The sequence below is a fragment of the Leopardus geoffroyi genome, chromosome A2 (assembly GCF_018350155.1).
Source record: "Leopardus geoffroyi isolate Oge1 chromosome A2, O.geoffroyi_Oge1_pat1.0, whole genome shotgun sequence".
Taxonomy (NCBI): Eukaryota; Metazoa; Chordata; class Mammalia; order Carnivora; family Felidae; genus Leopardus; species Leopardus geoffroyi.
Genome location: NC_059331.1, coordinates 57,570,934 through 58,068,554, shown reverse-complemented (window position 1 = coordinate 58,068,554; position 497,621 = coordinate 57,570,934). Strand labels below are relative to the sequence as shown.

Here is a 497,621-nt window from a genome sequence, read left to right as displayed (position 1 = left end):
CTCTGCACCACGCCCCCCTCCACCCCCGGTCCTGCTTTCTCACTCTCAAAAAAAATACATATATTTTAAAAAATAAAAAATAAAAAGACTATATACATCACATGCACGTTCTGTACTGCCATTCACTATTTTGTGAGAATATATTTGCTGAACATTGGAAAAGAGAATTAAAGGCAACTCTAACATTTTTTTTTTTTTTTAATGTTCATCACAGCTGATTCATAGTAGCTGAAATGTAAGATTGGGCCAAACAGCCAACGGCAGGTAGATGGACGAGGAAACAGTAGTACACTCATACAGTGGCATCTCCAGGAATCAAAAGAACAGTGATAGCACAGCCTGCACGAATCGCAGAAGCGTGGATCTGTTTGAAGCGGACTCAAACGAGTCACAAGAGAGTGCATCCACGCTTTTAAGTACTACCCCATTTTTAAGTCCGAGAGCAGGCAGAGCTGATCTATGGTGAGAAAAACCAGAACAGCGTTGTTTTTCTCTAGCGTGTTGGAGTCGGTCTGGCCTCAGCCTCAATTGCAGGGAGCCTGCTTGGAGGCTCAGGGTCCGCTCTCATCTCCGACCCTAAGACCAGGTTTGGCCACGCCCCGCGGGCGGGGCGCTGGGAGCAGGGCGGGCACACGGGAGGCAGGCGCTGTGCGCTTCTGACCGCGCGGGGGCGCTGTGGCTTCGCAGTCACGGGCTTCGCGCCGCCGTGGGGAGGCGGTCAAGACCCCCGGGAAGCGACAAGGGAGAGGGACTGGCACTGTCCTCGCAGCCGCTCGCCTCTGGGACACCGCCGCCCACCGGATAGGCCGCAGCCGGGCCCCTCGCCCTTCCCCTCGCCTCGCCCGCGCTGTGCTCAGCCACCCGGGCTTCCCGCCTACTACCCGCCTCTCCCCCATCCCGGCCTGGGGCCGCTGGCCTCCCCTGCGCTCCCGTCGCTTCCTCTGGGAAGCCCTCCAGACGCCTGCCTGAGCACCTGACTTACGGCTCCTTTCTGTCAGTTTGTCAATGGGTGGGTAGGCTGGCGTCTGTCTCCGAGGCTGACCGTCCCAGGCAGCCTGGCTCTTTCCCCAGCAGAGGCCTGGGGACGGGTCACCTCGGTGGGCATCTGTGGATTTTGGCGCTGGCGGTCCGCAGGCTCTTCTCAGTCACCTGGTGTGGCACGGGCGGGGCAGACGGGGTGAACCCAGGACGCCGAGCTGAAGGCGGGTGTCGTGCAGGGGAGCGCGGTGATGCGTGCCCTACAGACGCAGGGCTGGCGAGAGGGCAGGGGCCAGGGAGCTGGCGGGACACCACCCGCGAGCCTTGTGATCTGTCCCCTGGGCCGTGGGGACCTATGAAAGGGTTTTGAGTAGGGGACTGACTGGTTCAGGTCTGGAGTTTCCAAAGATGGCTGGGACAGTGGGGACAGGCCTGCAAAGGCCCAGGAGGCTGGTGGCCCTGGTGGCAGAGGCCTGGAGGAGTCTGGGAGCAGAGGTCACATTAGCTGTCCCCCCTACTCTCGGCCCTCCCCGCGCTGTCAGACCCGCACTCCGCCACCCCCTCGGTGACCCCTGTGCCCCAGTGTGAGAGGGCGGTGTGCTGTGCGCGAGACCCGCCGCAGGTGGCACGGCGGGCTTGGCGGGCCCCTGGGGGCACCCCCGCCGCCGGCGCGTCCCTCCGCTGCGGGGTCCGCGCGCCCGCGCCCTGGCGCCCTCCCCGCCGCTGCCCGCGTCCCCATTAATCACGCGGCGCTGACGGCGCCGATCTGCGCGCGGGCGGCGTGACGGGGACGGTGACGGCGGGTGACGGAGCGGGCAATCGGCGGGCGCCCATCGGCCCATCTTATCGCGCCGGCCCAGCCGCCGCCCGCCGCGCGCCGCCCATTGATCGCGCCGGGCCGGGGCCGGGGGTCAGCGCGGGCCGGGCCGGCCTGACAGCCGCATCCATCGCCGCCCAGACGCGCGCTGATGGCGGCACGGGCGGCGCGGCCCGGCCATTAATCACCGCGCCTGCCGCCGAGTGACGGGGAGGGGCGACAGGGCCAGCCGGGCCGACTGCCAGCCCCCGCGGCCGGCCCACCCCTTCCCCACCACCCGGCCCTGCTGCGCGCTTCTCCCCGCACCCTGGGCTGCCCGGTGACCCTGCCCCGGCCTCCGGCTGGTCCCTAGGGGGCTGCTGGCCGGGGATAAATGGGAGGGGGGAGGGGTGTGGAGTGGGGAGCGCCGAGCAGGTGCGCCCAGGTGGACCCTGCTCTGCTTCTGGGCTACGCGGCCTCCCAGAGACCAAAAGGGAGGGCTGACCTGTCCTGACAGCCGCCGGTGCTTGGCTGGAATCAGGAGGCAGCCATTTCTGCCCTCTGGCTGCTCCAGCCCTGTCTGGGCCTCTGGGGGTGCAGGGCCCAGGGGCCCAGTGAGGGGCAGCACAGGCTTCGGGAAGTTGTGAACACTGAGGAAAAAGCTCCTGCCTTTGCAGGTTTCCAGAGCCCTGAGCAGGGCTTGTCCTTCTGGGCCTAACAGAAGAGTCCAGCCACCTGGGATTTCTAGGCCTTGCCAAGGGCCTGCTCCTCCGATAGGGAAGGGCAGAGCCTAGCCAGCTTCTGCCTCCTGTTGGGCAAAACCGTGACCTTCTCTTCTCCCAGGAGATAGGGAGGGATCCGGCGCTCCTTCTGAATTTTACTTACCTGGAGCGCCCGATGCAGCCACACATCACTTCACCGTGTCCCCACATCCATCGATGGGACACGGCTGCCCCCATCTCATAGATGCGGAAGCCAAAGCTCAAGGACCAGAGGGACCACCCTCATCGGGACCGAGGGCCTAACCCAATCAAAAACACATCCCTGTGCATCATGCCCCCAGACCCAGATGCTCCGGACTCCCACCTGTCGCCTGACTGGGATCCCTCAAGAGCTGCTCGGGCCGGACCAGCTGCCCAGCCCAGGGCAGGCTCTGGGGGCCCCCGAGGACTGCTGGGTGACCAACGTCTGCTGCTTTCCTGGCAGAAGCCTGCTGACGCTGGGCTCAGACATGGGGGCCACCAGGGAGTCCACCCCCCACCGCTGTGCAGCTCTGTTTTGCTTCTTGTTTGCTAACCAAGAAGTCACTTTCTGGTGTGACACCATCTATCTGTTCAGTCCTTAAAAAACATGATATCCTACGAACCAATGTAGGAAGCGCACCCTAAGAGGTGTGTGTGGCCGGGGCAAAGGCATGTGGGCTGAGAAAATGGAGGGGGACAAGGGGACTTCCCAGACAAGGGACGCTCTGTCTTTCAGGAGCCCTTCCAGCTCTCACATGCATCTCTGCATCTCAAGGGCCATTAGCTCTCATCGGGGAGCTGGGATTTACATGCCAACAACTTCCCCTCAGCCACCCAATCAACTTGGGCAAGCCGGGAGGCCCCCAGGAGAGCCTGGGCCCAGGGCTCTGAATACCAGCTGACCAGCCCCCCACCCTGCCTCACTTTAATATTACAACAATTTTTCACACCGGAGCTGAAATAGTGCAAAAAATGGGGCTGCTGTAATTGTTGTTAGATTGTGTGTCAGCCTGATAAGATGTAACAAATATTTTCCTCCCCACCAGGGTCTGTTTCCCTCTTGGTAATGGATGGAGAAACTTCTCATAGTCGGCGAGGGATCGGTCGTAAAAACTTCGCCTGGAAGATTAATGTAACAATCAGGGGCCTTGCTGGAAAAAAATAGGAGGAAAATTAAAATAACCCAACCTTCGTACCTATCCAGAACCATCTCCCTTACTGGAGCACAGATGAGGGAGGTGGGCCAGCTCCCTGGGTGGCTCCAAGGCCAAGATACCTGAGGAGCAGAAAGGCTGTGACACCACCCCCCTCGCCCCCTCCCCCCCCCCAGCCCCCCACTCCTCTGCGCTCTGGCCATCCGGGATTCCCTGAGCAGTGGGGAGGGAGCTGTCCTAACCTGGGCCTGAGAGGTTTGCCAGCACTGCCGCTCCTTAAACACTGGAAAAGGTTTGGGGGCCAGGGGAGGAGGTCCGGCAGGGGCAGAGCCTGCTCTCGACCTCTGGGACATCTGAGGCAAGTCACTGTCCTCACACCGGACCCTGCTTGCCTCACCTGCCTGGTACAGAGGTCAGATCTTGGAGGCCTCCCCAACAACTCCACACGGAGCAAGGTGGTTAGCCCACAGGGGTTAGGAGCACGCACTCAGGCCAGTCTGACCGCAAATCCCGGTTCCACCTCTTCCTGGATGGGCTACAGTAAGGACGTGGATGGAAATGGAAAACAGTTACACGGGCTCCAGTACTAAATAGCTCTTGCCACACCTTAGGTGTCATTTTTTTTTCTAACGTGCCTTGAGTTGGGAGGCCAGAGACACAGGCACAAGGTCAGAGGATATAGGCCACAGGGACAAGGCGCAGCGCTCAGCCCCGACTTCGAGAAGCGTCTCGCCGCCTCCTGCCAGAGCTCTTGTCCTCACCCGCCCTCCCCCCCCACCCCCGAGCCGCAAGGTGGCACCTCCCTCTGGGGCCAGGCCCACTCTGGCAACAGGGACCAGCTGAGGTCTTCTCGGGGCCTGAGTGTGGCCAGGGGACCCTCCCCACACAAGACCTCAGCCCTCCTGCTCTCAGTGTCCCGGACATTTTCAGGTGGAGATCACTCGCGGGACAACAGTTGTGCCTGCCCCAAAAGGCCCTCATGGCTAAGTGGGATTAAAGCCCTGATTGGATCAACATCCCCATCGTGGTTGGTCCTCTCTCTGGCGTGTATGAGCATGGAGACATGGGGCACCTGGGTGGCTCAGTCGGTTAAGTGTCGACTTTGGCTCAGGTCACGATCTCGTCGTGGTCTGTGAGTTGGAGCCCCGCACCGGGCCCTGCACTGACAGCTCCGAGCCTGGAGCCTGCTTCAGATTCTGCGTCTCCCTCTCTCTCTGCCCCTCCCCCACTTGCGCTCTCTGTCTCTCAAAAATAAATAAACGTTTAAAAAATAAAAAAAGGAGCACGCAGACCCCGCCCGTGTCGGGAACCACTTCGGTGGCTAAGCTGGCAGACGAGGACCAGGCTGGGCAGGCAGAGTGTTGTGCTCATCCTACCAGGCGAGAACATTCCACCGAGGTATCTACTAGGGCTGCCATTTCCCCTTCCTCTCAAGGGGCGAAAGCCCCACTCGGTGCACTAACGTGTCAAAGGGACACAGGAGCCCACCGAAAGAGCTCTCAACGGTCGAAGCCGGACCAGTGTAACAGAATAAGTAACGTGGTATTGGATTATAACCCCAAGTATAGATAAATATCCCTCCTCGATCCACACCGATATACAGGATTGAGTAAACACGCAAGTGGGAGAGAATGGGGGAGAACAGGTATCTCCCATGCAGAATTCCAGATCATCTCTGTAGATCCCCAGCCCTCGAGGAGGTGGAGCAGCCCCCCTCCCCCCCACTTCTAGGTGGGCTGCACTTAGTGACTCCTTCCGAAGAGGACGATATAGAAGAGGGATGAGACAAAGGTGACAAACATGACCGGAGCCAGGTGACTGCCGGGAACGGCCCTGCACCTCCGTGGTCTTCCACAGAGTGATGGTGAGAAAACCTCAGACAAACGCGGAGGGCTGATCGACACAACACCTGAGCAGCACCCCTCAACCTGTCACCGTCGGCAAAATCAGAGAACGGGTAAGAAACCGTCACAGCCAACAGGGGCTGAAGGAGGTGGGCCGGCTAAATGTAGTGTGGTGTCCTGGGTGGGATCCTGGGACAGACAAGGCCATTCCTTAACCCAGGAAATTTGAGCAGGGCAGGACAATGCGAGCCAATACTGGCTCATCAGATGTGACAAAGGAACCACACCAGCACTGTGGAACGTTAACAATGAGGGAAGCGGTGTGAGGCACACAGGAACCCCCTGCACTGTCTTCACAACATTCTGGAAATCTAAAACTGTTCTAAAATACAAAGTTTATTTTTAAAAAATTCAGAGAGAGACACGGCATCAAAATAACCTACAAGGGTTTATTAGAAAACATTCCAGGTGAAGCAGGGTTCCTTCAAAGCAACCACAGAAGTTATGATAATTTACAAAGAAACACTTTCCACGCTGAACTGATGTCGTTCCCGACCGCGGCTGAGTGGGGACAGAGCCCAAGTGCAGGGCGGCCTCCCGCCGGACCCGAGGCCAGGCTCGCCCGGAGTGTCTCGCAGCCAACTCGGCTGTCTCACTTCATGTACTTATCCTGCTGGTCAGCCAGGATTTTGGCCGAGGACTTGGCATCATAGAAGAGCTCACTGATCTCCTCCACGTGCTCTTTCTCGATACTGTCCTTCCCATTGATCTTGGCCAGCAAGTTGGCCGGGGTCAGGAGCTGCACCGAGTACCTAGAGTGACAGGGGCCGGGGCAGGAGTGAGACGGGACTACATCAGAGGAGGGCCACAAGCCACAAGCCACATCCCAGCCCCCAAATCTGTCACAGTCTGAAAGTTCTCGGACAGGCTGTAACTGCGCTGCTACTCGAAAGAGAGCACAGGGGCGCTTGGCTGGCTCAGTCGGTGGTGCGAGACTCTTGATCTTGGGGTTGTGAGTTCGAGCCCCGCACTGGGTATAGAAATTCCTTAAAACTAAAATCTTTGAGAAAAACAAAAGGGACCACAAACTGTGGTGGACACAGGTGCAGGCGAGGAATGCTAAGGCCCAGACTGGACACTGGACATGGCAGATGGCAGGCAAATGAGCACACAGTCAACCAAAAGCACGTTCCCCAAGCAAAGGCACAAAAATCTCGGAGTTTTTAAGTACCGCTCCACCCAAAGAAAACATCTTGCAATTCTGCTTCAACCTCCGAGCAAGGAACAGACTCAAAGGGAAACAGGGACTTGCTGGGGGCTGTGAGGTCGTGATTTCTCAAGCAGTCGGGACACCAAGAGGGACATCGTCCACAGGCAGGTGGCTCTGGGCCACTGGCAAACAGTCAGGAGAGCAATCTGTGTCCATGCTCGTCCTTCCCCCTCCCCTGCACCCACCACCCCCTGCCCACCACAGCCTGGAGAACAGAGCCAGGGGGAGGGGCCAAGCGGGGCCTGGCCAGTGAGCCCTCTGCCTCGGACCCTGGTCTCCGGACTGTCCATCTCCTCCACTAAGGGAGCTGGCAAGCTCTCCACACAGGGGAGCATCCACTGTAGGACAAAGGGACCTAACCTGTCACTCTAGCTTTATGGGCGCCGTCACTTAAATGTTCCGCGTTCTAAATCGCAGTGCCCAGGACGAGACCCATCACAGCAGTGAGAGCAGACGTGGTCCTGTGCCCTTGTGAGGGACCCATCAGTATGTCTCAGAATGGGCCCTACGGAGGCTCCACAGGGCAGATTGGTGGGGAGTAGCTCCGGGCAGACGTGCTCACCTCAGAGTTGTCTTGGTGCCAATCTCCCCCAGGTGGTTCAGCGCCTCCTCACTGATGTTGATCCCTTCTGTCTGGGCTCGGATTTTAATAATCTTTTGGAGGAGAAAGACCATGATCAATAGTGACTGACCTCAAGTGTCCCCTTTATCAAGTGCTTTAAAAACAATCTTGTCCAGCGTGTCTTGCCTGGCACCAACCGTGCCGAAGAGGCCCAAATCTGGGCTGGAAGGGCAGAGAGCTGGCCTCCACCCTGGGCTGCTGGCCCTGCACACCTCCGGGGTGCAGTGTTCACGGTGACCAGATGGCGGCTGGTACCCTTGGAGGTGTGGGCCGGGTAGCTCGGCTCCTACCTCCCCACCCTCCTCGCGGCAGTCCCCAAACCTAGAGAACGTGGGCCCCTCCGACACCTGCCCAGGCTCCCTCAAGGGCTCTAACCTTCCTCCCCAGCGTGGGTACCACCACCTATAAGCACTCAGGCAAGAGGAGACATTTTTTATTTGTTTGATAAATACGATGGTTAAATAAATCAAAAAAGTTACTTTTAAAGATTTACCAGCCCTCATAACATCACTGGGAGATATCTAATCTATCACAGAGAGGCTGACGCTTGTTGCGGTTGGAAGATCCTGGCGAAGTTGGAGGGGAGGCAGGCTGGCGGCGCGGCCGCTGGAGCACAAGTGGCCCCGGCATCCTGCAGGCGCACCGGCGCTGAGTGATAAGGGGCAGCTGGGATAATGATGTTGTGTGTTGGGGAGCTGAGATAACTCGAGGACTTCGAGCTTCATATAATACAGGAATTTTTCACTTTGGCAGCTTCGTAAACAAGATATCAAGAAGCCCTTGTTTAAATTAAAGCCATAAAAACACCCGAGGTAGAGGCATAGGAAATGGGAAAGACTGAGCCCCCGGCTCAAGCCCTGCATGGGGAAGAGAGGGACCCAGGGTTTAGGAGCCGGGCTCTTCAGACTGGCCTCATAGCTCCCAGGCAGAGACCCGCAGAGGCAGGCAGCTCAGTGTCGGGGACCCCGGGGAGGGCACCCAGCACATCGGCTGCCGTGAACGGGATGAGTCCTGCTCGGTAGGACAGCCAGGCCCCGCACAACTGGACCAGGGCAAGAGCCAAGGTGGACGAGACCGTGTGAGCCAGGGCCGGTGGCCTGTCTGTTGCACGCCACCAGTGCCACCGGGGCAGAGGGCAGGGAAGTTTCATTTTGTCAGGAGAGACTCAGAACTTCGACTTCTGTGTGAAATGTTCTGATGTCTAAATGTTGGCAACCTGTTCGAATAATTCACAAACATGGCCCCGGCCGTGTAGAATTCTTCTGTTCAGCCAGTGAGCAGGCTGCCAGTGTGACCTCTGTCAAAAGACTCTTAGCTTGTGCAGGAGGAGCTCCACCGTCTACCATCTAGGGTGTGAAGCTAAAGGCACCGGGCAGAGGGAAGTTACCGGATAGGCAGAAGGGTGGTGGGCAAAGGAGCAGGGAGAGAGATCCTGCTCCTGGCTCCGACCGCAGGACGCCCCTCCAACCACAACAGCCAGAGCCAGACAGATTTGTGCAAGAGGGCTTCTCACTGACAGCTGGGGATTAAGGAAACCTCCAGGTCCTGCCAAGAAAAATGTCCCCTGGGGGCCTTCGGAAACTCTAGGGAGATGCAAATGTTGAATCCTGGAGCCCGCTCAAGGTGAGAGCTTCAGACCAGAGCATCCGGCTGTCAGCAAGCCCCACGGCATTGGACGTCGGGCCTCGGGAATGTCAGGGACGCTCTGCTCTCACTCTCTCTCGAGAGCAGGTCAGAGCAATCCCAAGCGCTCCTGTTGCAGACTGCTCGGAAACGGACAGTTCATAAATTAGATCTTTAATCATTTAATAACCTGCAGGGATAGTTTATGAGGGTGTCGGCACTGATGGCAGGGTACACAAGTTACATTTACTTTGTTTTTTTAAAAACCCACCCCAGGCTCCCGTAAAAATGCTGAGGTTATCCCTTGAACCCACAAGAACAAAGCAGTGTGCATCCCGGCAGTTAGTCTGACCTCTGCTCACCCGAGAGAGAGAGCCTGAGAAGAGGCTCTCCTGGCTGAGCCAAGAGGGAACCAGCCCTCTGGAGGAGCCAGAGGCACGGGGCGGAACGTTCCTGGAGAGCCCAGACCACGTGCTCCATAGTGAGCTGGCTCCGCGCGAGGTCCTACCTCTGCAGCTCATCTCTGTGACCCGGGGATGCTCGCTGCTCCCGAGCCCCGAAGCCTGCTTACTGAGAGCTGTTGTGAGGACCCTAGCAGGTGACTGTGAAGTCCCCGCAAGCTGTTAACAGCCATGATAGTAACCGCAGTGGAGCGGGGCGGCCGGCCCCGTCCCTTCCCTCAGTCAGCCTCGCTGTCTCACTCAGTCCTCACGACAACCTTGAAAAGAGACAGCAGACCTTGTGCCAACTGCTCTAGTCACTCAGCCAGGAAGCACCGCCAGCGTGTGGGCTGCCTCCCTGGCATGATGACGCGGTGCCCCCGTCCCCAGGGTAAGGATGGGGGCGCGACCGGCTTCTCCTTTGCTTTTGCCTCTGCTTCTGTTCAGTGAACGCCTTGGCTTCAACCCGGCACTCGTCCAAGGGCCGGAGACCATGATCTGATGACAAGGCCCCCGGCCACGGACACCGTCCCCTACACAGCGTGCCCGCCGCTGCTCTGCACCCCTGTCAGTGCTGGTCACAAGGAGGTCTCTGGCTCCCGAGTCTCCACGGCACTCACGGGCGCCGTCCACCACAAACACCAGCAGGGCCGGGCCCCTCGGGCCACGGCAAGCGGAGTGCTGCCAGGGAACGCCAGGAGAGGCCGTCAGAGCTCCAAAGGGAAAGGCCCTGCCGACAAACTGCCACAGGGAAGCCACCCCCAACCGGGACCTTTCTAGCACGTGGGAGCTGGTGGCACAGTGATGAAGACCAGGGGCTTCCGGACCAGGCAGCCTGGACTCCAGTCTGTCAGTTCTGTCACCCACTGGCCACTGACAAGCTCTATGAGCTTGGGTGGCTTAGTCAGCCTCGGTCTCTGGGTCCTCACCTTTAAGAATGACAGTGTAATAACTCTCCCACCTCACAGGTACCGGGGATCAAACGGAAGTGTGTTGGCTAAGTGCGTCCATGGGCTCAGCATGACATCTAACAAAGGGGGCCTGCGCTCTGTGAGAGGAGAGGGTCCAGGCAGGGCCTGTGGAGACACGCACTGGTGCAGCCCAGGTCCACACGGACCCACAGTGAGGGACCTACGCCGGCAGTGGGACCATCTGGGGCAAGGGCGGGCAGAGCAGGGCAAGAGCACAGCTGCGCTGCCCCGGCGGGCTACCAACCTAGGCCACAGGCCGCCACTGAGCATGTGGCCTGGGCTCTGCAGGGTACTGGCTGGCTCTGCATGTTGGACTTGTCACCCAGGGACTGAGCCATCCACAGGAAGCGAGGGTGACCAATGACTACCTGGAAGTACGCACAAGGGGACTAGAAATTCTAAGTGTAAAGTGCCTGGGCACGTGGCGCCCCAGGTCCAGTTCAAGCACGAGGCAGTCCCTGTGCAGAGAGCCGGGGCAGTGCCCTTTGGGGTAAGGCCCAATCTCAGACACCCGTGTCATTTTCCACCCCCAGGTGTAACGCAAATTCGGCTCACGTGGAATATCAAGCATACACTCTGTGTTAGGTACACTTCCTGCAGCCTCTTATAGGCTGCTTTTAGGACCTCCACTCCCAGGGGCCCCTTGAAGCTGTGTGACCCTGCTTCACCAGCTCTCTAGGCCTCCGCAGCAGCCTCAGGCACAGCCTCCGAAGCCCCCAGGACGGCTACCACTAGTCACACTGGTGGCAGCAGATACGCTCTCACCCCCCTCCAGCTTCTGTGCCCTGCTGGAGCCAGCCTGCGTGGGTCCTGGTGGGACAGAGCTCTTGGCTTCGCCTACTCAACAGAAGAAGCCTTGGAGGGGGCGTGGCCTAGATAGCAAGAGGCTACCACAAAATCATATTTTATTGCCTTTCCTAGAGCTGGTGGCTTCCCTAAAGGCTGTCATCAAGTTGATTTTTTCACTATCCCTTTCCTAAAGTTTATCAGAAGGGATATGATAGAAGAGACAACAGCCAAGACCCACAGGCAGCTAGGGCTTGGGAACACCTCAAGCAATGTCTCATTAGCCCCCCGATCTTTCAGACGTGAGGACTGAAGCTCTGGAGTACTGTGACTTGCCCAAGGCCAGGAGCTAAGTGCCAGGACGGTGGTGGGAGCCAGGTGTGCTCCGTGAATACCTTTCTACACAGCATCAGGGATGCTGGGGCAAATGAGGGGAGAAGACTGTGGAGAGGGGGAAGGGGGCTCACCTGTTTCATTTCCTGTGGGGTGTACAGCATGGTCCGGATGATCATCACGCGGTCCAGAAGGTCAAGGGGGATGCCGTGAGGAGAGGTGATGTCCTCAGTACCCCTGCAAGGACCAGAATGATCACATCACCTGGGCCTCTCTGAGACCAGAAACTAGACACCGGAAACATGGCTGAGGTGCTCACAATGAAAGAGCAGCCAATTCACATCCTGGGCCGAGCCGCGACCACAGAATAAATTAACTAACATTCAGGTGGTGTCAAAAACAACTTCGTTATTTTAGCAACTATCAATATCATAGGATATTTGGGGAAGAGAAGAAAAAGACACCTAAAATCCTATTAAAAATATTCATATAGATATTTACCAAATTTTCATATACATGCCTTTATAAATTACACTAAGTATGCAGATTTTTGTTTTGGTTTTGCCCACACTGCTTCTGTCTTAATAACCTATCAAGTATTTTACTTAACCCAACCTGTTGGGGATTTAGCTGGTTTCCAAGTATTGCTATTAATAATGATGTCTGATAAATAATTTTATGCATACAGTCATGAACATTTCCTCAGCCACTCTCAGAGTGCCTGACACGACCCTGAATATCTGTCTGAAGGAATGAATGTCCTAATTTACACAGCTACATGAGTGATCCGATCTCACTGCACTGCAGCCAGCACAGGGTAGTCTAATTCTTAAATATTTTGCTGCTTTCATGGTTTAGAAAAAGGAAGAGTGACACCTTGTTTGAACTTACAGTTCCTGGATTACTAGCAAATCACTTGAACGTCTTCCCTTAGGTGCATTAATTATTTTCTTTCCTTTTGGAACTGTCTAATTGTGTCCTTGGTGCCTACTTTTCTCTCGAGTCCTTAAACAAGTCGTGGGAGGAGCAGCCCAGGAGGGGAGTCCTGCCGACCCACAAGGCCCCAAGACTCCAGGTGCCCAATAGGCCGTGTGCCCGGCAGACCTGGTCGCAAATGAGGTTGGCCTCAGCCATAGGGTCCGGAAGCCCGATGTGCCACGGGCTCCCACCGCAGCCACTGGTGTCAGAGCGGCCGTAGGTCTACATCGGCGCTGTTCCTGCGTCCCTAAACCTGCGCCAGGCTGCAGAGTCCATGGTCATAACTCATCAACAGAACAAAGAACAAGGAAGGTCATCTGGATTTAGCTGTTAACATCAGAGTATTCAGTTTCAAACATAAGTGAACATTCAAGAAATACAACTTTAGTGAAGAAAGCTTTGTGTTGAAATTCTATCAGGTCATCAGTCGAAGTATAAATGTATATTTATCATTGCAAGAATAAAATGTTCTGATGCACACTACAACAGGATGCTAAGTGAAAGAAGCTAGTCACAAGAGGGCAGATACCGCAGGATCTCACTGGTAGGAAATACCTAGAAAAGGAAAATTCATAGACACAGAGTAGAGTAGAAGTTACCAAGGGCTCGGGGAAGGGGATGATGGGACTCACTGGTTAATGGGTACAGAGTTTCTGTCTGGAGAGATGGGAAAGTTTTCAACATGGGTGGTGGGATGGTTGTACGACTCTGTGAATGCAATTAGTGCCACTGAACTGTATACTCAAAAGTAACTAAAATTGCAAATTCCATTATATACATTTTCTCAAATACAAACAATTCAAAGAAAGAATAAAATGCTATCCTTAAGGAATAATTGTTAAATCTAATATGAAAAAACAATTAAGACCTTTCAAAATAAATAGGGAAGTCAACTAACAGCAAATATAAATATTAAGGTAACTTTAGAGAAAACAAATCTTTTCCACCAAAAAAAGATATCCAAAGTAACAAGGAAGAATTATAAAGAGTAAATTCTATCATGATTCAAATCTCAGTATTTGGTATGCTTGCAATCTTCACATGCAAAATTAAAACTACAATTAATTTTGAAGTATCTGATTCTGTTTAGGCCGCAAGTTCAGTTTTTTTAAGTCTTACTTTGGATTTCTCTTGGGAATTCTCGGGAACTCTTTAAAAGATCTCAACTTTGCCACGTTAAGATATCCCAAATTCTGTAACACTTGTGGTAAATAACTTTCCATTCAGATATAATAACAAACATAGAAAGTATAAAGAAGAAATGGTTAGAGGAAAAGATGAAGTACTCCCTAATTAAACTTCAAAAGAACAGTATTTGTAACAGTGCACTAAGAATTTCTCGTGGAGGGGGTGCCTGGGCAGCTCAAGTACGTTAAGCATCTGACTCTTGATTTCGGCTCAGGTCATGATCTCAGTTTGTGGGATCCAGCCTCGCATTAGGCTCTGCACTGCCAGCATGGAGCCTGCTTGGGATTCTCTCTCTGTGCCCCACCCCCACCTCACTCGCCTCTCTCTCTAAATAAATAAACTTAAAAAAAAAAAAAGAATTCTCATAGGGACTTGACCCACGGCAGACAAGTGGACCAGCAGCAAACCCCCAGCACCTCAGAAGAGCCCCTGGGTCTCCGCAGGCTCAGCCTGGACACGTGACCTTACACAAAGATGACAAATGACAGAGAGCTTTGAGGCAGATTATATGCTTATGTTCAACATTTAAATATGGTATCAGGAGATGTGGGAGAGACGGCGACTACTACAGAAACTGATGAGGACACATGCAAAGAGACATAAATCGGCGAAACGGAATATTCCGATGCTCTTTGTTCGGGAAGATGGTGTTGTAGTAGTTGCCCAACCACTGAGAGTTGGCTGAAACAAAGAACTGACCGCGGGACATAGGAGAGTCTGTAGGAGTGCCTCCTTAACTACAGAAGACACTCAAAAGAGAAAACTGCGTAAATTTTGGTATGAAGAAAGAACCAAGGATTCCTCCACTCCTGAAAGGAGTCGATTTGCAGAGAACCCACAAATTCTCAAGCTAAAGGGCATTTTTATTTTTCTCCAACCCTTCCAATAAATGTGCTCACCAAAACATAGAACTCTTTTCAGTTGATCTGCACCTTTCTTTTGTTTTTTTTTTCAAATTATTTCTGATTTTTAAAAATTTAATTTGATTTTGTTTTTTATGCAAAAAAAAAAAAGGAAAAAAAATTCTTATAGTTTTGAGTCCACAAAACTAAAAATTTAAACAAAAAAGTCTGTTTAAAGACTGCTAAGCATTTTTAGGAATTAAAGCCAAAACATTTGTCCAAGCTATGAATCTTAGGTACAAAGTTTCTTTTAGAAAACTTATTAGTGAAAAATGGTTTCTGGAATTCTGTTCTGCAAAAAGAGTCCATCACACTAAGTGGGCCAGGAATGGAAGCCTCTACTTACCAGCTCCTGCCCAGGTGGTGAGCCCAGAAGGAGCTCTCCGTGCAGAGCAATCACCGTTTGACAAGGCTGCCATAATTGCACTATTAGATTATGAAATTGCTAATAATAAACTGTAATAACTACATTTGGCTAAAACTGCAGATTTATTCTTGTACCCAGAGGCTCATTTCTGGCTTTGGCCCCAGCCCAATATTGATTTCACCATTAGGCCATTTGACAACTGTTCAAATGGTGTTAATGCTGTGCCTCTTCCAGGCACACGGTTTTGGGCTGTGACACCAGACGCCTAATTCTCCTTCAAATCCAATATGGTGTATCTGCAAGAACAAGGTAACTGCACTTCTATTTATCCTATAGCTACACCTACAAGTGTAAATGGTTGACTCATTTGTGAATGCTTCCCTCTTACTACAACTCAGAACTCCTCCACTGTGACGCTTTTGACATTTCGGATCAAATCAGTTTTTTGTAGGGGACTATCCCGTGCATTGCAGGATCTTCAGTGGCATCCCTGTCCTCTACCTACTAGATGCCAGTAGCACCATGAGTTGTGACAAGTAAAAATGTCCCCGGCTGAGAACCACTGCCTGACTGCTCCTTTATATAACCCTGTAACTGCGGGGACACAGATAACACAAAGCTTTTCTGATGACAGGAAATGCAGTGAAGGACACCTCTCTGGTAATGTGAAGGGTAATCCCCATAAGCACACTGAACCCTGGCTCAGTGGACACAGAAACAGTGCTACGAAGAAAACCATTTGAGTTTTTGAAGAGGCTGCCAAGACAATTCAATGAAAAAAGAAGTCTTTTCAATAAATGGTCCTGGGACAAATGGACATCCACATGCAAATGACTGAAGCTGGACAGGCCTCCTCCTTGACCAAACACAAAATTCACTACAAATGATCATAAACCTAAACCTAAGAGCTAAAACTATAGAATGCTTAGAAGAGATCACAGATGTAAATGTTTGTGACCTTAAATTAGGCAATGGTTTCTCACAGATGAGACTAAAAACACAAGCAATGAAAAAAAAAAAGCAGAAAAACTGAATTGCATCAAAACATAAAAACACCATCAAGAAACTGAAAAAAAAAAAAAAAAAAAAAAAAAAAAAAAACCAACCCACAGGATGGGAGGAAATATTTGCAAATCATACATCTGGTAAGGGTCTAGTGTGCAGAACACATAAATCTTACAACTCACTAATAAAAAGACAAGTAACCCGGATAAGATAAGCGGCAAAGGACAGTAATAGACAGTTCTCCCAAGAAGAGGTACAAATGGCCAATAAGCACATGAAAAGATGCTTAACATCAGTAGCCACCAGGGAAAAGCAAATCAAAACCACAGTAAGCCACCACTTCATACTTGGAAAGCTATAAAATAAAAGACAGACAGTAACAAGTGTTGTCAAAGATGTGGAGAAACTGGAACCCTCAGACACTGCTGTGTAGTGGTGAATGGTGTAGCCACTGTGGAAACAGTCTGGCAGTTCCGTGAAAGGTTAAAAAGAGTTCCCATCTGGGGGCGCCTGGGTGGCTCAATTGGTTAAGTGTCTGACTCTTTGATTTCGGCTCTGGTCACGATCTCACGGTTCTGGAGTTCAAACCCTGTGTCAGGCTCCATGCTGACAGTGCAGGGTCTGCTTGGGATTCTCTCTCTCCCTGTCTCTCTGCCCCTCTCCTGCTCTCTCTCTCTCTCTTCCTCTCAAAAATAAATAAACTTAAAAAAAAATAAAAAGAGTTCCCATCTGACCCAATAATTCCACTCATAGGTAGGTACCCAAGAGAATAAAAACCTAAGTCTGCATAAAAAGTTGTACACAAGTGTTCATGGCAGCATTATTCATAATAGCCATGAGTAAAAACAACCCAACAACCAACCCAATGTCCATCAACTAATGAATGGGTGAATGTGCTATTAAATATTCCACAGTATGGAATACAATTCAGCCTTAAAGACCAAAAAACACTGACACATGTTACAACATGGATGAACCCTGTAAACATTATGCCCAGTCAAAGAAACCAGGCACAAAAGAAAACAGATTGTATGGTGAAGTTTATATGAAATGTCTAGAGAAGGCAAATGCAGAGGCAGAAAGTAGATGAATGGCTGCCAGGGACTGTGGGGAAGAGTGATGAGGGAAACTAAGTTGGGGGATGAGGCATGGCAGGTAACTGCTGATTGGCATAGGACTGCTTGCTGTGGTGATGAAAATACTCTAAGACAGATAGTGGTGATGGTTATACAACTTTGTGAATATACTAAAAACCCCTGAATTGTACATTTTAGATAGGTGAATTATGTTGTGTGTGAATTCTATCTCCATAAAGCTGTTTTCTTAAAAAATTGCCATTTTAGGACACCTGGGTGGCTCAGTCGGTTGAGCGACCGACTTCGGCTCAGGTCATGATCTCACGGTTTGTGAGTTTGAGCCCCACGTCGGGCTCTGTGCGAAAAGCTCAGAGCCTGCAGCCTGCTTCTGATTCTGTGTCTCCCTCTCTCTCTGCCCCTCCCCACTCATGCTCTGTCTCTTTCTGTCTCAGAAATAAATAAACATTTTTAAAAAATTGCCATTTTCTGCCACAGGAATACACAGAATGGAGACGACGCTGTTTCCTAAGTCTTGCTCTTTGGTGCAACAAAGTGGAGAGAAACTCCTCTGAAGACTTCTTAGCCCCAGGGGGCTCTTCCCCACAAGAAAAGAAGACCTCCCAAGTTTTGGGAGCTGGGATGAAGGTCAGGCTCTCCTTTAATGGCTGAGGGTCCTGGCACAGAGGGGACTTCTTAGGGAAGCAAGGGAGGGTGGAGCTAAGGCACAGCAGTACAAGTGCACCTCCTTGGGGACCCAGGGGTGTCATCTCTTCCCAGGAGGAGCCTAAGGCCTCAAGGAAGAAACTTAGTGCCAGATGCTGCTGTAGGAATGGTTCCCCCTCCCCTGTGCACAGGGAGCCATGACCTAGAGGACGAGGGGGCCACTCATTGGCGGTGGTCAAGCCTCGTTGCACCAGCTCAACCTACCACCGCCCCCCCCCCCCACCACACACACACACTGACCAGAAGCAACACAGGAGAACAGGGGTGGCAGGAGCTCTGGAGCCAGCTGACCCTCAGGCCTGTGGCCCACTCATGTCACCTCCCTCCCGTGTGCACCTGGAAATAACATCACCTGCTCACAGGATTGTCAGATGCCCAAGACTACATGGGATGACCCATGTCAAGTACTTTAGACAGTTTCTGGCACAGAGGAAGCCCTCAGTTACTGGGCGCTTCCTCCTCTTCCCTTTTCTTTCGAGCTCTGGAGGTCATAGAGGGTCTCAAGGGCAAGGAGGCTCAACAGCACCCCTCTAGGAAAAAGTCTGCTGGGAAGCGAGTCAGATGTTGCCAACACTGTGCCAATGTTCCAGAAATTTCATCATTTCACATCTACACTCAGTCAACACTGGATTCAAATCCCAGCCTTCCTTCTGTGCTGTATGACCTTAGCCAAGTCCCCCATCCTGGTGGAGCCTCAGTGTCCTCATCTGAACGGTGAGAACCAGTCCCTTCCTCAGTAAGTTGAGGTGTGAACTTCTGTGCTTGGTGCACAGAAGGACTCCTCGATACACGTTAGCTATTATTTTTATTGTTGCTAATTTGACACTATTATTATCAACACCACGATAACAAAATTCCTACTAGGGCTTAGCACCACAACCCGCTTTGAGAGCATACACCCCAACTCTGGTGGCCCCAGCAGAGAGCTTCACACCCCAAGCATCTTCTTCCCAGGTGGGTGACTGCGGTCTGGCGGCAGCAGGCAGCCACAACCTCTAGCAGCCCTTGATGAAATCAGTCTGGAGGGGCTGAGGCCAAGTATCCCAGGTTTCAGGCGGACCAGAGCTCCGTGCCCATTGGGCATGTTCTGAGATCAGAGCTGCCTCACCGTGCGCTCTTTTTCTGAACGGGTTGGGTCTGAGAGAAGGTAGTCTGAGTCCTAAGGGATTCTGCTCCTGTCAGAAGCTGCCAGGCTGCTCAGCCGTAAGGGAGAGGAGCCTGTTAGCAGTCCCCAGCAGGGGGAGCCATCACTCCAGGCTGAGCCTTTCACCAACTTTCAGACCGAAGCCAGGCCTCCCCAAAGCATGCAAAGTCCGGCAAACCTACAGGGTCTGTGCAGCAGGGATGCCAGGCTCACCGGGCACCAGGCCACATCCCCATTTCCAGAAGCTGCCCAGGTAGCCAGCTCCTCTCACCAATGGCTGGCCCAGCCCTGGAACAAGCTGCCTTCTTCCCAAGGATGCAGAAAACACCTGTGATGATAATCTTGTCAAGACAGCATTACAGGGATTTAAAGAGGGACTACAGGCTGCTGCCACATGAACTTGAATCACACTCACAAATCCTAATTCGGAGCCAGAGTGATCACCTGAGAGGGGAGCTGCCCCACAGCCAGCCGCACAGCTTCTGAACAATCTCAATGGAGACAAAGCTTCTCCGTCAAGAGTGAGCTAAACGCCTGGATCTGACCCGCCATCACTCAGAGGCAAGTCTAGGTGAATCAGCAATTTGGGTTCCTCACTTGGTTTGGCTCCAGCTCTGTGCTGAGACAGTCATGGGCCTGAGGGTCTCTTTCGTACCAGCCCTGCTGCCAGGAGCTGGCAGCCTCCAGGGCTCTGTTCACCCACACGACTTCGCTGCAGGCTTCAAAAGGGCTCCTTGCCACCCCGCTCCACGCCCCAGCACTGCTGGGACCAGGCCCCAACATTCAAACAAAAGAGCAAGAAAACGACCAAGTCCAGGGCCCTTGAGAGCTAGGAAGACAGTGTGTTGTTCTCAGGGGCTCAGAAGCTTCCAGAGTAATCAGGAGAAAAAGAACCTCAAGAAAGTCCCTGGTCCCAGCCCTGGCAGGGTGGAGCACCATGTGGGCATGTGCCTTCCGGGCCTGAACATCTACCCCCTTCCCAAAAGCAGGCCAAAGGGGTTGGGAGTGGGTGCAGGCGCCAGTGTGGCTCCAAGAAGATCTGGGATAGAGAGAAAATACTGGTTTCATTATCAGAAAGATCTGGGTCCTCGGCCTATCTTTATGACCAGGGGCAAGTTATTCTGCCATTCTGTTTCTTTATCTAAAAGATGAAGCCAAAAATACTTACTGCCTACAGCTAGTATGAGGATAGAAGTCAACATATGTAAGACCACTGGAGGCCAGCCTGTCTGACTTGACCTCTGCCCACTCCAACTGAAGGACCAAATCACACCACACCGTAGCCCCAGAGACCATGTGGGAGGCCCTCATATTCAGCAACAGGGTGACTATTGCCTTTGATGGCCATGATGGTATGAGGCTGATGCATGAACTACCTGTGAAGGCAGAGGCCACTTTGACAGGTTTCTCTCGAAATGAATGTGACCTCCTTCATTTCCATCCCCACTCATGATGTTACGGGTTTAAAGTGATCCCAGAGGAAAACACGAACCCAGACGGAGGGTGAAAAAGTCTCATGGCTGGCAGGTAGCCACCCTACCTGATGACACAGTTGCCTCGGTTGGATGCAAAGATGACGATGGGGGCAATAGAAGATTCCAGGGCCCGGTGCAGGTAGGTGAAGCACTCGATGTCCAGCATGTGGACTTCATCAACAAAGAGCACACCTGGAACCAGCTCAGCGATGCCCTGATCGATGTACTTATTCACCACCTTGTTAATCTCCCCTCGAAGTTTGTCTAGGAGAGAGCAGGAGTAGACAGGCAAGGTCAGGTGGTGGGAGTGGTCACCTTTTCTCCTCATCCCCCCCCCAAATTTGACCCAAACCCAAGTGTGGAGCCCAGTTTTACTGCTGGCTGTGTGACCTTTGTCAGGTTACATCCCCGCTTCAGTGCCATCATCTGAAAATAGGGATAATCACCACGTAGAAGTCACAGAACTGGCAGCTTCCCCTGCCAACATGTCCTGTTAAGTCTGTAAATGGCTTTGAGTTTTGCAGGTCTTCACAAGGGCACACACCTCCCCCCAGTCGCACTTCTCACCTTTTGCCTTATTGCTCACATCCACCCACCTAGTGCCCTGCCACATCCCAGAGTTGGGGAGCCCTGCGTGAAGTGAGTTTTCATATGCAAATTTTTCCATTCTGCACTCGGGAAATGACCCTTTCTTTTGGCCCTGTAGACAAAGCTTAGGTTAATTAACTTTCAATCAAGTGCCTAGGCGAAGGAACAGGGTGCGTGAACAGGCCTCTCACAAGCCTCTCTGGCAGGAAATCTGGGAGAATTGCAGGCTCTGAGGAAAGGTCCCACTTCAGAGATCTAGAGGGGCAGGGCTCTCAGCGTCAAAGAGGACCGTCTAAGGTCACGGTTCTCATTCTCCTGCCCAGCCCCTGCACTAGCATCAGGAGGGAGCAGCTCACAAACACAGAAAAGGAAGATCGGATGCCACATCTGCCACCAGAGCCTTGAGGCAGGGCTGGTCAGAAGAGGAGGCATGGTGAAAATGATTACAGCACAGACACTGGTCTTGGCAACTCTAATAGAAAGGTGTCAGATCATTCCATGGGCTAACGTGAAACAGAAAACCTTTCAGGGTGACAGAGCCATAGGTGGTAATTAGAAAAAAGAGGGATGTACCAGGTGAGAAGGAGAGGCAGGGTCCTCACCAGGGTGAGAAGAGACGACACCCAAGGTCCACAAGGGAGCAGCGACATCCCTGCCAAACTCTGGGAAGGGCCCAGGAGGCTGAGCGGGGCAGGCTGGGAGCTGTGGGGTGGCTGCAGGGAACTAAGGCGGCGGGGCTTGCCGTGCTCAGGGTGCTCCGGCAGGAGCTGTCCTGCACGGCTGGCCCGATACAACCCACATTTCTGGGACCTCAAAGGGACAGGAGATTGTGACAGCCCCCATCTCACAGACGAGTGCAAGGATACTAAGTGCATCCAGGAGGCCGTGCTAGCACTTGGGGCCAGACAGCACACAGTGTGCTTTATTTACAACTGTCTAAAGCAGCCACGAGCTGGTCAGGCTCTGAATGAAGAGGAAGAAAGAACCTGTCCCAAGGCATTTCCTCAGGTCCGGGGATTCACTTGAAAAGCCTCTCACGCTATGCCAGAATCCAGGGCCCTACAGCTCAGCATCTTGCTCACAGGCCTTACTATTTCTCTTACCTGTGATTTCGGTCTTCTTTGGCTTCATTAACTGGCCCATCATAGACAGGATGTCTTGTCCGCCCTGCAAAACAGAAGATTTACACAGTCAGTCCCGCTCTCTAAGGCACCTGCAAAAGTCTCATCGTCACCACCTCCATCACACCAGTTACCACTGTCAACTGGACACAGGGTCCTGAGGCGTGGAGAAGCCAGACCGCTTCCCCCACCCCTCCCCCACAACGGAAAGCGTGAGGAGCGTCCACAGGGATTTTTAAGAGGCTCCCCTCGGCCTGCAAGAAGGAGCAAAACCCTTCGTGGGAAGTACCAGCTCTGTGGGGCCCGGCCTAGTCTCCCTCTCCAGCCATTTCCTTTCCAATCAGCACTCCCTGATTAGCCACACAGGACTGTACCCTCCTCTGAACACCCACGTTCTTTCCGTGCTTTGGCATACTCTAGTCCACCTGCCAGGAAGCACCATCTCTTTTCTGGGAAGCGCCAGTTACCCGTAAAGTTCAGGTCAAAGGCCCCTGCCCTCTGCCGATGCTCTGGTTCCCTTGGGGACACAGGGATTGTGGAAGGAAGCGTTAGGACATACTTATCTACGTTCCTGTGTCTCCTTACTAGACTCGAGTACACAGTCACATTAACGTAGTCCTGGTCTGGAGCTGCTCACCACCTGCCCACTGCTGACCGTCCCCCCAGCCCCTCCCAGTGCCATCAGCAAGAGGTGCTGTTTTGTCACCTGCACGGGATTAAGAGATCCCATTGTTGCCACGCCCTGTGACACAGAGGTGCTCGCTAAATGTTCAGCTGTAAAATGTAGCAAATGTTTCCTGAGAACCTACAACACTTGATCCTGCAGGACAAGAACTATAATGCCTTCTTCACAGAGGAGGGAACTCAAAACCAGATAGCCCTAAATCACGGAAAACCCGGGGACACAGAGTGACTAACTGGCTGAGCTCATTAGTGTCGGAGTGATACAATCCCTGACTCCCAACTCTTGGCCAAACACTCTAACTAAGGCAAACACTCCCAGGAGGCTGGTTTGGGGGCAGCCATTCTAACACTGAGGGACCTGGAGGTCTGAGACAATTCTTCACCAATCTCTTGGCCAAGGCTCCAAGGGGCAAACACCAAGGGTCAAATTTCAAGTTAGAAAGTCTATTCCCTGCTGGTGAGGAGGTAGACTCTCTTAAGATCAAGAGGAAATTGAACTGAAAGACCAGCAGCAGGGAAGGGGTGGGGTTTTTAAATCACACATTTCCCAGAGATGTCATAAAGTCATACTATATTTCCCCCATGTTTATCAGTCAAGGCGTAAGTATCCATCTTGTCGGCATGAGGAGCAGACATAATTCCTGCTCAAAGCGGAAACACTGAAGATTCTGCTAAGCAGGGGGGGAAGACACAGCTTTGTCGGGCTTTCTGAAATCCTGCAAAGGTCTCAAAGAACACTCCTGCCCTCCACCGTTAACACCCAGAGAATCCCAGGCATGAGCGTGAGCCCGATGCTGGAGAGAAGCCACAGAAGAAGCTGGCTAGCTCAGGGCCAGAGGCTTGGCTGGGATAAGAAACAATACACACGAAATCATCTGTGACTAGAGCATTTGAATTGGAACAAAGGAGTCGCTCGTAGCTCATGTCGATGTTAATTGCTGAACATTACAGATAGAAAAGGACCGTCTGCCCTAAGAAACGGGCAGCAAGAGTCTGACAATTCATTCCCAGGGCTTCCCAGGGCTTCCGTGCACACACAAAAGGGCTCGTGTGCCAGGTCACGCCGGCATCGAGGCAGCACCTGGGGCCGTGCATTGGCCACATCCAAGTCATGCAAGGTCACATCCTGGATGATTTCTTTCTTCTTGTGCACATCCCCCTTTGGCAAGGGGACATACTCTTCAGCTTCAAGGTCGAATTCTGTGGCGTAGGTATCACACCTGCCCTGCCTCTGCAAAAAGAGAGAAACCCGAGTGCCTAGTGAGTTTTCACTGCCAAGTCCCCAAATGGCACAGTGCTAAGTGAGATAAAAGTCTCAGTTCCCAACCGCAGGCCTGACAGCCTACTTGACAAACTCCAAATATGCCCCACTCCCCTGCTGCCAAGAGAAGGAAGCTATCTGCTCATCACTGGGCTCCAAAAACCCAGTTGAAAAACACCTGATACTTTCTCCAAGAATCTTTCCCCCCTCTCTTTCTTTTAACTGTATGCAATTCCTGATAAAGGGCAAATCCAGTAGATTAACTGGAGACGGAGGGAGCTGTTCAGACTCTTTTGTAGGTGGGTGATTTATCGTATGATATGAAGTATTATGCTCATCCATTAAACAGTGAGGAACACTGTACAGGACACTGAAAATCAGATATAAAAAGAATGCCAACTAATGCAGCATCCCCTTCCACATGCATATATCTTGGGAAGAAAATACCAAAGAGATAAAAGGAAGATTAAATACGCTGCACATTTCAATTTGAAAATGACTACAGTTGTTTTGCTTTCTCACCCTGTACTCCCCCTCTACGCAGGTTTTAGTATTTTTCGAACAGACTGTCTGTTTTAATCATGAGAAGGTTAAAGCAGGAAGATAAAGGGAAAGCAAACTTTATTAAACCTAAAGGGGCAACTGCTGACCTTCCATCAGCATCGTGCCAGATGCCAGCCCCCTCCCGCACCCCGCACCCCCTGAAGAAAACAACCAACCCCCTTGTAACCCAGGCCTCCTCGCGCAAACCAGTCATAGCATCACCTTCACAGCCCCACTGTTGGCTTCGATGTAGATCACATCTCCAGCTTCTACTCGCTCTTTCTGCAAACTTTCAAAAATGCTGGGATCCAGCTTTAAAAAAAGAAAAAACCCAAAAACATGGGGCTCAGAGAACTGTAATACAATATTTATTTCCAACTCACCGTAAGGTACCTTTCCACAAGAGACTTGTAGCTACCTCATGACTATATGGAGAAAGTATATTTGTGCGCGCGTGTGTGCGCGTGTGTGTGTTGAGTGGATATAGGAGAACACTGGCTTTGGGGATGCGTGTCCTACAGACAGCAGGAGAGTGAGGGCACCCAAGGAGAGCACAAGAGGAGATCTAGAATTCTCCTTCCTTTTACTCCTGAGGTCACAAAATGGCAAATATGGCTCTGACTGCTTTTAGGTGAGGTCTACGCTGTCCAGGGGACCACAGGCCCTAATGCCCCCTTTTGGGGTTGCTCTCCCTGCTTCAATTCTTCTCCTCCTCACCTCAGGTGGGGGTGGAACTTCCTGCAAGTGAAGCACCTGCTGGAACCTGCTTGCTCTTTACGGCTGGCACTTTGTGGTCGTGATTTTAGACAAGGCTCTCTGAGCCTCAGTTTCCTCATCTACACAGCAGCACCCAGGTGTAAATATCCAAAGGGAAACACAAACCAGGATCTTTCCCAGGCCTTTTAATTCAAATCCATGTCTGTTCTCGGACCTGCCTGCTTAAATCTCCAGAAAAGGAGAGGAGCGTATTTTGCAGACTGCTGCTTTTCTCCGGATCATCTAGATTCAGGATACCTTTGATGTTAATATTCTAGGACAGCATCTTTTGTCAGCAGTCAGGATTTAAACATGAGTTTCTTGGGGCACCTGGTTGGTGAAACGTCTGTCTGACTTGATTTCGCCCCAGGTCATGATCCCAGAGTTGTGGGATTGAGCCCCATGTCGTGCTGAGCATGGAGCCTGCTCGGGATTCTCTCTCTCCCTCTCTGCGTGCCCCTCCCTGCTCATGTGTGCTCTCTCTCTCTCTCTCTCACAAAATAAATAAACTAAAAAAAAATAGGAAGTTTCTCTCTGTTAAACTTCAAGGACACCTGTTTCTCAGTTAAACTTTATATTTCATAATGCGAAAAAAACTTTGTCTCAAAATTAAAGAGTAAAAATCTAGGACTCCGTGAAAGAACCCAGACACAAAAGAACACATGCTTGTATGACTCCATTTACATGAAATGTTCAGAAAGGACAAATACACAGAAACAGAAAATGGATTAGTGGTTGCCAGGAGGTGTGGGTGGGAATGGGCACTATTGTCAATGGGCGTGAGGTTTCTTTTGGGGTGCTGAAAATGTTCTAAAATTGGACAGTGGTGATGGTTGTACCACTGTAAGTAGATTAAAATTCCTAGAGTTGTACACTTAAAATGGGTGAATTTTATTTAAAATTAAATCTCAATAAAGCTGTTAGAGACAGTAACCACAGGAACAACCTCGGGGCTTTGTGTCACTGGCGTGGTGAGGCCTGGTAACCTCCTAGAGCACAAAGAGCAGAGCTTATGACACAGGTCTGGCATGAGGCAGGTACGTGATAACGATGGCAAATATGGTATTCTCCTTCACAAATCAATACCTATACCAACTATTTCTCTTTTTTATTCTTAATTTTTTAAATCTTTATTTATTTTTGAGAGAGACAGAGCATGAGCAGGAGAGGGACAGAGCAAGAGGGAGACACAGAATCCAAAGCAGGCTCCAGGCTCTGAGCTGTGAGCATAGAATCTGATGCGGGGCTTGAACTCACGAACTGCAAGATCATCAAGATCATGACCTGAGCTGAAGTCAGATGCTTAACCAACTGCACCTCCCAGGCGCCCCCCTACACCAACTATTTGAGCTCTGTTTGTCCAAGTATTTTGTACATATGCTCAAAGGAGCTAGAAGTACTCATCTGGGAAGAAGAAAAAATTATTTTCTTTCTCGTGTTATTTTTTTTCTTTTTTTTTTTAAGCTTTATTTGTTTATTTGGAGAGAGACAGAGACAGCATGAGTGGCGGAGGGGCAGGGAGAGAGGGAAATAGAGACTCTCAAGCAGGATCCCTGCTGTCAGCGCAGAGCCCGACGTGGGACTCAAACTCACAAACTGTGAGATCATGACCTGAGCTGAAACAAAAGAGTTGGATGCTTAACTGACTGAGCCACCCAAGTGCCCCGCTTCTGTTATTTTCTTGAAGAAACTGTGCAAAGTGGCCTGATGGAGGGCAGGAATGTAAACAGCAGGCCTGACTTCAGCTATCCTACAATGGGGAGGGGTCCTTTTTTTTTTTTTTTTTTTGCCTTAAGCACTTTAATATCAGTTAATTTCCCAAATGAATTGACTGAAGATGTAATTACTGGAAAGGCGGCAGATCCTACTAAGAAATCTAATTAATACAGAATGGGAGAGATGAGGGGGAGGTTTAAAAGAGATATTTGCAGAGGCAAGCTCCTGAGATGGAAACCCTGTTAGAAAAAAGAAAAATGACCCTCTGAAGAAGTGACATTTTTATGATCTCCATAAAGCAGTGACCAAGAAACCACCTTACAGGATCAAAGAACCATAAAATTGCAGAAGAGAGCGAAGATGGAGACATTATATGGTCAACCTACCACAGTTCACAGATGGGCACCCAGAGGCCCAGAGAGTTCAACTGACTCCTGAAGGTCACACAGCAAGTTGGAGGGACAGCATAACAGTTGGGATGCAGAGTCTGCTCTCCCTGTTAACAGGCTGTAGGACCCTAGGACACCTGCTTATTAACCTCTTTATGCAGGCTCAGTTCCCTTATCTGTAACATGAGGGAAACTATACACGTGGCACATACACATGTAGAAAGCTATAAATAACAACAAATGAAGTATTTGTTAAAGCACTTTGCCCGGGCCTGCCACATCCAGTAAGTAAGAGCTATAATGCTTTTATAACTATTATAATACTGTTTATTATAAATAGCAATAAGACAATACCTACAATCCCAATCGTCCCATTTCTCTAACTGAAGGCTCTCACAGTAACGTCAACAGCTACCACTTCCTAGGTAACTGGGGCTACACCCAAAGCTACAACTTTTATATCCTTCTAAGAACTCCATGAGATAGGCAACCATTATCCCCATTTAACAGACCAAGAAACTACTGCTCAGAGATTAAGTAACTTGCCAAAAGCCACACCGCTGTCAGCAGCAGAGGCTGGTCTCTCTTTCAGACTTTGTCTGCCTCCAAACCACACTCTTCCCCCAGGTGCCCCTGCCACCCGCATCCTCAAGGTTGACAGACAAGTGTCTGAGGAGCGTAATCGAGGGCCCACGCTGCCACCACTATGGTTTCTCCACAAAGCTGTAGCCTGAGCAGAACCAACTGCTAAAGCTACTATAGGTTTCGGGGCCCTGACTCCTAAAAGGAATTGGCAGTCAGGATTCTGTGTTTGGCCCCTTGAGATGTCCATTCGTCATCCTACACGACTCTTACCAGATTAGTCACCGCTGCTTCTTTCTGGAAGCATGGGCACTGATATCTGAAAAATTAATCCACAGGTTCAGAGACAGGCCTGTGACCTTTGACACATGGTCACAATACAGGATACACAATGGCAGGCACGCAGCTCATGTCTTAATGCACAGTTTCACAGGAGTGAATGAGAAAAGCAAGAGCTATCTTTATTGAGTCTCCCTGTGTACTTGCCCTATTCTAGGTACTGCTCTGTACACGAAACATCCTCAAACGGCCCTGTGACATATCATCACCCACAGCGCACAGAGCAAAATGGGACATTGAGCGGTTACGCCACTTGCCCAAGGCCATGCAGTGCGGAGAGATTCTGAGGCAAGAGAAAACAGAGGACAAACACATACTCACTTTCAGCTGTTTGGTTCCTTTGGCCGTTTTTAGTCCTATGATCACATGGCTAATGGTCTTCCCGTATCCCCCCATGGGGTTCTCTGTCTCACACGGAGTCAGCTCTGTGACTTCGCCTTCATAAACTTCTTTGGTCTCCTTTATCCGCAGCCCTGGAAGAGACGGCAGGTGAGCTCCAGTAAGAAGCAGAACTCTCTCTCACAGATTCGTATTCCCTCTCTCTCTTACGTAAGTCCTTAATAGCCTTTTTAGCCACAAACCTTCCATGTCATAACGACTGACAAGTCAGCCTTACTAATAATGTACATCCAAGGGTAGAAAAGTACTGGATAGGAAAATACTGTAACTGTAAACTGGAGGAGCTAGTCAGAACGCAGACAATTTTATTTCAACTTTTCAAAGGGATTTTCTCGGTTCAAATCTAGAATTAATTAGACAAGCTACAATTCTCAAAATTGTATCCGCCATCTGTTCCACCTCAAGGGGGTGAAATTGAGCTTTAGCCTCTAATCCAATCTCTGAACCCCAACCATTCTACTCCACTAGAGCAGCAACTACATATACCCTTGTTTCTTGTGTTTTTGATTCTTGAAAAATAATTTCAGAACCAATGGAATAACTCCTTACATCCCTTGTGTCACCAACAGACCTGAGCTAGGTATGCTATGTTAATTAGAGGTCCGTGCCAACAGCAAGTGATATGTGACCTGCCAAATGTTCTGGGCCTCTGATTGACCCTTGGTGCACACCCCAAGAAGAAATACCCAGTTGTCATTCAGCTTTTGCAGTGGGTTGTTCTAGAAGTTTTCCAAGGCCACAACCCCAAAACAACCCCCCCTCACCCTATAATAAAGCATTCACAGTTTTCAGATTAGAATATTATAAGTGAAGGCAAATGTCTCTCCTTGTTCGAAACATCAACCACATAAGCTAGTCAATAAATGTTGTTGGCAAACAAAGAATTGTTACCAAATTAATTTTTACAACATGGTCTCAGTGCCTTTTTATATAATGTTTTTGCTGCCTAAAGTACTCTTCCCTCCTTTCTGGTTTTGCCAACTCCCCAGCTGAAATACTTACTCCTTCTAGAAAGCTTGCCTGACACACCCTTCTTCTCTACCCTCCAATGACTCCCATGGCAACCTGTGCCTCCCACCCAGCACTCACACATGGGATTGCGGGGACTCTGGAGACCTGACTCCCCCTCTGCTAGACAGTCAATAGCCACACACAAAAATGGATGGATGCAGGAAGATACTCAAGGGGAAAGGGAGTGCCATCAGGCAGACCATCCAATACCTAAGAAATCTGTCTACAGATACTTCTGCATATTCTCCGTAATGCCCAAGATCTCTAAGGAAGTTGCCATGTGATGCAATAGCCCAGGTCCACCATGACACCCCAACCCTGAAACCCAGGCCTCATCTGGATCAAAGGTTTTTTGCCTCCAAAGTCAACACAGGCATGCCCCTGCAGGGAAGAGTGACTGGAGGGGGCACAAGGAGCTTTTGGAGTTCTAGTACTGGTCTTTTGATCTGGGTGTAGGGTACATGAGTATGCTGACTTTATGAAAACTCACTGAGCTGTATACCTATGATTATGTTTTCTTCCTGTGTGTATGTATGTATCCACATATGTATGTGGATACATACATACACACACACATATATATAATGCTTTAATAACACATTAAAATAACAACAAGAAAATTGGGTTTTTCTTTTCTTTTAAACATTTTTTTAAGTTTGGGGCACCTGGGTGGCTCAGTCGGTTGAGCATCTGACCTCGGCTCAGGTCATGATCTCACATTTCCTGGGTTCGAGCCCTGTGTCGGGCTCTGTGCTGACAGCTGAGAGCCTGGAGCCTATTTCAGATTCTGTGTCTCCCTCTCTGTGCCCATTCCCTGCTCATGCTCTGTGTCTCTCTGTCTCTCAAAAATGAATAAACGTTAAAAAATTTTTTAAATTTTTTTAAGTTTATTTATCTTGAGAGAGAGAGAGAGAGAGAGAGAATCCCAAGCAGGCTTTGCATGGTCAGCACTAAGCCCTACGTGGGGCTCGAACCCACAAACCGTGAGATCATGACCTGAGCCGAAATCAAGAGTAAAACACTTAACCGACTGAGCCACCCAGGCGCCCCATGAGTTTTTCTAACAAAGCAATGATAATTACTAACAACTGAAGATTTTCTTCGTTTTTTTTTTTAACTCTGCTAGGATTTTTGTATGTATGTATGTATGTATGTATGTATTTATAAGTAAGCTATTTATAAGTAAGCTCCACACCCAGCATGGTGCCCAACACAGGGGCTTGAACTCACCATCCTGAGATCAAGAGTGGGACATTTAACCAACTGAGCCACCCAAACACCCTGCAAATAAAGGTTTTCTTAAGACAGGAAAACAAACGCATACCACTGAACACAGTTGCTCTGAAAGCACACACACACACGCACACACACGTGCATGCACAAAATCTCCCAAATTCCTAAAGTCTGAGTCTAGAGATACAAATGGCTTTCTTTGAAACCATGCCCACCACAGGTAAGTTAACAGCTAATGCATCTGTTTTCCAAGAATTCTACATCAACAAGAAAATAATTTTAAGTCACTGTACATGTCATCGGTTCAAAGACAAGGAGGAAAACATCCTTGGGTCATACTAGTTGAAGATGGGTACAGAAGGAGTCCCTACATTTAGGAAAGCCGCGGGCCACACCAGTAGGAACATACTATTTATAGGTTTACCTCTGGCTGTGGCAGCCTCTTAGCCCACAGAAGCAGCCCTCCTGCCAGTCTGTGGAGGGCTTGCATGTCACTGCCTCATTTGATCCTGCACTGGTATCGTGAGGACAAGAGGAGGTGCCACCACATCCCAACCTAGCCCCGTGAAACAGCCAGAGTGAGGACTCTTTAGGTCATTTTACAGAGGGGAAGTCAGCTCCGGGAACTGGAGCAAAGGGTCCTTTCCTCCCTCGTGGTAGACCTGGGACAAGCGTGCAAGTCTTCTGGTTCTAAGACCAGCTTCTTCCCACCACACCACACTACACCACAGGGCCCCAGCTCACTGACTGCCTTTCCCACAACACTTGCTCTGTCCTTCCGCTTCCAGGTAACATGTGCCCACAGACCTCAGCATCCTTTCTGCCAGCCCTTGGGTGTGAGCCCAGTCTCCAGCAAATTCATGTACAAGGAAAGAACACAAATGTAAGGGAAACCCATAGGTTAAAAAGATAGAAGACACATATCAACTAATCTATCATGCAGATAGATTGTGTCCTGATTCAAACAATAATTAAAAAAATCTTCAAAAAAGAAAAAGCACACTGTGACACAAGACAACTGGAAATTTGAATACTAACTAGATATTTGATGATACTAAGGAATATATTGTTTATTCTAGGCAGGACAGTGGTACAATGGGGTTTCCTTTAAGTCCTTATTTTTCAGAGACACATACTGAAATATTTATGGATGAAAAAGCAGGTCTGCAATTAACTTCAAAAGAATCTGGGAGGGGAATAATGAGGGCTACAGATCAATCAAGATTAACTATGAGCTGAAGCCTGGTGATGAGACCATGTGGGAAGGTCAGCATTTGACCACTTTTTGTACATTTGAAAATTTCCAAACTAAAAAGAAAAAAAACCAATGAAATACTATTCGACAACCTCAAGAATCGTTACAATTAAAAGGATGACAATTCCAAGAGTTGGTGAGGACGCAGAACAGCAGGAAGGTTTGCACTGCGAATGGGAGTATAAATTGACACAAATGCTTTAGAACTGACGTCTCCTAAAGTTGAACACATGAATATCCTGTATCCCTGTAATTCAGCTCCTAGGTATATACCCACTAGGTATGGGCGCGCGTGTGCACCAAGGGACATGGCCAGTAACGGTCATAGCAGCATTGTCCATGACTATCAAACACTGGGAAAACTCCAATATCCGTCAAATGTGGAAGAGATGCCTAAATGTGGCTTATTCACACAATAGAATATCACGGAGCATTGAAAAAGAATTATTCTAAATACAACAATACTGATGAATCTCACAAACATAACTTTGTGGAAAAGAAGCCAAACACGGAAGAATACATACTGCATGACTGTGTATATGAGGTTCAAAAACAGGCATAACTACAACCATAATGTTAGAATCAAGACAGTTGTTAATGTGGGGGGGGCGGGGAGGAAGGAAGAATGGAGACTGGGGGCAGACATGAAGGGCACTCTGGGGTATTGGCAATACTCTCTTTCTTGACTGGATGCTGGCAGCATGGGTTTTCCGTGTACGACAATTCACAGAGCCATACGCTTAATGCTCCCGTGCACTTTACTGTATGTGCACACAAAAGTACCACGTCATTTTAAAAAGAAATATTTAAGTAAGTAAAACTGGTAAGACCTGGCAAAGGAGGAACACTGCTGGCTTAAGTTTTGGGAACACTGCTCTAAACCTCAGCTGGAGTCTACATCATGGCTCTCACCCTTTAGAATCACGAGAGGTTTCTACTATTTTTCCTGCCCTGGCTGTACTCAGACCATCTGCCTGAATCTCAGGGGTTGGGACTGCTCCCCGGATGATGCCAATGTACAGTCACAGCTGAGAACCACTCATGTAAAAAGGAATGAAGAACTCTGTTCTGCTCACAATGTAGAGACACGAACCACTTCTGATGACAGGTAGCCCAGATATGGTTTGGGTGTCCTCACCATCAAGCCACCTCTGTTCTGATATGCAAATAGCCCAGCGGCACAAAGAAACACCGTCAATGGGGTCAGACACTCTCCATCACTTCGAATTTTTAAATGTGGTCATTATCTTATCTTTGGAGCGGTTGCCTTCTTTCTCCAGAAACCCAACCAGGACAAAGACTCTCTCAGATACTGAAGTTAAGGAAAAGTTCTACTCTACCTTCAGTCAATCTGATAGCCTACAAATGGAAGTTCTGGAACAACCCCAAAAGAGATGTTGTGTTACATTTTGCCTTACCAAACTCTCAATTCCTGAACATCAAGACAAAAATTTTCCAAACTACATGAATGTATCAGAAGCCTGTGACATACTTGGAAAATTCTGTACTTTTAAAATGAACTTGGATTTTTTTTTCAATCAACAATTTTATATCCCACAGAGATAAATTCCTTCCAGTGGAATGCTTCCCTCTATTTCCTGTTAATGACCATGACATGAAATTCCTTGAGTGGGGAAGAAAGGCATTCCCGTCTCTCACTAGTGCCCGTATTTGTTTAGAAGTCGCTCTGTGCTGACAAGCAGGCAGGGGATGTGGGTGACGGACAATGAAAGCGGCTGTTAGCCAGGGAAGGGGCCGAGCTGGCGTTATCTCTGGCACCGGCAACACAAATGACACAGGTTTCATCTGCTGGCTCAGGTTTCTAAATCCCTGACAGGGACCTTCATCACGTCAAGGAAACAGCACAGACTCCTTGCTTTTTATTTCTGGTCAGCTTACCGCTTCCTCCCCACCCCTCTGCCAACTTCACAGAAATTCAAAGGCAGAGGAAGATGGGCAGGGTTCCTTTTTGAAGACAGTCAATGGCCTACCTTTTTATTCTGTGGCAGGATCAAGAAATTCTCTTTACCTCACTGCCATCAAAAGAACTACGCTGCCCCTCCCCTCAAAAATGGCAAAGTGCAAAATAGATACCTAGGAAATTTATCTCTATTTTTTCAAACTGCAGAGCATTAAAGTTACCTTCATGCAACCTAAACGCACGCACGTGTGCGAAAGTGAGTTTTGTCAGATTTTATCAAGGGCAGAAAAATATTTCTTTTTAATAATTAACAATACATATTGAAAGTGCTCAGGGATTTGGGTCAGTTGTAGTGTCTTAATTAGTGAGTTAAATACGATCTTTGCCACATGTTCATTAAGTTTTTAGAAGGCACTCAGAGAAAGATTTTATAAACCCTGGGTCCTGTGACCCATTTCCACCCTTATTCCAGATACGATGCAAAAGTCCAAAGACGGCCAAACATGTAATGACACCCGCTGAACCTCACAAACATCAATGCTGCTAAAGGAACAACACCTAAACCAGGTTCCATTTAGAAGACGTTTAAAGGGCAAAATACAGGGCACCTGGATGGCTCAGTCAGTTAAGCGACCGGCTCTGGGTTTCAGCTCAGGGCATAATCTCATGGTTTGTGACTTCGAGCCCCACGTCAGGCTCCGTGCTGACAGTATGAATAAGCCACATTTAAGCATCTCTTCCACATTTGATGGATATTGGAGTTTTCCCAGCGTTTAACAGTCATGGACAATGCTGGTATAGGATTCTGCACCTCCCCCTGCTCAATCTCAATCTCTCTCTCTCAATATAAACAAATAAACTTTAAAAAAGAAAGAAAGAAAAGAAAAGGGCAAAATTCAGCCACACTGCTGTACAGGCTCTGACGAGCACAGAGGCCATGGCCACACAACCCTCGCACTCTGTGGGTTGGCGTGGGAGAGGGGAGGGGCTGTGGCCAGCCAGGGCCAGAATGACAGCTGCGGTGCTGGCCCTGTTCCGTTCCCTGAGCTGAGCGGTGACGGCATAAGCGTTGACCTCATAAGAAATTGTTAAACTACAGGCATGCTTTACATACTTTTCTCTAAATATGTTATATTTCAGTTTATAACAGCCACCAAAAAAATTCAATGTTTCACAGTAAAAAAGATTTCCAGTAAGAAATACTTTACAGTTAAAAAAAAAAAAAAAAGTCCATACCTACACAACACAAAGCCTACAGACACAGCTCACAGGGTCTCTGGCTTAGAACAAGAGTCTCACCGTCCAGCGATCGCAGGGACCTGGTGCGGGCGAGCGTCTGGTGGGCGACATGAAGAAGCAGGGCCGGTGTCCCAGGGACGGCGGCAGGCTGGAGGGCGAGCCCCGCTCTGGAAAGGGGCCCTGCTCAGCCCCACCCGACTGCTGCTGTGTGGGAAGGAAAGCTTCTCTCCGGAAGCCAGAAAGAAGGATTTCATAGGACATTTCCCAATTTCTAAACACTGGCAACCAATGCAACATTTATTTTAAAAACCCTGTGCAGACCAAGCGGAGTATGTCTATCACCAGACACAGACTGAGGGCTATCTTTCTTCGGCTAAAGGCTTCTGTTTTCTACCTGCTTTAAAAGCCCAGTCCCTTCTCTCATTCAGAAAAACTTCACTGAGCCCCACTATGTGCCAGGAACTGGGGCCACAGGAGATACTCTGTCCATAGCAGACGTTCAATCAACACCCAGTCTGCTCCTCTCCAGACTTTCCTATCTCCCAAAATGGCCACCTCTCTTTCTTTACAGCCCCACATCTAATCCTCTGGGCAATGCTGTCAGCCCCACCATCCAACTAGATCCAGAATCTGACCATTTCTTATCACCTCTGCCACCACCACCAGGTCCAAGCCACCGCCATCACCTGCTCAGGCTCCTCACAGTCTCCCCACTGTCCCCTCACTCTTCTCACTGTCCACTCTCCATGCCCCAGCCAGAGGGATCCTTGGACAACCAAAACCACTCTCTAATTGCTTCTCTTTTCACTCAGTGACAGATGCAAAGCCCTAATTGTGCTTAAGACCCTACATGATTTCACCCCTGACCTAGACTTTAGCATTCTTAAGGCAAGGATTCTGGGTTAGACAAATCCACTCTTGCTTAAACTTTCGTCATTTCCTCCAAGCTTTCCAGTAAATTTCCTTCTGAAGAATGCTCACCTTGTTTTGACAACCAAAGGGCCTGGAAAACTGTACAGGCGCTATGACAAGGGTTCATAACCCATGACTCAGCAACTGTATCCTAGAGATAGGCTCCCACATGTGCAGACACACATTAAACAGTTTTTAGTATCTTAAAAGGAATAAACTATTTCTAGATGTGAGGGACACTGGGATTTTCCCAGAGCGAGGGCAACAAAAATGGGGCAGGGAGACAGGCCCAGACCTCCTAGTGGAGAAGACGTAACTATTTGGGAGAGGCCATTTTCTTCTCATTGCAGGTCTTCAGAGCACAGGCACTAGAATCCGAGAGCTATAGGTTCAGACTACAGTGCTGCTACTCACTAGCTGGGTCACTGTAGGCAAGTCGTGTAACGTCCTGAGACTCTGTGTCATCATATGCAAAATGAAGACAGAGAATTCCTCTTGGGGGAACAAAAAGCTATAATCAATGTTGAGGGGGGCCCTGCCATGTAACAAGCACCAAACCCTGTAAGCTCAAACCTCTGCCCGTCCCCCCATGGTTTCCTCATTCTCTGACAGGCCACGATTCTTCTGGCTCAACATCCAGGACCGGGGACATTCTAGCATCGCGACACACAAAGCTTATGGCATAAGTCCAAACCTTCTCACTGGACAGTCACCTCTAAAAGCATAATAAGGCTGCCGGGAAAATCTGACTTGTTTTTTAAAAAATCATTTTATGGCCACATCTACTTTGTCATATGAAAAACCCCAGTCCCGTAGCCAGGGTCTACATTTTCTGACTGCTAAAACACTTCAACTAGAAAAGTTGGGTTTTTGGTGAAGATAACACTAATGGTGCCAAAAGAAAAATGGTAGCACGACAAATACAAGCTGTAAAGGCGTTTGCACAACGAAGCAGCTTCAGCGAACTGGGCAAATGAGAACAACTCTTGCCACAGACGTGATACTCACCAATGGCCCTGCGGAAGTTCTCCATCAGCACCTCCGTCTTCTTGATCTCCGTGGAGTAAACTTCACTCCCCACCATTGGGCAGAAGGGGACCTTACTGCCCAGCTCCTGAGCAATAGCCAGAGCCAGAGCTGTCTACAGAGAACAATGGGAATGCACTTGTTTTACATTCTTGAAAATATGATAATTCAGAAACATATCCTATCAAAAAATTATGAATCAGGAATAACCGAAAATCTAGTCCTTTCAGTTTCAACATCATTTGGCATGTTTCACACAATAAATGCTGAATGACTTTTGTGGACAGTCGATTTATAACCTAAATGGCACCTTTAATCATTCCTGTAATTACCACAGTTATCACTCACTGACACCAGTGAGGCCCGACTCTAAGTGCATCACGTGACCCTCCCACTTGCCTATGAGCTACACACTGAACTTTCCCCACTTTACAAATAGGGAAACTGAGACACAGGAGAGGTAAAATAACATGTCCTGGGAATCATAATCTAGAAAATGGCAGAGTGGGAACTTGAACTCTGGCAGTAGTAGGGTTCCAAAGATCGTTGTTGCCATCGTAATTAGTAGACTTCCCAAACTGTCCCCTCGATATCAAAACAGGGCTCGGAACACCGCTCCAGTCTCTGAGATACTACTCTCTGTTTTTACAGGCATGGGAGGACACCAACCTGGAGAGCATCAGAAAACACTAACCAAAGAATGAATTACGTGACGTTCGCTTTGGATTGAGTGGCCCACACACAGTGAAGAAGGATGTGGGAGCTAGATTCTCAAGCTATGAGCTGGTCCCAAGTTACACTTGAACATGCCCTAGTAAACTACAAATTGATTTTGTAGATAACTACAAAAGATAACTATAGCTGACAGATGCTAAACACAAGCAGACCAAATAGATGTATCGTCAAATATCAAGTATGAAAAGCCGATGCTTTAAAGCTGGTACAGGACAGGGAGATGCCATAGCATTTTAATGCTGTTTTCATTTTTCCTCAACTTTGAAACAAGAGCCTAAGTAAGGTCAGTTCCCAAGGGGTCAGGGCTAAGCAAGAAAACAAGCTTGCCCAGAACAACAAAGTGCACCCTGAGACAGTATTTTAAAACTGGCCCAGCAGAGGTTCCTCTCAGATTTTCTTTTCAATGCCATTTTGGTGATAGTTTTAAGATGGTAGCATCTGCTAGAGAAGCAGCATGTGATGTAACACAAAAAGCACTGGTGGAAAGGGCAAAAACTGGGTGGTAGTGCTGGTTCGGCAACTAATTCTTACCGTGACTAATTCTTACCGTGACCCTGGGCGCATGGCAAACCTCTGCTGCCCTATTTCCCCACCTGCCAAATCAAGGTCCTGGATTAAATCACAAGTTGTAAACTCATTGCCCACAGCCCAGTTCTGTTTTGCCCTGCTGAGTGTCATGTGTGTTTTTAAACTCAATCTGTTGCCCATTTTTTAATGTTGGGAAATTTCATATAAAAATCGAGGTATCTGACCTAGGAATAAATCTAACCAAAGATGTAAAAGATCTATATGCTGAAAACTATAGAAAGCTTATGAAGGAAATTGAAGAAGATATAAAGAAACGGAAAAACACTCCGTGCTCATGGGTTGGAAGAATAAATATTGTTAAAATGTCAATATTACCCAAAGCTATCTACACATTCAGTGCAATCCCAATCAAAATTGCACCAGCATTCTTCTCGAAGCTAGAACAAGCAATCCTAAAATTCATATGGAACCACAAAAGGCCCCGAATAGCCAAAGTAATTTTAAAGAAGAAGACCAAAGCAGGAGGCATCACAATCCCGGACTTTAGCCTCTACTACAAAGCTGTAATCATCAAGACAGCATGGTGTTGGCACAAAAACAGACACATAGACCAATGAAATAGAATAGAAACCCCAGAACTAGACCCACAAACGTATGGCCAACTCATCTTTGACAAAGCAGGAAAGAACATCCAATGGAAAAAAGACAGTCTCTTTAACAAATTGTGCTGGGAGAACTGGACAGCAACATGCAGAAGAATGAAACTAGACCACTTTCTTACACCATTCACAAAAATAAACTCAAAATGGATAAAGGAACTGAATGTGAGACAGGAAACCATCAAAACCCTAGAGGAGAAAGCAGGAAAAGACCTCTCTGACCTCAGCCACAGCAATTTCTTACTTGATACATCCCCAAAGGCAAGGGAATTAAAAGCAAAAATGAACTATTGGGACCTCATGAAGATAAAAAGCTTCTGCGCAGCAAAGGAAACAACCAACAAAACTAAAAGGCAGCCAACGGAATGGGAAAAGATATTTGCAAATGACATATCGGACAAAGGGCTAGTATCCAAAATCTATAAAGAGCTCACCAAACTCCACACCCGAAAAACAAATAATCCAGTGAAGAAATGGGCAGAAAACATGAATAGACACTTCTCTAAAGAAGACATCCGGATGGCCAACAGGCACATGAAAAGATGCTCAACGTCGCTCCTCATCAGGGAAATACAAATCAAAACCACACTCAGATATCACCTCACGCCAGCCAGAGTGGCCAAAATGAACAAATCAGGAGACTATAGATGCTGGAGAGGATGTGGAGAAACAGGAACCCTCTTGCACTGGTGGTGGGAATGCAAACTGGTACAGCCGCTCTGGAAAACAGTGTGGAGGTTCCTCAAAAAATTAAAAATAGACCTACCCTATGACCCAGCAGTAGCACTGCTAGGAATTTACCCAAGGGATACAGGAGTACTGATGCATAGGGGCACTTGTACCCCAATGTTTATGGCAGCACTCTCAACAATAGCCAAAATGTGGAAAGAGCCTAAATGTCCATGAACTGATGAATGGATAAAGAAATTGTGGTTTATATACACAATGGAATACTACGTGGCAATGAGAAAGAATGAAATATGGCCCTTTGTAGCAACGTGGACGGAACTGGAGAGTGTGATGCTAAGTGAAATAAGCCATACAGAGAAAGACAGATACCATATGTTTTCACTCCTATGTGGATCCTGAGAAACTTAACAGAAACCCATGGGGGAGGGGAAGAAAAAAAAAAGAGGTTAGAGTGGGAGAGAGCCAAAGCGTAAGAGACTCTTAAAAACTGAGAACAAACTGAGGGTTGATGAGGGGTGGGAGGGAGGGGAGGGTGGGTGATGGGTATTGAGGAGGGCATCTTTTGGGATGAGCACTGGGTGTTATATGGAAACCAGTTTGACAATAAATTTCATATATTAAAAAAATCGAGGTATCTGGCTTCTTTTGAGGACCCAGAAAGTCTGGCCACAATGGGCCCTCATTACTGCGTGGCAGCACCTGGTGTAGACCTCAGGAACAGCTGCCACCTTCAGTGAGGGTGTGCCGCTCTGGCCACCACAGCCACCCTGCCCCTTCGTGCTGGTGCCCAGGCACCTCCCTCATCCTCACAGCCTATCTGAGTGGGCATCTGAGTTTATGACCTTGAGACTGATGCCCCTAAAACTGTTATTCTCTGATACCCTAAAGCGAAGGAATAATCTCTGGAGCACGACAGGGTACAGTGTGAGGAGCAGACTCCAGCACCACGTCCACCTGCTATCCAAACCTGCCACCTTCTCAGTCACTCCTCTTTCTCACCCAGGTATCTCCACGGGCCCTGACTCCACACCCTCAGTTGTGAACATCAAAGACAGTGACTGTATCTGATTTGGTGACATCTCCCCACCTCCAGCTAATACAGACGAGATGATCAGTATCCTTCCACTAAAATATGATAAATATTTGGTTATGAAATGCTTCCGGCGTGTCTAGTTTCTTCCTTGTAAAGGTTCCCAGAAGGCGGGTATACAATATAGCTATTATACCCACACCTGGTATATAGTACTAGGTCACTTGCATGAGGTCTCAGTGGATCCTCCCAACTAGCCTATGAACTTGATGATCTAGTGTTTGATGTCTGATATCGTGTTGGATAGATTTACAAACTGAAACACACACGTTACTAACTCACCCAACATCAGTTAGCACGCAGCAAAGCCAAGATGCAAACCCCAACCTCTAAGACATTATTTCTTTGTGACTACCCCTCATGCAAGTGGCAAGTGGCACACAAAAAAGAGGTTATTGCCAAAAGAAGACTGAAGAAGTCTGCTTCATTTCCCATCTCATCAGAACACCACCTTTCTCTAAAACCTAAACACAAAGCCCTGCTACGAACAGTGTGACATCCTCAAGAGAACAGGTCGTCCATACGAACCACTTATTTGTTTCTCTAAAATAAGCACCACCGTATTCCTGCCTCCACTTAGTTAAGCTGCCTAAACCGTGGGGCCCATCAACGCCCTGGAAAGCAGGAGAGTTACCACATGCCTTCATGTAAAGGGACTGAACAAACCAGCAGTGGTGAGAACTTTCCGTATTTCCTGGAGGAAAATGGTACAGTACTACAAAAGGAATGAACGGTTTACGCTGCCAGGAATATGGCACACTAGAGAGGGTCATGGAAAATCCTTCCTGTTACAAACAGTCAGAAATAAAGAAATAATAAAAAATCCAGAGTAGTAAACTACCATCGCCTTGAAAGTTTGGAGGGTTCTGGGGCGCCTGGGTAGCTCAGTCAGTTAAGTGTCCGACTTCAGCTCAGGTCATGATCTCGCGGTCCGTGGGTTCAAGCCCCGCATCAGGCTCTGTGCTGACAGCTCAGAGCCTCGAGCCTGCTTCGGATTCTGTGTCTACCTCTCTCTGCTCCTTCCCTGCTCGCACTCTGTCTCTCTCTCTTTCTCTCTCAAAAATAAACAAACATTAAAAAAAAAAAGTTTGGAGGGTTTTGACAGCAGAAACCTCAGCAAGGTACTACAGTGGTAAGAGAGAAACCCCCGAATAAAAAGGAGGCTTGAAGGGCCATGCATGAGTAGAAAAGGTGAGCCAAAAAAAGCCCAAAAACAAACAAACAAACAAACAAAAAACCCCTGACATACAAGGTATAAACTTGTAGGTCCTGCCTGTGGCTCTGGGTGAGGAGAAAAGTCTCCACAGCATGCTCTCACACGACTCCAGGATCAGTCTTTACGCTGATGACCAGAAAACCCAAGCCACAAAATTCACAGCAAGTGCCCTGGATAGTGCAGCAGGGTCCCTCAGAAGCACTCTCAGGAGAAGCCTCGCAGATTTGACCAGCCAAACATAAGTTCACAGGCAGACCAAGAATATAGAAAAAAGAAACTGATTCATGAACAAGAAATAAAAGGCTATCAAAAACAGCCAGAATTTTTAAAAATCCAGATTAAAAAAAAATAGAACTTATAAGAGGGGGATGCTCCTTATTTACAAAGAACAAAACCAAAAGCAAGCTAATACATGTAGAATGACAGATTTAGAAAATCACTGTTTTGCAACTACCAGTGTGGTAACTGATACAGCAATAACCATCAGAGGGAGTACTACACCCTTAGGGTGAAAGGGTATTTGCAACATCTCCATAGGTCACTTCACTTCCAATTACTAATTAATTATAAAGGGAACCAGGACCTTCCCGTTGAATGTGGCCTCATCCCCCCTTTCCTGTCAGCCTCCTGCTGTGACACAACGGGACACGACATCACCTGGGCAGTGTTTTTCCAAGTGTTTAACTTCTCCTACTGACAAAACAATAAGATGATCTCTGTAGGACAGCTGTAGAACCTTTTTACAAAACAAGTGTCCAGGACTCTTCCAAAAGGTCAATGTCAAAAAAGAAAACAAAACCAAAAAAGGCTGGGGAGGGTAACTGATTAGATAAAAAGAGACTAAAGAGGGGTGTCTGTTGGCTCAGGTTGTGATCTCATGGTACGTGAGTTCGAGCCCCACATGAGTCTCTGCACTGACAGTGCGGAGCCTGCTTGGGATTCTCTCTTTCTCTCTCTCTCTCCCTCTTTATCTTGTGTACACACGCTCTCCCTCTCTCTCAAAATAAATGAATAAACTTAAAAAAAAAGAGAGACATAACAATGTGTGCAGTGTATGATCTTTGATTGTATTCTGAATTTACAAATATAAAATATGAAAAAGCCCCCAAAAAGACCAACTGGGAAAAATTTTAATTTAGACTAGATATTAGCTAATATCGTTAGCAACATTAAGTTTCTTGGGTGGATGATAGTATCTTGGTAACAGGAGAATGTCCTTGCACTGACTTTCAAATGGTTCAGAAATACAGAAAATACAAATGTCACCAAATATTTACAATTAGTTATTTACGTGCAGGGTAGAGAGGGGATCATCAAACCATTCTTCCAACTCTTTTGTAGGTTTCAAATTTTTCAAAACGAGAAAGAGAAAAATATTCAGTGGGTTGGATTAAACAGCAGCTTAGTCATAACCCACAAAACAATTAGACTGGAACAGAGGCCTAAAGAAATTACCCACAGTGCAGCAAAGCCCAAGAGATGGAAAACATGAAAGTGAGGTTGCAAGAGAAAGAAGACAAAATGAGAAACTCTGGCGCAGGGTTTCCCAGCCTTGGCACTACTGACATTTTGTGCTGGGTGTTTCCTTCTTGTAAGGACCGTCCTGAGCACTGTCTAGCAGCACCTGTGCGCTCCACCCACAAGATACCCGCTCAACCAAACTGTGACAGCCAGGAATGTCTCTGGACATCACCAATGTCCCTTGGGGGGTGAAACTGCCCCAAGTTGAGAACCGCTGCATTCAAATATCTGACTGGAGGGGCGCCTGGGTGGCTCGGTCGGTTGGGCGGCCGACAACAGCTCAGGTCATGAACTCGCTGTCTGTGAGTTCAAGCCCCGCGTCAGGCTCTATCCTGAAAGCTCAGAGCCTGGAGCCTGCTTCCGGTTCTGTGTCTCCCTCTCTCTCTGTCCCTTCCCTGCTTGCTCTCAGTCTCTCTCTCTCTCAAAAATAATAAAAGAATAAAAAATTTAAAAACAAACAAATATCTGACTGGAGTTCCAAAAGAAGAGCACAAATAGGGAAATGCAATATCCGAAGAGATAATATCATAGTCAAGAGGTATCAAGAGATAACGTATCATAGTGAAACACCAAAACCAAAAACATCAGAAAGAAAAGACAAAACCCTCAAAGTGAGACTTCTCAAAAGCAAAGAGAGAAGCCAACAGGTAGCAAATATCAAGAGAAATAGTACCAACGGAAAATAGCTATCAACAGACTTATATATCCAACACAACCGTCTTTGAAAACAAGGGCAACATGATAAATACAAGCCCGACTTGGCCACCAACAAACGTCTAGAAGCAACATCTAAATGATGTACTTTTCTTCTTTAGAAAGAAGAAAAATGGAGGGAGAGGGAAGGTTTAAGATAGAAAAAGGAAAGTAAGCAAATACATGGTAAATACAGTGGACAACCTGATGTCATCTGCAGAGAGATAATTAAAGCTCATATTTATATGGCACTTTAAAGGTTAAGATAGACTTTTTCACAAATACAGCACTTCTTCTATTTTAAGACACCGACATATGTAAAGACACCACCAATTCAATTACATGATTTCAAAATGATAATTACAGTCATTATCTTACAACTGACCGGTTGGAATAACTGTCTGAAATGAGGCATGTGCTACTTCAGAAAAGGTGGAGAAACCTGCCTTGGGTCCCATGGCAAGTCAACACCAGAGCTGCAATTTAAAGCTTATTTCCTTACAAACACAACCCCAAGCTCCTACGCTCCTGTACCAAGTGGCCCTTTGGAGGAACGTGCATGACTCAGATTGGGAACACAGATACGTCTCAAGTATCTGGCCAGTGCTCTCACAAATCTCAACAAGCCGTACTGCCTCCTCTGCCTGGAAGGCCCTCTTCTTCCCTGTGAAGCCAAACACTCTCAAACACTGCAGGCCAAATGTCCAGCAGAGTTTTACCAGCTTTTACCGGTCCTCAGTCCCACTTCCAGCTCAAACTCCAACTGCATTTAAGATCAGTCAGTACCTTGCAGCTGAATGTTCAACTGAAGCATTTTGTACTGTCATGGTTTCCTCTCTCTCCCCCAGAGAAAAGCCCCTTAAAGATAAAAATCGTATCTCTGATTCCGTTCTTCTTTCCTTTTCCCCCATCTCTCACACAGCCAGAATAGCACTAGGCAAAGTTAGCATTCGGAAAAATGGTCGCTGCCTGATTTTCTTTCCCCTTCAAGTAAGATGTCATCCCCAAGATTTAATGAAGCCCTAGGCCAAAAGAAATGTATTTCCAAGGCAAAGGAGACTGGAAAGAGATAAAGGACAAATTCTAGACACAATGAGACCCCTCTGAGGACTTCATCCTCTCTTCTCTGGAGGTCAGCCAGGATAATTTGAATTTTAGAGGAGCATGGATTTTAGATACTCAATTGTATTACTGCACATTAGTTTTTCAAACATACATATAACCAATTTAGCTAAACAAAGACTAGTTAAGACACGAATTCAATTTGGCTTAAACATTAAGATCATTCTCTTGGGTAGATTTAGAAAATGAGAGAAAATGAGTACCTTGCCAGTTCCAGGAGGTCCTGCCAACAAGACAGCTCTTCCAGCCATTTTCTTGCTTTTGATTAATTCTACTATCACACCACATGCCTAGACACCACAATGGAAAGAAATAATAAATCAGTATTAAAACGTTTCACGTGGGGAAAAATTCCGGTTTCTGGTTCAAACAATTCACATACTCATTCAGCCAACGATGAGTGCCACTACACCACAGGCAGCGTTCTAGGTGCTGGAAGCAGTGGAGGGCGACAGAAAAGAAAGCCTTGTGGTCATGGAGCTCGCCTGTGGTCTAGCGGAAGGGACATACACAAAAACACTGTATGAGATCGCTAACGTAAAGAAAAAAGGGTAATGATCTGGGGAGGCCTCTCTGATGACATTTTATTTGACATGTAAAGCTCCAGGCAAAGGGGAATCAGTGTTGCAGACCAAGGAAACCCCAAATTCAAAATGCAGGAATGAGCTGGATATATCCAAGGGACAGAAAGGCCGCAGTGACCAAAGCATAGCTAACAGGAGAATGGGAAGATCAGGTCGAAGAGGCAGGCAGGGGCCAGGACTCAGAAAAGAATTTTAGTAAAGTTTAAGTTCATCTACATAGACTATTCATCCCAAGATGATTATTTCTTTTTTAAAAGACCTTGACGGCTGCTGTGTGGAGAATGGATGGTAGGGTACAAATGGGAGCAGTGATTTTTAGCCTGGGACCAGGGATAGACTTCAGAGGCCCAACACCTCCTGAATTTCGGAATTAAATTGAAAACAAAATTGTGTGTATATGTTCCCATATGCATTTTTCCAGGGAAGAGAGTCACAGCTTTCATCAGATTCCCAAATTAACTCATTAAGGGTTAAAAATCAAGGCACACACTACTAGTTGGCCATCGGTTAACTCCCAGAATGCTGCAAATGCTGCACGTGAGGTGAACACTAGGGCGCCTTAAGATGTGAATGTCTTTCAAATCCTCAAGAGTAAATTGCTTGATGATTTCGTAATACATCTCTGAATTCTAACTTCATTCTAACTCTCTGAATACTATTAAATCATTTATAGCCATATGTACACATACATATAGATATATAAATGTGTGTATATATAAATTCCATAAATGGGCTACTGATTTTTATATGTTTTAGGATATTAACTATAAAGAAGGCTGAGAGTCACACTTACTGAACACTTACATCCCAGGACTATCAGGTTTCTTACACTGATTTAACAACCTAACATAAAACTGTTAAGGGTGCATCTCCTTGCCTTAGGGCAGGCTACCACTACTTCCCGTGGACTGTGGAGAAGTACCTTGGTCCCACACTTAGACAGCCACTATAAAAATGTGGGTTCAATGGTGCCTGGGTGGCTCAATCGGTTAAGTGTCCAACTCTTGATTTCGGCTCAGGTCATGATCTTACAGTTCACGAGACAGAGTTGGGCTCTGCTGTATCAGCACAGAACCTCCTTGGGATTCTCTCTCTGCTCCTCCCCCATGCTCACTCATACACACTCTCAATCAATCGATCAATCAATCAATAAATAAATAGGGGCGCCTGGGTGCTCAGTCGGTTAAGCGTCCGACTTTGGCTCAGGTCATGATCTCACAGTTTGTGAGTTTGAGTCCAGCATCAGGCTCTGTGCTGACAGCCTCCAGGCCTGCTTTGGATTCTGTGTCTCCCTCTCTGTCTGCCCCTCCCCTGCTCACACTCTGTCTCTTAAAAATAAATAAACATTAAACTTTTTTGTTAAATAAATAGGTGGATTCAAAGTGTGCATGTGGATGGGCTATATTCCATTTTTGGCTCAGTTGGAAAAGCAGTGCCCTGAACAGAGCCCAGAAGGTATTCTTCAGATATACTGCATTTCTAAGAAAATAGAGCCACCCACTATGGTCTTCCTTAATAATGGAAGCTCATAATCCTCTGTACTCTTTGGAAAGAAACTTTCCAAACTGTCGATGTGTACTCTTACTGACACACTACTAGCTCTTCCATTTCTCTCCCTCGGTTTAAGCTCCAAATTCTCACCAGTGACATGTATTTAGTGAATTCTAAAATTCTAAAAAAGAACTAGAAGGGCCTTTAAAAGATTGCCTCATCTAACACTCAGATGAGTGGATGTTAAGCACCAGGGAGACTGCTGATATGACCACAGTCATGCAAGAACCTGGAAGCTGCATCGGGATGCCTATTAATTCAATAAATAAATAAATAAATACTGCGCCCCGTTAATGAGTAAATATAATCATATTTAACCATCTCTATTCTCAGGAAGCTCATATTCATAAGGAAGCATAAAGCATCAGAATTATGAGCATGAATTCTGGAGTCAAACAGACTTGGGTTTAAATCTTGTCTCTACCACTACCCACTGAGTGACCTTGGACCTACCTACCTAACTTCTGTGAATCCAAGTTCCTAATCTGAAAACATAGTTCATGACTGGCACACAGGCTAAAGGGTTTAGGGGTAAAGTGTACTACAGTCTGCAACTTACTTTGAAATGCAACAGTGGATTGGTGGATGGATCAATGAACAGATACAGGATAAACCAAACGAGTACAACGTTCATTGCACAATTGGGCACGCAGGTGCCTATACAAGTCTTTTAACTTTTTTGTATGTCCGAAAAGTGGCATAGTAAAGTAGGGGACAGACAGTTATTAGGGTGGAGGTGAAACAAGACACTGGAGATAAGAGCTGCCTGGCGCAGAGCAAGCATTCAACCAGTGTTAGTTAGCTGTTTTCAGTAAAACGTCTTCAGTAAGCAGAGAGGGGCTGGATAAAGAAGCTTCAAAGTCACCCTGACCTTGTCAATATTTCCTTTTAGAAAGACGATGCTCAAAAGAGAAGCCAGGGGCTTTTCTTTGGCCCTTTCTTTTAGCACAATCAGCCTAGGAGGCAATAGCTTTAACCTCACATTAAGTACAGGTTTCTATAGCTGCTAAGCTATGAAAGGCCTTGGCATGGATCTGATCTTAGAGCACAGCGGGCAGAAAAGGGGCTGTAATATCACAGAAAGAGCACTGCTTTGAGAGTCAGAAAGACATGGGGGTACAAATCCCAGCACTACCATTGCTAAACAGTGGCAAGTGGGTAAGTGAAGTGACCTCTTCCACCCTCAATTTATTCATCTGCAAAAAATATAATACGACGAGCGTGAATAGTTTCGCGATTATAATGTAGGTGAAATGACTTGGCATCACTGCCACTTAAAAACAAAAAGTGGATTTGACTGGAATGGTCAGAAAGGATGCTCCTCTCCCTAACTCCCACCTTCCTCCTTCAGCTGCCAAGGCCTTGGAACGAAAGTGAGTTTTCTAAGGTTGATCACTTCTCTACTTTAAAGCCCCCATAGACTCCCACTTCTGTTCACAAAAATCCAAATTCCATACCAGGTCCGACAAAGTCCTGCAGGACCTGACCTCCACCAAAACGTAATGATTATTTTATTTACTGGTTAAACGTTTATCGTCTCTCACTACACCAAAATGTAAGCTCCAGAAGAGCAGGGACCTTAACTATCTTCTTCCCCGCTTATCCCTGCGTCATGGCACAGTGGACGGGGCTCAATCGACACTTGTCAATGAGGTGAAGCAGTCAACCGTCCCCGTGGGGGCGGCACCTGTTCTCCTGGATGGCCCCTCTCCCGCTCCCAGGGTGCACCTCCCTCGCCGACCCTCGTAGCCCATTCTCACTGCCCTACGGAAACTTCGGCGGGGCATCCAAGCGCGCACCCCGCCCTCAGCCCCCACTTCAGCAGCCTCTCAACTCCCAGGCCGACCCGCCACACCTCTCGTGCGTTCTCCTGGCCCACGAGCCCCGAGGCCGCCTGCTTGGCCAGACCGCTCTCGTCCAGCCCCAGCCCCTTCACGTGGCTGTGGGAGGCGATGCGCTGCGTCTTCGTGGTGCTCTTCACCTCCTCAATCTTCATCTTGCAGACGCCGGGAGCCACAGCCTGCGTGGAAAACCGGGAGCAAGTACCACACGCCCAGCACCTGGGTTACCATGCGGCTGTTACTAGGGCGGTTTGTCAAGGCCCGCCTCACTCGGCGTCCCATTGGCGAGGGCGGGAACGCCTCCGCTCCCCCATTGGCTCGTAGCCGCGCCCATCGCGACTGCCGGCAGGGTTCCGCCCACCCACTTCCGGCTGTGCCGCGCGCTTGGCTTCCCCCGCAGCCAGCGCTTCCTGCCCTGACCCTAGGATGAAAATGCAAGGGGACCTCCTCAGGAGTTTGGCCTTGGAGTGGGGCGCTGCACCGAAGTGAGGTCCTGGAGTCTGGCTCTTAATTGTGCCACTATGTATTATCTTATTTGAAAGTCATACCCTTCTGCGGAGCTCGAGTTATTACCTCCGATTTGGAGATGGGGAAAAGGAGGGACTTATCTAGAGCTTAGGACGCCTTGCATTAGGGTTGAGGCAGACCTGAAGTTAAATGCTACTGTAGTAGTTTCTGACTCTCGCATCTTATACTTCAACATTATTTTTGAATCTAGGTTTCTGTTTGCAAGATTATTAGGTCAATGTTTGTCTCTCACTAAACTGCAGGCATTATGAGCGTGTAGACCATGTTTGTGTTCATTTTAACTCAATTGCTTAGCACATAGCCTGGCTCACAATGGAGTCTTCTTATGCATCCAAATAAGGTTCTAAACCACCACATACACGCTTGAAATCCTGTAGTTTTGCTGCATGTATTTTATTTTTTATTTATAATTAAAAATTTTTGTTTTTCAAGAGAGACAGCCCAAGAAGAGGAGAGGGACAGAGAGACAGAGAGAGAGAATCTTAAGCAGCCTGCATGCTCAGCACAGAGCCCAACACAGGGATCAATGCCATGACCCTGAGATCATGACCTGAATCTAAATCAAGAGTTGGATGCTCAACCAACTGAGCCACCCAGGTGCCCCTTACTATTATTATTATTATTTTGCATGTATTTTAAACAGTAGGTTTTATGGGACTTAGTAATGGTTTCTGTCAGTGAATGGAAGCTTTTGGCAAATCCTTGGAAGGCTTGAGTTTGTTACAGGTGGCCTATGATTCATCAACCCTATGACACTGAGAAGGTTGCTTAGCACCTCATAGACTTCTTCCTGGTCATTACCCATAGGTGAGGAGCAATTCCTTTCACCCTATAAAGAGGAAAACTTTCCCCCAACTAGTAGTCGAAGTGAGGCACTCTGTGAGACTTACTTTTTTGTGTATTGTTCAGTTAAGAGAGAAGACCTTTCCTACATTTAGTATTTTAAGCCCCAAACTTTAGCACGAAGAGAAGGATTTCCTTCCAGCTGATATGAGTGGCGAGGGTTGGGGAATAAGGATTTGGGAGCTCAGGGGAACTCAGTAGGATCACTTGACCCAATGGTTTTCAAACCACATTCCCTGGGGTTGTAGAATTCTTTTTGTGGCCAATAGGTGTGTGGAAAGGGAAAGCTGAGAGGCAGGATGCCAGTCCAATGCCCCCACCTCCCCTTCTACCAGAGCTGTTCCATCACAGATCGGGCCTAGCCATATCCTCATTTCACAGATGAGGAAACTGAGGCCCTAGGAGGGGTCAGAGTTTGTCCAAGATCACAAATTGAGAAGTGCCTGGCAAAGCCTAGACCCACATCTGGTGTAGAAAAAAGCTGGGTCTGGTTGCAGAACCAGACGGTTTCTTTCATTTCAACAGAAGACTATGCAGCAGGCCATTGTCCAAGATACACAGGTGAGTAAAGGGGAGGTGAAGCCCACAATAGTGGACATATGTTGCTTACCCAGCGTCCTCCTGCTTCTTCTGGCTACCATGAGTCTAATTTTCTTTCGAGAGCCACCCTTCTTTGACTTTGAGTCCAAGTTGTTTGGATGGGTTGACCCAACCACAGCTTTGTTTCAGGAATGGATATGGGACCCTGGCCTGGCCTATCAAAGTATCCCTTCTCCCCCCCACAAAAATGATGATTGGTTCAGCAATGTGAGCAGACAGTCCAGTGACACTGAATCCCAGTCGCTTTACTGGAAATACCAAGAAAGAGACTTGAGTCATGGTGTTCCAGGTCATCTTTGCCACTTCATGGGAAAACTGCCTAAGAATAAAGCGAACACAAAGGAGAAGAAAGCTGGCCAGACATTCCCGATGAAATCTTTTACATTCCCAGGTACAGCTCTGCCCTACTTGCAGTGTAAATGGCACTGACATTGGGGCTTAAAAAGTTTGAGTTCGGGGCGCCTGGGTGGCTCAGTCGGTTAAGCGTCCGACTTCGGCTCAGGTTACGATCTCGCACTCCGTGAGTTTGAGCCCCGCGTCGGGCTCTGGGCTGATGGCTCAGAGCCTGGAGCCTGCTTCCGATTCTGTGTCTCCCTCTCTCTCTGCCCCTCCCCCGTTCATGCTCTGTCTCTCTCTGTCTCAAAAATAAATAAACGTTAAAAAAAAAAAAAAAGTTTGAGTTAGGTCTTCATCCATGGGTACTGATGAAAGTCCTTATCAGTGTGATGACATATATACAAGTAACTATGTGGACTGCTACATTCCCGAATTGTGCTGGATGAGACTCTCAGACCTGCCAGCTCTCTCATTTTACTTCTGTGACCCTTGTTCTTTCATCTCCAGTTCCTCATCTCCTCTTTTCTCCAGTCCAAGTTTGATGATCTCAGCTAACTGTTTCTCAACCCCTTCTGCTTCTTCTTTGCTTTGACTTCTTTCACACCTGACCTTTGAACCACAAGCCCAGATCAAACCTACCTCTGCCCTCACCACTGCCTCAGGAAGGCATAATAAAGAGTAATAAGCCCTCATATATATGGTCAAGGGTGCCGAGACCATTCAATGGGACAGTTGGAAAGGACAATCTGTTCGATGAATTGTGCTGGGAAAACTGGATATTCATATGCAAAAGAAAGAAGTTGGCCCCTTATACAATATACAAAAATTAACGCAAAGTGGATCCAAAACCTGTGTTGAGGACCTATAAAACTCTTAAGAGAAAACATAGGGGTAAATCTTCATAATCTTGAATTTGGCGATGGTTTCTTAAATATGGTACCATATTTAAGCAACTAAAGAAAAAAACAGATAAGTTGAACTCAATCAAAATTTAAAACTTTTGTGCATCAAAAGACTCTATCTCTCAACAGAATGAAATAATAATGCACAAAATGGGAGAAAATATTTACAAATCATGTATCTGATGAGGATTTGATGTCTAGCAAATTCTAAGAGCTCTTACAGCTCAACACACAAAAAAATAAACAACCCATTAAAAAATGAGCAAAGGACTTGATAGACATTTCTCCAAAGAAGATGTACAAATGGCCAACTAGCACATGAAGTGATACTCAACATCATTCGTCATCAGGGAAATATAAATCAAAACTGCACTGAGATACTATTTCACACCCAGTAGGGTAGACTTAAGGAAGAATAAGGAGAAAGAGAGAAGAAGAAGAAGGAGAAGAAGGGAGGAGGGAGAGGAAGGAGAGGAAGAAGGAGGAGAGGAAGGAAGGAAGGAAGAAAGGGGGAATGAAGAAGGAAGGATGGAAGGAAAGGGAAAAGAAGGAAGGAAGGAAGGGAAGAAGGAAGGAAGGGGAAGGGAAGGGAAGGGAAGGGAAGGGAAAGAAAAACCCAAAATAACAAGTATTGGCCAAGATGTGGAGATATTGGAACCATCGTGCATTGCTGATGAGAGCGTATAATAGTGCAGCTTCTGTGGAAAACAGTTTCTCCTCAGAAAGTTAAACAGATTTTCCATGTGACCCAGCAATCCCACTCTGAGGTATATACTCCAAAGAACTGGAAACAGGGACTTAGGAGCTAGCTACACACCAGTTTTCATAGCAGCATTATCCACAGGAGCTGTGATACTGTGTTTTATAATAAGAAATACATATTTGGTCTGTTAAAAAAGAAACAAGAGACCTAAAATGGAGTCACTTGTGCTAAGACCCATGGCAGCAAACAAGACTTAATTCCTAACCTGACTATAGTTTCAACACCTTCCGGAAATATGACTTTAACCAGTCCATCTGGAATTATCTGGTCAGCACTAGTGAGGTAATCTGCCTAATAGACCCCTGCCTTCCTGCAGAGGAAGGAGACCTGGCCTCAAACAATCCACTCTTTGCTAGAAACTTCCTTTTTCTCCCCCCCCCTCTTCTTCCTATAAAAGCCTTCCATTTTGTACAGTTCCCCAGAGCTCCCTTCTATCTGCTAAGATGGGATGCTTCTCAATTCATGAATCATTAAATGAAGCCAATTAGATCGTCAAATGAATTTTGTTTTTTAACAGGTCTTTGTGCTACTTCTGGCATCGAGCTCCTAAAGCCCTTGGTATTTCCTAAGTGATGGGAGCTGGAGGTCTATGACGTTAATAAGGTGGCTTTTGGACGGCACCAAGTGGCTACCAAGAGAACCAGCCAAGTGATTAAAGGGTTGGAACTTTCAGTCCCATTCCCCTGGTCTCCAGGGAGATGAGAGGGGCTGGAGGTTAGATCAGTTGCCAATGACCAGTGATTAAACAATCGTGCCCATGTAATGAAGCCTCCAAAAAAACCCAAAAGGATTCAGAGAACTTGATGAACACGTGAAGATTTGGGGAGTATGATGTGCTTAGGCTTCAGGCTCTTTCCCCATACCTTGACCTATGTATCTCTTCATCTGGCAGTTGATCCATATCTTTTGATATCCTTTGCAAGCTTAAAAAACAAAATTCAACAGAGTAAATTTGAAAGATGTTATTGGCTATATTCAACAATTCACGAATCAGGCAGCATCCAATGAGCAGAAAGGATCTCCAAGGAGCCACACAAAATGAAAGGGGGAAGAAATAAGAAAGTCCCACTAGACAAAATAAGTAGGTTGGTTATTACAAGGTTCCTTTCCTTTAGGGGATGCAGGGTCTATCAGGCAGATTATCTAGTGCTGATCAGACGATTCCTGATAAGGTTTAAGATTCCATTTCTTGGAGAACCAACACTAATTAAGTCTTGGTTTGGTGACGCGGGGCTTAGCATAAGTGAGTCCATTTTGAGCTTAGTTTCTTGTTTTTAACAATTCCCCCCTTTTGATCAGATTCTCAGCCAAACTGAAGGATGTGATCAAAATGCAAGGCATCAGCGCTTCTCCCAGCGGTTGCTCTAGAATCCTCTGTTTTTTCTTAAATTTTGTGGTATTCACAGGTCACAAAGTGAGGTTTGCATTCTTGAAGTTAATCGTTCTCTTCGTTCCTTTTCTGACAGTCTAGTCTTAGGGAGATCATTTGCATGGTGATCAATGGCTGGGAATGTGCATTTAAAGCTTTTGAGAGAATATGTCACACCAAGGAGCCTACTATGCTTATTATAAGCAGAATAATTCCCAACATGTGGAGTGCACTCAGAGCCATGGTCCCAAGATCCCAGCCAATCAGCAGTAAGTCAAAGAAATACCGTGTTGAGGGAATCTGTTTTTAAAACTAATTGGCTTATTCAGTGATCTTGGGTTTCCACATCCTCACCTACATTTGGAATTACACGCCTCTCTGATTATTGCCAACCTAATTGGCATGCTTGTTTTTTCTGCCCTAGGCTGATTTCTGAGGACAGAGCAGACAAAGAGAATTTTTCTGGCAACTTAGAGGTGGTACAAAGACATAAAACTAAATAATATTGATTTTTATAGTAAGAACATGAATGCCCTTCAAATTCTCTCTCAATAAGTCTTAGGGGGGCAGAGTGTAACTTTAACCCCTTTCTCTCCCTAAAGACTCTGAAACTAAGGTTTGTGTGGTTCCTGTGTACTTGTTGCAAGTGACGGTTTTTCTACATACAGGAAAATACTTTTATTTAAGTCAAAAGGTGGGTTAATTTAAAGAAACATATTAAGTGGTAGGTGGTACCTGGATAGGACATAAATTATGAAGATGGTGGGGCGCCTGGGTGGCGCAGTCGGTTAAGCGTCCGACTTCAGCCAGGTCACGATCTCACGGTCCGTGAGTTCGAGCCCCGCGTCAGGCTCTGGGCTGATGGCTCAGAGCCTGGAGCCTGTTTCCGATTCTGTGTCTCCCTCTCTCTCTGCCCCTCCCCCGTTCATGCTCTGTCTCTCTCTGTCCCAAAAATAAATAAACGTTGAAAAAAAAAATTAAAAAAAAAACTATGAAGATGGTGCACATCATTGGGGTCAAAGGAACCTAACATAAAACAAGGATCAGCTGGCAGGGAACAGAAGGATCCTGCGTGGATGATCTGGATTCAAATCCCGACGTTTTCCGAGCAAGTTATCTCTCTAGGTCTACTTCCCCGTGCTGTAAAACAGCAGTAACAACATGCATGTATGAGATTACTAAGAAAATTAAATGAGATCTTTTACAAGGGGCTCTAGCATTGGGAAGGGCACAGAAAGTGGTATCAGATCCTTGGAATGTAGAGGCATGGCTTTCCGCCCCACCCTTGAATATTTGCCTTCTCTGTGTGTATCCTGGCCTTAGTGAATAATTTTGTCATGCTTTTTCAGCTGAAACAGTACCCCAGGGCACTCACAGGAACTGCTGTGGAGAGTAGAGGCGGAAGTCAGGCTGGGGACAGGGGTCAGGTTAGCAAGAGCTAGTCCTCTGTCTCCTATTGTAACCCCCTCTTCTGGGGACCAGTGTTTCCATTTCAGCAGGGCACATCCTACTGCAATGGGGAAACCTGGCGGTGGTGGCATCTGCTGAGTCCCAATGTTAGCCTAGGAAAGCAGCTGGGGCCTGCAGCTCCTGAGCACCTGTGCTGGGGTCACACGGCAGTGGGGGCAGAGGTCAGGGTGGCCTGGATGAAAGCAGCAGATCTGAGCAGAAGACACACACTGAGGCTATTTACCATGTAAGTCTTAGTGATCCTCGGGTCTAAGATGTGGAGCGAGCCCATTAAAGGCCCCCTACACCTCTAATCAGGTGGGAGGGAATTAGGAGATATTCATTTATGCAACAAATATGAAAATAGACTCAGTACTCCAATTAAATGCTTGCATTCATTTCCTATTGCTGTGGTAACAAATTGCCACAAACTTAGTGGCTTCAGCCAACACACATTTATTCTCTTACGGTTCTGGAGACCAATGTCCAAAATGGGTCTTAATGGGCTAAAATCCAGGTGTTGGCAAGGCTTCATTCCCTTCTGGAGGATCTAGGGGAGAATCCACTGCCTGCCTTTTCCAGCTTCATTCCTGGCTTCATGTCTGTCTTCTGTCTTCAAAGACAGTAATGGCCAGTGGGGCCTTTCTCATGACACCATCTCTCTGAATCTGACCCCCCTGCTTTCCTCTGATAAGGACTCTTGTGATTTCATCAGGCCCGCAGGATAATACAGGATAACCTCCCCTTTTCAAGATCCTTAACTGAATCACACCTGCAAAGTCCTCTTTACCATGTAGGATAACATACTCACAGGTTCTCACAGGATACATACTTACAGGATAACATACTCACATACTCAAAGGACATGGACATCTTTGGAGGCCCATTATTCTGCCATGGCCAGGCTCCCCTCATGGGATCCCATCATAGCCCAGACCGATTTCTATAGGTTTTAGTCCAGTGTCAGAGAGCACACTTTTGTATTGCTTGCCCTGGAAACAATTCCAGGGTTTTCTCCAGTTGTGCTAACTGGGTCACATGCTCACTACCCAACCAATTGCTGTGGCTGGTGGACTGGACCTGAGTCTCAGTCTCACTCTGGAACTAAGTGGAGTCAGTCCCCAGAGTGACCTGGAGGAGAGAAGGTGTGATGCCTCCAAGGAAAATCATGGAGGCTTTCAGGAAAAGAGGGAGTGGATGCTGGCCAATATAGACTATAATGATCTTGTAAAACATTATGATGTCCATACGTAGGCAGAAGAAAGGGTGAGTCGCACAGCCAGCATGAGGTAGGGCTATGATTGAAATTGAAACTGGTGTGGGACCAGTTCTTGCCAGGACACTCTCTTCCTCACCCTGTGTCTAATGTGGCATTAGAAGATCTGTTTAGTGCTGGCAATGTCATGTAGCACACAGCTGGTGGCCTGAGTGACAGTCTCATTGGAGGTTAATATAGGACATTTTGAGGAAGGTACATGGTTAACACAATCACTGGCAAGGTAGATACCCTCAGAGAAAAGGGAAATTTCCATTTCACTCCTAAAAGAATCTTTAGAAGCCAAAACCTAAATCAAAGAGCAAAGTATAATAACTTCCTCTGGGCAAATTTATAATTAATCCTGGATTAATTGGCCTTAATGAAGTTGAATTAATTACTAGCTGCTTGTAAAGAACTTTGAACTACCTTAGTACAAAATGGCATTAAAGAAACAGAAAGGAACCAGCATCGCATTAACATTAAGAACAAATCCCAAATAATCGCAATTCTGCAGGCCGTTTCCTGTCAATCATTTCCCAGGGACCATGCTCAGCCTGTGAAACTGTGGGGGACCCCGGAATCTGCCGCAGAGAAGGATGTATTTGTGGACTGGAAGTTTGGGGGTGAGTCCAAGAAACAGGAACATTTGCCTGTGTCAGGCCCTGGGCAATCAAAGATGTATAAGGGATCCTCAGCCTACTAGGATGCTGGTGTGGGAGTGTAGGGGGGACGGGGGGAGGAAGGTTGGCTTCAGAGCACCAGCCTGGCTTAAAGCAAACTCAACTCAGTGGAATTGATGTCAGGGCAGAGACAAAATTGACAACAGAGAGGCATGATGTGATTTGTATTTTGTTGGTGATAGCACCCCAGTTCCCATAGGGAGTTTGCCCCACTTTCCTCCTGGTGCTTGGAGTGAGCTCGTGACTTACACCTGGCTAGGCAGAGCATTTAATTACTCTGCTTGGTTCAAGGACACACAACTTTATCAGGGACAATGAGACCTGATGTGGGGAGTTGGAGTTGCTGAGGCTGTAAGGATAGAGGTGCTGGCAGCTGTCTTGTCACCATGAGGAGAGAACGTGCCTGGAAATGGAAGAAACCCAAAGGAGGGAAGAACAAGGCTGGTGGCTCTGTGCCATCGTCTGAGCCCCTGGGTGAAGCCGACATGAAAATGGGCTCTTCCTCTAGACTTTTTAGTTAGGTTTATTTATTTAACTCAACAAACATAATATAGCACTTATTATATACCAGGCATTGTTCTAGGTGCTACACAAATACCACTTCATATAATCCTTGCAACTCTGTGAGTTAGGAACTATGATGTCCTCCTACTTCACAAATGAGGGAACTGAGGCACAAAGAGATTTTGTAACTTGCCTGAGACTATGCAGCTTTCAAACAGCGGAGGTGGGATTCAAGCATGAGCACACAGCTGCTAGGGCCTGTACTTTTAACTATACCACGGGCCAGTGAATTTCCTTTTTGTTCTGTTTTGTTTCAGTCAGTTTCATGGAGGGTTTTTGTCATTTACTTCCTCAAACTGTGACTAGTGCGGAACATAATAAGGAGGAAGCTTCCTGAAGTTGTGGCAGGCCAAAGGCATAGCTGTTGGGTGAGTGTGGGGCAAGGTGGATTGGCACTGTCCATTCGCAGGATTGCACAGGTTCTTGGGGGCCAGAGAGGAGTGTGGCGGGTATGGGGCGGGGTGACAAGTCCGTCTACAGGCAACAGTGAGAAGCATTTATAACTCTCCAACTAAGGACTAAAAATTAAAGGATCTTAGTCCCACTGGTGTCTTTAGGACATTATTTTACTTTTAATTTATTTTTAAGAGAGAGAGAGAGGAAGCAGGTGCAAGGGAGGGAGGGGAAAGGGAGAGGGAGGGAGAGAGTCTTAAATAGGCTCCACTCTTAGCTTGGAGCCCGACACAGGGCTCGATATCACGCCTATGAGATCATGATCTGAGCCGAAACCAAGAGTCGGATGCTTAACCGACTGAGCCACCCAGGCGCCCTGACATTATTTTACATTAAAAAAAAAATTTACTTGTTTATTGAATAGGTAATACTCTTGCATAATTTAAAAGTCAAAACTGCCAATGCACCTCCAGTAAAATGTCTTCCTGTCTTTTAGTGGATGAACGGGTAAGCAAATGGTGGTCCGTCCACTCAGTGGAATACTACACAACCACAAGAAGGCAATCACGATGTGGTGACATGTGGCCACGTGGACGAATCTCAAATGCACTATACTAGGGGTGCAGGAACAAGGTGCAGGAACAAGGAAGTTACACCAGGCATTGGCTGGTTTAAGATTCCATTTCTCGGAGAGCCAAATTTGTAACTAAGTTAATGCTCAGTTTGGTGACACAGGGCTTCGCATAAGTGACTCCATTTTGGGCCGGTTGTCGTGTTTTTAACAGGGTTGAGGTTCAGGGCAGGCTGTCCCCAAATATGTCACTTTGGCATATGGATTATTCGGAATTAAAGTACTTAGGACACAGTGCAATAAAACCATGCTGGCCCTCTTTTGTCTCCCTGAAAGCAGGAAATAAATTTCCCACACGAAGGGTACCCGGGTAGAAGACATCCTTATCGCCAGAGATGGGGAATTCAGGGCCCAGAAGGCTGTATAAATAAACCTCGTTTACTTCTTCACTAATTTGCTATGCTAAGCCCAAGCTTCTTTTTCTTGTCGATTCTTCACAAATGTATTATTTCTTTATCTAAAACATAAAAAAAGCTGTCTGCTCTAGTCACTTCTTTGAGTCTCATATTTTTTTGAGTTCTCATATGTACAAAACCAAATTTGCCTGGCTAACTTGTGAATCTGTCTTATATCAATTTAATTATTAGGTTAGCCACAGAATCTAGGAGGGAAGAAGGGTAAAGTTTTCTCTTACAATTCAACTCAGTTCTGACACTATGTGCCTGAAGCTAGCATCAGCTTCCGTATGTTAAGGGCTCAGTCCTATGAGACTGCACCCAACCTGTTCAGCAGCCAACTGCAAGTTTAGTTTGTCACCACACTTCTGAGGACCGGCTCTAAATCAGAAGTTCCAATGACCCCTTCCTCAAATTTGATTAATTTGCTACAGCAGCTCACAGAATTCAGAGAAACAACTTACTACTGGGTTACAAGTTCATTACAAAAGGATTGGGGTTCCTGGGTGGCTCAGTTGGTTAAGTGTCCAACTTCGGCTCAGGTCATGATCTCACAGTTTGTGGGTTCGAGCCCCGCGTCAGGCTGTGTGCTGACAGCTCGGAGCCTGGGGCCTGCTTCAGATTCCTTGTCTCCCTCTCTCTCTGCCCCTCCCCTGCTTACGCTCTCTCTCTATCAAAAATAAAAATAAACACATAAAAAAATTTAACTCAGAAACTGCCAGAAAGAAGAGATACATAGGTCAAAATATGTGGGAAGGGGCATGGGGATTCCATGCTTTATCTGAGCTCACCAGAAGTGAACCTGGAAGTTCTCTGAACTCCGCCCTTTTGGAATTTTAGGGAGGCATCATTACACAAGCATGATTGACTAAATCATTGGCCACTGGCGATTGATTCCATTTCCAGCTCCTCTTTTTTCCCCTCCCCAGGGGTCAGGTGAAAAGTCCCAACTCTAATCACTTGGTTGGCTCCCCTGGCAGCCAGCCCCCATCGTTAGGTGCTTTCCAAAAGTCACCTCAGTAACATAACAAAAGACACCTCATTCTCATCACAGGAAGTTCCAAGGGTTTTTGGAGCTCTGTGCCAGGTGCAGGAGGGAGACCCGATAAATAGTTCTTTTTTTTTTTTTTTTAATGTTTATTTATTTTTGAGAGAGAGAGAGAGAGAGAGAGAGCAGGGGAGGGGCAGAGGGAGAGGGAGACAGAGGATCCGAAGTGGACTCTGTGCTGATGGCATAGAGCCCAACGCAGGGCTTGAACCCACGACCCCTGAGATCACGACCTGAACTAAAGTCAGATGCTCAACTGACTGAGCCACCCAGGCACCCTATGAAATAAATACTTCTTTTTCTTATTAAGTTTATGTATTTATTTTGAGAGAGACAAGAGATAGCACCAGTGGGGGAGGGGCAGAGAGCAAGGGATACCAAGAATCCCAAACAGGTTCCCAGCTGCCAGCGCAGAGCCCAACGTGGGGCTGAACCCATGAATCTGTGAAATCATGACCTGAGCCAAAACCAAGAGTTAGACACTTAACCGACTGAGTCACCCATGCGTCCCTAAAATATTTCTTATTAGAAATCACAGTATCACAGCCTATAATTGACTCTCCAGAGCTTTTGCCTGTGACATTTTAGAAGGCCACATGTTCGGAGGCACCTGGGTGACTCAGTCAGTTAAGCGTCTGAATTCGGCTCAGGTCATGATCTCGCAGTTCGTGGGTTCGAGCCCCGCGTTGAGCTCTGTGCTGACAGCTCAGAACCTGGAGCCTGCTTCGGATTCTGTGTCTCCCTCTCTTTCTCTGCCCTTCCCCCGCTCATGCTCTGTCTCTCTGTCTCTCAAAAATAAACATTAAAAAAAATTAGAAGGCCATTTGTTCAAACTAAAACTATACTGGGAAAGACATATTCAGAGTAAGATTACCATGCGGCTTCTTTCCTGTCTGGGTATTTTGTGTGCAAGCACCTAGCAGTACCTTTTCCATCAGTGAGTGCCATGTGCCCGACCAAAGTGTCTTATCTGGCCCTTCTCTAAACCCCTGCCCTCCGTCTTCATCCTATGTTGTGCATGTGTTTTCTCAAGTGGCAGTTGCTTGGTGTTAGCTATCCTAACACATGCCCTCCTCTTCCCTGTGCAGCAGGATGGACTGACCAACCGTGTCTGTTTGCCTCGGGGACCCTGTTGCTGCTAATGCAGGGCCTGGACCACAGGAGGCATCAGGGAGCAGTTACTGCCAAGTGTGAATATATCAGAGCACGGCCTAGCTCATTACAGATGACAAACTGGCGGTCAGGCAGAATGGAGTAGATTCTGTGCTTGGCTAGCTACCATAGTGTTTCAATTAAAAGCTAAATTAGTTGTTGACATGTAAAAAGTCAGATTTCATATAGAAATGCTCCCTTCTCTTGAAAAATGGGAAGATGGGCGATGCTGGGCTAGCATTCCTGCCTGGTACCAATTGTCTGGAGGTGAGCAGTGGCTTCCTCTATGCGGCACATGCTGTTCCTGTCTCCAGTCTCCACACTTGCTGGCATTTTAAGTCCAAGAGTTTTAGTCTTGCTAATCTCTCTCCTTGAGTCAGGTGCCTAGCCAGTGAAGACACCTGCTTGTGAACCCTGGTTGGTGACCGTGGTTGACAACCTTTTTAGTGGTTCCAGACACTTCAAGCATCTCTTGAGAGTTATGTACTCCCCAGTACAAGCACATGCACATAACATTTTACGTACAATTTGGAGCTCTACAGCCTGTCCTGAGGCCAGGCTATAGACTTCCAGGGTCAGAAGATGACAGCCCTTCATCTTCTGAGTCTTTCCCAGATTCTCCCAGGGCTGGCTCCTTCTCAACATTCCAGCCTCAGCTCAGTCAGCAACTGGAGAGAGGTCTTCCCTGACCGTTTATTGTAAATTAGCTGTCCTCCCTTCCCCTGGTGCTCTAGTTCTTTTAATCTCTGCTTTTATTTTCCCTGGAAGGCTTCTCACTTTCTGAAAGGGTCTGGTTCCAGTCTCACCTATTTAGTGTCTGACTCCCACCCCCGCCCAAATACAGTGTAACGTGGAGAGAGCGCCGTATCCCAGTACCGTGAATAAGCAGTGCCTGGTACCCAGGGGGCAATTGACAAGGGCTTGTTAAAATGAATGAATGGATGGATGGACGGATCCACCCAATCTTGGACTCCTCGAGGCTTCGGGGGGCAGGAGCCAGGTGAGAGTACAGCCTCACGGTCGGCGACCCCGGTCAAGTTCGACCCCGGGGCTCTCTCCTCCAGTGCCAGGCAGCGCCCGCGGGCGCCGAGAGGGCGGAAGCTTCGGGGCCGGAACGGGCGTGCCCGGCGCGAGGGTTGCGGGGGGGCGGCTTAACCGGCCGGACCGCAGCGGCGGCCGCGGGAGGGGCGGGCCGGGCGGGCGGCGGCGGCGGCGGCGGCATGGCAGGGCGGCGGGTGAACGTGAACGTGGGCGTGCTGGGCCACATCGACAGCGGCAAGACGGCGCTGGCGCGGGCGCTGAGCACCACGGCCTCCACCGCCGCCTTCGACAAGCAGCCGCAGAGCCGCGAGCGCGGCATCACGCTCGACTTGGGCTTCTCGTGCTTCTCGGTGCCTCTGCCCGCGCGCCTGCGGGCGGCGCTGCTCGCGCCCCCGGCGGCGCCCGGAGCCGAGCCCGAGCCCGGCGAGCCGCAGCTTCAGGTCACACTGGTCGACTGCCCCGGGCACGCCTCCCTCATCCGGACCATCATTGGCGGTGAGCGCGGGCCGGGGCGGGAGCCGGGCTCGGGGACGCTGGGCGGAGCGGCCGGGCCCCGTGGTCCGAGCTCGCCCGAGCCGCTGCCGGGGAAGGGAGGTGGCCTCACCTCACGGCCGGGGCCACCCAGGTCGCGAGAGGCGGACGGGACGCGCCCGAGGCTCCGCAGCAAGGCAGCGGAGGCTCTGGGACTCGAACTCGTGGCCTGGCTGACTTGGAAGCTCTAACCACCCACAACGACCGCGCAGGAAGGTGCCTTCCTTAAAGTTTTTGGTTTTGTTTTTTTGGTTTATTAATTTTTTTTAGAAGATAAGTTTGTAATACACGAACTAGTAAGAAAACACAAAGACTGCAAAAAGGGTATATGTCAAAAGTGTCAAAAAAAGAAGTCTCCACTCTTCAGTTCTTTGGTCTCCTGGTTCCCATTTCCAGAGTCAGCCGCTGTTCCCCGTTCCTTGTATCATTTCAGAAAAACCACGTAAGGACAAGCATACCCGTGTGTATGTAAACCCCCTTTCTCTTCCTTTTCTTCACAAAATGGTAACACCATATACACTATTTTACTCAACGCGAAGAGTTCCATGTCAGTACACACAAAGCTACATAATTTTTAAAGGTCATATAAAATTCCTTTGTGCGCTTGTACCAACGTTTTCTTAACTCTTAAAGATGGACGTTTATTTCGTTTCCAGTTTTTGCTAATGATGCTTCAGTGAATTTTCTAGAACAAGTCTGGTGGGGGTGCTAACATATCTGTAGAATTAGCTCCTGAAACTGAACTGGTTTGGGGCAAAGGGCAGAGTGCATTTTCAGTCATAATGGGTACTGCCGAAATGCCCTTAGAAGATGTACCATTTAATTAATTTTTAATTATACAGATAATACATAAATACATTCTGCTTGTGAAATACACCATTACAAATTAGGCAAAAGTCCCCTTATGACCTCTCCTATTTCTCCAGAGGAAGCTGCTATCATACCTTTGTGGATTATTTTTCTGGACACATTTTGCCACAGTTAAATCTATGGACAGGGCTTTAAAACTTGTTCTGTTTTTCAGATGAAAATGAAGAATTCGTATAAGCACATGGCACACAAGGGTGTATAGCTAAAAGAAGTCTTTTTCTTCACTGCTGACCCGAGTACTTGGTTACCTTGTTTTCCATTGCCTTCTGTTTCCTTCCAATGATATGATATTCTCTACACCTACAAGCACATATGGAAATATACATTAGGAAGATAGTTTCATTGGCTTGGTGGCAGATGGCTTCATTGGTCGCTGGGCCTATGGGGTCCCAGCTGCAGTGATGAGTGTGTTAAGTACTTTCATCTCTGTTCCCTACCAGTTGTTCCATTCTGTAGGCAGTCTGAGGTCATTACTCCATTTTACAGTAGAGGAAATGAAGGCTCAGAGAAGGGACCTGCCCAAGGTCACTCTGTCTAAAGTCTTCAATTCACGTCTCAGTCATCAGATGACTACCCTTTTCTCTTCCCCCCTCCTTATAACTGAATTCTGTTTGGTCAGTCATGTCCAAGCACATTTTAAGACATGTACTCTGAGCCAGTCTAGGTTGGAGATGGAAGAGACAGGTTAAAATAAAACAAGAAGGCACTTTTTTTTTTTTTTTTTAGTGACTAGTGTAGGTGAATAGCGAAGGACATACTTTTGGAGTCAGAGCCAGGCTTGCGGTCTGGCTTTCTCCTTTACTGTGTGACCACGGAACCTAATTTTGGAGGTTCTACACACTAGCACATGCAGTTCTTTATTTTGGCTTTGCTTTTCTCCTGTGTTTGCCACTTCCCGGGCGAACCCTGCAAGGAGTGTGGCAGTTTCCATTTAATAGCTGAAGAAATTGGGACTGTGGGAAGGCTGCTGGTAAATAGCACAGCCCAGGTCCTCCTGATCCCAAAGCCGGAGCTCTTTCACCTGCTTCCCCATGTCACTTCACACTTCCCCTGCCCCCTTCTAATGTATGCATTTATGAAGAGCCTCTTTGTAGGACAAAATGTTTCATGCACCAGCCTTATCCCATATAACCAAATGATAACCCCCAAGGATTTGGCAGGTCCTTAGTCTGGTCTACAGTTAGCAGGTCTCCTACAGTTGTAAAACTGTAGAAGAAAAGAAGAGGGATTTTTTTCTCTTCTTGTACCTACATTGTGGCTCTTCTTACTTCCTGAGTGAGAAGACTTTCCTTATCTTCTTATAGGCGTTAAAATGTGACCTGAACGCAGTGGAATGGTGAGACCGAGGCTGCCACTATCCTTCCTTCAATAGAGCAGATTCCCACCCTTTTCGGAGAAATGAGGAAAAATGAGGGGAAGGACACGCACATTTGAGTACCTGCTCTGGCCCATGCTTGTTGCTAAGAACTTGCATGTGTGCAACAACCCTAAGGGGTGCCTGTTTTTCAGATAAAGAAACCGAGGCTTGGGAAGTAAAGTGCCCTGGGCTGGTGTTTACCTGACTCTGCTGCTGCTAACCTGGATCTGGTTAATACCATTGCTTATCATCCTAACTCATAAATCCACAGCCATCTCTGCCTTCATGAGGCGGCTCCAGCGGCTGAGACCCTGCTTCTGACAGCTGGACTCCTACAATGCTGGGCCTGCACTTCTCACCTGTTTGCCCTCCATTTCCACACCGTAGGCAGTGAACTCCGTCTTCAGAGGCTCATCAGATCATGTCAACCCTCAGCTCCAACACTTCCCAGTGGCTTCTCTTTGTGCTTCGAGTAAAACCCAGCCTCTTTGTGGGCCACAGAACCCACGGTCGGGCCTCTGTCTTCCTCTGAGCATCGTCCCTTGCCCCCCACCTTTAGTCTCACCGACCTCATTTCTACTTATTGAATGGGCCAGTCTTTGTACCTGCTGTTCCCTCTGTTTGGTACATCTAGCTTCTCATTTATATCTTAGCTCGAGTGTCCCCTCAGAGAGGGCTCCTCTGACTGACCTAGCTAGGGTATCCTCCGCTCTCTCCCCCATGTACTTTCTCATGTCCCTGTTTTATTTCCTTACAGCCCTTTTTACCATCTGGTATTTCTTATGTGTTTACTTGTTGATTGTCTGTGTCCTCCATGAGAATAGAATAGGAATCATGTCTGTCTTCTTCCCCAACATATTCTTAGCGTTTGGGCCAGAGCCTGGTGTGTGATAGGCAACTCGGTTAGTTTGAATGGATGAAGCTGTGTACCAGTTCCTGGGCGGGATGGTAACAGTGAGCAAAGAACTTTCTTCATGGGTTAGTGGACAGAAGGCAATCAGCATGGAGCCTGGCCTGTAGTAGGTACACTATCCATGTTGATTCTTTTCCCTCCCTCTGGGAGCTAACAGCACAGCTGGGGAGGGGGCATTGTCAAATGTGCAGAGTGACCTGTCAGAGCTTTTGGCACACAAGCCAAAAGCACTTTGCTGTGGGTGGGGTATAGGATGTGATAGGGAACGAAGAGCCTTCCTAGTGGAGGAAATGCCTGGTCAAGGATCTGTGACTTAAACCCGCCTTTTTGTCTGTTTAGAGTCCGAGATAACTGCTACCGTTTAGTTGTGTCTGGAAACCAGCATGGCGTGTAGGGAGACATGTCGAAGATAAAGGTAGAAGGGTTAGTGGGCCAGATCCTATAGAGTGGTAAGTATTGGGCTTAGATTAGGCCCTTAGTGTAGATTTCTCCTAAGGTTCTTGGAAGGCTTTTAAAGCAGGGTTGTGACAGGATCGGGCCTGAGCTTTGGAACTATGCAACATTGCCGGGCAAGAACTCCTACTGGCAGCAGGGACTGCACCTAAACCTGGGATTGCTGGAAGATTGGGCTCCTGTTGGAGTTCCCGGCTTGCTGTGAATGATTTAGACTCTTTGCTGAATACATTATCCCCAGTAGGAGGAAATTAGAATGATTGTCTGAGTTCCACGATGATATCTCTGAAGTTTAATATATCTTATATTAAAGCCTGTTCTCTTTAATTCCATTGCTCCCTCCCCCTCAAAGTGCTTTCACTACCCAAAAGAAACCTTTCTTAACTTAGAGAAAATTGGGCTTTATCTCCTTGATCCATGTGGCCATAGATAAAACTCCTGTGGTACTGGGGAGGTTAATAGTGACAGTAATACTCCGCATTTATTTAGTGCTGCCCTTATGCTATGGGTTTTTTTTTTTTTTTTCCTTTTAACACTCAAAGCAGTCTTGTGAGGTAAGAGGTGATATTCCCATTTTACAGACGAAAAATCAGGCTCAGAGAAGTCAGGAAGCATAGTTCATAAGTGTCAGAGCTGGGTTTGAACTCATGTGGGTCTGACCACACAGCTCCTACTCTGGCATTCTCAATGGGAATGAAAAAGTGTATCCATCCACTGCAGCCCCCTGCAGTAGTGTCTCAGGGCAGTATTTTTCTCTAATCCATTTTAGGGTATAAATCTTTCAGGGTTAGAACTTCAAAAAGATTCAGTAATGTATGTTTTAAAGACTTGGGTGGGGGGTGAGGGACTTGGACCCATCCTCAATCTAACTCTGGCAGGAAAGAGGAGAGCTGAAAAATGCTGGTATCTTGGCTTGGCAATTTATAGTCCTCTGGTGGCTGCTAGGATTAACAGTGTATTGTCTCCTGGTCTTTTGTTCCAGTTGTTAATGAACAGCAGCTCTTCTGCCACGACTTGTCGCCCTGATCCCTCGCCTCCTCTGCCCACTGTTTAAGCGCTGCTTCCTGCAGGGCTTGGACCCTCTCTGGGCCCTGCCTGGCTGGAGCCGATGAGAGCTGCCAAAGCCTTGTAAGTCTGACTTGGTTACTCTCTTTGGAGGGAAAGCAGTCAGCAGCCCTGGGGCTCTTTGTCTCCGCAGCCTGGGAGAAAACATTCTTTGTGAAACTTACTGCTACTTTGCCTTCTTTCTCTGTTTTTCCAACTCCGTGCCTCTTGGTGCTGATGTGGAGAGAGTGCTTGTCCCTCTGGCTTGTTTTATTGAGGAATGTGTCCTGCAGTCTTTCTGCAGTCTGTCTGAGATGCTCTCTTTGGACCCGTGAACCAAGGTGTGTGAATGAATGTGTGTTTTCGACCAGATTTTTTACCTTACCATTTGGGCATCTGCCCAGAAAGCAGTGTGCTGGCTCTATAAGCGGAGACAGCAAAGGGGCCTGGCTGCACAAGGAATTTGGGCATTATACTAATGTAAAACCAGCCAACCAAACAAAAACCCCAGTTTTGGTTTTCTCTGCCTCTCGTCTTATGATTTGGTGTAGAAATACGTTATGTTGTATTATGGTATTCATATAGATGTGTCCTGAAATATTGAGACCTATTTAAAGGAGTCGATATAAATGGAAATGCTTCTTTAATCTTAACTCCTTTGGCTCCTAGAATCCGCCAGGCCTTAGTTCCCTTACCTTCGTGGTCACTCAGGGATGGCTGCGTTTTATTTTCTCTTCTTTGTTAAAAGGTGTACACCATAACGGCAGATTCCCCTCTCCGGTGTCCATTCTGGGATGCCCTCTACCATCGAGTGAAACTGAGGCCAGTACTGGTGTCTCTTGTGCTCATGTGCCTAAAACCTCGTTCTGTCCAGCAGGAAGTCATCTGCCCTCAGTGCCAAGTGTGCCTATATTCAAATACAAGTTGCTCTGTTTTGCCTGCTACCTTATCACTCTCTGACCCCTCCTGATCTCCTTCCAAGTTGGAGTGCCTTTAGCTGTCTCTAGGAGACTCTCAAGTTGAGCTTTGTTTGCCACACTTTCTCTTAGTGCTGGACAGCGGGTGACTTTGCTTTGGTTTGGGTGACAGTGTGGGAGTAACACAACATCAGAGACACAGCCTTGAGTTTAAATTAATGCAGAATATTTGAGCAGGAACCAACAGGAAAGAAAAATGGAAGCAGGTAGTCATATTTCATTCTGTTGGGGTACATTTTTCTTCTCATGGGGCTTGCCCTTGAGAACAAAACATATCAAATGTTAAATCAAAGAATATTTTTGTAGTCATGCTAGGAATAGAAAATAATGCAAAGACTTTGCCTTCTGGAGGCAAATATTTTGCTGGAAGGTTATAATCAAAGTCAGAAGGAAATCGTAGCCACAGCTTTTGGTAAAGCTGTAATCATTTAAAATTAATTGCTTTTAAACTTTTTGCTTAGCATCTCCTTTGTTTCCTATCTTCTTTGTCTCCTGGGTTTTTCTTCAAAATCACTTCATCCAGGTTGGAATAAGATTTGGGCAGGCGTCCCGGGAAACAACCCGTAAATGAAGCCCTGAGACATATTCCCTGCTCGGTCATTCTTTTGTTGGCTGGATCCTCGAACAAGCTGGGGATGGGGCACCCTTGTCATGGAGCTCGAGTCTGTCCCCTTTGAGACTGTGCCCAAGGTGACAGGGTCTGGAGCTCTGGGTAATCCGGAGGCCTGTGTCCTGGTAAGATGGAGCCTGGCATTCCTGAGATGGCCTCAGGGTGGGGCAAGGAACAGGAATGAGCCCTTCTAGGGTCTGGCTCAGATGGCACCTCGTGTGTCTCCTGCTCTGCTGTGATGGCTGGCTTCCCTCTATCATTCCCATGCGTCTGAAGGCCTCGCGGGGTCAGAGACAGCGTCTGAATTGTCTCTGTAGCTCCGGGGCCAGTTCAGGGCCTAGCACATAGTAGATACTCAGTAATGTTTGTAAACATTTTTATCGAGCTACATATCTCATATACTGTAAAATGTGTCATTTCACATGTATACTTTGGTGGTCTTCAGTATATTCACACAGAGTCGTGAACAGACGTTGCCACAATTGAAGTTGAGAATATTTTCATCACTACAGAAAGAAACCCATGCTCATTACCAGTCACTCTCCATTTTCCCCTCCCCTAGGCCTAGGCAGCCATTGATCTGTCTGCCTAATGTACACAGATTTACCTTTTCTGGACATTTCATAAAAGTGGAATCCTCTAATACGTGGCCTTTTGTATCTGGTTTCTTTTGCTCAGTGTGATGCTTTCAAGGCTCATCCATGTTGTAGCGTGAAGTATATACACTTCGTTCCTTTTTTAAAGAATATTTTCTTAGTTTATTTTTAATTGTGGTAAAGTCAACATTACATAAAATTTACCATCTAACCATTTTTAAGTTTATAGTTCAATGGCATCTGTCTCTAGAACTCTCCATCTTAAAAAAACTGAAAGTCTATACGGGTTAAACAGTAACTCCCCAGCTGCTTCCGCAGCTGTACTTCGTTGCTTGTTATGGCTGAATAGTATTCCACTGTATGGATAGACTGCTTTTTAATCCATTCATCAGCTGAAGGACGTTTGGGTCGTTGCCATTTTTTGGCAATTATGGATAATCCTGCTGTGAACATTTGTGTACGAGTCTTTGTGTGGACGTGCGTGTTTATCCCCTTAGGTGTATGTCTGCCAATGGAACTGCTGGGTCAGAGAGTAACTATTTCTACTTATTGAGGAACTGGCAGACAGTCTTCCACGGCAGCCAAGTCACTTCACATTCCCACCAGCCGCGTTCAAGGGTCCAGTGTCTGTACATCCTTACCAATACTCGTTATTGTCGGTGTTTTGGATTGTAGCCATCTTGGTGGGTGTGAAGTGGTAGCTCGTCGTGGCTTTCGTTTGTATTTCCCTGATGGCTAGTGATCTTGGGAGAATTGTCTGATGCCTTGCCCATCTTTTAATTGGGTTATTTGGTTTTTATTATTGAGTTGTAAGGTTTCTTCGTGTACTCTGGATACCAGATACACGATGGACGGACGGACGGACGGATGGATGGATGATTGGCAGATATTTTCTTCCATTCTGTGGGTTATCTCAATCAGTTGAGTGTTTGACTCTTGATTTCTGCTGAGGTCATGATCCCAGGGTTGTGGGATCAAGCCCTCTGTTGGGCTCCATGCTGAGTGTGGAGCCTGATTGAAATTGTCTGTCTCCCCCTTTCCCTTACTCATGCTCTCTCTCTCTCAAATTAAAAAACAAAAACAAAAACAAAAACGTTTGAGTTAAGTAAATAATTGAGTTGAATTGAATTAAGTAAATGAATATATGTTGAGAGGATTAAACGTACCCAACACATTATCTGGGCTAAGGTAAGTGTCTAGTAAGTGCCATTTGCTTGTGTATGGAAGGCCTGTTGGGGTCCCTGTGGACCTGTTCCTGGATCTGCCCATTTCTGTCCTTAGTGCCTGGCCAGAGATGGTCATCCTGTCTGTTCATCCCGTGGTAGGGTCTCCTCTCATGTTAGGGTCTTGTCTGGGATCTGGCCTGCAGATGTGTTTTGGTGGCCCATCTAATATTTAAAATTTAAAAAAAAAAATCAGGTGACCTCATTTATTATTTTTTTATTTTATTTTTTTCAACGTTTATTTATTTTTGGGACAGAGAGACAGAGCATGAACGGGGGAGGGGCAGAGAGAGAGGGAGACACAGAATCGGAAACAGGCTCCAGGCTCTGAGCCATCAGCCCAGAGCCTGACGCGGGGCTCGAACTCACGGACCGCGAGATCGTGACCTGGCTGAAGTCGGGCGCTTAACCGACTGTGCCACCCAGGCGCCCCTAGGTGACCTCATTTAATGACCCAGATTCCTGGCTTCTTTGGAAACACAAGAAGATTTCCACGCTCTAGCGTGGTGGCACAGTCCTGGAACCGAGTAGAAGGGGCATGTGCTCTTCAGATTGCTTGGGCCCCATAGACATTTGGGCTTGTAGCCCCCATTTTGAGGAGTTGTCAACCCATGTGGTGGGAGACAATCAGATGGAACTGTTATTTGGTGTTTTCACCCATTTATTCAGAGACTCTACAGGCATCTGTTGTACACTCTGTCGGATGTGAGGGCAGATACAGATGTGCCTGTCTTCAAGGAACTCACAGTCCAGAGGGCCAGGGAAGAGCAGGAAGCGCCAACAGCCAGTTGAGACAAGATGCAGGGTCAGAAGGGCTTTATAAAAGAGGAGCTTAAGGTGTGAGTGCCTCTGCTTGGGACAGGCTGGAAGGGCATCCCCCAGGAGGGGACCCCGGGGCTGGACCTGGAAGGCTGACCTGGAGGTTTCCAGGCAGAGAAAAAGAAAGGGCAGAGCAGACCCAGGGAACAGCCTGATCAGTCAGAGGTGTGAGAGCAAACTTGGCCGAAGAAGAGGGCAGTCAGTCAGCAGGAGAAGTGGGAGGAGGTAAGGCGGGGCATGAGGGTCATGGGCAAGTTAGGAGGAGGGGCTGTCTTGTCAGAGCTTTGAAGGATGGCTGAGATTTTCCCAGTGGGGAAGATGGGAGGCTTTCCTGCTCGAGGACTTGGAGTGGACAGACACACAGGGGAGAAGGGAGGGCTGGAGTGTAGAGCTCACAGGGAAGAGGCAGAATGAGAGGCTGAGCTGCAGAGACCCTTGGGCTCCAGAACTCAGGAGCTTGGAGAGTCTGTTGTTGGAGGCAGGTGGGTGGGTTTTAAGCCGAGAGATCCTGCTGGCTTTTAAAGAGTCTGAGAAGAGGGCCTGTGGCAAGTGGTCTGGGCTTCCAGATCTGGCAGGGAGAGGGAGAGCGACCATAGGCAGGATGGACACCATCAGGGGGAAAGTTGTGGCTCTGGCGTTGCCGACGGGGGAGTGCAGAGCAGAGCTGAGGAAGGTCTGCCTCTCAGAAGGAAAGATAGGGAATGGACATTTTTGGGAACATCTATTGTTTCCTGGCCACTGTTCTAGACCCTTGATTTTCTCTCTCCACCCTGCCAGCCAGAGGTGAGCCTTTCCCCTCTATATTGTACAGCCCATAAAAACGAGACTTCAGAGACCAGTCTCTGGCTCGGCGGGGGTCGAACCCAGTCTGATTTCAGAGACCCCGGTTTGCTTGTGCTGCTCTCAGGCCTTTGCCCACGCCTACTTTGGTAGGAACTGTGGCTCCTGAGGAGCAGTTTATATACAAGTCAATTTGTCAAAAACAGAGATTTCAGCTTCCATTCTCCCCCAGATTATTTGAGTTTTGTTTTTTGTTAATTGGGTCTTTTATTTTCTTGTGCTGTGTGATTAGGCTCCTGCTGCTTTGAAGTGGCCTTCGTTGGGTGGGGAGAGAGTGGGGAGGACTTCGTTAATGTGGTGATCCTCTCTTGGCAGGAGAAGAAACAAGTTTTGCTGTTGAGAGAGAAGTTGACTTTCCCTCTTTCCATATCTCTTATGTTGTGATGATGCCTCTCTTGTCTTGGGGCCTTCAGGAAGACTAAAATAATTTCCTTTGTCTCTAACCTACTTCCTGAGGATATTTATTTGGTGGCGTACACAGGTGCTACCTAAAGATAAACCTGACTTTTTTTCTTGTAAAATTAGTGCTTGGAATTGCTAGCATTGACCTGCTTGGCCTCAGGAACCCGCCCTGTCTGGCCTTATGGCTTCATTCTTTATCATAGATTTATTTGGGCTGCTTAAAGCTCAGGGAGGGTCAGTGGCACGTCCTTGGTCATCTGACACCGGGACTAGAGCTCTGTCTTCCCCATTACATTGCGGCGTGGCACTTTAAAAAATTAGCTCTGCTTGTGGTCATTTCTGGGTGGCTTTCAGGGCCGCGTGCCATAAGCACCAAAGGCCCTCGCATGCGCTTGCAGACTCGGTGTTCACTGTTCTCTGAAACGATGATCCAGGGCACGTTCAGAGAGAGTCCTCAGAACTTCTGCTCTAGAGAAAAAAAGACCACATAAGACTTCCATCTCTTGAGCATTTGCACAGATGGAAGGACTGAGAAGGGAAGCTGGTGTTTGCCAGCACAGACATTGTTCCCAGCAGCATTCAGCGTGGCCAAGAGAGGGCTGACAGACACTTTGACTGCGAGTGACAGTTTTTCAGAAAAGTCTGCAGGGCCTTGATCGGCACTTTCCTACAGATGGGATGTGATGATGGGAATGTTCTCTGGTGGCACCGTTCAGTATGGTAGCTGTGAGCCATGTGTGGCTAATGAGTACTTGCTCTGTGGCTAGTGCAGCTAAGGAACCGGAATTTTCATTTTACTTAATTTTAATTACATTTCAATATGAAGGTCTGGACCTGTGTCTCCAGCCGCTTATTGGGCTAGTTTCCTCGGCAGTGAACATCACAGGCCCTCAGACTCCACATCTTTAAGACCACCCTCTCTGCTTCCTCACCTTCCCAGGGAATGATACCTCCATTCTCCTGTGGCGTGACCTTTGAAATGATCCTCAGTATGTCCTCTTTCATATAAATCGGTGACCAGGTCTTGTCCCTCCTGCGTGTCCTTCAGGCTTCCCCGTCACCACAGCTGCTCCCTTAAGACAGGCCTCCGTTAGTCCCCGACTGGATGAGGACAACGTTCCTTCCTGGTCTCTCTGCTTCCAGCACCCCCTCTTGAAATTGTCCTCCCCTCTGTAGCCAAGAACTCTTTCTAAATTGCTAATAGAGTTATCTTACCTCCCTGTTTTGAAAGTCTTGAGTTGCTCTCCATTGGCGTAAAGGCCAAACTCCTCAGCATGGCTGACATCAGTCCTTCCGGACGGCTGTGTGTCTCTCTGTCTCTCTCAGGATCCAGGATTAACGAACTACTTGCAGGTCTCTGGACGGACACCACGCTCTCTCGATGCTGCGTCATCTGGCTGCGTTCACTTTTCTGGGAAGCCTCACTGTTGGCTTTCCCCACCTAAATTAGGTGACCCTCATTTGAGGGCCTGTGACATCCTATCTACCCCAGGATCTCATTTTCTCCCCCATCTGTTGTCGTTTTCTATATACTGAGTTATGTTTCCCACTGGACTTGATCCCTTTGAGGGCAGGAGCCTGTTATCATTCAGCTCTGTCTCCAGGGGCCCAGGACAGGGCCTGGCCCTGAGTAAATGTTTGGTGCCTGCAGACATGAGTGAATGAACGAATGGATGGATGGATGGATGGAGGGGTCATTTCCCACTGCCTGTGGCAATTACCTACCCTCCTGTGGCGCTTGAAACCAATGGCCACACAGAGTTCATATTGAGGAAGCCTGCCTTGAGGTTAGACAAGTTCATCTTTCAGTGGAAGTTCAGTCCTCATATTTCATTTTCAGGCCACTTTGCGTAGCAAAGTAGTTTAACTCAGAGCAGATTTCTGCCGTGCTGATGGTTAATTTCATGGCCCACAGAGGGTCAGCACACTAATGCCGGGAACACGGCGACCTCAGTGCTGCTCACCGCACACGGTGAGGGCCCGGCAGCCCTGTTGTTTTAGAGAAGCGGTTTTCAAACATCCTTCAACGGGCTGATTTTGAGTTAACAGGGGTGACCTTTTCAAGATCATTTTTAAAAGCTATAACATAGATCCCTCCCAGACCGTATATTTTCCTTTCTCCACGCAGTTCAAAGGGGCTGAGTTGTCTCATAGGTTTTTGCCAGCAGTCTTCAGCTTGACCCTGGTTGTTTAAATCTGCCGGAGGAAATTTGAACAAACTTGTACTTTGGTAATTCTTCTGCCTCTGTGAACCTTTAACCTTAAGGTTTCTTTCAGAGCCAGGGGCTGCATTGTCACCGGTCGCCCCTGCTGGGGCTTTCAAAGGGCATTGTCTAGTGCGTCTGTTTTCACTTTGCTACTGGAGTTCTTTTGAGGAAGGGTATTAATTCAGACCTGATTCTGAGACAGGACGAGGACTTTTAAACTTGCCCCAGAGCTTGGGGATGGGGAAATGAGCATAATGCAAGCCTGTGGCCGGTGCCAGTGATTGTTCTGCAAGTAGGCTTCGAAGGTGAAGGGAGAGGAGGCCCCCCAGAGGTAGATCGGGCGTGTTAGCTGTCCAGCAGATGACCCTGGCTTTACCCAGGTCTGGTTGACAACATGACAGAAAGAGGTTCCTGTCTGTGCTGGTCAAGCTTTGGGCCCGGAGTTCCTCCTGAATGTAAACTCCCTGGAGCACGAGGTTCTTATGAACTTGGGAAGACAGTTGTGAACTTGGGGCTCACATACCATTACAAACTGCTTGCATGATATGAAACTTGCCGGGGAAAAAGAAGGGGGCTCCCTGAGGCAAGAGGGTAGGGAATTGGTACTCCTCCTGCCGTCCTGTCCCCACCCCTGCCCTGAGACTCTGTGTCACCCCCATCAGCTAGCCAGTTTCACCGTTGAGTTCTTGTGTTCTCTTGAAGGAAAGTCCAAAGGACACCTGAAAATGTGTGGCCTCACAGTCCTAGGCCCCTGTGGGCTTCAGGGGCTGGTACCTTGGGTGTTGCAGCATCGGAGACCTGACTTTTCCAGTCCCTGTCCAGGCAGCTCTTGTTTGTTCTGTCACCTACTCTTTGCAACAGGTTGGGGGCTGTCCTAGCACCTGGCTTGGTTCCTCAGCTTTCTTTCATTCCTTTTCCCAGGATTCTAGTGTCCTAGGGGACTGTACTTCTTAAGATCAGACATTGTAGAAGGAAAGGTGTGTCATGACATCAGTTAATTCATTCAGCAAATTCAGAGTAATGTACAATTAGGAAGTGGGTTTCCATTGGTGAGCAAGGCAGAAGTGGCTGTGGTTTCGGGGAGCTCGCCACCTGGTAGTGGGAGGCAGACGTTATGGAAGTACACAGAAATGCGCAGAACTGGAAATTGTGATAGTGCTGTGAAGGACGCTAGAGGATGCCCAGAGACGCACGAGTGGACATGGGGAATCTCCTTTATTTGGAGGCTAGGGAAGGCCTTTCTGAGGAAAAGGTTGAGCTAAAATTGGAAGGTTGAGCATGAGTCCCGGCTGCTGGAGTGCTGGGAGGGAGTAGCACATGGGAGGGTTTTGAGACAGGAGAAAGATAGGGGCTGTGGTGCAAGAGAGAGGGTCACTCTAGCTGACTGTGTCAGAGCTGTTTTCCACAAAAGGGACCTGGTGTGGGGTGTCCTACTGGATATGTATACTTGAGGTGCACGTCAGTCTTGGTTTGGCTGGAAGATAAAGCATCCGTATGTCTTATCATTCTGATAGGAGGACAGAGAGCAGGGGGGAGGGACACTGCCAGCCTTCTGGAGGTGAATGGTCTCAGGGTGGCCATCCTGCATCCTGTTGGCCTTTACCCACCCTTAGTCCTGTCTGTTTCTGGTACTGTACCCCTTATTTTCTTCCCATGATAGAGGGAGGGGCTGAAGTGGAAACAGGAGTTGGCTGGTAATCCTGGTATAAAGTGAACTAGACAGTTTTCACCATTCTGTGCTCGTGTTTGGCCATTTAACATTGACTGATTGTGATTTACAAGTCAGGTGAAGTTTAAGGATACATTCCGAAAGCACTAAAACCAAGCACTGGATATCAAGAGATGGTAAGTGAAGTAGCTGAGGTCGCTGGCACCCAGCCCACCTTCTGGGTCCTGGCCACAGCCCCTGAAACACACTCCCCTAAATATTTTCTCCATCCCCTTTCCTTCTGGGGTGCCCATTGGGTGGAAGGTACTGCACTGGGGGCAAACTTTGCCTTCCTTTTCTCCCCTGAAAGTGAGTTCAGCAGGAGATCTGGCCTATCCTGGATTGTGCCCGGAAGGGTAGAGTCGTGGCTACAACATTTCAATGGTTTATGGTTCAGAACTGGAGCTGGAGACCCACTTAGAACCCAGGACCTTACCCTGGGGCTCCTGCCAAGCAGGCCTAGCCTGCCCTCGGACTTGAGTGGGTATTTTTCTGCCTTTGATTTTTGTCAAGTTCTTTAATAAGAGAACAGTAGTTTATGTTCTTTAAAGCTGTCTTGAGATGCCAATTTGGTCTTCTGGGGACAGCCATGGCCTCAGGCTGGGGGAATGTTTGCAGGTAATTATAACAGGTTGGGGTTTTTCAGAAAGGAGAAGCGGACCATGTCACTGAACTTTGGGGGATTCCTTTGAGAAAGAGCAACCTGGGTTTCCCATGCCCCCCTGTTTTCCCCCTCTAGAATCAAATGGAATTTCTTTGCCTGACAAATATTTCCCAGATAAAAAAGAAGTACTGTATACTTGTTACTGTAGAGTCATTAGCCGTTTCTAAGTTTTTAAGGTACATAATGAGAAAACTTGTCATGGTAACCAGTGAAGTTTCTTTTCGAGGAATGAATATTTTCTAGTTATTTTTGGTTTGATTTCTTCAGCTGAATCTTCCTCTCTTCCTCTTATCTCGAAATCTGTCTCAGAAGGCAATCTGGGGACATTTTAGCAAGCGCCCTGGTAACAGATGTGTGTCATCCCTTTCCTGACACGTCTCCAGGCCCCAAAGAGGCAGTGGTACAATTGCAAGCCGTCCCCGGGGCGGTGGGTAGAACCCATCTCCATGCCGACTTCGGGACTGTTCGGTGCACAAGAGGGCAGTGTTTGCTTATGGTCCCGGATGGAGATGATCAGTGTGTAGGTTAACAGGTCAGCATAGTTAGAATGACCTCGGACTTTTTCAAGACAAAATAAACTGTGAGCCACAGCCATGATGGCTTCCCATATATGCCTTTAAGCGCCTGACCCTTCCAGAAAATAGCTGCTTGCTATCTTTTCTTTCCCTAAAAAGAAAAATATTGTTTCTTTCAACGTTTATTTTTTATTTTTTTTTAATCAAACGAAAGTACGGTTTGCAGCCTCGTACCTACGACGGCAGAGGTTAAAAAGTGTTGCGAAGGCAAAACAAATGCTTTCTCATTAAAAACCATATGGAAAGATTTTTGTCTGAAGCAAGAGGTCAAATGTATATTCTCCCCCTTTCACATCAGTGTAAAGATTATCTGACTTAACTTTTAAAACATTCGAAGATGTGGGCTCCAGTTATCAACCTTTCTCTGCAAGTTCATGGTATTAACCAGAGCGAGGAATTTCCAGGAGAGAAAACAAGGTGATCTCTCTGCCTCCCGGGGGCACAATCTACTATCTGAAATAGGCCATGTCTGCTTTTGTATAAGGACTGGCCTGTTTTCAACTCTCGCGTGCTCTTCTGTGGAGGCTTTCAGGCCAGAGAGATCCACAGAAGTGTGCAGTCCCCTGTCCCACGAGTTAGCAGCCTGTGCCAGAATTGGGTCCTCGCACCTATTTTGTCCCCGCCGCCCCCCAACCTGGAACTGCGGGTACCGGGTACCTCCAGCAGGTTAACACTCAACGGGGCTTGATGCACAGCAACAGCGGCAGCCAGGGCCAGCGCCCCAAGGAAATGCCTGAAGTGACGGAGGGCGGGATGGTGAGGTGGAAGGAGCCACGTGTTCCAGTGGCAGTGCCCCTTCACCTCTCTGAGCCTGTTTGCACACCTGGCATGCAGGTGATTATCTTGCGCGGCGTGGTTGTATCAAAGAAAATGTCTGCAAAACTTGTGGCACGTAGTAGGGAGCGGTTACTGTGATGTTGATCCCTGCGACCCTGACCGATTATAAGCCCGTGGGCATTGGGGGTGGTTGTTGGACACGAGGCTAGAAACACAGGCATGGATGGTTATTCTTTTATTTGATTCACTGAGCGTGTCTGTTGCTCGGCCCCTCTGAGCATTTGCAACAAGACAAAATGAAATCTAGGTGGGGGGGGGTGCCATGCTACCGCCCCAATCCCCTGATAGCCATCGAGAAAGGCTGGGTTCCCAGGCTTAGCCCTATATGAAATCAGATGTCTTCTTCTAATCTTTTCTAATCGCAACATAAATCTTCCAAAGTGAGTGTGTCCATAAGATAGATGCCGCATACACTGTGGAATATATTAGTGTGTATGACATCCTCACAGTCTTTAATTGATCAGTAGCATTTAGTACAGAATTTGAATCTGACAGTGCCGAGTGAGGAGAACCACGGGTGGCCTTCTCGTTTGCTTCCCTGTGAAGCTCCTGTCCTGGCTTTTATTAGAAGGGTCTGGGTAGGAAAGGAAGGTTTTTGAGCTGCAGGCTTTCAAAAGAGGCTCACGCCATGTTTTTCCAGGAACATAATTTCTGAAAAATGCCGGAGCCCTCAATTTCCAAAGCAACCTAGTTTGTAAGGGGAATGAAAAGTTGTTTCTGCGTGTGGATTCTGGGTTGTTTTCCATCTTCGCTCCCTAAGGCAGGGTTGGCAAGCGGGGAATAGGACAGATGTTCCTTGGTAGTAATTTCCAGTCAGATTCTTGAATGCCTTGTATACTCTGGGTCACCGTCAGCTCATAATGGAGCAAAATTGAGTGAGAATTCCTGCAATGAAAGACGTGAACGGCACACCGGCGAGATATGATGGTAGAGATAGAGTGCATTCTGTAAGAAAATATTTCCAGTGCTATCTGTAAAATTCAGATTGAATAACCATTCTGAAGTGCTCCCTTTTAAAAGAGTTTCCTTCCACAAGCATTGCAGGCTGAGTAAATACCAATAATTTTTATTTCCCTTCTCCTTATCATTCCCCCTACTGAAATGTTCCTGCACAGCCTATCTGGTCTTTTCAAGTGAGCATCAAATGATTAGTGTCAGCTTCCAATTTGAATTATGATCCGCATTTCAAAACACAAACCGCGTCGCGTTTGCATTTGGAGGTAATTATCAATATTTACCAATACCGTGGAAGAGTTGGAAATAGAGGAAGTGCTGCTGAAAAGGGTGTCCCCAGATGAAGATAGCGCCAGGGGTCATTTGTGCCCACATGTGGATGATGGCAGAGGGGCCCAGGGGCCCCAGCCTGGCACTGTCTGGCTGCCTCCAGCCTCGCCGGCCGTCTCTCAGATGGATGGGGGACTGCGTGGACTCATTTGCCCAGCGGTCTTTTGGGGATGGGAACTCCAAAGAGGCTGGGAAAGCTCTTGCCCATAGGAAATGCTTGCCCCAGCCTCTACTCTCAGAGGCCAGCCCCTCTCTGTTTCCTCGGGGTCTGCCCACGTGTCTGGTGGGAGTGCTCTTTGGTAAGAAGGGCCGGAGAAACCGAGGGCTGCTCTAAGACCTTTGTGGCCTGAGCCATCCCCTCCCTGCTACTCCCCTCCCCAGAAAGCAGCCGGACAGAAATAAAATGTGCTGACATCCCACAGAAAATACAGTTTATACGTGCTTCTGTCGGCGTTGAATCCTAAGTGTACTGGTGGCATCCTCTTCTATCTTAACAGACATTTAATTCAACTTTGAGTAATTCCAGTTTTTGCCGTTTTCTCTTTGTATTTTGGAGCCAGTAAACATTTTGAAGTTTGCAAACACTGGAAACTTCGATACTTTGCTTGTCATGCCTAATTAATAGCTGCCTTTGGGAAATCCAGAGGAGGCTTCAGACTTTGCCTCCTAGAACTTCCCAGAGTTTAGAGGCTGCAGTGCCGTAGACCTGCGCACCAGAGTCAGAAAGACAAGATTTAAACTGAAATTTTGGCTGTTCCACTAGCTTGGTGCGTGAATGTGGACACTGTGCTTTTCTGAACCCGTTTCTTTGCCCATATGAAAAAGGACTGATGCCTGCCTCTGGGGTTTGCAGTTAGGCTTAGCAGTGGGGACTGTGATGCATTCGGCCTCCTTCTGGGTGCATGGTAAAGGCGCAGTGAGTGGAAGCCGCGTCCAGGGCCACTGTGGCCTGCAGGCTCGCGCTGCAAGGTTTGGCCCGGGAATGCCTCCACTTCTGAGGTCGCTGGGGAGAGTCAAACGCCCTCTTCCCTCAGCACTGCAGACAGCAGGAAAGAGCGCTGGAATTATGCAAGAGCTATGTTTCAAAGAAGGAAATGAAATTCTTGAATTTTTTAAGGCAAAGAAGAGGAGGGAAAAAATAGATTCATTGTTTTACTTGGCTATTGAACAGGATGCAGGACAAAGCTGGCCTCTCTCCTGTCTAATGTCATCATCGGCATTCTTTCTTTTTCTTTCTTTTTCTTCTTCCCCTCCTTCCTCCTTCTCCCCCATTCCCCCTCCTCCCTTCTCCCTCTTCCCCCTCCCCCTCCTCCTCCTCTCTTCTCCCTCTTCCCCCTCCGCCTCCTCCTCCCCCCTTCTGCCCCTTTCCCCTCCCTTCTCCTCCTCCCCCTCCCCCTTCTCCTTCTCCTCCCCCCTCCTCCTCCCCCTCTCTCTTCTCCCCTCTCTGTTCCCCTCCTCCCCCTCCTTTCCCTACTTGTACTGCAACAAAACCCCCCTTTTCTTCAAGTCGTTCTGAGGTTCTGAGCCTGGGATTAAATCTCATGCTGTGGAGATGCTCTAATGCCAGAAATTATTTCCTCTTCTGTGGTCTTTGGTCTCAAATTCTTCAATGTTTCCTGTTGCTTTCAAAGGAAGGTGCCAGGTGCCAGCCCCATGGCTAGTTTTGGGGTTTGTGAGGAGTGCTGTAAAGAGGAGCAAACAGGAGCTCTCACGGTCCCACTGTTATGCAGCCAGGGCCGTAGGTGATGGGGTGACATGATGAGCAAGGTTTAAAGGAAGATGGGCACGGACCTCCGGGTGAAGCTGGCCTGGTGTCAGGCCAGGTAGAGGCTGGCAGATGCTGGGGGAAGTTCTTTGGGAGGGCTGATAAAATTCAACAGCTGCTTACCATTTCATGAGTACCAGTAACGTGGGCTCTGCCCGCCCGACACCGTGCGGGCTTTGGAAAGCTCAAGAAGACATGTTTGCTGCTTTGGGGGAACTTAGTGCCAGGAGTTGCTGGCTGGCTTCTCTTCACAACTTGGGAGAACACAGGTTCAGTGGGGGGTCCCAGTGAGGCACACGGGTACTCCTCTGGCGTCCATGATGTGCTCACCCTAAGGGGCCTAGATTTGCACTGTGGTCCTCTTTCCCTTAACAGAGGCTTTTGACACTTGTAGCTATGCTTATTTATAAGGAGTCATGGAAAGAGCTAGATTCAGCATGCGGGCCTAGGTTTAAGCCCCAGCTCTGAGGTTAGATTGTGATGATGCATTGCTCTGAATCTCAGTTTTGTCATCTTCAAAATGGGGAGAATCACCTTGCAGGTTTTTTGTGAGAATCCGGTGAGATCATCTATGTATAGTGCTTACCTTCATGCCTGTAACCTATAAAATACTCAACAAATGGTGTTAGCGATGGTGATCATAACCAAATATGATTTGATCTTTTCATCTTTAAAAATAAAACATTGTCAGAAGTCTCACGTCAGAATTCTCACTTATTTTTGCTTGGGAAGGCAGGCTAGGTGGGTGGCGTCTGATACTGTAGATAGTATATGATTTTTGCCTTGTTTTTAACTTGGCGATAATGTAGTTGGGGAGAAACTAAATTAACAAACTTGAAGTAATCAGAGTATCAGTACTTACTTACATTGATGTGTCTATTAACATTGTGAGTGCAGTTGGGGCTAAGAGGAGGAAGTCCCTCCAAGGGGAAAGACGGGACAGAAACCAGAAGAGAAACGTGAATGGTTTGTTAGAAAGCAGCGTGTTTTGTCTACCAGGAGAGACCAGTCTGCAGGAAGCCTTGGCTTGTTTTGTGTTCGGAAGCGGATAGGTGCCAATCACTGCTGAATACAGATGTGCCCCAAAATATGTGATTTAGCTTTGCTTGAGGCAATTTATGTGTCAGTACTGAAGGAAAAAAAAACCCACAAAGCAGCACAAAACAGCATGAATGCAAACATGATACAATTTTTAAAGCTTGAGGTTTAGAGAAACTAAATATTTGAATGCCGGCTTCAGCATTTGTTAGCTGTATCATCTTGGGCAGATTGCTTCACTTCTCTGGGCCTTGACTTCCTGGTCTGCAGAGGAGGAAAGAACCATTTTAAGGATTAGGAGAAATATATCTGGTACCCGATAAGCTTTTAATAAACATGGTTATTGTTATCACCGTTACTTTTCCTACTGATAATAAAGGCTCCTGGTCTCTTGTGACTCTACGTTGCCAACTATAAATGTGGGCTTCCCTGAAATGCTGTAGTTTTTTCTGTAGTATAAATGAACATGTTAGAGCATTGATTCAGTGTTGTGGAGAGGTTTATACGTGAATATGTGTAAGTTTTGGAAGGCTCTTTTTTGTTAACTCTACTTTAAAACCAGGACGAAGGAAAAAACACCCCTTAATAGCTTAGTATTTTTAGGACCTGAGCTAGACCTTTGTGTAAGCCTGGGGACAAACTGAGAAAACTTTAGTTTTTCTAAAGACTTGTTGGGGTGCTCTCCTTTCAATTGAGGAAGGCATTTTTCCTTCCGAATTTACTGTTTATCTTTTGGGCATGCACATTTCCAAATACATCAATATAAATGACACTTTTTTTTTTTTTTTTAGTTTTTAAACTAACATAAAACATCAAATAGACCTCTGCAGGGAATTTAAAAAGGTCTTGCTGACTTTCAGTTTCCCCCAGATTTGCAGGACTCTGAAATTTCTGGAAGTTTCCCATCTGTAGCTAAGCCAGCAAACACTCCGTTTGGGGTGGTAAGGAACTCCCTATCAAGCCACATCTTACTCCATCAAACTTTAAAGAACCTCCCAATTTCTTTCATTTTGGGTTTTTCTGTAGCACAGATTGCTTAAACTCAGTGGGAAATTGGCTGTGAATTTTTAACAGTATGGACACACTCGTGTTTGTCAAATTTGTCTTAGAGGAGCAGGCTCCAGTTTGTCTTTATAAATAGGAAAATTGACTTGCAAAGAGGTGAATGAAGAGTAGCAGACAGGAGATGACCTGTGGCACATTTAGACTTTGGAGAAATCACAGCCGTAAAAAACGGGTAGATGTTCTTTGTGTAAATGGATAGGCCATCTGGTTCTCAAAAACATGCTTATTGACACAAACACACTGGACTTCAAGGGGAATTTCAGACTATTGGATTAGCTTATCTGCGCATTGGTACATGTGTAGAACTCATGGGAAAACGGTGTACCATAATAAAATGTATGCACAACAAATAAAACGGAGTTCAGAGGCACAAGTTAGTTATACAGTAAAAATGCATCATGTTCAATGAAGGTTTTATTATTTTGGAACTAGCTCTTTTCGGTTGTCTTAAAGGAATGTCTCTTTTGGGCAGATTTGAAATATGAAAACCGTCTTATTTTCCTGTAAGTGAAACATTTAAATACCATATTTTCCCACAAAATTTTTCAGCACGTAAAGCGAAAATGGAAGTAATTTTGATAGGTAACTTGTATTTTGGGGGCCGAGGAGAAGCACTAGAAAAGTCAGCTCCTGAAGATGAGTTCTTTGTAAGAAGGCAGTAGCATCCAGACAAATTCTCACGTGAATGTTTGCAAAGCCATAAGCAGATTTTGCTGCTATTGTAGGCAGACTCAAATTTAGTTCAAAAGTGAAATTTCTAAATGAAACTTTTGAACATAACTCCAAGGACATAAACTACAAGGACAAAATGGCACTTTGTTTTTTCCTGTTAAACTCCTGTACTTGTTGACATTGCAAAATTCATAGTGAATCTTTACAATGGGACATTTGTGACTCTAGGACCTCAGAATCCTAAATGAATTCAGATGGACTTACTATTTTTTCCTGTGACGTCTCAAAACCGTTCTGCTTTGCCGCAACCAAAAACTGCCTTCACTGTTCGTACTACCTTACTCAGTTAAATCTCTAAATCCCTGTTGTTATTATTGTAATTATTATTTTATTGTAATAATTATCGTTACTATTTTTGAACAAGCTTTGGATGTTTGGTTTGAAAAGAGTCCACTGAGCATTTTGATTATGGTGATTAGTGTGTGTGTGTGTGTGTGTGTGTGTGTGTGTAGCTGAGTATGAAGCGATGCAAGGATTTTATATATATTTCTAGGGCTTTTTCACCATGATACCAGGGAGTAAGATTTTTGTTTTTACAAGCCAGGAGGGTTACTGTGAATTGTAATATTTGGGAATCACAGTTTTAATTACAGCTTGTTCTAGTGAAATAAAAATAAGCCCTTGATACTGTTTTAATCTCTTGAATGAATGAGACCTATTTCGGATTCCAAGTTCACTGAAGCAGTCTCTTCGTTTCCCCAAGTGCCACTTCCCAAGGTGGACAAAACATGTTCTGTGCGGGAGAAACGTGAGATGCTGGCTGCATGGGGGAGGAAGGGGGAGAGGAAGCTGTTTGCAAAACTACTTAAAATAAATTTGAGGGGTCAAACATGGAACACAGTTGCAAAAGAGAAAGGAAAAAAATGCCTTAGGTCAGTTCAGCTAAAATAGCGTAGGCATTCACATTGGCGGGAGGGTTGTGTATTTCTCGCTAATCAGATCCAATCGGTACAGATAATATTTGAGTATCTGAGGCTAGATCTCATAGCCTCTATATCAGGAAAATTAACCTACAGGGGCATGTTTTAAAGGGTTGATTTGGGGGAACAGACACCACTTGGAAGAGATGCAAGCTGTGTTTACCTTGTTGTCCGAAGAGCGTTCAGATGTGAGTCTTGCTCCCTGACTTGGAGCTTGTCTGTCAGAGACGCAACCCTGCCTTGGGCCGACGTAGACGGGCTTGCGTTAGCACTTCATTTAAAAGCGATCGGTACTTTTAAATTAAACATGCAAAGTTATCTTGGTGAGACATTGAATGGGAGGTTGCTGGATTATTGAATTTGGCCCACAGTTTAGCCAGTTCAGCAGGGATTTGGGGGTCTGAAGCAATTAATATGCAAGTACGTTTGAGTCAGCAAGGTAGGAGATTACTGTCTTATCAGGGTAAGAAAAATTTCTCTTCCGAAGATCCATACTTTTTAGGAAGTAGATAAAACCCATTGTTTGAGGTTCACGTTTGAGAGTGACCACCTCACATTGCCAGATTTTAACCACTAAAACACACAAGAGGGAATAATTGCATTATGTTTAGCATAGAGGAGACTCCAGTCTCCTTTCCCATGTTCTCATGTTCTTCTTCTTCTTCTTTTTTTTGCTCATATAGCTTGAAAGAGAACTTAATTTTCTTTGTTGAAAAAGATCATTCATTTAACTGTTCAAATCACATGAAATTGTTTTGTCTTGTCGGATTAAACACTTAAAAAAGACAAAACCAAAAAGGATTTCAATACGTGGCGAAACCCTTCTGTCCTATTAATCCAGACTTGCTCCATCCAAATTGCTGTGTGCTTTCCTGACCATAAGGGCCTGAACTGGGGTAACAGCTATTTCTGTGATAAACCCCTTCTCCTTCTACAGAGCCAGTACCCTTACACCTGTTCTTTCCCACCCGGCAGGCAGCATTCAGGTATGACATTGATTTTCATTGTGTGACACTCAGCTTTGCACAGAGTGCCTGTGCAATCTTGGGGTGCAGTGGAGTGCTTAATACTACTTCCTTGTCTTTAAGATGGGGAAAGTAAGACCTTAAAGGGTTGTGAGGACGGCTCCATGTGAGGAGTTGACGCAGTGAGTGACAAACCCACAGTGCCAGCTCTGGGATGTTTCTTCTCCCACTAAACTTAGTGGGAGACACCAAGCCCTGCATGAAGGGGACATGGCAGGCTTGTGTTAGAAGTAAGAGCACTGGTCTAGAAGCTGGCAGGCACTGGGAGCTATGGGTAACTGAGGCTTAGAAACTGCTGCTTTATTGGGGCGCCTGAGTGGCTCAGTAGTCGGTTGAGCATCTGACTTCAGCTCAGGCCATGATCTCACAGTCTGTGAGTTCGAGCCCCGCGTCGGCCTCTGTGCTGACAGCTCAGAGTCTGGAGCCTGCTTCGGATTCTGTGTCTCCCTCTCTCTCTGCCCCTACCCCACTCATGCTCTGTCTCTCTCTGTCTCAGAAATAAACATTAAAAAAAAAAATTAAGAAATTGCTGCTTTATTCCAGAAGACAGGGAAAAGTTTAGCCGTCGAAAAGCACTTGTGACTTAAAAATGAAAAATGAAAAAAGAGTGGCTTATGGAGTGGTAAAGTCCTTTATTTCCATGTTTTCTGTGGAAACCCTTTCCTTCTGAAAGCTCTGATTCCACTATCTGCCTTATTTCAGGAATTTGGGGCCCTCAGCCATTTGAGGGTAGGTCCTTCATTCCTCGGTAGCAACTGTCCTTTTGCCAGGACCTGAGCTTCCCTTCAGAGCATGTAACCTTGGCTGCCTGAGGGGCACTTCAGGACATGGCCCTGGAACACATGGCCGACTGACCACGTCCTTTGGGCAGGTGACATGGGAACCCAGCCTGGGCGTGAGTGGGTATGTGGCCTGGCTCCCTGGTAAAGGGCCTTCAGGGTTTCCTATGGGGCCCTGCCATTTCCATCCGATGTAGCTGCCTTTCTATTTCAGATAAAGGATAAAATACTTTGGAGAATAACTTTCATTGTTTCCATTCCCAAATCCTTTTCTGTGTGTGGAGAGCATTCTGAGTTTGTCTGTTTGTTTACTGTCCTCCCATCAAGACCCATAGCCTGTGCCGACATTCTTCTGAGCAGATCACATGCGCTTGGCAAACGGGTGGGCCCTCTGAGCACTTTTTTGTGTTTTCAGCCATGGTCCTTAGTTCTCAAGGGATACGGCCAGACTCCATCCTGATTCCAGATTTAGAAGAAAAAAAAAAAAGACACAAAACAAAACAAAAAAGAACCCTTGATATAAAATGGAAGTGGAACTTGGCAGCGGCTAGTGGAGATTGTGATAAGGAGTTTTGAAGTGTCTCTCCTTTGAACAGTCTTTCTTGCTGGAGAAGTAAGACCCTTGTAGATGCCCCAGCTGGGGTGATGGGGTGGGCTCGTCATCACTCCGAGACTGGGTGTCTTTAATTTCAGAAATGTCCTGAGGAATAAGAAATGAAAGAGGAATGCTGCAGGGTTAATATTGTTAGGCCCTTTGTTTGTTTTTCTTTTTAATTTTTTTAATGTTTTTATTTATTTTTGAGAGAGAGACAGAGGGTGTGGGAGAGGGAAACAGCGAGTGGGAGAGAATCGGAAGCAGGCTCCAGGCTCTGAGCTGTCAGCACATAGCCTGACGTGGGGCTTGAACTCACAAACCATGAGATCATGACCTGAGCTGAAGTCGGGCGCTCAACCAACTGAGCTGCCCAGGTGCCCCTGTTTGTTTTTCTTAATGGGAGTAAGTGCCCAGATTAAGTTTATGGATGGCAGCTAAGGGTAATAAAGCTCTGTGCTTGAGTACCTGTTATTCTGCATTATCTCATTTAATCCCAACAAGAAGGATGGTTTGTTTGCTTTTTGAATAAATGAAGACAAGGAGACTCAGAGAGGTCAAGTAACTACCCAAAGCTATATAATAGAAAAGTGACTGATCCAGGATTTTTTTTTCAAAGCTTATTTATTTATTTTGGGGGACAGAGAGAGAGCGCGAGTGAGCACACACACAAGTGGGGGAAGGGCAGAGAGCGAGAGGGAGAGAGAATTTGAAGCAGGCTCCGCACTGTCAGTGCAGAGCCCCATGCAGGGCTCCAACACACAAATCAGGAGACCACGGCCTGAGCCGAAGTTGGCCGCTTAACCGACTGAGCCACCCAGACGTCCCTGATCCAGGATTTCTTAAAAAAGTATTTATCATGTTTTTGATTAGGTAATACATACACGTGAAAGAAAATTCAAACAGTACTGAAAGACATACAGTGAAGAATATCTCTTTCTCCTGTCTCTGTGCCCAGTCTTTCATTCTCCTCCTGCACAACATATCCATTTCCATTTATGAATATATTCCAGAGATGGGTTTATATAGGCGTATAATAGCTTTATTCTTTTTGATGGCAGCATACTTCTTCACTCCCTTGGCATGAACCTGTGCTATTTCAAGCAATACTGAATGGACTTGGCTATCTCATCTTTTGCATTTGTGTGCACAGACCATGGGATGGATTCCCAGACAAGGAGCCCTGCCTGGAACCTGGGTTTCCTCACTCCCGGGCCTGTGCAGACGCCGTTGACCACTGTCTTCTCGGTCGGGTTCAGCGTTGCTGTCCTTGCCCAGAGAGGTGAGAGGGCTCCCGCCAGCCCTGCTGCCAGCCTCTGCTGTGGCGGCAGCTTCTGCTTCGGCTCTCGGCCTGCCTCCAGCCAGCCACTGAGAGGACGGTGGTCGTGAGGACGTGCCATTGCCAGAGCGAAGGAGCAGCAAGAGAACGTGCTTTTTATTCACTGTCTGTTTTGTGCTCTGTGATCTTGTCCTTCTTTGAAATCTCACTGGCCCAGGCTTGAATTCTAGTTCTATTTTATTAGCTGAGTGGTCTTGGGCAACTTCTTTAACCTTTCGGGTTTATAGGAAGTGACATTGGTGCTCCTGATACCTGCCTGAGAGTCACTGTGAGAAAATAAATACTTCTGCTAGTAGGTGGTAGTTAACATTATTGAGCTTTGACCGTGTCAGGCCCGGTTGTAAATCCTTTAACCCGTGTCATCTCATCTAATTCTGATAAGCCCCCAGTGAGTTAGACACAGTTCCAATCCTTCTCCTCTAAGTGACTGAAAGTAGGTCCCTTGCCGAGAACCATTCATGTAACAGTGGCGAGGAGACATTTGATGCCCAGTTGTTGCCCCAGAGCCTGTGATCCTGACCACGAGGCTCTGCGGGCCACCCATAAATGTGGCCGGAGTTGATCGTTCAGATGGTTGTTCTCTGTTGATTGCATTCCGCTTCTAGCAAAGCTTAAGCTCTTTTTCTTCCATTTTCATGCCAGAGATGATCATTTGTTCGCAACAGTTTTGGAGTTTTGCTTCTTACCATGCTTATTAGGAATGTGACCCGGAACAAGATACGTCCTCTCTCTGCACTTGAGTTTCCGTGTCTGTAACATGGAGACAGCAGTACCTTCTCTTCTCATGGCGTCGTGAGGACTCACGCACGTGCAGCACCCCAAACAGCGTCTGGCACGTAGTAGGTCCTCGGTTAACAACGTGTTGGTTCCTTTTTTTTCTTCATTTGGCTGATTCAAAGACTACCGGAAGAAAGGTGAGGTTTCCTCAAATGTTTGTGGAATGACCTGCCGTCAGGTTGCTTTCTGTCTGTTGTCCCTGTGGGAAGTGATTGGAGGATTCCCTTCAGGAGTGGGGGTGCCGTTGGGATTCTGAGGTTTAAGGGCGCCCGACTGTGAAGACATGCCTTCCGCGGTGCCTGAGAGGTTGCCATGGACCGCCAGCGGGAGCGGCTGTGCAGAGCACCGGGCCTGTTTCTGTGGCTTAGCACTCTTTTATTGTTCCCTGGGGAGACGTAAGGCTGAGCGGAGAGACAGCACAGCAAGAAAAAGGTGTATTTGACCGACCTGGCCTTCGGAACACCCTCGAGTCCCCCCAACAACTGCTTTAATGTTTCCTTGTATTGTCTCTCAAGCCTTTTTTAAAATGGTAATAAAATATATATAACATAAATTTACTTTCTAAACCATCTTTAAGTTCATTGGCATTAAGCACGCTTACCACGTTGTGCAGCCATCGCTACCGTCCGTCTCCAGACTCCAGAACTCTTTCCTCTTCCCAGACCGAAACTCTGTCCCTGCTAAGTACTAACCGCTCATTCCCCCCCCCACCCCCCCCCCACCCCCGCTGGCAACCACCACCCTATGAATTTGACTGGCTTATTTCACTAACCACAGTGTCCTCCTCGAGGTTCATCCACGTTGTAGCCTGTGTCAGAACTGTATTCCTTTTTAAGGCTGAATATCATTCCACTGTATGAGTATTCTTCTAAGTTTTTAAAAAAATTTTTTGATGTTTATTTTTTTATTTTTATTTTATTTATTATTTTTTTTAGATTTTTTTTTTTTTAATCTTTATTTTTGAGAGAGAGACAGAGTGTGAGCAGGGGAGGAGCAGAGAGGGAGGGAGATACAGAATCCAAAGCAGGCTCCAGGCCCCAAGCTGTCAGCACAGGGCCCGACGCAGGGCTCAAACTCACGAACCGAACCGTGAGATCATGACCTGAGCCGAAGTCAGATGCTCAACCGACTGAGTCACCTGGGCGCCCCTTTGATGTTTATTTTCGAGAGAGAGATGAAGAGCGAGCAGGGGAGGGACAGAGAGAAAGAGAGGGGAGGCACAGAATCTGAAGCAGGCTCCAGGCTCTGAGCTGTCAGCACAGAGCCTGATGCGGGGCTCGAACTCACAAACCATGAGATCATGACCTGAGCCAAAGTTGGACGCTTAACCGACTGAGCCATCCAGGAGCCCCTCTTCTAAGTTTTTTTTTTTAAGTTTATTTATTTATTTTGAGAGAGAGAGAGAGAGAGAGCACAAGAGGGGGAGGGCCAGAGAGAGAGAGAGGGAGGGAGAGAGAGAATCCCAAGCAGTTACCATACTGACAGTGCCAAGCCTGACGTGGGGCTCGAACTCACAAACTGTGAGATCATGACCTGAGCTGAAACCAAGAGTTGGGGTGCTTAACCGACTGAGCCACCGAAGTGCCCCATATTCTTCCAAGTTTTTAAAGCATAGGTTAAATACATAAACATACATCTATACTTACCAGTATGTTTGTTTATAAATGTCTCCGTTGTTTTGTGTTTTGCTTTGACTTACATTTTAATTTCTTTCTTTTTTTTTAATGTTTATTTATTTTTGACAGAGAGAGAGAGAGAGAGAGAGAGAGAGAGAGAGAGAGCGCATGAGCAGGGGAGGGGCAGAGAGAGGGGGAGACACAGAATCCGAAGCAGGCTCCAGGCTCCAAGCTGTCAGCACAGAGCCCGACGCGGGGCTCGAACTCAACAGACCGTGAGATCATGACCTGAGCCAAAGTCGGATGCTCAACTGACTGAGCCACCCAGGCGCCCCTTACATTTTAATTTCTATGTCATTACTTCATCTTTGTGAACGTTATTGTTAGTGATGACATCTGTTTTGATTCTCTTTAAAATGAAGCGCATCTGCTGCTTTTCCTTATCGCTTATAGAATTAGTTGTGTTAAACTCTGCATATTTCTAAAATTAACAAAATTTCTCAGGGAGACAGAGAAGTTTGTGGTCTGCTCGGTCTTATTTTCCTTTTGAGATTCCTGGTTGTGTTGTAAACTCTTTGGCATCACTTAGCAGCTGTGGCTGTATTTTGTGCCTCACCTAGCCCTGGTGAGAAATACAGATCTACCTATACTGTATTTGTAACTCCAAAACTCTAAACGTTGAAAGTATTTTGGGGAGGAGTTTGGGTGAATGCCTGATCTGAACTGAGGCTATTTATAGCTTTAATTTTTCCCACTGAGTGTGAATAGTTAAATGTCTAATTATAGAGAATGTCCCCATACCTGTTAGGGTATATTACATAATTATGGTTTATTCCTGTATGCTCTGAATTACCTTTTTTAGAGGTAATACATTTTAACTTATTCATAATTCCATAATTTATTTTGTATGTAAGCTTTTAGTTAATCATATAACATGGACACTTTTCTACACATTAATGTGTAGAACATTCTTTTGTATGGTAACCATATCATTTTTTTAAAAAAAAATTTTTTTTTTCAACGTTTATTTATTTTTGGGACAGAGAGAGACAGAGCATGAACGGGGGAGGGGCAGAGAGAGAGGGAGACACAGAACCGGAAACAGGCTCCAGGCTCCGAGCCATCAGCCCAGAGCCTGATGCGGGGCTCGAACTCACAGACAGCGAGATCGTGACCTGGCTGAAGTCGGACGCTTAACCGACTGCGCCACCCAGGCGCCCCACCATATCATATTTTTAAAAAACTGTTTTCATAATAGCTATATTGAGATATGATTCACCTATTATGCAATTTAGCCATTTAAAATGTAAATTCAATGGCTTTTAGTATTCACAGAGTTGAGTAACCACAGCACAATCCATTTTAGAGCATTTTCATCACCCTCAAAAGAAACACCATACCTCTAAGCAGTCACTCCCTATTTCTTGCCTCTCCCTGCCCTAGGCAACCACTAATCTACTTTTCTGTGTCTCTAGGTATACCTGTTCTGGACATTTTGTATAAGTGGAGTCATATCAGTGTATGGTCTTTTATATCTGACTCCTTTCGCTTACAACGTGAATAAGGTCTACCCATGTTGTAGCATGAATCTATACTTCATTTCTTTTTATGGCCAAATAATATTCCATTGTGTGGACAGACCACATTTTGTTCATTCATCCATTGATGGATATTTGGCTTCACGTTTTGGCCATTACGAGTAATGCTGCTATGCACATTCATGCACAAGTCTTTGTATGGGCATAACCCTTGGGTGTATACATATCTAGGAGTAGAATTTCTGGGTCATAGGGTAACTGTGTTTACTTTTTGAGGAGATGCAGACTATTTCCCACCAGCCTGCACCACTTGGCGTTCCCACCAGCAATGCATGAAGGCTCTGATTTCTCCACTTCCGCATTGACACTTGTTCTTGTCTGTCTTGGGTGTGCAATGGTAGCTCACTGTGGCTTTGATGTGCGTTTCCCTGATGGCTAGTGATGTTGACCACCCTTTCATTTGGCCATTAATATATCTTGTTTGCAGAAATGTCTATTCAGCTCTTTGCTCATTTTTAAATTGGGTAATTTGGGTTTTTTTTTAAGTGTTGAGTTGTAAGTGTTTTTAATATTTTCTAGATCATCAGATATACTATTTGTAAATATTTTCTCCTGTGGGTTTTCTTTCCACCTTCTTCTTTGTTGTCTTTGAAGCACGAAAGTTTTCAATTTTGATGAAGTCCAATTTATTTTTTCTTTTGTTGTTTGTGCAAAGGAACTACTGCTTAATTGAAGGTTACACAGATGTATGGTTATATTTTAAGAGTTGTATAGTTTTAGCTCTTACATGTAAGTCTTTGCTCTATTTTGGGTTAATTTTTGTATGTGGCATGGGGTAAGGGTCCAGATTCATTGTTTTGCATGTGGATGTCCAGTTGTCCCAGTAACATTTGTTGCAAACACTGTTCTTTGCCCCCAGAGAATTGTGTTGGTGCTGTAAATGTGAGACTCTCAGTTCTGTTTCTTTTTTTTTTTTTTTTAATTTTTTTTTTTTAACGTTTATTTATTTTGGGGACAGAGAGAGACAGAGCATGAACGGGGGAGGGGCAGAGAGAGAGGGAGACACAGAATCAGAAACAGGCTCCAGGCTCCGAGCCATCAGCCCAGAGCCTGATGCGGGGCTCGAACTCACGGACCGCGAGATCGTGACCTGGCTGAAGTCGGACGCTTAACCGACTGTGCCACCCAGGCGCCCCTCTCAGTTCTGTTTCATTGATCTGTACGTCTCTCCTTATTCCAAACTACTTTTTAAAAAGTTCTGAATTGTGAAACACATTTGTCCCCAGAATCTTAGGGACTAGATAATAATAGATTGCTATTGCTTCATAGGGAGGGCCCTGTTTTTTCCAGGTTCTCAGATGTCACCATATTTACCTTTGCTGCTTTCTTACTGTGTGATCTCCATGGCACACCAGAGGAAAGCCTGGGAGCAGAGCTGAGGCTCATCGTAGATTTTCTGATATCCACACCATCACTGTTTCGGCATGATAATGCCATTACTTTTAGAATCCCAACCTTGAATGTGGGTATAAGATGTTGTAGGCAGCAGCTAGAAAGTAGAAGCCCTCAACAAGTCCCCTATCTTTGAACACCGCACAGTACAGGTGCAGGTGCCCAGGGACCATATTTGAGCTTGGTGACCCCGACCAACCCCAGCCCCATCCATATTTAATTGGTCCAGGGATACATACCTGTGCCAAGCTGGACTAAAAAGACATTCTCCCCTTGGAATTTGAAACACAGGAGGAAGGGGTACAGAAACTAGGAGTCCTGGAAATGGGCATTTGGTGGAATAGTGTGCTAGATCAGAGAAAGGCTGCTGAGGTCCCTAGAGCCTCTCTGTGAGGTACCCAGGATCCTTCTCATAGAAACTCCTTTTTGCTTAGAATTAGTTTGTTTCTGTTACAAACTTTGTTTCTGTGACAAACTCTTCTGCAGTGAAGAGTGGATACCACTTTTTCCCCACAAATATGTATTTAGCTCCTGTTGAGAGCAGGGCATTCTGAATGCTTAATCACTGAGGATGCCCTGGCAGATAAAGGATGGCCCTTTAGGACTCACATTGAGTTGGAGGATAGGGGATAGATTTGTAAAGCAAATGTGCTGAGTGTCAGATAGATGTGCCATAATCAAGGACCAAGAAAAGTGCTGTAGGGGTTCAGAGGTGGGAGAGTCAGGGAAGGCTTTCCAGAGGAGGTGACTGTGTGGGGTCCTGACGGATGAGCTGGAGTCTGCCTGGTGGCAAGTGAGAGACTGTGAGTTCCAGGAGCAGGGACCTATCCATGTAGGGGCTCGGGAGCAGGAAGGATAAGTTGGGTTGGGTGTGATTGGGTCACAGGTGTAGCAGCCAGTGGTGAGCTGCTGAAGCAGGTTGGAAGCAGATTATTAAGGTTCTTGTGTCTTGGGCCAAGACATCCAGACTTAGTTCTGGAGGCATCAGGACATGTTGTGGGTTTTAAGCAGGGAAGTGAAGATCTGTGGTTGATGGAACTCACCCTGGTGCAGGTGGGGTGGAAGGGAGAGAGGCCAGGAGATCATTTTGGAGGTGGGGCCATGGATCGGGGTGGTGGGGCAGCAATGGAAGGGAAGGGAGGAGGAAACCCAGGCTAGTAGTGGACTGGTCAAGGGTCAGTGCAGTTTGAAGAAGGGGAGGGGAAGAGGAAGGGTGCTTAGACAGAATGGGTGTGAGGTGGGAGGGGTGAGAGCTCTGGTGCAGGGAGATGAGGCCTGGCTGGCAGGCCGGGCTGGGGGCGCAGGCCACGACAGCCTCGGGCCTCGCTTTTGTGGGGTAGATGAAAGGGGCTCCATTCGACTTTGTTTTATGCCTATCAGGTGCAGCTTTGGGATTCCTGGCTAGCTGCCATGTGGCCCCCAGGCTACAGTTTGGCGGCCTTGGTATTGTTGACCCTTTGTACTGGATGGTGAAAGTATCTGCCTTGCAGACCAGGCCCTGGAATCAGGTATTTGGAATGCATAGCTAATGCGTTCCACTCCGGACCTTTGGTATTATTATTCCACAGTATCACATCTAATTGACTATTTCCAAGCGTCCTTGTACATTTTGACTGTACAAGCAAGGAAGGTTGCCAGCAGCCCCTCTTTGCTCATGCTGCCTCATCTGCAAAGTTTGCTGGGACCACCCCCCTTCACAGGCTCTTGCTTCCTCCAAGCCCTGTCCGTGTCTCAGCCTCTCCCACCTGTTGTCCTTCTGGCCCTCTTCTCCTTGGGGTTTGCCTGTGAGGCTGTTGTGTGCGGAGGACTGCCCCAGCCCTGGGACTGCCCACGCTGTCTCCACGTGTGGGTCTGTGTGGAGCTGGATGGGTGGGTGGGGTGAGCCCACTGGGCACCGATGGGGCCCAGGCCTAGTGCCCAAAGCCTCGGCACGGGGGTGGTGATGAGCGGCACTCCCAAAGTTGGGGTACCCCCACCACAGTGGGGCCAGTGATGTAGTCAGGGGCCGCCCAGATCAGGTGATGCCGTATCACCTGGTGAGCGGGTCCTTCCCTTCCCGGCTCTCTCGCCGTCCCTCTGATGGTGATGTGGGGGAGAGAGGATCGTACCCCTCCCTGACCAGGAGTCAGCGGCTCGCAGGAGGTAAAAGCACAACGGCATCCTTTAATATACTTTTTTAATGGTTACCTTCTACTTTTGGCGGGTCATTTTTTCCCCCATTTATGGCAGCCGTAGAATAAGTTTCCTTTTTTGAGGGTATGTTTTTTACATTGTGGTAACGTATACATGACATAAAACTTACTATCTTAAGTGTGTAATTCAGCAGCACTAACTATATCCGCAGTGTTCTGCAGCCATCATCGCTAGCTCTTTCCAAAATTCTTCTGTCTCCTCCAAGTGAAACTCCATACTCATTAAGCGAGAACGCCTCATTCTCCCCTCCCCCAGCCCCTCGCAACCACCATTTTCCCTTCTGTCTCTAGAATTCGTCTCTGCTAGGTACTTCAGGTGAGGGGAATCACGCAGTAGTTGTCCCTTAGACAACCTTATGTAGCTTAGCATAAAGTTTTCAAGGTTCATCCATGTTGTAGCATGTGCCAGAATTGCCTTCCTTTCCAAGGCTGAATAATATTTCATTGTCTGCACAGACCAATTTTGTTGTTCCATAATCAGCTGATGGACACTGGGGTTGTTTCTACCTTTTGGAGGTGGTGGATCATGCTGCGATGAACATTGGCATGTAGGTATCTGGTGGAGTTCCTGCTTGCAGTTCCTTGGAGTATCTACCTGAGAGTGCAGTTGTTGGGTAAAATGATGACTTTTCCTTCAATGGAAAAAAATCAGCTACGGGATCTTATACAGCGGCACGGGAAGGGTGTCACCTGCCTCTGAAGGCTGCGGTGGGGTTACATGGGGTGGTCAGGTGCCCCATGTGTCAGGTGCCCAGCAAGGTGACCACACTCGGGAGGCCCCGCGGGTGAGTTCCTGTGTCTTCCTCTTCACCTCTTTGTATCTTCCTTCTGTGTCGCTGAAGTTCTCCAGTCAGATTTGGGGGAATCAGTGGATGCTGTAATCCCAGTGTCCGCTCCCCGCCACCCCGCAAGGTCCTGTTGCCCTGCCACATGGTCCTCTCCAGATAAGTGTCTGAAAGAGAAGTAGCAAAGGCCAGGGATTCAATACCTTTACTAGCAGGGCCCATCCGGCAGATTTGGTGGGGGATTTTGGGGGCTGTGACAGAGCTAACCGGCCAGTATTCAGGAGGGGTCTGCTCTGTCTGCCCTCTAGCATGGGCGTTGGCAAGGGGCCATTGTCCTGCATTTTTTCATTTCTTTAGTTATTTATTTTTCCTGCAGATGATCATTCATCTGACCATTTGGATAATAATAAGGAATTAAAGGTATTGTTTTAAAAGATGAATTAATTTCATTGCTTTGCCCCAGCCACCGCACCTATGTGCTTTATATACGTCACAGTATGTGACCCCCACCACAACACTCCTTATTACTCAGTCACAGCACAAGGAAGCCACTTGCCTAAGGTCACACACAAATTGGTAGGCCAGGAATAGCTTGTGTGACTCCGCCATTTCTCCGAAGGAAGAAGAGATTTGGTGTCAGCGGGTAGATTTTTCCCTCTGGGATGGGAGGGTGGAAGGGAAGACAGTGCATTTACCTAAGTGAGACTGAGCTGGGAATGCTGAACAGCTGGGTTCTGTGCATATGTAACCCTCTCTTGGAGGGGGTGGTTGGGGGACTCCAATTTCTTCAAGGGCTTGAGTGAGGACGAAGAAAATGCAACTCAAAACCTCTCATGAATCCGACTGCACTGATCCAGTATCCCTGATGCTGGACCTCAGGTTTCACATCCCCCTTTTCCCTGTCTTCCTTCTTGGGATGTGAAATCTTTCCAGTTCATAGAACACGCGGGGCACCTGCATCGTGTGTTTAATGGAAACTGTCAGGCTGGGGATCAGCCTGAGCCTCTCAGGGCATGCCGCTGCCTGCTTCAGCACCGATCCTGTCCTGTGGCGATCGTTGTTTCCCCAGGAGGACAGGGAAGGCCTCTGGAGGAAGCGTCTGTGGTTCAGATGACTTTGGGGCCACAGGGGCCCGCAGTGGCTGCATGGGAATGTGATGATTGTTTTAGCAACAGGTTATTAGAAAGCTCTGGCTTGGCCCAGCCTTTTTGGGGACTAATTGTGAAAAATCTATCTAGAGCCTTAAATAAATTCTACTTTGTGAGTTTATAATTCATCTTTTAGGAAGTAATCTGAAATTGGCCAGAGCTTTATGCTCAAAGATGTTCTTCACAGCATTACGTATGGTAGCAAAAAATTGGAAGGCACCCAAATACAGCAAATTAAGGTACTTTGTATAGCCCTTCCTTAAAACAACACTTACAAAGAAATTCTAAAAACATGAAAAATCACATTAAATGTAATACTAAGTGGAGAAACAGGAAAAATACTAGAAAGACAGAAATCAAATGTTAACAGTGGCTAACTTTCGGGGTTGGGAATGTGGGTCACTTTCAGTTTCCTTTTACAAAGAAGGTGTTTTTCCCAAGGTTTTATTCTTTCCCAACATTATTTTCCAAAATAATGTCATGGGCATTATTAGTTTAATAGTTTCCTCCTCACCCCAATTACATAAAAATCAAAACACAACGCTGGCTAGGAAGTTCTCACTCTTCGGTCAACCGGCTGCACAGCGGAGGCGCACGGATGTGGTCAGATGATGCTGCTTGCTCCACGGGCTCCTTCTCGGGGCGCCGGGGGCTGGTTCCCAGGAGCAGCATTATGATTAGTATTTCACGCAATCTTCATGTCTGTTGCCAGTTTGGGACACTTCCTTTTAATCCAACTTCATTTTAAAGTTTAGGGGCCCGGCTATTCTGCGAGTTTGGGAGTTGAGGAAACATGAAAGAAATCTGTCTTCTATTTGTTTAAATGTTAAAGCATTTAAAATACCTTTTTCCCTTCTTTCAGGTAACCAAAACACAGCTGACTCTCTTGCTGTGCAGTGCTGGAAGCTAGCTCCCGGTGAGGGTGGTTCACTTGATGGTAACGGACAGCGCAGATTTTAAAGAAATATTTAAATAGCTCTTGGGAAATTGTTATTCTTCTGTCTCATAAAAGAAAACCAAGCCTGTGTCTTGTTGCTGAGCCTAGCATTTGGTGACCAGCAGAAAAAAGAACATTCCAAAGTCAAACTTGGAACCTCTGTCATCTACAAGATCTGTTTTATTTGGTGGGGTGCACGGGGCCTCACAGACACAGGACGGCCCTGGCTGGGCGACCCTCTTCTGAGCCGCAGCCTTCTCGTTGTCAGGAAGGGCAGAGGAGTGCCTCCCCTCCATATAAGTCGTTGCTAGATGACTGTTTCCTTCCTTTGGGTTTTGGAGACGGCTGAACCTTCCCCGTGTCCCTGGAAGATAGATTGGGGTTAGGGCATGGGGGCCAGATGGTAAAGCCGAGGGGTCTGCCATTGAGACTTGCTGTGAAGTCTGAGGCTGCCATGTCTTGATTAGTGGTTAGCGAGCTCTTGGAGAAACTGGGAAAGCTCTGGCCCTTCTCCCCAGCAAAATGTACATGGCTGTTCAGGAGGCGTTTGGTTGCCAGACCTTCGAGGAGCAGCTGTGGCCTGGCTAGGCTTGGGTGGTGGGCCGACCCGTGTGGCCTCGTTGCCTTTCTGGGAGGGCTTGAAATGGGGGGGCCCCAACGTCCATGTGGATAGGTCTGTGCTGTAGCCAGGAGGAAGGCTGAGAAAGTTTGTGCCTCTTTGCTTATTGGTGTAGGAGTCCGTATCTAAAGTGAAAAATAAAAGGGAAACAACTCTGGATGTCTAGGTGGCTCAGTTGGTTGGGCATCTGACTCTTGGTTTCGGCTTAGGTCATGCTCTCACAGTTTGTGGATTCAAGCCCCGCATCAGTCTCTGCGCTGATGGTGTGGAACCTGCTTGGGATCTATTCTCTCTCTCTCTCTCTCTCTCTCTCTCTCTCTCTCTCTCCCTCTTTCTCTCTGCCCCTCTCTCTATTCTCTCTCTCTCAAATAAAAAATTAAAAAAAAAAGGGAAACAACTCATTTATAGTAATTGTCTTCTGACACACACGTATATAATCCCAAATCACTCGTAAAGACAAGGTTCTGAAAAAAATGAAAGTGTTGATTTATGTTTAACAGGATGATGGACATAAACACAAGATTTTCCTTAGCTCAGGTCTCAGCATGCATATTTTCTGATTCTACCACATATGTAGAATTTTTATGTAAAACAAAAGTGAGTTGGTGTGTATATGGGTGGGATGGGAGCTGTGATACAAGAACACAGTGGCCCTTTGTATAGTTTTTAAATATGGAGTCATTTTTTTTCTGATTCTAAAACTAATATGATCTATTTTAGAAAATTTGGATAATAGGCAAGACTGTAAGGACGAAAATGATCATCTGGTTTACCGGGTTGAAATTATGTACTGCATGTAATTTTTTTTCTGTTGTTTTAAAAAAATTTAGCATTATGTCCTAAGCATTTTCCCCACACCATTAAGCACTTTATGTAAACATCATTTTTTCATGCCTGCAGGATTTCCACTGTATAGAATATATGGGTTCTTCGAGCACGTGGGTATTGCTGCAAACTTCGGCTCCGGGAAAATCTGCCGTCAGAACCTGTGTCTGTCACTTCCTGGCCCTGGGTGACCTCTGGAGCCTAGGTTTCCTTATCTGTAAAATGGAGACAGAATGAATCCCATGTGGGGTTGCTGAGCGGACTGCGAATGAAATAAAGAACCTCACACAGTGTGTGCACAGCAGGGACTCAGCAAGCAGTAGCTGCCGTTAACTATTGGTGGTGGCTAGATGTTATGGCCCTTCTAGGAAGAGTTGAGTCCCTCACGGTGTGTTAAGAATAAGCAGCCCAGCTCTGGCCTCATTCTTTAAACAAATTCTTTTCTTCTGTAGCCGTGATTCCTTCTCTTGCATTTCCCCCCTTTGCGTCGTGTGTTTATGTAAGCTGCTTTACATCGTTTTTGCAGTAAGGCAGATATAAATAAATAAGCACTTAACCATTCCCTCTGGTGTTGGACATTTAGGTGGTTCCGATCTCTTGCCGTTGTAAGTAATGTTGCACAGAGTACCTTTGTGCATCAGGGTCTGTCCTGGGCTGGGTTACTTCCTGGGGCTAGAATCCTAGAAGTGAAATTACAAGGCTAAAGGGACATACGTGTGTTTACACCTCTGATCCGGATCGCCAGGTTGCTTCTGAGGAGGTTGTACCGCAGTCTCCACTCCCAAAGAGCCGCCGCGTGGGGCAAGACCCATGTCACTGACTCCTTGAAGTCCACGTGAGCAATATCTTTCTTTTTAAGCCCCTCCCCGCGGTGGCCCAGGATGGCAGCGACCTGATGCTCACCTGGCTGCTGTGCTCTATGTCATCATCAGTAAATGGAGCTCCAGCTTGAGGTCTATTCCAGCCTCCAACCCCCCTGCTTTTGGTAAATCTTATTTCTGATGGGAAGGCAGTCCTGTCGCCAGCCAGTCCTGCCTGCATAGGCTACCCCCTCTGCTAAACAATGAGCACATTCAGACCCAACTCGTGTTTTCAGTTATTAAAAAACGGAGCCGTCTGTCTCTGCCTGTGACTTTAATCTTTAAGCCTTTATTCCCTCTACCCCATCCCCCTTCCCCTAACCTTTTGTTTGTGTAGTTCCGAGCTCCGGGATATGTGGGTCCAAGAGTTTCTGAGTGTATTGTGCCTTGCCCTGGCAGCTACAGATGGTTGTAGCCCTGAGCGATGTTATTTCAGTGTAGGCAGGAGGGGGAGGACTGCGGACGAGAGGGAAGGAGAAAACGAGAGGCCGGTTCTCCTTGCCTCCAGCAGTCATTTGGACTTTGCAAAAACTGTTTATTTTTATATAGCTCTGGAGTGAGTGCCCCAACTTCATTCTTTCCCTGTTTTCAAGTTTGGTAGAGATCGGTTCTGTCTTGGAGTTGCTTAGTCTTACGAAACTTTATGTCTTCCTGTGGCCTCTTAGCATTTCCTCCTGGGAAACAGTTCTTACTGTTGAATTACGGTTGAATTATGTATATGTATATTTAAACAAAAGCAAAAATCCCAAGAAAGGATCTTCAGTAATAACCTAATAACGTCAAGTCCCCTAAAAACGTAACCAGAAAGTACAGAACACATAAAGGTCTTCAAGTTCAGAAAGGACACTCTTCTGGCAGCACTCGGGTCCATAGTGTCTTCTAGTACAGGGCCAGCAGGAAAGTTGGACGTGAAAACCAGTGGAAGGGCTGAGAACCCAGATGGTGGAGAGTGTTGGATGCTGTGTCTCTCATGGGAGAGCACTGGAGTCTAAAACCGCCTGGCGGAGAGGCTGTGCTGGGTGCACCCCTGCCTAAGGAAGGCTCTTTCTTGCAAATGCTGGGCTCATCATTCTCAGAGCGCCCTTGCACTCTCCTCCCCAGGGCCCCACCGAAGCCTGCGAGTGTGCTTAGAACCTGGGCGTGGAGGTTCAGGTCGGAAGGTAAGCTCAGAGGAAGGAGACATTTTTTTAAGTCTTTTTTTAGATTTTTTATTTTTGCATTTTCACATGGGAACACACTGTTTGTTTTTAAACTATTTTTCTGACTACAAAGTTTCAGTAACACTCTAGCATTTCATAAATGCTTTCAGAGAAAGTGAGAGCCTCCCCACCCCTTTATGATGTTAACAGATGGGTTGGTTCATATTCATCTGGCTTTTTTCATACACACCTGTATTTGCCCTCACATTAATGTGTTAGTATTGTCATTTTAAGCTTATTTTTAAATTTCACAGTGGGGCTGTTATACTACACCTGCCCTTTGGCACTTTGCTTTTCCACCACCTAGCAGTGTCTTGGAGATCTTTTCACATGCGTTCAGATAGTTCAGATTCACTCTGTTTGAGTGGCTACAGGATATTCCCTCGAGTGCATGTAGCGTTTAGCCAGTCTTCTAGTGGTGGCCACTTAGGGCATCTCTTATCTTTTGTTAAGTGAGCATACCTTTTTGTACCCTTGTGGGAATATTTCTGTGAGTGGCTGTCTCAGAAGTGGAAATTGAGGGGCGCCTGGGGGACTCAGTCAGTTAACCATCTGACTTGGGCTCAGGTCATGATCTCACAGTTTGTGGGTTAGAGTCCCACATTGGGCTCTGTGCTGACAGCTCAGAGCCTGGAGCCTGCTTGGGGAGCCTGTGTCTCCCTCTCTTTCTGCCCCTCCCCCACATGTGCTCTGTCTCTGTCTCTCAAAAATGAATAAATGTTAAAAAATTTTTTTTGAATTAAAAAAAAAAAGAAGTGCAGGGGCGCCCGGGTGGCTCAATCGGTTAAGCATCTGACTTCGGTTCAGGTCATGATGTCACCGTCCATGAGTTTGAGCCCTGTATCAGGTCTGTGCTGACAGCTTGGACCCTGGAGCCTGCTTCGGATTCTGTATCTCCCCCTCTCTCTGCCCCTTCCCCACTTGCGCTATGTCTCTCTCAAAAATAAAATAAAAATATTAAAAAATTAAAAAAAAAAAAGAAGTGGGAGTTGTGGGGGCAGTTACATTTTAACAAATACTGCCAACCCCGCCCCCAGGCCCCCAAAGGTCATACTCTTTATGTTTGTTTTATAAAAATAATATGTTAAGTGACTTACCTTCAGGGAAAATGAAGACTTTGTCTAAAATCTCAGGACTGCATTTATTTTACAACTTCCTGTGTGCCCTGACACACCATCATACGAACCTGGGTTTGCAAACTTGAATTTGAAAAGCCCAGTGTGTCAGGTTAGTCACCTTTCATGTATTCACCCTATATTTATTGTGTGCTTACTGTGTACCAGCTTCAATTCTGTGGCGATAAACGCGAGGAAAAAAAATTAGCATGGTCACTGGGCTTTTTAGGCTTGTGCAGTGGAACTTACCGAGGCTTACCAGGAGATTCTAATGTGTAGACAGGCTTGGGAACCACTGCTCTAAAAAGTTCTCCATGCCCCTTCCCCACTCACCCAGAGATAAGCACTGTTGTGATTTTTTGCCACTGCAGATTAGCTTTTCCTGTTCTAGGACTTCATGTAAGTGGAATCACACGGCATGTACTCTTGTGCGTGAAGTTTCTTTCCCTTAGCATGAGAGTCATCCATGTTGTCACATGTATCCATAGTTTGTTCCTTTGTGAAGCCAATCCATTTTATGAATATTCCACCATTTGCTTATCCATTCTCCTATTGATAGACACCTGGGTTGTTTCCAGTTTTGTGCTCTTAAGAATATGCTTATTTGTAGGGCACCTGGATGGCTCAGTCAGTTAGGCGTCTGACTTCGTCCCAGGTCATGATCCCGCGTTTTGTGGGTTTGAGCCCTGCATTGGGCTCTGTGCTGACCGCTCAGAGCCTGGAGCCTGTTTCAGATTCTGTGTCTCCCTCTCTCTCTGCCCCTCCCCTGCTTGCACTCTATCTCTCTGTCTCCCCAAAATAAATAAATATTAAAAAAAAAAAAAAAGAATATGGTTGTTCGTGTCATTTTGTAGACATGTGTTTTCATTTCTATTGGATAAATTCCTGGGAATGGAATTGCTGGATCAGACGGTGGGTATATTTTCCCCAAGTGGTTATACCACCTCACACCCTAGCAGTGTAGGAGAGTTCCCTACATCCTCGACAGTATTTTGTGTTCTGGTTTTTAGAATTTACAATTCTGGTGGTTATGTGGTGGTATCTCCTTGTGTTTTTAAGTTTTTATTTCCCTGATGATTAGTAACATTGAATACTTTTTAATGTGTTTATTGGCTTTGTGTATATCTTCTTTTATGAAGTATCTTCCAAATCTTTTGCTCCTTTTAAATTGGGTGCAACATTTTTAAAAAAGTTATTGGTTTATAGGAGTTCTCTATGTAACCTGTTTACCAGTCCTTTGTCAGATATATGTTTTGTAAATATTTTGTTACAATTTATGGCTTGCCTGTTTGTTTTCTTGATGTCTTTTGGTAAGCAGAAGTTTTACATTTTGATTCATTCTAATCATTTTTTTCCTTTTGGCTATCACTCTCTGTGTCTTGTTTAGGAAATCTCTGCCTCTTCCCATGAAGGCATTCTACTGTTTCTTTCTAAAAGCTTTATGACTTTAGCTCTTACATTGAGGTCTACCATCCACCTTGAAATAATTTTTGCATATGGTATGAGATGGGGGTCTACGTTGATGTTTTTTCCACCAAAGGACTCTCCAATTGTTCCAGTTCATCATTTGTTGAAAGTCTTTCCTTTTTTCATTGGATAGGTTTGTTGCTTTTCTTGAAAATCATATAACCATTTAAGTGTGGGTCTGTTTCTGGACTGTGTTGTATTTCTATGATCTGTTTGTCTATCCTTACATCAGTACCACGTTATTTTTATTAAGTGGCTTTAATAAAGTAAGGTTTGAAGTCTAGCAGTGAAAGTCCCGCAATTTTGTTCTTTTTAAAGGTTGCTTTGAGTGTTGTAGGTCCTTTGCATTTCTATATAAATATTAGAAGTAGGTTTTCAGTTTCTACACGAGCACACCCAGACATACATATACACACATCCTGGTATTATGATTAGAATTACATTGAATTTATAGCTCAGGCTGGGAAGAATTGATTTTTCTGCCCAATATTGAATTTTCTAGTCTATGAACTTGGCATATCTGTTCATTTATTTGAACTTGGCATATCTACTCATTTTTTTCAGGTCTTCTTTAAGCAATATTTGTTTTGTAGTTTTTAGTAGAGATCTTACACATATCGTTAAATTTATTCCTGAGTGTCTTACACTTTTTGATGCTATTGTAAACGATTTTCATTTGTTGGTAATATATTAGTATAAGTAGTTTATGTATATTGATCTTCTTTCTTGGAAGCTTGCACTACATGCTATTAGTCCTAGTGGTTGTTTTGTAGACTTTTTAGATTTTTGGCATGATCAACCATGTCATTTATGGATGAAGATAGTTTTACATCTTCCTTTATAATTTTTGTGTCTTTTAGTTTTTTTTCTTGCCTTATTGCACTGTCTAGAATATGCAGTAAAATGTTGAACGGAAGTGATGAGAGTGGACTTCCTTGCCTTGTTTGGATCATGGAGGGGAAAGCATTCTGTGTTTCTCATGAAGTATTATGGTAGCCATGGATTTTTCATAGACATCCTTTATTGTGTTGATGAAGTTCCTTTCTATTCCTAGTTTGCTGAACATTTTTATCATGTGTAGTTGTTGAATTTTGTCAAGTGTTCTTTCTGTATCTTTTGAAATGATCATAGTTTTTCTTCTTTATTCAGTTAATATGGTGAATTACACTGGTTTTTAAAATACTAAACATAAAAAGTTAAAAATTTCCCTCAAAGCATTGCTTTGTAACATGGTTTTAATGGGTTGATCTAGATTTTTATTTTCCAGGAGTGGATTATTTTGTCCATGGATTAGCCAGTAGATGGATTACAGACTGTAGCTGGTAAGAATGAATGGTTATGCCCAAAAGGTGGAAATCTGAGATAGAGAAACAGCAGGAATGGCAGGACCTTTGTTCCATCTCTTACATTCCAGTGGAATTTGTTGGGGAAGTATGATCTGATTTTATTTTTAGCCATTTAGTAATGTTTATATTATGGAGAAGGCCAAGTCATTCACATTTGTCTTTCGGTATGCCTTAACCCATGGTCTTGGATCATGATAGGCTATTTCCTTAATGTGATGTCATTGTTTCCATTTGGGCAGAGGAAGGTGACTATTGGAGGATAGTATAGGAGGGGGGGTGGACACAGGTGCCAGGACTAAGGGAAGTAAAGGTCAGCTAGCATTATCACCACCACTTCTTGTGTGCCCAGCGCTGACTAGGTGCCATGCACATATTATCTCATGAAATCCTCTCAACAGCTCGTGAGTCAGTTATAGCTGAGGAAACGTAGGCCCAAGAGATTCGATTATCTGTCAGAGGTGACATAGTGACAGAAACGGGTCTGGAGCCCAGGTCTGCTAGACTTCAAAGCTGTTGGATTTTTACCAGGTAACACCTACCTTTTCATATTGTGAAACATGAGAATATCTGAATTCTGGAATGAATCTTTAAGCTTTAAGGATAACGTCGTAACACAGTTCCCAGGATAATCTATTAGTTAGTTGATACCACCTGTCTTATTTTTTTAAATTTTTTTTTTTTCAACGTTTATTTATTTTTAGGACAGAGAGAGACAGAGCATGAACGGGGGAGGGGCAGAGAGAGAGGGAGACACAGAATCGGAAACAGGCTCCAGGCTCTGAGCCATCAGCCCAGAGCCCGACGCGGGGCTCGAACTCACGGACCGCGAGATCGTGACCTGACTGAAGTCGGACGCTTAACCGACTGCGCCACCCAGGCGCCCCTATACCACCTGTCTTATTAATAATAGAGCTGCTTAGCCTGTTGAATGCTAAGCTTGGTGCTCCATAAGATAGGAAGACCTAGTTTTTAGAATATGTCAGTAATCCCAGGAATTCTTAGCATGAAATGTGGTTGCCAAATGTAAATGAGACCCCAGAATTATTTGTTTGCAGGAATGTTACGTTAGAGATACAGTTCTTTAGAGCAGGCTGTGAAGCAGATCTGTGAGGTAATTCCTGTTTTCTCGATGAGTTCCATATTACGGAATCAGGTGGTATATTCTCAAGGAACAAATCCTTCATTGATTGTGGCTGACTTTGATGAAGAAAGAATGTGGAAGATTCCACAGTGTAGTGGGATAGGAGTGTTGGGAGGACAGGCTCCACCCTGCACCATACTGCCTGCGTCTGCACCCTTACTTGCTTGCCCTGTGATCTTGGCCTGGTGACTTAACAAGCCGGTACTTTAGTTTTCCCATCTGTAAAATGGGGAGAATAGTAGTATAACTACTTAGAATCATCATTGTGAGGATTAGTGAATTAGTATGTAAACTCGAAATAAATATTAGCTATTATTATTATTATGCATACTACTATTTGTATTAGCATAATTGTGATACGTATTTCTTAATCTTTGGCAGGATTTCCTTTGGCAGGATTTAGTTTGGTCAGCCCAATCAAGAATTGCTGTAAGCCAGGCATTCCCCTACTTCTTATGTGAGGCAGGGCAGCACTCTCTGAGAGTTGTTTCTGTGTCACGGGGCCTAACAGTGCCGTGCTCAAGTGGCTTCCCCGGAGTTGCTCTGGAGAATCAATATCTGTTGTTAAAGAATAAATTGCTCTTTGCCCCTCCTCCCCTGAGGGCATCTGCAGGCCGCGGAAGCAGGGTTGCACAGCCCGCCACCCTCTCAGCAGCAGGAGATGGGTGGCTGGCCTCACCCTGAGGTGCTCCTGCCCCCTAAGGGCATTTTAAGTATGCTGAGCAGTGTGTGTGTGTGTGTGTGTGTGTGTGTGTATGTGTGTGTGTGTGTGTGTGTGTGAGATTAAGACTCTCCCAAGCTCAGAGAGAAATCTACCCAGTAAGTTTTTGCCTGACCAGGTAACAGATCAAAACTTAACTATAAAAAGTAGATTTGTTGGGGCGCCTGGGTGGCTCAGTCGGTTAAGCGGCCGACTTCAGCTCAGGTCATGATTTCGTGGTCCGTGAGTTCGAGCCCCGCGTCGGGCTCTGTGCTGACAGCTCAGAGCCTGGAGCCTGTTTCAGATTCTGTGTCTCCCTCTCTCTGACCCTCCCCTGTTCATGCTCTGTCTCTCCCTGTCTCAAAAATAAATGTTAAAAAAAAAAAAATTAAAAGGTAGATTTGTCTAGATGATCATGAAAAGAAAGGAGCCTGTATTTGTCACATTTCCCCATTAGGTACTTTTGTCTGCTTTATGATGGCCTCTCCCTGGAAGAGTTTTTCAGTTTGAATTTATAGCTTGTCACACAGGTTGGATTCGTTGTTTGCGAATTCTGTGTGACTTGGTACAAAATAGGTACCCAAGAAGAGCTGGTCAAAGGAAAGAGGAATTTAAATGAATTAAAACGAGGGATGGGGCCCCTTCCTCTTTTCATTTATCTCTCTGTTTAGTCACTTACTGATATGTTCTGGTTTGTGTGCTCATCTATTCCCCAGAATTTCCTAGACCCCTCCCTCCTCTGGGCCGCACAGGGCACCCCTCCCCTCCAGGAGAGCTCAGAGACTCGGATGTAGGGGGCAAGACCCCAGCCCCAGGGGAACTCCAGTCCAGGGGAGACCTTCCAGTGCTGCTGAGCAGCCTGTCAGTGGAGGGAGGAGCTGAGGCTGGAGCCCTGCAGATCTGGTGTGATGGACGGGTGCACTCCAGCAGCACATTTAATGCCAGCATAGTGAGATCTGCCTAATAAAAGAGTCCCCAAACCCCAGCAGATGGTCTGCTGGTCTTGGGCAATATTTGTCTGTAAGAAGCTTCGCCCTGTAAACGTTTTATTAGACCATTAAGTTTCCTTTAGCCTCTCCCACATTTAGTAATGCGAAAGAAGGCTGAGCATACACTTCCATTTTTTTGAAATTCTTGCTTTTCCAGAGGCTTATTCTTTGACCTAATTTATTCTGCATCCTCATCCCCCAGATCTGGCTTAATTTGCTTGACTGGGATCACTGTCTGCAAGGGAGGGTTTTCCTGGAGCAGGGAGATGAGCTGGATAACTTCCGGAGGCCCTGGCCTGCTGAGGAATTCGGGGGTGCAATACAATTATATGCCTCTTAAAAGGATTCTTCTTGTTAAAAATTACTGACAGCACAGCATTTTGGGAGTGGAGTAGGGTGTCCCAAGTATCAACCCGTTTGGAACATGTCTTTGTCTCTGTCCTCCTTTTTCAAGTTAGCGTAATGACCCCGAGTACTTTAGAATGCAATGTCATGTTGATTTTCAGGATCCCTGCTAAAGATGTAGGGGGATAAGTGCAAAGCTTGAATCACTCTAGTAGTTAGCTTTGCATTTCGTGGTCCTTTAAGGAATATGGAACTGGATGAAGGAGTTGTGTGAAGCATTCTGGGACACCTTTCTGCGAGGGATCGCCTGCTGAGTTCAGGTCCATCATTCCTAGACGGAGTCTTCCTTTCTTTTTGGCTTCTTAGCAGTGTTTGCAAAGCCCCTGTTAGAATTCTCAGTCTCCAGGAGGAGGCAGGAGATGCTCATTGTCGTTGGCTTGCTTGGAGGCATTTGACCAGCCATTAACCTCGAAAAATTATCCTTGTTTTTATCAGGCACGTTTTGAATCCAAGCATTAGAGGAGGGGGTGATGGGAAGCACTGCGTCTCTGCTGTGGGAATTAACTTGGCTTAGAGCACACCAGCCACTTCTGTCCGCATGCGCACGGAACGCAATCTGTGTGGAAAACTGAGCCGCCCTGCCAAAAGACCTGATGCGGGTTTGACATATAAACAGTTGTGTAAAACGGGGTTGCTGTGGATAGGTTCTCTTAGTGAGGAGGAGGAAGCCTTTTGAGATGAGGGACAAGGGTAGATACAGTTGGCTGTGCAGCATGTGTTATTTCTGATGCTCACAATGACCTGCGAGATAGGTGGGATTGGCTGCATGACAAATGAGGAAACTGAGGCACAGAGAACACAGAACCAGGATTGGGATGCCACCTGACTTCCTGCTGCACTTCTCAGGGCCGGTCGGGAGACTGAATGGAATAAGATCTAGGGGAGGCTTTTCCTTGCCCACTCAGAAGCCCAACAGCGGGGAAAGCAGGGGGGCTGGTAGGAAAAGTGGTGGGCAGTCAGAAGCCTGCACTAAAGCCAGGCTCCACTCTGCACTCACACCCCCTGACGTCGGAAGGGGCCCCTCAACAGCTCCAGGTAAAGAAAATTGAGTCTTTGAGCATCGGAACCAGAAAAGAGTGTGTTTGTTGCTATAATTCAGGGCTTTTTGCTTAATTGTAAAACACCAAACGTGTTCCACTCGAGTAAGAGCCTTATAAGACCAGGTTTACAAATGTTGGGCCCTGCCTTCCTCCCTTGCTTTTCCTTCCTCTTCCCTCCCTTCCTTTCCATTTAGGAATCAATTATCACCCGACCTCAATGTCCCTTGAAAATGGGTGAGGGCATGGGGCACCTGGGTCACTCAGTCGGTTGAGTCGACTTCGGCTCAGGTCATGATCTCAAAGTTTGTGAGTTCGAGCCCCGCGTCGGGCTCTGTGTTGACAGCTCAGAGCCTGGAGCCCCCTTCAGATTCTATGCCTCCCCCTCTCTCTACCCCTCCCCTGCTCACGCTCTGTGTCTCTCTGTCTCTCAAAAATAAATGATTAAAAAAAGTTAAAGAAAAGAAAAGAAAATGGGTGAGGCTTGGGAAGGTTCTATGGAAGCAAGTCTCTGCAGTGTGTTGTCTTTGTCTTGTTACTCCCTCCCCCCGCAAGAGGTTTATTTTAACTGGCAACTGTGAAGAAGAGCAAATGTTAACATCAGATGAACTCAACTTTCCAGGGAGGCTGGGACTCGTGGCTTGCTAAGTGAAGGGGTCCAGGACTTTAGGATCTATGAAATCATTATCTCACGAATCCTTTCCAAAACCACCTACCCCCTCTCCTCCAGACACATCCTTTACACAAACGTACACACAGATTTCAGCAAAATAAGGATGAAGTGAATTGGGCCCTCTCACTCAACATGTCTCGTGGCATTTAGAGATAGAATGCAGGGTGCTAGCTGACAAAGCTTTTTTTTTCTTTGTTGCTAAGAATTCGCATTACCCAGCCAGAACTGATAGTGGATGGACAGTTCAGTAAAGTTCTAGAGGAGGAAGTCCCTGTTCATAATCATTAAACCTCTCCCCGAGTGTTTTTGGCAGGTGCTTCGCAGAGTTTCAATGTTCATCTGGCTGCTGAATGAACTTCTGGTTGGACTTCCAGGCTTACTATTTCTGGCACCCCAGACCTCAGTTGTGGCAAGGGTGCCAGGCTGGTGGCAGCATCAGATCCCCTGGGAAGTCTGCTTGCTTCCCTGTCTGTCTCAGCCCAAATTGGCACCACAGGGGAGATTCCAGGCAGTTGGGTTTTGGCTCAGTAGGAGGAAGTCATTTGCACGAGGCAGCCATGGAAACCTGGGGCTGGCTGCCTCACTCATTTCTCTGTCATTCAGGTGTGCCAGCAAAAACTCATCTCCACTTTGGAGTCTCCACCCCTGGATGGTTGGACAGGTAGCCTTTTTGCCCCATTAGCACCCCAAAAGTCTTGGGGATTTCACTCTAGTAGAAACCAAAGTTCCTTGGCCTTTGCAAGCCTTACTTTTTCCCTCTGTCCACCCCCCACTTCCTTTCCTTTCATCTGTCCATTCCTTCTCGTGAGTATCGGATGCGACTAAGTCAGGTGCAGAAAGGATGACCAAGATGTTGCCGCTTTCAAGGGGCTCACAGTCTAGAGGGAGAGAGACTTTCTGTGCAGCGAGTGCTGTGGGGAAGTCCCACCTTTAACCCAAAGTGTGTCGGGTCTAGTGTCTGTGCCCAAAACAGGGTGTTGTCTGAATTGCCCTTGAAAATCCCTCGGGCAGGGGCCATGTTGAAGGTGAGTGTCCTGTTCCTCAGGTTGGTGTGGGGCCAGGTTCACCCTGCATTGGAATGGATTCCTGTGGCTTTGGTGGAGCACAGACGAAGTAGTTGGCTACCATTTAGGGGCCATGCTGTATGATAAATGCCTACCTTTTATTTTATTTTATTTTATTTTATTTTGTTTTATTTTTTAAATTTTTTTTTAACGTTTATTTATTTTTGAGACAGAGAGAGACAGAGCATGAATGGGTGAGTGTCAGAGAGAGGGAGACACAGAATCCGAAACAGGCTCCAGGCTCTGAGCTGTCAGCCCAGAGCCCGACGCGGGGCTCGAACTCACAGACTGTGAGATCATGACCTGAGCCGAAGTCGGCCGCCCAACCGACTGAGCCACCGAGGCGCCCCTATTTTATTTTATTTTTAATGTTTATTTCTGAAGGAGAGAGAGACAGAGTGTGAGTGGGGGTGGGGGGAGGCAGAGAGACAGGGGGAGACACAGACTCTGAAGCAGGCTCCAGGCTCTGAGCTGTCCGTGCAGAGCCTGATGCGGGGCTCGAACCCACGAACCGCGAGATCATGACCTGAGCCGAAGCCGGTCACTTAACTGACTGAGCCACCCAGGTGCCCAGAAAAATGCCTACCTTTTAACCGTTAGAATCCCAGCTCACCTAGGAAGGTGGTCACTGTGGAAAGGCCTGCGACACTTGAGATGACTCAGGGACCACTTGGCACATCAGCTTACCGAGCGGGGAAGTGCACAGGTGCTGTGCAGTTCTCGGGCTCACTGAACTTCTCTCTCTCTCCCTCCCTTTGTTTCCTCAATGAATTCCTGTGAGTTAAATACAAATATGGTGTGATTTCACAGAGTTTACGTCACATGGATGAGAGGAACACCTGATCATGTGGGGGGATGTAGGGAAGCCTTCTCAAAGAAGTGACATTTGAGTAAGTTCTTGAGGAATGAGTCAGGAGTGGAATTTGAGTAGATGGGGAAAGGGAGCACATTCCGGGCCAGTGTTTTCCCAAAGCACACTTCCTGGCACATTTGTTCCACGGGATGATGATCTGTGTTATGGGAAAAGAAGAGGGCCAGCTTGGGAAGCACTGGCTGAACAAAGTTCAGTGACCTCTCTCCTCCCTCATAGGACTTCTCAGAGCCTTTAATCTGAAATATACTGTGTATTATTATGAATCTTAAAGAGCAGGGTGTGGTATTTAGTGTTTCTCAAACTTATCTTGAAGGATTGGTTTAGGCAGGGTGGATAGCACATGCAGAGTCACGTAGGTTTGAAAAACCATGGCTGACCCAGAAAATTGTGGGTTTGGGTATCTGAGTAGAGGACATGTGGGAGCGAAAGGCGATGAAGAGATTCAAGGGACTTGGAGAGAAAGGGCCAGCTTCCCAAAAACTGCTTCGCATGCTGGGTCTGTCTTCCTCGAAGTACAGTCCTTTTAGAACTGTCTTCGCGGTCTCTGTCTTGGTCTTGGTGCCACGTACATCATGATTTAATGTTTTTCTTTGAATCAATTCAGTTTTTGCATTTTAAATAATCATATGGAAGTTTTTTTACCACTAAGGCAACTGGATGCAGCATTCCTTCCCATGGGTAGAAAAAACACACACGTGGGGCGTATGTCACTGATCTTCGTCCTCCGGAAAGATGCTCATTGCTGCTGCCAGGGTTCAGAGGCTCGGGGCAGCCGGGCATCACCGACATTCTTTCCTGTCCATTTCTGTCGGCTCCTATGTGAACAGAAAGGAAAGGGCCCTGCCAGTCTGGTCACAGGCTCTACCAGCTGCCCAAGGGCTTAGACAGGTGTAGGGGGGAAGGGATGCTTTGCAGTCAGATGGCCCCTGTCCCTTCCTGGCTATGTGAGCCTAGGCAGTGGCACTGCCTTAAGCCTCTGTGTTTTCATTCAAAATAGGATCACTAATGCTTACTTTGCAGAGCGGTTGGGAGGTTTTGAGATAATATATGCGGAGAGGCAGTTTAGCCCCGTGTGCAGGTCGGTGGTGTATACTTAAAATACAGGGATTATCGTTCTCAGTTCTCTGTCACCGGTGAAGGTTCGTAGTGGACAACTTCTCAATGTGGAGGGATGTGGGGAGGCTGGTAGTAACATGAAAGAAAGCCTTGGTCCAGAGATGAAACTCTGTTGCTTGGTAATGCAACTTGTGAAAATCCAGACTGGCCAAAAAGAAAGTTGCATATACTGCTTCCCACTCAGAGAGTGTTGGTGTGGAATGGGACACCATCCACACCTGGTGGGACACCATCTCTGGTTTTCTTTTGAGGCTGTGGAAGGGTCAGGGAGTGGCCCCGACTTAGTCCGAACAGGGGCTGGCCCTTCATCACAAGGGTTCCTGCCATAGCCCTTCAGTTCTGGAGTCGTCTCCCTCTGTTGTTCCATCTGCTTCTCCGTGCGCCAGGCAGGGACTGGCTATCCTGCCTGCTGGGAGCGTTGGGATCCTTCAGGTCCTCTGCTCTCCGGGAGAGACCCCGGAGAGCTCTTGTTGCACTTAAAGCCCTGCTCTTCAGCTTCACCTCTTCCTGATAGTGAGTGTGTAGGGCAGTGATGTGAGGGCTGCCCTGGAGGAGGGTTTGACGCTGGGTGAGAATCACATCCCAAGAACAGTGGTTAAAAGCTGTGTCAGCAGGGGGAAGATTCTGGTTTAGAGACCTGGGAATTCTGCTCTGGCCTTCTGCTGTTTGATGTTTTCAGAAAGGCTTGTGAGAAGAGCAGAAGCATATCTGGAGGTGTAGTTTCTACTCCGTTGGAGACAGCGGAATCAAGAGTCAGGTCGTCTCTGTGGGCTTGGATGTTGAGCCAAGGCCAACATGGCGAATGGGACAGGAATGAGTGGAAGGAGCGTTGGGAGCTGTAGCTGACTGCCAGCTTCCCCGAGCAGGGCTGGCCTGGGGCTGCCACGTCAGTGAGCTCCCTGCAGGGCTGCTTTCCCGTGAGCGTGGTGGCCACGTGCTGGGGGGCAGCAGGCAGCCAGCACACAGCTGGAGCACTGGCTTCTGTCCTTGAGCTTCTGTTTCAGGAGGAACCTTGACAACCTTCACCGACCCCCCAGGAGAGGTTTGGCTATTACACCACACCTCCCGAATTACCCGGTGGATTGCCTTGAGGGAAGGCCTTGGCTGGGAAGGGCGACGGGGAGACCAAGGAGCAGGCGTCAGAGACCCCGGCTGTGACAGCTGTGTTCCTCATTGGCCATGTGGCTTGGGCACACCTCTTCATCTGCCTGTGGAGTTGGGGATGCCTTTGGTGATGGGTCTGGGAGTCTGTAGCCGGGACAGGAGGAAAGTGCTGGCATGTTGCGGCATGTAGGTGGTATAGTGGAGAATGCTTTTACAGTCTAGCTGCTTTGGAGGATTTGAGCCAGTGTCATAATCTCTGTAAGCCTCAGTTTTCTTATCTGTACAGCAGGAGTGTGGCACTTATCTCAGAGTAGACACCTGGCCCAGTGCCATCATCTGGGACTTGGCAGAAGTCCCTGACAGGGAGGTCTTGACTCCTCCTGAGGAAGGAGAAGCTCTGGAACCATTGGTGGAGCTGCCCCACACAGTGGCACAGGCCATTGGGCTGCTGAACCAGTGGAGGAGTCAGGCCGAGCCTGGGTGGGGACCGGGCTGGACTTAAGTGGCTTCTTATAGGTGACACACACTTAAACTCTGAGTACCATCAGACAGACACTTTTAGTCTTAAAAGTTACATCCTTATTTTAATGTGTATTAGGAAAAAGCTCAAACAACATAGTACATCAAACCTGGAATTTTTATGGAAGGTTTTGCTCTTCTTTAGCTTTATTTTTTCAGTGTAAAAAAGTGTGTCAATGTAAAGAAAAATATTAACTAAATAATAAACTAGGCAAGACTCTTCAAGAATGTCAAAATCATAAAAGCTCCCCCCCCAAAAAAAAAGCAGGTGACACTTCCAGATTAAAGGAAACTAAAGAGGCCAGATCTGGAAAAAATAATATTTGTGATAGGTACTGTGGGGATAATTGGGGTAAATTTGAATACTGGCAGTAGATTAGGTAATATTATGGCATCACTGTTAAATTTCTTGGGTAGGAGAATGTCCTAAGTCTCGGAAGATAGATGTTAAGGGTTTAAGTATCGTCATGTCTATAATCTACTATAAAATGGTTAGGGAAACATTTATATATGTTATAGAAATTATATGTTTAATTATGTCTTCTATATTATTACCTATTACATAATTATGTATATATTGTATGTATCATGTATACTTATGTCACATGTACATGCACATATGTACATAGAGAAAACACAAATGTAGCAAACCGTTAACCATTGGTGGCAACTAGATGAGGGGTATACTGTGCTCGTTATTCTGTTCTTTCCACTTTCCTATAGGTTTGAAGTTTTTCAGCAAAGTTAGGAAAGTAAACAACTAAAAGCAGCGATAAGCTTGTCCCCCGTGAAGAAACCCTCCCGTGGTTCGGCATCATGCTCTGACTCACACCAGGCCCCTCGTGGTGACAGGTGGCACCTAGATGGTTATCCTCTCCTTTGTCCTTCAGTTGCACAGGCCAGTTGTTTGAGTCTCAGGGCCTTTGCATTTTTGCTGTTTCCCTGGCTTGTACTACTTTGCCTCTGTTTTACCATTTTGATCTGAGCTCTAAGGTAACTCTCTGAGTGAGGGGTCCCCAAACTTGCTTTCTAATTTTCAAGTCACTGTCACAACATCAAACTTTAATTTCTTTTTAAAAAATATTTTTTAATGTTTATTTTTGAGAGAGAGAGAGAGAGACAGCCCAAGCAGGGGAAGGGCAGAGAGAGAGAGGGAGACACAGAATCTAAAGCAGGCTCCAGGCTCCGAGCTGTCAGCACAGAGCCCAACGTGGAGCATAACTCACGAACTGTGAGATCATGACCTGAGCCGAAGGTGGACAATTAACCTAGTGAGACATCCAGAACGGCCCCACACTTTAATTTCTTCACTGCATTTGTCCCCACATGAAATGACCTCTGTAATTAATTTTATGGTATCATTTATCTGTTCTCTCACTAGAGTGTAAGGTCCGTGAGCATAGAATCCTTGAAGAAGAAAATGAGACTAGGACGTATATGGTAGATAGAGCAGAATTTGCGATGGTGGCACAGGAGTGACTAATATTTGAGAACTACCCAATGCTGTGGGACTTTCCTTCAAGTCCTTTTGAAGTCCTTGCTGACTTTTCATTTCTGGAACATATCTTTAATATTATATTATGATTTGATAAGAAAAAATTTTGACCTAAGAAAAATCATTCAGTGACACATCACTAATATAATGTAAGTTGGTTAGAAAATACGATATGAGATAAAAAAATATCAGTTTTCTCAGTTACATAAAATGAGATGGCTAAATTAAAAATTTTGTCTCAATCAGTGAGGTGGAATTCATTCAGTAACTATTTGCAGTCACCAGTTAAGATACTTAATAGAAAATGACCTAGTACAGACCCAGAGGCCATCAATTGACACTAGAATATTAATGATGTAATGTAGGATTATAGAATTACCTGAGCTCTCCTTATTTCCAGGAGGGAAACGGAAAATTATCATGCTCCATGTCTCCTGAAAGCTATAATTAAGGGGCTCTTCACGAAGGTGGTGGGCTGCAGTTCCTGGCGGTGATCTCTGTAACTCTTAGTGTATAGTTATGGCGGAACACTTTTGCAATCTGGGGAGGGAGGGCAGCAAAAAATGCATAACAGAGGAAACCTTAGTTGAATGTGGTTGTGGGGCAGTTGAGGTGGCTGGTGAAGAACTGACTCAAAAGACGCAGTGTTTCATTACTGAGGTTGTAATAATGTTGGTGATAGTGTTTTTTAAAAAAAAAATTTTAATGTTTATTTTTTATTAGAGAGAGTGAGGAGGGGAGGGGTAGAGAGAGAGAGACAAACACAGAGAATCTGAAGCAGGCTCCAGGCTCCATGAGCTGTCTGCACAGAACCATCGTGGGGCTCGAGCTCACAAACTGCGAGATCATGACCTGAGTCGGTCAGACGCTTAACCAACTGAACCACCCAGGCACCCCTAACATTGGTGAATATTCTGTACCGACACGCAGCCCTTCACCACCTCGCCTTCCTGCCAGGTGAATAGAATCTGGGCCACACGTTTGGACTCTCAATTATATTATGGCTTTTTTTTTTTTTTAATTTTTTTTTTCAACGTTTTTTTATTTATTTTTGGGACAGAGAGAGACAGAGCATGAACGGGGGAGGGTCAGAGAGAGAGGGAGACACAGAATCGGAAACAGGCTCCAGGCTCTGAGCCATCAGCCCAGAGCCCGACGCGGGGCTCGAACTCACGGACCACGAGATCGCGACCTGGCTGAAGTCGGACGCTTAACCGACTGCGCCACCCAGGTGCCCCAAATGGCTTTTAATATCCCTAAGTGGTTCATGGACTTATGTCTAGTTTCAAGGCGATTGCAAGCCCTTGGATGTGATGGGATGCGGCACATGCTCCTCCTGTGTGTCTGCCTGCATTTACGGTGGGATTGTCCACACAGAGGCAGCAGGGCCTTCCCCAAGGGAAGAGACGTGGGTTTTGGAGTCAGAGGATTTGGGTCTGGATCCTGATTCTACTACCTAGTAGCTGCAGATGTTAGCTAATGCACTGGGCCTGGTCTGTGAAGTAAGGGTAGCTGTAGCGGGCGCTGTACCACGTTGATGGGTCAAGTGACATAACGTGTGTACATAGTTTGGTGGTATGGAAGATGCTATGATGGTGTTAAAATCACAATACTCAAGTTGAATTGGATTGTTAAAGCAGGGGCTAATACACCGCATTCATCCATATGGTCTTGGGCTGTGAAAGACAGAAATGTCACCCACACTACTGCTTAAAACCAGCAAGGTCAAAAAGGCCAGCTTTAAGCACCCATTTAAGGCCCTCAAATGATGTGGTCAGGACCCTGCCTCCATTTCCTGGGTTCACTTCTCTCATGTCAGCTTATTTCTCAGGCCCGTTGACTCCCATGAGATAGTGGAGTGCCCATGGTTCTCCCAAGTTGACTTTTGTCCTGCCAAGTCAGCTCCTCTGACAGAGAGAGATCTCTTTCCCGGAGTCCCAGCAGAAGACGCAGGAGAAACTGAGTGGCTGGACCTGGGTCCTGTGCCCACACCTGGAGCTGGGACTGAAGTTCCTACCACCTGAACACTAGGGACTGAGGCAGGGAAAGGGACGATCCCAAAGGAAGAGAGGCTCTGTGACCAGTCATTCAAAGGGGTGCTGGGTCTCCACTGCAATAGAAGATGTGCAACTCCGGCATGGACTTCTGCATCTCTTGTAGGACCTTTTCTCATGCATCACACAGCCTAACAGATCTACAAGTCCTCGTTACAAACCAGGCATCCTGCTATTTTTCTTGCTTTGGAAATTGTTGATAAAAACTGTCCTGTTTAGTTGAAACATTGCAAAAGTTATACAGGAAAAATAAACAAGTCTGAGACTCTGGCCAGTTGTGGAATGGAGGAACATCAAAGCTTGGCCCGTCACCAAGCTCAGCTCCACTGGAGTGGCTTCATGTCCACTAATAGGTCTGCAGACCTGGAGTTTTAGTTTGGGCTTGATTGGTTGCAGGAAGCAGAAACCAGCTCAGCATGGGTCTAGTAAAGGGAGTGGTTTGGGAGAAGCAGAGCTGTGCCTGGGCTGGGCCTGCTGAGCCAAAGTTGCAGCAGGTGGTTGTCCATACAAGGTAGTCACGGTGATGTGGCTTGGCCCTCTGCCTGCCCCAGCCAGGGGGCCTGCCCACCCATCTGCTCCTTCGCCCCTTGACTGGCCCACTCGGACCCACGCCTGGCTTCTGACAGCTGCCGGTACTTGGGATCTGCCTCATACCCTTCACCCTGTTGTCCGGCTCACTGGCCCCATCTCTCAGTGAATCACTCCCAGGGTCCTCGGAGAACCTTGTTGGCCTAGCTTGCAGGCCGCTGGCTGGTTTCTGGTGAGGCCACTCCTGGGGCTGAATATAGTCCCACCATTGTGACTGACTTAGACAGTGGGGACTACAGGTAGGTTGGAATCCTTTGGCAGGAGAGGCAGGCGGGGGCAGACTTTGCCCTACTGGCTTTGGCAGTGGTCCTGAAAACTGGTTCAGATGCCTGATATAACAGATGGAAACCTCTGGCTCCTGGGATGGATGCTTATCATATATGTAGTTCCAGCATTTTACTTTAATATTGTAGTAGGTAATAATTTCTATTATAAAGTATTTGTATGTATTGTGAAGTGAATTTTCTTATCCTGATTTTGGAAAATGGCACAGGAAGGAGAAAATAAAAATTACTCATAACCCCGCCTCCAGAGATGTTAATAATGATAGCAGCTAACACTTTTATGGCTTTTGCTTTGTGCTAGTCACCGTTGTGAGAGCTTTTAAAATATGTACTCGTTGAATTCTTACAGCAGAAATATGAGGTAGGAGGAGATACTATTATCCCCATCCCTAGTTCTGGAACAGAAGTCAGGTCTCTGGTGATGTGGGCATGTGACAAGGACACCTACGCTGCTGATGTAAAGCTCTGGTTTACATGTCACCCAAGGGTTGACCGAGTGTTAACCGGGTACTTGTGTGGATATTGTTCCCAATGGAATGTGGTTGGGGTAGAGGTGGTGCCCTGTCCCCGCCACCATAGGCCACCATGGCATAGCCCAGGACAGAGCCCTGCCTCCCTCACCCCTCAGCAGTATGTGCTTAAGGATTACTCAGTGAGACGGTTAGACATACTCCTTGGCCCTCCAGCCACCCAGGATCTGTGTGGACGTGTGTGAATTAAGTTTTCTGCCTAAGAGTCAGGGAGCAAGGGGCCAGCTCCCCTGACCCGCCTCCCATGTACGCAAGTGTGGGCTCAGCTGTAGCCTTCTTTCTTCTGGCCGTTGTTACGGTCCTGGAGGCGGGCCTCAGGGGAAGCCTCCGTGTTATAGGGAGAGGGGTGGTGTGAGTGATGAGGGTGAATCGAATGTTAATTGTCATTCCACTTATTGAGCACCTTCCATATTTCAGGCTTTATGCTTGGCACTAGGAAAGCATTACCACTTTTTTCCCAATGTCTCAGGTTTTACAGATGAGGAAACCGGGGTTCAGAGTCTGGAGGGGGGAGGCTTGCTCAAGGCCACACAGTAGGCCAGTGAGAGCTGGTGTTGGAATCCAGATCCCAGTAAGGGGGAAAGACCAAGAGTCAGGACCACAGCACAGATGTTTCTTTTAAGCCAAGTCTCCTTTTAAGGGTTTTTTGCCTTGGTTTTTGTTGTTGTTGTTGTTGTTGTTGTTGTTGTTGTTGTCTGTTTTTGCAAATAGCAGTGAACACAGAAAGATGCTCTCCCAGGGGTTGTACTTCGCGTGATTCAAGGAACTGAAATGCAAGAGGGGGAAATCGACCAAAAAAAAAAAAAAAAAGACCAACCACTGCAGGCGTCGCGTAGAGGCCTTTTTAGTCGTCTCTGGCCCCGACACAGACAGAGATTGTAAGAGCCGCTCCGGAGACAGCTGGTAACAGGACACCGTACTTTCAGCCTTTCTGTTTTCGTTGTTGCCAGAAACATAATCAGCTCTATATCTTAAGTGCTTGATAAAGTGGCCCAGACACCAGCTGTAACTTAAAACAATTTTTGTTTTAGTTGCTTTTAACAAACAGATGCGGCTGGCTTTCTGGGCCAAACTCAGTGTCCGTGTGCTAGAGTGGGCTCCTTGAGCTGCCCCACTGTCTTGATTTGTGTTTCAGCCTTTCTTTAGATGTGTTCATTCTGTGGTTGTTTTGGTACGTTTCCAGAGGCTTAGGTTTGGGCTTAAAGGAGTGATTCTGGACTGGATATTTGTTGGGGCAGCATTTACTGAATGCATCCTATGTGGCCAGCACCGTGCTGGTGCACTGGGTCGGTAGGATCAGGGCCCCGGCCCTTCCTGGCCTGAGAGCCAGAGGAGAAGCCAGCCAGCCAAGTGAGTAAGTAAGCACAGAGCACCTCTCTCCAGAGGCGACCATTTCAGCTCTTTCACCTGATTATTTTTGTACAATCTGTAAAACGTGTATATTGTGCTACTTTTTGTCTTCCTCGGTTTTAGATACTGTCTGTAGACGTCCTCCTGAGGAACACAAGAATTCTTCCCCTTTCCATCTACTCTTTTCAGTTGCAGACCCGTGTTCCTTTCTGTCTTCCAAAAGCTTAGGGAGCACTGTGCTCTGAGAATACTTTGCAGTTGAATAAAACCCACCGCTTGCTTCCAGGAAGCTCACAGCCCAGCAGGGAGGTGGGCCTGTGAACGGGCCATGAGAGAAGGTGGGTAAGGCCTGGTCCAAGGAGTAAACATTCTGTGTTAGATCCGAGGAAGGGGCGGGGGCTGAGATCCCTGGTCAGCTTTGTCATCCCAAGCGTCTTCCTGGTTCACCGCAGCCGTGTGCTTTGGAGCAGAGCACGCCAGCCTCCCCAGTGCTGCCAGCCCCTGCCACCACCCTCTCTCATGGCCAGCAGCAGCTTCCCCGTTGGCCTCCCTGTTCCTGCCCTTGCCTTTGACGGGGACCACAGTGAACTTTAAAAAGCATATTGCAACCCCAACTAAAAAACCTCCACTGGCCTTCTGTTACAAGTAAAATAAAATCCAAGCACCTACTTTAGCCTTAAGGATCCACGTGACTCAGCCCTTTCCCCTCTCACCCTCCCCTTTGCTCCCTGTGTCCAGCCACTCAGAGCTGTTCTCCCACCAGGGCCTTCTCATCCGATCTTTCCTCTGTCGAGAACACTCTCCCCGTTTATCTTCTAAGAGAACCTTCCTGACTATTCTTTTTAGAATATTGCCCCACTGCACCTACCACTCTATCTACCATAACACTGTTTTATTTACTGCATAACATTTATCTCTTTGTAGAAATGTCTGTGTCTCGCACTAGAATACGGACCCCATGAGGACAGGGACCTTGTTTGTTTTGTGAAACCGCTGCATCCCTTAGAGCAGTGCTTGGCCCATAGTAGACACTAAACAAAAATGTCCTGGTTAAATGGATCTTGAGAGAGTGCTCTTTCAGTGTGTCCCTGTGACCTAGCACCACCCTGCTGTCTGAGCTTATTAGGGAAAACATTGCCCTAGGTATACTTAGAGTTGTGTGCTGGGAGTACAGTGTTTCTGCTAAATAGCACTTTTGAGCAAGAAGAATGATTGACAGTAGTAATAAACGCAAAGCCTCACGTAACACTTGCTGTGTGCCAGGCACTGTTCTGTGTACTTTATTGTGGCAACTTGCTTTCCTCATTACTACCCTATGGGATAGGTGCTATTATCATCCCTATTTTGCAGATAAGGAAACCAAGGACTGGGAGCGTTACTTAACATAGTCACTAATTATAAGCCGTGGGACTAAGATTTGAAGCCAGACACTCTGGCTCCAGAGTCTGTGCTCTCATCCAAAGGTGCCTGAGTTCCTTTCAGCATTATCTTTGGAGTCGAATGAATTGGACACATTATGTCTCTAGAGGTAGAACTGGGAAGAGGGGTGATAACTCCCACTTACGGGGCACTCTGTTAGGGTGTTTTTGTGGCTGTTGCAGTGTGGCCAGTGCTGTCACTGGTGCAAAAGTGCCCGCAGACACAGAGGCCATAAACATTTCAGGTCAGATGATAGGAAGACCACTTGTAGGAAGCAGGAGACACCACAACCTGCTCTCAGACAGAGCTGTGACTGGCGAGGTTCTCCTAAGTTCCCAGGGACATACAGCTGTGGCCGCTACTAGCCACGTGGTCTGAGGATTCCTCCAGGGGTAAGACGCTCTGTTAGTCATTCCCATTGGTCCCCACTTCTAACTCACTGCTCTGGAGCTCCGACTTTGTGCCTGTCCGAAGTAGCTGGTATATAACCCCAGTCGATCAGTGGATGTGTACTATGAGACAGGGCTGAGCAAAGCTCAATTTCCCAGCAGCAGATTGGAGCAGCTGCGTTTCCTCTGCAGTGCTCTCTGCGTTATCGCCAGTTTTCACAATACCCCTGTGGGTGCGTTTTAGGACAGAAGAGCGACCCTAGATTACAAAGCTGACAGAGTCCGGGTTCGAATCCAGGTCTTTGTGGCTTTGAGACTCCAACACAATTCCAGTTATAGTTCTCTGTTCACCAGAATGACTTCCAGTTACTTCCAGTAAATTTAGGTTTTTTTTTTTCAGTTTATTTATTTATTTTGAGAGAGGGAGCAAGCAGGGGAGGGGCAGAGAGAGAAAGAGAGGGAGAGAGAATCCCAAGCAGGCTGTGTGCTGTCAGCGCAGACCCCAATGCAGAGTTTGAACTCATGAACTGTGAGATCATGACCTGAACGGAAGTTACGAGATGGACACTCAACCGACTGAGCCACCCAGGCGCCCCAATAAATTTAGTTTCTATCAGTGTTTTCGAGTGGTGAGAATGGCACAATGTCCGGTCTCCCTCACAGGGTGCCACACCTGACCTTCACAGTTCACCACATTCTTTCAGACTTTTGGTTAATGTGGTAGGCCATGTTGTCCCTGGAAGTCTTGTGTCCCAGATACATTGACAAGCTGGATGAAGTGAAGAAACTCAAAGAGAAGCAGACAGATGCAGCTAGGTTCGGAAGCTGGAAAGAAACATGGTTTGTTTTTTTTTTAATGTTTTTCTTTATTTTTGTTTTTTTTGTTTGTTTTTTTTTTTTTTTAAATTTTTTTTTTTTTTTTCAACATTTATTTATTTTTGGGACAGAGAGAGACAGAGCATGAACGGGGGAGGGGCAGAGAGAGAGGGAGACACAGAATCGGAAACAGGCTCCAGGCTCTGAGCCATCAGCCCAGAGCCCGACGCGGGGCTCGAACTCACGGACCGCGAGATCGTGACCTGGCTGAAGTCGGACGCTCAACCGACTGCGCCACCCAGGCGCCCCACTGTTTTTCTTTATTTTTGAGAGAGAGAGAGAGAGAGAGAGAGAGAGAGACAGAGACAGAGCATGAGCGGGGGAGGGGCAGAGAGAGAGGGAGACACAGAATCCGAAGCAGGTTCCAGGCTATACTGTCAGACAGAGCCCAACACGGGGCTCGAACCTGCGGGCCACGAGACCATGACCTGAGCCCAAGTCGGACGCTTAACCAGCTGAGCCACCCAGGTGCTCCTGGAAAGGAACATCTTTAAGGGCTGGACACAAAAAGAAAGTCACAGTCAAAACACTGAATAGGACTGGAAGCTGTTGGTTCACAGGGGTATCAAAATTGGAGATATGAAGAGTTCCCTCATAAATTAAGAATAGGAACTAGGAAAGTTCTCTAACAGGTCAGGATTAAATTGCTTACCTTGGAAGGTGAGCTCAGAAAGAGCTCCGGTCACCCAGGAGAGGACAGAAGTCTCAAGACTGCATGCGTTCAGATGCAGGGCTCATATTCACATCATGGTGCTTCTGGAAACCCTGAGCTAAGAAATTAACGTCAACACTTGTGAAGCCGTATGGCCCTGGCCACTGTAGCTCCTGAACCCATAGGGCACTTCAGTCACACACATGTGGCACCTCCCACAAAACACAGTCCTTGCTGGGGCTGAATTTACAGACAAATCACGAGGCACGTAAGGAGAATTACCACCATGGAAATGACATTCTATAGACACAAGTGTGAAAATTCACATTCTAGGAACTAGAAACCATAAAACAAATCTGAAAGGGGCTTTAAAATAAGAAATGTTTGAAATGTAAATGAAGGAATAGAATCCATAATGAGATTAGGACATTATGAAAAAAGAATAGGTGGGTTTGAAAAAGAGCCAAAAAGAAATTCTAAGTATTGAAAATGTAGTCATTGCCGTATACTTTCAGATTAATGAGCTTATTAACACTTTATGGCAGTTAGTAGTTTTTTGGCAGTTTATGGCAGTAGGTAGTTTTCTTCTTCATGTGTTATTTTTAAAAGCCTTTCTCTCCCTAAATATGTTAGTAATTTATGAATATTGAAAATCTGGAAAATAGAAGGGAATATAAAGAGGACATAAGAATGTAGTTTACTCAGGATAATTCCTGTTAATATTTTGACATATTCTTTTTTCTAGTAGGAACCCCACTGAATGTAGAATTTTAGACCCTGATTTAGAAAGTTTTTTGAACCATGAGTCTTATTCTATATCATTAAGTATTCTTTGGAAACATATTTAGTGGCTCTATTGTCTTGCTTTCCTATGCTTATCCACTGTTCTTGATGAATATATGCATTGTGTATAATATTTTGTAGTCTAATAACACTATAATCAGCATTTGTTGGCATTTCAGATTATTCTTTAGAACACATGAGAAATGAGATAGGTTCATGAATAGATAGGAACTTACAGTCTGCAGTGAGGGTAGGAGGGAATGGAAGACAGTTATATCTGAACATATTTTAGCTATCTTATTTTTTTTAATGTTTATGTATTTTGAGAGGGAGAGCGCGTGCAATCGGAGGAGGGACAGAGTGAGAGAGACACAGAATCCAAAGCAGGCTCCAGGCTCTGAGATGTCAGCACAAAGCCCAATGCTTGAACCCACGAACCTCAAGATCATGACCTGAGCCAAAGTTGGTCGCTTAACCGACTGAGCCATCCAGGTGCCCCTAGCTATCTCCGATACTTGTCCTGCATTCCTGAGATGGAACTTCTAAAACTGTTGGAATTTCCCCAGTGATAGGAGTGTCCTTGTTGTTCATGGTGGGCCCTTGGACCACACCTTCTCTAAAGAGAAGAATTAGGGGCACCTGGGTGGCTCAGTCGGTTAAGCATCCCACTTTGGCTCAGGTCATGATCTCACGGTCAGTGAGTTTGAGCCCCGCATCGGGCTCTGTGCTGATAGCTCAGAGCCTGAAGCCTGTTTCGGATTCTGTCTCCCTCTCTCTCTGCCCCTCCCCTACTCACACTCTGTTCTCTCTGTCTCTCAAAACTGAATAAATGTTAAAAATTAAAAAAAAAAAAAAGGGAGACAGAGAGAGAAGAATTAGGATGTGCTGGTAATGCCTGGAAGACCATCCATGTGATTAGAGTTTTGGGGCTTTGGGCCAGAGACACCAGTCTGACCTCTTGACCTCTGGGGAGAGGCGAAGGGCTGGAGATTGTGTTCATCTCATGGCCAATGCTTCAATCAGTCACAGCTCTGTTAATGAAACCCCAATAAAAACTCTGGGCACTGAGGTTCAGTGGAACTTCCTGGTTAGTGAACAGTCTGATGTGCCAGGAGGGTGATACGTCCCAATTCTGTGGGGAGAGATAACTTGCCCTATGTGTCTCTTCGTTTGGCTGGTTCTGATTTGCATAAAAATCCCTTCATAATAAAACTGTAATTGTAAGTGTAGTACTTCCTGAGTTCTGTGAGTTGTTCTTGTGAAGTATCTAACGTGAGGGGTGTTGTGAGGACCACTCGGATCCGTAGCCAGTGGATCTGAAATGCATGTGGTCTGGGAACCCCTGAACTGGTGGCTGGTGTCTAAAATGAGGGCAGTCTTGTTGGGGACCTTTCCTCAACTTGTGCAACTCACCATTTATGATATATATTACCAATTACTTGCCAAGGCTTATGTACAAAATTATACTTTGATTAGCTAAGAGAATGAAAGGTTGATTTCTGTGTCTCAATATTCCTATCTGTAAAATGGAAAATGTAATAACAACCTAGGCTTGTTGTATGATAATCTTTGTGCAGTGCTTAGACCAGTGCCTGGCCCATTGAAAGCAACATGAAATTCCTGTGCCTGTGCCTGTGTTCATTGTGAGAAAATCAGAAAATACACCTGGGTGGGGGGGAGAAGAAATCATTTCAAATGCTGCCACCCAACCAAAGACATCAAAAGAGGATTCTATTTTGTATTTTGAAAGCCCCATCCTTTTAATAGGTTACCATATCCCTTTTACATTTATTATTACATTTTTGGTCTTTTGTCACCATATTCTATTTTTTCAAAACATTTTCTATGCTTCCTTGCTGTATTCTTTATTTCTCCTGCTTTCTATGTGATTTTCTTTCTCTGATTTTTAAAATTTGCATAAGTCAACAGCTTATTTTTCTTTAGAGCTAGTATTGGTTTAACCAGTAGTGACTTCGTATCTCAATAAACATACTGAAGCCTGAATTTCTCAAGCTTCTGACTTCCAGAATGAAGCCCTGCTCTGAGTTGCCTTCCTGGTTTTGGTTGTTTGTTCCACGGTTTTTTCCTTAGTTTTAGTGAAATCATTTGTAGTATGTATCTCTTCTTTCAAGAATGGTAAGTGATGCAGGGTGCCCGGGCGGCTCAGTCTGTTAAGCGTCCGACTCTTGGTTTCAGCTCAGGTCATGATCTCACAGCTTTCTGGGTTTGAGCCCCACGCAGAGCCAGCTTGGGATTCTCTCTCTCTCCTCTCTCTCCACCCCTCCTCCACGCACACTGTCTCTGTCTCTCTCAAAAAAAAAAAAAAAAAAAGATGGAGCTGGTTGCCATGGTGAGGCAGTTCCAGCACCAGCCCTGGCCAGCGTAGTTTCTTCTTTGGTTTTGTGTCTACTCTTGAGGCCCTCCTCCTGGGGCAGGAACAGTGGCTGTCACAAGGCCCCCTAAAACGAGGACGCATGGCTACAGGGAGGAGCATGGCATGGCCTCTGGGGTCTTGGCTTTGCTGTTCATTCACTGTGTGTTTGGGCATGTTCATTGACCTCTCTGATCCAGCTTCTGCCTTTGGAAGATGGAATTACTGGGCTCACCTTGAAGGGTTGTTGTGAACTATGCTAATATAGGTAAAAGTGTCCCCAGCATGTGCCAGGCAGAGTGGTTGATGATAAATGTGAGCATAATCCCGTTTCTCTCTGCCAGACAGAGTCAGCACCAGCCATTGCCCTCCCCTGCCCCCCGTTGCTGAGCACCTCCTACAGCCCTTTTCTCTCTCCCTTGCTGTTGTACAAGGTGGTCTGGTGGCCAGGGGCCCAGTTTTTATGGGGCCCGGGAGAGAAGAACGGAAGGACGGTGCCGTGCATTTGCCCTGTGTGCTGTCACTCCACCTGGTGCGGTGTGAGGCCACTTCATGGACTGATTGCTGGGCTAGACGAGGAAGTACCTCATTTTCTTCTCAGACTGGTGTACGTCATTTCTGGTTTCATATCCAGAGACCCAGTTCTTTGATGCAAGAGGTGGGCAGAGGTTGTTCTGACTCTTAGGATATGCAGGGGGCAGAACCCTGCTCAGGGTTGGGGCTGGAGCGCAGGGGCCATGGAAATGCTCTTCACCATCGAGTGCGCTGAGGACACAAAGGAAATGTCTGTGGTCCTTTTGGAGTGACTGCAGTAAACATGTATTTCACCTAGAAGGGAACTGGGGCCCGGGAGCTTGACAAAGCTAGACGGCCCATGCGGCGAGCCACATAAAGGAGGACATCAGGACCAATTGGGCTAGAGAGGGCCTAATAAATTGTGTCCCTCACAAGGACCCGGCCTTGTCTGTTCCTTGGGTGGGCCACATGTGCTGCGCTCTGGAGAAGATTGGGAACAGCTGTTGCCGTTGAGTCATATCTGGTCCATGGGCCAGCGGTTGGCGCCTCTGGTCATCCCGTCCTTTTTCACAAAGCTTGAGGTGATTTGGCCCTCTCCCCAAAGATCCTGGGGGAACTGCGTGCTCAGCATCCTCTGTGAGACACTGGCAGCTGGGGCTTCCGTAGCGTCCTGCTGTGTCCTCTGCCCGGAACGGCCTCTCCCCTTGGCTTTCCGGGCTCCTCCCTCCCTCCAGTTGCTAAATTCCCCTTCTGTGCTTGCTTAGCAGAAACTCCTCGTCTTACTTGGATGTACTTCCCTCTGTTGTTATTCCGGGCTTGTGTGTGCCTCCCCTATCAGACTGTGAGCTCCTTGAGGGCAGGGACTGGGACCCAGTCCAGGGAACCGCATACAGGTGTGTGGAGTGGAATGGCAGTGAACTCTTATTTCACTAAAATAAACGGGCGGCTGGTTCGCAGGTCCTGTATAAGGCACCTTGGGACATCAGTAGTGGGGATGGACAGCACCACCGCCCCTCCCCACCCCCCGGTGTGGGCACTCTTGCCTGGGATGTTAGCCCGGCCTGGCCTCTGTGCCCCGTCCCTGCAGCCGCTCGCTCAGGGCTGTCACATGGTGGGCTCTGCAGTGAAATGTGTTCCTGCTGCTCCATCTGAAATGTGACCTGCCATGCCTTCTTCAGTCCCCTCTGTCTGCGTCCAGAAAAATGTCTAATTGTATCTTGAACTCATTTACATTGCTTGCTTCAATGGCCTCACTTGGCAGCTGAGGCCATATGCTAATTCCACCCTTTTCATGAAGGAATTCTGCTGATTTTACTTACTTTTTATGGTCGATTTCCCCCCTTCTTTTTTCCTCCTGTTTCCCCAGTAAACAGTTTCCTAAGTCCACTCTCTCAGGCTCATGACTCCTCAAACTCAGCGTTTCATTTGGTGGAGCTGCGGATGGGCCTTGCCCTTCCAGCACCTTCTGCCCGGGGTTAGTCCGGAATGCCTTGCCTTGGTTTCTGTGCTTCAGAGGAGGGGCTCTCTGGGGCCCCAGGACCCATTTCTACAAGGGCCCGTTTGTCTGTGGCCACAGCGACAACCATTGTTCCCCAGAACAACTGCCTTTGGCGGCAGTGGACGACTCGTTACCACTCTGAGCCTCAGTTTCTTCATTTGTAAAGTGGATGTGTGAGGACCTGTCCTCCCCCGCTTGGGGTTTGCTTGGGTCTTCTCCAAGTGAATGCAGCCCTTGGTGGCCCCTGGGACCCGGGCTGCCTGATCTTCATGGCATGCAGTCCCGGCCTTGGCACAGTTGCTTCCATCACTCAGCTTTTCTTCCTTCTCTTTCTGTTTCTGAGCAAAAGCACACATACTTTTTTGGAGTGCGCTAGAATGTCACTGCTGAAGAGTAGAGAAGAATCTATTAATTGCTAATAGAGGGGACATTGTAAGTAATTTAGAAGGCTCAGTCCTCTCTGGCCTCCCAGTTCTTTTTACTCTGTAAATATTTGTTGAGCACCTGCTGTGTGCTGCTGGGTATGAGGGATTCTGTGGGAAGAAGCCAGCCCGGTCCCTGTTCCGGTGGCTGAGCCTGTAGGGAAGCCAGTGAATTGCAGGACAGGGCTCTTCTGGGTGGTGTGGGCACCATGGAACCCCAGACAGGGCCACCTCGTCCAGACCCAAGAGAGTTGGGAAAATACCTGGGAGGTGGCGTCTGAGCTGAAATCGGAAAGCTGAAGTGCCAGGAGATGGGACGGGGTGAAAAGAGTGCTTCAGGCCCCTGTCTTCTTGCCAAGTTGCTGGGGTGGGCAAGAACACGGCCGCAGCAGGGAATGTGAGGAGGTGTAGGGAGTGCTGGATGGGGCTGGGAGGTATGCTGCTGGAGGTAGGGGCCCAACCCTTTGCCCTCCTCTCTGTTCCTCAGTGGGAGTACTGGTTTTCCCACTGCCTTCGCCATGCAGGGTAACACAGAGCCTTTAGAAACCAGGACTCAGGGCGGCTGGGTGGCTCAGTCGGTTAAGCATCCAACTTTGGCTCAGGTCATGATCTCACGGTCCGTGAGTTCGAGCCCCGCGTCGGGCTCTGTGCTGACAGCTCGGAGCCCGGAGCCTGTTTCGAATTCTGTGTCTCCCTCTCTCTGCCCCTCCCCCTTCATGCTCTGTCTCTCTCTGTCTCAAAAATAAATAAACATTAAAAAAAAATTTTTTTTTAAAGAAACCAGGACTCTGGGCTCAGAGTGCCTGTGTCTGCCACTTTGATTTAGGGCAAGTGATTTACACTCTGTGCCTTGATGTGTTCATCTGCAAAAAGGGGGTGTTGCTAAAAGCACCTACAATCCTAGGACTGAATTAAATGAGCTAATCAATCATACACAGCACTTACAAGAGTGCCTCACTCATAAGAAGCACCTCGTTAAGAGTTGGCTCTGAAGACAACGCTCAGTTTTTAAGGAAAGAGCTTATACCAGAGACTCAGGATAACTTCTGCCCTGCAGGAAATTCCAGCTGGTGTCTCTGAGGTTTTCCTGCTCCGTTCTTCCAGGAAAATCATTGCGTTAAGTTTTTCTCAGACTTTCTACTCATTGGGGGTATTTTGAGACTCAGTATGGGGTGCTTGAAACCATACAAAGAAACTCCACCAGAGAGAAAATAACAGGTCAGACGGTGTGAACTGCTTTGATGCTGAAGTGGGTGCTATTTCTGTTGTCCCCATGTTTATATGGTGTTGCTGTGTGTGAGGGTTGCAGTAGGCAAGGGTCTAGTCAGAATGTCGGGGTGTGGGGATGCCAGCACTGTCCCTTGTCCAGCCTGGAGGGGCTGAGGTCAGAGAGGAACCGTCCTTGCCCTGTGGCCCAGTGGGGGCCAGGTTCAAGCCGAGGTTTGACCCCAAGCCCGTTGTCTCTTGTCCCCTGCTCTGGTCCTCTAGGGCCTGGTGACACCAGAGGTCACACCGCCCTTTTCTTCCAGGATGAACCCTTCCTGGTGTCCACCTTCCCTACCCCCATCAAGGCCAAATGTGGGACACAGAGGCCATTGGCCTTGGGGCTGTCAAACCTCCCAGCTCAGCAGACTGATTCTGAGTGCTTTTCTGATTCAAAAAGGTAACAAAGAAGCTGGATGTTTATTTCTTCCAACTTTCCTTTCTGGAGAAAATGCACTCCATAGGTCTCATACTGGGGAGCTGTGGGCCAGTTTTGGCCCATGGCCATGTTTTGTTTGGGCCACACGGTTTAAACATTTTTTGAATTGGTTGTCAACATTTAAAAATTGGCAAATTTCATATAATAGTCCAGATTTTTGGCTTCTCTTGAAAAATCGGAAGATCGGGCAACTCCAGGCCCAACATTCCTGTCTGGCCACATGGGCTGGGGCTGAGGAGAAACTGTCCCTTCCAGCTGAGGCACAGGTGTTTCCGTCCCCTCTGGACTGACACCTTATCTTGCACCTAGCCCACGTCACTCACTTTCAGGTGCCCACCAAGCCTTGCGGGCTTTGACGTTTGGGGACACTGCTCCTCACGGTCTCCATTTCAGGTGGGCCTTTGTCCAGTGCTAGAATTTGTGAGAATGAGAACTCACACCCAAGAACACTGATCATTATCACTTCCGTAGTTAAGCACCTGCTATGTTCCGGGCCCTGAGTTATGAGGTTTGCATTCATGATCTGTGAGCCCCACGCTGCCCTGTGAATAATCCCCATGTTGCAGGTGGGAGAGACGGAGGCTCAGAGAGGTAAAGGCCTTGGGCGGGTCTCACTAGGCATGTAGGTGGGGGAGGCTGAAGTGGGATCCAACGTGTTCCCTGCAAAGCCTACGTGTGTCTCCCCCCTGCCCCCCCACGCCCTCCCCTGACATTTGGCGTTCTCACCTTGAGCTGCACCTTGAGACGTGTGTTTCTTCTCACAGCTCTCGTAGGAACAGGAGATGTGTGTGATGTAAGACCCAGGGACCGCCTGCTCTTGGGGATGGAAAGCCACTTGGTAAAGCTTCCTGCAGAGTTTCCCTTGGGGTCACAGGGGGCCGTCTTTAAGAGAAATCCTCTCGGGTGCCACTTCAGGAAGGAGGCCTGGTGGAACAGAAATGGGCCTCAGATCAGGCAGACCCAAGTTCGGCTCTGGCTCCACCATCACCCAGCTAGCCATAGGCTTGCACTATCTCTGCTCCTCCCTCCCCTTTTTAAAAAAATTAATTAAAAATTTTTTTCTTAAGGTTTATTCATTTTTTTTTTTAATTTTTTTTTTCAACGTTTATTTATTTTTGGGACAGAGAGAGACAGAGCATGAACGGGGGAGGGGCAGAGAGAGAGGGAGACACAGAATCAGAAACAGCATCCAGGCTCTGAGCCATCAGCCCAGAGCCCGACACGGGGCTCGAACTCACGGACCGCGAGATCGTGACCTGGCTGAAGTCGGACGCTTAACCGACTGTGCCACCCAGGCGCCCCAAGGTTTATTCATTTTTGAGAGACAGAGACAGAGTGTGAGTGGGGAAGGGGCAGAGGGAGAGGGAGACACAGAATCGGAAGCAGGCTCCAGGCTCCGAGCTGTCAGCACAGAGCCTGACGCGGGGCTCGAACTCACCAACCGTGAGATCATGACCTGAGCTGACGTCAGACGCTTAACTGACTGAGCCACCCGGGCGCCCCTAACTCCCTTCCTTTTTTGCCTCCGTCTCCTTCTCTTGTCTTCTCTCCCCTGCTCCTTGCCCTCCTCTCTCACACTTAGTGAGCTCTTAGTTTACTTTCTGAGCCACAGGTTTCTCATGTGTAGCTGGGCTGTTGCCTGGGTCTGTGGCCTGCAAAGTTTAGACCTTCGATGACTGGTAGGCTCTGTTAGGAACCGTGAGCCTCTGTTGCTCATTTTCACATTGGAAATCACATCGACAGGGCCCTAGGATTATAGACTTTTCGTGAAAATATTGACTTAAAAAGCATTTTCAGGGTGCCTGGGTGGCTTAGTCAGTTAAGTGGCTGACTGACTCTTGATTTCGGCTCAGGTCATGATCTCACGGTTCATGAGATCAAGGCCTGAGTCAGGGATACTCTCTCTTTTCCTTCTCTCTCTACTCCTCCCCCATTCACAGTCTCCCTCCCTCTCTCTCTCTTTCTCTCTCTCTCTCTCTCTCTCTCTCTTTCTCTCTCTCTCTCAATAAGTAAATAAACCTAAAAAAAAAAAAAAATAAGTAGCATTTTCCCCAGGGCACCTTGATCAAAGCATTGGGAAGACTTGGGATACACTGGGATACAGGTCCCCGTAATGCTGGGTCCTCCCGTTCCTGTGGATCAGGTGCCTTCTTTGTTCCAAGCACTGTGTGAGGTACATAGCTTCTTAAAAGATTAGCACTGGTTTTATCTCCATTTCACAGGTGAAGAAACAGGCCCAGAGAATTTAGGTGGGATGTGAAAGACATAGCAGCTGGTAAGGCAAGCAGAGATTCAGACTTAAATCTGAGTTGCCCCTCTGCAAAGCTTGTGCTCTTGAACTCTCCACTGCGGGACCTGACTGTAACTTCTGCCCCGGCACCTGAGCGGACCCAGAGTGTCGAGTGACCACTTAAGGAGGACTCAGGAACTCTTCATCCCTTGTAAAGTCCTGTTGTTCCTGGTCAATCACCAAATCTGAATATTTATTCTGTGCTGCTGTTGGGAGGTCCCTGGTTTGATTCTGAGATTCTGAGCCACCCTCCTGTGCCCACCCCTGGCTGAGAGACCTGAGAGAGACAGGATGACCCACGGGGCATGGTCTCTTTCTTGGGGAGGTTTGTGTTGGGCCTCCCAGACATCACTGACTGTGAAGTTGGCCTCGGCCGCCTTAGGACGGGTTTTCCTCATAATTTACATTCCCATGTCCACCTCTTACTGTCCAGAAGAAGCTCTTGCATCCATATTTGGTGATTTGTCTCTTTTTCCCTCCCCCCGCCCACCGACCCCAAGGTGTCTGCCAGAATCCTGTATAATTCGTATCATCTCCCAAGCTGTTATAGTATATGAGGGCAGAGGATAATTTCGTTATTTTTGAAAAAAGATTCTTAGCAAAAGTAAAAAAGGAGGGGGGAGTTTTCATACTCACCACATGAAATAGACAATATTTCCTGAAACAGGAGATACGAACCTCAAAGAATTTAAAATAAAACATTCATTTTATTATTTTTTTAAAGAAGGAAAACGAGGGGGGAAAAAAGTAGAATAGTCAGTCTTTTTATCCTAAGTACAGATGAAATTGATTAAACCTTAAAGACTGGCCTCCGCACACCCGGTTTATTAATTGAAGAATTTCCTCTTACCCAGAATGGGAAGTTCACATTAAAATCGAGCTTGCCCCTGAGTGGCAGTGACACTTGAGAACTGAACATTTTCCACAATCCTATTTTCTCTTCGGTGCTAGAGGAAATCCTAAAATGGTTAAAAGGCGGGGGGAGGGGGCTTATGGAGGAGGGGGAGCAGAAACCATACATTTTAAGGAAGCCTTCTTTCATTTCCTTGTAAAGCATGAAATCAAATTATAGCTCATGGCCCACAATTATTTTATTTCTACATTTCAAATTCCATTTTCTGCTCCTTTTCACTGCTCTAGAACAGGAGTTGTACTGTTGTGCAAAGTCAGCTAAAAAGATTACCCCAGATAGACTATGACACAGTAGCTTAAAGAAGCAAACAGGCAAAACTTTCTATTAAGTTGGGAGTCGTGGCCCCGCAGAACCCATGCGTCTGCCTCTATCAGGAAAGGAGGCAGAGAGGCTGGCACCCCCTTTGGCCCTTTGACCCGAGGGAGCGTGGACCCCTCTGCTCTGGCTGCGATGCCTGACCCTGCCTCTGCCCCTCTCATGAGGTGGGCAGTGCGAATGGTTTTTACCCCAGGGCCTCCTAAGGGTGGGCCACACGCCTGGTGGTGTGGTACAAGGCGGTGCCTGGCCCATGATTGACACTCCTGCTTGACAGGGTTGGAAGGTCGTGCCTTTTCCAGTTCTCATCCTGTCCCTCCCGCCTGTCGGACAGAGACTCACGTTAGTGCTAGGATGTCTTATACTGGCTCTTGCCGATCCTCTTTTCACGGAGAGCAGGCCTCGGGTTCAGGGCTTCCGCAGCCAGCATTATCTCGTTAGCATGTAATAACATCGCATCACATCGCTTTGTGTCTCATTTTATTCATCTTTATGGTTAACTTCTACTTATGGCAAGTTTAATGCATTTATTGTCGAGTCAAGTTCTTTTAAATATAAATGGATTTGAGTTCAAAAAAATAACAACTCACATTAAGTAAATAACAGCAGAAGTAGCATCCACAGGCATGGCAGAGATCAGAGGTGGTGCACGGATGGGGAGCCCTGGTGTAATTCATCCTCCCTCCCTGCAGCAGGACGCAACTGTTCCCAAGACCTCCAGCAAAGAGCCCTTTGATTGTATAAAGATGTCATGTACATCTTTACTAGCCCTGCCGCTCAGGAAGTTCTCTTATAGATCTACCTGAGTTCCTTCATGCTTCTGTTTAAGATCGCTTCCTTTGTCTTTTCCTCCAATGAGGAACATGTGGTCTCAACCTCTGAACTTGGCAGCTTCTGATTTCCTCTTCCCTCGACCTTGTTGTGGCCACATAGTGTTTGGTAGCACACTGCTCTGGGTTTGAATTCACACCTCCAGTTTGCTAGCTGTGTGACTGTGGGAGAGTCACTTTAGGTCTCTCCAAGCCTCAGTTTCTCCATTTATAAAGTGTGCATAATTAAATAAACTCCTCCTTCTTGGGCTGTAGTGAAGACCGATTGAAATAGTGTGCATGGTACATTCCTGGGCACTCACTGAATGTTCATTTTCTTTCCCTGTTTCCCAATTTCCTGATGCTTCAGTCATTGTTTTGTTTATCTTCTTCATTTTGAGATAATTTCCAACCTACAGAACGGTTGTAATAGTACAGAAAACTGCCATATACTCTCCACTCTTTAGTGATCCTCAGGACCATCTCCAAATGCCTTGTCTGATTTTGATGTACCCAGACATGGGGATCTCTCTCCAGCGCGCCTGACCATCACCGAGTGGGATGAGGACAGGTCTGTGGTTCTTACATCGGTCTTGCGGAAGGACAAAATGTCATTCACAGAACATCTCTATGACCTCTAAACAGACATGATGGGTTCTACCTCCTTCTCTCTTATGCCCCTGCCCCTGTCGTCGGATTGTCATAACTTGCAGGATCAAGTCCAGGCTCTTTACTAGGAGAGTTTCCAAGCTGGAGGGATGCATGCCAGGGATGGTGTCTGAGATGCTTTTATGTGTGTATAGGTACAGCACTAAGAAACATTAACCACTGCAAGAGAGTTCTGTTTTCGGGATTCTTTAAATCCTCTGATTCCATTAAGGAGAATATCTCTGGTGTCTGGAGTTTTAACACTTCTCTTAACATTGTGAGCTATGTACCTATGGCAGCAACTGTGTCTGGCTAGAATTTAATAGCAGTGTTTTCGTTTTTCTGTACTTTTTTTTGGTCCTTTTACTTATGGTAGGTAGTTTTTTTCTTTTAACTTAAAATTTTTAAAAACAAATTGATTTTGAACCAGTAATATATGCATGTTGTTTGAAATTTAATTTTTTTTAATGTTTATTTTTGAGAGAGAGAGAGAGGAAGCGAGCACGAACAGGAGAGGGACCGAGAGAGAGAGGGCGACACAGAACCTGAAGCAAGCTCCAGGCTCCCAGCTGTCAACACAAAGCCCCATGCAGGGCTCGAACCTACAAACCACGAGATCATGACCTGAGCTGAAGTCCAACACTTAACCGACCGAGCCACCCAGGAGCCCCTGTGGTTTGAAATTTAAAAGGTACAGGGGCGCCTGGGTGGCGCAGTCGGTTAAGCGTCCGACTTCAGCCAGGTCACGATCTCGCGGTCCGTGAGTTCGAGCCCCGCGTCGGGCTCTGGGCTGATGGCTCAGAGCCTGGAGCCTGTTTCCGATTCTGTGTCTCCCTCTCTCTCTGCCCCTCCCCCGTTCATGCTCTGTCTCTCTCTGTCCCAAAAATAAATAAACGTTGAAAAAAAAAAATTAAAAAAAAAAAAAAAAAAAGAAATTTAAAAGGTACAAATGCAGGGGCACCTGGATGGCGCAGCCGGTGTCCAACTCTTGATCTCAGCTCAGGTGTTGATCTCAAGGTTGTGAGTTCAAGCCCTGCGTTGGGCTCCTCACTGGGCGTGGAGCCTACTTAAAAAAAATGAAAAACAAAATTAAAAGGTACGAAAGCATAGACAGTAAGAAGTGGATCCCCCTTGCATCCGGGTCTCTGCTTACCTGGTTTACTTCCCCAGGGACAAATGACTGTGACCAGTTTCTTCTAAAAATTACAAGGACGGTGATTTCAGGCATATACGTTCTAATGCACAGCCTATAGAAATGGCAGGGTACTGTGCACGCTGCCTTGGTGAGACTCCCACTCAGGGCATAGCGCTGCTCTGTGCTTCTTAGTAGCTGTGTACTGTTTTGTTATGTGGATATACTGTGATGTACATAACTGCCTCCCTCCCGATGGGCAGCTAGGCTGGCCCCACGTTTGGGTTACTGCAGACACATTGCAACAGTGGCCTTGTATGTACCTCATTTGCATGTGGGATGTTGCCAGGTGCATCCACACTTTGGATGGCTGTTGCCAGAATGGCCTCAGAAGAGGTCTTGTCAGCACACGTCCCAGATGGACGGGACCGCCTGTCTCCCCACACTCTTAGCGGCAGGGTGTCGTCAGTGTTTTGAGGGATGACGTGACCCTGAAGCTGGCAGAGCTTGACTCTGGATTCTAGCCCTCACTTCCCAGTCGTGTGACCTAATCTCACCTCTCAATGGGGGTAGTGATGGAAGGTCGTCTGGAGGGCTCCAGGAGTCAGTCAGTAGTGCCTGGCAGGACAAGACCTTACTACTCATCTGGCCCTTTTATTGTGGTATGATTTTGTCAACCCACCAGGTGAAAGCTAGAATCTTGGGGTCATTTCAGTTTGCATTTTCTTGTTATTGGTGAGGTAGGACATCTTATTATATGTCTGAACTCTTTGTATTTCTTTTCTTTGCCCTGTTTCCTGACTTCCCTCCAGCCACCCATCTCTCTTCGCTGGTCCTTGGACACCCAGACACCTTGACACCCCACGGGGTCTTTGTACCAGCCCCTCTGTCTGCCTGGAATGCCCTTCCCCTGGTTAACTGCCAGCTCCTCTCCTCCAAGTCCTGGCTCAAATGTCTCCTTCTCAGGAAGGCCCACCCTGACAGCCTGAATTAAAATTGTAACCCGCCTGCCTCCTGTACATTCCTGAGCCTTTTTTCCTGCTCTCTTTTTCCCCAGGATACTTAACCATCTTCCCCCCTTCTGTGAAACTCACGTCTTAGATGTATTGTTTACTTTTAGCCTTATTTCACTGGACGGTGAGTCCCTCTTGAACGGGGTAGGGACCGTCATCTGTCCTCATCTCCAGGGTGCCAAGCACCAGCTTAGGGGGCTGGCAAGTAGGAAGCACTCCGTGAATGTGCTTAGTGTGAGCTATGTGTAGATACGGTTGCCGTTTTTGATTGGATTGTTGCTCTTTTTATTATCCACTTGAAGAAGCTTTTTAACTATTAAGGAGAGTAGTCCTTTGTGGGTAGCGTGTCCCTGGTCGTGTTGGCCTTTATCATATTTTTGTCCATGCAGGAATGTCTGATTTTTACGTTGCTGAATTTGTCAGTCTTTAATTTTTTTTCTTTTATGTGTTTCCGGGTTTTGTATCTTGCCTAAGTTGTTTTTTTGTTTGTTTGGTTTGGTTTGGTTTTTTGGTTTTTTTTTTTACTTTTAAGATTATAAAAAAAATTCTCTCACATATTTTCTTCCAGGACTTTTATGGTTTTATATCTTTATGCTGAAAGCTTTGGTCCTTTGGCATTTATTTTGGTGTGATGTATGAGGTTTTATCTAGACGGCCACCCGCTGTCCCTGTGTCCCAGGTGTGTGCTTTTCCCATCGACAGATGTGGACAGGGAGGCGACTCACCTAGGATCTGCGGCCGGTGCGTCCTATTCTGCACCACTGCCCTCTCTCAGCTCTGTGGGTGTTTGGCCGCGAGTCTCCAGCGTTTATTGTTTTTTGGCTTTTCCTCCGTTTGGCGGGGCTCCAGCGCCTCTATTTGTCTGCTATCTTGTCCGCAGCTGTTTATTTTTTTCCTGGGTCTCTTACACGGGCTCTCTTTGTTCTTTCCCCTGTTCCTCCACTGCTAACATGGCTCCCATTGTTCTCCTCCCGGGTTTCTTTAGGTGCTGATGAATGCCTCCTTTCGTTCCCTCCTGAAGGACCATGCCTCTGGTTTTGGACGTGTCCTAGAGGACGCTGGCAGTTTGCCTTTGCACACCTTGTGCGCTCTCCTTCCTCTTCCCATCCCCAGGGCCTTGCCCGCCTCCTCTTTGGGGTACCGTAGGGTTCCCTGGAGACTCGGCCATGCGGGACCCTGGCCAACAGGCAGCTGGCAATAGAAAAGGAAGACATGTTTAAGTCAGCCAGCCCTGAGTTCTAGCCCCGCCTCTGCTGGCTACTGTTGTGTGACCAGACCTCGGATTTCTCGTGATTCGAATGGGAGAGCCTCCTCCTCATGGGACGTGGTGAGGGTCAGAGCTAACACACGTCAAGCTGGAGTCATGAGCCCATTTGCCTGTTAGGAGCCAGGCTGATGGCATAAATGCCAGGTACGGGGCAGTAGGGAGTTGTGGAGACCAGGGTAAAATTGGGAAAGATAGCCGCTCTCCAGGGGGCAGCTGCTCCTCAGCCACGTTGGGCACAGGCCCAGTGTTGCCGTATCTGCTGATTCATAAGGATTTTATGTGACCTCTCGAACTGTAAGTGTTTCCCAGTGCATTCATATTCCCAGAAGCACCATGCAGGCTAAACAGTGTCCTTTCTAGAGCCTGGTGTATCTTTGTCGGTTTGAAATCAGGGATGCGAATGGTCCTCAGCCCGGGGACTGGCACTGATCCAGCCCCCAAGCCATGGTAGCAGTCACTTGGATTGTGGCTGCTCTGGTTGGCTTTCTTGTCAGTCAAGAATTACGCTGGTTCCGCTGGCTACTAGGTCAGCTCCACTCCTGCTTGCTACCTACAGTATTTGGAACACCCGAAGCTTGTTCTTCTAGTTCATTCGGTGAAGCATATCATTTTCCTAGAGAACAGGAGTGAGGGAGGCTGTGTGAATGGGCTGTGGAACCTTGACGACTTGTTGAAGATGTCCAGTCCTGCCCACTCAAGTTCTCTTGCTCAGGTGTCTCCCTGCTGGTCTGGTGGGATTTGGCGGGATGTTTGTGGGGGAGCCTACCTTTGCAGACTGGGTTAAAACAGTAAGGGCTTCCTGCCCCTTGGTGGATGCAGTGCTCCAGGCTGTGGTCTGGCACTCATCCCCTGTGAGGGGCCTTGTGGATACTGCTGGATCGCGGGAGGTATCGTTAGTATTTGTTCCATGCTGTTGTTGACACTGTCTCTTCTCTGCCTGGGAAGGGCATGGGGCCTTTGTGGACATGTGAGCCACAGGGAAGGAGATGGCCCCTTTTGAGCTTTTACTGTTCTGGGCTTCATGATACAAGTCCCAATACTGATAGTAGCTTGTGTTTCTTGAGCTCTTAGTATGGGCCACGTGCTGTGCTCGATGCCCTCCCTGCACCTTAAGGTGTTGCCTCTGACATCAGCAGGATATAGGGGAGGAATCCCAGGCTCCAAGAGGTCAAGAGGTGTACTCACATGCGTGCCTGAGGCTGCACAGCCGGCAGGGGTGAAGCTGTGCCTTGGCTTGGGGCCAGCCCCTCAGGCTCCCCGCCTCCCTGCCCTGCCGCTCTCCATAGCATGCCTTCCAGGGCACGTGAGGTGGCCTTCCATGCTCCTGCAGCTTTCTTCCCGCTAAAGGGCAGCACCCCCTCCAAGGCTTTCTTTTGCTCACATGCCCCACGTACAAGTATGCCATCCCTCTGGGCTCTGTCCTATGTCCGTATCTGAGATTTTCAACCAGGTCAGTCGAAATCACAGTGGGATGATCATCCCTGTTTTACAGATGAGGAACTAGAGCTCAGAGAGGGTAAATAGCATTAAGAAATTTCCCTCTGTCTGAAGGTGTTCATGAAAATGGTCATCTGATAGGAGCAAGGGGCATGGTCCTCGGAACTTCCTCCAGTGACTGGAGTCTCCTTTGGCTTTCTGTCCCCCCACTGGAGGCTCTGGGCCTGGCCAACAGCATGGGACGTTGTGAGGGAGGCAGGTCCTGAAGAAAGCAGGCAAGGAGAGTGAGGAGAGGAGCTGGCGGGCAGTGTGTGCAAGTTGGACATGCGCCTGTGCCCAGGTGGGTGCATGTCTGACCACTCTGCAAGCTTTTCCTTCTCCACTCCCCTCCCCCCCCCAACTTGGTCAGTAACCTCAGTTCTTTGTCCACATGTGTTTGCCTGGGGGCCTCCTGGACAGGTGGGAACAGCAGCCTCTGAATGTGAGGCTGGGCTGAGAGCTTGGCTCGGCACCAACAGCCCTAAATGTAGTTCCGCTTACTGAGTGCCCGGCTGGCCTTCCCCTTTGATTCCATGCCCCCTACTCCCACCCCAACCTCTTGCAGTGGGCATCTTTGTTTAGATTCTGATTTACAGATGAGGAAATGGAGGCCCCCAGGGGTGCTGTGGTTTGAATGCCCGGTTGGGTGCCTCCGAGCCCAGCGCTCACCTCTTCCTCCCGCTCATGGCCCTTGGCTCCCCACCTGCACATGGACCTTCTTTACCAAGCCCCTTCCATTTCCAAACCCTCTGATTCTGTGCTGAGGAGGGCAGGACGGACATCCCTGGTGCTCAGTTGTACACTCTCCTGTGCCAGTAGGAATCTGAGAGGGGGTTCCCAGGCCACTGTACTTTGGGGGAAAGGATACAGAGGGAGGAAAACTGAAATGCACAAAATGGACACACACGCGGGGGGACTCTCCTTGAGAGGAATCACGGGCTCCAGTGTGATGGAAGTCTCGATGCCTCCTGGCCGAGAGGCGGGGCCAGGACAGGTGAGCCTGTGTTGGTGTCAAAATGATGCTGGCTTCTCACCCTAGCTAGATAGCCTGGGGCAAGTATTTAACCTGCCCGAGCCTCAGTCTTCTTGCCTGGAAAATGGGGAAGCAAGCAATATATTGAATAAATGAATACAAATAACAGCAATACCAATGGCACCTTGGGATTGTAGAGCTGCAGCCCCTCCTCCTGCCCCACGCTCCAAGAGGGACTTCTGACACTTGCTTTGCCATTCTGCAGCACCCACAGGGGCTGGTGCACAAGTCCCCACCCACGCACGGGGTGAGTGTTTCACTCTGGGCGCAGGATCGCAGCGCAGGGACACAGGGTGCTATGGGAGAAAGGGGTCCGGGGGCCCATGTTCACATCGCTCCAACTGAGCCCTTGCCCCTGACTTGACTTGGTCACTTCACCTCTCTGAGCTTTTGTTTTGCCGTCTGTGATTCTGTGATCCCCACGTGGCAAAGTTAAGACGAGAAGCAAACGTGCTTGCCACAGTAGGAGTTGTAGAAGGAGAAACAATCACAGCAGCTAACGTTATGGAGGATTTCCTATGGCCGACGTGTTGTTCTGAACCCGCTCCGCGTGTTATCTCTTTTAACCTTCACTGCAGCCCGCTGGCTGGGCTCACCCTTGTCCTCATGGAGACCAGGAAGCTGAGGCCCACGGAGGTCTGATGTATCCGGCAAATGGGTTGGAATAATAATAGGACATAAATTGCCACTGCACTTTTATATTGTTGATGACAGTGTATTTACGTTGTTCATTGAGTATTTAATAAGTCACTAGTTAAAAATACATTTTTCTTTATTTTAAATTTAATACTATTCTCTTCTTTTTAGGATGTTCATAGCTTTTGATTAAAAAAAAAAATCACATTTTGATTAAATACCTGATTTTGAGGCTGCTAAAATGTTTAAAGTTTTATGCTCAGTTTCTCTGGCTGAAACATTTTTTTTCTGCACACGCATGTTTTCCGCCTTCAGTCCCAGAAGGAAAATTACATCTCACAGATAACTTACACTTTGTTAAATGCCGACCTTTGTAAGTTTTTCTTTAATTTTGTTTTTGAAATGATTAAGATGTATCCTCTACAGAATTGGAAATTGTAACTTATAAAAGTACTGAGAAACTTGAACCCTGTTATAATTATTCTGCAAACCTTTAAAGGGATCTATAGTCAGAACAACTAGATGAAAAACTCTGATAGACTGAAAAATATAGAGGGTCATTTGTAAGCTGCAAGTTCCTGACTTGTGTTTCCCGCCCACTCGCTTGCTGTGCCCCTCTCGTCTCAGAATGGTTTCCTACCCTGGGTTCGTGGGAATTGGGAAGGACACTGGTTGATTCATTCTGTGGAAGTACTGGGGATCTTGAAAAAGACAAGACGGGCCAGTTATGTCACTTCCTGTCGCCTGATCAAAAGTTTGATGAAGCAACGGGAGTAACTGAGAGCCGCTGCTGGGCAGCGGGCAGTTGCCTGATGATGACCCCTGGTTCTCAGTGGGGCCTGTCACGTCGCTGTGACCTCTGGTCTCCTTAGAAGTGCCTGATGTTGGCAGCGGGTCTGCTCAAGAGCCTGGCCTTTTGGAACGGAGCTGTGTGCTCCCTGCAACAAAGGCGGCTTGTGGACGCTGGATTAAGGCTGCAGAGGAAATCCTGACCAGTCTGAGTGTTTGGGTCTCATCTGCACGTGTCTTTTTGGCTCTGTCAGGCCAGTTTCATCTCTATCCCCAGGATCCCAACAGGCATCATAAGTGAGATGGGCTAAATATGTAGAATATACGAGTTCTTCCCCTCCAGCCACTGGGCCAAGACAAGGTGCTCCTGGGTAGTTTTATATACCAATGGGGAACTGAATCTCTGAGAAAAGGAACAGAGTCCTAGTGAATAGAGTGGGGGGGGGGGGGTGGTGGGCAAGCTATCATTAGCTCAGTTCAGTCCATGAAAGATTGCCCATGCTGTGCCCGCTAGGTCCTGTGCTGGGTCCTACAAATCCAGATTGACAGCCCGACCCTTGATCTGTAAGCTCTGAGCATTGGGGTAGTTGGGGAGGAAGGGCCAGGGGTGAGTGAAGTATAGGTAGAGGGGCAGGAGCAAAAGCTGAGCAGGGAAGGATAAGAATTATCGTGGAGTGTACCTTGATTCTCAGTGTAAAAATGAGGAGTGGGCGAGGAATAGGACGAGTAAGAGAAGAGGCTGGAGAGGGGATGGGTCCCCATGTGGAAGGACAGGCCACATGGCACATAGGTGAGGACAGGCACCAGCATTCAGATCTCTCCTTTAGCACCTATTTGCTGAGTGACCAAGGGCAGTTACCAAACACCTCCTCATCCGTACAGGGGGTCCATGGTAGTTTGGGTAAGGGAGGGGATGATGTTTAGGTCCTAGAGGAAGCCAGGGCAGTTGGAAGTACTCTGGAAAAGTCCTTGAGACATCCTTGGGATAGCGTAGCCTTGGCTTTGTGGGCACAGCTTTGCCCACTACAGTTGGGGGTCACCTGGTCAGGCGCTTGGGACCATTTCGTGTGAAGGTGGCTCTCTAGTCTTCCTGGAGAACGGCTCATAGGCTGGGAACCCCAGGCACTCCTCCTTCTACTCACCTGTGGGCTTTGTCCTATCCTGCCTCAACACCTCGCCACACAGTCCTGTGACTGATGACAGGTTTGCTTGGGGAGAAGTCACCTCTTCTGGGGAGAGCTGGGCTCAGGCTTTGAGCGGGGGCGTGCATGTGCGCACACACATGTGCCCTGGGGCAGGGCAGGGAGCACCGGGGAGGGGTCCGTGAGGTGCACCCTGGTGCGCAGCGCAAGGAGGACGTGCCAGGACCGTGAGGTAGAGGAGGGGGCCCAAAGCCACAGCACGGGGTTCCCGTTCAGTTAGAAGACAGCGAGGGCTCTTAGCAGGGGAACAGCAGATCAGCGTTTAGTTCATTATCTGTTTATGTACGTCGCGCCATTTTATTTATTTCTGAATGGGTACTGCACACCTGTGTAAAAGGTACAGAAGAACACGCAGTCTGGTTTCCTTCCTACCCAATCCCACATCTGCCACCTGGCTCTCCCGACAAACAACCAAAAGTTAGCTGTTTCTTTTGCATTCCTTCAGACATGTTTTATGTGCAGAGGAGCAAACACTTCCTCCCATACAGCACCCATACACACACACCTTCCCCCCCGCCCCCCGCTTTTGACACAGATTACATCGCTCTGCCCTTTGTTCTTCTCACTCGCTCTACCTTGGGGACTGTTCCATAGTGGTACACAAAGAGCTTCTTCATTCCTTTTAATGGTGGGATAGTATTCTCCTGGAGTGGGTGGAACATTCTTTGTTTTTAACATGCCCCCCAGTGATGGGCATTTACATGGTTTCCAGCTGTAGCTACAACAAGCCTGCTTACACTATGGGACACTGCACATGTGTGTGGGCTTGGATGGGTCAGAGATGCTGTGAATTCTGATAGCTGTTTTCCGATTGACTTTCATAGAAATACCGATTTACCCCCCTCCCTGACTCAGTGTATAAATCAGTCATAGAGTTTTAGGAAGTTCCTTCTGGGAGGCTGTTTGGAGGATGGATTTCAGAGGGACAAGTCTGAGGCAAAGAACGGGTCTCTTCCAGCTAGGGAGCAGCTGACATGGGCCTGCCATGCGCCATGGGGGTTGAGGCTGCAGCAAAGATGCATCCCAGAGGGGAGCTGGTGATTCGGTAGATAAGAGAGGGAGTCTGTCAGATGGTGAGGTTTTTAGACCTCCATTGTTTAAAAGGTGTAGGTGATAGAACCAGCGTCATCCCCTGCTGCGTCCCCACATGCTGCCCGGTGGGACAAGGGAGATGCCAGTGCCGGCTGCTGTGAGCAGCAGCCTGCCCCTCCGGGCCCCTTGGACCACAGCAGCACGGAGTCCCTGGGACTGGGTGAGGTGGAAGAAGGGGCTTGGGAGGGCAGACAGAACGACCAGGGAGGATAGCTGGGACATTTTGAGGCCTGCCTAGAGCCGGAGACGCCTATTGTTTCTCCTGGGGGGAGGCTGGACGAGCTGCGCATGTCAGTGGTGACCAGGAAAGAATCCTTCAGCAGTGCAGCCAGGCTCCCCAGTGTCTGGTGGCCCTTAGTGCCAAAGCAAGTACCCCGTGAGTCCACCTTCGTCTGAAACACTGGTCGTGGAGATTAAGGGGTTGACTAGCGCACACAGTAAATGTGCCAGCAGAGAAAACTGCCCTCCTCCTCGCCTTCCCTCGCTCCCCAGGAATGATCTTGGGTCATGAGAGTCACCCACAGAGCAGTCCTCCTCCGTTTCACCACAACAATAGTTGGGCCTTGGAAATCCCTCCTGGGGCAAAGGGGGAAATAGCTGCATATTTCTGTATCCCCCAAAATAACTTCCCGCCCCCTTTGTTGGTAAAACTACTTCAAATCCCATTAAAAAGGACACATTCCCTTCATTGGCTAACTTGAGTATTCCTAACATGGCTCAGGGCGGTTTCCCCTCATGGACTCCTCTGTAATTCCTCCCTCTGCTGTTGTTCAGCTCAGGTGTGGCTGTGTATTTAGGGCATGCTCCCAGCCAGGCATGCATGCATACGTGTGGAATGCACACACATGCGCACGCACACACACATATAGAAATACACACACGTACATGCTGGCGGTGCTCAGCGTTGATGTAGTTGAACCTTGGGTTGCTCTTACCTCCTTGAAAGGACGGGAGCCTACCACCTGGAACGGAGAGGACAAAAGAAGCGAGTAGATGTGACGCAGCCATGCGTGGGAGGATCATGACTAAACCCAACTACCGTGAGGACAAGACCCAGGAGCCATAGAGGAGACGAGCCCCCACCTCCCTGGTAGTTTTCCATTCCTTCCATCTGCTGTCTTGTCAAGAGCGGATCTCTAGGCGTTTGCCAGGTCTAAGATGGGAATAAAATGAAGGGATTGATGCAGTAAAAGGGTGTTTTGGGGTCCCCAGCCCTACTGCGTGCTGGCCATGGCTCTTGGTGGGCTCTCTGTATTTTGCGGGCCTCAGTTTCTTCCTCTCCAGTTGAGGTAACACGCCCGTCCCTCATGGTGGTCATGAGGATTCAGTGAAATCGTGTTGGTCCGAGTCTGTCCCCCATGGCCGGGGCTAGGAGGCGTGTGGTGGTCATCCCACCCACCTTTATCTTCATACTTGAATTTGGCTGGTTCTGCTGAAGCTCAGGAATTGGGCAACTTTCTACAGAGTCCTCTCCCCCATTTCCCTTTCTAACCTTGTCTTTCTCTCCTTGCAGGGGCCCAGATCATTGATCTGATGATGCTGGTCATCGATGTGACCAAAGGGATGCAGACCCAGTCCGCGGAGTGCCTTGTGATTGGGCAGATCGCCTGCCAGAAGCTGGTCGTGGTGCTGAACAAAATAGACCTCTTAGCTGAAGAGAAGAGACAGGCAGCGATTGATAAAATGACAAAGAAAATGCAGAAGACCCTAGAGAACACCAAGTAGGTTTGCTAATGAGAGGAGTGTCCACATGTCTAAGCTGGGTCTGGGGCATGCTTCATTTCATTAACACAGGTTGGGCAGGCGGGTGTCAGCTGTGGGTCCTAGTAAGTGGGATCTCACCTGGCCCTTGCGCGCGGCAAGAGTAAAAGACTAAGATGCTGTAGCAAGAGACCAAAAACTACAGAAGCGTAAAGAGACTAGAAGCTGATTTTCCAGGTAATTCCCTAACGTGAGCACAAGGGGGTTTCTTCTCTGTACAGCATTCAGAAACCCCGGTGTCCTGCATCCTGCTTCCACTTAGGGTGTGTCCCTGTCCGTGTGGTCAAAGCCAGGCACGGACAGTGCTGCATTCACGTTCACAGGAGGGTCCAGTGTATAAGGAACGCCCGGACTGGAAGAGGCACACACCCTTGCCACAGATTCTGTGGGTGAGGCCTCAGTCCTGCCCGTTCATGTTGGTCATGCCTCGGTGTCAGGCCAGGAAACGTATCCCCTCACCATCTGCTTAGCTGCAACTCGGTTATCTGAAGGCGGAGATGAGTTTTGGTGGATGACTGGATGTTTCTGTCACAGAGGCTTGTAAAATTGGGTAGATGGATGGGCAGACTTTGCTGTTGGAGGGGAGACTGGGAAAGGCGAGATCACAAAGGACCTTTGTAATATCTCATGCCAGCGAGTTTACGATTTCGTCTTGCAGAAAGTAAGGAGTCCTTAAAGAGTTTGTGCAAGAAGTGGCTGAGAAGTTCTCCCATGCAGAGCTGACTGGCGGCAGGCAGAAGGGATGGCTCAGCGATGAGGATCCAGGGGGAGCGGAGAACAGAGAGGGAGAGGCAATTTGGTGGTGTTCTCAGGGAGAGAAGTGTGGTCCGAGTTACGGCTGTGGAGGGAGGGGAGGGGTGACTCGGGGAGACCTTTGACGGGAGAAGCAACAGGCCTTGTCAAGTGATTGGCTACGCTTACGGTCCTTGAGGACAGGTCCATGAGGGCAGAGAGGTAGCGGTGCTGTGGGGCCGTGGGACAGAAAGCCGCTGGGTCGCTCAGGCAGCCACAGGAGTGACTTACTCTGGTGTGGTCAAGAGAATGAGAAAATGTCCTTGTTGAGAACACAGTGTTGGCAAACCTCATTGTTTTATCAATTCCTCTCTTCCTCTCTGGGCCAGCGCCTTTTGATCAATACTAAATAGCGGTCACTGGGAGACAGCGATGCTTCCTCTTTGCTATGCAGCCCGAGACAATATCCTGCTGCTGCCACCTCTCCTTCTCCTGCCTGTGGAGGGCAAGCAAGTAGAGAGTGTTTTTGTTTCCCCGTCATAAAGATTGATATGCCTTCTCATTTATGATTTTTTTTTTCAGATCCAACACCTGCAGCTCTCCCTCAGAATTCTCAAGTTGGTTAAATTAAAGCTCCAGCCCTGTGAATGGGCCAAATATGTCATAAAAGATTTCCTAGCACTGCCTTTTGTTAGCAAAATTCATCAATCCGATAAAATCGACACATTTAGATAAGTGTTGCATAAGAATTCAGACTTTGTTATTCCCAACGGAAGTGGATATGAGACTGTAAAAAGGAAGATAAAAAATTATATCTTCTTTTTAGTGAGTTATTTGATCTCCCTGCCGTTTTATTTACTTGTCAGAAAGGGGAGAACAGGTCCTTTGGACTCCTGCATGAAGACCCAGTACAATGTCAGTATCATTTGTATATAAACGGGACCTTCTGGGAAGGGTTTGGGGTACCATTAAGGGTAAATTAATATTAGCTATTTCGATCAGTTAAACTTAAGGCAGATTCTCACCTTCATGTTTAAGTTATTATTCCTATTTTAATTTATTGCTTGAAGGTCAAATTATGGACTGTATCATATCCAGAGGCAGTTGTCCACCTGAAACCTCTCCTTTCCTCATTCAGTGCCCGGAAGGCGGGGGGAGAAACTCCCATAAAAGAAAGGATTGCCACCCTGATGGGTTGTAGCTAGTGGGCTCCAGGACCGGTGGCCAAGCCAGGTTGTAAGAGAACATGAGCTTTTACCTCTGTGCAGCAGAGAACTTTAAGTCATCTTAAGTGACCATCTCCTTTCCTTATGGTCCCTTGTGAAGTAAATCCTTTGTAAATGCTGGCCCATATGTGAAGAAACTTTCTACCTAAAAAGGAAAAATTTGGGCTGATGAATTATGTACATATCAAAACTGAAAATATAAAACCTGTTAAAAACATAACATATTTTTTCCATCCAAAGAGTAATTAAAATTAGAAAACAGAGAAAAATGATTAAAAGAAAGAGGAGACCACCCAAAGATTTCTTTTTCAAAATAACTGCTGACATTTTGGTTTATTTCATTCCTATCTTTTTACTGTGTATAATATTACCACCCCCCTTTTCGTCCACATTTTTTTGATTGTGGTAAAATATGCATACTAAAATACCCATAAAATTATTATTTTACCCATTTGCAAATATACAGTTCATTGGCATCAAATACATTCACAAAGCTGTGTCCCCATCACCACTGTCTATACTTAAAACTTTTTCGGGATTCCCAACAGAAACTCTGTATCCTTTAAACAGTAACTCCCCCTTCTCTCCTCCCCTTCCCCCCCCCCCCCCCCATAGCCTTTATTCTGCTTTCTGTTTCTTTGAATTTGCCTATTGCAAGTACCTTATATAAGTGGAGTCATATATTCGGCTGTGTCTGGCTTATTTCCATTAGCATAATGCTTTCAGGGCCCATCCTTGTTGTAGCAGGTGTCAGAATGTCACTCCTTTATAGCTGAATAATTTTCTATTGTGTGTATGTACCATATTTTGTTTTTCCATTCATCATGGATAATCACTTGTCTTATTTCCTTTGGCTATTGTGAATAATGCTGTATGAACATTGGTTTACAAATATCTATTCAAGTCCTTGCTGTCAATTCCTTTGGGTCTATACCTAGGAGTGGAATTGCTGGATCATATGGTAGTTTTATGATTAACGTTTTGAGGAACCACCAAACAGTTTTCCACAGTGGCTGCACCATTTTACATTCCTGCCAACAATGTGTTAGGGCTCTAATTTCTCCACATCCTCACCAACACCTGTCATTTTTCTTCTTTTTTTTTTTTTTTTAAATAGTTATCCTAGTAGCTATGAAGTGGTATCTCATTTCGGCTTCCCCTATCCCCTTTTGCTGGTTCCCCCACCACCACCTGTATTATTGAGAAATAGTTGACATATATCAATATATAAGTTTAAGGCATACACCATGATGGTTTGATTTACACATATTGTGAAATGATTAGCAGTCAGTTCAGCTAACATCCATCCTCCTATATAGATACAATACAAAGAAAAGGAGGAAAGAAAAAAGGAAAAAAATGTTCTTGTGATGAGATTTCTTATGATCTACTCTCTTAACACCTTTCCTGCATATCAGATGGTAGTGTTAGCCACAGTCATCACGTTGTATATCATGTTTCTAGGACTTATGCTACAACTGCAGGTTTGTATCTTTTGACCACCTTCTCCAGTTCTCTCTTTCCCAACCTTCTGCCTCTGGTGACCACAAGTCTGATCTCTTTTTCTGAGTTGTGTTTCTCGTGTTTTTGTTTTTGTTTTTGTTTTTGTTTTTGTTTTAGATTCTGCGAATAACACACAGTATTTGTCTTTCTCTGACTTCTTTCGTTTAGCATAATGCCTTTGAGGTCCATCCATTATAGCATATGGTAGGATTTTTTATGGATAAATGATATTCAAATACACACACACACACACACACACACACACACGCACATACATACACACCACAACTTCTTTATCCATTCATCCATCTATGGACACTTAGGCTGTTTCCATGTCTTGGCTACTGTAAATAATGCTGCAGTGAACATGAGGGTGCAGATATCTTTCCAAGTCAGTGTTTTTATTTCCTTTGGATATATTCCCAGAAGCGGATCATATGGTAGTTCTATTTTTAATTTTTTGCAGCTCCTCCATACTGTTTTCCATAGTGGCTGCACCAGTTGATACTCCCACCCATGGTGCACAAGCGTTCCCCTTTCTCCACATCCTCACCAGCATTTGTTATCTGTTGTCTTTTTGGTGGTGGCCATAGTAACACGTATGAAGTGATAGTGATATCTCATTATGGTTTTAACTTACATTTTCTTAATGACTAGTGATGATGAGCATCTTTTCATGTACCTGTTGGCCTTTCATGTATCTTCTTTGGAGAAATGTCTATTTAGGTCTTTGCCCATTTTCTATCAGGTTTTTGTTGTTGTTTTGTTGGGTTTTTGTTGTTGTTGAATTGTAGCAGTTCTTTATATATTCTGGATATTAATCCCTTGTCACATATATGATGTGCAAATGTTTTCTCCTATTCTGTAGGTTGACTTTTCACTTTCTTCATACTGTCCTTGGAGGCACATGAACATAAGGGAAGGGAAACAAAAATGATATAAAAACAGAGAGGGGGACAAAACAGAAGAGACTCATAAATATGGAGAACAAACTGAGGGTTGCTGGAGGGGTTGTGGGAGGGGGGTGAGCTAAATGGGTAAGGGGCACTAAGGGATCTACTCCTGAAATCATTGTTTCACTATATGCTAACTAATTTGGATGTAAATTTTAAAAAATTAAAAATAAAATTAAAAAAAAGTTTTTAACTTTTATAAAATCTAATATATTGATTTTTCTTTTGTTGCCTGTGTTTTTGGTGTCATATCCATGAAATTGTTGCCAAATCCAATGTCATGAAGATTTTCCCCAAATTTTTTCTTAAGAATTTTGTAGTGTTAGCTTGTAAGTTTAGGTCATTCATCTACTTCTAGTAAATTTGTATATATGGTGTAAGTTTATATATGGTGTAAGTTAAGGGCCCAACTTTATTATTGGCATGTGGCTATCCAGTTTTCCCAGCACCGTTTGTTGAAAGGATTGTCCTTTCCCCTTTTACCCTTGTCAAAACTAAATTGATCGTACATGGTGTGGGCTTACTTCTGGGTTCTCTGTTCTCTTCCATTGGTCTGTGTGTCTGTTCTTATGCCAGTACCACACCACTTTGTTTACCTTTGTAGTAAGTTTCAAAGTCAGGCAGTTGAGTTCTCCAATGTTTTTATGCTTCTTCTCCAAGATTATTTTGACTATTTGAGGCCCCTTGCAATTTGGAGGATCTGCTTTTCCATTTCTGCAAAAAGTGGTTGTTGGAACGTTAATAGCGATCGCCTTGAATCTGTAGATCACTTTGGGTAGCACGAACATCTAAACAGTGGTAATGAAGTCTTCCAGTCTATGAACACGATGCCTTTCCATTTGTTTAGATCTTTAATTTCTCTCATCAGTGTTTTGTAGTTTTCAGTCTACAGGTCTTTCGCATCCTTGGTTAGATTTATTCCTAAGCATTTAATTCTCTTAAATGCCATTATAAATGGAATTGCTTTCTTAATTTCCTTTTCAGATTGTTATTTGCTAGAGTATAGGAACACACTGGTTTTTGTGTGTTGATCTTGTACCCTGCAACTTTGCTGAATTCACTTCTCCCTTTGAAACAGATGAGGTATTTGCATCTTGGATTTCTACCTGTGTTACTTAACATCTGTGTAGCACTTCTTCATGTAACCATCACTTCCTTGTTGGCCCTTTAGATTGGCATAAGGTTTCCTTCTTATAAGGAAGTAATCCTGGGGTGAACATTTTTGACCATCCTTAAACTTTTTCTGTATTCTCGTTTTTTTTCCTCTTGAGACATTTCCAGGTGTGAGATTACTGGACTGAGGGGCATGAATCCTTTCAAACTTGTTGTGTAGTGCCGTATTCTTTTCCAAAAGTGTTTACACAGGTGTTGGCAGCTACCTTTGGTTTCTAATTTTAACATATATTTGAAACTTAGTAGGACAGAAGTGGTATGTTACTCTTGTTTTAATGTGTGAATCCGTAATTATTGGGGACATTGAACATTTCTCCTTACATGTACTAAACAGTTGTGCTTTTGTGCTATGTGCTATGTGCTATGCCCATATATGTTGTCTGTTTGCTTCTAGCGATTTTAATGCTATGTTTTTGATTTTCAGGAGTGTTTAATATTAACAAAGATGTTGTTATTAATTAACCCTTTGCCTATCGTATTTGCTACAAATAAGCCTTCAGCATTTGTTGGTTGTCTTTCCATGTTAGTTGCTTTTTTTTTTTTTGACATGCAGAAGTTTCTAATTTTTATGTAGTCAAACTGTTTGATTGTTTTTCTTTGTGATTTCTTTATCTTTGAAAGCATTTAAAATTACTCTTGCATAAGCATTTATCAATGTTAACAGAAATCAAAATAGAAGATAAAAACGTACCCACAATCTCTCCAATGCATCAAATTAAAGTGTTCTTTCCCTAGGATCCCTGTCATTCTTTCCCACATGTACATAATTTGAGGTAGTTGTTATCACAACATTGACACTGTTCTGTGTTCTAGGCTTTTCTGTTTATTTTTCCACTAAATGTTATCATCTGACAGCATCCTTGATGCATCTTTCACTCCGGCTGCCTCTGTGTTTCCTCCTACTTTTTAAACACTTTCCATTTCTTTGTTTCTGTTGTAGCCAAGGCCATCTGCTAAACCCACCCGGGGCTCCCTTGGCCCTGCCTCCCTCCCTGGGATTGGGTGCATTGCCAAATCCCAAGTGATTGGGCTGCTGCCGAGCTGACTTACAAGGTGTGCCTTTCATACTGGCTTTGTGGCCAACTAGCTGTGTGGTCTTAGGCAACTCACTTCATCTGAGTTTGTATTTCTTCTTTTGTAAAATGGGCACTGTTAAGTTCAGCATTTGTTGTGAGGGAGCGTTTGACGTGGGGCCCGGCACACAGTAGGGTCTTAGCAATCACAGCTGTAAGGTGTGGAGCACCTACTGTGTGCCTGGCACTATATTAGGGATTTCCCATACCCAGTCCGATCCTCAGTTACCCCAGGAGGGAGGTTTTGTATCTGGGTTGACTGGTGAGAAAAAAAACAAAGTATAATAAATGCTGGCTATTTTGAATTTTACTATTCCAGACCTAAAACTTACACAAGTATCCCCTGCTTAAGATTGCATAGCACCACTTTGCTGTTATGAAAGACCTACCTTATTAGTTCTTGTTTTAGCTAACCAAAAGAAATCTGGAGAGGATTTTTGTTGTTACGAAAAAAGGCGAAAAGCGACAATAGTGTTCAGTGTCTGCTTTGCAGAGCGTCATTATAGAGGCAGTGTGCATGCACCCCGGACAGCGAGAGCAGCCCCACCAAGTCCCTTTCCCCGGGACTGCACTCAGCATCCAGCCGCCAGAGCTTTGAACTGTGTCTGTGAGCATCTGTGCTTTATGTCGATTTATCTTGTGCATCTGTTAGTAAGATGTGTCCTAAGGTATCAGAAGAGCCTAGGAGAAGTTATTTTTTGGGTCTGGGAACGCCAATTTCTCCATATAAACGAATAGTAATTGCTTCTTTATGCCATTTTGCCTCACTGAACATTTCATAGGAACGCTCTATTTTCAGACAGTGGGGAAACCTGTAGTCTATTGTTTATGTCTTTTACACAAGTTACACACACACGCGCGCGCGCACACACACATTTTAACTTATCTCAGATCGTTTTCGTGTGTTGTCGAAGGTCAGCCTGCGTGCATAGTCAGCATGTCTGGGCTTGGTTGGAAGCGTGATGCACCACAGCTGTGCGGGGAGTCTGGAGGAGGTGGTGGGTGCTGGGAACAGGAGAAGCACTTGAATGTGCTCCAGGTCAGCCCCTGCCTGCACCGCTGAGCTGTGGGGCTGGGCTCAGGGCTCATCCTGACATCTCTGGTTGGAGCCTCTTGTGCTTCTAGAACCCAGACACCAGTCTGGATCTGAAACCCAGGGCGAGAGGGGCCTCTTTTCCCCCAAGGGGCTGCTGAACTCTACTTCTGCCTCTAGAAGCCAGGATCCCCAGTGTGTGGCATGTTCAGGAAATCAGCAAGGCCAGCTTCTCTTGAGCCTGGGAAAGGGCCAGATACTCAGCCCAACACGCCTTTATGTTTTGTTACAATACATTGCCCAAAAGGGTTTGGATAAAAAATAATTGAATTTCCGAAAGCTTTATGGTTAATCGCTGGAATTCTCAGTGCACGCTTTTACCCTTCCCTGTCCCTCTGGGCCTCAGGCTCATGGAGTGTAAGCAGAGATGATGCACATGTACTGGGCCCTGGCTTGTGGTTGGGTCCTGGGTCACTGATTGCCGTGGCTGGAGCCCTCCCTACGGACTGAGAATGGACACTTCCTCTCCTCTGTCATGGGAGAGGCCTGGACTCTGGACTCCTACAGACCAGCCACTTACTCCCTGTGCCCCCTGGCAGCCTCAGGCAAGTCACTTGGCTTCTCTGAATACACATCAGAGGCCCCCTGCTCATGGGGTGTTGGGATCACACGAGAGCACGTAGCACGGTGCTGGCACAGAGCAGGCAGGGTGTCCGCTCCTTTCCTTTCCTTTTCTTTCTTTTTCTCTTGTGTTTCTTTCTTTCTTTCTTTCTCTGTCTCTCTTCGTTGGTGTTTTTATTGCTTCCCTCTCTCCCCTCACTATTCTTTTCTTTTTCATTCTTTTCCCTCCATCCCTCCCTCTCCAGTGTCTCTTCTTTCACAGTCAGCTCTGGGTGTTGGCCTTCCCAAGGCTGATATCTCCATCTTGCCATTTTTGCGGGGTAGCACGGCCCGTCTGAGCTGTTCTGGGGTTGTTGGGTGAGTGGGTCGCAGGCCCTGTTTGGAATCTCCCCTGTGAACTTGCATCATTTTGTCACACTGACCTTTGGGCAGCCAGTGGCTCCAGAGATTGTTTAACTTACTCTCTAGGTAACTCCTCCTTGTCAGAGTTACTTCCTTTCTTCTTTAAAAAAAAAATCTGGGGTACCTGGGTGGCTCAGTTGGTTAAGCGTCCGATTTCAGCTCAAGTCATGATCTCACAGTTTGTGAGTTCAAGTCCCATATTGGGCTCTGCACTGACAGCACAGAGCCTGCTTCACATCCTCTATCTCCCTCTCTCTCTGCCCCTCCCCCACTTGCTCTCCCTCTCTCTGAAAAATAAATGAACATTTTTAAAAATCTAGTTTTTTTAAGGGCTTGCCTGCCCAAGCAGGCCAGACCCAGTGGGCATAGAGTCAAAGACCAAGTGAACCAAGCCTCCCACATTCTAAGACATGTACTGTGTACTTGAACAGGAAAGACCAACTTGTGGAGGAAGTAACAGTGGGAGATTTGCCCAGCAGTTCAAGAGGAGAGCTAAATTGGCTTCTCCAGAATATCATGGGGGGCTTCTGAGAAGGAGAATTTGCTTTTGGCCTGGAAGTCAGGAATTTGAATTGTTTCTAGAAGTGCAAGTGATAACCAAGCAGGGACGAGTTTCACAATATGTGATGCAGGTCAGGGCATTGACTACTCAGAAGGGATGTAGGCGGCTAGTGGCTGCCCTGATTCCAAGGACTGGTTCCAGACTCCCCACAGTACTTTCCACACATGAACTTATTTGCAGTGGGAGACAACCCTGCAGCGTAGGTCATGCTGTTTCCTATAAGACAGGGACATGGAGGCGGAGTCAGATTCGGATCGGTATTCCTAGGGTCCTAGGTTTCTTGCTCAAAGTCCCATTCTCTGTGCCTTGCCTCAGGTTGCCTGTCACCAGGGTTAGGTTTGGGTAGGCAGAGGAAAGGAGGGGAGTGGGGGCAGCAGTCGGAGTAGAGTTTGGCACTAGGCAGAGGCTCGAGTTTTTACCTGTATTTCCAGGGGTTTGATGAGTTGGGTCAGTATGAGAAGGTTGGGGCAGACCATAGAGGGCCTTGTGGGCCAGCCTGGATGCTGGGCTTCATCCTGGGATAGTCATGGAGCCCCTGAAAGTGTGTAGGGGAGAAGGCTCATACTTCAGAGTGGTGTAGGTGGAAGATCATCACAACCATGGTCAGTGCCTGGTATAGGGCTGTGCACAGACTTTGGAAAGTAGTTGGCCTGGGATGGTAAGGGCCTGACCCAAAGTGGAACTTGTTGAGAATGAACATCAGGGGATGGATTGGAGCCAGATCCCAAGAGAAGAACTGATCAAATGCAGTGACTGAGGAAGACAGTGGTGACCATGCAACCAGTGATGGCTTCAGAGACCAGGGAATGTTGTCCTGTGATCAGAAACCAGGGAATGTGGTATTGGGAAAGTGTTGCTGGCAGGTGATTGTACATGGTTACAGTGCGGGAAAGGGGCCTTACCTGAAGACACGGATTTGGGAACCATCCACAGAGAAGCCTTGGCACAGGTCATCAGAGTATGGGGAACACCTGGAGGATAGCAGTCCAGGGGGAAAAGAGCTGGACTCTCAGGGTACTCTTGGGAGAGACTTGCGGTGGCTAGGGAAGGAAGAAGGCCTCTTGAGGAGGTAAAGGCCCTCGATGGAAGGCCATGGAAATAAAGCCTTGGGGTTGTGGGTAAAGAGGGAAGGGAGCCAGCTGGCTGATGGTCATCTCGGTCAGATGTCATAGAGAGAGTCTGAGGGAAGAACATTGACTTGACCACTGGAGTTGCTCTTGTCCTTTAGGAACTTAGTTCTCTTCTGTGACCCCTCCCCCATCCCTCTTGAAGTCAGAGTTGGTGCCCTAGACCCTCTTGACCCATTGCTTGGGGAGCCCTTTGTTTATTGTGCAACCTTCATGAAGGCCAGCACAGAGGAGATGCTTAGTAAATGTCCCTCAGCTTGAAAGCAGAGACAGAAATGATGTTGTAAGGAAATCAAGCTTAAGCTCCTGGTGAGTAAACAGAAGTGGTGTTGATTTTGAAATGTGAGTGGGGAAAGAGTGAATGGTGTCAAGCAAAAGGATTTCCTCTCCCACAAGAGAAGAGAAATCTGGTGATACAGAAAATGGGCAGCAGGCATGAGTCTAGAGACAGCATTGGAGGGGTTGGTGAAGGGAAGATTGGGGATGAGGGTGGTCAGACAGAGGACACCTTCAGACATGACAGGGAGACCAGGTAGCAGTAGATTTTTTTTCTTGGACTCTTGCCTTCTTTTGCCTGTTCTTGAACTGGGTCCTTTGTCCTGCTTCCCATTGGGTGCCACAGTAGAGAAATGTGAAGAAATGGCCAAGGGTCTTGAGGAAGATGAAGAAAGCCATATTATTCACAGTAAAGGTCTTACACTGTATGTTAGGCAAAAGATGTCTGAGATTGTACTTGGATGTGGCACAAATGTATGGAGAAGATTCTGGAAAGATGGAAGAGTAGGAACACCAGGAATCCATTTCCCTATCTGCACAACAATTACACTGGCAGAATCTGTCTTATAGAACCATTTTGGAACTCTGGAGTCTATTGAAGGCTTGCAAGGGGAAGGCTTGCAAGGGGAAGGCTTAATTTCAGTTAATTTTAGCTCTTGACACAATAGCAGCTATCCATCCCCATCCCTCAGTCTCGTGGCAGGCGCCTGTGCAGGTGATTCTAGAGCAGCTTGCACACAGCTTGCAGGAACCAGAGTGGGCAAAAATGACCCTGTCCTCCAGATATCAGAGATCTGTGCTCTGATCACTGATTGCTGCTTCTGATCACAGAGGTGCAGACAGACAGACAGGCAGCCATTATTTTTATACCTCCCTCCACTATTACAAGACCCCTCTCCCCAGCGGAAGTGACTTCTGAAGGATTTGAAGGACCAGCGCCCCCCCTTTTTTTGGTTCCCCCTTCATTTTTTTCTTTTTCTTCCTTCAGAAGTCAGACATTAAAGACTAGAACATTCAGAAACAACTGCAAACATATGGAAGGAAATTACAGAGTAACCACATGCCCAGGGAAAGGGCTCAGATAAGACCTAAGAAGACTTCTAAGTTTATACTTCAGGCTGAGACAGCATAGAGACAGCCTTCAATAATAAAAAGAAAAACAAAAAACCCCAAGAACAACAACAAAAAAGAGGAAACTGCAGGGAAGGGGAAGAATCTGATTTATAGAGTTAACCATCTTATTTGACTCAAATTTCCAGCTCCCAACAAAAAAATCACAAGGCATAAGAAGAAGCAGGAAAGTATGGCCCAAAGGAAAAAGAATCAATAGAAAGTGTCCTGGAAAAAGACCTGATGGTAGATATACTAGACAAAGACTTTAACTATCTTAAAAACAGTCAAAAAAAGTAGAGGAGAATGTGGAGAAAGTCAAGAAAGTAATGTATGAACAAAATGGAAATATTAGCCAAAAAAAATGTAATCTAAAAAGGAACTAAAGAAATCCTGGATCTGAAAAGTACAATAACTGAAAGGAAAAAAAAAAATCACTAGAGAGATTTAAAAAGCAAATTTGAGCAGGCAGAAGAAAGAATTGGCAGACTTGAAGATAGGACAATAGAAATTATCCAGTCTGAGGAACAGAAAGAAAAAAATTGAAGAAAAGTAAACAGAGCCTAAAGGACCTGTAGGATGCCATCAAGTGGATGAACATATACATTGTGGGAGTCAAGGAAGGAAGGAAGGAAGCAAGCAAGCAAGCAAGCAGAGAGGATATTTGAAAATCCCAAATTTTAGGAAAGACATTAATATAAACATCCAAGAGGCTCAATCAACTCCAAGTAAAATGAACTTTAAGAGACTCACACTGAGACATATAATCATGCAACTTGGCAAAAGTCAAAGACAAAAAGAAGATCTGGAAAGCAACGAGAAGTGACTTGCCACACACAAGGGATCCTTAATAAGATAATAAGCAGATTTCTCAGCACAGTCTGTGGAGGCTGGAAGGTAGTAGGCCCATACGTTCAAAGTGTTAAAGGAAAAAAAAAAACACTGTCAGTGAAGAATTGTATATCTAGAAAAACTGCCTTGAGAACTGAGGGAGAAATTAAGACATTCTTAGATAAACGAAAGCTGAGGGAGCTTGTTACCACTATACCCGCCATGCAGAGATGCTCCAGAGTCCTGCACAGTGAAATGAAAAGATACTAGGTAGTAACTTGAAGCTCTATAGTGAGATCCAGTCTCACGTGGGCAATTATAAAAGCTGGTATTATGGTGAGGTTTGTGATGCCATGTTTTTTCTATATGATTTAAGAGACTAATAAAGATAAAAGAATAAAACAATGATTTGTCTGAAAGATAGTAGTATTGTAACTTTGGTCCTTAACTCTACATTTTGTTTTCTACATGATTTAAGAGACTAATGTATTTAAAAGAATATTAGTTGATTTGGGGCACATAGTGTATAAAGATGTCATTTTGTGGCATGAACAACAGAAAAAGATGGGGTCAGAGCTGTATAGGAACAGAGTTTTTGTATGTTATTGAAGTTAAGCTGCTGTAAGTTCACATTAGAATATTATAACTTTAGGATGCTAAATGTAATCTCCACGTTAGCCACACACACACACACACACACACACACACACACACACACACAAAGCTATAGAATATATATAAAAAGAAACGGGAAGGAAAGTTAACTGTTTCACAACAACAACAACAACAACAACAACAATAACTAAACACCAAAAAAGATACTAATGCAAGAAATAAGAGACCAAAAAAGCTCTAAGGCACATAGGGAACAAATAGCATAATGACAGAATTCCCTCCTTATTAGTAGTTTCTTTAAATGTAAATGGATTAAGTTCACCAATTAAAGGGGAGGCAGTGGCAGAATAGACAAAAACACATGGTCTAACTATAGGTGCTCTACTAGAGGCTCACTTTAGATCCAAAGACACAAATCAATTGAAAGTGAATGGATGAAAAAAGATATTCCATGCAAATGATAATCAAAAGAGACCAGGGATGGCTATGTTTATATTAGACAAAATAGACTTTCAATAAAAAAAGATTATGAGAGATAAAGAAGGATATTATATATTAATAGAAGTTCCAATACAGCAAGAAGAAATAACAGTTATAAGCATATTACATACCTAATGACAGACCCTCAAAATATATGAAGTAAAAACTGACAGAATTGAAATAGACCTAGTTCTAGAACAATAGAGATTACAATGATAGATAGAGGAACCAGACAGAAGATAAGGAAGGAAATAGAGGACTTAACACAACAAACCAACTAGCCTAACAACCATATACGAAACACTTGATCCAACATTCTTCCCACATGCACATGGGACATTTTCCAGGACAGGCCGTGCCAAATTAAGTCTCAATAGATTTAAAAAGTCAGATCTCCTACTAAATATCTTTTCTGACCACAACAGGATAAAGGTAGAAATCAATAACAGAGGTAAGATTGGAAAATTCACAGATTTGTGGAAATTAATATATGTAAACAACCAATGGATCAAGGAAGAAATCATAAGGCAAATTAGAAATACTTGGAGATGAATGATAACCAAAACATACTATTATGGAATGCAGTAAAAGCAGTGATGAGTGGGAAATTTATAGTTATAAATTCTAACATTAAAAAAATAAGAATGATTTGAAATTAGCAACCTAACTTTACAACTTAAGGAACCAGAAAAAGAACAAACTAAACTTAAGGATAGCACAAAGAAGTTAATAATAAAAGATTAGAGAAGAGAAAAATGAAATAGGAAAAGAAAAACAATGGAGAAAAGGAAACCAGAAGTTGGTTTCGAAAAGATCAACCAAATTGACAAGCTAGATGGACTAAGAAAAAAAGAAGACTCAAATTATTAAAATCAGAAATGAAAATGGGAATATTACTATTAAGTCTATAGAAACTAAAATTGGACAACCTTGATGAAATGGACAAAGTCCTGGAAAAATAAAATCTACCAAGACCAAATCACAAATACATAGACAATCTGAATAGACCTGTTTGAAGGAGATTGAATCAGCAATCAGAAATCTCCTAACAAAGAAAAACTCTGGATCTGATTAATTGGCAAATCCCAACAGTTAGAGAAGAGCTAACACCAATTCTTAAACTTTTCCAAACAAATCGAAGAGGAGAGAACACTTTCTAGCTCATTCTTTGAGGTCAGCACTACCTTGATACCAAAGTCAGACAAAGATACTAAAAGAGAAGAAAACTGCAGACCCAAATCCCTTATGAACATTGATGTAAAAATCCTCAGCAGAATGCTAGCAAAATGAATTTAGCAGCATACTAAAAGGATTATATACCACAACTAAGTGGGGCTTATTCCTGGAATGCAAGGATGGTTTAACATACAAAAACCATTTAATGTAAAGTACCACATGGTCATCAATTGATAGGGAAAAAGCATTTGACAAAATTCAATACCCTTTCATGCTAAAAACACTCAACAAACCAGGAAGAGAAGGAAAGTACCTCAAAATAATAAAAGCCATACGTGAAAAACGTACAACAAACATCATATGCAGTGGTAGAAGGCTAAAGTTTTTCCTTTAAGATCAGGAACAAGACAGATGTTACCACTTTTTACCCCTTCTATTCAAAACAGTACTGGAAGTTCTAGCCAGAGCAATTAGGCAAGAAAAGTAAATAAAAGCATCCAAGTTGGAAAGGAAGAAGTAAAATTATCCCTTCATGGATGATATGATCTTATATGTGGAAAACCTCATTAAGCTTATAAATGAATTCAGCAGAGTAGCAGGATACAAAGCCAACGTGTAAAAATCAGCTGGATTTCTATATATTAACAATGAATAATCTGAAAATCAAATTATGAAAAGAATTCCATTTGTAGTAGCATCCAAAATAATAAAATACTTAGGAATTAACAAAGGAGACAAAAGACTTATATAATGAAGACTAATGAAGACATTGCTGAAAGAAATTTAAAAAGACATAAATAAATGGAAACACATTTCATGTTCATGGATTGGAAGACTTATTACTGTCAACATGTCAGTGCTACCCCAAGCAATTTACAGATTCAACATAATCCCTATCAAAATCCCAATCAAGTTTTTTGCAAAAATAAAAAAACCTGTACTGAAATTCATATGGGGTCTGAAAATTCCCCAAATAGCCAAAACATCCTTGAAAAAGACGAACAAAACTAGACAGTTCACACTTCATGATTTCAAATCTTACTACAGTGCTACAGTAATCAAAGCAGTATGGTACTGGCATAAGGCAGACATATACACCAATGGAATAGAGTAGAGAGCCCAGAAATAAACTCTTGCATATATGGTCAAAGGAGGGTTGACAAGGGGGCCAAGACCATTCAATGGGGGAAGGACAGTCTTTCAACAAATGCTGCTGGGAAAATTGGATGGATGTCCACATGCAAATATGATATCTAACATCATATACAAACATTAGCTCAAAAGGGATCAAAGAACCAAATGTAGGACTTAAAACTCTCAGAAGAAAAATTTTTTTTTAATTTGTGCATCAAAAGACCGTATCAGCAGAATAAAAAGACCACCTACAGAATGGGAGAAAATATTTGTAAATCTATATATCTGATAATAAGTATATATAGATAACTCCTAAAACTGAAGAACAAAAAACAAATGACCTGATTCAAAAATGAGAAAGACTTGAACAGACATTTCTACAAAGAAGATACACAAATGGCCAATGAGTACATGAAAAAAAAAAGCCAGCGTCACTAATCATTAGGGAATTGCAAATAAAACTGCAGTGAGACACCAGTTCACACCTATTTGGATTGCAGTTGTCAAAAACAAGGAGGTAAGTGTTGATGAAATGTGGATAATTGGAGCCATTGTGCACTGTTGGTGGGAATGTAAAATCCTGCAGCCGACATGGATAATGGTATGGAGGTTCCTCAAAAATTAAAAAATAGTAATGTTAACTAACTGGAATTTAAGTAAAAAATTTTAAAAAACTAAAAATAGAATTACCATGCACCAGTTCTTCTTCTGGGTATATACTCAAAAGAATTGAAAACCGGGTCCCCAAGAGATGTTCATAATAACATCATTCACGATAGCCGAAAGGTGGAAGCAAACCAGGTGTCCGTTGATGGAAGAATGGATAAGCAAATTGTGGAATACATACAATGGAATATTATTTATCCCTAAAACTGGAGGAAATTCTGATACATGCCCCAACATAGATGAACCTCAACGATATTTTGCTACATGAAATAAGGCAGTCACAAGAAGGCAAATACTGCATGATGCCATTTACATGAGATAATTAGAATAGTCAAAATCATAGAGCCAGAGTACTGTTGCCAGGAGCTGAGGGATGGGAGGATGGGGCTATTGTTTAATCGGTATGGAGTTTCAGTTTTACAAGAAAAAAGAGCTGTGGAGATGGATGGTGGTGATGGCTGCACAACATTACAGATGTATTTTATACCACTGAACTGCACACTTAAATATGGTTAAGGTGTGTATTTTTGTTATGTGTATTTTGTTATGTGTATTTTTATGTTTTTTTTTTGTTATGTGTATTTTTTTTGTTATGGGTATTTACTTTACCACTATAAAAAAAATTGGGAGTGGGGGGAAATGCATGGAGTTATCTTAGAAAGTTAATTCTTTTTCAGTTATCTTTAAATTTCATCGGTTAAGTTCAAGAAAATGTCTCAGCTTGGTCCTAGTATGTCTTTAGTGCTTCCCTAACTTTCTAACCAGGCTCAGAACCTTCAGCAAGGAATAGTATCTAGCTAGGATTTAATAGCCTTCTTTTGTTTTCTTTATTTATTTTTGTAGCTGCAGTAGTAGATTTCTTGTCCCCTGAAGGGAACTGTGGGTGATTAATCAAATGTCCCTTAAAGCAGAGAATCATAAAAAATGGCACATTGAAACCTTACATAATATTTTAACTTAGAGTATATCCGTGCATTCTTATAATATCAATAACATAAGTTGCTCTGGGGAAACATAAAAGGCTCTCAGCATCGTGCCTCTCCTTCTCCATTAGCAGCTAATCCAGGCTCATCGGAGTCATCTTGGCTTTGCGGGCAATTTTGCATCCTGAATTCAGGCCCATCTCCTCTTCTTCGTGCTGTTTTGTTTAGGCATGTGTGATTTCTGCACTATCTGTAATTTCAATACAAGTTAGCACTCCTGATTCATGTTACCATTCATTCTTTTAGTCTGAATTCAGGAAAGGAAGCTATATTCTGGATGTTCTTCTTGGTCAGAATTTATGTTTTTAAAAGCTCTAGGGTTTGTTGCTTTGCCAGCATTAAAAAGTTGTAATTTGCGAGTGCAGCTGCAGTACCTTAGGCAGCTGGGGTTGTCATTTTGGCGCTTTTTTTTTTTAATATCCAGGTGCAGCATGCTTGTGTGTGTGTGTGTGTGTGTGTGTGTGTGTGTGATTGTTTCTCTTGGTAGCATAAGTTAGAATAGTTCTACCAGTGTGTTAGAGGTGTTCTCCAGTTAACCTGGAGAAAACGAAACAAATGGCTTCAGTTCTGTTGTGAGTATCGGCATCACATGGCTTCCTGTGGCCAAAGTCCTTGCCCCAGTAACTCATGACCTTGTTATATCTGTCACTTGCTGGAAAATGTTTTGCCCGCCCCATCTTTTCTTCTAGTTTGAGCCCGCTGACTGGCACCCTGAGTTCTTTTGCATATAAGCCATTCCCAAATGCACCGTCTGCAGTTTGGGTCTCCTTAAAGTGAAGCCCAATTTGCACAGCAGCGTGAGTGAATTTTTCTGTGTTTTCACAGCCTCCTCTGAAGTCTTTTATCATTTTCTTATTCGCACTTAATTTGGCACCAGGTTGTAAAGAGATCTGCCTGTATTTCATCTTTCTAAATAATTCTATTTAGCTCTCATAGAAACAGCTATTTTTCACACTGTTGTTTTATGATGCTAAATTAAATTAAAATAACACAGCTGGCATTACCAAGTTTATGCCATAACCACTGTGTCTCCTGTTCAACTTAAAGGTCAGGTGGTGAAGGCAAAAGTGTGGGGTGGACTAGACTCTCGAGCGGGGCTTCGAAACTCAAGCCGTCTCCTGGGTGTGGGCACCTAGTGTACTAGGCTTTAGGCACGGGTTTTGCAGAGCAGAGGGAGTGAAGACCCATCTGCCAATGGCTGTCCTTGTGGCTGGTGGTGGGAGGGCCTCTCCTGTGCCTTTTATTTGTTGCAGATGATACTGGTTTTCCATGTAGATAGTAACAGAGTCATGTTTTTCAATAAATGTATTTAAGGAGGAACGTGAACTGTTTTAAAGGAAAAAAAACTGAGAAAGTAATAGCTTAAGTGGTACGTCGATTTGACGAACCTTGTGAAGAGGGCATTAGGACCAGTGACCCGTGTGAAGGTGACACTGAAATAGAGGCAGAAGGGAATGGAGCAGAGCAGCCCAGCCCTGTCCTGATGGGTGGGGGCACCGGACTCCATCTTCTGTTCTTCTGTTTCAAGGGAGCCGTGGTGACATCTGACGCAGTAGTCATTCCCAGGGGAGGGATGGTGGGGGTCACCCTTAGGATGTCCAACACAGTGGGAAGGACACTACTCTAGAACATGGCTTTTTGCCTCTGCCATTTACTTCACTTACGACTCTTTAGTAATCATTTAACCTCTCTGTGCCTCAGTTTCCCCATCTCTAAAATGCCAGTTTTACCCCTCCCTTCATTACCATCGAGGGTTAAATGGGGGTGATGTGTATGAAGGCTTTTAGCCAAGCATTATGCCACTCACATAGTGCTCAAATAACGTTATGGGAATGTTAATGATTCTTCCTACCTCCGAGGGTTGTTTTAAGGATCCAGTAAATTTATGTCTTTATCTGAAAGTGATAGCAAACTGAGAATATTAAGTACTGTCATTATAGTTATTATCATCTTTCTTTCATTGGTTTGAGAATAAAATTTACTGAAGGGCAAGGATTTTGTTACTCCATTTATAGGACTTAAATATGTTATGTTCCCTGATCTTTGAAGATCAGTCACTTTCCAAATTCAGGCAGATGGAACACTGTTCTCTTGATATTCTCAGGGGGATGGTAAACCCAGAGTTACCTTTTAATCATAGCCCCACCACTCATTAGCTGTGTGACCTAGAGCAAATGACAGAACCTGGCCAGCTTAGGACCCCCTTCTGTAATACTGGAGGAGGAGGAATCACAGCCACCTAATGGGGTTGATAACATGAGGAGTGCAGAGCTTCTAGCATAGGTGCTGGGACTGTGGGTACTTGACTCCGCCCCTTCCCTTCACCCCCACTGTGCTGGACACTGGATTGCATACAAAGAGGCACTTTGGAGAAATTTTTAGGGAAGGTAAGAGTGCATCTACTGGAGCAGGCAAAGACCAGAACCAGAAGTGGTATGGAAATGTCCCCTGAAAGTACACTTAGTATGTAAACAGATGGAAGATGTTCAACATTATCTGGCTTACTAAGGAAATACAAATTAAAATGAGGTATGTATAAAAAATAATGAGCTTTTGATATATGTTTAGTGAAATAGACATACCAGATGTTCACTGTGGTAGTGAAAAGGGTAGCAAACCTTTCAATGTATGTTTTTTTTCTTTTTAATTGAGATAAATCACATACCATAAAATTCACCCTTTTATTGTGTATAGAATTACACAACCATCACCATTATCTGATTTCAAAAACACTGTACCCATTAAGCAGCTGTTTCCTATTCCCTCAGCCCTGGAAACCACCAGTCTGTTTTCTGTCTCTCTGAATTTGCCTATTCTGGATATTTCATAAAAATCACGCAATATGTCACCTCTTACATCTGGCTTCATTCACTTAGCATTGATGGGCACTTAGGCTGTTTCCACATTTTGGCTTTTGTGAATAGTGCTTTTATGAACATACATGCACAAGTATTTGTTTGAGTACCTGCCTCCCATTCTTTTGAGTTTATACATAGAAATCTCTGGGCCATATGGTAATTCTACATCTCTTTCATTTTTGAAGCAGGTTTCTTTTGCTGGAAACATAAGACTTGGTTGACTTTTTTTTTCTTAACTTCCAGCATTTTGAATATGGCATCTGCATTACCTTCTAAGCTGCCATGATTTCTTTTTTTTTTCCTTTTCTTTTTTTAACTTGTTCATTTATTCATTTATTTAATAAATACTTATCAAGTGTCTGCTCTATGATAGATTTTGGGGGGTGTTGTTATTGTTGTTTAGGTATTTGGGATTGGCTGCCCTGGTTTCTGATGAGAGAACAGCTGTTAATCTTATTGAGGATGCCTTGTACTGAATGAGCCACTTCTCTTTGGTTGCTTTCTCCTTGTCATTGGCTTTGACAGCTTGATTATGGTGTGTCTAGATCACATCTCTGAGTTTTTCCCACTTGGAATTTGCTGAGCTTTGTAGATGTCCTTCAAAAACTTCCAAAGTTTTTGAAGTTTATTCAGATCTTTCTGCCCCATCTCTGTCCTTTGTTTTGGAACTTCTCAATATGCATATGTTGATGTACTTGATGATGTCTCCTGTATCGTTGAGGCCATGTTCATTTCTCTTCTCTCTTTTTTCTTAGTTTTCCTCAGATTGCATAACCTCTATTGACCTATTCTCAAGTTTGTTGATTCTTCTGCCTGCTCAAATTATTCCATTCCAGAATTTCTATTTGGTTCTTTTTTGTAATTTCTAACTCTTTTTCGATATTTCCTATTTGGTGACTCATTATCTTCATTCTTTCCTTTAGCTCTTTAGACATGGTTTCCTTTGTTTCTTGAATATATTTAAAATAGCTGATTTTCAGTTTTTGTCTAGTAGGGCTTTCTCATGAACAATTTTTATTAACTCCTTTTTTTCTTTGTGGATGGACCATACTTTTGTTTCTTTGTTGTATTGTTATTTTTTTGTTGAACACTGGACATACAGAATAATATAATGTGGCAGTTCTGGATGTCAGATTCTCTTCACCCACACTTTCAGAGTTTGTTGCTATTATTTTGTTAGTGACTTTTGTGAAGTAATTCTGTGCAGTCATGTGTGACCACTGAAGTCTCTGCTCAGTTAGCTTACTGGTCAGCTAATGATTAGACAGAGATTTTCATTAAGCCTAGAATCAGTAAGTCTCCCAGTCTTTGCCAAGGATTAAAAAAAAATTTTTTTTAATGTTTATTTATTTGTGTGTGTGTGAGAGAGAGATAGAGTGCAAGTGGGGGGAGGGGCAGAGAGAAGGAGACACAGAACCCAAAGCAGGCTCCGGGCTCTGAGCTGTCAGCACAGAGCCCAATGTGGGGCTTGAACCCACTGACTGAAAGATCATGACCTTAGCAGAAGTCGGACGCTTAACTGACTGAGCCACTCAGGGGTCCCTGCCAAGGATTTCTATTGGGTCATGCTTTCAGTGCTCAGGCAGGCATTTGACAACTCTGCCTTGGCCTTCACTTCCTGCTTGCATAGAATCTTACGATCAGCCAAAGGTGAGAGTTTAGGGCCTTCTCATATCTTTCCTGACAGTGCCCAGGCATGCCCATAGCTTTTTGCTGTCAAATAGCCTTATAGACTACCAGGAAAGCTCCAAACCTCCCATGGGAGCTCCCAGCTTTTCCTTCTATGACCAGTTTGCCCAAACTGTTATCCTCTGCCTCAAGCAGCTGCCTCTAATTGTTTTCAACAAATGCCCTCGAGGAAAATGCTGTTCACACTGGGCAAACTCCAAAGCAGGTCAAATAAAGATAGCCTTGTAAATATAGTCTTCCAGGGAGCTACCAGATTGGAAAAATTATGATACTTCTCTGGGAAAGGGGCTTTGATGGAACTCAAACCCACTCTGCAACCTGCTGTCAGGCTGCTGGCTTCCATTCTGATTGCAGATGTTGGCTATTAGGGCTAGTGCAAAGTTGGGGAGGGGTGGATGGGAATAAAGCAAGTTAAAATGCCACAAAGCTCTTTTTATAAATTTTTTTTTTTCAACGTTTATTTTTGGGACAGAGAGAGACAGAGCATGAACGGGGGAGGGGCAGAGAGAGAGGGAGACACAGAATCGGAAACAGGCTCCAGGCTCTGAGCCATCAGCCCAGAGCCCGACGCGGGGCTCGAACTCACGGACCGCGAGATCGTGACCTGGCTGAAGTCGGACGCTTAACCGACTGCGCCACCCAGGCGCCCCTACAAAGCTGTTTTTAAAAAAATGTTTATTTATTTATTTTGAGAGAGAGAGCACGTGCAAGTGGGGAAGGGGCAGAGAGAGAGAGGGAGAGAGAATACCAAGCAGGTTCCATGCTGTCAGCACACAGCCTGACCTGGGGCTTGATCCCATGAACTGTGAGATCATGACCTGAATCGAAACCAAGAGTTGGACGCTCAACTGACTGAGCCACCCAGGTGCCCTGCCACAAAGCTCTGTTATTCTTACCAAGGTTCAGCCATTTTTCTTGAATAAACATTCCACAGATTGCTGCAAACCTTTGGTTAATTTCTAGAATTCTGGAAAAGTTACTTCTGATGATTTTTGCCACTGTTCTTTTTTTGCTTTTATGGAGGAGAGACTTGTTGAATGTCTTTATTCTACCATCTTGCTGATTTTTCAATGTATATTGAGTCTTAGACTTCTTTCTTATGAATGAACCCCAAAGCAAGGGGGGGAAAACTCACTCACATTCACCAACATGTTTTATCAGTGTTACTTATAATAGTGAAAAATTTGAAATGTTCTAAATCAGTGACATTGGTGGGGGAAAGCGTGTAAATTCTGGGTAACACTATTATGCAGCCGTTAGGAAAGAAAGAGGAGGCCTGGATGGTGGAATTATAACATGGAAGCTGTGAGTCTTGATTCTAGGGCCACATGGGTTGGATTGGAGTTTGCTCCAATGACTTGGAGCAAATTAATTTGCCCCTCTAAGCCTCAATTTCTCATCTATAAAATGGTGACAGTTCCGGGGTGCCTGGGTGGCTCAGTAGGTTAAGCATCCGACTTCAGCTCAGGTCATGATCTCGCGGTCTGTGAGTTCGAGCCCCGTGTCGGGCTCTGTGCTGACAGCTCGGAGCCTGGAGCCTGCTTCGGATTCTGTGTCTCCCTCTCTCTGCTCCTCCCCCACTCGCACTCTCTCTCTCTGTCACACACACAAAAATAAATAAACATCAAAAAATTTTTTTTAAATGGTGACAGTTCCATAGTGGTGCTGTGAGCTGTCAGTGAAGGTGTCCAGGCAATATGTGTGGCTCAGCCAAGTGAGTTGTTATCGCTGTTGTTGCTATCATTCAACAGAAAATTTGTTATGCTATAATGGCAAATAACAGCTAGAAGGATGTGAAATTTTATGTATGCTGTAACCAAAATATAAGAAAAAAAAAATGCCTGGCAACGCATGGAAAAACCAAGGTTGGAAGAAAGCACACCACAATGGCAGGATTATGGGTTGTATATGTTCTCTTTTCCATTTTTTAAAAATCACTGGGAAAGATAAATGTCTACTCACAGTAAGAATCTCTTCTTAAAGAAGGAGAGGCTCTTCAGGAGGGCCCAGGCAGGAACACCCCCCCATTAGACACTGGGATAGTGGAAGTGTGTTTCCAGATGCATCTTCAGGGACTTTTTGGTAACCAGTATTTCCCGAGTCTCTGCAGGAAACTAGGATGTATTTCCTGGTCTTCTTCAAGAGGGTCTTTTATTCAGCGTCCTGGGGGCCAGGGTTCACTGCTGCCTCCTCAGGGTGGGTTCTGAACGTGGTGGTTAAAACCTAAGAGCGCCCTTTTAAATTCTATCGTCCAATCCAAAGGTTTTTTTGTGGGGCCTCTGTTTCCTCATCTGCCGAGTGGGAAAATGATGGTACTCTTCCTTGATGCTTTCCAAAGGATGGAAGGAGAGGCTATCTGAAGTGCTTGGTGCTCTGCCAGGTACTCCACAGATGTGCTGTGTCCGTGCTGGTGATCTCTGTAACTTGGCGGGGCTTGTTTTTCCATTTCAGGTTCCGAGGTGCACCGATTATATCCGTGGCAGCCAAGCCTGGGGGACCAGAGGCCCCCGAAACAGAAGCTCCACAGGGCATCTCAGAGCTCATTGAGGTACTTGAATCCAGGCTGGTCTCTGGCCCCAGTCCCACTCAGGCAGGTCCCTTTGTGTCCTGCTTGGTCTGACGGGGAGAGAGAGAGGAGGCACCCCAGCAAGACGACTCTGAGCTGGTTCCTTTAACTACCACCACCCCTCCCCCAGGTACATGAGCACCTTAGTATACCCGCCCTCACCTCCCTGCAAGAGTTAAACCAAAAGAGAAGCAGAGCCCCCCCCCCCCAACCCCATCTCGTTCAAAGTCCTGCCCAGCTGTCCACACTCTCGTAAGTCTTTCTTTTTCCTTTCTCTTGCTGAACACCCCCACCCGGACACAGCAGCTCCTGCCTCCTGGAGCTCTGGGCCATGTCATCCATTCCAGGCCTGCAGACTGTGCCTGTCCCCCAGTGTGTCCCACTGGCTGATGGAGATGGGCAGTGCAGCTCAGGTCCTCATGGTCTCCACCAAATAGTGGAGCCTCTGAGGCACAGGCTCTGTGTCCAGGCTCAGTGGTAGATAAAGGGAGGGAGCCCAGCCACCGTGGGGTGCCCAGGGTGGCCAGAGGTCAGGTTGGGGATGGTGAGGTAGTGGTGATGCTGCTGGAAGGATGGCGGTGAGAAGGGGGACCTCAGTGTCCCTCGCTAAGAGGGGCGGAGTGGCGAGGTACCTCGACTCTGGGGCTGCGTGCTGGGCCTACCACCTGCTGTCTCTTGCCTCTATTCCCTCAGTTTTAAGTAGGGAAAATCCCAGCACCACTTCCCTTTGGACTTGGTGTGAAGGTTAAGTGATCATTAACCTTTTCACAATGATCATTAGCTTTCACAGTGGCCCTGGGAGGCTTAAGTTATCTGCATCTTACCAAGGAAAGTGTCAGACTCAGGGAAGTCAAGTAACTTGCCCAAAGTCTCACAGCAAGTATGTGGTGCAGCTGGCATTTAGTCCCAGGTCGGTTGTTGGGTGTCTTTGGGGTCCACCTGTATCTGGACCCACAGAGCCAAGATCAAATGTGACCGAGTACACTGCCACCGTTTCTATGATAACAAGGTGCTGATCTGGCTGACTCTGCAAAGCAAACCTTTTCTGGGTGACGCTTTTGTTATTTTTTCGTCAGCTTCAGGGAGCACTGGTCTGGGAGCCTGGGACAGTCATTTTTATTAAAGCAGAATTTGCCCATGTTGCTATGAAAGATGTTTGCCTATTCCTTTAAGAAGCCTCTGCATAAATATCAGGCAAAGCCTGTTTTGAATCTTTAGTCTTTTTCCAGAATTGTTATCACAAGGCTGAGAGTTTAGAACCTTCACTACCGAATACTTTTTGACAGCCTCTTCCCTGATGAAAGGAGAAAGCAGCAAAATAAAAGGAATAATGCAGCCTTTATTTCCATTTGTTTATAAGGAATTAGCTCTGACATTTCTGAGCACATAGATAGCATGAGGAAAAGGGGCTGGCTGAGGTCAAAGCTGGTGGAAAGTGTCAGCGGAGAAGAAAACTCAGAACCACAAATTGAGGGGGCAACACCAGGCCTTGGCAGACGTTAGGTGGTCCCTCTGTCTCTGCCGGGGCTTAGAGAAACAGCATTCACCCCCTCCTTCCCTACCACATGTGGTGGCAGCCCTGCTATCCTGCATCCTTTGGACACGTGTCCCTCTCTTGGGCACCGTGCCAGCTGCTACAGATACTTGGAAGGACTCAGGGCTCTAGGAGGGAGACAAATAAACAAATGATCACAGTGGTATGTTAACTGGTTGACGATGGGCTGGGGAAGGGAGCCATACGGAAAGGGTAGGAAAGCCTTCCCAGAGGTGATGTGTCCCTGGAGAAGGGAGGTGAAGCTAGCTGGTACACTTCCAGGGCCTGCCAGCAGCTGGTGCCTGCTGTGAGAGGGCAAGTGGTGGGGGACGAGGCTTCCATGGTACCTAGGGGCTAGATGATGACACATCTTAAATTCCGCAGGCTCGGAAGGCTAGGAAAGCATGAGGCTTGGACTGACACGTCCAGGGCTGTCCTGCAGCAGGTCCCTGTGCTGCAGTGCAGGCGAGGGCCTGGGGTCAGCCTGTTAGGAGGCTGTTCATTATCCCAATGAGAGGAGAGAGAAGTTCCTTTGAACCGAGAGGAGCTGAGAGCACAGCAGGAGTTTGGAGTGTAATCAGGAAGTGGTCCATTTCTGATCTGGGCCAGCTTGCCCCGTTCCTGGCTACTCCCTCTGCCCTCCTCTGCCCTGCCCCACTCAGCTCCTCTCCCCAGCAGGGTGTGGCAGCAGCATCTCTTTTCTAGCTCCTGACGTCCCAGATTCCCATCCCGACGAGGGACCCCTCGGGACCATTCCTCATGTCTGTGGACCACTGTTTCTCCATCAGAGGCCAAGGCACTGTGATGACAGGGACCATCCTCTCAGGCTCCATCAGCCTCGGCGACAGTGTGGAGATTCCTGCCCTCAAGGTCAGTCTTACCTTGGCCTTCCTTTTGGCCTGTCTCTCTAGCGGCAAGGGAGAGCGACAGTCCCTTTGCCTCTCTGGTGGCTGAGCCCCTGGGCCAGATCCCTGGGGCTGGCCTTCTGGCTCTTCTCTGCTCTGTCTTCTGTACTGCCCTGCCTGGATTCTGGAGCCACCACTCTCCCTCATCCTCAGAACAATACCCATTTACTGGAGGCCTGTGATGAGCCTCCTGAGTGGGTGTTCTGTGTAGATAAAGAAACAGAAGCTCTAGAAGGTGTGGTGGGCCCAGGATCACCTGTCAACAAGTGAGGGTGCTGGGTGTACACCCTCCTTTTCTACCAGCTCCGTACGTCAGGGTGGCGAGTACATGTGCACTTATTTCTGGGTACTTTTTGCTTAGCTACAAGGATTTCAAGTTAAACACAATTAGAATCTTGTGTCACTCAGAGTCATAAAATCTGGAAGATACCCAGATGAGTTTATACTCCCAGTGACCACTAGTAGGTGCCATGTTATCCCTCCGAAGACCTGTGAGAGGGATGGATAGCTGGGTATCTCCCTATCGCCCCCCACCTCCTGGTAACTACCAGCCTGGTCTGATGTAAAAGGTGTTCAATGGCCTTGATAGTTCCCATCTTCAGTGGGCTTTTCTTATGGTTTTAGTTTACTGGAGAAGAAAAACTTAGAGCCTCCTCAACCACCCTTCTCTTCAGGGGGTATAAAGGGTGGGGAACAAGGCCTGGTTAGAACTAGGAAAAGCCTATGAGGAAACCTGGGGTCCAGGGTGGTTGTCTAGTTCTCAGAAGAGCCTGGAGTGCAGGGACACAGAAGCATGCACTTGGCCCTGTGTACTAAGCCAGCGACAATACCAGCTTCTGGATGTGCACAGCCCTAGGTCAGTGAGTTCACTTTGCTTGCTAACTGGGAGTGCTTCCTGGAGGGCTGTGTTGAGACAGATTCTGTGGTTGTCTGGATCACTAGATGTGTTAGTCAAGGTCCTCCAGAAAAACAGAACCAAAAAGATGTGGGTATATACATATACAGAGAGAAAGGGGTGTGTTTTAAGGAGTTGGCTCACATGATTATGAGGCCCAGCAGGTCCAAAATCTGCAGGATAAGCCAGCAAAGATGGAGACCCAGGGAAGAGTTGCAGTTCAAGTCTGAAGGCTGTTCACTGGCAGCATTTTTTCTTCTTCTAAGAAGGTCAGTCTTTCTGTTCAGGCCTTTAACTGATTGGACAGAGTCTACCCACATTATGGAGAGTAATCTGCTTTACTCAAAGTCTTTTTTTTTTTTAATTAATTAATTATTTAACTCAAAGTCTTAGTGTTAATCTCATCCCCCCAAAACCCTCACATTGGGGTACCTGGGTGGCTCAGTCAGTTAAGCGTCCAACTTCAGCTCAGGTCATGATCTCATGGTTTGTGGGTTCAAGCCCCGTGTTGGGCTCTGTGTTGACAGCTTGGAGCCTGGAGCCTGCGTTAGACTCTGTGTCTTCCTCTCTCTTCCCCTCCCCTGCTCATGCTCTGTCTTTCTCTCTCAAAACTAAATAAACATTAAAAAATTAAAGAAAAAAAAAACCTCACAGAAATATCCAGAATAGTGCTTGACCAAATATCTCAGTACAGTGGCTCAGCCTAGTTGACATGTAAAATATACCATCACCCTTTTGTGGGGGAGAACCGTGATTATAGTGTCTGCCCTGAGGAAGGGGAGGGCAAGGGGCACCTATCTGTTGTGTTGGCCTTTTCTGGTCTAGGACAGCCTGGGAGGATGTAGGAGAGGGGTATTTCAGGAATGACAGGAATGACCAGGGCTTCCCCAGGTAAAGGAAATCTCAGGTTTAAATTACCCCCTTCACTCATTTTATGGTGCTGTGGCTGTTGCTTTCCTCCTGCAGGGCTGAGGTTATTAGGGAAGAGCCTCCTGACCAGGGAGGACCAACCAAAAGAAAAGCTTCCTTTATAGGCCTGAGACTGGCCAGGTTCCAGGGCTCCCTGGGGCAGCAGCAGGAGTTGAAGGACAAGGCCCTGCCCTTCCGAGGCCTAGGGCCTCCCCTGACATAGAACCCGAGTCCTAAGGTCATAATCCCCTCCTCCACTGGCTGTTGTAGCTCCTCCCCTGAACACCATTAGTCCTGGATAAATACCACTTAAATCAAATCCATGTTGCGCCAGGGACTAAAAGTGTAAATCTTAGAAAAATAAAGCACAAAATTATGAAAATAAACCAAACTTATATTTAACACAGTTTAGATTATTATGGTGCTGTGTGTTAATTCTTAGCTGGAACAGAGAATGAGTCAAATGCTAAATTTCTTTGCCTTCTGGGTCTTCCCTGAGGCAGACCCCAAGGGGCCACCCTGATCCAGTATCCCTTCTTCCTTGGGAGAAGACCTGTTTGCAGCCTGGGAGAGCAGCTGGGAGCAGGAAGGAGGTGTCAGAAGAACTTGCTGTGGGACATAGACTTTGAAGTGCAGTACCTGAGGGAGGAACAGGTGCTTGATGACAGGGTCAGTGGCTGCCATGTTTGACCGAAAGCGTGGACCTGGGGAGGGCCGAGGCAGAAATAGTCAGCCACGTTAGGCAGAGATGTTTGAGTGGGGACACGTTCTGAGGTCTTTGGCTACTTTTTCATCCTGATGAAAATGGAGCTTGCCTATCAAGGTCCCAGTTACTGATCTGTAGTACTTGGACACAAGGAAAGTGCTTGGCAAATATAAATTTAATTCTCCTCTTGCTTTTCTTCACCCATTTCCCCCAGCCTACTTTTCAACCCTCTATTGTTGTGTTCTTGTCTAAGTTGCTAGTCAGGGAAAGCATAATTTGTAAGTAGTGAACTCGGATATTTGGCTGAGGAATTTTCCAACCAAAGCATGGAACATGCAGCCTGGTTTCTCCTTTGCTGCGTCTAGTAAAATGTGAGAGGAAAGGAGTGTATTGGAGATGGAACTGTTAGCAAAAAGCCTGCGCTTGATGATTTGGGAGATTCTCTGCCTCTTCAGATTCCAAAGAACGCTAAAAGTAGGAAATTGGCTTTGAGAAAGCATGCTCTGGAGAAAGGCCAGCGGTGAGGCTAGACAGCCTTTGCTGTGGAGATTGGGCACGTGACTCGTGGATCCAATCAAACATCTTAGCAGAAGCCAGGACTAGAGACAGGCTTCTCCAGGAAGAATCTATAGAGAACCTTCTTGTTTAATGGTGGAGATCCCCTTGATATACATGGGAGACACGCGAGGTTTTTGAGAATGTTATATCGCAAAAACACTGGCAGTGTGGACTGAAAGGGACAGACCTGGTGAAATGTTTAAAAAAAAAAATAGAGCATTTGGACTTCTAGTATTCTAATTGTAGGAAATGGACTGATAGAATTACTCTACTAACTCATGTTATCCTTTAAGAAAAGGGAAGAATGACTCCAGGGGCAGAGCTGTGGACACAAAGGCAGAGGCCAGAGAAGGAAGCCTAAAGGCAGGGGCCTGTGGAGCCTCTGTGGGCCCGGAGGGTGGAGGACCAAGCCACAGAGGGTTACTTTCAGGCCAGGAAAGCTAAAGGAATTTGCTCCATTGGGTTTCAAATTCACTTGGGTCCAGTGACCTCTATGTTCCTTTCATTTTTTCCCTGTGCCTATATTTTAAAAGCAGAAAACTTGTCTTTTAGTTTCACACATCTGTAGGTGGAGAGGCATTTGGCCCCAGGATGGATCATATCAGTATAACCCATGCCTGATTAGAGGGGTTAAATGATATTTTTGAGTGGGTGATACTTACAAGAGATTTTGGACTTAGAGTATGGTCTAGTGAGGTGAGAATTCGGGGATGTTGGGATGGGGTGAATGTATTTTACACATGTGAATGAAGTTTTGGGGACTGGAGGGTGGGGCGGACTGTAGTGGTTTGTAGAACTGTGGACCACAAAAGCCATATCCACCTAGAAGCTCAGAAATGACCTTACTTGGAACAAAGTCTTTGCAGATGTAATTAAGGTAAGGCTCTCAAGATGAGGTCATCCCTGTTAGGGTGGGCTCTTTACCCAACGGTGTGTGTCCAGTGACACAGATTGACAGAGGGAAGGGCGAATGAGGCTAGAGGCCAAGATTGGAGTTATGTGGCCCCAAGCCAAGGAACGCCAGTGGTTGCCTGAAGCCACCAGACACTAAGAGAAATGTAGGGAAGGACTTCTCTCTGAGAGACTCCAGAGGGGACCAAACCCACTGACACGCTGATTTTGGACTTCTGGCCAACAGAACTGCAAGAGAATAAATTTCTATTGTTTAACACTACCAAGTTTGGTAGTTGATTAGGATAGCCCTAGGAAATGAATACGGATTTTAGATGGAAAGGACTGAAGTCAGAACAAGTCTGAAGTCCTTTGCAGTTATGGGCAGGCCTCTTAACTCCACTGAGCTTGGACTTTGTCATGAGGAATGGCAGGGGTTGCCATGAGAGCTGAGTGTGTGTTGGCAGTAGAAGGCTTTACAGGTTAACATAGAGTCAGTACCGCTGCATACTGATGGCCAGCTCTGTTCCTTCCTTCCTTTCCTGTAGTTCCCACCCAACAGATGAGAAAACCTAGGCCCAGGGCTTTGTTTTGCAACCAGACAGCAGAGCCGGCATTTGAAGCCATTTGTCTGGCTCCAAAGACCAGGCTCTGTCCACTATACCCACTGCCCCTGGAGCCCCCAAGGAGACGGTAGGTACCAGTGGCGTTTCCTCCTTGGGGAAGGGCAGGACCCTCCAACCTCCAGAGCAGCTTTGTAGGTGAGCCGGGTACCCCACTGAGGCCTCTCCTGGGCCACGGAGCCTGTAAAAACACATTTCAGAAGCTCCTGAGGTCTAGAGCTCCTGACCTCCTCTCACCCCCCACTTTCCACTAACCATAATTAGTGGCCGGTGCCTATTGGGCACTGGGGACATTGCAGGGTGGGGGCTTTAAATTAGATGGCCCTCCTCCCAAACCTGGTGACATCCTTGTCAGATTTCACTAATCAACTTGGACACATCTGACCGCTTGAACTCCCTCAGAGGCAGGGCACAGCCATTCCAAATAAACAGTCGCATTCCCCTCTTGGCCAGGGCTGGCCCGCTGGAGCCAGTCAGACCCTGGCCCCTGTCTCTGCTGCCTGTGTCCATTCCCAGCTGGGGCCCATTAGCCAATTGAGGAAATGTTGGGGAATGGGAATGAAGGAGAAAAACCAAATCCCACTTAGAGCCCAGAATGGCGTAAACACCAGCCATCTTGAGATTTGCCAGCCTTCTCCTCAAGGATTTTTGGCCTGGGAAATCCCTCTGGTCGCATCTGATCCTGGGATTTTCGGCTAGTGATGTTTCCAATGGGTATTGGCTGTCAGAGTTGTAGCGTCAGAAACTGTCAGAGCCACACACCATGGAGAGAGAGAGAGAGAGAGAGAGAGAGACGTCTGGGAGTTCAGAGGCAAGTTCTTGGCCTCTCTCTGTCTCGCTGATTCTTTTTTTTTTTTTTTTTTTTTTTATTTATTTTTTCAACGTTTATTTATTTTTGGGACAGAGAGAGACAGAGCATGAACGGGGGAGGGGCAGAGAGAGAGGGAGACACAGAATCGGAAACAGGCTCCAGGCTCCGAGCCATCAGCCCAGAGCCCGACGCGGGGCTCGAACTCCCGGACCGCGAGATCGTGACCTGGCTGAAGTCGGACGCTTAACCGACTGCGCCACCCAGGCGCCCCAGTCTCGCTGATTCTTCACAAACTCAAGTCTTGCCTCAGTCTGGGGCCTCTGGAAGAGGGGCACTATGGTGCGGTGCCCACTGGGGATGGCGGGTGGAAGGTTCCTAGCACCGAGTAGGCACGTGGGTTTTAGGTGATAATTCTTGTCTTTATTGTTGCCATTCAGCGTTACTTTTCTGTGGAATTTCTCTTGTGGGGTATGGGAGGAGGAAATGGCAGGGCACTTCCCAGGTTGCAAGGAAACAGTTCTTTTCAGGGCTGCTAAATGAGTCATTGAGATGAAAATACGCGTCACGGCCCTCACGTCAGTTTTCTCATAATGGTGACAAACATTATTAGGTATATAAAGATGCCAATTTAGTTGGTAAAACTGTTAGAGGAAAGTTCAGAATTTGATAGTATATTTCTCTAAATTGAGTTCATATTCAGACTTATTTTTTCCTTTATGAGCACCCCCAGAAAGGAAAAAAAAATTATCAAATACTACTAGACATTGTTACTCTGACCGTTGCCTCCACTCTTGGGTGTTGATCGCAAGGTGAGAAGAGAAAGTCGTGGCATCTGGAAAGATGCATTTTCTCCCATCAGCAAGCCCACAGCCGCATCCTCTGCCTGACCTGCCCTGCCCCTACTCCTAGCAACCCTCCTCCCCTTGTCCTTGTTTTTCACCCAGAAGCCTTGGTGGGCTGTCCCCCTACCCTGGAGTACGTGACCTCTCCCCTTCCTCTGGATTGTTAGCCGCTGCCTCCCATGGGTGCTCTGGGTCAGCACTTAGGCACTGCCTGGCACTGTGTCTGTCTCTGTGCCTGCGTCTCCCACCACACTCATCTCCTGGAGGGCAGAGACTGGGTCCTGTCCTTCTCTGTGCTCTTAGCACCTGTCCTAGGGCTAGGGTCAGAGGAGGCCCCAGAAACTAGTTGATGAAAAAAAAAAAAAACAGTAGGGAACACCCATAAAGCAAATAAATGATTTGTTTTGTAGTAGGATTTTGATTCAGAATAGACAGTGAACGACTGTGGATGGCTGAGTTTGCAGCGGCTGCTCCCCAACCTCGTGGATCCAGATGGAGAAGCCTAGAGTCGGGCAGCTGGCTGCTTCCTATACCGGCAGTCTTCTTTTTGAGGCTCGAGTCTTGATGCCTCACTAGTGAGTAGCGCGAGATATTCCTGTGTCCCAGTGCCAGCTCATTTTCGGTTATAAACCAGGGGCCCAGGGCTACAGAGCGGCTTCCCGAGCCACCTGTGCACATTAGCTCTTAAGACTGAGCTCCCTCTGTTTCTGTGTCTTTTATCAAAAATGTAAAGCCTGATCGTCATCCTTGATCATTTCATGTTTCAGAAGATCTGTAGAGAAGGAATGCTTTTTGTGAGTTTGATGTTTTCATGGTTGTTGGCCTCAGGGTGGAAACTCCTGGGAGTCCGTTCTCTGTACCTGGATGTCACATGTGCCAGGGGCGTGGAGCTAATGGAGCAGAGGGGGACAGGGAAGGAGAAAGGGGAAGGAAGGAAATGGGGAACAGTTTGGAAAAGCCAGGGGAGAGGGGGCAGAGGCAGAGGCAGGCGTTGATCAGGTGCCTGTGGTCAGATCAACTTTCACTTGGTGTCCTGTCTCAGGGTGGCGAGTGGAGGGGTGAGGGGGGGGTGGTCTCTGCCATCAAGCCCTTGCCCTCAAGCTTCCCCTGTCTCCCGCTGGGACTGCAGCCCTCCCCTGCTCAGGTGCCAGCCCTCCAGCCCAGCCTCTCCCTGCTGACAGAGGGACAGATGGCGAGGTCTTTGTAGAGCCGTGCTTGGTCCCACTTATCTGCTGGTGGGCCCCTCATCTCCAGGATGAAATCTGAAGTGCTCTGTGTGGCAGAGAGCTGGCTGTAGCCTCCCCTTTGTCACCTCTCCAGCCTCAGTTGCTTTCTGTTTTTTTTCACCACCTCCCTGCTGCCCAAACCACCAGTTTGTTCTCTGTATTTATGAGTCCGTCTCTGTTTGTTCGTTCATTCATTTTTTTGGATTCCACACAGGAATGAAGTCATGGTATTTGCCTTTCTGTGTGTGTGACTCACCTCTCTCACTCCGCCTCAGTTTCTCATCCCAGAGCAACACCAGATCTCTTGTGCTCCGTGTGTTAGTTAGGGCCCTGGTGGCAAGTGACAGAAATCCAGCTCAGACTGGCCTGATGTGAAGGGGACAGGCTGGTTCCATTACTAAGCCAGGTGGGGCTGGTGCCTCCCTCCAGACCTGTTCTGTGTGGGCCATTCTCCCAGGCCTAGTCCCTGCACCCCGGCTTTCCAGTTCCTCCCCCTCAAGTCTAGGATGTAGTGGCCTGTGGCCTTGGGATTAGTTCCCCAAGTCCATTCTACCTGGAGGATATCTGGTACGTGAGGATGTGCCTCCCCTGCCAGTGACTGGTGAGCCAGATTTGGCCAGTGAGATGGGAAGGGAGGTCTCTTGGGGGGTTTCTCCTGCTACTGGACGTTGAAGCAGGGAGGGCCACGTGACCTTTGGACTTGAGGGGTAAGTTTGAGGAGGAGGCATGCAGAAAGATGCCAGAGGAAAACAGCCCAAAGCAGGGCCCTGACGAGTGCCTGAGTCTGCGCTACCTCAGCACTTGGTGTTAGGAGAGAAATGACATTTCCTTTCTGTTCAGTCAGACTCATCTGCAGTTATAGAATGGGATATGCTTGGCTGGCTGGACCAGGAGCTCAGCCCTATGGCCAGGACGAGTGCAACAATTTGCTGGGTGAGCTGGATTTCACATTCACCCCTGGAGCAGGGGTGGGGACTACTGGGAAGAATGGTTCCCAAAGAAGTTGGGGTACTGATGCTAGGAGATAGACGCCGGGCAGGCAAAACTGAGAGACATCCACATACTTGGTGTTGGTTCCTGCGTATGGCTGCCTTGACAGCCCGGCCTGGGACACAGAGGGGCTGAGCTTGAGTCCCTCCCCCTCACTTATTTGCTCGGGAAGTTACATCACCTCCTGGGGCCTGTTTTCTCCTGAGCTACTTGTGAAGATTCAAGGACATTTACGTACTGTGCTTGTAACCAGACCTGCACATGGGGATCGCTGTCATTGTTATCACGTGCCACTCTGAATCTTGTCTTTCCTCCCATTTACCGTGCATTGTTACTTGGCCCACAGAGTGCAGTGACTCAGGGGTGGGGTCCCTGAGCTTAGCATAGCCTGCACACCACCCCCCTCAACCCTGAGCACCTTGGCGCGGTGAGACCTTTGCCTGTGCCCCGCCTTCCTTCTGGCCTGGGGATCAGAATCACATCTGCAGCTGAGTTGTAATATCCTGTTGTCTCCCCAGCGAGGCCCTGAGAAGGAAGGACAGGCGACAGGCGAGGACAGAGATTGATTTCAGAGCAGGCAGGGAGCTCAGGAAGGTTTTTCTGTGTAGGTGCTGTTGTCAGAGGCATGTGCCCAGCATGGTAAAGATCTAGCAGGCTGCAAGATGCCGCCTCCCTACAGGCCTTTTCCTGTGGGCTCCCTCTGGCTTGTCCTCCCCTCAGTCCCAAGGGAACCGAGTGCCGTTCTGCCTCAGCCCCTGGATAAGGCTGCAGCTTCCTCTCCCAGAAGCCCTCTCTTTTGTTCTTGTGTGTTTGTCTTCCTTTATTTCTGAGAATGGATTTCATCACGCTCATGTGTCCGTCTACAGAGATGGTGCTGACACCCACCGCCCATACTGGGTCCTGATCACTCAGACGCTGGTGGCTGGATGAAGAAGGCTGCCATGTCTGGCCTCGTCGAGGTCCACCTTCTCTTAGTTTAGCCTCAGATGGCTTCTAGAAGTGTGAGTTCCACAACACAGCAGGGTATTGGGCCGGCATGGGGAAGGAGCCTCAGCGCAGGCAGCACTGTAGGATGGTTTGTTGGCTGTCTTTGAGCAGTGCTGTGTCCCAGGCTTGGGCCTAAGACCTCTGGAGGTGTTCATTCTGTGCTTCCAGCGGCCCCGGGGGAGGTGCTGTTGTCTCCCATTTGATAGGCATGGAACAGAGACACAGAGACAGAAATCTTCTATAAGCTAATCAGTGGAGGACTCTGGAGTCAAATTCTGGCAGCCAGGCTCTCCGATGTGTGCTCACTCCAGCTCCCTGCGCAGGCATGAGAAGGCCACTGAGGCCAGCTCGACCCTGTCCCTCTCACATCAGATGAAGTCGTTATGGAGATGACCCAGGGACTCTCAGACAAGAAGATCCTGGAACTGACTTTAGAGGTGCTGCTTCATTCTGCCTTATCCTTCTTCATAACTCCACGGGACCCTCCGTCCAGGAGCTGGAGGTCCTGGGCCCGTCCCGAGAACAGCTGTGCGGGAAGGGGCCACAGCTAGCTTCTGGTGCCTGGAGGGGCCGGGACCAACCACAGTGGGCTGCATTTGATCCTGGGCGGTCTGAGCATGCCCCACCGTCCTCTGCAGAGCTGACCCTGGCTCTCTCAGGCCCCGATTGGAGTGGGGGAGAAATGGCTGCTACAACCCCAGCGGTATCCTCTGAAGAAAGGGCAAGAGCCCGGAGTGGCTGTCCAGCCCACCCCAGCTTGGTTCTGCCCCACTGCAAAGGCGGGCCCCCTTTGTGAAGCTGCCAGCTCATCTGGTTGTGCTCGGTGTATGTTCTGAGCCTTGTGCTCACAACTGTGTGGGCAGGTTGGGCTCAGGTTGACCTGCAGCCCTCCTAGCCCTTTTTTCGGGACCCTGAGGCCACAAATAAAGCCCGTCCCAACCCGACCAGCTGCTTCCCCTGAGGGCAAGAGTGGGCACTGCCCCCCTGCAGCTTCCTGCTACTACAGCTCTCACTAGGCTGGATGGGCATCTTGGGAGCCAGCCTCTCGCCTGCCCACCCGAAGCCTGAATGCAGGCACCCCCACTGCCCACACTTGCCCTTCCCTTCACAGCCGACGTGTAGTATAGCAGGGAGGTGGAGAGCAGGGCGTTGAGCACCACTCTGCCTGGGTTTGCATGCCACACACCTGCTCTGTGACCACAAGGAAGCCGCCTCACCTGTCTGTGCTCCAGCTTCCCCCTCTGTAAGGTGGGGGTAATGTTACCTACTTCAGAGAGTCACTGTAAGAATTAGATGGGCTATACGGCATCTTTTGATGGCGCTTAGGTTCTAGGACGTGCTCAGTAATCATCGCCTATTGTTACCACCACGTGAAACCTAGTGTCCCTCATGCCTTGGCCAGCACCCTACAGGTAGAGCCCTGGTGGCCAGGTGGCACCCACAGGTTGCCGGGTGGCAAGCAGACACAGAAGTGGCAAATGTGGGGTTGGAGGGGAGCGTGGCTGGCTTCCAGACCTCTCCTGAGGAAAGTGTGTGTCCCAGACCATGGTGGCCTCACAAGACCCCCAGAGTAGCCAGGGGACCTGCTGTGCCCTGCAAGTCGTTGTGTGAAAACCCCTCAAACGTATAAAAGCTTCCGAGTCAAATTAAATCAGTTTATTGTGTCCTGGAAGAGGCTGTGATTCAATTAGAAAGAACACTAATGAGTGCTATGTTGTGGCCTAGGCACCTTGCCAGGGCAGTCCCTGCCCACGCGCCAGGCAGGGGACCAGGGTCTGGGGTCCTGAGTGTGATGCCCAGCTGTGTGACCAGGGGCAGGTCCCTCCCCTCTTTCCTGCCAGGCCACCTTCACAGAGAAGTAAGAATCGCTCTCACACGGCAGCCCTTCCTCCCATGGGCCTCGGGCAGCTGCTTTCCCAGTGCTCTTGACCCCACCGCAGTCAGGTGAGTGTCACGGGGAGGCACCCACTCAGCCTAGGGGAACTGGCACAGACATGAATGCGGGCTTACTGAGACTCCCGGGGGTGCCGCAGTTCCCTCCTCGGCCGTGGGCCGTGGCTAGTATGACGTGCAGGCCTGTCATCGAGGGGGTGGAAAATGTGAGCTGGCAGCGAGGCCGAGAAGGCAGGACCTAGAACACTGGGGGCCCAAAGGGGGCTTCCTCCGTCAGGAAGTGGGAGCCCAGCCAGGATTAGAGCACTAGCTGGAAGCAGTCTCGCTGCAGAAAACGCTCAGTCAGCAGCCAGTTGACTGGTGCTAGGCTGTGCCCAGTGCAAACATGGGTGCCGCCTGCCCCACGGAAGAGTGTTTGATCTTTGGCCTGAGGTCCATTGCCTTCTTTCTGCCCGGAAGCAAGTTCTGGTTCAAGCAGGAAGCATGGCCATACAGGTTCTGTTTAACCAGGGAGATTGCACACCCGCAAAGCCAGCCCTGAGTGCAGCCTTCTCACAGCACTGTCGGTGCCTCTCTCGTTGAGTTGGGCGCTGAAAGCTGTCAAAGCCCGGGCTGACCCTTGGGGAGCCTCCTGTGGGAGTAGGTGGCATAGGGGTGGTGGGCCGGCAGGCAGCTGTCTCCCCGTGTGGGAAAGGTATTAAGTGAGAACACCCGGCGAATACCCCAGGAGAGCTTTCAGCCCCTCCTCGGATGGGGCGTACTGAAGCTGAAGCTCAGAGGACAGCGGGGAGCTTTGCCAGGCCATCCCAAGCAAAAGAGTAGCATGTGGTGAAACCCAGAGGTGAGAGAATGCTGATACGTCCGCGGGAAGCATGACGTTCATCGTGGCAGAGTCTGGGAAGAGGACTGGGCGGCACGTGGTTTTGGCGATCTTCCGAAGATCGCTAGGAGGACTGGGCTTCGGACATAGGGAGGGTGTTCCGAAGGCCACGTCTAGAAGAGGCTCTAGCAGCGTCATGTCCTATGGTAAAGTCCCACGTGGCTCGAGAGTATGCCTTGTCCTGTTGGGGAGGCACCGCTGCACCCAGGAATTAGGCTTCTCGTGAGAGAAGTCTTCTGGCGGTTCTGGTGCCCTGCTCCTCTGCTCTGGGCCCCGTGTTCTGGTTTGTCTCGGCTCCTTCTTGCTCTCCACACCCTCCTGGTTTTGGACCCCAGGCTCGGTCCCAGGCCCTTTGTGCAGTGTTTGGAATAAATCCCTCATGGAGCTTCTGTTCCTGGCTTTCCTCCCCTTGACAGGAATTCAGGGCCTAGCGGTATCTGATCCATTACTTCTCATACTCAGCTGGGGGTGAGGGTGGGCCATTCGGAATCACTGAGGATGCTTGTTAGAAATTCTCAGCTCTACTCTAGTTCGCTAAATCCCAGTCCACAGGAACCAGAGAATTAACGTCCAGGAATTGGGGGTCTGGAGTTGGACAGACCTGGCTCACATCCCTGACTTGCCATGTGCCGTGTAGCCACCTCCTTCTGCCTCGGCTTCCTCACCTGCACAGCAGGGAGGTGTGGATCACAGCGCCTGCTTTGTAGGGTCACTCTGAGAAGTAGGAGGGGATAAAGACCTCACATAAAGTGGCCAGGGTGTCCATTCAGCACATATCATTGACTACCTACTGTGCGCCAGGCACTAGACCAGGTCATAGGGGTCGAGGGTGAGCAAGGCAGGTCATATTTCTGTTGTCACAGAATTTACCTTCTAACGGTAGGGGGTATGGGCAGAAAAATGGCCTGATTTACCTTATGGTGAAGTGACTGAGAACAGCAGGGGTTGGGGGCTGCTTTAGGTCAGGAAAACTCTGGACACAAAGGATCTGGACTATCAGAGCTCTGGGGGAAGAGCACAGTGGCAACATCATGCAGCTCCTGTGACGGACAGGAGGGAGGTGGGGGGGAGGGTAGAGAGATAGAGGGGAGGAGATCATCGAGGGCCTCGGAGGCCATGGCCAGGGTCTGGGTTTGACTGTGAACACACAGTTCACTAGGCTTCCTTTCCCTTGGCTGAAGGAACCATTGCCGGGCTGGCCAGGGTGCCTCTCCCAGCCCCCACCAGCCCCTCTGACTTGGCACCTCATGGAGAGGCAGGCCAACCTTCAGCCTATGGTGAGTCCCTAACTGCCCTGGCAGCCTTCTGGGGCTCTGCTGGGACCTTTTCGTTTTTATTTTTCTTGTTAAAAGAAAGTTGAGTGTTTCCTGAGTGTGCATAAAGCCAATGCACCACTTAAACTGAATATTTCTAATTCCTTCTTTTGAGAAATAAAACAATAATAAAAATACCATAAACTTTGCTTTAATTGTTCACAGGCTTCAACTTGTAATCATCATAGGGAAAGGGCAAGTGAGATGTCTTATTAAAATAAAGGCACTTGCCTGCTTTTGTTTGAAGTTTTGCTAAAACGCCTGATTATAACATGTCCGTGTTTAAAAATAAATTCCAGCCATTCAGGGTTTTCTCTTTTTTTTTCTTGTTGTCTTTTCCGAAGTATTTAAATGAGATGATGCTGGGCCAGGGTAACTTGGCGAGTCTGAGCCAGCCTTTGTGGGACGGGGCCGACTGTGGCGCAGCTGCGGCCCCTGCCCCCATCAGACCGCACCACCACCTCCTTGGCTTTGCTAGTAGTCACCGGCGTTGGTGAAGACACAAATGGGTGTGCAGATGAGGATGAGTCCCCGGTCTGCACAACTGCCTCTGCGGGCCGCACAGCATACTCTTTCCCTACATGCACACACCGGTAGAGTTTTGGCCCAAGGTAGGGCCTCCTTGGGACCCGGTAGAGCTCCCTGAGAGCGGAGAGCAAAGGTACCAACCGAGGCGGAGGGTCAGAGCAGACTTCCCGGATCTGAAGGCGGAGGAGGACTGACCTAGGAAAAGAGCTGAGGCATGGGTGTACCAAGTGTTCCAGGAAGAGGGACCGCCAGGGCAAAGCCACCTCCTGTGGTGGGAGATAACTTAGTGCGTTCAAAGACCTGCAAACGAGGCGTTTTAGCTGGAGCTCAGCAAACAGAGCCCCGGAGTAAGACGTGCAATAGAGGTAGGTGGGAGCAGACCACATAGGGTCTAGAGATTGCAGTCTATTAAAGATTTTATCTGCTTTAATAACGCAGATGGTTTTGAAGGGTGGAGTGTGTATACATCACATGTGTGCGTATGTATTTATTGTGTATCGGAGAGGCAGACGGTATGGAGGACGGGTTCGGCGTGGCCGCGGTACCTTTCTGGGGCCCAGTTAGGAAGGGGGCTGCTGCAGCAGTGCAGGCAGATTGAGGTCGTTTGGGCCAACCTGGTGGCGGCACAGTAGGACCTAGGGATGTTCAGGAGGTGGAATTAACAAGACTTGGCGATGGAGTAGATATGGGGAAAGTGGAGGGGAGAGACATGTCCAAGACAACTCCCAGACCTCTGGCTGGAGCAGCAGGCCGGGCGGTGGAGCCGTTAGCGAGTGGGGAGCCCTGGAAGGTCCGAGGGTGAGGGTGGAGGCCAAGAGGGGAGTATGCGGTGGGCTTTAATAAGTTTGAGGTGTTTGGGGGCCTCCAGTTGGCGCGCAGGTGTAGGAGGCAAACTGATACATGGGGCTGCAGCTCAGAGAAGTTTGGGAGAAGACACTTGAGTTTGTGAGCTCTTACTGTACCCGACCTTTGCTGCTGGGGCCTCTGGTGAGGAAAGATAAGAAAAGTTAAAAAGCGGGCTTTCGCTGTTTCTTCTAAGGTTTTATTTCTGATGTTTAAATGCTCCCAACCCTCCTCTTGTTCTCAGCTTGGGAGCCTTCCCCGCTCTGAAAGGTGAGGGCCTGAGTAGCTCAGGCTTTGGCATTTGGGGATCGAGGGGAGGGTATTTGTGGGCACAGTTGCCTTTTTTAAGATCACAGGCACCGGGGCCAGCCTCCGGAGGAGCTGCCCCGGCCTGCCCCAGTGCCAGCCCGGTGTGCAAAGCGCCCCGCAGCGAGGAGGGCAGCGCCGTGCCCCCCAGCCTCTGAGATGCTGCCGCCACAAAACAAACGGGGTGACTGGGCGGAAGGTCAGGAGTTTAAGAGCTTGTTTTATTCAAGACGGGGTAAGAGACAGGCGGGGAGTGCGCGGGTTTTATATGTGGATCCTGGTATTTTCTTTTGAGTTGGGGCGGAGAGTGGTTGGGGCAGGGAGGGAAGGCAGCCCGCCAGAGGGAACGTTGCCAAGCAGAGCGCTGCTAATGCGAACCAGAAGGCAGCGGCCCATCTCCTGGCCGGGCTTAATGCAGTCCTTGCCGGCAGGCGGGCGGGCAGGAAGGCGGCCTGGGCAGTGGGCTGCTTAACCCTTCGGCTGCTGGGTCGCCAGTGGGCTCCCCACCTGAGCACACTCCCGTTTCTCAGTCCCGTGCCTTGTAAGATGTTTAGCAGCATCCCTGGCCTGTACCCACGAGATGACAGCAGCATCTCCTCCCCAGCCAGGCCGGCCAAAAGTGTCTCCTGACATTTTCGGTCCCTCGGCCCTGGCCTGTGCTCTGACTGGCCTGCACCCCTTAGGGATCCGTCCTTGGACACACCACTTCCTTCTGTGGGACCCTGAGTGGGGTGAGCATGTGGGGGACATTTTCTCAAGAAAGAGGTGGCCACAGAGTCAGAGGGGAGGTGTGACCTGCCCAGGGTTGCATGGCTAGTAGGAGCCGGAATGTGAACTCATGTGTTCCTGGGGTTGAGAGCTGGTTGGGCATCCCTCTCTGCATTCCCCGGGCACAGTCGGCTGGGGGACCAGGGGACCCTATGCCTATAACAGTATCTCTGGTTGTGAGTGTTTTTTAAAAATTTCTTGAAGTTTATTTTTTTATTCTGAGAAAAAGGGAGAAAGAGAGTGAGGTAGGGGCAGGGAGAGAGAGAGAGAGGGAGAGAGACTTCCAGGCAGGCTCCATGCTGACACAGTGCAGAGCCAGATGCAGGGGGGGGTCTCACAAACCTCACAAACTGTGGGGTCATGACCTGAGCCAAAATCAAGAGTCAGATGCTTAACTGACTGAGCCGCCCAGGCGCCCCTCTGGTTATGAGTGGGGTTTAGGAAGCGTCCTCCTTTCTTGCTTCCTGGGAGGACTGGTTACTGGGTCTGTTTTCTCTGCCTGTTCCGAGTGTGGCAGCCCAAGGAGACATGTGTGGGGGTGTCTGCTGCAGCGATGTTTATGCTGCGAGCAGATGGAACCAGAGTCCGTGTGCAGTGACAGGCTGGTTAATACAAACCGGGCGGCACAACACAGCCATTGAGAAAGGTGACGTCAGTGTAGGTGGCAAGGCTGCCACTAGAACCGTCAGATCCACGAGGCTGGAGATTCTGGTCCATCTGTTTCTCCGTCCTTAATAAACGTTTTGTAAATAAATGGGATGCGTATATTGTTAAGTGAAAAGCAAGTCTCGGAACAATATGTGTGATTGGTCTCGTTTATGTAGGAAAACGGTGTACATATGTACATATGTTTGTATCTAGATGCGTCAAAAGATCTGAAAGGAGACACAGCAAACTGTGAATAGTGGTTACATCTTGGGGGAGTGAGGGAAAGTGGAATTTAGAGGGCTGAAAGAGAGCTTTCATGTCTAAGTCTGTAATTGGTGTTCGAATCTTTTACCACGAGCTTGTGTTCATCTGTTTCGTGTGTGGCTTTCATGAAAGAAAAAAATGCAAAGAAGCAGAGAAAGAGCAACTTTCGTTCTGCCCTTCCCTGCTTCTCTCTCACCTCCCTTGTGCCCTCACCCCGCTTGGGCCTGGGAGAGCCATCCTCCCCAGGGAGGCCTGGCTCTGCTGCTCAGGAAGACCACCTCTTCCTCCGGCAGCCCGAGCGAGGGGGCAGAGCTGGTGGTCACCTGGGCCCTCCTCGTGGATGGCCTCGGCCCAGCTCCCGGCGCCCCGCCCCTCGCCCCTTGTGCCTGCCCAGTGCGCTCAGCAGGTGCCACGGTCCCCGCCTCACCCCGTCTCTGGCTGTTCTAGCCCATTTCTCCCGCCCTTCAGCCCCCCACCCCACTCTGCGCTCTCCACATTCCCCTCTCAGAGATGCATAAAAGTCCTTGCTTGGTGATCTTTATCTCCCGCTGCCTCGTTGCCTCCTGCACTTCAGCATATACGGATACTCTTGTCCCTTTTACAGCTGTGGCCATCTTCCCTGACCGTGTCCGGGGAGACCGGATCCACCACTTGCAGTCACCCGCTTGGCCTCAGCCTCGGCAGGCGGGCCTTTGCGGCGATAACGGTGATAAGCTTCCAGGTATCAAAAGCTTGCTCTTTCTTCGTTGCCATAGCAGCTTCTTTTTTCTCTTGCTTCTCCGTGACCCCAGGAAAGAGGCATTTACTCCCCCATTGAACAGGTGAGGACAAACCAAGGCCCAGAGAAGTCAAGTCGTCTCGTCCAGGCTCACACGTCTTCAACATAGACCTGGCCCCAGCAGAACGTGTGCTCCGCGGCACTGATCTGGCCCATGTGCCTCTTCTGTGAGCCTGTAACTTACGGTTTACAGCGTCTTTGGATTTGAGCCCCCTGAGTTGAGCCCAGCTTTCTTCAGCTCCCGTGGGGGTCCCTGGGAGTGCCCTTGCCCCTGCCAGCACTGCGTGGTCTCAGGCTCCACAGACCTCCCCGGTCATCCTTTGTGTTGGCTGAGCCTGTGGGACCTTGAGAGAGGACGGGTTTGGTGTCATGTGGCTTGGGTTCTGTGGCTGACTCCAGCACAGCTGTGGTAAGAGCAGGGCCCCAGAAACACACTTTGTGGGCAGACGTAAGCCATGTACTTCGGGGGTTGGGGGAGACAGTGAAGAGAACGGCCCCTTTGGAGGTTCTAGAACCTCAGGAAGCCGGGCAGTGAAGGGGTTTGGACCTGGCGACAGGAAGCTCTTGGGGCGTTTTCACTGTGGAAACACCAGGATGGAGAGGAGTGCGCACTCGTCCTCTGTGTCTTGCTGAGGGGACCTTCTTGCCGAAGGTCAGAGTTGGTGGCCCAGAGCCCGGGACTAGCAGCATGGAGCCCTCTACCCTTGGAGGTCTCGGTGGCCCAGCTTGTGAAGCCGTCCAGGGACAGGTGATTGGGTGAAGGGGTGAAATCGCCTTCTGTGAAAGGCGATTGGGTGTCCTCCTGTGGGCCTAGCACCAGCCTTTGCGCCTCAGCCCTTGCTGTGGGGCTCTGGGTTGGTGACTCCAGCTCTGTGATCCTCGGTGGATGGGTGGGAAGCCGTGAGTCCTGTTCAGTCGGCGGTGGAGTGGAGTCCGAAGCAGGCAGTTGCAGACCCGGTTCTGTCTTGGCCCTTGGGTCTGAATGGATTTCGACAGCAAAAGCCTTGGGAACTTGGCCGTCTCACCGAGCGGGGACTCTGAGAGTCTCCCATGGCACAGAGCCCCATGCTGCCCGCTTGCTGTCACTGTCACCTGCCCTGCAGGGCCCATTGGAGCTGGCTGTATGGAGCAAGGGCGCCTGGCTGGAGGGGATGGTGGGGGCTCTGCCCTTTCCTGCTGCGAGCAGGGTTCTGGCCTCCTGGCCCTGACTCGTGGTCTGATCCTATGACCTGAATGAAATGCCAGTGACCAGTGGTGGGAAGTGGGTGGCCTGTCCCGTTCCAGGCCATAAGTGCATCAGCTCCAGCCTCCTTCCCAGCTGCCGGCCTCGGTTCACAGGGAGCCCTTTGAGGGGCTTTTTGATGTGCACCATGGATGTTTGGCTTGACCAAGTTTGTTTGCTTAAGCATTACTCTTGCCAGTTCATTCGGACCTTCTCTTTCTTTTAAAAATATGCTGCTTGCCAAAGGTTATTTTGGATCTGTTTTTGTTTATCAGGTAGAATTGTTCCAGCACAATTGAAAGCAGACCCACATGTTGACACGCGCTTGAGCTGCTCGCCAGGACACGCGCATACGTGCACACGCAGCATCTGTGGAGAGTAGTCTAGGACCCAAGAATATGCATGGTTGTGCGCAGGGTTAGGGGAAGTCGCCTCTTTCCCTGGAGATTTGAGCTTGAAGATTTTCAGCTTCTAGGTGCTAGCAATGGCAGGAAGTCAGGTGCAGAGAAACTAGGGTCTGCTACCCCTTGGGAGAAGCAGCCTGGTGGCTGATGTAGCTTTGGGATCAGGCTGGCTTGAGTGGAACCTTGTTTCCGCCATGGCTGTCTGTGGACCTGCCTGCTCTGGGCCAAGGCTTCCCACTCTGGGGCCAACTCACCCCACCTCCCAGACGCACCGTGGGGACTCTGTGCCGGATGTGAGTGATGGCTCTGGAGAGCAGGCAGGTCTGTCTGCAGTCAGCAAGGGAGAGGGAATGGAATGTGGAGCTCTGTACTTGTGGTTCCTGTTTGAGTGAGTGGCCTTCTCTTATGGATGCAGTTGGATGTTTCCTGCCAGAACACCTGCAGTGAATTTCTTCTGAAAATACATCTCTCCGTCTCCATTGGGACCTGCTGTGTGTACACAGGGCTACTCAGAAAGCCCTTCCTGCAGCTAACCCTTCCTTGTTCCCTGGGCCCCATCGTACCTGGGAGGCACACAGAGGGACGGCGGTGAAGGTTAACCTCTTTTCTACCCCAGGCTGGCAGCTTGGGAGTACTAGTCCAGCTCAGCATGTCCCTGGAATGGGACACTGTGCCCGGAGGGGTGGGCATACTAGCTCGTTCGTGCTTGGTTACCGGTGACGGAGGCCAACTCAGGTGAGTACACATAGAAGAAGAGAATCTATTTGTCTACATCACTGACAAGTCAGGGCGTTCCCGCTTGAAGCAAGGCTCCTCTGGTACTTGAAGGCTTAAATCTCCTCCCGTTTCTTGACTGACGCTGTGCTCCATACGGTTTTGCCCTCAGGCAGACTCTCCTTGTGGGAGCTGCCAGCAGCTCCAGGTTACCTTTCTCGGAGCCGGAACCGATGGCCAGCCCCTCCTTCCCGGCGGTGCTGCGCGAGTGCCGGATCCCCAGGACTCAGGTGCTGCCACCATCAGAGGCCTGGCCGGCAGCCCGTGGGGGGCTCTGCTGCACGTGGGTGGTCTACCTTAGGCCGGAGACAACTGGTGGTACTGCCATCACCCCTGGCCTGCAGGAACACCTGTTCCGTTTCCAGTCTTGGACCAATGAAGGTGTCCCTATTGGGGGATTTGGAGAAAGCTTCATTCCCTCCCGATGGGAAAGGGACACTCACATTTTAACCTTTTCTTCAGATGAAAAAAAAAAAATGCTTATCGTTAAAAATTCAACACTACTGAAAAGGATGTAAAAATGACCTCCAGTCTCACCCACTGGAGAGAAGCGCTGATACCCTTTGTCAGCACCCCTCCCGATGCTCTGGTGAATCCACAGACGCATGGATACAGTATGACATCCATGGAGTCACATTTATATGTTGCTGTGCGTCCTCCACCCCCCTCCATTCCCACACAACCTGGACATCATTCCTTTTCAATAAGTAGAGATCATATAGTCATGAAGCTGACGGTAAAGCACAAAAGTAATTATGTTTTATCTGAGTTTGGGAATCTTTCTAAAATGTGTTTTATACTCCCTTCGTTCCTCGAACTACACAATTCTTCCTAGAATACTGCATATAATTTCATCTTTTTTTTGATGACTCAGCTCATTTTGATGAACCACTTGATATTACAAGATTGGAGCCGTTGAAATGTATGGTCTGTTTGCTCCTCTAAATAGCTCCATGCAAGTAGGCCCTGGAGGCTGTGGTGGCCTGTCCGGTGGGAGGGGTCCTGGCAGTCACCAGTCTCCAGGGATCCGGAATCTTCCCTGTTACAGGGCCCTCCCAGAGGCCAGCTAGGCTGTGGGCAGAGGGTCCGAATGGGCTTCTGGTGCTCTTCAGGTTGCCTAATGATGAGGAAACCCTCTTCCCATTTGTCTTTGCCTAGAGAGCAAGAGGAAGCCCTGAAGGATTTTAAGCAGCAAGGAAGGGGTGGGGGTGGGGGGGCAGTAGTAACCACCCCGGCTAGCTAGAGGTCTGATTAGAGGCCAGAGTGGGTGTGGGGAGGCGAGGGATGACGTTGGTTTGGGTTAGGGTACTGCTGGGAGAGAGAACAGGCCGGGGTTGAGATGTATCTAGCATACAGTAAGGCTTCATCATGCACCGGGTCAGGCAAGAGGAAGGGGGAGGGCTGAAGAGGACCAGTGGATAAGATGGGTGGTGGCGCTGAGGGTGCGGGGAGACCAGGTATGGAGGAAGGTGTACCTGGCGTGCAGGCTGCGGTGCCAGGGACATTGGCAAGGAGAACGTGGTGCCCAGTTAATGTTGTACAGGGCAGGAGTCATTTTTTTTTTTTTTAACGTTATTTATTTTTGAGACAGAGAGAGACAGAGCATGAACAGGGGAGGAGCAGAGAGAGAGGGAGACACAGAATCTGAAACAGGCTCCAGGCTCTGAGCTGTCAGCACAGAGCCTGACGTGGGGCTCGAACTCACGGACCGCGAGATCATGACCTGAGCCGAAGTCGGACGCTTAACCGACCAAGCCACCCAGGCGCCCCGGGAGTCATCCTTGATTACTAGTCACTGAAGCTGCGGGCAGGATGATATTAGCTGGAGAGCTTAAGAAGAGGAGCAGGCCTTGCTTTTTTAAGAACTGACATGTCATGACTGAGCAGAAGGGGACAGGCCTGTGAAATAGAAGGACTGGCCAGAGCGGTATGAGGGGAGAGGGAGAGCAAGGACTTGGATGCCGTTGTGTCCTCCTCCCCTCCTCCCATTCCTCCTCCCTTCCCTCCTCCCCCTTCTTCTCTCCCCTCTCCTTCCCTTTCCTCCTGCCTGCCCCCCTCCTCCCTCCACCCATCCCAATGTCCACTTCCTCCTTGTATTCCTTGCTGAATCGGCACTAGTCCCCACCCTGTCCCTAACCTGTGTGCTTACCCACTCCCTCCGAATCTGTAGTGCATTCTCAATAGTTCAGCTGTGGTTTCCTTTCACATGCAAGCCTGTGGACCTCAACCCAGCTGTCCCGGCACATGCACGCTTAGTCTGGCCTTAGGGCTGGTTCACATCCTCCCGGAAAGTACCTGGCACTCGGCCTCTTGTCACCCTTTACCTGATTGTTCCCAAATCTGTGTATTACCTGTACTGTCATGTACTCCATATTCGTTTAGCCAACACACTTAAAAGTTTTTTTAAATTTATTTAAAAGGGGAACTTGACAATAGCCATGGATTCATGAGTTCACTCTGCCAGTTATATTCTTTTATATTCTTTTTTTATCTGGAATTTGATAGAAATACTTCCCCCCCCCCCCACATGTTTGTATTCACAAATAATATATAACATTTTTTCATTTGTTTTAAAGCTATGTACAAATGGTAAGGTCCTCTGTGTGTCCCACTCCAGGCTTGCCTTTTCTTCCAACACTGTGATATTGAGGTTTATATTTGCTGATAGGTATGGTTTTAGCTCATGAATTTCTCCTGCTGTGCAGTGTTCTGTTATGACTCAACTCTAGTTCATTTATCTGCTCTTTCTCTTGAGGGACATTCCCAGAGCATTTTGCACCCTTCTCTTAAGGCTCCTGCACACTCATTGGCTCCCTGTTTGGTGTCTGTCTCCACCCTCATGTACCCACTGGAAGTTCTTTTGGGCGCAGAACCAGTGTCTTGATCAAGTTTGGGTGGGGAAGTGAGCCTCCACCTCCTTGAGGGCAGAGTATCTATGCAAATTATTTGGAATTCTTTATAGGAGACTTGTCTCTTCTCACCTTTTATAGATTCAGTATTTATTTTTATCCGCGTAGGCCATGGATATGTATTTTATGCTCTGGGTTATAATCCAGCACTATATTATTTTGCTGCTTGAATTGTCCCAGCCTTGGCCACCGGGAGCTCCTCCAGGCTGGCTCCCGTGTCCCTTGACATGCCCCCATCCTTTAGCCTTTTGAGTACTTCCTTACTTTCTGGCACTATAAGATGTTCCAGGCTCATCTTGTGCTACTCCTGTCCTAACCCTGGAACCCACCACTTCTCTGAAGGAGTCCCATTCCTTTTCCTGGAGAATGGTATCAGAGACCAAAGTCTGGAGCTGGCTGTGTTTGTTGCTGCTAGGATGTCATTGTTTCTAGGGCCTCTCAGCAGACAGAGCGTGGAGGTGTGTGTGTGTATGCTAACCCGTGCATGTGTGTCTACAATTGTAGACGCAGAGGTCACGATCGGTCCGTATCTATGTCAGGCTACACATGAGTTGATGCTGGCATCTTGCCGCTAAGCGAGTACGCAGGGATCATTCTAGCCTTTCCTCCTTGCTTGTTGGTAACCTCCCCTCAACGCCGACAGACCTGATACCCACCATCCACTTCTGCATTCAGGCTCCGTACACCTGTGCGACTTCTACTAGATTGTGAGTCCATGCCCCGGGGGTTGTTTTGACTGGTCACCTGCAGGTTCCCGAGCCCCATCTGTGGCAGAGAAAGGTTGCTGTTCTTGCAGATATTTTGAGGAGCAAACCCTGAAAGCTAATTTGGCAGATAAAATGGTGAAACGTCTGCCTTCACCCCGGAGCACGAATTGCAGGCAGGCTGGGAAGGAGAGGAGGTTGGGAGGAGAAGCTCTTAGTGACGCAAAGGGGAGCGGGCAGGTCGGCCTGTCCAGGGGCTGCCGTGGAAGGTTGCCCCGAGGCAGGATGCCGTGTGAGGAAGGACTGAGACCAGGAATGGAATCAGGGAGCCCTGGGAAGGCCTGGTCCCAGCAGGCAAATTGCATTCACTGGGAGACATGGAGGAGGCTGGGGAAGGGCAGAAGCTGGTTAACAGCTGCACCGCCCTACCTCCTAGCCTTGGCTTCCTTAAGACCCCAGCACACCCCGGAATGATTGCTGTGGAAAGCAAGGCCAGTTGTAGACAGAAGGAGGAAGGAATGGCACGGACGGCTGAGGGAGGAAACCCCAGTGGTTGGCCTGCCTGGGACTAGGCTGGGGAGTCAGTCGCTCTCTGGGAAAGTCAGCCCACGGGCCAGAGGCATCCAGGGACCAGGGGGGGACGGGTTCCCTCTTGGGTTATACCCAGATGGGGATTCAGTAATTACAGTATTTGACTTAATGTTTAATTGCTAAAAAAAAATTAGGTAATAACGTTCTCATGATAGGAAAAAGTCCAAGCTGTACAAAAGACGTAAGGAATGTTTTCCACCCTTGTATCATTTCTTTCCAGAAATAGTCCATGCACATTCAAGCGTATCCATGTACATTCCCTACCCCCTGTTTTTTCTTTAAATTAACGATACCATAATATACATTGTTTTGTACCTTGCTTTTTTTCCTCCCCACAAAAAGTCTGTCTTGAAAGATACTTGCATGTGAAAACAGCTGGATTTCCCTTTTTTTTTTTTTTTTTTGCCGCTGCCATCGTGATAGTATGTACGGATGTCCCTTCGTTCATACTGGCCTTCTAGTGATGGACACATCTGTTGCTTCAGACCTTTTGCGGACTTTCTATTTCTTGTCTTAGTGTGTAAATTCATGGTGCAGGTGCTTTTTGCAGTTACTTTGGGTACGGTGGTTTTTGGTTTGTAAAACATTTTCACAGGATCCTTGGGAGATGGCTTTAGCAGATTCTCCAAAGACAAAAATTGAGGCTCTGATGAATGATGTTTTTGCTCAGATCATAGAGGTGCCTGAGTCCGGGTCTCTTAACTCTACATCCAGGGCCCTTTTCACTATCTTCTAGGTAGAAAGAATGTGTATGTCCATATATAAGTTATATATGCTAGAGCAAAAGACTGAGTCCTACCTCCATTGACAGTGATCTGCAAACGAGGGGGCTGTGGCCTGGGGTTGTAGTCACTGAGGTGACTCATCCTTGGGATCCTAGGATAGGGACAGGCCCAGAGCAGGGATCAGGAATCTCTTGTTGAACATATGTGCACCCCTGGGCCCTGGGATTTGGGGCCCACTGTGGCCATTGGCTCAGAGGATATGGCGGTCTGCTGGTATGTTGGGGTTGGATGGGAAGCCTCTACGTTATTCTTCTCAGGTACAAGTGTTTATTTCACCAGAAGTCTCCAAATGAAACTGTTCTGCCCCATCATTGTAGTAAGCCGGGTTTCTGTAAGGAGACCCTAAGATCTGCACTGTCAGACTAAGCTAGTGCAGACAGCTCAGGCATTCTTCAAAGGCTTAGTAAGTTGTTTGTAGTCAAGGGATCTCCTATCTGAAACATTTACAGTTCCTCTTGGGTCCTTTTGTGCTTCGGGCATGGGACTCTCAAGGGAAGGTGATTGTGATTGTCCTTTGGTGGTCTTTTCAATTGGAGTAGTAACCTACAGAGATGAGAGGACAGAAGTCAGAGTCTGGAAGTGGGGGGGTAGGGGTGGTGACAGGGATGTGGGCTAGCTTCCTTACTAGTGCAGGGTAAGTACTCCTCAATCCATGCCCCACACATTTTCCCTCCTGAGACAGCTGAGTCTTAACCAGTTGGGCCTCTCTAAGAAATGTTGCCACTTTCTCTTGGTACCACCAGTTAGCTTCTTAGAGCTTCTCTCAGATGGCTCAGTGCTGGCCCCTGGATGAGTTCCAAGTGGGTGTCCCCCTGTAGAACCAGTTTACAAACACCTGGAGGCCCTGTCACACGTTTTTTTCTGCATCCTGCACAGTCTCACTGCTTTCCAGAGTCTTTCCAAGATACAGGTTCTAGAGTGGATCACACACTCAGGTGCCCTTTGGGGCCTGGCAGAGGCCAAATGGAGGGAAGCAGCACACAAGAGGAATTGCATTTCTGTGCCCTGTGTATGTAACAGAGACCTTGGTGCACCCAAGAGACACTGCTCACCACTCAGCTCTGTAGGGGAATATAGAGCTGGCATAGCCACATCTTGCCATTTTAAAGAGAAGCTGGAAATCTAGATCTTCATGTGAAGTGTCCCATATTTAGATACAGGCTCAAGGTTTTTTGTCACACAGTGTGCATCAAACAAAATCTGTCCACAGCCTGGATCCTGCTGTGGGCTACATTTGGGAACCTTTGCTCACCCCTCTGCACCACCCTTTTGTCCATCCTTTTGCTGCATTACTGTGGGGCCACCAATATAGTAGAATAAATATGTTGCTTGTTTGTTAATGTGTTTATTGGCCACTTGATTATCATTTTGAAATCATCGTTCAATTCTTTGAAACATTTTTATATTGGGCTGTTTACAGTCGATATGTAGGAGTTCTTATAAATTTGGGATGTGCGACCTTTGTCAGAAGACATGTGAGATAATTTCTCCCCGTCTGCAGCTTGCCTTTCCATTTTCTTAATGGTGTCTTTTGAAGGTTTTCCATTTTGATGAACTTCAGCTATCGGTACTTCATTTATGGCTTGTGCTTTTTTTGCCTTCTCTAAGAAATCTTTGTCTTTGGGGTACCTAGGTGATTCAGTCAGGTAAGCGTCTGACTCTTGATCTCAGCTCAGGTCATGGTCCCACGGTTCATGAGTTTGAGCCCTGCATTGGGCTCCGTGCTGACAGTGTGGAGCCTGCTTGGGATCCTCTCTCTCTGGCCCTCCCCCCATTTTCGTGTGTGCACATGTATGCACGCACGTGCTATCTCTCAAAATAAATAAACTTAAAAAAAAGAGAAACTTTTGTCTTTGCCTACTCCAGAGTGTCTTTGCCTTCCTATGTTTTCATCTGGAAGCATTATAGTTTTAGCTTTTATGTTTAGGTCTGTGTTCCGTCCCAGATTATTATTTTTTTATTATGTGATGAATTTTGTGGGTTTTTTCATATGTTTAATGATTTTACTATCTGAATATGAATGAGTCTATTTCTGGATGCTGTTCTGTACTCTTGAACTGTCTACTTTTATTCCAGTCTTATACTGTCTTGATTACTGTAGCTTTACAGTGAATTTTGAAGTCATGTAGTCTGAGTCTTTCCTTTCTTCTTTAAAATATTTTCTTGGCCCTTTTAGGTCCTTTGCATCCTTATAAATCTTCAAATCAACTCAATTTCTTTTTTTTTTTTTTTTTTTTTTGCAACGTTTATTTATTTTTGGGGGGACAGAGAGAGACAGAGCATGAACGGGGGAGGGGCAGAGAGAGAGGGAGACACAGAATCGGAAACAGCCTCCAGGCTCTGAGCCATCAGCCCAGAGCCCGACGCGGGGCTCGAACTCACGGACCGCGAGATCGTGACCTGGCTGAAGTCGGACGCTTAACCGACTGCGCCACCCAGGCGCCCCAACTCAATTTCTTTTTTTAAAAAAATGTGTATTGGAATTTTAATTGGCATTGTATGGAACCTATGGAACACTTTAGGGACAATTGACATCATATAAATATGAGCTATTCCAATCCATGAACATGGTATATCCTTCCATTGATTTAGGTGTTTCTTTTCTGTCAGCAGTTTTTTTTAGTGTTAAGTGCAAAGTTTTGCAGGTCTTTTATTAAGTTTATTACTAAGTATTTTATTTGATGCTATTGAAAATGATATTTTCTTGTTTTCCAATTCTTTGTTGCTACAGTATAGAAATAAAATTGGTTTATGTGTTTTGATCATGTATCCTGCAACCTTGCTAAAATCACTAGATCTAGTAAACAATCATGTCAGCTAGAAAAACTTTTTTCCCTATCTTTTTTGCCATTTTGTTTCCCTTACTTTAATTTACTTGCTTAGGAACTAGTACAATGTTCAATAGAAGTTGAGAGAACAGATTATCTTTGTCTTCTTCCTGATGTTAGGGGAAAGTGTTTACTATTCCACCAGTTTATGTTAGCCATGGTTTTTTTCATGCATATTCTTTATCAGATTGAGGAAGTTCCTTTCTATTCCTAGTTTGCTGAAAGTTTTTATCACACATAAGTGTTGAAGTTTGTAAAATGCCCTTTCTGCTTCTACTGAGACAATTATATGATTTTTCCCCTCTATTCTATTAATGTGGTGAGTTAATATTTATTAATTTTTGAATATCATACCCACCTTGCATTCCTCAAATTAATCCTAATTGGTTGTGAAAATTATTCTTTTTTTATACTGATGGATTTATATTGCTGGATATAGTTGTCAAATATATAGTTATATCAAATATATATAGTTTTATATATATATATATATAGTCATATATATTTTTATTTCTTCTTTTATCAGTTTTGTTGTTATGTTTTTATAAGGAATTAACCTATTTTTATCTATTTATTGGCTTAAAGTGATTATTAAGATCCTCTTACTATCCTTTTATATTTTTTGGAATCTGTAGTGATGTCCCCATTTTATTTCTGATATGATGATTTGTGGGTTTTTTCTTTCTCTTTTTCCTGACCAGTTTTGCTAGGTATTTATCAATTTTACTAATATTTTCAAATAACCAACTTTTGGCTATGTTGATTTTCTTTATTATTCATTTGCTTCTATTCTGCCGATTTCTCTTCCATCTTATTTTATTTTTTCTACTTTCCTTGGATTTACTGTGCAGTTCTTTAGCTTCTTAAGATGAAAGCTTAGATCCTTGATTATCAACCCTTTTCTTTTTTTAATATTTAATTTAGAGCTATCAGTTTTCCTATAAGTACTACTTTAGTTTCATCCCAATAATATGCCATATTTTTAGTTGCCATTTGGTTAAAACTATTTCAATTTTTTTTCAAACTTTTCAAAATTGTAGTTCCTTGTTTGACCCATGAGTTATTTATAAATGTGTTGCTTAATTTCCAAACATTGGGGATTTTCTAATTTTTTGATGTTGACTTATGCTTTCATTCCACTGTGGTGAGAGAACAAATATTTTATGGTTTTAGTCTCTTGAAGTTGATAATTCCTTTATGGCCTATATGATGACTCTGGGAATGTGGATAGGCAGGTGAGGCAGGTGCTGGTGTCCTGGGAGAAGGAAGTTGTAGATGTGCAAGGGACCAGCTCAGGGTAGAAAGGGTTCCCGTGGGGACATCTCTCTTTCCTCCTCTAGTTCTGTGTCTGTCTGCTTCTACTAGACATCTGTATTTGCTGCCACCTTTTCAAACTTCGCTTTTAGGATCACCCAAGTTTTAAGTACCCAAGCTTTAGAGTCAGAAAGTGCTGCCTTAGAATGCCATTTCTGTCACTTTCTGGCTTGATGACCTTAAGCAAATGATTCCACCTTTCTGAGCCTCAGTTAATTTTCCTAAAACAATGATGGGAATACCTTCCATGTGGACTTGTTAGGAGGATTAAATGAAATATGTTTAAAATGCCTTTCGTAGTTCATGGTTTTGTAAATGGTAGATATTTTTAGTAGTACCAGTACTCAGAGGATGTAGGAAAGCTTACGTGCACACAGGTTCCCGGTCCCCCGATTTGAGCTATAGTGTTTGTTCTGCTATTGGTGAAAAGGCTGCTCCCTACGTGTGGCTGTATCCTTGGCCCAGGGGTCCCAGAAGAGACAGCCAGCACAGGGCCAGGGCTCCAGTAGACTGACTGGCTGGTGCTCGCGGGGATGTTGAAATGGAGAGCCATCTGTGTCTTGCTGCCGGGGTCTTGACCCTGATGCCTGGTGAGCAGACGGCCCTCCTGGTCAAGGGGTCCCCCTTGACCTAGGTAGGAGGTCATTCTCTCCATCCCTCCACGAAGATTACCAGGAATAGAGTTGGCTGACCCCACTGGGACCTGGCATTTGAAGTGCATACAGGAAGACCTGTATCTTTTTGTTCTAGGCTGGGGAACCTAGAGGGGAAAAGTGTATTCAGCCTGGTCATGTCCAAACATTAAAAAAAGGTCAGATGTTGGGCCCCTAGCAATGACAGGTCAGTGCTCTGCTAGGCACAGAAGGTGAGAGTCTTAGCACATTGTGCTGAGTGCCTCCCCTGGGCTGAGTGGCAAGGACCTAGATCTAAACTAGACACTGGCTCTATTGTCAGAGCTCATGATCTGTGGAAGAGAGAGCGCCAAGAGATACCGAATCTGAACGTTGGGAGCACGCTCTGAGGGGGGATGCCAAGGGAAGGACTGGTTGGCTTTCTTGAAAATGTGGAGGGTGCTCAGAAGAAAGTGACATGTGACCTGCTCCTAAAAGGTAAACAGGAGTTTGCTAGGTGGGAAAAGTGAGGAAAGGGCATTCTCATCAGAGGGAGAAGCCTATGCAGAGACCCAGAAGAATAGAATAGCAAAGACTATGCTTGGATATTTGACCCTTTGAATTGTAATTGTTACAAAACAAAAACAGAAACAAACAATCCCTCCACTGCAGCTTGCCGCCATTTCGACCAGAAGTCAGCCAGCCTCTTGCCTGCGTCTCCAGGACTGTGCTGTGTTCAACAGGGAGGGCTGCTCCTGGGATGCCGGGAGGGCAGCTGTGGTCAGGCCAGCAGCAGGCCAGGGCAGGGCATTTTGCTGGCTACAGCGTGTGTGGTGTTGGGCCTGTACTGGAATGTGCCCCGTCGGGGGTATTTGTTTCATTCGGTCACCCAGACTCAAGTAAAACGAAAGGGGGCCCATTCGAAAGGTTGCCACTGATTCCAGGCACCCCAAGATGCTGTCTCCTTGATACTGGCACCCGCGAGGCAGCCCCTCAGTGCCGCCTTCAGTGATGGCAAGGCGCTTGCCAACTGCTGGAGCTAGGGTGACCCCCAGGCTGCCTCCTAGAGTCTGGGCAGCAGAGGAAGCAAGTTCACATCTGTCACCTGTTTGCAGTTTTCATAATTCTTGATTTGGCATTTTGATCAGTCTGGTTTTGGTCAAGGAAATGCATCCGTATCTCATAACAGGAAACCCCTTTTGTGATCTTTACTTCAAGGCATTTTTCTCTCTCTACTTCCCCCTACCTTTTTTTTTTTTTTTCTTTTTTGGCAAAAATACAGACCTAATATGATGTGCATCTTATTAAAAGTTCAGCATAATTTATTGCCGTTGGTTTGTTTACAAAATAAACAATTCCAAACTGCATAACATGGCCTTCCTACAGTCCCTGGTCTTTCTTTTTTTTTTTCTTTTTTTCTTTTTCCTTAATCTTCCTTGGGGCTGGGATTGGGCTGCGAAGGTAGAGAAGGACCCAAGCTTAGGAGAAGTCACATGGCTCAAGGCTGCTTCCTGTCCAGAGTCACAGTGTTAACCAGCAGAGTCCCAGGATGCGGCAGGGACCGCTTGAGGTGGGCCCTGCCTTCCTCGGTGATGAGAGGGTCTCAGTGCCATGGTGGGAGCCCAGAAGTTCTCAAACCTTCCTCTGCCCAGCCGTCCTCCTGCCCACAGGGTGTGCCGTGGAAAGTATGGGAGTGGGGAAGAGGGGAAAGCAGCCCAAAGAGGGAGCTTCCACACAAGAACTGTGGATGTTTTTAATACACAGTGTTGGAGGGCGGGGGGAGCATTTCCAGTGTGGGGGCTTGGACCCTCCAGCCCCAGTACTTCTCATAAGTGCATCGGCCTGTGGGGCAGGCTCAGCATTTCCCCCTTGATGGAGCTCACCCTGCCAGCCCACAAGAGGAGGACAGACAGAGGTGAGATTGGCCCTGGTCCCTAGGACTGAGCTAGCCTGGCTGCTTCTGGGGGACAGGGTCCTGGCAGAGCATGAGATGGTTGTGTCCCCTTTGACGGTCACATCATACCTCATTACCCTCAGCCGAGGCATAGTGGGCACAGGTGGATGTGCTGACTCAAGAAAGCCCCCAAAAGTCCCAACCCTGGGAGGTGTAGTCCACATAGGATCCTAGAATGCAACCGACAGGATCAGACCTCCTGCTTCTCAGTAAGGAGAAAGGTGGGGCAGAGGCAAGAGGAAGGAGGGAGTGTGAGCTGACCATTCCGTGCAGCCAACACCACAAAATGCCCCTCTGACCCTGACTTAGCCATCGTAAACCCTCCTCGTCTCCTCTTTCCCTCACCCCAAAGTCCAGTATTCAAGGCCGGCTAGTCTGTGCCCCCTGCCTTCCTTTCATACACAAGGACTGCATTTCCTCTGTGTTTATATTCCCTTTCCCCACAGGGAGCATGGGTGCAGGCACTTCAGGGAGCGGCTTGAAGTTCTCCTCCTCCACTCTCCTGCTCCCTGAACCTGCATGCTTCCGCCCTCTGTGTTGCTCTAGCATCCGACTGTGGCCTTGCTGCAGTGATCCCTTGGCCTTAGTGCCCCTGGGAGGCCTGAGAGGTGGCCTGGCTTAGAGGCAGCACTCTGTATGTACTGGCTGGAAGGCCCCCAGTGGGGTGGGGGAACTGTAGCCTCCAGTGCCTCTGGTCCTCAAAGCTGCACCTCATGGTGTGTAGCAGCCAGGTGAGAGGATCTCTCAGAGCCCAGAGGTTTGGCAAAGCTTCTGCAGTCTTTTCTGTTCAAGAGAAATACAGGCACGATACCCGAGGTGTTGGTGACCCACTGGTGAATCAGCAGCTTGGTGCTGGCCTTTGTCCTCCAGGAGCACACTCCTCCTGGGAGACCAGAAGTGCACACTGGGGAGAAGCAGCACGCAGGAATAAGGGCGTGCCATCTCGGGCCTGACCGTTTGCAATAGGGTCTGGGAGGGGCGGTCAGAGATACCGTGTGAAAGCCCTCAGTTGTCCCAAGGGAGGGGTGGCTTGTGGGGACTCACTTAGATAATAAATTGGAAGTCTAGCATGTAGTAGCTGCTCAGGATATATGCTTTCCCTTCTGATTACCATTAGGTTTGATAATAACTTTCTGGAGAATTATTTTAGGGGAAAAACCCCTCATGGAGCTCCTTTCTGGAGGCTTGGCTCTACCACTGCCTCCATCTTTGTTTTTGGAGTAAGCTCTCTGCTCTGGCGTCTTTAATGGGAGGAGAGACCAAAGGGAGCCTTCCGAGCTTCCAGTGGCTAGGGGCTGCCTTAGGGAGGCAAGCAGCTCATGTTGCAAAGCGTGGCATAGTAGGCATGGCCTCACAAGGCAATCTGTGTTCATAGTTACTCCGTGCACCCCAAAGCTTCTTTCCGGCCTCACTCTGATTCCTCTGATGGCCTCGTCACAGGACTTCACAGGACTACCCTGGATTCTGGGCTCTGGTTGCGAGCTTCCTTCCTCATAACTCTCCCATGCTGTAAAATAATACTTTTTCAAATCATTGAAAATATCAACACATAAATATATAAGATAAAAAGATATAAAATGAGGTTCTTTCCAGCCAGTTCTGTGGAGTGAGTCCCTTCAACTCTCCCAGATGTTGGATTCAAAGCAGGTTCTGGTCTCGGTACCCTAGAAACCCTCATCCATGAGCTCCCGCCAACCCTGCTAATTTCTCCTAGCGCTTGCCGGATGCTGGAGGGACATGCCTTGCCTGGAGCCCAGGAGTGGGTCGGGAGCCCCAGGGCAGAAGGGGAAGGTGCCTTCGTGTGTACCCTCATGCAGGGAATGGGCATCCTCCAGTTTAGAGTAGTGTTTGGCCAGGGGGGCTTACGTAGCCTTCTGGAAAATCACCTTACCCTTGGGGCAGAGGGGCACATGCCTGGATCAGCTCTTCTTGCTCCCCGTGCCAAGCCAGGTCACCCCTGTTTTCTAGCACATCATATTGCTCGGGAACTATTTACTTAGTGCCCTAAGAAGACATGTTCATGAACACACCACAATCCGGGTGGGCTTTGAGAAAAGTAATGGGGCCAGTAGCACAGACCTGGATTCCCATCAAGGCCCGGCTGCCGGGTCACTATGTAGTGTGGTCCTTTCATCTCTGTGAGTTTTACTTTCCTCATCTCTAAGACAGAGCTTGTAATGCCTGCTCCACAGACATGACCTGCCCTCCCACCCTTTTCACATAGTCAATGTGAGGATTAAATCAGAAAAGATGTATATTTTGGGCCCCCTGTGGATGCTGGAGATGTGGCCTGAGCCCCCTGTGGTTCCTGTGGGCCCACCGCTGTGGGGCCTGGACCCTGGCTCTGTGCTGTTTTCCACCACACAAGCCCCATGGCTTTCCGTGGTTTGGGGTCGGGGCCAGGGCAGGGTTGTCCTCCCTGGTGGCACTCCCTGGTGGGGGTCAGCTCCCCAAAAGAGTAGACCCCCAGCTCATTGTTGTCTCCTGAGTCTGGGTGCACTAGAGCTGGCCTAGAGACCCCTGGTGGGACAGATGTTCTGGCCACTTCCACAGCTGCCTTTCTCCCTGTCTGAGAATTGCCCCCATCTTGACTTTCTGTGTTTTTCATCTCCTGTTCTTGACTCCAGCACTGTGTGCAGGTTGGCTTTTTATCTCACTCCTGGATCTTGATAGGCTGGGAGGGTTATCAAAGGCTACTGGGATGAACTATATTATGAATATATTTTTCATGGCTGTTGTGTTAGTTCCCTGTCCTTGTTCCTATTGCTGCTCTAGCAAATTACCACTAGGTCTGTGCTACCACTAATTTAGTAGCTTAAAACAACACAGGTTTTTTTTCTCCCATAGTTGTCAAGGTCAGAATTCTGAAATGGGTCTCACAGGGCTAAAATCAGCATGTCAGGGCCGCGTTCCTTTCTGGAGGCTCCGAGGGAGAATCCATTTTCCTGACTTTTCCAGCTTCTAGAGGCTGCCCTCATTCCTTGGCTGGTGGCCCCCTCCTCGGTCTTCAAAGCCTGCAGTGGCCAATTGAGCCTTTTTTCTGATGCCATGTCTCTGGTTCTGACTCTTCTGCCCCCCCTCTTCCCTATTTAAAGACCTTGTGGTCACATTGGGCCCACCCAGATAATCCCAGATAATCTCCCCATTTTAAGGTCAGGTGATTAGCAACTTTAATGCCATCTACAACCTTAATTCCCCCTTGTTATGTACCATAACATACCACAAGTTCCAGGGATTAGGACCTGGACACCAGGGGGGCATTATTCTGCCAGCCACAGCAGTAATATTAACAGTCACAGAAACAGCTGTCATTTCTGGAGTGCCTGCTATGTATGAGGCAATGTACATAAATTCACATTAATCCCTTACAACTGCATCATAAAGAACTGACAGAGTCCTATTTTATGGGAGAGGAAGTAGGTCCTATTTCCTATTTGGCCCAGTGCTGGCCCAAAGTTTCAGCTAGAAAATGGAAGGAGCTGGGATTCAAACCCGTGTGCCATGCTGCCTTAAAGCTGTGTGTGTGCACACGTGCGCATGCCTGTACGTACACATACGCCGAGTATGTTGAGTAATCCTAATGCCATGTGAAAAGCCAAAGCCCCTTTTAATACCTTTCCAAAGAAGTCAGATAATTTGAAAATTCACTCTTCCAGACGTTTTCTATGCATGCATAAACAAATATATAATTTTTTAAAGAAGTCGGACTGTACCATATTGATTGTTCTATGCTGAGGCGTTTTTTTTTCTTTGTTAATTCATGGCACTATCCTTCATCCTTCCTAAAAGCAGTGAAATATTGCACACACTATAAATTATTTTCTCTTTGGATATTTAAGCTGATTCTAGGTTTCTGCCCTTGACTGTTATAGCTAAATAGGCATAAATGTAAAATTCCATACCTGGTTCTCCCAAACCAGATCCACAGATGGAGAAACAACTCCCAATCTGCACAGGTCAAAATGGGATCGTATGCCCCTAAGGGTTGCTGAGATGTGTCCAAGGAGCCTACCTTCTGGCCACCAGGCCAGACCATGTGATGTGTGTGGTGTCCCATCCCAGGGCGTGCTTTGAAATGGACTTGGCCGAGTTGGAGCAGCCGGAGGAACCTTGGAGACTTGCTGGCTGTACTGGAAGGGTGTGCGGCTGGGTGGCATCCCGCTCCATCTGTGTCCAGTGCCCTGGCCTCCAGCTGTGCCTGGTGTACACCCTCGTCCCGGTCCTCCCGTCTGCCTAGCAAGCTCCCGCTCGGCAGTGAGGGCTTGGTACACATCTTGCTTCCTCCGTGAAACCCCGTCCCACCTCGGCTGGGAGCTCCTCCTAGCCTTGGGCTCGGCACAGCTGACATGTGAGGTGGTGAATTGGTCGGGCTTCACAGCTGCCAGTCACAAGCAGCCCCACTCTGGCCCTCGGGGGGTCATCCCCAGGAGTCATCAGAATGGAAAGTGGGGACAGGTGTTGGATTCCAGACCTGTGAACCCAGACTACCCGCCTCTGTTCACCCCACCGGTCCGGTGTCCTGTTAGGCCCCTTTCTTGTCTCTCCCTGTCCTTCATTTCCCTCGAGACAACCTGCTTCTCTCCTTGGGCTGTGGCAGTTCACTTTGCAGGCCGGAGGGCAGCAGAACTTGGTGGGTTGGGAGCAGGGCAGGAGCAGTGCCTGGTGCCTGGAGGGACTTCAGACTCAGTCCTTTCATGATGAAAGAGCAGGGGGAGAGGCCACCATGGTCCCCGGGGAGTGGCCCACGGGGGAAGGGCACGCAGCAGAGGACTCCCTTGGGAAAGTGGCCCTGTGGACCTGTGTGGGAGCAGGCTGCTGACGGGCCTGGGTGGCTGCTAACATTTACGTAATGGAGCGAAGATGAATTTTTCTCATCGAAGTGGAAAAACTGCCAGATTTTTATCAGGGCAAGTTGGTTAGAGTGTTAGTTAAGTCATTTGTCAAAGCTCATTTAGTTGTCAAAATTAAAATCATTTCCCTCCATTTCCTAGTGGATTGGTTATAATGATAACTTTCTTGGCATGACATTTATCATCCTGGTCCAAAGGCAGAGGGCTGGGAGTGGGGGCGGAAGGTATACACAGCAATATGACTCTCTGTTCCTTTTGTGGTAGAAAGATGCTATTTTAGTAATATTTTATTTTTGTTATCACATATAACATTAGTGTTCATTTAGCTGTAAATGTGTGCCTGGTTTCAAAGCAGAACAAAACCAGTGGTCATATTCATGAAGGAGGGAAAAGGGATAAGGTGGGTTATTACCCCCCATCTGGTGACACTGATAGCAGGAGAGGTCAGCCATATAGACAGACTGATTTAGTGCCCTGATTTCCAACATGAAATTAAAAACAATAAAAGTCCTGAAATAATTATTTTAAAAAGGTTTGACATAGGGTGCCCAGGTGGCTCAGTCAGTTAAGCGACCTACTCTTGATTTCAGCTCAGGTCGTGATCTCACAGTTCGCGGGATCCAGCCCTGCATTGGGTTCTGCACTGACAGCGTGGAGCCTGCTTGACATTCTCTCTCCCTCTCTCTGCCCCTCCCCTGCGCCCTTGTGCATGCACGCTCTTTCTCTCTCAAAATAAATAAATAAATAAACATTTTAAAAATTAAAATTAAAAATGTTTGGCTTATAAGCAGAATACCTAAAAACATTTATTAGTTTTTTATACAGAAAAGAAATGGGCCAAATCACATTCCTCAGATAATCCTTGAGTTTTCTACAAAGATAAATCATGTATGTGGTTGAAACTTCAAACAGCACAAGAGTTACTAATAAAGGGTGAAAGTCTCCCCATTTCACCCCAGACCCACTCCTATAACCAGTGTTAACTATTTTTCTAAAATTTTCCCAGAAAAAAATTTATGCATAAACCACTATATACATAGCTGTGTATATATATGTAAAAGTCCTTTAAGAATTATACTCAGAGGGGCGCCTGGGTGGCGCAGTCGGTTAAGCGTCCGACTTCAGCCAGGTCACGATCTCGCGGTCCGGGAGTTCGAGCCCCGCGTCGGGCTCTGGGCTGATGGCTCAGAGCCTGGAGCCTGTTTCCGATTCTGTGTCTCCCTCTCTCTCTGCCCCTCCCCCGTTCATGCTCTGTCTCTCTGTGTCCCAAAAATAAATAAAAACGTTGAAAAAAAAAATTAAATAAAGGGATAGAATATTTAAAAAAAAAAAAAAAGAATTATACTCAGAGGGGCGCCTGGCTGGCTCAGTTTATGGTGCATGCAACTCTTGATCTCAGGGTTGTGAGTTCAAGCCCCATGTTGGGTGTAGAGATTACTTAAAAATAAAATCTTAAAGTTATACTCAGAAAAAATGCTTGCTTTTTAATTTAATATTACACTCTTAGAGATATTTGTCAACATGTACATGTTTCTTACTTTTAAATGTTTTGTATATATTGTGTCATGTAGACGTACCGTATTTTATTTGACCACTATTGAGCCCTGGTCTGTTTGTTGCCTTTTAAAAAAAAAAATTGCAGGGAGCCTGGGTGGCTCAGTCGGTTGAGCGGCCAACTTCGGCTCAGGTCATGATCTCGCGGTCCGTGAGTTCGAGCCCCGCATCGGGCTCTGTGCTGACAGCTCAGAGCCTGGAGCCTGTTTCAGACTCTGTGTCTCCCTCTCTCTGACCCTCCCCCGTTCATGCTCTGTCTCTCTCTGTCTCAAAAATAAATAAACGTTAAAAAAAAAATTAAAAAAAAAAATTGCAAGTGATGCTGCATAAACATCCTATTTTGTTTATCTTGATGGCCTTGTGTGAATATATACATGGATAAATCCTTAGCAATGTGATTACTAGATCAAATGATCTGTAGCTCTGCACTTGTAGTTTGATAAATATTGCCTAATTTCTCTTCAGGTAGTGCCAGCTTACAGTCCTATGGTAATGTGTGAGGTTGCCCATATCCCCAGAACTCTGCCCAGATGAAATATTATCAGTTACTTTAATTCTTACCTGACCTGGTAAGTAAGGTAGCAGTATTTCCTGATAGCTTGATTTTTGTTTCTTTCATTTATGGATGAGGCTATCTCCACATGTGTCTATTGGCCATTTGAGCTTCATTGTCCGTAAGTTCCCTGTTTCTGCTCTAGTCCATTTTTGTAGTGGGCTTTCTTTTTCACATTACTTTACATAAAGTCTGTACAATGAGGAAATTAGTCCCATGTTAGTTGTGTTGTAAATAACTAGTCCCTACCCCTTTGTTAATCTTTTGATTTGGCTTTTTTCCCCTCATTTAGAAGTTTTACACATTTCTATAGGCTGTTTCATGGGACTTACATGACTTCTGTGTTTTTTGTCCTGCTTAGAATGGCCTCCAAGCTTATAATTCACCCATGCTTGCATCTGAAATTTTTCTCATCCATCCATATGCTTACATTTAATCTGACTTTTTTTTGGTACAAGGAGGAGGGAAGGTAGTATCTCGCTTTATTTTCCCCCACCAGTCAGCTGGTAATGCCAGCACCCTTTGTTGATAATCCTTTTAGCCCCCAGTTTGAAGTGTTACCTTTGTTACTAGCTATTTAAATCCATCGCAGTGTTGTTGTTGTTGTTGTTCTGTTGATTTGCTCACTTTTTCCTCCTGTCCCAACCTGTTTCTTTGCTGTCTTTCTGATTATTATAGCTTCATAATAATATATATTTAGCTGGTAGGGCTAGACTTGCCTCTCCCCCACTCCCATTTCCCCTTTTGCTTTCTCTTAGCATCTTTGTAGCTATTATTGCGTGTTTATTTTTCAGATGAACTTTAATATCCTTTTTAATTGCCAAAAGGTAATTTTTGATATTATAATTGGAATTGAGTTGACTATAGATTAATTCAAAAAGAGTTTACATCTTTAAAATCTTGACTCTTCCTATCTGAGAGCACTGTATGTCTTCTCATTTACTTCAAGTTTTTGAGTTCTCTTCAAATAGATCCTGCACATTTCTTCAGTTTTTACCTAGGCATTTCATCTTTCTGGCTGCTATTATCAATGGGATCTTTTCTTTATTGTAATTTTAATTTGTCTCTATAGGAAAGCTGTTGATTTTTTTTTTTTTTTAACGTTTATTTATTTTTGGGACAGAGAGAGACAGAGCATGAACGGGGGAGGGGCAGAGAGAGAGGGAGACACAGAATCGGAAACAGGCTCCAGGCTCTGAGCCATCAGCCCAGAGCCCGACGCGGGGCTCGAACTCCCGGACCGCGAGATCGTGACCTGGCTGAAGTCGGACGCTTAACCGACTGCGCCACCCAGGCGCCCCAAGCTGTTGATTTTTTAATATTAATACTGTAACCCACCACTTTACTGAAACAGACTTCAATATTGTTTCCCTTATTTTTTTCCATTTATTCTCTTCAGTTTTCTAGCTTTATAATTAATTCCATTTTTCCTTTTCATTATTTAGACCTCCAGTTTCCTTCTCGTGTCTTATTACATTGCTTAGTAGTTTCAGCGTCATGTTAAATGACAGACATCCTTTTGTTTATAATTTTAATGAAAATGTGGCTAACGTTTTATCCTTAAGCAAGATGCTAGCTTTTGCTCTCATGTATCTCTTTTCTTGTATAAAGGAAAATATCCACTTATTCTTATCGTCTTAAGTCAAGAGCTGCCCTTGAATTTTGTCACAATCCTTTATGGCATCTTTTGGAAAGATTCAGGGTTTTTGTGTTTTGACCGTTAACATGCTGTTTTACATTCCCCGGCTCTCCAGTATTGCATTCTAGGATGTGTCCTCCTGAGTTGTAGCAGACGATTCTTTTAATATACCACTGAATTGTATTTACTGGTATTTCAGCTGTTTACATGGATATTTGGGATTGAAACATCTGCTTTTGTCATATCAAGTGTGGGTGTCAGTATACTGCCTTCACAGAAGGAATTTGGAAGCTTTCCTTCTTGAATCTTTTTAAACATTTTAAATAGTTATCTGTTCCTTAGACCATTTGGAATCTTAAACTGCAGTTTAAGAATTTGTCTCTGATACCATCTGAACTTGGTACTGCCTTGGGTTTAAGCACTTCGGTAACTTTAATGTTTTTCCTCCATGTTCTTTTAGACCTCCACCTCCTCCGGGAACAGTTTTGGGAAACGCACTTTCCTAGAAAATTCTCTATTTAAGTTCTGTTGTCAAATGTATTTGCATTGAGTGTTGCAAATGAACTCCATGCTATTTTTTAATATATGGCCACTTCCTGTTTTTTTTATTTCTAATTCTGTGTAATTATTTTTTACCATTTTTAAGAACTTGCTGTTGCATTTATCAATCCCACTATTCTCTTTTTTTATTGAATAATTTGTGCTCTTACTTTTGCTCTGTACTTCTCTCCTTGGGTTCATTGTTCTTCTAGCCTCCTGACTTAGAAGCTAAGTGTACTGCTCTCGCGTAGTTCTCTAGGCGTGTAAGGTTGTGACTGTCCCCAAGCACTGTTCTTGTTGTGTTCCACTATTTATTTTGTTGTTACTTGCTAGATAGTCTGCCACTTCCGTTTTAAGTCCTCCTTTGACTCAAGAGTTGTGTAATGGTAAACTCTTCTTCATTTCCAAGTTGGTTTTTTTCCTATTAGTTTTGTTATGCATTTAGAGTTTTTATTGCACCGTGGGGGGAGAATGTGGCCTGTATCATGTCAACTGTTTGGAGTTTATTGAGTTTTCCTTCATGGCTTAATATATGATTTTGTAAATGTTCCAGGGGCTTTTAAAAAGACTTACTCTGTTATCAGGATATAAAGTTTGAGGTGAACACACACACACACACACACACACACACACACACACACATCTCTCGTATATCCTATGAATGTAGATCTTAGTCCAAGCTGGTTTCTTATTTTGTTCAGATCCTCTAATATTCTTACTTACTTTCCTTGCTGGAGCCGTCAGAGGCTCATAGGAGTGAATTGGTTGTTTTTTGAGTTTTGTCTCCTTCCCTGCAATTTATGCTTTATGTATTTTGCTGCTCTGTGTTTTGGTATGTGAATATCTATGACTCATATCCTCATTGTGAATTAAACCTTCATTAATCATCAGTGCCCCCTTTGACTCATTTAACCTTTCTGCCTAGAATTTCGGGTTGTTAGATTTCAATTTGTTGATCCAGTTTTCTTTTTGTTCTTTATCTTTTTTCACTTTTTACCTTCTGGTTCATTTTGGTTTAGATGTGATTCTGATTTATAATACATAATGGCCTTTTTAAAATCAATATGGAATTTTAAAGTCCTACAGAGCTCTTTGAACCTTAGTTTCCCCATCTGTAAAATGGGTAGTTTTTTTTTCTGCTAAAGATTTGACTAAGATAAGGTTTGTGCTATTTACTGCACATACATTATCTCCCTTAATTCGCATAATGCTATCCTTTAGAGGTACTTCTTATTCCCTTTGACAGCTGAGAAGAGCAGGACTCAGGAAGGTGAATTTTCCAAAGTTGCACAATGGATGTGTTTGAACTATGATTCATCCCCAATCTAGGGCTTTCTAATTCCAAGCCCACATTCTTTCTCCCATATAGCCACTGTAGCACCGTGGATGAAACCCCAGGTCACTCTGTGTGACATGATTTCTGGCTTTTCAGACGAGTTGTGGCAAGTAGGGTAACCTAGTAACTAGGCTCATTTTTGTACTTAATTGAAACCAGACTGCGGTGGGCTCAAGGGTCAAGCAAACAGTCTTCTCACCAGCACCCTCCTGCTCCGCCCCATCCTCCGAGAACGAGGGCAGCCTTGCACCGGGTGTGGGGGCCTGGCCACACTCAGGGCCATTCTTACCCTGGCCTTGGCCCTCCACAAGCCATCCTCAAGGCGTACAGGCACCCTCTGGACATTGCTTCCAGCCTCAGCTCCTTGTGACATTCAGAGACAGCAGATGGAGCCAGAGACTTGGAGAAAAAGGACACCCAGTTCAGAGTCCGTGTTTCCTGGGGCCAAGGCCACTGTGCTGAATGTGGAGGAAAGGGCTTGGTTCCTGGGAGGGGGAGCAGGGATGTAGGGGGCTCTTTTTAGATCTTCTCGTTGTGGCAGGTGATGCCTCAGGCTGTCAGTGAGGAGGAGGGACTCGAGGGGCCCAGCTAACGCGAGGAGCTCCCGAGAGGTAAGGCCTGGCTCCCACAAGCCCAGCTTGGTATCTGAAAAGCCTTTACAGAGCATCCTGAGCCACAGCCCACGTTCACTTTGTCTCTCTTCCCCTGTGGCCTGGCTCCAAGCAGCCTTCAGTGAACGTTGGCTGGATGAACGGGGCCAGGAACTCACTGAGCTGTCTTATTTGCAACAAGGACAGATAGGGAGGTGTATTTAGACTGAACCATGGGGTATCAGTACTCGGCTCTGAGATAGGTACTTGACTCACACTAAGCAAGGGAGCAGCCCAGCCTCACCACTTCCAGCTGTGTGCACGGGGCCATCGCTGGGTCTCTTGGGACATTCCCTGGGAAGCAGAGATGATGCTGTTTGCACGGTTGGGCCCTGAGCTGGTTCCGTTTGGGGGACGATGAGGAGGATTTCAGTGTGCTCTCTGTGGCAGGGAGGAGTACTGACTTGCTGGTATTTTGTGAGATCAGCATTTCTCATCAGTCCTAAATTATGAGGCCCAGACCGTGTGTGGTCCCAGTGGTACCCTGCGCTCACCAGTAATCTGTCTTGCCACTTGAGCTGTGTGGCTAAGAGTAAATGGGCCAAGGAGTTTGAACTTACAGCAATTTCCAGACGTGCTGTGCACGTGCAGATAAGTACAATTGGAGAAGTGGAACTCTCAGCAGTGAGCCCAGGTCTCTGCCATTCAGGCCGTGGGCTGGCCTCAGAGAAGAGGCCACATGCCAAACTTGGGCCCAGCTCTGCCTATATTGCATGGTGCCTGGTGGTTCAGGTTCCTGCCCGTTCAAGGCTGCAAGAGCCAAGCCGTCCATCCAGAAAGGGGCCAAGCCTCTGACCTCAGCCCCTCTGGGGCTAGGTTTACTCTGGGCTTAGTGTGTGCACCAGACTAAGTGGAGAAATGTGGGGAGGTGGGCGGAAGGTGTCAGTTGAGAAAAGACACAGCTTTTATTGAGTTCCCACTGTATGCCATGGGCTAAACTAGGCTTTAAACAAAGATTTTTTTTTTAATGTTTATTTTATTTTTGAGAGAGACAGACAGACCACATGAACGGGAAGGGGCAGAGAGAAAGGGAGACACGGAATCCGAAGCAGGCTCCAGGCTCTGAGCTGTCAGCACAGAGCCCGATGTGGGGCTTGACCCCACCACCCTTGAGATCATGACCTGAGCCAAAGTTGGACAGTTAACTGACCAAGTCACCGAGACACCCCAGGGAGTCAGTATTCTTATCCCCTCCCAGCAGATGAAGCAGTTGAGGCCAGTGCCATTAAATTGCACAGCACTTGAGTGTCAGGGCCAGTCTCCTCAAAAGCCAGGCTTTGCCCGCATGATAGTGATTCTGTTCTTTTGAGCTGGAAAGTGAGGTGTTTCAGCTAGCACTGCTTCAGGGCCTACTGTGTGCTGAATACCCAACTAGAAGCCTGCACACAGTATCTCATTTGAATAGACTGGCTTTGACCGTAAGAGTATGAAAGGGAACATTTACTTGTTCTCTTATTGATTCTTCATGAAAATCAACTGAGGGTTGAAGCGGACTGGTCACAGGAGGATGATAAAGCAGCATGTTGCTTACTGTTGGGTGTTCCTAACACGAGTCTTGGAGAGACCAGAATTCCAGGATGGAGCGGGAGTGGGGGCCACAGATAGAATTTGGTGCAACCGTCCTTGTTCACAGAAAAGGCCAGGTAGGACCTTTGAGGGAAGATGAATGTGTTTGGGTGAGTTTCCTTTTTCGGGGATCAGGGTCCATCCAAGTGCAGGTGATCTGTGAATGGTGTGTCCAGAAAGGGTGAGAACCCGTGCGGGGACACGGATTTGCACAGGGCACCACAGCTGGGCAGGGGTGTGGGCAGCACTGAGCCATGGGTCCTTGCGGGAAAGACAGCCCAGAGGGGCTGACCATGGGGACGTGTTTGAGAGCAGCCCCTTAAGGCTGGGTCTGTTAGAAGAGGGACGGATCCAGGGTGGTAGAGAAAGCCTCGAGGCAAGATGTCAAGGGGCCGAGACCTTCTTGGAGGAGAGGGGCAACATACAGGGCTGGGGAGGCAGGCAGTTGCGGTTTGCTGAGGGCTTGCTGGCTCCTTGCAGATGACAAACACGCTCACTGAGCAGACCCTTGGGTGCTCTGCCAGAGGTACCTTCTCCGTTTTTCAGATGGGGAAACTGAGGCTCAAGGAGGAAACTTGTCCAGGATCATACAACTAGTAAGTAGCAGAACCAGGATTTAAATTTGGATTTTTAGTTGCCAAAAGACCATTAGTTCTGTCTGTAGGTCATTTTGATTTTATATGTAAAGATTCAAAGCCGCTATTTGAGGATCTGTGGTAGAACTTAGAGAAAAACTGGGAAAGGCAGATTGCCTGGGGAGTGAGGTATAAATCCGAATCACCTGAGAGTGCTCTTCCTGGCCAGAGCAGCGTGGCCTCCTCTAGCTGGGGAGCATCTGGGACCCCCTCTTCCACTCGAGGAGAGCAGAGATGCTTCCCAGGAGGCACCTGGGCACGTGGCACTTGGCACTGTCTCCAGGGTCTCGCTTCCCTATTCTGGCTCTCCTGGCCTAGCCTGGCTTGGCCTGCTGAGATGCTGGATGCCACATTCTGGGATCTTATTCAAATGCCATCTTTTCCTAGCTTTAACGTCCACTGACCCATTTAAAATAGACACATTTAGAGAAGGAACCTGAAAAGCAACACAAAGGAGCAGTTGTTTTTCCAACCACATACACCTTGTGCAGCTTAATGAAGTCGTAACAGAACCAAAGGCAGTGCGCGGTATCTGCACTTTCCAGGAAGAAAAGCAGGTGTCACCATTATCGTCTGGATGCCCTTTGGCCACAACGTTTTGAGACCATCTGAGGCACCGTTGAGAACGTTCCTGTGGCATGGTCTATGATGAGCCTCTCGGCAAGGTTAGGAAATTAGGACTCAGCAGAGTTGTGTATTTAATTAAAGACAGGAGAAAGTTGCAGGATTTCCTATGTTTTCTCTTCTTTCGTTGTAAGGAAGGGGCCATATAGAACTGCTTCCTGCCGCCTCTTAGCTCCAAAGCCTCCCCCCTGTGCTTGGAGACGCAGGGTTGAACTGGAGGCCACCGAAGGGATGCTGCTACCATTCACCTCCATCCCAGTGGGGTTGGGGCTTTCACCTTGACCTTGAGAGTTCCTAAAATTGTACAAAGTCATCAGAGCTGGGAGACTGCCTCTTAGCACACTTGTGGCCTGGCGCCCACCCCCTGCTCCCCCGCTCACACATCTGCAGGCAGGGAACTGGAGCCAGAGGGCAAGGGACGCTGCTGGTTTCTTTGTAAGGAGCACACAGTCGTGCAGTGTCTGCCCACTCGTTTCCCCCATAATCCACAGCAGCGGTAGATTTCACATCCTGATGCAGGACACATACAGGCAGAGAACATGCAAGTTTTACAAAGCAACACATTCGCCTCCTGGTTTCTTTTGCATTGCCCCATACTCCATTCTGTTCGGTTCCTTTTTCACTTAAAACAAGAACAGTTGGTTTTGACCCCTCTGAATTCTCAACTCACAGTCTGGAAAGGTGCCACCAGGATCAGGCATGCAGGCTCTCTGTGCTCCCTGGGTCTACCCGCGCCCCCACCCCCGCCTCTGGCCACCTTCAGCAGCACCCTTTGACTTTGGCATTGCCCCGGGGGAGGACTTCTGTTAAATAAAGCAATCTCTGTGGGGAACAGCCCACTCAGTAAAACTTTTGCATGTATTTAAAGGAGTCTAGGTAAGGACACAAACTACACAACAATGTGAACCAACTGGAAAAATAAGTGAACCAAGGTTATGGATAATGTAGGAGATCTCCCTCTAAGACAATGTTAAAAATTAAAATTTGGATTCAGACCAAAGTCTCATGAGAGGATGGTAATATGTTTTAGAAAAGGATTAACCACGAGATTCTCTTTAATTGTATGGTCCCTTCATTCATTAACAATGTAGTTATTTTTACAGAAATGTGATCTTTCTGCAGTTTTCAACAGTGGGCCCGTGGGCAACGTTCAGCACACAGGGACTGCAACGTGTTGTTCTTGCATAGCATCTGCGGCAGCCAGGGTTCCCGCCCGTACCCCCTGGCCTCGTCCTGGGGCTGTCATACTGCAAAGCGCAGAGTCCGAAAGGCAGTGAGAAGAGGATCAGAACCCTTTCCCCTCAGAAGGAGGAGAGAACCCAGCTCCATGGCAGGTCCAGAGCTATTTCTGGGTCTTTCCTTCTGCCTTAATGCCGGGGCACCTGGGTGGCCCAGTCGGTTAAGCGTCCGACTTCGGCTCATGTCACGATCTCGCGGTTTGTGAGTTTGAGCCCCTCATCGGGCTCTGTACTGACAGCTCGGAGTCCGGAGCCTGTTTCAGATTCTGTGCCTCCCTCTCTCTGCCTCTCCCCTGCTCATGCTCTGTCTCTCTCTCTCAAAAATAAATAAACATTAAAAAAAAAAAATTAACGCCAGACAACCCTGTGAAAGAGATGCTATCACAGTCCTTTTCCCTCTGAGATGAAGGCGCCACAGTGCGAAAGGGCACACTCTGTGCCTGAGTCCCGCGTCAGCTGTGGACCTCAGACGGGCAGGGCCTCCCAGCCACCCTCAGAGCCTGAGTCTGCACCGGCTCCCTGGGCTCGGGGCCCCTTCTCAGGCTAGGCTCTTTTCTCCAGAACGTCGGCCCTGTCCATCTGCTGGCCACTTCCACGCGCAGAGGACAGGATAGAGAGAGCCTGCCGCCCTTGTGTCACCAGACTGTGCTGAGATAGGGGAGCTTTTGTTTGGTGTGAGCACCCACCAGGAGAAATACCAGTGTTCGGAACAGGGTCCGCCCTCGCCCTCCAAGGAAGGACAGAGGCGTCCTTGGTTGTTGAAAAGTGGAATGTTCCAGCTAATGAGGAACAGTTGAGAGATGGGTGGGCCACCATCCTTGCAGCAGGCCGCTGCCTCACCTCGGGTCCTGACCTGCTTCTGGAGGTGCAGACAACAGGCAGAGCTGCCGATGGGCGAGGCTTCGTCTCCCAGCACCTCCTAGTTGCGCGACAGGCCGATGGGAGGGGCCCTCTTCACATGTGCTCTTCCCTTCCCTCTTCTCTTCACCATTTAGCTGTGTCTCTTTATAAACGAAGACTAAGAAGACAGTGTTCTTGCTCTATGATGAATGCATCGTAAGAATTCTAAGCCCTTCTGCAAGGAGATATAGGTCCCCGGGAAGGTGGTCTGCTTTGGGGTGAGCGTCAGCTTTGGACTCGCAGCTCCTGGTTGAAGTCTCGGGCTTACCATTTCTTGGCCGTGTGGGCTTGGTCCAGTCACACAGCCCCTGTAGGTCTCGTCCCCGGCTCGTACATCAGTTCTGCATCACAACATTGCCGTGAGGACGCCCACATGAAGCACCTGGTACGTTGTCGATTCTGGACAACATGCAACCGTTCCCTAGCTGTGTGACTCGGGAAGGGACCCTTACCCCTCCCTCTTCCCTCTCTTCTCAGCTGTCCACCAGGAATGAGACCAGTACCTACTCATGGGTGTGGGGAGTGATGTGTTCGTGCGTGTAGAGCCCCACTTAGTCCAGGGTCAGGTGTGTCGTACATGCTGCGTGTGCACCGCCCTTACTCTCTACAGAAAATACAAGTGCTTAGGTTTATCCGTGTGCCAGGGTCTTCCCACTGAAGATGGCAGTTAAATTTGTCTACAGTCATGGGGAGAGGGGACCTTCATCCGGTTTACATTCAGGAAGCAGGGGCCCTTACTCAGGGTCACATGGCTGGCAAGTCGTAGTGAGCAGGGCCAGGGCTGAGGGCCACGCTCGGGTTTCTCCTGCAGCCTCTGCTCTGTGCTTCCAGAAGGCAGGACGTGGGCTTTGGAGGAGGAGAGTCAGTCTGCCAATGGTACCACGCGCTGCAGCCAATTAATCCTTTGGCGGAAATCCTTGTTGGCCTGAGGTCCCTGCACAGCGTTAGCGCCGTAGAGGGTGAGGCTCCATTTCTAGGAGCCCCTACACTCACCTGGGACCTGCAGGGTCCCCTCTACTGCCAGGGCGGCTGGGACCGTGGGCCCTGACTGGTACACGCTTTTTCAGCACTTTTTCTTCTTCTTAGTTGTTGACCTCTTTTTTTCAGATTATAAAAGCAATACATGCCTAATGGGGAAAATGCAAAAAAAAAACTAAGGGAAAAAAATTGACCATAATTCTAACGATCATTTTTATGTGAATTTCCTTTAATTCACCTTCCTGTGATTATATGCTCTATATTTGCATAGCAGAGATCACGGTACTTAATTTTTACGTAATGTCATGTCACTCTTTCTGATGCATTTTAGCACTACTCTTTCGCAAATATGGGTCATATATTTGAGAGCTCTTGGTTAGTTGCCATTTTTATCGGTTGCCTGATATTATTTTTATGTTAAGTGTTTTCTTTCTTAAGTTGTTCTATATTAATTTTACGTATGCAAGTAACACATGAAGTACATCTTCATCATAATGCTTCTTGCATTGCCGGGAAAGGAAAGCCCTTCTGGATCAACTTGACTCCAGCCTCTGGCACAAGGGTATTGCTGCTTGTTTGTGGTTTTACGTTTTGAAGAATGATGTTTATTTATTGTTTTATTCAATTACAATAGATACATACTCGTGTAAAGTTAATACACCGTCACCTCTAGTTGAAAGTTAAAGTTCCCTGAAATTCTGCTCCCCAGCATTGCCAGCGTTAAGAGCATGCTCCATACCCCTCTTTACGTATGTACAGTACACACACACACACACACACACACACATACATACACACAGACACACACACACAAGCTCATACGCATATTTAAGAATGAAAAGCCAAAGCGGGCTTCTCTTACATGCACTGTTATGTTAGTATTTTCACCTAATATGTAGTGGCATCTTCACATGTGGCTTCTGTCTTTGTGTCCTGTGTTTTGATGCACAAAAGGGTGGTGCCATGCTATTGAGCCATCCCTCACGATTGACTTGCGGACTGTTCCGGGTGTTTCTGGCTCCGGGAACGGCTGCACAGCCCCTCTGTGTGTACAGAGCTGTGAGGGCTATTTCTGACTTTCTGGATGGCTGTTGGGTCGGCCGGTCAGCCTGTGTGCACGGTGTCACGTGGGCCTGGAGGTCACGAGACCGAGGGAACACGGGGGATGAGGAGTGAGCGCTGAGCCTGCCTGGAGGTTGGGTGCTGAGGAACCAGGGCTGGGAGCCAGAAGGCTGAGGCCCTCCACCCACCGCCCGGCTCGGTGCCGCCAGCATCCGTGAACCAGGGCACGGCCCTCCCTCGGCGCTGCATGGTGCCATCATTTTCCCCTCCCGTGACATACGACAGCGGGGAGTTGAGTGGTTTGTTTCATCTCTTCTTAAGAAAAAGTTAAATTTATAATCCCAGCCCCGACCTTCCTTGTAACTCATGTGCTCATCCTGTTAACTGGTTTAATATATGGCACCACTATTTCATTAAACAACATACAGGAATAATTAGTTCAGCAACGATGCCTCAGAACAAAAGCCCTTGATTTAGTTTAACTTTATAAGTTGCTCTCTTTTGATGTGCAAGAACACATCTGGGGTCTTAAAGAAAGCAGAAAGAAAAATAGAAGACGTTTAGTCAGGCTGGGGGTTAGGGTTTTCCGGGCGCGGCTAGTAACCCTTTGGTCCCAGGCCTCGCTAGCACCGTGCGAGCCCTGCAGATGGTGTGCCCCGCTGGCGAAGGGCACGAGGGCCGGGCACACCGACCACTGCCAGGCCCGAGAGGCAGTGCGCCTTACCCCCCTGCACACTCCGCTAGGTGTGCTCCCATTGTCCAGGCTCGTGGCCCGGGCTCTCGTCTGACTTCAGATTCTCATTCTGTTCTTCATTCGCTCAGCAGACATTTACTTGGTGCCTGTTGTGTGCCAGACACACAGCACTCTGAATGTAATTGGCAAAAAAGACCAAGGTCCCACCCCCTGGAGCCGGCGTTCTGTCTGCCCGCCACAGTTCCTCCATCTGCTCCGCGTGCCCTCAGTCTTTTCCCCGTCAGCCATTTGTCCACATGTGCTACCCCTGGGGTCTTTCTGACTTTTATACTTCATCACATCTCCCCTCTGCATGACGGCATCTCATGGCCTTCTCCTGCCCCCAGGAGAAAGCTCCAGCAACTTGGCGTGAGCTCTGGGGCTCTGTACTGCCAGCTGCAGCCATGCTTCCTCGTGTGCTCTCACTCTCTCCTGACCTGTGTGCTTCCCCACCCCCATCCTCAAGACCCAGCGCAGACGTCACTTCCTCTCTGGATTTCCACTCCAGGTTCCCTGCCGAGTGGTTCCTTCCTCAAACCTTCCTTGCCACCCCGGGACAGCCCTTGCCGCATGATGCACAGGAGCAGGTCGTCAGGTAGGGGGAAGCTCCAGGGGATGGAGGGTTCTGTCCAGTTCATCCTTGGATCCTTGGATCCTTGGATGTGGTGTAGTGTAGGGCATGCGACGGGCTTCTGGTGTGCCCCACCTGGCCCCAGCACCTTCTGGTTGTGTGGCTAACGGCGAGAGTCCATGAGCCCTAGGCTCCTTGATCATTAAGGCTGCGTGGGAATCCCTTCCCCATGGACTGTTGTGAGTCAAGGGCATGCTTAAGAAGGGCCTCATCCAAGGGCGCCTGGGTGGCTCAGTTGGTTGAGCATCTGACCTTGGCTCAGGTCATGATCTCACGGTTCGTGAGTTCGAGCCCTCTGCGTTGGGCTCCGTGCTGACAGTTTGCTCAGAGCCTGGAGCCTGCTTCGGATTCTGCATCTCCCTTGCTCTCCCTGCCCCTCCCCCACTCACACTCTGTCTCTGTGTCTCTCAAACATAAATGTTAAAAAAAAATATTTTTTTTAAAGACAGAAAAAGAAGGGCCTTGTCTGATACCCGAAATACAATAGGCGCTCAAGAAGTGGTAGTTTTGTCCTTTGCAAAGGTTTTTTGGACTGAATTTCGTCCAGGTTTTGTGCCAGTTGGTTTTTGAGAGCCCTGAGATTAGCTGAGCCAGATTAAGTGACTCTTTCTATCTCTGGCTTTTGGTTTCCAGGGAACCAGGTTTTGTGGCAGGCAGACAGGTGTCCCACGTTTGTAGGAGGCCAGCAGCTTCCCCTAGCTACCTGTCACAGCACCCGCAGCCCTGCTCTGCCACTTGATGTCCTCCTCCCCGCCCCCCACCTTGCCCTCTCGCCCAGGACAGCAAAAGTCACGGGATGCTTTGTTCTTGCTCCCTCGACCAGCGAGGCCCAGTTGGAAACGTTGGCTCTTCTTTGGCCTCACTGCAGGCATTTAGTTAAGCCCAGCTAGACTGCAGTCGGTCTGGGGGTTGGATGTTGTGCCAGAATTGCCCTGGGTGAGAGTCAGTGTCACCTCCTTGGCCGGCATCACTGCCCCTGCCAAGCCTTTCTGCTCCTTGCCCATGAGGTCTCGGCCTGCATCCCATGTGCCATCCTGCACGGTGCGTGTTCTGACAGGCAGCAGATGCGTGAGGAGCTGCGGGCCTGCGGCCACCGAGGAAGAGCTCGGAGCCAGGCACCTTGCACAGACATCTCGATTCTCACATCAGCCACAGGAGGAAGGCAGTATTTAACCCACCTTTTTACAGAGAGAGATGCTGAGGCCCAGAGAAGTGAGATGACATGCCCCAGGTTCAAGTCCTGGATGGGGTTTGAAGCTAGGTCTGTCTGGTTATAAAGTTGCTGCTCCTTTGGCTACTCGGAAACCCCTCTCAACCGTCAAAAAGAAACGCCTGGGGTGTTTTCCCACCTTTCCCGCCTGAAACACGTTTCCATTTTAAGTGACATTCCTGTTCCCGCTCTGTTTTCCTAGGTCCTGACCCCCCTGCCACCCCTTGTCCCATTTTCTCTTGCTCCTGACCCTCAAGGCAGAAGGCCCAGGCCAGCGGGCAAGAGCTGGCTTACCCTGCCCGGCTCCCTCACCAGGGACAGCAGGCTTCAGGAGGCTCTCCTGTAATCTCTCTATCCACACAGCCCTCATTTTAATTTGCAAAATTGAACCCAGATCGAGAGCAGTAAAGCCAGAGGACGGTAAATATTCATGCCTCAGTGAGCGAGGGTGGCTCCATTACCGTTGCGAGATTGGGAGAATTACCTTGGGGATTATGTATATTCATGGGCCGATTTTTATTTGCGATAGAACATGACTCACATTGGCCTGTGTGTTACCCGTTCTACCCCAAACAGACTTTGCACAAAGCTTATGCCCTTAAGCTTCTGAAAGTCATCTCAAGTGGATTGCCCTCTCCTTCTGCTTCCTAGGAGACGGGTAAGAATAATAATCACTCCAGCACCCAACCAGGGGCTTCCCATGCATTTTTCTCATTCTGCTTTACAAGATTTGGTATTATTCTTGTGTCCAGGTTGCAGATGAGGAGACTGAACCTCAATGTCACACCGTGTTCTATTTCTATGGCTGTGTTCCTGGACTGGGCTGCTAGCCCCTCTGCTGCAGGGACCGTGACATATTCTGTCCCGTGCACCGGGCACAGAGTAGGTGCTCAGAAAATGACCGCTGAGCAAATGCCTGTCTTGTGGCCCTGTTCTGCCGCTTGCACCCGTCAGTGCCTTCAGTGCCTGGCGGCACAGATCTATGGCTGCTGCAGGTACAGGGCTGGGTTTCCGTGCTCAGCTGTTTGGCTCAGAGTAGCCTAGGCCTCAGTGCATGGCAGGGTCAGCAAACTGCGGCCTGCCGTCTGTTTTCGAAGTAAAGCTTTTTTGTCGATGGCTGCTTTTGTCCCAGAATGGCAGACTTGAGTAGTCGCCGCAGAGATTATAGGGCATGCAAAGCCTGAACTATTTACTATCTGGCCTTTCCCAGAAAAGTTTGCGAGCCCCGGTCCACAGGCCTGGAGGGAGTGGAGCAGAGAGCCTTTCTTCATGCTGTTCCTTCAAATCCTTTATGCCAGGCATTGGCGGGCGCCCCCCACATCTCACCTCTTTTGATTTCGTCACCATCCAAGTGAAGTCGGGATGCTCATCTCCACTCTGCTGATGGTGCAGTAGTAGTAGGAGTAGTGTCAGTGACTGATCATTATTGAACAATTTCTGTTTTTCACGATGCCACCACACTCACCGTTTCACACGGACCGTGTCAATGTAATGCTCACCGCTGCCCCACGAGGTAGATGTGTTGTCCATTTAAGGAAGCACAGACGTAAGATCCCTTGCCCAAGGTCACACGGCCAGTATGTAGGATTTGAACCTGGGAAGTCTGACTCCAACACCACTTCTGCAGCTGCTGCGTTAGGTGGAGGTTCGGTCGCCTGCCCTCAGTCTCACAATCATTTAGCAGTTATTACCAACAGCAACGTCCCAGGCCCCCTGGGATTCCAGTTCCACCACGGCTGAGCTGGGTGACCTAGAGCCCTTAAGCTTGAACCCCCATGCAGTGTGGGTCACAGTAGGACCTACCTCTCAGGGATTTCATGAGGATGAAGTAGGTTGATATATGTGAACTCGTTACAACACTATCTAGGACACACAGCAGGTGCTCACTAAATTACAGCCGTGGTGAGGGTGGGAGTGGGATGCTGGTGATGGTGATGCTGACAGGAATCGGGGCAGGGGGCCCTGGAACCTGGGACCCTGGAACTTGGGAGGCAACCTAGAGGCTTCAGCTGAGCCAGGAGAGGGAGGAATTAGCCAGGTAGAGGAGGGTGAGGGGCCTGAGAGACACTGAGAAGAAGGCTACCTGTCAGCCGCACGTGACCGCTCCCCTTGGCCGGCGGTGCATCGGTTAGCATGTTACCAGAATGTGTGCAGATCCCGGGCCATTCCGACACAGAGAGCAGCAGCCAAGCTGACGGAGCAGAGTTGGGTCCAGTGGGTCGCCTCACCCCAGCCCTGGGGGTGGGCGGTTTGGATCCGGGACACTAGGCACTGTGCTAAGGAGACGCTGGGAGCGGTGGGGAGCTCAGGTCCGGAGCTGGCAGAGCAGGAGTGGTCGGGACTCCACTTCCATCCTGCACGCCACCTCTGTGCGGTGCCTCCTGTCTGTCTTTGCTGGCATGCGGCTGTCACCCTGTGGGAAGCTCCCTCTGACTCTCCAGGTGGGAGGGTACTGCTTTGCCGTCCCGCCCTGGGGCAGCTCGTTCCTTTGACGTTTCCCCCCTCGAAGTTCTCGTTTACACGTTTAAACTGATTTTCATTAACCTTAACAACGGCTCCGGAACTGTCAGATAGTGTTTAATATTATTATCCCCCAACCTCCTTTCTGGGCAGGTACTTAGAAATTCATAATGGCTTTTGGGAAAGGGCTTGTCTCAGCTCCATGTTGGTTGTCTGCACTTGGGAGTAGTTCGCGTTAGATAAACCTCTCCAGATATCCAGGAAGACAGTCGTCAGCCCCAAGCTTTGCCAGCACCTTTGGAGGGATCTCTCGCATATGGAAATGGAAACTGCTGCCAGCAGCCACGCCTCCTGCAAGTCTCTTGGCCACCCAGCTTCTCCCAGAGCCCCCCCTCCAGGGTAGTGCCTTAAGGGCCGGGCGCAGCAGAGCGAGGGGCCTTCCCTGTGCTGGGCTCCCTGGTTTTCTGGCAGCGGTGGGGGTTGTTCCGCAACGCGAGCCGGTGACTTGGGGATTTTAGGGCTTAGCCTGAGCGGAAGGGCCTTTGACCTGTGTCGTCTGAAGCGCTGGAGACAGTGCGCTTTCCAGATGCAGCCTTCTGCTTGCCCCACTCCCCCAACGCCAGGTCGTTTCATTTCTCTCCTCCCATCATCAGTCTTTCCTGAGTGGTGGGTCCTGCGTTTGGGCTTCACTCACATCGTTTTGCCACCAAACGGTTTGCCACAGCCTTGCAGGCGCTGTCCTCTCCTCCTCACAAACAAGGAGGCTGAGGCTCAGAGGGTAAAGAGGCCAGGCTCTCCCCCCGGCTGGCTGGGACGCGGCAGATCTGGCCAGCACATTTCACTCTGAAGCTGGAGCGCTTCCTGCCGCACTGGAGCCGCATCTTGGCACAGGACTACCTTCCGAGGCCAGCCCCGGGGCAAACACCACAGAGACCAGCATTCCCCTCAAAAATCCCTTGGGCGGTTGCCAGGTCGGATGCCAGCTCCCCCCTCAGTAGGTCAGCAAGTGTTGGGACAGCTGGTGTTCCTTCAGTGCGGCAGGAGAGGCAGGGTTGGATGGCACGCATACCTCCGGATACTAGCACCTCCCTCGGTGGCATGCAGGCACTCAGTCCAGCAGAGGTTAGGTGCTGGAGGGCAGTGGGCTCCCCACTCCATCCGAATGCGCTCCTGGGCTGGCAGCCAGTGAGTGAGCCGGGGAGATGGGCAGTGGTGTGCAAGAGCCTCTCTCGGCTGGTCTGCATCCTGCCCCAGGCCCCATGAGTGCTTGTTGCCCTTCAGTTGAGTGCACCCCTCCTTCCGCCTTCCTTGCTTTGGGGCCAGGGGGCCGGGGTAAATGCCACCATGTGCCCCCTGCCGGCAGATCAGTTTTCACAAGGGCAGTTAATTCCAAACTTCATATTTAAAACAACCATGGATCTATTATGGCATAAAACACACAAAAAAATGTTTATATTAACATATAAAACTTGGGGCTTCCAAGAAATTCTGTGCTTCTAGCAGATGACTTTAGGCATTTATTCTCCTCTGCCACGGGGAAAGGGCAGACGCACATCACGTTGTCTTTGGGGAACTGTGGACACCTCGGCGCCCTGGCATCTTGGCAAGAGGCCCCCTGAGGAGTGGACGTTGTCCTTGAGGGCTCCGGGTGGAAAACGCAGGTTTCCTCTGGGTCAGCGGGCTCCAGACTCCACTGTGGAACTGAGAGCTTTCCCTAAGAAAACCCAAAGAGGAGGGGTCGAGAGGGGGGAAGCCGCTCTTTTATTTTCTGATATCCAGCTTCTGACCCATTCCATCCTACCCTGCCTGAACGTGACCTCCCTGCCCTGGTGGCCCATAAGTGGTACAGAGCTGTAGGCCCAGTGCCTTGGATGGCCTGGCACATAGTAGGACCTTCATTGTTGTTGGTGGAATCAATTCCCAGTGATGTATTTGAGCTTAAAAATGAGATATTGGTGCTTGCCTTCACAGTTGGGTTTTTTTTTTTTTTTCAGTCTAATACTAAAGACTCGGTAAACGACAAACTTGGAAAACACAGAATAACGTAGAGAAAATAGAAAGAAGGAGGAAAAAATCCTCGGCACAGGGTGCCCTTCCTATTACTGTTTCAAGACTTCCAAACGTGAGGCCGCCTCTGTCTCCTAGGGCCTTACTTCGGTTTTTTTTTGTAATTAGAAGGTGGCTTCATGATGGAAGGCAACAAAGGCCAGTCAGGTGCAGTTTCCCTTATTACAGGCAAGGCCCAGCCATAGACGTTCCCCACCAGCCTTGCGCTCTGTCTGGAGGTGGGATTCTTCGGTCCCCCAAGTGGGCCTGGGCCCGCCCACCGCTGCTGCCACCCGTACTACTCCTGGGGACAGGAGAGGCAAGGCCCTCATTCTTCTCTCTGATGACACCGAGCCATTTTTGACTGCTTCCCCACCTCGCTGCAGATTTGGGGCCGGGCCTCTGTGCTCAGTCGTAGCCTGAAGTATAGGCCACCGAGCACGCACTCCAGGACCAGCATTATGGCTGGGTTTGCAGCCTCGGTTCACCATTTTCCAGCCGAGGGGCCTTCAGCAGGTTACGGACTCTGTTTCCTCACCTGACAGATGGTGGTGACAGCACCTACGTGGTGGGGTAACTGTGAGGATGGGCGGGAACACACAGGCTGGCCGGCAGCACGCCTGCCTGACACAGGCTTCCCAGGCAGGGGCTTTTGGCTGGGGAAGGAATCTGATGGTCCTTCTGCAGAGACAACACATCGCTGCAGCCCGGTGGGATGGTCTTCCTTTTTCTTTCAACTTAGGTTTTTAAAAGCCTTTCCTCCTAAATCAAAGCTATATGTGATCACTTCAGAAGTTTTTATGAAGTATAAGGAAATTGGAAAACAAACTCACCGAGAAGCCCATCGCCCAGAGGCCATTGCTATTTATAGTTAGGATTGTATTTTCAATATTTTTATGCCTTGATTAGTTGTCTGGTATTATAGAGTATATTTCCATGCCGATAAAATTGCTTCATGTATTTGATTACTTACATGACATCTCATCTGCTGTGTATTTAGCCGTCTGTCTATTGCTGGGGCGCGAGGTTGTCACCGTCTTGTGGTTAACATAAAGAAGAGTGAAGTGAATATTTTAGTAACCCATCCTTGCCCTTCTGAGAGTTTCCTAAGGGGTGGGATTCTTAGACATAAAACATAGAAGCAATGAGCCCTTTCAGAAAGGCTTGGATCAGTGTGATCTCAAGTGGCCGTGAGGGTTGTGGCCGTGAGGGTTGTGGTCACGGGCGCGTGTCTTTGTCTCTAGGCCACTGCATGAAAAACAGGTGCTTCCTATCGTGCACCTAAGTGGAGTTAAGGTGGGTCCATCCCCTTGGGTTGGGGACAAAACAGTGTAGTGTCTTCAGAGCACCTGGCTCTCTGCCTGGCCCGGGGCTGCCCCTCCTGCTAGCCAGTCCTCCGGCTGGATGCTGCACAGAGCTGGGCTTGTTCTGAGTGGCTGCGTCTCACATTGTGCCACCCTTCCCTTTTATTTTGTAGGAACTCAGAGCCTTGGGCCATCTCTTTTGTCCTCCCCATCCTGGCAGGTGGCATGGCTGTTTCCACAGGTTTTAGGGACAATGACAAGAGTCTTCCATTCTGTGCCAGAGGCCTCTGCCAGAGTCCCCTCGGTCTCCCCATGTGGAGAGTGTAGGTTGGGCCAGACTTTAGTTAGGGGGCCTTCTGTCTCCTCGTCCCGTGGCGGTGGCTTCAGGGTGTTGCTGGGGAAATGGAGACTCAAGTCTGCGGTTACAGCACTCAGCAGGGAGGCTGGGGAGCGTGTCTCCTCCTCCTGCTGCCCCTCCCACCCCATCCACATCCCTTTTTGCTTCTCTTGGCCCAGCACCCTCACAGAGTCTGGCTCAGAGTAGACTGTCAGTCTTCATTGAGTGAATGAATTGATTGGAACCTGATTCTATTAAATTTAATTGACTAGAATGTCTGTCTTTTATTTTTAAAGAATTAATTTTTAATTATACAACCAATTTATGAATGCCTCCATGTAACAAAAGTGAAACTTTTCAGTTAAGGGGGAAAAAGGGCCCGTTCTATCATACCTCATCCTGGCCTCCCATGTAGAGGAGGCCCCCTGTTAATTCCTTTGAGTGTATCCTTTAAACCCTTCTCTATGCAGTACGTGTATATTTACGTAAAAGTACGTAATGCCATTTTGTAGGCATATCATGTCATGTGGATCTTGCACTTTTTCTGTTTCGGCCCAGTATTGGCCTCACCTTGTCACTACATACGGAGCCTGGCCAGTGCGTGTGAGTATGGACATTTCATATTGTCCATTGCCACGTGCCATTGATGGGCTCTCGGGCCTCTGCCCAGTCTCTGTGGATATTACCTGTGCCGCAGTGACCGTCTTATCTTGCGCACACGTGCATGGGTTTCTCCCTGGTAGGTATCAGGGAGTGAGAAGCCCAGCCTTGTTTTTCCTGGAACTCAGTTCCACAAGCTCTTCCTGAATCCCTTCTGTATCGGCAGACCCTGCCCATCAGGACAAGAAACACAGATGGAAAGAGGGGCCTCCTGGCCCTCAGAGCCCTACCCCGGCATTACCTTCATCTCGTTCTGAGCCCCACCCCATAGAACTCTGCCCAAGCCTGCCAGCACCTCCTAGCACTCTCCTCACAACCCCCTCCCCATGCCGTCCCCTTTCTCCTGATCTCATTTGCAGGCATCACCCTTCAAAATCCGACTCAGATGTCACCTCCTCTCTGCAGGCCTCCCGAGTCCCTCTCATGGCACTCAGCACATTGTGTTCTAAATAGTACTTTACACGTCTGCTGCCCCCAGTGAGCCATGGTTTCCCCCATGTCCCCAGTGTTGAGTGAAAGCCTGCCTGGTAGCAGGTGCTACTAGAATGTGTGTTGAGGGAACGCAGGTGATGACATTGACAGCAGACCCCGAAGAATGCCCCCTATGAAAGGTGGATAACTAAGCAGGAGCAGAGTCTCAGAGTGAGCCGGGGCCTAGACACGGAAGGAGGCCAGGCGGGAGCAGAGGGCTGGGCTGAGTGCCAGGCAGAGAGGGAGTGAGACACCTGGAGCCCGGGCAGGCTTGAGCGAGGCCATTGTATGACCCATGCTCTGTACTAGGCAGGTGGCCAGGCAGAAACGTGGGGAAGGTGGCTGTTGGGGGGAGTCTGAGTGGGAAATGAGGCCCAGAAATGGAAAGAAACTGTGGGTGTGGGGCAGATGAATTCCAGGATTTGCCACTAATGGGCCGTGGGAACTTGAAGGATGAGGAAGAAGCCAGAGGCTGAGGTCTGGACTGTGAGTTGGGGCTGGGTCACCATGTTCATGGAAGACCTGGCATATTCCAAGTGCTCCACTAGATACTAGGTGCTAGATACTAGGTACTCCTTAAATCTTTCACAGAAGCCCTGTGGTCTATGATGTATTACCCCCATTTTATCGGTGAAGAAACTGAAACTTGGGAATGTCACAGAATTTGCCCAAAGCTCCGAGCTAGAGCACAGGGCCTGGTGTGCCCACCCAGGAGCAGGGGCCGTGGGGGAGAGGGGACACTCAGAGGGCTGTCAGACAAGGGAGCCTTAGGACCGACCCTTTTGAGACCCAAGCCTGCCTGGGTGCTCTGCACAGGCCCACACGCACAGGTGTGGTCATGCTCGCTGCTCCGCAGACAGCTTTTCTGGCCCTGCCCCGAGGACAGAGCTGGCTCCCTTGGCTTACCTCCCAAGGATTCCTTACCCCCCAAAAAGCCCAGGGATGTCGTTAAAAACAATTAAAGCCCCAGTTGTATGGAAAACAGAAGACTCTAACATTGGTGTAATTCAATTTAAAGTTTTATGGGATGACAAATGCGTGGAGGGTGGCTGGGAGGAGGAGCATAAAGCTTCCTGGCAGGCCCCTTGTCACTTTTATGGTTCTCTATTGTTGCAGGACTGGGAGGTTCATAACCAGGGTTTGTTTGTGAGGAGGTCGCCATGGAGGCGCAGGGGCCTTTTGCTGGGCCATGTGGTAGGAAACCAAATCCATTCCTTCCTCCCTGGCTGCCCTCTGTATGGCAGGCACCCTGTGGGTGACCGGCGGTGAGCAAAATAAACCTGGCCTATGCAGGGGCAGCTGTCCGTGTGGCGTGGGAGCCCCACAGAAAACAACAGAGTGCGCAGGCACGTAGCGGACGATTTGACGAGGTGCCGCGAGTGCCGCGAGGAACATTGTAGGGTGCTCCGAGGCCCGAGCAGGTGACCTGAGCTGCTCTCGGTGGGGGAGGTACGCGGGTGGGGACGAGGCACGCAGGCCCTGGGCAGCGCTGACTGTGGGGCGTGGGAGCCTGGCCTGGGCGTCCAGGACGAGGGGGAGAGCCAGAGCAGACAGACAGGCAGACAGGCGAATTGGGCCTTTGGGGGCCTGTGGGTCCCCAGACTCCTGAAGATCCTCTTTTCCTTTGCATAGTGGGCATTCCTTATTAGTAGGGGTCTCTGAGAGGAAGTTCTCCTTTGCTCCCTCTTCTCTCTCTCCAGGGCACAATTGGTCTTTTGTTGAGGCCTCAGTGGAATTTTTTTTTGCATAGAACAGACCCCACCTCTGGTCGGCCAGCACAGTTCCTCAGAGACACAGCCAGGTGGGAGGAGAAGTGTGTCGAGTGCCGCGAGTACCGCGTTTTCTGGCACTGGTGCTCAGAAGGCAGGGAGCCCAGGACGGCGAGGAGGGGCCTCCGCAGATCTCCTCCACCTCGTCTCCTCCCTGCCCCTCCCGTGCATCGCTCCTTCCTCCAGAGCTGTGTGGGCTTGGGGGCATGCCCACACAGCCCCCGGGGCCTGGCAGGCTCTTCACCACTTTATCTTGGGTGACCTAGCGGCAGCAGGGACTCTGAGGAGCCCGGCTCTAGAAACGCACATTAGGACAGCAATGGGACGCCGGGCCTAATCCATCAGCCTGGCAACAGTTAAAAAGCCTGCAGTACCAAGTGCGGGCGAGGGTATGCACTGCTGGTGGGGGGTGGAAACCGGCCACTGCAGAAAGCAGTCGGTAAGACCTGGTGAAACTGGAATGTGTCCCCCACACTAGTCTTCCACGCAGATACCCACGCTAGAGAAACTCTGCATATGTGTACAAGTCCGTGTGTGCAGGAATGGTCCCTGCAGCATCATTTATAGCAACGAGAATAGCAACCCATGTCCATCAATAGAGGCATGGATACGGGGTGGAGTTTTCCTATAAAGACATACCACGCGGCCGTCAAAAAGAATCACCTAGATGTGTACAGAGATAGCAGTATCTCTGCTGAGATAAGTATATGGTAAATACACAGCTCTCTCCATATCTGTATTTCCCAGGATGAACAGATGCCAGAAATAGAAACAGAAGGAAGGAGGCAGGTAGGAGTCAAGCAATAATATGGCACCATTTGTATGAACTAATAAACGTATATACTATTCAGGGATACACACACGGGTCAAAGTATATAAAATAGAAGGACACATGCAGAATTCATGGAAGTAATTGCTACACAGAGCCGAGGAGGGAAGTGGGACTAGAGGTCTTCAGCTCGATGTCGGGATGGAATGACGAGATCTGAGTGGTCAGTTCCAGGTGGTGGGAACACAGGTGGTCGCGATGTCATTTGATTCCCCGTACCTTTCTGAATGGTTTTTGCTGCTCTGAAAAATAAGCGGGTGAGAACTGAGTCCGCAGGACCCATGTGACGTTCTCCTCTCGCAGTCCTGGCGGTGGTGCCAGGGGAGCCAGGATCTGTACCAAGCAGGGGAGGTGCCGGCAGCCCTCAGGGGCCCACGCTGCTCTCTCCTCGTGCAGAGTCCCGAGTTTGGCTTTTTGTGTGAGATGCAATTAATGCATTAGGTGGGGTGGGGGGATGCCTTATCTGTACCCGGCCTAGCTCGAAGAAGAGGGAGAAATGAGAGCAGCCAAATTGAAACCTTATTAAACAAAACTGGTTAGGTCTGATGGAGCCAAACCTAGACTGGTCTTTAAAAGCTTATTTCATTTCTCCCCCTCCGGTCTGAACCTCTTTGAATTGAAGTAACTGATCCTGCTGTAAGCTTATTAGTGTCAAACCCTGCGTGTTTCTTTTCCTCTCCGATTTACATTTTATTAAGTAATGATGAAGTTGCAAGGCCCCGACCCTCGCCTTTGGCACAGCCAGGAGCTTCCAGGCTCATTAGTGGAACAAAAATGGATAATAGCGGTCCAATCTCATTACAGCCAGTGCCATTATTACAGAATCTCTGCACATCAGAAAGACTGCTAGGCACAGGCTACTGTCCACTTCTTCGAAGCATCTGTTGATTCTGTAGAACACCAGGAGGACCCTCAACACTGCTGTTCCTTTGCAGTTTATTATGATGGTGTCGGGCCTCTCCGTTTCTTACCCCACAGAAGGAATGCTGCCAGGGAACTTCACTGCAGTGATCGTATTTCGTTTCAACTTCCGGGGTGGAGTAGATGGGTTTTTATGGCATGATATAGTGAAAGAATTTAGGCTTTCATGGTGGGCGTATCTGGATGCCGAGGATAAATGCCTTAACCCCTGGGACCTCAGTTACCTTGTCTGTAAAACGAGGTCATTGTTAGCCACCTAAAGGTTGCTCTGGGAATGATATGGACCCAGCTCTGTAAAGCGTCGTCACATGTAGACATCCAACCAACGTCGAGGGTCTCTTTTCTTTACTTCTATGTAGATCACGCAGTGAAGCAATGAAGTCCAATGTTAGTTGGGTGCCACTATTCCGTGCAAGGTGTCCTGGAGAGCAGAGATGAATGCTTTATGATCTCCACTTCGAGTCACTTCTATTGGAGGTTTTTAGTAGTCTCCAGAACAGAAACCAGATCCTACAGAGTCCTCAGAGGCTGGAAAACTACACTTCAGATGCTCAGAAGACCAGAAGGGGTATCTGCCCAGACCAGACACAGAGGCAGCTAAGGGAGGAGCAAAGGTGTTGAGAAGTCAGGTCTGAAGCTGTCCTCTGTGCTTGGCCAGGAGGAGGCTGTTGCTGACCATGGCCAGGGCAGCCGCAACGGCCTGGGCAGGGGGAGGAAGGGGCCGCCCCTGTCCCTGTCCCTGCCCCCACCGCTCCCGAGTCCCAGGCAGGCTGGCCTCCCCTCAGCTTCCTTCCACACCTGAGCAGGGCCCTCTCACAGTGGAGTCTTCCCTCTGCCCCTTCCCTAGAGCCATCTTTCTGGTTCCCACCACGTGGGCACCCACATCGTTGGTCCTCCGGACCTGGAGCAGCCTGGCAGGGCAGGGCCACTCTGCCCCTAGCGCCAGCCACCCAGGCACAGTTTCTGCTCATCTGATCCAGAGACCGGGCCGTGGGATGTCAGGCCTGCCTTGCAGTCCCCGCATTCATTGTCCCAAGTCTCACCCGGTTTGCTTTGTGACCTTGGAGACATCAAAAACCTCTGTTTCTTCATCCATAAAATTGAATGTAAAAATATTGACCTGCCTCGTAGGGTTTTCATGAAGAATAACTTGACCCAATTGATGGCAAAGCCTCTTTGTTAGTCAGAAAGGACCAAACTGCTTAGCAAGCATGAACTTGAGTTCTAAAAATTGTTTGCTTGCTTGATGTATTCCTTCCTCCCTTTCTCCCTGGTTCCATCCTCCCTTCCCCAGAAGTGCTTGGGGCCGGAAAGAGGGGAAGGACAAGGGGAAGAGACTCAGCAGCCGCTGTCCCTGCTGGATGCCGAGCTCAGGGGATGGGCCTGCCTGGTGGTCCCACGCAGAGTGACCTCCCCACTCTGCCACCTGCCTTCTCTGCCGCCATTCTAACTGCCCTGCCAGGGAAACCTGAGTCCCTGGGAGAGGCTTGGAAGGCTCCTCCCCCTGGGTTGTCTGGAACCTCCAACTCCTAGCCAGCCTCAGGGCTAGCCCTACTCCACAGTGTGGGTGTGTACTTCCATGGGCCTTTGTGGATGTATACACCCCAGACCCAGACCAGAGCTCCCTGAGGGCAGAGACAATGCCGCGCCCATCCATGGCTCCATTCGTTCCGTCCACAAACATGTGTTGAGGTCCTCCATACATCAGGCACTGCGCTGGGCACTGGAGATAGAAACAGAAATTAAAAAATAAAAACACACCCCTCGCCCTCATGAAGGTTACATTCCAGCGTGGGAGAGACAGTCAGTAAACAAATATATATGTCAGCTAGTGGTGAGTGCTATGAAGAAGAGTGAAACACAGAAAAGAAGATAGAGAGGAATGAGGAGTTCTTATTACAGAGTCAAGGATGGACTCTGATAAAGTTTATTTACTTTGAGAGAGACCGAGAGCACAAGTGGGGAAGGGGCAGAGAGAGTGGGGGACAGAGGATCTAAAGCAGGCTCTGCACTGACAGCAGCGAGCCCGATGTGGAGCTCAAAGTCACAAAGTGTGAGATCGTGACCTGAGCCGAAGTCAGACACTTAACCAACTGAACCGCCCAGGTGCCCCAAAAATGGACTCTGATAAAGAAACTTCTGAACAGAGGGGCACCTGGGTGGCTCCGTTGGTTAAGCATCTGACTTTGGCTCAGGTCATGATCTTGCCATTCCAAGTTTGAGCCCTACATCAGGCTCTGTGCTGACAGTTCAGAGCCTGGAGCCTGCTTCTGATTCTGTGTCTCCCTCTTTCTCTCTGCCCCTCCCCTGCTTGCTGTCTCTCTCAAAAATGAATAAACGTTAAAAAAATTTTTTTAAAGAAACATCTGAGCAGATAGGAAGGAAATAAGGAAAAGAGAAATAATGTGTATGGGGAAGAACATCCCAAAGGCACTGGCAAGTGCAAAGGCCCTGAGGTAGGAGCATGCTTGATGTGTTGCGGGAGCAAGAAGTAGGAAGGCTCATGTGACTAAAGTGGCTTGAATGGGGGCTGAGGGTGGAAACCTAGCTAATAAAGTCAGAGAAATGACAGGAGCTGACTATATGGCCTTGGGGTCCTAGTGAAGACATTAGTTTTACAGAGCAAAATGGGAAGCCACTAGAGAGCTCAGAGGTGAAACTGCAGAGTCATAGCTTATATTTAAGCCACTTTATGGAGAACAGGCTCCAGGAAAAGGGGCAATAGCCAAAGCCAGGTGGGCCTGAGACCAGGACGGGCAGTGGTTACAGAGGGAGGGGCTCAGGTGCCGGCCCTGTTTGGAAGGTGAGGCCTGCTAGAGCCCCCGATGGCTGGGTACGGGTATGAGAGAACAAGGGGAGTCAAGGGGGAACCCACCGTTTTCACACGAGCAGCCAGAAGCACAGAGCTGCCGTTTCTGAGACGACCAGATGTCTAGGTGGAAAAAGGCCAGAGGCAGTTAGGTGTGTGAGCCGTCTTCTCCTAGTCCCCGACCTCCACCTGCAGCCTCCACGTCTCCTGGAGCTCTGACCTCTGTGCTCACCCAAGGCCTGCTGCCTTTCCTCAGCTGCCTTGCAGGCCTCTCCTGGGCACAGGTCACTTAGCTGCCCCTCCCCACCTCAGCGTTGGGCTGTTCCTCCAGCCAGAGCCTCAGTGTCCATCTGAGTGTGTCTCCATCGTCCCCATGTCCGGTCTATCAGCACATCCCCACAATGTACTGCGTAAAGAACTCTTGGGGTAGCTTCCTTGCTGGTTTCCCTGTGTCCTTTCTGGCTTTTCCACACCGTGTAGCCAAAGTGACCTTTTCAAAGTATGCATAGCAGGTGTTATTCTTATGCTCAACCCCAGGTCACCACTGCCACCAGGAGCTTCTGTTGTCCTTCCCACGGTGAAGGTGGCTGGCCTGTGTCTCCATCCCGATGCCGCTGCCCCTGGCCGGTTCCCTGCCAGCCAGCCAGCCCACCGCCTTTCAGTCCCTCAACCAGGCCATGTTCTTTCCCGCCTCAGGGCCTCAGGCCTGCTCTGCTGCTCCCTCTGCCTGGATCCCCTATGGGTGGTTTCTTCTCTTCCCTCCGGTCTCAGCTTTAGTACCACCTCCTCAGGGAAGCCCTCCCTTATGACCCAGGAAGGATTACATCCCCCAGCTATTCTCTCTCATAACACCTCTCCATGGTTTTGTAATTCTGAATTTATTAATTGATGATTTTATTAACGTCTCCCCTGCCCCCAACGGTAGACTCCAGAGTCCATTCTGCTCACCCCGTATCATTCCAGGGCCTGGGCCTGCTACATGAGAGAAACTTATAAATACGTGTTGAGTGAATGCACACACAGTGTGCCACCACTCCCCTTAGATATTAGTAAATATGAGTGAGTTGTTGAATGGATGGATGGAATCCCTCAGAGTTAGCTAGAAAATGAAAGGCCGTTTTTTTCCCCCTTCTTGAGTTGGCAAAACTACTTTCCCGTGTTTTTTGGTGTCCTAGATGGGATCTTACGTTCTTAAAGGATACCCTGTAAACGTGGGCTTGGCGATAGGTCCGTGTGGGCGATGCCGTCTGCGTGCACCCAGGAGAGCCCACGGTAGTGCCATGCCACCCTGTCCCCAGCTTTATCGGTTTCACAGTTTCCTGTCTGGGCCCTTGAAATCTTGATTTGCACAGTTACTTGTCTTTCTGCTGTTCCCGGTGCCCTCTTAAGGCATTCTTTATCATTTCGGTCCTAAGAACACAAGCCCCGTTGAAAAGAGAACATGCCTGTGACAAAGCCTGCTTACAGATGGGCTTGATGGTGGGGGTGGGGGCGGGCAGGGTGGCACAAGGCCCTGAGCCCTCTGTCACAGGAAGTGTCATAAACCCAAGGCTCCCGCTCAGGTCCCGGCCAGTCTGGAGTCTTAGCTCTGTGCTTTGCCAGGTGTGTTTTTGCCACGGGGGGCATTTCTCTTCCAGAATCAGATGCAGCCGTTCTCTTCCGATGGGCTGGGTGTGTAACTGGGTCTGCCATAAGCAGCATTTTCAGCCACCCTCTGTGCTAGGCACTGAGGATGCAGCAGTAGGGACATGGCCCCTGGCTTCAGGATTTAAAAGGCAAAAAAAAAATGTGACAGGCAAAAATGAAGAAACCTGGCTGTGCCAGATGTTGGAGAAGACCTATATCCACCGAGAGTCTCCAGCCTGTGGTGGAAGTGTACACGGAGACACGAGCAGTCGCCCCTGACCCAGCAGTTCTGGTCCAGGGCCCGTGTCTTCCAGAACCCCTCCTAGCACTGTGCACCAGGCAGGATTCCTGTGTGAGAGGGCATTCACTGCATCCTCTTCCCGCGAAAACCTGGAAACGACCCATGTGCGCACCAATAGGAGAGTGAATGGGGGTCGGTGCGTGCCTTGTGCCAGACGGCATCAGCAACAAATGAACTGCAGGTGTAGGCAGCACGGACACGAACTCCGAAGTTCAAAAACTCAGCAAACAAAGCAAAGTATTGATTAGGCATATGTACTACATATGTAGTGAGTCTCTGCTCAATCATGTACACACACACATATATATATATAAAGAAAGGAATGCCACACACCAAATTCAAGAGAATGGTTGCCTCCAGCTGGTGGGCAGGCAGGAGAGCTAGGTGGGGGAGGAGCACAGAAGGAGATGGAACTTACTGGTAATGTTGTAGTTCTCAGGGTGCACGATGGGGCCACAGGTATTTACTATATTGTCATTTAAGTCAGTAGATACACAGAGGCACAGACTGGCAGAGCCATGAGGCAGCAATGACAGCTCAGTGCATCCGGTTCAGAGCAACCCAGGGAGAGTAGCCAGTTCAGTCTGGAGCAGGCAGGGATGCCATGCCAGGAGGTACCCTGAGAGCCAGAATTTCGGGATGAATGGGAATTTCAGGTGGAGGAAGTCCCGGGGAGAAGGAGCCTCACGGGCAAAACGCAGAGGCATATAGGGCCCTGCGTTCTGTATGTAGGGAATGGGGTTCTGTATGTAGGGAATTGCTCAAGCTTGCCCTGGTTGGGGCTTGAGGTGCTGGAAGAATATGGGGCAGGAAGAGAGCTGCCGAGGCAGGCCGCATTGCAGGAGGCTCCAGGGAAGGCCATGCGGGAAAGCCAGGCAAGCCGAAGTCCTTGGTGGGGCAGCACAGAGGGCGTCAGGAGGTGCAGGAGCCCCTATCCGCCCTGAGCAGCTCACCTGATGGGGGGGCAGCGGCCAGGGGGCCGATCCTCCCGTAGAATTTCAGTTGACCAAAGGATCGTCCTGCTCACCACAGCTACGCCCAAGAGGTTTGAAAGCAGTGGTGCAGAGCAGGGGAGCCCGTGTAGAGGTTGGTGCCAAAGAATTGCATCATCCAACATGTGTTTGAGAAAGGCGGCCTGGAGAAGGGAGTGGGGTGGGGTGGGGGCCAGAGGACAGCTCACCAGGCGGCCACGGGCCTCAGGGGAAGAGTTGCGATTCGGGGCCTGCCTCTCTGGGCAGACGCTTAGTGTAAGATAATATTCTCCAGTTACTCTGAGATGCATTCCTGAAAATCTTAGTTTCCCGTCGCCCTTGTAGACCATTTTAGAGGTGTTTTATGTTTCTCTTTGATTGATCTTGGCTGTGGCTTTTGACACCGCACTTCTCACTTTCTCTGCTCCCTGACCTCGTGGTTAGGTAGTTAATGATCTTTAAACAAACACTTGAGTATTATGGCTCTCCAGAAAAGGGCCTGGCCTCCTGCGCCCGGTATCAGCTCAGCATTCTCCCTTTATCCAGGGAAAAAGAGAGTGTTCTACATACCCAGGCTTTGTAGATGGGGATGCTTGAGACCTAAAGGCCAGTGTCTTTAATTTAACAAGTTTTGATGGCAGGTTTTCTGAAATCTATTACCCATCTTTTTGCTGCACTAAGCAGAAATCTGTGAATATGATTTCATCTCCTCTCTGACAGTGGCTCTTAGTAGGAATGTCCATTGATTTCATGAACGTTTATTAGAGCCTTTCCTATGTCTGTTCCTGATTTACAAACTGTGGGTGCAGAGATCTGCCCAGTGTAGTAGTTAGTGTGATGGTTTCCAAACAGAGATAAGATCAGGTTACTCCTTTGCCTAAACTCCTCGGTGACTTCCGGCCTGCCCGGCCTCCCCTCCCTGTCCTCCCTGCCCTCCCTGCCCTCCCTGCTACAGCCCTCCTGCCTCTTTGTTTATTTCTCAGACTCACAGAACCTCTGTCCCAGCCTGTACATTCATCAGCTCCTCTGTGCAGAACTATCTTTTCCTGGACCTTCACACAACTTCTTATAATCAGGTGATAGCTCAGACATCACCTGTACAGAAGTCTTCCCTGACCACTGCTCCGAAAAGCCAGACCTTTCCCCAACCCTGGGCCTTCTCTAGATGTTATATATGAACACATATTATACATAATGTGGCGTACTATATGTAATATGTATAGTATTATATATACCATATATATTTAATATGGTATACTACGTGTACTATATTATATGCCATATGCTATGTATAATATAGTATGCTATATATAATGTACATATGTAATTATGTTATATACATATGTAATTATTGTTATATTTACGCATAAGATTTTTATGTTAATTCTGTCAATATGGACTTAGTTCATTTGATGTGTTTATAGTTTGGTGGTTGTTTCTCACTCTATTCATACCCCTAGAACGGTCTCTGGCACACTGCGGTCCCCCAGTGACTGTGTGTCCAGGGAGTGAGGAGTGGCCTGCCCTGGAGAAGCCCACAGGCTAGCAGGCAGGCTGGCGCAGAGTGGGCCCTGACTGCAGAGAAGTCTGTGTATGACTCAGAGGGGCTGGGGTAGCACCGGAGAGGGACAGATCCTGCCCGCTGGGGGTCAGGGCAGACTTTCCAGAGCAGTGGTGTTTGGCCCACGTTTTCAAGGACAGGTGGTCATGGCTTGGCAGGCTGAGGACCTGGGTGGGTGGGCGGGGGGCGTTCTGCATGCAGTGGTGAGCCTGCATAGAAGGCTCAAGGCGAGAAAGTGCTGGAATGGAGCCTGGGGCAGAGAGGGGACTCAAACGACGGAGGGAGCTACAGTAGCACAGGACTTGGCTGCTGTGCCTACCCCCCACATGCTGGACTAGTGTGCTGTGTGGACCCGGGCCCCATGTTTGCAGGGTGGAGCTTGCTGTGGCCAAGGGGAATCTGACCGCCCCAGTGCTCCCCTAGGCTGGCATGCCAGGTGCCAGGTGCCAGGTGAGTGTTGGCAGCTCTGGGACAGGGACTTCTCCAGCTGGAGCCCCTCCCTCTTGCCTCAAGGCTCTTTGCTTCATGAGCTTTCTCTTTTGCTACACCAGGTGGTGAAGAAGGTGAAGTCCATGCAGATGTTTCACATGCCCGTCTCGTCAGCTATGCAGGGAGACCGACTGGGCATCTGTGTCACCCAGTTTGACCCCAAGCTGCTGGAGCGTGGCCTGGTGTGTGCCCCCGAGTCCCTGCACACTGTCCATGCAGCCCTCATCTCTGTGGAGAAGATCCCGTACTTCCGGGGGCCCCTGCAGACCAAGGCCAAGTTCCACATCACAGTGGGCCATGAGACGGTGATGGGCCGCTTGATGTTCTTCAGCCCTGCCCCTGATAGCTTTGACCATGAGCCTGTGCTAGACTCCTTCGACTTCTCTCGAGAATACCTCTTCCAGGAGCAGTACCTAAGCAAGGATTTGGCACCAGAGGTGACAGACAGTGGCGAGGCTGACAAGAAGACGGGCCAGGCCACGGGAGGCCACTGTCCTCGGCAGCAGTGGGCCCTCGTGGAGTTTGAGAAGCCTGTCACCTGTCCTCGGCTGTGCCTGGTGATCGGCTCAAGGCTAGATGCAGACATTCATGCCAACACGTGCCGGCTGGCTTTCCACGGCATCTTGCTCCACGGGCTGGAGGACAAGGACTATGCCGAGAGTTTCTTGCCCAGGCTGAAAGTATATAAGCTCAAGCACAAGCATGGCCTCGTGGAGCGGGTAAGTAGTCCGTCTGCCCATCACCCTTCCTTGTCAGGCTCGGATGGCCAGGATGGGCATGGTTGGGGTCCGTAATGAGAAGCAGGAAGACCTTAGCGGCCTTCTGGTCCCAACTTCTGAGGTTTTTGAACAAGGAAGCTGAGGCCCCGTGTGGTCAAGTGGCCTGGGTTCTCTCTGCCCGTGGTCATAGAGCCGGGGCCTGAACTCAGGTCGGCAAGCTCCACCTCATCTGCCCCCAACCAGCCACCCCTACCCTCTACTTTGGCAGAGGAGGGCAGGGCAGCCCTGGCCCTCACTCAGTCTGGGTCCGGACAGCAGCACTTCAGCTGGGCCAGAAGCCAGTGTATCAGTGGCCTCCCTGAACTTCAGATAGGGCGCTGGGCCCTGCCCCTGACAGCCTGATGACCAGGCCCTGGCTCTCGTGGCCTCAGTGGGGGCTGAGCCTCCATCAGGCAGAGTGGCTGCTGGGTCTGCCCCAAGCCAATTGTATCAAAGGAGAGAGCACGGCTGGTCAGTGCAGGGCAGGCCTGGCCAAGCATGTCCTCAGCCTGTGGGGTTGGGGAAGGGGGGTGCCAGAGGGCAAGAGGTGGAAAGGTACAGGAAGGTGACATGGCAGGAGGCCCCGGGCTGCTGGCTTCCTGGGGTCCCTGTCACCATCACTGGAGGCAGGTCTTTAGATGTGGGTGAACCAGTATGGTTCCCAGACCTTTCATGAGGGTGGCCTAGAGCCTGAAAGGGTTCAGAAATCCTCGGATTACCTCCTGTCAGGTGGGCCCTGCCCACCCACTTTGCCTGTCCCTGTAGGTCTCACTGGGAATCCCTGCCTCCTGGGCCTTGAAGACATGGGTGAAGAATGTCTAAACCTTGCTCCCTGGATGTGCACCCCTGTGGGGCAGGGGTGGCTGTGGGTGGTCCTGGGACTTGTCTCTGAGCCAGGTGAGCGCGGTGGTGATAAGGCCCCAGTGTTGGGGACTTAGGCTCCAGTGGGGTCTACCCTGAGGCTCTCAGCAGGCCTACAGTTCTATTTCTTAGCAAGATGAGGGTCACCCCTCCTGGTGCAGCCCTGCCCACGTCAGCTTAGGCTCCAGCATGGTGTCTGATCCTTACCAAGCAGGCACTCAGGAGAAAGTGTCAGGGCCTTGGGCACCGGACAGTGTTGGGGTTCCATTGCCACCTGTCTCTTTCCCTTCTTTCGGATCCCCAGATCTTCCAGATCTCTTTCTCCTCTGGCACTCTCTGTCACAGTGGAAACCCCCACTCCCCTCCACCCTGTCTTGGGTTTCTTCCCGGTGGTCAGGCCCTGTATCTAGACCTGCCCTCTGACCTCAGCCCCTTCTTCTCCTGCCTGTATCGAGACCTGCCCTCTGATGAGGGAATCAGTAGAAGCTTCTTACTTACCTGCTCATATCGGTCTGAAACTCGGGATCCTCAGCTTTGTTAACTCAGGGCTCCCACTTCAAGGCCAGCCTTGCCCACTCTGCCAGGCAGGTGTGGTCACCCTGCGTTGCTGCCCTGTGTGAGTCTGGGAGCTGGAGCCGTGTTGCATCCCCCTCTGCTGTTCTCTGGACAGGGCCTGTCCCTCTGTGGATGTTGGTTTCCTCATCTGTACAGTGGCAGCTTGAACTCCAGGGCCACCAGGAGGGGTCAAGGACCAACCGTGGGGCCACTCAAGGGCTCCATCAGCCCTGGGCCAGCCCTGCGATGCTGATTGAAGACAAAGGTGATAAAGTGCACGTCGCTCGTTTGTCTAGCTTTGTTTATTAGCAGTATTATGAAGTGTAATTATTCTCTGGGGAAGTATCTGTCATGGAGTAATGCCCCACTTGGCGAGCTCGCAGGTCTAATTGCCCACAGAGGCCCATTGGTGGGGGAGGAGCCGTTACTTCCTTTGAGAATGAGGCGTGTGGGCTTGGACATATTATCAAATGACTCTTGCCTCCTAAGGGCAGTGGGGAGGACCCAGGAGGCGAGTTGACCCAGGCCCTGCCACCAACCTGGGGCATCCCTGGGGCCACCAACCCTTTCCTGCTCAATCCATGGAGGCCAGAAGTGAAGGCACAAGAGCCCTAGACTTGCAGTCAGCAGATCCCACAAAGATGCCCTAAGTGGAAAGGCTCCCTCCAAACAGGGCTGGCTTCAGGTGGGGCTGTAGATGTGTGTGGAGGGGTCCTGAGACCAGGCTCCTGCAAGGAAGTAAGGGAACAGGCACCCAGGTTCCCCCTACCAGCCCCTTAAGGCTCTGGCTGAGTGGACACCTGTCCTGATGCTGGAGACCTCTGTGCCACAGGTTCCCTTCTGGGCCCAGGAATACACCCGCCCCCTGCTTCCCTCCACATTATCCCTTCTCTATTTATGCAGCACCTATTGTGTGCCATTACTAGCTGCATACATTATTTTAAATCCTTATAAAAATCCAAGGAGGGAGTTATTACTTTTCCTATATGTACTTTTGCAAAAAAGTATCAAACAGATCACTTTCTTCCTCCTAAAATTATATGTAACTAATTGAGAAAAGTAATATGTGCACACGATGAAACATAATTCAAACAAAACAAAAAGTTACTCGAAAAAACATTTTCTTCCTACTCTGAATTCAGGCCACCAGGGTGCCTCTACAAAGGCAGTCGCACTAGAAGCTAGCTCAAGAGAGGTGAAGTGACCTGCCCAAGGTCACAGGATGGTAAAGTCAGGATTGGATCCCAGCCCTTACCGGCCTCCACGTCCTTACCTTTCCAGCATGTCAGGTCGATTCTTGTCCAGTGAGTTGAGAGGCTTGGGTGCTTTTAAGAAACTGGAGCCTCCTTGGTGGGAGACTTTCCTTCCTTGTAAGGTTGGTAAGGCATTGACCTTGGGAGTCACACGGACTGTGCTCAAACCCTGGCTATGCCACATTAACCACCGTATGCCTTGTGCAGCCATTTTCTTTCACCATCCTCACTCATTTGTGGAGCAAGCAGTTTTCCTGTCAGGGTCATTTTGAAAGAGCCACAATAGCGTGTGGCTTCATATGCGAGAGTTGAGTCCAGCTCAGGGGAAGGAGGAAGATTTCCTCGTGTAGCTAACCAGCAGGCCTGGTTTATTCCAAGAGGCGACCCTGTTTGCTTTGAGCAGGACTCAGAGTGTACAGAGATTTTCAGATAGCTTGGCTGGCCACAGCCTTTGCCTTGCAGCAGACCCGTCTGATGTGCAGGCCTGGGCTTCAGTCCCAGCCTGACCACCTCCTAGTGTCGAAACATGGGCTGGTCATGAGACTTCCCTGTGTCCAGAGAATTTCACAGCACTGCACCATGGGGTGAGATGTAGGTGAGCTGGGGGGAGTGGATGAAGGTTCCGAGATCAGTGCTTGGCTCCTACTCTGTGTTTGCTGTCTTATTGTTATTAGTTTAGCCCTTAAAGTCCCAGAATGATATTCCAATCCTTTCCCCAGGACTTCTGTTCCTCTCTGAAGCACAGAGACCTCCCTCCCTCCACCGCCCCAGTCCCTGTCAGGAGGCAGCCAGGACTGCTGGAAGTGGCATGTTTGGGGAGGAAACTAAGAGCCAAGCTGGCTGCTGGGTGTGGTTGACAAGGGCAGGGAGTACCCAGTGCTGATCTTTTCCCAGCTGTGCTTGCCTGCCTCTGAAAAATTCCTAGACACATCACAGCTATCACCCATCCCTAGGCATGTCTCCATTCAAAGACATCTCCAGGAGGCCAAGCCATCTTGAAAAGATTAAATCCGGTCTCCTGGGCAGGTTCTTCACCACCGTGGTGAACCAATTCCCAGCCCTTGCTCCATGATGCTGGGCAAACTCATTGTGTCTACTCTGCAAAACCCAGTCAGCTTTCTGGGAGCTCGACTTGGGCCTCTGAGACATCCTCCGTTTACAACCAAGGAAGGCCCAGCCCTCTATAGATGTGTGTTGAATAAACGTTTTCCACCTGGACAGACTTAAGGCATACAGTCCTGGGCTCATTGCCTAAAACACGCTCTTCATTCATATATTCAGATGTTTCCTCAGCTCCTGTGTATGCCGCGCACTGCGGGTACAGCAAGACAGAGTGCTTGTTCTCATGGGAGAGACTTGACAAGGAACAGTACCTTAGATGCCTTCAGGTAGTAGTAAGTTCTAGAAAGAAAGTGACAGAGTGAAGTAAATACACAATGCTGCGGACAGTGCATGGCCCATACAGGGGCCAGCCATCTGCCCTCCCCAGGTTTTCTCTTCCTTCTGTGCTCTGCTTCACTTGCTCACATCGAAGGATGGGTCAGGCTCCCTTGTAGATGTGGCCGCACTCATTGCTGTTGTTTTGAGTGTCTGTGGCCCGTAGGACACAACCAAGCAACTGGTCTTGCCCCAAATCTAATCATCTTCAATAAGCTTGTTTTCTCTGGATACTTTTTTTTAGTTGCTGCAATCAAACACAATTTAATTAACTTACCACCAGTAAATGGCTTTCCTTTGCTTGGCTAACAAATGAGCCACTTGGAAACTTACTTTGATTATAGCTTTATATCCTCTCTCTCTCTCTCTCTCTCTCTCTCTCTCTCTCTCTCTGTCTCTGTCTCTCTCTCTCTCTCTGTCTCTCTCTGTTGCTGTTTCGTGAAGAAATTCTGCCGTGATGAGATGTACTGCTTGAAATCATCTCATTTTCTTTTTCTGTGAGCTGGCAATATTCTGATGTCAGTGTATGCTGTATTTTATTAACATGGCCAGTAACAAACACAGAGCTTTGCCATGTGATTCGACAAAATAATAATCCACACCTCACTGAGCATTGTTGAAAGTGTGACATTTGAAGTCCACTTGTCCTGTTTTGACATGGCGCCTATGCACTGGTAACAAAAATGAATAAATAAAACATAGCCAGGTGAGACGCTGTGGAGCCATCCCAGAGTTCCTGCACCCAGCAGCTCCTAGGTTTCTGTCACAACTGCTCAACTCTGCCACTGTGGCACAAAAGCAGCTGCACCAAGGTAGGAACAAGTAGGTGTGGTGAGGGGCCAGTAAAAGTTTATTTAGGGACACTGAAATTTACTTCTTATAGTTTTCATATGTCATGAAATGTTCTTCTTTTGATGTTTTTCAATCCGTTAGAAAACAGAAAAAACATTCTTAGCTTGAAGACCGTACAAAAACAGATACTGGGCAGAATTTGGGCCTCTAGCTATCTGTTCACGCTTGGTCTAAATGGTAAATATGACTCTTGAAACAGATTGAGCATCCTGCAAGGAAAATCTAATCACCATCTACAACCACAAGTACTCTACTCTCTCTGCATTCCTCAGGAATTAGGTCCTAGCAAGGGAGTTCAGGTTGCTAGAAACACTCCAGAGGTCTCACCTGAAGGGGAGAAGAAGGGAAGTGAAGGTGTTCTAAAGGCCTAGCCTTTCTCAGGGGAGGACTTGGGGAAAGGAATTAGAGTATATGGTGGTGAGGGAGATGCTTAGTATCCTGTTTTCAGGTAAAAGTATAGAAATATGTATAAGATTATAAGCACAGAGAAAGGGGAAGAAGCTATGAATGGACCAGGAAAGTGTAGCACTTCCACACACACAAAGGAAAATCTGGAATGAATTTGATTAAACCAACAAAAATGAAGGAAACAAAAACATTGTTCATAAATAATGACAAAAACAGGAGGAATAAGAGTGTTAGTCATTACACTAAACGTGAATGGCCAAATTCTCCTCTGTAGTACAGAGTATGATAGATTGGATTAAAACACAAAACCCAGTAATATGCTATTTATAGGAAACATGCAATGGTAAACAAAGGTTAGGAATAAAAGGACGGACAGAGAAATGTCAGGAGACTGTGAACAAAAAGAAAGTATGAGTGGTAATGCTAATTTCAGACAAGCTAGAATTTAAGACAAAAATACTTACCAAGATAAAGAGAGATACCATGTAATGATAAAGGCATGGTTACAAACTTGCACCTGCCAAACATATAAAAACAAAATCTGTTAGAAATTCAAGGAGAACTTGGTTAAAAAAAAAAAAAAGGAGTGATAATTATAGTGGGGCACATTAGAATGCAGGTTCCAGAATTGGACAGGCCCGCTAAACAACAGGTAAGGAAGGACACAGAGGTGTAACACAATTCCTACACTTGATTTCTAAATAGATAAAAACCCTTATATCTCTCAGACAGAGAAAATAAATACCCTTTCTCCTTTTTTCTGTGGAACATTTACAAAACTGGGCATTCAGCAACAGTCACTCAAAAAACATTTGTGGAACACTTACCCTGTGCTGTTTTCAGGGCTGGGGGTATAACGGTAAATAAGAGCCAAATCCCTGTGCTCGTGGGCCTTAGATTCTAGTTGTACCTGTGGCCACAGAGAAAACGGTAGTAGATTTTCAAAAGTAGAAATCATGAACCATTAAAAGTAGAAATGAAGAATGGATATAGATACATAGATATATGTTGTGTGTGTGTGTGTGCTCATTTGTTTATTCTTTCATACATTTGCTGCTTGGAAATTGGCAAGCAGTAGGTTGCTGTTCATTTGGTTAAGGCTGTTTCCCATACTGTTCTACAATGTAGAATCCCTTAGTAATCACTTTGTTCTTTTTCAGGTTTTTTTTTGTTTTTTTGTTTTTTGGGTGTGTGTGTGTGTGTGTGTGTGTGTGTGTGTGTGTGTGTGTGGTGTTTTGTTTTGTTTTGTTTTGTTTTGTTGGTCCCTTGATTACATCGCAAAGAAAGTCCTAGATTCCTTTGAAGGTGACTTTAACACCCATCTCTTACATGCTGATCTGCTTTTTGAACAAGCAGAAAACAGGGCCAAGATAGATCCTTCCAGTATCAACACTCTGTGACTAGGATCCAATTCATTTTTTTAATTGTATTTACTTTACCATCAGGTTCCTATTTATGGCGACTCTCATTTTCTCTCTAGGGTACCATGTGAAGTTTCTCTTTTAAGCATTGGTATTTAAAGAAAACGGTTAGGTAAAGAATCTTTCTTTGCAGGTGTGCAAAGATCTGGTGAAAGTAAAGGGTGGTGTTTCTAAGCGGGGGTGGAGCTCCTGGGCCATGCTCCAGAGGTCCCTGTATCCCAGCCACGTGTGGATTTAAACCAGCTGCTCCTCTCTCAGTGAGCCAGGCTGAGTGTCACAGGCAACATGGCCTTTGTATGGAGGAGACATGTGCCTGGTCAGAGGGCCTACAGAGGGCCGCAGGAAGCAGGAGAGGGGCAAGGACTCTGCTAAGGTGGGAGGAGGTGGTCTTGTACGGGAAAATTACAAAGAGTTAATGACCTTTGAGCTGTGCCTTGTGACTGGTCAGACTGGGAGGTGGAGGTCCCAGAGCCAGGCACTGTTTCTGCAGAGGCACGGAAACAGGGCCCTCTGGCCCAGGGTGCCTGGCAGCTGGAGGACAGAAGGCAGCTCCAAGGTATATGTGGGCCAACCACCAAAGCTACCAGCAGGTTGGGGCCTGGGGGAGGCTGAAGCTTCATTCAGATTGTGCTGGAGAAATCCTTTGAGTGGGGCCAGCCAGGGCAGCCTACAGACAGGTGTCCACATGAAGTCCCCAACCTTGTCCCCTGTCACCTAGCCTGCATTCCCAGATCCTGGGCACCCCAGGTTGAGTCGAGTAGTCTGGCCTGACGGAAGCCACTTACTCTCTGGGGCCCTGTTTCCTCATTTGTAACAATTGCATGGGAAAAGGTGGGGCCACCGAGGGCTCAGTGCCGAGGACGCGGAGTGCTGTGCACTTGGCCTGCCCTGCCATGGTCCACTTCACACCTCCGACTGCTGCCACACCCCAGGGGCCCTCCTCTCCTCTCTCCCTGCCCTAGCAGCCTGTGCACCTCCGCCCACATCATTCTCTGAGAAACTAAGGTGGTCCTGCCACTGCCTACGCAGAAATCTCTTTGGGCCCACCTTACACATTAGCTACCCCGGCTGGCCTGCTACTAATTGTGAAGTGGGGTCCCAGGACGTGGCAGGTCAGGGAAGCAGCCACACAGGACCAAGAGGGTGCCTCCTTGAGACCAGAACTAGAGGAGAGGAGGGAGGAGAACCAAGTATGACAATGTCTGTGGGCTGAGGCCTTGAGGGCCCAGGGACCTCGGGCTCCAGCCAAGGCCCCAGGGGATGCTGAACGGCCCTGAGTGGGTGTGAAACTTTGGGGGAGTCTCTTCTCCTCAGCACCCTTCCTGGAAAAATAGGGGCTATCCTCCCTACTCCATGGGCTGGTGGAAGGCGGGGAGACGAGTACATATAAAATGCCGAGTGCTGTTCCTGGCACACTAGGCCATTGTTAAGCAGTGGCTCTCCTTGTTGCTATTTACTTGGACTTTCCTCAGGCACAGATGCCTGGGTTCCCAACTCGGGTGGTGGCGAGACGCTGATACCCGCACCTTTTCTGTGGTGGGATCAGGCCATGCATGCCGACTACCCTGGCTCTGGCACCCTGGCACTGGATGGGGAAGGCCTTAGGGCTGGGCCTAGGAGCCTGCGGCATCAGCCCATCCAAGTGTAAACACACAGACGCCACCAGGGGCACTGGCTGGCTTTGAAGTCTAAAGTGCTGCTGCCTCCTGGCACTTGGCTCACCCCACAGTACTGCTGATGGCTTGTTCAATGTGCCCAGGGCACTGGAGAGTGTGCTGGCTGGGGTGCCGGCCGGCCCAGGCTCCCTGCAGTCCTTCCTGACCCGCCCTCGGAGGAAGCGGTGCTGTGGTCCACCTGGTCCCTTGGCCCACTCTGCTAACCCTTGCTCCCCTAGGCCCCTGTCCAGCAGGCTAAAGACTGTACTGGCTCCCAGGCCACTCAAGAGAACAGAGGTTCCCCCGAACCAGAGGTCAGGAGGGCTCTTTCCTCAGGGAGAAGATCAGATAGTGAAGATCAGCCCTAGTTGTTCTGGCCTTGGCCCTGGCCCAAGCCCTTGGCCTCTCTCCTCCCTTCCAAACGGCAGCATCTGATAGTGGAGAATCTTGCTGGGCTATTGAGGTGCCTGTGAGCCTCCTCAGATTGAAGATTGCTTTTTTGCTTGAATATAGACACAGGGTCAAGGCAGCTCGACACAGTGGAAAGAGCTGGCACTGGCCTGGCTCAGCTTGGCCATAGACAGGACATTCTCTCCCCACCCGACCCCCGGAACCTGTCTCTTAGGTGAGGAAGCTGTGGTGGAGTTGATGAGATCACATGTGCTAAGGGCCAAGGTGGGGCCTGGCACAAAGCAAGTGCTCACTAAAATGTGCGTCTCCTTTTTCCTCCATGAAAATACGGCTGCCTTTAGGAGTGGTGCCTTTGTACCTCCCTATGAGCTGTGGACAGACAGCTTTACCTGCATCAGTGCCTGGGTGATGGAGGACAGAAACAGAGAGGGAGGCTCAGTGGGGGTGCAGGGAAGTGGGTGGCAGGGCTTCTACAGATGAGCAAGTGCTCTGCCCAGTGGTGGGCAGGCCCTAGTTCTGAGGAAGCCAGCCCCGCTGGCCCAAGAGGTGGGGCAGAGGCGGGCAGGTTCCTCCTTGGGTGGGCGCCCTGGGGGCGCCTGCCCTGGGCCTCCTCACTGGGCCTCTGCAAATCACTTGACAAAAGGAGATGAATTGAAGACTGCTTTCCTTTCCTGGGTTTGCACCAGGGGACTGCAGTGAGGTTGGTTGTTGCTCACACAAATCTTTCAGTCAGAAATCTTGCCTCTTCTCACAACAACTTTGGAGGCAGATAGGCTCACCCTGTTTTCAAAGGGGAGGACACTTAAGGCTCAGAGGAGTGATGTGGTCTGCCCAGGGTCCCACCGTGGCTGGTGGAGGAGTGGCCCTACCTTGGGGGCCACTCCAGGGCCCCCATCTCCCCACCATACCAGGCCATGGCCCTGTACTGGGGAGGAAGAAAAGGCATCTTTTGGGCGAGATGTTTCTTATGCCAAGTAAGGATGGGTGTACGAGAATAGCATTGTCATCCCAGGGACGCTTGGGGAAGTTGTCGATCCTGGTGGCTGTCAAGTGCCCTGGGAGAATTACCACCCGTGTGAGGGCTGCATCGGGGATCCAGGCAACTTCTGAGTTCATCCCTTGCAGATCCCTTCCCTGGCTCTTGTCCTCAGCGAGGACCTCATTGTGAGGTGGAGGGTAAGAGGGAGAGAACCAGAGTCCTGAGAGCAGCCCCCGGTTAGATAAGTCTCCATCTGTGGTCTCTGGATATGTCTTAGTTGTCCCTGCCAACACCAACACCCCTAATCCCCAAAACAGCCCTTTCAGAGGAAGAAACTAAGGGTCAGGGAAGTCCCTTGCCCCAGGTCATGGGCACAGAGCTGAAAGAAGCAGTCCGGATTCAAACCTTCCCAACCCCTTCTCTTGCCTCAGCCCTCCTCACAGCCAATGGAGCGAGCGACTCGGGCCCCCACTGCACGGCAGGCTGCCCTTCTTTTCTTGGTGCCACTTCTCCAATTTGAATTAGAATAGTCGCTTCGGAACTTGGGCAGTTCCCAATCCTCATCCTGGGAACTGGGCCCCAAGAGACACACACATGTAATGACATAATTATGTGCACTGGCAGCCAGGTTCCCTCACAGGGGCTGGGGACAGTGGGGACTTGCCCGGCACGTAAGCAAGGGCCTGGGCTTCCATACGCAACCAGTGAGTGCTCTTTGGGAAGTCACCCTCTGATGACTGACGGCTAATAAACGAAGCGAAGTATTCATGCAAACAGTGAAAGTCCCCACTTCGGGCTAGTATTGTAACCGTGCTGGCCCAGGTTCAGCATTGTTCCCAAGGAGTAAGTCCCACATGCATTGCCTTTGGTTTGACGTCACGATGATTGATTTCAAAATGAAAAGCCTCCAACTGTCCTCTGAAGATTTTTCCCTGCTGGATGTGCGGGTGTCTAATCTCTGAGGTCTTTCTCCTTTATCTGGAAGAGTGTATAATTTGGAGACGAGCCAACCACTGGGCACACACACATATTTCAAAGACAGACAGGGCCGAGAAAAGGCATGTTCTCTAGCCCCCCTGCCCTTTAACACCCAGGACAAATGATGACCCCTGGTCTTCCGGAAGCTCCCCAGAGATATCGGCCTCACTGCCTCCAGCAGGAAAGGCTATCGTCCCTCTCTCTAACGAGACTTTTCATGAGATTTCTTAGAGCAGACATTTGTGAGTCCCCTCTTACCACGTCTACCCCCAGTAATATCTGGAGAGCTTACATTCTGGGGACGCAGAGATGCACTTCGGCCAGCTCCTGCCTTCCCCTACCACCCGTCTTCCAATTGGGGCAGCCGGTGCAGTCAAGCTGCTGCTGGGCCAAGACCCTCACACAGGCTTTGTCCCGGCCTGCTCCCAATGCAGCCTTCTGCCTGGGGCTCAGTGGCCAGCAGGGGGCCATGGAAGAGTGCTGTGGTCTGTCAGCAATGTCTGCTCGCATCCGCATGTGGCAGCCAGTGGGGTGGGGAACACAGGCCCCGTACCTGCCCCCCCTGCCTTCCTGTGTATCGTGCAGTGGGGAGGGTCCTGAGGGAGGAAGACACCCTGCCCGGGGAGCGTGGGGGTGGCAGAGGCCAGGCCAGTGCCGACTCTGTGTAAACCTGCCATAGCTCTCTTACCTCACTTTGTGGATGAGCAGCTAAGGCCCGTAGGGGTTAGGCCACGGGCCAGAGGCTCCAAGACCACAAGACCAGGGCTTTGAGCCCAAGCAAGCTGGCTCCAGAGCCCAGGCTCCGGCCCACTGCACGAGCAGAAGCTCAGCCTTCCCTCTGGAATTGGCCCTTCTGTGCAGAGAGTCAAGAGCCATGTTGGACAATAGCATTTGAGTCTGTTCTTAGCTGTTGCTTCTAGCTGAGCACCTCCTCCTCCCATCTTCCCTCGCCTGGTCCCCATCTCCTTAACCTTTCTTCGTCTCTTCTGGTCTCCAGTGTGCCCGTGCTCCTAAATGTGGCTTGTATTGGAATTCACCAGAAGGGTAACTGGCCTCTTGGCCTCATAACCATAGCTAGAGGAAAGCTTACCATCCCTCCAGCCTCATTTTATGGATGAGGAGCCTGGAGAACCCCTGGAGGGTCAGCAGCTTGCCTCACTGGCCTTCAGTACATTCTGGACCTGGCAGCCTCCACCCCGGGTTGGCCCCAGAGCCGACGAAAAGCACCTCACAGACAGCCCTCCCTCCCAAGGCACTGAGTCCACTGGGCTGGCAGATCTTCCTTTGACAGGTGCTCAGGCCCCACCTCACTTCCTGCCTGGAGTGGCCAGGCTCCATCTGTCTTTACTCCCTGTCCTTGGGGTCGGCTTCTCCGGTGGCTTGGGGTTTTTAGGAGCTGGGACGGGCAGGGGTGGGGCTACCCTGCTGCCCCAGGGCTGAATTTGCCAGCTTGGGCCCAGGCAATCATGGCATGGCTCGGGGGAGCCCAGAGAATGGGAACGCCTGGCCGGGCCCATTCGCTGCTGCCAAACGTCCACCTCTTCTGCTCTCATGCCGTGGAGGTGACGGCAGGGAAAGCTGGAATGTGTGACTTTGGGCCAGTCATTTCACTTTGCGAAATCCCTACGTGGCTTTTCGGAAGAATAACTAATGATGTGGAGGCGTCTCTTCCAGAGCATGGCCAAGGACAGTTTGTGGCTCTCACCTGCTGAGGGTGCTGGGGTCGGGGACAGAGGAGGTGCAGAGGGCTGGACAGTCTGAGGGAGGAGGAGGTTGCTGCCAGCTCCTCTCAATGTCCTGGCAGCTTGTGTCCATAGTGCCAGACTGGGCCATCTTCCAGCTCCTGGAAGGATCCACTGAGGCTGCTGGAAATGATAGTGTGGACCATCGGGGGGGGGGGGGGGGGGGCGGGGTGCATCAGCTTTTCTGAGACCACAAGGGGTTCCTGGCAATATGCTGAAGGCTGGCCTCCTCACCCGCACTGCCTGACCCCTACAAGTGGAATTGAAGACACAGAAGTTAGTAGGAGGGACATTACACCTAATCAGTGCTATTATGCCTTCTGGCCAAGCCATAAAACAAGAGAACAGGAATGACCAGGGCCCTGCCTTTGAACTTGAATCCTTTCTAAACTGCCACTCCAGCCCAGGGAGACCACGAGGCAGCAAGCAAGAGGGAGCCCCTCGGGCCCCTCCTCGGAGGGTCAGAAAAAGCCCATTCGCTCCTCACCTTATCCCGGATGCTTAAAAAAATATTGTGGTAATGTAGGTCAGTGAACTGACCGGCACCACACACCGGCAGGATTACAGGGCCCGCCAGCCCGCACGCTGGCCCACTCGGCCAGATGAGAACATAAACAAGAAGTGCCGGGAGCCCTCAGCTTCCCTGGCCCTAGGCTTTTGTTTATGTAGCACTTAAACCAACTTTGGGGTCGTTGCAGTCTGCCATGAAGGCCCCGAAGCTTTTTGAAGTTTCCCTGAAGTTAATAAAATTAGTCTGCCCTCGTTGCGAGGCTTAGGAGGGGGTGGGAGATGGGTCCTCCACTGTGTCTGTGGCATTTAGCTTTTTAAGTTAATATTCTATAACCCAAAGAAAGGAAGAGGCGGGGGAGAAGGCCCAATAAAAAGTCTTGTGAAATGCCTTTTTGCTAATAGGTAGCATGCCTGCCACCCCAGGGCCCTGGTCACCACGAAGCCCCGCCACCAGGCCCGTTGGAGAGCCTGCTGTGCTCCGGTGCGAGGGATGGCCTGTACTGGGGCGGAAGGGGACCTAGGTGCAAGGCGGGGCTGTGGGCTCCCTCTAATGAAACGTACCCCCAGCCACAAGTCCACTTGAGTGATTTACTTTTGCGCCCAAAGAGCCGAGAGTCCCCTTCTGTCAGCAGTATCTCCCTCCCCACCTGCGTATCACGTGCATATTTACTGGGACCTGTCATGGGCCAGGGCCCTGCAGGGCAGAACTCCCAGTCTGTCTCGTGAGGGACACAGACAGGCCAGCTGCCAGTGATGAGACAGAGCGGCCAGGCCTCAGGACAGGAGGTTCCTGCCGTGTGGGGAGGCTGTCTGAAGGAAGGCTTGTCCAAACTGAGCCCGGGAGGACTGGGGGAAGTCTGGGGTGGGTACGGTTGAGGGGAGGGGGGAGGGGTGATAGACATGTTCATTATGTTCATCGGCTTGATCGTGGTAATGTTTTCATGGGTGTATACATATCTCTAAAATTATCAGGTTACATACCTAAGATGTGTATGTGCTTTTATAGATCAGTTATGCGTCGATGAAGTGTTAAAAAATGAAAGACCACAGGCAGGACTGAGCACTGCAGACGTACCAACAACCACAGTTAGGTACGTTTAACATTGACTCAGGCATTCGGGGAGCATATAGCAAGGCTTGTTGATGTGCAGGGAACGCAGCTGTGGAGAAGAGAGACATGTTTCTGCTCTCACAGACCTGTGTCCCGCTTGGGAGGAAGAAACAAGTAACGGACAGGGGCACCTGGGTGGCTCCGTCAGTTGCGCGTCCACCTCTTGATTCCGGCTCAGGTCATGATATGGTCGGGATATCGAGCCCCGTGTCAGGCGCTGAGCTGAGTGTGGAGCCTGCTTGGGATTCTCTGTCTCCCTCTCTCTCTGCCCCTCCCCTGCTTGCTCTCTCACTCTCTCTCTCTCTCAAAATAAATAAATAAACAAACAGCAGATAAAGCTATGGCATAATATCAGGGAGTGATCTGTGCTCCGAAGACAAGAGACAGGACCAGGGTTTACAGAGGAGCAAGGGCCAGGGTGCGGGGCACGAAAAGCTTGACTGGGGCCCTTGCAGGCACCAGGGCCCTGCCCAGAGACAGGGACACCCTGTAGCCAGTGAGCCGTCCAGAGGCAATGGGATGGAGGAAAGAATATAATTACCCTCCACAAGGATATACATGAACCCCTGGAGGCAGGAGCTTGGATTTGCCCCCAGTGACACACCTGGCACATGGTAGGCTCTCAGTAAATATTTGTAGGAAGAAAGGACGAACATTGTTAGGAATTGGGTGTGAATTTTCTGCCTGGATTGCCTGTTGGGGCCCTGTGGTGCCTTTTATAAGGTGGTTCTCTAGGTAGGTTGTAAGCTCCTGATGCAAGGACTGTGCCTTTTCTCTGACTGTGTCATTTCTCGCCCAGCCATGGGGCCCAGGACAGGTCTTGGGTCTTAGCTGGCCCTGTCTCATGGGCTAGCAAGGGCCTGGGACCCACCCGTCCTGCCCAGAGTGCCCCCGGGGCGTCCCGGCGGGCGTCTTCAGCACGGGCTCTGCAAAGGCCCGGCATACTTGGCTTTGAACTTCCACCGTGCCACTGGCCCTGGTGACTGCAGTTCCCTCAGATCTCGCCTCTGACTGCCGTGAAGTAGGAATGAAAACCCCTTGCAGACAAGGGTGCCCCGGGGCTCAGTGGGGCCCCCTGATGCCTCTGTTACAGGCTGCGGTGCTCTGAGGCACTTTCTTCTAACAACTGGTGGCCTCTGAGTAGTGCAGGCCGAGCTTAGGAGAGGAGGTGGCACTGAGCACCTTCAGTCATGGGGCACACAGAACGGCTAGTCCAGAGTCAGTTCGGCTAACCATCCTGGCTGCTGAACATGATAGGTAGCCCTGCCTCCCAGGCCCCGGGCAGGCTGGGAACAGACTTCTACATACAGGCCGCTCTGGTGGGTGTGGAGGCAGAGGTCCTGGGAGCCGCGAAGCCTGGGAAAGCATTTGGGGCTGCTGACATCCGCTCACCCTCGCTCCCCGTGTCCTGCAGCTCCCAGAAGCCACCTCCGTTCAGTTCACCCTGTGGTACCCACAAACGGGGCAGAGCCCATGGCAGGCCCGCCCACGGGAGAGCTCTGCCGGGGCTGAGTCCTGAAGGACGAGGAGGAGTTCATGTGTGGGAATGAGATTTGTGAATTATAAAGGGCTGTGCAAGTGGAAATGATTATTCTTATCGTTATTTGTATCCGATTCATCCATCACCGGGGAGAGGAGGAATTCAAGTACCTTTTATCTGGCGCTATGAATCAAATAGAATAGGATATGTTTTTCTAAAAGGGTTTTAGGGTAAATGGGACAGTTTCTGCCTTTCAAAACAATCCATCTGGGGCCCTTGGCCAAATCTTGGTGTCTTGGGCAGAAGTGAGAGGTTTCTGAGGTTGAGGACAGCCCGGCCCACGGGGGTCCCCCATGAGTCTCGGCCTCAGGAGGAGAACACGTGGAGGCTGCAGGCCCCACCGCTGGCAGCACTCCAGCCTCCATGCTGCTGCCCGGGCTGACGCCTGCTCAGACTCAACCCTGGTCCCCAGAAGCACCCAAGCCGGTGCACAGGGCCTGGAGAGCAAGAATAAGCCTCCCCCATTTGCTCTGTGGCACCTGTGTGGGACCCAGCATGCCGGACGCCAGGTCAAGCACGGGCCCTGCTCTGAAGTAGGAGCAAATCTCAAGAAGCAGCTTGTTAGCCCGTTTGAGGTCATCTGGGGGAGGGTCTAGTCTTCAACATGCACACACACACATACACGTGTCCCTCTTTCTCTCTTTTACACAGAGGCCTGGCACCTTCCTGGCACAGGAAGTGTGTGTTCCCCACTGTGAAGTGGGGAAACAGTGCCTCCCTCCCATTGCTGCCGTGTGCTATGCGTGAGCCACACAAATCTCTCACGGCCAGCTTGCTGGCAGCCGAAGCTCAGCGGTGGTCAGTGGTGGTGATGAGGGCTGGTTGCCACGTGACTCCAGTGCGTTCCTTTGTCGGCGAGACAGATCACCCCAGGGCCGGGTAGGCGCAGCGGCAGTCCCAGGCTCCTCCAGCACACACTGATTGTCTCTCCGGGGCCGGGTGTGTGGGGACAGGTGATAGACGACCACAGCGTGATCGGCCGCTCCCTGTTCAAAAAAGAGACCAACATACAGCTCTTCGTGGGCCTCAAGGTGCACCTGTCCACTGGGGAGCTGGGGGTCATCGACAGCGCCTTCGGCCAGAGCGGCAAGTTCAAGATCCACATCCCTGGTGAGTGCAGTCACTTCCTCCCACTGGCAGGCACCATGCAGGCATGGAGAGATGGCAGAGACAGTGCACGGACAGTGCCCCTTGGCTCAGGATGTTCAGCCTGCCTGAGCTGATACACGGGGCCCAGCCCACTCGGCCTCATGGCCTTTGGTCCCCTGTGGCTGAAGAGCCGGGATGGGTCCTGGAGGGGCTTGGCGTGGAGTTAGCCTCTGGGCAGAGCCAAGGTCAAGGTCTGAGTCTGAGCTCCTGCTCCACCGTTACCACATAGGGGGACCTTGAATGTATTACCTGGCTTGTCTGTGAAGGATGGTACCAGTACTGATCTGACAGTTGCTTTGAAAGAAAAGTTGGTGAGAGAGACCACCAGGGGCCTGGCTCGCTGCCCCAGTAGCCAGAATGTGAGTTGCCACCTCCTTTTTTGCCCCGTGGAGACCAGTAGGTGTGGAGGCTCTGTGCAACCTGAGTTGGGGCTTGTCCATGGCGGGATCAAGGGTGTGCATTTGCTCTTGGGAATAGAGCCCTTGGATTTCTTTAGTTCGGCCCTCCATCCCATCACTGCTGCGCGTACCCCACACCCATATTCTTGAGGTCCCGCTGCACACCCGGCAGGCTGCCACGGTCATGGGAGGGGGTAGGTGGGAATGCACTGAATGAGTATTGACTGTGCCTCACAGAAAAATAAAGGAGGGTGAGGGGGAGAATCACTGTGTGTGCCTCTGGACAGGGTAATTAGGGAAGATCTCTCTGAGGCGAGAACAGTTGAGTAGGGGCCTGACCAAAGGGAAGGAGGGAGCCCCACTGACACCAAGGGAAAGAACGTTCGTGGAGAGAGGGGATATGTACGAAGTCCCTGACTTGAGGACTGCTTGTTTGGCACAAGCTGGGAGGTGTACGGGATGTCACTTTTCTTCCCCAGCAGTACGTTACACCAGTTTTCAGACATGCAACAGAGTTGAAGGATTTTACAGAGAAACCCCGACTTCGCATCAGCATGTTGCTGTACCCTGCGTATCTGCAGGGCTCTGGGTTTTATTCTGTGAGGGTTGGAAAGCCACAGGGAGGTTCAGATCAAGTCAGCAACACGATGTTGGTGTAGAGCTTCTTGAGTGACATCTTCAGGTGGGGTGGTGCCCTGGCCAAGTTCCCCGGCAGCTCGCCAGGTGAAGTCAGCACCCTCTGCTCTCCTGAGAGCCTGGCCAAGGGCCCTTGCCTCCCTAGTCCTTCCTCGAGCTCAGAGGGTCATGTGTGGGATTTGCCCTCGCATGAGGAAGAGCAGTGGGCACCGGAGGCCTGCTTCCCTGTGGCACTCGGATCTGCTGTTTGCACCCCGAGGTCTCCGTCAAGGTGGGGCTCAGCTCCATCACGGTTGGACATACTCCCTTGGGGCAGGCAGGCAAAGTGACCATGATACCAGGCTTTAAGCTCCTGTCCTGTCCTCTCCACTGCTCCTGGTCATTACCTCAGCCCAACCAGGGTCCACAGTGTCCTGCTCTGGGTTCCAAGAAACACACACAGGGCATGAGCCGGGCAGGCCAAGGTCCAGACCTCACTTCCCAGGGCTTTTGGCCTGTCCCTGTGGGGGCTCACTGGGAAGGAGGGGTACAGGGCACTGGGAGGGCAGGAAGGGAGCTGCCTGGAGTTGGGGGGGATTGCACCCCGGAGCACTCACCCCTCCCCCGGTGGCAGGGGCCTGCTGGTCCAGACGAGGGAAGGCCAGCACCGTCTGTTTCCTTTTTTGGGGGGTCATGCTGACCTTCCCCTCAGCCCCTTTCCCCTAGCCCAAGGCAAACTCCGAGTTGGGGTGTTCTCAGAACAGGCCAGAGTACAAGAGGAGGCTTGTTTGGGGGCTCTGGGTACTGGGGTGGGAGTACAGGGAGGGAGACACAGTGCCGCGGCTTCAGTCAACTCAAGTTCACATTCCTTTGTTAGATCAGTGTTGCCTTTTTAATAGGTCTGCTTCCTGTTTGTGGCTTTTAAGCTTTTTATTAAATATAACTGGTCAGATTCCTTCATCCCCGCCCCCCCAACTCCACACCCCCCTCCTGCTTGTCTTTTCCTGCCGATTCCTCCCATGAAGAATTACTTTTAACCTTTTTGAAGTTCATTAATTGTGAAAGACTCTTCAGCGAACCCGAGACACCCAGTGCCAGGTGGAGGAGGAGGGGCGCTGCCGGCTGCAGGCTGGAAGTGCCGGCCGTGGAGGCCCGGGGTCATGGCCCTGCACAGCCCAAGCCTCCCAGAGCTGGAGCAGCCCAGGGGAGCTGTCCCAGCCCACAGGTTGTGGGGGGGCTGGGGTCAAATGTGGCCCATGGCCCTTGGTGCTAGCTCCACAGGGCAACACAGTGGGGGGAGGCCGACTGAAGATCTTTGGGTGTCTTCCCATCAGCCCCTGACCTCCAGGCCCGCCTGCTCCCTGGGGCCTCTGAACTCAGGTGGCAAGGCCAGATCTCGACAGGGCCAAGCAGGTGTTGAAGAGACCAAGTGGCAGGCAAGAGACAGGGTGGCGGGGGCTGTGCCACTCAGGTCTCTTGCTATATGCCCAGTAATCAAATTGTATCTAATTTAATGTTTATGTAAAACTTATGACTAAAAATTTTAAACCGTCCAAACTAAACAAAACCTACCTTTTGGCTGGGTTTGGCCGACGGTGACTTGTAACTCCTACTTGAATTTCAAGACGGACGCTTGGTCCTCAAGTTCACAAGCCAAAGGTGAACCCTAATATGGAAACGGTGTTTTATGGAGCCATAGACACCGGCCTCTGAATAAAGGGTCCTGACACTAGGCCTGTTGCTTCCCCCAGGAAATGCTCCCCAAAATCTGTGGGGCTAGTGAGACAGTCCCATCCTGACACCCGAGGAGCTATCCCAGGTCTTGGGGGGGCCTCGAGGTCAGAAAGCCCCACATGTATGTAGCTGCTCCCTTCAAAAAAGTGGCCTCATTGTAAGTCCTGGGAGGCTGAGAAGCCCTGTGAGATGAGCTGGGAGCCCACAGGGTCACCTTACTGCAAAGAGAGTAGGTGGAGGGCTTTGCGGGCAGAGATGAAGACCCTGCTGAGGATCCTGTCTGTGCCGTAGTGTCCGTGCTTCCCAGGTGCTGCTTCGGTACCCGGTGCGTCCTCGTGGAGCCAGGCTGGTTGCCTCTGTCTCCACGTAGGCCTCGGGAGCAGAGGGGCAGAGCGCCTTGACCATGGTCTCGGTGGGCAGTCCCTGCCTGCCCCACCAGCCCCAAGACAGGCGCCAGGGCTTTGGAGAGCTGGCGCCATGGGGCCCACACATGGTGGGAGAGACTCTTGTTCTGGGCGGCCTGGCCCAGGCTGCCACGGCCTGCCCTGGTGAGTGCTGTCCTGCTGTTCCCGCCCTCCACGCCATACCAGTGTCCCAGCACCAGGTCCGGCTCTGAGAGGCAGCCCGGGGCGGGTGGGGAAGCTGGGACCATAGCTGCCCCCCCCAACCCCATATACCCAACTCTGCGGGGTAAATGACTTCTGCCAGAGAAGAGTCAAGTAAGGGGAGAAAGGCACTGTCCCTCATGACAGCCATGAGCCACTTACTCTAGGGGAGGAGGTAAACATACACACGCAACTTTATCTCCCGAAACAATGCCTCAGACACCGGCAATTGCCTAGTAGGTTGATAAGTGTACCTTGGTAGGACGTGGCAAGCTTTTTGGGTGGCCCATCTCCCACAGGGTGCTCCTGGACCCACCAGTCTGGGGAGGAGTGTGTGTGGTTTGTGCTAGCAGTACGGGCAGGGATGGCCCACAGTACACGTGCAGCTTATGGCCTTGTGACTGCAGAGCCCTGGGCCCCAAGTACCACCGGTGTGATGTGCATCACTGCCCCTAGTCGGGTGGCCGCACAACTCACGAGTCACAGAGCTCTGAGCAGACACGTGCCTTGGAAAAGCCAGAGCAGCAGTGATTGAGAACCGCAACCACTGGCGGCCACAGCGAGGGCCTTGTCCTCTCCACGGGCCTGCCCTACCTGCCCCGCCGAGACCACCCCGCCTCGTACATGTCAGGAAGTCGACCCGGACTGGGGTAGCCAGGCTCTCCCTCAGTCCCCGAAACAGAGGTCTCGGGTCCTGCTAATAATTCGCATTTAGGGTCACCGGATTTAGGTGATTTTTGATACCCTTTCAACTATTACTAATCACAACCAAATGGACCCGAGGCAGATGAGAAAAGAAAAACAAATGCGTGGCATTGTACTTGTAGTGAGAACCCAGAAGGAACTTCTGCTTACTGCTCTCCAGGAGCCGTGGCCGCTGTCCGAGGGGGCCCTGTGAAGCCCCCAGAAAGGTTGGCACCCATGGCATCGGAGTGTCGCCGCTTCACAGATGAGGAAACTGAGGCTTGGTGGATAAGCAATGCAGCTTGCCCAGTGTCGCTCCGTAGGAAGCGTCAGAGCTGGGATTGAACCCACAACACCCCTCTGCTGCCCACTGCCCACACGCCCCCTGAGCCTTGGCTCCTCCCATGCAGGGCTGGTGGGGAGGTGAGGAAGCACAGCTCTGGCCCTGTGTGGGAGAAGGGGTCTGTCGTAGTCATTCTGCTGGGCGGGCCCTTGGGCAGAGGGCCTGAGAGATGGGACGGTGGGGGGGGACTGCGGTGTGGCCCCCGGCAAGGTGGTGGCACGTCTAGAGAACCACTGCCTGTTCGCCTCCAATGGGTGTTCCGAGGAGGGTCCCTAAGCCACGCTGGCTTCAGCTTCTGTCCCCTGAAACCAGCCACAGGTGTTCGGGTCTTTGGCGTACCATCCCAATCCACGACAGGGGCTGGCTTTCCACGGAATAAGAAGTGCCGCTTGCACAATGAATGAAATGAAGGAATTCAGTGGGACAGACTGGACTGGGATGAACAAACGGTTGAACTCGGGCCTGTGGGGGCCACGGAGCCTGGGGCCTAGTATGCCGCGGGCCTCCCCAGAAACTCCTCCAAAGCAGGCAGGCACCAGCATCCCTCGGCCCAGCAATTCCTTGTGACATGGCTTTGGGGGTTCTGGTGCTTTAAAGAGGATTTGAGAGAGGGTACCAGTCTGCCTAGCTCTGCAAACTTCAGGGGAGGCTCAGGGCTGGGGATGCAGAGACCACTGGACAGAGTCCTGCCCCACAGCACGTCCCTGTGGAAGAGACGGAAGCCCAGACCAGCAGTTTGTAGTCACCATGGTGGGTGTCCCTAAGGGCACTTGGCCAGGAAACAGGGCAGGGAGAGTGGCCATGCTGAGGGAAGGAAAAGGCAAATTTTCCAGAGAGGTTGCTGTCCAGACAGGGATTGAGAGGGAAGAGGAGAAGGAGGTGAGTGGAGAGAATTGGAATCAGATGTGTGGTGTTCTCTAGAACCCTGTGGCCAGTGGGAGGGGCTGTGGATGGGGGAGTGCCTGCTCTGGGCGCCATTTTTTGCACCCATACGCTGGCTGTGGGAATACTCCCCTCACCTCTTCCCAGGGCCTCGTTCCTCTCTCTTTGTCCGGACCACTCTGCAGACCCAAACCAGAGCCCTCCTCTGGAGGTGCACGTGACTCCAGACCACCGCTTGGTGCTCCTCTCTGGCACTGCCCAGAGCACTTGTGCAAGAGGAGGCCAGGGCTGAAGGGATGGAGTCCTTCTGTTTCTTCCCCAGTCCACAGATGGGGAAACTGAGGCCCCTTGATCACAGGCCCCGGCAGCTAGTAAGAGCCCACAGTCTCCTCCTGCCTCTTCAGCCCCCAGGGAGATGCACAGTGGCCACCAGGAGCGAGGGGTGCAGAGGCCCTACCAGCTGGCTCTTTTCTCAGAAGCTCTTTCCTTCAGGGCTCTTTCCCAGGCCTCCGTTCAGGCAGACTGCCCGAGCACCCACATGCCGAAACGACCTCCCTTTGTGTCCCAGGATTCCAGGGGTAGCCCTGCACCTCCAACAGTCTGTCTCTCATCGACTGTTTATCAGGCCCTTCAGGTGCCAGGCCCTGTCCAAGTCCTGGAATGTGTCAGAGGGGAGGGAGGTCCTGGATGTTGGCTGTGGAAGGAAAGTCCCCGGGTGCCCCGTCGGAGGCTGAGTACTGGGCAGGGCAGCGCCACCTCTTCTGCATCACCGGCTCTCCATGCCCGGTTGGCCCAGGAGGGTAGGTGGACCAGGCCAGGGCTGCAGGTGCTGTAGGCCCAGTTCCTCGGAGGATCCCTGGGCACAGCACAGGGCATGACCTGCAGAGACAGGCAGCCCCTTCTGATTTTGGCAGGCCACCCCCAGTTGGAGCTTCAGCCCCTTGGTGCTAAGACCAAGGAAAACTTCTGATTTTCAAGAAGGTAGTGGGGATTAGACCACTAATCCCTGCCCACGGTAGCTGACCCGTCACAAGGGTCTCTGTGAATGGTGGCCGGGGTTGTGTGTTGCTCTCACCCACCAGGCCCCTGTCCTCGCTGGGGGTCCCACGTGTCCACCAAGGGCCCCAACCCCATGGCAGAGCAGGGAGAGTTAACCTCTCTCAAGCTGAAATGGGCTCTGCTACCAGGACCCCTCCCCTTGATTGATCCTGGAAGGCACTTTGCATTTGGTGACAAGCAAGGATTATACATTTCCCTTCTGATTGAGAACAGAGTCCCTTGGCCTGAGCAGGTAATTGGTGAAACACTAGATGCATGGCCTCTAAGAGCTGTTCAGGGATGTTGTCTGAAGCCAGATGGGCCAGCAGCCGGCAGGAGTGGGGTCACTTAGGAGTCTGCAGCATGGGGACCCACGGCAGGGATAGCAGCCATCCAGGAAAGCAGCGAGCGGCAGGCAGGGCCCATAGCAGGGATAATGGTAGCAGTGGCACAGATGGTGGCCACTCTGGAGCCCTCGCTTTGCACCAGGGAATGCGTCCTCACGTAGGCAGACCACTGCATCCTCCCGGCAGCCTAGGGAGGCGGGCCTGACAGCACCCACACTTCACAGAGGAGGGACCCAAACCAGCAGGGAGCCTAAGCAGCTTTCCTGAGGTCACGTGGCAGGAGGAGGTGGCTGGGGCTGAGCCCAGTGGTGGCCAGGGCACACACTGAACCACAACACACCCCACTATTCAAGCTCAGAGACAGCCAGCTGGCCAGGACGTGGACATTGGCACAAGCTCACTGTACCTTTGTCTGGTTCTCTACTGGTACCTTCTCTGTATCAGGAGCAGTGCGGGGTGTTCTGGGCACGTAGGCTCCAAGAGGACACAGACCTGTTCTGGGAGTCCATAGCCAGTCATTCATCCACTCAGCAGTGAGTGTTTGAGCCCCTCTTATGTGTCATCCCTGGGCTAGGCTCTAGAACAACCACAGTGACAAAAGCCCACGTGACCCCTGTTCTCATGGGGCTTGCAGCATGGTTAGTGTGGGGGGTCTTCTGTGGCTGCTGTACAAGAACCATAGGCCGGGTGGCCAAAACCAGGACCACTTATCCCCTCCATTCTGGAGGCTGGTAGTCCAAGATCGAGATGTCAGCAGGGCTGGTTTCTTTAGCAGCCCCTGTCCTTGGCTTGCAGATGGCCGTGTTCTCCCTGTCTCTTTCATGTGGCTGTCCCTGTTTGCATGTCTCTGTCCTAAGTCCCTTTTCTTTTTTCTCTTTTTTTTTTTTTTTTTTTTTTTTTTTTGTTTTGAGAGACAGAGTGAGCAGGGGAAGGGCAGAGAGAGAGAGAGGGAGACACAGAATCCGAAGCAGGCTCCAGGCTCTGAGCCGTGAACACAGAGCCCAATGCAGGGCTCAAACTCACAGACTGTGAGATCATGACCTGAACCGAAGTTGGACGCTCAACTGACTGAGCCACCCAGGCACCCCAATAAGTCCCTTTTCTTACAAGGACACTGGCCAGATTGGGTTAGGGTGCCCCCATATGACCTCATTTTACCTTAGTCACCTCCTTGAAGGCCCTGTCTCCAAATACAGTCACATCCTGAGGTGCAGGGCATTAGGACTGCAAACAGGTGAATCTGAGGCACACAAGTCAGCCCACAGCAGTTGGGAAAACGAACGCATCTCCCAAGCGTTTTTCATTTGGCAGACCTCATCAGGCTGTGCAGGGAAGGTGCATGGTGCTCTGAGAGTACAAAACAAGACTGACTCCGTCTGGGGTTAGGAAGGCTTCCTGGGGCAGTGGCATGATACTAGGCCCTGGAGGATGAATAGGAGTCCTTCGAGCAGAGTAGGGGGAGTGTCCCAGGCAAGGAGGTACCCGAGTGGAGCTCTGAGGCAGAAAAGAGGCACCTGTGGGGGTAATGGCCCAGGAAACCGGTGGGTGATGGGAGTGAGGATGGGCAGGAGCCGCCATGTGGGGTCTGGCGAGGCCCAGGAGGCTGCTCATCTCTACCCTAGTGCAGAAAGGAATTGTTGGGGGGCCTGTAGCAGGACATAACATCAGATTTCCATCGCAGAAGATGGCTTGAGGCAGTGCACGAAAAGTTATCTTCCCACCAACCCTGGGAAGGAGTATTGTCACCCCCAACTCACAGATGAGGCTCAAAGAGCCGTGCCCCACACCACACAGCTCCCACCCCACCCACATGCTCTTCCCAAGGCCCCGAGCTGCATTCACAGCCATGTGTCGGAGACATGGACAGCAGTGAACCAGCAGTGACCCTCTGGTGATGCCAAGGCGTGCCTCTCAGAGGGGTTTGCAAAGTGCCATGGGGCCATGGGGGGACTGCCCCCAAAGGACATGAGCAAGCTGAGCAGATGCAGGGAGATGGCATCAGAGACATGGGCAGGAGCCACAGTAGGAGTTTGGGTCTGTGGGAATCCACCAGAGGAAGGTCTTAAGTGAAAGACTGACTCGATTTGATCTGCATTTTTAAAGCGATCCCTCTGGAGAATAGTTTGAGGAAGGCCACAGGGAAAGCAGGGAGGCAGAGGGCTGCTGCAGTGCACAAGTGACTGTGAGACCTGTGTCATGTGCATGGGAATCTAGAAAGGCTTCCCTGAGGAGGTGGATACTGGAACAGACTCCTGACTCCATCAGAGGACTTCCCCAGGCCAACCACAAGGAAAGAAGGCTGTGCTCAGAAACCTAAGTCTTCAGGCGCATTTGAGGATTGCAGCAGGGAGAGCGGCAGGAAGGGTGACAAGCCAGGGTCACAGAGTGCCTCGCGGGCCAGCCCTGGCTCATGGAGTCAAGTCTGCAGGTCCCAAGGTTCCCCTCTGGGGGAGGGGAGATGGCTCGGAGGGAATACAGCTGGAAGCCCAAGTCCAGTGAGAAAGTACTGCTGCATGGGGCAGGGGCTGTGGATGGAGGTGGCTGGGAGGCAGGGTGCCAGGTGAGCCCATCTCAGCTTTCCCAGACGGCAGCCACAGCTCTTGGCACCTCCCTAGGGTGTCACTGCCCCGTTCTCACCGTGTCCTGAAGAATGGGCACAGGTCTGCACACAGCAGAAGGATAGGTCCTCAACCCATGCTGCCCAGACATTGCTGCTGGCCCTGAGCGTTGGCACAGGCATGCACCCAGACCCCCAGCGTGGATTCTCCCCCTGCGAGGACGCTGCAAAACTGCAGCACCATGGACCAGTCCTCGGCCCCGAATCGAGGACTTGGGACCAAGTGCTTGTTTATGTCCTTGTTATGCCCTGGTTCCATCAAGTACCCAAGAAAGCCGGCGCTACGGGAACATCCCCTCGTCCTGGCGCCTCCCCCCATCAGGAAGGCAAGGCAGCCCCGTGCCGGCTGCTCTTCTTTGGGCCTGCCCCTATGGGAGCTGGCTGGCAGCTCAGGCAAGCTCTGGAAACAGACCTGTGCCTCCAGCTGCCTGCATTTGCATGCCTGACGGTCCTTCCACCTTCGGCTGGGAGAGCTGGGCTAAGGACTTCCTGTGGTGCAAATGTCATGCAATTTAAAGTGTCCGAGTGTGGCCTTGCTGCCGTCGGGCTGGGCCAGGATGGTGCCACGCAGCCCAGGCTCCGGTCCCCTCTCCAGCTGTAGCAGGTCATGGCGGATGGTGTGGGAAGTGCCTCCGGTATGAACAAAAATCAATGAAGTTTTCTGCATTTCATTTGTAAGAAAGAAGGGTTCCAGAATCAGCCATCTGTGTTGTAGACCGTGATCCCTGGATGCAGTAGGTCAGCTGAGGCATCCGGGGCAGCTCACTGCCTTCAGAGCCTCCATTTTCAGTTGATGAATGGGGTTAACAATGCAATCTTGGGGGGCTGGGAGGATTAGGCTGGTGTACAAAGATGCCCTGATCTGCCTGCCACGTGCTGGCACCCAGGCCCGGAAGCACGGGCCCCTCCACATGGGGGCTTTGAGGCTGAGGCTGCCACATCCCAGCAGGCAGCCGCCACTCAGCTCCACACGGGTGGTTCTGGGCTGCAGCACGGCCACCATGCGATCGGATCTTCCCATTTTTCAAGAGAGACTGAGGATATAGGTTTTTACATGAAATCCCCAGTTCTCCGGTGGGGTTACCGTGTCTAGCCTCTGTTGCGGCCAAGCCCTTGATGTGCTGCCTCTTCATCCTCCTGTAGCCCCCAGCCCATTTCCCGGAAGGGTACATTGAGGCTTGGAGGAGCTAGATGACCTGCCCAGCAGACCCCAGAGTCCCCAGGTAGAAGTGGGCAGTTCTCATGGCCACCGTTTCGTGGAGAGCCTTCTGGAAAGCCAGCAAAGAAAAAAAGTGAAACCTCGCCTTGGTGCCAAAGGGAGGGGCCACAAGAAGTCCTGAGGTTGTGGGTATTGTCATGTTCCCATAAATAAGCCCTCGCACAATAGGCTATTAGGTTGCGTGCTCCCTCTGGGGTTTGAAATGAAACTGGTTTTCTTTTCCTTTAAAATGTGCTCTCCGCACCCACCCACCCAGTTGCAACTGTAGACTCTGTTTGGCGCGGAATCTCGGGCAACCTCAGTGACCTGTCCTTGGGATTTCATCAGAGTTCTTAGCCGGCCGCCTCCAGAGTAGCCCCTGCCAGGACCAGATTGACTTTTACTGAAAGACACTGGCAGGGCTGGGGTTTGTGCATGCCTGGCATTTCCTGCCCCCTCTAGGAGGTGAAAACAGGGTACATTCAAAGAACAAGAGCTTTGGAGGCGGCCAGACCTGAGTTGGAATCCTGGCTAGAGTAGTCACCTTTCTGGGCCCCGGTGTCTTCGTCTATAAGAAGGATTATTTCGAGGGTTTTCCCGACCACCCTTCTGAATACTTTCAACCACGTGGAAAAGCTGGAAGACTGGTTTATTGAACACGCATAGTCCCTTGGATTTCAGTCGTGAACGTGTTGTCACGTTAGCCTGCTGTGTGAGTGCTGGGCCATTTGAATGATAGCTGTGGAACAGCAGTGACACCGGCATACCTCAGTGCGTGCCCCCAAGAACAAAGGCCTCCTCCCATATAGCCACAACATGATTCTCTCTCGAGAAACTGGATGTCCGTCTAGGACACAGCCTACTTTCAGACTACCCCAGTGGTCCCGATACTGTCTTTCAAAACTTCTCCGACGGAGGATTCACACCCTGCATTTGGTTGTCGTGTGTCCTATGGGTTTTTGAAAAATCCAGGTCAGGTGTCTCCCACATACACTCTTTGGGCCAATCTGCTCTTTCCTCATGACTAAGTTCAGGTTGTGCATTTTTGGAAGGAACCCCACAGAGGCCCTCTCGTGTCCTTCTCAGTGCACCACCCGGGATGCATGTGACGTCAGTTTGCTCACCATGTGTGATGTAGTTGTGATTTCTGGTGAAGGTGGTGGTTAGCAGGGTCAAGGAAGAGATGAAGTCAGCCCGTGGCCCAGAGATGGCTGGTGTGGAGGGGGCTCAGGGCCGCACAGCTGCTGAGCTGTGGCCCGCATGCAAGAAAGGGCACCAGGAGGTCCCTTTGGAAGTCAAGGTTAAGGCCCTGGTCTGGTAGCAGTGAGGCAGAACTGGCTGCAGAGGACCCGATCCAGCGGTGTCCTGCCCTTTCCCATAGCCCTGTGGAGGCTAAGCCAGGACCTGCAGGGAGGAGCTGCTACTTGCCAAAGTCTGCAGAACCCTCTCTCTCTCTTTGTCTGCCTCTGTCTCTGTCTGTCTCTCTCACTCCCCTCCCTTTGCTCCAGCTGTGGCCCTCTCCTGTGACTAGCATCAGCCTCGAACACAGAGAATTGGTTTCTGCCCCTCCCAGGGGGAAACAAGTATGGCAGAGATGACTACAGAAAGTTAAGCATCATGCTGGGTGGACAGGAAGGATGAGGTGACCACTCCAGAGTGGGTGGGAGTGGGATGGAAGGTTCCACAGACAGTGAGTCTTGAGCTGGCTTGAAAGTGCGGGGGTTTTCCCACCTAGAGAAAGGGAGGAAAGGCATTCAGGACAGAGGGAACAGAGTATGCTAACACACAGAGGCTGGAAGGAGTGTGGCATATTTGTTGCTTCTTCTGATGTGTGGGATGTTGTTCTAAATGCATTATATGTTACTAACTTACTTTTTTAATATTTAGTTAGTTATTTTGAGAGGGAGGGAGAGAGAGAGAGAAAGAGAAAGAGAGAATCAAGCAGGCTGTGCACAGTCAGCTCAGGGCCCAGCGTGGGGCTCAGTCTCAAAAACCACAAGATCATGACCAGAGCTGAAACCGAGTCAGATGCCTCGCCAACTGAGCCACTCAGGTGCCCTGTTATGAATTCATTTAGTTTAGCGTGTTTAAAATGGTGGTTTTGGAGGAGTTTTTTTAAAGCAGTGGAACTTTTTCCCCTGAGGTCTTACATGGAGTCAACCACAGTTGAGCCCCCTGGAGGTCCTTCTTGCTGTGCACCTTCAATCCCAGGCCTGAGGCCCTGAACCCCACGCTTGGCACCCAGCCTTTGTCAGGTCAGGGTTCCTTGGCCTTGGCACTGCTGACATCTGGGGCCGGGTCGTTCCCTGTGGTGGGGGCTGTCCTGTGTGCTCTAGGATGTTAAGCAGCATCCCTGGCCTCTGCTCACTGGGTGCCAGTAGCATACCATGCTACCCTTCCAGGAAGTGGGTGGTGTATAGGCCAAGGACACGGTGGGAAAGCTCTCCCAGGCAACTGGTTGGAGAGTGAGACCGAAGGCCCCAAGCCTTGGGGCAGTGGGCGTATGGAGAGCAGGGCAGGGGCAGGGTGGATGAGCTGCAGTGACTCCATGCCTGCTGGGTGCAGAATAAGGAGGGGTGAGCAGGGGGCATCCCAAACAGACTCCACCCCAGCTGCCTCAGAGTTCCCCGTGGCCAGCAGAATGGGCCTCAGGAATGCCTCCAGTCACAACCCACTCAGCCCAGGCGCCTGCACTGCCTCAACACTATAGTGCTGTGCCTATTTCTTCCCTTAGGCCTTGTCTTCTGGAATGTTCTCTGGGTGCTGGGGTGATGGGAGGTCCTGAGATCTGGGCCCAGCAATCATGAGGGGAGGGAGAGGCTTTTTCCAGCCTGACATGTGCTAGAAACACAGCACCTTTATTTACCTGGATTCTTACAGGTTGAGTGAAACTTCTTTGAGAAGTACTTCTCTTTGTTTAGCACTCTCTAGAACTCTCCAATTTCTTACCAGTTTGTGGTTTTAGGGAAAATTTCATTTTTTCCGTATACATTTATGCTGCCTAAATAAAATCATTACAGTAAACTGGTTATTTGCTTTAATGTTTCAAGCAATGCTAATGGGAACTTTTGTGATTGGCTCAGTACTGTCTCTCCAGAAAGCCTTAATGTAACAGACAACCAGCAGTCTTAAATACCTGAAAGAAAGTCCCAGAAACCAGAAGCCAGCCCCACATCCTATCACGGAACAATCTTGGCTTGGGCAATCCTACCAGATGTCGTGTGTTTATCCCCAGTGCCCTGGACTGCCATGGCAGTTGGTCATGCACCCCAAACCTCGAGACCTTCAGAGACACGTGTGAGTAACAAGAGTTAACCTGTGCATCAGCTCCCCAGATTCTGAACTCACCACATTAACCGAAACACTTAACACATATTCAGAGAGCCTTGGTAATTACAGTTACTGACAAGGGGGTGTGGCTGGCCTTCCCAGCCGAATGCTGGAGCACAGAAAAACCTGCGACCGGAGGGCCAAGCATAGCGCAGACTGGTACAGCCTCTCCTGCTGGCCGGTCTTCAGCCCTTGCTGTGTGCCAGACTCTGGTCCCGATGCTTTACGTAAACGATGCTTTTTCGTTCTTACAATGGCCCTTTGACTTGGGAACTACTTGTAGGTTAAATCACTCGCCCTGGGTCTTACACTTGGACGGCCCTCTGACTTTGGCGGCCACACTACACCCAGCCCTCCTGGGAAGGACCGTGGTCAGGACAAAAGGGAGCCAGCCCAGCACATGCTTCTGCAAGTGATCCATGCAGGCGCTTAGAATTGTGTCTGTGAGGTCAGCGCTAGCCCAGAGCTTGCTGCCCCTGCTGTGAGTGCTGCTCCAGCAAGCCACTGAGCTTTCCCCGGGCTCCTCCCTGTCAGCAGGTGTTCCTGAGGAAGGCGAGGAGAATAGCGACCGCAACACTGGTCACTGCACCAACACGAGCCTTTGGAGAGCCATCTCAAGGCTGAGGATTTGGTAGCCAGCGTCTCACTTGGTCTCCACGGTACAGATGTCTCGATGAGGCCCTACACAGGTCACAGAGCTGGGCATTGGACGGGAGCTAAGTCTGGACCCCACTTTGTCTGACTGCAAAGCTCCGGTCTTGATGCTAAAAGAGGACTGGGAGACAGCAGAGTGTAGAATTCCAGGGGGTGTAGAGCCAGGCAGGTCAGAGCAGGGAGAGAACCCGGCACCCAATGCGTAGGCTTGGGGTTCACCTTGCTTTTGCCCTCGTTCTCCCCTGGGGCCCTCTCACCAGGCCACACAACCACCTGAGTCAAGTCTAGCTCACTTGGTGAGCTGCAGATGGCCATTGGCTTGCTTAGGCAACTCCTGTCCCCAGGCAGCCACTCGTGGCTCACATAGGGCCCAACCCTGGGCTGAAGGGGCTGCTGCTGCCTGCTAGTGAGTCAGGGACTTGTGGCTCCTAGCTGAGCTCCTGTGGCCCCATGTTTATTTATTTGTAGCTCAGAGGTTGGGGTCACCACCTGTACCTCTCCAGAGAGCTGTCCTGGCAGGACTGGGTCACTTCTGGATGGGAGTAACCAGAAACATCAGATGCCGTCTGCCAATCCAAAACCAGTTCTCACTCATTTATATAAGTTGCATGGTCTCATTAGGGAGAAAGCTTAGAAATCTGGAGAAAAAAAATGCCACCCACAATCTGCTCACCCAGTGGCACCCCAGTGGACTTTTGGTTACATCTCCATCCAGGATTTCTTCAGGTGTCATTTGGGTGGGGGCAGAAAGAGCCCAGGGTTGAGAGTGAGAGTTTAAGTACCCCCTGTCATTGACAGCTGAGACACCGGAGCATTCCTCTGCCTCGCTGGGCTTGTGTGTCGGCTGTGCAGGAGGGCCAATGAGAGAGTGACATGGGCCATGTGTGTGAAGGGCCCAGCCCAGATTCAGTCAGTGACTGCATTGCTGTCTGTGGCATAGCGCCACTCCCCTGGCTCACCCTGGGTCTTCCCTTGGGGTCGTCTGTCATAAGAAGCTCTTCGTGTTGGTGCACAGCCTCCCTATACCTCCCTCCCAAAGGCTACGTGGTGCTGGGCCGTGTAACCGTCCCGCACTTAATTTCCTGTCGCCCTCCCATTCGGGACCCACGTGTTTTCTGATTTTTCCCATTGGGGCTAACATCTGAAGTCATCTTTGAACTTCTGCATGCCTTTCTCAGGCACTGGCCTTTGGGTTTGGGCCATTCTGTCTGTGGGCACTTCCTGACCGTCCCATAGATTAGTTTGCATAAGCAGATGAGGGGAGACTCGGGGAGACCCCATCCCCGTGCCTGGCAGGAGTAGGGGCTCAATACATACATGCTGAATAAGGGCGTGACGGAAGCTGGCCGGGACACATGAGTTCCTTCAGTGTCTGTGATCCAGTATCAGAGGGAGAATTTTTAAATGTATGCGTGGAAAACACTTATGTAGTTGGTACTGTGTGCCGTCCAGTGTTCTGTATTTTGCATATAACGATGTCATTTAATCTTTGCAACCGATGTGAAGGAAGATGCTATTATAGTTATTGAAATTTCCATTTCACCAGTGGGGAAACAGAAGCACAGAGTTTTGTAATTACAGTTATTGAAATACAGTGATTGAAATTCCCATTTTACCATTGAGGAAACAGAAGCACAGAGAGGTACAGGAACATTCCCATAATCACACAGCCATGAGTCCCAGCACTGGGATTGGAATGTAGGCCATTTGGCTCCAGGGTCTTTGCTCTTCCCCCTCTGCTCCCTGCCTCTGACAGTTCACCTTCCTGTCCACCTGCTCCACCCAGCCTGAGCTCAGGGCCCAAGGTGAATTCCAGAAGTTCCAGTTTGGGCTCATTCCCCCCTGGGGTAAAGGAATGCCCTGAACCTCAGCTTTCCTATATAAAAATGGGGAGCGCTCCCCATTCAGGGTTGTGATGGAGAAATGAGAAAATGTATATGATGTGCCTGGATCCTTATCAAAGTTCAGTCACTCTGAGTTCCCTTCCTCTGCACAGGGGCAGGGGGCCATGAGGCCCCTCTGACTCACCTGGGGAGTCAAGCATCGGGTAAGACAGTTAGTTTAGTATTTGCTTTTAGTGAAGTTTCGTGTTTGTGTTTCTCAGGAGATGGGTAAATGTACTAACTCTTCAGATGACCTCTTCCAGCATCTGGCTGTTGGGTAAGCACTGCCTTCTGTGGCTTCTGTAACCCCTGCTGAGCAGCCCCTGGCTTGTCACGAGAGTATGCCAGGCACTGGCACTCAGGAAGCTGCTGTGACTGGCCCTCTTGTCTGGACCAGAGTCCAGGCTCATTTGCATGGCACTTGGCTTCTTCCCACTCTGCCTTCCGCCAGCCTTCTCCACCACTCCTGCCCTTCCCGTCTTGGCCGTATGCTGCCCATCTGCCCTTCGTAGACACACAGCGGCTATCCCTCATTCTACCGTTTGTGCAGGGTCCTCTGGGCTCAGCTCAGATGCCTTCTCTGGTCCGCCATCCCCGCCTACAATGCCACCGTCACCTCTCCGCACAGACAACTCTGGATCTCAGCCACATCCACCCTGGTGCACCGCTATGCAAGGAGCAACTCGGGGGGCGTGAGGGTGTCTTTGTCTTTACACGTGCCGATTGCTCCTTGTTGAAGGAATGGGTGAGTGAGCATGCTGCTCCAGACGGTCACCTGGGTCACCCCGGTGGGCCTGAGAAATGGACTAGTTGAAGTCGCCGTTGCAGGTAACGGAACCTTAACTCGTTGACCCATGTGCCCGAAAAAGTCCAGCAGTGGTGCTCTGTTCTAGGCACAGCTTAGCTCTTAGATCCCAGTGTCCTCAGGTTCAGCCCTGCCCCCCCCCCCCCCAGGTGGCTGTCCCCAGGCAGGCTTTCCCTTGAGTGGTCTTCCCTGCTGCAAGTCTAGTCAGGGGAGAGAGATTTTCTTCTAGTAGTCTCACCAAAGTGGAGCCCCACTCCCATTCCGAACCAGCACTGTGGCTGGAGGCGTGCACACGCCCGCTGGCCAGCCTGTGTCATGACTCCTTCTGGCACCAAGGGTAGACCCTGCTTCCCCAGGGAAGATCAGGACCTGTTGCAAGCAGCAGAAACAAGTGGTTACTGCAAGCAGGCATGCCCAGTGATGCTGTCCTCGTGCTGGAACAGCCTTTCCCTCCCCACCTCACTTCTTTCTGTTCAGCCTCAGGACAGCGTGAGATGCCCTTTGTAGGACTCCCTTACATCCTGGGCTGCCTCTTTCCCTGGGCCCCCTGGACTGCTCTGGCCTCTCACCTGTCTCCCTGGGTGCCTCCCCCAGGCTGAGATCCCCAGCCAAGCCTTCCTGGGTCCCCAGGGCCCCATGCAGGAAGCCCCGACTAAGCTCTGTCTTGTCAGCTGCATATATGGTGGCCTTTGAAAGGCCCATGTCCTTTCGGCTGTTGCAAACCTTCCCTCTCCCCAGTCGCAGTGACTGGCCCGATCGCAAGGATAATGTCATTTATTCTCATCAACCCTGGCATGCTGACTTGTGAGGTGGGAAAGCAGTAAGGTATCAGAGTCTGCCAGTGGCCTAACCGGGTCTCCGACTGGGCAATGTTTGTGACTTGAGCAACAGGAGAGAATTTCCCATTAGAACTGTGGTCTGTATAGGTGATTGTTCTGGCCCTAGACCACGCAACTGGCCTCCTCTCGTCCCAGCAGGGACACACAGTCTCACACACGGGGGCAGGCGCTATTTCCAAATGAGATGTTTTGGGTGCTTTGAAACAAAATCACAGCCTGTTTTTTATAACCCAAAAGTAACAGTAATATTCATTCAGGGAAATTTACATTTGAAGAAAAGTAACAAGGAGGGAAACAGGTCTCCCATACCCATCATTAATATTTTCACTTGGTTTCCTCTGCCTTTTCGTTGCAAAGGCTGCTTTTCATGTAATTGAGATGATACGATGTGCACAATCTTGTGTGGTGTTCCAATCAACATTATTATGCAAGCTTTTATTCTTGTTGTTGTATGTTACCCCGTAGTCTTCGAGGGGCTGAGCAGTGCACTAAGAGCCTGCGTCCTGACCGCAGACCAGAACCTGGCCCACATTCCAGCATCTTTACTCACCAGGTCTATAATCTTGGGGAAGTGACTGGGCCTCTCCAAGCCTCGGTCCCCTCATCCATAAAATGGGGGTAACAGGCATGCCCTATGTGGGTGCCCTGCGATCTGAGCGCACAGTAAAATGTACAAGCACGTGTTGCACTCAGCACAGTGCCCGGCACCCTTCAAGGGCACAATAAACCTCACTGTTGTCACCATTGCCGTGACCGTCATCTTAATGGTGTTGTGATGGCAGTCCCCGCCCCCACCCCCACCCTTGGCCGTACCACAGCCTACTGTGTTACACATTCAGGTGTTGACAGCTCCTCTATCATAAATAACATGGCTGGGAACATCTTTGCGTATAAATCACTCTCTTAATATAGGGTGTTTTTCTTCAGATGGGTGCTCGGAAGTTGAATTGTTCTGATTTTTAAAAAGAAAAGACCGGTAAACATTTAAAATGTTCTTCAAAGCTCCTGGCAAAGTGATCTCCACAAGTGGCCCGTCATTTTATACTGCTGTCAGCCCTGTGCGAGCACATCGGCTCTTTTACCACCTCGCCAGCACGGGCTGCTCCTGTGTTGTTGATCTTTGCTCAGTTTGACCCATGAAAACCAGCATCTGGATGTTTTCATTCGCGTTTCTTTGGTAACTGTCTTGCCATATCTAAGTTTCTTTAAAGAGGTCTAGAAAAGAAGGTGAGTGGAGTAGAGGCTGTGGTTCACAGCCCGACATGCTCACAAGGATCAGCCAGAATTCCCCACTTTGCCTTCCTACCGTGGGGTCTGAGTACCTCTTAGACGCCGACCCTCAGATACCCAGAGTGGAAGCTCTGTCTCCCCAAAGCCCTGCACAGGAGTCTACCCAGACAGACAACCCTTCATCCACTGTGGCTCCCACATCTCTGGTCCAAAGGTCTCTTTCACCCAACACAAATCCCTCAGTGCCAGAGCCCAGGCTCTGTCCTCAGCTGCTCAGTCCCCAGGCAGGCCAGCTGCGTCATGGGTAGGCAGCTCCATCAGTCCTCCGGCCAGGGCCGTGGAGGTGGTCTGAGACAGCGCAGGAGGGAGCCGGGGACTTGGGGCAGGGGGCTTCTCCGAGCCTTAAAGGATGAATTACCCTTTGCTAGACTCAAGAGCTGCCTGGGAGCCCCCTGAGGGCAGGAACCACGTCAGATCTGTGCACCTACACATCCCCAGAGCTCTGCACACCTGAGGAAAGCAGGCAGGCCGGCACACCTGGCCAGTTGGGAGGCACAGAGGGAGGCAAGGAGATTTGGTATGAGGCTGGGGGGTGGGCTGCCCGGGGCTCACCACCAGGCACTGGGGAGCCACCGAGGATGTTAGGCAGAGGAGGCCGGGGTCTGAAATGCGCTCAGGGATGATGAGGGTACTGGTGCTCCGAGGGGGCTGGCGGACTGCTGGGGAGCCCCTGACAGTCCACAGCAAGCATGGCAGAGCAGGCACAGGGCAGGAGGCTCCGGCAGCCCCCTGCGTCCCCAGGGCTCCAGACCGGTTGCTGGTCCACTGACAGCTGACTCCCCTTGTGGAGCTGACTCATCCCACAGCGGGGCCCAGAGCCACTCTGTCAGGGATAGCTATGGACAGCCCCCAGTGACCTCGAGGGGAGGGTGGGCTCTGCCCTAGTCTCAGGCACTCCACTGTGTTGTGCTCCAGACTCTGAAAAGCACTTGGCTGGGAGAAAAGAGAGTTGAGGAGAGGTGAGGGGTCAGAGTAGAGGCTTCAGAAACTCCCTATAAAAATGAAAACAAGCCATCCGTCTTCCTCACTGGCGTCTTACCCCGATGGTGGCCTTTATGGATCTTGCCCCATGTCTGTGGGGAAGGCTGCTCTGAAACCTAACCCCGCAGCCAGCTAGCTGCTTCCAGCCCCCCGCTTTCTGGGAGGAACCGCCCCTGACAAGGGCCAGCCTCTCCTGGAAGCCATCCTGATGGAGGAGGACCTCTCACCGAGAGCAGAGAGCACTTCGGGGTGCCTTTTTTTTCCCCCAAACCAATGACCAACCTCCTCCCCCTTTGGCCATTGAAGCATTTCAAAGCAATTGTAAAAATTATATGAACCCCATCGAAGACTGTTACAACAATGTTTATACCCGGTGTTTGAAACAAAGACAATGATATTATAAATAATTGTAGATGATGAAGATAGGCAAGGAAAAATAACATCATTAAAAGAATTTTACAAGACGGACCGTTCACAAAGATGGATGGAGTAACACAATACGTTAAAAATATCTGCAATTAACATAAACACAGCGCAGTGGACAGAAACCATCTGCCGGCCAGCCTCACCCTGGGCATGGTCCCATGTCGATCCACACAGGGTGGTACCAGGGGCTTCTTGCTGTGGCCACGGTGAGAAAGGAGCCCCTGGGAAGAGTTCGTCTGGGGCATGTGCCCTGGCAGCACACAGAGGCCTGTGGCCAGGGACCCCTCCATGTAGAAGGAACTCCATGAACAAAAGGGAAACTGAGGACTGAGGAAGTGTCTTCTTTGGGGTCATAGAGCTTCCTCCAGGAACCCTGCCCTGACCCCCAGCGAGATTGAGCCTCATCAGCTGTCCCTGTGGCTCCCACCGCTGCACAGCTCTGCGACCTTGTTTCCCCCATATGAGAAAGGGTCCTGTGGCTACTGGCACCTCCCAGGCCAGGTGTGTCGGCAGCAAGGGGGTAGAGACTCGTGTGGTAGCAGGCGCCGAAGGCCCGGCTTGACTCAGCCACAGTCTCTCATGGGCAGATAAAGAAGCCAAGGCCGGAGGAGCAGGTACCTAGGCAGGGGCAGAGACCACCCAGAGCACAGCTGTGGCGACTTCACATCTCACATCCCTGCACCTCTTTCTCCTTGTAATCAGTATTCGATGTTCTAAAAATAGAAATAAAATCTGTAAGCCTGAAACACTTAGGCCAGACAGAACAGAATGGACAGTCCTGAAACCAGCAAGAGCAAAGAGATGTGAGCGTCTGTCACCTGCTCCGGTCCCCCTCTCTTTTGTTGAGAACAGAAGATTGCTAATAAAGTGGAAGCCCTCCCACCCCCACTCCCCCACTCTCCCTGAAGGCAACATCCACCCCCCTAAGCTGGGGACCCCCATGTCCATGTGTGTCTTTGTGCTCTGCCTACACACCGTTGCATCCAAACAGTGTCGACGGTTCCTGCGTGTTTCAGTGTTTCCATATCCGGTCTCACACTGAACCAAGTGTGGATGGGACTCTTGCTGTTCTAGGCCGCATTTCCGGGTGACATTTGCGTGACTGCTGTGTGTTAGCCCAAAGTCTGAATGCACCGTGCTGGTGTGCCTGTCACCCGTCTGAGACGGGGGCCGTTTCCACTCTTGCCCTCCACTGAGCAGTGTCAGAGCATTTCTGTAGGCAGGCACAGGAGCGTGGTTGTCTGGTCCTAGAATGTGCAGAGCTACGGGCAGGGCCAGGGCCTGCCGGCCTCTCCTCTACCCTCACCCCACCACCCTTACCCCACTCACCATTTCCTGCCAGAGAAGAAGGCAGTCCCTGGGTTTTCGGAGGAACTTTCTCCCCGGATGCTTGTGTTCAGCCCAGGGTTCTTGGAAGCTCAGGATTGGCCCTAAATATCAGGACTTTGTGGGAATCCCTCCAGCCTCTCCGGGAGAACTGGGGGTTCCTCATCGGCTCTTGGAGGTGAAGGGAAGTCTGGGTGCTTAACTGGAAATTGAGCTCCTGGCTCACTCTGTCTGATTTCTGCCAAAGGCCGTTTCCCATCTGTGACTTGGAGTCAGATCCCTGTGGGCTCCTAAGTCCTCTTGGTGGCCACTTCATAGATCCATAGCCTGTCGCCTTACCCAAAGGATGGGAAGTATGTGCAAATGAGGTGAGCTGGGATCTGGATGCACCTGTCAGTGCCAGGTGCATAGCTGGCCCTCCTCCACCCATGTGCTCGTCTTTATTGTTGTTAGAAAGGGAATAGCCGCGTGCCACAGACTGGCCACCAGAGCCTGGCCTTGCTACAGGCAGGGGGCAATTTCTCTGAGGCAAGGGTAGGCTTTGGGCAAGAAAAGACTGTTCTTTACATGCAGCTTGAGCAATGTAGGCTCTAGAGTCTGAGGCTTCTTCATTCATGTGTTGTTCACCTCTTCTGTGCCACGCCCTTGGCTCAGGCTAGAGACTCAATGGCAAGAGAAATTGCTCTGTCCCTGCCCTCTCGGAGCTCCATAAAAGGGAGGGTCAGACAGCCCTGAGGTGGCACATACTTGCGGATAGATGGGCACTACAGAGGAAGAGGGCAGGTCTGACAGGGAAGGGCAGCTTCCTGGGGCCTAGGTGAAACCTGGAGGACTTTGGATGAAGCAGCATTACAGTGAGACCTGGCCCATGATCCAGAGTTTACTATCGTAGCCAGGAGGGGTCTGTGTAAAGGCCCCGAGGTAGGAAAGACAGTGAACACACAGGCAGGAGTGAGCCGTGGGAGATGCGGTGAGAGTGGTTGGCATGACTCACTCCCACCAGGGCCTGGTGTGGACTTTGTCCACAGCCCCAGGACAGGAGAAGGCACTAGAGACAGGCCTGACCATACATCTCCGTGAGGCCTCTTCCTGGGTGACTTCTGGCAACACCCTCGAGTCTCAGGGTCTCCCTTTCTCAGTGGGGGTCCTAACCCCCATGCCCGCATATTGTTATGAAGAATAAAGCCCCTGATAGTCTTTGGCCTCCTGGTAAGCCCCCTGGGCTGCTACAGGAGAGAAATCTAAGGCCTCAAAGCGGAAAGCTCCCTTTAAACGCCTGGACCTTGAGGCGCGTCTCCCGGGAAAATAGGGTGCCAGCTGGAGGCTGGACCCGAGGCCCTGTGCCTGCCGAGGGCAGACACTGTAGCCAAGAGCCAGAACACGTGGCGGAGGAGGAGGCAGCGTGCCCAGAGCTGAGATGCTGGCGGTCTTGGCCAGGCTGCGGGATGCAGGTCCCTGCCCACTGGTGCAGGCTCAGAGACAGGCCACCCTGCCTGCCATCCTGTCCCATGCCCCACTCCCACCTGAGAGCACGCGGACCGGCAGGGGACCATGTGGGCTGCGCATGTGTGCAGGTGCATCTGAGTCTCTGTGTCCACGGATGTGAGCGTGTGCCAGTGAGTGTGCATCCGTGTTAGTGAGCGTGAGGCTGTGCCAGGGTGTGTATGTTGTTTTTTTTTTCACAGAAGGGAGGTGAGTGAGAGGCCAGCTTCCTGACAGGGCAGTTATAAAACATTCATAAAACTTTTATTGGACTTGCCACCCTTCCAGATAAATATTTTTCGATTTTATGGTCTTGTTTTAGGGCCCTGAGCTTAATCATGGCTTTGTAGCAGCCTTTTAAGAAAGTTAAATATCGTTTTGGCAAAAGGAGCCCCCTTCCCTCTACCCCTGCCAAAGGCAGCCTGCACTCTGAGCTCATAAATTCCCACCACTCTCAACTCTTGCCCTTTCTCCCTCCGTGTCCTCACAGCCGTACGAGGGTGAACCTGAAAAAAAGAGCAAAGAGAGGGAAGAAGAAATAACCCCTACCCCTCTCCCTCCTGCTGCCCCACAGCCCCTCCCCAGCCTCATGGGCGGTGGAAGGGGTGGGAGGCACTCGGCCCAGCTCACGGCCATCCACAAAAGGTGGCTGGCAGAGGGTGTGGGTGGGCACCGTCGGCTTCCTCCCTCAGAGGGGCAGCCGCCGTGGCTGGCGAGGGCGAGCTGGGCAGAGCTACCTCCCCTGGCCACACCAGCCTCCCTCCTGCCCCGTGGGGTCCCGCATGAAGCCCCCGCTGGCGCCCCCCTCAGATGTTGGCATCTGGGCCTCAGACTGGCCTACCTGAGCACCTCTCTCAAACAGCACCCCCACCCTGGACCCGGTGCCATCGCTCTTTGCTTTGTTGTATTTCTTTCATAGAACTCTCCGAAGTGTCCTCCTTCGTTTATTTACTCATTGTAAGGCTGTCCCCATTACAAACATAACCTATACATTGCTGTGTCCCCCACACCCAGAACAGGGTCAGGTGCACAGTAAGTACTCAGTAATTGAGATTTATGCTATGGGCTGAATGAATGGTGGACACCAGGGTGATAGAGTTTGTGGTGTAAGAATCAAAATGGCTAGTACTGCTCTGACCTCGCTTTGTGCTGGACACTAACTCTAAGTGCTCTACATTCTAACTCACCTAGACCTTGCAACAACCCCGTGAAGTAAGGTCTAGTGCTGTCCCCACTGTTGGGGTGAGGGCACTGAGGCACAGAGAGAGTCTGATGTCTTGCACAAAGCCACACAGCTTATCTGAGCCCAAACCAGGGTTCAGGTCCTAGCAGTCTGAGTGTGCAGCCTGAGCTCTGGCCATCACACCTGATTCCTGGGTGAGAACAAGCACGAGAAGGCATGTGCCCTTCGGGCTACCGCAGCCTGGACTGAGCCCTGTCCAGCAGACGTCGGCCAGTACTTGGGCCAGAAGCTCTGAGGCTGCAGGGCCCGGGGTGGGGGGCTCAGGCTCAGAGGCTTACCCTGCTGGATTGCCAGTTTGGGTGACTACAGGGGACAGGCAGGTCACAGAAATGAGGGGAGCCAGTCTCAGGTAAAAGAGTGACACAGACTAGCTGGTAGGCCCACAGTGCAGCACAGCCTGCCCCACCCCACTGCCGCAGGCTGGGAATGTGAGGATAGGTCCTCCGGCTTTTCAAGACAAACTAGAAATTCAGAATTGTATGTCACATGTCCTGCGTTTGCAGGTGAGTGAGTCATTCAAATATTTCAGAAATGCCATGGAGGCTGGTTTCCACTCTCAGTCTGGCATTTTTCTCTTTTGTCTCTGATGACAGTGTGAGCCCCAGGAAGGAGGGCCCAGGCACCTCTGTCTGCGGGCCCAGAGAAAGGCGATAGCTGGGGGAGAAGCCTTCTCAGAGGAGGTGGCACTGAGCTCAGCCTTGGGAGGTGGGAGGAATACTCTGGGGAAGGAACTTCCAAGCAGAGGGAGCCATGGCCGTGCTCGGGAGAGGGGACACTCTTGCTGCCCAAAGCGCTGGACAGGGCATGGGATGCTTTGATGCCTGAGGAGGTCAGGACTCCTCCTGAGGGATGATGGGTCCATGAAGAGTCTTTGGCAGGAGCCCAATGAAGCCTCCAGTAAAATCTCATGGGCCACTTTGTGAGGGGTGTGGTCGGAGGGTCCAGGACGATGGCTTGGGTGGAGGGGGCAGAGAAAGATAATCAGCAAACAGACCAGACTCAGTGATCAAGTAGCTGTGGCAGTAAGGGGGATCACCAGGTGCTTGCTGGGAGAGAGTAGAGGGCGTGAATGCACCTGATGCTGGCGAGGAGATGCGTCCAAGGTTAAGAGCGTGTTGAGGGGCCGTGCCCAGAGAACAGAATGCCACTTCTTCATGCAGCTGCCGTTTCCCCAGCATCCGCTGCACCAAGCGCACCGGGGATTTTCTTACCCCTCCCCCCACAGGCCGGTGAGGGCTTCACAGAGGAAACGGTCGAGGGCCAAAGTGAGGGCACACCGCAGCAGCAATGGCAAGGCAGGATCCCAGGCCTCCCAACACCCGCATGCCACCCCTGTGCTCCCTGGCAGCCCATATTGGGTCTTGTTTGAATGCATAAGCTCTTCCTACCGTTGTGACTTCTCCAAACCCCACGTTGCTCAGAGACCTGAGAAAGGGCCCTGGGTGGCAAAGACACAGCTTCCATCGCATCTGCCCCAGCCCCAGCTCCCTTCTCTGGCATTTCCCTGGGCCACCCCCGGGTGTGGTGCGCGGTCTGGATTCCTCCAGGCTCTCCAGAAGAGAGCTGTGGAAGAGCTCTCCATGGAAGAGCTCTCTCCATGGAAGAGCTGTTCAGACCTGAGGCAAGACCTAGTTCAAGGGTCTGTAGGATGGGCCCAGGAAACTAGAACGCCCCCAGGACCAGGGAGGCAGCCCTGCCGAGTCCTGCGTCTGCGGTAGGGGGCACTGATTACAGGGCAGGGGACCCAGGCCCTCTCTAAGGAGCAGCCCCTGCTCACCTCAGGCCACTTGTTGCCCTGGGAATGGGGGCCCATGTTTTTATTTATTTGTTTGTTTGTTTCTAAAGTTTACTTATTTTGAGAGAGAGAGTGTGTGTGTGAGCAGGGGAGGGGTGGAGGGAGGGAGGGAGAGAGAGGGAGGGAGGGAGAATCCCAAGCAGGCTCCACACACAGCACAGAGCTTGACATGGGGCTCGATCCCATGACCCTGGGATCATGACTTGAGCCTAAATCAAGAGCCGACACTCAGCCAGCTGAGCCACCCAGGTGCCCTGGGGCCCACATTTTTAAATGTTGGCAACAGATCCACAATTTTTAAAGTACCTCCAGGGGCCACATTTGAGCTACGGAAAGCCAGATGTGGAGTGTGTAGGACTTCCTCAGTGAGCCCTGCACACATCAGCCCCCCGGTGTTGGCTGTGTCCCATGCACTGCCTTGTTGGCTTTTGAGTCCCTTCTTACCAAAGTCATTGGCTTTGAGAGTCTCATGTATAAGACATGAGAGTCTCATGCAGAGTCACAGCCAAGGTCTGAGGCTGGCCTCGAGCCCAGTGCTCCCAACCCCCCGGCCCGCAGATGGACAGATGGACAGGAGGCAAGGAAACCAAGGCCCGGGGAATTGGCACTGACAGGCAGGGAGTGGGTAGTCCATAACGTTTTCTAATTAAATTAATAAGTTGATTTAAAGAAATAGGTAAAAGAAGTGGTGGCAAAGGCAGTGACATGGAAGAGAGACTTGGGAAACCCTGGGTGGACCATCCACGAGTTTTGATGGTGATGAGAGACTCAGGTGGCCTTTAGAGGGCAGGTGGAATTTAGATCGGGGAGAAGAGGAGTGCCAGATGAGCTGGAGAGCAGGGCGCTGTAGCCCTTCTGCACACATCCCCAGGGGTGAAGGAGCCGCCCGGCACTGCCCACCAGTCCCCTGCAGCCCCCAGCCCACATTTCCCCCAGCCACGTGGGCAGGTGCATTTGGAATCTAGTGACAGCTGAGACCGGCAGGAGGGGCTGTGTGATGGCACATCGCACCATGATTTCAGAGGGAAGCGGGCTCAGGGAGGGGTGGGGGGCTGCGGGCAGAGGGGCCAGGCCCTGGGTGCTCTTCTGCAGCCATCCGTGGCGCCTCCCTGACAGAGGGGGGGGAGCAGACGCAGCCCGGAGCCTCCTATGCTGCCGTCTGCATGACAGCACAGGTGCCTGGCGCAGGGGCCCGTGGGTGGCCCAGCTGCTCTCTTGGGCCCCCTTCCTCCTTCCCCGACTCTGGACCTTGCCACGGCACCGTGGGCACTGCAAGCGGGTTGGTTCAGATCTGGTTCCACCTCGGGAAGTGGGCAGCGGCCCTGACCCTTCTTCCCCGTGCATGCTTGGGTTTTCCTTGGATAAAAATGCCCCCGGATCCTAGCAGTTCTCATTGTTGTAGTCTTTAAGAAAACCAAGTAAAAATCCTCCTCCAAGTGACTGAAATGACGATGCCGTGTGGCCAAACGTGTGGGGCCGTGTCTACCCCAGCTGAGGAAACTAAATGCCGGTTTGGCATTTAAGACAGTCCCTGGCTTCCACTGGTGTCACCTCTCCCGGAGTGGGAGAGGAGGGCCATCCTGAATCACGTCTGCTTGGTCCTGGGCGGGCAGGGCCCAGCCGGTGCTACTGAAACCCTCCCTGTCAGCCGAGCAGAGCTGAAAGGAAAGCCCTGCCCAGTGCCACCATCGCATTTACCCTTTCCACTGCCCCCGTGGCGACGACCATCGTCCTCAAGAGTCATGAAGCTGGCCTGAGGCCGCCCAGCACCAGCCACTTGTCCAGGGGCTTGCAGGCCTCATCCACACAGCACAGAGGACTCCCTGGAAGAGGTGGTCTTGGCGGACTTAGGAGAGGCATTGGGCCCGAGGAAGGTCAGGATCACAGACCTGGAGGCTTAAGTAGGGTGTGTGGGTCTGGTGGCTGGGAGGTAAATAGAAACGAGGTAATCTGGGAGTCAGGAGACTCTGGGTCCACCCAGTCTGTGAGGACAGAGGCCCACCCAACCATTTCTCCAGGACCTGGACGCCCCTGAAACTTGGCAGCAGTGATTTGGGCCGGCACTCCCACATTCTCCCCTCCCTGTTACGCTCAGCACTGGAAATCGCCAGTATAGGGGTCACTTGGGGACAGTGAGCAAAGCCCTGGTCCTTTGTCAAGGACAGAACTCCTCTCTGTCCCTCCCACTCCTAGGACCCCTGGAGCCCCTCTCAAAGCCTCAGTGGGGCCCGGCACTCCCAGCCTCTGCACCGCATCTGCTGGTCTGACCCACTGGGCACAGGGTCAGCATCTTGGGTGGCTTCCTGCCAGGCCTGGAAGCCTCCCACTTTCCAGCTCCTGCTGCCAGTGCTTGGGCCTGGCCCCCCTCAGGGGCTTAGCCACAGCCCACCCACCTACCTGTGGGGGGGCGGGGGGGGCATCATTGTGCTCCCTGGAGGTGGGGGGTAAGCTCACAGTGACCTTTGATGGAGATAGCCAGAGGGGTCATTGTCCCCAAGAAGGGATCTGGGAGAGGACACCGTTGACCCCTTCTTTCCACAGCTCTCCTCTCTGACTTGCCACAATGCATTTATTCACTCTGTCATTCGTTCATTCAGACGTCGGCCCCAGTGGCTTCTCGCGGCTCACAGCCTCTAGGCCTGAGCAGCGGGCCGGACTTGCCAGACTCCTCACTCTCCCCGCCCCGCCACACCAGCTTCAAGCAAGTCACTTCCTTCCAAGCTCCCGCCTCTTTCCTTCCCATGGCTTCCTCGTGTACCTCCTTCAGGTCTCGGCTTAAAATACCATCCAGAGGCCCCCACCGTGGTCTCCCTGCGTCGGTCGGTACCTCACAGCCCTCACGCTCACCGCACCCTGCTGTCTCTTTCCCGGCAGGTGAGAGGCATGCCGTTGCCAAATGGTGAGAGCACGGTTCTCAGGCCCAAGCCAGTCAAGATTCCAGCTCCACCACTTACTTAGCTGTGTGTTCTTGGGCAGATGACTTTGCCTCTCTGGACCTCCGTTGCCTCATTTCCAAGTTAGGAGAAATCATAGGACTTCCCCATAGGGTTGCTGTAGCTAAACAGACTAATGGAAGAGCACATTCAGACAAGAACATAAGCAGCAAAGCTATAGCACTTGTTAGCTTCTGATGTTATGGTCTGTTCCCCCAGTGGTTGCTGGGTATGACCCCTGTAAGCCCCATGAGAACAGGGAACCAAATCAACACGCTCTGGTAGACGTCGAGTAAATGCCTGTTCCAGACCCTGCGCAGGCCTGCGGCTAGGTGGTGAGTGCCTTACCGTCCTACCTCTCGAGGAACTCACAGCCCAGAGGGAAGGCTCTGCAAAGGCACGTGGGCAGATGCAGACTGAGAAGGGCCGTGGGTCTTTCCAGAAGGCGTCCAGAGGAGCAGCCCTCACAACGTAGCTGGAAAAGCCAACAGGGTGGCGCAGGGCACATTGGGTGGGCCCCAGTGGTGTGGCTGAAGCCAGAGGTGGGCTTCACTGGAAGCCTGGGGGCTGGCAGACCGGGCCCAAGAGCTCGGAACTCATCCAGAGGTGAGAGGGGCTGGAAGGAGCACCCACCACAGGCTCACTGCTTTCCGGTGAGGGACCAGCCTGGCCTGGCCTCCCCGCAGTGCAGTGCCCCCCGACCCGGGCTTCTCCTCATTGACTGTGTGTTTTCACGTGGCATGGCTAGTGTGTCTAGCTGAGAGAGGACAGCCCTGCCATGTCTAGGTGCCCATGACCTTTCAGCAGGACCTTGAAACCCAGTCTAGAAAACAAAGTGGAAGGGGGTAGGGGGGCATCCAGTCTGCTTTTCTGATTTAAGGCAGAGGATCCCCCGGGCTGATGGTCTGCGGTACAATCTTCAGGATCTCCCCAGTCCACTTGACACCGCCCTTTTCTGTATTGTGGGATCAGAACCCTCAGGAGCTTGGGAGCCTATCCTGCACAGTGGGACGCGTCCCAGAGCAGGCGGAACCAGAGAGGACAGTCAGCTTGAGCTGCCACTTAGAGGCCAAGTCAGCCGGGCGGGGGACTGGGAAAGACCTTGTGGGGGGGGGGGGGGTGGCCGGCAGGAGCTGAGGGCTAAGGCCATTTGCTATGTCCATTGACTGAGTGGACTGGAGAGATGGTCCACTGGGGAGGAGCTGCAGGCTGGGGTCATTTGTAACCCAATCTACGGAGGGAGCACAGGGGCTTTGGTGGCAAGGGGGCTTAGCATCACCTGATGATTGATACTTGTCCAACAGGGACATGGAGGGCATCGAATCCACATGCGGTCTCCACCATCTGCTCCTACCTGGCACCCTCCCAGCCATCTGGGACGCATATTCCATTCGGCCCTAGTTGCTAGATGACGAGCCAGCCCATCGAGCTCACGTGGCCATCCTGAGTCACACGGTGGTCAGTGGCAAAGCCATCCCTCACCCCGGGAGCTTGGGAACCAACCCCACACTCCTGCAAGGGGTTGGCTGCCCGGTCACAGGACGCCCCAGCGTATACACATGGCCCGCTTACGGGAAGATCGGGAGGGCTTTTGGTTTTCATTCGACACAGCGATTTCACGGGCCCACCCTGACAGGGAGCGGGCCGTGCTCTCCCTCAGGAGAGGGGAGTGTTGGATTAACTCTAGGAGCCCCATCTCCCGCCGACTGTCTGACATGGCCTGAGCCTAGCCTTGGGCCTGGTGCTTGTCCGGGCTAAGTCCCCCCTCAGAATCTGGAGCCCAGTTGATCTGACCCGGGGAGGCTGTGAGCTGGCTGAGCGACCAGGGGCACCGCACAGCGTGCCTGAAGTAACGGCCGCTGACCTGGGCAGTAATCCAGCCGCCAGTGTTTGGGGAGGGCTCGCCACGCGCCAGGCAGGCAGGGGGTCAGCCTTCACACGTAGCATCCCACTGCTGTGACGAGTCCGCCAGCATCCTGAGTTCAGAGTCCCGTGAGGACTCTGGCCAGGCACTTCTCAGAGCCCCTGCCATTTGCCTTTGTTATCAGGGCCGCCAGAAAGGAGAGCCAGCCGGGCACTTCTGGAGCTCCTCCTCCACACCACGCGTCTTCGCTTGCGTTCATCCCCGTGGGATAGGGATTGTGCCTGTCTTACGGATGAGAGAATAGGTGAGCCGCCTACCTTGACAGTAAGCACCTAGTACGCTCGTGATCAGGCCTCGGCCCGTGTGGATCCAGTCCCACCCTCTTTGCCCCATTGGTGGCCTGCTGCTGTAACAACCAGAGCTGCGAGTCAGGTGGGTAGGGTGGCTCAGGGGGGTGGGCCCAATCAAGGTGCTGAAAACCTGGATTGGGGTCTTAGAGTCAGGGAGGCCAGGTACAATAGGTATCTTGCCCCCCCAGTAACTGCCCTTGAAAATAGAAGTCACTGGGGGCACCTTGGTGGGTCAGTCAGTCAAGTGCGCAACTCTTGGTTTCAGCCGAGGTCACGCGTGGTCTCACGGTTCGTGAGTTTGAGCCCTGCGCCAGGCTCTGCGTTAGCAGAGCAGAGCCTGCTTGGAATCCTCTCTCTCTGACCCTCCCCTACTGTCTCTGTCTCTGTCTCTCTCTCGAAATAACTAAACTTGAAAAAAATAAATACATAGAAGGCACCAGGCCTAAATTTTCTTCGTATCCTCACAACTACCCATGTCTCATGAGAGTCAGTTCCCTCGTGAAAACACGGAGTGGGGGCTCTCCTGCCTCCTCAGAGAACTCGGATAGAATTTACATTGCCTTAGCACTTTGACGTCATGACGAAGACAAATGCACGGGGCTTGTTCAGTGCAGGGGCCCGAACTCCTGCCCAGTAAGAGCTGGGCGCGCCATTCCGGGCTCAGGTGTGCCCCACAGTGCCGTCGTGTGGAAGCCTCTGGCTCTCCTTCACTCCGTCTCCCACTTCCCCTTGCTCTGTGGAGGAGGTGTGGTAAGAGAGGTAGGAATGAGGCGGGGGGACAGAGAGAGACAAGTGGCCCCGGATCAACCACTGTGAAGCCCACGGCATGTGTATGTGTGTGCGTGGAAAGTTGCCAGGCCGGGGCCAGAGGTCGGGGCCTGCAGCCTCTGTGGGAGCCTGCGCAGTTCTGATTTGACCCCTTGGCGGGAGGAGGCCACGATCAGGGGCAGGAGAGCGGCAGGATTGGCACGGTAGCACATGGAATTCTTGACCGCTCGTCGCAGACGCAAGGGGCCTCTAGGACCTTTTTGTCCCCCTCTCTCTGCATCTGGGGACGTTAGAGGGGTTAGAACTCTGACCACCAGAGAAGCAAGAGCAGCGGGTGAAGACCTTTTGTCAGGTTCCGGAACCTGACCAGAATGTTCGTTCATTTGGCCCTGGTGCCTGGCCCCTAGGGAGACCACCGGCCCCTGTCTGCAAAGCAGCAAAGCTCTCGGTGCTTTTGCGAGGCACGTCAGCACGGACACCTGACATTTTCACTCGGTTGAGCGGCCTGTCTCCCTGCTGGAACATGAGCTCTGCCAGGCCCAGCACCCAGTGCAATGCCTGACACCAAGTTGGCACTCAGGAACCGTGACTGAATAAATGAGCGAACGGACTCCATGCCTTGGGCGAGCTCCTGTGCCGCTTTTGATCTCGGGACACAGCGGCTGCCGGTGTGCTCGTTACTTCCAAAAATCCAGAAATGAAGTTGTCTCCAGCCCCCAGCTGTACAGATCTCAGGGCACCAGCTTCCTCCGTCTTTCCGAGAGACCGAAGAGCCCCCACCCCTCCTGGGTTGGCACGGCCTCCCAAGATGACCCCCAAAATGCCCCCAACCTTGAGATGCTAGGCCGTGTGCCCACTACTCTGCAACCTTGCCCAGCTCTGGGCCCCACCCAGCATGGCTGTGTGCTCACCCTCTGAGTTCTGGGCCATTCTGTTCAGTTTTCACTGTCCCAGCCACACGGGTGACCACACCTGTGCCCACCTGACTGGTTGCTGGAGGGTGATACAGGATGCTGTGGGTACCTGGCCCAGGCTCGCTCCCTACGGGGCTCCAAGTGCCCTTGGCTGGTGTGGGGAGCGCTGTGATCCGAGAAGGGGATGGCAGGTCCAGCCTCTCCCCCTGGGCTCTGCCAGTGTTAGCTGTCTCCTGGCCCCCTGGGTTTCTCTTGGCCTGTTAGGGTCTTCAGAGGACAGGGTCTTCCTCTGAGCCAGCCTCGGGCCCCCTCAGCCCCTGCTGTCACACCCACACAGGGCCACACACGTGGCAGACGTGCATCCGTGTACACAAAGCAGGGTGCGACAGCTCACTGCTCACTACCAAGAGTGCAGGCACCTGATGTTTGAGGCTTCCACAAACTTTGCCTGATAAAACAAAGAGGAAGAAAGCATTGTTTCCAGGGCTGGGGGAAGCAGGGTGCATCTGCGGGGCCCCCCTTCCACGCTAGGCTCTCTCCGGAGGTCTGATGCACATCTGCTCACGGCCTCTCCGAGGGGCTGTTCTCCACTCCCTGATAGAGCAGGGGATTGTTTGGCCCATTTCACAGACATGGAAACTGAGATTTACGGGGCCATCTCCCAAGTACCCTGCAGAGCCCAGAACTCCTGACCCGGTGACCCTCCCATGGCTGACTGTGGTGCAGGGCCAAGCCTGGGAAATGGGCCACAATGACAGCTGTTCTCTGATATACGTGCTGCACTTCCAAGATAGGAACCCCCCATGTGTTCATACTGGCCCAGAAACACCCACAGGTACCAGCTCAGATCCATTAGTGCTGTCTCCAGCCCTGGGCCAGTCTTCCCCAGGCCCCCTGCAGCCCAGGCTCCTGAGGGTGAAGGGACACCTGGATGGGGGAACTCCAAGCCAAAGCCTGTATACTCTTCCAGACTCAGGGGCAGCCTCCCCATATGTAGAGTAACCCCCCACCGGGCCACGATGCAGGATCTGAGCCCTGTGGCCACAACATGATTAAATCCTGCCCAGGGCAGAGCCGCAGATGGTGTTTTGGAAGAAGGAGAACACCTCCCGGTGGACGAGGGTCCACATCGGCCCATCAGCAGCCACGTGGGGTAGCACTGAGCCAGCCAGAGGAGGGTACCTGATCCCCACCATGCCTGCAGAGAACCCCAGGGCTGGTAGCGCTGGCCAGTGATCCAAGAGGCAGTTATGGCGTAAAATACAGGAGGGGATGGGCAGTGACACCACTTGCAGGTACCTGTGCTGGGCGTTAGGGACGCACGCAGCCATGTGGGCATGAGAGTACAGGTGGCGGGAGCCAGCCCAGGGTCTGGTGCCCCATGCACACAGCAGACAGCCATCAAATGGACACTGCGTGCACACAGTAATGGTACATCCAGCCTCAGAAAGCATGCTGGGAGTTGGCAGGGTGACGGGTGGCTGGCATGCCTAGCGAGTGGGTCCGCCCCGCACACACACCAGCCTCCCCGGGGCCTGAAAGCCACCGGCCGAGCCTGGGATCTGCCTGAGAGGGGCTGTGCGCGTGCCCACGGCCCCGTGTGTCTGTGTGGAGGGGGGGGCACTCCTGTGCTCACCCCAGCTGCAGTCTTCACAGGTCAGGGAGGGGGTAAAACCATTGGAGCCTGCAGCTGTCAAATCGGGAGTGTGGATAGGGACCAGCGAAGCTCACCGCCCGCCCTTCGCTGTCGGCTGGAGAGGACAGCCAGCCCGCCCGCCTCTCCCTCCACTCTGCAAACGGGGCTGATACAGTAATCAGGACGCCACATATGGACCCTGGAAGATGGCTGCTCCCAGGGCCTTTGTTCGCCTTCATTATTCTGGATGAGGTTTTTTTTTTCCCCCAAGTCATAAAAATGACATTTTTAATATGTGGAATTTTTTTTTTCTAAAGAAAAGCAATATGAAGAAGACTTTTATTGTCAATAAGCTCTACCTTTTAAACCAGTTATCTTAGTTTCTGCTCTAGGTATTTTAATTGAAGATTAACTGCTGTTAAAGAGTGTACACGTTTAGGGAGTGAGTGTTTGGAGCATTAAAATTCAGCTCCCTCGGTGGTGGGGACAGTCTCCGTGGGGGCCACCAGGAAGCGTGCTCCTCCCCCACAGCTGGCCTCCAGACGCTGTCCATGCAGGAGGGCACCTGCAGGAGAGGCGAATCGCTGTCTTTGTGTGGAGGGGCAGGTTGGGGAGAGTCCGGGAACAGCATTTGGTCTCCTGGAAGCAGCTACTGCCGTGAGCCTTACTCCCGTCATCCCTCATCCTGACTGAGGAGGACACCACAGCTCAGAGCAGGGTGGTGAGGCCCCCATTTCACAAGGCCTGGCGTCCAGTCCTGGGCCATGGACTCAGCTCTGTCTCTGCCCACCATCCCCTGCCCGCCCCCGCCTGCACAGCTCTCACTGCTCCTTGGCCTGGTCACTGCCCTCCGGCGATTACCTGAGACTGTCTCAGCGGCCACTGTGTTCCGATTGCTAAACAGACCCTACCGAGGGGAATGGATCCTGCCCGTTTGGGGGGTTCTCGGTCCAGAGATTTGTGTGCTTGTGTGCGCGCGCGTGTGTGTGCATGGCTCACTGTCAGTGGCGTTCTGCAGTGCCGTCTGAAGAAGGGCAACGACCCCTTTCCTCTAGCTACCTGGAACAGAACTTGGGATCCGAGTAGCAGTGAGGATGGATGAGCCCTTGTTTGCCACTGACTGTGTGACCTCGGGCGAATCATTTCATATCCCTGGGCCTCAGTGTCTCTGAATGATGGAGTGAATACTCTACCCTCCTTGAGCAGGTTGAGACACGGAAAAGTGCTTGTCTGATCCTTCCCTGGCCAGACGCTGAGCCAGGCTCTGGGATCTAGTCTCTGCCCTCACAGAGTAACAGTCAGGGAAACGAGCTCATGTCCACCCATGACAGAGGTCTTGGGGGCTAGGACCGGTGCCCGAGGGTGGCCCCACGGTGCACCTCTGACGCAATGCAGCAGAGGAGAGTCCAGCTCGGAAGCCAGACTGCAAGTTTGAGCTCAGCCTACCACATCTTCACTGTGTGGCCTTGGGCACGTACTGGCTCTCTCTGTGCCTCTGTGTATAAATAGAGCCAACCCCCAGGGAGCGGTTGTGGAGTGGAGAAGCCATACGAACAGGACGTAAGAAAGGCACAGTGAACGTTAGCTAGGGTGACCATTGGTGGTGTTTTCAGCATTATCGAGAACTGGTCAGAGCCCATCTTTGGGGCAGTTTGGGCCAGGCCTGCCTCACACAAGATGGGCTTTCTACTTCAGACCCCCTCTCTGCCATTAAGACCGCTCTCAGAGTCTGCCTAGGCAGTGGCCAAGCTCCAGCAGTGTCCCCCCCCCCCCCACCTCTGGAATCCAGAACATAGAGGCACGTGAGGCCTCATCCCTGGAAGTCTCTGGAGACAAGGTCCCCCACCTGGCCCAGCCCACATGGGTTGCCCTGGCCTGGGAGTGCCGGGTGAGAGGTGCCTGCTGCCCAAGTCAGGGTGGTCCCCCAGTCATGTCAATGCCCTTGCCTTTTGCCGTCTCCTCCCCACCCTCAGGGGTAATAGCCCCCTAGGCCCCCCTGCCCATGGCATTGCTGTCCCTACTGCTTTGTTCCCAGTGAGAAGCAGCAGGGCCCTGGGGTGGCCAGGCCCATAGCCAGACTCCCAGGCCTGCAACAGAATAGACAGCTGTGTAAAGCCACAGGCTCGAATGTAAAGTGCTACTCCCCATTTACTGTTGTGTGACTTTGGGCAGTCACCTCCCTGCCTACAAAGTGACTTATAGGATGTCTGGAGGCTTGAATGAGATGCTGTCTGAACCCACCTGGCTGGATGGTATGTTGACAAGGACACTAGCTAAGCAGTCCGTATGACAGTGGTGGCAGAAGTAGAGGCAAAGCGACCTAGCCAGTCCCCTACCCAGCCACTGACCTTCGAAGCCTGCCTCACCCCTGCTCCCTCCCTCCCCCCAGGGCAGACCTGGGCCCTAAGCTCCAGCCAGCCTTCCCCACCTAGAGACTTCAAACCTCAGCCCAGAGGGCCAGCCAGAAGGAGTCCCTGGGAACACTGCTGTCTAGGCTCCCCTTCTGGAAATTGCCATTCCGAGGCAGCTCAGCTCTATCCCCGGGTCGCAGCCACCAACACCCGCAGCCCCCCCACCCCCCGACCGTGCCTGGCACACCCACGTGGTTGTACCGCCTGTGCTGATGGGGAATGTGAGCCCAGGGGTTGAGACTGGGGTCCAGGCCCCCTGGGTGCTGAGGAGCCGGCCTCTAGATCTGGGCATATGGGACATGTTGGAGGAAAGGGCCAGTGCACATTCCTGCCTCCTCTAGCAGCCCAGCTGCCCGGCCTCCTGCTCCCCAAGCCTCCTGTGAACTGACAGGGCCTGACTTGGCTGTCCAGCAGTGAGAGGGTGATTAGGAACCAGACGGTCAGGTGGGTGAGCCCTGACCCCCTGGGGACGGTCATCCTTGGGAGAGAGCCAGCCACCAGGGCCCAGCCCACTGGCAGACGAGGCAGAGTGGGAGCAGGCTTAGGTCACCGGTAGTCCCCCTTCGTGGGGCTGCTGGCCACGGCTGCAGGCCGCACTTTGTCTCCTGAGGACACAGGGTCTAGACGTGGTCCGCTTGTGGAAAGCCTTGGTCCCCTTGGAGGATAGAGGCCTGGAAGGTAGCAGAGAAGGCCGAGCCAAGATGCTAAAACTTTTGCTGAGAAACCAAAGGAGTGAGGTTTGTCAGGTAGACGAGTGTTGTGAATCACCCCAAGATGAGGGAACACCAGTACAGAGCCAGGGTAGAGTGAGTGGGGAGCCCTGTGCAGGGGTGAGTTTGAGACCTGTGAATGGGTGTGATGGGGCTCCCATGCAGGGGTGAGTGCAAAGGGCCTGTGATGGGTTGGGGGCTGTGTAGGGGTGAGTGGTGAAGGTGGGGAGCCAGCTGGAGGAATTTGGACACCTGCCTGAGGAATGGCGGAAGATTCTGAGCTGGGAGGGATGATCAGGATTTTGTTCTGGAAACATCTCTTCGGCGACAGGCAGATCAGAAGGAGCTGGTGGGAGAGCAGCCTGGTGGCTCATGCCCAGAGGCCAGTGCCTGAGGCCCTAGTGCCAGGCCCTCCGCCAGGGCCTGGAGGGACACTGAGGGAAGGGGCCCCCATGGAGCACAAGGCCAGCCATCAGAGATGCTCCCCACTTGGGAAGGAGCGGGCTCCCCACTTGGGGCTGTTCAGAGTCAAGCAGAGGTTTGAACCCTGCCTGAACTTCTGGGCTGCACACCAGGCATGACCTGGATGGGATGTGGAGCCCCTGGCTGCTGGGACTATAAGCCTCAGTGACCCCCCACAGCCACTTTAGGGGGATGAAGCCCTGCCCCAGGTGAGTGCTGGGCCGCCCCTGTGAGGAACAGGTGGGAGCCAACAGTGGATGGTGTTGGGTAGTTCAGAACGCCCCCAACCCCACCCCAGCGGCCCCCTCACTGCCCCGCTGAGTGACTCCTCCTGGGCTGCCCCTCTAATAACTGAGCTTCTGATTCTTGAGACCAAGTCATTGCCTTTTTCAGAACGGCTTTGTTTTTGCCTTAAAGTCCTTCCTTCCACATAATGCACTGGTTTTCCCTCCCCGCGCACCCCCAATCTCCAAAGGCTTGACTACATTATAATTTCAATTTACACGGTGTGGGAAAGATTTGTGCAAAGGGTCCTTTTTTGTTTTTGAAGAATTCATCATTGCTGTTAAGAAGCTTAATATAAATTAAAGGAGGAATTAGGCAACATTAAGACATCAAAATGGGGGTGTGGGCGCCCATTGCCTCGCCTCCACCCAATCAAAGGGGCTGCGTGGAGCCCGTCGAGTGTGCGCTCGAGAGCCTCAGAAAGCGCAGTTCCAATAAAGGGCCTGTTCTGTCTCCCGCCTTCCCCTAATTCCCTTTGTTGCAGGGACAGCGGAGTACATGTCTGATAAAAACTTAATCACCTTATCTTTTTAAAGCAAATTGCATCTTTGTTTACATACGGGATCCATAGCAGGAAGAGAAAGGAGAGAAAACCAGGCAGCTTTCCCAGCCCCAAGCAGCACGTTAAAGGCTTCCGCTCCCAAGGATAAATGCGGAAAACCAGGGCTGACAAAGAGATGGCGGGAGGGTTCCACAGTCACCAGCACCTCTCACAGATGAGGTCAGGGGTCCCAGCAAAGGGAGCCAGCCTACTGGTGTCCCCAAGGGCTGTCCCTCTCTGCCATTCTCTCCTCTTTTCCCCTGCAACCTTCCTATTGGCTCCTGTGGCCAGCCAGGCTCTCCCTAACCCGCTAGGCCCTCGCAGCACCAGCTCGCCTCTGGGCCTTGCCCTGAAAACCAGGCCTGTCCTCCTTGGGCCTCTCCTCTCCACTGCCGCTGTCGGAGCTAAGCTTGTACAGGGCCCACGCCATCCTGGGCCACTGGCCAGCAGAGGGATCTGGGTTCCAATCTCAGCTCCACCACCAGCTACAGCAGGGCCACGGGCAAGTCCTTGCACCTCGATGTCCCTGCAGGATGGGGTGGCAGCAACAGCCCTGTGCAAATCAGACACAACAGGGCCCCGCCCTGTTTCATGGCCACTACTGCCCTGGCCGAGTCTGCCTCCCCACCCCCTGCAGCCCACTCCCAGCTAGACTGACCTCCAGGCTCGCCCTCAGCAGCACATCCTGCACAAGCCGCCACATTAGCCACATCAGAGGTCTCATCAGGCACTGTGCCACGCGTACCTCCTGTGACCACCTGTGACCTGTGCAAGGCAGCCTCGTTAACAGGGCAGGCATGCAGAGACGCCTTTCTTCAGGTGAAGTTTGACGGTGGATCCCACTGGGTAACGGTGCAGCCATGCTGTTTGAAGGACCTCAGCCTCGCTGCTCAGGGTCACCTCGCTGACAGAGGTCCCCTCCTTTGGGCAGCCCCTCTTGCTCCCAGGCCAAGCATCCAGTCTAGACTCAGGACCTGGCTGGATTCAAGGCCCTCTGTGGCCATCCGTCTCGGCCATCCCATATGTCAGCCCAGCCCAGCTTGCCAGGCATGTCCCTCTGAGTTCCCCAGCCCTTCTGTCATCACCAGGATACTGACCCTAAAAAGGGCTCCCCCCCCCTCCGCCCCCCCCCCCCCCCCCGCCACCACCCCTTACCCCGGCTCTCTTTCTGCCCTGTCATTTCGGCTCTTTCCAAAGCTGCTTGTTCTAGGAGGGGAAGCTGGGGTGGCTGGAGTTGGCTGCAACCCCACGGGGCCACCGAGGGGGCCGCTGACCCCAAGCTGCTTGCAAGGGCTCAGTTCCCACTGGGGGGTGCAGGCCGCCCACCAGCGTGGAGGCCCTTCTTCCAGTCTGGCCCCCAACATGAAAGCGACGCCAGCAATTGGAGGCAATTTGCCGGCCTTTGATGGCCATGTCAGGGCGGCACCCGCGGCCAGGGCTTGGGAAACTGTTGTGCTTCCCGCATTCTTCCCTGATTACCCCCGGCCCAAGCCAAGACCCAGCAGCCTCCAGCCCACTGTGCCTTTGTGTGGAGCTGGCACTGGGTGAGAAAGGCCAGCCCGGCCCTGGGAGAGTGTCCCCAAGGAAAGCCACGGCTAGCAGCGTCACCCCGAGGTCAGGCCGACCCGCCCCCACCGCATCCCAGGCCGGGCTTGTTGGAGAATGGAGCGGGCAGCCCAGCTCCGGGAATCCTGAGGTCTGGGGAGAAGGAGCAGAGAGGTCTCCCTGTGGAGCAACGGCCACGGTGTGAACTTCACACACGGAGCTCATTTAGCTCTGTGCCCACCCTGCCAGGTAGGGAGCCACGTTCCCGCTCACATGGAGCAGGGGGCCTGCTGTCTGAGCCTGGGCTTCCTGGGCCATGACCTTGCGGACAGGTATTTCCTAGTCTGGAGGCACAGGCTCTGTGGAAGCGTTTCTCTCACTTCCGCTGCCCTGCACACCTGGGCGAGACTGCTCCTTCCCTTTGCCTTCACCTGGCGCACCCTCCCTGAGCCCGCCTGCCAGGCCCTGTGCCCAGCACCGAAGAGGCAGTCCCCCCAACAGGCCACCCGGGAGATGGATGCAGAAAGCAAACATTGGGGCACCTGAGTGGCCCAGTTGGTTAGATGTCCGTCCAACTCTTGATTTCGGCTCAGGTTGTAATCTCAGGCCCGTGTCGGGCTCCACGCTGAGCATGGAGCCTGCTTAAGATTCTCCCTCTTTCTTTCTCTCTCACCACCTCCCCCCTCTGCCCCTCCCCCATTTTACGCATGTGCACATGTACACACACACACACACACACACACACACACACGTGCTCCCTCTCTCCAAAAAAAAAAAAAAAAGCAAACGTCATGCCAAGTGGGGTTCCAGGAGGGAATCTGCTCCGCTGGGGCAGGTGAGGGAAAGCCTTCTGACGGAGACAGTGGCAGAGTAGGCGTTAGCCAGACAGGAAAGGCGTGGAGGAGCGTTCCAGACAAAGGGAAGTCGTCGGAGGCCCTGCTTGATTTCTGCGGGCTGGAGTGTAAGCCGAACGGCAGCGAGAGGAAGCAGAGGGGAGGCGTAGAGGGAGGTACACCCTGATGACCCAGGGTCTTGGATGCCAGGCAAGGCCATAGACTTTGTCCTGTTGGAGCCCAGAGCTCCGTATGTGCCTCCGAGCAGCCCCTCCACTGGGGGAGCAGGACCTGGGAGGAGGCCCCCCGGGGGACAGGGCAGCAAGGCTGGGGAGCAAGGAGCAGACCCTCAGGAGGCTGTGGAGAGTGATACCCTAAGCCTGTGCCTTCCAGTTACTGCCCTTGATGTGGCAGCAGCGTCAGAAACCGTGGGCTTTCAGTGGCCACAAAGGAGCCATGAGCATGGCCTGAGGTGGTGCTCAGCTCGTCCTTCACGGGGCCGGATTACTGCAGAGACGACGCCATTGGCCCAGAGATGGCAGTGAGCTTCCTGGCCCACGGCAGTCTTAACCAGGACGTGGAGACAAGACCTGGCCCGGGATGACAGCCACCTCCCCAGCCTCCCCTTCCTCCCCTGCCCGCCCCCCTGGAGCCTTCCTCCCTCCCTGCTGCCTCCCCGTGTGGCCGTGCATTCAGCAGCCAGACTGCACTGGGCCGCACTCTGCTTCCTCTGGGCCTGGGTGCAGGAGGCCATGCCAGTGGCCCGTAGGAGATGGCCCCATGAGCACCCAGGCTCACAGTATTAACGTCGGGAAGTGGAGAAAAGTAGAAAGAAGAGCATCGCCTGTAACTTACCCCCGATCTCTGACGGCCTAGTGGATAGTCTTCTAGTCTTTCTTTCTGCATCCCAGAGTTAGAGCAGAACTCTTCCAACAAATTTGTGGCGTTTTTTGTTTTTTTTTTTTTTTTTTTTTTCAGTTAATTTTTAAGTTTGCCTTTGTGTAACTGTGAACTCTTCTCAGGTGTCACTTCATCTCCCAGAATATTCTGCCGCAGCAAATGCATGCCAATCCCATCCTGACTGCCCTCCCACGGGTCTCAGCACCCTTGTAACTCCACAGGCCAACGCACCTCCTCTGTGATGCACACAGACCTTGGGATCGGGTAGCCTCACGAGTCCAGCTCTGCCTCTCCAGACCTGTGTGACCTGGGGCCTGTCACTCTCCCGGGCCTCAGTTTCTTCCACACTGGGCTGTGGGGGTCAAGTGCCCACACACGTGGTGACATCTGTGTATACAAATCTCAGGTTGCTTATTGGGACGGAATGCCTAGAAGTAGGTGGCTGGGTCCATGCAGTGACCATTTGAGGAGCTTAGTAGCCAGTGCTCACCCAGCAGGGTCTCAGAGGGTCTCTTCCAGCACTTTTCATTCGTAGCATTCTTTGAGCCCCTCCTGTGAGCCAGGGAGTGTTCTAGGTGTTGGGCTTGCAGCGGTGCATGCAGAGACAAAAATCCCTGCTGTGGTAGGACGTGCATACAGCAGGGGCAGAGAACAGACATCAAAATGAGGAACTTACAGCAGTATGTTAGAAGGTGATAATAGCTATTGGAAAAAAAATAACTGGGTGGGGGGGTTGGGGCAGGAGGGGATGATAGTGGTCAAGAAGGCCTCACCAGGAGGTGTCATTTGCACAGCAATTAGAAGGAGGCGGGCCTGGGAGCCACTGGAACTCCTGGGGCGGATCTGCCAGCAGAGGAACCAGTGAATGCAAAGGCCCTGAGGTGGGAATGCACCTGGTGTGTCAGGTGAGGGGGACAGTTCAGAGACACAATGCAGGCCAGCTCGGGTGGGAGAAGAGGGATGCAGAAGTCAGAGGCCAGGAGCTCCAGACATGCTCCCAACGTCAGGGGCCATCCCAGGAGGGGCGACACATGGCTACCCAACCCATGGGGCCTCTCGAGGGTGCTTCAGGGGGAGGTCCCTAAGAGAGGATGGTAGCTCCATGAGAGTGGGACCGTCCTGCTTGCCTCTGTATCCCCAGGGCGCACAGGAAGTGTGGGGAGCCCTGGTGGATGCTGGGCGGGTGGACATCCCTCACCACTCTGAGCCCCCAGAGGTCCCTGGGACCCTTCCTGATTTGGGCTCCCGAAGAGCCTGGCACACAGGGAGCACTATGGGGACTCGGTAAGCTGCGGTCACCCTGTAGCCCCACCAGCACGTAGCCACATGTCCTCATCCATACTCGAGCGTCACGCTCATTCCCACCCAGCACTCAGACTCCCTTTGCATGCAGACCCTTGCCCAGGTCTGCGTGCGGCCAGTCCCTGTCACCTGGTCCCCGTTCGGAACCCTTCCTCGGAAAAGCCTGCCCTGGGCGCAAGCAATCTGGCCATCCTCCCCTCCTGGTGACACAGCACTTTTGCTTCCTTGATGGCCTCAGTGGCTATCTGGATTATCTTGCTGGCTTGTTTCCCCTCTGCCTCTTCTCGGACTAGTAAACTCTGTGGGGGCCAGGCCCTGGTCTGCGTGTTCACCGCTGTCATCTCCAGTCCTAGAGCCTCCTGTGAGCGTTTTTCACTGAAAGACACAGGGGCAGGTTGGGAGAAGCCCGGCGATTAGGTGGGCAGCAGCTCCGACCCACGACGCCCTGACATGCCCTTCATTTCCCTGCTTTGGCTGTTTGGCTAAGGGGAGGAAAAAGCCACTGCAAAACGAAGCAGCTCCCAGCGACGTTTTCCGCAAATCCAACAGCTTCAGCAGCACCAGAGAACAGGCCCATGTTGGGGAGGCTTTCTGGGCATTGTGACCAGGCCACCCCAAATGGAGCAGAGGTAAAGGAGCCTGACCATCTCAGTAGAGCAATTAAAAGGCCGCATGTTTGCCTGTGCCAGATAGATTTTCTGGCTCTGCCTGCTTTGGGCCATGCGAGGTATGCACCGTGTGTAATGAGAGCCAGCGCGGGCGAGATGGACCGCCGATTGGGCCACGCCTGTCTCCCCAGCCCGGCGCAGACGCCGGGGAGCCCCGCGCCTCTTCAGCCATCAGACCTCCTGGCACCACAGGGAGACAGGCCGCCCATGCCATTTGTCAGGGTCTGGTGCCAGCCACCTTCTCTGTTTGCAGAAGGAAGGCCAGGGCTCCGATTCAGGGAGGCAGATACCTGCAGGCCTGGTGCTTGCTTGGGGGCCTGGCCCAGGGCCATTCCCACGCCCCCTCCCAGAGGCACGCAGACCAGCTGGGTGTGGGGCCTGTGATCAGACACCATGCTGCGCAGCCAGAGGGTGGCTCCCCATGCTAGGGGCCCCACAGGCTCCTAGCGTCCCAGAGCCCCATTCACACTGGCCACAAGTCCCAGCCTTCCTGGGCAATGCAGGTGGTGCAGGCTCTGAGAGGCCTGTGGACAGGGAGACAGAGTCCTTCGTGGAGGAGGCAGAACTTCCCCAACAGACTGTACCGTGTCCCTTCAAGCAGCCTTCTGGTCACCTTTCTGAACATCAGGGAACTGCAGGGCCAGTACAGGATGCTCCACAGCCGATGGTCCCCTGTACAACCATTTTCAGGCGTCTGCTTAAGGGGTACCCCCACTGAGGGCTGGGCTAGCCGGCATCTGCCATCAGAAGCAAGCCCAGAGTTCAAATCCTCGCTCTCCCGGACCCTCTGTGGGGCCTGGAGGAGCCCTCCATGGGGCCCTCTGTCTTCTCATCTGTAAGATGAAGGGCTTGCTGACATCTTCAGCAAGCATGCCTGAGTGCCTGGTCTAAGCCAGAAGAATCCACCCACCGCTGCCGCCCAGAGCCCCCAGCTGGTTAAGACACGATGTGCAAAGGTCCTCCAGAGCTGCACATCTGCCTTTTCGTCTCAGGCAGACAGCTGGCACCCAGCCAGCACTGGGGCAAAGGAGGACGCCCTTCACGTGCTGGCAGATGCAGATCAGGGCGCCCCGGGGTATGCAGGGAGGGGAGCCCTCCGCCTGGTGCCTACCCCCAACTTCCCACCAGTTCTAGACACCCGGCCTCTGGGTCCACTGGCTGATGCAACCCCTCTGTGCCTATTAGAAGTAAGCGCCCTCTCTGGGGGACACAGGCCTGCCAGGACCCCTCTTTTAGCAAGCACAGTGTAGGCTGGACTCCACCCCACTGGCCTCTCCCCAGGGGAAGAAGGGTTGGACCCAGCTCTCCCCGTAGCCGCTCCAGGAGCTGCCACCCGCTGGGCCTCCCTGCCCCATGCAAGTCTCACGGTGCCCCCTCAGCTCACCCCCCCCCCCACGGCCCTGCCAGTCTGCTCCCCCCAGGTTCCCCCAGTGGGGTCGTGAGTGGCCTCAGAGGGTGAACGCCTGCCCCAGGGAGCTCTGCTTGTGCTGGGCCGGTCTGAGGTCTGACCACAGCCTCGGATGAGCCGGAGCCTCGGCCCCTATGATCGAGGCAGCCGAGTGCTCATCCTGGCCAGCAACCCCCGAAGAGGCCGCACCATGGTACGACCAAGCAGTTTCTTCATACAGACGAGCCCCAGAGCAAGCCTGCTGTTCAAGGATGAGCAGGGTTTCTTCCCATTAGCAAGGAGGGGAAGGGCGTCCCAGGCAGAGGGAACAGCATTTGCAGAGGCTCACAAGTGTGACGCTGGGGAGCCCAGGGACAGTCGTGTGTTCCTCAGGGCCGCAGGGAAAGCGCAAAAGCAGTGGGCGAAGGGGCCGGAAGAGTTGGGGTTGGTCTGAGTCAGGGTTGTCAGCAGGAAACTGATTTCCACTTAATCATTTGTCCGGAGGGAGTGAATATAAAGTCTGTACACTGTATGCAATGGAGGGAGTGGCCAGAGGGGGGTTGAAAGGAGCCGGTAAGATGTGGTGGGAAGGAGTAGGGGCCACCCCCACCCACGCATGGGACAGCGTGTGCAAGAGCCCAGGGGGAAGGACCCCCGACGGGAGCTCCGGTCTTAGGGAGCAGGGATCGTCACCCCATTTGCTCTCCCCTCTTGTCCTCTGATCCATTGGGGCTCCCATTGGCTGGACCCAACCAGAAACCAGAGGGCCACAGGAGCCCATATGCCTTCTGCAGAGGCCAGCCTCCCAGGCACACAGAGGAGCAGAGAATGGATCCCCAGGGGCAGCTGGAGAACTCCTAGCCCAGGGAGCCTCAAAGTCAAGCTTCAGTGCATGTGTTTTAGTGTGAGTGCTCTGGGAGACAGCAGGACCATGTAGAGCAGGAGAAGGACATGGCCACCAAGTATGGGGCTGATCCCCACTGGAGCCTGAGTGCAGAGTGCATGGGTGGGCAAAGGACTGGGAGACGGAGGCAGGGAGCCCTGCTGAGCTCCAAGATGGACAGACCTGCCGTGGACTGGCGTGGTGCGGGGAGGGGCCAGGATGCAGGGATTTAGGCGGCGGAGTGGACCATAGGCCTCAGGGGTCCGTTGGCTGGGGAAGGAGGTAGAAGGGGGCGAGCCTGCCAAGGTGGCATGGGGGTCCTGGCTCGGCTTCGGCGGGTGTGAGGGTGTTGCAGAGTTGGGAGAAGGGGACTTGGAGATGTGCTATTTCAGGTGTGTGCCCATCCGGGCCGGTGAGGGGGCAGGCTAGGGAGCGGCAGGCTAACAGGCTCTCTTTCTGTGCCTTGCAGGTGGCCTCAGCCCCGAGTCCAAGAAGATCCTGACGCCCACCCTCAAGAAGCGGGGCCGGGCCGGACGAGGGGAGGCAGCCAAGCAGGAGGAGGGGGCAGAGCGGCCCGAGCCCACACAGCACGTGGCCCTCAGCCTGTCTTTCAAGCGTTACGTTTTTGACACCCACAAGCGCATGGTCCAGTCTCCCTGAACGTTCCAGTGACCTCCCCTGGGGCCACCTTGCCCAGGCCCTGGGCTGGGCCACGATGCCAAATGCCCAACCAGATGTGCCTCGACCCCCTTTAGTACGTCCCTCCCCATGACTCTGGAGGCACGGGCCCCCGGCCCTGGCACTGAGCCCCATTGAGAAGCCTGGAGGATGCGGGGGCAGTGTCACCAGTGCTGGGGCCGAGAGGGTCTGTCCCTCCACCCTGGCACCCTCCCACCTACTGGTGGCCAGTGTCTCCCCGGCTGCCCAGCCGGCAGCCATGTGAGGGCTAATCCATGCCCTGACCCCAGGTGGCCTGGCACTTGCCAGCTGCAAATAAATGTCCTGTGGTGCCTGCTCTCTCTGCTGGTCTCTGTGATTTCACTGGGAGTGTCCCCTGACCTCTGTTCCTAAGGGGAATATCAAGGGAATTGCCAGGGTTCCTTCCCACAGTGGAGCTGGGGGAGGGACCAGAACTCAGAGCCCAGGGGGGCAGAGGGATCCACAGGGTGTCAGGCCCCTAGGCCAGACTAGGTGGCCCCTGGGGTCTCCTGGGCCTTGAGAGACATGGGGGTGCTCTAGGCAGCCAGGTCCTGAGAGGGCTCTGCCAGGAGGGGCACACATGGGGTTCTGGGGAGTCGTGGGGTGCCGGGCAGGGTGTCAGGGCAGAGGCAAGCCTGCTCCGTCATTCCCACACCAGGAGTCCCTAGACCTCAGCCCTTGAGCTTGGGGTCTGTACTCCCCAGGGTGTGGAGGTGCAGGCAGGTGAGGGAGCCCTGTGCAGAGTACACGGTGGGCCAGGAACCATGAGCACATGCCTCTCCAAAGCCCAGGAAGTCCCTGCTCAGCTCCTCTGCCCCTGCCCCACAGGCCAGGCCACCCCACCCCGCCACCCGAGCTGTGGATACTCGGGAAAGAGTGAGATGGTGAAACCAACTTAATGAGGGGAAATCAAAGCCTTTAAAGACATCTGTAGGACAAACAGACGCGCTGGTGTTCCTTGATTTGGCCTCCAGGCAGACGCAGGGGCCACCCTTTTATCCTGGTGATCGGTGCATTGTGCTTTAACTTGCAGAACTAGCGTCAAAGATACGAACGGGGGGCGGTGGCAATCCACGGGCTTGGAGGGTTGCGGTCCTGGGGCTGAGGGCAGAGAGGAGAAGGGAGTGGCGTGCAGGACGCGCTGTATGTGCGGGGCCTGGGCCACAGGCGACAGCGTGCTCGAAGGGCACGTGTGAGGGCAGCTGGCCAGCAGGCCCTCCCCAGCCCTCACAGGGACCGAACGTTAGGCCAGGCCAGGGACAGCAGTCAGGAGCAACAGCTGAGGGCTGGAGGCTGGGAGAGTTCAGGCCCGGCCCCCACTTCTCCCCAGGCTGAGAATGAACTGGGAGAGGGCTGGGTGCAGGGAGAGGGAGGCGCTGTGTGCAGACCGTCCAGTGGTTCCTTGGAGCCTCACTGCCACCACCTGAGGGGACACCTCCAGTAACAGCAGTGGCACTTCTTGCCTGGCCCTCAGCCTTCTGCAGGCCAGGGTCCAGGCCCCCCCCCCCAGGCCACCTCCCATGCCTACTCAACCCTTTGGAGTGGACACAGCTGGGAGGAGCTGGGGTCTCCCCAGGCCCTGCCCCTTAGAGGAGGAAACTCCCTCCGGCATCATCCCCAGCGTGGAACTCTAAGGCCAGAGCTGCTGGGTGCCCCCTAGCCCGGCCGAGTCCTCCCTGACCGAAGGGTGTGAGGCTGGCCCCTCCCTCTGGGCCCCTTCTGGGTGTCCCTGCAAGAGTAGCCCTGGGCTCGGCGACTCCTCCCTGGGCAGCTGCCCCTCCTCTCTGTGCCTCCGGGTCCTCCACCTGAACCCACCTCCAGGGTATCCCCTGCCCCGTCCTGCCCTTGGCCACATCATGTGGCCAGCAGAGCCCCACCCCCACCCCCCGCAGGCATAGAGGGGTGCCCACTGAGCAGGACCTAGTTCTGGGGGCAGATCCATGGGGGAGAGGGAGATAGCGTGGACTCGAGCCACTGCCTGGCCTCTCTGCTTATGTGACCTTGGGCAAGTCCCTTAACCTCTGTGCCTCAGTGTCCCCACGTATAAAATGAGAACAGAAGCAGCTGCTTTGTGGGGCTGTTCAGGTACTGGACCCATCGTGTTACCCACTGCCCTGAGGATGGGACCAGCACACAGGGTCTCACACAGGAAGGTGAGGGGCCTACAAACCCCTGACCAGTGGTGCGGGCCGCCCCAGGCCCAGCTGTGTGCCAAATCAAACATCTTTCTGTGACCATCCCCACAGCCACCTGCACCTGTCTCCCTGCCTCCCACCTCACCTGAAGATCACACTCCTTAAAGCCCAGGGAAGGAGGCGGGCTCAGGTGGAGGACACTGAGGCACAGAGAGGAGGGAGAGCCGCCTGGGGTGTGACTGACTCCCAGAAGCCTCAGGGCCCCCCCCCACACACACACACACACAGAGTGCGGTGAGGCAGCCTGCTCCGAGAAGGCCCTATCGGGCCTGGCATCGGAAGAAACCCGAGCACCCATCAGCAGGCTTGGGCCAGGGCACAGCCTTTGAAAGAGAAGGGCAGCCAGGGTGGCTGGACAGGGGCGGGGGCCAGTGCCCAGGGGCATTCTGACGGGCAGTGGCCCCCTTCCCCTGGCTCTCCCGCCAGCCCTAGGTGCTCCAGAAGAGAGTACAAGCACACTGCAGCCACCATCACAGGCGGAAACTCCCCAAATCTGGGAATGTGGTCTGGGAAGCATCGCCTCAATTATAGATGGGGGAGGTGGTGGGAGCGGGGGCTCAGCCGACCGGTGCCATTGCCTAGGCTCTGGATGACACCCTTGCCTCAAGGCCTTGGGTGTGTCCTTGGAAAGAGGTGCCTTCTGGGACCCTGCTTTGGGAGGGGTGGGGGGAGGCACAAGGGGCAGCAGCACCCAGCCTAGTGCTCCCGTCCACCCGCCCATACAGAATGAAGTCATGGGCAGGCGTCCTGCCACCGGCTGGGGCAGGAGGGGCAGCCGTGATTGGCAGGCCCCCAACCAGCGGGGCTAATGCACCAGCAATGAGATAAGGCTTATCTGGAAATGTCCCTGGAATCGAGACTCTGATGGAAACAGGCTTCTGGGTTAATATATTTTTGATAGATAAAGTCTCGTAAACGGGAAGCCCTGGGGGCCCAGGGCAGGAGATGGGGCAGCTTCTGTTCTCCCAGGCCTCTTGCCCTGCTGGTGTGTGTGTGTGTGTGTGTGTGTGTGTGTGTCCCAGGTATCTGTGTCTGTGTATGTCTGGGCATGTGAATGGATCTCGGTCTTGGGTGTGTATGTATCTCTGAGGTGGTCTGTCAGGCTGGAGATCTCTGGTACATCTGTGTGGGAGTGGGGTTAAGAAGAGGGGTGTCGGGTCCAGTGTGCACAGGGTGGCAACACATGTGTCCGGGGCCACAGGGACTTGCAAGTGGGTGGGGCCTGGTCCCCAGGACCTGGTGGGACAGCAGAAGGTTCATTGCCCCCGTTCTATGGACCCAGAGCTCCCCTCAAGGTGAGCCGGACCCTCTCGGTGCCAGCTCACCCTCGGGCTGATCCAGGCCTCAGGCCCTCCCTGCCTCCTCTGCCTTCCCCCGGGGTCAGCATTTCCAGGCCTGCTTCTGGAGCCCAAGGCCAGTCCTGCTCACAGCCTCCCAGCTCCTTGTTGAGCTCTGTCCTCCGTCACCATGACTGGGGCAAGGGGAGGCCTCTCGCTGAGGGACCACCTAGGCAAGGTCTCGAAGAAAGAGTAGGAGTTGGCCAGGGGGAGGAGGGTACCGTCCAGCAGGGGGCACAGCAGGAGCGAGGGCTCCAGGAGAGCACTTGGTAGGGCCTGCGTGAGGAGGGATGAGGTCATGGCTCCCAGTCTCCCTCCAGCCCCTACCGGGCCTCCAGGAGCCTCCACATAGTCAGCCCTGATTAAAAAGAGTAATTAACACTTGGCTGATAACAGAGTCATGCTCAGCCAGCACCAGGGCTTGATTGCCGGGAGGCAGCAGAGGGATGCTGGTGAGGGGGGCCCTGCGTACTCCCTTGGGGGGCGGCCAACCCCAACTCTGGTCTTGCGGAGTCCCCTGCGGGAGCCCCATTCCCTTGCTGAGCGCCGGGGGCGGGGGGGGGGGGGGGGCAAGGGAAGCAAAGGGGGCAGCTATGCAGGCAGGCTGGGCAGGACCAGAGGCCTTGAAGGCTGCTGTCAGTGGCCTTGAAGGGCACAGAGGGGCAGGGAGAATGCTTCAGATCGGGGTTTCAAGAGACCCCTCTGGACCCCAACTTCCTGCCAGTTCTGGACACTCCTATGCTAAATTTCCAGGGCTTGGAGATCAGGGCCCCAAGAGACCTCAGGGCTAGAGGAGGACTCCCAGGATTGGCCAAGGAGCCCAGGGGAGGCGGCAGTGCAGGCTGAGCCCTGGGAGGAAGAAGAGGGCTCTGGAGAAGGTTTGGGGATTCAGCATCGAGGGGTGGAAGCTGGGAGCAGGGACAGATTTGGGAAGAGACCCGGAGTTGGTCATTCTGCATTTATTGAGCACCTCCTGTGTGCCAGGTCCTGGGGTCACAGCCTGGTGCTCCCTGGATGCGGTGAGGTGGGGCACCCTGGACCCCAGACTCCTGTCCTCCCCCAGGCCAGCAGGTCAGAGGTCATGAGCCCCGGAGCCTCCCCGTGTACCCCACCACGAGGTATTGCTCCATCCCCCCACACCCTCCCACGTTATCGCCAGGTCTGGTGGGGAGACAGCACAGCGGAGAGAAACGGCCACTTCCCGTCGCCACAGCTGGGGCTCCAGATAAAGGCCAGCTGGGAGCCCAGACTGACCTGAGGAGGCTGGGGTAAGGGGCCAGGTTCGGCTACCTGCCTGGCCCCTCAAGGGGCACCCCACAGACTCAGCCCTGAGCCCCCAGGCTTCCAGCACAGTCACCACCAACCAGGGCCGGGAGTCAGGCTGCTAAGGGCCACCCTATTCTGCTGGGGCCAAGCCTCTGCTCTCCCGCCCTGCCCACGCCCCACTCCCTCCCCCGGGGTGGGTCCTGCAAGCCCCGCCGAGCTAAGGCAGGTGGCCAGCGAGGGTGCCTGTGGCCAGGCCACCCGGGGTGGCAGGGCGGGTAGCATCCGTGGCGGCAAACTCAGCCTGCATCCCCACGGCCGTCTTCCTTCGCTCCCCCAGCGCCACTCTGTCTCTGGGTCTCCACATCCACCTCCCTCGCGTCCAGTTCACTTCTCCCACCTGCCACACCTTGAGGCCCGGTCCGGCCCCCGAGCTGTGTCCAGCACAGACCCTCCTGGACAGCCAGCTGACGGGGGGCAGGTTGGAGGCTGAGAAGTGCGGGCTCGGGGGGGGCCGGTCACCTGCGAAGCACAGGCACCACTGGAGTTTGGTCAGCCCTCCCCTCGCACCCTTTCTCCCTGCATTTTCCACCCCGGCATCTGTCCCTAGGTGTGGTCATACCCGCAGCCTCTGAGGGCCCCTCCTCACCCCATCTCTTCAGTTCCCTCTGAGGGTGAGAAGGCCCAGAAGGGATCCCTGGCTCAGATATAGAAAGGCAGGGTCGGGGGACAGGCCAGGTTGGGGGCAGGAGCCAGGCTTTCCCCAGAGCTCCAGGGGAAGGCCTTGGAAACAGAAATTTCCCAAGGGTTCCGGGGCTGGAGCCCACACCAGGCCACGGAAGCCAGGCCTGGCCCATCCTGTGTCCTCCCGATTCACTACCCAAGCAGGACTTGCCACGCCAGCTCCTTATGCTGTCCCTAGACTGTCCTCCTACGGCCACTAACCTCGCCCACACCCAAGACCACCGCCTCCGCCATTAGCACTGGGGACCCGCCGCACGTGGGGAAGGTGCGTGAGGCCACTGGCCAGGAAGGAGGTGCTGCTGTGAGGGGAAGGGGTGTGGGGGCGGGGCTCCGTAGAGATGGGGAAGGGGGGGTCGGGAATGATTAGGAGGTGATGTCCTCTGCTGATCTTGACGCCACTTGGGTGCAAGAGGGAGCCGGGAGGGAGGAAGGGGACCCGGGACACCTGGGCAGCCTCTGCAGGGTCACTGGGCACAGCGCGGGCCCACCAAGAGGGGAGCCCAGCAGCGGGGCCAGGTCTGGCCAAGACCTCCCGATGAGCATGGTGTGGATTCCTGAGCCCGCCCAGCGCAGCCCTTGGGTAGGGGCGTGTATCTAAGACTCGGGCGGTGGCAAGGGGAGCCCAGAAGGAAGGCAGAGGAGCGGCTGGAGACGGGGAAAGAACGGTCTGCAGTGCTGGGGTGGGGGGCTGCGGGCAGGGTCCCAACGGAAGCGGGGCCAGACACCTCTGGGGGCAGGTGGGCGGGAGCGGGCGCCAGGCAGGACTGTTGTGTAACGGGTGTGCTGTGAGATGAGGCAATGCGCTCCCTGATCAGATGTGGAGCCGGAAGATGGGGCGGCTGATAGCCATCAATCGGCAACATCTCTCTGATTCTCAGTATTCGGCAGGGTGGAGGGAAACGCACCCACCCCACCGCCCAGGCCCTCAAGGGGGCCCCTGCAGCAGCCTGGCTTCGGAGCCTCCCCTGGGCTGAGCCCAAGCTAATCAAGGCCGGGCCAGCGTCCCCTGCTCCATCCCCCCAAGGGTCCCCACATTCTCCAGGCCCATGTCCTCATCACTCCTTGTGCCTGATACTCATGCTCTGTGTCCCTGTGGGGCCTCAGACCAGCCTCCTCCTCTCTCTGGGCCTCGGGGCTCCCCTCACAGATGGCTGCCGACGGCCAGAGCAGGGGAAGAGGCTCAAAGGACAGTGGTGCTGAAACAGGAGGCCGGGGCTCAGAGAGTGGTGTCCTGGCCCCCTAGGGGGCAGACCTGCCTTGCCCCTCCTGGCACTGCAGGCCCCTGGCTTACAGATGGGCTGCAAGGCAAGGAACAGCTTTGGGGACCCCTGGATCGGCCTCTTGGATTTCCTTCACAGAGGAGAAACCGAGGCAGGGGGAGGATTTGTCCCCTGCCCCAGCCCCCCCAGCACAGGAAACCCTGAGTGGGGGCGAGAAACGGCCGCTGCCAACTCTTGTCCCCTGGGCACAGTGCACATGCCCAGCCCGGTCCCAGTGCCTAGCTGGTCCTGGTGCAGTTCCCTGGGAACTGGGGGTCTCGGTACACACGTGGACATGCTGACCGGCAGGGCGACCACCACCCCATGGACAGCCGAGTGGGCTGCTGATAAGGAGAGACGGTTGTCAGAGTCACGGGGTGCCACTGATAAACCAGACAAGCATCTCCCGGTGGCCGGAAGATAGTGGGAAGAGGCCCAGTCCCGGGGGTGCCCACATCTCGGGTGGAAACACTGAGGCTGCTGGTTCTGCACAGGGCCCACCCACCCGTCCCCCCAGCCAGCAGCCCCCACCAAGGCATCTGGGCCACTGCTATACACAGTGCAGCCAGGGGACCCTGGCCCGGAGAGGCAGGGCCAAGCCTGAGGTCACCTGGCAGGACCTGCTACCAGGCCAGTAGCCCCACCCTGCCCCCGCCTCCCCTGCCCACTCACCCAGTCCCACCTCAGCCCTAGACAGCTCCGAACAAGCTTCTCGAGGGCCCCTAGCCTGACAGACTCTTTCCACCGCCACACCTTTGCTCATGCTGTGCCCCTGCACTCTTCCCCCCCACGCTCACCCCCTGCTTCTTCATCCAGGCACAGCTTGCCCCTGAAAGAGGGACAGTCCAGCCAAGACGAAAGGATTCCGGGAAGCTGGGGGTGTTACAGAGTTGGTGGGGGGGACCCCACTGACATGCGACAGACTTGGTGCAGGGTGCATCACGTGCTTTCTCGCGGGACACCCTACAAGGTAAGAATCCTCACCCTGGTTTCCTTGGGTGACAGAGGCCCAGACAGGCCAAGTGTGACGTGTCCAAGATGAAACCACCTGGAGGGAGGTGTTTGGGCCATTGGAGGCCGCAGCCTGGCTCAGGGGTGCTCAGGGGAGGGTTCAGTCAGGCCCTGTGGGGAGCGGAGCACCCAGCCACAGGAGTGAGCTCTGTCCGCGGCTGGTGGTTTGCAGCCCCACCCCCAGTTCCCCTTCTGGCCCTGGCCCTGGAGGGGCTTTATGGTCCTGAGGACTTGCCCAAGGTCCCCTGGGAGTGGGTGAGGGATGGGGACATGCCACCAGTCTGGAGGGGTGCAGAGCCCATGCCCTTCCCAGATGGTGCCATTGCTCCCCGGGGACAATTCCTGCACCTTGTTCTCCTCCCTCCCCGAGCATTCTGGCCGTTTCTACCTCACAGGTGTGGGGTAGAGACTCAGGGAGGGGACAGTCCTCCCAAAATGCGGGGGTGACAAGGGTTGGGCATGTCACTGCGTTCTTTTTCTGGAACCCCTGGGAACAAGTCCCTGTCTTCTCGCTAGGGTTGATATCAACTTGAAGCTGCTACGACCATCTTGGTACCACAAAGGGAATGACGTTTACACCACAAAGGAGTGACGTCTACACCGAGGAAAGACTGACAGACAGAGAGAAACAGATTCCTGAAGGTATCCGCTGAATACCTGGAACCAGCTATGCCTGAAGCTTACCCTCAGGTTATGTGAGGCAGTGACTTCTCTTTGATGCTGAAGCTGGTTGCAGTTGAGTTTCTGTTTATGACTCAGAGTACACATGAACAGGATCAGTCAGCAGTGACTCTCGCCAGTCTGGGACATGCCCGCGGCCCCGGCACCTGCTGCAGACATACGGGAGCCCGCGTATGTCCCTGTGGACATGGATCCCAGTCTTGCCCTCTCTGGAAGTCTTTTCCCACAGCCAGTACTCCCATCCCAGCTGTGGGGCCTTGGGCAGTTCCCTCCTCCCAACTGTATGTTCTCTGTGCACCCCCAACCCTCCCCCCCACACACAATTACCCCCTCCTGCCTCGGATGCTCTAACAGCCACCTCTGCCCGCCTCCCTCAGCATCCCAGCAGGGTGCCTCACAAATCACCACCCCGGATCTGGATGGATTCTCACGGCTGCCCACCCACTGGGCCCCCTGAGACCTGGCTCTGCCCCAGAGTGCACACCTCTGCTGTGGCTGGGGACAGCCCTTTATTTGTCCCACATGCCCCTTATCTTTTTTAAATGTTTATTGCCAGCTTTCGAATGGCAGATTTCATATTAAAACATGATCTTTGCCACTTACTGTGACCTTGAGCTACTTACTGACACCTGTGGTCCCTTCCCAAAGCTGGTGATGCCAAGAGCAGCCCCCACAGCCCTCTCTGTCTCTCACATCCTCCTTGGCACCTGCCCAGGGTCAGTGTCTCCTCGCCCTAGACCACCGGCTTGGACAATGGCCAACACATCTTACCGGTACCCCTGCTCTGCCCTATAGCACCTGCAATCCGCACTCACACCAGCCGGAGGGCTGCTGTTCACACCTGTCATAAGTCTTTCTTCTGTGGAGAACCTCCCAGGTCCCCACCTCCCTCAGGTCTACACACGTGCCCAGTGACCTCCTGAACCTCCTGTCCCATTACCCTCCCCAAACCCACCTGCTCCAGCTCCACTGGCCTCCCCACCTCAGGACCTTTGCACCTGCTGTTCCCTCTGACCCCGTTCAGCCTGCTCCGTCCCGCTGCTCTGTGAGGCCCTGTCTGGGTGCCTCAGTAAAAGTCACCCCCCCCCAGAACCCCCTCATCCCTCCTTGCTTTCAGTGTTCTCCCTAGAGATTATTACCTTCTAACACACTGAATATCTTGCCCATTTACCTCACTTACTGTCAGTGTCCCCCATGCGAATGTGAGCTCCAGAGACAGGAGTTTCTGTCCGTTTGTTCATCCCCAGCACCTAGCACACGTGCCGGGTGCCCCACACTCTTTGGGCATCCGTGGCTGTTGAGGATTGAATGAGTTAGTCCATGTCGAATCCCCGTGGGTCCCTGCCATGGAGCATATGTCCCCGTCAATGGAGCTGTCTCCATCATTGCTGTATTTACCCTTTCTGGCCACGCTGGCCTGGCCTATGTGCCCCCACAGCAACCTTCACCTTTGGGCAGTGGGGTCGGGGGGAAGTACCAGCAGGAGAGGGAGTGAGCGGGGGGAAGGGCGGGTGCCAAAAAGTTGTGTCATCATGAATCACCCTGCTGGGCAGCTGTGCTCTCTGTCCTGGGAACGACTCCTCCAGGGCCAGAGAGCCAGAGCACGAATACCCAGGGTTGTCCGTCCACTGCGAGTCAGGGCTGCCCCCCTTCCCAGCACTTGCTGGCCCTCTCACCCTGTCCCCTACTGCCCCTCCTACTAGCTGTTCTTTCCACCAGCTGCCCTTGCCCTGCTGGCTCCTTCTCTCCGCTCAGGTATCATCTCCGAAGAGACGGCTGACCTCCCCGGGGAGAAGTGCTCCTGTCCCTCTCATCCACGGCCCCCAGTTTAGTTATCTGCAGGGCTGTTTCTCAGTGGTTCCCCTGGTTAGCAGAGGGCCCCCCAAAAGAGCATGAGGCTCCCGGCAGCAGAGGTCTGTCTCTGCTCCAGTGCCCAGAACAGAGCCTGGCACATAGTAGGCGCCCCATAAATGCAGGTTGAATCAGTTGGGAGAATGCATGGTGCCAGCCTTCACAGCAAGCTCATCAGTGAGAGGTACCTCCTGTGGGGGCCATCCTTGGCCGATGCAGGCCTTGCGTGGGGCCCAAGTGCACTGAGTTGGTCTCCGGGACTTCTTAAGGGCACAGGGAGCCCCCAGGGGTCACAGAGGAAGGTCCCTGAGTTGGAGGAGAAGGCGACCAGAAATGGAGGCAGATACCCACAGCCACAACCCTCCCTCCCCACCACTGGCCCCCAGCCTGTCCCTCCCTGTCCCCTCTCCCACCCAGGTGAACCTGGTGAGTGCAGTTCAGAAGATGCTGGTTAGGACCACAGATCCCTGAGCAAATATGTTAATAGTCTAGAGCAGGAGTTGCCCAGGGAGCCTGGGAGGGGGTGTGTGCAGGAAGGTCTGCAAGGGTCGGTTATGTGTGGGTCTCGGCCTGACCACGGGGGCCATCGTGAATGGGCCAGAGTTTTTAGGGCGGGTCTGTGCATAGGAGTGGGAGCAGATGCAAGGCTGGGACACCTGTGGGGAAGCTGGCACACACCGGCATGTGCCAGCATGGGACACCTGTTCGGATGAGTCTGATCACATCTCTGGGCCGGGCTGTATGCACACGTCTGTGTAATGACCCAGGCAGGTGCCCTCTGGCATGCGCCAGGTGATTCTGGAGCCTGTCAGGTGTGGGTCCACGAAGATGCGTACGTGGGTTTCAGCGGGGGTGTGTGCAGGTGTGCGGGGCACGTGTGTGGGGCTCTGCACATGTGTTTCCCTACACCCAGCCTGAGTCAGGGCTGCAGGGTCAGGCAGACCCAGTTCCCTGTCCTGCCCACTCTGACCATCATCACGTTGGACGGGCTTTTCCGAAAAACGGGATTTTATCGCTGCCTCGGGGTTGTTGCAAGAATTTGGAACGCCACATGTGTATGCACTGACTTGGCGATTCCTTAACGGTGTTTGTCATCCCCTCACTTTACATGTTGCTGTTCCCTACCCCGGATCTGGGTCTCTGCCTCCCCATGCCACCTCCCCAAGACCAGGGGACCCCTGTCACCCTCCCCCACGCCATGCTAGGCAGCCATGATCTTCATCCCCATACGAATTAAGGCAACAAATGCCATGTCGCGTTGGTCAAACTGGTGAAGACTTAAAAAGTCTGATAACAACAAGAGCTGGTGGACAGGTGGGGTGATGGGAGGTCTTGCCTACGTGTTTAGGGAGGGGATGTCGCACGGCCGCCCTGAAGAGCGAGCTGCTGCATCCACTAAAGGTAAAACGCAAGTGCCCCGTGGGCAGGACCGCACGCCCACGCGTGCGGCCAAGGAGGAGCAGAGAAAACAAACCATCATCGGTGTGGAGCGGTCCCCAAACGCAGTGGGTGCCCTAGGGAGGAGTATTCTACAGCAGGTGGAGGGAATGAACCTCCAGAATCCTGCGCTGGATCCCAAAACAGGTGAAAAGAGGTTGCAAAAGGCTACCTGAAGAATGAGACATTTGCCCCTTGAAAGAAATTCCGTCAAGCGATCCATGCACTCTGTGAACACAGGTGTATGTATTTAAGTGAGCAAGGATGCGCTCTGAGCCAACAACTGGTGACTGTCCCTCAGAGGCCACTGGAAAGGTGGTGGACAAAGGGCACTGTCACCTTACCTTTCATGTTTCCGTTTTTGCTCAAAGAGACCGTGTGGCATATTAGCCAGGAAGTAAAGATGAATGAGGGACAGAGCTCTGTGAGGCGCAGAGACGCAGAGGCGTGGGCCATGAGGGGAGTCCTGAGAGCTCCTTATTAGGCACACTGCTTGGCCCAGTTTTCCAGAAGACCAGCCCTCAGGGCGGTCCTGTGTCTGTAGACGAAAGGGTGGCCCTGAAGGGTGAGGCCCTGACACTCCTCTGTGACTTCCCTGGATTCCCTCCCAGACCCCGTCCCCAGGTTAACCCAGAGCAGTGGCTGTCCTGAAGTCCCAGGCATCTCCGGGGCCCCAGATCTTTTGGGCCCCACTATATTCCCCCATTGCGTGACCTCCACCCAAATCTCCAGGCACAGAGCTCAGCACGACTCTGGCCTGGAAGGGTGGCCTGACATGACTGGTGGGGCCAGGGATGACCACTCTGGGTGAGTGTGTGGGTAAGTCTGGGCAACCCAGGGAGACAGGGACAGGCCAAAAACTCATCTCACCCTCAGCACCCCCTCAAAGCTGCAGTTCTGAGACCAGAGACTGATTGCAAGAGGAGGCCGGGGGCCAGCTAGCCCCTGTGGGGCTTGTCAGAACTGGGGGTTCATGCCTGCACCCCGTGCTGGTGCAGGAGGGGCAGCTGAGTCCCAGAGATGGAGACACAGTGAGAGACATACCAAGGGAAAGAGTGAGAGAGATACCAAGAGAGACAGAGTGAAGGAAATAGGGAGAGAAAAGAGACACGGAGAGTCCCAGATCGCTCTGCTCCGTGCACCTGCAGAAGGGGCGACGGCGACAAAGACCAGCACGGGGAGGAGAGAGAGGTGCGCTTTGGGCCCGGCAGGTCTGCCCTGCTCTGATTGGCTGGGACTGGCTGCAATTAAAGCCCATAATTGATTCCCTGGGATGACGAGGATCATTTCAATGCAGAGAATTAAGGTTTTCTTCCAAGATGGAAATAAAGATTAATTTGCAATTTCCTTCCTCACTGCACACAGGAGAACAGGCCCTGCTGGGGAGAAATCTCAGCCCTGGCAGGTGGGCTGGGGGTGGGGTGGCCTTTGGGGCCTGGATCCCCAGCCTCCACTGCACAGGGAGAGAGGCCGGAGCAGGGAGCAGCCCGGAAGACGACAGCCTCCAGGCCCCTGTGCCCCCACGGCAGGCCCGGAGGGGCCCAGTCTGCCCTTCTGGGACTCGGGGCCTCTCTGAGCCTCGGGCTGCCGGCTATTTGATACTGCTGCAGAGCCTGGAGGGCATTAATCCACGTTTGAAGAGCCCTTCCAGTCCTGGCTTCAAAGCAGGGAGGGCGGGCGCTATGACGCATCAGTCCCCACCGTGGTCTGATATCCAGAAAGCCACAGGGAGAGGTGGTAGGAGAGCCCCTGAGGGGAGGAGTGGGAAGCACTTCTCCCTGGTGGCTCCTTTCCCAGCCGCTGGATTCCTTCTGCAACCCCCAGCAGAGCCAGCTGAGCCCCGGAACTAACACAGGAGGTGCTCCTGTCTCTTTGGCCTCGGCACCCCCAGACCCCCAATCCTGGGCCCTTCGCTGGGGATACTCCCAAGCACGGCCACATAGGAAGGCTCCAGAGAGGAGCAGCCTGACCACCCGGGGACCACCCCTCAGAGAGGCCTGCTCAGTCCCAGGAGAACACCAGCCAGAGCGGGGGAGCGAGCAAGCCCAACCACACGTGTGCCCCCCAGGAGCCAGTGTGGCATCCTCAGGCCTGGGTGCAATGGGGGCAGGTGTCCATCGCTGCCTCCACACTGTCCAGGCCCACACCCTGCTCAGGCCGGGTGACTGAGTTGGGCTCAGAGTCCCGGCCCGCGCAAGCACGGCCTGTCTCCCGGCCTCACCCTCCGGCTGGGGCCCCGTGTGAACAGTCCGACAGCCGCAGCTGAGAGGAAGCCCGCTGTCTCTGTCTGCGGTCTTCTGAGATCTTGGCCTCCCAAGGGTGGGGGGGCTGTGCTCCGCACGCCCTGAGCAAGGCCTCGAGGACCCCCAAGAACTAGGACTGGGCTCTCGGCCTGCTGTGCCTCTGGGACACACCGTGCTGCACCGCGGGCCCCACCCTGGGAGCCACCTGCCCCGTGCAGCCCGAGTCCGCCGGGGGCCGGCCACAGCCCGTTGGGTGCGAACGGCCTGGATCTGGCCACCGTGCCTCTGGGCCAGCCTTTCCTGAGGGCGACCTCTGCACGACCTCCGGAGCACACAGGGACAGGGAAGAGCAGGTTTATGAGCAGAGGGGCCAGCGCATTCCTCCTGGGCTTGCCCAGCGGCCTCGGCCTATCTCACCATCACGACAGGAACCCCAGGCCACCCCTCCCCGCCCCGCCCCCCCGCAGACCCCACGTGCTCAGGACCTTGGCCTGCATCACGTCCCCGAGCCCAGGTTACCGGGGGTGGGCCTGGCCCCACAACCGGGACCTCCCTCCAAGTCCGGTCTCCCTTTTTACACACCTCCAGGCCCTGGGCACTCCCTGCACACTCCCCCGGGTGACTGACAGCTGGGAGAAGACAGCAACCCCACCGAGTCATGAAGACTAGACGCCCACACCGGGGGCCGCGGTGGTCTCTCTGAGACGTGCCCGTGGGTTTCAGTTCCGCCCTCTGCGCCCGCAGCTCCACCTGTCCCCGTGGCCCTGGGACAAAGACCTGGGGCAGAGATGGGACAGCGCCCCCAGGCCAGCAGCTCACCCCTCACCCTGCCGACGCCCCAGAACTCTGAGCAGAACCACGCAGAGCAGGACCGTCACCTCCAAAGAGCTGGGCCCTCGGGTCCTTTGCCTTCGCCCCGGACGTCCTGAAATGCCTCTGGCTGCTATAGGCTGCTGGCTTTTGTCCATTTGTTCAACCAATAATTGGACCAAGGTTTTCTGAACCTTTGCCGGACCCGGCGTGGCTTGGAACAGCCCCTCCCCTGATGAGGGGCACCCAGAAGGGCTGGGCAAGCTGCCACCCTGGCCAGAGGCCCACATGTCCTTGCCCACCCTCTACACCATCATGTCTGAGAGCCTTAGGCCCACCTCCCGGGAGACAGCGCCCAGGGTAAGCCCGGGACAGATGCCCAGATCCTTCGTTCTGTACCCACCAGATATGCTGGGGGCACCGGGTAATAAAAGAAATCACAGACACCCACTGCAACCCGGCAGCACCCCAGCAGTTGTGTGAGCAAGGGGCTGGTTCCCAGAGCCCACGGCAAACCACAGCAGCCCTGCTGTTAACAGCACAGACAGATCTGGGATCCAGTGAAGCTTGGAGCAAGTGTCTCACCCTCTCTGTGCCTCAACAAAACAAAACAAATATTAGACCTGCCTCACTGGGTAGTGGTGAGCACGAAAGGGGTACACAGCCAGTACTCACTAAGCGCTCTATGGCAGTCACTTGGGAAACCAGTTTGGGTGTTTCTTAAAAAGTGAAACACAGAGTTACTGCCAGAAAGTGGTAGGAACCCAAACGTTTATGGATGAACAAAATGTGCGATACCCACATCCCCATGGACTAATTACATAGAATTTATTCAGCGATACTATAATAATAAAAAGGAATGAAATACTGGGGCATGCTACATGGGTGAACCTCAAGAACCTTGTACTGAGAAGAAGCCAGGCGCAAAGATCACATACTGTTTGATTCCATTTATATGAAGTGCCCAGAAAAGGCAGTCCCCCAGAGACAGAAAGTGGATGAGTGGGTGCCTAGGGCTGAGAGATGATGGGCTGGAAGAGGTAGAGGGTTTCTTTTTGGGGTAATGAAAATCCTCTAAAATTGATCGCGCTGATGGATGATGTCCGAGGCCGCGAATGTGCTAAAAGCCACTGAATCACACGCTTTAAACGAGTGAATGGTATGGTATGTGAATTATATCTCAAGAAAGCTGTTTGCAAAAACAATGAAGTTACCTTACGACCCGGCCATTCCGCTCCTAGATATTTACTTACGCAAGAGAATTGGAAACATATGTCCGCGCAAAAACCTGTACATTCGTGTTCACAGCAGCACGATTCAGAAGAGCCAAGCCGTGGAAGCAACTCAAGTGTCCATCCCCTGATGGATGGACAAATAGTTTGTGGTCTCTCCAACGGATGGAATATTATTCGGCCGCGAAAAGGAGTGGAATTCTGACACACGCCACAACGTGGATGAACCTTGAGGACCGCACGCTCCGTGAAAGAAGCCAGACACCAAAGGTCAAACGTTGAATAATTCCACTTGCACAGAATGTCCAGAACAGGTAAACCAATAGATGCAGAAAGTTTGGTTCTGGGCCAGAGCCTGGCTGCATGAGGCACCAGTGTCCCGTTCCCTGGGGGCTGAGGGGTAGAACGGGGACAGAGCTGCGTGGGGGAGGCCACCCAGGGACATTCGTGCAGGGACCCGGGTTCTGTCCCTGGTAGGAACCCCGCACCCCCACCCCGTACTCCTGCACCCCACCCTGCCCTGGCCAGCCAGCCAGGCCACTCTCACAGCCTCAGTCTCTGCCTCCGTCCAGTGGGTCTCCCAATACCTCCTCCCAGGACTGCAGGAGCGGCTGGCGAGACTGCAGTGGAAATCACTTTGCTCTTGTTTTTAGGCGGGCTTATTATTTGTCGTTTCTGTGAAGGAAATAGTTCAAACATGCAAAAAACGCAAAGCGCATAAAACAGTGAACTCCCATGCCCCAACACCAGCTCGAGCCATGAGAAGTGACAGAGCCTGAAGGGCTCCACAGTCCTGGCCTTCCCGGGGCCCTGTCCTCGCTGCGGAGGCGGCCCCGCTCAGGGAGGCAGGGGGACCCGGTCCCTCTTCTAATTCCAGGTTTGGGCTGATGGAAACTCGAACCTCGCCAGGACTCCCCTGCTCCTGGCACGGGGCACCCGGGGGCCCCAGCATTCTGAAAGTCTACAACCCTGCGTTTCAAACCCTGTTGTTTGGTGCATACGGTGAAAAGCACCCTCTTCAAGGTACGGTTCTATGTGTTTTGAAAAACATACCGTTGTACAACCTTCACCAAGGCCGGAATGCACGAGAGCTGCACCCTCCAGCATCCTTCATGCCCCCTGCACCCAGTCGTCCCGCTGGGCTATATTTGCACCGCCACCGGGCTGTTTTCTGTCCCTATTTGCATCACCTAGAATGTCATGTAAGTGAGAATCCCGTCGTACGGTCGCCTGTCTGTCAAGGTTGGTTCCTGCCACCGCTGTGTAGCATTGCACCCCGTGAGTGTACCCCAGCCCGCCAGCTGAGCGGGGGTGGTTTCCAGTTTGGGGGGACTATAAATAAAACTTATAGACATATTCATCGATTTCTGCTTGAGGAAATGTTTGGGCTGTATGATAAGTGTGTAAGTATACACTTCATAAGTATAAGTATATTATAAGAATACACTTTATAAGTATACACTCAGCGTTTTTATTCTTTTGATCAACACCTTCTTATCAGGCACCCACTTAGGGCCAGGCACTGAACAAGGCCAGGGATGAAAGCGGCCAGGATGAGTAAGGCCCTGCCCTCCTGGGACTGCCAGTCCATTGGGGGAAGCAGATAAGAAACAAGAAAACTCATGAACACACAGGATCATGTCAGATAGGGATAAGAGCTCTGAGGGTACAAAGGAGGGTGACCAGAAGGAGGGGGTGATCAGGGAGGGCCTCCCTCAGCACGTGAGTTTGAACTGAGACTAGGGATGAGGAGGCCCCATCCAGTCAGTGCAAGATCCAGGGCAGAGGGTTCCAGGCAGGGGACTGAGCAGGTGCAAAGGCCCTGTGGCAGGCACTTCATGATGCTATGACTATGATAGATTTGTTGGAACTTAACTGTGTGCTGGGAATGTGCTAAAAACCTTAGAGACATCTTCCTATTTAATTCTCATGGCAACCCAAAGCTGAGGGATCACGGTCATCCCCAGCTTACAGCCAAGAAACTATGAGGTTCAGAGAGCTGTCACCTGTCTCAGGGCCATGAGGGGCACAGCCATGGTTTCAACCCAGTGGGACTCATAGAAGTGTGCTTAACACCGGGTTTCTGACCTTCACTGGAGTCCCTCCCTGCAGTCCTGCTGTGTGACCCCGGTGGATCACAGTCCGTCTCTGAGCCTCCACCTTCTTACCTGTGAAACTGAGCAGGGCTTGCCTGCCTTGAAGCCTGTTCTGGGAATCGTCTTGGCACAGAAGTGCTGGCAGTGGGCACATGGCTGTTCCCTGTGGCAGGGACAGAAGCAGCCAGGCCCCTGAGGAGGGTGAGCACTGCACTGCCACCGGGCGCCGACAGAGGGCAGGAGCTGCCCGCGCCTCCGCGGCCTGGCCGAGAGCGCACGGTGGAGTAGCAGGGGCGCAGTGTTGGTCTGGGAACTGGGACCCGTGCCGGGCGGGCGCTGCACTGGGTCATGTCCCAAGGTACTCTCAGGACGTGGGCACCCCTTTTAAGTACTCCTACGTGGGGTGTAAGACTGGGACGACCCAGGGACGGGGACCCAGTTAAGGACAGGAGTAGGGGTGCAGACGGCATTAGAGTGCCAGCGTTCCCAGGCCTGGAAGACTGTCCTCTCAGACCCACCCAGCTCTGGGCTGCCCCCACCTCTGCAGCTGAATCCTGGGAGGGGGGACATCACAGCAGGTCCCTGCCCTCCCTGCGTGATGCAAGGGGGAGGCTTCCTCCAGGAAAGCCACTTGTAGAACCTGGAAAAACTGGCCCTCACTTACAGAGAGCTCTTACCGGGTTCAAAGCCTGTGAAGTCCACTTGAAATGTGGCCAGTTTGAACTGAGATGCGCTGAATGGTCAGCACACCCCAGACTTCAAAGGCTTAATACAAACAATGGATTCTAAACTATCACATTAATCATTTTTTATATTGATCACATGTTGAAATGGCAGTTATCTGGGATAGGCGGGGCTAAATAAAATGCAGACATTAATTTCACTTTAATGTTTTTAAATGTAGCTATTTAAAATTTAAAACTACAGGGGCACCTGGGTGGCTCAGTCAGTTGAGCGGTTGAGCAACCGACTTCGGCTCAGGTCATGATCTCGCGGTCCGTGAATTCAAGCCCCGCGTCGGGCTCTGTGCTGACTCTCCGGAGCCTGGAGCCTGCTTCGTATTCTGTGTCTCCCTCTCTCTCTGCCCCCCGCCCCCCGCTCATGCTCTGTCTCAGAAATAAATAAACATTAAATAAATTTTAAAAAAAGAATTTTTAAACTACACACGTGGCTTTCACTCGTGGCTTGTGTTCCTTTGCACAGAATGTGCTCGTCTACATGTTTTATGCCTGTTAGCCCATTTGATGCTCACCTAGTCCTCTCCGTGAGGCCTGTACTATTATCCCCATTTTACAGATGGAGAAGCTGAGGCCCCAAGCGGAGACATGACCCGCTCCGGGCTGGGTACGGGTGCACACCCGGCAGTGCCGCCCCACAGGCATGCCAGCCACCCTATGCCCAGGTACACATGTGCACACGCATGACACAGGCAAGTGCCCAAATGTGCATCACAAGTGCACAGATACACATGTAATAGATGGACGGGCCCGTGCACAGACATATGCCACCTGTGTCCCGGTGGACGCACGTGAAAATGGCTGCATCCGGTCCGGTGACAGCCTCACGAGCACATGTGTCCACACTCACGTGCATGGCCCCCTGCTCACGCCCACACACACACACACACACACACCTGCACCCCCCAAGTGCCATCTGGAGGACTTTTGGGGGTCCCGCTGCTGGGCCTGATGGTCCCCCTGCTCACTCAGGCGTGGACTTGGGAGGGTCCGACCGAGACCCCATCTCTGTGTGCAGGAGCCGGAACCGAGGTGAGCTGGTGCGCCTGCTTGGGGGCCCTGCCCTCCGCTGCCCACCCTGCCCGCCACCAGGTCTCTGTGGGCCCTTCCTCCTGGCTGCAGAGCATTTGCATAAAGCTCCCCAAGCCCGAGGATCGCATTACATGGAGGCCCGATGATAATCTTTGTTGAAATAATATTTAACACATGCTGCACTTTTAATTAACTATCTGAATAATCTCAAATTAATACCAGAGCTTTAAAAATAAGTTTTCATTTTCACGTTGGGTAACATAATAGTGGCCCGGCTGGCCCGTTTCCCCCTCCTTTGATTTAATTAAAAGCCCTTTTGTGTGTCTCTTGTCACTTCAGAAACAGACAAAAGCACCCGGGTGGGCGGGCCGCAGCTCCTGGCTTGGGGGTCCAGGGCCTAGGCCAGGGCTGGGGTCAGGGCTGCCCAGGGTCCTCACTCCGGCCCTGGGCCGGCTCTGGTGTGGCCATCCTGTGCACAGCACATTCCAACTTGGTCACAGACACCCATAGGCCACCTCTCCTACACCTGGACCTGTACCCCACACCCCGACAGGCCTGCCTATGTGCTCCCAGGGCCAGGCCCTGCAGACAGACCCGCTCCCCCTGACACTTCTTGCACCTGCAGGCACACACATGCAAATAGACACACATGCACACACACACACGTGCACGCGCACGCAAGATGGTGTGGAAGTTGACGGCTGAAGCCGGTCTGGGCTGGGGTTAACAATTCGCATTCCCAGTCTGAATCTGAGAAGACCAGAGACTGCCTGGCCCGTGTCCCATCTCCAGCTGACTCTGAGTGCGCGCACATGTGGGAGTGTGTGTGTGTGTGTGTGTGTGTGTGTGTGTCGCTGTTATTCTGTCTCTATCTCTGTGCCTCTATCCCAGGCTTGACACTTCTAGAAACGGAACCCGGCAGACAGCTTCCTCTGGCCATCCCTGCTTCCACGGTGCCCTGGGCCCCAGCCCTCCCTCCTAGGTCTCCTCCTACTGCTGAGAAGCAGACAGGAAGGACGGCTTTTTCTTGGGGTCTTTGCCTTGCCCCCCACCGGCAAGCCAAGTCGTCCTTCTCTGATCAGAGTCAAGGCTGAGGGAGGCCTTCCTCGGGCAAGTGGCCCCAGAGAGCCCAGTGGAGAAACTGAGTCCCTATGGAGCCTTGGTTTTTCTCTGATAGGTCCAGGCTGGTGGGAAGCTTTCTGCAGGAGGGGGATACATGGCAGACCCCACCTGCCGAGACTGGATTCTTGGCAGGGGAAAGCAAGATTCATTTGGTTCTGAAGCTGAAAGTCAGAAATGGCTCAGTGGAGATGAACGGCGGCTGGGTGGGGGGTGAGTGCATCGCGTGGCGCCACTCTGAAAACTGGGGGCAGGGAGCTCGTGCCTCCCTGGGGCCCAGGAACAGTTCTGAGGCCGCCCACTAGGGTTAGAAATGGCCACATCTCCGCTCCCTCCACACATCTGGTTTATTCACCCGATCAGCAAACACAGACGGGTTGGATGCATGTTGAATGAAGGTACTGAGCCTGGCAGGCACACAGCAGTGAGGTAAGGGGGTCCCTGCCCTCACCAGGCGTCCATGGTAGGGGGGTGGGGGTGGCTGGGAAGCTGGGCTGCAGCCCTCTGGGTGGGTCACCAGGCATGGGTGGAGAGTCCGCATGCGAGCTCGGCACTCCTCCTCCCTCCACCCAGGGTCCCGCCTTCCACCCCAGTGCCTGGTCCTGGAACTTGGAACAGGAGCAGTGGAGCCAGATCCTGGGAACTGACTGCCCTGGGGTACGGCTCCCCCCTTCTCCACACCAACCGGTCACTTCTGGCTCAGGCTGACCAGCCAACCCTGGTCAGCTGGGACCCAGCGGACTCCTGCCCCCAAGGCTGCCTGGAGGGGCGGGCGAGCCTGCTCCCACCTACTGCACACTGGCCAGCGAGGACTGGCTGGGCCACCCGGGCACCTCACCGCCCCCCCCCCCCTGTCTCACACAAGCACACGGTCACTCACAGCCGCTCTGTCACACACACGTGTGTTCACTCACACACACCTTCGCACATGTGGTCACCCAAGACCACCCACACAAGTGAGCACGGCCGGCTGGCCCATACAGATGAGTGACGGTCATGGAGTGGGTGCCAGCAGTCCCATCCACCTGCTCTTCCTCCTGGGCACCCAGCCAGCCAGGGGGGCCACATGTGGGGCAGGAGCTGCCCGCGTCCTGAGCATCTACTATGTGATGGGAGCCCCGAACAAGCTCCAGGAGTTCTCACGGATCTCGGGGAAGGGCAGGAGTCCCTCTTACAGACGGAGAAAGAAGCTCAGAGAGGCGAATTAAGTTGTTCAAGGTCACACGGGCAGAAATGAATGGAGCCAGGCCTGGAACTCAGCCTCACCAGCCAGCCCACCCCTCTGTCTCTTCAAGCCCTGAAAAGCTAACCTGCAGGGGGCCTGCCCCTCCATGCAAACGGAAAAGTAGAGGCAAGGCTGCATCTGGAACACCAGGGGGGCAACCGTGGGGCAGTGCAGCTCAGCTGATCCAGGAGATGCAGAGCCCCTGTTCTGTGGCAAGACCCCGGGGAGCAGGGAGCCACTGAGGCTTGTCTCCCCCTGCCCCTGCCACGCCTGCCCCCAGCAAGGGGACTGTGACCTGGCCCCACGAATCCCATGAACCCTGTGGAGGGCTACTGTGCACAAATGTGAGAGTTTCATGCCCGGGAAGTACTCAGAGCAGAGGATGCTATAGACAAGCCCTCCATTTCACTCATTTGCCCATTCAGTCGGACAGTGCACAGGCTTGTGCCCAATGCTTGCAGGCGCTGTCCTGGACCGGTGTGGCAAGACTGACCCAGGCCCTGCCCTCCTAGAGCTGCCCTTCCACTGGGGCAGACAGGCAGTACGCAGGCACCAAGGAGAATTCTGAATCATGATCATTAGCCAGACTAATCAGGGAGGGCTTCTCTGAGGAGGTCACCTGAATGACAAGAAGGAGGCAGCTCAGCAAAGAATCATGGGGGAGGATTTTAGACAGAAGGACCACCAAGGGCAGAGGCCCAGAGGACTGAAAGGCTCACAGGAAGGAGGCCCCGGGCAGGGTGAAGGTCTGCAGGGCCAGGCCAGGAAGCAGCCTGGTGGAGACTGGGGCAAAGCCCCAAGGCAGCCCACACCCCCACCTGAGGGCCAGCGGCTGCTCAGCTCCAGCCCACGGTTGTCTGTGGGACCGAGGACCCAGGAGGGCCCAAAGGTTTCAATTTTGCCAGAAAAGCTGAAGGTTTAGGGTTTTTTTTGTTTGTTTGTTTTGTTTTTTTTTGCATAAAACCTTCTGGTTTTGTTTTGTTTTGTTTTTTTAAATTTTTTTTTTCAGCGTTTATTTATTTTTGGGACAGAGAAAGACAGAGCATGAACGGGGGAGGGGCAGAGAGAGAGGGAGACACAGAATCGGAAACAGCCTCCAGGCTCTGAGCCATCAGCCCAGAGCCTGACGCGGGGCTCGAACTCACGGACCGCGAGATCGTGACCTGGCTGAAGTCGGACGCTTAACCAACTGCGCCACCCAGGCGCCCCATAAAAACCTTCTGGTTTTTTAAATGGCCAAAGGCGATTCAACTTTTTCTGGAAGTGTTCGAGCCACACAAAACCTTCCTGGGGGGCCCAAACTAGCCTCTGGGCCTCTAGCTGGAGACCTCACTAGGAAGCGAGGGCCTGGATTCAAATCCTGTGCCTGCTGCCCACACTTTCTAACTGTTCGATCTTGGACAAGTTGCTTTTGCTACTTCTGGACTTCAGCGCTTTCATCTGTAAAATGGAGGGAATGGTACCTACCTTACAGGCTCACCTTGGGGGGAACGAAAACTTGAATTTCTTCATTCATTCCGCAAATATTTATTGAACATCTACTGTGTACCAGGGACAGTGCCAGGCCTGGGGGATGGGGGTACCACAGTGAACAGAAAACACAAAAGTCTTTGGGGCGCCTGGGTGGCTCAGTCGGCTGAGCTTCTGACTCTTGATTTCGACTCAGGTCATGATCCCAGGGCTGTGGGATCGAGCCCCACGTCAGGCTCCGCACTCCCTCTCTCTCTCTCTCTGTCCCTCTCCCCAGCTCATGCTCTCACTCTAAAATAAAAATAACTAATTAATTTATGTATTTATTTATAAAAGGGGAAAACACAGAAGTCTCTGCCCTGGTGCCTCTTATAGTCCACAGGACATAGAAGATGAACATGTAGAAATGCCACGTAGCAAGAAGGGCCAAGGAGAAGGAATAGGGGAAAACAGGACACAAGATGAGTTGAGGGGGAGGGTTGACATTTTAGATCAGGTGGCCAAGGCGGGCCCCACTGAGTAGGTGGCATTTTAATAAAGGCCTGAAGGAAATGAGGGAGAAAGGCACATGGCTAGCAGGGTAGAGTGTGCTCCAAGCAGAGGGAATGGTCAGTGCAAAGGCCCTGAGGCCTGCCTGCTCAAGGAATAGCCAGGAGACTGGTGTGGCTGGAGCAGAAAGAATGGGGTCAGAAAGGGAAGGAGCTGGGGGTTGGGAGGAGATCGAATGGGGCCTGGTGGCCGCTGTGAAGACTCAGACTTTTCCTCTGAGTAAGGTGAGAGCCATGGGAGGGTATGGAGGGCAAGGCAAGGCAGGGGTGATGTCTGACTTTGGTTTTGACAGGATCCTTCTGGTTGCTGCTGGGGCAGAAGCAGGGAGAACAGGAAGGAAGCTACTGCAATCATCCAGGCAAGAAGTGATGGGAGCTGGACCAAGGGGCCGCAGTGGGGCTGGGAGAAGCTGGTTAGGCTCTACATTTCGGGTCAAGCCGGCAGAGGGGAGGCGGGGTGCAGGCCGAGTCAAGGATGCCCAGGTTTGGTCCAGGCACTGGAAGGCAGAAGTGCCATTTCCCGGGAGGGAAAGGCGGAGAAAGGGCTGGGCTAGAAGTGCAGGGAGAGCAGGTGGAGAGAGGAGACTGGGGAAAGAGGGTCCAAGAGGGCCATCACATTGGGCCTATTTGAGTCACGGGGAGCAAGTGTCGCCAGAAGTGAGGACCCATGGCTTCTAGCGGTCGGTGGCTCACAGCAGGCCAGAGAGGCTGGACGCTGGTATGGTTTGTCATTTGGGGTTCCAGGAAAGGAAGGGGGCCCGGAGGCAGCTCCGGAACACAGCCCCGAGGAGCCAGCCGACACTGTTGATCGTGGGGGCCCTGACTCCAGGCCGGGTCGCTGGGGTTGGCAGCCTGAGAGGGGGGTGGGTCTCGGGTCCCGGGACTCCGGCGGGCCTGCATCCCCAATCCCCCACGCCGCTGCGGCCTCCCCTCCCCCCGCCCCGTGCTCACTCCCCGGCGCTCCCTCCCTTCCCCCCTCGCCACCTGCGGGGTCGGTCAGATCCGGGCCTTTGTCCCGCGCCGCAGCCCCGCCGCCCCGCGTGGCGCCCCCCGAGCAAACACAGCTGAGCGCCGGGGCTCGCGTGCCGCCCCCGCCCCCCAAATCTTCGGGCCGCGGGGCGGAGGCTTAGCGGGGCAGCTGCGGGCCTGCGGGCGGGGCGGGGGCTGAGCCCGGCCAGGCGCCCCCCGCGCCGCCCCTCCCGCCCCGGCCGCCGGCCGCGCCTTTGTCATGCAGATGGCCCGCTGGCGGCCGTGCTCCGTAATCGGCCGAGCGCCTCCGCACTCGCAGCTGACCCGGGGGGTGGGGGTGGGGGTGAGGGTCTGGGCTCCCGAATCTGGCCCAGGCAGGCGGTGAAGACCCGCTTTATCCTCCCGCCGGGACACCTGATCTCCTTGATGCTGGGCCCCATGCTCAGGTCGCTGGGCTTCTCTGGACCTGTCTGCTTCCTTGCATTCCAGGCAAAGGAATCTGCGGGTACTAGGGCCTGGAGGCTGGGAGCAGAGGCTGAAGTTGCCACCGCCGGTGTGGAGCACGTTTGGGGACCAGCCCCCATCGCTCCTTGCGCACCGTCCTGCCAGACCAGCAGAGCAGGCCCGCTGCCATCCAGACCTCTGCGGGCACTGTGGGTCGTTGGGACTCCATCCTTGGGCACGCTGGCCTCAGTCTCCCCATCTGTACTTTGAAGGCTGGGACTGGAAGGCAGGGAGAAGGACTGGATGATGCTTGTCGCCTCACAGGCCACAAGGGAGGCTGACTGACATGGGGTGTAAATGCCTGGCACCCCTGTGGGCACCCTTGGTAATGGCACAGAAGCTCAAGATGGCAGGACTCCCTCCCTGCCCCTCTCCCTACCCCTCCTGGCCCCACGGAGGGGTAGTAGCTCGTGTGGGTCTTTGACTGGAGACACGCCCACTTTCCCCAGAGCAAAAGATCCACCAAAACAGAGGTGACCAAACGGAAAGTTATTTACTGCCCAGTATCAGGCGTCAGGCCTGAGGCAAGACCTGAAAAGAAGCATTCCTGCAGCAGGAATCAGGCCTAGAGGCTCTGCTGTCCTGGCGCCCTCCCTGCAGCACCCTCTCCCCATTTTGCAGCTGAGGAGCCCGAGGCCAGAGAGCAGTGGGGACTGTGGCTCCCCAGCCCTTGTCTTTGCATGCAAAGAATGGAGGCCTGGAATTCATACCAGAAGCAACAGAAATGACCAACATGCGTAGACAAGATGCTTGGAGCCCAGGATGCGCAGAGGGAGTCACATGGCGTCATTGCCCACCAGTCGGGTGCAGAGCAGCTGTCGGACTGGGGTCCTCTCCGTGCTGCCACCGTGAGTCCCCATGGGCACCACCGCTGGTGCTCGGCTTGCCAGTGGGAATCACACCCAAAATCCTGCTGGAGCTTTGGTCCAGTGATCATATTCCAGGAATTTATCGTTAAAGGGAACCAACAGGGCAAGTGGGAAAGCATGCATACGGTGGTGAGTCTTCCGGAGTCCCTCAGAGCGCAGCCCTGCAGGCAGATGGGAGCTCTGGTCCCAACTCTGCCATGTGGGACTTCGGGCTGTGAGACCTGGGGCAGCTGACCTCAGTTTCCTCATCCAGAAGATGGGAATAACAGCCACACTGGTCTTTTCCGCATGAGGCCACAGTACGCAGGGCCCTTACCGCAGGGCGCATTAGGAGCTCGCGGTGGACAGATTTACATGAAGGAAAAGCAGTCCTTTTTTTTTTTTTTTTAAGTTTATTTATTTATTTGAGAGAGAAAGAGCGTGAGTAGGCAAGGAGCAGAGAGGGAGGGAGAGGGAGAATCCCTAGCAGGCTCCACACTGTCAGGGCACATCCTGACATGGGGCTCGATCCCACAAACCGTGAGATCATGACCTGAGCTGAAATCAAGAGTTGGATGCTTAACAGACTGAGCCACCCAGGCACCCCAGAAAAGCAGGGTTTTTTGATGTGATAGGCTATTAGCAGTCTTTACAAAGAGACATAAAAACCTCTCTGGGCCTCAGTGTCCTTTCTGAACGAAGAAAATTGGTGTTGGGAGCTCACTGGGTGGCTCCTGGGCTCACCCCGGTGGTCCCATCCTCTGACCCCTGCCTTCCCTCACCCTAGCTCTGAGAGCGGAGCCAGCTCAGGCGGAAGAGGTTGGTGGGGAGAGAGATATCAGACAACCTTATAGGAGAGAGCAGGGGAGGGGGAGGAGAAACCAGCTACCCACCACCTTCACCCCAGGCCTTGGCCCTCTGGCTCCAGTAGAGGCCAGTGGAAGGTGGGGGTTTATCTCACACACACCTCCAGGGAGGGGCCTTTATGGCCAGATCCAGTTTCTGGCAGGACTGGTTAGTCCAGGTGGCCCTCGATGGATGGCCGAGATAAGGTCTGTGCAGATTGGCTGGGCTGGGCAGGAGACCCAAGTTGGGCAAAGGCTGGGGGTGGCCCAGGCACAGCCTGATTCAGAGGTGGGATGGGGTCTGCCTCCGTCTTGTCCCAGCTGTCACCGGCTTTTGGGGGGCCATCCAGGTGCTGTCTCGTCACTTCCCACCCCTGCCTGCAGTGAGAGGTGGCACAGGAAGGGCCGATCCCAGGGTGACCAGGCCTGAGGTTGCCCAGGCAGGCTGCACTGCAGGAAAGAGTTTGTACAGGCACGTGATGACGTTCTAAAGCCAAGAGGCAGTACAGACTGAGGTTGCCCAGGGGTGAGGTTGTTCAGGACTCCACGTTGCGGGTGGGCCCAGTTTGGATCGCCTCGTGCCTGTCAGACATCCTGGGAGTCCCCGGGAGCCTGGCTGGACCCGCTGGCCCTCATGGGCTTGGTTCTCAGGGGCCAAGGCCCTCCTACTGTCTCTAACTTCACCATGTCCTAAATAGTGCCTATAAATAGCCCCACCTTTTTAAAGGTTTATTTATTTATTTTGAGAGAGAGAGAAAGAGAGAGAATCCCAAGCTGGCTCCACACTGTTGTCGCGGAGCCAGATGCGGGGCTTGAACTCATGAACCATGAGATCAAGACCCAAGCCGAAATCAAGAATCAGACGCTTAACCAACTGAGTCACCCAGGTGCCCCTATAATTAGCCCCTTCTTGAAACCCTTCCACTTTGGTTGAGTGTCACCTCTATCCTGCCAGGACCCTGACCAATAAGTTTCTGGGATCCTCACAGCCTTAGGGAGCACTCATGGTTGCCCCATTTTATAAGGGGGAGCCCCCTGTGGGGGCCTCAGTTCCTTTGGACATGGACTTCCCTCCTTCTCAGCACAGACCTCAGGAAAGGCAGCCCATGGGACTGAGAGCAGAGCCGGAGAAATGGGGTTTGTATGCATGCGGGAAGTATCTGAGGAAGGTGGTCCCAGAGGATTGGGGGAGCCAGGGCTGGCAAAGAAGCGGGGGCGCAGGGAAGCCGGCAGAAGGAGGTGTTGTTGAACCACAGTCAGTGGGATCCTGACTCCACACTCCACCCCCGAGAGGGACAAAAGGGGATACGTAGCCAAAGGCTTCCACCCCGTTGCTTGGGGGGGTGACCCATCAGCCCCCGCACTTGTAGACTCACATAGCCAAGTGCCAAGCAGGACCTATAGGCAGTCCTCCTGCTGCGTCAGAGAAGCCATGGGCAGGAGCAAGCTGGGCTGTCAGCCCGCACCTGCACAAAGCAGGTCAGAGACAGCAGGGAATGGCCACCACAGTGCCATGGCTGGGATAAGCCCGATCAGGAGGACTCTCAGTGGGCCGCAGAGGCGTCCCGTACGGTCCATGGTTTCATAGAAAATTTGAGGTTCATGAGGCCAAAAGATGAACAGATGACCGTCATTGAAAAGATAGTCGTAGTTCCCAGAGGAGGTGGTTGCCGCACCCCGAGGGGCCGCCTGGGGAAGCACCGGTGGCCGGGGGTGGGGGTTGGGGGGTGTGTGATGCGGGCAGGAGCTTTTATTGTGGTTTCCTCGGGAAGGAACAGGTACGGGGGTAAGAGGCTTAGGGTTGGCTGGTTTGAACCACTTGTAGGCTCTGGAGCCTAGGGCAGTCCTGAGTTGTTTGGGACCGGGCTCTGGGGATGCTGGGGGCGGGGGGAGCAAGGGGGAGTTAGTGGCCCCGAGTGTGAGAGCCCAGTTAGAGGAGGTGGCTGGGGCTGGGGGATCTGGATCGGCTGGCTTACATTTGAAAAGCACACTCTTGGGCCAGTGGTTTACTCTCTAGGAATTGGCCAGTCCTGGGAGGAGAAGTCCCTCCGGGGTCAGCCGGCCCAGAGGTCAGAGCAGCAGACACAGAAAACAAAAACCCGTCTCTTACCCCTCTTCAGCTCCACTCGCCGCCTCCATTAGATCCAGCATGTCCCAGAGTCCAATTCAGGGTGACGGCCAGCCTTGGTCTCTGTCAGATTGTGATATAGGAAATAGTAGAATGAGCCATGGTCCCTCCTGCTACACCTGGTCCTGAAGCCGCGAGGGATGTTCACCATCTCCTCCTGCCACCTGTTCTGGATCTCTCGCCTCTTCAGCCGGGACTCCCGCGGCCCTCGGTTTGCCTGGTGGGATACCCTGGATCTTCTCCAGGGGTCTGAGACCTCGGTTGCCTTGCCCTGTCCAGCCGTGGTTACGGCCCGCCGTCATTGTCACTGGGCACAGATGGACCAGCAGGAGCCCCAGAGAATTCGGAGTTCCGGAGGTACCCCTCCCTGTCCCCTCTGTGCGACAGCAGTGTCTTCCCCGAGTGGTTATCCTTACCAGCAAGTTAGCTCCCAGGCCACAGCTGTAGCTGCAACTTCATCATATAGTGTCGCCGTGTCCCCTCATTCAGTCCCCAAACCAGGACCTCCGTTCTGGCCAAGACAGGACTGTGGGGCAAGAGGAAAGGATCCCGCAAGAGGGCATGATGGCAGGAAAGACAGGCCCTCCTTCCTCCACCCCTGGCCGTGCTCCAGTTAGGGAGCCCTGTGCTGCGTGTCCACCTGGGCTCTGTGCATGCGTTGTGTGGCTGAAGACAAGCCCCCAGCCCTCAGGATGTCCCAGACTGGCACCTGAGCCTAGCCTTTACCGAGCCATTCTTTCTAGATGGGTGTGACCAATGGACCTCTGGTTATATTCCATTGTCACCTCCTTATGGTCTCTGGTCTGAGACAGTATGGTGAAGGACACCAGGGTTCCTTGAGAGAATGAATCTTCAATAACCTAAGGTATTTATTGTATCTCATGACCTAATTTCTCTCCTGTACGTCTCGAATGGTCCTAATGATGTACCATCCTTGGGTAAATTGAGCAAACAATCACTTGAATCATTTCCTGGGTGCTTGGTTCAGATGGGAAAGCGACTGACAAGCCATCTACCCTGGTTGAAAAAAATGTGGCCGTCAGACCTGTGTGAGCCCCTAGGTGGTGACGTGGCCGAGGCCCTACAGCCGGGGAGGCCACCCGGAGAGGGTATTGGTTCCAGTAAAGGTCAGTTGCTGGCCTCTCCAGGGTGGAAGGGATCCAGTGTGACCAACTCGCCTGCGGGCGGCTGGCCAGTCTCCTCCAGGGGTGACCCCGCCAGGGACTCAGCGGTGGTCGTCTGCCACGACGGTGGCGGCATACTGGGGCACACGCACGGTGTCCGTCCTGCCACCTGCCACTAGGCTGCTCTGTTCACAGACCCATCATGCAATGCTAGAAGTGGCCCCAGGGCAAGTCAGTCTTCCCCTGGCTGTCCCCCCTCTCCTCCAGGCCGGGTGCCCACACGTGGGGCCCACCCGGTGATCGACCCGCAGATTTCCGCCACTCAGGTCTTCCCCACTTCCAAGTGCATGACCAACCAGCCAGGCTACTGACTGTTGCCCCGGAGTCCACACGTAGCCATGGCTCAGGCTGCTTTTCCCTCCTACTCAGAGAGTAGCCCGGTGTCCCGCTCATGGCGCTGCCCCGGGACCGTCTGCCCTCACCAGTCTCTTTCAGGGATGCTCCCGAGGGGGCTGTAAGACAGCAGAGGTCTATATTTGGTCATAGACTCATCTGTGAACCTGGCCTCCGTATTTCCTCCTCCCCTCAGTTGACCTGAGGGAACCCTCCCAATGGAGCTATAGGCGGGCAGTGGATTAGGCATCAGAGCAACAGAAGTAGGGAACATGGGTGGGCGTCCGGGCCGCCTTGTTGCGGACCCACATCCACACGTGCTGGGCCCGATCCTCAGTGCCCCCCTTCTATCACACAGCAGATCACTGCAGGACCTGGCTGTCTTGTGATTAGAGGATCTGACGGTGGCCATGTCCAGGCACACAGTCACATGATGCCACATCACCACACGCTCAGGCCCTGCAGGGCCCCTGTAGCATTCCAGAAGCTCGGCTCCTGAAACAGCTTTGCTGCGGTCCTCTGAGCATTTACATAGCAACCTCTCGCCAGGGCTGGCCCGCAGCTCCACCTGGGGCCGTGTCTGCCCCCATCAGATCTGCAGATCACATGACTGAGGAGCAGCCTGACCACAGTCTGAACCTTCTGCCGAGAGAGACTTTTGCTCTGGGCCCCACCTATGCAGTCACCTGATGAATGGGTTGGGGCAGCATTCCCTGGAGTGATGTTGCTGCATCCTGGGGCCCCCTGAGTGCCCTCGCCTCTTTCTTCATGGTTGGAGGTATAAGGGACAGGAGCTTGTCCTCCCCTGCCCCAGAAGGGAGTTCCCAGCATGCCCTAGGCCTTGAGACTCTTAAAAATCTTCACCGATATGGCAAGCCTCATGTGATTCACTAGGGTTACAAGCGTGCTTGCACAACCTAGTCCCAGGTCCGAGGACCCTGACGTCACCCGTAGAGTGGACCAGCATGACACTTTGCACACATCCAGACCGGCACTTCCTTCTGTGGCTTGTCAAGCTTTTTTTCCTCTCAGATTCAATCCAAGTGAAACTAAATGCAATCCTTCACGCTGTTAAACCGACAGCATAATACAGTCCACCTCTACACCAGTGACCCAGCTCCATATTTCTGAGCCTCTCTGGGAGGTGTCTGGAATTATGTTCCTTCCAAGGCTGGGGACGATTGTTTGGGGTAGGGGGAACCCGGGAATAATTATTTAATTTCGCTTTTTCATTTTTCTGCCATTCGAAATTTTTAATTAAGTATCCTAAATTTTTATGAAAGAACATCTTGAAAAGTTCAGTGAACACTGCTGAATCCATCATATAAGCCTCCCTGCTGTGATCAGGTGCATTTCGGTGGAACCAGCTCTGACTGCAGACACTGGCACTGAAGGGAAGGGATGCCCCAGAGGGGGTTGGAGGTGAACTTGGCCATGCATTGGGCCCAGGATTACACCAAGGAGGCATGATCAGTGAGGGGCGGGGGGGGGGGGGGGGGGGGGGGCAGGGGTTGTGACAGTCTCCACCTTCTAGGAGCTGGAATGTAGGGAGCTGGTCCAGGCCCCAGGGAACATCCAGCCAAGCAACCTGGAAGTGAGAGAAGGCTCCAGTGCCATTAAAGCCGACTCAGTGGACAGGAAGAACAAAACCAGTCATAGAAAACATTTATACGGCCCTTAGTGTATGCGGTGTTCTAAACACTTTATCCATATTAGCTCATTCAATTTTCTAAACAACCCAGAAGGTAGTCTATTTCTATCCCGATTTTACAGTTGAAACTGATTCAAGGGACAATTTAAGAGCCTGCCAGAAGGAAACGGAGGCAGGAGTATAGCTCTGGAGATGGGCCAGCATGCATGCACTCGTGCCTTTATTTCTTTCACCAAATATTTATAGAAATTAGCAAACACATACCCCATCCACTCACATATCTGCCCAGAAAGATGTTCTAGTCTAGTGGGAGAGATACACATTCAACATGCAAGTGCGCACATATTTCGTCACTAACAATCCTTGCCATGAAGCAAGGGTATATAGGAAACTGACCTGACTCGGGGGTCAGGGCAGGGGTCCTGGAACAAAAGATATTTTAGCTGAACCCTGAAGAATATATAGAGGTTTGGGGTTGAAGAACATTCTGGGCAGAGGGAACAGCACGTGCAAGGGCCCTGTGGTGAGCAAGAGATTAGTTCATGAGAGACTCCAGAAGGAGTGCAGCATAGCTAGAGAGTGTGAGCAAGAGGGAGTCTGGTGGGAGATGGGAACCAAGACGTGGGCACGGACTCCATTTCTTAGAACCTCATAGGCCGGGATAAAGAGTTTGGATTTTATGCTACATGCATTGAGAAGTTATTGGAAGGTTTTTTTGTTTTTTTGTTTTTTTGTTTTTTTTTTAAATTTTTTTTCAACGTTTTTATTTATTTTGGGGACAGAGAGAGACAGAGCATGAACGGGGGAGGGGCAGAGAGAGAGGGAGACACAGAATCCGAAACAGGCTCCAGGCTCCGAGCCATCAGCCCAGAGCCCGACGCGGGGCTCGAACTCACGGACCGCGAGATCGTGACCTGGCTGAAGTCGGACGCTTAACCGACTGCGCCACCCAGGCGCCCCTATTGGAAGGTTTTAAGCAAGGCAATCACGTGGTCTGAGTTACCTTTTCATGGGACACGTCGGTGCTATATGGAGTCAGGAGGCAAAGGAGAAGCAGAAAGATCCATTAGGAGGCTATTATAGCAAAGTGGGCAAGCAATAATGGCTGCCTGCTCACAATGATGACAATGGAGGTGAGGGGCTGCCCCTCCTCCTTTGAGCAGACTTCCTGGAAGCCCCCACCCCCACCCCGGGCACACTTCTTCTCATGTTCCATCAGCAGAGGAGCCTGGGAATCATGATCTTTGCTCCACGGGACCTTGTGCCCGCTGAAGAATCTGGCACCCTGTTTCTAAGGACGAAAGGGGGGACAGAACATGAAGCAGACATCCAGCAGCTGTGCCCCTGTGATGTGTGATCGACGGGGGTGACGATGCTGGCTGACGGCAGTGGTGGAGGTCAGGCTGTGGACGATGGCAGAGGTGGACGCGGTAATGAGGTCTGCGGTGGCCGTGGTGCTGTTCACGATGGTGGGGGCGGTGATGGGGAAGGTGGGTGGTGATGGTTATGGTGAGGAGGATGGCGCCTGCGCTGGTGGGGACGCTGGTGTGTCTGGTGGTGATCAGGATCTGGCCGACACTGATGAGGATGGCTGCTATGGTGATGGGGACGGCGGTGGCGGAGTAATGGCAACAGTGCCGGTGATGACTTTCATTTCTCCATTCCCACTCATTCCGGAGCCGGGGAGTCGAACTGGTCTTCTTCCTGCCCATTCACTCCATTCTGAGCAGTACTCACCCTGTTCATGCAAAAACAGACACCCAGAGTCCAAGCCTGGATCCCAAGCTGTCCCGTCTTCCTGGAGGATTTTATTTTATTTTATTTTAGAGAGAGCAGGGGAGAGGGGCAGAGGGAGAGAGAGAGAGAGACACTCCCAAGCGGGCTTCGTGCTCAGCACAGAACCCGACACCGGAGTTCGATCCCACGACCCTGGGATCGTGACCTGAGCCGAGATGAAGAGTTGGGTGCTCAACCGACTGAGCCACCCAGGCACCCTTTCCGGGAGAATTTTAATATCCACTTGGACAATCTGTCCCATATCTGGTCTTTCCGTTCCTTGACGATTTCAGCTTAAAAGAGCTCCTCCCGCTGGGCTCTTCCACACTTCTCCAGATCACTCATTCAAACACCCCACACCCTGGCCACTATCTCCTTCCTGCCCCACTGTCTTTATCACACTCATGTTATTAGATGTCTATTGCTGGTTAAAAAAAAAAAAAAAAATCACCCTAGAAGCTGGCAGCTTCAAGCCACAACAAACACACATTATCTAATACAGTTTCTGTGGGTCGGGAGCCCAGGAGCTTAGCTGGGTGGTTCTGACCTATGGTCTCGCCCAAGGTTCCAATCAAGATGTTGACTCTCGTCATCTGAAGCCTTGCCAAGCAGGCTCACTCACCCGGCTGCAAGCTGATGCCGGACTCATGGAGCGACTCGAGGGTCCCCAGGACATGGCAGCTGGCTTCCCCCAGAGCAAGTGACCCAGAAGCAGATGATGGAAACCACAATAGCTTCCACGACCTCCCCTCAGAAGTCACACTGTCGTTTCTGGTTCCGTGCGTGAGCCTGTTCGGTGTGGGAGGGGACCACACAGCGACCTGACTATCATGAGGCCATCTTGGATGCTGGCTCCCACAGCTGTCTGCCTTCTTGTCAGCTCCAGAGCAATCGAGCCCGGAAAGAGAAAGCCACACACCAGGGCAGATTGGTTTCAGTGTGCATTCGTGATTGCCAGTGCCCAAGGCCCTCCACACTGCCAGGTAGGGTGCCACCTACTGTGTTGTGTTTCTCTGGCCGAACTATCCTCCAACTCTCTAAACAGCCATTTCAAAACTCGGCCCTCCCTCCTGCTCTCTTCTCTCACTTCGTGTTCAGAAAACGGCTTCACCTCCAATTCCACAGAAAAATAGTAGAAGCTACGGGAAGTCCCTCATCTTCCTGGGACCAAGCACACATGTATCCACCTTCCCTCTCTGCTGTTGCAGTAGAGGAATTGTCACTTCCACCCAAGGCCAATCCGTTCCCTGGGCCTTGTACCCAGTCCCCTCTCCTTTCCACTGCAATTATCAGTGCAATGGAATTAACCATTATATTATCAACCAGCCCTTCCCCGGCCCTCCTTCTCCTCCTCCTCCTCCTCCTCCTCCTCCTCCTCCCCCTTCTCCTCCTCCCCCTCCTCCTCCTTCTCCTTTTTCTTCTTCTTTTTCTTCTTCTTCTTCTTCTCTCTTCCTCCCTCCTTCCCCACCCCTCACACACACACATACACACACACACACACACACACACACACTCCTCCTATTTCGTACAACTGTATTCTTCTCAACAAAACTGAAGCCTCCTCAGGCCTCCATTATTCTTCCACTGCCCTCCTTGAACCCCATGGGACCTCCTTGAGTCCCATGACAGGGACTGTGGCATTCACCCCTTTCTCTCCTATACACTGCAGACTCCTTCGCAGATCATGGTTCCTGTGACCTCTGAACATCACATCCCACACAGAAGAGCAGGGCTCATTGGATATATGTCTGGCTCCAGGCCAGGAAAGGAAATATTCAAGATGAACCTCACATGCAGAATGCGAGGGGAATCTTGATCATAGTCTGTGGGGTTGTGAGGATGGGACTCAGGAGCTAACTTGCAGAGGCTCCCACGCTGGCCAAAGGTGGGGACAGTTTGAACATCAAAAAAAATTCTGCAGTAGACTGAAACACAACAAAGATGCTAAAAATCCATGTGTAGAGAAAGGTAGCTAAAAAACTTTATTGGTCAACATTGGGTTGGCTAGGAATGAGCTTATTATTCCAAGAACGTTTCAATAAAGGAAAAAACGATCAGATGGTCTTCCATTCCTTCTGTGAACTATTTCTCAGAATAACTAGTTGATGACAGAGACTCTCTTTAGGAAAATTCTAGCCAGTAAATGAAAAGGAAATGAGAGAGAGTCACCACTGCAACCCTGGAAGTAGGTGTGATCATCAGTGTTTACCAAAATTATTAGTGAGAAGCAGGTGGGGCACTTGGATGGGCCAAGCTGAGAACCCCCAAACCGCGGTTCAATCTTAATTTCACAAAAGGAAAGTGATCAGATATTAGGGACCTCCTGGAGTGCTACTTAGGAAGGACACATTGCTATCTATGCAGCTTCCTTGCCAAAAACTCTTGCCTGAATCCGATCAAGCCTCTAGACCCATCTCAAGCCCCTAGAACTACAGGAAATACAGGACTCAAGGGAACATGTTAAATGACACCACAGGGATTGCAATTAGCAAATTACAAAATGGGCATTCTATAGGTCAGATACAAGGTTCTCTAACAAATGAAAGGAAAAACGGAGGGAAGGGGGGTTTGTAAACTTAAAAACTTGAAAGACATATTGGTCAAAGGCAAGGGGAGGATCTTGTTTGAAATCTGTTTTGAACAAATCAAAAATGACTAGGGAAATTTGAATGATAGCTAGGTTTTTGACGATGATACTAAGATTTGTTGCTTTTTTAAAAATTTTTATTTATTTTTGAGAGACAAAGAGAGACAGAGCATGAATGGGGAAGGAGCAGAGAGAGAGGGAGACACAGAATCCAAAGCAGGCTCCGGTCTCCTGCTGCCAGCACAGAGCCCGACGTGGGGCTCGAACCCACGGACCGTGAGATCGTGACCTGAGCCAGAGTCGGACGCTCAACCGACTGAGCCACCCAGGTGACCCAAGATTTATTGCTTTTTAGGTGTGGTAAGGACACCACAATTATGCTTTTGAGTCTTTATCATATCTTTCTGGATAAAATAATAGGACATCAGGGATTTGCTTAAAATAGCCCAGGGTTGGAGGAGTGGATGGGGATATCGTTGAAATAAGATTGGCTGGGGGCGCCTGGGTGGCTCAGTCGGTTGAGCATCCGACTTCGGCTCAGGTCATGATCTCGCAGTCCGTGGGTTCGAGCCCCGCATCAGGCTATGTGCTGACAGCTCAGAGCCTAGAGCCTGTTTCAGATTCTGTGTCTCCCTCTCTCTCTGACCCTCCCCTGTTCATGCTCTCTCTCTCTCTCTCTGTCTCAAAATAAATAAATGTTAAAAAAATTTTTTAAATAAATAAAAATTAAAAAAATAAAAAATAAAAAAATAAAAGAAATAAGATTGGCTGGATGCTGATATAGGACTTACTTCCCAATAGCCGTTGAACCTCTCTTCGCCTCCCCATCTCTACCCCAACCCCCCTAGGTGGGTTGTTAACCTCAACCTGGATGATGGTGACGTCCCCCTAACTGGTCTCCCTGTTGCCGTCCTGGCCCCTTGTCATCCTCTCTGCACCCTGCTGTCAGATGTGTCTTTTCACCGTCCAAATTCTGATGTCACCTTCCGGCTTCACGCCATTCTGTGACTCCCCGTTGCCATGAAGATCAAGGTGGCAACAGTCATGCCAGACCCTGCACACTGTCCGGTCCCTGCCACCATGCTCCTGGCTCTCTCCCTCCTGGACCTGTTACTCACGTGTCCCTCCTGGCACAGAGACCCTGCACATGGCACTGATGGCTGGAGTGTTGACGGTGGTGGAGGGGATGATGGTGGCGATGACAGTGTTGATGACCATAGTGCCCGCCCTTCTCCACACACACCTGGCCAATGGACCCTTGATCAGATTCACACAGGGTGGAGGGCTGTCAGGGCCGATCGCTGCGGTGGCAGAGTAACCCGGAGAGTCCACCCCCTCAATCCGGGAGCTGCCCGGGCTCCTGGCCTTCTCACACGTGTCGGGATTTCTTGTTCCTTTGACCCAGCCTGTACCCGTTCAGTAGCGCCCCACCCCCCTTTAACTTACGTTAGCTACTGTGGTTTTCTCTCTCTTGTAACCAGGTAGCTCTAACTGGAACAGAAGGGGAGAGAGAGCGGTGAACTGAGATGGAGTCCATTTGGCCCCTCCTTAGCCCCGAACCTTGTGATGGCTTCCCATCTGACCAACGAAGAAGGCAGCCCTTGAAGGGCCCATGAGTCCTTGTACATAATCTACTCTTCTACTACTCCTCATTCCATCCTTTGCTTTTCAGTCAATGACGCTGCCTCAGGGCCTTGGCACTTACTGTGCTTTCTGCAGGGAATGCTCTCCCCACGCCTTCCTCTGGCTTGATTCCTCACCTCTTCCAGGTGAGAGTTTATGACAGCTTCAACCAGGGTAGTGGCACAGAGCACACGGGGGAAGAATCCAGAGGACACAGAGTCTAAGAGGGAAGAGGTCGGGATGATTCCCAGCTGCCCGGGTGGGTGACCAGCTGACCAGAGGGGCCACCCCTGAGAAGGGACACAGAGTGGGGATCAGATTTGGTGAGGAAAGTGCCAAGCTCATGCTTGGCCCCGGGAGTGAGCGGCGGCTGTGGGACGTCCAGGAGGAAGGCTGACAGAGTGCAGGCCAACGGATCCATAGCCTAGAGCTCAAGACGGAAAGGAGAGTGGGGAGGCAGTGCCCGGGCCAGCAGTGGCAGCCATGGAGAGCCTGAGACCGCCACCCCCAGGGTCACCCTTAGATCTGAACGGTACCCACATCCCGCGTCAGCCGGGCCTTCTGGGCAGAGATCCAGCCCATCGGCAAGAGCAGCGGCCAAGCAAATCTGCACAGAGACAGCGCCACTGACCCCACTCGGCAGGAAGCACAGACCCTCTTGCGGCAGACGAATCCACAGGCCAGCCTTTCCCAGCCGGCAACGGGCAGGTAATCAATAAGCCTGATGAATAATTAACTTTTTAATTAAATATCAATTTAAAACAAGTATGGGGAGCGGTCCCTTGCAATTAATGTCCCTGCTCTCCTTCTCTAAAGGGACCCTGTCGGAGGCCCCGGCTCCGGGGCCACATGGCTGGAGGGCCGCACCAGAGTGGGGCAGGGACCCGGGCCCGGTCGGCTTCTCGCCCTCCTCTAGCCACAGGGACCCTTGGGACACCAGGCCCGTCTCCTTTGGCCATGCGGGGGAAGACTGTCTCCACTCAGTGGTCACTACCTAGCTCTGGAGACAGAGCAAAACGGTCAGTGCCCTCGAGGTGCTGGCAACTCGGATGCCGGGTGCAAGACGCCCAGGAACCCGCACATGAGGAGAGGCTGATTCCTGGGTTCCAAACGAGGGAGGAACGGGGTGCGGGGACCGTGGCCGCAAGAAGGCCACTCTCCTTGGCCCTGATGGGGAAGGGCTGGGAGGATGCTCTGGGGGTGGGAGCCGCGTGGCCGGAGGTGTGGCTCCGGGGAGCGCGTGCGGGTGTGGCGAGGGTTCGGTGTGGCAAAGGGCAGCCGGAGCGTCTGGAGAAGGTGGCTTGTATGTACCCTCGCTGCCACCCCAGAACCCCACGACCCCAGGGGTTTCCTGACCGGCTGCTCGGGTGACCGCAGGCATAACCACGGCGCCTGGGGGCTCAAGTGGCTGGCGGTGCCAGGTTCCTGCTTTGGGGTGTGACAGCACAGTGTGGTTGACGGGCAGGGTGGCCCTGGCCCGGCACCGCCCGACTCCCGTGCCTCGCAAGGCCTGTGGAGGAGAGGCCCATTGTGCTGGCCAAACCTCAGCCATGCTGCCCCTGTGGACGTCCCACCGGGACTAGATCTGCGCTGTGATCCCGGGCCTTGACCGAGACCTGTGTCCAGACCGTTCGCAGGGCTCAATCGAAGGGACGAATAACGCCTCAGATGGACTAGATGCCAGGGGCTCTGGGGTGGGGGGCTCCCAGCGCCAGGGGAGAGGAGAGAGGGAGAGCTTTGGCAGATGGAGAAGCAAGTCCCAGACAGGGGGAGGAACAGGTCTGGGGTCCCCAGACGGGGGGCCAAACAGGGCCGGGACCCCACCAGCTGCCCGCCTGCCTCGCTGCACACCCAGGTGCTGGCTCCGGCCACACCTTGCAGGGCCTCCCTCCTAGTCCTGGCTCCCAGCCACAGCCCCTCATCTCTTCACCTTTGCTCTGATCCAGACACATCCCACCGCATCCACCAGTTCAGGGGATGGGCACCGGGGACCAGGCAGGAAGCATTTGGAGAAGTAGGTGGCCATGAGCTGGCCTCTTACCAGCCCCTCCGTCCCCTGTCCTCTCTCCAGGCCCTGTGGTGGGCTAATAACAGCCCCAAAGGTGTCCCCGTACTAGTCCCCAGACCCTGCCTGTTACCCGAAGTGGCAAAAGGGACTTTGCACGTGTGATTAAGTTAAGGGTCTTGCGATGAGATCACCCTGGATTATCCAGGTTAGTCCAGTATAACCACAAGGGTCACAGAGAAGCAGGCGGGTCAGAGTCAGAGAGGGTGACTGGAGACGTTACACTGTCCACTCTGAAGGTGGGTGACGGGTCCCCGGGCTAAGGAATGCAGGCGGCCTCAAGGGGCACGGAGACACTTCTCCCTGGAGTCTCCAGAAGGAATCGCCAACAGCTCGATTCTAGCCCAGTGAGGCCCACTTTGGAACTCTGGCCTGCAGAGCTCTAAGAGAATAAAGGTGTGCTGCGTTTAGCCCCTAAATTTGTGGTAATCTGTTACAGCAGCGAGAGGAAACCATTACAGGCTCCTTCCCTGAGAAATCCCGAAGACAGCGAAAGCCCTGGATTGCCAAGGAAGAGACGTGGAGAAGTGAGGAGAGAGCAAAGGCCGCAGGTGGGACCTGGGAAGGTGGCTTGTAGGGCCGCAGGAAGCCAGGCGGCTGCCCCTACCCTCACGCCAGCCCCGGGGACCCTGAGGGGAGGAAGGCATACATGAGCATTGCCCACGTATCCCCACGCCCCCCAATGCCAGTGTGAGGGGCACCACGTAGTGGGTAGTAACTCCTCATTTGGGCAGACAAGGAAACCGAGGCGCGGAGGGTTGAGGTGAGTTGCCCCGGGATGGACTCCCATCTATCTGACTCTACCTCCTTCTTCCTTCCAGAACAAGATGGTGCACATCTTGCCTGCAGCTGGAGGCCTGTGCGCCCGCCCCCCCTCCGCTACTCCCAAGGGGGTGTCCCCACTCCGTCCGCTTGAGTTCTGGCAGGCCTGATGATGGAAACAGGGGTCTGCAGACCTCAGTCCCTGGGCTGCCGGGCATCTGTCTCCAGGAGAGAAGACCCACTCAGGGGCATCAGAGGCTGGCTGTCCGGCCAACCTGGGATCGGGCCACACCCCTCTTCCTCCTGTCTGGCGAGCCCAAGCAACTCCCTTCCACCACGAGGCCTCAGCTTCCCCTCCCGTGAGATGGGGTGAGGATCCCTGCCCGCCGCCTTTGCATGCTATGGAGGGCAGCCACTGTCCACAGCATATCGTTTTGTGGACAAAGCAAGGGCTGTTATGACACGGGTAAAATGATGCCCCTTTTGGTTAAAAAGGAAAAATCTATACACGCACAGTACAGCTTTCCAAAACGTTGGCCATGGGCCTCGGGAAACTGCCCCCAGTGGAAACTATGGGGAGCCAGTTGAGGGGTGTGTCTATGGGGGTGTTTTTATTTTATATTCTAGACGTTTTTTATTTGTTGTAATAAGCACGAGCTGTAAAAAGAAATTTCGGGTTTGTCCTATGAACTTGTCCGTAAAGAATTGCCAAGTATGTAGAGGGTGCCGGGAGTCTTTAAAGCTGTTCCGAAATATTGCTTCTCACTGAAGCCTCTGGCTGGGGTCAGCCTCAGCCGAATCACCCACGGCCGTGCCGAGCACTTTAGGTGGAGACGCCTGTCCATGGGGTCAGGAGAGAAAAGGGCAAGTCCGAGCAACAAAAGCCCCACAGAGGGACAAATACTGCATGATTCCACTTCCGCGAGGTCCCTGGAGTCGCCAAAGTCGCAAAGACATTGAGTGAAGTGGTGGGTGCAGGGGCTGGGGGAGGGGGACGGGGAGTTAGTGTTTAACGGGGACAGAGTTTCAGTTTGGAGAGATGCAGAAGTCTGGAGACGGATGGTTGGGGACGGCTGCACGACAGTGTGAGTATACTTGGTGCCACTGAACTGGACACTTAAAATGGTTAAAATGGTAAATTCTGTGTTATGTATATTTCACAATGACAGGTAGGTAGGTAGGTAGGTAGACAGATAATAAGTAATCATCCATTGTGGATAAAAGAGGGATGTGGGAGGTGGTAAGGAGGAGACTGGAATTCGAGGTCTCGGCAGGTGTTGGGACTTTGTCCTGGGTCTTGAAGAGGGGTTTGGAGGGGCGCCTGGGTGGCGCAGTCGGTTAAGCGTCCGACTTCAGCCAGGTCACGATCTCGCGGTCCGGGAGTTCGAGCCCCGCGTCGGGCTCTGGGCTGATGGCTCAGAGCCTGGAGCCTGTTTCCGATTCTGTGTCTCCCTCTCTCTCTGCCCCTCCCCCGTTCATGCTCTGTCTCCCTCTGTCCCAAAATAAATAAACGTTGAAGAGGGGTTTGGAGACCTCCACCTGCGGGTATACTGGGAGGGTCCCATTTGTCCCCAAGTCGGAGGAGATACAGGTATTTTCCTATGAGCCACTTTGGGGAGTTTGGACTTTAGACTTCCAGCAACAGATGATGGTAGAACAAGTTAGGAATGATGGTGGCCTTCAGGAAGGAACAAAGTGCCTTGTTTTTTTCTGAGGGCTGGAGCAGGGGGGTGACAAGGTCAAAGGAGCTGTCCCCTGGAGGGCCACCTCCGGCAGGTTGGGGCTGGCAGCCCAGAGCCCAGGGAGGAGGCTAGGGCAGTGGTTCCTTCGTAGAATCCACCAGGGGCCTCCCCGGGTTAGCACACAGTGGGTGGACAGATCTGAAGTCTGACCCTGCTGCGGAGAATTAACAAGGCAGCATTCCTGAGGCCCTTGTGAGCTGGGCACTGGACGGGACAGAGAGTGACACTCACCTCTGCTGGTCTGATGCAGACGCAGGACCAAACAGTGGCAGACAGTAAGGGAAGGGCAATCAGGAGGTCCTCACGGGCTGAGGTCTGAGATGCCACAAGAAACTGCTGTCTTAAAATTGCCGATTCAAGGGGCGTCTGGGTGGCTCAGTCGGTTGGCCGCCTGACTTCAGCTCAGGTCATGATCTCACGGTCCGTGAGTTCGAGCCCCATGTCGTGCTCTGTGCTGACAGCTCAGAGCCTGGAGCCTGCTTCGGATTCTGGGTCTCCCTCTCTCTCTGCCCCTCCCCCGCTCGCACTCTGTCTCTGTATCTCTCAAAAATAAATAAACGTCAGAAAAAAAAAAATTGAAATCGCTGATTCGCCATTGGTTCCCGGGGAGGGGCCAACATCTGCAAAGGCACACAGACCCGAGGTGGAATGTGCTAGAGCTTCAGCTGTGAAAGCAGGGCGGGGGCACCTTGAGGATGGAGCTAAGGCAAGCCAGGCCCTGAGCCCTGGGATCGTGGAGCCTGGGCGGTGGGGGCGGCAGAGCAGAGCCCGGAGGTCTTGTCCCAACACCTTCCCAGGCCTGGCACACAGGAGGTGACGGATAAGTATTTGTCGAATGAGTTACAAGGGGAGCTCTCTTTGCAAACCCCTGTCCTGTAAAATGGGGACGCAGATGACATTTGGTGGACCAAGTGTGCCGTGAGGTGCTCAGCACCTCCCTTCCACCCCCAAGATGAGGCCTTGCTGACTTGGCAAGTTTTGATGTCCTAAGAGCCAGACCAAGGGCTCTGGCAGCTATTTGGTAGTAGGTAGGGTGCCAGTTTCCTGCCGAGCTTGGGACCCTGCCTAGCCAGGGAGGGACTCCGGGGTCTGTGACGTTGAGGTAGAGGGGCAGGCTGGGGAGGTCTAAACGTCCCACCAAGGCCCCGGCCCAGTGGCAGTGCCGCTGTGGGAGACGATGGCATGGCTGAACGGCCTGGCTCAGCAGGGCCCTGGAGCCACGGTCCGAGTCCTTGGCCAGGAGGGCAGTGGGCGAGCAAGGCATTCTTGTCACCCGACTTGCAATCACCGGCCTTGCCCGTAGCCTCTGCTCAGCCATCCATTTGCCAGCTGCCTTCCGGTGTCTCTCAGTCTCTCTGTGTCTCTCTGTGCTCGGGCACCCTTGAGCCCTCTCCCCCAGCTCCCTGACACCCCTGTGCCCTTGTGCTTCAGTGCCCCCTGCCTCTCTTGGGGCTGTGGGTCTCTCTTCCTCCTGTGTCTCGCCCTGCTCCCCCATCATCCTGCCCATCCCCACCCCACCCACTGCAGTCCCCTCCAGCCCACTGTGTTGCCCTTATCTGGGTCCAGCCCCTGCACAATTGCTGGGAGCCCATCCCCATGACAACGGGGCAGATGGCGGCTGCGATTAGCCTCTCTCCCTCCCGCCAAGGCTCAATCCGTCTTTGAAATTAAATCAGCTGCGATAACATCGACTGGCCAGAGGGAGGGAGGGCGGGCAGAGGCTGCCTGGGCCCCACCCACCCCGCCCCAGGCCCTGGGTGCAGGGGTGGGGGAAGGATGAGGAGGGCAGAACAGGCTCCCCCCACCCCCCCGCATGGCAGTATGACCTTGACCAAGTCTCTAACCCTCTGAACCTCAGTTTCCCCATCTGTAAAATGGGGGCACATAGCCCTCTTTTGGGCTGGTGCAAGTCCCTGGGGAGAGTATGCAGACAAAGTTCTTCCTGGGGACTCAGTAGGGTTGAGAACATTGCCCCCCAACCCCAGTCCATGCAGAAACCAGACTCCGGTGGAAACACGCCTGTGGGGGTCAGACTGCTGGCCAGGCCTGAGGCTACTCATAGCAGACAGGTTGCAGAGCTAGCTCCCCACCTGCTCTGTGAACCAGGGAGCAACCCTCCCCAGGGCTCTGGTGCCCTGACTTGTAAAATGTTCCAGTGTCACTAAATCCTAGTGCCAGAAGAACATGCCGGGACGCCATGTTGTCCAACCCGTGATGGGGACCCCACTCCTTCCCTACTGGATTTGGGTCTCTTTCAAGTTCCAGGGGCCCTAGAGGGATGGGTGGGGCCCTGGGGTGAGGTGAGGGGTGGAGAAGGGGGAGCCTGACTAGGTCTGAGGTCTCCCTGAGGAAGCGGCATCTGGGAAGAGACCAGAGGGGTTGGTAGGAGTTTAGCTGGGTGGGGCTGAGTGGGGAGAGGTGTTTCAGGCAACGGGGTCACCATGTGCAAAAGTCCCGAGGCAGGACAGCAGCAGAGAGAGTGAGGGGGGCCTAGGGAGAGGCACAAAGACCGGAAAGCAAGTGTGGAAAGAGGTGACTGCTTAGCAAGCTGGGAGGAGGGTTCCAGGCAGAGGGTACAGCCAGTGCAAAGAGCCTGAGGCAGGAGCATGCCAGGTATGTGTACAGGCTGGTGAGAAGGCAAGTGGAGCTGGAGGAGAGCTAGCAATGGAAAAACTATGGATGTCACAGGAGGCCCTTGATGCAGAGCCTTGTAGCCACCATTAGGACTTTGGCTTTTCCTTTGAGTGTCTCCTCAGACTGTTTTTCACAAGATCCTTCTGGCTGTCGGGATAAGAACAGCATGAAGGAGGAGAAAGGAGGAGGCAGGGCAGCCCAGGGGGAGGCTGACACAATGTCCAGGGGAGTGATGGGGGGGTCCAGGAGGCAGCAGTGGAAATGAGGAGCTACATTCTGAAGGTGGGGCCCTTCACCCCTTAGGAGGCCCCTTGAGGCTGGGCCAGGAGCGGGCCCTCAATGTCACCCCCCCACCCCAGGGCACTCTTGCATGAGAAGTGGGACAGAGCTGGACCCAACCAGCCTGGCCAAGCCAGGGTGTGCGTGCTGGGCCATGGGGGCTCTGTGGGGGCCCCAGGCTTCCTCGCTGCCGCAAGTCTCGGCACCTGGCACAAAGCCAGGCCCAGACGGCCGGGTTCCCTCGGCCAGAAGGTCCTGCTCCGGCGAGGCCCGGGGAGGCCTCTGCAAGGAGGTGACAATGGAAGCAAGGCCCCCAAGGATGAATTTAACAGGCAGACCAAAGGAGGTGAGAAGGGTGGCTCAGAGTGTGGGAACAGAATGTACGAGCTGTGGATGCTCGTACAGGCCGGGCAGCCAGTGCCTGTGGGGGGCGGGTGAGACGTGCGGCTGGAAAGGCAGCAGGGGCCCCGAATGCCCGTTTGGGGAGTTTGGACTTTATCTTCGGTTGTGCATCCCTAGAGGCACCCCAACCTGTCCGGGCTTCAGTTCCTCAGTCTGTCAAATGGGGCTAAGCGTTGAGACAGGATTCAGCGGGGTGGCTGATGACCCGGCACACGTGTGGCCAGATACAGTAGGCGCCGAGTCGGGCAGCCGCAGGAGGAGTTTGGGAGGGGAATGCCATGATCGGTCACAGGTCTGAGCTGGAGAGAGAAAGCATGGGCTTTGGGGCCAGGCTTGGTGAAAGGAAGGGAGTGCCGGCCATGAGCCTTGGCCCGGGGATCCTGGGGGTGTTTGGGAACACCAGTGCTTTGCAAGCACCCAGATCTGTGCTGTGCACCCAGCTCCAGGGCCATGCGACCGCCTGGGCGGCCGGCCGTAATTGGATTTGCCCAGCAGCTGTCAGAGCTAAGCGGGCCCACTTGATGCAGCCGCGGTTGGCCAGTAATTGGTGAAATTAGCAGGTCGGCAGGGGCACAGGTCAGGTGGTTAATGCTGTAGTGGGGGCTTTGATGAAGTTAGTCCCATTGCAGGGCTGGGAGCTGGGGTTCAACCTTCTGTGCGTCATGGGGCTCTCCTGCTCCTCCGGTAACATGGTTAGGAGACCTCCAGCTGCTGGTCTGTCCCAGAGGCTCCCGGAGGCGGGACCCGAGAAGCTAGAGGCTAGGCAGAGCCTGGAGGTGCGGCCAACTGCCAGGTCACCTACAGTGTCCTCTCGGCCAGGGCACTTGCAGCACCCAAGGGGCTTTGTATCCCCTAGAGATCTGGGGTGATGCCCCTTGACTTCTTAGAAGAAACCTTTAACAGGTTCCCCTTGGAGGTAAGTACCCAGGCCCACCTGCAGGCTTCCAGCACCACACCCTGACTTCCATGATGGGCGCTCCTCAGCTTAAGTGTGCATCGGGAAATGGGAATGAATTCCTCCCAGGTCTGTCTTTGGCCAGATCCCACCCTCCCCTATAGGTTTATGGCCTCCCCAGAAGTCTCACCCGCCGTGAGTTCTGGAAGCTGTCCTCTGAACACACCCCTTGATTCTTGCTGTTCCCTGGAACAGTGTGCTCCGACCTCCTTTCATTTCACATCATTTATTGGACACCGACTACTTGGCAGGCCAGGAGTCGAGATGCATAGGTGAGCAAAACCTGATCAGGCCCCAGGATGATTGGTATTCACAGTGCCTTTCCTGGCCATGCCCACACACCCCCTCTTCGCAGCCTGGGAACCAAAAGACCCTGTCACTAATCGGCCTTGAACCCTGAAGCCTGGAATCGCCTCTATTTCTGGCTCCACTCCAGCCCCCAAGGAATAAGGAATTGCCAGCATGCCGATCTTTCATAGATGCATTTGTGCGTGCGTGCACACACACATACACACACACCGGCAGACACACTCACAGGCACACTTCGCCTCTGTTGCCGCGATTATTATTGTTATTGTTACCATTATTATTTTGAAGGTAAATCCTTTGGATGAAATCCTGGCTCAGCCACTTGCCAGTTATGTGACTCTCCTCTCAGTTTCCTCTTATGTAACGTGGGTCAACGACTACAATCTGGGAGAGCGTGGGCATCAAATGGAACTGTGGGTATGGCCCTCACTGGCCTCTTTGCTGTTCCTCAACAGGGCAGGGTTTGCGTTTACTCTTCCCTCTGTCGAGAATGCTTTTCCCCCAGATAACTACATGGTCCATGATCTCACTTCCATTCCCCAACTGAAAACTCACCTGCCCGTGCCCTTGACCCCATCCTTCTCCATGAGCCTACCTGCCTGTATTTCCTCCCTCGCATTCATTATGACAGGGACAGGGGACAATATTCCACGCGCCTGCTTGTTCTCTGGCTCCCCAGTACAACGTCTGCCCCATCGGTGCAGGAGTCTGTCTTGCCCATTGCTGTATCCCCAGGACCTGGCACTGTGCCTGGCATATAATAATACGCCCAATACATATCTCTTGAATTGCGCTGAATTAAAAGTGCAGGACACATCTGAAACTGGAGATTGCTTCAAAATAAAAATATACTTAAAAAATATTTTTAAAAGACTAGCACTCGGCAGGCCCACACGGAATCAGAATTCGGCACTGTCACTCCTTCCGTGATGGGAAGCTCACTCCCAACGGAGTGTGTCTGAGAATGTGAGACCCGTGCCTATTGTGGCTCCTTCAAAGCCCTAGTGCCAACACTGAGAACACAATGCCGAGGACAGAGCCCTGTGGTCCAGCTGGAGCAACCTCACTCAGGGTCACGGACAAACACACACAAGCATGCCCACGCAAACACCTTCATACAACAAATATTTACTGTGTATCTACTGTCTTCGTGCCCTGGGGTAGGTGCTGGACGTGAGCAAAAACAGGATCAGAGCTCCTGTTTTTGTGTTTATGGTCCACTGGGGCAGCAGACTGAACTCAAACCATCTTCCACTTCTCTGTGCTGGACATATACAGACAGAGACGTGTGCACAGTGTCCACACATGTGACCCTCAGGCAAAAGTCCCTCCTACATAGGGTTACTTTGGGGGTCAATTGGAAATTATATAACAGGGTCCCAGTCCTCAGAAGGCCTCCTTGAAGAGGTGGTGGTTGAGCAAAGGCCTACAGATGAGTGGGCAATTACCAGGGAGAACAGCGTGTGCAAAGGCCCTGAGGTTGCAAGACGTTTGGTTCCATGGAGAAACAGAGAGGAGGTCAGTATGTCTGGAGCTTAGAGAGTGAGGGTTGCCGGGATGTGAGACCAGGAAGGTGTTCAGGGGCCAGGCCACTAGGGCCTCATGGTGAGGATGAGGCCTGAGGTCTTTATGCTTAGAGCAGTGGGAGCCACTGACGGTTTACAGCAAGGCAGGTGAAGTGATGCAGCTTGGGTTGGCACGATGGCCGAATGAAAAATCACTGGGGGGCAGGAGGCTGAGACATGGAGCTGGGAGGCCCTGGGAGGATGATGCGGCCCCATCAGAGAGCCAACGGCAGGCTCAGAGTCACAAGGCTGGGCCGAGAAGGATAGGCAGTCACGGCACAAGAGGGGTCACAAACCACGAACACGGCCCACGTGTGCAGGCGGCACCCATGGGCCAGAGCGCACACGCCCCTCTGCGGCTGGGGTCCGGCCTGCCGAGCAGGTTCCCCACGCTCCCCAGCACCCCCCCCCCCAACACCGCCACATGCGGGCAAGCTGTTCTCATGAACTCACTTGGCACCTTTATTAAGCATCAGCCGCACTCACGCCCTGGGGCGCGGCGGCGGGTGGCAGGCCAGGGGCCCAGGCGGCCTGGGTCACTTGTCCACCTGCTTGAGCTGCTCCTTGCCATTGATGGTCACGGACCTGAGCCGCCCATCCTCCTCCACCTCCACGCGCTCCTGCCCGTTCTCCATGATGCGCTTGGTGGTGACCTTGTGTCCGTTGACCAGCTCGGTGGACGACATCACCGACTTGAACCCCGAGCTGCCGGAGCCCCCGAAGGAGGTGGACGAGAAGGTGGTGTGGCTGGCACTGCCACCCCGGCTCAGGGCGTCGAAGGACGAGAAGGCTTCCATGAAGGCCGGGAACTCGCCGAAGCCGGCCGAGAAGGCCCCCCTCAGGCCGTGGCCCTGGCCAGCGCGGTTGCTGTTGAAAGGGGTGTCCCAGAAGTCGAACGAGAAGGGGTCCAGGCCACCGAAAAACTCGCGGAAGATGTCCTCGGGGTTACGGAAGGTGTAGCCGGTGTCGAAGGGGCTGCTGTGGGGGGTGCTGGCCCCGCCACCGGCCCGCCAGCTGTTGCAGCCCGCTCGGTCGTACACGGAGCGCTTCTTGGAGTCGGACAGCACCTCGTAGGCCTCGGACACCTGCTTGAACTTCTTCTCAGCCTCCTCCTTGTTGTCGGGGTTCTTGTCCGGGTGCCAGCGCAAGGCCAGCTTGCGGTAGGCCTTCTTGATGTCCTCTGGGGAGGCACTCGCCTGCACTCCCAGCACTTCGTAATAGTTGGCCATGCCGAGGCGGGGGTGGGGAGAAGGGGGAGGCGAAGGTGGGGGAGAAGGCGAGGTGGGCACCGGTGGCCTGGGTGGCAGGGATGGGCTCAGAGGAGGCAGCAGCTGGTGTGGCTCCCTCAGCGGGGGGGCCTTGCTGGAATCTACTGGCTCCGGGCACGGCTCTGCCCAGTGAGTCTACCCTTTCATAGTACCAGTTCTCAGGGACAGGTGGGCGCCTCCACTGACAGGGGGAGGGGGAGGGAGCACTGCCACAGTGGGGCCAGGCCAGGGGCAGGCCCCCCTGCGGAGCAGAGGCTGGGCCCTTTGTGACATCAGTGCCCCCCGGGCGGGGCAAATCCCCCAGCTCTGGACCTGGCCTGCCCCTGCCAAAGAGGTGGGCACCTTGGTGGGCCTGGAATTTGGAGTTTGGTCACGCCGGGTCTGTTGGCTGAGCTCCTGGGAGCCAAGGAGCAGAGGCAGAATCTGTCGCAGGATGGGGCCTAGGTGCGCCTTGGTCAGGGAGGGGGAGGGAGGCCTTCCTGCCACAGGCCCACTTAGCCTGCTGGCTGGGTTGTTGGGATGGAGTGAGGGGGCCCGAAGTGGGGAATCAGGCAGGGAGGCAGGCGCGGGAATTCATTCTTCTTGTACCCCTTAATCGGGTCAGATCCTCAGAGGTCAGCCCCACAAAGGCAGGGGTGTTCCGTGCCTGGCGATCAGTAAATGTTTGTTTAATGACTGAGGCTCAGAGACATGCAGGATGTACTCAGGGTCACACAGCAGGTCAGTGAGAGAGAGACAGAGGCAAACCCAGGGCTGTCTGAGGACAGCAAATGGAAAGAAGCATTCCGCGCAACTCTGGAAGAAAAAGAAATCGGAATTGATAATGGGTGTAGTGGGTTAGATCGTGGCCTCCCCAAAAGCTACGTCCCTGTCCTAATCGCTGGAACCTGTGAATGTGATCTTATTTGGAGGAGAGATCTTTGCAGATGTAATTAAATTAGGGGTGTCCAGATGAGAGCATCCTGGATTATCAAGTGTCCTTACAGAGACATACAGAACAGAGGGGTAGCAGTGTGGCGCAGGGAGAGCCCGAAGTCGCCAGAGGCCAGAGGAAGGGTGTGCGGCCCTGTGACATCTTGCTCATGGACTTCCGGCCTCCAGGACTGTGAGAGGTTACATTTCTGCCGTTTGGGGCTTTTGTTCTTTTTTTTTTTTTTTTTAAGTTTATTTATTTGTGAGAAAGACAGAGACAGCGTGAGTGGGGGAGGCATAGGGAGCGAGGGAGACACAGAATCCCAAGCAGACTCCACACTGTCAACACAGAACCCGACGCGTGGCTCGAACTCACGGACCGTGAGATCATGACCTGCGCTGAAACCGAGAGTCGAAAGCTTAACGGACTGAGCCACCCAGGCGCCCCTCTGTTAAGTCACCCAGTTTGTGACTTAGTAAGCTAGCAAGGTGAGTGAGGTAACCACAGGTTCCTAGGCATTTACATTTCCTTAATTCTTGCTCCCATGGGGGATCATACTTAGAAATAGCAAGGAACTATACTGATTTACTGATTGACGTCTCTTACTCCCTTCCCCTCACCCCCCTCCAGTTGGGGTGGAACACAGGCTAAACTGCCTAGTAAGCGCATCCACGAGGAGAGAGCTGTTGGGATCACTAAGTCCTTACCTAAGAAGGCATTCCTGGGGCGCCTGGGTGGCTCAGTCGGTTAAGTGTCTGACTTCAGCTCTGGTCATGATCTCACGCTTCCTGGGCTCGAGCCCTGAGTCGGGCTCTGTGCTGACGGCTCAGAACCTGGAGCCTGCTTCGGATTCTGTCTCTCTCTCTCTCTCTCTGCCCCTCTCCCGCTTGCACTCTGTGTCTCAAAAATAAATAAATGTAATAAAAAAAATGTTTAAGAAGGCATTCCTCTGCCTTCTCTCCTTCCTTCCTTCCCTGCCCGTCTTCCTTTCTTTAGTCCCTACCCCATACCCCTGTCTGTACTCTCTCTCTCTTTCTCTCTTCCTTCCCTTCCTGTCAGTGCTACGTTCCCAGAACCTAACAGGGAACAGCAGGTTCTGGCCAATCCCAAATGCCAGGAGGTGGAACACAGAATCTGGAGACACTTTGCAAGCCTGACCTAGAGTGAGAGACACTGTCACCCCCATACACCTCCCCAGGAACAGGACTTGTCCTCTGTGCCCCGTGTCCATCTGCCACATGGGCTGACACCTAACACATATCACTCAGTAGAGGAAATAGACAACCGAGAATAAGTCCACTGAGTGTAGCTACAGATGAAAACGCTTCTTTATTTTTGTAACTGTTTCTGTCACTGCAGTCACAGCCTGTCCATTGGAGCTGGGGAAAGCTGCCTGCCTGCCCAATTCTCGGTGACGACTGTGGGGACAGTGACGGCGAAGGGGGTGTGTTGTGGCCAATAAGGCATCGTTAACATGGTGGAGGTGATCAGGGTAGCATTTCTGACGTGGGGGCAGTGGTGAGGGTGAGAGTAAGTATGGCGGTGATAGTGGAGTTGATAATGACAGACGAGGTGCTGGTGGTGGTGACACTGACCCTGGACGTGTAACAATGGACGGGATGGACGGTCATTGGGCACCGTTGATAGCGACAGTGGAGGTGTGACGGGGAGGTGATGGAAAGGCTACTATCGGGGAGGGTGGTCATGGCAGCCATGGTCCTGGAGGTGGTGACGTTGGTGACAGTGATGGTGACAAAGGCAATGGAGTAGAGGAAGTTGCGTGTTGTACAGCTTTGCTTTGGTAACAACCCCCACATCCCAGAGCCTTACGACAGCCATTTAGGCCTTGCCCACTTCTGTCAGCTGCTGGGGGTTCCAACTCACACGTCTTCTCATCTGGGATTCCGGATGAGGAAGGGCTCCGGTCTGGAACGTGGGGTTCTCGTGGCAGAGAGGGTGGGAGAAAGAGCCGGGCGAAAGGCGGAGTGCCTCTGGAAACTTCTCCCGGGATGGGATGTACGTCACCCTTGCTCATGCCATGAGGCCAAGGCCAGCATCAGCGAGGCAGGGAATGGCACTCCTTCAGGAAGGTTCCGCACGTCTCAGGCTACAGGTGGGGAGGCACAATCCTCTTAGGGAGTGGGTGATCCTGCAGCATGCGGGGGGTGGGGGGTGGCCCTGGTGCTGCCGACGATGGCAATGCTCTGGTGACCGAAGCGCTGCTCAACACGACAGGACCTGTGACAGCAATGGAGGGCTTGCTGACAACAGTCACGATGTGCTCCAGCTACGGTGTTGATGCTGATGGTGATGAAGCAGCAGGTGCGGTGTCCTGGAGTTTCTGTTGCTAACTCAGCGTTGCCGCCGCCCTCCTCCATGGTCCCCTCGGCGTCCTAGAGAATTCGGGAAGATTTTCCAGAATCCCCTTCCCCATGTGGTTCCAGGGTGGAGTCTGCCAATGCATGAGCTACGGAAAGCGGAGGGGAGAGAGGCCGTTGTGAGCCGATGGCAACTGGAGGTCTGCAGGAAGTTCTGGGCAACCCTCTGAGAACGCCCCCCCCTTCAGAGATGCAGGCTGAGATGCTCAGGGGCGGGGCGGCGGAGTGGGGGGAGCTTTCCGGAAGATCATGAGATTCCAGCAGCTTCCAGGCAAACTCTTAAGATCTCCCCACTTTGGGGCAGCAGACCAAGACCGTCAGCGATGCCTCGTTTCCCTGATCTTTACGCGCCCAGGTCGTCCCCTGGTCGTGAAAACTCACACTTTGTGTCTTCATACCTGTCACGGTCAGCAGCTGTGTGCACGGGGTCATGGTGACAGTGGCTCAGGGGAAGGTGGTGCAGGCGGTGGGGGTGACAGACGTGACAATGACAGCGGGCATGAGGAGGGAGGTGGGCAGTAGGGACACTGGGCCAGGGGACACCGGTGGTGACACGGGTGGTGGTGATGACAGTAATGGTAGTGGCAGTGACGGTAGCAATGGTGTCGTGGCGAGGGTGACACTGGCTGAGACGAAGATGGTGTTGGTGACACTAATGGCGGTGACGTGGGTCAAGGTAACGTGAATACTGTCGAGGTGGAGGCAGGTGGTGACGGTGGCGGTGGCGTCAGAGGCGGGATGTGGCAGTGGTGACGGTGTGATGATAGTGACCTGGTGCGATCGCTGGCGATACTGGAGGAGGTGGGGATGGTCATAATGGCGATGGTATAACAGCGATGGTGGGGAAGAGGGAGGTTGATGGTGGACATAGGGATGGTCATACGTTTACGGTGATGCTAATGGGGTCATGCAACATCCGTCGGGGAGTTGGTGGCAATGGCACCACTACAGGAGACGCCTGAGGGTCCCATGGCCACGCAATCAGGACGCTGTGTGGCTGGTTACATCCAATTAAGAGACAAGGGACCCAGGATGATGAGATGCTTCCCTCGACCCAGGGTCCCCTCTCCCTGCCTTGCCTGAGACTTGACCTGTAATGTCTTTGCAAAGAGGAACTTTCCTGTGGTCCTGGAGCTCCCCCAGCAAAGATCAGCACTGTTCTGACCCCAGGCCCTGTGCTCAGCTTGAGGCCTCACCCTAGAGTGGTCCGTCTATAGGAGGCAGGGGGGATGGAGACAGGGCTGGAGACCCCCAGGGTTCAGGGCTGTCCCAGCGCTTATAGGATGGGCATACAACACAGAGGCAGATCTCAGCTGCTCATTGTCCAAGGATCCCAGAAGATGGGGGGCCTCTCCAGCTTACCAAGGACGAAGTGGGGCGAGCTTCCTACAGACGAAGGTGTGGAACTTGGCAGAGGTGATTTTCCCTGCCGAAAATGGTTCTGAGTCGTGTCCTCTGAAATCCTAAGACCAAAAGTGTTAAGAGCAGAGGCGTCTGGGTCCCTCCCCAGGGCCTGCGTGAGGACACAGGGATGTGCAGGCATGACTTGAGCTCAGCCCCCACAGCCTTGACCACCACTGGCTGTTTGCTCACTTTCCCTCTCTGACCCTTGCTGTCCTCATTCACCGGTGCGGTGGGAAAACTCCTCCCCATCAGAACTGCCTCCTCCCTGGGGAGCCAGACTAACCTCCCTGGCTTGCGGCCTCTGTGTCCCCAGTCTGAGGCCCACCCTCAGGGCCTCAGGTGGGCCTGCCTGCCCCCCGCAAGCCATGGCCTGGGAAGAGAAAGAGGACCTTGGGTGACCAGGTGATCTCAGGAAGAGCCTGATCCAGTGCATGCATGGGGAGGCCCAGAGAGGGCAGGGCACACCCAAGGTCACACAGCGGTCCCAGGAACCCTCCCCAGGGCGAGCTGATGGAGGCCGATTAGGCAGCCAATTGGTATTCTGAGCAGCCAGAGGCCCCTCTCTGTCTCTGTAATTAATGGAGTGGCTTTTTAAAAGGATTCTAATCACCCTCGATCCTATCTTCTTATCACTAGCGTTCCTAATTAGATGATCCTGGCAGTCACTCGGCTAATTCCCTCCAGCCTCATGCAGCCCTGCCCAGCCCGGGGCAGCCCACCCCACCCCCCCAGTCCACCCCAGCCCAGCCAGATGGGCAGTCCGGGCCTTCTCTCCCCTCAGGGCCCCTGGTTCTCTAACTGCATTACCTTCAGGATGGATGGGTGACAGCGATGGATGGGCCACTGGATGGACAGTGACAGGTGAGTGAAGGGACTGAATGATGGACAGCTATAAGGGTGGCTAGATGGCTGAACAGAAAACTGGGAGGTTCAGAGCTCAGCCTGTCAGGTCAGACAGCTCTGCCATTTACCAGCTGTGTGTTCTTGGGGAAGTCACTTAACCTCTCTGTGTCTCACTTTCTACATCTCATCTGTAAAGTGGGAATAATAATAGCATTTCCTCATAGGATTGCTGTGAGGACAGCTTAGAACAGAGAAAAGGCTGTGTATGTGGGTTTGCTAGCCTAATGGGTGGATAGACAGATGGATGGATGGAAGAACAGATAGACAGATGAATGAAGGGAAGGAGTAATAGATGGACAGGTCTGTGGAAGGATGGGTAGAAGGGTCGATGAGCATATAAATTGGTGCACTGATGGAGGGCTGGTCAGGTGGTGGGTTACTAGACAGGTAGAAGAGACAGTGAACGCCCAGTGCCAGGCAGGAAGGCGTGGGAAGGGGGGGCAGCCTCTCTTCTTCTCCAGAGGTAACAGGACAATCTCAGCTTAGGTCCTGACACAGACGTGGCTCAGACCTGCTTTCCCTCCCCCAAGACATCCAGGAAAGTGTCCTGTTCAACCCTCCTGGCCCATGGTAATGGGTGCCCACTGGGTCCCCAGGATCCTTTCCCCTCAACCCCTACCCGGGTAACACCCTTCCTGGTGGTGGTCCACGTGGTCTCTGGAAGCTCAGTTCTAGCCTCCACTGGAGGGTTACTGCCTGAGCAAAGGCATCATTTGTGGGGACCCCCCCCCCGCCGCTGAGTTCCAAAGTGCACCAGCCTGTTAGGGCAGCCACTCTCCTCTCCCCACCCATAGTGCCCTAGTCTTCAGCCCATACTTGCATGGGGCAACTCTAGGCAGAGCTCTGATCCCACTTCCAACAGCTCATCCTAAGCCTCCAGGAGGATTCAACCCCCACTGCCTACATACACACCATGGACCTCTGTAGCTTTTGGAATGTGGGGCATCCTGGGTCTTTCTGGAAAGAGTATAGAACAAAGAAGGAAGTATCTTCCAGAGTCAAGACCTACATGCATATGCGCACATTCATACCAGCAATCATCCACCCACCTATCACCCACTTACCCATCTATCCATCTATCCATCCATGCATCCACCTATCCATCTACCCACCTATCCATCCATCCATCCATCCATCCACCCACCCATCCACGCATCCATCCATCCATCCACCCATCCATCCATCCATCCACCTATCCATCCATCCATCCATCCATCCACCTATCCATCCATCCATCCATCCATCCACCCACCTATCCATCCATCCATCCATCCACCCATCCATCCATCCATCCACCCATCCATCCATCCATCCACCCATCCATCCATCCATCCACCCATCCATCCATCCATCCACCTATCCATCCATCCATCCATCCATCCATCCATCCATCCACCCACCTATCCATCCATCCACCCATCCATCCATCCATCCACCCATCCATCCATCCATCCACCTATCCATCCATCCATCCATCCATCCATCCATCCATCCACCCACCTATCCATCCATCCATCCATCCATCCACCCACCTATCCATCCATCCATCCACCCATCCATCCATCCATCCATCCACCCATCCATCCACCCATCCATCCATCCATCCACCTACCATCCATCCATCCACCCACCCATCCATCCATCCACCTATCCATCCATCCATCCATCCATCCATCCACCCACCTATCCATCCATCCATCCATCCATCCACCCACCTATCCATCCATCCATCCACCCATCCATCCATCCATCCATCCACCCATCCATCCATCCATCCACCTACCATCCATCCATCCACCCACCCATCCATCCACCCATCCATCCACCCATCCATCCACCCATCCATCCATCCATCCATCCACCCACCTATCCATCCATCCATCCATCCATCCACCCATCCATCCATCTCCACGTATCCACCCATCTATCCATCCATCCACCTACCATCCATCCATCCACCCACCCACCATCCATCCATCCACCCACCCATCCACCCATCCATCCACCCATCCATCCATCCATCCATCCACCTATCCATCCATCCATCCATCCATCCACCCATCCATCCATCCATTCATCCACCCACCTATCCATCCATCCATCCATCCATCCACCCATCCATCCATCCACGTATCCACCCATCCATCCATCCACCTACCATCCATCCATCCACCCACCCATCCATCCACCCATCCATCCATCCATCCATCCACCTATCCATACATCCATCCATCCACCCATCCACCCATTCATCCACCTGTCCATCCATCCACCCATCCATCCATCCATCCATCCACCCATCCATCCATCCATCCACCTACCATCCATCCATCCACCCACCCATCCATCCACCCATCCATCCACCCATCCATCCACCCATCCATCCATCCATCCATCCACCCACCTATCCATCCATCCATCCATCCATCCACCCATCCATCCATCTCCACGTATCCACCCATCTATCCATCCATCCACCTACCATCCATCCATCCACCCACCCACCATCCATCCATCCACCCACCCATCCACCCATCCATCCACCCATCCATCCATCCATCCATCCACCTATCCATCCATCCATCCATCCATCCATCCATCCACCCATCCATCCATCCATTCATCCACCCACCTATCCATCCATCCATCCATCCATCCACCCATCCATCCATCCACGTATCCACCCATCCATCCATCCACCTACCATCCATCCATCCACCCACCCATCCATCCACCCATCCATCCATCAATCCATCCACCTATCCATCCATCCATCCATCCATCCACTTCCTCATCCATCCATCTACCCATCCATCCATCCACTTACTCATCCAGCCAGCCAGCCTTTCATCTATCCATCCAACCACTTATCCCATATGTTTCTTGAGCACCTATGCATACATGTACTATAAGCCAGGCACTCCTCTGGGTGCTGCAGGTATATATGCCAGTGAACACACTAGCCAGGGCGTTGCCCTCATGGAGTTGACAGCTAGCGGGAGAGACACAAGAAACTAATAATAAATAAACATAATATAATGTCAGGTAGTGATAGCTGCCATGAGGAAAAACAAAGCAGAAGGAGGATGACAAGCCTCCTCTTTCAGACAGGGTAGGCAGATAGGGCCCCACCCACCTCCACATGTGTATCAGGCATCCATGCCCCCATGCAATATGTGTGTGCCTATACACACGAACACAAGTGTCCACGTGTGCACACAGGTGCCTCCCACAAGGCCTGCAGCCCTGCTGTGCATTGAGGGTACGGTGTCTCCAAAGATGCCCCTGCCCACCCACACTGGGGAGGTCTGGCCCACCCCTCTGGCCAGAACAGTTTCCTTCTTCCTCACCCTGACCTTCCCATATCCCCTCTCCAGGCCTGCTCACCGGGGTCCCAGCACACGTCTGGGTTTCACTGGGTCAACTGGAAAAGGGCCTAGGTGACTTCCATGCAATTCGCAATTCAGATCCACACATCTTTCTGCGCTGGTGTAGGTGCGAGCTGGAAACAGAGCAGAATTCAGCTGTGTCACCCACACCCACAGAGGGCCCTCCCAATCCCAGGCTGTGGGAAAGGAGCAGAGACCCACAAACACGTGAAGGCAGCTGCAACAAGCATTGGGGACACCTGGGGTGACATCTGGGCAGGGCTTAAACAGGGCAGTTCCAGCAGGGTCTATTGAGAGAGGTGACATTAGCCTTTGGCTAGGGCCTCACACATGTGAAGGTCCTCGGATTTAGACTCTGGATGTCCTTTCCCAATGGTATAAATTGCTCGGTCGTGGAAAAAACAGTATTTCCAGGTGGGAAGAAAATGTTCATCATAGGGCTGTAAGCACTTTCAGACCACGGAGTGCATTATTAATGAATCTCTTCCTAAATCAGTGCTCTCAACAGGGTCAGCCCTCCCTCCCCAGGGGAAAGTGACAGGAGACATTTTTAATTGTCATGACAAGGGGGTAGGGTTGCTATTGGCATCTCGTGGGGCGGGGTCAGGGATGCCACTAAATATCCTACGAGGTACAGGACAACCTTCCGCCACAAATAATGATCCAGTCCCCAGCGTCAGTGCTATCGAGGTGGAGAACTCTGGTCTGAACCCTGAAGCCACCATTTGAAAAGTACGGTTATATTGCATTTGTGTTTTTACTGTGCCTAAGGCATTCATTTCTTTAATGTGAACGTTCAAAACATACAGGCGGTCTGTTTGGTTATTTATTTCTTAATAAAGCAGGGACCTTGAAACAGGGGGGTGGTTTCACACAGAGGAAGCAGCGAGCACAAAGCCTTGCGTGGTGGGAGAGCCTCGTCTGTGGTCTATTGTGCCTGGGACTGAGGAGACAATGAGGGGGCAGGGTCTATGAGGGTGCAAAGGTCATGCAAGGCTCAGATGCCAAACTCAAGAGCTTGGATCAGGTCCCGAGCTGGGGAGCCCTCGGGTGGATTTGAAGCACAAGGAGAATGTGATCAATGGCATGTTCTAGAACAATCTCTCTACAACAATCGTGTTCCATTTCATGCCCAACAAACTGGTAACCATGTAAAAGGCTGACATTACCAAGTGCTGGCAAGGATGTGGATAGAGCAACGGGGATTCCCTGCCCTGCTGGTGGGAGTGTCAATGGGAACAACGAGTCTGGAAAATTCTTTGGCCTTATCTTGGAGATGTGAGGGTACTAAATCCTTTGACTCAGCAATTCCACCTCTAGGCTTCTGTGCCCAGAGAAACCCTCATGCATGGTGGAGGGATGAGAACAGCAAGCATATGCTCTCTTTATAATACAACACAGGAGGGGGGTGCCTGGGTGGTTCAGTCGGTTGAGCGTCCAACTTCGGCTCAGGTCATGATCTCACAGTCTGTGAGTTTGAGCCCTGCATCAGGCTCTGTGCTGACAGCTCGGAGTCTGGATCCTGCTTCAGATCTGTGTCTCCCTCTCTCTCTGCCCCTGCCCTGCTTGTTCTCTGTCTCTCTCTGTCTCTCTCTGTCTCTCTCTCTCTCTCTCCCTCTCTCTGAAAAATAACAAACATTAAAAAATTAAATAATAGAAAACAGGAGGATTGGCAAATACATTGTGTTATATTTATACGATGACATAGTATATACAACAGCGAAACATGAATGGAACAGAACTTCATATATTCGTGTGAAAGAATATCATAAACGTGATAGTAAACCAAAAAAAGTAAGTCATAGCAAAAAAAAATCTACTGTTAAGATACCATTTTGCAAAATGTAAAAACGTGCAGAATAACGTGAGCTATGGCATAAGGATTCATACACATGTAGCAAAAAAATGTAACCTACATGGGAGTCATCAAGCCCTAGCTACTTCGGGGAAGGAAGGCAGGTAAGAAGGTTCAGAGGGTTCAATATACTTGTAATGTTTTCTCTATTTTTTTTTTTTTTTCGGTTTAAATAAACCAAATGAGAGCACAAGCAGAAGAGGAGCAGAGAGAGAGAGAAGACACAGAATCCGAAGCAGGCTCCAGGCATCGAGCTGTCATCACAGAGCTCGACGCGAGGCTCGAACCCACAAACCACGAGATCACGACCTGACAGGAAGTCTGTCGCTTAACTGACTCAGCCACCCAGGCGCCCCTGTGATGTTTTCTTTCTTAACCTGAGATGAGGGGGCGTCAGAGGGACTGCAAGCTGCCTCGGTTCTCCTGCCTCCTGGTGTCTGCAGCCTGGAAGGTAAGCAGGACCTGGGCCATGTATATCACCAATAGAATATGGCAAAGGTGATAGGCTGCCATTCCCGGGATTGCGGGACATTATATAAAACTCCCTGGTGTTGGCCACTCTCCTGCAGAGTGTCTGTGTGTTGCTGGCTTTGAAGGAGCAAGCTGCTGTGAATCTTCAGTTGTGCCAGAACCTGAGCGAGGTTGGTAGCAGAGCAGACCCTTCCCTAGTTAAGCCTCTGCCGAGACCCCAGTCCTGGTCAATGCCTTGAGGGCAGCCTTGTGGGACCCCACTAAGCCACGCCTGGGCTTCTGCACTGTGTGCGTGGTCTTAAGCTGCCGAGTCTGGGATTTGCTGTGCAGCTTAGAAAACTAGGGCCGCCCGGGGGGCTCAGTCGGTTGAGCGTCCGACTTCAGCTCAGGTCATGATCTCACAGTTCGTGGGTTCGAGCCCCATATCCGGCTCTATGTTGACGGCTCACAGCCCAAAGCCTACTTTGGATTCTGTGTCTCCCTCTCTCCATGCCCCTCCCCTGCTCGTGTTCTCTCTCTCTCTCTCGAAAATAAATAAACATTAAATTTTTTTTTTTAAAAAGAAAACCAATAACTGGGGAGTACCATGGTATTTATTCTAGTATTAGCTATCTTTGTGGGTGTTTGAAATATTTCATCATTGAAATAAAAAGGTTAAGAAAGATCCCTTTGGCGGAAGAGACAAGTTGCAGGGCACCAGCCGGGGGCAAGGGCCAGGGAGGAGGCTGGCGCTACAGCAGGCGAAGGGACAGCACGGGGCAGTGTGAGGTGCAGAGGAGACGCTCCGATGCTGTCCGGACGGTATCGGCAGTGGTGCAGTGTGATGTGCGCTTGTGTAAAAACGTCCCCTCCGTTCCTGAATTCTGAGGAAAGGGAGGGGCCCATCCCAGCAGCCCCTCAAAGCCTGGGAGACCTGGATCACAGCCCCCACCCCAAATCAGTACAGCCAAACCCGGGTGGGAGGGGCGGGGAGAAGGAGAGGGACAGTGTTTTCCCAGGGTCCCCGAGGGAGCCCCGCAGTGCGGGCTGGGGAGGGACAGATGGGACGGCGGAAGGAAACAGCTGCAAAGGGTCCGCCAAGTCCCCTCTTCAAGAAGGAAACCCCCCCCCCCACCGCTAGCCTGCATACCAGAGGGAGCCATCCTGTTCTCCCCCATCCCCAGGAAATGAGACCCCCATCCCTGCCTGGCCCTCAGTTTCCCCAGCTGTACAGGAGGGATGATCTGTGGGGATCCCCACTGGTTGGGGACAGGCTGGGGGGGAAATACTGAAAACACCTACTAAGTAGCCAGGTATATCCCACTGGCACTCCTAAGGGACCCTGACAGCCTTAGGGGATGTGTGGGAAGGAAGAACAGGAAGGTCAGGCGGCTTGCCCACTTCTAGGAGTAGAGAAGGACACTGAGTAGGAGTAGAGACACTTCTAGTAGAGAAGGGAACTCTGTCTGAAGAGCAGTGGGCTGAAATAGCATCAGAAGGATATCTCCTTGCTAGGAAGGCTCTCCAAGGACTGAGACCCCTTGGCCCCCTCATCTGTAAAACAACCCTGCAAGGTGTGGTCACGTTTTACTGGTAAGGAGTCAGGATTCAGAGAAGCTAATCCACTTCCTTAGGGCTGCACAGCAAGGGAGAGGCAAGGGTGTCCGCACCACACCCAGGCCTTGTCCTTGAGGGACATCGGTTAGGGCCTGGGGAGGCCCTGAAGGGCTAAGGAAAAGGAGAACTCAAGGTTTTGTCTAGGCTCTCTGGGGTTTTGAAGGATGAAGGGGAGGACATCTCAGGGAGAAAGACCAGTCAGAAATAAGGCAGAGAAAAGAACACAGGTGTTTGTGATGATTCTTTATTTTTTATGTTACAAAGGCGGCAAAAAGTCGTAACACAGTAAAATAATAGCACAGGGGCATCTGGGTGGCTCAGTCAGTTGAGTATCCCACTCCTAACTTTGGCTCAGGTCATGATCCCAAGGTAGTGGGATCAAACCCCTGTCTGACTCCACAAGATTCTCTCTCTCCCTCTGCCCCTCTCTCTCTCTCTCTTTCTTTTTTTTTTTTTTTTTTTTTTTAATTTTTTTTTCAACGTTTATTTATTTTTGGGACAGAGAGAGACAGAGCATGAACGGGGGAGGGGCAGAGAGAGAGGGAGACACAGAATCGGAAACAGGCTCCAGGCTCTGAGCCATCAGCCCAGAGCCCGACGCGGGGCTCGAACTCACGGACCGCGAGATCGTGACCTGGCTGAAGTCGGGCGCTTAACCGACTGCGCCACCCAGGCGCCCCTCTCTCTCTTTCTTAAAGTTAATAATAATAATAGCACAAGTTTATGAAGTCAAAAATTACCCTCTCCCCCATCCCCAGACTATCACACTTCCCCAAACTAACAACTATTATTCATTAGGCATATATCTTCCCTCATTATTTTCCATAGCTACACAAATATTTAAAAAAATTTTTCTAACGTTTATTCATTTTTGAGAGACAGAGAGAGACATGGTGTGAGTGGGCGAGGGGCAGAAAGAGAGGGAGACACAGAATCCAAAGCAGGCTCCAGGCTCTGAGCTGTCAGCAAAGAGCCTGACGCGGGGCTCGAACCCACGTACTTTTCCTGAGGGGAAAGATGGAAAAATGGCCCTGCAGACATAAGAGTCCCCTCAGAACCAGACCTTCTGCCCATTTTTAAGTGACTCACCTGACTCAAAATCGTTTGCAACGCACCTATACATTTGCAAAACATCATGCAGCCAAGCAAAATTTGTCTGCTGGCTGGATAAGGCCACATGCTGCTGGTTTCAGATCTCTGAGTTAGGTGTTCCCTCAGTGAGATGCTAACCAGTGAGTTTTTCCAACTCCCCTTGCTTGAATAATCCTTCCCCCTTGCACTGACTCAGGATACCTCCTTCATCATCCACGATCTTGTAAATCCTAGGGTCTATTCTGGGCTTACTGGAGTCTGAGCCACTGATCTCCTGATTCTTACAGTAGAACCACAAGGTTTGAAAGATTGTGATTGGGACACCTGGGTGATTCAGTCAGTTAAGCGGCCGACTTCAGCTCAGGTCATGATCTCGCGGTTCGTGGGTTCGAGCCCCGCGTCGAGCTCTGTGCTGACAGCTCAGAGCCTGCAGCCTGCTTCGGATTCTGCGTGTCCCTCTCTCTCTGCCCCTCCCCTGCTCGCACTCTGTCTCTGTCTCTGTCTCTCAAAAATAAATTAAAAAACATGAAAGAAAGAAAGAAAGAAAGAAAGAAAGAAAGAAAGAAAGAAAGAAAAAAGAGATTGTGATCATAGAATCTTGTTTAATATTGGAATGCTTTACACATACACCTCGCTTTTGTGTTCCTTGATTTTCTGACTTGTGCTGGTCTTGTTAGTTTTTGCAGATGAAGTTTGGAATTATTTTATCATTTTGCTTTAAAAAAAAAACCCCACACACAGTGGACTTTTGATCTACTGCCTGGTGCTATGAAGTCACTTAGGGCAGTCCACTCACCTTAGGAGAAGCTCTCTGGGTGTTTGCCTTCTTCCTTGCCTCTCGGGGGATTCGTCCTTCCTTTCCATCAGGTGGATGGCAGACATTCCTCCCAAATCTTATTCCCCTGGGGCAGTGTCCACTGATTGTTTCTAGTGGTGGTCACCAGGAGGTGGGAGGAATTTCTGGGGAAGGACTGAGATGGTCTCTATGAATTACAAAGGGGGCTTGGTTTCTCACTACAGAAAATGGGAATCAGAAGCTGGGCCTGGAAGCGTCTCTGTAGAAGGAAGGGAGGAAGGGGCCCTGGGCCAGCCAGCCCCACCTGGGTGCAAACAGATGGAACAAAGGCCAACCCACCCCAGGCGCCCTGGCGCCAGGCCCCCGCGGAATCATAAAGGCACCATCTCCCAGCTAAGGCGGCCACTTGCGACACTTGGCCTGCCTGCCTGCCCTGCCCTGCCCTGCCCGGGAGCTTTGAGGCCACAGAATCGAAACTATTTACCCGCACAATGACTCGGGCAGCAGGAGTCATTGTTAGCACTGATTATTTTATGGAAGAGGGAACAGAAACTGTAGTGGCACGAGTGCCTGGGGCTTGAACTTAGGGCCTCCGAAGCCACCATACCTCCCCTGCTCCTGGTGGTCGCTCACCGGACACCATCCCTACCCCCACAGTCTTCCCCAGCTCTGGCTGCTGGCTTTGTCAGAAACAACCCCTTCCCTCCGTGAGTTTCCTGGCAGCCAGAGAGAGCGGATTCATGGGGACAAGACGTGTGTGTTTTGTCCCCACCAGAACGCCAACAACTACCAGGGTCGACAAACATTCGGGAGAAGTGAATGAATCCATTCGACAGACATTTGGGAAGCACCTACTGCAGGCCTGTTAGAGACAATGGAGACACAAGAGTGACAGACACAGTCCCTGTTCTCTTGGACCTGACGTGGCAGGGAGAGGGGATCCGCTCATCTGTTTATTTCTTGCTGGCTGCTTCTGGCACTGGGTGCTCCCAAAATATTGCTTGGCAGTAGGAAGGAAGTAAGACCAGGGTAGTAATAGAGAAACAAGGGTGGGCAGGGGGTTCTTTCTGTGGTTCTTCTGGGCTCTGGGTTCTGGTCTTCAGGTCCAGCTCGGGGATGTAGAGTCCAGGCCCTGGGCTCCACGTCCTTGGTGCTACACTCTGGGTTCCGAGCCCCACGCTCTAGGCTGTGAATCTGGGGGGTCCATGCTCAGATCCCTAGGTCCTGGGCTCCGTGTTCTGGGATCTGGATTCTGAGGTTCAAGTTCTAAGCCACCATCTCAGAGTTCTTGGATGTAAGTTCTGGATCCTGAGCTCCAAGTTCTAAATTCTGGATTTGGGAGGACAGGCGCTGTGCTCTGTTTTGGGTCTGCTTCCTGAGTACTGGGGTACAGAGTTGTGGACTCAAAACTCTGGACTCCCAGGTTCTGGTTCTGGATTTGGGGCCAGGTAATAGCATTGTTTGCCAGAGGCCAGGTAGAGTCGTTACTGCGTCAACTGCTCACGGGGAGGAATTCTTGTTTGTTTCATCGGGTGGTGTAGCCCCCGTGCCTAGAACACGGCCAGGGGTGGACGAAGGGATCAGCAGGCACACATACGTGCTCACTTGAGTACATGATCACATAGACACACAATCCCGCCGTCAAGAGCCAGGGCACAGAAGGGCACGACCATCCCTGCCCTCAGTGTGGGTATAATAGCTGATGGGGGAGGGTGGGCCAGAATGCTTGTGAGCTGGGGAAGGGCTGAGAAGGCCACTATGGATTCAGATAGGCAGGCAAGTGCACATCCAGCTACACACCCGGTCAGTGCCCGCCTGCTCTAGGTGTCCATTCTACAGGAAAAGGACGTGTGCAGGGTGGTGGCGGCAGAGCAGGAGCAGAGGGCTCCTGAGTCAGAGACCCAGGGATGCTCCTCCCACTCTGTCCTGCTGGGCTGAGGTACCTGGGACTTCACAGGAGGCATGCTGGCCTCCACGGGACTATTGCTTCCCCGGCCCCAAGCAAGCACCCTGCCAGCACCGGCAGTCTGCAATGGGAAGAGTGACAGGAGGGTCTCCTGGCTCACGTAGACATCAGGGCTGCCAGAGAACAAGGAGGTTGGCCATCAGAGAGCCTAATCGTCAAGGACTCAGGGTACCAGAGATGGTGATTAGGGCCAAAAGGAGTCATCCATCAGAGACATATGAATAGAGTAATGTAATTAGAGACAGTGGCGTCATGGGAGATGACATCATTCAAGCACGTGATCAGAGGTGGTGGCTGTACATTGAGGATCAGGAGGTGGTGTTCAGAGGTCTTGGTGATCAGCATGATCATCGTTGATTGCATATATCATTCGTCATTGTTCTGGGACATGGGGGACTGAGGGTGTGAGCCACAGGAACGTTTGTGAAGGAAGCATCTGGTGCTCATATTCTTGACGACTGAATGTAGAGGGGACATCAGTGATCACATTCAAGGGCTAGAGACATCCAGAGATCCTGGTGGTGGGTGATCTACTGGGGACCAAAGGCAGCAATGGTTAGAGAATTTAGTGACCGGAGACACAGGTGACTGGTGATACCGATGACCAGGAGGCTGGCAGTCAGTGTTCCTGGTGATCAGGATATAAGGGACACTGGTCATAAGGGTCCTGGAAGATAAGACTCCACAACCCCTATGCTGGACACTAGAAAGCTGGGTGATTAGCACTGAGGACACAGGGATGTTGGGCACCAGAGCCACTGGTGACCACATGGACAGTCAAGAAAATTTGATAGAAGAGGATCCCATGATCAGTGATATTGGTCATCAGGCACCTTGTTAGTTAGAGATGTTGGCGACCGGAGACAAGTGACCAAAGTCATTGTTAAGGAGACACCGGTGAGGAAAATAGTGTGATTGGTGATAGTGGAGACACATGTGAGTGCTCAGATCTATCAACTATTAGAAAACCATTGATCAGTGACATTGATGGTCATGCTTCTTGGTGAACTAGGACATTGATGACTGAGTGCGTTGGGGACCAGCACAATTGGAAATCAGGAACATGAGTGACAAGAGGCACCAGTGATCACAACATGGTGAATAGAAGTACTGGGAAAACGCAGTGATGGTCAGAGATGTTGGTGCCAGACACGCTGAATATAAATATCGATGAATAGAGGTGCTGATCGCTGGTAGGAGATACTCATGACCAGGTATGTTCCCAGCGAGCCAAAACAGTCCCTGGAGACCCTGGTGATCACATTTTGTGGCTGTCCGTGACCAGACATGTCACTGTCAGAGGCATTGATAAAACATTGGTTGACTGAGTGTTGGCGACCAGTGTTATAGTAATCAGATGTCTATGGTCACAGGCTCTGGTGATCAGACAGGTCACTGACCACGAATATCAGTCATGGTGGCTATCTCCAATGACCAACCTCGTTGATTGAGGATGACAGCAATAAATGACATCAGTGATCAAAAACACTGGTGATCAGGTTTGTCAATGAACAGGAATATTGAGGACCAGAGAGGACAGAAACAAGAGCTGATCATCTGGGAGGAAGTGGATGGGGACAGGGGCGGAGGCAGTCTTCTACAAGAGCCCCAGGAAAAGGATCAGTGTGTAGGCCAAAGGCTGGAGAAACCATGGCCTCCCCTTGTGTCCCCAGTATCCACCCAGACATCAGGACCCCCAATGAGGTGACAATGAGGAAATTCAGATGGGAGCAATGCAGGGGAGGGGCATCAGGGTCTCAGACCCCAGCCAGACAGGAGCCCTTCTCTCCAAATCACTGGGCCGCAGAACCCGTTAGGTCTGACCACTAATCTCCACACACAGGACTCAGCAGCCTGGGAGCCCACAAGATCGGCCAGAGGCATTCACAAAAAGTATTTTATTATTCTTAACAGTATTCACTTCAAAGGAATAGGAGGATAGCATACAATTTTTTTACAGACAATATATAAATGTTGTACATAATTAACAATAACTTAGTTCACTAATCCAAAATAAAACAAGCCAAATAAAACATAAAAACAGAAAATACTGCGGATTCTTTTTCTTATGCGGATACTAGTACAAAATAAGTTACTTCTGGCTGTGGTGCCCCCGCAGCGATCGCCTACCCATATTGCACTTGGTCGACTACATCAGCACAATCCTGGTCCTGGGCCGGCCCTCGCCGGCCGCCGCACCTCACCACCTCCGCATACAGAATCTAAGCTCGGACACGGTTATGTACAGCTGTACCTTGGGAAGGATCCAGACAGCCACAGCAAAGCAGAGCACAACCCAGGCGTCTCCAGGGACCCCGGCAGGGTCGTGGCCTCTCCCTGGACCCACCCCCCAACTCCTGCCTCTGCCACCTGCCAGACCAGCCCCTGGAGGCCAAGAGCAGCCAAAGCCCCTCCCCAGGCCCCCGGCTCCCCGTTCGAGGGCTGTGGGATCCAAGAACTTTTCCAAAAATAATTGCGAAGCTACAGCCTTGGTTTGTAGGTTTTATTCCTTTCCACAGCAAGGGCTTCCGTGGCAACGTACAATTGACTGGACCCAAAATGAGTTTAAAAATAAAACAACTAACTCCTCAGCGAGTTAAGCTTATGCAGTCTTTTGTATATATATATATATATTTTTTTTTTTTCTTTTGTCTCAGAGTGGGAGGGAAGGGGGTCGAGGGGTGAGCAGAAAAAGGATGTTATGTACAGGGGTCCACCTGGCAGAGGAGTCAGGCTGTGGCTCAGGCTCGTTAAGGGGACACGGGTCACACCAGCTTCGGCCTCAGAGCCAGGGGAGCGATCTGGGAGACATTTCCCCTCTCAAGAAAATGTTGTTTCCTTCCTGTGACCCAGCCCTGGCCTGGGAATCTGCGCAGGACCGCCCATGATTGTCTCTGCCCTCCAGGGCCGGGCCGCCAGGGCACACACCGCTCAGCCTCCCCGGGCCGGTGGTGGTCCGGCTATACTGGCTCAGCCCAACCTGAGCTCCAGCTGTTTCAGAGAGGGAAGCCAGAGGGGAAGGTGCGGGCCGAGGGCCCTGCACACCTGCCCCCAGAGCCCTAGCAAGCAGGTGGGCCAAGCGGTGCTTGGCGCAAAAAGACCCAGAGAACCTAGGGCAGCTCGGACCTCCAAGTCTCCCAGTCCTTGTTAGAAACAAGAGCAAAATAAATTACTTTTGCCTACTCCCTTCTCCTCCCAAAAACGGTCTTCTTCATTTGTCCCCTGCCTCCCTCCTTTTCTCTTCAAAAAGTTGTCCGTTCTGTTCTCCAAACAATCGTCCGTGATGGAAACCCCACCTGGGCAGGAAGCCGGGCCAAGGCCGCCCCTCAGCCTGGGTGAGGATCTTCACCGTGACCGCTGACGGCCGAGTGGAGCACCCACAGGAGAGGCAGCTTGGGGCTCCGACTGGGCTGGCGGGAGTGCCATCAGTCTTCAGGGAAGGGCAGGCAGCTAAGGGTTTGCACCCCCCCACCCTGCCTAGGGGCGCCCAGCCTCGCACCGCAGGCCACCCTCCTTGGCATCCGTCCATCCATTTGTGGGGGGCCATCCCTAGCCCATGGCGGTCACCATGCTGGATGGGTGGGGGTGGCCAAAGGAGAGACTGGAGGAGGGGTGGATGGGCGTTGGGGTGGGCAAGATGTGTCCCGAGTGGCTGAAGGGTGGGAGGTGGCCCACAGGTGCCATGTGTCCAGCCAGGGCGGCGGCGCTGAAGGGGGAGGCCTTCTCCTGCATGCACTTGGACAGCTCCTCGAAGCACTCTGCACCTTTCTTGTTCTTCTTGGACTTGGTGGACATTTTCCGGTTCCTAGTCTGGATCCCTTCCTTCTTCATGGTCAGCGGCCTGTTCACCTGGGGGCAACCACAAAACCGTCAGGGGGGTCTAGTTCCCTTCCCAGAACAAGACCCCACCCCCCAGCTTCCACGTGGCGCCAAGGGCGGGTCTGGGCTCGGGACCCCACTTGCAAACGCCCTCGGCCCACCAGGGTCTTCCCATCAGCCTGCCGCCCTTTCAAGAAAGGTCTCTTTCACTGTGTGGGACCCGCAGGCCAGGCCGTTGAGCCCACTAAGTGCCAGCACTGCCCCCCATTGACACCACCGAACTCCACACCCACCTTTTGTTTTAAAAAGACACCACTTCCCCAGACCGCCGCCGCCGCCGCCGCCGTGGAGGCCACACTTGCAGCCAGCTTGCCCCCTCTTATGGGAAGCCCTTCTGGCACTTGGGGCTTGCCCGCCAGGGGAACAGCCGCCTCCCAAGCCAAGCCACGCTGGAGATTGTGGCTGGGGCCCCGCGCCTGGCAGCACAAAGAGCCTCGGTCCCTGGGGAGGGGCGGGGCGGGCCGGGGAGGGGCGGACTCACATTGTGCAGCTTGTAGTAGAGGCCACAGGCGTTGCAGACAGGGTCCCCGTTGGCGTTTCGGCGCCATAAGGTGGTGGTTGTCGTCTGACAATTTGCACAACAGGTGCCGGCTCTCCTGGCGGCCGACTGGGAGGGGAGGGTGGCGTCAGCAGGCTGGGCTCCCACGCCCCACCTCGACCTCCCTCCCCGACCCTCACCCCAACCCCCCGTCCCTGCCAACTTAGCCCAGGAGCGGGAAATCTCACAGGGGAATCCAAGCATCTCAGAAGCCGTGGAATTTTAGAATTTGAGACCTAAGCCATCGCAGAACTCAGAATAAAGAACTCTCAGAAGCCTGATCTCAGAATCAACAGGGGCGCAAGAGCTGAAGGGAAAAATCAGCCACCGCCCCCAACCCTTAAACTAACTCTGTAAAAGGGGAAACTGAGGCCCTGAGAAGGACTCTTTTGGTTTAGAGGGCTGGCTCACATGTCCGCATGACTCTCCACGACCCACAGTCCTGGGGGTGACCTCGCCTGAGACCAGGGCAGGGACGTCAAATGTTTAGGGAGTCTAGAGCGGCACCGTCCAATATGATCTCCACTAGCCAGGTGGGGCTGTTTAAATTCAACTGAACTACGATTTAATAAAATTAGAACTTCGTTCCTTCCTTTGCACAGGCGCATTTCAAGGAATCCACAGCCCCAACCATAGTGGGCAGTGCAGATCCAGAACATTTCCATCACCACAATGCTGGTCTGTCCCACACCCTGTACCCCAAACCAGAGTGCTCACTGCCCCGCAGCCCCTCAGGGAATGCAGGCCAGAGATGTCTGGGAATAAGTGCCTGGTTTCTGGAAAAGGGAAAAGTGAGAGAAAGTAAGAGAGTCTTCACCCAAGAAAGCAGATCTCCTCTTGTGGGCCCACCGGCCCAGCCCCACAGTGACAGAATGTGTCTGTCCCCCGCAACACTCCCCAGTGAACCGCAGGCAGCAGGGCTGGGGTTTGGGGAATGAGACCAGCAAAGGCCAGGAGGGCCCTAGGCCAGAGCTCCAACCTCCTCGACAGCAACAGCGGAGGGACCTGCCGGTCTGCTGCCTCAGAGGCGGGGAGGGTGAGGGTGAGTAAGCAGCCTGAAGCTGGAATTCTGACTCAGGGGCCAACACCGTATCCTCCACCCCTACCCCCACCCGGGCCCTCACCCCGCCCGCGCTTAGGGTGGGGAAAAAAAAGGGGGCCCCCAAAGCGGCCAGCGATTTAAGCCTCATAAATCACTTCGCCCTGAAAAAAATATATTTATTATTGTTAGCATTTTACGCATTATTTGCAGAGCGGAGGGTATTAGAAATTTCAAAACAGCCCAGCGAGAGGCAGGACTGAGCCGAGGAGAGGCTCTAAAACTCGCGGAGTCCGGAAACAGATACGCGAAGTTTCCTTATCTTCAGGCTGCAGATGTCCGGATAGGAAACTCCGGCAGGAGATCCGAAAGGGCATTTTTTTAAATCACTCAAATGAAAATACACAGTATAGGTGACTCCATGGAAAAATAATAAAGGGCAGGTTTTTTTGGTGGTTGGTGTGTGTGTTTTATTTAAATAAGCGTGAGGAGACTGTGTTCTGGGCTACAAGGAAAATTACTTCATGGCCCTATTTTTAAAGAGAGTTAAACAGAGGCCAGGGGACAGGAGTTGGGCCCTTGGACACTCAACTTTGGGGAGCCCTGAGCTCAGTGGGGGGAGGGTACCTGGTGGACTGCAGAGGGGGAAATCTGGCCTGAAAAAAAAATCTGGCCTAAAAGAAGGGTGACCCCAAGCGAATTAAATGATAAGAGGATTTCAAGAGGCAACGCAGCTGCATTTGAAGGGTTTGGTGGTGTTACTCTTATTTTTTAAATAAATTGCCGGCTCCAGTCCAGGTCAGCGTCAGGGTGCTGCCCACCGGCCCCCTCCCCAGCCACCTGCTGCCCCGCGCCTACCAGTCTCCGCTTAGGCTTGATGAGTGGCCGGTTCTGCCCATTCATCTTGTGGTAGAGCCCGCAGGCGTTGCACAGGTAGTGCCCGGTGCCGTCCCGCCGCCAGAGAGGGGTGGCTGTGGCCCCACAGTTAACGCATTCCCGGCCTTCTGAAGGGGGACAGGGAGAGACGCCGGCCCGCTTAACGGATAAGGTCAAGGGGAGAGAGGCAGGGGTGGGCCAGTGCCAATCAGGCAGCCGTCTGCCTCGGCCCGGATGCTTCAGGGGGTGACTTTTAGCTCCAACCCTGGGCAGGAAGAGGGACCCAGAGGAGGCTTCCCCGCCGAAGGAGATGAGTTCAGAAAGTAGCTTTAAGGCCAAGTCTCCCTCTTCAAAACCCTGGCTTGAAGGAAGGGAAATGGGGCTGGAGGGAGGAGTGGGGCCAGGGCTCCAGGGATTCTGGGCGCGACAATGAAAGGGTATTTACAGCAAACTTTGCCGAAGGCAGGGCGGTGGCAGGAGTGGCCCAGCCCGACCCGGCTGGGCCTGGGAGGACTCTGCCTTGCTTTCTAGTTCTGCCTCTTCGGTCTGTCCCTTTCCCCAACTTCGTCTGCCACCTTCCAATTGATTCTCTGCCCCGCGTCCTCTGCCCTCAGCTCCTACCCTCTTTCTGTTCTCGGAGCAAGGGAATTTCCTTCTTTCTCCCCAGCTGCCCTCTTTTCCGCTGAGGCCCTAGAATTCAGTCCCGGACTCGGATACAAGGTGTTGCTCTTTAAAATAAAACACATCCCAAGCCCTTTCGTTTTGAAGTTAAGCAGACTAAGTGACCTTGGTCTTCTGTCGGTGGTGGTGTTTTTGGTTTTTGGTTTTTGTTGTTGTTTTAAAAGGCCATCTGGAATTCAAATACAACGTAAAACAAACTTGGGAGAAAGGGCTAATTTAAGGCAAGGTAGCTGGCCTGAGAACAGGGGCCCTGGGGTGGGGCTGAGGTGGGTGCCAGCGACGGTGGGGGCAATCAGGCAGGGTAGCTGGATGCCTTACATTGTGTTGCCCGGGAAAAAATTTTCCCTATTTAGTTTAAACTAAATTGTCGATATATCTGGGCAAGGAAAGGTTCCTGGACTCAGGAGTAAAAGTTTTAAAAATCTTCTTCTTCCTTAGCTTAAAGGGATTGGAAGGGAGGCATTGACAGTGAAAGCCCCGCGCTAGCTCGGTTTCTGCTCTCCAGCCAGGGTCTCGGACGGAACCAGTGTGGCCCCAGCCGTCTCCTCCGGCAAAGGGGCAAAGCTACCTAGCCCCAGCCGTCTCCTCCGGCAAAGGGGCAAAGCTACCTACAGCTTCATCGCCTCACTCCAGCCTTCGGGGAGGGAGAGTGAAGGATGCGCCAGCGGGCAGGGAGCAGGAACGACTCCCGGGAATGCTGCTTTGGGGGAAATCTCCCAAGGAGATTGGGAAACATCGAAATCCCACGATTTGGACTGCCTGACTTGGAGAACCAGATTCCTTAAGGGTCTGGAGCGTACCCACAGCACCCACAGCACCCACAGCACGCACACGCACAAAAACACGCATAAAAACACGCACACACAGCCTCGCTGCTGTCACTTGCTACTGCATTCCCTCACACAAGTCAAGAGGCTGCTCAAATTTTCACTTAAGATTCAGGGAAGGGAAGGGGGAATCCCCGGTCTGGGTTCAGTCTGGCAGTGGCCAACCTTGGAAGGGAGGGTGAGGAGGGGGAAGGGAAATGAACTTTGGGGGCAACCCTGGACAGTTAAGGAAAGGACAAAAGTTTTAGGGCTCCCTCTCCCCCATTCTGGGTTCTCAAACGTCTGTTGGGGTCTATTAGAGAGAGACTTCACCCATCCCCAGATCTGGAAGACTGGCACTGCCCCGCCTCCCATGTCATAGCCCCCGACCCCCACAAACAAAAGCACAGACCAACCCCACTCCCATTGGCTCCCTGGCACTTGTCTTTACCTGAACAGGAGCGTGCCTTGCTGCGCTGCTTAGGGGTGAAGCTGGAGGCAGGGCCACCCAGGAAGCCTCCGGGGTGGAAGAGTCCGCTGCTGTAGTCGTGAGCAGCAGCGGGCACGTAGGAGGGGTAGGTGGGGATGGGGTGGTGTGTGGCAGGCTGGGTGCCCATGGCAGCCAGGCCTGGGCGCAGGGGACTGCCGCTTTCCATCTTCATGCTGTCGGTCAGTGACACCTGGTACTTGACCCCATCCTTGTCCTCCCCCCGGGCTGCATTACCCCCTGCGGAAGAGGAGGCTGGGGAGGCAGCCCCGGTGGTGCTGGGGTCAGGGGACACTTCCTTGGGCGGAGTGGGTGGGAAGCCGAAGAGGTGGGAGCCAGAGTGGGCTGCAGTGGGAGTGAGGGAGGCCACAGAGCTCCCGCTGCCTCCCCCGCTCCCACCCCCTGCCCCTGGGTACACGGAGAGGGGGCCTCCGGGGCCTCCAGCAGCTGAAGGGTGCAGCGGCGTCTTGGAGAAGGGGCTCACGGTCCAGGGATTGTGGTGGTGCGCTGCAGCCGCGGAGAGGGCTGCTTTACCCCCATCGAGCCAGGGCAACCCCGGGCTGTGCAACAAGTGTGGGCGGCACATCTGGCCTCCGGTCAGGCGGGCTGCGGGAGGAGGGAGAGGGGTCAGGGTGCGCAGAGGCCGAGTCGCGCCATGACAGATACACGGGACCACAACTCACAAAACAGCTAGCAGTAACATTCTTCCCAAAGAAAACCAGAAACATAATACCCCAACCGGTAATAATCAAGAATGTCAGTCCGGAGCTGAAGGACAAGTGGCACCCGAGGAACCCCACCAGACCAGGGCCTCGAGGGAACCCGCACAGGCCAGCTGGGAATTGGGCAAATACCCTGCGGTGCCCAGACCCTCCTCAAGAGGCTGCTGCCCCCACCTTTCCCGCCCCAATTTTTCAGCTGCCTCGATTCCTGCGGAGCTCACATCCGGGAAGCAGGCCGCCGGGCCCTCCTCCCCTCCCGCGCCTGGCGCGCGGCGCACGGCTCCTGGGCTCCCAGTCACCCACTGGCCTTGGGCTCACCGTGCGCGGGGCTGTAGGAGACGCGCGCCCGCGCGTGGGCTGGGTTGGCGTAATAGGGGTTGCCCTGCGAGTCCAGGTGGTTGAAGAAGACGTCCACCTCGTCGGGAGGCAGCAACTGCGCGGGCTCCATGTAGTTGTGCGCCAGGCCCGGATGGTGCGAGTCAGGGTGCTGCGCGTTCAGCACGGCGGGGTGCGCCATCCAGCGCGGCTGCTCCGGCGCCACCTCCATGGCCGGGAGTGGAGGCTCGGGATCTGGGCCGAGGCGGTGGCGGCGTCCCTGCGCGACGGAAGGGGGCGTGAGGGGCGCCGCCACGGCCTGACACCCCCAAAGTCCCGCCACGCGGAGTCCCGCACGCCGCTGCGCCCCAGCAGAGCCCGGCCGAGGCACAGTCCCGGGTGGGAGGAAAGCTCAAAGCTCAAAACGAAAGGAAGGCGAAGGAGATCGGTCAGCCGCTCACATTCACATGGTGACCCCCAGTCCCAGAGCCACACATCCGTGCACACCGGCTCACACACGGGCACAAGCCCCGACACCAGTGACCCCAACAAACACAGAGTCTCACTTTAAATCGGACACTCACACTGACCCCCCCCCCCCTCCTTCCCGGGACACAAACGCATAAACACAGACTGAAAGTTGAAGACAGGCGCCTGGGCACCCACTGGGCACATGATCTTAGCGACACGCACATACCTGCACTTGGCGCCGGATTCACATACCAGCTTGACGACCCCCCCCCCCAAAAAAAAACCACACACACTAAGCCCCAGCGGCTGGGAGCCAGCCTCCCCCCACCCCCGCCCCAGCTCACTCCCAGGAGGCACAATCAAGACCTCTCACCAAGGCACACCAAAGCAGTCACCCGAAGCCTGGCCCCGGCCTTGACCCACCGAAAGGACCTCTCAGAGCTTGGTGCGCCCCAGGCCCCCCGCCAGCTCTCGCACCCCAAACTTACACACGCAACGCCGCAGGGAGGGGGGCCACGGCCTCGGGGACGGAGGTTCAGCACCGGCGGGAGCCCCGGGAGTGGCGGGCTCAGGAACCGCGCTTCAGGCGGCTGGGCTCACGGAGTAGGAGCGGGGGACAGCGCGCGCCTCGGCCTCAGGCCCGCCCGGCTCCGGCCCCTCGGCATCCTCCGGCCGCCCTGGCGCCAGCTCGCGACTCCTGCACAGACATGAAGCGGGGGCCGTGCACGCCTAAGAAGCCCGCGCCAGCCAATCAGCGCCGCGCGCCGCCCAGCCTCCGCCCCCCATTGGCTGCGCCCGCAACTCCCGGACCGCCGGACTCCCGGACTGACCCGCAGGCCTGCCCCCCTCCGCCGGCGGGCCCCCTCCCAGCGCCCTCCTGGCGGCCCCTGCTGCCAGTGCCCCCGCCGGGACCCTCACCCCCACCGGCCGACTGCTGCGCCCCCTCTTGCGGACACTCCTGGATCCGCCTAACCCCAAGACCCTCTTCCCAGTTACTAACCACTGGAGACCCCCTCCCCGGCAGCCTGGGTCCCGCACCCTCTGGGCGTCTGGGTGTCCTCTCCCCAGGACCCCCGCTCTTCCACTCTCTCAGATCCCACCTCCTTTACCACTGAACGTGGCCAGTTGGAGTCCCAACTACCTACCCAGGCCGTTCCCTCCCCCGACTCGGGCTATGGCTGAGCAGGGGGTTGGGAGGACAGCTTCGAGACAGCAGGAGCGGTGAAGGGCAGGAACTATGGGGCTCGAGTGGGCACCTGGGCCTCGGACAAGAGGCCGTTTAGGACTGTGCTTGACCGGGTGGAGGTGGCCTGGCTGGCGGCTCCAGAGAGGGGGAGGGGGCGTCCCCTTCCCGGGCGTGGCCTTCGCAGACCAACGGGCCGAACTGCCTGGGGCGAGGCCATGGAGACCCGGACTGGCGCCGGCGCCGGCTCGAAGGAGACGCCTCCGGGCAGGAGAAGGCATTTTTCCCTCCTGGGGGTCCCTAAGGCGGCCCCTGGGGAGAGGGAGGCGATAGACTGAGAGCTCTGTCCCCTAAGTCACCTGGAACTGCTCTCCACACACCTCCAATGCACAGATCCAGCTCTGTGGGTGGAGTGGGCCCCCGTGCACAAATCTCCTTGCTCTCTCCCATTGTACAGACATAGGAGACCGAGGCTCGAAGGGAGCCTATGGCCGACCGGGGGGGGGGGGGGAGGGAGGGTCGGAAACAAAGAACTTTGGGGAGATTGAGACAGGTGCGGGGGGTAAGGGGGGAATAATCGTCGTCCTCCAGCCCCTCTCCCTTAGCTGGATCTACGGCTCTCGTAGTGGGAGCCCAGAGGGATCCCAGGTGGGTCCGGGACAGGGGAGAGGGCGGGGGTCCGGGCCACCCCCGGGAGGGTGGGGGGAGGGGCGGCGGGATTGACAGTCGGTAATTGGGTAACTGGAGGCGGCTTCTCCGGCCGGGCGGCCCCGCCACCGCGACGCCGGGGCCCTGACGTCACCCGATTCGCCAGGAAATGAACTTTTTAATAATCCGAGGAGGGAGGAAAGCCCTTGGTCCCCTCGGCTCGGGGGGCTCCCGGCCAGGCCCAGCTCCGCGGGAGCGCCCGTCACCCTCTCCCAGACCAGCTCTGGGCAGCGCCGGGGGGCGCAGGCACAGGCTAGGGGCCTCCTCCTGCCTTTGCGTCCGGCTGTCCGTTGATCTGTCCGAGGGCCTGGCGGCAGGTAAAGACGCGGGGCTGGAGGCGCGGAGCCCCATTTGGCTGGGAACCAGCGCGTCTTGGGCGCTTGGGGACCCGCCTGCCCTGGCGGCCCGCTGCGCCTCCCGCTCCGCTCCACTCCGGGGCGCGCGGAGCCCGCCTGGTCTACTCGGAACTCCGCTCCGCATAAGAGGAGGCCGGCGCCAGCTGGGTAAAGCGCGCCGGGGCCGGGAGTGGGAGCGCGAGGCCGCGGGCGCCGGGCCTCTGCGGCCAGGCCGGGCAGGTGATTGGCCTCAGTGCCTTCCGGTTCGCGCTACCCGAAACGCGCGCGGTCTGGCCGGGACTCGCTGCCTCTCTGTTCGTCTGTCTCTCCTCCCTGCCTTTAGTTTATGATTCTTCATCAACGCGTAAAATGCAATCGTCGGAGCCTCGAGACTGTTTTTGCGTCCCTGGAACCTAGCAGGAGCTTATCAAAGACACCGCCGCCCCAGGGACAATCCCTGGTGTCAGGCAAGACTGCCCCACCAGCTCGAACCCCGGGACCCAGCTCAGGAGGCAGCCAGCCGCTTGCCAGACCCGGGGCCGTGAACGCCGTAGCCGAGCGGAAGATTTCCGTGGGTCTGCGATCCGCGCCTCGGCTCGCAGGGAGGTGGCTACTCTGGGCGCTCGGGAAAGCAGGTAATTCGCTTTATTTTCCCCAAAGGCGTGGTTCAAATTACCCCCGTTCGGGGTGGGTCTGCAGTTTCATCATTACGAACTCGGCTAGAAGCCCCTCCGAGGCAACCTGAAGCCCCTCTGGGGCAGCGTCTTGGGCCACCGCGGAAGTGGAGGTGACCAGCCTGGCCGGGCCCCCCGCCTGAACGGCAGCCCTGAGCTGCCCGCTGGCCTGGCGCAGAAGCGAGCGCTGGCGGGGATTTAATTACCCCGCTCGGCGGCTCAGAAAATCGCCGCGCAGAGGAGCTTAGCAGGGCAGTTAAGCAATGCTTGAGCAGGGGCCTCGGGAGATCCGCACGAGTCTCCCTTCCCGCAATCCCGGCCTAGAGGGGAGGAAAAAAAGGGGGGGGGGGAAGGGAGCCCTGCCAGGTCTCTTGAGGCCCCGAGGTTGCCTTCCTCCAAAAGGCAGGCAGGCAGGCAGCCCCGCTTGGCGGAGGCCTCCACTATGGTTGGAGCTCCTGCGTTGGACGCGGGACTACTGCGTTCTCCCGCAGGAACGAACCCGCCTGGGAGAGAGAAGAGGGGCGCCAAGCAGGAGAAGGCCCAGCTGGTCAGTAAAACACACCTCCCCCATCATGAGTGTGTGTGTATGCCAGACAGACCAAGGGCCACTAGTCAGGCATCTTGCCCAGTAGGCAGCAAAGACCATCCTATCACTTGTACCCAAACAAACGTCCGGGGAGGCTCAGGGCAGCCCCCCCCCCAATCAGCTAGGATTGTGGGGGGCACCCTCACACATGAGGAAAGCAGATTTATTTCGGTTTATAGCCTGGGGCTTCAGGGTCTCCAGAACACCTTCAGAGGGACGTGACCCCTTTTCCATGTTTCTGTTGGTTTCCAAGGGTTGTTGCTAATGCGGGTGCTGCGTTTTGATCGCACTGAGAAGCTGTCACTTTCCTTACATGAGAACAAGACTTCAGGAAGGACTGGCGATGGGCAGCAGAGAAACTGAATGTTCCAACAGCCTTTTTCAAGTAGCCTGAGATTCCCCGAGAAAGCATGGGTCCTAATGGCTCAAGATGCTTTCTCCGGGGAGCTGGAGGCTCAGGGATCCAAGGCCAGGTTCTAGTGGGCCTCACCCACCGGCCTCGGCTCTCAGCTGCCCCTGCCCGGTCTTCCCCTCCCCTCCATGCCCTTTGTTTAAACTTCCCTCATCCAAGGTGGCCCCTCTGGGACCATAAGTTTGCCCTCTCTTTGTAACCTAATTCTTCTCACCTTTTCCTATGGGCATCTAATTGGCCAGCGGTGGAGGGGAGATTCAAAGAAATCAGTTTGCTTAAGGACTGCCTTCCATAGGGATATTTAATTGGCAACCCAGTGACCTTCGAGCCCCACACTGGGGATGTGCCTTGAGGGGTACTGAGGAGGAAGAGGGGGCCTGCTTTAGCCAGAGGGGTTCAGAAGTCCCCATAGGGTAAGGCCTCAAATCTGCTCAGGCCTGCAGCCATCCCCCCACCCAGGGGTTCTGCAATGGAGGGACCAGGACTCCAACAGCCCCTTCTGCTCGCTGGGGTTCATTTTCAGCCCCCCAAATGTGAAGGCTTCTTCTCCTCTCTGGCCTCCATGATGGCTTTCCCACCCTTTACATCTTTAGGGCCGTTTCGAATCGTAAAACCCGGGCTGAGAAGTCTCAGCGCCCTGGGCTGAGGTGCCTGCGAGATCATGTATCTCCTTATCAGGTTCTAACCACCCACCTCCAAGCCGTACGGCCTCCCCCATAGGCCCTGCTGAGACCTGCAGACAATCGGTCAGCGTTTCTCCTTCCTTCAAGCACAGGCACGGTTTACTCAGAGAGCCTGGCGGTCCTGCGGCCCGGCAGCATGACAACTGGTAAATCCGTTTCGTTAGACGCAATTTGTTTGCAATTTGTCGACCCGGCTGGGAAACTCTCTCCAGACGCCTGGGTAGCCGCAACGGCCCTACCTGCTTCTCAAATCCTGCCCACTCATAAACGAATCCCAGCGCTAGGTGCCTGTGTAGACCCGGAGCTCACCGCCAGATGTTCCCGATCCCCGGGAGACGTAGCTTTTTCCAAAACAACGAATTTCCTTCCGTGTTTTCCGGGAAAGGAGCGGCCGCCACTCCCGGGGGCCCTGAACGCCGGATCTTTCCCCTTGCGGTTGGGGCAACCTGGAGTTCAAGCCTGGCCGCCGCCGAAGGATTCTGAATGCCCGGCGTCCAGACAGACCCAGACCGCCGCCGTCTACGCCTCCCGGCGGCAGATCTCGGAGCCCGCGGCGGCCCCATTCTTATTGAAATCCCACTAAACAGATTCCGGCTCCGGCTTGGGGCAGGGGGGAGACTTCCAGACCCGGCGCTCTCCCCCACCCGCACCCCAGCCACACAGGATAAAGGGCCGCGGGGCGCAGCGCGCGGGGGCGCACGCAGGAGCGAGCCGGGTTAAGCCGCGCAAAGCCGGCGCACGGGACCAGCCGGCAGGTGCAGCCGCGGCTCGGCGGCCGGGCTTGGGCGCCTCCGCCGCCTTGGCCCGGAGGTGGGGGCGGCCGAGACAAAGACCCCAGCTCGGGGGCCGGGAGGTGGGGCGCTTTGCGAGGCATCGGGAATAACCGGGGCTCGCGGCCTATGTGTGGCTGCATCCGAGAAATGGGAAAACAAGAGGCCCGACGCGGGCCTACTGTCCTCGACTCCGCAAATACTCCCTCAGCATCAGGCCCCTATGACCTGGGGTTCGAGCCGCTGGTAGGACCAGGGCGAATCCCGAAGGCCACAAGTCAGGGGCCACGGGCTAGGGGGACTGCGTTTAGGGGGCCGGGTGGTTCAAACCTGGGGACTAGAAGGGCCCTGGGGCCAGGCGGAGGTGGGGGTACTTACCCAGCGAGGTGCGGCGGGCGGCGCCCCCGGGTGGACGGGGCCGGAGCGGAGCCGGGCGCACAGCGCGGTGCGTGGCTAGGTGGGCCCACAGGACCCCGGTGCGAGCTGTCGGCGTTCACCAGCAGGGCCCGGGTGGCGCGCCGAGTGGCCGCATGGTGCGCGGCGGGCCGCTTTTGTTCGCCTGGTGGCCGACGGGGGCCGGCTGGGGTGGGGGCGAAGGCAGCCTGGAGATAGAGACTTGAGCGGCGAGCCCGGGCGGCGCTGGCCTCGTTACCTCCCTCTCGCTCCCGCTGCCTCTCCCTCCCCTCCCCCGGCCGCAGCGGCCGCTGCTTTTTATTTCGACAGCACTTTGAGGGGGCGGGAGCGCCGCAGGGGGGCAGGAGGGTGCCCAGAGCTCTGCGCCCCGTTTCCCTGGTCCAGCCGCCGGGCGGCAGGCCGAGGGCCGGAAGGCACTCAAGGCGCAATACCTTACTCGCCCATACTCCAGACTACTCCCGCCCTCGCAGGGGCGCAGGAATGAGCACCTATTCTCTCAGGGGTGTAAGCTCAGAAAGCCCGGGACGTCTCTTTTTGGAGACTCTCCCCGGGGACCCTCATGAGCCGTGGCCACAAGCGCTCACACACACACACACACACACACACACACACACACACACACGCACACACGCACACACACGCATGTACACAGACGCCTGCTCCTCCTTCTCCAATTCGCTTCCAGTAGTGCTCACACATGCACACTTCTGTGCACACGCGTTAGCGCACACAGCTGTGGCTACGTGGAAATTCTCAGCCAGGAGATCTGGGTCACACTGACATGCACGCGGGCATACACCCAAATGTAGCTTGACAATCTGGCACACACGCGTGCACACACACACACACACACACACACACACACACACACCTCCCTCACTTCCAGGCTGATTTTGGCTAAATGTAGACACATGGCCTCTCCCTTCCAAGCCACCTATACCCTCGCCCCAATTCCCAAACTCTCAAGGAGACCAGAGCATTTCAGGAGTGGAGTTTGAGGCGGCCCCCTGGCCCATCCCCAAGGAACCCTCTCAGAAAGGAGAGGGAGTAGAGGGCTTGTCCTCGGAAGGCTGGGCAGAGGAGCTGGGGTGTGGGAATCTTCACCCCAAGAATGCTAGGGGAATCTGGTCCTTGAACTTCCAAAGTCCCTACATCAAAATTCAACTCCACAGTGGGGGTCCTCTGCTCCCCACCCCCCCCCTGCCCTGTCCCATTCCAGCTGCCCTGGGGAGTGAAAGTGGCCTGGGGATCTTCGGCCCAGAGAGAAAGTGCTTTGCTTTGGAAGGACTGGGAAGTCCCTGGTCCTGGGAAAACTAGTGTGTGCCCGAGAGAAGTGTCCAGCCCCCCCATCTCTGTGGCCATCTGCTATCTGTGGGTCTTTCTTTGAAACTGATAGTGACTGTGTTGCACGAGTATGTGCTGTGTGCGCTCGGAAGAACATCTATCCTGAGGGCCCCTGTGTGTCTGTGTGCATCTGTGAGCACGTGGGAAGTCTACAAAACTGAGTATATTAGCACGCCCATTTCTTCTTGTGGGTCCCTGGGAGTTTTATATCGAGAGTCTGTGTTCTGTGGGTCCCTGAGAGTTTGTGCTTCATTATGTGTGGCTGTTTCAGAGCATGACCCCAAAAGTGCCTGTGGGAGAGTGTGTCTGTGGAACTGGATGTGTGTCCCTGTGGCTGTGTATCTGTGAGATCATTGTGTTCATGAATCATATGATGGGAAGTGGGTATTTCCAAGTGTTTATTTATAAATTGGTGTGTGTCCCTATGTGGGTCAGTAGCAGTGTGTGTCTGGGTATCCTGTGTCTATGAATCGGAGCGTGTGTGCGTGTGTGTGTGTGTGTGTGTGTGTATGTTCCGTCCTTCTTTAACAGCACTGGGTATTGGGTGTGTAACGTTGTATCTTTGGACGGATGATAGGAGCGTGGACAGTGTATCCAAGTGTGTCTGCACATCTGTCTACAGCTCCACGTATGAACTGATACGTGTTGGGGTGGGTGTTTGTGTCTGTTTATCTAGGGTGTGGACATCTGTGTGTATGAATGTATCTTGGAACTATGTGTATGTACTTCTCTACCCAGTACTACCCTGGGTCTGTCGTCTGGGGACGAGTGTGTCTCTGGGTGACACACATACTGTGTGTCTTCCCAGATCACCCACCATCCCTAACCGGCAGGGCAGGCGGCCAGTGGAGCTCTGGGGTGCCATTTGCCAGGGCACTCTGTCTGTCTGTGGGAGGGGGAGATGAGCTGATAAGGCTTATCTGCCTACGCCAGCGCCATGCTGAATAACTGCTCTAATGAGGTGGCCTCTCTGGGACCACCCGCTCCCAAGGCCCCCAGCCTCACTGGGGAGGGGCATGAGGGAGCCAGTTCGGGGGCACGAGAGCAAATCCCCGTGAACCCAGCAGCGCCTGAGTGTCTACAGAAGCTTTTCTACTTCTGTCTTGTTTCTTCAGAGGGGGGTTCCAGTCTTACACCCCCACCCCACCTGCCATCTCTCTGCTGGGCTGGGCTGGCCTCTGGTCTGCTGTCAGGAATACAGTCTTAAGAGGGTAGGGGGTGTGGACTGAGAGACATGGAGGCCCAGGGATGGAAAGACCCAGAGAAGGGAGAGGAGGACAGGGAGACCAGAGGACAGATTTTAAAAAGCACCGGCCATAGAGGGACAGAGACGCCAGTAGGGGCTGGAGGGGTGGGTTGGGGACACGCAGGGACAGACAAAAACAAACAACTTAAAAGTGGCAGAAAGAGTCGGAGCGATGGGAACAAAAGCAGCAAACGCGCTAACCAGACACAGCCATGAACAGAGAAACAAGGGAGGAGAGATACAGAGAGGAGAGAGAGAGAGCAAAACACAACAAAAACAGAGATATGGGAAGGGAGAAGGGAACCCAGGCAGGTTCCCGGAGCAGTGGGGAGAAGAGGGAGAGCGGGAAGGGCCCCAAAGAGAACGAGGGAAAAGTAGGGAGGCCGAAGACGGGCTGGGTGGGACGGACAGACCGATTGGAGGACAGCGGCAGTGCCGAGCGCCGCGCGGACGCGAGCGCGGGAGGCCGAGCGCCAGGCTGCGGGCCGGGAGGGCGTGAGCGCAGAGCCCGCGGGCCGGGCGGGGCACCGAGGCGCGGGCGGCGGTGGCGGGCAGGGGGGTCCGAGCGGGGCTGCGCCGCTGTCCGGGGTAATTTTTCATCTCGGCCGGCTAATCTTTGTTCCCGGCGAAGATAATGAATAGCCAATCGTTATCTGCCCGGCTCCCGGAGGCTGCCCGAGAATGGGGTTGTACAGGGCTGGGAATTGTTTCCAAAGTGCCGCGGAATAAATGGTGTTCCTTATCTCTGCCTTCCAGATTATCGGAGCCCTTTCAGAGCGCGCACAACAAATGCGCCCGCCATCGAATGCATCATTTACCACCGCAGATCCGCGCGCTGATGGGCAGGCAGATAGCCGTCCGCGGGGGGCACGCCGGGCGCCCTGTGCCCGCGCCGCCTGCCTGCTTGCCTGCCTGCCGGGGGCACCCGCGCGTGCGCCCCCGGGTGTGCCTGGCATGTTTGCATGGACATTCGCGTGTGCCAGTGGATGGGCACTGAACAAGAAAGGGTATTGGTGTGCATGCGGGCATGTCAAAGAAGTGTGCTACAAGAAAGCGCAGGTGTGCAAGCCCATGCTCACGGGCGTGGTGGGCGTGTGTGCTGTGAATGCCTGGAGGGGGCCCAGCTGAGGCTGTTGGAGGGTGCACAGAGGAGGGGGTATTGCACGTGAGTGCGTAGGCACGAGTGTCACTCAGGGTGGGACGGCAGGTGTGTGAAGGAGTGGGTGTGCAAATCCGTGTGTACAGGTGTGGTGGATGAGCGTATTGAGTGCCACAGTGTACCTGCCCTCGAGGAGGCCGTTGAGGAGTGCACACAGGAGGCGGTGTCATCTGCCACTAGGTCGCGTGCCTATGTGTATATTCAGACACGGGTGTGTGCCTGCAGGTGTCCGACCCTACTCAGTGCCCTGGGTTCCTACGTGCCTGTAAGCATGCGCATCCCTGCATTCCTGTGACTGTCAGGAGTGAGTGTGCCGCGGGTCAGAGTTCACCCCAGTGTGTGCCTTCGGGGTGCACGGATCTGTGTGAGGGCGGTTGTGTTGTTGTGCATCTATATGCCTGGGTGTGCCCGGGTGTGCCGTAGGAGGGGCCGGGGGAAGGGCGGTCGTTGGGGCCTGTCCCTGCGCCTGCCTGGGTAGGCTCAGGACACACGGGCCGGGACCCCTCTCCAGCGTGGGAGACAGCCAGAGGGGAGAGAATGGTGTGTGCGGGTGCGACAGACTCCACAGCAAAAGGGGTGGAATGTGCTAGTGACAGAAAACGGGGTGTGGGGGCGTGTAAGGGAGAAAGGTCTTCGAGGAGTTTGGGGACACCCAGGGGTCCCAATAGCTTCAACAGGCATGCCCTGCCGGGGGCCCCAGAGCTCCCCGCTCCGGACCTAGGGAAAGAGAGACCCGAGCCCCGCCGCCTGAGGTCCCCGCGCAGTGAGTGACACGCGCCGCCGACAAAGGCTGTATTTTTCCAGGCTCGCGCCCCGCCCGCGCGCGCGCGATGGTCCCCATGGCGACGCAGATAGCGCCGCAGCCATTTTCCCTATCTCCCCGGAGTCTATTATACGGCGGGATTAGCTCATCTCCAGGCAGGTCAAACCCAAAGTCACACAACCTGCGGCGCGGGCCCCGCCCCCCGCCCGGCCGCCCCTCCCCCGCCGGGGTCCGGTCTCTGCCCGGCGACCCTCGAGCTGCGGCCCTTGCGCAGGCGCAGAGCGCCACCTGGCGGCCACGGGTGGCCCGAGTTGGGGTCTCCGGGAGCCGGCAGCCTGAACCGGAGTCACCAAGAGCTGTAGCAGGGGTCCTTTCCTCCAGGAGGTGGACTCTCCCAGAAGCAGGGGCCTTGTTTTGTCACTGCTGTGTCCCCAGGGCTGGGCTGACGCACGGTAGATGCTCCTTAAGTGTTTCTTGAAAGGAGAGATGGATGGCAGGAAATTACAGACCCAGCAAACTGTCAAAGGTCACGCAGCTTAGTTGGCCACAAGAAATCACTTCTTAGACTGTATCCACTGAATTTAGAATAAAAGCCAAACTGTGCAATAGCCTTTGCTGACCACTCAGACCTGGTTTCCCCCTTTCTTGCTCCAGCGGGAGCAGCCTACCTTCTGTTCTTTGAACAAACCAGAACATTCCCACTCTCAGGCCTTTGTGTCTGCTGCCCCTTTTACCAAGAGTGTATTCTGCCTCTGCTCAGATGGCACCCCTCAGAGAGCAAAAACCGAGCCTTCCGACTTTCCTTGGTCGGCGTTAGGCATTTCTTTTACAGTAAGGACTTAGCACATTGCAAAATAGTCTCCTCTCAGGGTGTGTCTGCAGCCAGCTCCCCTGCTCCCTTGGAATGCTAGGCTCCCTGGGGAAAGGGAGTCTGTTTTGCTTCCCAGCAGTAGCTCAGAGGCTGGGGTCTCCTCTGACAACTGGTTGGTGTTAGTCACAACTTAGGGAATGAGTGAATGAGGACAAGGAGAGGCCAGAGCAAGTGGGCCAGACCATGCCCTGCTATCTTTATCATTTCTCCTTACTATTCTACCATTCCCCGCCCCCCTTAGCTGCCCCTGTGTTTTGCTCACCCCAGTCCCAGGATGCCTGCTCCCGCCAGCAAGTCCAGAGGGGCCCGGATATTTAAGGGAGAGAGCACCATGGAGGCCCCTCCACAAGGTTGGCCTGCCTTGCCTGGGGGGGAGAGAACACTTCTCACCCTTCACCCTGCATTCTCAGGGAACCGTGGTCTCTCTGGGAAGGCCGGGGCCGCCGGTTGAGACTTCACTCATGATACAAGATAATTATACCTGAGTTGTCATGAGGCAGTGATGATTAATTGCCGTGCATGAGTCATGGATGGCGAAATGAAATATCGAGAACGGAGAGAAGGCCACAGCCCGACTGGGCATCCAGGTGGGAGTCCAGCCAGCCCGTCTCCAGGCCAGAAGGGGCTAATCAGGCACTAGGCCAAGCCTCGCCCTGCTCAGGTGGGCTGGCGACAAACCCTGTGAGAGGCTTTGCCCAAGGACTCAGAGAATTGGTGCTCTGTTCTGTCAGAAGTGCCCCAGTTGCCTCCCAGAAGAGGAGCTCCCGGGCCACTCCCCGCAACCTACACACTCACACCCTTTCTGGCCCGGTGGCCTTAGGCATCACTTTCCTACTCTGAGCTTCAGGCCTGCTTCCGCAACCTTCCTTCCCGGGTTATTATGAGAGTTACTCGTGAACATGTATTTAAAGAGTTGTAGGGGCACCTGGGTGGCTCATTTGAATAAGCAGCCAACTCTTGACTATGGCTCAGGTCATGATCTCTCGAATCATGAGTTCGAGCCCCAAATCGGGCTCTGCACTGATAGTTTGGAGCCTGTCTCTCTCTCCTCCTCTCTGCCCCTCCCCGGCTCATGCCGTCTCTATCCCTCTCAAAATAAATATATAAACTTAAAAAAAAAAAAAAAGAGTTGAGGTGCCTGAGTGGCTCAATCAATTATGTGTCCAACTTTGGCTCAGGTCCTGATCTCACAGTTCATGAGTTCGAGCCCCACATCAGGCCTCTCTGGTGTCAGTGAGGAGCCCGCTTGGGATCCTGTCTCCCTCTCTCACTGCCCCTCCCCTACTCTCCCTCTCCCTCAAAAAATAAACATTAAAAAAATAAGTTAATTAAAGAAAATAATGTATCTGGCCACACGGTTTGGCACCGTGGGTATACGGTATTGAATAAAACCGCCGTGGTGCCTGGCCCTCAGACGTAACCACACAGATTAACACATCATCAAAACTTGTGATAGGAACCTTGAGGGTCAAGGAACACATATTTACAGATACCGGATCCAAGCTTATTTGCAGAGACCAACTCTGTGTCAGGTCCTATGCCGAGAGGTGGGGGCCTGGAATGAAACCAGATACTGCCCAACTCACTGTGGGCAGAAACCAAATACTGTCACTGTGGGCAGACAACTCACAGGATGGTGGAGATGCAGACACATTAATAGATTCTGTTCATTCCAGCCGATGAGAATTAGAAGCACAGGGTGCTTGAAGGAGTGACACTTAACCTTTGTTTGAGAGCATAATATATAAAGAGGGCCAACGAATCAATAAGGCAAAAATACAACTGAAAAAATCAGGCCAGGGGTATGAAAAGAAAATTCACGGAAAAGGAACTAGACACAGCTCTTAGATGGATGGAAAAATACTCAGTCTCACTCAGAGAAACGAAGATGTAAAACACATTGAAAGATTTGGGAAGAGAGAAATATTCTAAAGTCGGATTGTAGTGATGCCTGCAACTCCATAAATTTGCTAAAATTCATGAAACGTCCATTTAAAACGAATAAACTTTACGGTGTGTAAATTATACCACATAATGCTGTTTAAACACACATCTTAAAATACTTTGAGATGCCATTTTAATCAATCAGTATTAGCCACACCCAAACATTCGATTACCTGATATGTTCCTGCAGGGGAGTGTCAACAGATGCAGTCTTGGTGTGGGATGGGCAATGTGACACGATTACAAACACGTTTCTGCTTTGAACCAAGAGTTTCGTTTACAGGATACAGAGAGGCTCTCACGCTTGTGGAATTTGTAAGGAAATTCACTGCAGCCTTGTACATTATGGCAAATGATTGCAAATGAAAGATGCTTATCTAGAAGAGATGTTAAAAGTATAGTCATACAACCAAATAGTGCAATGTTATGCTGCTATCATGAAGAGAGAGAGAGAGAAGAGAAAGAGAGGGGGGGAAGGGAGTGGGGGAAGGAAGGAAGGAAGGAAGGAAGGAAGGAAGGAAGGAAGGGAGGGACAAAAGAAGAAAGAAGGGGGAAGCTTTTTATGTAAGGATATTGAATGATCTGGGGCGCCTGGGTGGCTCAGTCGGAAGTGTCTGACTTTGAACTGACTTCGACTCCAGTCATGATCTCATGGTTCATGAGTTCGAGCCCAGCATCAAGTTCTGTGCTGACAGTGTGGAGCCAGCTTGGATCCTTCTGTCTCCCTCTCCCTGCCCCTCCCCCCGCCAAAAAATAAATACACATTTTTTATTTTACTTATTTTTTCAAAATAGCTTTTTTAATTTTTTTTAAAGCTTATTTGTTTATTTTGAGAGAGAGAGAGAGAGAGAGAAAGCCCGAGTGCAAGTGGGGAAGGGGCAGAGAGAGAGAGGGAGAGAGAGAATCCCAAGCAGGTTGCACACCACCAGTGCAGAGCTCAACACAGGGCTCGAACTCACAAATTGCGAGACCTTGACCTGAGACAAAATCTGACGCCTAACCAACCGAGTCACCCAGGTGCCTCTCAAAATAGTTTTTATATAGTACTGGACTAGTTAAAATAATAGTTTCAGAACCCTAATGCGAGCATTTTCACTAACATACCAGAATGCCCAATTGAGACAGCTAGAAACTTTATGAAGAGAATGTAGCTGAAAACATGCCCCCTCTTTTCTGCTGTCCTCTCATTACTTATTGATACCTAAGAAGCCATCTTCTTCTGGTGGTTTTTAATCTCAGGACAGAAGCAATTACTTAAATATTTCTGAGATCTCTTCCTATGTAATACCTTTAATTTTTACTGATTAGTCATGATTTTTTTTATTTAATTTATTTTTTAAATTTACATCCAAGTTAATTAGCATATAGTGCAACAATGATCTCACGAGTAGATTCCTTAGTGCCCCTTACCCATTTAACCCATCCCCCCCTCCCACAACCCCTCCCATAACCCTCAGTTTGTTCTCCATTTTTATGAGTCTCTTCTGTTTTGTCCCCCTCCCTGTTTTTATATTATTTTTGCTTCCCTTCCCTTGTGTTCGTCTGTTTTATATATATGAAAGTCCTCATTTGAGTGAAGTCATAGGATATTTGTCTTCCTCTAATTTCACTTAGCATAATACCCTCTAGTTCCATCCACGTAGTTGCAAAGGGCAAGATGTCATTCTTTTGATTGCCGAGTAATACTCCATTATATCTGTATACCACATCTTCTTTAACCATTCATCCATCGATGGACATTTGGGCTCTTTCCATACTTTGGCTATTGTTGATAGTGCTGCTGTAAACATGGGGGTGCATGTGCCCCTTCAAAACAGCACACCTGTATCCCTTGGATACCTAGTAGTGCAATTGCTGGGTCATAGAGTAGTTTTATTTTTAGTTTTTTCAGAAACCTCCATACTGTTTTCCAGAGTGGCTGCCCCAGTTTGCTTTCCCACCAGCAGTGCAAAAAGGATCCTCTCTCTCCGCATCCTCGCCAACATCTGTTGTTGCCTGAGTTGTTCATGTTAGCCATTCTGACAGGTGTGAGGTGGTATCTCATTGTGATTTTGATTTGTATTTCCCTGATGATGAGAGATGTTGAGCATTTTTTCATGTGTTGGTTGGCCATCTGGATGTCTTCTTTAGAGAAGTGTCTATTCCTGTCTTTTGCCCATTTCTTCCCTGGATTATTTGTTTTTGGAGTGTTGAGTTGGATAAGTTCTTCACAGATTTTGGATTCTAACCCTTTATCTGATATGTCATTTGCAAATATCTTCTCCCATTCCGTCGGATGCCTTTTAGTTTTGCTGATTGTTTCCTTCTCTGTGCAGAAGCTTTTTATTTTGATGAGGTCCCAATAGTTCATTTTTGCTTTGGTTTCCCTTGCCTCCAGAGACATGTTGAGTAAGAAGTTGCTGTGGCCAAGGTCAAAGAGGTTTTTGCCTGCTTTCTCCTCAAGGATTTTGATGGCTTCCTGTCTTACATTGAGGTCTTTCATCCATTTTGAGTTTACTTTTGTGTATGGTATAAGAAAGTGGTCCCAGTTCATTTTTCCACACACGTTGCTATCCAGTTTTCCCAGCACCACTTGCTGAAGAGACTGTATTCCATTAAATATTCTTTCCTGCTTTGTCAAAGATTAGTTGGCCCTATGTTTGTGGGTCCATTTCTGGGTTCTCTATTCTGTTCCATTGGTCTGAATGTCTGTTCTTGTGCCAGTACCATACTGTCTTGATGATGACAGCTTTGTAATACAGCTTGAAGTCTGAAACAAACGTTTTTTTTAAAAAGGATAAGGGCAGCTGGGTGGCACAGTCGGTTAAGTGTTCAAGTCTTCACATTGGCTCAGGTCATGATCTCACGGTTTGTGAGTTCGAGCCCCGCATCGGGCTCTGTGCTGGCAGCACGGAGCCTGCTTGGGGTTCTGTCTCCCTCTCTCTCTGCCCCTCCCCTGCTTGCTCTCTATCTCTGTCTCTCAAAATAAATAAAAACAATAAACTTTAAAAAATTTAAAGAGGATATTGAATGATCCCCAAATAGATTTAGTAGAGAAATAAAAGGGCAGAAGAGTGTGGTCTGCTACTATTTGATTCAAACCGGGATAAGGAAAGAACATATATACATATTTGCTTACATATTGATAGACTTTCTCCGGATGGAAAACAAAAGAAACCATTAACAATTGCTGGCACCTACAAAAGGACCAAGGTGTGGGTGGCCAGGGATAGGGATCGGAGAAGCCTTTTCACTGTGTAAACTTCTATTTCTGTTGAACTTCCACAGAAAGAGACTGAGTTAGAGATAGACATATACATTCATGCCTCCTCACATGTATTTCCATATATATCCCATACAAAAAAATAAAGACTAAAAACCAAAATGAAAAAAGAGCTTTTTGTTTAAAAAAAAAATAAAGATGGAAGGGCGCCTGGGGGGGTCAGTCGATCAAGCGTCTGACTTCAGCTCAGGTCATGATCTCACGGCCTGTGAATTTGAGCCCTGTGTCGGGATCTGTGCTGACAGCTCAGAGCCTGGAGCCTGTTTTGGATTCTGTGTCTCCCTCTCTCTCTGCCCCTCCCCTGCCCATGCTCTGTCTCTCTCTCTGTCTCAAAAATAAATAAACGTTAAAAAAAATGGTGGTGGGGGGGGTGGTGCCTGGCTGGCTCAGTCGGTTGAACGTCAGACTTGGGCTCAGGTCATGATCTCACGGCCTGTGAGTTCAAGTGCCGAGTCGGGCTCTGTGCTGACAGGTCAGAGCCTGGAGCCTGCTTCGAATTCTGTCTCTCCCTCTCTCTCTCTGCCCCTCCCATACTCATGCTCGGGTGCGTGCTCTCTCTCTCTCGCTCGCTCGCTCTGTCAAAAATATATAAAACATTAAAAATTTTTTTTAATTATTAATAAAATAAAATAAAGATAGAGTTTGCCAAGAAAAATCAGGAGAGAAATTTCCCATCGCTGACTACAACGTAGAGAAACCAGAATTCTCCTGCTCTATTGGCCAGAATGTAAACTGGCATAAGTATTTTGCAGGATAGTTTGGTTGTACCTGGTGAAGTTGAAGATATAAATGCCACACGACCCAGCAATTCCTCTTCTAGGCATGTGAGAAATCTCACATGAACAAAAGACACATGCGCAAAGATATTCATGGGGCACTGTTTGCTAAAAAAAAAAAAAAAAAAGTCAAAAGAGACTTTGGGGGCGCCTGGGTGGCTCCATTGGTTGAACATCCAACTTCGGCTCAGGTCGTGATCTGGCGGTTCGTGAGTTTGAGCCTCGCATCGGGCTCGCTGCTGTCAGCCTGTCAGCACAGAGCCCACTTCAGATCCTCTGTCCCCTCTCTCTGCCCCTCCTCGGCTTGCGCTCTCTCAAAAATCAATAAGCATTAAAAAAAAGACAGGGAGACTTTGGATGCGAGCTAATGGCCCATCTTGAGGGTACTGGATAAAAAACTAGAAAGTTCTTTGAATGGAATGCTATACAGCAGTCACATTGTCTGGAAGGGAGAAGGCACATAATGTTTTAGCCAAAGAAAGAACTGGCAGAATTTTAAACACGAAACAGTCCTGTGTGTTGTTTATGGAGATGAAGCATATGAATAAAACACAGAGCCTGACACAGGGCTTAAACTCACGAACTGGGAGATCATGACCTGAGCCAAAGTCGGTTAAGCAACCCGACTGAGCCACCGAGGCGCCCCTAAATTTGCATTTTGGAAATCACTCTGACACCTTGTGGGCAGGAGGGACTGGAGGGGGTAAGATGGGGAAGGAGTCAGCCGGGAAGTGGCCTGAGCAACAATTCATAGAAGATACTGAGGTGTAAGCCAGGGCCACCCACACCCTCCCCTTCCCTTCTCCCACATTCCCAAATCTGACCACATCCCAGCATCAACACAGCTACTGCCTCGCCATCATTTCACCTGGGATTTCTGTACTAGCTTCCTCAGTGGAAGCCCCCCAGGCTCCCCCCATCTATTAAGAACACAGCAGCCGGAGAGATCCTGTGAAAATGTGAGCCAGACCCTGTCCCTGTTCCTCTCCATACTCTCTCATGGCTCCTGCCTCACTCAGAGGAACCCATGTCATCTGTTCCCTCATTGTCTCTCTCATCTCATCCCCTTTGCTTACTCAACTCCAGCCCCACTGGCTTCCTTGCTGTTTCTCAAATGTATCTGGCACGTGTCCACCCCAGGACATTTGCACTTGTTGTTGCCTTTGCCCAGATATCCACATGGCTTCTTCCTTTACTTCAGGTCTCTGCCCAAATGTTGCCTTCCCCGAGAGGCCTTTCTGGTGAAGGCCAAGCTAGCTGTGGGTGACAGCCAGGGTACAGATGGTCCTAGAGGCCCTGCAGGCTCTGTGCTGCATCTGGGCAGACCAAGCCTCCCCCAGATGCCTAAACCCCTGTGCCTAAGGCCAAACATATCTCTGGCCTTTCAGTTACATGAGCCAATAATACAGACCCCCTCATTTTTTCCCTTTAGCCAGTCTGAGGTGGGTTTTTTTGTATCTCCCAGCTAAGGAGTCGTGGTAATCTGAGTTGTGATAGATAAAGATGATTACTGTTACTGAGAGAGACATCCCCTTCCCTTGAGTCTGGGTGGTCTCTGTGACTACTTGACAAGAGAAGATGGTGGGAGGGGCACTAGAGTTTCCAGGCTCAGGGATTAGATTGCTAGCTTCCACCCCCTGTCCCTTGAAACCCTCTCCATGGGAGTCCTGAGCTGCCATGTAAAAAGCTCAGCTACCTTGAGGTCACCAGGCCACCAAGCTAGCCAGGTGGAGACATCGTGTGCCGAGAAGTAGTCACCCCTGGCCATTTGAGCCATCCTGGCTGAAGCTCCAGATATCACGGAGCAGTAAGAGGCTGTCCCTGCTGCATCCTGTCCAAATTCCTGACCCACAGTTTTGTGAGATCTAATAATAATGACCTGTTTTAAGCCATTAAGCTTCAGGGGAGCTTTAAAAAAATTTTTTTTAATGTTTATTTATTTTTGAGAGAGAGAGAGAGAGGGAACAGGGGAGGAACAGAGAGAGAGGGAGACACAGAATCCAAAGCAGGCTTCAGGCTCCGAGCCATCCGCACAGAGCCTGACGCGGGGCTTGAACTCACAAATCTTGAGATCATGACCTGAGCCAAAGTTGGACGCCTGACCAACTGAGCCACCCAGGCGCCCCAGGAGAGTTTTTTTTTTTTAATGCAGCAACAACTAAATGGAACAACAGGTATTTGCAAAGAGCCACATACACTTATTGGATTGAGAAGCGAGACAGAGAGGCCAGGCTGCGGACTCCATAGGATTGGCTCACTTCCTCTTACACACTGCGGACTCCCTCTTACACACACTTGGGACAGTGGAGTGGAAAGTCTTGGCAGACAGGAATACTAATAAAGACATAGGTGTTGATCATGGGCAAAGTTCTCAGCAGCACCAACAGATGCTGAAATACACACAATGAAAGTAACAACACACCTGAAAACAGCCAGTCCAACAATCCCCACAAGAGGAGGGATAAAGGGACGCATGCGAGGCTCAGTAGATTAAGCGTCCGACTCTTGATTTCCACTCAGGTCATGATCTCACGGTTTGTGAGTTTGAGCCCCAAGTCCAGCTCTGTGCTGACAGCACAGAGCCTGCTTGGGATTCTTTCTCTCTCTCTCTCTCTCTCTCTCTCTCTGCCCCCCCTCCCCCCGCTCGTGCTCTCTCTCTCTCTCTCTCTCTCTCTCTCAAAATAAAGAATAAATATTTTTAAAAGTTATCCAAAATGAAAAAAATCTCTTCTATAAAAATAACCCCCCCCCCCCCCCACTAACGTTCCTCCCAGCACAGCCTCTCCCCGCACATGAGATATCCTGGGCCCATGCCTCTGCTTCTTATCTGTGTGGCTCCAATTAGCATCCAACACTCAAAGACCATATGTTTTCACAGATGTGTATCTTCAAGCACTCACTTTAGGTGTCCACTTGGTCGTATATGTTTAAGAAAAAAGGGAACCCAGGACACCTGCATGGCTCAGTCGGTTAAGTATCCAACTCTTGATTTTGGCTCAGGTCATGATCTCGCGGTTTGTGGGTTCGAGCCCCTCTTCTCGGTCCTCTCTCTCTCCCTCTCTCTGCCCTTCCCCTGCTCATGCACTCTCACTCTCATGCACTCTCTCTCTCAAAATAAATAAACAAAGTTAAAAAAAAAAAAAAAAGGAAGAAAAGAAAAAAGGAATTCATTGGTTCACAGAACTGAAAATTCTAGGGTGGAATGCTTCAGGTGGTTGAATCAGGATGCAAATGACATCCTTATTTCCAAACGGGCTCCTCTGGCTTCCACCGTGAGTCCCTTCCCAGACAGGCTCTGTCCTCATGGCTGCAAGATGGTTGCAGCAACTCCAGCCCCTACATCTCTTTGTCCCCAGCGGGGACAATGTGGGATCTCTTTCGAGAAGCTTCTGACAACTCTCATTAGCTTTAGTTCAGTCGTGTGCCCATCCTTGAAAGGGCCTCTGGGACACAGTGGCCACACTGACCAGGCCTGACCCAGGAGCCCACCTTCAGCCCGGCGGTGCCAGAACGATCAAGATATGGGAATGGATGTTGGGTGGCAAAAAACACAGAAGCCCACTCAGCTCACATCTTGATTATCTACCCGCTATAAACATCCTTCTTCCCATGCTCATTCTTGCGGGAGGTCTCATAGGCAGAACCATGGCCCCTCAGGCTGCCCACCTTAAACTGAATTTGTTCCTCGCATAGTTAACGGGGCTTCGCAGATGCAGTCAACGTTCCTAATCTGTTGACCTTAAAGTAGGGAAATGATCCTGGCTTATCCTGGCGAGCTCCATGTGATTCCATGAGCCCTCAAAAGCACAGAGCGCTCCCCAGCAGGGGGCCGAAAGAGTGGAAGAGGAAGTTAGAGTGGGGCAGGCAAGGGGAAGAGAGATGCAAAGCTTGAGAAGGGTTCGAAGCACAATTGCAAAGAAATATTGGCAAAGACACGGGGACCCCAGTCTTAGGACAAATAACTGAAGTCTGCCAACAACCTCAGCAAGCAAGCGTCTCTTCCCTCAGAGCCTCCAGGAAAGAGTCCAACCTGCTGACACTTTGATCAGCTCTGGGGCCCTTTAAGCAAAAACCCAGTGGAGTCGCGTGCCGCCTAGGATCTCTGACTCACAGAAACTGTGAGATACCGAAAGGAGGCTGTTGGGAGCCTCTTGGTTTGGGGTACACAGTTACAACCACAACGGAAAAGCGTACTGGAGGCCACACACTATCTCTTCCAGTCACACGTCCCCAGGACCAGATTCCGGTGACCCCCGGTTGAGATTGCAACGCGTCAGCCATCCCCACATGACTCGGGCAGAGACAAAAGGAGTATGATATCAACTCCTGTGTGGGAAAGGGGAGAGTGCCCCATGGGCCCTAGCTCAGAGCCCAGCTCAGGACACTGGAAAATGTTAGACATACAATTACCATGTGACCCAGCGACACAACTCCAAGGTTCGTACCCGGGACTCTTGGAAACACGTTTTCACACGGACACTGCTTTGCACGAGCGTTCAAAGCAGCGCTGTTCCGGATGGCCAAAAATTAGAAGCAAATGCCAGTCGACTGGCGAACAAACTAGTCTATCCGTACAATGGAATATTATTTGGCATAAAAAGGAATGACATGCTGATTCATGCTACCACATGGAAAAGCAGAGTAGTGGTAAACGGGTATCCCAGGGTTTTTAGTATATTCACAGAGTCGTGCGGCCATTACCACAATCTAAGTTGAGAAGATTTTAACAACCCCCCTAAAGAAACCCTGTACCCACTGGCAATCACCCTCCACCTCTCCTTACCCCCCAGCCCTGGCAACCACTAATCTACTTTCTGTCTCTATTATGAACGTTTCATATAAATACAGCCATACGCTCTGCGGGCTTTTGTGCCTGGCATCTTTCACTTAGCATAACGTGGGCAAGGTCATCCGTGCCATGGTGTGCATCAGGGGCTCTCTGCCACCTTCTTCTTTTTTTTTTTTTTTTTTTAACGTTTATCTATTTTTGAGACAGAGAGAGACAGAGCATGAACAGGGGAGGGGCAGAGAGAGAGGGAGACACAGAATCGGAAGCAGGCTCCAGGCTCCGAGCCATCAGCCCAGAGCCCGACGAGGGGCTCAAACTCACGGACCGCGAGATTGTGACCCGAGCCGAAGTCGGACGCCCAACCGACTGAGCTACCCAGGCACCCCCTCTGCCACCTTCTCAGGCAGCCAGTTCAGTTGCCAGTTCAAACGGAGATGTGTTTCCTGCCTGCCCATCCTGCTCCATGGCCAAGTCTACGGTGGGCACTGGGGCTGTCACCTCTTCAGTCACCAGTTCCACATGGTGCAGATTCCAAATGTTAGAGATGGCTTACACTCAGGGATAATATCACATAGGCTTGTGTTTGTGCTTGTGCTTGTGTTTGTGTTTGTGTTTGCCAGTCCTGGGGTTTTCTTTGGTAGGGCAACCCCATCAACAATGTCTTAGGTTTTCCCCTCTATTTCTTTACCAACACATGTCGAAGGGGCGCCTGGGTGGCTCAGCTGGTTGAGCATTCGGCTCTTAACTTTGGCTCGGGCCAAGATCCCAGGATCATGGGATCAAGCCCCACGTCAGGCTTCGTGTTGAATGTGGAGCTTGCTTGGGATTCTTTCTCTCTCTCTTTCTCTCTACCCCTCTCCCCCACTCATGTGCTCCTTCCCTCTCTAAAATAAATAAATAAATAAATAAATAAATATTGTAAAGGATATCAGGCACGCAAAAGGTTAAGCAAAAAAAAAAATATATATATATGTGTGTATATATATATATATATATATATATATATATATTAAAAGTGTACCCAACACCCACCTCAAGCATTAAAATATCACCAATATAGTTGAAACACAGGAACTCACTACATACTTGAAGGAAAAGTACAACTATTTTGTAACTTTGTGATAGGGAGAGATTTTCTAAGCATTGCATAGAAATCAGAAAATATAAAGCAAAGGATTGATTCATTGGACTACACAAAAACTTCCAACTTCTGTATAGTGAAAGAGACCACAAGCAAACTTAAAGGGCAAACAATAGACTGAGAGGGTATTTGCAGTGCTTCTAATGAAGTAACAGTCAATATCTATAATATGCAAAGTGTTCCTAAAAATCAATAAGGCAAAGACAAACAACCCAACAGAAATATAGGCAATTCCCACGAAAAGAAATATAATGGTCCACCCACATATGAAAGGAAAGCACAATTAATCAAATAAATGATCATTAAAAGCAACAACGAGGTGCCATTGTTCCTTTAGCAGATTGGCCACCCACAAAAAATTATACAAGTGACAAGAGTGATAACAACCATCGACAGCGAGCCTATCAGAAAGCAAGCATCCTCCTCTACTATGGGTGGGAATATAAATTGATGCAACTTTTAGCAAGAGCAATTAGCTAGGACCTCTCTAAATTTAAAGTGTGCTTACCCACAACCACACACTTAGCAACATATGGTGCAGAAATACTAGCACATGAGAAAATGAATGTACAAACATTGTTAGCAAAAATACTGCATGTGCTGATAGGGAACACTGTCCACAGTTTATTTCAAGGGAAGAAAAACCAAGTTATAGAATAAGAGGTATGTTATAGTCCCATTACTGTTTTCTAAAAACCCTATGTGATAATGTGTGTATGTATTCCTCAGGGCTGTCCATGAGCTTCCTCGTTTGAATCGTAATAACAGACACATTTCTTTCATAATCCAAAAAACAATAAAGACTTTTTAAAACCTAGTAAAGACTGTGTCATAAGTATGAGATTTAAAAATAATAAAATGACATTTATTTCTGATAGTAGTATTTATTTCTAATGTATTTCTAATAATATTATTATAATAAAATGACATTTATTTTCTCTATAGACTGTGCCTTTTCTGTCCTATTTAAGAAATCTTTGCCTAGCCCAGTGTCACAGAGATGCTTTTCCCCCCTGTGTTTTCTTCTAGATTTTTAAGAGTTTTAGCTCTGACACTTAGATCTGTGATCCCTTTGGGCTAAGTTTTCAACCCAAGGAAGTTCCCTCTTCCCAGAAAGATAGTCAATTGTTTAAGCACTAAAACTATGTTACTATAAGTTGAAAAAGCAACATATTCCCCCGTTGAATTACTTCGGTACCTTTGTAAAAAAATCAATCGACCATACAAATGTAGCTCTATCTGGGGGCTCTTTTTCATTGATCTATTGGTTTATCCTTACATCAGTATCTCACTGTCTTGATTGCTCTAGCTTTATAGAAAGTCTTGAAATCAGATTGTGTAAATCTTCTGACCCTGTTCCTCCTTTTCAGGATTATCTTGGTTCTTCCAGGTTCTTTGCATTTCCATGTAATTTTTTTAAATTGGGTTGTCAATGTATCTGTTTCTTTGTAGTTATTTATTTTTAATTTTTTAATGTTTTGTTTATTTTTTATTTAATTTTTTAAATGTTTATTTATTTATTTTTTTAAACGTTTATTTATTTTTGGGACAGAGAGAGACAGAGCATGAATGGGGGAGGGGCAGAGAGAGAGGGAGACACAGAATCGGAAACAGGCTCCAGGCTCTGAGCCATCAGCCCAGAGCCTGACACTGGGCTCGAACTCACGGACTGCGAGATCGTGACCTGGCTGAAGTCGGACGCTTAACTGACTGCGCCACCCAGGCGCCCCTAAGGTTTATTTATTTTTGGGAGAGACAGAGACAGAATGAGAGTGGGTTAGGGGCAGAGAGAGAGGGAGACACAGAATCCGAAGCAGGCTCCAGGCTCTGAGCTGTCAGCACAGAGCCCACACGGGGCTCCAACTCACGAGCTGCGAGATCATGACCTGAGCCGAAGTCGGACGCTCAACCGGCTGAGCCACCCAGGCACCCCTTTTATTTATTTATTTTTATTATTTTTTTTAGTGTTTACTTATTTTTGAGAGAGACAGAGACAGAATGTGAGCGGGTTAGGGGCAGAGAGAGAGGGAGACACAGAATCCGAAGCAGGCTCCATGCTCTGAGCTGTCAGCACAGAGCCTGACGCGGGGCTCAAACCCACAAACCAGGAGATCATGACCTGAGCCGAAGTTGGACGCTTAACCAACTGAGCCACCCAGGAACCCCAATTTATCTCTTAATAAAGCCTGGATTTTTGTTAGAATTGTATTGAATGTTTGAATCATTTTAAAGATAATAGTCACCTTTCGGGGCACCTAAGTGGCTCAGTCGGTTGAGCAACCCAGTCTTGTTTTCAGCTCAGGTCATGATCCTACGGTCATGGGATCTAGCCTGACGTCTGGCTCTGCACTGATCACACAGCCTGCTTAAGATTCTCTCTCCCTCTGCCCCTCTCTCTTGTCGGTGCACTCTCTCTCTCTCAAAAAAAAAAAAAAAAAAACCTAAAAATAAAAAAGAAGATTACTATTAAAAAAAAAAAAAAAAAAAGGATGATTGTCACCTTAACAATATAGGATTTTCTGACTCATGAATATGGTATATATCTCCATTTGACTAGATCTACTCTAACTTCCCTGTGTAAGATTTTGTAGTTTTGAGGGGCACCTGGGTGGCTCAGTCGGTTAAGCATCCGACTTCAGCTCAGGTCATGATCTCACAGTCCGTGAGTTCGAGCCCCGTGTCAGGCTCTGTGCTGACAGCTCAGAGCCTGGAGCCTGCTTCCGATTCTGTGTCTCCCTCTCTCTGCCCCTCGCCTGCTCGTGCTCTGTCTCTCTGTCTCAAAAATAAATGAAAACATTAAAAAAAAAAGATTTTGTAGTTTTGAGAGGACACGTTACATATCTTTTACTAAATTTATTCCTAGTATTTTGTCCTTGACGATATTATAAATTGAATTATTTTTTAAATTCCACTTTCTACTTTTTCAGTGATAGTATATAGAAATACATGGATTTTCGTAGTTCGATTTTCATCCTGAAAAACTTGCTTTACTCACTTGTTAGTTCTAGTAGCTTTTAAAAAAATTATTATTCCTTAGGGTTTTCTGTGTACACAATCATGCTTTTGCACATAAAGACAACTTCACACCTTTCTTTTCTATCTTTGAGCCGTTTATTTCTTTCCTTTGCCTATTACACCGGCTAGGATCTTCAGTATACATGCGGACTGGAAGTTGTGACATCTGTATCTCGTTCCTAATCTCAGCATTGAGTGTTTCACTTTTGCGTATGATGTCAACTAAGGTTTCTCATAGATATCCTTCATCAGGCTGAAGAAGTTCCCTTCTGTTCCTAGTTTGCTGAGTTGTTGTTGTGAATCAGTGTTAAATCTTGTCAAATGCTTTATTTGCAGCTTTCAAAATGATCATATGGATTTCCCCTCTTATTCCATTAATACTGAGAATTACATGAAATTATTGGGGGCGTGAAAATCACTTTTGTGGGTGCCTGAGCGGGCTCAGTCAGGTGGGCGTCCAACTCCGGCTCAGGTCATGATCTCACGGTATCATGAATTCGAGCCCCACATTCGGCTCTCTGCTGTCAGCACAGAGCCCGCTTCGGAACCTCTGTCTCCCTCTGTTCTCTGCCCCTGCCTCGCTCTCTCTCACGTGCACGTGCTTGCTTATTCAAAAATAAATAAACATTAAAAAAAGAAAAGAAAATCACTTTTGCATTCCCGGGATAAGCCCTACATGCTAATGATATATTGTTCTTTTTATATGTTGCTGTATTCAATTTGTTAAAGTTTCGTTAAAGACTTCTGCATCTATGTTCATGGGGGATTTGGGTCCATACTTCTCTTTTCTTGAGATGTTTTGTCTGTTTTGGGTGGCAGGGTGATAACACTTGCCTCATAAAATTAGTTGTGAAGTTTTCTTCCATTTTCTATTTTCTGAAGTAGTTTGTATTTTTATTTTTATATTATTTTTTATTTATATTTATATTATTTTTATAGGTATATTTATATTATTTTTCCTTATTTATATTATTTTTCCTTATTTTCTTTATAGGAAGGTTTTATTTTTTTTAACGGGTCTTTTTTTTTCTTTTTATAAATTTATATATTTATATTGACAGAGAGAGCACAGGCAAGGGAGGGGCAGAGAGAGAGAGAGAGAGAGAGAGAGAATCCCAAGCAGGCTCCACACTGTCAGTACAGAGCCTGATGCAGGGTTCGAACTCACGAACCATGAGATCATGACCTGAGCCGAAATCAAGAGGCAGACGTTTAATCGACTGAGCCACCCAGGCGCGCCTCTTTTTATAATTTCTTAAGATTGAAATTTAGATCAAGTACTAGACTGGGAAAAATATATACCTGATTAGGACTTGTATCCAGCATTTATTTGTTAAGGAAAACTCCTACATCTCAATAATAAGACAAATTATCTGATTTTTTTAAAAAGTGGACAATTTGAACAGCCACTTCATAAAATGGCCAACACAAACATGACAAGAGGGGCACCTGGGTGGCTCAGTCAGTTAAGCGTCCAACTCTTGATTTCAGTTCAGGTCATGATCTCACAGTCCCTGGGATAGAGCCCTGTGTCGGCCTCTGCACTGACCGTGTGAGACCCATTTGGGATTCTCTCCCCCGCCCCCATCCCCTCTTCCCCAGCTTGCTCTCTCTCTCTCTCTTTCAAAAATAAATAAATAAACATTAAAAAACAAAGAAGAAGAAGAAGATGCTCACATCACTTGTCATCAAGGAAATGCAAATTAAAGGCACTTTAAAATATTAAAATATTTTTGTATAAACATAAACATTTTATAAAATATGAAAAAAGTTAGTGGGTATAAAAATACACCCTCCAAAATGGCTACAGCCAAAAAGGCTGACCATACCAAGTGTTGACAATGATGTAGAGCAACTAGAAGTCTCACACATTGCTGGTGGGGACGCAAAATGGTTTGGGCACTTTGGGAAAGAACACAGTAGTAATTTATAAAGCTAACCATATGCTTAACTATGTTACTCAGCAACCCTACTCTTAGGTATATACAACAGAGAAATAAAAACATAGGTCCACATAAAGACTTTCATGTAAACGTTCATTATCCATAATAGCCCCCAACTGGGAACAACTCATATGTTCATCATCTGGAGAACAGATAAACAAATTGTGGTATCGTCATGCTATGGAATATTACCCAGCAATTAAGAAGAACGAAATATTAATTTACACAATGACATAAATGAATTTTTAAAATATGCTACATTAGGAGACGCCTGAGTGATTCAGTTGGTAAGCATTCGACTCTTGATTTTGGCTCAGGTCATGATCTCATGGTTTGGTTCGTAGGATCGAGCCCCACGTTGGGCTCTGCGTTGACAGTGAAGAACCTGCTTGGGATTCTCTCTGCCCCTCTCCTGCTCTCTCTTTCTCTCTCAGAGGAAGAGAGAATCCCAGGCAGGCTCCACACTGTCAGCACAGAGCCCGACACAGGGCTCAAACTCACAAACTGTGAGATCATGGCCTGAGCTGAAAGCAAGAGTCAGATGGCAAAACTGGGCTTTGCAGATGTGACTGAGTTAAGGATCTTGAGACAGGGGATTCTCCTGGAGTATCCAGATGTGCCCCATGTAATCAAAGAGGGAGGCAGGAGGGGTCAGAGTCAGAAAAGAAAGCCATGTGATATTGGAAGCAGTGATTGGAATGAAGTGATTGGATTGGAGGAAGGGGTTATGAGCCGAGGAATACCAATGACTACTAGAAAAAAGCCAAAGAAATGGATTCTCCCCTCAGAACCTCCAGAAGGAACCAACCTGCCAGCACTTTGATTTCTTGGGGATGATAAGATAATATATTTGTGTTGTTTTAAACCACTGTGTCAATTTGTTACAGAAACAAACACACAACAGAAAGGAATAGACTACTGATACACATGACAACATGGATGAATCTCCATTATGGTGGATGAGAGAAGCTAGACTTTTGACAGGGATGCAGAGAAAGAGGAACCCTCGGGGCACCTGGCTGGCTCAGAGAGGAGCGTGTGACTCTTGATCTCAGGGCCGTGAGTTCACGCCCCACGTTGGGGATAGAGACTACTTAAAAAAGAAGGAAAAAAATGGGAACCCTCGTGCACGGTTGGTGGGAATGCAGACTGGTGCAGCTACTGTGAAACACAGTACGGAGATTCCTTGAAAAATTAAAAATAGAAATCACCATATGACCCAGTGATTCCACGACTGAGATTCACCCAAAGAAAACAAGAATACTAATTCAAAAAGACATATGCACTCCTATGTTTATTGCAGCATTGGCTGCATATTACAACAGTAATGTAGTCCTAGTATCCATCAGTAAATGAACGGATAAAGAAGATATATATAATGGAATATTATTCAGCCATAAAAAAGTATGAAGTGTTGCCACTTGCAACAACATGGACGGAGCCAGAGAGTATTACGCTACGTGAAATAAGTCAGAGAAAGACAAATACCATATGATTTCACTCACATGAGGAATGAACAACAACAACAACAAAACAAATGAAGAGAAGAAGAAGAGAAGAGAAGAGAAGAGAAGAGAAGAGAAGAGAAGAGAAGAGAAGGAAACCAAGAAAGAGACTCTTAACTATAGAGAACAAACTGGTGGTTACCAGAGGGGAGGTGGGTGGGGGACAGGTTAAATAGGTGATGGGGATTAAGGAGCACTGGCTGGTGTATGTAAGTGTTTTATCACTCTATTGTACACCCAAAGCTAATATTATACTGTATGTCAGCTATACTGGAACTTAAATAAAAACTTCATAAAAAAGGAAGTGAGGGGCGCCTGGGTGGCTCAGTCAGTTGAGCGGCCGACTTCGGCTCAGGTCATGATCTCACACTCTGTGAGTTCGAGCCCCGCGTCGGGCTCTGTGCTGACAGCTCAGAGCCTGGAGCCTGCTTCAGATTCTGTGTCTCCCTCTCTCTCTGACCCTCCCTCTTTCATGCTCTGTCTCTCTCTCTGTCTCAAGAATGAATAAACATTAAAAAAAAATTAAAAAAAAAAAAAAAGAAGTGAGACTCAAGGTCATATACCATGTGATTCCACTTACATGACATTCTGGCAGAACTACAGGGACAGAGACAAGATTAGCAGATCCCAGCCCAGATCAGCAAAGCCGCCCAGTTGCCCCTACTGACTTGTAAGCAATAATAAATGGTTGTCATTCGAGGTTATTAAGTCCTGGGGTAGTTCCTTACCCAGCGAAAGCTAACCGATTCAGTGGGGTGAGAGCCCTGGGATGATGCTCAGGGGCTTGGCACTGACACCGGTCTTGTCCCAGGTTGCAGGAACAGAGAGGCAGTGAGAATGATAGAGGCTCGGGGTGGGGCCTGGGGATCAGTCTGCTTCTCCTTCCCTTAACAAAGGCTACTGGAACCCACCCTACCAGAGCCCTGGCCTCTGCGTTCTTAGACAGCATCCCATCTCTGATACGCCTGTGGTTGTCTGGCCAGTGCTGCTTCCTGAGATCCCGTCTTTCCCGCCATCGACCTTCTCCTGCACCTCAGGCTTCCCTCATGCCCGGGGCACCTGCTGATCAAGTTACTGTGCCCACTCCTTGCCAGCACCCAGCTCTGCACGGTGCAGCCCCAGAAGCCACATGTCTCTCAGAGGCTGCTACGGCTAGGGAACTGCCTCTGCCAGTCTACCCTGGCCATATATTTAAATCATATGTTCAGGGGTGCCTCGGGGGCTCAGTCGTTTGAGCATCAGACTTCGGCTCAGGTCATGATCTCACAGTTCCTGAGTTCGAGCCCCGCATGGGGCTCGGTGCCTACAGCCCAGAGCCTGGAGCCTGCTTCGGATTCTGTGTCCCTGCGCTCTCTCTCTGCCCCTCCCCCACTCATGCTCTGGCTCTCAAAAATAAATAAACATTAAAAAAATTTTTTTAAATCATATGTTCATAGTGATACTTAGCAACAACCACCTCACTGGAGAGCACTAAGGAACCAACTCACTATTTTGAATACTGGTGTTTTTTTTTTTTAAGTTTATTTTTGAGAGAGAGAGCAGGGAGGGGTGGGGGCGGAGAGAATCCCACCATCAGCGCAGAGTCTGACACGGGGCTCAAACCCACGAACCGAGAGATCATGACCTGAGCTGAAACCAAGAGTTGGACTCTTAACCAACTGAGCAACCCAGGCACTCCAAAACCTGCTTTTTTTTTTTTAATGTTTTTAATTTCTTTTTCAGAGAGTGCAAGCAGGGTAGGGGCAGAGGTGGGGTGCAGAGGATCTGAAGTGGGTTCTGTGCAGACAGCAGAGAGCCCTATGCCGGGGTCGAATTTATGAACTGAGAGGTCATGACTCCAGTCAAAGTTTGTTGCTTAACTGACTGAGCCACCCAGGCACCCCCCGAAAACTAGTTTTTTTTTTTTTAATGTTTATTTATTTCTGAGACAGAGAGAGAGCATGAGTGGGGGAGGGGCAGAGAGAGAGGGAGACACAGAATCCAAAGCAGGCTCCAGGCTCTGAGTGGTGAGCACAGAGCCCGACGCGGGGCTCGAACTCACAGACCGCGAGATCACCACCTGAGCCGAAGTCGGCCCCTCAACCGACTGAGCCACCCAGGCGCCCCAGCGAAAACTAGTTTTTAAAAAAGGGAAAGAAGCAAGTATTTATTCTGTGTTTCCTATATAAACTGCCCCTTGGGGCCATCAAACAGTTGATGAATGGAAGTGTGTCTGGATAGCTTATGAATGATGAATGAATGATTGAATTAGAATATCCATTAGTGTGCAAGCAGTAACGAAGTAAAAAAGATCTGGGCAGCTATTATCAGTGGCTGCTAACATCACAGAAGAACCAGATGTTATGTGTCCCTGAGGGTGGTAGACATCACCACCTATGAAAGAATTTTTATTCCCCCAAATAAAACCTGAATCTCATCAGGACGTAACAGGAAATTGAGAGAGGAACAGGGTAAAAGACACCAAAGGGATGCAAAGTAGCAAAATTCAACGAGTAAATTACAAGGAACAAAAGAGGAACATCAGGGGTTAAAAGAAATCTGACAAATTGTATCGATCTGCAATTTACAGATCTTATCTGGGTCCTTGTTCTAACAAATACACTTACAAGATAAGAATTATGAGATGATCATAATGTCTAGATATTTTATATTAAGTAATTACTGTTGATTTTTTAGAGTGTGATAACTTTATTGTGGTAATGTTTTAAAAGCCCTGATCTGTTATAAATACATACTGAAACATTTCCAGATAATAAGATGATGTGATGTCTGGGATTTGCTTCAAAATAACCCAGGGGAGAGGGTGTGTGGGGTGGGGTGCTCAGGCCGGCTGTTTGTCGGTCATCGTCAAGGCTGGGTGGAGGGTACAGAGGGGAAATGGCTTTCCTACTGTTGCTGTAACAAATGACCACAAGTCCAGGGACTTAAAACACTACAAACTTCTTATGTTGTAGTTCTGGAGGTCAGAAGTCTGACACGGGGTTCACTGAACTAAAATCAGGGTGTCAGCAAGGGTGTGCTTTTTTTGGAAGCTCTAGGGTGGAATCATTTCCTTGTCTTTTCCAGCCTCTAGAGGCCGCCTACATTCCCGGGCTCGTGGCCTCCTCCTCTGTCTTCAACGCCAGCAATGCTGACTGTTGTCAGAAAAGACTCTCTGCTTTTAAGGATTTATGTGATGAGATTGGGCCCCTCTGGGTAAACCAGGATAAACTCCCATCTCAAGGTCCCTAACCTTAATCACATCTGCACCATCTTTTTTGCTGAGTAAAGCAACATATTCCCCAGGGTCTGGACTTAGGATGTGGATGTCTTGGGGGTGTGTTAGGGCATTTTCACAGTGATAGGTTAAAGAGAGTTTGCTAGATGCTGCTGCCTGGGGGATGTTATTTTAGGAAACGTGGTAAGGCAGGTCTTGCAAAAGCAGTGACATCTGAGCTTCAATACGATGCAGAGTGGGGGCTCCATAAATGGCCCATGGAGCTCAGGTGAGCAGCAGCAGGGCGTGGGTACATCTGGAGAATCATGAGACCCTGGCCCCCTCGCTGTCTCAGCTGCAGGGTCACTGGGCAGCCCAGGAGCCCCATACAGTGTATCTGGTAGGATGGGGACTGACAGGTGCTAACAGGCACAAGCCCTTGCCCCCAAGTCAGGGAGCTGTGTTCTACGTCCCCCTGGAGCCAGCCCGCTGTGGGCTCTCCGTGGGACAGACCGAGCCCTTGGCTTCACCCTCTGAACACAAGCAGCATCAGGCAGGGTCTGGCCTGCACTATGAATGGTTTTCTAGAGCTCACTGTGTACCAGGCATAATTTTAGACTCAGCTCATATATCAGCTCATTTACTCTCTACCACAGTCCCGTGAAGAAGGTAGTATCTGTGGTGTATGAGGCAGGGTTCAGCCGGAGAACTAGTGGGAGATGTACAGTAAGAGATTTATTGCAAGGGATTGACTTACCTGATGTTGGGGCTGGTTGGACAAGTCCCAAATCCTTAGGGCAGCCAGGCAGGAAGGGCGGGCCAGCCCAGCAGCCGCTATCTACGGGTGGAATCAGGCCCACCCCGATTATCTAGGATCACCCCCTTTACTTAGAAGTCAACTGATTGTGGACCACTTTAATCCGATCTATGAAACACCTCCATAGCAACACCTAGATTTGCATTTGATTGAATAACCGAGACTGTAGCTTAGCCAAGGTGATGTGTAAAATCACCATCATGGATGGAGAAACTGAGGCATGAGCTGGTGAAATGTCTTGGCTAAGATCTCACAGTGAGTAAAGGACAGACTTGAACCAAGGGACGCTGGCTCAGGGGGCCACATTCTTCTCTCAGCCAAAGACTCTCTGGCCTCACGTTCTGGCCGTGGTCTTAAGACTTGTGTGATATTATCAGATGTGTTTCTTAACACAACCGCAGTTTTCCCATCTGTAAACTTTGCATAAAATCGTATCTGACTTAGGGTATTGTAGAAATGAAATGAGATAACAGAGATAAGATACCCAGAGGGTATTCAGTCGTTGATTCATCTGTGGAGTCAGGGAGAAAACCCAAGGTTTGCAGTCGAAGAGAGACAAGGCTTTGAGCCCTGCTCTGACACGAACCTCTCTGAAACTCAGTTTTCTCACCTGTAGAATGGCAACAAGAGTTCCTACTTCGTGGGGCTGTTTGGGAATCACATATGATTTCCCTGCCACTCACATTGAGGGTCTACTGGGTCTAAACAGATGGCGCAGTGGCTACAGCCTGGGGATCTCCCACCCTCGTTGGAAGTCACGTCCCCGAGGCACAGGGAAGGTCGGTGAACGAGATCGGGCATGGGGTGTGGAAGTGACTGCAGAGATGGGCCAGCTCTTTACCCAAACGATTCCCCTTTCCTTCTGCACGCTGGCTAGCCTCGATGTTCCAGCCTCCCTTGCAGTTAGATGGGCCATCAGCCTGCGTACGGGACATCGGTCAGCTGGGAAAACCTTGGAAACTCCCCGTCCAAGGGGGTTGGGATTCTGTCAGCCTGCATCCCCAAACAGCAGCACAGAGCTGAGCCTCCTCCTCTACCACACCCCGGGCCACTGAATGGAAAATCCGTACATTTTTATTGCATTAACCCCCTAAGATCTGTAAGAGAAGCTAGTGTGAGTCACACCCATCAGAGATCAGTAGGGGAAGGGGGATATTAACCTGCACGTGTTCAGAGAAGGAAGGGCTCCCTGAGTTCAGAGGCATGCTCAGGGGTGTGGGCCCACTCTGGACCTCAGAGGATGAGTCAGAGGAGAGGAGGCACCGAGAGCAGAGTAGGAAGATCAGAATGAATGAAGGAGCTTGTTTGGGTCACCGACTGGCAGAAGAATCGGGGAGACAAAGGTCTAGATGTGAGGTTGGAAAAGTAAGCTGATTCTGGACTTTCTCCTGGGGCACTGGGGAGCCACTGACAGTCATTGAGTGAGGGAGACATGTGATCAGAATCGAGCCTGGGGAAGACTGCTTCCCCATGACACTGAGACTGTCCAGTGTGCAAATTGCATACCAATTTGCAAGACTGACAGTTACATGTATGGGAAACGTGTGGGTCAGTTGTTAAACACACTACTGATAAAAATTAAATTACGTGAACTTATCATTAAGTGATTTCTATTCAAACAACGGTAAAAAAATATTCAAAATGTACCACTTCCTATGACTATTACGTGTGTTCTTGGGACCATTTATGTCTATTATATCTGCATGGTGGAAATACCACACAGTGATGCTCGGCTCTTCCCAGCTCTGCACTCGGTGACGTCACATCCCTTGAAATCAGCGGTGGAAACCGGCAAGCACCACAAACAGGGGTTTTTCTTTTAGTACACATTTGCTACCACACCACTGCAGATGACTCAGAAATTTTATCCTTTGGTGCCCGTCATGGCTCTGGGTTTAGTAACTGTGTGACCCGTGTTCTTTAGCCTCTCTGAACTCGGTTTTTGCCTCCGGAAAATGCGAGTGATCTCTACGCAGAGGACATAGATGTTGTGGTGTGCCACCTAGATCCCCTTCGGGACCAAGGCCCTTCTTCCACAGCAGCTGGAGTATCCCTCCTGGGGGGGGGGGTCCCCTCCACTGAAGGGAGCTCCTTGACTACGGATGTCTGGAGTGATGGGAGAGGAGCCGGGAGTGGGGAGTGTGGAGTCCCAAGCCAGCGCACCCAGCTGTGGTGAGCCTTGACTGCTAAGGCTCGCTGCTACCCCTTCTCTGCAGCATCATAGAATGACTCAGATCTGATCACACCCCTCTGGGTGAGGCAGCCCAGTACAAATGGCTACCTGACACAGGTCCCAAAGGCCAGTGCCTTGCTTCCATGGAGGGCAGGGGACTAACCTTGTGGTGCCAGTCCATCTTCCTGCTCACATCCTTCCCCTGCCTGGCCCTGCTCCCCTCTTCCCTTCCAGGGTTCTCCAGAGAGCCTTCCTCAACCAACCACAGACACCCAAACCCCTGCCTCAGGCTCTGCTTCTAGGAAACCTGATCTGAGACAGAAGTCCAGAGTCAGGGTGACAGACTTGAAGGGAGGGTTCCTGGGGCTGTTGGACACACAGGAGCTCAAGAGAGAAGCCCAGGCTGGAAAAAGTGAGTAGGAAGCAACCTGAATCCTCACACTTCATTCCTCCATAATGTGGTGAGAGAACATACCTAAATGTGAAAGTAGTTACAAAATCACGGAACTGGCATTTCTCTCCCTTTATGGGTGAAGAAGCCAAGGACCCAGGAGACCTCTGAAAGGGGTAAAGAGAAATGCCCTGCTAGTCTTTCCCAGGATGATGTCCCTCAGAAGCAGGCCAATCTGCCAGCAAGAAAAAAAAGAAGCAATTTTCTGAAACTCAATTGTCTCACCAATTTTACCAAACTCAGCAATTTATCTACTTGCTCTAAGGAACACTTGGAAGGAATGAGTTCCTCTTGCAATTGTACTTTACACATGAAGAGCCAGCCTTTATTTATTTATTTATTTTATTTTTTTTTTAACATTTTTTTTTTTTTTTTTGAGACAGAGAGAGACAGAGCATGAACGGGGGAGGGGCAGAGAGAGAGGGAGACACAGAATCGGAAGTAGGCTCCAGGCTCTGAGCCATCAGCCCAGAGCCCAACGCGGGGCTCGAACTCATAGACCATGAGATCGTGACCTGAGCTGAAGTCAGACACTCAACCAACTGAGCCACCCAGGCGCCCAAGAGCCAGCCTTTAATGGATGGATCTGGGGAGCAGTGACCCAGAGCTGTTCTGTTCAGTGCTCTCAGTAAGGCTGAAGGCCAATGCTCCCCCCAAAGGATGGGCCCTATTCCCAGCCTCGGTGAGACCCTCTCACAGCCAGAGGGTTGGAGCCTTCAACTCCAACTCTCAGAATTCAATTCCTGGGTTTCTTGGAGCATTTCTCCCCTGGAAAGGACCCTGAATGGGAGCGTTGAGGTTTTTAATTCAGGGACTCTCAGACTCTGTCTGGAAGAGGCCTGGAGGGTCCTTAAGAACAACCCTTCAGAAAGTTGCAGAGTCCTTCACTGACACTTCTACAGATGGTCTTCTAAACTCTGCTTACATGTCTCCCTTGGTGAGAGATTCCCTCCTTCTGAGAAGACCCTTCAGAGCTCTGACTGAGAAAGGTCTTCCTCACGTAAAGTTGAACATTGTTTCCCTGAAACTCTTCATACACCTTCTGCCTCTGGCTCCTGAGACCACAGCCCCAGCAAGACAACACTACAGAGAGTCTTGGGAGAAGGGATGTGGCAGGCCCAACAAAGCTGAGTCCTAAACTGGAAGGGGGGAAAGCTGAAAACTCATGCAACTGAACCAGGAAACCCTCAAGGCACGTGAAGGAGCAGCACTGGCTCTATCTGGAATTGGGTTAAGAGGATGAAAACATAAAGTTATTTCCTACCTAAAAGTCTATACCCAGCCAAACTATCAACTGGGTATGAGGTAAATAAAGACATTTTCAGACATGCAAGTTCTTTTAAAAAATGTGTCTTCTACTTACCCTTTTCAGAAATTCCTGGAGAATGTGTGTCACCATAACAATGGAGGAAACCAAGAGAGGTGAGGGCCTGGCACAGAGAAAACAGAAGATCCAACAAGGATGAGAGAAATGAAGAGAATTCCCAGGCCCCAGATATGCACCAAGTCAGGGGAGATTGGAGCAAGCCTAAGGGCTTCAAGGGATGTGTTACCAAGAAGTTGAAACGGAGAATAATGTGTGATGCATCTGAACATCTTGATGGGATAGCTAGACAATCTGCTGAGCATCTGAGGTTAACTTAGTAGTAAAGATACATCAAAGACTAAACAAAAAGAACAGAAACCTAAGACAAACCAACTCTGGGAAAAAAGAAAGCTGTGCAAGAAAGAAAATACAAGCATAGTTTATTTCAGGCAGTGTTTGTATACTCATCACAGTGATGTAACCAAAGTTATGATCTCACTATAGTGGGAGATTAAGAGAACACGGGGTGGGGTGGAGCATAGAGGACAAGTGGAGGTTAAATCCTCCTCTTATATGACAATTTACAGCTGATATTCAAGTATCATGGCAAGTACATGATTTAGAGATATGGAGGTAAATATCAGAAAAATAACTCAGGCCATTTGAAAGAGACAACTTGAAACAGAATGCTATTTCTCCTAAAATTTCTTGCAGAACTATATGGCTCTTTAAATCAATATATATATATAAAGCTTTGGTTAAAATTTTTTAATGTTAAAGAAAGAAAAAAAAGGAAGATGAATGGAATGCTCTTGATAGCTATTTGGCAGCATCTAGAAGAGTTGAAATTGAAATGCCTTTCTACTCAGCAGCAATATTTCCACAGTACAACTTTAAGCACAGACCCCAGGGAAACGCTTCCCTGCCTGTATAGACATTCGTTTCAGTATTGTTTATAATAGAGAAAAAGCACAAGGAAAAGAAAAAAATTGAGCAAAACATTCTTCAACTTTATCTGTAATACTTTGTTTCTTTTATTTAAAAAAAATCTGAAAAAAACAGAGTAAAATCTTCCTTGTGGGGAGTTATGAGATTGCTCTTTACATTTTCTCTATTTTAAAAACTTTTACAAACTAAAACAGGGGGAAAAGGTCATCATATTGATTAAATCAACTCACTGACCTGCCACACCCAGGGCTGGATACCAGGATTATGGAGCTGCATAAGACAAAGTTTATGACCTCAAGGGACTCAAAATTTGGTGAATCTCAACCATGTCATGAGTTTCCCTGATATCACAAGAATAAGAATGACTTTGTAGTCAGGTAAACCTGGGTTCAAATTCTAACATGATCAGGTGCACCCGGGTGGCTCAGTGAGTTAAGCATCTGGCTCTTGATTTAGGCTCAGGTCATGATCCCAGTGTCATGGGATGGAGCCCTGTGTCAGGCTCTGCACTGAGCATGGAACCTGCTTTAGATTCTCTCTCTCTCCCTCTGCCCCTCTCTCCTGTTTTCACACGCTCTCTGAAAAGAAAAAAAAATTCTAACCTTGTCATTTACTAGCTGTGTGATTTATTTGTATTTTTTTTAATGTTTATTTATTTTTGAGAGACAGAGAGATAGAGTCCAAGTTGGGGAGGGGCAGAGAGAGACAGAGACACAGAATCTGAAGCAGGCTCCGGGATATGAGCTGTCAGCACAGAGCCTGATGCGGGGCTCAAACTCGTGAACCATGAGATCATGACCTGAGCTGAAGCTGGTCGCTTAACCAACTGAGCCACCCAGGCGCCCCACTAGCTGTGTGATTTTTGATAAGACAACCTCTATAAACCGGGACAAATAATAAGAATTTACAGAAAAACTACATGTAATGCAAACAGTAATACCAAGTGTCTGACACATAGAAGTTTCTCAATAAACAATAGATTGTTTCGTCCATGGACTCCTCCTCCAGCTGCCATACCTAGAAAATATCTCTGTAAATGTGGGAAGCTGTGTGATGTGAGGGGACACAGTTGGACGTCAGTGTCAGACAGATCTCCGTTCAAATCTTGTCTCCATCACTTAGTAACTACGTGACTTCAGGCATGTCGTCCGAATATCTACTTCCTACTAAGTTGTGAAGATTGCATTGGAAACCTTGTGTTTCACAGTGCCTGGGGCACAGTAAGCCCTATTTGTATGATGGGATTGGGACTCCAAGGACTGGTTTCTATTCCCTGCTGGATGCTGTCCATCACCTGTCTTCAGGTGCACTTCCCTGCACGTCAGCTTGGAGCCATTGGTCCTGCCATGATGGACACTGTTGGTTGCCTACTGTATTAGTTTCTTCTTGCTGCGGTAACAAATTACCACAAACTCAGTGGCTTAAAACAACCCAAGGGTCATTCTCCCACAGTTGTGGAGGTCAGAAGTCTGAAATGAGTTCCACTGGGCTAAAGTCAAGGCATTAGCCGTATAGTCCTTTCGGGAGGTGAAAAGGGCGAATCTACCTCTGCAAAGTGCTCTTAGTGGCTTCTTAGTGGCCGCCTGTATTCCTTTTATTGTTTCCCTCTATTCTCCTTTGTCTTATCTCCAAAGCAGGTCACTCCAATCTCTGCTTCCTTCACTATGTTACCTTGTCCTCTGATTCTGACTCCTCCTGTATCCCTCTTACAGTTACAGTTGTGATTACAACCCAACCCAATCCGGAATAAGCTCCCCTGACTTCATCACATCTGCCAAGTCCCTTTTGATAGAGAAACCAACAGTCATCGTTTTGGAGACGAGAATTCAGACATAGTTAGAGGCCATTATTCAGCCTATCACAGTTCAACCCCTGGCCCTCAAAGATTCACATGCATCCCACACACAAAATACATTCATCCCATCCCAGGGTCTCTAAACCCATTAAATCCACCATTGAACCCAAAATATCACCCAAGTCTCAACAGCTCTGAAGTTCTAAATCTCATCCTCTAAGTTAACTTTCATGGGTCCTGGGGATTAGGACATTGATATATTTAGGAGGCCATTACTCTACCCACCTTACTTATGAACCATCATTCTCCCCTACCTGTTCTTCTAATCAAATCCCAAGTTTGCCTGTGGATTGAGAAGCCATGTACTTGGGAGGGGCTGTTTCTCTCCCCAGCCCTGGGGGGTGAATTTTACCGTCGCCTAGATTAATCCTCTGACAATTCCATTCCAATGAGACTTCTTGTTGTCCTTGAATATCCATTTCCTTCTTCTTCCCATAGTAACAGAACTGTCCAGAATAAAGCCTACATTACTCAGCCTCCTTAACACCTGGGGTTGGACTTGCAATTCAACTGAACCAATGAGAAATGAGCAAAACTCACATCTGAACTTCTGAGTCATGCCTTTAAGGGAAAGTGGAATGTTTCCAGTACCTTCCCCCTTTCCAGCTGGCTGAAGCAAAGATATGCCGGGAGAAGTTGGCACAGCCGTGTCAGATCATAAGATGAAAGCCTCAAGTTAAAGATGACAGAGACTTCAGACAGAAAGAGCCTGGGGGAGGGCACCTTGGTGGCTCAGTCAGTTGAGCATCCGACTCTTGATTTCAGCTCAGGTCATGATCCCAGGGTCGTGGGTTAGAGCCCCAAGTCAGACTCTGCACTGAGCATGAACCCTGCTTAAGATTCCCTCTCTCTCCCTCTGTCTCTCTTCTCTCTCAAAAGAAAGAGAGAGAGAGAGAGAGAGAGAGAGAGAGAGAGAGAGAGAGAGAGAGAGAGAGAGAGAGAGAGAGGGAGAAAGAAAGAAAGAAAGAAAGAAAGAAAGAAAGAAAGAAAGAAAGAAAGAAAAGAAAGTTGGAAGGATGGACCTGGGTCCCTGTTCATTGTGGTCGCAGAAATCAGCCTAGGACTACCTACTTGGACTTTACCATGAGAAAAAAATAAACATCTCTCTTAAGCCACTGCTCCTTTGGATGTACGTTACAGCCACCAAATTTGAGTCTTACACTGACTAAGCATGAACATGTGCCATAATTGTGGCCAACCGGACATGGGCAGTGGTCTTCTGGGGTGCTTTTGGAAAATATTTTCCTCTTTCCTTTTGGAAATGCCTTCCTCTGGCTTTTGGACGTTCCTGTGTAACGCTATGAACCCTGGGGCTGAGGCAGCCATCTTCTGAGCTTGAAGAGCCAGTCCTAGAGATGAAAACTACCCTGCCAAGCCTGGCAGAGGGGAAAGAGGGGCAGGCCAGGGGTATTAGATGCTGTCCCCGAGCCACTGTATAAACCAACCCAAGATTGGTTTATACCAATTCCCTCCAGATTCCCTGTTACACGAGATAATGGCTGTCGGATGCTTAAATCACCTGTAGCCAGTTTTTCCGTTGCTTCCAGCCAAAGAAATTCTAGCTGTTTGGAGAGCTTCCTCAGTAGCTCATGGGGGCTCAACCAAACCATCCCAGGCTCCGTGCGGGAGGAAGCTTCGAGACTTCGCACTCTAGGAAGAGTGCAAGGTTTTGTGGCTCTTCCAGGATCTCCTGTCTTCATCATATCCCTCTCCGGCTAGGCCTGCTGAGGGCTGTGAAGGCTCCAGTAAGCTCTATGTGAGCTATCCAATTCCCTGAGTCTCTCTTCCCTTACCTGCAGAACAAGCTAATATATGTAACTGCCTTTCTAACGAGATCTTTGTATGAACTAAATTAGATCGTGCATCATTTTTAAAGCGTGTTGTCATGTCAGTTTATCCTACTAGAAAGGGAGTTCTTGAGCACAAATGAATGACAATATCTATATAATCCCGGAATCTATGACAGGATCTAACACCAAGTAGATACTTCGTAAATATTTACAGATGAATTTTAGACATGACCAGTTAGGCCACAGAGTTATCTCAAGGCACAATAATTGATTCAGAGTTGGCTGAAGCCAAGTCACTTGGGCCAAGCAAAGTGAATCCCAAGACTTTTGCTTAGGCAACTGGAAGTAAGATTCACTTTCCTGAGACACCTGGGTGGCTCAGTCACTTAAGTACCCCACTCTTGATTTCACCTCAGGTCATAATCTCAAACTTGTGAGATGAAGTTCCTGTGAAAGACTCCTCACTGAGCATGGAGCCTGCTAGGGACTCTGTCTCTCCCTCTCTCTCTCTCTGCACCCCTCCCCCCATTATGCCTGTACTCTCTCTCTCTCTCAATAAATAAATAAATAAACATTAAAAACAAGTTAACTTTCCAGGGTGTCTGGGTGGCTCAGTTGGCTGGGCATCCGACTTCGGCTCAGGTCATGATCTTATGGTATGTGAGTTCGAGCCCCGCATCGGGCTCTGTGCTGACAGCTCGGAGCCTGGAGACTGCTTCAGATTCTTTGTCTCCCCCTCTCTCTACCCCTCCCCTGCTCACGCTCTGTGTCTCTCTGTCTCTCAATAATAAATAAATGTTAAAAAAAATAAAAATAAATTAACTTTCCACTCAACTCTTCAACTGGGGAGGGTGTTAGTCCAGAACTGTTGCAGCTAACTTACCACGTAAGAGGAAGGACTGCCTGAGTGTGGTATCTCAGAGAGAAAACAAACAGGGTTTTGATGATTTAATTTAAGGCCCTGGATCAAACCATACCTGAAGACCACACTTAGGGTTTCCAGTTACATGAAACAATATCTCCTCCCCCTTATTTTTTTTTTCTTAAGAAGGTTTAGGATTCCCAGCTGCTACGATGAATAACAGAATGCCAGTTGGTAAATAGGTCAGCCTTATACGTGTGTATGAAATTATTCCTGCTGGATGGTTTAGTAAAACTGCCAATGATTTGCTCTGCCAGGGTATAGTGCATAGTAAATGGTCACCTTTGCTGTGGAAATTAAAAGGCAGTCAGGTGATTTCCCTGTTCCAAAAATGTTCTAGAGATTCTGCAAAATAAAGTAATTCACAAGTGACTGTACCAAACCCAAGAATGTCCAATGTTCATTCTACTCTTCTGAGTCACTCCCCATAAAAAGTCTCAGTTGGGCCCGGGTATGTCTTCCAACTTTTTCTTTAATGGCCAGTTGCTTTCTGTTGCCAACCAGAGGGTGACCTTTTTTGGTTTAAGGCAGTCCCAAGACTGCCCCAGCAAGGGTGACCAGGAGAATAGAGTTGACTGAAACAGACTAGCGCCAAAGAGCAGAGAAATCACTAGTTTAAATAGCAAGTGTCTGAAGTAGCTTGATCTGCACCCTTGACTACGGCAGGACCCCTCTGTGGTTCCACATACTCTCTTGGGTTGGGTCTGGAGGCTCCAAGAGGTTTATTGTAGAGTTCTCGAAGTCAGCCCCTTGTGAGGGAACCAGGGGGGTAGGATCAGGCAGAGAGAAGAAAGCTCTGATGGAGTCACTGCAAAGACTCAGCCAAACTCACGGGAAGCTCTGGGGCTGAAATGGCCTTCAGAGTCGTCCTGATTTGGAGCAAGGGGGCTGAACCTGTAGGCTCCTGTGGTGACCCGTCCTCAGAGGCAGGCTGTCCCCTTGGGGAGCCTGGCTCTCTTTCTCTCTCTCTTTAAATACGTATTTACTTATTTTTGAAAGAGAGAGAGAGAGTTGGGGAGAGGCAGAGAGAGAGAGAGAGAGAGAGAGCAGAGAATCCCAAGCAGGATCTGTGCTGTCAGCGCAAAGCCCAAGGTGGGGCTCAAACTCACTAACCGTGAAATCATGACCTGAGCTGAAATCAAAAGTCAGACGCTTAACCGACTGAGCCACCCAGGCGCCCCAAGAGGCAGCTCTCTTTAACTGCAAGTGGTTACTGTAAAGGGATTGGACCAGGAGCCATCAGCAGTCAGCACTCCAGGCAGTTGGGTTGGGGGCTGGGGTGTGATCTGGAGATCTCCGAGAGACACTCTACTCCTGACTCTGCCAGAAATCTTGTCCGTTTTTGTGGGAACTCTCTAGCCGCTCTCCATTCCTGGCTCCATTTTCTCAGGGATCCCTGGCTTTTACTTTAGGAACACCATAACGCCCTCCGGATCATCCCCCAGTCCCTGGAATGCCGGTGCCCAAAGAACTGTCGGCAAATGGGCACGCCTCCAGTCCCCCTGGCCAGCCCCTCACAGGCGTCCTCGGTGAGAAGTGCTTAGGCTAGTGGAATTTCTCCTTCCCACTGGGTCACCCAGTGGACCCCTCATTCCTTCCTCCTCTATCCTCAGTACTCACTCTCAGCCATGCCTCCTGTGAATGAGGCACCTGTGGACCCTCACCTGGCCCCTGCCCCAGTGGGATTGTGCCCATGGAGTGATGCGGGGGGGTCTCCCTCCAATGGAACTTTGGGCCTTCTCTTCCCTTGAACACCAAGAAGAACCGTTGGCATTCGATGGTGGCTTCTCAGAAGTCCGCACTTCCATCGTCCCGCTGGTCTGGGGAACCTGTGGCCCCCTTCTCTGGCTGGAGGACAGTGGGGCCCTGAGAGCCTCCTGCTGTGCCCATCAGGGGACTGTGTGGCTGGCGGGGAGAGAGGAGAGTGTCCTGTGGCTGGCGGATTCCTGGGAGGCACCGTCAGTTGCGTCTCACTCTCAGACTTCCTCCGGCCTGTGTGGGGGGCTTGGCCGTGCCAGCCAACACGTGTGGCACAGCGGGCTGGGTTGCAAACAATATCCGGCATGACAGTTGGTGCAAGAGTTATGCAATCGCCACCAACTTACGGAAACCACTGTGAGATGCTTTCTGGGAGGAGGGGCGCCTGGCTTTGCCACCCTGGCCACAGGCTGGGGTTCCAGGCTGGGGGTCTGAAGAGTGGCCCAGCCTGCTGCGGGGTGGCAAGAAGTGTGACAGATCTTCCCTGAAGCTACCTGGGAGCACATGAGCCACGACACCCAGCATTGCTGCATCTTCTCCCCTGAGGGGCTCCAGACCGCTCTCTCCTTCAACACTCTACAAACTCCAGAAAACAGTCTAATTTGCTTATCAGCTGCCCCTCAGACTCCCAGATCCTGCACAGGAGGTCCCGCTTTAGAAAGGGACAGGGCCAACCTTGGGAGGGGGTCTGGAGAAGGGGATCCAGCCAGTGACTCTAAGCCTCCGCAGGGCTGTCCCAATGGGGAGGGGGGAAGCAGGTGGCATTCGGGGGCACAGATGACAAAGCTGGGGTCTGGGGGGAAGTCACAGAGAGGCAGAGCCCAACTCCCTATCAGAAAGAACTTCCTCCCATTCCGAGCTCTCCATGGAAGGGATGGAATGACAGAAGGGAGTCGTGGGCTCATCATCATGGGAGGTGAACCACCCGCCAGATGTCACAAAGGTAAGCTAAGTAGCATCTCTGCCCCATCCGGGAGGTACCACTCACCTGCACAGGGCCATCATGGGCCATTCTTGAGAAGTAGACTAAAGGAAGGAATTTTGCAAATCAAGCAGGGGACCATGTGAGGGGTAGACTCCCCCAAAGCCTCTCTTGCTCTCCTGGGCCTCCCCACCTCCCTCCACCACGGAGAAATGGACTGAGAATGGGTTTTGACGTCGAACCCACCTGACTGCCTCCCTGCTCTGTTATTCACCGTCTGTGTGACCTCAGGTGAGTCTTTTGCCTTCTCTGAGCCTGCAGTTTTTCCTCAGAGATGCAGGACATGAGGGCCCTTGGCATGCAAGCAGTTAGTGTTCAAGAAGGAAAGTTTGTTTAGGGGGTAAACAGAAGAGGCTCTTACATATGGAGAACAAACAGAGGGTTACTGGAGGGGGTGTGGGAGGGGGGACGGGCTACACGGGTAAGGGACGTTAAGGAATCTACTCCTGAAATCATTGGTGCACTATATGCTAAGTAATTTGGATGTAAATTTAAAAAATAAAATTAATAATAAAAAAAAAACAGAAGGAAAGTTTGTTTTATATCAGTCTCACCTCCTGGCCGCCTGAAATCCTCAAAGCGAAGCCTTCTTCTTAAGGATCACCACCTCCAAAAATAGCAAAAATTGGCATCAGGTCAGAATACCTCCTTCCAGACATTTTCATATGTCCTATGTACATACGTACATATACTTACGGAGCAGGAGCTATTTTTTTTTTTAATGTTTATTTATTTATTTTTGAGAGAGAGAGACAGCAAGCTGGGGAGGGACAAAGAGAGAGGGAGAGATTGAGTCCCAAGCAGGCTCTGTACCGACAGTGCAGAGCCCGATGCGGGGCTCAAACTCAGGAACCATGGAGATCATGACCTGAGCCAAAATCAAGAGTTGGATGCTTAACCGACTGAGCCACCCAGGCACTGAGGAGGGGCTATTTGATCTAAATTTTATCTTTGCGTATTATTTTGCACCTTGCTTTTTTCACTCAACACTATATCTTGGAGGTAATATAGCTAATGAATACAGATCTGCTCCATTCTCCTTAAGTGCCTTCTTTAAGGAATGATTATACCATAGTTTTTTTAGCTCTTCCTCTGTGAATGGACACTGTTCTGTGAATGGTTACTTCTGTTTTTCACCCTTACAAACAATAAATAAGCATCGTCATTGATGCCTTCTAGGGCATATAAACAAAGCTTCCATTTCCAAAGACATGGAACCCTAATGTCAGAGAGTATGTGAATTTGTAATTTTAATATATATACACCAGTGAAGTTTCATTAATAAATGAACACAATCTTGAATTCAGTTACTTTAACCCCAGAGGCAAATTTCAGGCATTGCAATTTTTCCTAAATGTTTAAATTGCAGTTAAAAGCTGCATGCAAAAGGAATGCATGCTTCTTGCAAAAAATAGATATCTTGCAAAAACTAGGTGTTTTTTATTTTAAGTGAAAGTCCCTTTCCTTCCTATCCCATCCCTTCTTCCAATTCTGAATAGTTGGCATACATACTTTGCTTTGCATTTCCAAACACACAAGTAGCACATAAACACAGACTTTTCTTTTTATATGAATGAGACATAGATAGATAGATAGATGATAGATATAAAACTTAACTTTCCACTTTATCTTGGAGATATCTTGGACATCTTCTCATGTCAGCATATTTATATCTGGATCTTTACTTTTAATGGGTGCATAGAATTTATTATAAGAGGCATAATAAATGTACTCAGTCCCCAGTTGACGGGCATTTTGGTTGTTTTCTGTCATTTGCTACCATAAATGAAGTTAGTGAATATCTTGGCACACCCATCTTGGTGTGCTCTGAAAATTCACTGAAGTGAAATAAGCACAATTAATCTTAGAAGTGTCCAAAGACAGGTGTTAGAAGGTGGGAAATTGGTTATCCTTGGAAAAGGTCAGTAGCTAGAAAGGGATGCAGTGAGGGTTTCCAGGGTGCTGGCAACGTCCGTTCTTTGATCTGGGTGCCACTTGAACACATGGGACTGTTCGGTTTGTGAACATTCATCAGGATGTACGCTTACAAGTCGTCCACTTTTCTTTATGCAAGTTATGCTACAACTTAAAATTTTACCTTAAAAATAAGGGAAAAAACAATACATTTAAGTTTTTCTTAGGAAAGGTTAGGTATGACTGAAGCTCTGTCACAAGTTAAATCCTAATTTGGGCAGAACTTGCAAACTGACCACAGTGAAATAATTTGCTTATAGATGTTGGACAAGTAATTAGGGGACACATAGGATGAGATGGGGCTGAACTTTTCTAGGGATTTAATAAACCCAGGGAGTTAAGAAAAACTTTCCTGAGGAAGTGATGTTTAAGCGGAATCTTGAGGGATAATGAGATCTGTTTCTACTGTCTTTCTTTTCCCACGGGTTTTCAGTTCCTTGTATTCTCATACGCCTGACAATTTTTAATGGAGTGCCATTGTACATGAAAAATCATAGATAATATAAGGTTCTGGGTGACGTTATTCTTCTTCAGAAAGAATTTGTATTTGCTTCTGGGGAACAGCTAGGCACATTTCCAATCCCAGATTATCTTAATCCAACCATGGAGATATTTCAAAAGTAAGCATCAGTCCCTATGAGGGATGGTCTATTTCTGGTTCACTCTTATTTTTAACAGTGGTTCAATTGAGACATAATTCACATATCACACAATTCACCCATTCAAAGTATAAAATTCAGTAGTTTTTAGATACCTGCAACGATCACTACAATCCATTTTAGAACATTTTCACAGCCCCTAAAAAGCGATCACGTCTCTTATTACCCTTACTCCCCCTAGACCTAAGCAACCACGAATCTACTTTCTTTCTCCATAAGTTTGCCTATTTGGATATTTGATCTAAATGGAACTATATTATGTACGGTCTTTGTGACTGCTTTCTTTCACTTAGCACAAATGTTTTCAAGGGTCATTTGTGTCGTAACATGTTTCAGTGCTTCATTCCTTTGTTATAGCTGAATAGTATTCCATTGTACGGAGAGACCACATCTTGTTGATTCATTCATCAGCTAATGAATACTTGGACGATTTCTACCTTTGGCTATTATGTAGTGCTTCTATAAACACTTGTATTCAAGCTTTTGTGTGAAGATGTATTTTCATTTCTCTTGGGTAGATACTTAAGAGTGGAATTTCTTAGGTGTAAGGTAACTCTATATTTAACCATGTGAGGAACTGTTAGACTATAAAATGGATGCTATATTTTATATCCACACCAGCAGGGTAGGAGAGTTTCCACTTCTCCACATGCTATTGTCTGATTTTTTTTATTATAGCCATCCTAATGAGCATGAGGTGGTATCTTGTCAAGGTGACTAATGATGTGGAGCATCTTTCCAAATTTATTGGACATTGGTATGTCCTCTTCCTTTTTTTAAGTTTATTTGTTTATTTTGAGAGACAGAGAGAGAGAGAGAGAGAGAGAGAGAGAGAGAGAGAGAGCAGGGTAGAGGAGGGGCAGAGAGAGAGGGAGAGAGAATCTTGAGCACGGAGCCCAATGAAGGGCTTGATCTCATGAATGGTGAGATTATGACCTGAGCCAAAATCAAGAGTCAGACGCCCAGCTGACTGAGCCATCCGGGCACCCCAACTGGTATATCTTCTTTGGAAAAAATGTCTATTCAAATTCTTTGACCATTTCTTTTTAATGGGTTGTCTTTTCATTACTAATGTGTAAGATTTTTTTTATATATTCTAGATTCCTTATCAGATACGTGATTTGTAAATATTTTCCCCCATTCTGTGGGTTGTCTTTTCACTTTCTTAATAGTGTTCTTCAAAGGATAAAAAATTTTTTTTTCAACGTTTATTTATTTTTGGGACAGAGAGAGACAGAGCATGAACGGGGGAGGGGCAGAGAGAGAGGGAAACACAGAATCGGAAACAGGTTCCAGGCTCTGAGCCATCAGCCCAGAGTCCTACTCGGGGCTCGAACTCATGGACCGCGAGATCGTGACCTGGCTGAAGTCGGACGCTTAACCGACTGCGCCACCCAGGCGCCCCAGGATAAAATTTTTAAATGTTGATGAAGTTCAATATTAATTTTTTTTCCCACTGTTGCTCATGTTTTTGATGTCATATCTTAGAATCTGTTGCCAAATATGAGGCTATGGAGATTTATCCATATGTTTCTTCCAATAGTTCTTATCGTTTTAGGTCTTATATTTAGGTTGTTGATTGATTTTGAGTTAGCTTTTGTATACGGTGTGATATAAGGGTCCAACTTCATTCTTTTGGGTGTGATTATCCGATTGTTTTAGTGCCATTTGTTGAAAAGGCTATTCTTTTTCCGCCTTGGCAACATTGTCAAAAACCAATTAACCATAGACACGTGGGTCCATTTCTAGACTCAATCCTATCTCACTGCTCTATATGCTCTATAATGCATAGTAATGAAAAGTCTATAATCAAGACTACACTGTCTTGACTACTATCGCTTTGCCCTAAGTTTTGAAATCAGAACATGTGAGTCCTCCTTTGTTCTTATTTTTCAGGATTGTGTTGGCTATTCTTGGTCCTTTGCAATTCCATATGAATGTTAAAATCGGTTTTTCGATTTTTACCAAGAAGCCGAGATTCTGATGGGGATTGCATTGAACCCGTGGCTCAATTTAGAGAGTATTGTCATCTAAATAATATTAAGTCTTCAAATCCATGAACATGAAATGTCTTTCCATTTATTTGGACTTATTTTCTTTCAACCATGTTTTATTGTAGTTTTGATTGTACAAATTCTTTACCTCTTTTGTTAAATTTATTGCTAAGTATTTTATTCTCTTTGGTGCTATTGTCAACTGAATTGTTTTCTTAATTACATTTTCATTATGCTCTTTGCAAGTGTATAGGAAAACAATTGATTTTTGCATACATATTTTTAAATGTTTATTCTTTTATTTTGAGAGAGAGAGAGAGACAGAGAATGAGTGGGGGAGGGTCAGAGAGAGAGTGAAAGAGAGAATACCAAGCAGGCTCTGCACCGTCAGCACGGAGCCTGGTGTGGGACTCCATCTCACAAACTGCAAAATCATGACCTGAGCCAAAATCAAGAGTCGATCACTTAACCAACTGAGCCACCAAGGTGCCCCTTAATTTTGCATATTAATCTCATATTCTGCAACTGTGCTTAATTTGTTTATTATCTCTAACAGCTTTTGAGTGGTTTACTTGGGATTTCCTATATACAATATCGTATCTGTGGACAGAAATAATTTTACTTCCTTCTTTCCAATATGAATGCGTTTTATTTCTTTCAATTGTCTAATCGCTCTGGCTAGAACCCCTAGAACAATGTTGTATAGAAGCGGCAATCGTGGACATTCTTGTCTTGTTCTTATTCTTAGAGGGAAAATATCTTGTCTTTCAGCATTAAGTATTATGTTAGTGATTGGCCCTTTATCAGATTGAGGAAATTTCTTTTTTAAAAAAATGTTTATTTATTTTTGAGAAAGAGGCTTGAGGAGGGGAGGGGCACTGAGGGGTGAGGGGGGACATATGATCCAAAGCAGCCTCCCCACTGACAGCTGCGGGACTGATGCAGGGCTCAAACTCGTGAACCATGAGATCATGACCTGACCCAAAGTCAGACACTCAACCGACTGAGCCACCCAGGCGCCCCAAGGAAGTTCTTTTATTCCAAGACTTTTGAGTGTTTTTATCATAAAAGGGCATTGCATTTTGTCAAGTGATTTCTCTGCATCTGCTGAAATGATTGTGTGTATTTTATCCCTCATTATATCGATAAGTTGCATTACACTGATTGATTTTCAGGTGTTAAACCAAATTTGCATTCTTGGACAAATCTCACATGATTTTCATATATAATTATTTTATATACGTCGCTGGATTCAGTTTGCTACCATTTTGCTTAGGATGTTTGCATTGATACTCATAAGAGATACTGATCTGTAGATTTCTTTACATGTGATGTTTTTTGTTTTTGTTTTTTTGTTTTTGTTTTTTTAATATTTTTCTTTATTTTTGAGAGACAGAGAGAGAGCACGAGCAGGGGAGGGACAGAGACAGAGGGAGACACAGAATCTGAAGCAGGCTCCAGGCTCTGAGCTGTCACCACAGAGCCCAACGCAGGGCTCAAACCCACAAACTGTGAGATCATGACCTGAGCTGAAGTCGGATGCTTAACCCAACTGAGCCACCCAGGCACCCCAAGATTGTCTATTCCTTCTTGAGTCAGTTTTGGTGTTCTGTGTCTTTCTAGCAATTTGTTCATTTCATCCAAGTTGCCTAATTTATTAGCATGCAATTGCTCATAGCATGCCTTTATCATCCTTTTTATTTTTGTAAGATCAGTAGTAATGTCTCTTTCGTTTCTGATTCTAGTCATTTGAGTCTTCTTTCATTTTTTTTCTTGGTCAGTCTAGCTAAAAGTTTGTCAATTTTCTTGATCTTTTCAAAGAACCAACTTCTGGTTTTGCTGATTATCTCTATTGTTTTTCTACTCTATGGTTTCTTAATTTCCACTTCAATCTTCATTATATCCATTCCTTTGTCTTGCTTTAGGTTTTATTTGCCCTTATGTTCCCAGGGTCTTAAGATGGAAGTTTAGGCTATTGATTTGAGATTTCTTCTTTTTTGATATAGGCATTTATCAGATATATATTTCCCTCTAAGACTGCCTTGGCTATCTTGATATGCTATGTCTTTGTTTTCATACATCTAAAGATATTTTCTAATATCTCTTTGATTTCTTCTTTGTCCCATTGGTGATTCAAGAGAGCGTTGTTTAAATTCCACTTATTTGTGAGTTTCTTGAATTATTTTCTGTTATTGATTTCTAACTTCATTCCATTGTGGCCAGAGAGCTTACTTTGTATTATTTCTATCCTTTAAAATTTATTGATGTTTGTTTTATGACCTAGCTTTCCTGAAAGATGTTCCATGTGCTCTTGAGAAGAATGTGTATTCTGCTGTTGTTGGGAGTATTCTAGAGATGTATGTTAGGTCTAGCTGGTTTATAGTGTTGTTGTCTTCGGGGTTTTTTGTTTCTCTTATGCCTAGTTGTTGTATCCATTATTGATAGTGGAGTATTGACAGCTCTAAACATTATTGTTGAATCGTTTACATCTCCATTTATGTCAGTGTTTGTTTCATGGGTTTTGATGCTCTATTGTTAAGTACATATATATGTTTATAATTGTTATATCCTCCTGATGGATTGACCTTTTTATAATTATAAAATTCCCTCTTTATCTTTAGGAAATTCTTTGGTTATAAGTCCATTTAGTGTGCTGTTCATATAGCCAGGGCAGATTTCTTGTGGTTGCTGTCTGTATGATACATATTTTTCCATCTTTGCACTTTTAATCTATCTATATCTTTGATTCTAAAGTGCGTCTCCTGTAGACAGCACAGAGTTGGAGCCTGTTTTTTTTTTAATTCAATCTGATAATCTCTGCCTTTTACTTGGTAATTTAATTCATTGACATTTAATGTTATTATTAATATAGCTGGATTTACATCTACCACTTTACTTTTTTATTTTCTATATGTCTTGTCTTTTTGTTCCTTTATTCTCCCCGCTTTTATTTGCATTAACAATATTTCCTAAGGTAACATTTACATTCTTTAGTGATATTTTTACTATATCTTTTTGAGATATTTCCTTAGTGGTTGCTCTAGGGCTTACCTTCAGCTTTAGATTTATACTAACTTAATTTCAGTGAGATATAGAAATGTTACTCTTAGAGGCACCTGGGTGGCTCAGTCGGTTAAGCGTCCGACTTCAGCTCAGGGCATGATCTCACAGTTTGTGGGTTCAAGCCCCGCGTTGGGCTCTGTGCTGACAGCTCAGAGCCTGGAGCCTGCTTCAGATGTTGTGTCTCCCTCTCTCTCTGCCCCTCCCCTGTTTGCTCTCTCTCTCTCTCTCTCTCTCAAAAATAAATAAATATTTTAAAAAAAGAAATGTTACTCTTATATGACACTATTCCTTTTTCCTCTTTTTTGTTGCATTATGTTATATATTACAACCATAAATGTTGTAAACTCAGCATTACCTTGTTGTAATGATTGCTTTATATAATTTCACGTCTCTTAAAGAAACTGAGAAGAAAGGAGATCCAATATGTATTTATAGGTTTAGTTGCATTACTTCTTATTTATCATTTCTGGCTCTCTTAATTTGTTCCTGTGGATTAAGTTACCGTCTGGAGTCATTTCCTTACTTCAAATACAGCTTTGATCCACTCATCTCCTTTATGTTATATATTACATTTTAGGATAGCATAGGTCCAACAATACATTATCATATACATATTGTTTTATACACTTGCTTTTTAAATAAGATCAGAGAAGAAAAAGAAGAAATGTGCATTTATACTGTTTCATATAATTACATAATTCCTTTTGTCAGTGGTCTTTGTTTTTCATGTGTGGATTCATAGTACTTCCCAGGGTAACTTGCTGTCAGCCTTAAGAACCTCCTTTAGGAATTCTTAAAAGGCAGGTCTGCCGGCAAAAAAATCCTCTCAGTTTTTATTTATCTTATAATGTCTTTACTTTTATTTTTAAAAGATAGCTTTGCTGGATATAGGATTCTTGGTCAACAATTTTTTTTTCTCTGATCAGTTTGAATATGTTATCCCATATGTTATGATTATCCCAATAATCTTATTGGGTTTCTTGGTAAATGATGTCATTTTTCTCCTGCTGCTTTCAAGGCTTCTTCTTTGTCTTTGACTTTTTCTAAGTTTATTTTGCTTAGTAATCTCTACATCCCACATGGGGCTCAAACTCAGGACCCTGAGATCAAGAGTCACACACTCTTCTACTGAGCCGGCCAGGCACCCCATCCTTGTCTTTGACTTTCAACGTTTTTTACTATGTAATATATGTGTTTGTAGATCTCTTTGCATTTATCCTACTTGGAGTTTGTTGATCTTCTTGGACATGTAGATTATTATTTTTTCAATAAATATGGAAAATTTTCAACCATTACTTCTTCAAATATTGTCTTCTGCTCCTTTCTTTCTCCCCTCTCCTTCTGGTACTTCCATTATATGCATGTTGGTATGCTTAAATGCTTTCTCTGAGGCTCTGTTTATTTTTCTTCATTTTTTTCCTCCCTGTTCATTAGATTGCATTATCTCTATCAAGCTATCCTCATATTCACTGATTCTTTCTCCTGCCAGTTCAATCTATTGTTAAGTTCTTCTAGTGAATTTTTTTAATCTTAGTTGCACTTTTCTCTGGAATTTTACTCTTTTACTCCAGAATTTCCGTTTATTTTTTTAATTCTTTCTCTTTATTGATATCCTCTATTTAATGCAACAGCATCATCATACTTTCCTTTACTTCTTTAATCATGCTTTTCTTTAGTTTCATGAACATATTTATAACGGCCACTTTGAAGTCTTTGTTAAACCCAATATCTGACGGCTTTCACAGGTAGTTTCTGTTTCCTTCCTTTTTCCTGGTGTATGGGTTTCATACTTTCTTGTTTCTTTGCATGAGTCATAATTTTTTTTGCTGGAAACGTGACATTTTAGATGATATATTGCAGCAACTCTGGAAACTGGTCTCTCTGGAACTGGTCTCTGTTCTGTCCCAGACTTGACATTGTTATTTACCTATTTATTTTTTTAGTGTTTTTACCTATTTATTTTTCAGTGTACTGGATTATATTAGTGAAGTCGTCTTTCCCTTCCGTCCTGCAGTGTGCCGCCTCTGAAGTTGCTCCTCCGGGGTTGTACCCTTGAGTACACCCACAGTCACCCTTGGATAAAACCAAGTATACCCTTGGGCAGATCTCATTTTGATCGTTTCTTTCCTTCACCCTATCCAGATGTTAAGCTTCACTAATTGGAGTTGATTATTTTTATTGTTTTCATCAGTGCCTTGGGGCATAATCGCCCCACAAATTGATCCAATTAAATTCGGGCTTCTTTGACGGAAATAACGTGTTGTAAAGAATTTAACCCTACCTCCAAAATAGGTCTGACTTTTGCCCTCAGAGTTTGGGAGAATTAATTATTGCCTTGAGAAGGAAATGGAACCAAATGCCAGACAGACTTCTCGAGGGGTCCCTTCTCTCCCATATTATAATTCTGCAATCCTTCATTGCCATGGTAACTCTTCAGAGACATGGTTTTTAGCTATTTGGTTCATATTTTCTAGCTACTCTCAGAGGAAGGGTTGGTCTGGAACAATATCATCTATCATCGATAGCAGTTCAAACTGCAGTGGTTAACAATGAAGGTGAGGCGGAAGATGTGAGTGGAAGAATCATCAAGGAGGTAGGATCAATAGAACCCACTGATTGGTTATTGGATGTGAGTAGAGTGAGGAGATTAGGACAATGTGGGGGTTTCTGTATCTAGGAATTTCACGATTCGTGGGGCTCTTCACAGAGACAGGGATGTAAGAAGAAGAACCATATGATGAAAAGGGGAGATGATGAATTCAATATTGGATGTTCAGAATTTATGGCATCCTAATGTCCAGGAGGCAATGCAATATTGAGGTCTGAAATGCAGGAGAGAAGCCTGGTGGGGACTGAGAGAGTTAAAAGTTATCAACAAAGAGGTGAGAACTAAAACCATGGAAGTAGAGAAGAGGAAACATGGAAGATCCTTGCAAGACACTGACTTTTCAGTGATGTCCAGTGACAGCTGGCTCAGAGAATGAACAGCCAAAGAACAATCAGAACGGATTTAGGAGTGTAAAGGGATAGAAAAAAATCAAAGAGGGGGAGGGTCCACACATCAGATGGTCTAAGCGAAGGAGAGAAGTGCTTTCCAGAGAAATCCCAGGGATAGCGGAGGCAGAAACCATATTTCCAAGGCTCAAGGAGTAAGCAGGTAAGAAAGAAATAGAAAACAGAAGTGTAGAAAATTTTGTTCAGAAGTTCCTAAGAAGTATTTGTTGTATTCTACTGGGTCGACCTGCTTTACAAAATGTATGTGCAACACTCCTGCAGTCTACACTGGCTCTTTGGCTCTCCCACCTCCCACTGCCCTATTAGGCCCTTGAGAGAATTCCCATGGTGATGGCCTCACTGTTGAATCAAACAGTTTGTCCTTTTTCCTCAATCTATTCATTCAGCATCATCTAACACTGTTAATCATCCAACCCTACCTCTGGTCCAAGATAACACTTGTGACGGTTTTAAAATATGAGTGCACATTCTTTGACACTCTCCTCCTTGAACCCTTTCCCCATGAGTATGGGAAAACTTTTGGCCAGTTCTATTACGAGGGTATGGTGGATACTATGGAAGCTTCGATGCTGGGTCATAAAAGGTCGTGAAGCCTTCTGCCTTGCTGCTGGAACTTGTGGTCCCAGAGCCCTGAACCACCACGTAAGAAGACTAGGCATCCTGAAAAGTCCAACTATCTCTCTGTCACACTGGAGAGGCCACACGTAGGTGATCCAGTAGAGAATCATACCTGAGCCCATGCTTTAGTCTTTCCAGTGCAGGTTCAAGACATGCGAGCAAAAACTGGGCAATAGACCCTTCAGTGTCACCTGTCCCAGCCCTGTAGCTGTCAGAGTTATCCCCAGCCACTCAAGTCATCCCTGTTGAGAGCCTAGATATCTAGAAGTAGGAAAGCCCCCCTATGCCCGTCCAAATGCAAATGCCTGGCCCACAGCATCCCTGAGCATACCAGAATAGTCGTTTCACATTACTGCATTTCGGGATGGTTTCAGCAATAGATAACTGAAACGCTATTTTTTTCTTATTTCTGTTCTTCTATTCAGACCATTCTTTTCCTCCTAATCCTACACAGCTATACGTTCGTATTCCCACCAGCCCAAGTGGAAAGTTCTCCCAACCCAGTAATGGAGCCTAGTGAGCCCTGGACCAAAGGCTGTTCTGAACCTAACAAAGCATAAAAGCATGCCTCAAAAGAACTAAATTTTATCCCAGAAGAAAGCCTGAAAATATTTAAAGAAATATACAAAGCAAACAAAATCAAGCACTCAGGAACATAATATTCACAGTATCTGTCATCCAATCAAAACTTACCAGGCACACAAAGAAGCAAAAGAAATGCAAAGAGAAAAAGTAACCAATAAAAACAGATCCAGAAATAACACAGATGACAGAATGATTTGACAATGGTATTGAGAGGATATTTATAATAGTTAGCTACTATAAATATCCAATATACTCAAGAAGGGAGGGGAAAACATGTGCATGATGAAGATAGAAATTGATATAAAAAAAGACCCAAATCAAACTTCTACAAATGAACAATACCCTGGATAGGATTAACAGTACATTAGACACCGCAGAAGAAAAAGAAGTCAGGAAAAGAAGAAAAGTGAATGAAGAACACAGATGAGAAGGATAGAAATCAACTAAAATATATTAGATTTAAATTCAACCATGTCAATAATCATATTAAATGTAAATGTTTAACGTTCCAATTAGAAGACAAAGATTGTCAGGTTGGAGAAAAAATCTACAAGAAACCCACTTTTAAAAAAAATTTTTTTTTAACGTTTATTTATTTTTGAGACAGAGACAGACAGAGCATGAACGGGGGAGGGGCAGAGAGAGAGGGAGACACAGAATCGGAAGCAGGCTCCAGGCTCTGAGCCATCAGCCCAGAGCCCGACGCGGGGCTTGAACTCATGGACCTCGAGATCGTGACCTGAGTTGAAGTTGGATGCTTAACCGACTGAACCACCCAGGCGCCCCAAGAAACCCACTTTAAATGTAAAGACTACTAATTGAAAAGTAAAAAAATGGAAGTACACGCACACTTGAAAAAAAAAAAAAGCTGGGTGGCTGTATAAATATCACAGCAAGTAGACTTCAGAACAAGGACTATTCCCAGAAATAAAGAGGAGCAGTTCCTAACGATAAAGGGGTCAATTTATCAAGAAAACATAAAAATCCTAAATGTTAACGCACCTAACAACACAACTTCAAAATACACGAAGCAAATACAGATGAGCTCAAAGGAACAATAGATAAATCCACAGTTACGGTTGGAGATGTCAACACACGTCTCTCAAAAATTGATAGAATGAAGTAGATAGGAAATCGTATTTATTTTTGAGAGAGAGACAGAGCATGAGCAGTGGAGGGGCAGAGAGAGAGGGGGAGACACAGAATCTGAAGTGGGCTCCGGGCTCTGAGCGAACTCATGAACCACGAGATGGTGACCTGGGCCAAAGTCAGATGCTTAAAGCTTAACGGACTGAACCACCCAGGCACCACCCCCCCATCAGCCTTGCTTTTGTAAACAAAGTTTTCTTGGAATACAGCCATGCGCATTTATTGACACATGGGTGATGACTGCTTTCGGGCTATAATGACAGAGCCCAGTAGCTGTGACAGATGGTATGGCCTACAAGGCCAAAAACATTACACCTGATATAACAGACCCACTGGGTTTCACAGCGGTCCTGCCTCTCATTTTCCTACCTCGGCAGACCCTAGCCCCCAGGACCACGGTGCCAAGAGAGGACCCTGCTGCCCACTGCCTCAGCGCCCAAGCCATGGATGCCTGCCCCAGGTCCTGTACTTGGCCCTCTACAGAAACCCTACCAAACCCCCCTCTGCTTCCCGCAAACACGGCATTGGGTGAGAGGGACACATTCCTCCCTCCAAATTCCTAAAGGAAAAACAAATGCGTAATTGTTGGAAATATGCGACAACAACCAGACGTCCCTTTGGTCAGCTATGTATGTATCCCTCAGGATAGAAGGTGGGGGAGGTTTGAGGTTGACATCACCCCTCATACTGGTACCAAGGGTGTATCATATGACCCATGCCTGGCCCATCAGAGTCCACATGATTGGTTCAGGGCGGGCATATGACCCAATATGAGCCAATGGTCAGTGAGGCCTGTACTGTTGCTTTTTTTTTTTCTGGAACTGATGGGAAAAGGAAGTTCTCATGCCACCGGATTTGCTGAGTACGTTACTCATAAGTCTAAAGCCGCTGGGACTATCCAGCTAGCATAAGGAGGAAGCCTCCAGAGAAAGAAGCCAATACAGAGGCCCTGGAGCCAGCCATTCCTGAAACCGGAAGAGTTTTCAATTACATAAATCAAATAATTTCTCTTTTTTTCCTTAAGGCACTGGGTTGGGTTTCTGTCACATGCGGTCAAATGATCCCGATGAACACAGTAAACTGCGAAAAGCAAGTCAGGGTTCCATTTGTTTTGCAAGGCATAAACTTTGCCCCTTTCTCATCAAGTAAGAAAATAAAATCCTCCATACCCAGAACCATCATCCCAGTCATTCCGTTGCCTTCCCAGGGCCTTGCCCAACCTTTTCCTGATAGGAACGCGCACACATACACATGGAACATGATAGTTCCCAGAAGCAATGCCGGCCCTGCCCACCTTCCTTGATACACAGTCTGGCCCTTGAGCTGTTCTTCCAAGAAGACCCAGGTGGCTCCACAGAGGGACACAGGCTCAGGGTGTGGGGCAGAGCCGAAATGGCCTTAGGCTATCTACCAAACTGTGGATCGTGCACCATTTGGTAAAACACTTTGCAGCAAGCATCCCAATATCCGTATATTTATTTTACATAGTTTGCAACACTATCTGCATTTTATGTATTAACAAAGCTTCGCGAGTTCCTCATTTTAGATGAAGTTTAGATAGAAATTCTCTAATTCTCTTCCCTGGTCTTTCGCGCCCTCTTTGGAAACCTTGGGAGGAAGAGGTGCTGGCCCAGACTCGCCTTCCCATCCCCCAACTTGTTTTCCGAACTTTCAATATTGTGAGTGAAAGGAGGGGCCCTGCCCGGAGGGCTGGCTGAATTGCCCCGTGGAAATGTTGGCGCTCCAGGCTGGGGGCAGGGTGGGCCCAGTTTCCAGGAAGGGCTTGGGCAGGAAGCCAGGCAGGAAGGGGCTGGGAGTTTCTGGAAGGGCGGCCTGGAGAGGCCTGGCAGGCTGGCCCACGGGCCTCACCACTCGCTCCCAGTACTTTCAGAGATGGGGAATCCTTGGCACTTCCGGGCACATACCAGGGCACAGGTTAGGGAGGGAGGGAAAGAGGGCTCCTGGCTGGGAACAGGGACAGACGTGGCAAGTGCCTCCTCAGCGGGCTTCCAGGAGGGTTGGCTGTGGACAGACAGGAGAAGTTGGGCAGACTTGGAGGGGCAGTGCCAGGGGACACTTGGGTCTCCCTCTGAGTCTGGCTCCACCCCCACCTCCCTATAGCCTGTGCTTCAGGCTAGGGGAGGGAGTTCTCTCATTTCAGGATGCGCACTTTCAGCCCAAAGGGTACTCAGAGCAGAAGGGGACAGAGAGGAGGGTCACAGGAGCTTTAATTGGTTGGGGGTGGGGTGGGAGGGTGGCGGTGTCAGGTTGGAAAGATCCCCAGGCCAAGAATCCTGTTGATGGGTGGAGAAGAAGTATTCCTTGGGGGGGGGGGGGAGGGGGTCCCTCTCTCAGACTTCTGTGGCTCCCCTGACATCCAGCCCAGGAGGCGCCTCCTTGATATATTAGTCAGGTTATAGGGCAGAAATCCCAAGTAAGAATGGCATTAACAACATAGAAGTTTGTTCCCCTGTCACCGCTAGTCTGGGCACGGCCTTTCTGGGTAGATATGGCAGCTCCACGATGTCAGAGACCCAGGCTCCCTCTGCCCTATTGTTCCACTGTCCCTGCGTGGTCCGAGATGGCCCTTCTCCACAGCCACCTTTCCAGGCAGCAGGATGGAGGGAGGGCAGAAGATGATTCAGAACCTATCCCGTGACCACACCAAACTCAAGGGATGTGGGGAGGTGACCTCAGAAGGTGCTCACGTGTCTCCCTGAAAGTTCTGTAACCGCAGAAAGAGGGGAGTAGATACTGGGGGCCAGCGGGCAGTCTACCCCCTGCACCTACGGTACTCACGCTCACATAGGAACAAACTTCCTCCACCAGCGTCCCCCCAGCAAGAACTTGGTTAGTACCAAGGGGAAGCAAACACAGGGGTGGTCGTTACGGGAACACGGGCAGGGTGCAGAAACAGCCCCGGGTTCCCAGCACAGCCCTTTCTGCCCAAGAGAGGAAACAGCTCCCCAGCAGCCCCTTCGTCCTCTTGTCTCCTGGCCTGACTCCCCCTGGGCCAGTCCCCAGCACAAGGACCCCCGGACATAAGCCTCTGGGACCCATCTCCTCTTAGCATCTGAGGCTGAGTGGCCCTTGCCTTCCAACCTTCATCCATTCATTCATGTGACATTTACGGAGCGCCTCCTAAGCCTCGTCTGCCTTCAGAGGTCCCGCCAGCTCTGGATCCTGTGCTTCCCCTCTCCCCCAATGGTAACTGGGGCAGGGTAGAAACGCTAGCTCAGTTGGTCCAATCCGGGCAAATATCGGGACTTGGGCAGGCAATGCCCGAAGATTTCAACCTGGGAGAACAAGAGCCCTGGAGTGGTGGCGGCCATTGGTTACATTGTGGGGCCCCGGCGGAGAAGAAAGCAGATTCGAGAGACTGGCTCCCATGACGTCTGAAAATCTCGAAGCAAGTGCTACCCCAGACGGGAATTTCCAGGGAAGCCAGCTTGCTGCTGGTTTTCTGTCGCCCTGCAGCCCCAGCGTGCTGGCCGGCAGAGGAAGTGCAAGAACAAAAGTGTTCTGGGCTGGCTGCTGGCTGCTGGCTGCTGGCTGCTGGCTGCTGGCTTGGGAGCAGCCTCCGCCCCGCCCCTGCACCCCTTCTCCCCTCTCCTCACAGTGGCTCAGCTCACCGACATCCGCAATCTCCAGAGGGAAGCAGGCCTTCCTCCACTTCAGGCCGAGAGCCTTCTGTCAGAGCCATCAGGGTGGCCGGGGATGGTGGGACACAAGTCAGGGTCCTCACTGCGCAGGCCGTGGGGCCCAGGCCACCTCAGCGGGCGGCCTGGCAAGTGTCCCCTCTTTACATCTTCTCCTTGGAGTTGAAGCTGACCTCTTTTCTCCACAAAATGTCCTCCCTCCCAGCTGCACGAAAGAGGGCAGATACCCCTAGACAGGAAGCAGTTCGAAATAGCCTGGGGGAGCTGTCGGACAGGCCGTCCAGGCAGGAAATGCTTCGGGAGTGGAGAGGGGCGCCGCGGGGTTCCTTCAGCAACACTGTTTCTTCTTGGAGCCCCTTCCCTGTGCCAGGGCCCCCTCTTGCACAAGGGGAGCGGCCCCTGCTTCACAGGCACAAGGTCTCCCACAAAGACAAGGCCTCGTCAGTGACCGCACACACTCATCAGTGCCAATTGCGGGGCGTGCTGAGCAAAAGCGCAGGCTGTCCCCAGAGCATAGGAGAGGGGCCTGGCCCCAACAGAGCAGCCGGGAAGGCCTCCCTGAGCTGGACCCAAAGGACCCGGGATCAGGGGTCACTGTGGCAGACGGGACAGCTGTGTCCCCGGGTCTGTTTCGACCTCCTCCATGGTCCACAGTGCAAATGCAGAGGTCGGCACACGTAAACTACATTTCCTTTTCAACAAGGGTCATATTAGATGCCACCAATCAGGCACACCCACGTGTGACTTAGCAGGCAAACGGGCCTTTGGGGTCTTCTGCTGGCGAGTGTGGCCGCTGAGATGCCAGTCTCTCTGCAGCCATGGTCCAGGCTCCAGGCTCCGGCTTCATGGGGCTCAACCAGCAGCCGTAGCAGCTGAAGCGGCTTCTGATCCCTGGATCACAGCTGAAGGGCGATGTTCTCGAACCAGCAGTTCCGGGGGCAGTTCTGATCCCCTGCTCCCCGACGGTGGCAGAGCCCGGGGCAGTTCCACCATGTGTTTCTGAGATCATCCTGGAGGCTCAGCCCAGACGCACTCAACCGGCCCCTCTACAGATTTTGTAGCACCCGAGTCCTTGTAGTAAATCTCCTCTCCTGCTGAAAATACCCAAAGTGTCTTCTGTTTCCTAGAACTGAGACACCAGGCAAAGAGAACAAAAGATGGGTCTAGACGAAGTGACTGGCAGGGGTGTGGCAGCCTTGCCGAAGAGAGAGAAGGTGGGGAGGCAGGGGGCCTGGCTAGGAGCTACTGTGCCATGTGACAGGAGCCTGAACTAAGGCAGGGACGGTGGGATGGAGCAGACGGGATGGGTACGGGTGAAGAAGAAGCCACACTTAGTAACTGATCCCCTGTGGGCCTTAAAGGCCTCTGCTTGAGTCCCCAACCCAGGCGTGGGGACCAATGACACTCCATGTATCCTAGGAAGCAAAGACAGCAGCGTGGTGCCACGGGGAGAGCAGGGGCACAGATGCGAAAGGGAGACAGGTAAGACCCTGACCTTGTGTGGCTTATATTCCGGCAAGGGACACAGGTCAAAAGTAGATAAAATTATTTCCAAAAGTTTACAAAAAAGAGAGTGGCACTGGAATAAAAAGGGATGGGGTTGGTCAGGAGGGGCCTCCCGGAGGAGGGGACAGTGGGGCTGATAAATGAAGGATGAGGAGGCAGCCATGGGAGGATCTGAAGGAAGGGCAGTCCAAGCAAAGGGAACAGCCAGTGTGAAGTTCTCCGTGCAGGAAGGGATGTGACACATCCAGCGAACACACAGAGGCAGGATGGCTGTGACAGATAAGCAAGCGAAGAAGGGAGGAGACAGGGTCCCTTTACATGTATTTTACATGTATTACCTGGGTCCATGCTCTTAACCCCTTAAGGCAGGTATACATCATTCCTTCATGCAACAGTTGCTGATTAAGCACCTTCTTTGCTTTTTAAATTTTTATTTACTTAGTTTTTTTTTTTTTAGTTCATTTATTTATTTTGAGAGAGACAGAGAGAGTGAGCAGGGGGAGAGCAGAGAGACAGGGGGGTGGGGCGGTAGACAGGATCCGAAGCGGGCTCTGTGCCCTCAGCAGAGAGCCTAATGTAGGACTGGAACTCGCAAACTACAGGATCATGTCCTCAGCCAAAGTCAGGCTGGTCGACCGACTGAGCCACCCAGGCGCCCATCAAGCTCCTTCTAAGGCCCTTGCCTCTGTTCTAGGGGTCAGGGACAGGGCCATGAACAAAGCAGCAAGCGTCCCCAGCTTCTACCTGCCACCCTGACAATGCAGTGAGAGGGAGCTACGTAAGCACAGTTCAGGCTGGAAATGCCTGGGAGCTGGCGAAGCCAGAAGGGGAGTGGGGGAGGATTTAAACAAAGAAGGTGACATCTGAGTAGAACTTCAAAGGATGTGAGGAAGCAAACCTTGATGTACCTGAGGCTAGCACCCTCCAGGAAGAGGGAGCAGCCATTGCAAAGGTCCTGGGGTAGGAGGAGCAGGAGGAGGCCACAGCGGGTGGGGGGAGCGAGGGTGAGTGGGGGGAAAGGAGGGGATGGCTTTCCCTCAGGATGACACCAGAGCCTTGGGGGAGTTTTGAGCAAAGGGGAGACTTGAAAAATGGGATCCTGCCACCTGCTGTGGGGAGAAGCGGTTGTGATTGGAACATAAGGGACCCAAGAGAGAGGTGGGGAGCCCAGGGAGGGCTGGGACTGGGTGACAGGAGGGGGTCTGGCAAAGGGGCCAGATTCTCGAGCACACTGAAGATAGAGCAGGCAGGGTTTTCCAGGTAGACTGGATAAGGGGGTGAGGGAAAGAGATCCCCATATACAGATGAGAAAACTGGGGCACAGGAACTTAAGAAAATTGCTCTGGACTCTGAGTCCACCTTGGCAGGCTGTGTGCAGTCACGGCACCTGCCCGGCTGAGGGGGCACCCAGAGGAAGGGGCTGCCTATTTCTAATTCTCTGGTGGTGGCCCTGCCTGTCTGTGAGAGACAGGGTCCTGCTGCCTGACCCCACAGAGGACAGCACACCTGCTCACAAAGGACCACTGACTATCCCTCCGTCCCTTGGGGCTGGGGGTCCGGGGGGCTGGGCCCAGGGGGAGGCCGAGGAGTGGAGGTTGCCCAGGCCCTCTGGAGAGAAACCGGAGGGACAGAAAGCAGCGGCTGGTGTGTTTTTCAGGAAGGAAATCTTCGCTGTTGTAACAGTCTGGGAGTCTCGGCTCAGCCCAGCAGTCCGGCCCAGCCAGGAAGCGCCCCCTCCCGCCCCACTCGCTGGTCCGGTCCGAGGCAAACACTTTTGAGGACAGGAAGGGGAGAGGTGAGGTGAGTATCAAAGCAGCTGTGGAATTCGGGGGCGGGCCGAGCAAGGGGGTCCCTGCCATCTTGAGTGCTGATGGTGGCTCCCAAGGCCCCAGATTGTGAGCAGGCGGGTGGGGGTGGGGCGGCCGGGCCCAGGGCCCAGCCCCACAATGCATCGCATCACTGGCCGGAATTCCTGCAGGACGCTTTGTTCTAGATGGCAGCCCTACTAGGGCCATCAGGCCTGTGCAGTGGCCTGGGTGGCAGGCCAGAACAAGGCCTCAGGAAGCCTTCAGCCGGTTACAAGGCTGGGCACTGCCCCACGGTCCTGCCAGCCCTTCTCCAGGCACCCTCCACCCCACCGGCGCCACCAGCCCCCCTGGGCCCCCGCCCTGGAGCCGCCTGGAAACTGGGCCTAGTCCAGCTGGACAGGCTGTGTTAACTCCAGCTGGGGGCTTCGCTGAGGCCACCAGTCCCGCTTCCCCTGTCCTCACCAAGCTTCCCCCTCTCCCTGCCATGCCCTCCTCCCCCCCACAGGAATGTCCTGGGGGCATTCCCTGGACGGTCCACTATGGAAACTCCACAGACCCGCCCCAGGCTCCAGCAGGCTGTGTAACATCAGGAAAGCAACTTAACCTCTCTGTGCTTCAGCTTCCCCTGCTTCACAGGGGGCCACAGGCTCCCCCGTAGATGCAATAAAGCAAGGGCATCCACAGGAGGAGAACCAGCCAATTTTGGGGAACTGATTCAGGATTATGCAATCTGAAAAATCTGGAGGAAAATCATGTTACTTTCAGCACTGAGTTTCGGTGTTACTCTGATTTGTCGGAATTTGTCAGAACACACCCAGACGGCACTTACTGTGTGCCCGGCGCTGTTCTCAGCTCTTCCCCAGCAATGGCAGCACCTTCATGCTCTGATGAAGGGATAGACTGAGCCACAGACAGGTGGACGAGATGGCCAGAGGTGGACAGTTGCAGAATTAGGACTCAATCCTGGCGCTCTGGCTCCAGGTCCGTGCTCATAAACACCGTTTCACGTGCCTGGGCTCCTTAGGACCACTAAGACCTGAAGCTCTCCCTTCCCAGCCAACCTCGAAGGAGGAACACCCCCATCTTTACAGAGGGAGAAGGTTATTCTTCAGCACTGCATAAGGCAGAGGTGTATGTGTGCATAAATGTGCATGTGTGACAGTGTGTGCATGTGAGTGTGTACGTGAATGTGCATCCGTGAGTGTCTGGGAGTCATAACAGTGAGTATATTATGTGAACGTGCGTGTGTGTGTGCGTGTGTGTGCATTTGAATGGGCTGCAGGTGGGTGAGAGTGTGTGGTGTGGGTATGAGTGGATGTATGGACATGGGGATGGGTGGGTGTGCATAGATGGAGTGTGCTGTGTGTGTGTGCGTGCGTGGGGGCTGTGAGTATACTGTGGACGCGCTATGCATGCGCACGCAGCAGCCTGGGGAACTCCTGAGAAGAGCCAGCGAGGAAAAAGGCAGTGGGGCAGGGGTGAGACTCTGGAAGTGCCTGAAAAAATTAAAGAGCGATTAGTCAAAGCTGAATTGTTTTTCTAAACTCCTAATGCAAACAACATGTGGGGCAGCGCCCAGATGGTGCCCGGGAGCCCCTGACAGGGTCCTCAGGAAACAGGTGCTCTTGGAATGTTTCCTGCCGCTGGGCCGTGGCAGGCGAGTGAGGTCGCCATGTTCCTTATTACTGTCAGGCAGGGCCCAGCTGCAGGCCCGTCCAGCTGGGTGGAAACCCATGGCCACCGGTCACAACAATGCAGGTCTCAGCTGGGACGGGCCCCACAGCTCCACCAGGCCTGGGCCAGGGTCGGGGTGTATGGGAGCTGAACTCTCTCGACTCCATGTAATTGTTTGCAAGAAGGTGGTGAGCATCTTTAATTTGGAGAGCTATTGACAATTCTCCCAAAGTGTTGTACCGACGTGTAGTATGGTCAGCAGTGAGTGCTGGGAATTGTTTCCCTACACCTTCTGCAAGCCTAGAGTACTCTCAGTCTTCTTCATTCTTAGCAGTCTGATGGAGCAAGATGATATCTCCCAAGAAGAGGGGCACAATTATGCCTACGTTTTAGGAAGATCATTATGGTGGCTAAATTGATAATAGTCTGAGGTATAATTAGGATTATGTTAGGTTACAGAAAAACAAAAAACAAACAAACACCTACTTCAGTGACTTCAATAAAGATTACTTATCTCACATAAGGAGAAATTCAAAGTGTTGTTCGATGGCTGAGGTACACCTAAGCTGAAATCTCTGTGAGGCTCTTTCTTCATGGTCATAAGATGGGTGCTGTAGCTCCAGCCATTATTACATCCACATTCAAGACAAGGAGCAGGAGAAATGAGGAAGGGTTGGAGCTGAGTTCATCTCTTTTTATGAGGAAAGAAAACCCCTCCTCAAATCCACCCTAGTAGATATCTGCTAATATATCACAGGCAGAGGGTCGGGGATGGATGTTGGGCAACTGATCCATAGCATCCTGCCACGGCTGCTGCCAGCACACCAGCTGCCAGACATTGTTGCTGTGGGTCAGCCTGAGCCCTGCCCCACCTGAGCCCACTCCAGTGAGCCTCCAGCCACCCACCGACAGCCACGGTTGGTCCCGGAACCAGCCAGAGTTCAGCCTGGAACGATACCAGGAGATTTCTTCTGGCTCAAGGTAGGCCTCAAAAAAATCTCCAAGCTTCTGGTGAGGGTTACAAGGCAACTTCTTGCCCAGTGTGGGGGCCCGTCGGGTGGGCCTCAGGTTTCTAGAACATTCCATCTGCCTTGATCTCTGACACCAAAAGGAAGCATAACCCTGCGTCCAAGAGACACAGTGGCTCCCACCAGCCCTTTCCAGTGTGGAACCCTGCCTCAAGCACCCATCCCGGAAGCACCCCTGGCTGCTTCTCTGACCATCCGCTCTGCCTGTGCGTCCCGCTCTCCTTCGTGTGAACTTCCTGATACTTCCTGGATAGGTGTTGGCCGTCTTGCCCTGAACGTGGCTGTCTGCATGGGCTGCTGCTGCCTTGCCATTGCCCCCAAGCCTCTGGCCCAGCCACACAGTCCCAGAATGCCACCATTCTTACAAAAATATTGTTTAATCAGAAGAGTACATGGAGCGGGGAGGTGCCTGGCCGGCTCCTGGTGGAGCGTACGACTCCTGACCTCCGGATCGTGAGTTCAAGCCCCACGTTAGGGGGTAGAGGCCACTTAAAAATAAAAGAGTAAACTTGGAATTCAATTTCCAGCACAATGACAGTGAGCAATATGCAGGCGTCATTCTAAGCACTTATACATCTAGACACCACTCAACACTTGGTATTTTTATGTTTGTTCACAATGACCCTACAGGGTGAGAATATTAGTGTCCCATTTTTCAAATGAGAAAACTGAGGCACAGAAAGGTTAAGTAGACCGCCCAAGTCACACAAGTATGAGAAGCCTAGTATTTCCTAGAATTGGTTAAAGTATAATGAACATTCTTTTCAATGCATAGCAGATCTTGCAGAAGGAAAGAAAGAAAGAAAGAAAGAGAGAGAGAGAGAGAGAGAAAGAAAGAAAGAAAGAAAGAAAGAAAAAGAAGAAGAAGAAGAAGAAGAAGAAGAAGAAGAAGAAGGAAGGAAAGGGAGGTGCCTGGGTGGCTCAGTCAGTTAGACATCCCGATCTTGATTTGGCTCAGGTCACGATCTCACAGTCGTGAGATCGAGCGCTGCATCAGGCTCTGCACCGAGCATGGAACCTGCTTGGTGTTCTCCCTCTCTCTCTCTCTCTCTCCCTTGTGTGTACCTGTGCATGTGCTCTCTCTCTCTCAAAATAAATAAACATAGAAAGAAAGACAGAGAGAGAGGAGGAAGGAAGGAAGGAAGGAAGGAAGGAAGGAAGGAAGAGGAAGAAAAAAGAAAAATTCCTAAAGGTCAAAAGTGAACAGACATCAAAGAAGTGAAGCAAACTCCCACCCCTTCAGTGTGGGCTGTGCACAGTGACTTCCCTCCAAAGAGGACAGTGTGGAAAGGGGGACAAAAAAGTAACTTCAGGGGCGCCTGGGTGGCGCAGTCGGTTAAGCGTCCGACTTCAGCCAGGTCACGATCTCGCGGTCCGTGAGTTCGAGCCCCGCGTCAGGCTCTGGGCTGATGGCTCAGAGCCTGGAGCCTGTTTCCGATTCTGTGTCTCCCTCTCTCTGCCCTTCCCCCACTCATGCTCTGTCTCTCTCTGTCCCAAAAATAAATAAACGTTGAAAAAAAAATTAAAAAAAAAATTCTTTAAAAAAAAAAGTAACTTCACAGTGGAGACACCTGACAAGCATGACCCCAGCCAGGTGGTCAAGGTCAGCACCAGCAACAATACGTTATGTGGGCATGTGCACCTTTGATATGATGTGATGAGAAAGGCACTTTACTTTTGTGGTCTCGAAACCTATAACCCCAGTTAGATCAGGGGCAAAACATCAGACAAATCGCAACTGAGAGATATCTCATGAACTACCCGGCCGGTACTCTACACTGCTCTCAAGGTCATTGAAAAACAAGGAAAATCTGAGAAACTGTCACAGCCTAGAGGGGCCTAAGGAGACATGACAACTAAACGTCACAACATCCTGGAGGTTATGGGACAGAAAAAAAGGACATTAGCTAAAAACTAAAGAGATCTCAATACAGTACAGGTTTTAGTCAATAATAACACATCAACACTGGTTCGTTCATCGTGACAAATGCATCACACTAATGTCACCTGTTCACAACAGGGGAAACTGGGTACAGGTATATAGGAACTCCTGGTAACTTTTCTATAAACCTCAAACTCTTCTAAAATACAAAGTTGATCTAAAAATAAATGAAGGGGCAACTTTTTTTGACATCAGGACAATGGCATATTTCGTTACACTTGGACCCCAAAAAAAGCATACAGGCATCTTTTAATTAAAAAAAAATAATGACGATGATTTAAAAACCCCGGAAAAAACTGACGATGTTTGAACCCTTTATGAGGAGTACGCAGAAATTCTTCAGGAACAGGCAAAGGCTAAAGCTGTCAATCTAACCAAGGCTTGGGTCCTAATAGCCCAGCAGGGACAGTCTGCGGGGGTCAGGAAGTTGTAACGGAATCCCCAACCCTCCCTGGGACCCTTGAAGATCTCTCGCCTCAATGAAATGGTAGTGGCTGGTAAAAAAAAGTCCCCTGAGTGTCAGAGTTAGCCAAGAGGATTGCTGTCAGCGTCAGGACCCTAAGCAGAAAGAAAACATCTCTCTATGAGAATTCCAACCACCCTTCCCCCAGCCCTGGGGTTATGGGTGAAAGTTTAGGCTACACTGCCCAAACTGATTGATTAACCTGAAAAGCAATCCTGGGGCTGGTAATTAATGTTCCTGAAGAACATCACCTAGAAGAAGCGATACGGTGTCACCCAAGAGAGACCCACCCTCAACCCAGGCTAAAGGTCTGCCAACGTGCCCCCTGTGACCCCAAAGCCAAAACATGCAGGGCACCAGCTATCAGAAGACACAACAGAGGACAGGATCGGAACCCTAAAACTGCAGAGTGAATCATCAGATACAAATTGTAACGGCAAGTTGTACACCCAGTTCTAAAAAAAAAAAAAATAAGTAATCTGAAATGTGAGAGAAGAAACTATTTTTCTCAAAAAGCACGTTTGAAAAAGAACCAAGTGGAACCCCAAAACATGTAAAATAAAGTATTTGCAATGAACACAAAAATGGATGGATGAGAGTCAAACAGTAGGATGTGGCCGATGCAGACTGGGGGATGAACAGGGCTGACGAGGACTGTGCCAGTCCGGGCGCTGGCACAGAGGCAAAGAGATAGAATTTACTGGAAAGAGGGAGAGGGTCGGAGAAGGCCCTCAACACACCGCCTAGGAATGCCTGGGAGAAAGGAGGGACCCAGGGAGAGGGAGTGTTCAGAGAGATGGTGGGTAAGAACCATCCAGGATTGACTGAAAAGATGGATTCTCGACACGGACACGCAAAAGTCCCGAACGGGAGAAATGAAGGCAACCACAGGATGAATGGTTGCAAAACTGCGGAACACTGCAGGCAGAGCTGTGGTGGCCGCTGTGGGCGGTGCCCGGACCCTGGGACAGGAGGGGCTCTGGTTCCCCAGCTGCGCCAAGGGCTGGCTGCTAAGAGTGCACAGCTGTGTCCCTCTCCAGGAACTGCTGTCAGCCACATGGAGCTGCCTCCCCTTAAGGCCACCCTCCCTCCCCAGGACTACGGCCTGCCTGGGATGACTGGTGCCCAGAGCCAGAGCTCCCCGGGGGGTTTGGGGCGCTGCTGAGGCCTCTGTCCAGCTGCACCAGCTCAGCTCACCCCTGGGCCTGACCCTGCGCTCTCTCTGCCTCACAGGTATGGTCCCCGAGAATGCTCCCCAGGGCACCACCTGCCCACATTGTCCTTCTGGGTCTGTTCTCTCAGGAAATCAGACTGCAACATGATTTTCATTAGTGTATTCACATGGCTAACAAGTCAAATACCCCAGAAAGTAGGACGGTGGGTGCCAGGGGCGGGGGGGAGGAAGGAACAGGAGATTAGCATTTAATGGGGACAGAGTTTCAGGGGCTCCTGGGTGGCTCAATGGGGTAAGCATCAGACGCTTGATTTCCGCTAAGGTCATGACCTCGCAGTTCGTGGGATCAAGCCCCACATCGGGCTCACTGCTGATAGCACAGAGCCTACTTGGGATTCTCTCTCTCCTTCTCTCTCTGCCCCTCTCCTGCTCTCTCTCTCTCTCTGTCTCTCTCAAAAATAAATACATAAACTTCATGGGGACAGAGTTCAATTGGGGAAGATGAAAAAGTCCTGGAGACGGATGGTGGTGATGGTTGCCCAACAGTGTGAGTGTCATTGACAGCTTGATGTCTTTGAGCTGTACATTCATTTTTGCAAGTTACAAAAGTTTATTAAATAAAAAGGCTCATTCCAGCCGAAAGAAAAATTACTATTAACATTTTCCCATGGACAAAGTGCTTTCATGTGAATTAGCACATTGGCAGCCAGACCTAAATGATAATATATATATACATAATATATATTGATAATGATATCTGTGATACTATATAATCTAATATATAATTATATACTGACTGACCAGGACGATCACATGATCTCCTGTGCCACCAGTGACAAAAATTCCATTCTGATTACAATTTCTTATTTTGTATCCTAGTAAAGTAATTACTTCTTTTTGAAAACATGATTTTAACTTCCATTGTGCCAGGGTGGTCCAGAAAAAAAGGAATTCATTCTTCATTTGGCCAGTGAAGAGATGGAGTTTGTAAAAACTCTCCTTTGAAATTTGTAAAGATCGCTCAGAGGCTTAGCTGACTAGCCCAAACATCACATAGTTTTTGACAATCTTATCTCAGTAACGTCTTCTCTTTTGAACTGTACATTTAAAATGGGGGTTTTTTTTGTTTGTTTTTGTTTTTATTTTAGAGAGAAAGAGAGTGGGTGAGCAAGGAGAGGGGTAGAGAGAGAAGGGGGGGTAGGGAGAATCTTAAGCATGTTCCATACTCAGTGCAGAGCTCGACTCGGGGCTCGACCCCACGACCCTGGGATCATGACCTGAGCCGAAATCAAGAGTCGAACGCTCAGCTGACTGAGCCACTCAGGAGCCCCGAACTGTACATTTAACATTAATTAAAAAGGTAAATTTTATACTGTGTGTATTTTAGCGCAATAAAAATGTCAAGTAGCCCAAATGCAAGCTAAATATCCATACTGATATCAACAAATGACTGAATAAGTTGCTAAGTGGGAGAAAGGAGATAAATCCTCCGTGCAGAGGAACTCCGAATACATGGTGAAGCTATTCCACACGAAAGGAGGGACAACACGACTCAGCCCTTTGGCACGGCCTGCACCCGGTGACTTCCTTGCAAAGAGCTCAGTGCAGAAAATGGAGAAACAGCATCCACCTTGCCCATTGTTCAGGGAAGTCACTTCACATCCACTGGGACCTCTAGTGGGCCCAAAGCTAAGCCATCCAAAAGTGCAGAATCAGCAGGAGGATAAGTGAGGGTGGAGCCAGGGGAGCCGCAGATTTCCAGCAGCCAGCAAAGGCGAGGAGAAGCAGGAAGGAGTTTGTGTTCCGCAGCTGGTAAAGCTGCTTGCTGAAAATTGATAGACAGACAGATAGATGGGTAGAGATGGATAGACGCACTGATTGGTAGTATTTTCCAATTTCCATGGTGTAAACACTCCCACCATGGCTCATTTCAAGCCGCCACTGAGATGTCACTGAACAGGTGGGTTGTGGCCACACAATCACCTCCTGCAAGCTGATAGGAGCCAGTTCTGTCTCACCACTGCCGAGCACCAAGTGAGGAAAAGAATTATAAGCATGAAAGAGTGACCAACCACATTAAATGCGGTTGACATGTCCAATCAGAGGAGGACTTCTGCAGTGATGTGTATCATTTTTTTCTTTTTTTAGTAACCTCTACCTCCAACATGGGGCTCTGGCTCACAACCCCGAGATCAAGAGTCACACACTCCGCCGACTGAGCCAGCCACACGCCCCGATGTATGTCACATTTCGCCACCCAAAAATGGCCAACTTCACTCAGGCAAGATGCAAAATCAGCATGACCTCGTGGCCTATTTGCACAGTCAAGCTCTCCCGATGTAACATAAAAACCAGAGACAGAAAGGGGCGCCTGGGTGGCGCAGTCGGTTAAGCGTCCGACTTCAGCCAGGTCACGATCTCACGGTCCGTGAGTTCGAGCCCCGCGTCAGGCTCTGGGCTGATGGCTCGGAGCCTGGAGCCTGTTTCCGATTCTGTGTCTCCCTCTCTCTCTGCCCCTCCCCCGTTCATGCTCTTTCTCTCTCTGTCCCAAAAATAAATAAACGTTGGAAAAAAAAAAAAACAGAGACAGAAAGAGAGACAGTGGCCTCACTGACTTCTTTTCAGCTTTCCTCTTTTTTAATATATGCACAAAGGCTATAATTTTCCCTCCGAGCACGGCTTTAACTGCATTCCACACATTTTACCATGTGCTATTTTAATGATCATTCATTCAAGACATATTTTTAATTGCCATCATGTTTTTTCTTTTGGCCCACAGGGTTTTTGTGGGTTTTGAGTATTGTTTGATTTCCAAGCATGTGAGGATTTTTTTTTTTTTTTTTTTAGATATCTTTATTTCTAACTTAACTGTATTGTGGTCAGAGAATGTATTCTGTCTTATTTCAATTCCTTGAAATGTTTTGAGATTTGCACCTTCTCTTCCCCATACCCTCAGCCCCAGCTCAGTCCATTTGCCCACTATCCTCACCCCTCAAGAAGGGAACAATTAATTTGCAGTAGAAATCTTGGTCAATATTTTAGCCACTTCCTCCCATCCTTCCATTTGGCCTCATTCAAGGTCTCTTCTTCTTCTTTTCTTTTCTTTCTTTTTTTTTTTTTTTTTTTGAGAGAGAGATGGGGGCTAGGGAGAGGGAGAGAGAGAATCCCAAGCAGGCTCCACACCCAGCAAGGAGCCCATCATGGGGCTCAATCCCATGACCCTGAGATCATGACCTGAGCCGAGATCGAGTCAGATGTTTGGGGCCTCTTGGGTAGCTCAGTCAGTTAAGCATCCAACTCTTCATTCAGGCTTAGGTCATGATCTCGTGGTTCATGGGATCAAGCCCCATGTTGGGCTCTGCGCTGACAGCATGGAGTTGCTTGCAATTCTCTCTCTCCTCTCTCTGTCCCTCCCCTGCATGCGCTGCCTCTCCCTGTCTCTCAAAATAAATAATAAAAAGAAAAAGAAAGAACATTAAAAAAAAAACAAAAAAAACAGTTGGACGCTTGACCAACTGAGCCACCCCGGCGCCCCTCAAGGTCTCTTTTCGGGACTGCATTGTCCTAACCCACTTTCCCACTGCTGTAAATACTATTTCTAGTTCTTGTCCTAACAATCAGAGAAATTTTGTGTTGGAATTGCTACTGGGAAGTCTCGAGTGACCCTTCACATTAAAAAACAAAAAAAGGAGGAAGGGGAAATTCAGAGAGGTTGCCAGGCTCGCCCGAAACACAGCCTGACTTCCTGCCACTCTCCACGTGGTCTCTCGCTCACACACAACGCTTTGCACCAGTCCAGGGCTCTGGGCCCCTGAGCTGTGGGTGCTGGGCTGGGAACTGACTTCCCAGAGGCTTTTCAAGCAGGGTCTGCAGAGGTTTGGAGCACAGGGCTGGCGAGAGCAGAGGGGAGGTGTCAGGCTCTTCCGGAGCTGAGGAGCGCCCTACGCACTCGCAGCCAGCCCGCAGTCCAGCATCCTGGTGCCTCCTGCCAATGCTATAAAGGGCATGCAGCTGGACATCGGGCGCCCGGCCAACCAAGCAACCTGCAGACCTACAGATTGGCTCCCTAGTGAGCAAGATCTTTGCAGCCAGACAGACCCAGATTCAAACCCCGGTTCTTCCATTTAACTAGATGCGTGACTCTGCCAAAGCCACTTCACCGCTCCAAGGCCCCCTTTCCTCCTCTGTACCGTGGAGACGATATACTGCCCACTCACAGGGCTGGGGTGAGAATAATGAGGTGGCACTTAGAACCATGCCTGGCACATAGTAAGTGCTCAGGAAATGTTGGTAGCAGGAAAGGAAAATTGAGGGGGGCTTAATGGCACACGGGAAGGATTTGGGTAAACCCGAGATAATACCAGGTTATGTCTCGGCGACTGCCAAGGCCACTGTGACCACGACCTTGTGCTGAGCAGGTATCACCCCCCCATCACAGAGTTGAAGATACTGACACTCAGAGAGACTCAGCGACTCTCCCAGCTGGCAAGGGATGCAACCAGAGTCTTGTCCCAAATGACACTTTACATATTTTATCCTGTGTGATCCTCTCGACTACCCCAGCTGATTCATACTGTTAGTTCCACTGACAGGCAGAGAACACATTAGTACTTTGCCTCGGGTTAAACTCCTGAGCCTTGGCAAAGCCAGGATTCGAACTCAGGACCCACTGGCTCCAAAGTCCCTGCTCGGTGCCTGGTCAAGCCCACTGAAGGTGCCACGAGGCGCCTCGCAGGACACAGCAGATGTGTGTGCTGGCGTGCTGGGCAGGGGTTGTGACTCGAGCCCGGGGTTGGCCGAGGGAGGGAGAGAAGCTAGAACCTGACATTTGGATAGCACCTCAAAGGCCCTGTGGCCCCTGCCTCCTTTCCCTGTGTACCTCCCCCTTCTCAACAGGTTGTTTCTGCTCCGCGGTAGGGGACTCGCTGCCGGCTCGTTCCGTGTTTGAACAGCCTTGGTGGATCAGGAAGCCTGTACTTGAGGACTATACCACCTGCGACTCATTGGTCCCGGTTCGGCCGCCCTGAGCCAACCCGATTTTGCTTTTACGTGACATAACGGTAACGATAATAAAAATATGATGGCGACCAGTTTTTTGCGTAGGCACAATGCACCACGCAGCGGGCTTTTTGATGTATTATCTCATTTAGTGCTCGAAACTCGCTGTTGTGCCCATCCCCCCACCCCAACAAAGACAGGAAGTTCCCAATTTATGAACTAATTGTGTCCATAAAATTCTTTTGTAAGGCTGCTGTGTGGATGGTGGAACCGCTTTCCCACGTAAACAATGTCACAAACGGCTGTAGGTGCCCCCACGGAGCCCCTCAGAGCCTGGCTTACCCATGGCACCCCGATGGACCACCAGGCAGCTACAGTGAAACAGAATCGAATCAGTTCGGCTCCACTGGTGGTCGCTTCTTAATGCAGGGAAAAACTGCTGTTGGGAAAAAGATGTTTGTTCGTCCTCGACGCCAGCTGCTTGAGGAAGCGCCGGCCTGGAAACGTGCGGCCAACTTTCCATTCTGGGCGGGCACGGCCTGGGAACTGGCTTCAAAGCCAGTTCTCTCCTGATAGTGCCAGACAGCGAAGGCCCAAGAATTTTACCCAAAGAATGGCCCCTGGTGGTGCAGATGGTGTGCAGACCCAGAAAGTCAGCCAGGCCTGGCTTTGCCACTTACTGTATACACGGCCCTAGACAAATGACTGACATCTCTGAGGGCCCTTTGCGGAAAGTAGGACCACCGTGGTCCTTCCTGGGGGACAGTAATGATTCGAAGAAACAATGTGTGGCTCATAGTAGTGCTCAATAAATGCCCACTTGTACCGTTAAGCAGTCAAAGTTCTGGGGCGCCTGGTTGGCTCAGTCGGTTAAGCGTCCGACTTCGGCTCAGGTCATGATCTCACGTTCCGTGAGTTCGAGCTCCGCGTCGGGCTCTGTGCTGTCAGCTCGGAGCCTGGAGCCTGCTTCAGATTCCGTGCCTCCCTGTCTCTCTGCCCCTCTCCTGCTCGTATTCTGTCTCTCTCTCTCAAAAGTAAATAAAACATTTTTTAAAATTAAAAAAAAAAAACACTAAGGCTTTGCAATAGTTCAAGTGAGAGAAGTGTAGGAAAATTGAGTCATCACAAGTGGCTACAGAACACGCCAGATTCCACGGAGTCTGCCCCGAGGCAGCCGACACCCTCTTCCTGTTCCAACCAGGCTACAGCAAGCCCACGTCATCTGCCGCTGGAAGGTAATGTCGTTCACTGGAACTTCTTGTCTTGTCATTTCGACTGTCCTTGCATGCATACATTTGTTTTGGTTTTATTGTCGTAGAAGTAGATAGTGCAGATGTTTGGATTGGGGGTGCACATGTTAATAATGTTAAAATAGAACTAGTCAACAATAGTCAAGAGGTGGATGCAAGTCAAGCGTCCATCAGTGGATGAACGGGTGAAATGTGGCCTGTCCCTACAACGGAACACTATCCAGCCCTAAAAAGAGTAAGGACGTTCTGACATAGGTTACAACATGGGCGAAGCTGGGAATGCTTCGTGAAATAAGGCGGGTCACAAAAGGACGAATCCCGTATGACCCCAACTTATAGGAGGTCCCTTGTGCAGAGACAGCAAGTAGGATGGTGGGTGCAGGGGTTGGGGGAGGGGAATGGGGAATTAGCGGAGCATTCACTGGGGACAGAGATTCAGTTTGGGGAGATGGAAACATTCCGGAGCTGGATGGTGGGGATGATCGCACAAGATTGTAAATGTACTTAATGCCCCTGAACTGTGCACTTAAAAACGGTTAAGATGGGGGCGCTTGGGGGCTCAGTCAGTTAAGCGCCCGACTCTTCTCGGCTCAGGTCATGATCTCACGGTTCGTGAGATCGGGCCCCACGTCGAGCTCTGTGTTGACGGGGCTGATGGCCAGACAGATTTCTTGGGTTATCTCAGGGCAAGATAACCTGGGCCCTAAGACTCATCCTTCCAGGTAGGATTTTGGGGACTAGAAAATAGATTGCTCTCTCGTCACCATCACTATCTCAGCGAGACCACACAGGAAAAGCAACTCTCCACGTCTAGGCCAGGAGAGCCAGTGAGACAATAGATCACCTACCAGAGATTCACAGCCCTGCAGGTGCATGGCAATTGTCTGAATAACCGTCAAAGATTCCTGGGCCCTGCCCGGGGCCTGCTGAATCAGACTCTCCAATCTGTCTTTCCCACCAGCTCCCAGATCCCTTCTGAACGCCTCGCCGGCTGGGGTGTCAAGTCGAGGGGCAGGGAGGCCGAGAAGAACCCAGGTTTGTAATCGCCAAGTCTGTGTAACTTCGAGCAGACCATCTAGCCTTCTGGGTCTCAGTTTCCCCTCTCTGAGCCGGGCCCAGAAATGCTTGTCACGTAGGGCTTTGTTCGAGGATTGGTGATACCGTCTACTAGGTACCTGACCCAGAAGGGGCGCTCCATAAATAGGAGCCACAGTTATGATGCAGGAGCCAGGAGAAGCCGACCCAGTTGGCACTCCAGCAGAGAGGTGAGAGCTGAGAATAGCCGAGTGGTTCAGCCCTTTCCTCTGGAGCAGCTCCCTCACAGATGGCTGCATCCAAAATGCACATGTGTTTCCTGGAGGAGGGAGCACCTTTCACCAGGGACACGGACACGGGTTGTCACCTTAGTTGCGAAAAAAGGGACAGAAGTTGTCAAGGGGAAATTCCCTTTTAGAAATCAGAATAATGCTGCGGGAAAGCCCTCTCTTCTTTCTCCCCTACCAGCCTCGCCCCGCTCTGCCTGAGCCTCAACCCTGGCTGCAGCCTCTCTCAGGAAGAGAAGCCCCACTCAGCTGGTGTTCAAATCCTGCTGGGTGTTTTGAGAAACTCACTTGCCCTCTCTGGGCCTGAGATCCCCATCTCTAACTAGGGGGAGGAGGATGACAACCATTCATCCATTCCAGGGATTTTTCTCGAGCACCTACTAGGTTGGGCCCTGGGCCAGGGGCAGGGAGACTGCAGTGAACACGAGACACGGCCCAGATCTTAACAGCTGACAGTCCCGTGGGCAAGCCAGGCTCAAACCATCCACAAATACCTAACTAACGGCAAAATAAAATGTCTACCTTAGCAAGCTGCAGTCGGGCAATGGTTCTTCCAATGACGTGTTGGCAGCAGAACCCTTAGTTCACATCATGTTTTACACAAAAATCAAGCAGGGAAAATAGACCCGAGGGAAGCCGCTCAGAGATCTCCGGGAATATCTCCAGGATCCTAGGGCTTCAAGGAGCACAGCTAGAAACGTGCGCTTGGGAAGGATAGAGAGGAAACGTCTACAGATGGCTGAGCAGAGTCCTGGTCCAGTAAGAGCACTGGAGAAATGGCAGTACCCATCCCTGATGTTGGACATCTCTTTCTAGAAGAGAAGAAGGCACCATTTCAAATGGTGGTGGGGGCAAAGGAGGTGACTCCCGTGTGTCCCTCAGCCGGCAGAGCCCCTCCTGTGTGGAGCCCCTGTCCATCCTTGCTGAAGGTACCCAGGGGCCTCCGAGTCTGGGGGGTCACTGGGAGGTGGGGACACACTGATTCTGGGCACGCTGACTCTGGAAACCGGCTTGCTGCTACGGCCGATTATCTGATGGAACGCTTCCTTCATCAGTGCTAATATCCATGTACTGAAACAATGAAAGGGTTTCCTATCAGTTCCAAATAGGACGTGAAAAACTCTCAGTGCTAAGAGTAGAGGATGCTAGAATAGGGCAATGGGAAACGCCTGAGTCACCGGAGGGCCTCTTTGATTCCAACGGCCCAATCATTGAAAAGGAAAAGAGAGAGACAGAGAGAGAGAGAGGGAGAGAGAGAGAGTGGTTCATTAATGGTCAGAGGGAGGAGACAGGAAGGACTGGCCCTTCACATGGGGACCTCCCCAGAGAGCAGACAGCAGAAGCCCGGGCATAGGGATGACACCCAGAGAAAGAAACAAGCCCCCGGCTTCATCTGCCCCACCCCCACCCGTGTCAGAACACATTCATGAGCCACACTCCATGGGCAGATCTGGTTTCCACAAATAAAACCTTTTTTTTTTTTTTAATTTACTTATTTTTGAGAGACAGAGAGAGACAACATGAGCGGGGGGAGGGGCAGAGAGAGAGGGAGAGAGAGAATCCCAAGCAGGCTCCTCACTGTCAGTGCAGAGCCTGATGCAGGGCTCCAACTCACGCACCGTGAGATCATGACCTGAGCTGAAACCAAGAGTCGTATGCTTAGCCAACTGAGCCACCCAAACACCCCCAAATAAAAGCTTTTAAGGAGGAATTTTCGGGACGTATTTTTCTCCGAGCACTGCTTACCCAGGAGCTGGATGGCCACAGGGCTGACCCGGGACGAGGAAGCCTATTCACCCACTGCCTTGTTCAAGGGCTCCCTGGCCCTCCCCTGGGGCTCAGATTTTGTGCAGGAAGAATGGGAGGGTCACACAAAAAGAGAGTTCCTCAGGCCCGATTTCTGCCCAAAGGCTTTCAGGGTGGATCTCCCAGCTCGGACACAAGACCTCTTCTTTTCCCTTCTCCAAGAATAACCCATTATTCTTTAAAAGACAAAATGTGAACCCGCCCCAGGCAAGGCAGAAGGGTTACTAACTTCGTGGCCGGTGCGTGTGCTCTCCTGTCCATACTCTGAAAGTTCATTGCCTGTTACGGTCAAGCCACGGGCCTGGTTATGAGGCTTAGAAGGTAAAAGGAGGCTTCCAGCCCTGAGCCGCTGGGAACCTCGCGGCCTCCCACTTCATTCCGAGAAGGCTCTCTCCACCAGAGCCCCTGCTGGCCCAGAAAATGATCCAGACCAGAATCTCCCTGGCATAAGGATTATCTTTGGGGTCAGGAGTTACTGTAATTAACGACTTTCCTAACTGCCCTCACATGCCAGTGATATTAGATAGACCGTATCCATCTTTAAGGTTCCCGAGTGAGCCCCTGACAGACGTTTGAACCTCCGTGTGAGTAACACTTGGGTTCCTTCACCGCCGTGCAGGGAGGAGCGGGCTCGTGCTGTGCTCTTGCTTAGTGTTAAGCAACAGCTCTTAGGAAAAACCTTTTGCTGATGTGCTGATACGCGTACAGGTCTTGCGCAGAGTCGGGCTTTATGAATATGCATCAAGTGACACGGGGCCTGAGGAAGCTTATTCCACATGTGTCATCTGGGGGTCTCCTTCCCCAGGAAATGCATGTCTCGGGGGGAAGGCTGCGTGGGCGCAGTTCCAGAACGAGCTGGAGGCTCCTGAGACACAGGGGCCCGGCTCGGCCCTGAGCTTAGAACAATGCCAAGCACTCAACACACCGCAGGTGTGTGTGTGCGCTGGGAACTTCTTCCTGAAGCCTCTGAGGTCAGGGGCCGGGGCCCAGAGGGCTGGCTGCGTTTATTGTCCATTGTCCCAGGCAGGGACAGGAAGTACTTTCTGTTCCCAATTGCTTGGGTGGATTAATTTACAGTGGGGAGCTCAGGGGTGGCGCGCCAGCACCTGTTTTCCCCTCCAAGAGGCCAGCTTCCGGTCTCGGAGGGTTTTCAGGAGGGGTCCCCCCCCTCCGCACAGACACAGCCTCCCCCGTCACCCTGTGGGGCACCAGGCACCGGCTGGGCTGCCTCGGAGGCTCTGGGAGCCCAAAGGCCTGCCTGATCAGTCAGGGATGCACTGCCTTCTGAGCCGCCCACTCTCAGGGGAAAGTTCGGTCCCACGGTGGGACATACTACTCTGGTCCAATAAGGAACAAGGACAACGAAACTGTAGTCACAGCATCTTCCCTCTTACTGAGGATCCACTCTCTCTGCCCGGTTCAGAGTTAAGTGATGTGCACGCACTCCTCTCACTTTCACTTGATGGGGCTGGTGAGTCCCGTTTTACGAATGAAGAGACTGAGGCTCAGAGTGGCTAGCTACGTAGATCATCAATGGCAGTGGTGGGCTTCAAACTCCAGTCTGCTCCAGGTCCCAGAGCCCTCTGTCAAACGCTAATGCCTGCGGGAGCCTGGCAAAGCGCACAGCTGGGGGATGCTGGCCGGCTGTGCACAGTGACGGGGAAGCAGCAGGGGTGAGGAGAGCCAGGGGCACACGCACCGCCTCCGGGGACTGCCTCTGCTCCACTCCAGCCTGCTGTTGCCTCAAAGGAAGGTGGGCCCCGTGCAGCCAGATCTCTACGTGGAACCTCCACATTTTTCCACGTTAGTAACTCACATAGTGAATTTCTAAACACGGGGCAAGTCCGAGGAAGCCTATCTACAGGTCACACCTTGCTTTGCTCCGCTGCTCTGTGCCAGGGCACCAATAACAGCGGGGAGGACCTACGGTGTGTGGGCACTGCCCGGCGCCTCCCCGACAGTGACCCGTTGGTTCCCTTTTCAGCAGGCAGGACAAGGAGACTGAGGCCAACAGGCAAACCAGCTGGCCACTGGCATCCAGTTATTCCCGACTTGCTCATTGCGTTCTTGCCTCCCTACATCAGATCCTCATCGCTGTCCATCTAGGAGGCAGAGGAAGAGTTTTGGAGTCTGGTGGAGGATGGGGGCGCCGGCCTGATTTCTGTAGGTCCTTTTTCATGTGCCCACGGTGGCCTTGAGACCGTCACCCAGGACCCCCCCCCCACACACACACACACACACTGTGCTCACCAACCACTAGGTAGAGCTACTCCCATTGGCCAGCTTGCTCTGTGTCACTTGGAGCAGAATGCCATCACGTTTCCCCGGGATAAGCTTGGCTCCCTGACTCTGCTGGCCCCAGATGGTTCCACATGCCCTCTTTCTGCCCACCTGCCGCCCCGCCCCAGCAGCCTGCCATTTGGAGGGCTGTGGCCGCTCTGCTAGCCCTGCTCCCTTCTACCCCAGGCAGGGTGGATGCATTACCACGTGGCCCTGAATCCAGGTTCGCCCGCTGTCCCCCTGAGTGACAGGGCTGCCCTTTGTGGAGGGGGAGATTAGAGGCGGGCTGGGGGCCGCGCAGCCCTCGCAGGGATGACAGGAGACGTCAGCCCCGCATGCACGCAGCACAGTCCAGAGCGAGGAAAGCCTTGACAGGCCTGGAGGGGATCCAAGAGGGAGCGTGAGGGAGGGGGACACACTCCTCACACACAAAGGCCGGGCCTGTCTTCACACCTGCGGGATGAACAGAACCCAGGGGCTGGGGGAGAGGTGGGGGCCACAGGGGCATGAATAATTCGCTCTGAAAGAAGCATGTCACAGGGAGATAGCTCAGCCAGACACTTCAAATAAAGGCAAGCAGCCGCAGTGACAGGGGACATTCTTTGCCACCGATGCGCTGCTGGGACCTAAGTGCTGAGATGTCGTGAAAGAAAAGCGCCTTGAACCCTTCATAGTTATTTTTATTAACAAAAAAAAAAAAAAAAAAATTGAGAGAGAGAGAGAAGTACCACCACTGAAGCAGGGATGAGCCTGTGAGCCCTGAGAAAGGCCAGATAATGAATTCTGGCACCTTCCTTTTACCTTTATTGGGAAGAACAACGCTTCCTGGACACCCTGGGGAGTGCTGTGAGAACTGAGTCTGCTCATTTTTCCTGCCTCTGCATCTTCAGCCACGTCCTCCCCCTGCCTGGGTGCCCTCCTGCCACCTACCCAAACTTCCAGAACCAGCCACGATGACCTCTTCATGCGAGAACCCCTGCGGCCGGACACCCCAAGTTCTCGCTCCCTCCTCCCGTTTGGTACTCAGCATGCGACCCTATCTTTGGCCGTATTGACCCCAGCCACCCAGCCAAAGCTCACAGAGCAAGGATCCTGTCCAGTTCTGTTCCGTGTCCCCCGACCGAGTACAGTGGCCGCCCGCTAAATGTCACGTGATGAGGACAATGACAGCGGTTTCTTCTTTCCTGGGGAAGCAAGGCAATGAGGCTACAAATAATAATAGTCTAGTGAAAAACTGACCCCCCCCGATGTCCATTCATAAAGGAAGAAAATTATCACAGAGCCCAACAAGGGACTTCTCTGGGGCCCCTCGAAAGAGTGAGGTCGACCTATGAATGCTCACGTGAATGGAGGTCACAGAACTCAGCGGATGAGGTTTCAGTATGGCATAGACAGCACAGGAAAATGTGGGGAGCCACATTTGGTGGTGTCCCCTTGGGGCACCTCCACAGACTCTGAATTTAAAGGAAGAAGGAGGGCTGAGGGATGTTCACTTTTTAATGTACACGTTTGGGTATATTTTTGTGTTTTACGTGGAAGATGTATTACTTCTGTAACTTAAAAAAATTCTTAATCCGTGTGGCCTAGCCAGAGCTGAACCTTTCCCAGGTGGGGGCTCCAAGGCATGTCCTTACTCAAAGAAGAAAGAAGAGGGGTCAAAAGATGGCCGCCATTGCTCCATGACTCAAGGAAGGACAGCAGGGGATGGGTCACCAGTGGCTGGCAGCGCCCTTTCCAAAGACAGTAAAAGCTTTGCCTGAAATCCTCAGGGAAGACGTCTCACTGGCCAAACAAAACAGGTCACGTAGTCACCGGAGCTGCAAGGGAGGCTGGGAAGTTAGAGGCAGGGTTGCCATGCAAAGCTTAGACCAAGAATGAATTTGATCTCAGGGAAGCCCTCCTCTAGCCCAACCAGCCTCCCCTGCATTTACTTTTCCTCTTGTTTTGAGGGTATTGGGCCTTTTTCTCTTCTCTTGAAACGAGGAGTTTCACTTCAAAGGCCAAAGTTCACAGCTAATGCCTGTCCCTGATCACGGAAACTTCCTCCAGTTTCTGTTGCTATTATTCAGCCATATTTCCTTATTATTATTATTTTTTAATTCCCCACAAACACTTCAGACTTCTGCATTTCATTCTCAGCCCGCCTGCCTGAGGATGTAGGCAACAGGGAAGAAACCAGAAGAAAAAAGCTGGGGAAACTTGGAAGTCCTTTGGACTCAGTAAAGCCCCCAAGATGGCGATGACTAAAACTACTCTGGCTTTCTAAATGAATGAACCAATAAATCACATTTTCTTCTCCTTATGTCAGTTGGGGTTGACTTTCTGTTTCTTTTTTTTTTTTTTTTTAATTTTTTTTTTTTCAACGTTTATTTATTTTTGGGACAGAGAGAGACAGAGCATGAACGGGGGAAGGGCAGAGAGAGAGGGAGACACAGAATCGGAAACAGGCTCCAGGCTCCGAGCCATCAGCCCAGAGCCCGACGCGGGGCTCGAACTCACGGACCGCGAGATCGTGACCTGGCTGAAGTCGGACGCTTAACCGACTGCGCCACCCAGGCGCCCCGACTTTCTGTTTCTTAAAACCAAGAAAAAAAAAAAAAAAAAAGTCCTGACAATCCTAGAAACAATCTAGAGCTGAGTTTAATCATGTGCCCTGGCATAGAGCAATCTAATCCTGGTTGGGGGTGTGTATGTGGCGGGTCCTCATATGTCTGTGTAAAACCCAGATGTTCCCTGAGGTCACCATCGGCCTTGGGAGCTCAGTGGGGTTGGGTCATATCACCAACCTTTCATCCGTGGCGTTCTCACCAAGATTTCGACAAGTGCCCCGGGGGTTCCTCCTCTCTTGACCATCTGTGACTCCACATTGACTCTTGTTCTCACTCATTCCTCCGCCTCTTGGGTCTTCCCTCATCGCCACACTGACCTGGAAATGAAACTGTGCTCTTTTCCTTAATCTACTCCCCATGCTTCCAAAACCGCTCACATAAGATGCGTTTTACTGAAGCTTTGGGCAGTTTAAACGACAGCAATGTAAACCTCAATCAGATAGGAACATCTTAATTAAGAATAGTTAATAAGATGGGCGCCTGGGTGGCTCGGTTGGTAAACGACTGACTGTTGGTTTGGGCTCAGATCATGATCTCACAGTTTATGGGTTCAAGCTCCACGTCAGGCTCCGTGCTGAGCAGAGCATGGAGATTCTCTCTCTCTCTCTTTTTTAATGTTTACTTATTTTTGAGAAAGAGAGAAAGAGAGGGAGAGAGAGACAGGGAGACAGAATCCGAAGCAGGCTCTAGGCTCCAAGCTGTCAGCACAGAGCCCTCACGTGAGGCTCGAACTCACGAACCGTGAGATCATGATCTGAGCTGAAGTTGGACACTTAACTGACTAAGCCACCCAGGCACCCCAGAGATTCACCCTCTCTTAAGAGATTCTTAAGATTCTTTCTCTCCCTCTTCCCTTCTCTGCCTCTCACACATGCTCTCGCTCTCTTTTTAAAATTAAATAAATAAATAAATATATATATATATACATATATGTATATGAAGAACAGTTAATAAGCATAATTAAGAATCCAGCAACAACCCCACCACCAAGTGTTTCTTATTGCTTGCTTTTCCATGGGCCCCAGCCCCCCACCCCTCCCCTCTCTCCCAACTCCCTGCCCTCCCAAATTCCAGCTCCTCTCCCCCAGCTCCCATACACAACAGTGTAGCTCTATTTATTTTCTCATCTCCTTCCAAACCACAACTCTTGCCCTCCCAGCACAGAGGTATTTTCCTGAATAAAGAGGGTCCCTCCCTAAGAAGAACTCTGATGCTGGCTATCTATACTTACTGTCTCCTGGCCCTTGTTTTTCCCTCATAAGTGCCAGAGTGCACTCCGTGCTTGGGGACCAAGGGTAAAAGAACATGGTTCCTGAAACAGGAAGTAAACCAGTTGGATTGAGCAGGAGAAATCAAAACCTGTAGATGCCTAATCTGAACGAACAGATAGATTCACATACCAAAGCAGATCTCTGGGCAAAGTGTCACCAGTTTTATTCTCTTGGGCATTCTTCCACAATGCCAGCCGGCGACCAAAAAGTGGCAGTAACCTGGCCCCTGATCTTCTCACCTTGCTTTTAGTAAGCATTGAGACATTCAGAGCAACTTACAAATACCCTGCCTCCAAGGGAGGGTGGCTATAAGATTAAAGACTCCAAGCCTTGAAGAAATAAGGTTTGGAGGGAGAATCATCTCAGTGAAAGATGGCGGAACTTCCTTGCCAGCCTCCTCCCTGGTTGACCCATGACCACATTATGGTCAGGTGCAATCTGCAGGTCTGAGGCTGGAAACGTTGTCTGTAGAGCATTGGGGAACTCTGAGGACATCCCAGGTGCCTTCTTGGGGGTCTCCCGACCCTAGCATCCCCTCCAGCCCCTCCTCCAGGACATGCTCTTGTCATTTCTCAACAAGCCAACAGCCTAATTTGGTTTTTCGGACTCCACCCTCTCCCCTCCACATGACTGCAGTTTTTCTAAAGCGCAAACCGGATCCCGTTTAAAACACACAAAGGAAATGAGTCTCCCTCCTGACCTGCCCCCATCCACGCCCCCAGTCCCTTCTGTCTCAAAGTGCCCACCTTGCAGGTTGTAGTGCACCCCTACGGTCCTCCCACCTGGGACACTTCAGATGCCAAAGTCACTGCCAAAGCAAAGTGTCCCTGCAGAGGCTCCTGGGCGGGGTCTGTCTTGAATCTTTTCATTCAAATGCTGCACCCTCGCTTCAACCTCCCCTGATCTTGGACCTTTGCATCCAACTGTAGCCATGCCATTTTATCATTTGACACCATCCACAGGCAACTTGCCTTTTCAACCTGTTCCAGGGTGTTTTCTGATGCCTCGCCTCATGCACGGCAGAGATCTCCCTGACTCACCTGGCACTCACCTGGGGAGTTTTAAAGCCATTGCGGGCGAGTTCCTCCAGGGTGGGATACCTTAGGAAACTCTCCAAGGTGAGTCCAATGTGTGGACGGCATGGAAAGCCCTGGCTGGAGAACAGGGTGTGCTCAGAGTGGCACCGGCCAGTGTCATTCCTCTGTGTGCAGCATGCAGTTAGCAAGTCAACACTCGCAAAATGAAGACCAGCCTGGACCGCTCGTGCGTGTTTGTCCTCAGTACCTATCTGTGGGTATATTCAAATCAGTGGGTAGAATCAGTGAGACCCTTGCTTCTCAAAGTGTGGTCTGTGGGCAGAGCGGCATCAGCATCACCCACAAGCCTATTAGAGGCAGACGATCTCAGGATCCCCCACTATCTACTGAACAGAACCTATATTTTAACAAGATCCCCAGGTGATTGCAAGACGTTCAAGTCTGAGCGGCCCTGCTCTTAAACTTGAAAATGGTAGGGGTGCCTGGGTGGCTCAGTCGGTTAAGCATCCGACTTCGGCTCAGGTCATGATCTCTCGGTTCGTGAGTTCGAGCCCTGCGTCGGGCTCTGTGCTGACGGCCCGGAGCCTGGAGCCTGGTTCGGATTCTGTGTCTCCTCCTCTCTCTGCCCCTCCCCTGCTCATGTTCTGTCTCTCAATAATGAATAAACGTTTAAAAAAAATTGTTTTTAAAAACCTTGAAAATGCTGAAGGACGAGCCCACGTATTCCTTATTCCGGGCCGATGCCCACAGGAGTAGGCAGGAGGCATAAATGAGTGAGGTGGCCTGTATGGGGCACTAAGGAGCACTGGGGACCATGGCTAATGAAGGGCACCACAGGCGTGGCCCCAGCCGATTCTGGCCAGTCGGGATCCGAACCCAGGGACTGCCAGAGAGTCTTGTTCTTCAGGACAATCCTGAACTTCGGGGTTTCTTTAGGTGAAATCTGCAAGTTGGTCACAGCTCCCTGCCCATTCTGCTCCCCTTTTCAATGTTTTCATACAACACGTTCCCTCACGCTTTCTGCAATGTTCTTATTTGCTGCGTTTATTGCTTCTTATCTGCTGTCCTTCTAGAAGGTGGGGATGGTTGTCTCTTGTGTTCACTGTTGTGCCCCAGGAACTTGGAACCAACTATCTCTGGCAGTCTCGGGGTCATGAGTTCAAGCCCCACGTTGGGCTCCGTGCTGGGCATGAGGCCTATTCAAAAAAGAAAAAAAAAAAAAAGAACTATTTCTGGAAGGCAGTAGGTGTCAACAAACAGATGTGGAAAGAATTTACTGTGCAGGACAAGCCAGAGAACGTCTGTGGCTGACATCTAGCTGGCGGCTCCGTGGCTTTGCACAAAGGAAGCTTGGCCATGGTCCTCTAGCAATGGCGCCCGGCCTGGAAGGCCTAGAACCTCATCCTCAGGAGGATCTAAGAAGCCATCCTCCTGCTTCCCTGTGGGATCATAGGCGTGGAGGAGGCCCTGGGAGGGAGGCCTGTGGGACGTCCCCCTGTGAGCCTCTGAAGAACACTCTGGTGAGAAACCAGCCAAAAGGGGTCTGTGAGGCAACCCAGAAGAGATCAGGGACCATTTTATCTAAGCTTTGCTTTCATGAAGAACCTTAAATTTAGACTTTTTGATATTGTCGCCAAGTAAGGTTACACCTACGAAAGGCTTTTTTCTTAAAGGTATTAATCTGTGCAGTGGAAACACTTCTAAGATCCCTCAGTCGGCCACGATGCTATTCTGTCTTGTTTTCATTGTTTAATATTCTAGAAGGTTCTCTCACTTCTGGAGGGAGAGGCCCTGGACAGAGATCATAGGGGCCTAAGGGGGACACTCTCTTCCTTGTAGGTCTCTTCCCCCTGCTGAACAGGCCATCCCTATCAGGGGACCCTTGGGCCTTAATGTCGTGCCCCTGGGGCCTGGTCTGGAGCCCCTCAAATTGCTGTGAGAGAAGTAAACGCACGCGAGTCATGCTGAAGTCTCCTTTTTGGAGGAAGCCCTTTCCCCAAACCACTGCTCCTTCAAAAGCCACCAGGGCTGCCCTGGACATAGAGGATAGGGCCCAGCAGTGCCCTCCGGGACCTGAGCTCCTGGCCCACAGCTGCACTGGAGCTGGGCCATCTCTTCCCTGAGCGGTGGCTGCCCCCATGAGGGCAAAGATGGCAACCAGGCCTTCACCTTTGCAGGGAAGCTGGCCGAGGCGGTTGCCAGTGGAAGAGGAATGGAGGACGTCTGGGGTGGGGAAGCTGTGTGCAGCCTGCCAGGATGTGTGGGCCCCAGAGATTCCCGTGGGATTTATGAGGAAAGGCCCAGCCAGATTGCCTGTGTGAGGGGAGGCCTGTGGTGGGAGAAGGTGAGCCTTAGGGGGGCCCTCCACAGGGGGACAGGGAAGGGGCCAAGTCAGCTCTGCAAGAAGTGTTATGTTTTTGGTATGTGTTGTTCATCTTTTCGTCTTGTTACCTTTGTTATCAAAAACTTCAAGCTTTTACATAGTAAACAGAGTGCTCCAATGACCCCTTGCATACCCATCAACCCATGTCCAACAAGTATCAACCCAGGGCTGATGTTCTTGCCACTTGCTGACTGACTTATCACCTTTCCATATTACTGTGCAGCAAATACACATCATAGCATTTCACTTATACATATTTCAGTATCTTTCTCTGGAGGAAAAGGAACTTTTAGAATATAACCATAATACAATTATCATACCTTTAAAAGATGAACATTATTCCTTAATATTACCAAATATCTTTTTTTTTTCTTTATCAAAACAAAAGATCAGAATGTGACCTTATTTGGAGACAGGGTCCTTATAGAGGTGATCAAGTTAAAATGAGGTCATTAAGGTGGGTCCTGATCCAATCAGACTGGTGTCCTTATGCGAAGAGGGAAATCTGTCCAAGAGACAGACCGGCCTGGGGAAAACATTATGGGAAGAGATACAGAGAGAACGCCAGGTGAAAACTGGAGATATGTAGTCATGACCCAAGGAGTGTCAGGGGCTATGGGAGCTGGACGAGGCAAGGAAGGACCCTGCCCCATTGCCTTCAGGAGGAGCATGGCCCTGTCAACACCTTCATCTTGGACTTCTGGCCTCCGGAAGTGCGAGACAATGAATTTCTGATTATTACGCCACCCAGTTTGCCATACTTTATTAAGACAGCCCTAGAAGGGGCGCCTGGGTGGCTCGGTCGGTTAGGCATCCGACTTCGGCTCAGGTCATGATCTCGCGATCCGTGAGTTCGAGCCCCGCGTCGGGCTCTGTGCTGACAGCTCAGAGCCTGGAGCCTGTTTCGGATTCTGTGTCTCCCTCTCTCTCTGCCCCTCCCCTGTTCATGCTCTGTCTCTCTCTGTCTCAAAAATAAAAAAATTTAAAAAAATTTTAAAAAATTTAAAAAAACGTTAAGACAGCCCTAGAAAACTACTCTTGTCAGAGTTCAAATTTCCAATTATCTCACGAGGGTCACCATTTTTTTTAGTTTGTTGAAATCAAGATCCAAACAAGGATCACCAGTTGTGACCAGCTGATAGGTCTCTTAAGACGTCTCTTAAAACAAGTTGGCAATGTATTTGTCAAAGAAACTCGTGTTGTTTGTCCTGTGGCGTTCACCACGGCGTGGATTTTGCTGTCTGCATCTCCGTGGTGTTGTCTAGACCTCACTTCTCACGGGGAGCACGTCTATAGGTCAGCAGCAGCTGCCTCACCTGGGAGCTTGTTGGAAATGAGGAGGATTCCAGGCCCACCCCAGACCTGCTGGACCAGAACTTCATTTTCACAAACTCCCCATAATTTGTGCACATGCTGGAGCCTCAGAAGCCCATGATTCACATTCTTCTCTCTGCCACCTTTCCTATAATTGGTTCTTGGAGCTGAGCGTTTGATCAGAATCAGGTTTGATTTTTTTCACCAAGACTGTCACAGGTGGTGATTTTTCTTCCATCGGGACGCATATCATGCCTGGCTGTCTCTCTGTTATAATGTTAGCAGAAATTGACGACCAATACTTAAGCCCATTCCTTCATTAGGGTTGCAAACGGTGGCCTTCTATTCCCATTATTTCTCTTCATTCATTAGTAGGAATGTATCCATAGAGGAAAAGTTTCTCTCACTTACTATTTGATTACCCAGTGGTATAGAGATATAGGAGATATAGGAAGGATAAATGCTAAATTCTTTTCCTCTCGTGGGCCATTTTGCAAAATGGCGGGTAGATTCCCAATGGTGATGGTGAGTTTTGTTATTTTGGTTCTGTTTTTAGCATTGAACTCATGGATTTAAGCATAAGTGTTTACGATCCATTACCATTCTTATTCTTATTGATGTTCATGTGGTTGTCCCATTTTTGACCACTGGGAATCATTATAGTTGGCTCCTGAGTCTTTTGAACAGAACCTTACTAGTCTTGGATAACATAGCAATCTCGTGTGACCAGATGTTCCAAACTCATCTTGGGCATCTCCTGCCCTAGCACTAGAATTGGTTATTTCTCCATAGACCCCTAGTTTCATTCAGTGAAGAAAGGTAGTTAGAGACCACAATTGGAATGTAAGGGTGCTCACTGCTATGGGTTGGCCTTGATTTGGGGTCTTTCATTGAATAAAACACATTTAACATTTTAACATAAAATACGTGAGTTTGTACTTCCAACCAAATTCAATATCATGGGATTTTTTTAACTTAAGTTTTTTTCAGTTTCAGGTAAGTATCACCTTTCTCCTAAGCAATGAATCCAAGTTCACAGTGACACTGGGTATGACAGAATTAGGATATCCCATATTTGCTCATTTGCTTTGCCCCCCATGGCATGATCAGTGATACCACCTGAAAGGATCTCCAGTCAGGGTGGTGCCTCAAGTACTCCAGGAGGAAGCTCTGCAGACTGGCTGGGAGGGAGGCCCGCAGGATGACACTGTTGGGTGAGTTGGGACAAAGTGACATGAGACCTTGAAGGTCACAAAGGGGACGACAGAGGGGAGGGCCATCTCAGGACTGCACAGAATGGGAAGCTTGGGTAGGACACCACGGGAGGGAGAAGAAGGCCCAAGGGGTGAGACATCACCAGCCTATGAAAGGGACTGAGGGTGGAGCCCCTCATACTCAACTACCACCAGCACATAAAAATTTAAAGAAATACCAGGTCGCCTAGGTGGCTCAGCGAGTTGAGCGTCCGACTTCGGCTCAGGTCATGATCTTGTGGTTCGTAACTTCAAACCCTCTGAGCTGTCAGCACAGAGCCTAGAGCCTGCCTCTGATTCTGTGTCTCCCTCTCTCTCTGCCCCTTCCCTGCTCACGCTCTGTCTCTCTGTCTCTCAGAAAATAAGTAAACATTTTTAAAAATTACAGAAACGCCAAAACATGGTTACATTAATCAGAAGATACTTCAAGTGTTTCCATTTAACTAATAATTAAAGCTCTTACAATAAAAGCTATGCCATCATGTCATTATACTCACACAAGATAATTAGGAGATTTACACAAATATGTATATATTAATCTGGAGACTCTATAAGGAGTGAGAACAATGGTGAAGCACAAATTTAAAACCAAATGAGGAACATCATCTTCTTTCAACCCTGTCACTGGAAAGTTCCCCTATACCCCCCGCCCCCACACATACATAACCCCACCAGAGTGGTGCATTTGTTACATTCAGTGAGCCTCCACTGACACATCGTTATCACGCAAAGTCCATAGCTTACATGAGGGTTCATTCTATAGGTGTCAACAATGTATGAGGATATGTATCCACCATTATAGTATCACACAGAGTAGTGTCATTGTCTGAAAATCCCCTATGCTCTACCTATTGATCTCCCCCCCTCCCCCTAGCAACAACCCCTGGCTGCGGCTGATCTTTTTACTTCTCCAGAGTTTTGCCTTTTCCAGAATATCATATAGTTGGAATTACACAGTATTGGAGACTAGCTTCTTTCTCTTAGCAATGTGCCTTTAAGTTTGCTCCGTCTCTTTTCGGGGCTCGGCAGCCCATTTCTATTCAGCGCTGAATAATATCCCATTGTCTGGATGGACCACAGCTTCTCCATCCACCTACTGGAGGACAACTTGGTTACTTTCAAGTTTTGGCAGCCCTGAATAAAGCTGCTATAAACATCTGTGTGTAGGCTTTTGGTGGGCGTAAGTTTTCAACTCCTTTGGGTCAAATACCAGGAAGCGTGATTATTGGATCATATGGGAAGAGGATGGTTAGCTTGTAAAAAAACGCCGAATCGTCTTCAAAAGTGGCTGCGCCATTTCGCCTCCTCACCAGCAATGGATGAGACTTCGTATTGCTCTACATCTTTGCCAACATTTGGTGCTGTCAGCATTCTGGATTTGGGCCATTCTGATAGGTGTGTGGTTAGAATCTCATTTTAGGGGCACCTGGATGGCTCAGTCAGTTAAGCGTCTGACTCTTAACTGACTGGGTTTCAGCTCGGGTCATGATCTCACAGTTTCGTGAGTTTTGTGAGTTCAAGTCCCACATTGGGCTGCGCACTGGCAGCAAAGAGCCTGTTTGGGATTCTCTCTCTCCCTCTTTCTCTGCCTCTTCCCCACTCACACTGTCTCTGTCTCTCTCAAAATAAATAAATAAACTTAAAAGAAAAAGAATCTCATTTTAATTTGCATCCTCCTGATGACATATGATGTGGGGCATCTTTCCATATGCTTATCTGCCATCTGTATACCCTCCCTGGTGAGATGTCTGTTCAGGTCTTTTGCTCATTTTTTAATTGGGTGGTTTGTTTTCCTTTTTTTTTTTTTTTTTTTTACAGAGAGAAAGAGAGAGACAGAGTACAGGCAGGGGAGCGGCAGAGAGAGATAGAGAGGGAGACACAGAATCCGAAGCAGGCTCCAGGCTCCAAGCTGTCAGCACAGAGCCTGATGCGGGGCTCGAACCCACGAACTGGGAGATCATGACCTGAGCTGAAATTGGACACTTAGCCAGCTGAGCCACCCAGGTGCCCCTGGGTGGTTTGTTTTCTTACTGCTGAGTCTTAAGAGTTCTTTGGGTATTTTAGACAATAATCCTTTATCAGATGTGTCTTTTGCACATCTTTCCGTGGTTTGTCTTTTCATCCTCTTTCTGTCGACTTGTTTTAAGGAGAATGTTGAAGTTCTGAGTTTGAGACCTACCCACGTGCAACACCAGTGGGACCCCCACCCTCTCGTGCCCCGTGCGTGGCCCCTGAGGGGAGAGGAAGGGTCCATGAAGGAAAGGACCAGACCTCACAGGAGCAAGGAGGAGGAGGCTCATGGTTGGCAATCTGTGAGAGGCTCCTCTCCAGAAGGAGACGTGGACATGGGGCATGGAGGGGAGCTGCGTATGGGAGAGCCGGGGTCCCCCCTGAGAAAAACCTAAGTCTGAGAAGGAAGACATTCAGAGGGTGGGGGAAGTGAGAAGACACTTGGAGGCAGCCAGGCACAGGCAGGGAGACCCAGTGGGAAACAGACTTCAAGTAAGGCTATTGTCCCCGAGGCTGGGGTGACAGTCCTGGGACATCTTGGAGGCAGACCCATGTGGACTTTCCTGTGCCAGGGCAGGTGGACCCTCGAGCCAGCCAGCCAGCCAGCTGGACCGAGTACAGAAGTGGCACAGCCCCAATGTTGTCACCAGGGGTCCTTCCTGAGCCACCCCAAAAGCGTGTTGTCTGCCCTAGTCAATCCATTTCTCACACAAGAACCACCCTCCCCCCCCCCCCCCCCCCCGCCACTTTCAACAGACAGATCCTTAAAGAGCCAGTAACCAAATATGAATGTCAGGCTTTACTATGTTCACCTGGACATCCTGGGAAAAACCAAGACTTTCTAAAACACACACTCCAAATCCAAACCCTTCCCAGTGCCCCGCATCAGGGAGTTGGATTCTGGAGAGAACCTTCACTGAAATATTCCCTGACTCGACAAAACAGGCTGCTTTAAGGGCACGTCCATGACATTGTTAGCATTTGATTTCCTTTTGCAAAACCCACACCACGAAAAATACTCAAAGAGGTAAACATGACACGAGGCTGGAGCCCAGCTGGTCTCTTCAGTCCTGAGTTGTTGCCAAGTTCACACAAATTCATCAACTGTCAGAGCAGAACTGTAGCTCTATCCCCACCGCCCCAGGAAGAACAGAGGCTGTCACCATGGCCCCTGATCACAAGATCTCAAATCAGAAACCTTAGCCAAATTCTCTCCACTCCCACCTACCTGGAAATAACCCCAGTAAGGAACCTAAACTCTAATAGTCTGGTTCAGGATGACCTTTTCGACTCACTAATGCCAGGAGATCCCCACAGGATCTCAGATTTGCTACCACTCGACGGGTAGGAGGGTGGGAGGCAGGGAGGCTGGAAAAAGTGAAAGGCAGAAAGGAAGTAAGATTGATATTGAACAGCATTCTGAGTCACCAACCTGCAAATGTCACGGGTAGGAAATGCACTGACACACACAACCCCGTGACGACTGGGCACAGTGACTCCCTGGGCCTCAAGGACATTTGACTTCTGGCGGTCACATATGCTCCAAAGAGCACCGAGAGCCCCTGCCCCCACACGATTTCTCCGTGCCTGTCGCTGTAGCTGATGTTCCACATAGGACAACTGGAATCAGCCTGAATGGACATAAATAAGAGACTTGTGATAAATTATGGCACACCCCTTGCAATGGAGTACTATGCAGCTGTAAAAAAAGAGGAAAAGAGAATCCATCAGTGGATCCCTAAGAGACACTGTTCAGGGAGACAGACCAAGGTGCAGAACCCATTATTATTCAGCCATAAGAAAAAAGAAGGATATCCTGCCGTTTGTGACAATGTGGACAGACCTTGAGGGCATTATGCTAACTGAAATAAGTCAGACAAAGACAAATGCAGAATTTAAAGTTAAAATACACGTGGGGCACCTGGGTGGCTCAGTCGGTTGAGCGTCCGACTTCGTCTCAGGTCACGATCTCACAGTTCGTGGGTTCGAGCCCCGCATCAGGCTCTGTGCTGACCGCTTGTTCAGAGCCTGGAGCCTGCTTCGGATTCTGTGTCTCCTTCTCTCTCTGCCCCTCCCCCACTCATGCTTTTTCTCACTCTGTTTCTCAAAAATAAATAAAATGTAAAAAAAAATTTTTTTTTAATTAAAACACACACACACACACACACACACACACACACACACAACTGAGCTCAGAGTTACAGACTGGTGGTTGCCAGAGGTAGGGGGGTTGCAAAATAGGTGAAGGATATCAAAAGGTACAGACTTCCTGTTATCAAATAAACAAATCCTGGGTAGTAACGCCCAGCATGGTGACTATAGTTAATAATACTGTAATGTGTGGGCACCTGGGCGGCTCAGTCGGTTAAGCATCCACCTTCAGCTCAGGTCACGATCTCGCGGTTTGTGAGTTCAAGCCCTGTATCGGGCTCTGTGCTGACAGCTCAGAGCCTGGAACCTGCTTCGGATTCTGTGTCTCATTCTCTCTCTGCCCCCGCCACCCCCCCCCCCCCCGCCCCGCCCCGGTGCTCTGTCTCTCTCTGTCTCTGAAAAATAAATAAATGTACAAAAAATAATGTTTTTTTAAATAATACTGTAATGCGTGTTTGAAAGTTGCTAAGAGAGTAGACGTTAAAAGCTCTCACCCCAAGAAAAATGAATTCTGTAACCATGCATGGTGGTGGATCATTTTGCAATATATACCAGTGTCAAAGCATTAGGTTGTATACTTAAAACGAATACAACGTTATATATCAGTTACGCGTAAATTTAAAAAGGAGGAGGAAATAAATAAATAAATATTAAAAAGAGGGAGGGGGAAAATGTGCATGCCTATATGCTTGTCCGGGAAAGCCGTCTCCAGAAGGACTCCCGAGGAACTAGAAACACTGGCTGTGTCTACAGAGCATAACTAGGACAGGGGCAGCGGAAGCAAGGGTCTTTCTACCTTTCGGATCTTAAACGACAGGAATGCATTATCTTTTACGATACATTTAGATTTAGGGGACGCCTGGGTGGCTCAGTCGGTTAAGCGTCCGACCCTTGATCTCAGCTCAGGTCTTGATCTCAGGGTCATGAGTTCAAGCCCTGCATTGGGCTCCAGGTTGGGCATGGAGCCCACTTAAAAGAAGAAGAAGGGGGCGCCTGGGTGGCGCAGTCGGTTAAGCGTCCGACTTCAGCCAGGTCACGATCTCGCGGTCCGTGAGTTCGAGCCCCGCGTCAGGCTCTGGGCTGATGGCTCAGAGCCTGGAGCCTGTTTCCGATTCTGTGTCTCCCTCTCTCTTTGCCCCTCCCCCGTTCATGCTCTGTCTCTCTCTGTCCCAAAAATAAATAAAAACGTTGAAAAAAAAATTAAAAAAAAAAAGAAGAGACATTTAGATTTAAAGGAGGGGAATGAAAAAGATCTAGATATGGAGACCTGGAGAGATACACAAGATCATGATTAAATGAAAAACAGTTGTTGACAGGGGGTCTCGCGGGAGTCGATCTGTGTTGGGTTTTTTTTAATGTGTAATTATTTTTGAGAGAGAGAGAGAGACAGAGCATGAGCAGGGCAGAGAGAGAGGAGACACAGAATCCGAAGCAGGCTCCAGGCTCTGAGCTGTCGGCACAAAGCCCGACGCGGGGCTGGAACCCACGAGCCGTGAGATCACAACCCGAGTCAAAGTCAGACACCTAACTGGTGGAGCCACCCAGGTGTCCCTGTGTTTTTTGTTTTTTTTTTTTTTAATTAAAAGGAACTTTCATTTAGACTTATAAATACAGAGAAAAAGACTTAAGGGGTACACAGGAAAACAGAGCTTCCCTTGGGGAGTCTGGAAAAACAGAGAGGTCCTGTGATTTCCATTGTGTCCCAGTAATGTGATGGTTGAGGCAAATGGAAAGGTGCGCGGACGTCACATGGTCCTGAGCCAGTCTGGGTCCCACCACCCCAGCAGGGTGATGATGCCAAATTTCACTCCACGGTGGGCCGCCTGTGTAGACCTCCAGGGCTGCCAAAAAGCTCAAATAAGGAGCCCGGCACCGGGAAATCCGCCACCTACAAGAGCCCGTCATTGAACCCCGCGCATGCAAGGACAACCGAGGAAGAGCCGTGAATCCACGATCACGTGAACACAGATTTCCAGTTTTAAAAGTGCACATGCGTCTTGCAGCTTCAGAAACTTAGCCTTGGTTGGGAGAGAGTTTCTGAGTGTCAAGGACACAGGCCAGATGGGATCAAGGAGACGAGCCCCCGAAAGACACAAGAGGACAATCAAGGCGTCACCAGCCCTGCGGTCGCACAGAGCCCTCCGAGGAGGCAACAAAGGAGCCAGGGCGGTGCCCTCCCTCGGTGGCACAGGGAGCCGGGAGACTGAGAAGCAGGCCTCAGTTCCGGGAGGCTCGGTCCAGTGGAACGGAGGGCGGTGGGGGGAAGGACAGGTGCCAAGGAGCTCTTTGTCCGCTCCCTTGGACAAAAGTGGAAATTTCGGGGTCTCCCATCTGGGAGGCAGGCCCAGCTTGAGCCCTGGGCACGCCTTCACCCTGCGGCCTCTGCTCTCGGAGCCTCAGCCCGCCTCGCCAGTCTCGTGGGGTCTGCACAGGGACCCTGGCAGTGTGCTAGGGAGTTAATGACACACAGGGCCAAATATTCTAGGGGCACCTGGGTGACTCAGTTGGTTAAGCGTCCAACTTCGGCTTAGGTCATGATCTTGCGGTTTGTGGGTTCGAGCCCCGCGTCAGGCTCTGTGCGGACAGAGCCTGCTTCAGATTCTGTGTCTCCCTCTCCCTCTGCCCCTCCCCTGCTCACGCTCTGACTCTATCTTTCAATAATAAATAAAAATTAAAAGAAAAAAAATAAAATAATATAAAAGAAACAAATATTCTAACAGTGTCTGCTGTGTCCTCAGGGAATGCCGTTTCCTTCTCCTCGGAAAGCCAGAGTGATGGAGCAGAGAGTTCTGTAGTCTTCTGAAGGGCATCCCTCCCACCTGTTCCTTCCGGCGGGAATCACACCCGGAAAGACAAAACGTGTGTGTTTGGATGCCCAAAACACCAGCAGGGCATCCCTTCACAAGAGATGCTTGGCTGGGGCAGGAACCCTTCGTCCTTGAGAACTTGCCCGCGCCCCCCCCCCCCGCCCCCCGCCACGTGCGAGCACCAGGCTGGGAATGGCGGTGTGTCTGGCCTCCGTCTCCTTCAGGCTGTGTGACCCTGGGCAAGGCCCTTAACCCATCTGTGCTTCTGTTTCCTCATCTGTAAGCTGGGGCCCAGGATGATTAAATGGAGATGATATAGACGAAAGGGGCGTGCATTTGCCATTATTATTATCAGTCCCTTTGGTTAAAGACTGTTATCTCCTGTCCTCTCGCTGCCACGTGCCAACATGGACCGACGTCCCAGTGGATCCGATATGTAGGGGTGGTCACAGGTGGGCAGGGTGGACCCTGTGGGTGCTGGCCATTGCCACATGGAGGCCAGACAGTGCTGTTTCAGCCCCCGGGGGAGCCAGTGATCCAACCACAGTGTGCTCTGTTAGGCCTAAGCCTTCAAATACACCTGAGTCGGCATGTAAATGCTGAAGGATCACACATTTTTAAAAAATCCAAATTTGGGGGGCGCTGGGTGGCTCAGTTGGTCAAGCATCCAACTTTGGCTCAGGTCATGATCTCACAGTTCATGAGTTTGAGCCCCATGTCAGGTCCTGTGCTGACAGCTCAGAACCTGGAGCCTGCTTTGGATTCTGTGTCTCCCTCTCTCTCTGCACCCCCCCCCCCACAAAAATAAATGAACATTAAAAAAATATTTTTTTTAGGGGCACCTGGGTGACTCAGTCGGTTAAGTGTCCAACTTCGGCTCAGGTCATGATCTCACAGTTCGTGAGTTCGAACCCTGCGTCGGGCTCTGTGCTGACAGCTCAAGGCCTGGAGCCTGTTTTGGAATCTGTGTCTCCCTCTCTCTCTGCTCCTCCCTGACTCACACTCTATCTCTCCCTGTCTCCCTCTGTCTCTCAAAAAGGAATAAACATTAAAAAAATTTTTTTAATCTAAATTTTTGATTTCTCCAGGGAAAAAATGGACGGTCTGCTAGCCCTGGGCCCACATCCCGCATAGCACCCATCAGCTGGAGCTGAACAACAGTCACCTCCTTATACATTCCCTATTGCCACCAGGACACAGAAGCTGCAATACTGTTTTCATTTCTGAAGGCCTTTATGCCGTTGCTCTTCCTATGGGTGAGACACGGCTCTTCGTATCCGTGTCTTTATCAAAAATTGGAAAATGGAAAGTAAATCAAAGAGCCATGGGTTTCACTTTATGGAAGTGAAGAACATTCCTGTGGAGTCAATCTACAGACACATGTCCTGTTCACTCATGCGCACGACCAGCTGGGCAGGTTGTCAGGGTCGTGCACTGCTCATCTCCAGGGGGCCCCACTGGGCCATAATTCGCCGTGAATGGCACCTCCTGTAAGTCACAGCCTGCACAGCCTGACATGGCAGCGGCCCAGCACTCAGGTCACAGGGCCCTCCGCCCCTCTTCAATCGTGCCTCCAAGATTGTCCTCCTGTGTGTTCCATACAGCACCCCTTCTGTGGTGTGCATCCTCTCTCACAAGAAAGCCCCAGGGCAGGGCTGTCTGGGGCTGTGTCAGTCTCTCCCAGGCCTTCACACTTCCTGCAAGTGCTTTTGATAATGCAGTGAAGAAGACCGCCAGAGATAATGATGCCTGGGACCTCAGTGCTTCCCAGAAGCCTCTGAAAAGTGATCTAAGATATATCTTCTGATCTGTGAAACCCCCATATTCAGCCTCCACGAATGGGAATTCCCTTGTTCAAGATTGGGCCTCACACCATAGCTACCACAAACCATTAAAAAAAAAAACACAAAAAAAAAAAAACACAAAAAAAAGTAAAAAAACAACAACAACAAAAAAAAATCTTACCCCCTTGCCCCACATGTCTATTTCTGGAAATCTAGCCTCAGAAAGTCAGAAAACAAGAGAAACAGAGAGAAGGAGGGAAGGAGGGAAAGAGAAGAGGAAAAGTTATATCCATGAAAATGTTCACGGGGCATGCCCAGCGAACATGCCTAATTGATCACCATGGGTAGTTTAGTGGAAAGATTTTGTTCGTTCATTTTGTTTTCGTTATTTTGAAAACTTTCTGCAATGCTATATTAGTTTGTTAATTCAGATTAAACCAATGGAACCTTAAAAACTTGAGGGATCTCAAGGGCTCCAGGCTACCCCCAGTAGCCCCTTTTCCATGCAGCTGGTGGCCAAGAGCAGACCCCAGAGCCAGAGTGCCCCGGGTTTCTTCCACTCCCCTGCTGAGTGTCGCTGGCAAGCTCCTTGAACCACCCCCAACCCCCGGCTCCATTTCCTTATTTTTAAAATGGGTGCTGGGGTGCCTGGGGGGCTGTGTCAGTTAAGCATCCCGACTTCAGCTCAGGTCATGATCTCACCGTTCCCAAGTTCAAGCCCCGCGTCGGGCTCTGTGCTGACAGCTCGGAGCCTGGAGCCTGCTTCAGGTTCTATGTCTCCCTCTCTTTCTGCCCTCCCCCTGCTCTGTCTCTCTCTCTCTCTCTCAAAAATAAACAAACATTAAAATAATTTTTTAAACTTTTTAATGGGTGCTATAATAGTATCTATCTCATAAGGCTGTTGCAAAGACCAAATGAGTTAATAAATGTAAAAATGCGTAGAACAGTACCTAGTAAGACCTTAGTAAGTCCTTCTAAGTTGCTATTAGTGACGATAACAGTGGGTTGTGCTACCACTTCTTACTCAGCAGCGAAAACCCCAAACCCCCCCTACTCCCAGCATCACCTTGCCCATCTTCCTCGCTCAAATGTACCCCAAACCCAACTCTGCCCTGGACCACCTGCAGCATTCATTCACCTCCAGCTCCAGCAGAGGAGGAAAGATTGGGTGCCAAAAGGCCACCCCCACGCAGCCACCCTGCACCCCCACTGCCTCCTGCTGGACCCTCTGGCCCTCTCCGCTCCCTCCAACCCCACCTCCTCAGCTCCCCTGTGCTCTGTCTTTGACGAGCCCTCTGTCTTCGGAGCCACGTCTTCCTCGCCCTGTCCTCCACTTTATGACCTTCGTCGCTAAAGGACTGACGTGAAACTCTGATCCAAAGTTAAACAGCAGAAGGAAGCTTTAGTTCATTTTATTTTTGATTTATCGTTGAGAGAGAGAGAGAGTGAGTGGCAGAGAGAGAGGACAGAGGATCCGAAGCAGGCCCGATGTGGGGCTCGAACTCACAAACTGTGAGATCGTGATCAGCAGTGAAGTCGGACACTCAACCGACTGAGCCACCCAGCTGCCCCAATTCATTTTATTGTTCATGCTGACATGTTTCAAAGTAAATCACAGATCTCACATCACCCCACCCCTGTGTGGTATTTGAAAACAATACCATCTTTTTGATACATAGTCGAAATACATTATCACTAGCAAAACAATATTTCACTGCTTTGGAGGCTTTAACAAGTTCCAGGAAAACTAAATGTGGTCCATGACCCTCCACTGGGTCTGTCTGGAGGCAGAACTGTCAACAAGGGACATTATTGGCTCAACTAGCAGGACAGGATCACAGCTAGTAAATTAGAGAAAAGTACAGCCCTGAGGCTAATAACTGTGTTGTGTTCAGGTAAAACATCCCTACTCTTAGGAAATATACACAGAAGTCTCTAAGGAAATCATGATACATACAATATATTCTCCAGTGCATACTATATATGCATAATTTGCATTATATATAATACACATAGGGAGGAAGAGACAGAGAAGGGGGAAGGGGAAAAATGATAAAGTAAAACCTAAACAATGGGGGCACCTGAGTGGCTCAGTCGATTGAACGTCCGACTTCGGCTCAGGTCAGGACCTCACAGTTTGTGGGTTCGAGCCCCACGTCGGGCTCTGAGCTGACAGCTCCGAGCCTGGAACCTGCTTCCGATTCTGTGTCTCCCTCTCTCTCTGCCCCCTCCCCCACTTGTGCGTGTGCTCTCGCTCTCTCTCTCTAAAATAAATACATGTAAAAATATTTTTAAAGAAACGTAGACAGTGGATGAGCTGGAGTAAATGGTATACAGGCGACTTGTACACTACTCTTACTCTTTTTTCTAGGTTGGAATTTATTCCTTTTTTTAATGTTTATTTATTTTTGAGAAAGACAGAGCATGAGTGGGAAGGGACAGAGAGAGGGTGATGGGGTGGGGGGGTCATCCTCATTTAAAGGACAAGGAAAAAGAAATGGGTGTGAGGACTCAGTTAGCCCTCAGGGACTTGCCAGAGGGACAGGAGTCCTGGGTTTGCTGGGACCATCCTGACTCCAAATGTTCCTTCCACCCCTTGTTAGTGCCCTCAGACATGGCCAGCTGGGAGTCTCAAGCTGGGGCTTACAAACTGTGCAACCATAGTTTGGGCATGTGGCCAGACGGCCCCTGCCAGCCCTGTCCTCCCCTCAGCCCTGAACAGGAAGGACAGGACTAGTCTCCCAGACTCAGGACCTGGAGCCCCTTTCAAAGCTCACGGGCTGGGCCGCCCCCAGGCCTGGCTTTCCAGGTCTTTGCGGCAACCCCCTCTCTCTGTTACCGGGTGCTCGGGCCTAGCCTGACCAATGCTGCCTGGTAGCATCTTGCTGAGCAGATGGCCCGAATCCCGGACCCTTGTGGGAAGGATTTCCTGTGCCAGCCAAGCCCAGGCCCCATTATCGCGTCCCGCCCAGGGCTGGGGCCTCCTCACTGGTGGGCGGTGGGAAACCTGCAG

General features: G+C 50.5%; 4 protein-coding genes, 5 long non-coding RNA genes and 1 pseudogene across 16 annotated transcripts; 7 read left to right on the top strand and 3 right to left on the bottom strand.

Moving 5' to 3' along the window:
• The first annotated feature begins 2,482 nt into the window (after window positions 1-2,482).
• LOC123607609 lies at window positions 2,483-3,670 on the top strand. The gene is made up of 2 exons (XR_006716801.1): window positions 2,483-3,165; window positions 3,564-3,670. It is a non-coding gene; the product is annotated as an uncharacterized LOC123607609 (long non-coding RNA).
• Window positions 3,671-5,944: 2,274 nt separating this feature from the next.
• Window positions 5,945-49,933, bottom strand: RUVBL1 (RuvB like AAA ATPase 1). Of its 2 annotated transcripts, XM_045494013.1 has the most exons (11): window positions 49,638-49,933; window positions 45,851-45,937; window positions 37,376-37,508; window positions 28,719-28,870; window positions 24,838-24,927; window positions 23,893-24,042; window positions 22,110-22,173; window positions 20,484-20,682; window positions 11,695-11,797; window positions 7,348-7,439; window positions 5,945-6,327 (listed from the first exon to the last, which is right to left on the bottom strand). In XM_045494013.1, the coding sequence occupies exons 1-11, from the start codon at window positions 49,776-49,778 to the stop codon at window positions 6,168-6,170; spliced, it is 1,371 nt and encodes a 456-aa protein (XP_045349969.1). In that variant the 5' UTR covers window positions 49,779-49,933; the 3' UTR covers window positions 5,945-6,167. The 2 variants fall into 2 exon arrangements, with proteins under 2 accessions (XP_045349969.1, XP_045349970.1); XM_045494014.1 differs by lacking the exons at window positions 23,893-24,042; window positions 24,838-24,927 and having other exon boundaries at window positions 49,638-49,887.
• On the top strand, window positions 12,711-14,411 carry LOC123604871 (annotated as a pseudogene).
• An 8,094-nt stretch (window positions 49,934-58,027) lies between the features above and the next one.
• Window positions 58,028-60,340, top strand: LOC123607608. The gene is made up of 3 exons (XR_006716800.1): window positions 58,028-58,294; window positions 59,173-59,283; window positions 59,805-60,340. It is a non-coding gene; the product is annotated as an uncharacterized LOC123607608 (long non-coding RNA).
• A 3,370-nt stretch (window positions 60,341-63,710) lies between these two features.
• EEFSEC (eukaryotic elongation factor, selenocysteine-tRNA specific) lies at window positions 63,711-315,325 on the top strand. 3 transcript variants are annotated; one of them, XM_045494010.1, is made up of 7 exons: window positions 63,711-64,070; window positions 151,296-151,503; window positions 176,218-176,314; window positions 178,572-178,736; window positions 249,842-250,498; window positions 267,204-267,360; window positions 314,776-315,325. In XM_045494010.1, the coding sequence occupies exons 1-7, from the start codon at window positions 63,755-63,757 to the stop codon at window positions 314,964-314,966; spliced, it is 1,791 nt and encodes a 596-aa protein (XP_045349966.1). In that variant the 5' UTR covers window positions 63,711-63,754; the 3' UTR covers window positions 314,967-315,325. The 3 variants fall into 3 exon arrangements, with proteins under 3 accessions (XP_045349966.1, XP_045349967.1, XP_045349968.1); XM_045494012.1 differs by lacking the exon at window positions 63,711-64,070 and adding an exon at window positions 68,805-68,827; XM_045494011.1 differs by lacking the exon at window positions 178,572-178,736 and having other exon boundaries at window positions 63,718-64,070.
• A 7,017-nt stretch (window positions 315,326-322,342) lies between these two features.
• Window positions 322,343-324,097, top strand: LOC123607607. Its single transcript, XR_006716799.1, has 2 exons — window positions 322,343-322,773; window positions 323,331-324,097. It is a non-coding gene; the product is annotated as an uncharacterized LOC123607607 (long non-coding RNA).
• A 36,439-nt stretch (window positions 324,098-360,536) lies between these two features.
• DNAJB8 (DnaJ heat shock protein family (Hsp40) member B8) lies at window positions 360,537-365,969 on the bottom strand. Of its 2 annotated transcripts, XM_045494009.1 has the most exons (2): window positions 365,065-365,969; window positions 360,537-360,549 (listed from the first exon to the last, which is right to left on the bottom strand). In XM_045494009.1, exons 1-2 carry the CDS (start codon window positions 365,683-365,685, stop codon window positions 360,547-360,549), a joined length of 624 nt encoding a protein of 207 aa, XP_045349965.1. In that variant the 5' UTR covers window positions 365,686-365,969; the 3' UTR covers window positions 360,537-360,546. The 2 variants fall into 2 exon arrangements, with proteins under 2 accessions (XP_045349965.1, XP_045349964.1); XM_045494008.1 differs by lacking the exon at window positions 360,537-360,549 and having other exon boundaries at window positions 364,898-365,969.
• A 1,650-nt stretch (window positions 365,970-367,619) lies between these two features.
• On the top strand, window positions 367,620-376,790 carry LOC123606081. 2 transcript variants are annotated; one of them, XR_006716085.1, is made up of 3 exons: window positions 367,620-369,155; window positions 371,201-371,280; window positions 376,753-376,790. It is a non-coding gene; the product is annotated as an uncharacterized LOC123606081 (long non-coding RNA). The 2 variants fall into 2 exon arrangements; XR_006716086.1 differs by lacking the exon at window positions 376,753-376,790 and having other exon boundaries at window positions 367,620-368,959; window positions 369,082-369,155; window positions 371,201-372,463.
• A 7,580-nt stretch (window positions 376,791-384,370) lies between these two features.
• On the bottom strand, window positions 384,371-398,125 carry GATA2 (GATA binding protein 2). 3 transcript variants are annotated; one of them, XM_045494006.1, is made up of 7 exons: window positions 398,031-398,117; window positions 392,790-392,998; window positions 391,834-392,110; window positions 390,758-391,399; window positions 388,802-388,947; window positions 386,848-386,973; window positions 384,371-386,336 (listed from the first exon to the last, which is right to left on the bottom strand). In XM_045494006.1, exons 3-7 carry the CDS (start codon window positions 392,060-392,062, stop codon window positions 386,037-386,039), a joined length of 1,443 nt encoding a protein of 480 aa, XP_045349962.1. In that variant the 5' UTR covers window positions 392,063-392,110; window positions 392,790-392,998; window positions 398,031-398,117; the 3' UTR covers window positions 384,371-386,036. The 3 variants fall into 3 exon arrangements, with proteins under 3 accessions (XP_045349962.1, XP_045349961.1, XP_045349963.1); XM_045494005.1 differs by lacking the exon at window positions 398,031-398,117 and adding an exon at window positions 393,447-393,658; XM_045494007.1 differs by lacking the exon at window positions 392,790-392,998 and having other exon boundaries at window positions 398,031-398,125.
• Window positions 393,854-403,186, top strand: LOC123606078. The gene is made up of 3 exons (XR_006716084.1): window positions 393,854-395,162; window positions 396,041-397,898; window positions 401,413-403,186. It is a non-coding gene; the product is annotated as an uncharacterized LOC123606078 (long non-coding RNA).
• Window positions 403,187-497,621: the final 94,435 nt, after the last annotated feature.

Coding starts and splice junctions, on each gene's coding strand:
- RUVBL1 (XM_045494013.1), bottom strand. CDS start 49,778: ATGAAGATTGAGGAGGTGAAGAGCACCACGAAGACGCAGCGCATCGCC. Junction 28,871..37,375: donor GAACTTCCGCAGGGCCATTG/GTGAGTATCACG, acceptor CGTCTCTTCCAG/GGCTGCGGATAAAGGAGACC. Junction 7,440..11,694: donor CCCCACAGGAAATGAAACAG/GTGAGCCCCCTT, acceptor CTCCTCCAAAAG/ATTATTAAAATCCGAGCCCA.
- EEFSEC (XM_045494010.1), top strand. CDS start 63,755: ATGGCAGGGCGGCGGGTGAACGTGAACGTGGGCGTGCTGGGCCACATC. Junction 178,737..249,841: donor TGGAGATTCCTGCCCTCAAG/GTCAGTCTTACC, acceptor TTGCTACACCAG/GTGGTGAAGAAGGTGAAGTC. Junction 250,499..267,203: donor AGCATGGCCTCGTGGAGCGG/GTAAGTAGTCCG, acceptor GTGTGGGGACAG/GTGATAGACGACCACAGCGT.
- DNAJB8 (XM_045494008.1), bottom strand. CDS start 365,685: ATGGCCAACTATTACGAAGTGCTGGGAGTGCAGGCGAGTGCCTCCCCA.
- GATA2 (XM_045494007.1), bottom strand. CDS start 392,062: ATGGAGGTGGCGCCGGAGCAGCCGCGCTGGATGGCGCACCCCGCCGTG. Junction 391,400..391,833: donor CTCCTACAGCCCCGCGCACG/GTGAGCCCAAGG, acceptor CTCCTCCCGCAG/CCCGCCTGACCGGAGGCCAG. Junction 386,974..388,801: donor TCAAGCCTAAGCGGAGACTG/GTAGGCGCGGGG, acceptor CTCCCCTCCCAG/TCGGCCGCCAGGAGAGCCGG.